The sequence below is a fragment of the Strix uralensis genome, chromosome 11, assembly GCF_047716275.1.
Source record: "Strix uralensis isolate ZFMK-TIS-50842 chromosome 11, bStrUra1, whole genome shotgun sequence".
Taxonomy (NCBI): domain Eukaryota; kingdom Metazoa; phylum Chordata; class Aves; order Strigiformes; family Strigidae; genus Strix; species Strix uralensis.
The window spans coordinates 22,229,915-22,806,630 of NC_133982.1; the positions used below are offsets into that span (position 1 = coordinate 22,229,915).

Sequence of the window (576,716 nt, forward strand, 5' to 3'; positions counted from 1 at the left end):
GATGCAATATTAAATATCTTTGCTTATTCTGATTTAGGGGTCAGAGTGGGAATTCGTATTGATACCTGTATTATCACTGATGTTGTATTACATAGGCTCTTGGCATGAAAGGAATGCTATAGGGAAGATAGCTTTCAGAACATTAACACAAACTGGCAAGGGAACAACCAGCCATTTTAGTTTAGGTAAGTAAAATAAAATCACTAAGTTTTTCAAAATTTATTAGAGCATAATCAGCACATAAACAATGAATTCTTATTACTGAGGACTGAACATCTAAAAAGAAAAAATAATCCATCAACTAATCAATCAGTCATGCACATTTCTCCATAATGCAGATGAATTCACTGCCTGTAAAAAGACAGGAGGACAGAGAAGTCTGAATAAAACTCGAGATTTGTTTATGTACTCGAAAATCCCACCTCTAATTCAAATGAAAACTTAGAAATAGCATAACAACAACAATAAATATATATAAAGTATATTCAAATCATTTTCAGTTCTTTCCTGTAGAACCAAAGCCATCTTCACCACGTTCTGTATCATCTAGCACCTGAAAGACATCAATTAGGATAAGTTGGTTTAGTGTCTTAACTTGCATTCTGTTTCTATACAACAGATATTGTCTATCATAGAGGAAGGTACATTTACTCATAACAAGAGCTGTAATGAGAAACCAAAAAAATTTCAAAAGACGTACCTGTTAACTCTGAAAACAAAAAAAAAATTCCACATAAATGCATGCAAAGCATCAGGATTTTTATTCAGGTAGCAATGCTACTATATAGTTTTAACACTGAAAGTATTTTTAAAGCAAAGTATTTATCTCTATCATAAATTTCAGCTTATATACAACTATTTGAAACTATTAATTATTGAAAATAGCAGAAATATTCTCTTTTGGCAACTTACTTGAACTTCTTCTAACTCAGGATAGAAAATACGTTCACAGATGAGCTGGGCAATCCTATCCCCTTTTTTAACTGCAATGAAGTTCAAATATTTATGAGTTCCTTCAAAAAAGTGAACAATCAATACAAAGTTTAGACAATCCCCTTTCAAGAATATCAGAATGTACTAGTGTGAACACTTATTTGAAACTTAAGCAGATGTTAACAGTCCCAGAAAAATATAGGCTAAGCTAAACTTGTGCTTAGTCCTTTTAAGGTGAAGTTTCAGCAGCAGTACCAGCTCAAGGCACCTCCCCTCATTCCTGTTGCCATACTGTGGCATCTTAAGTGTCATTGTGCATACATAGTGAGGAGATAGAGACATAGCTGTATGTATAATGTGGCTCCTTTTGTAAACTAGACACAGGAACTGATTTCTCTGGGGGGAAAAAAACCCAAACTGATACAAGGAAAACAAATTCTTATTAGTATCCAAGCTGGTTCACAGAACCTCCCTAAGAAGCTTGTGCTGTGAAGTTGCAGAAAAGGCCTCAGAAACAGTGGTAAGAGTGTAACTGGGCACTGAGGCTTAAAACTGACTGCAGAGAGACAGCATGATTAAGGGAAAGTCATATCTTTATTATTCATGTTTCCCAGGATCCCAGAGAAGTTTTTATCTCAAATACTTCTCAGCTATATCTTTTTTTTGCGGAGCAAGAAAGAAACTTAATACAAAGTTGGACTTCAGTACAGCTCATATATCTAAAGCTTAGCTAAGTAGCGGGGGTTTTGTTTGTTTTGGGGTGGTGGTGGTGTGTTTTTGGGGTTTTGAGGGTGTTTGGTTTTTTTGCATCCTGACTAATTTGCTAGGAGTGGTATCTTTTTGTGTTTCCTTGACAGGACATTAAGTTTTCATAGTTTTGTTAATTGTAAGAAAAATGTTCTCAGCTAATTCTACTTTTTCATAGACTTTTAAAGAAAAATTGGTTTCTCATTTCTAGTCTGATGGCTGAAAACAGGCTCTGCAAGGCTTAACACACCTTCAAAGCTCTCCTTGCCGAAGTTGAAGAGTACCACGCCAACATTTCCTCTGTAATCCTCATCAATAACACCAGCTATCATAAGAAAGAATTAAGAGGGATATCCAGTTAATAAATGTTGTCAGTATATTAGATAAGTAGATTAAATAAGGTTTAGATTAGTAGAGGATTGCAGGATCTCATATTGACATTCTTTATACTACTTATGCACAATTAAACAACATATATGAAAATAATGAAATACCTAAAAATGCTCATCAATCTTGCAAAAAGAACTGAAAAACACCATCACACATCAAGCAGTGTTTTACCACTATTACTAATTTTAGTTGTAATACCCTATCTCAAATCAAGACAGCTGGACTAAATTCAGGCTCCATTTGTTCTGCCAACTTCAGCTCTTTGAGTGTCAAGCAGAAATCTGTTCTTAACACTAACATTTTATTTGAGACCTATGGACTTTTGCACAGATCCAAATCCCGTATCTCAGGCAGCTTAACAGAACTAAAGCTTTAAGGAACTGATTGTCATTCAGCCACATTCAGCTTGCTTTTATATAACTGTATTAACTACAGAGTTCAGGAGATTAGCTACCAATACACATTAAAATAATATTTTTATCAAATTTAAACTATTTAAAACCAAATTTAATCATATTTTAATCATCATAATCATCTGCTGCTTTGGAGTTTTTCTCTCAGATAGAGGAAGCGTATTTGCAGTAAAAAAACTGGAGCTTGGGCTTCCTTGTGGACCAAAGTATGTATTTTGAAGTCTACTTGCAGAAATAATTCAAATACTAAAATTACATGTCATTCCAATACATTCCCAGACTCATACATACGAAGTACTACCTTTAGAGACTATAAACACCAGAGGAAATTGTAGTGTGACTATACCTTGGAAGTTTTAATGTTGAACCACAACATACACACTTAAAAACAGAAAACTGAGGGTTTTTTTCTTAGTTTCTTCAGCTGTGTGAAAATAGTGCAGTACATATGGTCCAGTAACTGTACAACCTCTACACTAGTTCTAGTGTGAAAAAGGTCATTTATACAGCTCTCTTTCCCTGGTAATGTTAAAGGCTAATCCAATCACATTCTGAACAGCTTCCTAATCAAGATGCTAGTAACACTGGGAGTATCCCCTGAGTTCTGAAAATACAGAATAAAGTGCAATTCTCAAGTTAACTCACTGGTATTTAGCTGCGTGCAATTGCTTAAAGGGACCCAACTACCTGAAAGGACATTGTAGAGAGGTTGGTGCTGGTCTCTTCTCACAGGTGATTAGTGACAGAACAAGAGGGAACAGCTTTAAACTGCAACAGGGGAGGTTCAGACTGGACATAAGGAAAAAAATTTTTCACAGAAAGGGTGGTCAGACAGTGGAATAGGCTGCCCAGGGAGGGGGTGGAGTCACCATCCCTGGATGTGTTTAAGGGTCATTTGGATGAGATGAATCAGCTGATTCAGAGAGCTTGATATACCAAAGCTACATGCACAGGTCTTGTACTGTTTATTTGGCTTAGGTTAGACCAGCTTTCAGAAAGTCAACTATGCATTAGTTAAATTGAGAATCAGAGTGTATCACTTACATTGGTAATCACAGAGCTTTCTTGCACAATTTCTACCACAGTTCAATTTTGCTATTCAATACTTAAAACTCAAATCCTATGCACGTGTCAAGCATATAAAACACTCTAATTTTCTAAGCTTAGCTATAAAGTAAACACCTTGTAATGGTTCTATAGATTGTATTGGATGTATTTTCTAGCAGGCAAGAACTGCACTTCCCGCACACTTCTGAGGATGAAAGCTTTCCAGAGGATGCAGAGAAGAGCAGGCTTCTTCTTTAAAAGCATACCCAATACAAACAGAACTTGCAATTAGAGTTGAAGTTACGTATTAAGAAAATAACATTTTAAAATACGTTTTACGGCCAAAACGACTAGTCTAATGCTGTGCTGAGTGACTGAAAGCACTGTCAAAGGCATGATAACTTCAAATTCCATTAAAGGCACAGCTGGGTAAAGATTTTGTGAAATGAATTCCCTACTGAACATTTTCTCTTCAAATGTATTATACCTCCACTGACGTAGTCTTACTGAGTGTAACCACCATGCGGACTTCGAGTTCAAACTACACTATTTATCTCAAAGAATATACGATCCTTGGAAGATACAAGAAAATATGACCCAGAAAGACCTGATCAGTTTTTCTGCTGTACAGGGTCACAAACTCCCTCTGTGTAACTGGGCGCACTGGCAAAACATCTTACCAACCTTGGCATCCTGTTATTCTGGAACAGCAGGTTGTAATAATTATAGACACTGCTGAGGACTAAGGCACTTTTCTAAATGATGTGTATTGGGTAGAAATCACTTAAGTCATTTTTGGAAAAATCATGCATTGGAATTGGCAGTCTGACATTCTGTCTTCCTCTGTCAGAAGTCTGGCATGTCACTTGTTGGGAAAGCATCCACACCTAGCAGATACAGATTCTGAACATATTCTTGCACGATCCCAATTTTTCTCCCTGACCCTTAGGACTTCTGGCAATGTATTTTTAATTAAATTGATAATGCCCTTATTGTGACAAAAGTACTTTTGCAGGACAAGTTAAAATCGTTACAATTGTTTTGGTTTTGTTTTGTCGGCTTTTTTTACTAAGTTCTCTACTAACTGTCAGTAATAGTTTTTACACATGATTTGTCAGCTGTCAGCTCTTTTAAAATCTGAACATAGATCATCCTGTTAAGCACTTCTGGTTGCCCTCTGGTATTTCCTAGTTTAATTTTCAGATTGCAAAGACTATTACAGAGCAAATGTATTTTTTCATATAAGCAAAAAAATTGTTTTAGAGGTGTTGCTTTAAAGAACCACACTACAGTAGACCATGTATGCTACAGAGTCATAGGGGTGTAGAGAATCTCTGATTCCCAGCTCAGTGCTCTTTTGTATGTTACCCAGCAACACTTAAAAAACCTCAGTGTAAGAGACATGCAAGAATCAATTCTTATTTAAGAAAAAGCCTGAATGACACAAAGCTGGCACAGATGCTCCCCTTTAACCTCTGGTATTAGAACTGTATCACAGGCACAGCCAGACTTTGATATGCCATAAAGCAGACAGAATAAACTAGTTCTGCAGCAGCTCTAAATTGTAATTGCTTTGCTTTTTGCTTGGCTTGGCATCAGAAAGAGAAGGATGCCTAGAGTCACCCTTCCTAACCTCTAGAGACAAGCCTATAAGCAAGTACAGGCTGAGTACCACTGTTCTAAGTACCAATGTTCTTTTTTAACATTGGGGGGTGGGGGGAACCAAACAATAAACCAACAACAACAAAAAAACCCTTAACAAACCAAAAACCCCAAAACCTAGTGAAGATGAAAAGGCCTCAACTCCTCAGCACTCTTTTTTGTCATCTTCCATTATAACTCAAATTATAATGTGCTTGCAAAAAATGTGCTCTCTTGGCCACTCAGCACTTTTGAAGATACCCATTAGATGCATCTTCTTTATGTCATTACATTAGAAATGTAGTTTTTGGTTCTTACTACAATCTATTGCCAGAAAAACCAATTGCTTAGGCTTTTAAGAGGCAGAAAACATTTTATTTAACTCAGAACTGTATTCTTGTACAATTAAAACAATGTAATACACATTTAGTGCTAGTTAAACTGCCATCATTACAGTTGTGCTCAGAATAACTCCACAGTAACCTTAGTGGTGAGAACTTCTGTGTGATGTAGATGCCATTTTATAATGCAATACTTAAAGAATCTGCCTGTGCTCTGACCAGCTCCGCTGCAAAACTGGCATCGAAGTTTCAACATCATTTACTTCATGTTGCAGTTACTAGGATATGGTAAAAGGTCAGTGAGGCTTTCATGAAGGCTTCTGATTACAGCTATGCCTATAATAACTGTTTTTGAAGAGAAACCTGTGAATTTCTAATCAAGATTATTGAAAAGCTCAAAATATTTTAAAAAAACACCCTTGTTCAATCTGTTGCTAGTACTGAACAAAAAAATAAGACAAGACTTGTAGAAAGTGGGATTTTAGTTTTGTTTCAAAAAACTTTCAATTTTTAAGTCAAAGTACAAAGTTATGAGTTTAAATTTAATTTGCTTTACATAATTTGTTATATTTTTATCAGTAAGAGTAAACTAAAGCTCTTTTCATCCTAACAATCAATTCTACCCACAGTAATGGTGTACTCCGGTGCTTTCTATCATTCCTTTTGAATATCATTACTATATATTCTCTCTGTAAAAGAGTATCTCTATGTTCTTGATTTCATTCATTCAGATCTTACACTAGACTGGAAAGAAACACACACAGACATTTAGTCAAAATGGAGAAAGCAGAATGTAAAGTCATCTTTAAAGCCTAAACCAAAAAAATAACTTCTATGCCAAGCATTGCCTACATAAGTAAGATATGGTTATTATTTAAAAAAAAAACAGTAGTGTTTTTATAATTCAGCAGGTTTTAAAACAACTTTGATGCACTGGTTCTCTGAGGTATTACCCAGTTATCTCCTTTTGCCAGACTACCACTGAGGCTAGCATTACTTATTTACACATATTACAATGTGAAATTAAGGCACTTCTGCAATCAAGATTTACAAAGTCTTAGTAAAAAGAACAAAAATCTTACCACCAACATCTATGAAGTGCTTTGCAGCTAAACCAGAACGCGGTGCTAGAAAGCAAGAAATTTTTTGTAAGTATAATTATTTCTTTTAAAACTCTTACACAATATTTATAGGTTACATAGTGTGTTTGCACAGAGTGGTGGCAGCAAGAACTGTTTCCACAGTCTTTCTAAAATAAACATGATTTTACAGGAACTACTGTAAGTGTTAATGTATATATTAAACAAAATAACAGCTGCTACAGGCTACAATAACATTGCAATCTTTAAGTGATATAAGCATATCTTTGTTTAGACCACCAATTGCAGAGTAGGCTTCTCCAAGGAAGGCAGGTGGAGCAGACTAATCTTAGTTTATTTTTGGCAGCTACCATGGGTTTGGAATAATCTCGAAAGACTATTAGGCCAATCCATTCAAGTTATATGGAAAACAATATTTGGCAAGCAATTTACTAAAAAATATTATATACAGGAAAATTAAATGATGTGCAGCGTTGTTTGTTGTGGTTTGGTGGTTTGTTGTTTTTTTTTTTACTTAGCCTACTTTGAGGTGCTAAAATGTTACTCCCTTCAAAATTTTTATTTGTCTGGGATAAGAGAAATGCACATGCATTCTCCTTTTAGATGAAAAGACACAGCAAACGCTGATCACACTCTTCCACTGGAGTGGCTATTGCTTTTTTTACTTTAAGAATTTATATGTAATTCAGAAAAAGAATGCACAAAACACAAAGTATCTCGTACAGGTTCTCTCAAGTATTCTGTCACAAAAAGTAGTCACATTCTACTACACTAGTACTCCAGGGTTAATTTTTAAACATCCAGGGGTCTACTTTCTGTATGTCCATTACCTATTGGTCTTTGTGATTCAAATTCTGAAACTGCAGAGAAAAAAAATGAACTATTGCATAGGCTATAAAATTTTATGTAATTATGAAAATTTTTGCTAAGCACCTTTGTCATTTGACATGCATCAAATGTATTTGACAAGAAATGTCTATTACAAGGCTTAATAAATCACACAGCCATGTGACACTTTTTGTGTAGACTAATTCTTAAAGCTTTAGGCAGAATCTAAATGTGAAGATGGCATCAGACCTGTTCTACAATGACTCTGCAGCCCTTTTATAGCCTGTTTACTTACCTACTCGGCCATAGCATCCAGAAGGAAGTGCAATTTGAATGTCTGTTTTCACTACAGCCTTTTCCATGGGTGGTATCACACAGTCATAGGCACTACATTAAAAAAAGAAACAATGGTTTATATAGAATATTTTGAAAATTTTCTTCTCTGTAACTTAAGGTACAAAATTACCCAGAATTATTCTTGCTGGGCATTTAAACCATGGAATTTATACAGAAATATTTACATATCTGCAAAATCTAATGCAGATCCTAAACCACAAGATAATGCCATTTTGATGGTGTTAGCTTAAGATTTTAGTGTCAGATTTGACCAGCACAGTCTTAACATTGCTAGTTTTAAATGTTTTTTTAACTGGTAAGATAGACAAAAAAATACAAGTTTAACCATTAGGGGAATGGGGTTGTGCAATTTTTGTGCAAAAGCAGAAACTTTTAAGGATAATACAATATACTCTTCTGATCAAGCTTTCTATAGCACATGAACTAGTTGTAATCAAAAATAATAATCTATGAACTTAAATTTTAGGCAACAATGTTTTTTTTCTGAGCAGGTCTTCTTCACGATTCACATGATTCTGTTGCAAACTAGAGAGATTTTTAAGAACTTTCTGAAGCTACCCAACTGGAGACTTAATGAAAGGCAGCCATGACAATACCACAGTGAAACCGTTCTACTTGTTTAAGGCAAGCATATCTTGGCCTTGATGAAGAACTGATTTAACACTGGGAAGCACTGAATGGTTTTTTTATGAAACAAGACTTTTTCCAGATGTACAGTGCACTACAGGAACAAGAAGAAAATCAAACCTGGTAAGACAAAAGAAATACAAAGGAAAAGTGTCAAGTGTGATGAAGCAAAGCTTCAGGAAGTCAGACAGGCAGAGGAAGAAGGCTGATTAATACTAAAAAAGGGAAGGTAGAGGAGGTCGCAGGGGAGTTCAGATGTAACTAGTGAGTGTATATGATCACAGAAGCACTATGCAAACAACCACAAGCCTAGCTGCAGATATTCCTGAACATATTGAAAACCTTTGAACAGTGGTTATTATTGCTAGGGAGCATTAGCAGACTGTCACAACTCTTCCTCTGGCAGGCAGCACCCAATAGCAAAGGGAAAGCAAATAAGCATAAGCGCGGGCAGGGAGAGCCCACATGCGCTACCATTTTTTTCTTTCAATGGGAAGGCTCCTAGTCAAAACGCTGGTGCCAACAGCAACCCGGGCTGATGTGTCAAGCCTGACTTTTGGCCAACGGCTGCATTGCTACTTGACGAAATCGGTGTTGCAGCGTGACTGGGCCACAGATTTCTGCAAATGGAGAGGGATGGAGGAGCAACGCAGCAAACGAACGGGCCAGCTCTGGCCTCTTCTTCTGCGGCGCCGGCGAGACTCCCCGGGGGCTCCGCTCAGCAGAAGGACCTGCCTCACGACGGCCCCTCGCACCGCCGGAGCCCTGAGCCAAGGGCCGGAGCGGGGCGCGGGCTCCTCCCGCGGCGGTGGTTCCCTCACCTGTACAGATCGTAGCCCGCAGCCCGAGCAGAGCCCCTGGAGGGGGTGGAGGCGTTCTCGGACAGCTTTGCGAAGCGGAGCCGTTGCGTGGGCTCCTCGGGCACTGAGCCCCTCTGCCTCTTGCTGGGGGACGGCTGCAGGACGGCCGCGGAGGAGGGCATCGCTGAGCGGGGACGGGAACGAGAGAGAGACCGGCTGTAAGGGGAACAGCGAAAAGCCCGCGCAAACCGGCACGGCCCACCGAAGGCGGAAACAGGGGGGGAAACCGCTCCATCCCCGGCCGCGCTCAGCGCTGAGCACCCTCGGCACCCCTCGCCGGTGGGAATGGCCTCGCCCGGCTCCTCCCCGGTGACGAACCCCCCCGGTCCCCGCCGAGGGGCCCGTCGCGGCGCTGGGCCCCGCCCCGTGGCGGCGCACTCGTAGCCCCTCCCGGTCACGGCCGGCGGCCCCGGGGGCGGCAGAGCAGGGCCGCAGTGCGGCTGGGCAGCGTCTGGCGCCCCCGACACCCCCCCCCGCCGCCGCCCCTTACTGCGCCCGCGGGGGTGCAGGAGCCGCCCGAGGCGCCGGGCCAGCATGGCGCCGTGTCCGTGTGGGGAGCGCGCCGCCGTCAGCCCGCCCGGCGCTCCCTGCCGCCCGCCGGTGGGACCGGACTCGTGGGGCGGGGGGCGGCGGCGCCCCCTTCTCGCCCGGCCCGGGCTCTACCTGCCATGCGGCGCGGCGCAGCCCCTCCGCCAGCGGCCCGGCGCCACCGGGACACGCCGGTGGCTGCGCCGTGGGGCGGCGGCCGGACCCCGCCGGCCTCTCCGCGTTGCCGGGGGACGCGATTGCGGCTGCACGGGCGGCGGCGGGCGGGGCCAGGGTCCCCCGCGGGCAGCGCCAGGGCTGGCGCGGAGGCGGCTGGCAGAGGGTCCGCGGCTGTTCCCGCTGCCTCGGAGGGGCCGCCGCCCCCCGCCCCGTTGGTGAAAGCGGAAATTGTCAGGCAGTGATGGGAGCGTTCGCCTTAGGAAAGGAAAGAACAGCTTCCCCTCCTTGTTGAGGCTGTGGATAGGAAAGTTTATCAGTACTCTGCCCGTCTTGTTCCTCTGGCTCAGAGCAGAATACTTTCATGATTTCACCATCTTTGATTTTGGTATTCACTGCCCTCTTTTGCCATCCCATCTATGAAAGACTTCAGTAAATTCCCCCATAGTTCTTTGTGCTGTTGGCTGACAGCGGTACCCGTTGGATTCACAGATGCAACACTTGGCCTTGACCACTGATGGATGCCTTGACCACTGATGGGTGTATTTTTCTCTGTGCAAAAATAGCTACAGACTCTTGGAGTTCTGTTTGCTGGTCTAAATTTCGTCAAGCAACCGTTCTTTGTGACTTTTTAAGGATCAAAGTGTATGTGATTGTCTCCTTGCTATGTTACATTTTATAAATGCAGCCAGATGGCAGTGAAACCATTGTTACACATTGCAGTCCAACTGTGGAAAGTATTTTGAAGAATACTGCAGTTTGGGGTTTCTTTTGTTGCTGTTTAGCACTTTCAGTCTTAATAGTATGCACTGTTTGACTGGGAATGTATATGTATCAAAGACCTATGTGAAAAAGCTACTTAGAATATTTTATGACTTCTGATGTAAGCCATCCACAGATTGGAAGTTTATAAGAATTTAAGCTGTATCAAATGGATATCTAATTATAGATGGTTATTTATACAAGCAGAACATTATAGAGGTTACAACTGCATCTTGCATTATAGTGTAGAAAAGGACTAATTTTATCAATGGTTTGGCTTGGTGAGGCAGGTTGGGTTCTAAACTATGTATAAAGTAGCCTGAAAGTCCATGAATAATAGACAGGAGGACTCATCCAAACACATAATCGAGGAGAAAGGCCTCAGCGAAGTGACGCTTCTTTCTCCAGATCTTTACAAGGAAAAAACCCTATGCTTTAAGTCTGGGCAAGTTTGCCTTGGTTCTGGGAATGTGCTGGTTGCTCTGTAGATAGTCAGTTGGTCAACATTCCTGCATTCTTGACTGTTGATTAGTGCTGCTCTCCATTGGGCATTTCCTCCTGACTTTGAAAAACAACAGTGAGATAAGCTGAAATTATCTGCCTTTTAACTAGATTGAGAGTAGGAGTGGAGGCTGCTTTGTTGTACACAGAAAGAAACATAGAGCTTCTTTCAGGGATAATAATCCATAAAATTCTCCCCACTGAAGCTTTGGTGTTAGTGTGAGCATTTTTATCAGAAGAAAACTGTGGATTTAAAAGAGAGATTCCCCACCCCAGTCTCACTTAGAACAGCTGTCTCTCACAGTGATTAAGGTTTGTAATTTAAAAGGCTGCTGTGAGGGTGTTTATTTATAATGAAGCTCTATTTTTGATTGTGTGCTCTGCTGTACAGTGTGGGGGCTGTGGAATTTTGACATTGCTTTTTACTCTGTTCCAGAACAACCTCAGTGCTTTATTTTGTTCAAAACTGAATTTGCTCTGATGAAGTTTCAGCAGTGGCGTGACTGTGGGTTATTGCTCTTGTTATTTGTGGAGAATGTGAGCTAAAAGTTGCCATATATGTTTGTTGTTGCACATCTATGTTTCCATTTTTCTTAGCAGAGTCAAGTTCCCTCAGCAGCACTGGCCACGTAGTCTCGATGGGCTACATAGCTGCCAAAGGGGCTGTGCCAGCCAGGTACCAGAATGAATAGATGTTTAAAGAGTTGTCTGATGTGTGTTGAACAGCACTGTTACAAACCCTTGATTTTCCTCACCTGTAACTCGAGGGCTGAGTCACTCGTTTGGCAAACAGCAGCAGCACTGTAAGGGTTCATTGCCCTTCTGACAAAAGTTACAATCAGGTAGCAGGGGAGAGAGAGCAGGATCTCAGAGTGATCCTGAGTCACTTCACTGAAGTCCAATGACAGTCAAATGACCTGAGGCAGCAGCTTGAGGGAGACCATTGAACTTCAAGTTGAAGAGGCTTAGGGTTACTCAAATTCTGTTCTTCCAGCTTTGTTGGTGACACGGACAGTGGGATTGAGTGCACCCTCAGCAAGTTTGCCAACGACACCAAGCTGTGTGGTGGGGTCGACACGCTGGAGGGAAGGGATGTGCCATCCAGAGGGACCTGGACAGGCTGGAGAGGTGGGCCCGTGCAAACTTCATGAAGTTCAACAAGGCCAAGTGCAAGGTCCTGCCCATGGGTCAGGGCAATCCCAAGCACAAATACAGGCTGGGTGATGAGTGGATTGAGAGCAGCCCTGAGGAGAAGGACTTGGGGGTTATTAGTGGATGGAAAACTGACTGTGTGCCAGCAGTGTGCACTCACAGCCCAGAAAGCCACGGGTATCCTGGGCTGCATCAAGAGAAGTGTGGCCAGCAGGTCGAGGGAGGGGATTCTCTCCCTCTACTCTGCTCTCATGAGACCCTACCTGTAGTGCTGTGTTCAGCTCCGGGGGCCCCCAATATAAGAAGGACATGGACCTGTTTGAGCAGGTCCAGAGGCCACGGAGATGATCAGGGGTCTGGAGCACCTCCCTTATGAGGACAGGCTGAGAGAGTTGGGGGTGTTCAGCCTGGAGAAGAGAAGGCTTCCTTCTAGTGGCCTTCCAGTACTTAAAGGGGGCTACAGGAAAGGTGGGGAGAGACTCTTTATCAGTGGGTGTAGGGATAGGACAATGAGTAATGGTTTTAAACTCAAAGAGGGTGGATTTCATTCAGATATTAGGAAAAAATTCTTTATTGTGAGGGTGGTGAGACACCGGCACAGAGAAGCTGTGGCTGCCCCCTCCCTGGCAGGGTTCAAGGCCAGGTTGGACGGGGCTTTGAGCAACCTGGTCTAGTGGAAGGTGTCCCTGTCCATGGCAGGAGGGTTGGAACTAGGTGATCTTTAAGGTCCCTTCCAACCCAAATAAACCATTCTATGATTCTATGAACTCCTTTGGGTGTGAAGTGGGATAGCAGCATGCTCTTAGGACAATGTGGCTTGAGCATTTGCAGCTGTTTATCTTCAGAATGTGATGCCTTTTTGGTTAGGTAGCTTTTCTACTTGCACTGTTTGGTTTGTGATTCAGAAATAAAATTAATAAACAAACAAAACCCCCTAAAACTAATCTCTGTTGGGGACTGAAAATACAGTGAAAGGCACAACTTTGGAAGAATGCTGTTCTGGAGCACTAGGTAGGAACACCAATTACCATTCCTAAGCACTATGCCCTAGGGCTATGTGATCAAGATGGACAACTTGCTAGTGGTTGTAAAAAGATTTAAGGAAAATGTATTCTCTGAACTGTGATAAAATGCATTCTGTGATACCTGTTGAAGCTCCACTAACATTAGGAGGGAAAGGTAATATTCACTGATGAGAGGAGCAGTAGTGGACCATTTTAACAGGCCCTTAGGCACAAGCTCAGCTGTGCAGGATGCCTAGACTTTTGAAGAATACTGAAAACATTCTTTGTTCTTGCTTCATAGAGATGGTCTTTTCACACATTAATGTCCCTGGTCACCTTATCTATGCTTGCCTTAGTTGTGGCTGATCAAATCAACCCTAGATTGTATAAACCTGCAGAGTTGGTAGTGTGATACAAGCTCAAAATGTGCTAGACAGCTTTAGAGCCATAGTTTTTCTAGAGATGTTAAACTTGTAATTAGAATTCAGTTACTAACATGGTGATTAAAATTCAGCAGTTGTTTTATGCATAATTTATGTAAAAGAGGAAGTGTCTGTTACAGAGCGAGAAAGGAGGTAGGTGGACTAACAAAATCTTGCAATCGAAGTTGCAATTAAAGATAGTCCATAATTAGTATGCTCTCCAAATTGGTCATGGACACATTTCAGAAATCATGGTGAGGAACAAGAAATAGAAGCTCCTAGGAAACTGCTGTGTTGAAATTACTTGTGAATTTGTGGAAATAACACTTCCAGGTAGTTAAGCACTGTTGAGTCTAGAGTTTGTGCTGCTTGTTATAAATCCCATAACTTTGTCGTGTGGATGCGTCTTCTAATTAATCACTGTAGCCTAAGCAAGGAATTTTAGAGAGATGTGTATGTTAGTACTTAGTTTTTGATGGCTGTTCATTTAGAAATGTACCTCTTGGGATTTATTGTTGCAGTGCCCACAGAGCTGTGTTTGTGAGAGAGACTGCAAACAGTATTGAAAGTGCAATTGCTGGTTCATATTGTGCTCCTTCTCTTTTTGGATCTGCTTAGGCCCCCCAGATCAGTTTGGGTCAATGTTCCCTGTAGATTGAAAATTACAGTACTTGGGAATATTTAGGAAACAGTCCTCACTCAAGTAGATAATTGAAGGGCCTAATGCAGGTGTGTAATTCCCCCAGGTCCTTCCATAGACTGTGATAAGAAACACTGACGGCTTAAGTGGAGCCTCCCTAAAAGCTCTTTTTTTCTGCATTGGCTGTCTGGGTACTACATGCAGATTATACCTGTTTGGTGTCTGAAGTGAGGTGGAACCGTGGCCATTGCAGTTCTACAAATGTGGAAAGACCTGATGGCATGTAACAAGCTCCTGTATCATTGCTAACATCGCTGCAAAGGATGAGAATAATCTCCCTGTTTTGCAGGTGCAGAATGTGGGGTTTGGTTTGCTCACAGCTGTGCAGGAAGCCTAGTATATCTAGGAAACTCATATATCTGTGTCATGCAGTTAAACTGCAAAATGATCCTTCAGCCTGGTTGTAAATGTGTAAGAAGCAGCGAAGGAAGAACATTATGAGAAAATAGCAGTATTTCATATCCTGCCGTTAATAGATGGAGAAAATAAAACATGGATTATGGGGCTACGTTACCAGTTTCTGCTGAATTGCTGCTGTTGAACTTGGAAAAATGTGAATATCAAATATTCGTCATTTTTTGTGATGGAGTGCTAGACCCTCTGTAAGTTAAATTCTAATAATTCAAGCAAAGATGGAAGCTGAGGCCTGCTTTAAAATAAACGTTTAGTGAAATTCAGGGTCCCCTGGCTTTCCTGGGGCTTAGATTTCAATTGATCTCTGTAAAGGAGTTGCAGAACTACAGTAATTAAATTAGCTGCGTTCCTTAATGGTCTTTAATTTAAATAATGCTTATACATAGGATATAGCTTTCCTCATTAAAAAGAGAAGCTGCTTTTATTGACAGCTGAAATTATAAAGTACTATAATGTTGCAGAATAGTAAATAGAAAAATTACACAACTTAATGGATTTCCTTTATTTTAAGTTAGTGTATAATCAATATTATTTGGAAAGTCTAAAAATAAGAGAAATATTTTATATAAATCAAAAAATAAGGCATTCAACTCAGCTAATGGAGTTTTTGTTGTTTTCTGATCACATAAATCACTGTACATATTATCCCAAAGTATAATGTCAGATTGTATTAACCCTAACATTCATAGCAAAAATTGCCAGAATATTTAGTATTTCACTAATTTCTTTGTGAAATTTACTTACCGCATTTAATTATTGCAATCATACATTCCATTCCATGTCAGAGCTTGAAAATTCATTATCAAGTCTTGTCATATAGAGTCCATATTTTTAAATATGTAACCTTTTGTTTGTCAGTTAATTAGAAGCATTTGAATTAATATAAATTAGCAGAACAATTTAGGTAAAAGCATCTGCTGTATGCATAGGTCTTACTTGGCAATATTATAATTAAACAGAATCACAGGTACTCTACTTGCATTATATCAGTTTATGGCTTTGATGGATACCGTACAGGTTTTCTTCTCTCTCCCACGTTGGTGCATTTCACTGTAATCCTTCTGGATGTCTATTATCAACTATGACAGTGCAATTTGAAACAAGTATTTATTTATAGATTTAATGCTTTTTGTATTGTGGTGGTTAATTTCTGCTTTCTAGACTAAGTATAAAAAGCATTTTCAATACCTTATAAAGTTAGTGGATTTTTTCCTTTGTGTGTTCAAAAGATTTGCTGTTTCATGTGATATATATATATGTACCCCACATGAGACATAGATATATAGACACACACACATATATATAGGTAGATTTTCCTTCTTTTGCCTGTACTGGAGTGTAATGCCAGCAGGGACCATTTACATTTTTTTTTTTTGTCTAATTCTTCACTGTGCTGCTTTGGATTTTTGAAAAATTTTCTGTCAATTAGTTATGTTTTAGATCTGTATTAGATAAATGTGTCTTTAATAAATCACTGCCATTAAAAATGTAGGTGTTGAAATCAAGCAAGGGATATTCTAGGCACAGCTGTTTTTCTAAGAATAGAAAGTCAGTACATTTTTGTGGTTGCCCCTGACCATTAAGACTGGAGGAAGGTTCTTGGAGAGAATTTCTAACCAAGCCATATACAGGTAATCAGATACTACTCCTTTTCTTGCCACTGGAAGGCTCCTGTTTAGACAGAGAGAAAAATAAAATTAACATTATGAAGATGGGGGTAGCCTGATAACACGCACCTCACTAAATATTAAGTAGAAAAAATCAACTGTTCATATACAACTCTGAATGTTCATAATTAGACTACCTGATTGTTTTAATCTTCTAAAGCACAAAGCTACCATTAGGCCTTAGTCTTGCAAACTCTTGCTCACCTCGTTAGTGCCATCAACATGGCTAATTGTACTGGACATGGACTGCTTGTGATTGTAACCTTGAACTGGTAAAGCATTTTCAGGGTCATAATACCCACATATAATATGATTTTTTAAAAAGGATAAAAATACAGTACATGCACAGTTTTGCAGTCCATCAGCATATTTTCTGATCTGTAATTACTGTGAGATGGGAGTTTTAAAGTGTGGGTCAATTTATGGTAAACATTACCTGATCAACCCTTTTTTGGACACTGAATTAATAGAGCTAAAGCGGTTTATCTGTGCATCACAAATACGAAATAATTTATTGAAGCTATGTATAAAAAATGTGGCTCTGACTAAAAATTAGTTCTGAAAATGGCTTTTTTTTTGTTTGTTTGTTTGTTTTTTTTGGTGGCCTCTTTTTCTTTATACAGTTGCATCATCCTTACTCAGTTTTACATAGTTCCAAGTAGATCTTGACTAAGTCCATTTACTTTGTGCAAACCAAAAGAATCCTTTCCCTAACTTTGAGTTGTTAATTCAGGGAAGGGAAAGGAAAATGCGTATTTTCTACAGGTGAGGAAGCAGGTGTAACACTCAACATGTAGATTTGGATGTGAAGATTACATTTTTGACACTTTTTCATGAGTAGAGCTTTGTTTTAAGCTACGAAGAACTACTAGGAAAGATTAATATTCAGTGTAGTCCCAGAGAACCCTCAGTCCAGATGCAAGTCCTTCAAAAGGTACTTAAAAGATTATTTTTGCCCTCAGTAAATTAACACAAGTGTTTCTGTTGCTCTAGTCCAGAATCCCTTTACGCATTAGATTGTTCTCCAAGTTAGAACCAAAATCTTGCAACTCACAGGACAATGAGGTTAGCTGCCCTTGAGTGTTCTTGTAAGAGTTCATTCAGACGGACTTGGCGGTAACTCTGATTAAAACAAAACAGGGGGAAAAGAAAAAAAATCAGTTAGGCCAGTGATCCTCAGTTCTGGTGCCTTATGGACTTCTGCACTACACATTGCCCACAAGATTTTCTGCTGTTGCTTTGGCAACATTGAAAGCCAGGTCTGCTCTGTGGTCCAGAGTGATAAAGTATGAGGCTAAGCCGATGCTTCTTGCTTAGTATAGTTATGGGGGGGGGGGCCAGAGTTGTTTACCACTGTGTAAGATTTCCTGGGGATGGGGATTATTTTTGTACTGACACAGTACCAGAGCTGGCTCAGACATAGTTTTAAAGTATTTCTTTGGCTATGGAGTATAGGAACTGTACAGAGCCTCTTTTGTGCTATTGTTTGATGGTGGTTAATACATTAATTCATCTGTTTTGTAAGTGTCCAGCTGCCATGCCGGTAGGGCCGAATGTCAGTGTGTAAATGAGCAGCTTGCCAGAAATTCACCTCTTACAGAAGACCAGGAGTCTGGAGTAAGACTTAGCTGCTTTATATATTGTGTGTTTGTATGGACTTTTACAAATTGCATAAATGACTGTTACTTTGAGATTCAACCAAGATTACTCTATGGTCAGGCTCAGACCCTCAAAATTTTTATAATTTAACACAAGTCATAGGGAACAAGAGACCAGGACAGGTTTGTGTACAGGGAAGTTGCATCATGGGAGATAGATGTATCTTAACTGGTCTTATATATTATTCTCTCTTTCCCTGGAGAAGATAAAAACTGTCTTTTTTTCTCCATTCAGACCTTAAATTTTCCTTCTTTACAGAAATTTTGCTGTTCTTTTACACATGTTATATAGGTAAGAATCCTTATAATTTAGCCAGTTGTTATCTCATGAGAGTCATTCTATAACATCACCCTTTATCTGTGCTGCCAGGTTTCTCTCTCTTGAATTTTAAATGTGTTCTAATGTCCTCCGTAAAATTCCCAGAACTGCCTTACTTCTGAAGATAAGGGGCATGTCTTTCCAGGTGTGTAAGCTAAACTTTTTGTTGCTGTACTTATTTTATAGAGAGATTTGGCATTTTCATATTGCTGACTGCTTTCAACCTATGGGTTTTTTTCCTGGTTCCTTAGTTGGTGACCTAGACAAGCTTAATCACGTATTTTTTTCCTGTTGTATCCTCACTGAATCTGCACACAAGTGTGTATGTCTGGGATTATATTCCTGTTGTCTTTTATACTGAGATGTTCTAAGGACTCTGACTCCCAAGTTTTGATGATTTATGCTGAGAGTACTTCAAAAGTTTTCTGCCCACAGCTGACTACCATAACTTTATGCTGGTTATCAAATCTGTGAAAAGGGTAATACAGTGAGCAGTCAGTCTGCTTCCCAGCCGCTGCAGTCAGTAGTATAGTGTGTTATCTTAAATCACCATTGATTTCAGCTTATGTTAATATGTCAGGCTGTGACCTTTAGCGCCTCTGGGCTCAGACTCGCAATCCTTGCTCTGCTGAGGAAGTTACCAGCACCATAAAGTGGAGATAACTAAACTCTCAGTGCACTCAGCTTAATCCAACAGGAACCATAAATAAAATTGCTAGATTAATTCTCTGTGAGTTACAGGAGAACTTGTCTCTTAAGGGTGGAAGAGTTTGCAGTATCCTTTCAGCACTGGCCTGATGAAGCCTGGCAGTTCATTGCTAAAAAAGGATTGTTCTGACAAAATTAAAATGCAGCCCAGGCTCTAATTCACCCAGTGGATCAGCCAACATCAGCCTTAGAGGGTCTCTGTACTGCGTGAGAACTCCCGCATCATAGGCAGGTTTAGTCTTCACTCTGCCATTGAGGTAAGAATCAGTGTTGAATCTTGCCTTTGGAAAATTTCCTAGAGCCCACTGTAGGGTCTGGATTCAGTTTTAAATTTCCCAAAGTGGTGAATGTCTGGAACTGCACTCTAAGAGGTTCAAGCTCTAAAACATCAGAGCCATTTAATAAACCTCTCAGCAGATCTTATTAGCTCAGGCTCAGTGCAGTACTGTGTGGCTTCTGGTTCAGAGGTGGTTTTCATCTGACTGGCTCTAATGTGGGCAGAGCTTCTCGTCAGCCTGGAAAATACTGTGTAAACATGCCAAAGTCTTACAGAGTGCTGAATAATGCAATCATAACGCAGCTCTGCAGTGTTTACAATATAAATCCAGTTTGTAAATATCAAATACAGGTTTGTACATATCATGTTTCTAATTCCATATCTGGTATTTCACATTTTCTTACTAATCACTTCAAACATCTGGAGTGTAAGAAAAGGCACAGATGTAAAGAGGTAGGCAAGGCTTTACCTTCTCCTTGAATGCTTCCAGCTCTGCATCTGTAATTTTCCATGGAGTCTCTCGCTTTAATTTCTCAGCAGTTGTTATATCTTTGCAGCTTTCATGGAGGCGATATGGTTCAATCATCTCTTCAAAGAATTTCCAGCTGAAACAGGAATTACAAAGGAGGCCTTGCTGCAGGGTATGAACTCACTAACTTATTTCAGACACTGTGTATGGCAGGCCCCACTGACTGTAATAGTAGCTGAAAAACATGCAAAATTTTTAACTATTCTTTGCTACATTGTGCCCCAAGTTATATCCGTGCTGCTTCAATATGTTGGGGTTATTTGAGGATAATTAAACACTGCATTTGGCCTATTATAGTTTCAGAGAATTTTCTGTATTTTCCTGGTTGTAGCAAAAATACTGAAATGATTTCTACAGTAACTCCAAACTGCAGTAGATTGGTTACTAATGTTAACAATGAATATGGCTCTCCTCATAAATACTGAGCTTTTATTATTGTTATTGCATTAGCTGGAGAAATCACCTGACTGATACAGTTTCACTCTTAGAGTTTTTATGAAATGGAGAAACAGGTGTTACACATCTCCTGTGGCAAGGGGCTTAAGGAAATGCTGTAGGTTTTTTGCTATAGGGGGGCTCAGATTTGTGTTAATTTCCCAACTTTTCCACAGATTTCCTCTCTAAATTTTAGTTTGTTTCTGGAAGCTTTTGACTGTCGTCATCTGGAGAAGCTTATTGTTCTTCTGTACTTCCCTGCTTGCCCCTTTGTTGAAAGTTTCTATCATCCCACAGAGACATCGGGGAGTTTCTTTTATAATAATGTGTGTTTGTATGAGCACTTTATGCTGACAGGACTCACTGTGAAGTGAAACAGGAAGCTGGGCACAGGTTGGACTTCGCTATATGGCAAAAGTCAAGAGATGGGTTAAAGGCTGTGACATGCAGCATTTAATGTTGCTGTTGTTAAGTTGCCAGAGAGTTTGTCAACATCCTTAGTGTCTGTTTCTGTATGTAAAATAGTGATAATCTAATTATTAGTGAAATAAATGGGATGCCTAGCGGGGAGAGAGATACAGTGGTCTGGCAAGTGTCTGGCACAATATTCACTTGTTCTGTTCAGATAGTGCTGATGCAGCAAATGTGTTTGGTTTTTATGTTAATGCCAGATACAAATTCTTTTTGATAGCTTTTATTTATGTAAACTCACTGCATAGTACCAGAAAAACAGAGGAGTGTTCTGCACTGTTCTTTATATAATTAAAAAACATTAACTGAGAGATCAAGAGGGCACTAATATGTGACTTTAGAAATCTAGTAATAAAATCTTTATATTCTTTAATTGCTCAAAATCTCTAATGCACTGTAGAAACACTGGTGAATGTAATATTGTTTTTTGCAAAGTTATGTGTGTGTGGGGAAATGGGACACAGAAGGATTAAGAGACAAACCTGAGATTGCCCTTGAACTCAGAGGAAAGGCTTTGGGTGGAGGAGCCCTTTGACTATGAAACAGGTGTGGATCTATCGAGAGGGGAGTAAGGGATGGGATGGAAGAGAGCATAGCAAGGTCTGAACATTTTCAGAGGATCTTTAAGGCCAAGAACAATATTGTCAATTGAGTTAGGATTCAGTTTTTCCCCGAGCAATCTGGTATATACTTTTGTCTAATAAAGCAGAAGAAATAGGTGATTTCTATAGAAATATGTTTTAGAAAGCAAGGGCTTGAAGATTATTTTTTTTTTTTAGCTAATACAGCTGGAGGTGGAGCTTCTTGAGCAACTGTTTTACCAACTTCCTAACCTCTGCCTAGGAGCATTAATTTTGTGGGTAAGTTAATTTTTAAAAACACTGAACCTTCATTACATTTGAATGGTAGGGGAGTATTATAATATTGTCCTCATGGGAAATGAGAAGTATGCTTATGTTTGGCCAGAAAAATACTAAGTTTACGAATTCATGGTAAAACCCAGAAGGCTGAATTGGCAGAGGTGGTGAGTTTATAAGAGAATTGTGACTGACTGAGTAATATGATGAAGGGAAGTCTATTGCAATCTAAATAGATATGAAAAGCCATCATAAAATGCCTGTTAAATTTAGTGGCTCAAAACTATGGTATCTAATTAGTCTTTATTAAAATTAAGTCTTATCATTACAACATAGAGAAAAAGACTGCCTATGCTTTTGATCCTTTGAACTGTGATTGTTAAAAGGTTCTTTTCCTGCCTTAGGTACTTAGAATATGATTGCACTAAAGTGACAGTGTTATTCTTTGTGGTGTGTTTTGGGTTTTTTTTAATCCTCAACATAAAAGAAACAGGCTCCTGATAAAGGCCAGCTGCTAAATAATGGATTTTGGTAACGTTTCTTACCTCTCTTTGTTGGGCTTTATATTGATATCGCAAATGATATTAATATCAGCGAATTTTATTCTGAATTTGCTTAGAAGTGAAGCCATCCTGAAAACAAAAGAGAGAACATTTTATCACTATATTTCTGAGTGCATTGCATCAAAGAGCACTCATAAATGAGTTAAGATATCAAATGCAGTTGTCTCATTATCTTTAACTATATGACAAATTACTTTAAATGCTTTAGTGTTTCAGTTTCCAATTACAGAACTGGATTGATGTGATTGCTGTAGTATAATTCATTTAACTGATGATTGATGAAAATCACAAAAAATGGAAATTAATAGCAGACAGAGGGAAGGGTGTTTACATTTTGGGGAAAAATGGTGCTTCGGGTATTTGCAAAGGCTTGAATTATAAAGGAAATATATTCAAAATACAGTAGGACAGAATTCTCCAATAGTTAGAGAAGACTTCTGTTCTATTATTACCAGAATTCTATGCATGGAATATGTACAACACTGGTAGTGTATGTGTTGGTGAAAATTTGATCCAGAAAGTTGATGTGCAATACTTAAAGAATCTTTTTCATTTATGCATTTATATTGCTCTACTCACATGTTGACTTTACATATTTTCATAAAGAAAATACTTTGCTTTTTTGCCCCAATTAGAAGGAGGAATAGTTTATAGCTTTGTGTGTGTTTGTGCTGAGGTTAAAGAGGTTTAGTTAGGTCAGTTTTGCCTTCAGTTGAAGCATGGTTGGGAACTAGTATCTTCCCTGCCCCCCCCCCCCCCCTCTTTTTTTTTTTTTTTTTTGGTATGTAAGCTTTGGAATTTGGAAAGGTCAGAAAGTTCCTAGGAACAAACCGTGATAGAAATACATATTTGCTTATGACCTGAGAATTTACCTGTTCTTTTTTTATATAAGAACAACATACTGCTTATATAAATTTTCATGTCCCTTGGGGCAATCCTTGTTTTGAACACCAGAAGAGCAAACTCTCAACTTCTGTGGAAAGGTTTTAATATTTGGGGAATTACATGTTAGCAATAGTCCAGATAAATTTAATTTCTGATTGGAAATAAAGTGGATGAAATAGTACTTGGATGTTGTTTTATTAGATCTACCTAGGGAATGGAATAGCCACCCGACCTCTGGATTTGCATCTTTGAAGGGTTCTGTGTGTGGTGGGTAGAATACGCTGTTGAGGAAAGCTAGTGTTTAGGTAGAGATACATACACGTATTGTTGGAGAGAAGCTAGGTCATTATCAACTGTACTGAGTATGCTGTTCACTCTGGCTTTTGTAGGACAAGCAGTGCATACAGGTGCCAGAACTGCCTCTGTGAAGATCTGTCATGTTCTGACAAATGCCATTTGATGTCAAAACCTCCTACTTCCTCTCAACTAAACTCGGTGACTTGAGTGCCTAGATCCAGGAGCTGATTGCAGTCCTGAACGGCCAAGCCTGGGCATCCTCTGGACAGGGAGCAGAGAACACTTCCCTGCAGGTTCTTGAGCAGCTGTAAGACTTTATCCAATGATAAGAGTAGTTTGTACAAACACTTTTGACTCTCTTCTACAGAAGTATGTTAACTTTAGGGTAATCCTTAAAGCTGACAGAACCACAGTCTTAAAGTTGATTAACTTCCTCTTTAACTTCTTTACATTTTACCACGGTTAATCACATTTATGTCTGTGGTATTTGCATATGAGAAGCTTCATGTGCAATTTCACTTACTGTTAACTGGACAATCTAATGTAAATCCCATAAAACTAATTATATTCTCATTACAGAGTGCAGACCTCTGCTCTTAGAGAAGGGAATATGAGCTATTAATGGCAAAAATTTCTGGATGTGAGTTTCCTTTGGTAATCGCCATTTACACTGAGTCTTGAGGGCTATGCCATAAGCTCAACACCTTTCTGTCAAATACATCATTTTTTTCTCATACTGCCCACAGTACAACAAACCAGTTCTGCTGAGAAATTCTCAGCTTCCTGCCGTATATGCATTATATCCAGCATCAATTCAAACTCTTTATAAAAACAGTGAGACAAATATATTTACACTAGTTTTTCTTCTTCAATCCTGTTGACTTTTCCTCCAGTGAATATCCTTAATTTGCAATTTTTCCACTTCTTCCTGATAGTTAGAATGTAAGGAATTAGGATCGTTAGACCTGGAAGAACATATAAAATTGCAGGAAGATCAAATTAGTGCATTGTGTGGTAAAAATTCCATCCTTCACTTCAGCAGTGTTGGATGTAAGTTAATCTTAAAACATTTAAGCCAGACAGAAAATGGACTATGTTATCTTAAAAGAAAACAGTTTTGTGCAAGTTCCCAAGTCTGTCTTTATATTTGGTAACACAGAAATCTGTGAACCCTGCGGTTCTCACTCAAATTCCTTACCTCCATCATCGAACAGCCACCAAATGTCAATTGTACCTTTGCCTTGCTTCTTTTTAAATTGAGTGCTGGCTTCTAGCAGCTTCTGATTGAATTCACCCACATGCATTGACTGTATTGTGTTAATGGTGCTTCCTGTAATGAGAAAGAAAAAATGTGAAAGGATTTCTGACAAGTGAGGCAACGAGTAGCTTTAGGGAGCCAAGTGGAGAGAAAGCTTCAGGAAAATGAACTGTTTCTGACATAATTTCTATAGTTGAAATCTGAAAAAAATTACAGCGCAGATGCTATGGACTTTTAATATACCAATACACACAGAAACCAAAGCTTATGTAATACTTCATCCCTAGATTATAACATCTTGAAAAGGGTTATCTGACTATTTGTTCTCTGGATCTTTCTAGTTAACCTAAAATTCACTGGGGCCTTAAAAAGCAATTGGGAAATGTCTGATAGATTTTTAGAAGTAAATGGCACCATTTTGCATCATTTACAAGCTTAGCTGTCTGTTGTAAAATAGAGAGCTCCCTGAAATGCACGGTAATGGTGGACAGAGAGAGCTAACTGGGAACAGCAAGAGCACAGGTGAAGCTAAGACTGGAAGGCAGAAAACATAAGCATATAGAGCAACTTCCCTATGCTTGAGAGGGTCATTGTTAATTGAAAATAAACTTTCATTCTTGCCGTTTGCTTGGCTGGCTTTAAAAGGTACAGTCTTGCCTATGTACTAACAGTATCTTCTCTCATTCCAATTTTTGAAGCCTGTGGCTTTATTACTGCTTCTCTTTCAATGATTTCAAAGAGACAGTGTCAGAGCAGTATTTTAAATGGAGCAGACAAGCTGCTTTAGAGCTTTTACTCTGATCTGCTATGTTCTGAAAACACTTTGCTTGGTTTTTCCTGTATTTCTAGAGTGTGGACAGGATAGTTCTAAAGCAGTTATTGGCTTTCCTCTACAGTTCTAGCATCTATGCTGGAAGATGCAACAACTCTGGGGAGGATGAATGTATACAAAATGGAGAGGCAGGGATGTTTATTAACATCATCTATCTCATATATAGAGCCAAAGTATGTAATACGTATTTCCCTTATGCATTTCTGAACTAAATCGAAAAGGGTAGTTGAAACAGGGGTGCACATTCTTGTGGTGTTTGTTATAAAAATATATTCTACTGAAGCCTGCAAAATGAACTGAAATCTGTCAAGTAAAGAATAATGACATTTTATGTTTTCAGTCTGTAGGTCTTCTTGATACCTGTGGGAGTTGCATGCACAGCCAGATGTAATAGTCTCTGCAGGTGAAAATACTGAAAATACTTGTCTGTGTACAAGCATGGCTTCAGGTGGGTCATTATCATTACAGCCTAGCAATTGTGAAATGAGACCTTTAATTCTCTCTGTATTTCTGTATCATTTTACTATATCTAAAATGTAATTTTGATTTCATCACCTATACACTTAAGTTATATGTTAATTAGTTATTTGACAGCATGCTGTATATGTGCTTTCAGTGCTTTTACTACCTTCATTTGTGCATTTTTAAGAAATTATGCTTAGAGTATAGAACAGTAGTGCTATTTTTACCTGTTTTTCAGCTGGGTACTGGGTTTGTGTGTGTATGTTGAGTAAAGTGAGATTGCTTGTTTGCTGAATATTGTGCATATGTTCCCATTTTCTTTAAAGAGGAGGAAAAAAGGCCTCTTTTAAAAACTGAAAACACCCTATTAAGAAAAACAACAAAACAAAACCCAACTTGTTCTGTATTCCTCAAACTTTAATAACCATGTGCTATTTTTGACAAATAGAATTCAACATAAGCTGAGCTGAGGAGCTCATCTGGCAAATGAGGGGGAAGAAAAATCAGTTGTGTTGTATGAGGTAGTGTGTCCTACCTGCAGAGGACACCCCCTCTATTCTGTATTACATGGTCAGATATGTGCAGGATAGGTCCTGTTCCAGGGGCTTCTCTGTAGCTCAGTTTTTGCCTTGGAGTCAAAGTCCAGTTTGCATATTGGTGAAAATGTGACGCATTGAAGGGTTGGGGAGAAGTTGGCATTTTGGAACTTACCCTTTTTTGTTTCATGTTTTGAGATATTGAGTGTGCTGGCTTTTCTGAAGAATCCACAAATGCCACTTCTTCCTTCTTCAAAATCATTTTCTTTAATGGTGGCTTCCAGTGCCAATCTCTCTTGCTCCAGCTTCTCTAATTCCTCTGTATAAAGGGACAAGTAAGGGAAGTGGTAACACATCACTTCCTATTTTAAATTAAATCACTTAACTGAAATAATGATGGTGATGTAATTGCTGTTGTGGTACTTTGTACACAACATAAGGCTGCTGGGAGGAAAAACTCCTTTAAAATGCTTTTCCTTGCAAACCAATAGGGAGGAAGGAGCTAAATTAATCTCTGGAAGCCCTAATTTAGGGTGTCCACACCTACAGCAGTGGTGTGTACTGAAGTGCTACTCTGATTTCCTCTTCCAGATTAAATTCAGTATTACTGTATTTTTTTAGTTACATGAGATACTATTTATTGAGTTATATTTGTGGATTTGGTTGGTTGATTTCTTTTCCCAGGAATTTGAAAACACATTAGGAAAGCTGTTTTCCTAAAGTGAGAAAGCTGAGGTATTGAGTTCTAGCCCTTGAGTCCCTATTCTAAGAACAACGTCACATGGCTTTGGACTTTGAGATTCTCAGAAATATGAAAGGATCCTGAATATGGGATCAGTTTCTATGCTGAAATATTTTTCATGTTTTAATTTTTTCAGCATTTGCTGCAAAGATGTAAGATCTAATCAATTCTGTAAATTCAGTAATACAAAAGAACAATTTCATCTTAGCAATATTAGACTTTTGCTGCAAAAAAGGTACCACTTGTTATTGTGGAATATATTGTGGTGGAGCACTAATTAATATGATCCAGGCATTGCCTGCAGTAAACTTTTTTCATAACGAGAACTTCTCTTTGACTAATACATGAAAGAAGAGTGAGGTAAATTCATTTAAGATATTGTGTTTATAAAACCCCCCCAAACCCTCACTAGCTAAACATTATTGGCTCTGTTGGCACTCTGTTGCCAGCAGAAAATAATATGATTTCTTTTACTTTAGAATCCATGACAGCCATGTGCTTCTGATCATTAGACATGATGATAGTCACTATCTTAATGGTTACTCAAAACTAAAATTTCAGTTTCTTTATTAAGCAGAATGCTGTAGCAAGTATAATGGAATACAATGAGCCATTTTTTCCACTGCAGAGACTTTGTATCTGCTTCAAAACGTTTCTGCATATTTGAGGGTTTTCCTTTTTTCTCCCCTGTGTTCTTTCTGATTCCTTGTGTCTTAATGCTAGTTTGTAAGAATGCAAAGTTGGTATTTGCTGTAATTTCATTGATGTTCTAATGACTGTATCTTCTGAGCAGTCAGTTTCTGACTTACATCAAGCAAGGAGACAGACAGATCTCTTTCAGGTATCAACAAAGGGGAGGAAAAAAGCATGATTAGTTTGGAATTTTTTCTTAAGTCACTGTAGTTTTACCCTGTAGCTCTCCATGCACATCAAGCTGCCACTCTGCTGGGTGAATATTTATCTACCCTTGTTTCTTAAAGGAGTCTCTGGCGCCTTTTAATTCTGAGAGGTGATTTGCTTTTGAGCGTTGCCTCATCCTAGAATCCGTCCTCTTTAATGGGGAGTTAATTTTGGTTTTAATTAGCTAAGGTGTTTATGTCCTTTCTGGGTGTTCTTCCCAGCAATTCTGAGCGCAGTCTGTGTGTCTCTGGGAAACGGGAGAAGCTGGAGGCAGATTTACAGCAGGCGGCAGCAAAGAGTTGCCATTCTTTTTATGCCTGCCTATGTTCCTTTATAGATTTTTATCTAATTCATTTATAACACAAAACATTTATCTCTTGGGGAGGACAAGGGACGCTAGGAGTAATGTTCAGGTTTTGGCTATATCTGCTCAAGTGGACTAATTTATGAGAAGTAGGAAAATTATCATACTGAAAACCTAGAGAATTGTTCTGATGGGGTTTTTATATGGAGTCATTCCCTCCCCAGGGTACCTGAGGAACCAGTAAGACCTCTGTGTCCTAAAGAGGAAAAGGAAAAATGAAGGCCACCATTGCATATGGCTCCTGGAAGCCCTTTGTTTAGGTGCAGCTGCCTGCATGCTCTGTCTCTCTCTGCCTTTTCCACCCAGATGGCACATCCTCCTGAATGGTTGTGGTATGGTGGAAGGTTTTCCTTTTCCCCCTGAGAAACACACTGCTAACCTAAGGAAGAATGAACAAAAAGGTGAAAAATAGAACTGATGTTTCCTGTGGGTTCCAGGTTTTTGCATGGGCAGGGACTTTCTGGGCCCCAGCATTCCACAGAGGTAGTACCAAAAGTGCAGCTTCCTGGTTCCCACCAGTCCCAGAGATCACAGGTGGGCAGAGGGACAGAGATGTGCCAAGAGCAGGAAGGAGACATGCTGCAGAGTGACTGGCTGCTGTGGCACAACACGATTTTACTTCTTTAGTCTGCGTCTGTGCTGGAAGTGCTGTGGGAGTTGAGTTGTCTGGTGTGTAGAGCCCCTTAATGTGTGAGGCTTGGCCTCCTTCTGTCACTGCCAGTGCTTCAGGAAGGATTTTGAGCAGGACAGAAACTGCAGAGGCAAGGAGGAACTGTAGAAGTTATGGGAATAGGAACTATTCTAGAAACCAGATGGTGACTCCAAGAGTATCGGTCAGATTCCTTCTTGTGCTGAGCATGTAACCAGCATAGATATTCAACTATTGAGTCACCACGTACCTTGAACCTGGAGGACCTGAGATATATCAAATCCTTGGCTAATTCTGACAATAATCATGCCGAGCTCAAAATCAAAAGCATCACTGAAAACAAAGAAAAAGAAGAATAAGTATCCTTTCACATCATCAGTAAAAGTGTTAGTGCTCACAGGGAGGTGTTACTACGATGTACTAGGCTGCTCTAGGTGAAATTGCAGAAGGAATTGCCCAAGATTAAGTAAAGTACTATCAACTTTCTTCCCTCATTTAAAAAAAAAAAAAAAAAGGGTATAATTGGGCATTGGAACAGATAGGCTATTCCTGAAATGGGTCTTTCTGAAAACACTTTTTATGAACTAAGTTGCCATTGGGTCATTTTTTTCTGCCTTCTCTGAGGAAATAACAAAGCTGGGGTGGGTTTTGTTGTTCTTTAACTCACTTCAGCTTTACAGGTGAATTTTGAGCAAGAATCTATGAGAAGCCTGTTTCTAAATGGCTGTTTCCTAGCTAAATCCCAACCCACAGAGCTGCTGAGCCTTAGGCACACATGAGATTTGAAGCAAGGCTCTTCCTCTGTCTCCTAGGCTTAAAAGAATTCCATGATGTTCTCTTATTCCCTAAGTATGTACATTAGGGTTGTTTTTCTTTGAGCTGCTGCCCACTAAAAATGGGAAAATATAGTTCTGCAAAAGCAATGCTGACAGCAGTGCAGCTTCTTTATGTAGCATTGTCAATCCACATCAGCTCTGACAGTGCCAGGTGTTTGCTAAGCAGGTCTTGCTAGGTGTGTGAAGCCAAGGAGCCTTTTTTAATGGGCAGAAACTTCTCTTACAGAGCTAGCATGTGTCAACCCAGATTTGTAGGTATTTTCTTACATTGTTTCTACATGTCAAATTCTGTATGGAAATGCTAGTCTAAGAGGAGTAAAAAAGGAGGTGCTGATCTGTGACTTACTGTATAACACCCACATAGTTTTCAACTTGCGTGGCAGCAGCATTTCTCCAGTCCTTCTTAAATCCAATCACCAAGGTATTTGGTTTCATTCTTCCCAAGCCTGAGGCCTAACAATATTAAAACACTGCTTGAGAAGGTACGCACACATGCTTTTATGGTAAATGAAAAGTAATGGCAAAAGATAACTGAAGTAATGTTCTGGAGACACTTACAACTAGATTGCATTTCATGAATGTCCTTCATGCTCATACCCATGCAGAAAGCAGAAAGATTAGCTCTAAATCATTCCAACTATAAATGATTTTAGATGACAGAAATGTAGTTTTGCTAAATTAGCATTCATTTGCATTTCTTCTGACATGCTCTCATTAAAATGGTTCAATAACTTGGAATCAAGAGAGAGTTCAAGCACTGTTTGTATGCTCATTCTAACATAATAGCAAAAAGCTTTTATCAGATTTGGAGTACTCAATAGGTTAACTGGGTCTGAAGTCTCTTAAAACACCTCAGATATGCAGAGAAGACATATCTTCTTAAGAATAGGGGGTTTTTGCCTTAAACTTAGAAACTGTTGCTGTTCTGTTTGCTGTATTCTTTCCAAAAGATTATCCAAAATTATGCTTTATAGATAAAATTACAGTTTATAAACAGGAAGAACAAATGGTTTGTCAAAATACTAGGTTGCCACCAAAACTGGGCCTGGTTGCTAAAACCTGAACAAGTAAGCGTTGTCAGATTCAGCTAACCTAATTTTTATAGAAATCTAGATACTCAATGTATTGGGAACCTTCAAGAGGAGACCCACAAATACACCAGCTTGCTAAGCTGTTATACTTGCCAATTTTTACAACTAGCAAAAAGAAAATAGATAAAAACTGTTGGAACCTCGGTGGGTTTTTTTGAGTAGCAGTGATACATCTGCACTGTTTACATTGAAATGAATAATTGGTTGGCAAAGCAATGCAGAAGTCCTTAGGTTACAATAATGATGATATGGTTATCCTTCTGTTTGCTGGAAGGGAATTATTTGTGGTCCAGTAGTTGACATTGGCAATAGTGTCTAAGTAGTAATGGAAAGGAAGAGATCAGCAGACTGTAACAGTTCTCAAACATCAGAAGGATCTCCTACTGAGACGATGCATAAACCCAAGATGAAGTGTCCTTGTGAGGCTTTGATAGAACAAAGGGATCTTTATTAGCAATATTTCATCTTGCTCAATTCTGCTGTCCATTCAGCAAGTGTACAAAGAGCCCTGGTAGGCTATCAGTGGGTGATTGTTACCCAGAATATTTTAGTCGATTCCCTACTGTCTCAGTTTGCACTAATGTCTTTTCAGTAGTGTATTTTGTGCAAAGGGTGGGAATTTTCTCTACATTTTGCCTCAGTACCTGTATGTTTAAATATTCATATATGTGAGAGAGGGAGGGAGACGGGAATTATGAAAGCAGTGCCTCTGTGCCTTCATTAAGGCCATTTTAAATGGACTGTTGGAAATGATCTGCTGTATTCTTAGAGTAATAACAAAATATTGCAGACTCTTTTACTTAGATGTCCTTCTCTCTGTTTGCAGAAAATGTATATTACACATTTTTAGTTTTCAATGAATGCAAAAATATTCTTAGATATTGAATATGCTGCATAACACCAAACAATAGAATTGATTTGAAGTGTATTGAGTGTTGGCTGCGTAGACATTCATATGTTGCCCTGTAGATGCCTCTCTTTTTTTATAATGTTGTCTTGTTCATTTAGGAGAGAATCACTCTGCCTTGTCTCATAATTCCATAGCCCAGAACTAGATCTCTTTATGAAATAACCTGTAATATAATATACACATACCCCCAGAATGCCCTTTCTGTTTATAACATTATCCATATATACATAGGACTTCTTAGCAAGTAAACAGTAATGCTTTACATAAAAGGATGCTTTGATCTAACACTCTTCTATGTGTTGTGTAAACAAAAAGCTTACTTGAAGTAGACTTTTGACTCCATCTCTGAAGCTGTCAGCTGCCACTGCCGCATAAAAGGCTTTTCTTTTGTTCTTTGTGAGCCAGGCCTGCTTTTTTGCCATGCCACTGTTCATCTCCTTAACACACAGCTTGCGTGGTCCCTGCATGATACAATAAAATATTATTAAGAAGGCTTTGTATTATATATCACACAGTGATTTTGAAGGAGTTACCTAGTCTGCTGTGGGAGCGAATGGAGAGTCAGAAAAATACATTTCCAAAAAGGTTCCACAGAGATTCAGCCCTTTGAAAAGAACTGTGCTGCTAACATAATTCACATTCTGTTCGAGAGGGCTGAGGCTGTTAATGCTACTTAAATATAGTGATTCTGACAGAAAGAAGGACTACTATGGATTGTAACATCTTAAAAAAATATCTAAGGTATGATGAAGCATCTCGGAGTGAATAAAGTCCCTCCCTGACTTGACTACGTAAACAAGTCTCAGCAGATCTAAATATACATGGTTAAGCTCTAATAGTAAGAAAAGGGTTGTTGTCATGCAATTAAAGATGCAAATGCCTTTGTCACCAGGTTCTTCCAGTGGTCATTTGGTAATTTAATGAAACAAAATCCATGTGCATATCCAAGTCACAGACATGATACACTGACTTGACAGCAGAGAATGGGCTGGCAGTGGGTCCCCAAAAGATTAGGCCCAGGGAAGACATCAAGTCTGCAAGCATGGCCTTTATAAAGATTGAGAGAAGTCTGGGAAGCATGTATCTGGAATTTAGTTGATGTAAAAAATCTGTGCCCTTAAGTTTCAGTTTAAGGTTTACTAGGCTTTGTTTATTCCCTTTCATGTTGTCTTTAGGAAGCAGAATCAGTAGTCCAGATCTGCAAAGATGAAACTCGTGAGAGGGACACTCAAGAGTCTCAAATACTGGTTTTAGTGTTATTGGGCTGGACAGGCAGTCTTCACTTTCCAAGGCAGAATAGAAGAGCAGAACTGTAAACTGTGGGAGTGTGTCCAGCAACATCAGAGACAGAAGCAGTAATTAGATGTGCCAGAAGGATAGAGCTGGCTTGGAAGCACTTGGAATCCAGTGAGTATTTCTGTTTGCCTGACTTGAGAAGTGGTACCAGTTTGGTTTGATATAAACAGATAGTTTTGAACTTCAGTTTGCTGCAGAGTTTAATTTTGTGCAGAAGTCATTCCTTTGCGCTTTTTAAAATTTCTAATGTTTTTGAGAATGCTGGCAAGTTGCAATTTTGGTTCCAACAGAACGGGTAACTAGAGAAATAGGTAAAAGTTTCCTATTATATAAAACTAGGAAGGCTTGGTAAACTCATGCTCAGGAGATTGTATTTCAAAAGTCATATTTAAATCTTTTGCATTTAAAGTTAGTTAGTATATGGTGGTTTCTTCTGCTAAGCTGGGAAACTGGTTAAAATAGAGCTGAGGGAGATTTAGATTCTTTTTTTTCTCCATAGCCAACACTGTAAGCTCAAAATTTATTTCCCATTTAAGAACGGTGTAAAATTCAAACTGAAATAAATTATCTCCAAAATTAAATGTATGGGAAGGATAGCTTAATTAAAAATCAATTTCCAAAAGGTGATTTTGAATGTAAACCCAAAATGTCATTATAAAACTTTTCAGTCTTACTGAAACTTTTTTTTGCCTTCCTGGAAGAAAATGGGATGTACTATACATTTATATAGCTGTACAAATAACTGCTATAGATTTACTTTCAGTGAATTGGCATTGACTGCTAGAAAAGGAGACAAGGCTTTCAAAATAAACTTTCCAGCTAGTTCCATCTAAAAAACATAAAACAACATTGAGAAAGAAGCTGTGAAATGACCTGGCAGATTTCATGTTTTTATCTGTGTATTTTTCGTGAGTATTATATGTATAAATAAAGTAGGCTGGGTTGACGCTCGCTCAGGTGTGTCCCTCATGTATGTTTCTGAAGTCCTTATGGATATGTGGGAAGTACAAGGGGAAGGATGGGAGAGTCCATGTGATCTTCCTTTAACGAGATCATGTTACATTCTTGAGTGATAGTAAATTTACTGGAGTTTGTTTAGATTTAATGGGTGTAACTTAAGAAGAGTTTGATCCTGGCTGTTGGAAGAGTAGTGTGAAGAACTGGGAGTAATTTGAACAATAAGGTTGAAGTTCCCTTGTGGGTAAGGAGAGGAGAAAAAAAGTCTTATCCTTCATTCCAGTCTCTCGAAGGAGAGTACCTGAAGATAGTTTCACAACTGGCTTGCACAGTATGTTTCTGCTGGCCAAGGGGACAGTCCCACCCTTCTATCAGATAATAGCCTGTCTGTGTCCTTCCCTACTCCTCCGTTGTATCAATGTTTGTGCAATTGTACAAGGAGTCCAGTGAATTTGCAGACTGAAGACTAACCTTGCAAAAATATTTTATGTGAAGGCAGGGAGTAAAAGCAGAATAGCCCTTTTTACTAGAAACTCAGACTGTTCAAGTCAACATACAGCCACAACCTCAGAGACAAATAACTTTAAAATCAGCTTTATGCTCAGTCACCATATTTATTTTACCTATCTCTGAACTATTTCTTGATGCACTTTGGGAAAAAGGAATGGAAGATGTTCTATCTAGCATGGCGTCTCAAAACTTTATGCATAGCTAGCAGCATGTCAGCTTTTAAGGCAAAATATCCTGGGTGTTACATTTATGGCTAAATAATCTTGCAGTATTTGTTATGATATATATTGTAGGCTGCTCTTTGACATGGTCCCTAGGAATTTTATAATCCACTTTTTACTGCCATTTTGCAAATCAAAAGGTTCATTGTGTCACACTTTTATTACCAACCAAATTAAATTTAGCTTAAGTGCTGAAGAAATAATAATATTAAAAAAACAGTGAAAATGCTTACTCTAGCAAAATAGATTTAGATTTTTGTATAGACAGGAATGAAATGTGAGTTCTCGATAGAAAATATATATTAGAGAAATGTGCCTAAGAATTCAGAAAACTTGCTGAAACTCGTCTTTAGGAAGATGCATAGTCTCAGGATCTTGTTGGGATTGATTCTATGCTTACTGAATGCAGTAGGAAAGCTAACAATAATTGTAGTAAAGAAGAATAAGGACCATTCAGTCTTTATAGATTCCTTTGGTTTGGGAAGAATCACACACAGATCTTCTGTACTCCCTTTCTGCAATGTGGTGGTATCAAATGGATTATTCCTACACTCCTGTAGAGGAATACATTATCTTGCCTGGACTGACTCTGTTAGCTGGATTCTGCAGCCCTATTTGGTGTCATGAGCTGGATTGTTTTCCTCTCAAAATTAAAAGGTTGTTGTAATATATAAAATACATTTTCTCCTCTACACTACAAACTCATCTATTTTTGTTCTGTCCTAATGAGAGACTAGATCTTTATCCTTTAAGATACATCATTTCCTGTGTATTTATAACTAGAAATATACTCTTTAGATCTCAGAAGAGCATGTTTATCCTCAGAATTAGCATTGTTACAGTTTTGGAGAGACCACTGCAAAGAGAGCTGAATTACTTGCCAAACCCCAACACTGCAAATCAGTGACAAAGCTGAAGATAGAGCCTGGATGATTTGACTCTTGCCCTATAATCTTCAAGTTTTCTTGTTTGGTTGGTTGGTTGATCGTTTTTTTTTAAAGCCTTGCTATGTCTGTTTAAAAAAATAGTAAAATCTTTCCTTGTAATGGTTTCTTTTTTCAAACCATTTTTTGATCCATCTACTATGAACTCTGAAATGCATCTCAATGAGGCATTTGTCAGCAGGCTCTGTATCAGCTGATAGCTTTCTTGTCAAGACTTATGACAAAATTCATTCTCGGTGCGAATCTCTTTCATGGTCTGCGCAGACACCCGTCAGCACCAATGGGAACATTGTGTGCCGACCGAGAGTGGAATGTGTAATGGAGATATTCAGCACCCACTGGTGCTGAATTTTCAGATTTATATGAGCTGACCTTACCGTGTATACTTCACAGCAGATGCACAGCCCGTTGTTCTTTGTGAAAGTATGTGTGATGTCTAGTAGAGCAGGCCTGATCATAGGAGCTCCTGTTAATGCTATGCACTGGGGTCTGTTAGGAGGAAAAAAGAGGTTGTGTTTAATTGGGTGATGTATTATCCAGAATAAGCCATTCTACTGTTCACTGGAAATCTTACCTGAAGTTTTTCACGTGGTCTTCCACTGTAGTTAATGCCAGAGCACTGTCTAAGGCATTAATATAGTAAAGGGCCTGTGTAGAAGAGCCCCAGTTTACTTCTGCATATAATAAAAATAAATAATACATATTAAACCATAGGCTTTTTGCTATGTTCTGTTGCAAAGGTCAGCAATCATGTTATCTATGAGCCAAAGTAGGGTATATTCTCTCATGCTTCATAGATACAGAGCTATCATTCTTTGTGCTTCATAATAGAATAGGTTTTGCTTGTGTGATGAAAAAACAAACATGCAAATAATTGATCTCATTCTTTATATAAAAACAGTAGGGAATGTTCTTCCTCTGCTTAAAAACTCTTTTCTTTGTTCCATTGACTTTGTATCCTTCTCCCATGTATAAAATGGACAGTCCTGAGTCATGTAGTTGGTGTGGAATTTCAGGAGATTCAAATTAAACCATTAGGAAGGAACATTGCAAGATCCAGTTAGCTCTGTTCTACTATATATGTCAAAAATTGTTTTCCAAAACCAATTTTGGCATATACATATTTTCTTGTTATTGTGCAGCTGTTTGGTGGATGGAGACAGATAAGAAACAGCTTCCACACTTTGAGATCTACAGAATGCAGGTCAAGTCCTGTTACACCAAGATACAAAGCTAATACTTAGTGCAGCTAAGTGGAGTTTTGTATAGAGGTCTTCTTTTCTAAGGAATATTAGTCTTTTCTGAACCCTTCAGTTGCTGTTAAGTAAGTGCTGAATAAAAGTCACTCTCTTAGAGAGCAGGAGATAGATAGCTTTTGTACAGTGTCTTCAGTGAATTTAACCAAGCTTTAAGCTGCAGCAAAGATACTGGCAATATAGTAGGAAAGGGTAGAAATCCTTAAATGCTTTTGACAACTGTCTTGTGACAAGTGCAGTCTCCTACAGCTGATGATATTCACAGGAAGAGAACCACAGACCATCTCAGGTGGGTATGAGAGCACAAACAGGGAGGACACACAACAGTGCAGCAATATCCGCGTAAACAGGCTCAGACCAGGTGTTGATATCCCAAGCTAGCTGCAATGAAAGCACATCTTGTGCTGGGAAACTTGCCTCTTTTATTTGGTGTGTTGTTGGTGGGGTTTTTTTGATTTTTTTGGTTTTTTGTTTGTTTGTTTTTGTTTTTCTCTCTACTGCAGAAGTAATTCTTTCAGTTAGCACTGAAATCTGGACCTGGGTTAGTTGTGTCCTGGATATGATTAACCAGCCTGTTTAGTCTCATACCAGTGCTGTATTGTATTAGTGCACAGATTTCTGAGGACAGCTCCTGTGATTTGCTGAGCTACTAAGCTGTTTTCTCCAGCAGTTAAGTGTGCCTATCTTTCTTGATTTACTGAGGAATTGTAGGGAGGTGCTGGTGGACGATCAGTTCATGAGTAATTCAGCTTGCATTTTTGTTGTATAATGGGCAGCAGGCTTACATTTTGAGTGAGAACCCCAGATGAGTCAGCTAAGAGCACAGCAAAATTCCAGTAAGGCTTTCTGTGTGAGTGGAAAAAAATGATGGGTGATCCTCAAGTGAAAGCCCAAATGTAGTAAAGATGTGGTAGGAATAAACTGGTGTGCTGGAATGGTTATACAAAGCCCTGAACCATACTTGTTAAACAGGCAAATGTTCACTAGACTATCCTCTTAATCTATATTATATAAAGTGAAATTTAATAGAGTGCTCCAGACTTCCTTCTAAAGAAAGATATTGGGGAAAAATTAATGTCTAATTCTGTAAGGAGAATTAATTAATGTAAAACCCAGTCTGGCTGCATAACATATACACAAAATAATAGTGTTTTCTGGCCTTACCTGGTTTCTTATATGTTACATAAATATATAGAAAGAACTCAATGGCATAAGTGATGAGAGCTGCCCACCAGTTGATGACAAACATGACACCACAGCACAACAGGGCTCCAAAAAGTGACACCCACATGTTATAATATCTGAATGCAGGTCTCCAACCTGTTTAAAGAGAATTGAGGAAATTGGAAGAGCATAAAATATATTGATCAAATGGTGATCCACTGATTTTGTGCATACAAACCTGTGTGCAATTTGTTTCAGGCTCTGTCAGAAGGGGTGGGAGTGATATGTGATGTGGGGCATCATGAGTACCAACAGATACTTTCAGGTGTTGGCTGATGTAGATTTCTATGCATGTAGGGTACTGGGTCTTACAAGTCTTTTACTACAAACCCTTTTCTACTGCTTTGTCCAGCCTGTCTTTGAGTAGCCATTCTGTTTATATGTATTTTTGCTGAATTAAAGCTCGCTGGGTCAGATCTGAAAATAGATTTTCCTGTAACTCCAGGTAATTGACTACCATGTCCTTTTGATGCATGTACATAGAACTTATTAATGGGAGCTGAGAAGAGAATTTATCCCAATACTGTAAGTGCACCTGTCTTAAACTTGGAAATAGCCTGGCCTCACTGCAGAAAAATAAAATCATTTGCAATTGACTTTAAAAAGATACTATTCCTGCTGCTCTTCAGCTGCAGTACCGAATCCATCCCCTGCTAGCAATTAAAATGATGAGGCAAACAGTGAGCCTTCATGGTTTGCAGGTCTCTGCCAGGTGTTCTACAGAGCAGACTCTTTGGAGGGGAAAATAACACGGAAGATACAAAAGGCTGAGCAACCCTATCTTGGATCATCTTTGTAATGAGGGAATGGGAAGGTCCTGCTGTGAAGAAATTTTCTGTCCTGCAGCCTTGCAATTATTATAATCTATCACTGTGAATTGTCAGAAATTAACTGGAGGAAACGAGAAAAGAAAAATGGCTGCAGTTTTGTCTGAAATGTTAAGTAGTGGCAGAGTAGAGTCAGATGCACGCACATGAAGTCTACAGAGGTAATTTTTAGTCAGCTCCAAGGGTGTGTAGAGCAGATCTGCATTTGTTCAGCTGTGCAGGTAATTAGCAGAAGTGCTCATCGTTTCTGCCCTCTGAACAAATGGCACCGTGCAGATCTATAGGAAGGAAGTTGATGTAGGCATTTATGTCACTAATGCAGTTTCTTCACACTGGAAATCAAAAAATGTATTCCTCGCTCCTTGAATTGAATAATTGATTCACAGCGGCAGGAAATTGTCTTTCCTGTATGCCAAAACCAGCGTTGCTCAGCTGATCAACTTTAGTCCTTAAGGTGTCACCCCTTCATTCATGGAGATGATGAGATTTATTCTGCTGTGGCGATGCACAAGCCTGAAAGCCAGTATGTTCCTTTGCTGCACAAATGTAGAGAGGGGCTCGCAAGTTACCCCTGGACAGGAGCTCACTGTGCTTCACCTTCCAATTCTGCCACTAGCCACTGCAGAGCTGTGCTGATGCTGTTTGGTGGACCTGTTCTTGTTCTACATGTTCCCTTCCAGACAGTATCACTTCTAGTGCAATTACTGTTCTTATGAACTTTCCTGTAAATTTCACTGTAGGTTTGGAGGAGAAGGATGTAGTGGGTCCCCGCTATACCTTGTTTACTTTATGTGGCTAGAGTTGGCGTAGGTTTTTATCCACCCATGTTGTGTGATAATGAGGGGGAAAAGAACACCCTGAGGAGGAGCTTTTCTGCTCCAGTGAGATCCACCAAAGTCTTTTTCATCCAGTACAACTGCAGGAAATGTAAGGACTAGAGCTGTTATTTTTATCTTTTGGAAATAAATAAAATGTCATCATATTCAATGAGAGCACTAAAACCTCAGATCACTAGCTTAGATATTTTACAGGTACTGCAGCTTTCTCAGACATACAGTCAAAAACTTGCAGAGATCAGACTATGCAGCCCACATTTAAATCACTGGTGAATGCAGACTCACCTGGAGATTTTGCGTATGAGGCATGAAAGCAGGAGAAATTAATCAAAGCGTATGAAGCCAGGAAGAAATTGGAGATGATGGGAGCAATGGTGTTCAGTTCAGCTGCAAGACACACACACAAAAGTCAGACATAGGCACCAGTTTCCTAGATTGTTGGATAGCTTTTTCCTGATGATGCATTAAATCTGGACACTGCCTGAATTTGTCATCCAGGGAGAGCTTGGGTATTTTCCTGTGGTACTAATTTAAGGCCACCTTGATTTACCTTCATTCACATTAAGTAGTGTCTGCTGCTGCTGCTATTAATAACATTATGTGCTATGCAAGGTTACACTTGATACTCTGATTCCACAGACTGGCTCTCAATGATGTAGATCTGGTGTAAATGTCAGAATTTTAAACACATGATTGAGAGGACAGATGCATTTCACAAAAGACTTATAGTTAAAACTTAATTGTTTTGCTTTTTAAATGGTAGTCTGAATTCTCTCTACTAAACTTCCCATTTACTTAGTATCACACAGTTTGAATTTCAAATCTTGGAAAAACTAATTTAAAAATCCCCACACCCCTAAATATGGTAGCTGGGATTTTCTGTCACCAGTGCTGGCAAACTAGGATTTGCTTTGGACCTGACTGTGGGGAAGACTTGGCAGAGTAGGCTTCTTAATTATCTCAGAATTACCTCAGAGCTATGTGCAATATAAACTGGAAAACCCTTTTCAAAGTTGGTGACTTTGCCTTATTTGATATAGTTCTAAGCTTTGCCCTTTTCCAGCAGAGTGGACAGGAATTGCACCTACTCCACATCTTTGAAAATGAGGCTGTGGTGGCGTTGAGATGTTACTAGAGTCCCTGCTGGTTTCTTTTTGCCTTCTTTAATAATGGAATTGCTACACTTTCGAGTGTGCTTGGGTTTATGCCAGACCTTACCTGACTGGAAATGTTTCTAACCATAGCTAATCATTGTGTTAAAATACCAGTTTATATAATTTCAGAACATGAGATTATAGCAGTTGTGTAATGATATACAAACCGATCAAAATGAATGCCATAGCAATCACGAAAGTGAGAACATATCCCCTGATGGGCTCATTGTTTTTTCCATATCCTTTGGCAAAGAAGTGGAGCCCTTTGTAGACGTTGTCCTTGCAAAGAGCCTGGTAGACAAAGCAGAATTTAATTCTGTTAAGCAGGACTGTCTTGCATCAGAAGAAGTTCACTGTCTGTGAATGACAGCTTGCTAGGCTTTTGCTAAACAAAAATTATATCTATCTTAGTACTTCAAGTACATCTACAGCTATGACACGTAAACATTCAAATGAGGTGATAAGCCAATATCCTACTATATTATTATATAGCGGTATATTAGCGGTAAAACAGAATCACAGGCACTTAATACTGAAGATTAACTTAATAGCCAACTAGAGTCTGAATTGGAGGAAACTGAAGCACAAATCAGTGGATTGGTGTAAATTGTGCAGGTTATCTTTCCGTCTCATGCCTTCTGTTCCCATTCTGTCCATATTGCTGCTGCCCAGAGAGCTTCTGGACAGCCTTTTTGAGCACACCTGCCAGCACCTGAATCTTGTGGTTCTGAGAGCTCATGCATATTCCTGGCACTCCTGTGCTTACAGGATGGCTTTCTGTAAGTAGATAGAAGTGGTCCTGAAAAGTAGCCTTGAAGCTATCTATAACAAGCACACATGTATCCCTGCTCCTGCAGCAAAACTGAACTCTGACCAAAGGAACATTATCCCCCTTGTATGAGGGTGAAAGACCTGCCTATTTCTGTTGAAAAACATTCTACATACTGTTTTCCCTACCTCTTTCTCCCACATCTGTCAGTGTTGCTTAAATATATATCACATTTGGCACATAGAGTTCAACTAAATTTTATGTCTTTGAAGGAAAACATAGTTTAATTTTACCTGGAAAACTTTGGGTGCACTGACAAGAGATGCTAGAGCTGATGACAGAGTAGCAGAAAATATGCCAGCTGTGATGAGAGGACCAAAGCCAGACACCATGCTCATCACCTTGAGGAAAAAAAGAATAGTCAGGCTTGCATTTGGATACACTTCTTCATCATGGACCCATTTAAGTACTCTGTTTCTACATGTCTTTGCTTTTCACAGTTCTAAATTCAACACACTACACACCAACGGTGAAGTAGGGAAATACTATTATTCCTGTTTCAGTAAAAAAGCAACAGAGGCATAGCCAAATTTTTATACAAGTACTCCATGAGATTTTCTCGCCTCCTTTGCTAACTGGTTGCTATAAGTAACAGCCTCTACTTGATGGGTAAATAGTCAGCTTGTAGCAAAAAGGAAAAATGGAAATGGCAGGAAAAAGCACCAAACTACAAAATGTGGTTGGAGGCACTTTCTTTGGTTTAGTTTGGGCTTTTTTTTCTTTTATTGTTTAATACGGCTAAAAAAAGAGATAAAATGCCTGATTGTGCTGGCATAACAGCAGTGCTGCAAACAGTAATGATGGCCAAGCCTCCCTCAGCCCTCCCAGAGAGGCTGCACTGGCCTCTGCGGCCGCTGAAGCAAAAGCATTGTTGAGAAGCACCAGACAAGGAAGCTAAAAGGTGAAGTGAACAAATGTGGTGGGCAGATGCTTTTTGGTGTGTAGGAAGTACTCCAGGAAAGAAACCAGTTAATCCTGCAGATTTGTCAGATGAAGACACATTTTTTTCTGACTTCAGTCTGGCAAAGATAAATGCAAGAAGTGAAACTGTCTTTGGCTGTAGGGAGGTCACTGGTTTTAAGGGTTGCCCTGGGTCTGGGCAGTTGAACTGACGTGGGAGTGAGGATGGCAAATGATCAGGAAAGGAAGAAGTAGTCTGTGACAGGGATGGCATATCCCTTTTAAGGTGGTTACCCAGCCCTGTCATTTAGCAGAGCCAGCTGGGAAAAAAGCAAGTGACTTTAAAAGCTACAAATGGCTAGTTGAAAAGCAAGTGCAGGTGGGTGGTGAGCTCCTCTCACAGGCTGTGAAGCACAGGGGCTGAACAGACATCTGGGAGCCGTGGCTGTCAGGCTGCAGAACTGCTTTACTTTGATGCTTTACCTCGGCTTTATTTTGAAGAATAAAAATGGCAGTGTCTGGCCTAGGAGAAAGACTGCATTACTTCTCACTTGATTTTTCACTCGGCTGTTTTGGATACTTTTTTTTAAAAAGTCAGAATTCTGTTTTTTGCACTGTGGCACAAACCTTTAACAGTGACCACAGCACCCCTGAGGTAGAATCACATCCATGTGTAAAGAGCAGTGAGATGAGTTACTCATCTAACAGGACTTCCTGATGTCTCTGTTAAGTCTAGATTTTGAGTTTGAAGCTACAACATATACTGCTGCATGGTACTTGTTGAAATAGGAGGTAAAGACTTTACCAGAGTGCTGAGAAGGCTAGTGATGGGCAGTATGAAGGTAATGTGGAATGAAGGGACTTTTCCCTTTGATTATTCCTATAGTCTTTTACTTTTTAAGATAAAAGCAGATGTCCTGTTGCAGTTAATTGTCAGCAACTAATGGTTTTGCATGTTTGTACTTATGTATTCATATATTGCTTATGATTATATGTATTATCTCATTAAAACCTGAAAATTATTCATCAGCCCATAATCACACGGCTGACTTGCACATCTGGAAAAATCATAGCCTAGGCTGCAGGCAGATGATCCGTTGCAGCTCATTCCAGGTACAACTGTATCATTGATGTTCCCAGTAGCATCTCGTACAACACAGGAGGCTGTGGAAACAACAACATATTATTATTTTCCTTCCTTGTGACATTGGAAGAATGTTCTTGCCACACTTTGACTCTTAGTCTGCACACATTTTGTACAACTGTTGCCTTAGTCTCATACCAAAGAGCAACATTTCATGTTGGGCAGAGATTACTTCCCTGTAGTATGGCTTAATTTCTCGTGTTGTCTGTAAGAAAATATTTACTTCTGTTACTTTTAAAATAGTCACCCAGTTGATTAATGAGGACTAGTATATTTCTGAGAGTAGAGAACCAGACAGAGATCAACAAAAAATTAACAAACTCAAGTGTATTGTCTGCCTGTGACCACTTTTACAAGTGCCAGTACTCAAAGGAAACAGATCGGTGAGCATCCTAGGTCTAGGCATACACCTTTTTTTTGTTTAACAAGGACACACAATTGCTTTAGAGACCCATATCCTCAGCTGTTCAAATTGTCATAGCCCTACTGATACCAATATGGTGAGAAAAAGTTTAAACAGGAGAAATTACCTATATTCTTTTTGGCTTTATTAATATTTATGCTGTCTTTTTTTGCTTGCAACCAGAAATAGGAAGAAACATATGGAGTTAACTTAGAGTGCTGATCTTAACATCTTTAGCAGCCAAAATGTAAGTTTATATGTTATCTTCATATATGTCAGAAACGTTGTTATTGAGAGTCCCAAAGTAACCATTATCTATTTAGCAAACCAATATGCAAACAGAAAGGACAAAAAAAACCCCAAAATTGCACTGAAAAGTAGACAGCTCTGAAGTTGAAATACAGCTATTGCTTGTGAGAACAGAACAATGCATTAACACAAATTTATAATAGAAAGTGAAGAATGACTACTTAAACTTTAATTGCAGGGGAAATTTAGATCCAAATAATGCAATAGCTGAGCTGCAGCTTGACTTGAGTATTCTGCTTTTTGCATAAAGTACAAGAACCACAAAAGTCAAGAAGACTTGAGATTCATCTCCCAGAAAAGGGAGTACCCCGCAGGGCATTCATGCAGTATTGAGGTATTTGCTTATAAGGAAGAGTGTAATTTACAACACTCTTTCTTACAGTACTATTAAAATAGAAAAAGAAAAATCTTTTTCTTGAACAGAGATTTATTGTATCCTTGTAATGATTAATTGCATATTCCTCCAACACAGTTCATGGCTTCGGTACAGGTCTCCTTTTTACTCTTGTGTCTGTTTTGTTACCTCACATTCCAGTATTGTAGAGCATGTCATCATGTAGTGCATCTTCTTTAAGATGGGCAATTGATTGCTATCTTTGACATATAACATACAAAATATGTGTGTTACCCTGTTACTCATGAGTGCTCAGTAAGACTAGTGAGAGCAAATAGAAGCCATGTAAAAATTTCGATGTGAATGAGGAACAAAAAATCAGCAGATTGTTCAGAGGTTCCTTTAATCTTTACTATACTCATGGATACTATATGCTAGTGGTCTTTATCACTGAATCAAATGCAAAAGTAACCATACAAGTTATATGAAAGTCCAGCTGCCAAACAGGGACTTTTGTTTCTGCTGATTGTTGCTTTTTCCCCCACTGTTTTTACATACAGTAAAATCAAAACAGCTATCTCTCCACAGAATAAATCCAGAGGATGAAAAAGCAGTGAGGTTAATCATTCATTTGCATACCAGGCTTTCAAACTTTTTTAACTGTATAAATGAAGACATGAAGCAGAGGTTCTGTACGTACCTGCACATATTGCAACGCCAATGTAAGCAACTGTTGTGATCAGAATGGCCAGCATTGTTCCTTTGGGTATTGCAACTTGTGGATCCTTAAAACAAAGCAGTGACCCGGAAAACACTGTGAGTTTGTGTGCTGCAGTCTGATTGCATTTACACGCTAGGGAGTCCTGCCACACTGTGATATGAAGATACCTTTAGAGGGTAGATTTTAATCTCTTAGACCTGCACCAACATTTCCTGTCCCAGCACGTAGATAGTGAAGCAGTACTCCTATCCTAGACACAGTAAAGGATATTCTGTAGGAGCAGAATGGTCCTGTCTTGTTTCTAGCAGCAGGAGAGTCCTGAGCTCTGCATTTCTGGGAGCTCCAAACTCACTTTACATTGTAATGGGCTTTATTTTAATGTTGAATTATATAATGGGTAAATAGTTACTGAACTAACCATCAAACTCCTGTGGATGACAAGACAAGACCATTTTTGGTTAATTGGCAAGATAGATGCAGATAGTCACCCTGTACAGAATACAGTACTTTTGTGATTAGCAACTAGTAATTGTTAGTTGCGTCTTGACAACAGTCTACTTCCTTTCACAGTTTTGACTTTTAATTTAGATAATTTAATAAGGCTGGGTTATAATGCTAACAGACTGGCTCACAACAATATCGGCTTCGATCATGCAACTGTAAGTAAGAGTCCAAAGATTTGCATTATATATTGTAATTTTAAAGGGGATGTTAATACTAGCCAACCTTACAATTTAGTGTGCGTTTGTTTATGTTAGGAAGCACTTGTTATGAATTGTCTTCTTAAGCTGGTTTAGTGAAGTTTTTTAAATCAAAAATGTGTGGAATGCATTTTAAGCCACAGACTTCTGTACTTCTATAACTATGCTCATTGCATGGGAAAAAAAATACCAAGTACAAATTTGGAGTGTCATGTGAAACATGGATGAATGACTTAACTGTGTTAATAATTAATGTAATTTTTAAATGAGGTAAGGATTTGTTGAGCTGAAAAATAATTGCAAAGTCACTTCAACTGCATAAGACCTTTATACAGTTCTGGTGTGCATGTCTCAGGTCATTGTTTTTGTGGAGTCTCATGCTGCAGTCTTAAACACTGTAACATTAAATCTTAGATTTAAAGCTTCTTACAGCTTTACAAGTTTTAAATTTGATCAATAATTAAACACATATTTAATATGCTCTTAGCACTTTAGGGCCTGCGCCAAAAACCCCTGAAGTCACTAGGAAGACTTGCTCTTTCTTTAAGTAGGCTTTGGACTAGCCCACTACTTGAGTGTGTAGTGGCTACAGAAGAAGCATGTACATAGGTGTTTGCAACAAATTCTAAAGAAAGTTTGATTAGTCATATTTACACTTTTAAAATACTTCTTAGTTTGTCTTCTAGATTTCTGGGGAGGCTCGTTAATTTAATTAGACTGTCTAATGCATCTAAACGTGCTCAGTGGGGAATCTGCAGCTGGAGGACTTGGTTATAGAAATCCACTTATTGCCAGACTGAAACAACTGCAGAGACCCAACTGGAGAACTGCTTCCCTTGGTCTGCTCTGACTCTTTCAAATAGCTTATGAAAGAAGCGCTGCTGCTTTGGGACCTTGCCATGTATAGAGAGCACCATATATGGCAAAAGAATAATTTTTGTTTGATAAAAGGATGGAGATTGTGTGAGATTGATTCAGTCTCACTGGACAGAAGTACAATGATATTTGTGTTTTTAATTAAAAATGGAAAATCATAGGCGGTATTAGTGGCTCAGTTTCTACACATTTCTCTCTCTGCTTGGCTTCAAAAGCAGTCCTCTGAAAACAAAGGAGATGAGGCATGCAACTCAGTGTGAGGAAGGGAAATAGAACTGGCTGTCAGGATTGGTAGGATCTGGTGAAATTGTGACTACTGTGCCAATACAGAAATACCAGACCTTTGGTTGAATCCTTATGGTATACAAGACAATATCTGTATGATAAAGCCAAATAACTTCATTTAACAGGCTGGAGTTACCAAGGTGTAAGCCACGTCTTTTTGGTGGCTTTTTGGGGGGGGTGGGGGGTGTTGACGTTTTATTTGGTGGTGGTTGTTGTGTTTTAGTATTAGATTGCAAGACTTGAGTTATGGATACCCCTGGTGCATTTCTGAATTTCTTGTAATATTATGAAGTATTGCATTGCTCCACATTTACTAGAGATGTTTTACCAAATGCTTTGCTAAGCTTTGAATTACTTCAGCTTTGCATTCAGCTTTAAACGCTCTTTGCATAAATGCACTGTACAAAGTCATGAAAACTAGAGGGCACCCAAAGTTAAAACTAATTCCTGTCTCTAATTTGCCCATATGTTTAGATACTGGAAATATTGTCTCATACAACTGCTGTACTACAAGAGGAGGAGGAGGACCTGACAGAATGGCCACAGCAAGAGAGTTGGGCACCCTTGGACTTCCTTTCCCTTTCTCTTCACACTCCTTTCCTTTGTCACAGCTGCAAACCTGCAGCTTTTCCTTTGAGGAGCAGTAGTGACATGGGATTGGGACATACTTGCTTTCATTAAATGCTCCGTTTGCTCTGCCCTTGCTATGACCCTGAATAGAAAAAGCAGGTCTCTGCTGATTCTTGTGAGTATAAACATGAGCTTTACAGGTATGCTTTCTGCGATGATGTTGTAGGAGATTTTGCAGAAGAGTTCCAAGAGATACACATATAATTTCTCTTATGTCATGTGCTGCTAATGGTCCATTAATGATATATTATTACAGGTTATTGAAACATGCTTTTAAATGATATAGCAACCCAAATCTAAATGCAGTAATTTGTGTAAATAGCCATAATGCATTATGAGAGAAAATGTGATGTTTTAAAATGATAAAGCATGTACTTAAAAGTGAGAGTTTTGCTTCCCAAAATAAGACATGATTTAAAACTGAATAGTGTTGATTCATAATTTGTTTTCTTGTTCTTTCTTCAGCCTACACCTAGTACTATGAAGTTAATGAAATACATACTTTCAGATCTCCTGAGATATTGGCTCCTGCAAGAATGCCAGTGGCGGCTGGGAAAAAAATGGCAAACACCGAGAAAAATCCTTCTCCACTTCTGAAATCTGGTCCAAAGTTTTCTGCAAATATTGATGCTGCAAATATAGGTGAAAATGAAACATACCACCAGGATTTGATTCCAAAGTTACTTAATGAAGGAGGTGAGTAAGCTAGTCTTTCACGTCTGGACAACTGGGTTTGAATCTGTCTCATATCATAAGCAAAGTGAATTTGATTTCCTTAGTCTAGTCCCCAGTAGGATGTGCTTGTCTGCATCTCAGAGCTACAGATCCATATTGAAGTGACAGGAGTGTCACTACAGCACTTGCACTTAGCTCTGTGTAAAAGTTTGTCTGTGCTTTGCTGATATATAAATGACTCAAGCTGCAGCTAACTGTGCTGTCAGCTTCAGCAGCTGAGAGACAGACTCAAAATTAAAGATGAAATAAATTCCCTTGGTTTGCAAGCTTACTTAAACTCGGGCAGAAGATCCTGATCTTGTGACCCTTTTCAGTGGAATCCTTAATTCAATATGAAGCCAAAAAGAATGCAAACTTATTATTTATGATAGATAGCAAGGTTACTTGCCTTGGTAATTAAAAAAGCCTCTTGCCTTCTTTTCGTTGTTGGTAGGAATGACTGTCCCAATAAAGAAGTTTGCAATGGCAACAAGGAGAACAATTAGAAGAATAACTTGAGCCTATTAATAGAAACAAAAAGATTTTCCTGATTATTTTAATTTACATTGACTGTAGAGATAGTAAGTTATCTATATGTGTTCCCTATGACAGATTAATAGTTTCTGTAGTTTTCAAAAATACCAGGAATCAAGATAGCTGAATCAGCTAATGACAAGAGCAGATAGTTTTTACTAAGCAGGTTACAAAATATATAGTTATAATTTAATTTTATGTTAGTTTCTTTACAAGAAAAGGCAAAACGAAAGAGCTAATGCATTAATATCAAGTATAAGACATTTTTATACTGTTATAAAATTTGTTTAGTTGCAGTGGGTTGTCACTTCAAGGGTTATAATATCTAATTGTTTTTCTGATCTCTTTTACTAGTTCTAGTCTCCATTACAGCAGAATGTAAAAATAAGGGTGCTACTCTGGACCTGATTTCGATAGCTGTATTCCACCCTCTAAATTATTTCCATTTGAATTTCCATTTTGAACTTTTTTTTTACAGGTGAAGGAATAGCAGAAATCATTAGAGATTAAGAAATGGATAGCAAATAGAGCTCTTCTGCTGAGTAGGGCTAGAGAGAGTACAGTGATAAAACCATATATTGTTTTTACTACTGTTTATTCTGTCAAGCTGCATCAAAAATAAGGGCAAAAGGGGCACTTACCCAAGGCTCTAAATGATGCCATGAATTATAAAAATCAATATAATCAAGCTGTCTGCAGAACACAAACTTCCTCTCCTCTTTTAAATGTATGTTCAAGGAAGAGCATGGAGTAATTGAGCTTTCATTGAATGTAATGATTAAACTGCTATTGCTTTTAGAAAGATTAAGCGTAAACTGAAACTGAAGCTTTTGAAGATTTCACCTGTTGTATAGCATTCCTCACCCACAAATACTGTACAGTAGTCTAATATACTGCTTGCTTTTATGTTCTTTTAAAGGTTTACCTTTGCTTCCCATTCCATGCCAGCAACAGAGATGCCAAGAAGACATACAACAGTTATGGTACCTATTATTCTGATGTCATTGGATTCATCTACCATCAGTGTATCACTCTCCTGAAAGCAGTAAGAAATTTTATTAGAGCCAGTCTTTCTCTGCCCGACTGGTGGGATCAGGTAACAAGGTGAAATAGAAAGCAGTGAGCTGTCAAAGTTTCAGAGATTTGTGACACCAAGTGTTTGTATTCCATGTTCCAGCTGGCTTTTTGCAGTTGGGGTTATTTGGCTGTCTAATTAGATGTCTGTTCCTTTTCTGATTTTGAAATTCTTGTTGAGAAATGTATGAAATATATTCATAAGGTAGAAATAATGGAGAGGCACTCTATGGCATGTTTAGACGGACAGCTTCTTCCCTGCTAAAAGTGTCCCTCAAGCCTCAGCTAAAAAGAATCTCCACTTAAACAAATATATTATATAAAACAAGCAAACAGACAAGAAATGCCCAAACCAAAACAACAAAAAAAAGCCCCACAAAACAAAAAAGCCAAACCAATTTTATCATATACATGAAATATCTACATTTACCTTAAGAAGTTCTACAACTGTTTCAGCAAATCCAACTACGTACATAGCAACTGCCACTGCATTTGCAAAAGCAAAGATAAGTCCTATAGATCCACCAAACTCTGGGCCTAGACTTCTTGAGATAAGATAGTATGCTCCACCTGCAGACAGAAATTATTGTTATTTCAGCACAACTAAATGCTCAGGTTTTGCTCATTTTTCTCACATAAATAATACCACAGAAATCTCTGCTTTTAGCCTAACAAATATAATCAATATGTGCCCTATATTAATAAAGGACACTGATAAAAAAATGAATGTGCTTTGTGCTGGTTCTGCCTTCAGACTCTTCTGTATGCCTTTTTATTTCAGGAATCTTTTTAGTGCATAATAGCATGCAAAACTGAACCTTCAAATAATTTTTCATGATACATAATATAGTAACACAGAGCAGAGAGAACCTCAATTCCAGACAGGTTCTAACATACTCGAATCTATCCCAATGTTAGCATGAAAGATCATATTCTGTGGTATGTTGTTAAAGCTCCTGCATAGTGATGTAGTGAATCTTTAATCTTTTTTGCATATCACGATAAATGGAGCATATTACTTTGTCAGTTAATTCTTTAATCTCATCTCGCTGGCACTTAATATTTATTGTCAGGAAGTGTTTAAGATGATATACATTTTAATTTACTGTTGATCCATTGAGAGAGATCACTCCAAACTTATTTATATTTATTAATGCTTTGCTTATAACACAGTTCTCTCAATTCCATTTTTTTTTTCTAATCCGAATTGTAGATTTTCGTATTTTTCATGAGATCATATTCACTTACCTCCTCTTACTACTCCATTAGTGCAAATGGCAGACATGGAGACACCTGTTAATGTTGTTACTACTACACTCAGACCAATAACTATGATTCCAAGACCTGAAAGATCCGAAAAAGAAAGTATATTCAAGTGTATTCAAATACCTGTTCTGCTTAAATGATGTAGTAAGACCTTGCCATTTTCCACAGAGGTTAGACCAGACCAGTTATAACTTTAAGGCTCTGAAATGCACTAAAACTTTGTTTCATAAAATACCTGACATGCACTTTTCCGGCAAAATTATTTACTCATCTTCCAAAGAGTGGCTGAAATGTAAAGAGTTTTATAAATTGAATAGATCCACTGATCTGCATCAGTCTTTAAAATGAGAAGAAGAGATGCCTCATGCTTTCTGTGTCCAAGGATGTCCAACCTGGAATGCTCTGAATAAGAAAGAACTGCTGAAAGGTAACAGAACTCCATGAATAGCCGGAAGCATCCCTCCTCAGCCATAGGCAGGAACATCTGAAATGTACTTCACAGACTGAACTGAAATCTGGGATTTATTAAAAATGACAACTCAAGCATGCCATAAATTGTGATTAGAGGTGGCTAGAATTGTTACCTTCCAGTTCCTTTAGATGTACCATTTGGTTTATCATCCCTCTGGTTTGTCTCATATGAAAATAATACACAAAGACCTTTTTGGGCTTGAACGCATTAGTAACCCTAAGATTTTTACCTCCACGGACAAACCCATTAGTTGCTATTGCAGAAGTTGACAACCCAGTAATTGAGGTTACCATCGTGGCGAGAAGAATTATGATTGCTCCAAGACCTGTCAGTAATAAGAAGATAAAATATTTTACTCATGTTCCATGATTCCTACAAATCATTCTCTCTTTAAATTGAATTTTCAGGCCAGAGTCAGAGCAATAAACTGAAAAGATGGTTTGTTGACCACTCGCAGTTTGCAGAACATTTCCAAGGAGTCCATGTCACAGTAGTAAATTATTCCCATCAGTCTTCGAGCAGTGATTCTTTCTGATAGGAATACCCTAGCCAGAAGTTCTCATGATTTTCAAAGGCTGGAGGAAATGAGCAAACAAGTGTCCCTTGGCATGGATGCTCATATCTGCCTTTAATATACATCCTGGCTGTTTAAGTGATCGACACATTAACCAGAGCTCCTGTGAGAATGCTGCTGTCTTTCATCAGTTAATTAAATATTGAATCAGAGGAGGACTGACTGTATAGTTTCATAGTGCACCAGGACAAAGAGTCTATCAGGTAGAGAGACAAGACCTGAGTGCAAACCTTCTATATCCCTACTTGCCAAGCTATCAAGTGCTGCACTTCCCCACTCTCTCCTCATCTCCCTCTCTCCCTGCAAAAAGTAGTTTTACTCTAACACAAGACAAACATTTGAAAATGGAAATACTGCTTTTTAGATGCCATTTACTTTAAAACGTGACCTGTAATGTATAATCTTGGAGAACTTAGAGTCTTTCTTTCTCTTTTTAGCTGAACAGAAATTAAGCAGAAATAATCAAACATCTGAAGATCAGTGATAGGTGATTAGTTATAGGTGAGCTGGGTTTCAGTTTGAGTAAGACTCTGAAATCTGGGTATGTTTCCAGTCTTTGGCTATATGGTAAGGTTTCTGTTAACACTGTGAAACTGTGCTAGAAACTAGAAACTATATGAGTAGGAGGTGCTTAGTATGATTTGGAATCATAGAAACATTTGTTGGAAGGGACTTCTGAAGGTCTGTAGCTCAGCCTCCCAGTCATAGCAGAACTATTGCCAACACAGGATTAAATCAGTGATGGCTTTGGTTAGCTGGGTCTTGAAAACCTCCATGGACAAAGATACCACTGCCTCTTTGGACTACATGTTCCAGGGCTAGACTACCTGCCCAGTGAAAAAGTTTTCATTTGTGTACAAACTGGACCTCCCAAGCTACAATTGCAGCCATTGCTTCTCTTCTATTTTCTGGCACTACCAAGAAGAGTTTGGCTTTGTAGTTCCAGAATACTATCTTGTTTCAAGTCAGGTGAAGAAATAATATGACATTTTTCTCTCAACATTATTGCTTCTATTCCCATTTCTAGCTATGAGAAGAGAGGAAAAAAATGGGGAAAAAAAAAAAAAAAAGGAACGATTACAATTTTGTGCCAAACATGGAATCAGTTCTTAGTTTTACCTGAACTTGCTAACGCTTATGCAATAGCTCTCTTGTTTCCCTAAGGTACCTACGTCTTCAGTGTGGAACTGAAGATTATACATTGCTTGTAGCAATATTTATTGACCAGGGCTTGTCCAAATTGAAACTTGGATCCTACAACTGACATCCAGCTAGAAGTACTACAAACATATTGACTTATCTGCTGTATTTCTACCTTCTGGCTTCCAGATCAGATTCCTGAGTTCAGTTCGTACTGGATGGTTATAGACATCCAATCCCTGAATTAATGTTCTTTGCTGATTAAATTATAGCCATGGTATCACAATCCTTTAAGATAAAGCAATATAATGTGTGAGACAGAAATGATATATAACATAGTGTAGGATTTGAAGTGATTTGAACCTCTAATAAATCATGTTTATCCTATTGATTTCTGAACTCTTGCTAGTCACGCACCTATTTTGTACGCAGGTCTGTATAAAAAAAATCCAAATGGTCATTCCTTTTAGTCAGCCACCGTTACATAGAAGGATATTGTCAAACCATGCAAATTTTGTGCCTGAGAAGTGGCTGAATGTGACTTTTAATCAGCTGTTAACTCTTAAATTGAATAAATTAGATACATTATTCTTAAAGTAGTTTTAAAATTATTTGGTAAGTGCATGTACATGCTAAGGAGTAATTTTCAAGGATTTTCTCTTGCATTTTGCGATTCATGTTGTTAACATGTATATGATAAATAGGGTCAGATATTTTGGTAATTTGATGAGTACTAACTGCTTGGGGAAGGCTTTAATGCTAATTTAAAAAAATATTTTAACATTTAAGAATTAAAGTGCATAAAATAAAGTGACTCAACCAAAACATCACTGTAATGTAACATAAGGTAACATAATTGCAATATTCAGAGGCAGATTTTCAGTTAACATAAACTTGGTGTTTTTCCCTGCCTTTGGCTAACCAGTCCATGTATAGGTACAAATACAGACTTTGGAGAGTCCCCATATGTTAGGTGGAAACACCAGATTAGTTTTGGACCTGTAACCTTGTCAGGACCATACTGTCCCTTTTTTCCCAGCTGATGATAAACAGAGAACCTTGTTGGAACATTATTTTTTTACCCTGTAAGAGCTTTTGCCCAAGACAGCCTATCAGGATATGGAAATAATTGGGTTTTCTCTCTTTGGCCCTCTAATGATGGGGATATAAATGGTGCCCAGATGGTGGTTTAACTGACTCATTTAATTTCCATGTTAGTAGCAGTACCCAGTGAAATCCCTGAGCCTTGGTGATGATGAGCTTCCATCGCTGTTCTCCTTAAGCAGCTTGGCTAGGGACTTAAAGCTCATTGCTTATAAGACATTCAGAAAATGCATTGAGAAATTATTCAAATGGAATTTGATGTCTCATTTTCAGAAGTAAAACTAACCTCCTTACGTAAGGCATGCAATTTTAAAAAGCAACAGCAGAGCAATAAACCATCAGAAAGGAGAGACTGCTTATCAATGAATTAAAATGGTAAAATTAAATGTGAAAGCAGAAAGGCTGTAACTGATGTTGGTGCAAATTAATGTTAAAATCTGATTAAAGTTTAGATTGAAAACCAGGCATATGGCTGCTAAGTAAGTTGTTCTAAAATGAATTACTCTTGCCCATGGCTATTCTCACACCTCAAAACAAAGTAATACTTCTTGATGATCTCAATAAGTTACTAAACTGCCCTTAAAAACTAATTTTGCATGAAACCCCAGAGCAAAGTCTTGGCAATATTAAGATGCAGAATTTTCATGGCAAGGCATATACTTATGAGTGCCCTGGGCTGTACGCTCTCATTTGGTATGCATCATAAAATCAGCAAGCACCCCTTTGTCAGGCACAGTGCTAGAGCCACGCATGGAGCACTGCAAAAGTAGTAAAGTTCTTCCGCTTAGTTCTGGATCTTTTATTGTTTGGTTTTTGTTTGTTTGGGGTGTTTTTTCCCCTCTATTTGTGTCTCTATAAGTTTGCGGCTAGATTTTTTTCTTAATAAGCATTGAATTTGCTTCTCTTTTTTTAAAAAGCTGAGTCTTGCTCAAGTGAAACTTCTGTGGAGTTGCTGTATTTTGTTGGAAATGAGACTTCGATCGTGCAAAATTTTGAAGATGTTTCGATTCAGTGTTTCATTTCACTTCCATTAATAAGGAAGTGAATGATATTTATATTAAATCTGAATTTGACCACTGAGTTTTATCCAAGACCAGGAGAATTGACACCCTGAGGCCAGAGTTCAGACTCCAGCTCGTGACGACTTAATATTTCCATTCTGTTGGAATCCAAACTGTAATACTTGCCATCCACCTTTTGGATTGCTGTTTTTTATGACATCTGGGTACCAGTCAAAGATTAGGGCCCAATTATTCTAGACTGTATGATCATGTAACACAGAGTGACGCTGCCATTGCAGTTCACATTTCTGTGCTTCCAAAAGCAGCAACTCTAAAAAGGAAGTGGTACCACACAACTACTGATACATTGCACCTTAATGAGCTGCACTTCTAGTTGCTGGACTCTTGCAGTCTTGTGAGCACTTTCCTCTCTCACCAGTTTCACTGAACACTCAACAACATGCTAGATGGAGGCCTCGGGGCCCAGTCTCCCAGAGACTGGGATCTGGGATTTGGATTGATTAAATTGCACAATGAAGAAGCAAAGATACAGCATACAATGAAGCGTACTTAGTTAGTGTATATGAAAGCTGTAGCTGAGTTTTTAAAACTTAGTGTTTCATAGTACACTAGTATCTAGTGCTGTGCTATAGTTAAAAATAACAAAATCCTGATGAGATGAGACCTCCTTCCAGTTCTGTTTTCATCTTTGCAGAGAAGTGTGAAGAAGTGTTGTTTTTAATATGTAGATGACAAGGTTTGGGATTCACAGATAAGCAATGTGTGAACTCTTAAAGGTTAACTCTGTATGCACATATTAGAATTTGGCCCGAGTCATGAAGTTTACATCTGTTACAGGATCTAAATACAAATTTCACTAAAGCTTAGAAATACTCAAATGTGATGATCATATGCATAGTTAACAGATCTATGCCTCTAAGCAGTAATTTGGCTGTGAGTCTGGAAAATTCCAATAGTTTGGAGGATTAACATTTTTTACCCTGGCAAGCATTTGAAAACATTATTTAGTTCAACATGCAAATGCACATCTCAGATTATATATTAATCATGATCATGTATAGTTTATCCTCTTTATCCCTTTCACTGTTGAAAATGATTTTAAACAAGATACATACCAATTCCTGCTTGACCTACAATCCAGGAAAGTCGAATAAAAAGCATCACACCCCAAATATTAAGCATACATCTTACCTAGGTTTTAAACAAAAAATACTGCATTAGTGCAATCGTGAAAGTAGTAACAACCAGAAGGGTGATAGTGTGCATTGCAGGCTTTTAAAAAGCACCCCAAACATCCCTCAAGTCCACCTCCCTCTCTTCTTAAAAGACCTTAGTGTTTTAGAACTAATCTTAAAGTTTACTTTCTTTTGGTTTTTTTAGAAATGCAGATAAGTTTCTCACCAGCACACCCTTCACCCATCCGAACTTGACAAATCCTGTTTTGTTTTCTTCTTCCTTGCTGACTGCTGTCTCGTCTCCAGCGGTGCTTTCTCCATTAGCCACTCTCTCGACTGAGCCGGTGCTCACGGCTATGTTCTGAAGGATCACACAGAAAACAAATACATTTTTGTGCTAAGCAGAGGACACCTGGCTGCATAAGAGAGACATGGAATAAAGGAATTCCAAAGAAGATAAGGTTTTACTGTCTCTGGAGTAGACTGCAATATTCTGCTCACACCAGGCATCAGCAGGTGGGCTTGCTAACAGTGAGAAAAGATGAAAGAATCGCTTAAGCAGAGTAAATACATTATTATCTGATACTAAATTGTTTTTATTGTAAACTGTATTCAACATATATGTTGTGTTGATATGTTAGTAGAGCATCTAACATAATGAGGGTCTCATGGTTGGCCTCCACATGCTGCTGCAAGAATTTATGAATAATGCTAAGTGCAGAAACAGGGATAATTGCTCACTAGTGAAGAGAGACCTAGCTGAGTGCTGCATGGCAAAGTTATGTGATGAACTCTGGTATTTTCTGTTGGATAAAGTACAAACATAATTGCAGCAGCAAATGGGCAGCATATTCTTGAAAACAGTCAGAGAAATGCCAGTGAAATGTAGTAAATAATGCAGTAAATGAATAATCCTTTCTGTGGTTTAGCCACTTCTGATATAACCATAGTAGATAGGATTAGGAATTGCCATATTTGTAGTGTAACCAGAATAAATAGCCCAGAATTTTAGATTGTTCACATCCAGTTACAGACATAACTCTGTATTTTATCTCTTAAACTCTTCTGCCCCAGAATCTTTGAGGCAATTTAGCATCATGATATGTTTCTTGTGGCTTGAATAGGAATTATTTACAGTACTGAAGCTTATACTCATTGTCATTGCTGCTTTGTTTCTTTTAATTTTTTTTACACAAAGTTCTGACTGGTTTTGTGAGAAGTTGGCATTAGGTTAACTACTGCCATGTATTGTCTGGGTCCTCTGCAAAGACCTTCAGGAAGGACCATGTACCTAGCCATAGTCTGGCACAGGGTCAGGAGCATGTGTCACTTCTGGAGAGGAATCAAGATGCTTTTAGGATTTGGAGGGGGATGAAGGTATTTCCAGATTAACTGAACAGGTCAAGGAGGGGAAACATCTGTGATTCTGTGAAACATATGAGGTTTTTTCATCTTGCTTAAGGTTCAAGGCTGTTTATGTGTTTTGTCCATGGACTTAATAAAAAACAACAAACAAAACCAAAACAGACATAAAGATCAACTGTATATGAAGCTTATGCTAATGTTTGGACTCCCCCCATGGATGGGGGCTCTAGAGACACTGTGATGCAAGGTTGTAGAATGCCTTTGACACAGTAAATCCAGGATTGTGCTCACAAATGAGAAATAAGTGACTGGATAATACATTTCGACATGGATTAAATTTGATGCCTATGGCCCTTTTGGCCCTAAGTGGAATGGGAGTACAAGATCTATTGAAAGCCTGTGACTTTGAGCTCCTGAGTTACTCTGATAATTTTGACAATTCTTACCCTAAAATAATAATAGCTGTGTTTGCTCAAAATACAGTAAATGATTCAAGTGAGTTAAGGAAGATTAGCAGAGTAATATGAGGGCTTTTTGCTACTGTGGTTAAAATTTCAAAGACAAAAAAAATAAAAGAGTTTAGTCTTTGTACTTGAAACAAGTTGTTTCCTATGTACTTTGAATTAATTTGTGCTCTCTATGCCATTATCATAAATTATGGCCTTAAACCTTCCATAAATGCATTTTAAATTGGTGTGCTTTAGTGAATGATTGGTTATTTACCAAGCAGCTGTACCTGTGCTACTCATGCATTAAGGATGTGAAATAAAAATGACAGAACATTTTTAAAAGCTACCAAAATAAAAAGTTAACTGTTTTTTTGTTTTTGTTTTTTTTTAAATCCTTTCCTTGTTTCAGAACAGTTTAGTCTTCGTCTCTCCTGGGGCTAAAGATGATGAGCTCATCAAGTCTCCGTAACAAGTGTGGAGAATAGCCAAGATGAAGAAAGGTTAGATGATTTCTTATGTAGGGTAAATATTAAGCCCAAGTAATTATCACCAGCCATCAGCTGTGAAATAGCACTTAGACTATTTTTTAGGTATTTAATTGGCGATTTGTGGCTTAATGTGTGCAAAACCTGACACATCTTGCTAAAAGATGACACACATTTGACTCCAGCAGTGTGGGAACTAGATATTTGAAGTTCCTTTCAGCCTGGCTTACATTCTGACGTTTGAAAAATTACATATTTAAAAAGTGTATTAAATATTAATGTTTATCTTCTGATGTTAAGCCCAGCATCAAAGCACAATGGTAATGCTTATGTGATGTTCAGCAATCTGAAGTCAAACATATGTCACTTATCAGAATCTGGCAATGGGCTTTGACGGGACAATTGTCTTCAAGAATTTGAGTTTCAAAAAAGCTGGGGGTGAGAGGGGTGGATTGCCTTGGGGTATGGTGTGATAAGCCCAGATTTTAGAGTAAAAGTAAAAAGGAATAAGGCATCTTCTCCAGAACTGCATCTTGGGCTATTAATCTAACACCCATCCGCTCAGTGTGGCATTTCATCCCCTCCTTAGTGGTGGCTGGAGAGCCTGCTGCATGCTGGGGCTGGTGGATAGGCACCCCATCCAGCTGCACATACTGCTTTTGCCTCCTGATAGGAGCTCAGCCTTTTCATACCATCTTAATTCCCTTCCCTACTAATCTGCTATTTGGTGACCTCGTGTTTGTTGATTCTTCAGAATAAGCTCTGTTGACCAAAGTGATTTGTCCAAGGTCACAAAGTGAGTCTATGGGACAGCCAGGAATAGACTCCAGCCATGCTAATAGTGGGTCATTTGTTCCAGTGCTGTGGTTAGTGACTCCCAGACCAGGGCCACAACTCACATAAGGGCACAGTGGGTTGCCAGTGTAACAAAAATCCCATTACCTCTGACATTCACCTTCCTATTTTGAGAGGCATAAGATTATCCTTCTGTAAACTGGATACTGGAGAAAGTCTGGGAATGACTAAGCTAGATGATTCTCTTTCCTCTTCCCTAACAGTTCCAACCTGTGAAGCAATTTTCTCTTCATTTTATTCTGGGAGGGAATCTGCCTTCTTTTTAATCTTCTCTAAGTGAAAACCTTAAAAAACCCTAAGAAAATATATCTAATTTTGTTTAAAATAAACATCTCATTGAGAGACGCAACAGCAAAAACCCTGAATTTTCTGGTAATGGTCTAAACTGAAAATCCCCTAATATGCTAACGTTAAGTACATGTTCATTCAGCATTATGTTCAAAGCCAAAACACTATTCTCCTCTCTGGCCACTACCAAAGTAAATTATTTCTATAAGAGGAAGTTTCTTTTAGGCATGGAAATGTGTTTAGTCACTTCAGTGGGAGCTTATACCTCTGCAAATGAGTAGGGATCCCAAATTCATTTTCTTCCCTTTTCACATCCACTTTGCATTCATTTTTGGAAATAAATGATGACCCAGGTAACCTGTTTCTCCTTTCTATGTAAGCCATTTTATGCAGGTCTGTGGAGACCTTAATTTAAATAAGTCAGGCCAAAACTAGGAAGCTGTCCTAATAAGATCCTAAAGAATCAAGTCCTAATTTCCTAATGGCTATTTTTTTGCTTGATTTCATTACTTTATTTTAATCCTCCTTAGGACAGATGAATCTTCAGAGAACTGGAGTTTGAACAAGATCTCGACCAGGATCCAAAAATCAGATGCTTGTTCAAACTATTCAGACCTTAGAAGTATGTAAAACTGAGTGGAATGGTGAAGAGAGCATGTTTTCTCTGGAGACTTATCATTTCACTTTTGCCCAACACAGAAAAAGGATTGGGGTTTTTGCTGCGTATTGGCATTTTTAGTCTGAGTTTGACTATAGAGGTGATCTCTCTCCTTCCAGCCCTGCCCTGACAAGTGCACAATTAAGAACTTCAAAAAAGGTTTGATTTTAATTCTGTAAGTAGGTGTATCATGTATCTCTCATCTGCTTTTTACAGAGAACTTGGTATTGTTGCTTAAGGGGGAAGAGTCTAATTTTACCCAAGTCAGAGTGTATCATATTATTCCACTGTTTTGCAATAGGTTTTTTAATAGTTAACTGTTTCAAAGTGCTTAATCTAGTTGTTCTTGACCCTGGACGTTGTCATTACGGCTTTCCATGCTATCTATTTTGCATGAAGGTGATTCTTCCACATGGGGAAATCAAGCCTTAAAAGATCTAGATAGGTGAATAGAAAGCAAAATTCACCTACCGATCTATATGAGGCAGTAACACGGAAATTAGTGAAAATTTGGTATTTCCGACTTAATACTACCAAGGTCTTGACATCTCCTAAGGACAGATTCCACAATCTGTGGAAGTTTTGAACATGCAAACCCCAAAGGATTATACCCAACTAATGTATATTCTTCTGGTGAGTAGCCATAGGGGGTGACAAAAGCAAGGATTATCACGATAAAGGGCATGTTTTGGTATTTCATTATTCATTTACTGTAGTGTGTATGTGGGAAAAAAAATGGAGCATATAGGAAGGGTCTGCTAAGGGGAAGTTTTTTACATAAATCTATTGGTCATATGCATCAATAGTAAACTCCTACATTGTGTTCACCAAAAGTAGCTCCACTCAGAAGGGGAGAGGAGAAACAGCCCTCAGCACCCTTGTTCTGGATTCTTTCTTGCTGTTTGAATGGTTTGTTAGAGCAATAAACATGTAGTGCTTTGGATTTCTGATTAGTTAAAATTGCATTTATTGCACATAACGTTTTGTACAATACTTGTAGATAGATATATGCTAATGAATACAGCAGAGGAATGTGTGAAACTTAGTTATGCATTGATGTTAAATTCAAGCTTAGAATAAGTGTGAATTGTGTAGCTTGGTTAAATTATTAATTGATATTCATCATCTGCCATCCTAACTCTTAAGTGAAACAGAAGAGATTCAGTAGTTCTATACTTTTAGACAAGATTAAGCTATGTTTTTCTGCCTAATCAAGTACATTACTATCACCTTTTAATAAAAATCTTTGCTTTGAGCAGGGTACATGGCAGAAAACATATTGCAGCTACCAAAGGAAATATGGTAGGTGATTACTTGTACTTTTTCTCTTGGGTAAGGTCCATGAATTTAAGGACTTTCTCATATTAATAAACAGAATTAACAGCCTGGAAATGGAATAGAGAAAATTTGTATCTTTCCTTTCCACTTACCTTTGCCAGTTGTTCATGAATTTCTAATAAGCTTGGTCTGCTGAGCTTATTCCCACTGACGCTGCCAGTGTTTCTATAATAATCAATTTTGGGAACTGGATCCACTGTGTTATGGCCAAAAGTCTGTAGATAATACATTTTAGTGTGAGTATCATAGGGATGTAAACTAGCTTCTGTTTTCTCCCCATTTTGAAGGAAATTGTCATATAATTCTCTTTTTCCTGGTCTGTAACTGATTCTCAGTCTGTTATGTGCTTCGTCAGTAAAAGATGTTTCTTCATAATGTGGTGGTTCCGAGCCCACATCCTCTTGGGATGTTTCATTGTTGTCATGGCTTTCATTAATTATGTTAACTTGAAACCGATTTGCATTTGGATCCAAGAATACATTTGGCGAATTATTTATTGACATCTTCAAGGATGCAATAGACTTAGGTCACTGATCCGTTTACTCTTCTGTGGCTGCAGCTAGTTAGTTGCAGCTACAGCAAAGGGCTCAGCACTGTTGCATATGAAGTCTTTGCTCTTCGAATAACAAAGTTCTGAGAAATTTCTCTTGAAATCTCTAAGTAGTCTTCCTAATGTTGTCTGCTGTGTTTCTGCTGTAAAAAATATAAATAAAACATTTCTATTAGCTTGCACAGTTAGATAAATTTTCCAACATAAGCTCTCCCCTGCCTCACCAAATATCCATGAGACTGTCATCCTATGGCTAGTTGAGTTAAAAATTAGTTGAGTCAAAGACTGGGTTTGTGGGGATGTTTCCATCTGTGACAGATGCACTCGACCCCTTAACTAAACTAGCAGTAGTTTGTTACAGGCTCCAAAGGACATAAAGGCCTAAGCTGTAAACGGGCCAAGAACTCCTCTAGTTTCAATCTGCTCTCTGAAAACCCGCAAAGGAGCAGAGTGGCACAGTGAGCATTGATGCACGTGAGCCTGGAATACCAATCATGTGAATAACACATGAATAGCAGGTGGCTTTTCCAAGACTCATTTATTGAGGAACAAAGGAAGTTGTGAGTACAAGGGGTCTTATGCAATACTTTTTCCATCACATGTAATTTGACTACAAGCCAACCACTTTATTCCATAAATATGACAGCCTAAGTGAGCCTTCTTTGAGCTCTCCCTGCTATGCTGCCTAGCTGCATGGCAGTGATCTCCCCTTGAGTTGGGACACCTCTCAAGGTTGCTTATCAAGGCAGAGAGACCTTTTGCCAGCAACAGATCTTTGGTAAGCGACTGATAGCACACATAACCTTGTAGTTTAATTGGTATCCTTAATGAGCAAAACATATGGTAACATTGATTTTGTCTTGGAAACTTTGATTTTGTCTTGGTAACTTTGATTTGTGCCTTGATAGTTTTGAATCACTGTTCAAATGATTGTGCCATACAGTAATAGAGTGAACCTTCCCCTTGAACTTTGTTAAGTCACACTTTTACAACATCATATTAAAACCACTTTTGCTAATGCTTTTGATGGTGATTCTTTAAGTGACCTAAATCACACATTTGTGACAGTCAGCAATTGGCAGTCAGCAGGATCCTAAATCAGGATTCACGGCAAACTGGCATAGTTGGCAGAACCCTAAATCAGGATTTGCGACACTATCTGTATAAAATGGGCTTTGGATCAGATTCCAAGTACCTAAAATTGATTTTCAAATATAGTGTTTCTTCTAATAATTCAGTGTTTAATTGAAGCCAGTGAAAGTGTAGGCAGTACAAGGGATATGACACAAGATTCCATGAAGTCCATTTAGTGTTCAAGTTCCACTTAAGTATTATGCTACCATGTATATTTCTCTCATAGTCTAAAATTAAATTTGCATTAAAAGCTTGAATCAAACACATTTTTTTAAATTAACTACAAAAGCTAGGCTTTAAGTTTTCAGTAGTTCCAGGATGGCGACAATTTGTGATCAGGCAATTAAGATATAGCAAATTGTTCTTTTTTTAAGTAAATAAAATTAATGTAATATGGAGGAATAAATAGGCCACTGAAACAGATCCAAAAATAGCATTGGGTTTCCTAAATTATAATGGAGGAAATAAATGACTATGGTAAAGTAGTAATTATTGAGAAATATTAAAAATAGTCCTAGGCGTTGGAAGGTTCATAGAATTTTACACTCAATTTTATATTTGTACACTCAAAATACCCTTTAAGATGATTTGAAAGAAATTGTAGCAAGTCATAGAATCGCACAGATTGGAAGGGACCTTGGGGGCTTATCTAGTCCAACCTCCCACTCAAAGCAGAGGGAACACTGAATGTAAATCAGGTTACTCGGGGCTTTTACCAGTCAGGTCTTGACATCTCCTAAGGGCAGATTCCACAATCTGCCTTGTCAGCCTGTTCTACTACTTAATTGTCCTCAATTTTTTTTTTTTTCCCTTTATATCCATTTGGGACCTTGCATGTGTCACTCTATTACCATCACCTCTCACTCTTCTGCTGTGCAAAGAGCATGGCTCTGCCTTGTCAGTAACCTCCATGGAAGTATGGGGGCGCTGCTTAGGTTCCACTAATGCTTTTTCTTCTTCTGGTTAAACAAGCCCTGTTTCCTTATAGGGCAAAGGCTTCTACCTCCGACCATCTTGTGGCCCTCTATCAGACACACACAAATTTATCAACATCTTTCTTACATGGGCATGTGGCGGGGGACAAGTAGACAAATTTAGAAACTGGGTTCTAGGTACAGTCTGATGAGTGCTGAATAGAGGGGAATGATCACTTTGCTTGATCTACTGGCTGTGGTCCTGTTAACTCAGCCCAGGACACTTTTCACCTTCATTGCTCCCAGGGCATGGTGCTGACTCCTCTGTAGCCTGCTGCTCACCAGGTCCCTTCCAGAAGAGTTGCTTCCTGCCAGTGAGGCCCCAGCCTGTATGGTGCAGGGGTTTAGTTTGTCCAAGGTACAGGATTGGCATTTGTCCTTGTTGAGTGTCATGACATTCCCGTTGGCCCATTCCTCTAGCCTGTCTAGGTCCCTCTGAGTGGCAGCCCATAGAGAGGCGAACATATGATAGTTGTACAATCTGCTTCCCACCTCCACTTTGCCCCACAGACCCCCTCAAAAAAACAAACAAAAAAAACCCCCAAGAGCAAAAGAGGCACTTAAATATAAGGCCTTTAGTGGGTTAAGTACCATTGCAGCAACTTACAGCATGGCCTAGATGGCCCTGAAATGAGCTGTTGAAACAATGGCAATCCATATGTCTTGAAACATACTTCTAAGGAGATAAGGGAGTGTGATTGTATAGACCTGTATAGTTCCATAGGAGTCCAGGTCTGTTCAAACTGACTAAAACAGAATATGCTTAGACTTTGAAACTCTGCAAGTGTATGTAAAACAGAAACTTTTAGAAACAAAATATATCTATATAAAGGAATATATGAACTGAAAATCTGGGTAAACAAGCCCATTAGAGGCATTTTTTAAAGTTTTGTGCTTTCACAAGAGGTTGGACTAGATGACCTCCAGAGATTTTTTCCAATTTAAATTTCTCAATGATTTTGTGAAATGCATTTGGCCCCTTGGCACAGAAAGATAAAATATCTCATCAATGTTTATATCTCAGCAATATAAATTTTCTCTAAAATCACATATCAAAATTATAATTTGAAGAGCTGATAATCAAATGTCCTCCATCTTCAGTGTGAGATATAGCTAAAGCACATTTTCTCAGTTCTTTCATCATCTATAGATAATATTCTGCTGTCACCTCTTCTGCTATGATACCACTTTATAACCCCCTCATATTTATGTTGGTTTTCCTGCTTAACGTTTTGTAAGCCTCACAGCAATATGTTACATTTATTTAGTTTATTTTACTTCTGCGGGGTTTGGATGATCAATATTATTATTATTATTATTACTACTACACATTTCTGATCATAGATAGCATTCTGCTTCCTTCAGCCTTTTCAAGTTGTAAGGAAGTGTTTCATCTTCAGGCATGAAGGACAAAAACAAATCTTTTGTCATTAAGGTCAGTGAAACTAGGTTTGTTTCCATTTCTATGACTGAATGAAATCCTGATTCTTTGATGCCAATGAGACTTTTGCTACCAAGTAAAATGATTCTGTAATTTCACTGTCTTATTTCCATAATATTACTATTTTGCTAGGAAAAGAAAAGTCTCTTACCTTTCTGCTGTTCTTGAAAATAATACTTTGATTTTCACAGTGTATTTCCAGAGGTGTCTCAACTGTTATTTGCCATTAATTTTGTGTTTAGTATTCTAACACTGCACATAAATAATCAAGTTTACCTTATTCAGGATAATTTAACTTACCATTCAATCCTGTGTTTTTAGGGAAGGACAATCTGCCTCTTTTATTCATGCATATGAGTGTGTCCCTCTCTTTGAGGCATTACAGACTCTGCCTTATTGGCCAGATTTTCCTCCTGCTTAATATACTGAATAGACCATCCAATCCCTCTCTTTCAAAACATTTCTAGGTGGTGATTTAGAGAGGCATTCTAGCTTGTTAACTATTAACCAGCAAATGTACCTATCCATTACAATGACTGGGTTTATGGTATTGCAAAATTTCTAATGGGCCTGAAAATACTTTTGTTATCTCCATTTCCCTCCCAGCTATGCCTGATTCTGTGCACAGATCATGATCTCTCTATTTTTCAGTTCTGCATATATAGTAACGGAGATAACAAGAGTTCAGGCTTCTGCTCAGCACATTTTATGCAGAAGATTCCAGTGGAGTCAGCGGGATCAAACATTGGTGGGTCCCCTTGTCCTACATGCGTTTTTGAACCATTTGCTCCTAACCCCGTTCAAAGTTTTACTCTGTATTTTTAAGGAAAACCTTTGAAAAATTATGTTCTGTGTATTCTTTCTGGGAAGGCTGACTCCCTTGTCTTTTGAGGGTGCAGAGAAGGGCAGGCAGGAAATGATGAAGCTTTGTAATCATGAGGGAATTTGATAATTGCTTCCAGCAATAGATTGAGTCAAGAACAAAAGTAGTAAGACAGTATTGGGGTTCTTTGGGTATGTTTGCTGTGTAGTTTAGAGATAACTGAACTATATTTAACCCAGATAACTTAAGTACCTTCAGCATTCTAACCTGACAGCACAGAGCTCAGCTGTGCTGATTAGGTGTATGTAAAGAGAATGACAGTGTCAGGTCTCTGCAGTGGGTGATCCTATCCAGCAGTAACAGATCACATGAATCAGTCTACTGATATCTACCTTTGATTTTGTGGTTAAATTAACTAGGGTAAATACAATATACTGAATCTCTGAGGGTCTGGCATTTTTTTAAAATGCAGAATCCAAAGCAGTTTAAAAACTCTTACATTCACAAAATTCTTTTATGTTTTATAATTCAAATGAATCACTGTAGATTAGTGTTGGCTGTTCCTCTCTTATATTCTTCAGACAGAATATTCACATCCTTCCCTGTACAATCAAGTATTTCATGTTCCAAATGGCACTTGTGGTCTGCTGTCCCACTGACTGCCTCTGCCTAGTATATAGGGCAAAAGGGGCAATATGTATTTTTCAGAATACATGCAAAAGAAACCAACTGCTGTAACTGATCTCCTTGTCTTTGCTCCTTGTTGCAAACAGAGCCGTTTAGCAAAAGTGACAGTGCTTAAAATTCTAATGCCAACCTTCTTAAAAACTGAATTGAATTTCTGTCAAGTACTGTCACACTTGCTAAACAGCTGTGTATACGAGGGTGACCTTGAATACCCAGATTTGAGTCTCTGCTTTCACTGTTAGTTCTTCTGCCTTGATAGGATCTCCTATGACCAATTCTTCAGCTTGACAGTCCAGATCATACACTGTGCACAGCTGTAGGAGCACAAACTGAAGAACCAGCTGTGGAGAGGGGCTGGAGAGTAGAGAGATCTCCCATCAGCTCTGGACCCCTGTCCCTTTCGGGGGCTGAGTACAAATGGGGATGCAGTATGACTGTCTCTGCTTCGGCCTTGCCAAGCTGGTATAACTACTGCTGGGAGCTGTTAACCAGACAGTTTAAGTTCCAGTTCAAACTGAATCATCTTCCACAACCAAGTGGAGTAAAAAAAATGGCATGACTTGACCAGTTCAGCCAGACTGTAAGATTGGTTACTTAACATTTACTTTTTCCCTTTCACCTAAAATTTTTAACAATATGTGAGATGCTGGTGGACTGGGACTGTGGCGGTGTGGTTTGGACTGGAGTTCTGAGCAGGTAGTATGTTTTGTATTGCTGAATGTTTGTAGAGTAAAAAATTTCCTTAATGATGTTTGTTTCCCTTCCACTAATTCTGTTTGACTTTCTGTTGCTGCAGAGTAGGAGAACAGAGACCTATCAAAAAAATACTCTCCTGAGAGCTACACACTGATTGCAGAGGACCACATCAAGTTTCACACAGGAGAAGCAACATACACTTTCCCTATAAACAGTCAGTAGTACAGGATCTGCTCTTCTTGGAAGGTCAGAGGTGAGTTAGCAATTGATCTTCAGCTTTCCCGTCAGTTCCTTATTATTGGTAGCATGGACCAACACTTGTTCCTCTCATCTCAGCAACATGGACACACACCTCTTGCAGGCACTTCTGCTGAGCCACAACCATTTTTTATTCCCCACATTTGTATTCTCAGTATACAATCACAGTCTCTAAGCTTCAGAAAATTGTGTCAAATGAGGAGGGGAGGGAGTTACCACTTAAGCATTCACCATTCATGAGCCTGTCTTTTGTCCTTCACCTTTCTCTCCAGCCTGTCATGAGATACAGTAGAAATGAGATTCTCCTCTGAAGAGGCAGATATCATCTGAGTCTTAAAATACTTTTTGGCCATGATAACTTTCTAGTGAATTTTTTATTGTAGTGTTTCTTTGCTGTTAACCATTTCTTATCTACTGTTCCATTGTTCCTCAAATAAAAAAAACCATGAAGTGCCTTTTGAGTTTGCAACAGATATTTATTTAACAAAATGGATGCCACCAACATATCTCCAAAAGGCAGATATGTATAACAAATTAACAACAGTTGGTTTCCAAAATGAAATCAACAACAATTTTAAGGCAGGATATTCTGTGAGTTTTCATGCAAGAGCATATTCAAATGTTCCTTTATCCAACCCCTCAACTTCATCTTCCCATGTAGAGGAAGGCATACTACTGTAGGGGTCGAGCAAGATTTTGAAGCATCTGATAATTAGAAGTCCCAAGAAAACACACAAAATCCCCACAAAGGCAAAGCCAGTTTTTTGCTCTAAAGTCAGAGGGAAGGCAGACATTTCATTGACACTCATGCTGGCTGAAGTGTTGCTGCAGTAATTACTGCTCATCATTGGGCATCACATCCTGGTGACTCTGTGGGATTTTCACCTCTATTGCTTCTTTGCCTGCATAGAAAAGTAGAATCAGTTTGGTTAGATCTAAATGGGTGTGTATATCCGAGCTGTAGCATATGAACATTTCGAAATGAAAACCAGCCTGGATTTTAGTAGTGTCCTGTTGTTTTTTCACATTTAAATTAATGTGGTAAAATCGCAACTTTTAGCCTCTACACACCATCCACTTACTGGCCTCTGTTATGAGACAGCAAACTCACAATTTTCTGGCTTTCTGCCTCTTCAAAACAGAGTAATTTGAGCACGTGGCTGTTGCAATCAGTGCTTTGTCAGACTGGGCACAAGCCTACAGATTCTGGTTTGGCAATACTCACCAAGGTCTCCACCTGGAGAAACCAGTACATTTTCTGAAATGGCTTTATGGCTCAGTCCTTAAACTAGTTAAGCTCACATTGACTTCAGATGGAATTTCAGCCAAATAATGTGGGTTTTGCTCATGTCATTTAGCTTGTAAACCTAAACAAATAGATTCAACTTGTAAAACGAAACATTCTGTGTGCAATTTTAGTGAAGTCTTGGGCTCCATTTTCAGAAAAATGCTGTGTGCATTTTGAGTTTGTAAGAAAGCGAGCATATTGGTAAAATTGCCCCTTCACCTTCCTCTATACATGTCCACTCTTGTGTATGAGGAAAGATCAGTGGGAGAAGAGGTAACAGAAGTAAATTCCCTTCCCCTAAATGTTGCTCTCATTTGTTTCTTCTCCTTGGTCTTCCCCATTAAATACATACATATCCTGACATTTTTACAGGCATAGTAAACACCAGGTCTGAACATGCTCCTCATGGAGCTCAGGGGACTGACCCTGATGTGTGTCCTATAGGGGCAGGATGCTTGAGCATCTCCACCCCACCATTGCTACCAGGAGAGCTCTGTGTGTTTCCAGCCAGGAGAGACTTTCATTTTTGTCTTTTTAAGGAGATTTTATAGATTTTAGTTGGTGGTGGGAATCATTCTGCTTTATTTTAGGTTTTCCATCAGATCTTTCTTTTGTCTCTATAGGCAGCAGGAGAATTGGAAGGACTGGGACATCAGAAGTGCCAAAGGACAAAGACATTTTTATTCTAAGGTTGGAGCTTGAGGTTTTTTGGCTCTTGTTAACACCTATTTAACTAACACGCCTCGGGGGAAAAGTCTTTTTGTTAAAAATTTATCCATCTTTCCCCAGGGAATTCCCAGTATCCATTTATTTCTTGGCAGAGTAATTAGGCCACCCAGAGCTCTGTGCTGCCATGGCTACACTGCTTCAGGTACCTGTGCTGCTAGCCAGTTTAAAGGGAGCTCCAGTATCTGTACTGCAGTCATGCCTGAAAGTAGCCATATCCTGAGTCAGGCTACAATTAGTAACAACAGGAAAACTAAAAATAAGATTTGGTATTCCTCAGAGGACAGAAATGGACAGAACTTTTATCTTGTTTGGTGTCTCCTTCCTCACTTCAGAATTTGTGGATTTTGGAATATTATGCTAAAGAATGAAAATTTTAAAAAAAGGATTAAAAGGACAAGGCACAAGTCTTTTTCTTTTTTCCAATAACCCTCAATATATTAGGCATTAAATAATATGGTTTCCTATTACAGTCTTTACCCCTTTGCCAGAGCATAACAACCAACCATGTTTATTCTATAGAGCTGTGGATGAGATCCTTCCTTGTTTTGAATGATATTCTGCTCTTTGGGTCATGCTGGTTTAATTCCTGTTAAATTGGAGAAAAGATCCAGACATAGCCTATGGGAATTAGAAGTAATGTCAACAACAATCAATATTTATTTTCTGAAAATACATCATCGATAAAGCCCACCTGCTGTACGGATTTTCATTGGGCATACTTCCAATTTTTCTATTAAGTTTGACCTTCTGTAGGAAAAAAAAAAAATCACAGAAAGTTCAATATCACAAATTTATGTCACAAATCAGTTGATTTGAACACGAGCCAGTCAAGGAAAAAAATTACCTTCCAGAAGTCCTAGGACACTGGGTTATAAAAATTAAATTAGAGGCTTATAAAATGATATGTAGACACTACCTGGGAAAGCCAGACCCAAAAACCTGATTGTTATCCTGAAAGACATGGAGAGAAATCTTGGGAACAGGCTGGCCATGGAGAACCCTGCATTTGAGCTGAGTCCAGAGAAATATGTATGTGTTTGAGGTGACATTTCTTCACTGTAGAAAGTCATATTCCAAGAATATGACTTCCAGCCTTACTAATTTTTCAGATTACACACTGGAATTAGTGGGATTTGTTTGTATGTTATGAGTTTGTCAGGAGATGTTATGGGACAGATCTCTGCAAAGCTTGACTGATGCTGGAACATGGAGTAGTAAGAATTTGACTGAAACAGCTGCATGAGAAAAGAGTGGCCATTTTGCTTAAGCTTTAAGTTCTTCTCTTCCTTGTCCCAAATTTCAGAAATTGTAATTGAAGCCTTAAAGTTCCCAGAACATTTTGCTCTAATTATGTATCCCCAACACTGTGGTACCAAGACTGACCTTGAGTGCCTTTTTACTGTTTTCACATTTTAGTGCTGCATACAGGTTAGATGTCCTCTCCCAGTTAGTCAGACACCCTTTCATTTGCTGCAGTGTATGTGTCAAGTTGTGAGTCAGAAGACCATGAATACTAACATGGCCTGGATCCAAAAATCCTTGAAGATAACCTTTAGGGCAGTATGATGGGGACAGGCATTATATCAGTTAGAATCTGCAGAGTCATTTTGTAGGGGCTGGCCTCAGACTGATCCCTCTTGACTTCTTTTTATAGGTCAAGACTCTACTCATCCTTTGATTTATTGCCTGTATAAAAACACTGGCATAAAGAAAGGCTCTTTAACATCCTGCTGTGAAATAAAAGGCCATTGGAGGCCCTTGTGAGGCCAGAAGAAACAATCGGAGTCCTAGAGAAAATAGGAATGAGGAAAATAACTTGGCACATAGACCCCTGAGGTAAGAACAGAGGTATGAGCTGGGGGTGCTGGCTGCACCTGTGGAGGGTGAAGGGGAACACCATGAGCTCTAAGTATTGTGAGGCAGCTGGAAGAAAGATGTTGAAATTCTTATTCTAGCAGCATCACCAGCTCAACTCTGCCAATCTTTGGTGTGGATTGAAGATCCCAGCCCCAGCTTTTTGGTGGTTTGGGCGTCAGTTTTTTTAGACCTAGCATTCACCCCTATGTTTTTGGAGATACTGAGAAGATTAAGACAGTAGCCAGTAAGTCTGTAATAGAGACTTCCTCAATAATCTTCCTTGTATTTTGGGTTTCAGTCCTTCCCTCATAGAAACCCCTATAGGTTTTTTTTTTTTTTTTTGTAATGGCTCAGTACTGGAAATGAGTACCCGTAACGTCTGCTCAAGCTGGGAGCATTCATCCTCTTGGCATGATTAAGCCTCAGGTGCCTGCAAACTCACTTCATAAACGATAGTGTGTAACAAAATGGACTAAATCAGTTGCCATCTGTTCTCCCCTTGGATGTCTGCAGCCCAGCTGCTGGTTCATGGATCTGGTCATTCTGAAAGTACTTCAGAATAGCTTCAGTTCCAGGCTTGTGTTTCAGTGACAGCAAACCTGAATTGAAAAGGTGCTGGTGTGGTTAGGGACATAAACAGGCATCCTCTGGGAGTTTCAGCAGCACTTCATTTACACTTAGCTATCTGGTCAAGGAAACTGAACTGTATTCCAGGAATGCTATTACAGGAATTGGGCATAGGAGGTGGTAGGGCAAAAGGATTAGCAATGGAAAAGACCTAACGAAACAGGAATCAGCAAGAATGTGGAATTGTCCAAAGGGTCTAAGCCATCTGAGTTAACAACACATGGCCAGAAATGCTGCAAAAACAGCTCTGTGACCACACAGCCAACCTGTCATGCTCCTGTGCACACTGCATGCCTGTATTCTCGGAATTGCTGGGGAGAAGGCTGTCTCTTTGGGGTAAGGTTTCTAAGACAGCATACAGGGAGATGTAAGGTAGGAAGGTCAGGGCATGGATGCCCAGCAGATGAAGGCATGGCTAACTGTTCTGCAAGGAGAGCAAAGCCCCACAAAAACAGGCAGTGCTTTTGCAGCACTCAGGGTGCAGGCAACACTTTCACATGAATGGCATTCCCCTGCAAAGAAGCAGCAGCCGGGCAGTGACACTTCCAGCCTTCAGACAAGCAATGAATTGCAGAAATGAGATTTCATCCTTCGTAAATACGCAAGCCTGGAGTCTCTGTTGGACGAGAGCTCCTGTGCTGTGAATTCATATACGTGGTCTAGGTTTGGATAATATAGAGGGACAGGAAAATAAAACGTTCACTAGCATCATCCTGAACTTGTGAACGTGGGAAAGTGTTGCCTGCCTCCCCGGGGCTGGAGGCTGCGAGAGAGCGAGCACCTGCAGAGCAATTGTTGCTGTAGGGTTGCACGCAGAGCCTTCACTTTCACCGGCCCCGCGTCCCTGGGGGGGCGCAGATTTGCGCGTTTACCCTCCCTCCGCCCCTCGGCCGCCCCCCGCCCGGGGGTGCCTGCCGCCCGCGGGCCGGGCCGGGCGGTGCCGCAAGGTCAGGCCCCCCGCCCCCCCCGCGCCGCCCGCGCTACGAACCCTTCTCCGCCGCGCCCGCGCTGCCCATGGTGGCGGAGCGCGGAGCTTTCCGCGGCTCCGGGCCCGGTTCGGCCGCTGTCGAAAACCCAGGCTGGAGCCCCGACGGCTCGCGCGGCTCCGGCCCCGGGGGACGGGGGGTGGTCCCGGGCGGCGGGGGTGGCTCGCCCGGGCTCCCCTCGCCACCCGGCGATGCGACCCCGCCGGGAGATGCTCAAACCGCCCTAATTAAAAAATTAAACGCGGCCGCTGCTGCTACCGCCTCCTCCTCCTCCCCGCCCGCCCCCTGCCATCGCCGTTCAGCCGCGCTCCTCTCCAACCCCCCCTTTGCACGGATTAAACTGAGGAGCGTGGAAACTTCCTGCAAAACACTACGTGCGGCGCATCGGTAAGGGCCCGGCCCCGGGCCGCTGCGGAGCCGCGCGGGAGCAGCCCTCCTCCTCCTCCACCTCCTCCACCTCCTCCTCTCCGCTCCCCCGCAGCCCAGGCTGGGTGACGGGGCCTCAAAGATCCCTGCAGTGATGGAGGACGGGGCAGCGGTACCCGCAGGAGGGGAGCTGCCCTGCCGCCCCCCGGAGCCGGGACCCCCGGTACCGGCCGGCGGCGAGGCGCCGTTGCTGAGCCGCGCAGCCCCGCCGCCGGCGCGGAGCAGGACCTGTAGAGCCGCGCTGGGTGCCGCGGCACAGCCCTGCTCGCCGCGGCACAGCCACCCGGCAAGCGCCGAGCAGGGCTTGCCACACTGATGCTGCGTTGCTTCGCGTGGCGAGCTAAAAGCCCCCGAGGCTGCACCTGCCGTGTGGCCTCGGCTCCTCCCGGTAGCTTTAATAGTAATGACGGTTGAGGCGTAGAACATGTGGCGACATGGCTGGGAGCCGCTGCTGGTGCGGAAGCCGAGACCTCGCTCCTCATCCTTTCCTTAGCTGTGTGTAGCTGGTGGTGTATTAGGGAGGCTTCCATTTGCCGTAACAGCAGGTGTTTAAGGTGGATAAGGAAAGAGGATTTCTTTTCCCAAAGCTGGATCTGTATATTGCACTAATAAATAGCAAATCTGATTTAAATTATAGTGAATCCATATTTGTGTGCCACCCTGCTGAATACACCCTTGCAGGGATGCACGTGTGTCTGTGGAACAGGACTGTATCGTAGAGCTACTAGCAGAATTTGTTCTGTAGAAAATAATTTTTAAATGCCACATGTTTCTTGCTACACACAATAACACTAGGATAGGTTAAACCTTTTTCTTTCTAATACGAGCTGGGGAAAGGGGTTTGCATTGCCTGCCATTTTAATGCCTGATTCTTCTACTGTGTCTCCAGTGGGCTTCTGAGCACTGGGTAGTCTCAAAAAAAAAAAAAAAGCTTTCTCCTGCTAGCAGAACTAATGGTTAAACCGATGGTTAACTATGCGCTTGCTAATGGTTTTTAGTTTGATCTTCTAATGTGGCAGCATCAGTCATGTGGTAAACAATGTTTGTTGCTGAAATTATGTCAAGCTAATTTTTGAAGTGCCTCTCATATCTAAAGATCTATGAAGACTTTATAAATAGATTGTTTTAAATAGTATAAGATTGTGCTTTCAGAATATGTATATAAGGAGCCTCTTCTGTTCCTAAGGAGCTCTAGTTTTCTTTTTTAGCCCTGTCCCTGATTTACTTGGGGCCCCATGAAGGTCTCTCGCTAGAGGGAAACAGCTATGGTTTGGGATTTTGGGATCAGCAAACACACAAGGGCTTAGAATTTCATGGTGCCCCCTCAATCTAGCACAACTGTTTCGGGAGAGTGACGTAAATCCATGTTTTTCCGATAACTGTTGAGCATTGCTATACTTGGAGAACCTTACTGTAAGTAGGTCTAGGTCTGGGGAGTAGCCAGGACCACTATATCTGCTCTCTCTGGGAATGAGGGGCAATATTGACGGTAGAAATACCTAAACTCTGAGTAGGTGTCTTGCCTCTTCTGTCAGATTTTGGGCATGGATACTGGGTCTTGCACTACCATTTTTCCTGGAAGAGATTTACTTGTGGGATCTTTCTCCCTATAGATCTGATATTATCCTTTCCTCTCGGTATTCTTGTCGGAGTGAATGTCGAGGGGCTTTTTAACCGTGAAATAATTGCCCCTCTTGTACTATGGCGTGGCAGAGGTTGCTGAAATCACTATTATTTCTAGGAATCTGATACTCATGTTCTCTTTTAAAGACTTTACTTTTGGTTTTATGTGTTGGAGATCCACTTTTCATGGAAATGAAACTGGAAAAGAAACTGGTAGCCACTAACAGGCAATCAGCCTCCTTCTTCAGCTACCAGTTGTCAGCAGACATTATTTCTGTTCAAGATGTTATATTTTAAAATGGAGAAGTGATGGAATGACTTAATATTTTCCTGTATTTCATTGCTTTTTCACTTGAAAGTCACTACTTTTGCTCTTGCACAGGAACAGTGATTTTCTGTAAGGCAAATGGGATAGCAGTGTATATGCGACTGTGCTGGATTCATGGACAAATGGAGTGTTCGCTACTCTTCGCTTTCTATTTCTTTAGCAGGCTTCATCTTCTTTGTATTCAACAGAACAATAACTATTATTTCCATCTGACTTCAATCATATTTGCCGTTGATTCAATCCTTATTTTAGGGAGTGTTGTGTTTCCTCAAAGAAGAGCCCTTGAACAGAAATAGAGATTTTATAATCATCTAGTAATTTGGTACATTGACATTGCAAATTCAACTGGTCTAATTTAAGGTTGGACAAGGCACTTAAAGCCAAGTGGGTGCCAATGAGTGAAAGTCAGTAAGGAAGTCTTAGAGCTATTAGCTGGTTAGTACTTTTTGATGTTTAAGGATCATTTGGGTGGTGTAAGTGTGAAGAAAATGTTAACAATTTTGAGAGATAACTTGCTTTTCAGTTTAGCTTTGAACAGCTCTTTGAGTATTCCTCCACAAGCAAACAAACTCTCCTTTCAGTTGCTAGAAATTTAAAATGGACTGATGATGGTAGAGTCAGTGAAGAATACTGTGCACAGAAGAAAAAGATCAGGTTGAAATTCTCCTCCTAAGCAAATTTAAGCAAGTCTAAGCAAGGTTATGAAAACATGCATCATCAGAAGGCAATAGTATATTGGGGAGATAAAAGCACTAATAGAGGGCACAGTGAAAGAAGGAGAATTATATATTAATTTATGTAGAGGATTATATATTAATTTATGTATTGATCAGAGTTGCAAGTAGGAATTATCTTATGTAATTTAATTCAGGGTATTTAATGTTTTAAAAAGGATAAACACCTCTGTTCTACCATCGCTTTTTCTGTAGTCTTAAAGGACCTGAATCTGTGTGCTTGTCCAAAGGCCATGCTCTTACTAGATACTGACTTCACCAGGGGCTCAAACATGTAGTCCACAGTCCTGGGGGTCCATAGGGTACTCCTCTGGTGACTGCCAGGAATGAGGCAGAAAAACAAGTTCTACAAAGCAGTCTTCCCATGTTAAATATCTGAATAAGCCCACTCTCCAAATAGGAAAAGCTTAGGGATTCAGAAGCTTAAGAAGGTTGAAAATCACAGCTTTTAAGTCCAGCACACATCAGTGTTAGTGTTGGGGAAGGTGGAAGAGTGCATGCATACAGTGAAAACCAACAGTGCCACCTGGTGTGAGTGGGACAGGAGAGTTGGTCCATGAAGAGGGCAAATGTCCCCAGGTATGTCCCCAGCTCCTCCACCTTGGGGTTGGGGTGAGACCCTAGCCAACAGGGAGAGGGCAAAGGGCTTCTAAGACCTTAGGTGGGATGGGTTCTCTTTAGACCTGCAGGAGGTAGGTGTTTACTGCCTCACTGTGAAAGGGGGAGATGGTGGGTATGTTAGGGTCACTCAGCCTGTCATTAGAATCATGGAATGGTTTGGGTTGGAAGGGGCCTTAGACACTTCCAGGGATAGGGCATCCACAACCTCGCTGAGCAACCTGTTCCAGTGCCTCACCACCCTCACCCTGAAGAACTCCTTCCTTACATCTAATCTAAATCTACACTCTTTCAGTTTAAAGCCATTACCCCCTGTTCTATCACTACATGCCCTTGTAAAATGTCCCTCTCCAGGTTTCTTGTAGGCCCCCTTCAGGTACTGACAGGCTGCTAGAAGGTCTCCCCAGAGCCTTCTCTTCTCCAGGCTGAACAACCCCAACTCTCTCAGCCTGTCCTCACAAGGGAGGTGCTCCAGCCCCCTGATCATCTTCGTGGCCTCCTCTGGACTTGCTCAAACAGGTCCATGTCCTTATGTTGTGGGCCCCAGAGCTGAATGCAGCACTCCAGGTGGGGTCTCATGAGAGTGGAGTAGAGGGGGAGAATCCCCTCCCTCGACCTGCTGGCCACACTTCTCTTGATGCAGCCCAGGATACCCGTGGCTTTCTGGGCTGTGAGTGCACATTGCTGGCTCACAGTTAGTTTTTATCACCCACTAATACCCCCAAGTCCTTCTCCTCAGGGCTGCTCTCAATCCACTCATCACCCAGCCTGTATTTGTGCTTGGGATTGCCCTGACCCATGGGCAGGACCTTGCACTTGGCCTTGTTGAACTTCATGAGGATTGCACAGGCCCACCTCTCCAGCCTGTCCAGGTCCCTCTGGATGGCCCATCCCTTCCCTCCAGCGTGTTGACCCCACCACACAGCTTGGTGTCGTTGGCAAACTTGCTGACGGTGCACTAGATCCCACTGTTCGTGTCACCAACAAAGATGTTAAACAGCACCGGTCCCAACACCGACCCCTGAGGACGCCACTCGTCACCGCTCTCCACTTGGACGTCGAGCCGTTGACCACAACTCTTTGAGCGCGACCATCCAGCCAATTCCTTCTCCACTGAGTGGTCCATCTGTCAAATCCATGTCTCTCCAGTTTAGAAACAAGGATGTTGTGTGGGACAGTGTCAAATGCTTTGCACAAGTCCAGGTAGATGATGTCAATTGCTCTTCCCTTATCCATCAACACTGTAACCCCATCACAGAAGGCCACCAGGCTTGTCAGCCACGATTTGCCCGTGTGAAGCCATGTTGGCTGTCACCAACCACCTCCTTATTTTCCATGTGCTCTAGCAGAGTTTCCAGGAGGATCTGCTCCTTGATCTTGTCAGGCACAGAGGTAAGACTGACTGCCCTGTAGTTCCCTGGGTCCAATTTCTTTTCCTTTTTAAAAATGTTTCCCCTTTTCCAGTCAGCAGGAACTTCACTGGACTGCCACAACTTCTCAAATATGATGGACAGCGGCTTAGCCACTTCATCCGCCAGTTCCCTCAGGACCCGTGGATGCATCTCATCAGGTCCCATGGACTTGTGCACCTTCAGGTTCCTTAGGTGGTCTCGAACCTGATCTTCTCCTCTCTTCTCTCATTTGGGACCACATACGTTGTGGAAGAAAGGACCAAAATGCAAGCGGTTGATCAGATTTTTTCTTTTGTAACTTCATCAGCTAGAGTAATGATTTGGGGGTAGAGAGGGTAATATGAATTGTTGCAATATAGGACTAGTAAAAGTGCTACCAAAAGTCTGGGGTTATGCAGCCTTTTAGGGGTAAAAAATATGTGATCAAGTTTTAGGCTCTTAAGCTGTGGTTGCATAACACAGGGAAAAAAAAGATAATTAGGTATATTTAAGTCTTCAGTGGGGGAAAAAGAGGTTAGATCCCTGCAGATCAAGTAGAGCAGGTCTGTGTGACTGATCCCACATCGTGGGTATAGGATGCAGCACAGTTTTTCTGGTTTTAAATATACAACATGCAGAACAAAAGCCTCAACACACAGTTCCATTCCTGTAGCAGGCATTTATTTGTACAAACTTTTACTGGGGGGGTGGGGTACAGGGGGGTGCGTATCTGAGCCAGTTAGTGCTGTTGAAGACTTATCTGGGGTGGGGGAGGGAGAACAAGAAAGAGGAGGCAAACTGGAAAGGTGTCAAAAGGACACGGGAGTGTGTGGAAGAAGCAATCAGCACCGCTGCTGCAGGTGTGAAGGTCTGTGCAGTAGGTGGGCTCGAGCTGCGAAATGGGTGTGCTCTGCAGCACCCGGCTGCAAGATGGGAGATGCTGCCAGCACACAGGCTCTTGCATTTGATAGTTTGCCCTTTTGAAGTGTAAAACGTTTTGTTTTCCAAAGTTAAAAAAACCCAACAATTGCAAAGGGATCGTTTGGGGAATAATACTTGCTTTACTTCAGGTCCATTATAGCTATGCAAAAGAGGGTGTCAGCTGCAGACTAGGGTTAATTTTTTTTAGAACAAAGTAAAGCAGTGTAGGTTGGGTGCAGCCTTAGGCAGTGCAGACTGGTTTGGAAATACTTGTGGCTGTGCAAAAAGGAATCTTTAAATGAGCTGCAAAAGTCAAATGATTTACAAAGCAAATCTGTTAAAGCAATCCTTCTCCAGGTGTACTTGGGACAGGGTCTAGAAAATGCTAAGCATGTTTTGGTGTCATAGCAAACAAAACAAGAAAAAGTATGTGCAACACATTCACCATGCAGGTATCATATAGGTCAGAACCATGTCTGACTGAAAACAGTCATTTACCAAAAAAAAAAAAAAAAGGACCAAAAATAAAAACATATGAGGCTCAGAAGTCACATTCTCAAGTTCCATTCAAAGGGACTTTCAGGAAGATAGAACTTTTTCACAAGTCCAGCCCGATGAAAGTGTTGATGAACTGCTTTTGATCATGACTTAACTGGAAACAAAATTAAAACCAATATTGAGATGAACTGAAGACCAATTAAAATGATCCTTCTAAAAGGGTAGTGATACATATTTGGTCATTAGCAAGTTGAGAGCAGTGACTTGTTTGTCAGTGAGGACTTGAGACTTGGATTTCCTGGAGAGTTTCTGTACTGAAAAGAATGCTGATACTTAGAACACACGTAATTATTTTAGCTCCATAAATGCTACTTGTACAAAAGACTTCCGAGAGTAGTTCCTTTACAGTTGCTTATATTTACATATATATGCGGGAACACTAATAATATTCCATTATCCTCAACTCCCCGTATAAATCAGTGCTGTTAACTCCTGCTTGCCAAAAATATACAGCCATAATGCCATACATCCTATGCATAACTGAGAAACACTATTTACATTAGGGGACGATGGGAGGAATTTGTTAGGACAGCACATCAAGAACACTTTTAACAGTTTTGTACTAAATGAGGGATCCCTTTGTAACAGGAACATGCCTCAGAGACCATGTCTGTCTCCTGTAAGGACATGAACAGAGGCAGAAGAGATGTTGGAAGCCCATGTACCGAAAGATAATTTAAAAATATTCTCAGGAGACATCTGTAGTAAAAAATGAGAATTTCTCAGCACAAATACAAGCATAGAAAGATACTGTCTTTCCATTTTTCACTTACTATGCCAAGGAGATTTTTAAATTTTTATTTCAATTGTTTTATGTGCAGAAATCTTCCTAGGGAAAAACTTAAGCTTTTCTCAACACAGTTTTGTAGACCACAGAAAACCCACTTTTTAATCCCAATTCGCCCCTGTCAGCTCCCTAACAGCTCTTTGTGGCATTGTTCTCCCATTTTTGTTACTGTTCTTTGAAAACAGAAATATTGAGTGATTATGTGTGAGACTTCTAGAAAAGGATGCAAGACTCCCATAAAAGTCCTGAAACAGGCAACTGAGGTAAAAAGAATGTTATAAATAGGAGTTGTGGTGCGAGGGGAACAGGGCAAAGCTAGCAGCATGCCTCCAGGCTTTAAGTGAAACTATGCCCCCATGCAACTCTAGTACGGTACAGCTCTACATTTATAGATGTGTATCACTGTATAGATTGTACAATTATCATTATTTATTACAAAAGACATTGAGTGACAACTAATTGTACTGGTACAAAACTATGTGTATGCTGGGCCAAAAAGGCATACAAACTTGAGAAGGCTGCAGCTGAAATAGCCAGTGGATTACGTAGGCAGACTCTGTGTAAGAAAGTCAATAATTCTTCCCGTTACTATCATCCACAGGCCCATGGACATAGGAATTCAGCATCAGCAGCTTGGTGCCATAATACTGGGTTAGGGAGTATAGGATTCCAACACTTGAGATGCTTCATGCAAAGCACGGTCAAACAGAGGTCTGGTAACAGGGTTTAGTAACCTGAACATGTGAATTACTTCCTTTCATCCTGCAGAAGTGAGAGCTGTAAAATGTAATGACAGTAATTTCAAGTAAACATTAACTATTTCAGTGATGATTATTATCGGAAATACCAAGTTATTTATCTAATTATGGTTAATGTGTGAACAGAATTGCACCTCTTATCAGACCTCTAGACATGCCTTTCTACCTTCATCTGGGATGTAGGGTGTTTCTCCAAGTAGCTTTCTCCAAAATCTCAGGTGTTACCAACACCTGGTGTGACAATCATGAGGACAGACAGACAAAAGAGGGTCCCAGCAGCTCATAAGGAGTTTACTTCCAAACCCCACATTTGTCCAGGTCAGCGATTCTTAACTGTCTCTTGCCAGAAACACACTCCAATAGAGATGTGGAGCCTCTGGACTGTTCAGCTTTTCTTAACCTTCATTTATGGTTTTCTTAAAAGAAGTGCATGGATTCCTGTGGGTCAGCAACCAGAAGCCACTGATCTAAATTCACTGCTGAGGGCTGAATGGTTTTCCTTATATAATAGATGTTAATACACCGTTTGGTGATCCCTTTAGAAATACTTTGATACTTGTGGCTAGTGAAATGATTAAACTTTGTCCAAAGGATAGAAATTATTTTTTTCTTTTAAAAATATTGCTTAAAACCTATTTTCCCCCCAAGTGATAGAGAGAAATTAGAATTGAAGAAGCGAAGGGAAGCTGAGAGGAATATGTCACAGATTCTACCTCGTAAGTAAATTAACATCTTCCAGGATGAGTGATAGAGAATGCAAAATGTTTAGTAGTGTGTGTGTGTGGGGCACGGACCTATGTAATTTTGAAATTTTATATTAACAACTATTCATATTTAATTGTGATCTATATTTAAGAATAAAACAAATGTCCATCTAGAAGCTTCCAGTGCTCTAACTACAATTGAATTTGCAGCCTAATCTGCCCAGTAGCTTTATATGTTTATAAATAATAAGACATCTGCAGTTGGAGGACAATGTAGGTGCAAGCTGATAGCTTTTTAGTCAATACTAGAAGAGTGTCCCAGCACCCCTAAGGAGGCTAGGTATAAGGGTTGTATTTGGTCTGTGAGCTGTCTCAACACAGGTTAAGGGATGATGTGGGTCCGCAGAATTCAGGAGTCTTCATTTCCTCCTGAATGTGGGGATCTTCCTAATGCTGGAGGTACCGAAATGGTGGGAAAAAGACATAGGCAGGAGGAGTACTTTACTGGTGACTACTCTGATTTTTGAAGGAACAAGGAGATTATAAATGTAGGAAAAATGCAAGGCAAATTTTGTTTTAAGAGATATGACTTCAATTCATTGTGTATTCCTAGCATAAAATTTGAATAATAGGTTACAGTCTATTTTCTGAAGTAGAGAGAAGGCAGTGACCGTGGTGACTTGCTTTGGAATGCGGATGGTCCCCAAACAACAGGCGTGATGCTCAGTTAAGGGTCAAACAGGCTGCGGTGGACAGTATTATTATAAAGGTGAAGAGCTGAAAATGTGCAATGGCTTATTTATTGTTAACACCCTACGGCTTTGCAGATAAGCTGTACGAAACTGGCTTTTGAGAGGTGCGGGGGTCACTGTCCACCGCAAGAGGTGGTTGGTTTCAAATCAGGGGGAATTTGCCCGTGGCAGGTTGGGGAGACAGCCTGTCTGCGGGGGATGACTAATGACCCGGGAGTAGGCCCGAGCTTGGGGCAGAGCTGCCCCGCGCTGAGCGGGGGGCAACAGCGCCTAAGGCCCGGTCGCCCACCCGGAGCCGGGGCCGCTGGGCCACGCACCCGAGCGGCGGATCCCGCGGGACGCGGCCGCGCTGTGCCGCTCCTGCGGGAGAAACGCCGGCTGCGGGGCGGCCATGGCGGCCGCGGGCCGGGCAGCCCACCAGCGTCGCCATGGCAACCCGTAAAGCCTCCCGGCGCGTCCCCTCCCCCGCCCCGCCGCCGCAAGCCCCGTTCTCGCGAGACTTGGCCGGCCCGGCGCGGCGAGGCCGAGGCGCTCCGGGCCCTTTTCAAACCCAGCGGTAGCGGGGCCCTGGCCCGGCCACGAAATGGCGGAGAACGATAAGCCGGAGGCTGCGGCCGCCGCGCCGCAGCGCGGAGCCGAGGAGGCCGCCGCGAGCCAGCCGCCGCCACAACAGCAGCAGCAACAACAACAGCCGCTGCCGCAACAACAGCCGCCGCAGGATGAGGCAGCGACAGCGGCAGCACCCGAGAGCGGCGGGGGCAGCGCTAATGGCGTCAAAATGTGTGTGTCGGGCCGGGGCGGGCAGAGGGCGTGGGGGGGCAGCGCGGCTGGGGGAGCGCGGGGGTGCGGCGGGCCCGCCTAGGCCGCGGCGGGGCGAAGGCGGCCGGCCCCCTCCTCCCCCACGCCCCGCCGGGCTCCTCCCCCGCCGGGGGACGGCGTCGCTCCCGCGCTGCATGGCCCGAGTGCGGAGCCGCCGGGGTGGGCCGGCGGGGGGCGGTGGGGTAGCGGGGGAGGCCCCTTCCGCCCGGCAGGCTCCTTGCAGCGTGCACGGAGGAGGCCGTGGCCTGGGTGTGGGGGAAGGTGAAGTTTCTCGGTGAACTGGCAGTCGCTGAGGGCCGGGCGTCTGCTCGGGGAGCCGCAGGTGGCGGCGGGGTGGAACCGCCCCGGCGGGCCGGGGGCTGAGCTCTAAGCGCTTCGCTGGTGTGAGCCTCCGGGCTGCTGTAACGGGCTCTGGTCAGGCCAGTTCTCTCAGGATCCGTTTCTAGAAGTGTTCTGGATCGCTTCTGGTTTTGTTTACATTTCCACTTCTTACCGCAGTGGTATGTTTTGCAAAGCCTTTGAACTAATCTTTGTTTATGTGAGAATGGTGAGACAGGCCTATAGTGATTGACTTTTTACAAACAAACAAAATCCCTCACATACATGCACAGACTTTTCTTGTAAATAGTAACATGATCATATATGGAATGTGTAAACTGTGCCTTATATAGCAGGTCTAAAAGGAACATAGCATAAGGGAGCCGGGAGTACCAGCTGTCCAGAACAATACCATGAATAACCTCTTATCGGTTTGGTTATTTTTGATGTCAGGCTTTGAGGGTCGTCATTCTTTACGTGAACTAGGTTTTGGTCTTGTGTCATTGGAATTTCAATGTCTATTGCAATCTCATTCACATCTTGGAGGGAAAATGCATTTATAGTAGACTTACTGTTGAGTACATCAAAGCTGTTGAGATCTGTGAAGTTTTGACATGTTCAGAGCAGCCTGGGTCTGATACTGTTGTGTTTAAAAAATGCACGTGGGATCAAGTTCAACATTAAAGCTGGAGGAATAAAGGCATACTTCATGCCTTTACTTGACTCCCTGTGAAATTCAAATAGTTTACAAGTTAAAAATTTCACATTACCATAAAACAGCAGGTATTTTTTTTCCTGAGCCTGGCCCTAAGCTTTCAAACTACATAAATTATCGTTGAATTTTCTCGGGAAGATTGTGACCCTTTTGCATCTTTGAGGCATATAACATTTTATTGCCTTTTGGGGTTGCAACTGTTAAAATAATGACTTAATTTCTCTGTAGCCATCCTTCTGTCAGCAATTTTCTTTTCCCTCCAAAACTAATCAGTTTGTTCTGTGTGGTAGAAATCACAACTTTAAGTTTGACTATAATGCACAGATCTTGGTAACAGAGTTTCATATCTTGTTCTTTCACATAGGGTTTCCAGTCTTCCCCAAAACACATGTAAGAAGGATTAAGCTGTCAGTGTGCAGGTGAAATGTACTACTTAAGAGTATGTCAGTAACCAGGTTTGCTTAGCACTCAGATTAAATTGGAGAGGAATCCTGTTTTCAACTTGCACACTTCCCTAAGTTTATTGCATTGAGCAGTGGAACTGTTCAGCACAACAAAACTAAACTAATCTGTGTGCTTTAGAATCACATGTTGTGGACTTCTTGCATTTCTGTCTCTGCTGATCTTATTATTTGTATGGACACTTGTGACCAGAGGAGTAGAAGTTTGTTTAAAAAAAAAAAAAAATCAGTTTTTAGGGCTTTCATGTTGATTTACTTTGTGCTCATTATTTTTTAGGCTTCTAGTTTTGTATATGGAAACCTTGTCTTTTGTTTCCAAAACTTTATGGAAGTTCAAAGGCATTATTTTTCAAAAGGTAAAAATTGCTCTTTCTAATCAATGAGGACGTGGGTTTTTTAAAGAAGTTAATGTAGACATCTCTCAACCCAGAAATCTGCTAGGGATTTCACAGGCAAGTGTTAATTAAATGTATAAATGATTCGTTCGTACAAAAGGCAAAGAGTAGAAGTTACTATTGTTTTTTCCCCAAAAAAATGTCAGTTCATAGAGACATGAGACTGTCTTTTCTGTGGTCTATAGGTGACTAATGTGACATTGCTTTAAATGCATTATTTGATTAAAATTATTTTTAATGTTCGAGGAGGAGGGTGAGAGCTACATCCACAAAAGGATCTTTGCCTGCAGTTCATTCACTGGCCCCTGTTGGTTTTAGCAGATGAGTTTTGCAAGAAGGGTTGGGGTTTTTTTTTAATCTTTTTTCAGCGGACTGGCTGTGATCTCAGACTAGGTGAAGTGTCTTCTTGTTTCCCAGATTTAAGAGTTTATGCCAAACTCCTATCCTCTGTGCTCTCTACTGATTTGTACAGCCAGGTTTTACAGTTCCTGTGGCTTCCATATTTGGAGACCTGGCTCTTCCTGTGCACTACATTGAGCACCCAGGGGCTGTTTCATAATCCTTTAAGCAGGAAAGAGTTTAAAAGGCTAAAGAGAATCCGTTGCTCTAATCCTGAAACTTAAGGAAGACCTTAGATTTTACCAGCAGTCTCATTGGGCAGGAGTTTTGCATTTGCAAATGGTACTGGATTGGAAGGAACTGATCTGACTGGATAACCTAATATACTGTTCTTTCCTTCCCCTGTCCCTTTGGCTCCCTCCAGTTTCTTGCATTGTTCCCTCCATTTCACTTCATTACACAGCCACACAAGAATTACATTGCCACAACAGACAGGATGATGTGGAAGAGGGGTGATGCAGAGGGAAGCTGGAGGATGCTTGAACTAGATAATGTGTTGTTGATTTTGAATGTTTTAAATTTTACAAATACTTAGCCCAGAGGAGTGTCCACACATTTCTCAGTTGCTAATCTTCTTTTAATACACTTGTAAACACAAGGACTGTGAAGTTCATATCATATGAGTACTTCAAAATTTGGAAAAAAGTCATGGGAGAAATACAGATGCATTTGAATTTATTCCTCCCTGAAAAGTGCCCATGCTTGAGTAGATAATACATTTAGCTTCATGAAAGGCTACTTGCACGTGCTCTTGAGTGCAAGACTGTCACTGTTTTATTAATGCAGAGAACTGAAAATACTCATTTCAGTTAATCACAATCAGTGATCTTGCCATATGTTGTGATTGTAAGACTGAAATGCCTGTTTTGACTAATTTTACACCAGAAGCCTTCCAAAGTGTCAAAATGAGATAAAAACTAAGCCTTCTGAAATGTGGGAAAAATTCTAAAGATAGTGATGTAATTAAAGAAAGAGGGCTCACAGTCAATCGCTTCTGGCAGTTCTGTAGGACATTTCCTTGTAATTGTTCTAACTTGAGTGGCCAATGCTGGCTTTTTAAAATAAACATTTGTATAAAAGTACTTTTTAGGTTTCTCATTAACTGTGGTGAGATTTGCACTAGACATTGATGTATATCTCCCAAGTAGCATCTGTTTAGTGGATTACATTTGTGTGGCTTTATCACTGGATTCTTTCAGGTCAGCAGTTCACCTTTTTTAAAGTAACAATTCAGGCACCTTGATCTTCTGTTAACATGCTAAATCATCTCATGATAGTAACACTATCAGGAGCGCTAAAGAGTTTTGGATATTTCATCTAATTCTGTTCAAAGTGTTTAGTGTTACCAAAGTTGAGATTTGGGCTGCTTTAAAAGAGAGGAAGCAAATTTTCCTTCATTTCCATCTAAAAATAAAAAGATTTTCAAAGGAGAGCAGCTGCTGTTGCTAAATTTTTGAAAGACCGAGGGCCAGGAGTCTATTTTTTTGTTGATTCTAGTGGATAATAGCTGGTGACTTAATAAGTCTTAGATGCAGAGCATGTCTTAATACAGCTATTTCCTATGCATTAAGCAAGTTTTCAAATTCTAGCAGTGTTAAGCAATGAAAGTGAAAGAGCATTTGATGTTCTTAATTGCATTCTAATTTTTGTCTAAAAGCAGTCTGTCAAAAAATGTGAATAAAAGTTATATGGTAAATAAAATGTAATTTGGTTTACAGCCTATTAGAGTTGATTTTTATATATTATTATTGTGCTGAATGAATATACCAAGCTGTTCATAAGTTAGACTGTTTCAAATCTCACTTTTGTGGTGAATATTGTGTAACTTGGCCAAGTCTGGTGTGAAAATTATTAAAGCACCAAGGCATGGATGCTGTAGCTTATTTTTCAGCTGAGTCATCGTATTTTGATATTTGTAGTAGTTTCATAGTACCATCTTGCTGAATTTTGACAGACATAATGGAAATGGAATGTAACTGAAGTAGCAAGATGTGCTTTCTTTACTTACAGTAGTGAATAAATCTATTATAACATTTTTTGTTCTAGATAAAACACTGTATTTTGGAATTAGACTGGTAACAGGAATTTATTTTTCCTAATTTGAAAAGCAGCATTTGGCATCCTGGGAGTTCTAATAGCAGAGGACATATACAGCTATATATATAGGAGGTAGAATAGTCTAATGATCCAACATAAGGCTAATATTTTTTTGTTTGGGGTTTTGGGTTTTCTTTAATGTAGGGATAATGATGAGACAGCAAAAGAAGAGAAAGTACCTGTGAAAGAGAAGTACGTTGCAAAACCGAAGGCAATCCCTTCTCTTGGAAACAAGAATAGATTCCACCCCTATTCAAAGGACAAGAATGCAGGCACTGGAGAGAAGAAGACTATTAATCGTAATAGAGTTTTTATTAGCAACATCCCGTATGACATGAAATGGCAAGCTATTAAAGATCTTATGAGAGAGAAAGGTAACTTACTCCTTATAATACACTTCACATAGAAAGGGGTAGAACTTAAATGGAATGTATATGTCCTTTGAGCCACACAGATTTGATTTGACGCCTTCTTTTTTTTTTTTTTTTTTTTGGCCTTTACTTGATACATCTATCTCCCTTCCCCCTCTTTCATCTGAGACAATTGCATTGCAGGGTAGGATGGGTAAATGAAGTGCTTACAATCTTCTGCCATTCTAGTGTGACAGTAGAGAGTATATGCATGACCTCATGACTTCTTAAAGAGATTGTGTTTTGTCTAGTTGTAGTCTTTGTAGATTTTTTTTAAGGGCTATTGTATTTAAGCAACACATTTAGTGTGTTAATATGAATAATAAAGGACGTCTTTCAAAAGTTGTTTTGTATTTCTTTGGTGGAATCCGGCTGTGGAATTAACTTTTGTCTGCATTGTCACTACTGCCATGACTGTTTGTCTGGAGATTTGTATTAAAAGCTTGTTATTATTGTTGCAGTTCTGATAGAGTAATCTTACTACCCCAAATGTCTTATTTTGTTTGGGGTAAAATAATGCTAATATATGAATTCTGTAAAAAAGTTAGTTCTGTGTTTTCCTTGAAAAAAATGATTCTTCAAAAGTAATGCAAAGCACACTTGGCTTTTAGGCTGTGAAAAATGCCAAAACCCCCCTTCTGTAACTGCTGGTTTATCTGTTGTAAGGTGACGTGACTATTTGATTGGTTTATTTATTGAAACTCCCGACTTTAGAAAGTGAGTGGCTTGCTGTGAAATATTTGATGTGTAAATTTGGTTATTATTGAAGGCAAACATGATTGAAGACATTCAGGTAGAAAGTCACCTTAAAACAGGTGTTGTGAGTAGGATGATAAATGTAACACTTCCCAGTGAACGTTGACGTTTCATTTGTTAGGTTAAGGGACTGTGTATATCTGAATTTGTTCACCAACTATATCATACTGGCCAAAACATGATCTGTAGTATGAATTAGGTTAAATATAGTTGTTTGTTTTTAGCTTTTGAGAATGTGGCTGCTGCATATTTCTGAAAATTAGCTAAATTATATAGCCATTGACAGGAGGTACGTTGGTCTGGTTTTGATTGTTGGTGAATAATAGGTGCTTCTCTGTAGAGTTGTGCACAGGGGCACAGTAAAGAAAGATACTGGTGTTTAAATGCATTGTCTCTTGGTATTTTCCCTTTGTATGTCTTATGTAGTTGGTGAGGTTACATACGTGGAGCTGTTTAAGGATGCTGAAGGAAAATCAAGGGTAAGTGCCGTGGGCAACAATCTGCTAGAGGTTTAAAAGTTCCTCAGCAGTTTTATTTTTGTATAATACCTGTACCAGTTATTGGAAAGTAAGTTTCATTTTTACACTGATTTTCATTAAGATAGCCTTGAGGATTTTGTATTAGAAGTAGTCTGACACTTCCATGCAACTCAAACTAGCTGGCTGTAAAGGACAAAATACTTCTGTAAATGTTAACAAATGGCATTTACTTAATTCTTCTTTTTAGCAAACATCTTTGTTTTGGTACAAATCTGTTTCATATAAAGGACGTTCAATAAACCACTGATTTTATTTAAATTTTTTTTAGTGTAGTATTCTCTTCTTGGGGCCAATGAGTATAAAATGTTAGCTAAGAATATACTGTTTGAAGTGCCTGATTTGACAGCTTTGCAGGGTTGGTACTCTAAACACTGGATTAATGTATTTGCTTTCTTAAAACTAAATGGATGGAGATGGTTGGTAGCCAACAGAGTGCCAGCAATGAGGCGCTAAGAGTGAAGATTGTTAAAGCTCCTTTGTCTTCTTAAAAATAGTCAAAAGTTTGGCCAATAGTAGCTCCGAACCTGGAGCAAGAACATGAGAAAGGCAGGTTTGAGTCTTAACTGAGGTTGTATCAATTGTTGTAAATGACTTTCTTTAAGCTTGTTAAAACTAAAACATGCCGTCAGCTTTGCTTTACTTAAAGCAATCCTCAACTCTTTGCTTTATTAGAAGGATTCTGGTGCAGTCAATAAGGTTATTTTCTTATAAAGTAATTTCTCAATTATACTGAAGAGGTATGCAAGCTCCTTGTTCATCGTACTGGTATACTTGATGTAGGTAGATTTGAATTTTGTAGTCAGTGGGCAGCTTTTAATGACACGATGAGTGTCTTGATTGGTTTTTGGTTATCTTTTTGGGTTTTTTTCTTTCCACCCTTTTCTCCCCACCTCCTCTCCCCAATTGTCCTTACATGGATCTGTGTGGCATTTTTCCAATTCTGGTTTGGCTCAAAGAGAATAAAAGATAATATATTCTCTTGCATTTGGAAGGTATGTATGTTGAGAAAATAGGAGAAATTCAGCTTGACTACTAGTAAAGAGCATGTATTACGGATTTTGAAGCCGAAAATAACTTGACTAGTTATTTAACAGTGAGCTGGGATCTTTAACTGGAATCTTAAATGCTCTATCATATGTGCTGACTGACTGCTTCTTTTTTTTCTCTTTACATATGATGACAAATCATCATGGATGTAGGGTTGTGGGTAAGTTTCTTTTTCTATGTGTATAGAAACACACTACTATCCAAACATTCTGTTAACTTCAATATTTTAAACTTTATTTTAATACTGTAAATGTTTTGTTCCCTCTAAGTGTGGTTGAATTCAAAGATGAAGAATTTGTTAAGAAAGCGTTAGAAACTATGAACAAATATGATCTTAGTGGAAGACCCCTGAATATTAAAGAGGTATGGTTTTTGCTGCTATTTTTAATTTGAAATAGTGAAGATACTGTAACTACTGAGATGACAATACAGTGTTTTGAACATCTTAGTGGTGTAATTTCCAGTTTAATTTTTTATGACATTTTCTTAATGGGCCAAAGTGCCTGTTGGCTTGCAGAAGGTCTTGGTACTATACCAAGTGAACTGACAAAAAGTGTGTCCTAAAGTCAAAATAATCTAATACTGTTTTTCTTCAAACAACTTTACCTTCATATTCTTACCTTAGTGTCGTCAGGTCTTTTCCAACTAAATGATTCTATGTTTACATTGCTTACCTGCTTCAAAATATGACACAGAATGAGCTGAGTATCAGACTACTACATATGTGCAAAAATGGGGCTGGAAGTAGAGAACTTGTGCTGACTGGAAAGTGAAATTAATGTCAACATTTCTACTGTAGTGTTGTAGTATATGATGGTGTCTGATGCAGTTCTTTTTGTCCTGTTACAACTTTAATAATGGTATTAATAAATAAAAAACCTAATTAAATTAATTCAGTTCTTGGAAGAAGGTGCTAGACTGACAGTCCTTTAGATTGAAATCTTTTCTACTTGTCCATAGGCTAGGTACAGCATGTGAAGTGGCAGTGCACGCTTCCTCAACAAGTGCTTTGCCAATATGCCTCAACCCTCATCTGAAAGGACCCACCTCTAGAGGTGAGGGAATTAGGTCTCCATGCTAATTCAGTTCTTGATCCCTCTGACATGGACAAGGATATTAGTTGATAATTTTGATGGGTTTATGTAGAATTTCAAATAGTACCTTTTTGTTTGTTGCCAGTCCTCTTGTTGATGATTAAATTGGCTTTATTTTTGCCCATGTTTCAGGATCCTGAAGGTGAACATGCTCGTAGGGCATTACAGCGTGTAGGAGGACAGTTTCCAGGAGGACATGGACCTGATGTGGCACCTGGAATAATGAATTTACCACCTTCTATTCTCAATAATCCAAACATTCCTCCTGAGGTTATCAGTAACTTGCAGGCAGGCAGGCTTGGGTCCACTATTTTTGTTGCTAATGTAAGTTTAAAACTGTATTTTATAACTGTAATGTTTGATCTTTGTAAAACATCTGATATTGCTGCATAATTCAGTTTTAATATAAAGAGGAAATTGAAAATGTTAGTTCACAATTAGTGTATTCAGCTAAAAATGCTGGATATATATTCAGATTTTGGACATGAAAGATAGCGTTAAACTCTTGAGGCTGACATGTAACTGTGCAATAATTAAAAGTACCTGTTGATTCAAAAAAATATTTTATACATATTTTTGCTATCTATTTACAGTTGCATTTCTTTTTTTTTTAATTAAATATGCACTTCAGTTTGTCTTGCTAGTTACTGTTGACTAATTTAAACTCATATTTGTTGGAGGTGCTTACTTCATAAGTTTATTTGCCCAAAAGACCACTATGTCTGCAAGGGGACTTGTGGGAGTACAGCTGCTCTTGGCAAGAACCCATCCATTTCTCAATGTTAGGATGTTAATTAAAGTAAAATATTTATATGTAGTATAAATTGTTGCTTTTAGTTGACATTTTTGCAGTGTGTGTATATTATAAAATCCTGGCTATTTACATATATCAAGCATTTTGTGAAGCTGAAGAGTTACAACTGCAGAAAATCTCTTCCAAATGTAATGGCAGAACAGAAATGTGCACTGAAATCACTAATGTATTTCTGTGTGTAAGCTTGACTTTAAAGTTGGCTGGAAGAAACTGAAGGAGGTATTCAGCATTGCTGGAACTGTAAAGCGTGCAGACATCAAAGAAGATAAAGATGGCAAGAGTCGAGGAATGGGAACAGTTACCTTTGAACAAGCAATTGAAGCCGTTCAAGCAATATGTATCCTTAGTTTTGAAAAATAATTGATCAGATATGGTTTAGTCTTTAATGGCTTCTGATAGCACAGTTTTACAGATGGTGCTGATTTGCCTTGTAGCTAGTATATGGGGACTAGAGTGTAACACTGTGCAGATTACATTTTTATTAGTGACTGAGTTTACTGCTAGAGTCTAAAAAGGTGTTTCTGTAACATTGAACAAGCTTAAAGAATGTGACATGGGTGAAACTTAACTTTTACACACCTATAACAACTTGTGTAGTCTCTTCTGGCCTTTGAATTGGCTTTCTACAGATAAGATAAGGAAAGATAAGACTCCTAAAAATGGTACAGAAATAAAATAAGTTATCACAGAGATTTTTCTGAAATAGTTAAATTGTCTTTTGTAGTTAAATTCCTTGACTTGCATTTCTTCAGCTATGTTCAATGGACAATTCCTGTTCGACAGACCCATGCATGTAAAAATGGTAAGTTACTTACATTTCTTTCTACCTTACATGTTACTGCCAAAACATTGAAAGGATCATAGCATAACATCCTTGTTTTTTATCAGGATGACAAATCAATTCCTCATGAAGATTTCCGTGTTGCAGACAGCAAAACTTCACAATTACCTCGTGAGCGTACATTTTATTTTCTACTCCTTGCACTTAATATATATTGGAACAGCTTAGTAGTACTTTTGGCTACTGTGGCCTGTTTATGATAGCAGAAGAAAATCTTCTGGTGAAACTTATTTTTGTTTTCAAGGTGGTCTTGGTGGCATTGGAATGGGACTTGGACCAGGTGGACAACCCATCAGTGCAACACAGTTGAGCATGGGTGGTGGAATGGGGAGCATGGGTCCAGGAGGTAAATCTGTGTTCTTAGTTTTTAAGTTTTGCAGAGCTTTAAGTTTAAAATTGTCATTTCTGGCTTTGGAAGAATGACATATCCTTGACAAGGCAAGCCTTGTGTAGTATGTTTTTGAGATGTTAACTGTCTCTGCATTTTTTTAAATCCATTAGGATCTTACCTGTCTTCTAAATGGTGTTTGTCTTTCTGGTTTAAAGGTATGGGAATAGATGGTCCAGGATTTGGCGGAATGAATAGAATGGGAGGCGGTACGTGCAGTGAAATTCTTTGCATTAAGTATTTTCTTAATATTGTATAGAAAACACTCTTCCTTATTTTACAGGACTTGCTGGATTTCGGGGAATGGAAGGAATGCCTAATATGGGAGGATTTGGAGTCAACCGAATGGGAGGTAGGTGAACACTGTTCCCGTACAGTTACTGAGTTTGCTAATATTTATTTATTAAAAGCTCTTCCTCTAGGGATGAGTAATGTAGATGACTTCAAAGGAAATACAGTCAGTGGCATGAATGATGGCATAGGCACTGCTGTGGGAGTTAAGTACCTAATAGGTGCCTCTGACTTGTGCATTAAATCCACTTCTATTTAAACAAGCAGTTATGAAAGAAGTGTTGTATGAACATCAGCTTAGATGTATATAACAGAATATTTTTATTTGTTTGCTTTGTGCTCTACAGAAATGTTCCGTGGTGGAATGGGAGGAAACATGGACAGAGATTTTGGTCGTAGTGACATGGCATTGAACCGTGGTTTTGGAGATTCTTTTGGGAGGATGGGTATGGTAACTGCTAAATTTCCTGTGGCAAATGGCAACATAGTATTGGAGGAGTTATACTAGAAGAAGAAGAGACCTTGTTTCATTTGGTCATCTTCCTTTGTCCCCTCTCTCTCAGTCATTACTATAAGAATGTATTCTTCGTGTTTGTTATAGCCGTTGCTTAGGACGGAAGTCTTTTGTTTTTTTGCCATCTGTAAAATATAAACAGAATAGCAATTTGAGGAAAGCATTTAGCTTTGTACTGTTAACTTTGAGGTATTAAGTCTTTTGGGTAATAAAGTAGATGCCTATGGTAATCCTGAACAAGCTGTGCGTGTACCCTACCACCTTTGTAACTTCCAGGAGCCTGCTTTTGCAAATGCGTGCTGGAAAACTTTTTACTGCAAATCAAGTAGCACTGGATAGGAATGGTGAATTTTGGTGCCCTCTGTTTCTTCCTGTCTTCTGAGTTCAAGCGGCTCAGAATGGGATTTATTGGCCTTTTCTGTAACTGAGCCAGTTTTATTTTGTTTATAGACGATGTCTTGTTGACAGAGTTCATTTTGTTGCTTTTGGGTTCCCTCAAATGAGATACTTTTCTGTCCTAAGAGGCCTGGAAGTGCTTAGCAGTAGAGGCTTCTTGCACTTTGTTACTGTACTGTTACCTTGGACGAACACATTGTAGGAGATGGGTTTTCTTCCCCCTCCTCCCTGTTTTTGTCCCTTTCTCCCTCTGTTAATTCCCCACTGTGAGAGAGAAGAGCTATTAAGAGCCTAAGGTTCATCTGGTCTAAAAGTTGAAAATTTTTTTATTGTTTGTTGTGGGTTTTTTTTATTTTGGGCAACTCATAATAAAGGGTAATTCGTGTGCTTCTCTTTGAGCACTGGTAGTTGTGTAGAAGTGATAGGAATGTAATAAGCTTGTCAGTTGAGTTAGTCTTAATGTCTTGGAATGAATGTCTTGAAAATCAAGTATATGCTTTCACTCTGTCTACTTGCAACATAGGATAAACATCTGTTTCCTGAGCGAAAATCCAAAGCCACTTCAGTTATAAATGTTCATGCAAGCAATAGACTTCTGAGTCTTCTGGTAACATGTTGGTTTTGAAATACATGAACATGGCAACTGTGAGAAACTGATGTGGAAATAATTCATTTGGTAGATCCCGAAAGCTTCAATTTATAACTTGTCAGCAGTCTTACCATTTAAATACTGTTATGAGAACCAAGATAAGAGTTTCTCATCATATCCTTAAATAATGGAAGGAAATTGTAGGGATTTACAAATATAATAGTTAATAGATACAGTGTTTAATCAGGGAAGACCCTAGTGTACTCCTGTTAAAATATTTAGGTTAATGGTATCTTAAAAGGAAATGCTGTGAGTGCATTTGGCTTTAGTATCCTGCCAGTTTCAAGGAGGACAACTTAAAACAGTCTTTGATTTGGCTATGGCATCAATTAGTGAAAATGAGGATGCTTGATTTGCAGCAGAATCATTGTAGTTGCCATTTAAATTGCCAAAATTTTGAAGTATTCAAAAGATCAAAGGTTGTGTCATAGAGCATCTCTAAGCATATAATTTTTTGTTGGTGAAAAGCCAGTGGGGGGAAAAGTATAAGTAAAGTACATCTCTAATATTAGAAGTAGATAAAATCTTGCTTAATAGGATTATCTGAGCTTTCAGGGATTTTTTTTTTTTTTTGGCTTTGGTTGTTATGGTTTGTGTGTTTTGTGTGGTTTTGGTTTTGATTTTTTTTAAGTGCAACTTAAACTTGGGAAGAGGTGTTTTTTTCCTTTTAAAAGAGAGTGGGTGTAACTGGGATGCACTCACAAACAACTAAGGTTTTCTAGCTCTGGAAAAGTGGGGATTTATTTTTACTAGTTCTTTTTAAGGGCAAAAACCAGTCATGTGAACAGCAATCTCAAAATTTGACTTGGTATTTCATTGCAAGACCCTCTTTGGCCTAATGAATAAGTATTATGATCTTCCTCATACAAACTGTTGGCTGAAGTTCTGGGAGTAATCCTGTTGGTGTTGAAACTTGGTAGTTTTTGTAAACAGGCTAGTTCATATTTTTTGAGGTCTTGGTATGGCTATGACAGCTTTTTCTCTGAGAGGAGACAAATATTTACCACAAGAGACTGGCAGGGAACAATTGTTGCTGTTTTGAACTGTGTGGAGAAAATGAATCTAATGGAAGATTCAGCGGTGGCCTTTTTTAGGTATTAGAACAATGGTGTCTAGCCTAAAGACAAGTTACTGATCTATTTTGCCATAAGTAAAAACTGAGCTGTTTCTTTTAGGTATGAAAATCAAGCAAGAAAAATGCAGCTGACAGTTCCACTCTGTTCTGCAGTGACAGGGATGTAGTTCTTCTGAGTTTCTACAATTCTAGAAGCTCCCTTGGGATTACTTTCCTGAATATTAGCACTTCAATGAAAAGAATTATTTTTACCCCACTCTATACTCAGTCTCTGATACCATTCTGGAGATTCCATGGTTGTGAGAAATAGCTTTTATTAAGTATCAATTCACTTTCTTTCTCCCTTTTTCTCACCAAATTCCATCACTCTTCACCTGCAGTAGAGACAGACTTTGGGAGAGCTGTTCCTAGCATTTCCATTGGTTTCTTAAAAATGGGAGAAACTAAGGCATTTCTGTACTATGAAGGTCAAATAAGATGAACCCTTCAGTTTTGAGGCTGTTCTTCCCAATGTGGGAAATGGCTCATTTAGTTTTAAGATGTTTGTGCTGCTGACAGACTGTCAGAGGGAAGAAAAGCTGGAAAGAAATTGGAGTAGCTTAAATCCCATAATAGAGAAGGAGGAACTAATGTTACTTACTGGATGTTTCCTATTTAGTTTGAATAACAAAGGCACAGGTTAAAGTGTTCTGTAGAAAAGGTAACACTGAGATCAGTGCCCTTCATCAGCGTGTGCTTTGTTGTTGTTGTCACTAACTGGTGGTTTCAGTGTATGTCACTTTATTATTTTTTTCTGTTTAGGTGGTGCAATGATTGGTGTTTTTGCAGGAGGAATGGGAGCACCTAGCATGGGCCCAGTAAGATCTGGAATGAGTAGGTTAACTTGTTTCAATAGAATATAAATGCATAGGCAATGTCATGATATGGTGTACGTGTCATTGTATTGGAGGGTTTCATTGTAGTGCAGTGTCTTGCCGTGTTGGAAGAAGTAGAATTCTGTTGCATGTGACTGCAAGTCTTAATAGTTTTTAAAGCTGCTTTGTTGAGGTAAAAGTTCAGAGGAAAACTTGTTAATACAGTCTTTCCCTTAATCTTAGTTTTGGAATGGTTTTAACTTCTGGTTTGGAGGGAGAAGTGACTCTAGTAAACTTGTATTTCAGAAAAAAAGACAAATAGGCACAGTTATTTTTGTGAACTTCATGAAGCTGAACTTCAGTAATCTCTCATCATTGATATAAAAAATCAGCCTTGAATTTCAGATTATGACTCAGTTTAATTTTGTGCAAAACTGCAATACTGAGTTTATATTACAGCAGATGTACTGAGTTCCTCAGGCTAGAGCAGATGAGAAACTAAAATCTTGCTAGTGACAATCTTGAGAGGCATAAGGCTTAACGAGAAGGTCCCTCATGAATGATCTTTATAGTCTTGCTTTACATTAATTTTTAATTATGAATCTGGAAAAATTATAATAGGATATTTGAATGCCATTGATCTTAGTTCTTTATTATATATACATTAATATATTTCATTGCATGTATCATAGGAAAGTCCATGCTCTTCACAGTACTTGCAATAAGACCTGTTCTCTGCAAAAAATGCTTTCTCTAGAAGATCGGGTTATTAAGTGTGGCTGTATTAAGTAAAGCTGAATGTGAATGCAGGAAGCAAAATAAACAATAGTGTATATGGTCAAATTATCTGTATCTTAACATTGCCATAGTTGTTTACTTGATCTCTTTTTGGTACAAGGTATCAGATTTTTATTAATTAAACTGGACAGCCTTTAAATCTTAATTCTTTACCTGTGTTCAATATTTTACTATATTAGATGGTGTGACCAATAGCTTGATGCAGTTTGGTTTTTACTTTCATTTTAGAACTGACACATTGTATCTTCTAATACTTTGACTTATCTAGTAGCATGGCTAATATTTTAAATCACTGCATGTATGAAGTTACGTTTTGTGTTACAGCAGTTTTATTAAACTTATTTTTCTACTGACACAAAAGAATTTTTTTTTTTTTTTTTTACAAAATACTTGTGCATTTATTACTAAAACCAGATTTTTATCCTCCTTTTCTTTCTCTGTGTAGGTGGTGGAATGGGTGGTATGAACAGTATGGCTGGAGGAATGGGAATGGGGATGGATCGGATGAGTTCTGGTTTTGATCGAATAGGACCAGCTATGGGTGGAGGCCTGGATAGGAACATCGATATTGATCGAGGATTTGTGCCTGGCCCAATGGGAAGTGGCATGAGAGAGAGATTAAGCTCTAAAGGCAACCAGATATTTGTGAGAAATGTAAGCATTTGAATACAGAGAAACCATAAGTTTATTTTGTGTGCATGTTTGATGACATGCTCTTTTTCTCTTTGTAATATTTTGTTATTAATAATGCATTTTTATTCTAGCTTCCTTTTGACTTGACCTGGCAGAAGCTAAAGGAGAAATTCAGTCAATGTGGTATGTATATGAATCTTATACCCCGCTCAGCTCCACTGACTTCATGTTTTGTGTGGTGTTTGTTAGATAAGGACAGGAAGACAAGGTTGTTGCTTTCTTCTGAAGAAGAGTCTGCCTAACATCATCTTTCTGACTTCCCCAACCTTTCCTGAGTTACATAAATAATTTTCAGGCATGATATATAACACATGAGACCAAGGTATAGTATGGGCTGTGTTGGCTCTGAGTGCTCATCTGCTATAACCTTTAACCCATTCCATTAATAAAATTACTCTCTGAGCTGCTTCTTTTTTGAAGCTGGCATTAGGTATCCTCTGGCTAACACAGAGTATATAATGTAGCATTTATTTTGAGACAAATGCACGCAGGGGCCTTGGCCTGTCCAGGTTATGCATTACTTCCAGAAATGGTGCTGCATCAAATCAGAGTTAGTAATTTTGCCAAAGTGGCAGATTTGGTTTTTATGCAAATAGATGATCCTGATTAGCATATTTGCAGGCTGTAATGCTTCCCCTCTACATTAAGAAATAAAGGCCCTTTTTATGTAAGATAGATTGCTGCAAATATCCAATAATTCTTTTTATCTAATTAAGAAAAGTTGTCTTGTCACAGAGCTGAATGAAAAATGAAGCTCAGGTGTAGAAATATGATTGTTTTGTTTTGAAAATGCACTTTCAGAATGGAAAGCTTTAACTGAATTAGAGGATGACTTTTCTTATTTTGGAGAGACAGAAAAGACAAATACTTTAAAATATACTACTGATATCTAAGATAGTCTTCATACGCCTATTTGTAGATTTGATACAAATTAGAAATCACAGTTCAAGTATGAACACCTGAAAATTTTTCAAATATTTTTTTGTAGCTGGAGGATACAGCAAAACAGGTTCTCTTAACTTCCTGGGCAACTTCAGATAGTTCAGAATTTTTAAATTTTTTTTCATTATCTCCTTGGCAACTAACAGATGTAGTAATTATGTTGAATTAAGAATTCTAAGCACAAATATAAGCAACAGACTATATTCATACCAGTATTGTAAGAAAATACAAAGGCCATGTCTCCATATGTTCAATTTCTTGCAGTGAAAGGCCAGTCTTCTATTATATGATATTTAAAAATAAAAACCTATATATTTTAGGGAAAAGTTTCTTGCTCCTAGTCACATTTGGGGGCTCAAGCGTGGTGTGCTACAACATACCATAAGCAAAAACTCATTAGCTCCAGGCATTGAACATTCTCTGAGGTACCAAGACATCCACGTAAAAATGCTGCCTCACGAGTTGAGTGTCCAACCTCAAGAAAACGCTGCAGGAATTGAGTAGTGCATGCTACTTTTCCACCACTCCTAACCTGGTAACTTTACTGTTTTAAAGGTTCTAACTTTGCTATGCAGCTTCTTTACAAAATTGCTTGATATGTTGCTGTGATGAACATGGTGGACTGGATTGAACTGTAATTCAGTTAATGCCCATCACTAGCCACGCTTCTGGCAGTGTCGGTAAATGAAACACAAAACTTTCCCTTAGCCTCGCAGGGCACTTTATTTCAAACTTGAGGTCAAGTACAGGCATACTTCATCTTACGCTCGTGTGAAGGAAAGATTTGAAGCAGTGGATCTTAATTTGGATTCTTCACTGCTGTTTTGACCTGTGTCACCTTTCCTGAATTAGTGAATATACCATCAGTCTGAAAGCGCTAATTTCGTATGTTCCCCTAGATCATATTTAAAAATGCTTTTTTATCACTTCTGATGAGTTCTTTAAGTTGTTAGTGCAGTGAAGATGTGAAATAACTGCTGTTTAACTTATTTATTCAGGTCATGTAATGTTTGCAGAAATAAAAATGGAGAATGGAAAATCAAAGGGCTGTGGAACAGTCAGATTTGACTCACCAGAATCTGCTGAAAAGGCCTGTAGGATAATGAACGGCATAAAAATCAGTGGCAGAGAAATTGATGTACGCTTGGATCGCAATGCATAATTTAAAACTGTGTGTTCAGGAACATTCCTATGTCTTGTTTAGCTTCTTTATCCTAGTAAGTCATTTTTAGTAACATTGTATGCTTACAAAAGCTGTAAAAAGGAACTTTTAAATCCCACCAGCCTTTAACAGTATAGTGTTTAATATACTGTGATACTTGTTAACTGAATCTTACTATGTTTGGTTTTTAAAGACAATTTGCCTGATTTTTGTTGTTTTTTTTTAGAGGCACTGAGCACCTGCAGGTCTCTGTAGACTGTGGAAGCTTTGGATGCTCAGCGCCTTTGGAAAATTAGGCCAAGTGTCTCTAGTCATTCAGTTTAAATGAATGGTTATACTGTTTTTAATAAAATAAGCCATTTTCTCTGTTAATCTCAAGATTGCATAGTGGGATTTGTTTAGTATTTTCTGATTTTAATTTTCTTCCCCCCAGCGTGTACCAACATTGTAATGTAAAAACTAGATGTCTTTTTTTCAGAATTTTGGTTTTATATGTGCGTTGTAGTCATACTGTAATTCTAAACTCTAAAAGAAAGGGCTCCAGTTAGGCTGTGATGTTTTCGTTCTACTTAGTATTACTTTAATGACATGATTTAGTTCTGTAAATAAGATTTAGAGCCCAGTGGGAGTTTTGATTTTTTTAATGTTTTATTTTGACTAAATGAAGAAACTGATCTTTCTCTCCTGCTTTTATTTTTCCATCAGTATAATCACTGATTAAAACTAGTTACCACAGACCCTTGTAGGATTGTTCCCTATGATGCCAAGTTCATATAAAATTGATAATGTAGTAAATACTAAGTACAATACAAGACAAATTGCTCCCAATTTTTTATCTATTTTCCAGCCATTCAGGTGAACTGCCAGAAAAATAAAAACAACAGAACAGACAAGAGAAATGGCTGTGTATGTCAAACCACTGCTGTTCACTTCTATGGGTCCTGATGTATTTATGAAGGCAGTTTTTATAAACCAGGGTATTCCCAAACAGAGCATATCAAATACGTTGGATCCTACAATGTTAGACATAGCCATATCTCCATTTCCTGTAAAAGAAGAAATACAAATAAGTCTGCTTAATTGTATTGTATGAAATCACCAAACTGTTTTGGAGGAACAGACTGTCAGCCCTCAATTTCTCACAGAGCACCTTTTTCAGACTTTTCATTGAAAGAACTGTAGTCATGATTCTACAGAACATGGTTTTGGGTACCACAAGCATAAAAAAAGTCTCCCTAAATCACCAGCATCTGCACAGTTGCACTTAAAATAAGCTAGACAGGTTATTATAAAATCCAGTCATGTTTAAAATACCAAGACCTACAGTTGTGTTTTGCAGTAAAACTGTAACACTTGATCAACAACAAATCAAACCAATCTAGAATACTTCTCTGAGAGGTTTTTAAATGTCTGAGCCACAGCTTCTTCAGGTAAGCTATTTATTTATTAGTAAACTTAAGTTCAAAATTTTTGCTCCAGATTCTAGAAGTTACTCCTTGAATTTCTGGAAATGTTGACTAGAGTTCTTTTTTTATAGTACCTTTTAAATGCATCCATTGGAATGAGCCTGAATACTAAAATCTTTACCTTTTCGAGCCACCAGCACACTTGCAACTGTATCTGGTACACTTGTTCCTGCTGCTAGTAATGTGAGACCCATTACTGACTCTGGAATTCCCAGTGTTTCACCTGCAGTTGGTAAATAATGGTAGAAAATGCAAGTATGTTTTTAGTTTAAGTTTCGTCCAAAGAAATTGCTTTGGACTTTGTTTGCTGGAGAAAGGATTAGTAATCATACAGTAATTTCAAAAGCAATCTATCAGCTAACTTGACTAAATATGAGGTGACTGAACCATGAAGTAGTTAAGAACAACAAAGAAATATCATCCTGTCCTTGTTCTTCAATCAAATGAAAAAGGAATTGTAGTATTGTAACCATCTTTCTTAACAAGTTTCTCAGACACCTGAGTGGAATGTCTCCAGTGGTCAAGACAATACCAATTGGTAATTTTTTCTTTCAGATACAGTAGAAGTTTAAACATCCAACAATTTACTCTTCCCCCCCCCCCCCCCCCCCCCCCCCCCGACTTCTGGAAAATATAATAGTCTTCTATGTTTTGGGGCATCTTATTGTTAGTGCTCAAAAGTCTCATGAAGCAATAACTCTTATAATCACCCAGTCTTTAAAGGGGGAGGAAAAAAGCACATGAATTTTCTTGGGGAGGAGGGTCATTAAGCTCATTACTACAATACTGTCTCAGCTACGTGGCTTTACGATTTCACTCCAGTTAGAAAGTTCTTTTGTTGGATTTGGAAGAATCAAAATGCAGAATTCTTATATGATTTGTAAGTGCAAGTAATCCTTTAGAAGTCTGAGTTTCTTTAGGTAAATAGTTTTAAATTAAGAAGAGTTACTAAAACAGCAGCTCATTTTTCACTTTTTTTTTCAGCCCTGTATGTCCTGTAAGCATATTAATTTCTCACTTAAAATACAGGCATTCAGATCTTCAAAACTGTTTTAGCAGTTGTACCATTCACAAGCATCAATATACTGAAGTATTTGATACCTCTATTCAAACTGTGAAGTAATCAGTTTTTCTTAAACTTTTTTGTTCACTGAAAAGTATCTTTTTGTTGAAATCTGAATTCTTAACTGCAGTATTTGGACACTAATAAGAACAGTTTTCTTAAAATAAGAGGCATTATTCTGTAAGCTAGGTCAGCAGTGCTTACCTAATACATACCAGCTTAGTCTAGATCAGCCCAGCAAATTTGTTTGAAACTATTTGTTGGTTCAGAGGAACTAACATGATCCTGTTGCAGAATTTGTACTGGTATTTATTCTTCCATCACTCCTAATGTAAGAGACTTGTAGGATGAGGGACCAACAAGATCAGCTTTTATAAACCATCCAGACTGGAAAAATAATGGTTCATGCCAAGCAAACTGAAATAGGAATGAACCAGCCTTCTGTACCCAGCAGTAATTTCTAGCCCTCTGGAAGTTATAAGATAGAATCTAAACTCAGGTGAATCTAATTTTTCTTATATATAGATTTATCTTTTATTTAATGTGTAGGGTTTTTTTTTCTGGCAACTGACCATAGAGAGAGAATGGTCTTATTTTTCTAGCCTTTAGTTAGTTTTGTGTATCAGTAGCAATATCTTGCTATAAATAGTCACATTTTCTTTGCTAGCAACAAAAAGGTGTTAGGTCTGTTCTTGACCATCAAAATTTAGTCCCCAGCTATGATACCTTTGTGACATTCTGATAGGCTGTTTATGCAATGATAGAATCTTTGACTCACCCTTCATGAAAGAACCTGGACTTGAATATAATGTGTAATTTCTAGCAGTTTAGCATGTAAATGGAACATACTTGACCTAAAATTAGTGGGCCAAAGACCCCAGTACTGCTTGTGATGACTCTTCAAAGTGGACTAACACTAATACACTGTTTGAATCTCCAGTGTACCTACTCTGATATGAATTAGTGCTTTGTCTAGTAGAACAGCAATAACTTTCATTTGAATCCATTCAAAGGCTCCTGGCATTCAGACAGTAAACCCTTGCTTCTTTAGATACAAGTGGAAAATTATTTGCCCAAGGAGTGAACGTGGTGGATGTTATATCCAGGGATCTACTACTAATTTCTCAAAGGTTTACTAAATGTATACGTCTGTTTCTGCACTGAACAAGGAGTTACTCAGTGAACTTAAGTTGAAAACAAGTTTAGGATGCTGAACTAGCAGAATATTTGAGTAGAATTAGTGAGCTATAATGTGGAAATGGCAAGCTTTGTAACATTTCTTTCCTGTTCAGAAATATTTTTTTTCCTGCTTGTTCTTAAAATTAAAACCGGGATTTTTCTCAAGCTGACTGGAGAAACAGTGAAATAAGGAGATGTCTAACATCTTAAGCTATTTTTAAGATACTGTTTTTACACACAAGTTCATACCCCTTCTCTAATTTAAATGCAATTATTTAACTGCTTCACTTTATGATGCAGTATACATACACACGCCCCAAGAATGTTTAATAAACACATGATGCTATGGTTGAAATAAAATAGTACAAAACCTTGGGAGGTTTTTTTGGTAGTTAATTTAATACCAAATCTCTTACTATAGCATTCAAGAAAAATATAGAAATAATGGATCTTTTACAGAACCCTGAACCTTTCATTCCAGTCTTGGGGGATTCCATGTTTGTCAGACTTCACCATGACAATTTTATTGCTGTGTATCTAGTTGTTTCACTTCATGAAGCAGTTTAAGGAAAATGTCTCTTGTTAAATATAGGCTGGGTTTTGTAGCCATGCTAACAAATTCTTATTCATGTGATGGTAAGCAGTCTGAAGCAGCTAAACTCTAAAGTGGTTTTCATTAGCTGGAAGAAGGTGGCAAACTAAGCAGTCAAACATAAGTTTTTGTTGGGTTGGTTTGTTGTGTTTTTTACAGCAAAGTATGTGTTGCTAAACTGACTGTTAATTGTGGAAAGGAAAAGACTTCACAGGGAGAAAGTGTTTTTTCAGTGATTCTTGATTGGTTGATTCTATATAGCAGCAACACTTTGGGTACCTACCTGCTATTGTTATCATCCATACAAGAACATAAGTTATTGCAGAAATCCATGCTGCTGAAATTAAAAATGTCACCATGAACCAGTTCCTCCAAAACTGTCTTCTGCAATCTGGTATAGTCAAATAGAGTAGTGTAATAATAGGGAGGGATAACACCCACAAAATTCTCTTCATATCTGCTTCAGGCATGGTAAAGACACTTGGATGATCTGTTGAAGAAAAAATAACTTTTTAAATTGTAGTGGTCCTTGAATCCATAGCATACAGTCATATTACTGGCCTCTACTTGTAAGAATACTGAAAAAAGCTAAAAAATACTTCCTCAAGTTCTAGCTGTAGTCTTACCCAGTACCTACATCACACTGGACAAAACTCTGAAATCAAATGTTCTTTATTACCATGTCACTAGGAGAGAACCAAGGTGGATGAAAAATGAACTTTCCTATAAAGGTTTGTTAAAAAAAAGACCAAACAAAAAACAAAAAAAACCCCAAACAAACCTTTATCAGGAGTAAGTAGCAACTGCTGGTTTTGCCTAAGTGAAGAGGAAACTGATGATCTGTGGCCACATCATAGCTATTCCTTTACTTGTGCGAGTGTGCATATTTTGGGCTATGAACCTGCCGTTGTCGTAAGAAAACAGTTACGTGCTGTTCTATGCTGTTAATACAGTACTGGTGTGTCTTTCAGCTGGTAACTGCATTTTACAAGAAGTGTTGCTGGGAGGTTTCAAACATGCACAGCAAAGACTGATGGAAGTCTGCTGTTCTAATATGACACGAATGAGCAACTACCCAGCATTCCTCTAGCAATTAACTTCATATAAATACCACCACTCTGATTTTGCTTAATGTTATATTCCAGGGAAGAATAATGATTTACTTAAATACTATGCTGGAGTTCTTTTGTGAACAAAATCTTAATAATATGTCAGAATCTACTCTTTATTAGAACTGATGCAGACAGGCATGTAGAGTGCTAGAGACAACTGTAATAATACTTATACCTTCAGAGATTTCATCAAGCCCATGCAAGCTTGTGGAAAGCTGAGAGTAGTCCAGCTCGTCTTGAAAAATTCCGCTATCTGTTCTTGATTGTTGACAAATTAGAGGTCCACTCTCTTCCCTCCATCCAACCAGTGGCTGCTGCTCAGCATTCTCTTCCGTAGCTTTTGTAAAACGCATACAGCAGGGACTGAACTTTTTCATGAGGTATTGGTTGATTTTAATGTCAAAACATAGTACCAGAATATAACACCCGTATATCAATAATAAGGATGCACTTTCATACCTAGAATGAAAAACAGATTTTACATAACATCTAATATAAAACCCCCAACTCTTTAACTTGTTAAAATGGCTGGCATAAGGAGAGAGAGAAAATTTGCATGAGTAGCAAAAGGAAAACGCACAAAAGCATCTATTCACAGTTGTATGGCTGGTGTCATGGAAGTTCATGAGTGTCCCCGTGTCTTTCAGCAGTTTGATTAATTCCTGTCCCCCGCAGAACCTTGTTTGTGTATTGTATAGCTGCACGTTTTCCAGGGGATCTTACTGATGGAACATCTTACGGAATTGAGTCTTCATGTGATGGTTAAAGACAGGGATAGTATGTGCTGTTCTGAAGTGGAAACTCAGGGGCCTAGTGCTGGACCTGACTGCCTTGTTCAGGCAACAGCAGTTTGTGTTGACAGAAGAGGGTTAAAACATCAGAAGCTCATGATCTGCTTCTGACAGACAGATGTTTTTCTTAACAGTGATGCTATCAGAGGAAAGGCTCAAAAGGAGTAAACTATGAAGACTAATTGCTATGCCAAAACAGTTATGATAGAAATTGTGAAGTCTGTACAGACAAACCTATGCAGATCAAGCTTTATAAATATGCAGGGTTTGAATGTTTAGGTAATAATCTTTACAAGCATTGTGACTTTCTACATTTTTTAAAGTCAACAGGATGTTAGTGAATAGCAGTTCAGGCTGCTTGAAGTTTGGGGTTTCACTTTTTGTTTGTTTGCTTTTCAAAACACTGTCTCACTAATCTCCAGTCAACAAGAATTCAACACTACTTGTGCTCTTACCAGTAGATTATGTTGTCAGATATCATCGCAAGGACCGCCGCTACACAAATTGTATATGCCAGACAGTCTCTAAACAGCGGCCAACAGGACAGCCTCGAAACCTGCAGATCACAGAATCATTTACTTTTCTTAAACTCGTCTGTAATACTTTCACTAAGTGCTGTAAATGCTGCATCAATATGTTGTTTCTATATTATGTAAAAATTTAAGATTCTTAGGAATGACTTAAGTATGATATTTAACAAGTTAGTGTTTTTAAAAACTTTCATAGCAAGTTATCTTAAAACTGATTACATGCTGGTTTTGCTACTAAATAATAAACTTGGCAGTTGTCATAGTAAAGTCTCGCTTGGCTTTTGTTGGCAAATCAGAAAGGATAACCATTTGGCTCTTAGGAGCAGAACTATCAAAGTTGATACATACCATGCTGGAAAACAGCCCACAGGCTGCAGAAATACCAAGAAGATTATAGATTGCTGATCCAAGGATGGTGCTGACACCGATATCTCCCTTTGTCACAAAGACTCCTATAAGGAAAATGACACTCCAGTACTTTTCAGTTTGGCATGCGAGAATTCTAGCTTCTGAGAAGTCAAAGCGTATGTCTCTTACCTAGAAAAGCAGTGACAAGCTCTGGAGCAGAGCTTCCAGCAGCCATAAAAGTTGCTCCAGCAACGTCCTGAGAGAGGCCAAGGCCTGAGAATAGAGCAAAAGAATTGCTGAAAAAAAAATAATTTCAGTAGTCTGTACCCTTTACTTGCATTAGTGTATAACATTAGAAGCTACTACAGTTTAATAGAATGAACTTTGCTTACTTTCATAGTTAATCCATTTATTTGAAATTGATAAAAAAATATATTGAAAACACAGCCTCATTTATTGGGCTAATTTATTTCTAACTTTATTACAGAAATTAAATACCAGAAAAGAAGTACAGAGAATACAAGAGATTTGGGCATTATCTTAAAATGTAAAATAGGCATATATATGCAGGCTTTAACTGTTTAATAATTCTGGGGAAATTCCTTGGACTCTAGCGTGATACCACTACGTGATCCATGTCAAGTCTTATCTTCCAGAGAAATCCATGCTACTGTGTCTTCACATACTGGAAATACTAGTTAAATTCAAACCAGTGCTGCAATCTTAAAATCAAATTTTCACTTCGTATGGACAGTATAAGAGCCTGTGACTTACTTAAATGAGATTTTTGTTCTGGTAAGTTGACTTTCTGAATTGTAACTCATTCTGCAATGATCTCACTCTGTGGATCAAGTTCACACTGAGAACAGGGATGTATGGCTGGCTATGGAAAAAGTCTGACAAATGCTTATTTATCAATAAAATGCTACCAACTCTACAGCAATGTTTAAGCTTACGTTTTCGGTAAGTGTTCTGGTCTGAGGAATGTTTTCCAGTGTTTGGGGATGAGTGTCTCTAGGGAATTTTTTTAATTCTTGGCAATGAAAAGCTGAACTCTCAGCCAAGACCGCCTCTTTAACTCAGTGGTTTGCTGAAGCCAGGGGAATTATTACAGGTTGATTTAGACTTCATAGAACAGTTGTAACCGTGGTATTCCTTCCCCTCCTGTGTCATACCTTTAATGTGTAAACAGTAGCTCATCCTGATACTTGTTCACTACTTTGAGAGAAATACAGAAACTTCAGCAAGGTACTTAATTCCCATAGGGAGAGTTTTGGTTTCTTGGTTTGGTTGTGTCTCTCCCCCCTGCCTTTTTTTTCCTTTTACCAGTAACCTAGACATACTACTGCTCACCCCAAAGTTATATCGTCAGTTTAGTTAATACTGAAGAAGTTTTAAGATTTTTCTCCAGGCACAAGGAAAGCAAATTTTAAATGATCGCCTGTGCAAAGTGTAATCAGCATATGTTTTTTCAATACATTGTATCAAATTGGATATTGTATTGGTAAGTCTAACTATGCATGAAGACTCTGAAATTTCTTTCTAGACTCCAGAGCAGTGTAACTTTGAAGCTTTTTAAAGCAAAATGTTCTACACCAAGTTGCTTAGTTGTACAGGAAAAAGATGAGGATGTTCACTTACATTCACTGATGATCTCTAGAGAAGGTAGGAAGTAATCATCGCACACAATGGACACAGCCAAAAACATGTAAACTATAATTATGAAATAGATAACGATTCCTCCATCCTTTCTCTCCTGCGGTGTAAAAAATCCTTCAGGAAACTCCGATGAAGAAGAAAGGACACAACCCGTCCCGTTTTCTGAAAATGGAGTACAAAGGTATTACACATCCTCGTACCTTTCCATTTTCCAGGCTGTAGGAGTTCTGTAGATTAGAATGTACACGGAGGACGGCTCCGGGGGATCTGTGTCTTTCAGCCAGATCTGTTTTTCATTTAGGGACAGGGACAGCGGCAGCAACACCCACAAAGCTGCAGCAACGCCATCCAGACGTTGCACACCTGGGCCGGGGGGGGGGGGGGTAAGGCAGCCCGCAGAGGCGCTGGCCGCAGGCGCGAGGGCTCAGCCGTCCCCGGGACGGGCTGGGGGGCGGCCGCCCGGCGGGACAGCTCCTACCTGCGTCTGCGGCGGGGCGCTGGGCCCGCGCTCCCCGCGGTGGCGGCCAGGCCGCCAGCGGCACCAGCAGCGCCAGCAGCAGCACCCGCCGCCGCGCACCCGCCCGCATCCCGGCGCGGCTCTGCGGGCGCGCGGGCGGGGCGGCCGGCGCTAGGGCCGCGGGGTCACGTGAGGGCCGCGCCCGCCGCCCCGCCCCGCCCCGCCCGCGCGCAGCCTGAGGGGGCCCGCGGCTGCGGGCCCGGGAGTCGCGCAGGGGCCCGCGCTCCGCCTGCCGCCATCTCCCGCTTTCTGCCGGGAGGGGAAACGCAAGGTTCGGGCCGTCGCGAGTGCGCTGTCGGTGCGAGCCGCTCACCAGATGCTGTGCGAGCGCCTGCAGAGGTGGAAGGTGAACTTAAGCTCGCTGCCCTGCGTCTTTTGTCTGCTGTGACAATTTCTGTTTATTCCCACCGATCTACCAAAATTCCCGTGCTGGGGTGTCCTTCGCTGGGGCGGGAGATGTTCATGCCGTTTAGGTGAACGATTCGGCAAGAGCAAAGCTTGAGACCTGCCACACAATCCCTCCCTTCAGACCCAGTTCACTGAGCTCCTTTGTCTGGTGACCTTTCCACAATGAAGTCATGTGTATAATTGAGGATTAAATAGTAAAATACAGTCTTTTAGCAAGATGGCTTTGCAAAGTCGTGTCCCCCCCCCCCAAGTCACTGGTTTCTCAGAGAGTTGCGTTTCCATCGAATCACTTACAGACACATCTCCATAAACGTTTCCAACCCCATTGTGCCGAATGACGTTTTGAAGTGCCCCTGTTGTTAATCGTTTTGTTAAGTGCAAGGCTGATGCCTACATCTGTGAGAAGTGCAAACTGGAAAATACGGGTTTGCTTCATTGCATCTAATCCCCCTAAACTCTCTTGTTCCCTGCATTTGTGGTGTTTGGCCAATATGTGATCAGCCTCTCTAGGATACAGGAGATAAGGTGAAAAAGGTGTTTTTCTTCTGGATTGAATCAAACAGAATCATATGGCCAACATTAGAATATGAACACTGGCTCTCAGAGAAAAGATTTCTAGAACGACAAATTCTGCAGCAATTGCTGTTGCCTGACCCCTCTGTGGCCCAGAACGCTTTTTACCAGAGCAAGAATGATTTTAATGGTCAAGATTTCTAGGGATGACAACTAACTTTCAGAAATGAGTTCTCCTTGCTCTCTGAAAAGCAGACTACAAGCAGAGGTATGGCAGCTGCTGCTTCTCCTGCTTTACAGGAGAAAATAAATAATTTTGGTCTTGAAGTACTTAAGGATTTTCTTCTGAATCCCACTTTCCACCAGAGTAAAACAGTACGAATTTTCCTGTCTAAATTACTGGTGGTTCTTTCCTTACGTAGGTCAACGGAAAGAGTTTTGATATCAAGGTAAGTGACTTCCTTGCTACTGCCTCTCTTCCTTACAGTTTATCATTTGCCTGCTCTTAAAAACTCAGCACAGTTTTCTAATATCAGCTGCTTCATTTCAATTTAGATAATTTTTGATGGTGTGCTCTTTTTTTTTATTGCTTTAAATTACTTACAAGCCTGCCGTTCTGATGGGAATGAGTTCTCTGGTACAGCAAAGTGCTTTCTGTGTAGTTAGGAAAGCTCAGTCATGCGGTTTCAGGATTTGAAGGTTTCACTATTCTCTGCTTTTGCTCTGTGTTCAAGCTCTAATTCCTTTCTATAGGCACCCCCTCTCCATGCATAGCTGAAGCAAAGCCAGAGCTTTGATTCTGCTGAAGACTGAGGCTCACTTGGTTTGCTAAGAAGTTGTGAGTGAGGTTGCTGCACTCACGGCCGCCTTGCCAAGCACACCCCTGGAGAGAGCAACAAACAGGGAAAAAAAACCTCATAGTCTCCCAGCATGAGGAACCACGCGCTATGTATCTGCATGCTTGACCCAGTGCAAAAACACTGACGGCCTGAGTGAGTTTTGGCCTCGGTGTGGCTGGCTGCCTGGTCTGGGCTATTTCAGTCCAAGAGAGCATTCTGCAAAGCTGGGGAGGGTCAACTAATAGTACAGATTTAACACACGCTGCTGTATTTTTTGGCTGCTGTTAAGATAAAGCCCTACTCTCTTTAGTAGTAAAAATAATAGATAAATACATTTTTCAGAGCTTCTGAAGGAGAGAGAAGGGTGGTTGTTTGCTAGTCAGGTTGCTGATGCTCATGCTCTACCACCCCATGGGATGTGCTGGAAGGCTCCTATAGCTACCCAAGCACAAGCATCTTAAAGGGTGAGGTAGCCTCAAACTACAGCAACTGTAGCTCCTTTTCCAGTGACCATATTTTGGAGTGAACTGCCTACTGTATATCTGAATGCCCCATTCAGTTGAGGATGGGGAGTTTTTTTGCTGCCCTTTAAGGCAAAAGGAGGTTGGGCTTCCAGAGGTCAGACTCCACCTGTGTGCTAATTAGTGGGCAGGTGGGAGAAAATGTGCATTGGGACCAGCTGGTGTGTTCCTGCACAGCAGGTACTCATTATCTTGTTAGTGGGGTAGGGCTTAAATACTTCTGCACAAGTCTAAGAAGGAGTTTTTCTATCAGCAGTGAAATTTGCTTGGTATTGTTTGAAGTTTTTTTTTCCTCTTCTTTTCTTCATAATGTCAGCAGACAGGACACGGATAGTGATGAAAAAAGCAAGTGAGTTGATCAGAATTTAAGGGGAGGGGGGGTCCTTGTTGGTAGGATCTAGTCCTCAGATAGAAAAGATATGGGGATAGCATGATGAGTCCATGACTAGCTTAAAGCAACAATTAAAGATATTTGGGGGGGGGCTGAACTTCAGTCTTGCTGGGGGAAGCAAAAGGAGGTAGAGATTCTAGTAAGGGATCTGTAGCTAGCTTAGGTATAAGTGATCATATGTACCTGTACAAGAATGCTGAGTTTCTTCAGCTTCCTTAATTATAAGTGCACTTGCAGTTTTTCTTCTAAGTCAAGCTGTGACCTACTGCTTCAATCATGGTTTAGTGTCTGTGTCATCCTTGTGGTTTTGGGGTTTTTGCTTGTTTGGGATTGTTTTGGTAGTGGTTTGTAGAAAATTAGCCTAGCTAGGGTTTGAATGAGTGTGCTTGGCCAGTCCTAGGGCTGATAGGAGTACAGCTTGGTGTTAGCTGTACCCTAGTGTTATGGCTCCTGTCCCAGTACGTGGACCCTGTGCACACCTGTGCTTTTCTCATATGATGGTCTGTGCATGTACATGCCATTTATGCTCCCAGTCACAAGGGCTAATATGCTGGGAAACAAAATAAGTGAAGATGTTTTCATCCTCAAAGGGAAAAAAAAAAACCCTAAACCCCAACATTCTTGTGATAATCTCCTGTTATCCCTATTTGACAGAAAAGAAGCTGAGAATGAAAAGAGAAGCTACTACCTGGCCCACTGCTGTGATGGGAGGCTGTGCTAGTGCTGTTCAGGTCAGTTTTTACACTTCCTTTATTTTGTTTGTGCTGCTCGTGTGGCTTCTTTGGAGGGTGGAGTAACTGTGTAAAATGGTGGTCTCTAAAAGAGCTGATAGAATAAATTCTCTTACCCTGAGGTGCTCGGAGATCACCCTAAGGTGATGAGATAGATACTTTACTGTTGCAAAGTTAAAATGAGTCTCTCCAGTGTAACTCTATTACTCTTCATTTAAAAGACAAATATACCGTCATTGTCAGACCAGATATTCCCCTTTGTCAGCATTTCATGGCTCACTTCCTGGATCTAGATAGATTGATGATAGCTGTTTAATATTCTTTCCTCCATAACCAGTCATTTGAGAGTTGCCAACTCTCATGATGGCTGCTGTTTTTCTTAAAGCATCAGCGTGATGTACATTAGCCATGTAAGAATCCTAGCTTGCTTTCTCTTTCTTTCAAATAAATAGTTGTAGAGAAAGCTTGAAAATGGGAACCTGAACATCTAATGCTGGAGTCAAATAAACACATGACAATATTATTTTCAAGCTAATCTCATGACTTGAGGAAAGGGTGATGGGTTAATTCATGGCTTTAGAACAATGTCTAAGGGAAGGATTTGATTTCTGACCCTTAGCTCCCTAAAGTACACAAGAGGCAAATGCTCTTGCTGTGAATACCTCTGAAGATCCCTGGAAGATACAACTCTACTGCAGACCCTGGTGACAACCAGGAAAGCTGATGAGCTGTGAAGGAATGGCATGTGGTAGCCAACACAAGCTTGTGTGAGTCAAATTTATTTTAGGACACTTGGTCTTCACGTTCTGACCTTGCATCTGTGGTGAATGGGTTTTTATTGACTCTAAGCTGTGAAGTTGGGAACAGTGCATGGTTTTAGGTGGTCTGTAATTACACTTCAGTGTTAATGCATCTGTGAGCTAAATGCAGGAAGCTTCTAGCTTTTCAGTTGTGCTGTCTGGCTGCCTCCACCTCTATTTCAGTCACTAAGAGTGAGTGAAGAGATTATTTTTGTCAGGTAGACCATGGAAGCGTTCAGGTTATGTAGTCAAGGGGAGGTAGGTGAGGGTGGGGAGTTGTTGAGGCTGCTGTCTTCAGTGGGAATTGCAGTTGTGGAATATTTTTCATATAAACTGTGGAGTAAAGCCACTTCTTGTGGTAGTGTGGGTCGTAGCCTGACAAAGGCACAGCTTGACTTAGGGCTACCCACAATGTTAAAAAAGCTAGAAGCTCCTTGGCAGGATTTTTTCCTTGCTTGTTCTCAAGTGAATGTCTGCTGAAAGGAGAGTGTACTATTGTTAGTTGGAGAAAATTGAATCTGTTCATTTTGGTGCCTGGGGATTTCTATTTTCCCAGTAATTCAAGTGTACAAAATTGCCCCTCCCATCTTTGGGCCCAAAGACCTCTCTCGCTTTATCTGCTATCTCTTTGGTGAAGCTCTACAAGCTCTGGTCTTAGCTTGCTCACTGGCTGGTTTGATTATCTGTTCAGGACATCAAAGGAATCTTTCAAAGTGAAAATGCAACCTATCCCGGTTTAAATGTTTTTAAGATTCAAGTCACTAAGAACTTCTCCAGTAGTATTTGAATGCTCCTCCATGTTAAGTGCTTTCCTTTGGTTAAAAGTCCTCATTAAGACAATTGGAATGTATCGTAAATGTCAGTGCTTGAGGTATCACAAAACTGAACATCTCATGGTGGTTGACTGTCTAGATTGATCACATTAGAAAATCTTGCCATAAAGGCTAGATACACCTATGTATATCTATATAGGTAGATGTGTGTATATATATATTAAAATACCTATATGTATATGCTGGTATATAATTACACCTATATATACTGGGAGAGCAGGGCTGTTGCTAGCCAGTAATAATGCTGTAGAGAAGCTTCTTTGTATAGTTCTTGTTTGGTATTTCAATATACCCAGTGCCTTTAGAATATCTTAAGGCTCTGAAGCTCAGAAGGCTGCACATAGCCTAAAAAGGATAGAAAATTGTGGATGCTCTGCCAATAGAGCCAGCATGTTTCAAGCATGCAAGTCAGGTGTTTGCATGCAGGATGGCCAAAGAATGGAGAAGAATGGTGAGGTTTGTGAGGGGAGTCCTATGGATAATAGTAACATTGCACCATGATCACTTGAGGTTGCTCTCTTCTATCCCTCCAGCAGTTTGTGTATAAATACACATCCACCTCTTCTATTTCTAATACACTGTTAGGTCAGCGGGGCAGGTAAATACACCACAAAACAGGAGAGTAGATAATGGGAATGAGCAAGTCACGAATTTCTTTGTTAAAAGCTTGGGGTTTTGTTGTGTTTCCCCCCCCCCCCGCCCCCCCCACCTATGCAAGGTCTTGTTTCTGTGGACAAAGGAGAACCAAAGAGCAGAAGACTGCCTCCCTTGCCTGCAATTTCTAAGCTTATCTTTTCCTGCCAGTTTTGTGCACCAAGGAGTTCTGGTCCCTCTCAGTGACTTTTGCTTCCACTTGTTTTCTTTGCTCTTCCTGTTGACACAGACACTTCAACAAACAGTTGTGCTTGTACTTACACTGGAGTATACGTTTGTTTTTCCCACTCTTTCAAGTCTATGTTTTCTATGGCTTTTTTTACTTTAGCTCTCACTGTGGCTGACTTAAGGCTTGGCTTCATCTGCTGCCTGCCATCCCTTCAGTGTACTTCTCTTGAACTGTTTTGGAGATCAAGATGCATGTTGAAGGCTGCGTGTCACGGCCTTTGTGGTTTCAGTGAGTCTGCTGAGTTTGTTAAAGTTTTGCTGCTGTTTTCCACTGTGTTGCTAATGAAACAGCCTAGCTGCTCTGGCAACTTTCAGCTGACCTTGAGTTTGCAAGTACTTAGGAATTTACATTCTACATAAATAAACTGGAAATTATTATTCTTATGATTATAATATTATTCTTATGGTTATTGCCTGCAAGTTCTGTAACCTCAGTGATATCTCAGGAGATAAAACAAACTCTCAGTACACAAGTGTCTGTATATAAACAACATCAAATCATGTTTTCTCCAATGCAATTGCTTCTTTTTATGTATTCCTATAACTGAACAGGCATTAGAAAAATAATTATTATTGACATACTAGAGAAGAGACACATTTAATTCTATCTTATAGGCTACCAAGTTGTTTCACCAGATAACATCAGCATGTACTAACATTATTTACAATGTAATGGGTGTTGTGGATTTGAGGATGTTTCTCTGTTTCAGAAATTGATTGCTGAAAGACAGCGTGTTGCAAAATACTACTTGTGTATGTTCGGTTATGTTATTGTGCATCAGTCTAGCAGAGACTCCTTGCGTTTCCAAGTACCTTCAGGTTTTGGTGCAGTATCTGTGATGCTAACCTTTTGTTACTTTGTGCGTGTTGTGATACACTCCTGGAAATTTTCTCTTCCTCCCCTCACCCTTGTGCAGTCTCAGAGGTGAGGCCAGCAGGGAAAAAAACCAGCTTGGTTGCATTTTGGTTGTGCTTTTGCTGAGGAGGGGAGAAGGAGGGAGTGGAGAACAGTTTTCAGGAGCTGGAGCAGGGGTCTTTGTGGCAGCCTGGCTAGACAGTGAAGCATAAGCCTGTTGTGTCTTCTGTAATGAAGAGGTGGTGCAACAAATTGAAAAGCAGAAACCTCTGGAAAAAACATAGCTGAATGGCTGCATGCCAAAAAGATGGTCTAGATAGGTAGCTCTGTGAACCTGGAGTTTATGAAAACTGGCTGAAATTCAGCTGGAACTCCCTGATAAATTGGTTCTCCCAGTTTATACTTCAGGTAGAGTTCATGTAAATGATACCCAGACTAATATACAAGTTATACGTGCATGCAGACACTTACCTTTCCTCTGGAAACACTGTAAGCTTTACATGGGGATGAAGGAACAAAATCAATTCTGTACTTCTGCTGAGGACATGACAGAACTATTACTGCTCAAACTGAGCAGTGCAGACAACTGAAGCATAAAATTCTTGCGAACTCTGAGAATGTGTCTCTTTAGAGAGCTTTGGCGCAGTCCCCCACCGCTTCCTCATGAGGTATCTCATCACCAGAAATGCAGTTTGTGTTTTGTCAAAGGACTTCACTTCTCCCAAGCTCACATAAACTGCTGGTGAGTTACTACTGATTATTCCTTCACAATGCTAACTTTTAAAAGCTCCACTGTGAAATGGAGAATATTTAAAACCTCACACATTTAACAGTTATTCTGTGATTGCTGTAGATGCTGGAACATAACATTTTTAATATTCTAAGGCAACTTTTAAGTTTTTATCAGACCTTAGAAAATGAACACATTGATGTCTTAATTACTAGCACAGAATATATAGATAATACTGTATCTTCTACAAGAAGCATGTTGTGCTGACAGAGGAACTGATGTGATAGAGCTGAAACTTTTTCCCCTCAGGATAGAACAATTATTATATCCTTGTGTCTCTAAAACTGGTTTCTCATATTCTCACATATCATGAACTCTTTATGATTTAGGCTATTCTCATCTATTTTAAAAGCTTCTAGCCTGTGCATCTGTTTTCTGGCCACTAGAAGCATCATTTTGTTGTGGTCAGTTGTCACTAATAAACATAATCAGCAGCCATGGAGGTGATGTGCATAGTATATGCAAGTTTACACAACTTCTTCCATGGAGCATTCTCCTTGTAAGCAGGGGATGGAAATGGCAGCCAGCTCTCCAGCTGCTGTCCTGTTCCTGCTTTCCAAGAAGGCTGTTTCAGTACTGACTGGTTTACTGATAAACATTTTTTTACCAACAGTTCCTGGCTTACCTTTTCCTGGATCATTTTTAGATGTTCCCATTCATTGCCAAAGATTTCTCAGCTAGAGCTTGACTGAACGAGTAGCTGATTCAGCATAACAGGCTGGAAGTCACCAGCAAGAATTAAAAAATGGTGGGAAAATAAGGAAGTGGGTCAGCTAGAAATGGAATAGGCACTCTTGATGACGAATGGTGGATCCAGTGGATCTGCTTTCAGATGCTTTGGCTCTAATCTGTTATGCCCACCTCTGACACTCTGCATTCTCCTTGAATGAGAATAGCTGGTTGAGAGGTCATTATAAATGTAAAGCTAGTATTTTCCTTTCTCAAGTCGGTTGCTGCTGAATTTCATCTGCCACACTGAGAAATTTGTAGTTAAATGGGCAGGGGTTTTTTTCACCATATTTTCCCATCTGTTTGCAGAGAAGTAGTGACAACAGCTTCAGCTTTGTGAACTATCTCCACACTTTTTCCACCTATATCACTTCCTTAAGCTGGGAGTACATCTTTATTTCTTGCTCTTTGAAGAGCTTCAGCTGGGCTAAGACTGTGTGGAGCCTCTCATTGTGCTTTTCTGGTGTTAATGCCCTCTGAAACCAAGGCAAAATCAGTTGGAATCAAGGAATGGCTTTAGGTGGGTTCTTGTATTTTCCTGTGAAAACTTTGAGAGATCAAATACAATCCTCTGGTTGAATGTGTACACCTGTGCTCCCTTGGAATTTAGGAACACTGACCCAAATTCTGCTAGTGATTGAAGTGTAGAAGAGTAGTTGGCTATATTCAGCTGTCCCAGAACTGGTGATTTTCTAGTTAGTGAAAGCTGCTACTTATTTTTTTTCTAAATTCCCTACTATGCTTATTTTGATTCTGTGGGGGAATGATGTATTTATGTATGTTTTATGTAAATAAAATGTCTGGTCTCCCCCCCCCCCCCCCCCCCTCCCCTTTTCTCTTGAAGTGACCAGTGAGCATGCCCACTCTGATTCTTCTACTCAGTTTAACAGTTCCTAGTTTTGAAGACCCCTCTGATTCAAGGTGAGGGACACTGTCCTTACAGCACAAACTGTGTATTCTTCAGTTCCTTTCTGGGATCTGTTTAAAGCTGTCTTCTCCTGAAGGACTTCCTTGAACTTTTTTTCTAGTTTAATCTCCTGCCTGTCTAATGAGTTGATGCTCTTGGTAAGATACTTTGCACAATCTTTAACCTTCAAGACAGGACAAACAATTGGCAATATAAGACTCAAGGCTTTTAAAAGCCCTGTTTGGAAATGCTTTTTTCATATGCTTTGCGATTTAAATATTTCTTTCAACTTTACAGAAACGATAAAGAAAATGATGCAAATTTAAACAGGCTTTAAAAATGTTCAATTTAATTGTCCTTGAGATATTGAATACTGGATCTGCTTAATGGGACATCTGCTGTCTAGGAATTTTAATGTGTTATAGATTCCAGTCCAGTTCCATAACTGTGGGTGTTTGACCTTTGGATACTCAAGAATGAGAATGTTCTACCTTCTTTCCATCTACTGCCCTGCAATCAGTCCTGCTATGTCAGCTAGCCTCACATGAGGGTCTTAGGTACTCTAAGTTTTCACTGCTAATCAACATAACAAATGTTTAGGCATCTAAGTTGAGCACTTAAGTTATTGTCATTATTTGATGTGAGGGTTGGGTTTTTTTAAAGATAAACAGTTTTTAACTCCCCTCTCAGTTCTTATGAGCAAAACCAGCACTATGGGTAGTGTTTGCAGCAAAAAATTGTTCTTGTGAGCTGCTATCATCTGTCAGAGCCATGAGCCTATTTCTGTGCAAATCAGCTTATTGCTGTGAAGTTGTGCCAGCTCTGACAAAACCACAGAGGGATTATTAAATATAATAAAAAGTTTCAGTGAATTCCTCCATCCCTCTTTACTGTGCTCCCAGCTTCCCAGGTTCTAAACGTTAAAAGCCAGCCACAGGTCAGATCCAGTAGCTCTAAACTACTTTGGCAGTTCTCTTGGAGAAGATGCAGAGCAGTAAGTCTTAAGGAAGAGAAAGTACTGTTGCAAATCTGCACAAACAAAATGTTCTTGCTTTTGACTTCCAGCACAGTTAAAACGCTTCCCCCCCGCCCCCCCCCCCCCCCTCTTTGTTAAAGTTCAGCATTTGGGAGTGTTACACACTTTTCTGACTGAACTAGAAAACAGAAATATGCTTGTGCCTGCACCCGAATCTGGGGCCAAGCAGACTGTGACTCTTGGCTGATTGAAATATAAATCCCAGTGTCTGGAAAATCCAGATCTAAATACAGCCCTAAAGACCTATCACTGTGGGATTCACAGCACCAGAGTGCTGGGCGGGGGGGGGGGGGGGAGAAAAAATATCATTGTTGCTTCCATAGTTGCTAAAAACTAATGGAAAATACTGTAGGAAGAATTCTAAAAAACCTCAGATAATGCTCTTACTAAGGTATTTCCTGAATCTATAGTGAAATGAAATAGTTTAAAGCTTAGTCTGTCAGCCTTCTTGTGCTGGCAGGAGAGCGAAGACAGCAAAGTAAATCCATATGCTTAGTATTTGTCATGAACAAGCAGGGGTACAAAAAAAATGTGGTGACCACTCACTGAGTTGCTCTCTTGCATGCATTTGACTTTTATTTTAAGAGCAGCATTGTTGCCTCTTACTGTCTTTGTTAATACCAAGAGGATACATTACTGTGTTTCTGTTTGCATAACCTGTTGTGGCAAGACAGCACCCTCTATTCATATGCTTACCTCTTGCTAGTGCTAGTGTTATATACTATAAATGCATCTCATGCATTTCAGTTATGTGGTTATGTAGTGCTTTGCTTGGGCAGTATATTTAGCAAATTGTGTAGTCAAATGATTATGTTAGACTGAATGGTTGACGTCTAGTACACAAATAATTATGACACTAAACTTACTATGTATGAGCTGGAGCCATAGCTGATTTCAGTGACAGATGGAAAACTCCACTGAACCTTTTATTGGCCATATGCCATTTCTGAGTGTTGGCCAACAACAAGATTTGTTGCTAATATATAATGATTTAAACAGTAAAAAGAGCAGCTGCACTTTGATTTTTGGTGCCTTTACTACAGGTTTTCCTGGAGCTTTTGAATATCTACTGCCGCTTTCTAATGCAAAACTGTCACTTCTAGTCTGTGAGAAGAGACTTTATCTTCCCAGCACTATCTGTGGTAGAATTTTATATTTTGATACTTACAACTAAAGCTCTCCTCTGCCTTTTATTGCATTATTAAGTTGACAGCATAAAAATCTCCCTGCAACATGGGGCTGGCAATGGCTTGTAAGAAGCTGGCTCTGTTGTGTAGTACCACAACAGAGCTTTTTTTAGGCTGTCAGTAAGTCTTTATGTTTTATGGCCTGCCTGAGGACTGGGAGACCAGTATTCCTCCAGCTGTTCAGAGAAGACAACTTTCAAAGCATAGTTCATTGAGAGGAACCGCATGTGTTGTTCATCATATTACCAGGACAGTGTTTGCAAATGTGAGCATGTGGATAGAAACTGCAATCATTATCTATGCAGAACATGTCATAGTGTTTCTACTATTGCTGGCAGAGCAGAAAACTTGCTGCCATGCAATGCTTTGACCTTCATTCCTCCTAAGGAGGGTTTCACTGTGTTGTCCTTTGTCAATCTGCTCACTCCGATATTCATCCAGAGAAAAACACAATTGGAATCTGGAAGGCAGAACTGTTCTGGCCCTGGGCCCAGCAGCAAATAGCATAGTAAGGGAGGTACATGACAAGGAAGCACATTCCAATAGAACTTCATATATATATATATTTTAGGAAAAAGAACACTTCATTTTTTAAGATTTGTATTATGCAAACTTGAATATAATTAAAACTGGATAAACGTTTGTTCTGGGCAGCATTATTCTGCACTGCATTGAAAAGTACTCTAGGGGTTTCTAGGATGTGTTTGATCCTGTGGGTCAGAAACAGTCATCATGTTGCTTCTGTGCCAAGGGAGGCATGAAGTGGTCATTGCATAAAGTGTTTTTCATTGCAGAAGGCAAGCAGGTAGGGAAGAGAGCAGTTAACACCTGTATGCTCCTTGCTCCTCCTAGGAGATGGGTAAGAAATGAGATTACTGTTGCTATCTCCCTTCTGCGACGGCTCGTATGGAGGGAGTTAAAAGGTCTCCACTGGGTGCCTACAACCATGGTTTGGTTCCTGCCTGGCTCGTGGGACATGCTGTGGGCCGGCCTGGGTGGCACAGTCTGGCCTGGGTGCACACGAGGGCAGTATTTGGCGTTAGCTGGCTGTGGCTGAGCTCTGCTCTGCGGGGCTGGGCTGCCTCTGGGTCTCAAGCCTGGTTGCTAATGTGCTGTTAGGATGCTGTCTGTAGTGCTAATGTGCTCTTGCATTGTATCGGACAGAGACTACCTTTCTCATCTGCCTAGGTGCCTTGCCATCTGTTGCTAGAACAGTTGTTCCCAGTAGGGTAAGTGATTTATCCATGCAAAGCCTAAAACATTAATTTGTTTCTTTACCCAATAGTAAAAAGTAACCAAAGGAAGGGCCTCTGCGCATTTACTGCATCTTTGACCTTTCTTTGTGGTCTTTGCATGCCAGCTGAATCCAGATCTCCCAGGTTGGATTGGTTGCTGACTGCTGCGTGCTCTGAAAGTGTCAGCGCATTGGCACTATTCATCCCTTCCTTTAACAGACCAATGTTTTGTTACGTTTGTTTATTTATCTTGTATCTCTTCCTTTAGCTTTGGAAAGGCAGCCATGTAACTGCTGGCTGCAGGCAGGTTGTTTCTTCACAGCTAATAGCCTGTCTGTTGTAGTTTGAATGTTTGTTGGGATGCTCCTTATCTAGGTCATAGTTTTTCTTTTCTGTCAGATTCCTCCTACACCCCTATTTGATCTTACATACAGCAAGCTATCTGTCTCAAACAGTCAAGCAGAGCTATGCAAAATATTTGTGAAGTGATACAGATATTTCCCACTTTGTCATGTCTTGTAGAGCATTGGACCCATGTGAAACCCACATCAGTCATAGGGATAGAAAAAGGTGTAATTTTTATTTGTATTGGAATTGAGAAGTAAAAGATAAATCTAATTCTGAGAGAGGTTTATAGCTGGCTGTGTTATCAATCTGAAATGGTACCTACTGGGGAATAATTTTCCCAGTGATGTGGATGCTCTTCGTGTATCATCTGTGAGCTGCATGCTCTTTCAGAGTGTCCTGTGCATGTTTTTATCTTGCACAGCTAGTGCATGACACCTTGTGCATCTGTGCAACACAGGCCAACCACCCTCTTCCATTTCTGACTGTTCTTACACATTTTTGATGCAACCTTACTCTGGTGTCTTGTGATAAATCAAGCTGAGTCTAATTCAGATGTAGAACAGTCGCCCTGTTCTCTGCTGGTTTTTGTTGGTTTTGGGGTTTTTTGGTGACCTTTTTTCCAGTGTTGAGAGAATCTCTTATCCAGGCGTTTGTAGTTAGGTGCAAACTGTTGATCATAGAGCATTTGTGCTTTCCTTATGTTGTACAATTCCCTAATGCCCATATATGTCACTGACTACATCATCTGCATCAATGTATGTTGGTCTAAAAACTAGTTAAATGAGGTAGTGTCCTTTGCTATAAGGAAATACATACCAGCTTACACTTTGAGAGTTTAAAGGCTGTTCTTCAGATAGTTTTGAATCATCTATGTGGATGTAAATTAAGGGAAAAAAGAGTTATTTTAAAAGCTGTTAGGAAGATTAGTGAAGGCTGTTTTTCCCCCCCACCCCCAAATTGTTGTCATGTACTTCCCATTAATGTTTATAGGCACTTGTGTGTGCAGTCAAACAGGAAAGAATCAGATAACAGAAAATTATTATGGAAGCAATAAAGTTCTACAGTTTCCTTTTTTCTCAATAAATTTGTTCTTGGTTCATATAAAAAATTGAAATAATTTTTCTGACAGGTGTGCTGTGGGCAGTGTTTAGCCGTGGTTAGCAATGTCTCCTCGTGATGTTATTGCATAGCAAGACCAGTGATTTACAAGTTCAAGATAAGGGTCATTGGCAGTGTATGAAGCAATTAAAAATGGGATGATTCTTGGGATGACATGTACAAAAATGAAAGCCCTTTGCTAGAAAGCAGCACTTGTTGGTGTCAGCTGGTGATTAGTATTTGTTGTCTTAAAGGCCCAAGGTTATTGCAGTCTTGTCTTTTTCAACGCAGCAAGCTCTTGGTGTGATGGGCACGACTCATGCTTGGCTGAGTGCTGTGGCTGCAATTTCTGTTCAGCTGGTACTCATGCAGAATGAGTGTGTTAAGATCTTCAGCCAGATCTTGTTGAGCAGTTATGCCAAGCGTGTCTTTAAAATCCAGTGGTGGGAGTAGAGACTTACGACAGGTAAAGCAACAGTGTATGGGGAATGTTTTTGTAACCATAATTAGTGTACTTTGACTTTCATAAGATGGGAAGAGTTTTCTGTATTGAAGATTTGTGATGACTTGGAGGGGGGCAAAAAATAATTCATGCTAATCTTTCTGACTCTTTTACATCCACTGTGATTTCCAGGGTTTGTTCTATTAGCAGCCTTCACTTGGCAGATGAATGGTGGGAAGTGGGTCTCTGAAGAGGCGCTGTGCAGTAGCTGTTTGGTGCTTGCTCCAGGCATGTGTATTATCTTGTTTATTCCTGAGCAGATCTGTTTTCTCCTTGCCTTTCAGCAGCTCACCCCACTGTTGCCTTGTGTGTTTTGTTCTACAACTGCTACAGAGATATGTGTGAGCCTGTACACGTGTGCAGGTGGATACTTCACAGCTATCTGGAGACAGTGATCATGCAAAGCACAGAGAGCAGTGTGATAAACAAATGCACCATTGCTGGATGGGACCCAGGAGCATAGTTAGTTGGCTCTGCTAATGCCCAGCTGGATGAGTTTAGCAATTCCCTCCCAGATCTGTGGCCTTTAAAACGAGGACAGTGTTGATGTTCTGTGTAGGGGTAAAAAATTGTAATGTCTAAAGATAAGTGTTACTTGAGAAGTAATTTTCTTGATTATGCTGTACATGGCAAACAGGAGCAAATGATCAAGTGTTTTTGAATAGCTTTGACAGGAGATGGCATCTGTTGAAGTCCAGGTGGATTTATTAGCAGCAAGCTCTAGGGAGACAGGGTTACTCTGCTGTCACATGCTGCCTCATTCTGCGTTCCCTACTGGAGTGCATACCAGTGCAGTGTGCAAATGATATTTAATTATTGTTAACAGTTTTAAGGAAAAAAATAAGTTAGTTCCATACCAATGTTGATGATAGATACACCGATATAGATATAGACACTTATACATGTATATTTTCATAGAGAATATACATAGTGAATAAAAAATAAGATTCACACATTCGAGTACCTTCCTTTGATTTTCTTCTCCTGCACTGAATGTAACACGCTATATAATTAAAATATTTTGTGAGAGAAAATTTTACAAACCAAATCCTGGCGACCTTTAGTTCCTAATCTCAAAGCTGCCAATAGAGATCCGGATGCTTGGGAGCCGTATCCAACTGCAGACAAATCTCAGGTGCAAGCAGAGTGATTATTAATCAGCAGCTGTGCTTATGAACATTTGTAGTTATTCCTTTTTTTTCTTAAGTAGTAAAAAAAAAATCACACTTTTCAACCACATTGGATTAATAGAGCAAAGCATTTTGTTTTTTAACTTGGACAATAATATGACTTAAGCTGACCAGTGTGGGAGTACTACTCTCCTGTGTTGCCTGAAATCTTATGCTATGTGCGCATATCATCAGACTGACATTGTAAGAATATCCACCTTTAACTGAAGTGATAGGTCCTGTGCAGCAGAAGGAACCATGCTCTGGTGTTGTACAAGGTTCTGAAGGGACATAATCTACTCTGTTAATAAAATCCTTAAGTTTCTATGTCATTGTGGATCTAGCGATTTATCTATGTATGTAAGTGATACTTACTACCATAACAGTCTGTTTGAAATAGAAACAATCACAGCCAGATACTCTTAAATATTTTGTTCTCAGGTCACTAGGTGAATAGACAGTAAGGTTGTACATGCAAAATGGATGATGTTTTTCTGAGGTTTCTGTTTGCGTCAGGTATGTCTCTACTATCACATACCCAAATATGCAGTGAGGACATTTGGGGAATTTAAGAGGTCTCAGAAAGCAAATGTTCCATCACAACTAATGTTCTCCTCCTGCTGGTCATAATACCTCAGGATATCAAAATGAATGGCAGAAATGAAAGCAAAACAGCATTTATTTGACCAACAGTGAGCATCAATGTGAAATAAATTAGAACCTGTGCCTGCTTATGACTTTTCTTTATATTTTTGATTTGTACAATTTTTTGATCCCTTTCCTCTGTTGACCTTCAAAGTACTGGTTATTTATTTATTAGCATAATACGATTACATACCTATCTGCAGGGTTTAAGATGAAAATTGAAACCTTGCAATAATTTGGCTAAAAACTACTAGAGCATTCAGCCAGCTGTCAAAATTTTAAGAGAAAACATTAAGCAAACCCAAGCTGTAGCTGTTTAGCTGATATCTAAACACAGTCAGCATAGCTACCTGGGTAGGTGGCACTGTGGCTGGCTTAATTTGCTGGCTACAGATATGAATTATTAGCAAAATGCAATTTGGTGACAGCTTACACACTGTGGGCCATGGACTCTTCTCAGTCCACATGTGCAGCTTGTATTACAGCCAAATTAGATGCATTTATAATTCATTCTCTCTTTCCCTCCATCCCTCTCTCTCACTCTCTATTCTGTACAATCTGTATTTGTAACTTAGATGGACCAGGGCTTTGTTAATTATGTGTCCAGGAGAACATCGCTTGCTATCACCTTATGGATTCCTTATAGATGTAAGTGGCTAAGAACTGATTAAAAACTCATGGCAGAAATAGCAGCAGCAGTACTGTTACCTAAAATGTGACTGTAGTTTGTTTAAATGGTGGGCTTTAATTTTGGAAAAAAAAAAAAGATTCTGCATTTGGTGTGGATGACTAAGTGTTGCTAATTCCCAGTTGCCCAGCACAGCCCATATGTGCCAGATCTTGCCCAATACACTTTCTGGGTCCTAAAGGTAATTAATTTTTAAGGCAGAAGCAGTCAGTAGTATTGGTAAGTAATTATTTGACTTTATTTGAGTTTTGTTTCCCTTGTAATATAATTGTAATAGTCGAATGGCTGTTGATATCTTTAAGTCTGTCAAAACCACTGTCGTCTTCTCAGAACCTTGCTTTGAAAGTGTGTGCAGCCTCGGGGAGTTTGGGTTCTGTTGCCTGCAGAATGTGTGTCTTACGTAAATATTTACAGTAGACATATGGACAAGTTTCCTTCTTTTGTAAAGTTGAACAAAAGGCCAAAGCTGTACCAATGCACTTAGTGACCTACATAGTAGTTGTGTATGTTTGGGGAAACAGTCTCACTCTGTTACAAGGTCTTACCCGAGTTTGAAAAACCCTGAACTGCTCTGTGGTCACAGAGACTTGAGTATCCAAGCAGGGGAAAGTAGCTCGAAAGCTTTTGTGTTGTGTGGTGGTTTTGGTTTCTTTCTTATTTATTTTTTTTTTAAATGGAAAACCCACGCATGCTTGGTGTTGAGCGTAGTAACTAGCAATGTAAATGCTGGTCTGTCTTCTCTTGCATGTTTCAAATTGTCTCTCTGAAATGCTACATACTGAGTGCTATAAACACATGGTAATTTACTTAAAAGCACTTCCTGTATTTTGTTTCAAAACACCAGCTGAATCTGCAGTGTTTCATAAACATCTCTGTCATTTTCTCAAATAATCTCTAATGCTGTATCAAATACTTTAATTGGAAATTAATTCTGAACTGGACACAAAGTCTTGTAGCAATGGAGCATAAAGATCCTTTTTCTGTGGAGTTGTGGAGAAAACAGGACTGAAGCCTGTTAAATGATTCATTTGCATCCTCTGAAGTCCAGATTTGAGAGAATGGGGGGTGGGGGGAAGGCCGGAAACAAGAGATTAGCTATCTGTGGCTAAAGCAGTCTAGGGAACTAGTCCTTCTCGGTGCTGGTGTGCATTTCTGAAACCAGCTCAGATGGCTTTAACCCCTCCAGACAGTGTGGAATTAGAGGTGGTTTCAAACAACAACTGTGGATTCAGGTGTTAACTGTGAGATTACAATCCTAGAGCTCAGGGGTGATATATATAATGTTTTCACTTCATCGTTAATGTGTAGTGATGTATCTCATGTCTGAATGAGTAACTGAGCCTTGTCTTTTTTTCTGCCTAAAAAAGTACTATTCAAACCTAAATTTGGTTTCATCTTGATTCTGGTTGAGATTGTACTACAGGTTGTTATGTTTAGAGATTTTTAAAATAGGCCTTAATCCTGCAATGTGATGCAGAGGAGTACGTGGTTGAGTTTATTCAGAGCTTTGTGAGGAACTCAGAAGCTGTTTGTTGCACAGCCAGGTCCATATTTTGTGTAATTCTTAGTCGTGTTAAGGTGCATTCTCTATTAGAATTTCTTACATATGCATCTGCCTTTCTTATTTCTAAATTCTCACATCAAAGAGAGATTTGCCTATATATAGGTGTGTATATATATATTTAAAGAAAATGGCTTTTATTTGATGGTGATGTGAATATAAAGATTTATTACATTCTTAAAAGGATGTTTAACAACAACAAATCACGTAATCCCAAACCTTTAGCTTATTTTAGAACTGTTGTACTTGGTTGTGCTTTTACTGGGTTTCTTCATCTTGTCTGTGGCTGGAAGTTCAAGAATCTCATAATTTCATTGCTTCTGGATCTTCCACTCAAGATCAATGAAAGTAGGCTCTTTGAGTGGTGGCTTGATGCCAAATGCTTGTTATTGTTCAAGGTGTGTAGTGTTGATAGCGGTCTCAACCTGTGTAGGGTTGCTAGTGGTCATGCCTGACTGTTGTCAGGGTTGAAGTTCAGCCTCATCTTGCTTAGCTTGGCCTCTCTATTGTGATTTTTGGCTTGATGTATCTTTTTTTGTTTTCTTCCCCTTGTTCCAGAGAGGATCTGTATTTTTCAGGCCTCTTGCCCAGTTTTTGTCAACTTGACTCAAGTTTTGAGATGGAAGGGGGCTATTTTAACTCCAGTCCTGACAGTTGAGAGTCATAGCAGTGACTGTTTTCTGGTGACTCTTCTTGATGACTTAAGACTTTTATTGCCCTGTCAAGAAGACAGTAGGGGCTTTCACTGCATTTCCAGTTTTATTAAGCAAGACTTTCTTGGAAGATGTTTCTGGCCTGGGAAAAAGTTTTTGTCTTTAGGAAACAAAACTTCCTTTTCCTAGGAAATTTGTATTTGTTCCACTGAATCACCTGCTACCCTCTTATGATAGGTAGTCAAAAGACCAGTATTGCTTTTCTTGTATATCACGTTCTTTCTTCCACCCACCTTCAAGCCTCCTTTCTGGCAGAGGATTTTGCTCAGCTTTTAACAAGATAATCTTAATGAAGTTGCCTGCAATTTCACCAGCGGTGAGAAAAGTATTATAAACATTGATTTAAAGTTTTACTCATTAGTTTGCTGCAAACAATTTCTTACTGAGATAACCTCTTTCTGGATTTATTTGACTAGTGTACAATCAATTGCTGAGGTGCTATGTAATTAGCAAGAACTAAACTATGTATATCAAGCTTATGCCAGACTGTCGAGTACTTTGTGAAAATGAATTAAGATAGACAAAGGGAAAACATTCCTGAAAGGTGTGGAAAGTAAAGATGGGAAGTGGTCCGTATGTCCCCAGCAGCAATCCTCTTCCATATCTAAGGTGGCAACCTTGGAAGACGTTTAAGCCCTTTTACTAATGGCAGACTTGCAGGTTACTGCCTTGGACTGAATCTCCTTCTCTCATCCAAGATGGTTTTTGGACCCTAAATTTCCCTGGTTTTGTTTAATACTTCTCTTTCTTGGGATGGCTGGATTCAGTCTCCCTCTGTGGCCTGAAGTGCCCGCTACTGAGTCCTACCTGTTGCTGTTCACTGAGACAAGCCTGACTGCTGTGGCTTCTGTGTGCCTGAACAAACAGCTGCAGCGATTTGATGTCATTGCCCTGCAGTGATCTGCTACTGTCCCCCTGCTAGAGGTTGCCTTCCTGCAGCAGAGCTGGTGTAAGGGAATGCAGCCTCTCCGTTCCACAGTCCAGCACCTTAGAACAATGCACCTTTAGATCAAACTAATCCACGTCCATGTGTTTCACGCAGGGGTGTGTGTGGTGTTCTATGAACTATAGTGTAAGGACAAAAGGTTGGAACAGCAAGGTCCACCTTAAAGCAACTTCAGCCTGTACCAAATCAGATGGTGCTCATAGGCTGTGTGGTTGTAGAGAAACAGGATTACTACCACAGTAAGGCACTTGGGAGGCACTGGTAGTACTGCTGTGCTGCTTTGGATACTTGCAAGGTCAGTTAGCACTTTGGGTACCCAAAGAAAGCACAACTTTGCATTGCAGTCAAATTATGGTCCTTTCTGCATGGTATTCAAAGGATGCTTCCAGAAACAAACACTAAAGTGCGTGACTAACAAAATTCTGCCTCCCCAGGAGGTGTTGAGCTAACAGTAATCTCAGTCCCCATCCAGTGTGCATTGTGTGGTCCCTTGGCTTCTCTTACCTGGCACAAACTGAGATTCACAAGAATTTCCCCATTTCTGGACCTTGTGAAAGCAGAATTCCTGCTGGTTTCAATACCTTACTCATTCATAAAAAGTGGACCTGGCAAGGAGATTTGAAGTATGGTGGGAAATCCATACATGTGTCTGTGATTAAAACAGACTCTGTATTTTGGAATTCTTCCAGTCAGCAGGCTAGGATCTGGTGAGTTTTGTAATTCCCCTCCTACAGCTCTGCACTCCCTCTCCAACAGCAGTCTGCTAACATGGTGCAATAGGCTGAATCCTAAAGTAGTACAACTCAAAACATAGCAGCTGAATGAAGGTAGGGTTGTGCAGTATTATTTTTTCAAGCCTGGCACCTTTGACAATGCTTTCAAGAGAGAGAGTTTCATAATTCAAGTCAGTTTTTCAAGGCAAAGGCTGCTTACCCATGGGCTGTGTGTGGTCTACCAGGGTAATTAATCTGGCCAGTTTCCCAGGATAATTTGGAGGAGGTCTGTAGGCAAAAGAAGTGGTTCTTTAGCTGGGGTAGCCTGCTCCTAGCTATCTCCTTTCTGCTGTCCTTCCCCCTTACCGTGTTACTGTGTGTGGGCAGTATATTTGTTTGTGTTGGGAGAGGGAAGGCTGAAGCATATGGCCCTGCATTTAAATAGTGTCATGTAATGGCTGTGCAAAATTGGACTGGGTTAGTCAGGAGACTTCTGATGTTCTTCTGACTACTTGCAAGCAATGCAGCTTAAACAGGATGTGCATGAAATCTTTACTGCTCCTCCAAATTTGCAGGAAAACAGTGAAAATATAACTGGGGTAAATGCATTTTTTTTTCTGCCAATGAGGAGCAGGAGATTTATTCAGATGAGTGCTCCTTACCTGCACAGGATGTGTTTTCTCTAACAGCAACACATCTGCTCCTTAGATATGCAGAAACATCTTCCAGGTGTGGGCAGAATCTAAGCCTCAGCCAGCAGTGCCTTCTCACAGTATCTCTGCTGGTATTTCCCTAGGTGTGGCAGTTTTCAAACCAAAGAAAAGTTTTAGTTTATACTCTTATTTTTCTGGACAACAAAACCTGTTACCTTCCTGCTTGGGAAAGGTGTTAAGCTACTCGGCTATCAGATGCCAGAAAGGTGAGCTGAAGTAGGAGCAGTATAGATGATGTATTCCTGTTGTAGTAGTGGGAGTCCAAGGAAAGACTCTTCCCTCTTTTTCTCTCCAGTTCTTCGTATTGTCAAGTATTTAGTGCAGTTTCTTCCTGTGTGCAGATGACAGTGCAGGTTTTTTAATACTGCTGAGACTTCACACTTCCCCATGTGTATGGGTGTCTGTCTTCTGCAAATTCTGGGAAATAATAAACCCTTGAGTTGGACAAAACAAACTCCAGCAAAGGCATTGTGTCTACTGTATCAATAGAGAGGGAATTGTGCAGCTAAGGAAGAGATCACACTTAATCGGAGATCTTATTCCTAACTGTCATGAAGTTTTGCAAACTCCCTCTTTCTAAATTGCCTGAAGTGGAGGCTACAGCCAGCTTGTGTGCCTTGAGGACTGGTTTACAAATCTGTAATGTTGGCTGGCTTAACCCATCTGATTCCCACCACCCCCCCTCCCCCCCGCCCTGATACCCAATGAAATGATGCCTAGTCCTTGTTTCAGCTCAAACCACTGGCTACCAAAAGTCTCAGGTGGGACAGTCTGCAGTTGGCATCTGCTCTGTTCAAGCTGCCAGGTTCCTCTGGTCAGGTTCTGAGTGGTGCAGAGCCCTTGCAATGTGGATCTATACCATGTCCTAAACAAAGTCTCCCTCCCTGTGTGCAGAGAAGCCTCCCGACTTCCTCTGGGTGCCCTCTCAGCACCTTGCCTACTGCTAGTTATGGGCTGTTCAGCTCATGCAAATCTAGTTAATTACTTCTTCAGAATTAAAATAGTTATAATTTTATCGAGTTCCCTTTGCAAGTACATTAATACTTTGCAAACACTCTCAATCAAAAGTAGAGTTTAATGATTCAATTTTGAAAGCTAATTCAGGTTAATATTCTTCAGCACATATTGCTCCTCTCTTCCTGTCCTGTATACTTGCTCAGGATTTTAATTCTTGCAATATGAGAAAAGCCTGAAATCATGAACCTTAGCCTGGGACAGCAAAAGCAAAAAAGGCTTAAGAGAGTAGTGAGAAAATGGTTTTGCTAACCTCATATTCACCTCCTGATACTGGATAAATTGCATGTCTGTGGACCCATCTGGCACTGCAGGGGAGTAATATCCTTTATGACAGAGACATTTTACTTAAGGTTTTCTTCCAGCTCTGGTCCAGAAGGGGCAAATTGATTTAGCCTGTGATGTTAGAAACCAAAATCAAGGAGTGTTGAGACAGAGGGCAAGCTGCACTGTGACACCTTCTGTGCATTCAGACTAGAAACAGGATCCTTTCCCTGTTGCAGTGATTCCCTCTTCACATCTGTTGCTCCCTTCTTACTCAGCCACACATGAAGTCACATGTGCTGTGCTGACAGCACTGCAACTGTTCTCCTGGAATCAAAAGACTCCTCATACGAGCTCCTCTGCTCTTGCTGTAAATGCCAGCCCACAGGGGACAAAGCTCTGGACTTACTTTACCTCATGAGGAAGCCTTTAGAAGAAAAAGGTTTTTGTTGGGAGTGTTTGGGAACAGTATCCTAAGGGGATATATTTTTTTTTTCCGTTGATGCCAATCTGACTTGCTTTTGTAGCTGGCAGGAGTTTCTATAAAGCTGGTATTTCTGAGTGAAAGGACAAGGACCCTTGTGAAGTTTGTTTCAGACCCTTTGCCTCATATGGGGAAGTGGGACACAGTAACTAGATTGTGCCTGTTGTATATCTGATGTGTAAAATGATAACAGCTTGTTCATAAAGTGCCAGAGGCTGTAGTCCATTCCCAAGCACAAGATTAGCGCTTAAAAATGCTAGGTTTTGAGATTGCACTTGGTGGTTGTTCCTGTGAGAGACACCCTGGTGTTAACAGCATTCGTGAATACTGCATAGCTCCCTGGCCAACAACTTCGCTTTTCCTCCGATTCGGTGGTTGGAAGCTCCCTGTGGAGCAGGAGGGCTGCACAGCCAACAGTCATGTCTGGACAGAACTTCTAGATGAAGGGTCTTGTTTTAATTTCTTTTTGTTCGTTTGGATTTATGTAGCTCACATGGTTTCTTCTCTCCAGTAACCCATAGCCACAGTGTTCACGACAGCAGTATGTCAGCCCTTCTTTCTGGGGAGTAGTAGGCCTGCCAAACGTAGTGCAAAACTCTTGACAGAAGCATGTTTTCCTGGGGTAAGTGCTTCATATGAACCAAAATGTCTTGCCAAATTAGGTTCATTAGGGACATTGTTTTGGAAGAAAATTAGAAAAAATTCTGGTGATGTCATTCCCATGTCACCTTTCGGGAATTGAAAGTTATTTTCTTCGGTTTCTCTCTCTCTTTTTTTTTCCTTCTAAATTGGAAGCAGCTTTTCATTATAAAGCTTTTTGTGCATGTACAGCATATAACTGAAGAGAAAAACAGACGTTTAGATTGAGTTGTAATAATTTTACGGGAAACGGTTTCATAAATTTCCATCCAGATTTGGCAGAAAGCTGAAGGTTTGAAAGCTCAGAACCTTTCATGAAACCAAACCTCTGTTCTTCACACAGCTTTCATGCTTGTCCCTGTAGTGGCTTCCACCTAGATTACTGCAGTATACTGCAGTGAGGAATACATGTGCAGATCAGCAAAGGCTTCAGCCTAGTGTGAAGTGTCTGGTCCTCTCCGTATGAACACCTGTATTTTTCACTTGTGTGATGCTGAACGTTGGCACTGACAATTAGCTGATAATATGATCCTGTTGCTTGCTGATGACTTTGTCAAAATTATTGACTGTCATGCTCAGAGTATGAATGAAGTATTTAGTGATTATTTTAAGCAATCATACAAAATGCAGTTTGAGAAATCCCTAGTCTCTACAGCATAGGCTCATTCAAATCATCTGTCAGTGCAGTGCTACAAGTGCACCACAGGAGAACTCATCTGAAAGAGGAACTGAAGTTGACTTTCTGTACTATAAAGTCTGTGAAATTTTGTCTCTTGAAGCTTGGATGTAACTTGTGAAAGTTGTTTCACACTGTATGCAAGTGGAACTTGTTCTGTGACGATCATGGGAGCTACGTTGTTGGCTATCTGTTAATACTCATATTTCCCTCTTTTTCTCTAAAGAAGAAATTTCATGGGTTTATTTTCTTTCATATGTTGTAGCTTCTCCCAAAACTTCGGGGGAACAAAATACACAGAAAAGCAGATATCATTCTTCATGCCTGCTGTCACAAATACTCCCCTGAAAAATCATAACGGGAAGCATGAAGATTGGTGCATTCATTAGGAGAAGCCGCTTGCTAGCAGCAAAATATGATGTGGAACCTCCTCCTTCCCAAGGCTGATAGTTCACATGCAATTTCACATTTATGCTCTCTGAGGGATTAAAAAAAGACTCTCGAAAGGCCAAGATACCCATTATGAAGCTATCAGGCTGGAAAGCTGCCATTTATTAGATTAATATGAGCCTGGTCAATTTTTCAAAACATACTTTATAAAAAGAACAATGCTTACTGTTTTATGTTTTCAAGGTGCTTTCAGCCATTCATGAAATCATCCTCAGAGATACAAAAGATGTGCTCAAGCAGAATTTGGAAAGCATTTAATTCAGGATTTATTCAGTCATTGTAGAAACCAGTAAGACTCTGTTTCTCAAGCATTTTAAACTTTCTTCTTTTCTCCTTGCCCCCACAGTTGTCCTTTATTTGAGACTTGAAAACCCAGTGGGAGGTGCCCAACTGATCCACCCTTGCAGAGGCACTAGGAGAAGGCAGGGCAGAGGTTGATGTGGTTGATAGGGCTGCCTGGGAGAGAAGGTGCCCTGCAGAAGAGGGATGTTTCACGCTTGTCCTGAGTGTTGCTCCTCATCTAGCTTGGCCTGATTCCTCATCTCTGGGGTGTCTGGAGTGGCCTCCTGGGCTTGCCTGAGCCAAAAGTACTCTGCTCTCACTCTAGACTTACTCTCTTAGTTTTCCAGCTTTTCTTTCACCTAGGACTAAGGAGCAGGGACAGGTTGTGGGGCAGGCAGCCACTCTGTCACATGAGGTCAGGAGGGACTCGGGAGTGCCACCAAGCCAGGAGGTACGTGGGTGGAAAAAGCAGTAAAGGGGCTTGAGGTTGTGTCTCCCCCTTCAGATATTCCCTGTGCATCCTGCTGCCTTTTGTCTTCTTGGTTACTTCATCTGCTGGCTTGGCTCTGCTGCCTCCTTCCAGATACAGCCCAGGTCTGCCGCTTCTGTTGTTTCAGCATAACGATCTGTGACGAGAACAAAAGTTGCATGTGAACTGAGCTTTGACCATAGCTGTGCGAGTGCAGGAGTGTCCAGCAGGGAGCAGAGCTGTAGAGCCGGGCTGACCTTCCATTGCACCTTCCATTGCACCACACAGGGGAATGAAAAATAACTGAACTACGTCAAATGACGTCTGGTAGAAAACACGCTTTGCTTTAACAATTGCCCTTATTTTGGCATTAATGGATTAGGAGAAAAACTGTCAAGATATTGGAATAGGAAGTTAAAGACCTGAAAAGTGGAAAATGATGCTTCAGGTGACAATAAGAAAGGGCATTCAGAGCCTTACCACAACTTTTAGACTGGTTGGTGAGTTGCTTCATTCTTTGTATTCTTTTCAGCTTAGAAAATGATACAGAGATTAAAGATTATCACACTCCTTTCTCACAGTTTTAGCCATCTCATATAAACACTTTACAGATGAATCAGGAGTGTTGCTTTGCTTGAGAAAGTTGGCAACATGAGAAGTTTTTATGAAATTTTCCTTACATGTTTAGAATAGCAATAAGCATGCAGTATTTCATCCTGTTTTAATGGTCTGGATGTGGCTGCCTGGAAATACAACCCCCTGGGAAAATCTCACACTGCTAAATGTGTTTTCATTCTATATCAGACCCTTCTCGCCAGCCCTCTCCCCCCAGTTCTAACATTTTTCATTGAATGGAAAGTAATTTTTGAGACGTTCAGTATTTTCATCTTACTAATGTAAAATCATAAATATAATCTTACAGTTTTGGTACAACTGAAAATCAAATCACTGAAACAAAATAACATAAAAAATTCTTGCTTCAGTACTTGTCAAGGGAGTTCAGTCACTGAACTGTTCTTGCAAAATGTTTAGACTTTTGATAAAACTACATTTCCCACAGAGAATGTAGTTCTGGCTCGCTTTGGCTTTCTAAGACTAGTACTAGCCAGCAGCAGTCATATTGACTTTGCCTAAGATACGGGGTACAGTTTAAAGCAAAAGCTTCAGTGTGTTTACATGTTTGTGCATTTCTGAGAATGTTGCTGATAAGGTCTGTGAAATTACATAAAGCATCAAAGAATAGAGAAACTGAAGCAAATTTGGGCTGCTGTGATATATATAAAACAATGACAACAAAAAATTACATATTGATAGCATTGGCAAGTGTGATTTTTTAAAAATTTTTTTATTGTTGTAGTAGCACTATCATTGTCATGATAGTTGAAACCGGTTAGTAGTTTGGCACTCTGAGTGATAAGGAGAAAAAAAATTGATCTGTAATAGCAAAAATGAGCAGTCTTGGATCTTAGCTGGTGGTAGTATTTTTTTATCCCTGGTGTAGGTTACAGATTCTGGTCCATTCATTCTGTAAGCTTATTTTTTGTTGCTAGCATATCTTTATGCCTTCTTTTTCTTTTAATTTGAAGACTTAGAGCAATATTTTTACTGTCTATAAATGAGCATTTCTTTCAAATATGCCCTGATGTAAAATGCTGAGAGGGTTAGCTTTGGCTTTTTTCTTTACCTACTGTATACTTTTCCTGACATGTTAGATTAACTTTCAGCCGCAGGCCAATCTGTCAAAGAAACAGGGAATGTCTCCTGCTATGACAGATTTGCCAGAGGCAGAGGTTTGAAACAAGCTGGGTATTGCTTCTTACACAAAAGTAATTTCTCCCTACTGAAGAAAGCTATCACTGAATCAGCTGAACAGAAGCCTCTGACTTGCATTACTAGGTTCTGATCAGAAAATCTGCAACAGGCATTTTTTTTAATAAACTTATATGTCACAAAGGAGCTCTGGCAGTATAACTGTGGGAGAACTTTCAGCAATATAAGGTCAAAATAATTTCCTCAAGGATATCAGGAATCCAATATATATTTAAAAAACTTTCCCTGGTTGACTTCAGTATTGTTATCATGTCGGATGAATATACTGCTGCAAAGACAGACCCATAGGTCAGACTTTAACATGGAGGCAGGACCTGCAGTATCATCCTAGCATCTGCTCCAAAAATAACCACCCTGGTCCTTAAACCTGACTCAGTTTACTGTATGAGCTGAGCAAAATTGTGCCCTCCACACCCCAGTTGTCCTCCCTTGGCTGTAGTGTAGGCTAAAAGATGCTGTGCATCCTGAGCTTCCCTTTGCAGCATAGCTTCTTCCAAGGGGATATCAACAGTCAGCTCTCAAAGCAAGTCCAACTGTGTGACAAAGCCTTGGATCTTTGCAGAAACGGCTAAACAAGAGTATCTATTACAGGTGTCCCCGAAGAAGCAATCTAGACAATAGCACAACAGCTACACTGCTGCTGGGCAGCTCGCGGGGTGAAATGAAGTCACGGTTCGTTCAGTTGGGGTTCCTTTTGTGGCGGACAGCTGTTTTCTCTCGTCAGGACTGGCTGGCAGAAGGCATGTGAATAGCACAGGGAGCATTATTAGAGAAAAGGGAGGATTAGACTGGGAGCCCTTGCTGCCTCTTCTGCCTTCTGCGATATGAGTGTCTGACACTGTGAGCAGTGCACTGTATAAACTGGGAAAGGGGCATCGGTCTTTTGTTTTACCAGACTTTAGTATGCCTTACATGCAAGACAGACTCTAGGATAGTATGAGAACACTTTATTGGGCTTTATGAAGGAATTAATAGGTATCCTCCTTGGGGTGTGTCATAAAAAAGAACTTAGACATGCATAATGGACCCCTTTTGGCATTGGAATAACTGAAGCTATGCCCATTGCCACAGACTAATTTAAGTCAGTACAGCTGTATTGGGTTATGCCAGGCAAGGATCTGGCCCAATTAAATTGGAATGACAAACCATGCTAATTTTAAGACTTTCTCCAGAAATGCATGTCTCTGCCATATTACCTACTGATCACAAAGTTCATAAGCTGCTGGTTATAATTTAAATTCCCCTTTATAAAGTAGAATCCCAATTTGGATTTTACTTTTTAAAAAATATATATTTGTAAATGTTGTGAACAGTAAATAGATGATGATATTCATTTTATATTCTCACTCCCAGAGGTTCCAGTTTCCCCGTACAGCTGTGTGAAAACACAACATAGTTCAGAAGGCTGTGGGGAGGTAGGAAGTATAGCTCAATACTATTTCTGTACTGTAGTCCTTGCTGCTAGGTAGAGTCCCTGGGTGCATTTTAAGAAGAAAACACTGTTCATCTGTTGACATGTGGTGGGCTTCTGAGCAATAAGAAAGCCTAGAAGCTTGCAAGTTTAAAAGTTCAAGGAATGCAAAACACCAGGTTTCACATCTACTTGAAGTTGCAGAGAATGAAGTGTCATGTGGGCTAGGGATCTCCTGCTGGCTCCCCACGTGGGCCCCTGCAATGTGACTGGATGTTGTAGAAGAGGTGCAGGAAAAGAGGATCTCTCTGGGCTTTTGTTTTTTGAGGTGACTGCAATATAAGCAACAGAAAGAAACAAGAGAATGTTTTCACCCTGAAAGCTGGGATCAGCTTTGGTACCTTGTGGTATTGCTGGTGATGTAAAAATACAATGAATTGCAGGACAAAAAAAACCAGGAGAGGGGAGACAATGTTTTCAACCTACAGGAAACAACTGCTGGATGATCATAGCAAGAGACTTTATTTGACAGAATCATGTAGGGCTGTTTCATTTTGAAAGTGTGCTGGGCTTTAGTGACAACTGTATAGGAATGTGCTTGTAAAAGAGGTGCATAGGAAACGTGTGGCAGCTTGTTTTAAGTATATGCCACCAGATGTTGAGGGAGGGGGACTTCACGCTGGAACGGCTTAGAAGGCAGATGACTTTGGACACTTTGGGGCCCCTAAAAAGGCTTAGAAGGCACATGATTTGCCCTTTGCTTTTTTCTTTTTTTTTTTTTAAAAAAACCCCTATTTTGCAAGTCCTGAGAAAGAAGACTAAATTTTAAAGCATATTCAGGACAACTGTATTTTAATCTTGAGCAATCACTGAAAAATCTGTAAGCACATGAACAGTGAATTTGCTGCAGAATCTCTCAGGAAGGATGCTGAAGTTCTGGGTTTGACAGAACCAGGGGAGTTTTTCATCTAAAGCAACATTAACATTTTATACTTCTTGGCATGTGTCCAATTCTGCTTTGGTGTAAGTTACTTCAGAGTAGGGGAAAAGTGATCAAACTTAATGGATCATGAGATTAGAGAAGACCTTTTCTAGCTACAAACAGCCCACTCTGATCCAGCAGAAAAGTTAGTTTAGACTAGGACCCAAAGGAGAAAATAAATAAAATCTGGGTTACAATTTTGCTTGGGAGTTCTAGTGTCCTATTAGTCATTTGCTTCCTAGCCATACTATCAGTTTGGAAAAGAGAGAGTTTTAGAGTAGTTCACTGGATTGGGTTGATGGAGGGATTAACCTCTACCCCCCATTTAATTCAGTTGAGGCAATGCTTAATACTGTTTTGTGGATCACAGTCCAGGTCCTACAAATTCCAGATTTATTTGCTTTGTGGACATGGGGTGGCAGGTTACAGGTGCAATTTTTTGCTGGAGGTGGTGAAACTCAGTGTTAAAATGCTTTAATTTGAATCTTTATGCTACATGCCTTAAAGGCAGTGGAGTATCTAAGGAGGAGGAAAAGGGAGACACTTATCATAGAAATTTGTTTTCTGAAAATAGATGTTAAAGCACATTTAGTATCTATGGATAGACTGGTAGAGGATTGCAGCATGAGTCAAGAAGGACCAGAAGATCTGAAGCTCACAATTCATCCTGGTGGCTCCCTTGAACTTAAGAAGTTGAATCAAACAGTAGGAAGTTGACTGAGAGAATTGCCTGTTCTGATAGGGACTGTGGAGGGCATAAAGGCTGAGTTGCATGGGTGTTGTGAAAGCTCTAAGGTGGCAGAATAACTTGTTTTGCACAGAGAAGGTCAAAAGAGAGGAATGGTCAAAAGAGGAAAAAAAATGCATGTTGAGAATACAAGAGAGGGTGGGGGGAAGAGGGAGACAGCAAAAAATGGAGTAAAGTTTGGCGTCAGTTATTTTTGCTCCCTTTCCTGAGGCTAGAACACAGAAAAGAAAGCTCCTCACCTGCCTAGTAGGGGCCAAGAAATTGTCAACCAGCTGGGGCCTTGGTCTGGGACCCTGAACATAAAGGTGTAAAGGAAAAGTGTGCACTGTAGGATTCTTCAGGTGAGATGCTCCATGCTGGAAGTAGAGAAAAGCAGAAAGTTTAATGTGACCCTTTCATAAAGTTGTGTGCAGAACAGTAATTTGCTGTGGAACAAATCATCTGCAAAAGGCAGGGCAGGGGGCTGAGCCCTGGGCTCTAACACAAGTTGAGCTTCTGAAGAGTCAGGTGTCAACTTGGAATTCAGAGGTCCTCAACACAAAGCACGTTTTTGTTGCTCGCTGGGCTGATCTGTACCAGCTTGGTTTCCAGGCTCCAGATGTAGAATAGATGTCTAAAAGGGCTACTGGAGCTGTTAGAGAAGGAAACTCACTCTTTCTTCCTTCATCCCATCTACAGGAGAGCTGGCAAAAGATCTCCCATTTGACCTGAGGTGGTATGGCAGTGCCTTAATGCAGCTAAAATTTTTAGCCCGCTGCCAGTATATATGTGCCTGCAGTCATTGCTGAGCAGTACAAGCCATCTTGCTGACAAACATACCAACCTGGAAATTGTACCATATGTCATAGCATCTTACTATTAAAAAAAACCCAGCAGAGAGCTGGGAGGAGAAATAAGAACAAAACTACCCAAATTAAATGTACAGATTAAATCCTTGATGCCAAATGCACACTGTGAAAATGTCTCCAGCCTTGCAAAACTGCAGACTTGATAGGTCTCGCAAGCCCCCTTGTTTGTATTGCCCCAGTTCTCTGCAGTTTTAATAACTGCATGCAGAAGAGTGTTCAGTTACCCTTACGGTTATGCTGCCATCAGAGCAGGAGGGATGCAGCCGGCCATTGATATGTCAATCTACCCTGTTCATCCTGCTGCAGATTATCTGCAAATGGCCTTTTAATCTTTTTATAGATTTAGTCACCATCAGAACTAATCAACAGATAAGTTGTACTGACATGGTTTAGACTAAACTTTTTGTGGTGACTTCCACTGTACAAATAATTAATTGCTTGTGGCAAATGCTGATTACTGTTGGTTGAACAGGACACCTGATGTCTGCTTGTGGACTGGAAAGCACCTTACTCATCTGCTGACATTCACTGTGGCTGCACCACTTATGTGCAGATTCCAGCACACAGTACTGGTGCCACTGTGATTTTTATTCTCCTGAATGTCTCCAGGACCACAGCCTTAGCTCGTCAAACAGGCTGAGTGGACAAGATTGCAAAACCCAATAAACAGACATTGATGGTGGGGGCTTTTGTGCATGTTCTGACCACCGCTCTCACTGGTGTGCTGTGGAGGGTTAGGAGACTAAATTACACTTTTGAAAAATAAATGAACAAAGTAAATGATGTGCTGTGATACCCTTGACTGGGCTTTTTAATAGCATTTGTTTGCTTACTTGCTAATTTGCAAGGTCTGGTAATTTGCGATCAGCCTCCCAGTCGTTAGCGTGAATTAGTGTGGTTCTATTATATCAGAGGGACATGCAAGTCAATAAGAAAAAGAGAAGCATCCCACATTAGTGCAGCTATAGGAAAATGGCTTGAATGTCTTTGCACTGTTTAGTGTGGTACTTACCTCCAAACTATTTCATATTAGTTTAGTGCTTAGTTCATTCCCTTGCGTGTAAATAACTGTCCAAAAAATGAAAACTCTCTCCTAGTCTTTAGTGAAGGTGATCTCTTGTTAGTGTTTGTTTGAATACCTCCATTGTGGGCCTTTTATCATTTTTATGATGGTGTAAGAAATGTGTCATCTATGTAGCATCTGCACAAGGTTTGCTGAAAATTAAGCTGGTTTAGAGTATTATATTTCAAATCTGTCATAGCGATTTCAGTGGTGATGTTCTTTCATTTTAACCAAATTATTCTGAGGTTTTTGTGTGTTCAGGTTTTTTTGGGTTTTTTTTTGAGAGAGAAGAGACGGTAATGCTACTCTTGACAAAGTACTTAAAACATCCAATTTGAAACTCAGTAGTGTTATTGTCTTATGAAACCTATCTGTCTTTTTAACAACACTAGTGGCCAACACTTCCTATGTCCCGTTGTCAAGCCATTCCTACCCGACACTTTGCATGAAAGGATGATCTTTCAGTCATAAACACAGTGATGAGAGCTCTCAGAAATTTCTTTTCCAGCACTTTTCCTTGGACGTTCTGAAAAGGTCATTTGTTATCATAACTTTAAAAAGAATGTGTTGTTTAAAAGCAAGACATTAAGTAATAATTCTTGATGATATTTAACTGGTTTATAAAATAAAAATCTCCAAAGTTTCTATCCATGAATGCATCCCGAATAAACTAGACACACCCATGTATGTAGGAAGTCAGTCCTCTGTTGCTGGAAGTCAAGAGAATAGTTGCTGTTTTTTCTCTCAAGAACAAGAGTAATTTATGGGGTGAATCTCTGGACTTTCTTTATTCTGTAAGAAAAGAGAAGGAATAGAATAATGCATCTGAGGAACAGAATCAGTAAAATCAGATGTCGTCCTTGTCTTGAAATTATTGCTACCGATGAAACTGTATTTGTTAGTGCAATTTTTTTTTTTCTGTTCAGAACCCTCTAATTGCAGGTTGTGCTTCTGAGGCTAGTGATAGACAAGGTTATCCAGTGTTTGGAGTTGATTTCCCTTTCCATCTGCCACTTGATCCTCTGTTCCTATAGATGCCAGATGAATATTTCTTCCTCGTTTTCTAGCTCCTTTTATTCTGTGATATGCTGATGCATAGTTTCATATTTAAATTTCCTTATATGATATAAAGCAGCTTAAATACAGAATACATCTTATTCAGAAGAAACTTTATTCTCCTTTATTGTTTAACTGACTAAGGAAGAAGACGGTAAGGTGAATTTCTCCAGGGACACTTTAAGATTAGCTGGAGATGCAGGCAGGTTCCTTCCCTTCTCTTCTAAGGTTGGTTATATGCTGGTTTATACAAGTTTTGCTGGGCTGATTTTTGTTTTTACAATTTAAGGTTCCCCTGTATTCATGATTCATGAACAGAAGTAGAATGGCTTATACTGATACGGGTCATTTTGTGCCAGTTTAAAACTGTGAACACCTGGCAATGGAAGGGGATGAATTGTAATCTAATGTTAAAACTGCACCACAACATGTTTTGGTTTTAGTGAGTGTTATCTGATCTATTTAGCTGAAGGATTTTTCTGTTTCTGAATGAGGTAGACAGTTTCATTGCTGCCATATGTCTCAGCCTTTTCTTATTTTAGCTTTATTATACAACCTCCATTATCACAGGATCTAAATGATGCACGCTTGCTAATGGACGGTTTTTACCATTTGTCTGTGAGGCCACTATAAAGATGAAAACAGGATCACTTGACTGGTAAAGGGCCAAGTTTGGATCACCTAATAGCTGTGCAGGTATGCCAGTTTATACTGAATTTAAATGCAGGAAAGCAGTTGGTGATTGAAACTGTCAGACCTAGACTGTCTGCAGGGAAGTAACAAACTGGGCAGCCAAGGTCTGGTGGTCCCAGGTGGAATGCTGCTTTGATTTCTTAAAGCTTTCTGTAGTGACACTTGAGTGAGAAACTTTTAGTGCATGGTTTGAGCAGTGCCTCGACCTCAGTCTCAGCCACCTGGTCTCTTTCATGGAGCAGAGACTTGAACCTGAGTACACGGCTGTGACTGTCAGAACATCCACCTTGTCTGGTAAGGACCCTTCATGTCTAGCTTCATTTTGTAATATCAAACAGGAGGATGGGGGTTTCCAGTTACATTGTCCTCACAAGGTGCAGGGTGTTTCTTAACTGCAGTGACATGTATATATTACGTTTTGGTTTTCCATATCATGACTGAAACTTTGTGCTGAGGTTTTTCTCAGGGTGTCCCCAAAACTGCAGGTTGATCTATTAGGATGACAAAGAATTGTCAATTTTATTAATTTATTTATTATAGAAAAAAAATCAATGTGGCCCATGCTAGTCAGAGGAGATGTTTCACAAGAGCCTGCCAGAAATGACCAGGCTTTCACTAAGCTTAAGGGGAAACTGGACTGGATTACAGTGGATGTCACAGAGCTTTTGATTCCTCCCTGCAAAGGCAGCCCAGGGCACTGGGGAACAGAAAGGCTCAGTGAATGCAGACTTCTGAATTAAACTGTTTTACATAGGCCTTCAGGAAGATGGGTGAAAATTCACCTCCACAATGGCAGTTGATATAGAGCAAGGCATGCTGATTTGCTGGACTGCTTGTTGTGTTTGCAGCACATCTTTGGGGAATCATCTTGTCGTGCTTTTTTTCTTGTGGTGGGGTGGGGAGAAGGGGTGAGAAGCATTGTCAGATTCAATCAGCCCTTAACCTAACTAAGCTGGACAAGTATATGTATGTGTGTATATGTATATATAGAATGTATGTGTGCATGAAATTATTGTTCCACTACTGTTTGTAGACGTTACAGTGCTTCCTGCTGCACTGCTTCAATATAACTACTGTGGTGTTCACCCAAGCACATATATTATCGGTTTTATTCTTGTGTGACTTCTCTGTAAAGCTTCTAGTCTGCATGTCTGTTTCTTTGTTCCATCAGCCTACACCCATCCTGGCACTTTCTTTGTCCTTTAAGAAAATATATTGGAAACTATTTCATTAAATTGTAACCCTGTCCAGTCTGTAAATGCCCTGTCTGTTCTGATGCCCTGGTATCTCACAGGTTGGTCTGAGCAGGCTTTGTAAACAGCACGTCTGCTGCTGTGCAGTGGGTCCAGAGCACAGTGCTGCTTCCACTGCACCACCGCCAGCCTTGGAATAATTTTCTCTATTCAGACCAAATATATTAACATTTGAAATGATACTGTTCTGTATGACTCACCTAAAAGGATGAGAGGAAAAACCATCATCCTGTGCAACATCTGTGCCAACTTTTGGTTTCTTAGTTTAATTTGCCAACCATTGTAGGTACGTTTGGCTAATGCCCGAGGCAAGGTTTGATGGTGTGGGGAGGATTAAGGGAATATATGCTTCACTGTTCTGTGTCTTGAGAAGATGGTGTCTATCCTGCGGCATTCTTCAAGAAACATTTGTGCTAGCAAAGCTGCTTTTTTTTTTTTAAATGACTTTGTTTTTAATTCAAAGGTGAAGTGCAGTAATGGCCTTGGCAGGGAAATAGTTTTTCTTCTTTTCCCAAATACATACCTATGCTTTTTTCCAAGCTCAACATTATCCCTGGTAGTTTTGTTGAGTGATATTTTAACTATTCCAAAGCTATTTTTACTATTCAAGGACTGTGATACTGACTCATTTGATATGTTATGCCAGTCATGTCACCTGTAGTCACTAAATTTAATGCACTTATATTTTCTGGTAGTGGACTCACTCCCAAGGGTGTTGCAAGTTCTAGTTAATATTTGCAGAGTATTTCTAGGTTCGGAATTTCAGGGGGGCTATGTAAATGACCCCTGAACAGGATGTCTATGACCCTTTAACTCCCTGGACCATATTAGAAAGATTTGAGACTTAATTTCTTCAGAGCTTGTGAATTCATGTATGTATTAAACCATGCAGACTGAGGAAGCTGTTGTGAAGGAACCAAGCTAAAACTTTGTTCCCCAGCCAAGGACAGTTTAATGTTCATATTAGCATGTTTTAGACAATGGATAACTTGATGTCTGAGGTCATATATTTTTTTAAAGTAGCCATACTGTGTCACATTTCTTTTTGATCTGCGCTTAAATTTTCATTTACTTTTATATGTTGCTGGCTGAGGGCCACTAGTTTTCTATCATGAGAAATGGTTGCTGAATTAGATTTGCTTTTTTTCCCCAGCTCTGAAGAGATGTGCATTATCAAAGCAGGTGTTTGGTTCAGAATAAGAGAGGAGATGGTTCTGTAGGGAATACACTTAGCAAAGCAATGCCATAAATAGGTCTTGTGTCAGTGTTTGCTGTAATGTCTTGATATGTGTCATCATGAATTATATATTATTTCAGATTTATCACTTCTTCCACTGATAAGGGACATTGCTTCTTTGAGTGAGTTTTCTTCATAGCTTAAAAGATTTACTGATACATTGAAATTCCCTGTATTGGAGATTCAGATGAACTTTGGAAACTTGAGATAAGAACTATAAATCTGCTATAAACTAGGAAGCCATTTCTCAAAGTGTGTATTATGGACAGAGTTTGTACTAGCTTATTCTTCTGCTTCTCCTTTGTGTGCATCAGAAGGTTTTCTTTTCAACAATATGAACAAAAAGTGAAAAACTTAATGTGGGTTGAACAATATATAGGTGATTTGTCAACAAAGTAGTAGTCTTCATTAGATCACCACCAACGCCTCAAAAGGGTAACTGGGGAAAGGGTATTCTCCTGTAAGTGTCTGGAGTACTGCTTTCAGGTTTTGTTCTTTTGAAATGCTGTCCCATTATGGGTGTTTTTAAATACATGTCTAGACTTAAGTCCTTATTTTGGAGCTCTAAAGTACTGTTACTAAAAATTCTGGGCTAGACAGCTTCATTTAATTTAAGTTCTTTATGCAAAGTTGGCTTCACTTAGGCACATTTGAAAATAAGATCACTTAGTTGATGGCATAAGGGCAGTGAGCAGGGAAGCCACTGTAGAGTTTTCATCAAAAAACCTCCAACTCTACCTTTTAGATGGAAGGAGACATAGCGTATCTTTGATCTAACCTGCAAGGTCTATCCAAGATCTAATTTACATGGTAGAGCAACTGGGACAGTATTAGACCATGAGATTTGCCACTGGATACCCAACAGGAAAATCGTACCGGAGAAGACACACGTATAAGCAAGACCCTGAACTCCAGACCTTGAGCAGATTCACAGAATCATCAAGGTTGGAAAAGACCTTGAAGGTCATCTAGTCCAACCATTAACCTCACACTGTCAGTTCCCAACTACACCAGATCCCTCAGCGCTATGTCAACCCTACTCTTAAACACCTCCAGGGATGGGGACTCCACCACCTCCCTGGGCAGCCCATTCCAACACCCAACAACCTGTTCTGGAAAGAAATACTTCCAAATATCCAGTCTAAACCTTCCCTGGTGCAACTTGAGGCCATTACCTCTTGTCCTATTGATTGTGACTTCACTAAAGAGACTCATCCCCAGCTCTCTGCACCCTCCTTTCAGGTAGTTGTAGAGGGCAATGAGGTCTCCCCTCAGCCTCCTCTTCTCCAGAGTAAACCCCCCCAGTTCCCTCAGCCGCTCCCCATCAGACCTGTGCTCCAGACCCTGCACCAGCTTTGTTGCCCTTCTCTGGACACGCTCGAGTCATTCAATGGCCTTTTTGTAGTGAGGGGCCCAAAACTGAACACAGGAATCGAGGTGCGGCCTCACCAGTGCCGAGTACAGGGGTAAGATCCCTTCCCCGTCCCTGCTGACCACGCTATTGCTGATACAAGCCAGGATGCCACTGGCCTTCTTGGCCACCTGGGCACACTGCTGGCTCGTGTTCAGCTGGCTGTCAGTCAACACCCCCAGGTCCCTCTCTGACTGGCAGCTCTCCAGCCACTCCTCCCCAAGCCTGTAGCGCTGTTGGGGGTTGTTGTGGCCGAAGTGCAGAACCCAGCATTTGGCCTTGTTGAAACTCCTCCAGCTGGCCTCAGCCCATCGCTCCAGCCTGTCCAGGTCTCTCTGCAGAGCCTCCCTACCCTCGAGCAGATCAACACTCCCACCCAACTTGGTGTCATCTGCAAACTTACTGAGGGTGCACTCGATCCCCTCGTCTAGATCATCAATAAAGATGTTAAACAGGAGTGGCCCCAAAACCAAGCCCTGGGGGACACCACTCGTGACCAGCCGCCAACCGGATTTAACTCCATTCACCACAACTCTTTGGGCCCAGCCACCCAGCCAGTTTTTTACCCAGCGAAGCGTGTGCCCATCCAAGCCACGAGCAGCCAGTTTCAGCAGGAGAATGCTGTGGGAAACGGTGTCAAAGGCCTTACTAAAGTCAAGGTAGACAACATCCACAGCCTTTCCCTCGTCCAGTAAGAGGGTCGCCCTGTCGTAGAAGGAGATCAGGTTTGTCAAGCAGGACCTGCCTTTCATAAACCCATGCTGACTGGGTCTGATCATCTGGTTGTCCCGCACGTGTTGTGTGATAGTACTCAGGATGAGCTGCTCCATCAGCTTCCTGGGCACTGACATCAAGCTGACAGGCCTGTAATTTCCCGGATCATCCTTCCGACCCATGCAAGGAGATTCTGAAAGCTGTGTAAAATTACTTTTCTTTTCTAGCATTAGTAGGATTTTAATTAGTGTAAAGCTACTGATAATGATATACCTGACCTTGATTTTTGAAGTCTTAAACTTTCTAAAAATCTTTAACGAAGATTGGGCAGTGGAAATGGATGAGTGAAGAATATCTCATTTCTAGCAGCTGTTTTTCTCTGATCCCAATTGAGTTGCGTTTCTTGCCTCCTTCTAGCTCCTCTTTTATTTTGTAAAATATTGACACACAAATTAATATTGGAATTTTGCAACAATTTCATAACAAGCAGCTTAGAAACAGAATCTGTCTTCTGTTCAGGTCTGCTTTCATCCCATTTTACGGTTCAACTGAGTTAAAGATAAGGCTCAGATGACTTCCCCTGGGGACTTATTAGATCTAGCTGGAGACTTCTCAGTATCACTTCCCTGCCCTACCCAAGGGCAGATTAGGGGCTGGTTTACCCCATTTTAGTGATACAGCTATGAAGTGAATAATAGTTTAGCTTTTACCACTGCAGAGGTGCTTTGTATTGCTGTGACTTTATCTGCTGTTAGTTCTGGCCACTGAAAAATGTGGCAAGGTAGTGTTTTAACTTTGTTCATATTACCAAAATGAAAGCTCTTTAAGACAATATAAACCTCAAGATACAACCCCAGTATTAAAGCAGTAAGTCTCCCTCTTTGTGCTGCTCCCTCTCCCCTAAGCACTCAATCATTTATTAGCTCACATGGACATTATGGACAAATCTATTGAAACTTGGAGTCACATTGCAAAATGCACATACAGAACAGAGATCCCCCATTAGAATTGTGGGATAATTCAGATAAGTCATCTTTGATCCAGTTGTACAGTAGGGAAGGATGAGTAGAAGTGCATTGTGTGTGAGTGGCAAGGAATGCTCAAATTTAGCAGCTGATAGTATGAAGAGAATGAATGTAGGAATACTTCCCCCATCCCCCAGGTGCATACAGAGCTTAAAATCCAAAGCTTTCAGATTCTGGCTATTTATCTATGAGACTTTTAAGGACAATCAGTACTGATTAAATATTGAAGCAATCTAAATCAAGATAGCATCGCTTCCTGTGCTTTCTAGTTATTAAAGATCTGACTTTTCAGCAGCAGCAGCAGATTCCTTGGCATCTGTGCACACTGTCCAAGGAAAGCACCAGTAGCTCTAAACTGCTGCTGTTTAGCTTGAGTGCAGCCTCCCTGAATCCATCTCGATAATTTTCAGAGCCGAGCTAGCTCCTGCCTGGCCAGTTTGGCCTGTATGTGTCTGTGCATCTCCCCACAGATGCGAGGTTAATGCTGTGTGTTGGTGTGTGTGGTGGGCTGTTGCAGTGCCTGTGAAGCTCAGGGCTGTCTCTGCATGTAGATCTCCCCCAACTCCAGAGGCCTTTACTTGCGTAAAGTTTAGTGTTGGATTGGGTTTTGCTTCTCAAAATAACTTCACTAGCTGCTGAGACTTCCTAACTGCACTTCTAAAGTTTGGATGAATGGAGGTTTTCTGTTTTTTAAGTGTCAGTCTCGTACTTCAGAAGATGCCCGACTATAAGGGGGAGACTGAATCTTGGACAGTCATGATCAAGCATCCAGTTTGCTGCTCAGGTGAGGATGACTGGTAAGCTTTCAGTGATGGGACGTCACTACATGGAAAAATGCCAGTGCCATCTTTTAGTACAATAACAACACTGAGATGGTCCCATGTCGTTAAATGGTACTAAATGATAGACAGGCTAAAGAAGTTTTGATGTTTTAATGTCTCTCGCTGAACTTACAAAGCAAGAATGGTTAAGCTCTTTGGAGCTTTAGATCACACACTGACTGGCTGCTGGGATCAAGAGGAATTGATTTTTGGCTGCAGTAGGTGCCATAGGAAGCAAATAAGGATGTTTTCTTTCTACAGTTGGTTATAAAGGATGAAAACACTCAGTGATGTACAGCAATGAATTGGACCAGCGATGAATTCTTATGTCTCTCTGAATTAAGTGCATAGAAATGGGAGCAAAAGAAAATGTCTTTCCTTGGGGGAGTGGGGAGGGGCTGCGTTTTTGCAGGACAGTTGTTTTGTTTTGCTGCAGATCTAAACCTAGGTAAACTTACAAAGATGTTTTTGAGATGGTCTTGTCCCAGGCATCCCAGCTCAGACTGAGAGTAAGGCAAAGCTGGTTCTATTCTTTCTGTCAGACCTTTTGACTGTGATTCTGGCAGGAGACTCATGCAGACACAGTGGTCTGTCTGCATAGAGCTGCTTGCATCTTTTCATTTTGTCTTCCATAATTGGAAATAAATCCTCTAGATTGAAAATAGAATGTATTGCTTGTTGCATATGGGGGAAAGTCTGACCAATGTAATAGTGTTGTATTTTTATATTTGCTGAGATGAATTGATTCACTTTCTTGCATTTCATTTGCAGTGCTACTTTCCAGCTCTGCTCAGCTGGACAAGATGAGGAGAATGGCATCCAAATAGGAATTTTCTTACCCAAATCTGTAAGCTGTTTTCAGCATTGCTGATGTGCAAGCTTGCTGTTTTGTTCCAACACAGTATAGGTGAGTTTAAATTAAGAAAGCTATCACTGAATTTTTAAAGGCAGAATTTGTTATCCTAAATTTTAGTGTGTTATATTTCTGTGCATCAAGCCTGATTCTTCTTTGACTTCATGCCAATATAACTGGCAGCTTCACTCAATCCAGGGTTCACCCATCAGTAATTAGTTTGAGAATCAGCAAAGTGTCTGTTTTTCCCCTACTACAATGCATATATTCACCTTGCTAGTGTATTAATAGCACTGATGCATTTGCCTGGATCTTGATAAATGCAGTGAGATAAAGGTTGTGTATGAGTATAAAACACCCACAACTGTTGTAGGCTTAATCTCTTTGCCCAGCAAGGTGTAATTTGCATGTGTAGCCCACTGGCATGAATGTGTTTTAGGTAGTCTTTTGTGTCTGATAAAGAATGTGTGAATTATTATAGCCACTAGAAACAAGGCTTAGTGCTTTGTTCAAGTTGGTGCATGACATGCTTTTAGCTATGGAGATCCCTAGTGTGCTGCATGAGGGTGGCAGTTGTCTATTGGTGTCAGATATTTTTATAAGCAAAGCAGTGTACAGAGGAGTATACTGACGTGTGGGGCAAGAAATGTGTTTTATTGAATGTTACTTCAGCTTTTGCAGTAGTGAAATAAAACCAGTAAACACAAAGTGAGCATGTTGCAAACTGATACACAACTGATGTCCTGGCATTTGCGCAGACTGTCCTGGGGTTGCACCCATGGGGAGCATCTGCAGGATTCGCGGTAGAGCTGGCTGCTGCTTGCCCAGCTCAGCATGCAGGCAAACAAGATGTTCCACATGTCCATCTCCCTGCAGGAGTGCTGTTAATGCTGTTAGTCTCTGGAGTGCTTGTGAAGTCCAGGTTGCCTTTGCAGGTAGGTCTCATTCAACCTTAGGAGTCTCTCTGCCCCCATAAAAATTAGGAGTAGGGCTAGGTTTGCTTGCTTCTTAAAAAGAAGACTTGGAGCGCAAGATGTGGCTGTTGTAGAAGACCAAGCTCAAGTGGCTGTCCTAGCTCAATCGCTCTTTACACAGGAATAATTTGGCTGTGTTAGTTTGAAACAGGCAATGTGGGAGGAAGGTTCACTCTGCATTTGTAGATTACTACTTTTATTTTCTTTCACTGTGGTGATGGTTGCTGGTGTTATGTGAAGTATCAGTTAACCAGTCAGAACCCACAGGAGTCAGGGAAGTCCAAAGCACAGCTGCTTTCAGAGACCCCCTAATGGCTTAAAGGAGTAAGGTTTGGCAGACATTTTAAGGTTACTGTGTCCCTGGTCAACAAGTTGTGCTGGTTGGCATGCTGATGGGAGTACTATTGAATAAACATAATTCAGTATTTGCACTCTGATTAAAAAAAAAGTAAAATACACTTTTCAGGGAAAAAGGCTCTGATAAAAGGAACTGGTTTTTTTCCTAAGACTTCCTGTTTGGTTTTGTATTTACTACTAGTATTGCATGGCCATGGGAATATAAACCTGTAAACTGTCTGGAACCAAGGGTGAGATTTTCCATGTTTCACTGAGAGCTCTGTAAAATGGAGTCCTTCCAAATGTGTTCCCTGAGTATGGTAGCTACATGCCAAACCCCTGATTCTTTGTGAACCATGGTTATGGACTACTTTCCTCTTCCACCATGACAAGCTTTTTTGCATTGTTTCAAGCCTCTTCTAAAATATTTTCTCAGTTTACACATTCTTGAGCTCTTGTTATAAAGAACTATACTCATAAACCACCATGGAACTAAGAATAAGCATTGTAAAGCTAAAAATGCAAATTTCTGTAACTTGCAAGCTAAAAGCACAGCCATGCGAGGTATTTTGAGCTCTCTGAATGTTGACATGATTGTCTTAGATCAGGATTTGTGGACTGACTTACAGGAATAACTTACTTTAATCTCTGCGTCATGGGAGCTGAAGTGTCAGTGGGGATTCAAAGAGATCTTGTATTTCCTGCAGTGGTTCCTTGCGCTCTAAGGGCTACAAAGCAAGACCTAGTTTTTTTTCCTGTGCAGAAGGTGCTGGTTTATGTGCCTGTATTGCTCTCTGAACAATAGGAATAATGAAAGAAGGTTAAGAAATAGGATGAAGTGTCGCAGTGGTAAGTACCGTGTAACCATGGGTTTCTGGCCTTTCCGACTGCGGAGTTATTTTCTGCCCGTAGCGGGGACCCAGCGGTTGTGATTTAGTGCCTTCCTGGCACTCGCACCTGTAGGTGGCAGCATCTTCCTGTTCTATGGGATGTGGTGGCCGGTTTCCAGTGTGATTGGGAAACTGAAAATTAAAAGCAAGATCTTCCCACCCCCTTTTTAAGGTAAACGTTCTCCTTTTCTACGATGTAAATGTGAGGCAGGTCTTGTTTGACACCTCTGTCAGACTGGCTGCTTCTTTCTCCGTTTGCTCTAAACATGGCTTCTCTCTTTGGTTCTGGGTCAGTTTTTCTTTGTATTTTAATCCACTCGGGCTTCCAAAGTCTAAGGTCTGTTTGAAGGTAGAAGCAGGGAGAAGTGTTCTCTGAAATGCCGTGCTGGCAACTTGGTAAGGAAGAGCAGTTAACGGGAGTTGGGAAAACTATGCATCATTTCTACCCCTGTTCAAATACACGTAATGTTGTTGGAACCTGAAAAGGTCCAAAATAGCTGGAAACAAATCAAGTAATGTTTTGACTCTTAACAATGTCATCCTGATTTCCGTAGGATCTTCGTTCTCTGAATTAAGGCTGTTAGAGAGACATTGTTATCAACTTGAATAATAAATGCGTTGCATTAATATGTGAATATTAATAAGAGCAATTAAGTAAAAAGAGTCTTAAATTTGTTCTGGCAAGATAAAAAGCCAACAGAGCAATAGCAAAACAGTGGGAGAAATCAGAACAGTGAGAGAACTAGTTCTAGAAGATACTGAGAGAGGAGTGAGGATTTTTTTTTTTAAATCTCACTACATTAACTACTATTAAACTTAAGCTGCTTTTTCATTAAAACATCAAATGAAATCTCTAGCTTGTCTTGAGGGAGAGTTACTCGTATTGTTGGGGCATGCTCTCATAAGGATCATCTTCCAGCAAAGACACGGGTCAACTGCTGCTGCACCTCATCACCGAGTGTTTAAATTGGAGTCTGCAAGAGGGACTGAGTGTAGGCAATGGCCAGAGAGAGAGGGGTTGAAAGATGCTCACATGACCACTCACAATAAGCGCAATCAGCCAAGGAAGAGATGGAAGCAGGTGTCCGCTGTCTCTTGTATTGGTTTTCTCTGCCCAGGGATTCCCTTTACATGGAGGATTCACAGCTACACAATTAGAGCAGCCTTCCAGTGCATGAAGCAGCTAGAGGGGTGTTCAGTCTACTGTGTTTCTCTACTGGTGGTAGGTAAAGTCACTGTTCCAGAAGGACACTACCAATATTGCTTCAGATAATACGGTAGCTTTATCTGCCTGGCTGCTGTCCAGTAACTGCTGCTTATCTCAGCAATGACATCAGACTGCATCTTTAGATTTGCCTGTTGCATTGGAAAATGTGTTCTCTATACCAGTATCAGGGATTGTATCGTACTTACTAAATCTTTTCTCGAAAGGAATGTGAACAGTACCCTTTTCTTGTGCAAAGGGTCTGTAATACTCCTTTACAGCTTTTCTTCTGTTAGATGAAACTAAGAAATGTCACAATTTTGGATATCTAATTCATCTTCCTTCATAATAGTGTGGAAGATCACAAGTCAAAATACCTTGTTCATGCTATCAGGGAACGGCAGTACATTTGTGACAGTGACACAGGTTTAGCCCACAAAATTCAAGTGCCATGCCTATTAGGAAGCTGAATGGTACACAACAAAACACTGGTTGTGGATAGAAGGCGTTTTTGTCTAATGCAACTCAATCTAGGCTGTAACAGATTTGAAATTTGGCTTCAGATGCAGACTGTAGAATCCTTGGGAGGGTGATTAAAATACGAGCTCCCTCACTATCCATGTATTCAAAGCCTCTTATTCTAATGTCTGCAAACACACTCTGAGAATGTTCTGCTGTAGTCTTCATGTTCAATTACCATCATCTGCCCAGTTCCACACCTCTCGTGTACGTAACTTTGATGTGAATTACCAGAGTTATCTTGCATGTGTACACACCCTTGTTAAAATGTGTGGGTCAGTGCTGCTGTCTCCTCTGCTAACAGCGCTGACTCTCATCTATATCAGCTGCCTTCTCTAGAAATTGAAATAATACCCCTGGCCAGTTTTAGCGTTGTGCCTAGAAAGTACATTACACACGGGGATGTGTCCTGCCACAAAGAATTGACATCAAAGTTAACACAATACCATATGCAGTGTTTGAGGGTTTGTTTTGCTCTGCGTTTGCAAGGCACTTTTTTTTCTCGTACGTAGATGGATTGTTGGTATCTCTTCCAGAACAGAAAAGAAACTGAGAGGTACTCATTTTCCTGTTTGGTGGTGAGGTGAGTGTAAAGGTGCTTGACAAGATGAAACTCTCTCCTGTCATGTTAGTACAGTTGTCAAAAGCTAACTCCTCTAGGCACCTTAATGACTCCCTAACTAAAATGGAGCTGGAGAGCCTGATCTCCTACTTGGTCTTAGAGTAATATTGCAATGATGCATCTGTTCGTTGTGTAACTGTGCGAAGATGCCCAATAGCAGGACTCCACAGGGTTAGCTATGGGTTTGTCATGATTTGATTCAGGCTAGAAAGCAGGAACGACCATTACTATGGATTAATTCCTAATTATCTTTAACAGGGAAAATCTTTCATTCCTTGTCTACTAGAATTGGAGAATCTGCAATGCTTATCTTCAACCTTTCTATCTTGGTTTTTCAAAGCTCCCAGTACCCTCCTGGAACAGCAGTATGTGTGCATGCAGGGTAAGTCTTGCAGGGTGAATATAGTTATTAGCTGTGGCTACTTGAACATCACTGTTCATGTCTAGTTCTTTTGTATCACACACACTGAGTAGAGAGCAAAAGATGCAACTGTTTGGTGATGAAAAGAATAAAGGTTTGGGGAGAATGATACTTAGGTGTCCTGTATAGTCTTCCCCTCCCAGCTGTTTTCAGTCGCCTTACGTAATTTGTTGTACTCTCAGCATCAGTGTGTTATCACAGGGATGTAAAATAGGAATGACTAGACCAGATGCCTTGATGGAGTATAGTCCTTTGCTGTCATAGGCCACTGTATCATGTAATCCTGCCAATGAAGCTATCAAGTTCTGTCTTGCCCATCTAGCCACTTTTGACTTTTCTTATTCTCTTTTGATGTCTAGAATTCACCTAAGCTTTCTTTGCTAATTATGCATAGCAACATCTCTGCATGTACAAAGGGAATGCACAAAACACAGGTTTTAGTGTGGGAGTGCCTAATTTTGATAAGACCTGTCTTCTGCTACTTCAAGTTAAAGGGGAAAAAAACATTATTCTTGCTATAATTATTGAGATGTGGAGATGGGCCGGACCCTTTGATGAAGCTGAGGTTACCCCACTTTCACTGCGTTTTGGTCTCAGCGTTGCTACTACAAAAATGGTGAATATATTTGAAATAGAAGCATCTTGTGGAAGGCCTCCTATTATTTGCTTCTTAATTATACTTAGTGCTTTTTTGAACACGGTGTGATACAATATTCAGTAATCTAGTTATTGTTATAGACCAACTGTCATGTGAATTAATTTTGAATTATAATTTCTTGATAAAATACAGATGAATGTGCAGTTTGTTTTCACTTAGGTGTATAATACATGACACTAATTTGTCTGTCTGGCTACAGAACTCTACAATGAAAGCCCCTCTTGGTGCTTCTCCAGTGTGCTGCAGAGGGCAGGACTGGGGTGTGGAGACCCGTTTCTTGTGAATTGTTTTCTTCCAGAAGGTAAAATCTCAAAATGGTCTTGACTGAAGAGTGTTCTACCAGAAAATCCCAACTTCACAACAATAATCATGGAACCACGATGGTTCCATTAGCGTTTGACAGGAAGTCATGCTTTGTTGATGGGGAAAGACTTGCATCTTTCACAATTTAGAATGTAGTTAACATGAAACCAGTACTGAAATTTTTTGGGGTAAGTCCCAGGCTGTGACTCCTGGGAGTCACAGTTGTGGCAGATTCTTCTTCAACAATTTCTCCTTAGATGACTGTGGTGAACGTGAAGCAGGGCCAAACTGGCACTCAATTAATTCTGCAGAGACTATTTTACTGTAGAAACTTTTTTGGGGGGTTGTGTATAGTTAGGTTTATATGACACACAAATGTTCAGTTGGAAGTGAGTCCGAGATGGTGCTGAATGCTTTTTTGGTTTGTTCTTTCTGGCTTCTGTGATCTTAGGTCCTTAAGATTTCTGATAGAGATACAAAACCATTTTTTCATACAATGCTTTCCCCAAGGTTTTTTAGTACCTGTGGTGTTTGTCATGAAGGCTGGGATTTTTCGAAGAACACAAAACCCCGAAAAACAACCCGTCAAAACAAAAACTACCCTCAAATTTTCCAACACCACTAACCTTTCATGGAAACCAGGAACTAGGAAGGATTTCTATAGATTAAATAATGGGCTGTGTTACAGTCTGTGATACATACATAGTGAATACATACATTGCTATTTTTCTTTGGAGAATTGATCGGATGTCAAGAATTTTCAAGAAGTTGGTGCCTTACCTAAATGATGGGATCGCACATTCCAGGCTGCGTGAGAAAATAATGAACAGTGGCATGTGTCTTTATTTTTGCATTCAGCTGACTCTTCTACCATGATCAAAATTGCAACAAATTGAAATATTGCTGCTAAGTCACAGCAGAGTCAAAACAGAGTGTTTGATTATTCAGAGGCCTGCTTTTTTTAACAATGTGCTATGATGGTAAAAGAATTTGTGGGATCTAAATATTTAAACAGCATTTCACCAAACAAAAGCTGGGAAAGTGTGTCTCTCACAGAAAGTTACAGTCACAGTTTCTGTTCTTTTTAGATTGAAAGAGCAGGTCACTTAATGGTATAACATAATATCAGACACCCTGTTTCCTCAATAATAAAATGGGGATAATACTGCAAAGGACTGTTGTGGTGATTCATTTTTCGAAAGTTCTACAGAAATGGTAGGTGTTATTAGCATCCCATGTGATTACAGTGACAGGATGATATGGTAGTTTATCTGAATTGGTATTAAGTGGTACTGAAAGTCACTCAAAAAACCTGTTCATTCTGGATTTCCAGACATCAAAGATTTAGAACAGTTTGGATAAACATCTGGACTGAACTCTGTATCTTTTAAAGGTTACCTTAAATGACAGATGAAGGAACCTTATATTGTGATAACCTTCTATCTGAAGGATCTCAAAGTACTACAGGAATCAATATGCAAACTATATATAGATTATACCAGCTCTGTCAAGTTAGGGCACTGTTTGGCAGAACACAGTGAAACAAAACAACATGCGATAGAAATCAAAATGGAAAAACACAATGTTAAACTCAAAATACTGGAAGAATGTAGTCAGAGAGAAAGTAATTGTCAGCTGGGACCTGGCAGGAAACTGGGAGGTGTAGCTTCTTTTCCCATACAATGTACCCTGTGAATTGGGGTCTGAACTTAAAGGCTTAGAAATGCCTTTATGGCTTGTGTGAAAAATTGCAACTCCGGGGACAAGCAATTTGCTGGAATGCAGGTTAAATAATGTTTCATATAGAAGAATCACAACTGCCTGTTTGTCAGCATAACATCACAAAACCCATGCATTTTAAACTGTTACATCGTTGACAAAACAGTGCTGCTTACCAGATTGTGTGGAGCACTTAACAGCAGCAATGTCTTTGGAAGGTGCTCCCTTCTTTAACCTTACTCAGCTTGACTGGGCTGAGATTGCAGTACATGTCTGGTATCGCTTACATTTAAAAAAATTAAAATAGATGCTTTACAAATATACTTCACCAAAAAAAAAAAAGCATGAAGAAATGTTGACTAGTTTTTAAGTTGCTTCTTTTACTTTTGACCTTGTGCAACTGCCTGGTTTTGACTCTTTATGCTCTCTGCAGCGGAGAATTGATGCAGCTCATCTGAACCAGCAAAAGCTGCTTCTCATCCTGCCTTGTTGCTGTGATAAGAGCAGTCTTAACCAGACTATTGCTTCTAATTTTCTTATCTTCTAAGCAAAACAATGAAGCTTGAGAAATTATGCTTTCTGCTTTTCAACTACAGAAACCTAATAGTGCTCAACAATATGTCAGAAGATTTGCTGTAGATCTACTATTTGAAAAAATGTCCAAGGTTTAATATTTATAAACAGTGAAGCTGCTCGCAGAGATGGAAATGATAGAAGTTCTCTGTTCATTTGCATGATTTTTATCTAATTATCATAGCCAGGCTGTCACCAGACTGTTTGTATCTTAGCTCTTTGTCTTGTACACGGGGCACATGACTGACTAGTGATTTACACTCTGCTATGCTAAAATTCCTGCAAGTGGCAATTTAGAAATAGCAATTTAGAAGCTGATCAGTGAAAACTGGTTGTGCTGAATCAGTTAAAATGTTACACTGGTTCCCATTTAATGGATTTGCTGAAATTAATTATTTAAATGTCCAATGATTCTCTTTCCATCTTTAGAATAATCTGTTTTCAGGTGGTCCTAAATGAACATAAACACGTGTTTTCTTCCCTCCCCCTTTTAAATATTTCACCAAGTTTTTCTGTCACTGCGATAATTAAAGAAATTGATAATATGTCTTTAGAGGAAGGCCAAAGGGCCCTAAAGGGCAGTATCCGTTCCTCTCAATCACTGCTTAGCATTTGCCCATAAATAAAGAAATGCTTAAAGTCAGGAAAAGAATTAATCTACATATACTAGCCATTGTGTGAGTGTCTATCATCTGGTGTAGGATCTTGTGCTTAGCCCTTCTTAAGGCCATGGCCCACTTCCAAAAGTTTGAAGTCCTGTGGATTTATCTGGAACTTGGTTCTTAAACTTTATCAATCTAAGATTTTGTTAGTGAGTAGAAAGGCATCATCAGAGAAGTGGTTAAGGAATATAGGTGATTAAAGAATGCTCAATAGCCCAAGTTTGTAAATAAGTGAATGCAAATGCAGAAACATCCCCAGAACTCTAAAGGCAATTCTTAAGACCTGGAGTGCTCAAGGAAGTAAACCAGGGATGATATTCCTGTAGCTAATAACCTGAATTTGCAAGCCTGACCCCCACTTATATGTATGCCTCCTCCAGAGCAGAGATAAGTGATGGAAGTAATAGAATTCAACTCTAGAGAGACTATGTAGGACTTGTCTGATGGCTTGAGAAGAAACTTCAGGTGTACCTGAAGGATTTCTTCTTGTTTCATTGGTGTCAGGATCAAGCATGAGCCTCAAAGGAGGCTGAACACTGCTTTTTCAGGAGGTAACAAGTAGAAATAGGTTGATTTCATAAGACTTATAAAGAACTCTACCCATGCCTGCTACTGATGGTAATGGCTCCTTCTCTGATGTTTTGAAGACAACCGGGAGCCTTTGATATGAGAACCATAATTGATTATGAATCATCTTACATTAGACGAACAAAAAACAATTTGCAGACTCACAAGTCAGAGTGTGTCCTGTTGCTGCAACATAACCTCAAAACAATACTCTGTTAGTTTTCTCTAGGGGTATTATAAAAAGGATAAGCTTCAGAGAACTCTGTGCTTGAAGGGTGTAACACTGATCTAGAGGAGTGTTTGTATTCAGCTAGTACAAAAAGTAGATAAGCATGGCCTCATGATCCTGTCTTTGTAGTAGTAAAGCAAACAAATACATTGCTAAAAATAGCCAAAACATGGGTTTTTTTGTAAAAATTCCTTTTTAGTAATATTTCTTAATACAGGCTGTAGCCATTATGTCCCCTTTTTTCACTCTAACATATTGCTTTAACTCAAAGCATGCAGTATTAAATTTTATTCAAAAAAATCAAGGTTGTAGGGTGTTTTTTTCCCCCTTCCTCGCTTGTAGGAAACAAATGCTTTAAGAGGTAGAGACTACTTGACCAATTTGTTATGTTTTTTTGAAAAGCTTCAGTGGAGTTATGAAATTTTTTCTTTAAAAAGATATGCTCAGTTTGTTTACTGGCTGGAAAATGTTGCAGACTAGACCTACTCTGATCAGTTTTATGAGTTACAGCATCAATGGGTGTGCTGGGTTTTTTGAAATCTGAGTAAAAATTTGCTGCCCTGCTGTGTCATGTCCATGCTCATTGCGTTCAGGTCTTCCCCATGAGCCCAGTTGAAGCTCATATCTGTTCACAGGCCTCTCTCCAGATTATCTCTTTGGGTGTGTATGTTGTGTAATTTGGGCGAAGGAACTCCTTAAAATCAGATGAGGTGAGGTGAATTTATTTGTAAGCTGCTGTACACATGAAAAATCCCAGTTGTTGGGCTTTAGAATGTTTAACAGAAAACAACTAAACTGTCAGTTATGTTTAGTTAATCTTTAGAGTTACATACCAAATAGACTTTGAAGGAATACAGGTAATAAAATAATTTTTTGTGAATACAAATATCTACCTCAATCAAGCCAGCCCGACTGCCTTTCAGTATGACCATCTTTAACCGCAAAGATCTTGCGAAGAGCTAGAGAGCCACTCCTGAGCTGGAATGTGCCTGCCCATCACTTCAGTGCTTAGTTCGCAAGGTCCAGATGGTGGCAAGCTGCAAATGGGTATTTCTGCAGCTGAAGTATCTATCCCCTTGGCAGGCTCGAGAGACACTGGTTCTGGCAGATTTAGACTTGTCTCTGGCTATTTAGCACAGTTGTACAGTTAATGGCCTGTTGGACAATTTTGTCAAACTTGCTATTTTCTGGTGACTCGTTTATAATTCTGGGAAAGGAGCGCACGGTTAGCCATTTGTGAATAATTGGAAATCCTCTTGAGATCTCAAGAAAAACACTTTCATTGTTAAATAGGGTTGATTCGCCTGTTTATTTAGGTATCCTAGATAGAATCTCAATACCCACCTTTGAATGCTCCATATATTTCTCCAAATTGGATTTTGCCTTTGTGTGTGTGTGTCTGATGTGTTTTAAGAGGCCAAGGTCTTAATTACTGTTATTATGCCTAGTTTACCATACGATTATAGTTGATGTTAATTAAAATGGAGACTTTGCCAATGCAAAAGGCAGATCTACGGGGTTTGTGTGCTCGCATGTACATTTTCGTGTGCACCCACAGGTATATAAATATGAAATATTTGTCATCATCTGCATTTATGTTTTACTTCTGATCAATTCACTGATCTGCTCGCTGATCTCCTGGACATCAAAATTCTTGATCAGCCTCAAACCAACGTAAAATCTTATTCTCCATTTAGTGTCCTAAAGACAAATCCTCTATGAGAAACCTATTTCCAGTATCTATCAGGCTTGTAGATGAGAGCAGCGTCACTGAAAAGAGACGTGATCTAGCTAGCCAATAGGACAGACCTCACTTTTTTCACACTGCAGTACCCTGATACAATCACGGTCATTCTGTATGAGCTGTTTGAAGTTGTTTTGGACAGTTCTGCCATGAACTAGAAAGTTAAAACCTTCATCTTCCTCTAAGACTTGCATTAGGATTGCCCAGCTTTACAAATAGAAATGCATACAAATAGCACTGATAACAGTTTTAAGACACATGGCCCATGCTGAATGCACAATGATATAACATTAAGGATATGTATTGTCTCTGGATGCAGATGATATGAATGACTTGCGTCTTCCGAAGCCTGCATAATGGGGGTCTGAAATACAGATAACATCATGTAAAGAGATAGATACCCACACAGAAAACCATGTGCTTGAGAGAGATTGTCCAATGGTTGGGAAAACACAATTTATATTTTTAAACTCAATTGTTTTAAAATTGTAGATGATTCTGGGATTGGTATTCTGTGTAGCACAGTGGCATTTTGCTGTATTTTCCCATCTCAATGTAGTTTAATCTGTATTAAAGCACTGTGCTGTCACAACTTTCATAAATTATTACACAGCCAGCCAATAGAAATTACATAAATACAGCAAATATAATCATCTGTTCTTAGCAGAAAGTCTTAAAGGACTTTTAAAATAGTTACAACAGAAAGTGGTAATCCTTCTATTAAAACTTTCTTACCATGTTATAAGTTTGCTGTTATGCAACATTTTTCACTTTGTCAGCTGAAAACTGTTTTTCCAAAAGTAATCTAGACCTTGCTTTGCTGAGATGGAAATAAAGGGAAGTTTGTCTTGACTAAGTGCTCTGTTTTCCTGTGACTCTGAGCAAGTAGTAGTTAGAATGAAACATTGGAAACAACAGTAATTTACTAATCAGGAGAAAAATGGTTGTTACTGAAACATACCCCATGTTTACTGCAAAATTGATTTAAAGTGCATTTTAAAATAACAGCTCAAGAAAAATAGGCTCACAGTGGGCTCCAAATTCTAAATGCAACATTTGCATATATATGATCAAGTGCTGCAGAATGGACTTTGCTCATTGAGGTCTCTTAAGGGCAGAGAAGAGAGCAAGGAAGGTGTTGTTGAATTAAACTGCCTGTGGAAGTCTGAGGAGGCTTCTCATTGCTCTTGTGGAAGGTGCTGAAGCAAAGAAAATGCTGGAAATAAACCAAAATTCTACGATACCTTCACCCAAGCCCTAGACTGTGCTTTTACTGGATTTTTAATGACCACAATACTAAAACATGATTAGCTTAAATTACCACTTGTACCCTCACAAAAGAAAGACAGGAAAGTAAAAATTATCTACTGCTAGTGCTTTTCTTGGAACAAAACAGATTAAACATGGCTGTTAATCAGAAGTAAACTGAGGAACACAGTCCACTATCCAGCACGATAAATAGCTGAAGAAATGAGATCAAGCAAAAACCTAAGCAAAGAGAAATAGTTCAGCATATGCTCCTCTGCAAAGCTTGTGAAGAAGGGAGCAGCTTTAAACACCATTGGCAGAGTGGAGCCTAAAGCAGTGTGCCACACGGGGTATGGCACTGGGCTGCAACAGAGACTTTGGGGGAAAGACAAGGACAGAGCTTGATTAATCCACAGCATGAATTACCCACCCTAGATCAGCAGCAGTTGATGAAATTTCGAGCACAGGAGTTACAGAAAGAGGAGATAATGTTGAGTTAATTTTGTCATCTGTGAAACAAGTTATATACAGGGGTGAGCTTCACTCTGACAGACCTGATGGTAGAGAAAAAGAACTGAAAGTTGTTGTCAGGAGACAGTTTCCAAAGAAAATTAATTTCAAGAGCTTGTGTGGCAAACAGCAAAAGTTATTGTGAGTAGTCTTCTCCCTTTTTGCATCTGTGTACATCCTGCTTTTATACCTGTATGCACTTCATGTGGTAATAAATATTCAAAGATTGCTTTACAGTGGTTGCAGCCAAGTTGATGCTGGTTATTCCAGATGGAAAGATCATTGCATCTCAAGGTACTGTAACAAAAGACTTGGCAGTTCATAAGTAGTGTTCCTGCTGGGAGCAGGTGTCTTCAGTTTGACAAGATTGCACTTTATCCGTGAGTGCTTGAAACGCACTATAGCTGGTAGCAGGTCAAACAGGTCTGAATTTTTCAAGAGAGTGTTGTAAGACTTTGGTAATGAGCTTGAGGTGGTGAACAATGACATGCAAAACTAATTACCTGTTTACTAACGTCATAATAATTCAGCCATTTGTCTTGACTGGAGCCACGCTGAGCCTTGGCTCCTTCTGCCAAGCCTACTTTCCAGCCATTGAGTGATTGTATGTGAACTGTTTTGCTAGAAAGTGCCAAAAAAAGAAGGGGGGGAAAAAAAAAAGGGAAAAGGGAATTCATTTAACTGCTACAACCTAGATTTTAATTTACTGACCACATAAGAGATTTAGGGATTAGATTTGCTTATATGCGAGGCATGTCTCTGTGGGAGCAGTGTGTTTTCAGTGAAGAGCATAAACCGGACACCCAGCAGAAGAGTTAATTATCTGAGTGCTAATGTTCTCAGACAAATACGTAATGCATCATAAGTATTAGCAATGAAGTGCTGGCTGGCAGCGTAAAATCAAATTACCTCTAGAAGTTTTATTGTTGAAATGTGATTACTACACTTTGCAAAGATCCAGGTTACAAACAGACACCCAAGAGCAGGGGGCCTGTGGAGCTGTGATGAATTTCTCACCAGGAATTGCACACGAACTGCTTTAAGTTGCTGAACCTGTGTGTTTGTGACTGTGGGCTAAAGTAGTTAGGGTTAGATCGGCATCTTCATATAGTTATCTGACCTGGTGAACTCAATAGTTATTCCACTATAAAACAAGAAGAAGTCATTTTAAACAAGTTAAAAGAGTGTGACAGGCTGGAATCTTTGTCTTTATTCAGTAAACTGACCACACTAGTTTGCTGTTCATAAATCAGAACTTTTGTGTGATTTGGTTGATCTGGATAGGCTGCTTTTCTTTGATTGTGTCAAGGGTTTAACCTTCTATAATTCAGTGTAAAATTAACCCCCAAAGTAAACTGTATGTATTTCAAACTGCTAGGATTAGGATTTAGTCAGCAAATGGCTGCACAGCACTTTGCTATCTGCCTGGTCCTCCACCCCACTGAAACTGGAGGATCTCTTTCTTGTGCCTTCAGTGGACATTAGGTCAGATGTTAATTTTACTCTGAGTGGGAATGCTGAAAGTAAAATGCTGGATTACACTTAGGGCTAGCAACTGGGCAAAAATCACCAACTAAAGGCAAGGAAAAAGCTTCATAGATAGAAAAAGTTGACCTTGTTTGCTTAATGGTGTACTGAGGTGTGTGTGTCCAACGGATGTGTTCTAAAAGATTAATACCTGTCTCAGAAATGAAAATCTCTTTCTTCTTTGAATAGTAATAATTAAAAAAGAGTACTTGAGGCTCAACAGCAGCAGAACTAGGAGGCTCTGGAGTGTTTTCCATTAATTCTATTTCTAGCCTTTCTTGGTTTTAAAGACTTTATCTTTTACAAAGCAGTCTCCTGAATTATTTAGCGTGTATTTTATGTAAATAGCTTAAGAATACTGATCAAGGAAGCATTTCTCTCACCTTACCCAAGTATAGCAGATAAGGTGTGTGATTTGGAACTAGATGTTATAACAGGTGTCAGTGCCTAAAGTTGGATTTAAATAAAAAGAAAAAACTCTAATCCAGCTCAGCTGCCACCTGGCTCTAGAGCTGCCTCAGTTCCCTGCATATGTTTTTAGAATTGACATTCCTGAGCTTCTTGAAATGCACTGTAAACATCTAGAAAGCTCCAAATCAGAGCAGTCCACTGCCTAGGATTTATCCAAATGTGATCAGGAGCAGACAGTGGAATCCCTCCATCTGTGTCCCCTGAGCAGCCTACTTTGGCTGATGTTTGTAGCACGTGTAGTGTGCAGAGTGCTGGGCTCTCTGCTGAGCATGCTGTCTGTGCACTAAGGAACTCGGTCGAGTTCTTGATCAGCATAAGAGAGCTGTTTGTGGGAGTATTTTTCTAATTGGTCTCGGGTATCATCTGCAATGTTAGTTGAACCAAGGTGGTGATAGTGGGGAGGGCAGTAACAGCAGCTGCGAGCAGTAACCTCACCCCTGGTGCAGCTAGATCCAGAGAAGAATATCTGTGTATGGTCTAATTTGTTAGGCAAAGTAACAGAGCATGAGGGGACAGATAGTGCCTTGGTATTAGGACTAGGGAAACTTGAGTTGTGGTTACTACTTGGGGATTTTATGTAATGACCCATTTTAATGTTGGTGGCCTTTTTTTCTTTTTTTTTAGATAGGTCTTGTTGAGATGGAAAATGGCATTCTAGTGTTGCAAGAGCATTCTAAACTGTGGATCACAAGCAGACAGAGATTTAACTTCACTGTCAGTCCTGAGGAAAACTTTCCTGGATTTCAGGTGCCTTCCTGTCCTCTCCATTTCCTTTTTCCTAGTACTATGGAGTTTCTGGTTGAGTATGCTGAAGTGCTCCCTGTTTAGTGTGGTGGTTCTTCTGAGACCCTTGTTTGTCCCCATACACAGTCTCAGGAGACATGCCTTCTTCCTAGCACAGCAGCTAATTAGGTTAATGGGGTTGCTATAGAAATGTTCATGGAACCACTGACTTGAGCCCAAGCAGAACAACCAGTTTCTTCTATACTCACAAACACCTGGGTCTTATGCCCAAGAAAATAAGGGAAGGAGGAACAGTAAAGGCTTTTCTTCCTCTAATTTTCTTTAAATTCCAAGCAAGCTATCTGCAGCCCTCTGTAGAACTCAAAACAAATTCATTATTTTAGATTAAGTTTTGGTTATGACTGCGCTGCTCAGGCTGGAAATGACATTTTCACATCCAGGCAGGGTCTGAGAAATGAGATGATTAAGAGCAACTTTCAGGAAGTGATCACTGTTGCTGTTGGAGATATCACAGGTATTGTCTCCCCAGTTTGGAGAAATTTACTTGTATGTCTTGAGTCTGCAGAATTTTCCTGGAAATGAACCAACAACAGAATTTCTCGTGAGATTTCTCTTATATCCTGGCAAGCTTTTTTCCTGAAGTGTGTTTGCAGGCCCCACAGGAAGAAGCTGATGAGAACAGTAAGAAAATATCAGGAAAAAGACATGTAAACTCTGAGATTAATTCTGGGGAAGACGTGGGTTGAGGTTAGTTTTTTAACCCAATTCAGTTATCCATACGCTTATAATTCTACCTAGAAAAGGGCCAAATAGGAGTCAGTTATCTGAAACTGCAGAGAGTATTCTGTTTAGGTTCAATGGACTTCAGTTCTGTTTTAGTCTGCAGAATCACAGCTTAGCTGATAAGCTTTTTGCAAAATCTAAATGGTTTGCCTGTACCAGCTGTACTCCTCGTCTTGGGCTTTGCCAAAGACATTTGAAATTTTCCGTGTGCTGCAAATCTGGTAAAAAATAGTTTCTGATGTTTCTGATTTGAGTGGGAGACAGGAACTGAATGGTACACTAAAACACAATACGTAATTTTCATCAGTGAAAAGTAGTGAGTCCTTCAGTTCTAGTGGATAGTTAATAAGACACCAAAGGAAGTAAGGTATATGGGTTGCTAGAATGGATGACTAAATAAATATTCATAGCAGGCTGATGTGAAACACATGCATGATTCTTATTTATTTTATGCCTACAGACATGGAAAGCACAAATTTCCTTTTGTTCTGAATGAAAATGTTTCAAAGGAAACAAAACTATAGGAAGTAAGCTATAACATTTAGGAAAGACAAGATAGGCAGGGAAATGAGATGGAGAAAGGTGGTCTTAAAGTAAGTTCAGTAGCTATTTGAAGAAATTAGAGTTGGGGAGGAGAGAGAAAAAAAATGAAACCTCAATTATGCCATTTAGCTTTAATACCTGTGGTAGATACCCCAAGCACAACAATACAGAGGTGAGATTCAGAGGAGTCAGAGGTAATTAGCATTCAGCCCATTGGTAAGGAGGTGAGCACTCACTATGGGATCAGCCCAACAGAGGCCAGTGTTATACTGGTGATTAGGTGGGGGGAAGCACCAGGGCTGAAACCACCTGCAATTCTTAAATAGAAAAAGGCATAACAGTGCCTGCCGTGTGAGAGCATGGAGCAATTACTGTAATGGTGCTCAGTTCCATCAACTGGAATTCATGTGGGGCTCAGCCGTACGAGGAAAACAGTGCTAGACTTCAGAGTGAATGCAGGGGTGCTGGGCATCCTGTGATCATGTACAGTGCAGGAGCTCAGGAAACCCAGCATGGAGACTAAATGATGGATGTGGCTTAGGAGCACTTGGGAGCTGCAGAATGTCATGCTGAGAGGCAGGGATGTAATGATAATCTCACCCTATGAAACCAGCTACTGCAGAACCCTTAGCAAAGGGGTAAGGGAATAAGGGCTTACCTGAAATGATTGAATCTTGGTAAGGCTGATTCTTATAAGCAGAATGTAGAGTTAGGAAGGTAAAATATTCATAAAGGGGACCTTATGCAGTGGTGTCGTCACAATTCAGATGCGTTTGCAGTACTTTTGCAATGCAGTACAGAGGTGAGATGAGTCACGGATTGAACCACAGGAACGGCTGTTGTTACAGTGAAACAAAAAACCTACCTGAAGAAAGGCTCAGGTCTAAGGTGTGTGCTGTAGGTAAGCTATTTATCTTCTCAGTGATGGGACAGGCAGTAATACTGTGTCTGCTTCACAGTTGTTGAACACCAGGATCCAAGTTTGCATGGAGAATTATCTCCTGAAACCTCCTCTTAGGTCATCTGCACCAAGGTTCAGGTATGACACAGAAGAAAAATACTAGATCCCGATACTGATCTGGAGCTGATTCAAGTCAAAATTGCACGTCTTTCCATTGTTATACTTCTGGGCTTGGATCAGACCCAAGTGTGAGGAAGTTGAGGGCATGAAACAAAGCCAACATGATGATGTGGATTGCGTTTTGTAGATTGCTACAAGCTGAAGAAAATTCAGTTCAAAAATAGACCTAGACCTACATACAAGTCTAAATTCCTACTCAAGGGACTTATTTAAGAAGATGTGTTTTCTTTGACAGGGAAAGGCACTGGGTTAGCTTCATTTTAAGTGGGTCTAGATGAACCAGTACTCAAGGCTTGTCTTTGGTAGCTGAAGATGCTTATAACTTGACTTTGAATGATACTTGAGAAAATTGTCCTTTTTTGTTCAAGTGCAGGAAAACCAACCCCTCAACTTTGGGATGTTTGAAACATGGAATAGGATCAAGTTGAGTGTAGCTCCATCAACAGCTCGTGACTGTAGCAAAGAGGTTTTTACTGATTTGTGTAGTCCATGGTTGGACACTCTATAAATGTGCCTAGTGTTTAGAGGGCGGTTGGTTTGTGGGATACAGTTATGGGGTTGATCTTGATTTTGTGGAAGAATCTGACCACCATCTCTTGTGTATCGAAGGAAGCACTACATGGCAATAGACAAATCACTTTTAGCTGCTCCAGTTTCTTTTTTCCTGGTCTTATTCCTAATGTATATTAAAATTATATCAGATCCAAGGAATGGAAATGGTAGTCAGAGTGTGATTTGAATGTTAATAGAATTTTAGTTTTCACTGCACTTTTCTTGCATAAGTGTTCTTTGCAAGGATTGCAAATGAGGGAAGTGTGACCCTGCCGTTTGTTGTGCGTGTGTGTTTTAAGACTTCTAACACACAGCAAAACAAAAGAAGGTAGCTTTACTTTAGGTGTGAATATGAATTGTATTTACTAAGTATTCTGAAGAGACAAGTTGAAACAGGAGGAAAAGGTGTAAGGACACCAGAGACATTTTGATCAAGAAAGATAGGCTTAAGCAGAGATCTATCCTCGTACTCAGGGAACAGTGAGAAAGCAGTCTTGATTTTTCTTACCATCACAATATGTCAAGGGCAGTGAGCACACTTTGCCTCTTGATTTTTACAGGCAATGCTGACATGAGCAGAATATTATTAGAGAGAACTGGAATATTATTAGAATATATATACACATATATATTTTTTCCAAATCTTACGTTTGATTTGTCTTTGGAAATCCAGTCCAGAATGCTACATATTTATTAGCAGCACAAGCTTATTGAGAGCCACAATGTAATGGACAGATCCTGCTTCTCAGAGGCTTTGTACACTAGAGGCAGAGACAATCCTTCACGAAGGAGGAAAGATGATGCAAAGCTGTCAGCTGTACATAAAAATTACCCCCAAATTGCAGAGAGCAGATGGCTGTTAATGGCAAGTGTTTTTAACATAGCTTTATTGTCCCATATTGGGACATTAACTTGTCTCTCTGGTTTTTTAAAAAAGTCACTTTGTAAAAATGACACCTTGGCATGACTTGTATTTTTCCTGTTTGGTTTCCATGTCATGTTTTGCTCAGATATGCTTGCCCAATTTTCTGCAGTTGATGTGCTCAGCAAGCCATTAGTGTATATTCTTTCTGTTTCATACAATCTCAGCGATTAGTAACAAAAAACAAAACAGTTTTTTGAAGGACTGCAATGAGTAATTGTTTTTCTTTATTGGACTGATTCTGACTGCAAAGAAGAATAAGTGCTGCCTGTTTCCACATGCTAAGCTGATATTTACAGGACTAAGTACACAACACTGAACTTGCTTGGACTAGCAAATGTGATAACAGAAGAAATAGAGAGAAAAATGCATATGGAACACCCTTAGCTTTTCTGTTTTGTTAACTGCATGTTGAAAGCTAGCTTTTGGGTGATTAAACTTTTCATTTGGTTATTAAGTGATAGACATCTTGCTGAACCCAAGCATGCTGCTACAAGCACAGGAAGAGTGTTTATTTAAAGCAGACACAAAAGATTGCACAAAGAGACCCTTAAACAAAACACAAATGTCAGCAAAACTAAACAAAGTAATCATGCACAATTTAAGACAGATAGAGGCAGGCAGTAAATTGATGACAGTTCCTGAATAATCCTTTAGAAAAGAGTCACCCTGGTGAGTTGGGAAATCTGTTTGTTTGTTGCAGTTTATCTTTTACTGACAGGAAATCTAGGAAACCTCCATATCACAGCCAGTGTGTTCACCAGAATGGGCCTGAAACTGGTTAGTTGACATGTGGGCAGCAGTGTCACCCCAGCAGTGCAGTGCTTAGGTGTGTGTTCCCTGGAGATTTCAGACTGAAGAGGTGCAGCCCGGCTGGGATGCTGCAGTTGGTGTGGCGAGGAGCCTGGCTAGCTTTGCCTTCTTCACTGGTGATTTGCGCTGCTGGTGTCTGAGCTGGCTCGTGCATTTCAGTGCTCTGTCATAGGCTGCCCGTTAGGAAGGGCTGCCAGCCCCACCAACAAGTGGGGTGATGGCTAAGACACTCAGCTTGTGCTGGAGCTCCGTGCTACCATGGTTCTGCTACAGAGGTTTTTGTTCTGAGCTGTCATGAGCAGAGGAGCCCTGTAGGGACCTTGTGGGGTCACTGTGACACTGGGAACCAGATGATCTCAGCCAGGGCTCTGCCCTTCCCTTACTGTATGGGAAAATCATCTAACCTTTCTGTGACTTGATTCTCCTCCTAAGTGAAGGGGTGATGGTATTCATTATGAGACCTCTGGATTAGAAACACTATGCAAATATGCAGTTCTATTTTTTGTGTGGGGTTTTGGACCTGGGAAAAGCCACATAGCTGGCGATTACTCTCTAATCAATTCTTCTTTGTTATGAATAAAATGGTAGTCAGCTTCTTGAAAATCAGCCAGCTTCCCTCTTCCTGCCAGTCTCAGCTTCTATTCTTCTCTCCAGAGCCCTTGGCACAGCCATTAACCACACCAGAGTTTCACCAGTTGCAACATGCAGCTCCTCTTGAGTCGGCGTGAGAGGAAGGCTCCAAGGGGGTGGCAGGGACGAAGACAGTAGTCACTGCAAAGGACAGAAAACTAATAACAAAACAATACACAAATCTTCTCCCCCATTTTTTTAAAAAAAAAAAAAAAAAAATTAAGAAAATGGAGGAGAATGGATGGAAGGAGGAGAGGTGAAGGAGTGCGAGATTTAGAGAGATACTTTGGTAGTTGTTCCAAGAATTGGTGCAAAGCAATTCATGGGGAGTAGGAAAGGGACATTTCTTGGTCAAACAGTCTCTGAGGGGCATTACCAGTGAGGAATTGGAAAATTAATTGGAACGTTAAGACCACTGAGAAATCCACTAGACTGAGGTTATATCAGCTTCATTTCCAGAAAAACAGCTCATCTTGAGCTCATTCTGCCTGGATGGAAAAAACAAGTCTTTCAGATAATTAACAAGATTTTGTGTGTGTGCGTGTGTGTGTGTTAACCTAAGGCCTATCTTCTTTTGTGTTTTCTTTGCCGAATTTCAGTTCCAGCAAGTAGCTGATGTGGAAGGGTAGCAGCTATGTGGCATCATATTGAAACTGAATTTCATAAAGCAAGATGAAGGCAATAATCAGTGCGTTTCCATGTTCTGCACTAGAAATAATTGTACAGCTGTCAAATTCTCACTCAGGAAAACAGATCTAGGACACTGCAGCAGTGAATGTGTATTGGCCAGTATAACAGCTGTCAAATTCTCAGGAAACAAACACATACAGTGCAGGAATAGATCTCACTAGGCTAAGATAACTCAATTTCTATGTGCACCTTTGTGTTTTCTGCTGCTTTGAAAACATCTGCTCCCATTTCATTGATCGGTAGAAGCGGCTGATTTGTGTTTTCCATGTACAGGCATGAAGTTGCTCCATGCGACCTGCTTAACAGGAAGGTATCTGTAATGGCACCCATGACCCAAATAATGTAACTTTCAGTGGACTGTTCCTGTACTCTTAATATTGGCATTTTTAATTAAATGTCTTCTTATTTACAAGTCTGACTGAGTTGCAATTGTGAAGTAGGTACTGTTGAAACAAGTGCTGAAAACTGATCAAAACAAAAGGTTGGAAATAGTTGCACGCACAAATGCTTTGGTTCCAGAGCTTTAAATCAAATTAAATGGGGGATCAAATTTTCCAGTCACTAAATTCAGTGGAAAGCTCTGTGCGACCTATGCTGCTGTATAGATTTTAGAATCATTAAGAAGCCTAATTCTTCTAACGCAGTATAATCTTTTCCTTTCATTATGCAGTACCACAGCTGGCCGCATTTTTTTTACTGGCTTTACCTACAATGATTGGAGTTTTATTTATTTTTCCAATAGTGTTGTAGCTGCATGTTTTGTCTTACTCTCTGGAATACTTGGTCAGTTTAAGTATTAAGGCTATAAGGACAGGAGCTAGTTGGTGCTTCAATATATAACCTGTATAATACCACTGTGTGTAATATATGGGTACTGCTTATCTTTCCAATATATTTAAATCAGGGTTTGAATTGTAAAGTAGAAACAAAATTCATTATCAGGTTGGAAGAGAAAAAAATATAAAGATGGTCGCTTTCTGCAGATGCCAATTGCCAGTCATTTAGGATGAACTCTGAAGCAGCTTTTGCTGCCTGTGGTAAAGCACACCGTGCATGTAATTTAAAGGTTCTAGTTAGTATGTTGTCAGTTCTTTACAGTAAATATAGAGCCTATTCTGAAGTGTAAAATAAGGAACAACACTTGTAGGTGTATGCCAAGCTAGAAGTTTCTGTCGGATGGCGGCAAGAATGTGGCTATTCAGGTCTTGCTGGAGACTTCAGCTGAATTCAAACCACAGAGTATCTGAAACTGCTGGGATCCTCTTCTGCTGGAGTCAATTAGATTCCTTGTTCTTTTTGTGTCCCAATGGATTGAAAAAGGTTTTTATTGAAATAAACCTCAGGAAACTGTATCCAGCTGCTGACGTGAAATTGAAAAGGAATAGGAAGTTATGGTTGTATATCGGTATCTTTACTAGGTCATTTACTGAGTCCACACCTGAAATTCTGGGAGTCAAATGAATTTTCTGCAGCTTGTTTCAGTGAGTTGTAGCTCAGACTCTGCAGTATGTTTCAAACTCGATCTGCTTTTATTAGCTTAGTCTTCCTGCCCATGAAGTAATTGTCTGAAGGAGGTGACTGAGGCTATAAAATACTAGCTAATCTCACTTTTTGAACTATGAATATTTTAGCATAACAAATGATGCTATTCCAGTTCAGTTCAGCAGGAAGCTGGAAAGAGAAGTCAAATTTCAGGTAATGTGCATGAATAAGTTACATACAAAAAAAAGATCAGTAATTATGTACATGCACTTGCGTTCATGGCAAACATTTGTTGTGTGCAATTTAGGTAAATCAGGAGAAATTGTTCTAAAATTCTAAAAACAGAATAACAATAAAATTCTAAAAATGTAATTCTGTTTGGAAGTTCTAAAAATGTGGGCCATATTAATTACTGCTGTAGTAGGTACTGCATACTGGATCGCTTGAGACAAAAGTCATACTAGTTAGTGCAGTTCCTATTTTCTCAAAGGAAAATTGCCAAACTCTTTTGTTGAGTTGTAACACCTGACTATGCTTGATCCAGCTTAATTATCTCTTTAGACAAATTAAAAGCTTTACAGCTAGTTTATGTAGCTTGGGCTTGCGAGGTAAGCTTTGCAATAATACCCTGTGATGTTACTTGAAGCATTAGATGTTTTTTGTATGGAAAAATCAGGGCTTAGAAAATATTGCTTAGACCTTTTCTAAGGCTTTCATTGGAAGAAGAGGATAATGTCCTTCCCCACTCAAACATTTTAGGGGGGAGTTTTCCTACCTAATGTTGCTTGAATGCCTCATTGTGACATTGAATGTGTCATTTATAGAAAAAAATGCAAAATATTGTCAATGACAGTGCAATGGTGACAACAGGAAACTATCTATTTCATGTTTAATGAGCAACAGCTTCCTTTAGGATGAAATAGTGTATTGGTGGAATTCCTTTTATAAAAACACCTTCTCTTGACTCCTGTTCTATGTGTACCTTAAAAGATCCCAGAACCTTACACCTGAGAGAATTTTCTGTGTGAATCTTAGAAGAGAGTATTTTGTATGCAAAATACTCTTAAATTTATAGGCACTGTTATTTTCTTGCAACTGCTTGGTACTGAAGGACAAAGTCAGTCTGAAAACATATTGCTGAGGTCACTCCTCTGAAACAGAAAATGCCAGGGTTGCTACTGATATGAACTTGTTGCTTTACATGATTGCACAAGCTGCTTGTCAGGAGCAAAGCAGAAAAAGAACTTGTAGTCAGGACAAAGGAAAGGAAGATGTTAAGAGCACAGCGGGGCTGCAGATAACGCCCGAATGTGATTGTGAGGTGGAGAATGAAATGCAGGTCCAGTCTAGCACCCCGTTTACAGGGCAGTTATGTCTTCTGAAAGTTTCAACAGAAGTCTGATTTTTTTTTTTTTTCCCCACAAGTTAAAATTATTTAGAGAATTAATTTAATACAAGAACTTTGGATATTAGTGTAGCAGCTCTACTGATTTTTAACCTGCCTAAGGGATCTACAGACTGGAGCTAGCTGGGAACTTTCTGACAAAACAGTTTTCCATCAGAAAAGGCAGATTCATTGATACCAAAGTATTTTGCAAAAGCATCAGTTTTAGTGACTTTCTGCAAAGACATGGGATGGGTTCTGACAGGCTTCATGCCTGATTTCATGGCTCCTGGTGAGCTGTGAGGTCTGTGGCTCTAGGGTACCCTTGACATGCTGGATGCCTCTGGAGACCCCCGAAGACCTGGCATATGCCACGGGTTACTTTGAGAGCTTCTGGGCAATGCGCCACACAACTGGAAGCATAGGAGCCATGATTCCCAAACTCTGTGGTTTCTTGCTCTCTTGTGGCTCCTGGGGCTTTGAGCTCCTCCTCATCAGTTCATTTGGGCTGATGGTACAGGGGGAACCCAGCAGCCCTTGGAGTTACTGCTGAGCGAGGAGTCTTGGAGCTGGGCAGCCAGCGCTTTCGGGCTCAACTGTGTTCTGAAATTATGAAAATGAAGCACTGATTATTTCTAACAGATTGCTTAAAAAGTTCCCTTCTGTGGGAAACGTTGGTATCTATATTGTGCAGGGGAGTGCACTGCCTGTCTCCCCTGCCACCAGCTTGGGGAGTTACCTGCGGACTGGATCACAACCACCTGGTGACTCCCAGACCTTAGGCTGTGCTGGGGCTGTACTGCAGGTACTCGGGGCTGCTCAGGGAGCTGCCGGCAATGCCTTGGACTAGATTCAGTGTATTGCATGTCGCAGGGAAGCAACTGGCTGCGCTGACATTGAAATGGCAGTTGTATTCATAATATTTTGGTTCCACAGGGAAGTCTTTACGTGGGAGTAAGTGCATATATTACCTGTGTGTGTACAAACAAGCAAAACTTAGACATACATTTATCTAGATAAATGTCACTTTCAGTACAACATAGGATCCACAGATCCTTCAGGCAGATGTCAACATCAGAGGAGTTGTGATGGTTTCTTTGTTGTGTATTGCATGTGTTCCTGATACACTGTTGTTGTCATAAGGAGTGGTTATGATGTGGATTCTGAAGTGGTCTCTCTAAAACCTCAGTATTTTAAGGAATCTAAATAGTTGTGTTTTCTTAAATGCTGTGGAGCGCTGTAAAACTACAGGCTTGAGTGCACTGAAGAACAAGGGTTAATTTCAGTAGTTGAAGGCCCTTGAGACTGCTGGAGGGCAAAACCAGTCATTTGATCTATGTGGTGAGTCTGTGTAAGGTGTTCCAGTGTCTCCCTTTATATGGGTGTACGCTTTAGAATGGCATTTGGTTTTACAATGCAAAATTGTAGACACATGTAAGTGGCCACAGGGGGAGATTTTAAAAAATAAAAATGCCAGCAAAGTTATTCCATGCTTGCTGACTTCTGGATCATGGATCATCAGTGAAAGTTAAATTCCTGGCTGCCATTTGGTGCCTTTGGCAGTCTCCCCATAGATTTCCAGCAGTTCACATTTTGATGTTTGCTGAGAGTGCTCAAGGGTTTGCCTATTTCTCCTAATGTGAAATCACTGGAGTCAGAGATGCAGAGGTAAAATAGGAAGAGAATCAAATGAATGTTGATTGCTTTTGAGAATTAATTCCACACTGCTTTTCTGAAGGTTCAGTGCATATTAGCTGCAGTGCAGTGGCATGACGGACTGGTAAATATCACTTACTGAGCCCATCATTCATTGCGGAAGAGGACCTGGACCATGCAAATTGGATGATGCCGCGTTTGAAAACCAGACAGCCCATAATTTTAATCGGTTAAAAAGGATTATGAATGACATCGATGAAATATAGTGCAAGATGCCTGTTCTCTGCAACAGCAGCTAGAAGCACAGCCCACCAGCAAGCACTGAACGCCTACTCTGAGGCTTTCACCAACTTTGATCTCCTTTCAGGACTGGGCCTAAAACAATGTCCCATTGGAAACCAAAGAAACAACTACTTTGCCATGCAGAGAGTTAAACCTTCCCACACATGTGTTTATTAATGTGAACAAGCTAATACAGCTGTATTAACATCAGAATGTTCAGAAGCCTTTAAGCTGCCAACAAACTTGTTTGAAGACAGTCCAGTGCTCCCTAGACACACTTGACTCACTGTTCCTTTTTGTAGCAAAGTCACTGTTATGATGTTAGAAGAAGATATTCACTAGTTTCTACTTTAATTGATATTTTAAAATAGTTAAAATATGATTTCTTGTAAACCAGTAGGGAGAAAATTCGGTTCAAAGCCACCATTTTCTCCTTACCAAAGTGTGTTGTCTGCTGCTCAGGACTATGCAAGGATCACTCACTTTTTCTAATAAGCAGGCTTGATAAGATGCGTTAAAGACTGACTGCAAACTGTGTAGTGTTAGATTTACTTCCTTTTGGAAAGAGCTGAATCTAAGCGGTGCATGTGTGACTAGATTAATCAAAATCTGTTTCGTAGAATTCGAGGAAACACCTGAAGTGTAAGTATTGAGTGCATCTTGCAGTAATGCCCCTTTCTTGGTTTCTTGTTATCTCTGTCTTTAAAAATACCAGATACTTGTGTTTGAAGTCAGATTAAAAAGACAGAAAAAAAGAAGCAAAAAGTGCCTGAACAAGAAGCAGAGTCCCAGTTCCCTAAATTTCCCTTAATTAATCTTATATTCCCTAAACTGCACTCTGGGCTTGTAGGCGTGCCATCTGAAAGTGGAGCGTTTCTAACGCCAGCAATACCAACTCAGTGTCATAGAAATTGATGTGAGCTCTGTATCACTGTGAAACTCTCCTGTCCCTTGCAGGGATTTGGGGATAGACAGTTATTAAGTGTGACTAGGAACTGAAATTTAAGGAGTGATCAGTTCAATGGCTACTTTTTGCTAGAGGCATGGTTTGTAGTTGGTTAACCTAGGCAAAGAAAAAGCAAAAACCACCCTGACAGAATGTGATATATCAAAGTACAGAATTTCTAAGGTTACTAAATCCTATCCAAAAGCTCCTTGATAATTAAAAGATATACTTCCATTGCCGATCTGCTGTATTAATAATGTCTAATCCTATCCATAAATATACCTTTCCAAATTAATTTAATTAGGTATGAAAATACTGGCTGCTCCATCACCACATTTAAGATAATTTCTTGCAAACCTGAACTCACATAAATATGTCATTCAAATCCATGTGACTACAGAGCATGAGTAAGCCTTATGTGCATGAGGAAAATTTTTCTGGGTAAGACCTGTAACTGTGTTTGACTGGGAAGTATTGCCAAGATTTCTAAGTGTGGAGTACTAGTAGGACACCAAATATATACAGATAACTTGTTTCCAAAAATACCTGTTGTGGGTGTTTTATTTGAGGTGGGAACACTAGTAAATATGACCTGAGGGAACTTATATCTATTTTTATGTGGGTTACTCTAGCAGAAATCAAGCACGTGTTATATAGCACATAGAAACCTCTTCAGTCACCTGCTTCTCTGATGCAGAATTGTCCATTCATGTGCAGATCTGAGGTTTTTCATGCTTTTTCACAATTGCATCATTTTCAACTTTTTGGTAACTTTTGGGTCATGTAACTTTTAACCATACTCAGACTGAGAAAACCCCATTCAACCTCTTCTGCTCCAAGTGCTCTTGGGGTCCTGGCTGCCTTTTAGTTTGGTTTATCCAGCTGACAGTCCTGAGGCTGGGACCTGGCACACATTAAACAGTCCAGGGGACCTTCTTGGAAGCTGCTTCAGACCTAAACCAACAAGGCAGCATAAGGGAACGAGAAGATCTGTTTGTGTGAGTGGTTCTTGTGGAACAGGCAGCGGAGCAGCTACGTTGCACAATATTTGGGAAAGCTGATTAGCCATGCCCAGGCAGGAGCATCATGTTAACATGACTGTTGTTTTTAGGATCCAAGATAGCTGTGAATGAGTTGTGCAGAGATTGAGTCATGTTTCTCTGCTTGGCTCCACCTTGTGCTGTGCAGACACACCTGGTATTGCAAGGAATTGCTGCCTACCCCACGTCACGCAGCACAGCTCTACCTGTTCAGGTGCTGTACCTGCTTGACCTCTCGTCTCCATCAGTGCCTCCCACTGCAGTTTATCATAACCAACTTGTGGTGAGAGCTCCACTGAACTTCTTGCCTTCTGTCAGAACCCTGAATGGTGTTTAAGTGTTGAGCTAATATTCTTTGCGCCGGAGACAAGTTCTTAAAAGAGCTTGTGAAGGGGATTATCCAGGTGGTGTCTGTTCGTCTAGTCTAGCTTACCATGCTGTTTGGGATGGCTCAGTTTTTAATATTATTGCATAACTTCCAAGATTAATGAAAAAACCCCAGCAAAATGTATCTTCAAACACGAGTTGCATTATTCCTGGATTTGGCAAATCCCCTCTGTCCACACAGAATTCCCATGATCAGTGATAAGACTAACTCAACATACAGATTTAAGAGCAGAGAACAAAATAGGCATTGTGGCAAATATCTCCGTGAGAGACATAAAAGTTCAAGTATTATGAGCACTGGCTTATCTGCAGTACGGCGTGCAAGCATCCAATTGCTAGGTTATTTCTGAGTGATACATGTCACGTATTGCATCATTTTAATTACCAACACTCAGGCGTCTGCACTTGCTTTCCAAGAGGCAAACAGCAGAGCCGGCTCCAGGCCTTGGAAGAACAGCCCACTGCCTACTTCATCAGCCTGCAGCTGCCTGCCAAGTCTGCCTGGGGATGAGGAGATGAGGATTGGCTGTTTTGGCTTGTGTAGTCCTTCCTGCCTGCGCAGGGAAGGGATGGAAGGAGTGGCAAGGTGGGGAGCAGTTTTACTGCAGCAAAAGCAGCTCCTCTTTTGTAGCAGTTGCCATCACGTTCCACCTCAGCAATGGCAGGGAGAATGAGCCCTTCCCTCGAAGGTTGTTCTGCAGCCCCCAGCCCTTCCTCTTCCACTTCTTCTGGCCTGTAAGATCAGGGGCCTCGTTGCCTCCTCTCATCTGCAGTGATCCAAGAAGGGGGGTGGGGGGCCAATGAAGTGTTGTGTGTCTGAGAACTCTTATCTAGGCAGCCTGCCTTCTGAACAAAAATACGGTTTTTGCAATTGTGTTATTCCTTTAGGAGGTGTTTTCTGCTGGCTTGTCTCTAGCAGTTAAATTTGCCTTGTAGTTGCAAATGAATGTCCGTTGTCCAAGTCACTCTGAGAGTAAAATTGCTCTAGACTAGGGCAGTCTTCTGTCATAAAACCAGGGCTGAGATTATATTTGAAACCACCTAGAGATACTGGTGAAAAAACACACTATTAGCAATTAGAATAAAATGAACATTTAGTTCATTTTTAGGTCCCTTAATATCAGGGCAAGGGATTTCCTTGCACCTTTATCTTCTCACCATTTTTAGTTGGATTCTTTGCTTTTCTTTCAGCTTGATATTCTACTTTTATCAAGAAGTATACAGATGCAGGGAGGTCACAGTTGCTGTAATGCCACTGACAGAACTGGGTTTTCCAGGAATAACTGATTAGAATTAATTTTATTTCTGAGTGGGAACACTCAGGAATATATTAACTATTTCCCCTGGAATTACTCAACGTTGTGTGGTGAGTTGACATGTCTGGCTTCCAGCTGCCCACCCCGCTGCTCTCTCACTCCCCTTCTCAATAATAAGATAGAAGAGCTTGTGGGTTGAGATAAAGACAGGGAGATCACTTACGAATTACCCTCACAGGCAAAACACGCTTGACTTTGGGAAAATTAATTTAATCTCTTGCCAATTAAAATAGAGTGGGTTGGTGAGAAACCAACCTCCCCAGGCTGCAGTCCCTCAGGATACACCTGCTCCAGCGTGGGCTCTCCAGGGGCTGCGGGGGAAGCCCTGCTCTGGTGCCTGGAGCTCCTCCTCCCCGCCTCCCTCTCTGACCTGGGTGCTAGCAGGGCTGTTCCTCACACTTTTCTCCTCACACCTCACCACCTGTGTGGGGGTTTGCCTGCTCTTAACTACGTTTCCACAGAGGCGCCACCAGCTTCTCTGAGGGGCCCAGCTGTGGCCTGTGGTGGGGCTGTGGGGGAACCGGCTGGAACCGGCTGTGTCCGGCACGGGGCAGCCCCGCCCGCCCCTCCAGAGGCAGCCCTGCAGCCTACCCGCTACCGAAACCTGGACACGGACACCCAATACACAAGAATGCTGGAGAATTGTGTCCAAAACTGCTGAATGCCAAACTCTAGAGGTATATAGTCATGAATTAAGTTTGGTTGGGGGACTCCTGCATCCAGCTGGTGGAAATCTGGTCTGCATAACCACCTCCCAGAACACCTACTTGTAGCCAGCTAAATGCAGTACTGGAGAGCTAAGGGAAGGATGGACTGACCCAAGGGTGGAAGGGCAGCTGCAGGGACCCCACGTGTGGGACCCCCCACCTCTGGGGGAGTGTCCTTTTGGCAGAGAGGTTTTCCCCCTGCAGGCTCTTAGCAACTCTTTCTTGTCTTGGTGGGTGTGAACACACTGATGTGAGAGTGTGTGATCCAGCTTTTTAGTCTTACTAAAGGCTCTTAAAAAGACTCTGCAGAAAATAAAGTGGTACAATGTCAGTGACCTTCATGCTGAAGACAGGGTTTCCCAATTTTGAGGTAATTACCCTGTTCTGGAAGTTCCTGAGGGGTTTATCGCATGCTCTAGCAGCATTCAGAGAGTTTCTACACATGCACTGCTGTTAATTCCTTTGAAATTTGAAGCAATACCTGGGGTGATCTGAACTTACACTTTCCTTTGGTCTATAGGTTCTTTCAAATAAATACCCACATCTCGTTAGGCCTTAGGTCCTAGTCCTGGGTCCTCTTCTGCAGTTTTCAACTGCGCTGCTGACTGCAGGGCAGCTGTGATAGGAGATCTTTTACCTTTCTCTGCAGCTTGTGAATCCCCTTCATGTTACAGACCCACCACTGACAAGCTGGGCGCTCTGCAGGAAGCACACTAAAGAGGGCTTTGGGGCTTTCTGCCTTTTTATTAAAACCTGCAGGTTGGGATGCCGCAAAATCTCGAGTCAGAAGTGGAGAGGGCAGGAGTGAGCAACAGAGCAGCAGGCAGCTGTCAAATGTGTGGGGTTAGTCCAGCAATCAGATGTCACCACTGAAGCAGGTGAAACAGCCTTCTTGGCAGCAAGTCCAGCTTGACTTTGTTGAACTTGGGAGTGGGGACTCAAACTGCTAGCAAGGTCAGCAGCAAATGTATCACTAGGCATAGAGCTTGCTCTGGGTGGACCGATGGTCACTCCCTCACTGGAGATGAGCCATGCTGACGTGTGCTTATTGCCCAATATTGCTTGGAGAAAACAGCTACAAAGCAGCATAGTTACGAATGATGCCTCACTTTCCTGAGTGTGATGACAGCGAAGAACCTTTTGGTACGCTGGTTTCTGCTCTGGTTATGTTTCTGAAACACTGGCCAAGCAATCAGAGGGGTACTGAGTGCATGATGTAGCCATGGTGCATTTTCCCTCCTGTTACTGTGCTTGATTCTTTGATTTTTTTGCTTTGTTAGATTTATTGAAAACCTTGTTTTGTCAAGTGCAGCAAAGAAATGCACGCTTTCGTGCACACAGTGGAGTTCAGTAGGAAAGTGCATGCACCATAGATGAGGGAGCCTGTTTTGTAGCACCACAACGTACAAAACACACAGCATATAGAGAGTACTTGAACACTAAGGTGGCTGTGAAAGATTGCTTACTCATCTGGGTACTTACTCTTTCGCTTGCCTCCCTATCTTATCAGAATTATCTCTTGCTTGCTCAGTCTTACTTTTATAGTGTCATTTTCTTACCACCTCCCACCTCTCTCTTTCCCACCTCTGAATATATAACATATTTTGTTTTCTATAAACTAAGGCATTTCCCTCACCTGAATTTGCATGCCCTTGCTTGACATTTTTGGACTTGGATAAGGAACCCATATCCTGCAGAGATAAAATGCTGGGATGTTACAAACTGTTACTGCTGTTCCCTGCCTTACATGAGTTGTAAATTGAGTTTTAAAGGTGGTCCTTTCACTGGTGCGGATGCATGGTCTGTTCTTAGTTCTGTCACAGACATCCATGAGAACAAGTCATTCACGGTCACACTCTTAAAAGAGCTCTCTGCTTTTTCTCTAGCCACTTAAATGTGATAGCTGGCTGTATTCAGCAACCAAAATAGGAGCTTTGAATCCTTTTGAAAATTTTCCTTTTAATACTTCCCTTTTTCATGGAGGGATTACGAGGCAGTTGGAAGTGACAGCTACAATAATTATGAACTAATATAAATGATGGCATCTTCAAAGTCCTGAAATAAATTTATACAGTTCAGCAAGGTTCCCTCTTGTAGCCATTCATTGTGAGAATATTAAAACTTAAATGACTTAAGAGGCTGTTATGAAGGCAAAGCAAAAAGAAACATTTTTCAAAACAGGAAGTAGAGCAGAACAATTACTATTTAATGATACTGGAATTGGAAAACATATGATGAAGCAGGGGTGTCAAGTTTACTGTGCAGATTGCTACTAGGGCAGGATGCTTTTTGGCAGAGTTTACCCAATTTCTGTTTTTTTGCTTATACATCTATCGTGGTGATATGAAAGGATTCCAGTAAAAGCTAATCCAATTCTTGGAATCCCCATCTCTCCCCCCGCTTCACCAGTCTAAGGCTTGTTCAGGGCACTGCTTCAGTTTTTCCATTTCAAGGCCAGCAAGATGGTTCTCTCAACACATCAGAATGCTGCAACCCTTTATATGCTAGTTACTGCTATGGGATGGTCCTCATTAGGTGAAATAACCCAGAGGTTGTCGCTGCCTTGCAGCATGTCCTCTGACAATGCTGTCTTTACTTAAGCAGCATTGGTTAAGAATGTTTTTTACTGCTTTGAACATCATTATATCAAATATCAGTCAAACCAATATCACAATTTCTTAGCACAATTAGTGACTGGAAAGGCAGCACAGGACCACAACTTCCACAAGACTAAAATATCTTTATGTATTTGCTGATAACCTCATCCAAATTGACATCAAGAGTAGCTCCATCTGAATCACTCATGATCTCTTATTTTTCATGTATTTTCTCTCCCTGTAACCTAAATGCCCAGATTTAAATTCTGCCTGCAGTGAGGTATGTTATACCAAGCACTTTATTTAAAGATTGCTTATTTTCCATGGTAGTTTTGTAAAACAAATCTGTTTTGAAGTCCTTCTGTGTGTACTAGCTTATAGAATCTGCATCTCTCTATACTTACTGTCCATTCGCCTGGGGCATTTATGTGAAAAGAAATTTTCTGTTCCTTAAACACATCTATACCATCTTCCAGTCTGTTATCTAAAGTTATAATCCTTTGCATATGACATTGCATTTTGGTGTGCAGATGACATCTCCAGCAGAGGCCTGGCTTCAATTGGGGAATCAATGCCATGAGCAGATGAGGTCTTGGAAGACAGCTATTCAGCTTGAATGGGAATTTTTATAATAAAGATTGACAGATGAGAAAATACAGAGATTCAGGGTATGTGGTGTGTGAGCCAAAAAAATTCTATTTGCAGGCAAAGTGTACCATGATTATTCACTCCTTGAAACCTTCTGTAGGTTAAAAAATGCTCTTAATTCAAAGTGAAATGGATTTTGAATATTTTAAGTATGCTAAACTGTTCAGGCAGGCACTTAACAGTGATGTTCCTGTTCACTTCTGCACTAACACTGCCCTACCCAATTAACAATGCAGGTAATATGACCACTGGGATTTTTCCCTTTTGGATGACCAGTGCTTTTGGCCCTTTTGCGTCTGTGTTGAAGCTTTTCTTTACTGGATCTTTTTCCATTTACACTTTAGTCTGAGTTCTTGTAGCTCTGTGGTTTTCCTGAACAGTATTTTGTAGTCCAGATTTCTGCAAAGTGTTTCTAGAGGCTCAGTGTGCTCTTTAAAAATCATAGCCTGCTTAGATCTGGTGGAAGCCTTGGGGGAAAAAAAAGTGTTTGTCAGGTTTATTTTTAAGAGAACAAAGACTTGCAGGGAATATTATTGTGGGATTGAAATGTAAATGTCCATTTTCTCTCTATAATCCCTTGCAAGAAATTGAACTGTCCTTTACATTAGCTTTTGCCTGGGTATTTAGTACTTGGGAATTTACCAGCTCTCAGAAGAGAATTGCTTTTAGCTTAAATCAGAATAGCTCACTGATACTGGATCTTCCATATTCTGGCAGCAAAATACACCCACCTCCACAAAGAAGCAGATTTTTCTTCATTGTCACCAAGCTCAGTGACTGTCTCTTGTTTACTGAAGAGAGAAGCCAGACTTGCTAAAAAAGTTGTGATATTTAACAACATTAGTTATAGTCACTACATCACCCTGCTGCTTTGCTTTCTGCCTTTGCTCACTGACAAATGACAGAGTAGTACAAGCAATATGTAACTTGGCTCCGTTTGTTTTGATAAGGGCAGGATCTAAGTGAAATTTTTTTTTATCACAATGCAAACAAAGAAAAGGAAGGTCAGTGCAATCAGGTAAATCTGGTACAAACTCACCCTCTCATTTCTGAACCAAAGTTCAAACTTATTTGAACTGTTTCATATTTTGAACTAAGTGATGCAACCTTGTTTTAAAGATCAAGCGGTGGAGATTTGCCACTTCTGTAGTAACACCTGCCATCCTGGCTTATGCTGCTCTGCTACTCCCATTTCAGGAGCTTGTGCTATTTGTGAAAATGAACTGAGTTACCACTGTCAGGGCATAATCCAGATTTTTATTTACTTGTTTTCTGTAGATGTAATAGTATGTCCTGATCATAGTCTCTGTTTTGAATATCAGGAACACAGTCAACAAAAACAAAGCTCCCAGACATGGTAAGATCCAGGAGGCATCTCCACAGTCCTGCTAGTCAAGCCTTAATCCAGAACGCTAACAAACCATATTATGTTTGTTCAAAACCTTGGGCAGATTTTCACAAGATCTGTTAGTTGAGCAAAAAATTAGACATTTTTATCTTTGCTAGACTGACTGTGTAAAGAGCCCTTCAGAGGGAGCTTGCAGGAGGAGGGGATGTGTTAAAAGGGCAGGTGTTGGTATGCCTGATACTGTCTTTTGCAAAAGCAATAGATCCATTACCTGTCTGAGGAGCTATGCTGAGAGTTAGGGTTAGGGTGGCAGAGCTCATTTTATCCTTTAAGGCACAGGTCACAGAATTCAGGAACACTGATATTAGTAGAGACCAATGTCTCATCTTGACTTTTGTTGTATGGTCAATCACACTTCTGAATTGAAAATTTTGGGATTCTTTTAGCATTTCTGTTGGGGACTTAGGTATCGAAAGGGTCAAGAATCCGGTTTATTGCTTGCAGCATTAAAAGAGGCTGCGGTCAACAGGGGTCTAAACCTATGTTCTGTTTTCTGTACTGGTAGGTTGTTTTGATGTAGTTAAAGGGTTAGCTTTAGGATAAAGGTTTCGTACTGTGGTGCTGAAGGCATCTCAAAATAATGAACAATGCCTTATGTTTTACTCCAAGGATTGAATTTTCTGACCTGAATTAACGTTGCTTTGGTTCTGGGTCAGTTTTTACACAAATTGGTCAAATTTTGGAAAGTCAAGGTTCAAGATTCATATTTTTTGCTGGATTCTGGAGAGTACACAGAAATGGGAGGTGGCTGGTGCAGATGAGTGCTGATGTCAGCATTCCCTGAGTTTGGGGAACAGTTCTCTGGGTACATCTGAGGATATAGCTAAGGGCTTCAGAGGTGGCTTTTTTGTGGTTATTTTTTTCTTTTTTTCTTTTTTTTTTTTTTCCATGCTAGCTGACTAGGTAAAAATATCAGCTCCTCTGCATCCAATCTAAGGACTGTACCATGCTCATTCCTATCTCATCAGATGATCTTTACCCCGAGGAAAGAATGAGGAACCAAATGACAGCTGCGGCTTTTCAAAGTCATAAAAGAGGGAAATATGTGTGTATGTACTTATTTATTTATTTTCTCTCCCTATTCTGTATTTTATGCTGAGGCTATGAAGACTATTGAACTTTTTTTTTGAGCCCTTAAGGTATATCCAGTGTCACTCAGACATCAAAGCTCCAGAGCTGAAATGGAAAGAGAACAACCAAATTGCATTTAAAGGTTAATAAAATAATGCTTGTGTTTTCTGTTGTCACAGAATACTAAAAAGAAAAACATTACCTTCATGTTTACAAAGGCGAACAGAAAATAGAGAAATGTGAAGTCAGCTGTGATTAGCTTAGCCTTTGTTCTAAAAATGATACATCCTTGTGTTATATCAGGGACAGGATGGGTTCTTGAAGCTCTACTTTTTTGTTTTGACAGATATTAAATGATCTCAGTGGCCACTGATAACTCCATTGTAGTTTATGAGAGTTTATTATTTCTAATTTAAAACTAAAGGTTTAACCTAATACGAGAATTTCCTGTCTATTCTCTGGGAATCTGGCTGGCTTTTGCATGTGTACACTGCACATATTGGCCATGCTTATGGTAGGCACAAAGAATAAAATCAGGGAGGTTATAGACATACAGCAGAATTCCATGAATATAACCAGCCCCTTTGACTCATATTGGCTGAGTTTAACTTTGGTCTCGCTCTGTCCTCAAAGCACAGATGCAGTTCTGTGGGTGTAACTGAAGAGGGAACAGAGCTTGTAACTTGGAAGCTATACAGTGTGTGAAAACAAGCTAAAACTCCAGAAGACTTATTGGTTCTTTTAAAGTTTTATCCTTCTCTGATACATACTGAGCCTGGTACGGCAGCTAAACATTTCCTTCCTATGGCTTGTCACTCTGCAGGCCAAAACCCCACATTGCTCAGTGGAATCAAGATCCTCTGGGACTTTCAGAACTGTCACTCACATTATTCATGAAACAGAGGTCACTGAAGTCTAGGAGAGCAGAAAGTATTAGTAAAGTGATCAGAGCTTGTGAAGTCCACTGAATTATTGGTGGTACCAATCTGACTGACTCGCCAAGCCTTGGGTCTTCCTTTAAAAAAAAAAAAAAGAAAAAAAAGACATGTCTTCGGTAGCTTGAAGGCCCAGCTGAATCCAGTAAGGGGGATACTGGCAAAATTTGCAATGTGTTTAATAATGATTCTTTTTCCCAGGAGTATTATAAAGTGATCTGTTATGTGCATCTGCTTGTTCTATTTCTGTTTCTTAGCCTAAGATTCCTAACACAGGAGGCAATAACCCTGCATCGTGTTAGATCATATCATGTCACATTGAATGTTGACCTTGGCTGACATAACGTGACATGCTACAGTTGAAGTAATGTAATGCGAGCCAACGTATCATGTGCTTAATGTTAATCTTAAGTTATTATCTGTGAACATAGCAAAAGGTTTGGATAGTGTGTTGTATGGAACTGCCCTCTGTTCCTCAGGCAGTCTGAGCTGCATGTGTTCAAGCTAACAACCAAAAACAACAGAGACAAAGAAGAGGGGCAAAAGCTAGACGAGTATTTCTATGAGTTAGTAATAAAGATACTAATCAGTTTAGTATGGGTCTGCAACTAATCTACTAAAACGACAGTGCGTCCCCCTTCATGCCACAACAACCACAGTAGAAGTGTGACCATACAATGGGAGCACTGGCTGCCAATTAATTGCACTCTTTGGAGTTTTTGGTGTAGAAAGCTGTTTGTATACATTTCTGAGTAGATTTGTTGTTGAAGGTATTGCTGAATATATTTATTGATATTAGTTTAGTTAAAACATTTAATGTAAATATTGGGCCTTATGAAGTTAATCAATTTTATAACATTTCCTTTGTTCATGTTCTTGCTTGATCTTTTGACTCACTGCAAAATTGTGCCTAATACTATGTGGATTGATCTTTTTTGTTTTCCTATGGAGACGCAGAGAAAACTCTTTGTGTCTTCTTGGAAGATATTTTGTAAATTACATGTCAGATTAAAGTCTGCCTGCAAAGTAATTGTTTGAATTTAAATATTTTTAAAAATTATATTCAGTGCTAGAATTGTCTATTGTTTCTTCAGTGGTTTAGCAGTGCTCAAGAGCCTGTTTCTGTTTCTCCCATCATGTGCTCCTGTAACAGGATCATGTTCTTTAATGTGATTACTGACTGGCTGACTTCTTTGTGCCACCTTCATTCTTATTTAGCTAGCTCTAACTGACAGAGGATATTATTCTTGACTTTTTGTTAGGCCAATGTTTTCAGTCCTTGGTGCTTAAAAATTAGCCTTATAAAGCTCTAATTGTGCATCTGCTTTGGTAAAAGCACTAGGCAACCCAAGCTGGAAGCATTTTAAAAATGAGATAACAGTGTACATAGTGGCATAATCTGATGAATGTCGACATGTAGATTTGCTGCAGATCATAATCAAAAAAAGGACTCCAAAAAACCCCAAAACCCCTACCTGAGTACACAGGATTTTTGAATGCTGTGAATCTTGAGTGCCATAAATCAGGCTTTGGAGTACTTTAGACCACCTAGTAAGAAAAATGGAAGCTATATCTTCTTCCTTTGGAGGAAATGCCTTTCCTTACTCTGAACTGCCCTTTTGATCATAGACCAGTGCTGCGTTCTTAGCTATACTGAGCCTGGTTGTTCTTACATTGAAGATAACTACAAATTCCCATTGTCTCCAGGAGCACAGGTCTAGCCCATAGCTAGGACAGTGGCAGTGTGGGTGAAACTTTCTTCTATATAATCTGCAAATCCACAAGATGTTCCTATTTAAAATTATTTAATGAAAGCTACTTTGTCTCTTATGTCCTTTTAGTTTTCTCTGTTCCTGTTAATCTTTAAAACTATGGGCTGGTGGTAGAAATATTTTCAAAAGTTTAAGGCAGAAAGAGTAGCACTGCCATTACCTAATAACATGAAGTAAAGGATGATAATTTGTCCTGGTCACTGTCAATATTCTAAAAAAGTAATTAAAAAGAAAGAAAATTACATGTATTTTCTCTGACTCTGGACTAGACTTAGCTGTGTTGCAGACTTTCCCCCAACCAGGTTTAACTAGCAAGCAGCGGAGGTAGGTAGTGATCTGGTCTGGGTGCTTTGCTGTAGATTACTGTGCAGTCTTGATCAAAAAACCAAAAGAGATGAAGCAGCATAGCAACAGATTTGCAGAGAAAGTAAAGGCTTGTTTCATACAGATTTCCTGCCTTCTGTTTAAAACAATGTCAGGAGCATAGGAAAATTCATTTATTTTGTCAGAATTAAGGAGACTTTGAGATTGTCAGCTGCCAGGCTCAAGTGGGTCAGCAAAGCACAGAACTCAGAGCGCTTAATGCAAAACCTAAATGATATTTAATGGAACTCAAAACTGGGAAACTATGGAGAAACCAGGTAATTTTGAACACTAATTTCCGGAGAGGAACATTATCCCAGACCTGAATGCAGACAGGAATAAAAAGACATTTTCTTCAAATGTCAAGCTGAAGCAGCACACCAACAGCTTTGCAAGGACAGAACTATTGCAGATGAATTTTTGACTCTTTAGTACATAAATCAGCAGTTACACTAATTAAATATATACAGAGAAAAGGGCTCTAGCCCTTTCTAGGCAGCGTTGATCAGCAAAAGGGATATCAGTTGAATAAAAAACTGGAGGAAAGGCCATAAACTGGCATGCAGCAGATTGTTGATGACACCTGGAGTTGCCAAAGAAGGATAGAGCGAGTGTGAGGAAGAAATTGCATTTCTGTGTACAGTAACCTCTGACCAGCCAGATAAATCATGGCTAGTCAGAAGTTATTCCAGGGCTGGAAACTCTAGGGCAGAATGCAAGGCAGAACCATTTCAGCTGCTGTGAGAGGTTTTCTATTTGCGGAAAAAAAGTACAAAAAGACAAAAAGAAGCTTCCTGAAAGAAATAGGATGCTGGAGTTAAGGGAGCTTTAAAAACGCAAGGGGTGCAGAGAAGTATAACTTGTGGCTTTTCCCTCATTACTTTATCCCCTCCTCTTTGAAGTTAGTAATACCATGAACATACTGTAAGACTGAGAGCAATAAGTATTGAGAGAGTTCAAGAAACAGTCCCTTTACAAGGGGAGTGTTAAAGGTCTAAGGAAATTAATGTCTTTACAATTGCAAATTCTTTGTGGAACAGAATGACTTGCGTGATTGATTTAGAAATTATTATATACAGTGTCAGTAGAGCAAATAATTCACTAGAACCTTTGTCCCAGAGCAAAGTCTAATATCACATGTCCCCCCCACCTTTGCCATGTCCCACTGAAGTCAGCATGACTTTGCAGACATCTGTCATGGGACTGGGTCTAGAACAGGAATAAAACCAAATACCTCTGGAAGAATGTTTCAGAAATAACATGGGACTATGTTTGGAAGAGACTGTGGAGAATGAGGAGTTTCATTGTCCTTCCAAAACAGGTCGGACATGTTCCCTCTCCTTTCCCCAAAACAACAAAGCTATCAAAAGACTCATTAAAAACCCTCTTCCCAAATAATTTACTCTGGTGATATTCTCATACTTCCTTCCCTTTTTGTGCTTTTTAAAATTTCTAATATTCATAGGTGGTAATTCAACCACCCAGAGATGCATGCCTCTGCAATCTCGTATGCAGGGATCCAGGCTTGATCCCGCCAGGGCATTGCTGCCGTGTTTCCCCACACCGCAAAGGTATCAAACGATGCCAGTTCCTTCCTCACTAACATTAAAAACATACCTTCTAGCCAAAAGATGCTGAAAGCTAACCTCACCCCTCCTGCCCCGGGCTAGCTTTTTTACTCTGGTAGGAGGTGGTAGAGTGTGCTGAGGAGCAGCTGTGACAAGCTGTGCTTCAGAAGTGGATAGTGGCCTGTCTTACAGATAAGAGATCTTTTTTGTCAGTTTTGTGTTTGTGTGTGCATTGTGCAAATGATAAATGTTGTTCATTTGCAGAGCATCTTCTCTGCTGAAGGATCCCAAAGCTGAATCACAAAACATTTCACATGTAGGACTGCTGGAATTCAGTTAAGCTGTTCTTGAGAAGCTCTGAAGTCATTCTCCTTAAGCCCACATAAAAACAGGTTCTTGGTTTTTCAAGTCTGACTTGAAGATGAAGGTGGAATTAAAAATCCACAGGCATTGCATTCCCTTTGCAAAGAAGGGAAAAAGCAGATGGAGTTGCTTTTTGTGTGTGCTTAAAAGCAATGAAAACTTGTCGATATTTTTCATTTGAATTTTCATGAAGAGCTAAGAAACTCTGCTGATGCTGGAGGGTGCAGGAAAATGTTGTGACTTTTACTGGCAGAGAAATATTTGAACAGTTATTGACAAAGAGCACAGTGCATGGAATGTGCTTGGGCTAAGCAGAGTGAAGATGTTTGACGTATTGGCAATACAGCGCAGGGTCAGGGGGTGACAGATTAATGTTGTGTTTCACAGTCCAAGCTAATACTCAGTGCATGCTTCCGTATGCTCTTTGTTATTGCACACATTTGGAAGGACAAACCGGCTCTGGGTTAGTTAAACCTATGCACTGATTCTAGCATGAGGATGGCTTATTTTGGTTTAATCAATTAGGCACAAGTGTAAAATAAATCTAAATAAGCTATTCTTAGACTAAATTGAGAGTGTCATGCAGGAGTTTGTATTATTTTAATTAAAATCAATTAAATTTCTTAGCTAAATCCAGGGCAGCAGTGAGTGCAGGAAGGAGGGAGTCATTCCCAGCTCAGTGATTCGCAGTGGCCTGGGACAGTGACCCCTCTGGCCTGAACATGAGCACACATCACAGTCAGGCCCAGTGGCTCTGGGTATGCTTGGAAAATCTCAAGGCAGGAGGCAGAGATTACAAGAAGGAAAAAAACAACCCACAAACCCCTTAAATCCCCACCTCTTGGCTTGATGCTCTCCCTGGCTGGCTGCTTCTGGCCTGCTCGCTGGAACAAGTAACAAAACCAACTCTGCTTCCAGCAGCAGAGACCAGGAAGCCAGCGGATACTTTTCAACCCTACAGATACTTTTAAAGAATGGGAGGTAAAGGAATGAAATGGAAAACAGATGATAGACAGAGGCTGGCGAGAACAGAAGGAATGCAGTGCAGGCAGCCCATTTGTCTCGGAGTAGCTGACGTGCATGTCCGTGGAAGTGGCCAAGCCTGTCGGCAACAGTGTCTTAAAATAATGGAATAGTAATGCCTCCCTTCTGGAAGGTGCTGAGCACTTTGGCTGCGTAGCATCACTGCACTGTGTAGGACCCAGCTCCCAGTAATAGGCACTTCACATAGCTGTACAGCCAAGGCCAACTGTGGTCCATGGCAGAAGTTTTTATGAGAGGAACCTGCAGAAGGCGGAATCACACGCCAGTCCCTGCAGTGCCTGGTGAGATGGGCACACGCGTGAGAAACAGCTCTGGGGGTTTGTGAAAGCAGAATGCACTCAGAAAGCTCCAGTTGCTGAGTTCCGCTTTCCAAACCCCTCTAGTACCTGGTTGAAGGATAATTCTAAATGGATTTCATCTGTGTTGAAAAATGTGCACGGACTTCTGCGTGTTTATATGTTTTGTATCCAGAGTTGTTGTTTTCAAGGAAAAGAACCCTTCTCCAGAGTGGTTCCTTGTGTTGTACATATTTCATAGACGAGGAGCTGACAATGGCGGGTTAATGATGAGAAATTTTATTTTGCTGGACCCAGATCATATTCCTTAACAAAGACTTACAAATACCCATGAAACAGCAGCAAATGGAGAGCCCACAGTAGGAATGGCCATGGGATTCACATATCGGCACATTCACTGACATGTTGGAAGTGATGTGACACCTCTGACAGAAATAACATACAGATCTCCTTTTTGAGGTCCAGACAAGTACAGACACGAGGAAAACGCAGGGAAGAGTTTATCCAAGCTCCATTCAAAATGCAAAGCAAAATGAGCAGTATTTGATTACAGCCATCTGAGAGTGTGACATGAATGGCTGGCTGAGTTAGAAAGGCTTTGCTTTGGAAAGATACCACCTGGTTCTTGAGTAAGAATAGCTGGAGTGTGCTGCCAGTAACTACATAGATGTTAAGTGTGTGAAGAGGCTTGTACCACCTTAACAACACTGCGTGTCTACATGGTGATCCCACTCTTAAAGAGCTCGCATGAGGAGAATGAGCTGTGATGACGGTTTAAGGCCATTTTTCTATCAATATAGCACTGTTTCTATGTTGGGGAACATTGTTACATCCAGATGGTATACCTAACTGCAATAGCTGTGTTAGTAGAGAAGCTGTCTGCAGACCAAGCAAACACCCAGCATGAAAAGTGGGTCTGCACTGCATCAGCGGTGAGCACCAGTCCCCAGGGTGAGCTGCTGCTCAGGGGGCTCCTGCACTCAAATGATGTGATTGCAACTCCAGCTTCTGCTGAAAGCACATGGAGTTTGCCATTACCACCAGTGAAGGTCACTCCTGAATTGCTCAGATGGCTTCACCCACACATCTCTATCTTTCCCCACTTCCCAGAGCCCCTTGGAGAAGTTTGAATGGTGATTAGCAGTTGACTTCCCTTCTTGTGCTTGCTCTACTCTGTGGTATCTGAGCATGTCACGTGCATGATCACATATTATACCTTGTTTGAACAGAAGCAATTAAAAAATCATTAAACAATATAGCTTTTATTAGAAGAAAAACAATGGATTTAGGCAAGAAAATTTTCTGTTTACTTTCAAGCTTTTGAGAAGTTATTGACAGACTGCAATTTAAAAAAAGAAATTAGCTTCTTCCCAGGACCTTTTATAAAGAGGCCTTGTCCAGCTCAGAATTTAGTAAATGTGGCCTATTTTCTGAGTCTTACAGTTGAGGTCAGCCTGTCTGTGATTGCGAGTATCTCTAGACTTTGGCACTGTGCTGATTTAAGCCCTAGGGCACGCATTTAAATTGTCACATATAGTGTGTCTCATACTGACATCTTCTTCTGTAGAAGTGAAGGATAATACAGCACTTGTGCTGCAGAATAAGACAGTGCTCTCTCCTCAAGCATGAAAATTGTCTGCAAATTTCAGACGTGTTTTCCTTGATTGTGGTGGCTAATCAAGGCAAAAACCAAAGTTCATTTTACTAGGGGATGAACAATGCTTGGCAGTGTAGTGAATGTTAATGCAGTTAATTATTCCTAATGCTGCGTCTGTCCTCTGAAGAGTTCAATATCTCTAGACAAGGCTTTAACGATCCACAGCCACCCTGTGGTTTCACCCTCTTCAGGCCAGTTTGTAATAAGCTATCCCTCAGACTGAACTCTCCCCCTGCTTTGTGGCATGTCACGTCTGTTATGGTGAAGTTGGGTGGGTGGTTTTAAATAGGCTTTGTTTTGTTACAGAACTGATGGTTATACTGTGCTTTCTATTGTCTCTGGTTTCTTCACACTCCCTCTGTATATAAGCTTTTGACAGTGTTGAGTGGGGAACCTAAAAATAGAAAAAAAATTGCAACCATTTACCTACATGGGGGAATCGGTAACAGTGTTCCAGGTCCCCATGGATCAGTGAAGTTCCTAGGACATGCGATAGGAAAGCAAGCCTTAACTAACGTGTACACTGACAGGAGTAAATTTTCTTTATTAACACCTGTTTGCTGATAAACTTCCGTTGTAACTTAGTAATAGTGATATCTTTCTCTAAGTTGTAGCTTTTATTAGATCATCATAGTGTAGAACTTCCTATTGTTTGTTAGGGTGTCTGGGAAATCTTCATTTTAAAGTTGTATAGCTCTACATATAACCAACTTCTGTGATACTTAATTGATGAAAATACTATTTTTCAAAAGATGTCAGAGAAATCAGCCACATAGCTATTTTTCTGTTCCTGAAGACTATGTTTTGGCTTTATTTAAAGTATGACAGTGTTGGGACAGGTCCTGTAAATTGAGAAGATCTCTGTGTTTTACCCTGAATACGCTCTTTGCTACAAAGAGATTATTGACAGACCATATTTCTTTATCTGGGAGTTTACAGGGCTATATCCTGTACTAGTCCTTTGTGTCATAATTTTAAAGCTGTGTTTTTGCTGGTTTTGTTTTGAAAAAGCCAGTGATTGGAATGTCTTAATTTTGGAAGCTGTCCCCTCGATGAATGTGTGGTGTGTTGATAGCTGAGTGCAGTGCTACCTTGATCAGGAGCTCCAAGCAAGGCACTGCAATGTGGGTATGTAGAGCAGCAATGCTGAAAATAAGCTGCTTTGCAGCAGAGCAGATGGGTCGAGCTTGGGTGACTGATTCTACCTCTGCACAGTAAGCTGCCTTCTCCATTCAAATCCATATATGCTTTCTGTGACTATCCTGAACTGAACTAGGTACTCATTCCTGAGCTTCGGCTGATATAACTGGGAACCCCGGTGTAGTGATGACTTGAGAAGTGAACCATTTGGGCTGGGTCCAGCCTCCGTTAGAACACTCTGACTTTACTAGAATTGCATCCTGCTATATTTTAAAAAATTTTTGGAAATGTTCTATTAAAAGGTACTCATTTTTTAAAAAGAAAAATATCTAAAAGGATCTCAGACATCCTAGAGGAGATGCTAGTGCATGTTCTTATACAAAACTTTAAAGTAAAAAGAATGTTTTCTTCAGCAAGAAGCCATAGTTAAAAATTGGCTTCAAGGAATAGAGAATGATTAATGAAGCTCCTCTTATTTAGTGCACTAAGCCTTCTTGAGATTTACATGTCTGCTATGGAAAATGTCCACATTTTGGAGTGAATTATTTATGAAAGAAATTAGGCAACATACAGGGCTTGTGGTTTCTGCTCAGAGCAGAAGATAAAAAGCTCCTAGATTTTAAAATTATTATTATTTTATTTCCAAGTCTATTTTTCTTACTGAATTCTTGACACATGTACTGTTAATTAGGCAGTAATGATTTTCTTTCATTTGCACTGCAAATTACACCAATAATTATGCTTTTATTCACAGAATATATTTTGTTAACTGACCTTGGGTTTAGTGTGGAATACAAAATTAGAAAGAATTGTTAAGTTTCAGTTGATGCTTTGAGATTCCTAGGGAGTTACGCTTTTGTTAAGTTTTGAATTTTAATTTTGGAGACACCAACAAAGATATACAACAGAAAGGTTTTAACTAAGTATATTACTTTGACAGAAGTCACTGGGTTCTACAATTAATTCTCAACAGTAGATCAATGCACTTCATAAGCTGCAAGTCATTCTGACAAGATGAAACAAAGACAATCGTTAGTGGAATCCTGATAATTTGGAACAACGGCTGTGAAACTAGGTCAGTTTATGTCGTCTTTGAAATATTTTTCCCTCTGTAGCATTTCATACTTGACTAATCTTGATAATGCACTTGACATCTTTGGTGACTGATCATATGCTAATTTAAACTCACATTGTATGCGTAAATTCAGAACAACATGGGGAGATGTTTCAGGATGATGATGAAAAAATTTTAACAAGTGAATTTGACTAAAATATTTTTCTGTTAAAATATATATATATTTTTTTTTTCCTAACATGAAGAATGTAAAGGGAATCTGATTTTTGTTATTTTAAGATAGGTATTTTAATGAAATACTGTATTTGACAGGGCAGGTTACTTGGAAGAACAAAGTCTTCTTTCAGAGCCACTCATCCAAACCGCTACAGGCAATTGCTGGGAATGCTTCTCTCAGGAGTGTCTGTGGTAATTTATTGGCCCAGTCCTGCTCCTACTGATGTCAGTGGTAAAACTATCATTGACTTCAGTAAGGAAAGCATGAGTCCCGTTATCTTCATATGTTGCTATTTAGATTTTATCCTATTTCTTGGAACATGTATGCAACTTCAGGTGTTTCCTACTCAGTTCTGTAGAACCCTTCCATTAGGAGAACATGTAAAACTACCATGCTCTTCTTCATATACTGCTCATCATCCTTCATCCTAATAATTTCTTCACCATAGATGGCTCACGAGACTTTCAGAAGTGAAGAAAATGTTTATAAAGGTTTATTGTGCAGGAAGGTTGCTGAGAGTTGCTAGTATGCTGTAAACAGTTTTGGAAAGTAAGAACTACGTTTTTTGTTTCCAATAAAAAAAAAAGTTTGATTCAAGGTTAGATAGCTGTTTTCCTGACTCACTGATACATTCTGTCAGTCTGCCTTTCTCCTCTCCCTCTTTTTTCTTTTTGTTTTTTTAAGGTGTGAATTCGGTGAATATTTGTTAGGCTGGTTGCTTGTGAATAATAATGAGAGTGAGTGCCTGGGGTATAGTGTATATTTAATAAGAGACAAATTATATATAAATATAATATTCGGAGAGTTTTGGACTTCAGTTCCTGTCTTATGTTTGCCTCTGTTTTGCACTAATTATGCAATTATTAATTACCACTTTGGGGGAATAGAAAAAAGTTTCATTTAAAATTAATACTGTCTGAAGAAGAAGAGGAGAGAAGGAGGAGAAGGAGAAGAGGAGACTTATTGACACTTTTTTGTTAGTAAGTCTGAAATATTAAACCTGTAGGACTTGAGCTAGCTTCTTAAGTGAGCTTTCCAGAGGTGCTGAGCACTGACATCTCTCTTTGCCCCACACATGAATCTGCAGAACGCTTGGCTGCTTATGTTAAAAAAAAAACCCCTGCAAGCCCTGCATAGGGAGTAAAGTCAAACTGAGATCCGCAGACTAGGTATTTTATCTCTCGCTGCTTTTTTCCATCCTTTTTCTCGATGAGTGTTTTTCCATGTGGCATAAAATGGCACCTAAGAGACATAATAAGGATAAATCTAGGGCAATGTAACACTATTTATTGTCCATTGTAACACAACCGGAAGAGTTGGCAGTTGCTCAGAGACAGGTTTCCAGATCACGCTGTTTCTGGTAGGCTTACAGTTCAGGGAGACCAGAAACAATCCAGCTCAGTAGGTTATGGCCTTTCCAGAATAATTTCACTCTGTAGAGACTGAACAGTGCAATATCAGTGGTCATGAATGCCCTTAAGGACAAGGTACTGTTAGTATATTATCAGATTTGGAAATCGTAGTAAATAACATACTAAGTTGTAATTTTCTGGTGTTAATATTATAGCTGCAATCTGATCATGCCTCCTTTTGTAGATTTGCTTGCTTTCATGGATGAATTTTTGGTGAGTCTCCTGGGACTCTGGCTAGGTACAAACCCTCTCGCTTGTCACCTGCATGGAAGTCTGATTCTCTAACCAGTTACAAGTTCAAAATAGCAACCATTTCTGACTGTGTGTCTGCTTGGGATACTGGCATGCAACTAATAATAGATTATAATTAAACTTCCAAGAAACCAAGAGAAAAGAACTTGCTTCCATTGCTGGAAGCTGGAGTTTTATTTTTGATTTGGTTTTGAGTTGGTTGGTTTGTTTTTGTGGGCTCTTTTTTTTTTTTTTTTTTTTTTTTTTTTTTTTTTAAGAAAGAAAGAAAAAAAAGCCACTTTCCTAAGCAGGTATTTTAAGCCTTCCAAATTTGACTGAAATGTTGATACCTCCTCTCACTACTTCTCTTCAAGATTTTTCCACTGTAGTGTGTTGTCCCACATATTCATTGAACATTTGTATTACAGTCAAAGATGTGTGTGTGCACTGAGTGGAGTGCAGAAGTGTTGTGAGCCATTATTTTGCACAAAGAGAAGAACCCAGGTGCTGTGCCGTACCTTCAAATATAGCCCAAGCAACACAAGCCCATGTGAAAATAGAAGTCTTTGAAATGTGAATGGGTTTCTTTGGCTATCATTGTCCTGTCTGCAACTAAACTTCAGCTAGGCACAGATGTGTGGGGCGGGGGGGGGGGCTGCACTGTGATGACTTATCATGAGGGTTTCTTTTGGCAGGCTAGGAAAAATTACGATGTGAATAAAGGGAACTTGTTTAGTTTGGATGAAGACTCTATTAATGAGACCCATTATCCCTATTTTTGGAGAGTGTTAGATTTTTTTAAAATATATACAATGCTGTATTATTTTTGATTACAGCAGCATTCACTGGTCACTTTTATCTTTGTGTGTGAATTTCTAATTATACATGCTAGATGAGTGATCTTTACTGTAAATAGTAATGTGGTTCTCTTTCACTTGATCTGCCTGTACTGGATTCTGTTTCATTGTTCGCTTTCTTCATCACAGTATCTTGCTTATTTTATCTTTCAACAGACATTTCTTTAAATCCTCTTGCATGGTCCTCCCCTCCCCCTTGTAACTTTTTGAAAAGGGCTTTATCTGAGCAGGCAGTTTCATTTGTCTTTTGATCTATTTTTTGATGGATGTGCATTCACTTCTGGTAGTAAGCCCAGTACTGAAATCTTTATTCAAGGCCAAAGTGTGGGGGCTTGACTGCAACTTCAGAGTAAGGCTCTTACCTATGATTTCCTAGAGCTGCTGGGGAACTTGGGGACCAGAGATGTTGGTTACTTAATTGTGAGACTTTCAAAGGTTTTTCAGGATGGATATTAGCAATTTCCAAACTTTCAGGTGATTCCTCTTGAGATCTGAACAATGGAAGCATTGCTAACTGCCAACCACGTCTGGAAACCTGGAGTTTTCACCCCTTGTGTGCACTGCAAGAGGGAATGCTTGCCTTGCTCCAGTGTGTGCCTCGTGGCATCAGATCTCTCTCTCTACCCATGCAGAGGCACAGTTAGTCTGCACGTGAGAGCTAAGGGCGCTTGATGCCTTCTGATGGTCCCACTGTGCCTCATCATTGAGATCTTCCTTCCATGTCCTTATTGAGGTCTTCTCAAGAGCAGATAACATGAATAAAGAAGGCACAGGCTGGCCCAGAAAAGTGAATCAAAAGGTTTGTAAACCCAGGTAGTACTGACACCAGCTTTGGGAGAGGGAATTGAAATTCTGTAAGCAAACAGAAGAATCACTTACCTACCCAGAGATGATAAATAGGGGAAACCAGCAGTCATTCAAACCTAAGCCCCTCCCTGTACCTATAAACCAAAATAAAACTGATTTGCAAAGATGAGCAGTGACTGGAAATTCGGGTATTTGTTTTGTACAGACTATTTTTCTGTAGATCCTCAGATGCAGAACCAAAGTCAGATCCAGTTCTCCTGTACAAATGTGAGTGACTTAAACCCAGCATTTGTATGTTAAACAACTTGTTTAATATAGTATTAGCATTCAGAGAGTCGCAATGAGGCTTTGAGGTTAACATCCCATTAAGATGAACGGGAGATGTTCATACCTCAGGCTGTAGATTCAACAAGACAGCAGAGCATTGATTTACATAGTGAAGGCTATATCTTGGTGAACCAGAAGGGCTGCAGACATCATTTTTCTAAAGGGAAGCTTCGATTCCAGTGAACACATTACAGTCTGCAAAAGGCCCTAGATCAGCAGAGCCACTGGAGCTGGATAGCCACTGGCTGCAACTTTAAACTAAAAGACATCAAATGGACTTTTCAATATAAAAGTTGAGATCTCAGCCAGGTGCTCCCCACTCCTGTCTTGAGACTCCCTTTGCTTCCTCTCACCCTTCTTCTCCTAGAACTGATTTTCTGATAGGAAATGTAGGCCAAGGACTTGGTGACCTTTACTGACCTTAATGTTATGCCTATTTTTGTTGCCTTTTTAACCAGTATGTCTTCCTCTTTGTGCTTAATCTTTAGATTCCCCCTTTCTTCCATCTGTTTTTTATTCTTTCTTATGTCGATGTATCACATCAATTCCTTTCCTTCCTTAGCTCCACATTTTTCCCCATAGGACCTCTTCCACTTGTCTGTTTTCTTGCTTGCTGTCCTTGCTGTCTGGCACACTAACTTTTTTCTTAGTCGCTGTCCTCCTAAAGGAGCTCCTCTTTGGACAGCCATATGTATGGATGTGGATTTGCTTCAGAGCTCTCCCACATAAGCTCTCTCTTGCAGCAGAGTAAGGCCCTCCTGCAAATCCCAGGATGCTTCTGCCTTGGGCACACAGAGGGGCAAGGCAGCCTGGATTTTGCAGTAAGGTCAAATGTACCCATTGCGCCCGTGTGTTTTGCAGCTGAAAGCCTTCATATTCTTTCTAGCACACGCTGGCTTGATTTGGGCACCAGTCTGGAGTGCAAATGAATGTGGCTGCATTTTAGTTCCAGTTGGTTACATCACAAAAACAAAGCATGGCTGCTTGGCCGGGCTGGGGATTCAACAGCGACTGGGAAGGGAATAGCAGGGACACTGATGCTGAGGTGTGTTTGGCAGGGTCCGCAGCAGCGGCTACTTATACTGTGCTGCAGGTATTGCTTATGTCTTTTGTCACTGAAGTCACTCAACTCTTCTGAGTAATTATTACAATTATCAGCTTGTAGCAAGAGACCCTAACCTGATTTATTTTTTTTTTTCTCTGAAAGACTTCTAACTGTTTGTGAATTTTCCTTTGCAGTAATGCGTTCATGTTTTACTAGTCCAGCTTATGTAATTAATTAATCAGTCATGGATGAGACATAGAACTTGAAGCTTTTGTTTGACAGATATTGCTGCATACCTTGATTTCTTAATTTTTTCTTTTTGTAGTACCTCAGTAGAGCTGGAGTGAGGGTCACTCACTTTATTAATGACTCCCTGTTGCATTGCTTTCAACAGCTCTACCATCATTGTACGTCACACAGCCATGCATTTGAAAATCAATATAGTTACTGTCTAATAAGCTTCATTTTCTGTACCACTAGCTTGTGTTCTATAGTGTTAGTTTCCCAAGCATGGTACTAAGCAATTTTAGGAAATGCTGATACAACTGTAGCAATTTTCCTCAATTTGTTCCTGACAAAGAACTCGCTTCAAAATTGAGTTGGCTTCCTTTTTGTTCGAAACACTGGTAAACACAATTAGCCTCATTAACCCTGGTTTCTGTTTCATAACAGAAAATTAGCCTACAATCACTGATTTGCTGGAAAGCACTGTTGTAATTAGTCCTTAACAGTCTGATATGAAAATCCATCGTGTTTTTAATTTCTCTAACATGTCAGTGTATACAGAAAACATGCCTGATTTCTCACTTATCTTGGGGATTGAGATAAAGTCAAGGACCAAGTCCTTGGCTGGCTTAGAGTGCTGTTGAACAGATTGGACAAACATCTGTCAAGTGGGTCATAGGTGCATTGGTCCTGCTGTGTGGGAGGGCAGTAGGTGATTTCTGGAGGTCCTCTCTGCCTCTGAAATTCTACAGGGTTCTGACCCTTCAAAGAGCCTGAGACCCAAACAAGGACCATTTAAATCCTGGCCCCATTGACTGAATGCCTTTCCTTACTAGTCCTCCCAAAACGCTGTATTATTCCAGATTTCTGCCAGAGAAGAGCCTCTGCCTTGTTCCAGTTTCAAGATGGTGGTGCCATTGAAGCCAGTGCCTTTTTACCATAATAGAAATGTACTGACTCAAAGGTGAATTTGGCTAATTATTCTTAAACCTCTGTAGATAATCTGAAATGGTTGATCAGGAGAGCTTTATTGTCACCTTTAGGACCTGCATCACTCCAGTGAATATGTCAAGGACTGTGATTATGTTCTCCTGAAGCACCTATGTTTTTCAAGACTGTTTCTCCAATCAGAGGGGAAAGCTGTAGTTCTTGTGGGTTGCTAAACCATTAGCTGGTACATCACGCTCTCAGAAGTTCACAGAACTAGTGCTGCTGCAAGGCAACATGTACTAGATCAAACTACTGTGAACTGGTCTCCAAATTGTATCAGGCTCTCACCCAGCCACTGCAGAGCAGAAATAGAGGAGGTCTATGTACACCTGTGTGTGTAGAAGTGTACCCAAGAACTCCTATGGGAATTCGGGTACATCACTTAGGTCAAGTTACATTCCCCTGTGAAACGGCTGAGATTTAAGTAAATGCAGACATCTTTCTTTGCATCACGAATGAGAAGATGACCTTAATTATTTTGAATTCAGCGTAAAAACTCTAAGAGTAACTCCTAATCTAGCTCTGTCCTTTCCATACCTCTTGTCATCCAGGAAAGAGGGATGGCGGTTACCTACCTCTGGATGTGACTTCAGTGAAGTATGTTGTATAAGTGCTTAGTAGTATTTTAGTGAAAGATAGGGGAAATTACTTGTATAATTACAGCATCTTAATTCTTGCATGCAGGACAGAGGGCAGGTTTAGAAATGCTTCTAGGGCTGCTTGCACAACAGGGAGCTGAAGACTGAATCGTGTCATTTGTACAGGAAAGGGACTATCCCTCAAGTCTCTAGTGCCTAGTGAAATCTTTGCCTAAGGGACATTTTTCTCCTGTATTAAATGTTCCTCTTATTTCTCAATTGTTCTCTCTAAATGCATACAGCACCCTGGGGGTATCTCCATTTGAATGATCTCAATTGCTTCTGTGTCCATTTGGGTGCCAGGCTAGAGGGCTGTGAAGTGAAGCTGAGCTATTCTATCTTGATATCTGAAGTGCAAATGAGGAATTCTGTAATTCAAGTTTAGGTCACTACATATGTTTGTTATTAAGTTCTTACATAACCAAACAGTAACTAAATAAATGGTAATTTAATTTATTAGGTGCCCAGAGCATTTATAGTCAAAATGCTAGGGAAATTAATATGAACTTGCTTATTCCACAAAGAAACATAAAAGCATTGACAAAAAGCAAGGCCTTCAAACACCATCTTCATTCATGCATGAGGCACCCTCTGTGCAAAATGATAGTGTTAGGAATGTTATCCAATCAAGCAGTCTAATTGGCCGAACTGTTTAAGTGCCTCATCATATAGAAATGGGTTTTAACATTTTCTTTGCCACAGTTTAGCTCCTTCAAAGTGTGCCTGAGGTTTACTGTACTTCCAGCCTATTGAAGAGTTTTCTTAGGCCTCTGCTTGAAGATCTCCATGACGTGTTGAACTGTGACCTAACACTTCATCTAGCTGAGAGCCCCAAGGCACATACCTGCCTCCAAAACCTGATCATGGGGAGCTCTGGAAGTAGTCCATGGATGGGACATCGCAATGGCTCCTACTTCTCCTATTCCAGTGTGGCACAAAGGCAGGTTGGGTCCAGCTGGGTTTCAGGGTACCTGCAGTCTCACTTTTTCCTTCAAGAATGGATTTGGAGCCTTATTTGCCCCTGTACCAGCACAGCTAAATTGCCAGTCATGTGAAATAGCCTCATTACATGGGCAGCAGGTGAAATGCTCAAATACCAAAGGTCAGCTGAATGTGCCACAAATTACAGGTGGCGAGGTGAGCAGGAGGTGCTTCAGTCCCTGCTAGCAAAGATGCATCAGTGATTGTGTGCTCTGAGCAGTGTTCGGGCAGATGTCCACTCCTGGAGATGGGAGCACATCCTCACCGGGTGCGCAGCGGGGGAATTCCCATTGCGCAGTGGTAGCAGTCTGCAAGGGTGAAGGCTGCAAAGCAGAAATGGTAATTAGAGCCTCATGAGTAGTGATTTCCATGTTGTGTTCCCAGCTTCCTCACTGATTTTTTTGTGATGAATGAGGATATATCATCCAGACTAATTGAACCAACTTTTCTGTAAAATTATTATACTGGTAGTTTCTGACTGCCACACTGTCCTACATGTATGACTGTTTGAGGGATGCCTTGAGATGCTGACATGAACATTGCTATATAAAGGCAAAGTGTCTGGTTCAGAATAGAGTCAAACTCTGCTGGGGAACAGTTTACTGTGCATGCACACACAGACTCTGTCTCTTAGCTTGTACTTGTCAGCATGTGTTTGTCCGTCCTTTCTCTTGTTTACTTTGGTTATTTCACACCACATTCACCCTAACCTGAAAAAGAAGAGATTAGGTTAAATTATTTCAAACATCTGCAAATGTAGTAGAACGCACAAGGGGCATTTTTGGCATTAATGTTCTGTGTATTTTGCTCGGGTAATTAAGCATGGAAAGGTCACCTTGTCTTCTAACAAGAAGCATGGAGAGATGGCAGAGAGAAAATTCAAGTTTGAGAAAAAACATTTTAAGGAGAAAGCATCAGCATCTGACAACATGTATTATTTCTTCAGTGTTCCCCAAGCTGCTACAATACATTGATTCCGACCCTATGCCCATACATTTTGTTTTCAAGAGCTAATATAAAGTATGAGATTGAATACAAGGTAAGGGCTAGGCAGCTCAAATAGTGCACACCCTTGACAGCCATTTGGCAATGTTTGTCCTTTGGGACAAACATCCAGATGCAGTTTGTTCAAAGCACATCAGCCACGGCACTTTTGTAACTCTCTCAAGGAGAGGACATAGGAGGAAGTCCTTTTCTTGTCATGTGCTTATGTGCCTTGTGAATATCCTGTCCTTAAATTAAAAAAAAAAAAAAAAAAAATATTTTCTTTAAAAAGCAATGAGAACAGTGGGTAGAGTTTGATTATGAATTTTGAACTTTTTGCCTGAAGCCCTCTCCCATCTTAGAGATGCTACTCCCTTTCTCACTTTGCTCCTCATGGTTTTCTGTTTGCAGCTTAACTCTGCTCATTATTCATCTGGTGAATGCTTCCAGTGCAAGTCACTGACTGTACTCATAGGTGAGTTTGGTCCACCTTGTAACATCCAGAAATCCCTTCCTGAATTACGAACACTGAGCAGAGATTCAGCTGTTGGTTGTTCCCACAGCAGCTCCGGGGTATGAAGCAGGGCCAGCTGTGAGCTGTTGTGTGCACACACAAAACCTGTCTCTCCCTGCAGCACCAGAGAGATGAAAATAGCGTGAGGATGGTTTCTTGAGGATGATCTCTGCTCTCACAGTACCTGAGATGGGGAGGTCAAATAGATTTCTGCCTCATGTAGGACAAATGAGTGCAATGGGTGAATGTAATAGGAACCCATTTTTCTTCTGCTCCCGGTTCTCACAGAATATATTTAAAATTCACTCTTAGGAGACCTCCCTGCCTCATCTATGACTGGGGGGGATGACTGTACTATGCAGAGCTGTAATTTATTTATTCTTTCTATTTGTGACCTGGAGTACTTTGAGTATTTTTCCTCTCTCATGGAAAAAGTAATTCTCTCTCCTACCTCAGTCCTATATCCTTTCTTATGAACACTTGGTAAAGATTTCATTTCAGTTTTCTGCAGTCTTTTTCTTCTGTTACTAAATAACCCTGGCACTCTCTTAGATGCCCTGCTGACATTTTGCTTCTCATATACTTGAAAAATTCTTATTTGTCTTTATTTCTTGAAAATCTTTTTCCACTCTTCCTTTCAGCCTTTTCTAGCCAAGTTTTATTCTTTTAGCTTTATTCCTGCACTTTCTTGTCCACCTTTTGTCTCAAATACCAGTTTCATACCTTTTAGTTACATAGTCATTCATTTCTCTTTTTGTGTCCTTTCTCCCAGTGATTTACCTCACTGGATTGCTGCCTTCATTCTTCTAAATCTGCTGACTCACAAAATACTCCAGTCCATTTTCGGCTTTTCCAAGGCCAAGTAACAAACCTAACAGAAAGGAAATAGTGAAAGCTTGGAGTGTGTGGTGGATGTAAAGGGAACACCTTCAGAAGAATTGGCAGTGTTTCAGCAGGCAGTAGACCCTTGGTGGTGCTTGTCCTCAGTGAAACTGCTGTCATGTTTAAAGCTAAACTACAGCACTTGCTCTTAAGGACATATGGTGGCCCTTATTCCTAGGGGTTGGCTGCTCTATGAATGAAATAGGAGCAATGTAATTATCCGAGTCACTCCCCCAGATTCCTCCATGGCAAACCAACAATTTGCCTTTAGAGTTTTACTCCTCAAAAGCTGCTCTCCTTTCCCTTTCCCTCCTGAGATGTTCTGCTTTGAGTCTGAGAGTGCACTTATTGACCGTGGTAAGACAGAGCTTCCATTTGGCTTCGTTTCACCACTGTTTTAGCCTAAGCCTTATCCCTGTGATTTCTGGGTCAGCTTCTGCTTGGTATGCAGTGTCTTGCCTGAAGTTCTGAGCATCCCATTTCACTGTGCTGCTGGGTACTTCAGCATCTCTCCTGATCAGGCCTCTATACGTGCTTTCAGAGCCATCATTTAATTGTACGGCTTTGTCCAAAAGCAAAGCCAGAAATTCCTGAGTTAAAAATGCCACTATGGCTTTTTTTTGTGACTATATTCTCTTGAAAGCTGTCACAGTGGGCCATAAACACACTTTCCAGCATTGCAGCTAATTAAGCATGGTTTGAGGACTTCATAAGTGCTTCTGCTTACCAGGTAGCAAAGACTAAATGAGAATGATAGTACTTTCACGAGCCCTCTGAAAGCAATTACATGGTCTCAGGTGAGATTACCACCCCTCCTGGTTTTCAGTTTAACTTTTGGTGGCAGAAGCTGTACTCTTGGAAGAGGACAGGATGAAATAACAGCCTGAAATTACAGGGAAGCAGAAGGAACATCCAGTAAGACACACTCCTCACTGAAAAATCCTTAACATCTAACCCTCTGACACTGCAAGTTCAGAGCAAGAGAGGAGACAGCAAGGCAGTGGTTCAGCTGAAAAAACTTAGTTTTACAGGAAGGAAAAAAAACCCCATTGTCTGCAACCACATAATCTTTTTGCATGGTGTGTTATGTTTATAAAGAACAGGGGGTCACATATGGCTGGCTGTCAGCAAGCTTGAATTAGCATTAAAAAAGCCGAGTACTTAAAAAATAATATAACTACATGTAACAAAAGTAAATGGTTTCAGCTGTGATAAGAGAACAGTCTTTCCTTCCTTCAGACTTGGCTCTATGTTTCCTTCCTTAATTTCTTCTGTCTTGTTAAATTACTTATAAAATACATCCTGGTATTGAAAGGGTAGGACCTAAAGCAGCCACCCTCTTTACTAGCCCTGTGGTCAATGTTTAACAAATTAACTTAGATCTGCAAATGAAAAATTTCTACAGCTCTTTTTAAGTATTGCCACATCTGAGGAGGTGTTCAGGTTAGGAACACAGAGAGGTGTTGTGCAAACAACTCATTTTGGGACAACTTCAGAAGCCCACCTTATTCCCTTACTAGCCTAAACAGCTCCTGTACTCCAGTTGTATGATATTAGGAATGGGAACAAGAGCTGGCTATAGATAACTAGGGCTGGCTTTAACTGTGTGGGATACTTGTATGTAGGAAAGAAAGAGCTAGTTCTCAAGGAAAGAAAATGAGGCCAGTAAGAACTGCAGGCTTCCCTCTTCATCTTCTGCTGTTTCCTGGGGGTTAGGGGTGTCAATGTACAATGCTGTATTTTAACACTGACTGCTGATTATTCAAGTGACTATCAAAAAAATTACACTGCTGCAAAGAATATACTGAAGATATAGTGCCCAGAAAATGCCATGCACTTCAATGGGGAGCTTTTGCCAGAGAACAAAAGGCCTGGGGCTGCAACAAAAGACAGAAGGAAGTGTGGAGCCTGTGCTTCCCTGGGGGAAAAAAAAAATCCATTAATTTATATTGATTATATCCCTAAAGCGTTTTAAAATATTTTTCCCTCTTGTTCAAATCTTGCTGCTTCTAAGTCATAGAGGAAGAGGGAAAATGACAAAGAACAAGGCAATGTTAGCTTTACAAGGAACAGAGGAGAGTAAATACAGCTTGCCCATCCCTCCTGTTCTCTGTCCTGCCTCCCACTTATCTTGTTGCTACTCATGGCAGCCCAATACCAGAGGTTTGTGCAAGCTGAGGATGACAAAGGGTGGAAGGTGTGGGATGGCTGAGGGGTTGCTTTCTCATGGCTGGGGCTGGGCTCCTGAGCAGTCTGCCAGTGATGGCCAAAGCTCATTCAGAGTAGAAAAGGGATTTCTCCTCTCTGCTGTATTTTCTTGATCATTGATCGTTAGCTTTATTGATTAGAATAAACTGTAATTATAGGGAAAGTCATGAAAACAATGTTCTATTGAGAAAGTAGCTAGAGAAAGCAATAAAAGAAGGAGCTTCCAAAACCTCAGTCTGACAGCTGGAGTGAGGAGATAGCTCCCACATCAACGGGAGCCGCAGGAAAAAGCTGTTTGACACCACTGCTCCCAACCTTCTCACGGTTATTCGCCCCCCACCCTGTGTCCATCTCCTTCTCCCTGCTGGTCTTTCCCACAGTCTCTGAGCCTGGAAAAGGTTGGATTTCTGCTGATCCATTGGATCGGGGTGAGTTTTGGAGCCCTGAGAGGGAGGTCTCTGACAGCTTATACTCTTCCTGCTAGTTTACCTCATCACCTTTTCTTCTTAACAGGGCAGAAAAGTGAGGAAGGGGGACAGAGGAATGGAGTCTCCTGCAGACTGGCTGGGGCAGTATGATTGCAGCTGCCCCTTGCCATATCAGAATGGGCAAGGAGGTGACAGACCTGATCTGCTCTGTTAGCACTGCTTGGCAGAGGGGAATTATGTTATCTTGAACAAGGCAGTAACCCTTTGTTTAATTTTAACATTTCAAAAGTGCATTCTATCTATGTTACACATTTGCAGGGAGCTAGTGTCTGCTCACGCAGAGCCCTGCCTCCTCCAAATGTGATGATCGGGACACATTATTCAAGTGTGATGTGATGGTAGATGCAGCGGTTGCTATCTATTTTCTTACCGAAAACAAGAAAATGGTTTTTGTGGGGTAAAAAGCTTCATTTGAAGCACAACTCACTACAATGTGAAATGGGCAGTATTTTAATTCCATTTTCTGTTAACTTTGTGGTGACTTTAGTTACACGCTTCACTGGAGAAGTAAAAGGTTTCCATCTAGTTTGTGTACTGGCTGACAAGTGTGCCTCCAGTCCTGGCTCTTCCCCATAGAGGAAGTCTGCCATGGCTTTGTTATCTGCCTCATCCCTCCTCCTCCTCCCCGCTTTTGTCTCTGGTTTCCGGCAGAGCTCTGGAAGGGCCTGCCAGCCCAGCGGTTAGCCTGCCCCGCAGCTCCCCCAGCTGCACTGCTCCCCTACCTCCACATTTGGTTCGCCCTTGTGAGACCAGGGCCTTGGCATGGGTTTTACCCCGGGGTGTGTACTTTTCTGCATGGTACTATTTACTGCATATTCTTTCTTTCCCTGTTCATTATTTATTCAAGCATGCAGTTCACATCCTCCCACAGTGGGGATTAGCGAAGGGTCCTGCTTGGTAACTGGGAGGATTTTTTACCCATTTACTTTTTATCTGTGGTGGTTCTTTCATTGCTGAAGTCACTATTTCTGGCACTGCTGTGATTTCCATGCTGTGATCTCGTTCAAATGAGCTCCTTGACATTCTTGTGCCTCTTCTCCAAATGATAGGCATTGTCCATAACTTGATGTGTTGTTTTTCACTCAGCTCCAGCTATGAGTTCCTTACACCTTTCTGCTTCCAGTCTCTTTTTTTTTGTTGTAGTTTATATTCTCTCTCCTGCCTGCAACAGAAGAGGACTGTCCTCTCCCCATCAGTTCTGGTCTGGACTGACTGACTTCCTCTGCTTGGCAGGTTCAAACGGCTTTCTCAGAAGCAACTGAGACTGGTGCCTTGCGATTAGATTGGTCCAAAATTCTCTCTTGTTGCCAGAAGCCTCTTTTGCAGACTGTTTCTCAACATGTCTCTGAGATGTTTTAATCTTTTGTGGTTGCAGCTCTGCTCCTGTCTCTGTATTACCTCTGCCCACTCAGCCTTCTTTTCACAGATTAAATGAGAATTGAGAAGAATGTCATCTTCTTCAGGACTAGCTCTGGCCCAAAAAAAGTTCCCTGCTCTGACAGTTGCTCTCCTTTTGGCAGCCACATTACTGTCTGCAGAACTTTTTTAACCTTCTCCAGTTGTATCATGCATTCCCAGAGAAATTCCAGCTCTGACGGCACTTCTAATTGGTTTGGTTTTTCACTTTAAGTCTTATCTTGTTTTACTCCAAGTACTTTGTGTTGTCCTGAAGTCACCCTGAGCCAAAGAGGGTGGCAGGGATTTGCCTCATTCAGTGTCCAAGCTCCAGCCACCTGGCATGGTGTAATGTGAGAATTGGCATAAATGGAAAATCAGTTGCAAATGGCTCAAGCCGGCGCACGTAGGAATGTGTTCACTGCAGACAGTGTGTTGTGTGGATTGCACAGATAAGCATATTCTCTGCTATACCATCATTCAGTACACAACCTGCCCTAAATGCATGTATCTGCTCCTTTACAGATGAACTAGTTCTTAGTGCAGGTCAGTTTTCTGTAAAGATCTATAATGTGTTCATCTTTTTGATCTGTCCTTTTCTAGCTAAATCTGTCTCAAATATACCATGCACCACAGGTATGTAGGAAAGTCAGATGGCTCTATAAGGGTTCCTTACCAATTAAAAAATATCCCCTGTGGATGAATACAGTCAAGTGCTGTAGTTTGACCCACCAATAGATTATTTTTCTGCAGCACATCGACTTACTAAAGCTGCTGATTGCAAGAGAGGAATGCCTTTCTGTAGAAATTAAACTACCGCTGACGAGTCCTTTGGTGGGGGACATTCACCTCTCTCCACAAACAGCCCAAGCGATTGAGGAGGGCTGGAATTCCCCTGCAGAAACTAAGAGCAGCTTCTCTATAGGTGTTGTTCTAATTTAGAGACTGAAATAATGGCCTCTGGCCCCTGCCCTACATGGAAGGATAATGTGGGAGTTTTGGGCCAATGGATTTGCATAAGCATGGAGCCAGCATGGAGAAATATGATAACAGAGCATTTGTTAAGTACCTCTTTTCTTGTCTGTAGCTCGACAGGCTGTACCTGTTTACCACCACGGTTTGCCTTTTGTCACTTGGTAACATCTGCAAGGCACCGTGCTGAACTATGTTAGAAATCCCCAAGCTGGCTCTGAGAAGGCTTGTACCTATACGCTGCTAAACCGCATGCAGCTGTGGTGTCAGTTCAGTGCTCTCTGCAGCACCCTGCCTTGCAGGGGAGATGGAAGCCTGCTGTGTCCCATGCTCTCTGTGCATCCCCTGGGTGCTCTTAAAACGTAAGCAAATGTTACTGCATGGCAATGAGACAGCAGACGTTGGTGAACAAGTTAAATTTCACTGAACCAGCAGTCATACGCATGATCTTCTACCTGGCCCAGAGTGGTTCACAGTTGGAGCTATTCTCCTTTGACAGCCCTGAAAAGAGGACTAATACCTACAGCTGATTGTCAGTGTTTTCTGACAGCAAAGCGAATCACTTTTTAAAGACAACTACTTGTTTACTTTTCATTGAAACTTGAATTGAAGATATTTCATAATAGAATTTGAGCAAATTTACCAGATGTTTCATCCCACTGTGCTTTTCTGGCAGGTCTGCAAGACAGAATGCTGACTAAGGCCAATAAATCAGGCTGTGTATGAAAGGCTTGGGGAAGGAATACAATATATATGCCTGAAACCATAGGAATATCTTACCCCATCGATCCTTGGGAATTCCTGATGTTCCCTGTGCTTTTCTTAGAGACTGATCTCAAATACAGGAGGGGAAGGGGGTCCTGTTCTGTTCTTGTAGCCTATGGTGAGACATAGCTTTGTCTAACAGCACTCCTCATGCTGACACTGGAGATCATAGACATAAAAATGCTTAATATAATTCTATAGTCAGGCAATTATCTATCCAGCTGGGAGAGAATGGGAAATAAGTGTTTAAGGTGCATTCAGAGGCTGGCTGTGACCCAGCAAAGTACTATATTGCTCTACAAAATAATATTCCTTTCCTCATCCATCTCCTCCTCTTCCACCCTTTCGCTTTGTTCAGTCTCTTCTAATCTCTTTGCTTCCTTGCTGCCCTGTCCAGGAGAGTTCTACTGGTTCCCTTGGGATCAGGAAATAAAGCCACCTGTAGGAGCCTCTTCTCTTAGGACCTTGCACTGCATGTGTTAACCACACAAGACTGGTTTAAAACACATTTCCACTCCCCTTTTACAGTACCTGATTCAGTTTACTGACCATTGTGTTTGCAAGTTTGTACCATTCAGTCTTCTGTAGCCCTGAACACCTGCTTTCTTTACTCTTGTTTTTATTTTATCTTACTGTACTGCCAGCTCCCTAGATATTCCCCTCCTTGTCTCCTCCCTACATACCAGGAAAAAGCAGCTGAAGTTTCCACACCATCTTCCAAGCAGAGGAAGTGATACAGGAAATACTATTCCTGTTTGTCTGATTGCAGTAGGAAAACATATATCAAACTCTTTACTGAAGCACACACCAGACCAACAGCACTTGTGCTAGTGATACGTGGTTTGCTAGGGTAGGAGAGGATTTGGGTGACAGCACAGCATCATGTCACTTTACCCTTGCTTGGAGTGACTTAATTAACATGCCCCTGAAATCCCTCTGTGGCTAAAGGCCGTGCTAGCTGCAGAGCTTGCGGTGTTGCTCCTTCTGTATGGCCGTTTTTGAGGATTCTTGCTAACACCAGAGTGACAGTGATACCAGGCAACCCCTCTTTCAGTCCAGGAGATGTGAAATCAGGATACTCAAACATAGCAAGGTATTTTTTAAATAAAAGCATGGACACACATGGAGCCACAGACAACAGATTGCCTTTGAATAAAGTTTGTCTATCTGAATAGCAGTGTCAGGTGAAAAGAAGCTGCATTTTTGAATCACAATCATATTATTTAAGCAAGTTGTATTATTCTGTGTGTTGTCTTTATCTGAAGATTGCAAGCATTTGTGATTATCTGTAATTTTACCTCTATACAGCTGTTTTCATCCTGATAGGTCACAGAAATTTGCCATGTGGCAGTAATGGCAACTGTCTCATACAGCATGTTACAAAGGAATGGAGAGAAGGGGAGTGTCTAGCCCAGGACTACTATAGCAAATTGCTACATTTAGGAAAATGCTGTAAAGCCATTCCACTCCATTTTTAGTGCTGTGTCCAAACAGTCTATGCTCAGAGAAATGCGTGCTGGTCAAGTTACCTGTCTGTGCAAGATAGAGCTGAGCTGGCTGTACTAGGATAAAACCTGTGCTTGTGGCAGTAGTTATTCCTCAGCTCACACTTGGGACCATGAAATAATCCCAAAACCAGGGCTCTGAAAATACAGCGGCATATCAAGGGTTAAAGGGCTGGAAAAGGCAACACTGACTACCCTCCAACTCCTCAGGTCTTAAAACCATCAATACCCGAAGCTATTGTGATGTTCAGCCTGTGTCTGCTGAGTCTGCACGGTTGGCACCACTCCAGCTGCAGCTGCTCTTTAAAGTTGAAAAAACTGCTTAGAAAGTTGTTTTTTTTAAAAAAAAATATTATTTTCTCAGCTTTGATAATAGTTCGGTGTTGTCCCCCCCGCCTTTAACAGCAGTTTCAGTTTAGCTTGTGTCCCACCACTCGTACTCTTGCTGTAGCCTTAAAGGAGCACAGACCAAACCTCAGCAATTTTCAGCAAGGCCACAGAGTCGTTGGAAAGGTTCCCACTGACTTCTTCAGTGAGCTCTAAAAGGCAGGCTCCAGCGCTTCCAGTGCTGCTGTAAATAATGTCTAGAAGGGGCCAGATAAGAAATAGGGGGTACACGCGGCCTTGCTTCGAGCTCGTTTTTCATTTCCTTTGTCTCTTTTAAGAGGAACAAGAGAGCCAATTTCATATAACTTGGCACACTGTCTGGCTGTTGGGCCCTTAGGGGTCTGTTTGCTGCTGCCTCTCCCACCGACAGGACTGCAGGCTCCAGGTTTTACTTGGAGGAGCCAGAGAGGCCTCTCGGGTGCCTGGAGGGGAGAGCGCAAAGTGTTAAATGCAGGAAGAACTTTAGAAACAAGGGCAATTTTCTGGCTTTGATCTGTCACTTGGCAGATCCTGGAGACAGGCTTGTCTGAGGCAATCTCTGTAGCACAGTTTGGAAGTGGCTGAGCAAGGCACTGCTCAACCTGGGGAATCAAAGTGCACCCGAGAGCAAAGGGGCACGATGTCCTCTGAAGCAAGAGCTGCAAAATACAAATCCAGTGCCACTCTAGGCTGGGAAGCCAACAGGGAGAATGTGTTTCCCTCCTTTTCTGTGGATTTTTCAACAGGTTAAGTTGGATTGGGTTGTTAAGGATTATAAATACTGCGAGAGACAAATGCAGCATCTAGAGATAGAAGGAAGGTAGTATTGTTAGGGTGGGGTTAGTAGCCAGATAAAGTGGCAAATATTAAGTTATGGAAACCTTACTGTATCATTCCCTTAATTTGGCAGAAGGTGACAGGAGATGAATTAAATATAGAAACTAGACATGACAGAACTCAAAGGATGTCTGTGCTCTTGTTCAACATTAGGATACAGAATGCACAATTTCATGCAAATCAGACTTCATTTATTTTCTGTTTTGCTTCTTCAGTTAAATATGAGATGAATGAGAACACGAGCTTTTTTCAGCATCCCATACCTAGTAAATTCATTCTGGGAATGGAGGAAATAGAGTGAATATGATTCTGGACAATGACATCGCCAATGATCCAAAAATATTTGCACTGGGTGACCTGAATAGTCTCTTGAATATAAATGAACCACAGGGGAAAATTTCTATTAAGAGCAAACACAGTAGCTAAAAGGGTGATATTGCTGAATTGGAAATATGCAGAAGGATTAGAGCTTGTTGAATTGTACACAGGATTAAGTGAATTGACACATGTGGAGAAAATAATTTCAATAATAAACAGGTTTTTGTTCTTTGGGAATCTTTCTGGGAAATTCAGTCGTAATTTTAAGAGGTATGACCGAATTGTCATACTGTACATAATAAGTTACTGCTGTAATCTAGAAAGATGTAGTATATTCATGTGGTAAAGTGGTGATCTATAACCAAATTGTTATGCTAGACAGTGAAAAAACATAAACATTTGAAACAAAGTTAAGCAGTATTTTAAAGAGAGTATGTTACAATATGCTTTCTTCTGTAGGACACCTTCAGAATGATGGTTTGCTTAGCGGGTTATCACACAGCACTTTCTCCTTCTGGTCGGTCCTTGTTTACCATTGGGGGACTAAAACACACTTAGGGGCAAAGAACTTTCCCAAGGCCATGCAGAAGGGACCTTAATTTCTTGGTCATCTTTTCTTTACTAACCCTCTGTTCTGTTCCTGTATATGATGATCCTGTTGAAACAGGGCCAAGCAAAAGCAATGGCTGGTGATCCTGTTGGGAGCTCGGTGGTTACGGTTATTGCTGCTCCTCTCCTACAATCTAATTCCTGCCTAAGTCATGAACACTCTTCTCAAAGTCAGTCAACCTGGGCCATCACAAAGGCTTACAGGTGTGGGGGTTGAAAGCCTGTAAGCTGGACCAGGCAGATTGCAAGGACTTGTCTGTCTTCTCACAGTCTCAGGCTTGGTGTTTTATCAGTGCCTCCTATTTCTTATCAGGTTAAGTCTAACTGGTTATGATTACTATGCATTGAAGTTTAGAGCACAAATACCATTACATCTCTGTTTTTACAGCCTTACAACTTCCCAAGGCACTCTTTGCCACCGAATTTTTCCATGCATGGTCTCTACCAAGTGTCAGTCATTTCTTCATTAGCCCCTTTGAGTTCTTCAGTGAAACCAAATGATTGAATCTTTGTAACTTACAGGGGCAAGCAGTACATCATCTCTCCCTTTGTGTCATATCACAGTGTTTGCTTTCAGTAACTAATAATAGTAACAACTTGTTCATTAATGTCATGTCATTTAAGACCTAAATTGTACAAAATGATGCTCAGCACATATGCCTAATACATATCTTCCTATGTGGCACTTGAAACTTTGCAACCAACCCATAATCTCTGTAGTTTTGCAGCACCTGTGACCAAGATAGTTCCTTGCTGAACATTTCGAACAGCAGGAGTTCCAATATCGGCTAATTCAGGTAAAGCATTACTTCCTGATAGCATTAAAGTATGAAAGGTTCCCCTGAAACAATTGTGACCTGCTTGTTTTCCATAGCTTTGAGGATTAGCAAAGGCTTTATTTGAATTGACAGAGATTAAAAATGTTTCTTGACAAAACAACTGTTATTCACATGATTAGCAAAACCACTAATTGGGGAATGGTGAAAGCAGCCAAACAAAAGCTCTTTGACTCCAATGGTGCAGTTAGTGCCACAGTATTGATGGACAACATACAACTTTTAGTCATTACATACAGGACTGTAGATAAATGAAGAAAGACTCTGATCCAGCGCTGTCCAGTGTTGTCTTTGAGGCAATTGCAGTGCTGCAAAGAGAGGGTGACTTCCTTGTTGGGGCTGCACCTGGGGCTCTTCTTTTGGTGTCCTTGGTAGTACAGAGCTTCCTCCTCTTTGGTGGAAGTAAGTGTACCTGGAAATGTTTATGATGGTGAGTAGGGACTTGATTTGGGCTTGGTTTTGCGGTCAGTTTGCTTTAGTAAAGCCTGAGGAATTGATCCTGAAAATTGCTAAAGGACAGAGTTGTACTAGCGATGTTATAGGATATGGTAGTAGCGCTCTTCTCTATCACTTTTCTTGCCCTTCTTCCACGTACCTCCAAGCAGGGCCTGAAATCATTACCTGTCATAAACAGTTAATTGTATCATGTATTACCTCCCCACAACAGTCACTTGGACTACAGAGGGCTGTGTAGGGTTTTTACAGTATGGAATTGGTGGTTTTTGTTGCTCTTGTCATGTGTGCTGGGATTTGGTTTTAATGCTAGAAATATGCTTGGCACAGGCAGTGGGGGTGTAAGGCACTATGGCTCTGGGGAGTTCTTTGCTCAGTTTTGCCCTGCATAGTATCCCACAGAGATGAGTTTTACTGGTATAGCAGAAGGAAAGTGTGACGCCGCTAAAGGAACACAGTTGGTGATTGCAGTTCTCAAATTGCAAAAGGGTGTTCTTGAGCAATTCTATTGCTATGTTGGAGAGCATCAGGAATGGTCAACAAATGGCCTTGACCTATGGTCCCAATGCCTGCTGTATGTTAGCCCTGAATAATGGTAACTGCATCTCAAATCACTTGAATTTGAGTTATAAATTAATTATAAACCATAGTACTGAGACCAGAGTAGGAACTACTTTTCTTTACCTGAAAGGTGAATCAAATGCTGGTTGGTTGCAGCATAGCTGGAGCCCAGGTGAGTGCCTGAAAGTTCAAGTAACTGTATAGAAGATGGCTGTGCCATTTTGGGTGCTGAAGCCCTGCTGAAGATGCCTGCAGCCTTTGCCCAGGATTTATGCTCCAACAAGGGATGATGCTTCAAATGTGCACTTCTCTGCGGACATTTACTATGGTAGTTCGGTGTGCGGGGCTCTGGATCCCCTTCTGACATGCTCAACCCTTTTCTGAATTTTGAATGTTGTGGTTAGATGGACTTCTTGGGATGACACAGATGCAACTTACTAATAATTTATGGCATTTCAAAAATTCTGATTTTGCTGTCTGGGGAAATGGACTAACTGTAGTTTGTTCCATTTAAAAGCAGAAAGTTGGTTTTATTGTGAAACCCCAAACTGCATTTGAATATTCCTGTGCTCTGCTATCTCCCATCTCTTGCTCCCTGACAGTAAGCAAGATCTTTCAGTGGTTTGCTCAGTAAGAAAGTGGTTCTACATTATTTTCTACAGAGGTTTCTGCTGAAGTGGACTGGCTGTATAGAAGCAGCAACTTCTTTACATTCAGTAACCATACCATTTTCTCTATCAGCATGGAGCATTTGACTTGTGTGACCTAGAAAATAACTTCTCACTCCCACTATGTGCTCATATACTGAGCTGAGATCTAAACCTGACCTGCAGTTCTGGGATGCAAACTCATGATCAAAATCACTGGATGCAGGAGGTCAGTGTTGCAGTGTCCTTAGTCTCTGGGGTGAGAGTCCACTATTTAAGGAGTAGTGTTGTGAATTCAAAACAGGTTAATGCTTTCTAAGGTCTGGTGAAGTTACAAAAACACAGTACAAAAGAGCATGTCTGTCTTAAATAAAAGCTGATTATAGAGCTCAATCCTGTTTCTATTAAAGTCAATAAGGGGATCATGCTTCTAAATTTCACCCAATGTGGGTCGGGGTCTTTTATAGGGGGCAAAAAAATTCAGTATGAAAAATTGAGATGCTTGGTTTGCAGCACAAGCAGTAATTCTACTCTTGCAGAAGCAGTAATTCTACTCTTGCAGTAATGCAATGCAAGTGTACTCTTTGGGGAGTTTGTTTCATAAACAATACAAAAGTAGTGGTTCTGTCTACAGCCTTGTTTTCCCACACAGCGCCTTGAACTGTATTGAGTACTGGGCCTTATGAAGCAGAAGGCTAACCTTCAGCAGGATTTGACACTCCCCATAGTCCAGGGACTGTGTTTTCATTGCAGTTAATAGGAGATGGGGTAACTAATATTTTAAGCCAGATCTGGGGCTGCGAATGTGCAGTAGAGTTTTGGGTGATTTCATTTTCTTAATTTGATACTCTCAGTATGTGCACAACCCAGAGGTGCGTGGTTGTAAAGCTCGGAAATAGACTCACCTCCTACTGTAATTATCAGAAAGACTTCTGATCTGTCTGCATGCGTAAACTGGATATTTGTATGTACACATGCATCCACCAAGCACCAGTCTCTTGAGAATTCTGGCTCCCTTTATTGGTAACTTTTTGTTCTATGATCCTTGCTCTGAATTTCTTGTTTGTTATTCCCTGTTTCCCATACTGGAAACTGTGCTGTGAACTCACCTAATAAAGGAGAAATGTAGCTCTTCACGGGGAGATTGTGATGAGCAGGCTGGGATTTCAGAGGATGCTGTAGAAACCTACCTCTGAAACCCATTTCTGACAGTGTCTCAGTCTCATGTAGCAGCACCCTTGGCTGCGGTGAACTCCCCTCATCCAGACTGCCCTGGCTTGTGAGTTAATTTTTCTTGTTCTCCTGTAACTACCCATGGATTTTCTAAGTGCTGAGGAGCATATATTGAAAGTACTCTAGAGAATTGATAGCTATGTGGCTGCTCCATTAATTTTCGTGGTGGCCCTCTGTTAGACCTCTGTATGTTGCTGTGGAAAAAAAGTGCCCTCTGAGTTTTAATTCAGGGATCATAAAGACCTAATGTCACTTTTCCATAAAGGAGAGAGTAGCAAATGATTCCTTAGTGCATTCTGCCTCTGTTTTACAGCATGCAAAGACAGGGAGGTTTATAACTTTATTTGTTATGTAAAATCACTTGGTGAGTTCTGCAAAACATTGTTTACGGATATTTCACAACCTTTTTCCATGTTCACAGAGACAGAAATTAATATCATGGTGTGACCAAGTTAAAAAAAGTGCTTGTTCTGAAGAAATTAATAAAGTATTTTTAGGAATGAATTCTGAATGTGTTAATTTGCTGATCATTATTAACCTGAGATTGACAGAGAAGTGTCAAGTGCAGTAACCCTGAGCCAACAAGGAGAGCTGGAGAGCAGCTGAAGACAGACTGCTCAGCCAGCGCTGTTTTTTTCTGGTCTGTTCCCCTTGCTGTGGAAGGTCTTTCTTCTGGAATCAACTTTACTTGTCTGTTTAGTAGTGCTAGTAAATCCAGAGGGACTGTGTACCCATGGCTCGAGGTCCCTCTGCGCACGCATGCACAGCAATATTCCTGCCCTAGGTGCCGTTTATAGTGTTAGGTGTTGTCTTCAGAAGATTGTTTCCCTCCCACAGCTTTACCAAGGTTGGATCTCCTTCAAAGAGAGCAGCCTTCATAGTCCTAGCAGGCTCTCATCCATATAGCTTCTCTCTTTTTTTCTCCCTTCCTCTGCTTTAGCCTTCTCTTGTTCACCTGTCTGCTGTGCAGCTTGCTTGGATGCATTGCTGACTTGGGAGCTCAAGACCAAAGCTTCTTTCAAGCTTCCTGTCCTAGCATGAAGCTGGATACATTCAGAGAATCCTGAATGTGACTCTCTGGCTGTGAGTGTGTTGCATGGGATGGGCTGAGGGCTGTACCTAAGCCACTTTCAACTCTCTCACAGTGCTTCCCATCCCCACTGGCCAAGGAAGCCATACATCCTTTTCCTTGTAAGTAAAAGAAGAGTTCAAAGACGTGCTCCTCTGGTTTCCTTCCTGCCATTAAAGAGATCCATCTCTGTACATCAAACATAATTTTCTTTTGCAGCTAGTCAACTCTCTTGATTGTGCTCTTTGCTGATCTGGTAGTTATTTTTGTTGCCTCTGTGGAGGTCTGCTCTTAGCACACCCAGAGCCAATGCTCCTGACAGGCAGCACAATCCTGGAGTGCCTTGGCAGGCTGCCTGCGTCTGTCCTGCAGGCCCTGGAGGGACTCTCACACGTTTTGCTGCTTACTTTCCTCTTTCCTAGAGATCTAACACAATTTTGCAAGTAGTCACTTGGAGCCATATTTCCCTTTGCCCTGGAATATTTTTTTATTTATTTTTAGTAAATGTTTGTCAGTGTTTCTAACGTTGTGCCTCCAGCAACGTGGCCTGGACTGAAGCCACGCAGCAGTCTGACAACCTGTTAGGCGAGTCTCCTATCAATTAGGCTGCAGCTGTCATAGGATCTATTCTCAGCCTCCTTGGTACGTGTTTGCAAATAACAGGGGCTGCTGTTTTGCAGCTCTTGATTTTTTTTCTCCATAGTCAGTCAAGAACATTTTGTCCCTACAATTCCTCCTGTCTCCTTTGGTTTTGCTTTCTAATCATTTTCACTTTATTCTTCTAAGAATATATGCTTATCAAGGATATTCTTATAAGTGTCTGCTCTCTCTTTTATTTAATGCACAAACCAAGGAAAACCTCCCCCAAAGAAACAAAAAAAAGGAATATCTCACTCAAGGCTATACCTTGATCCTTTAAATGTTTTCAGACTTTCTCCAAAGCATCCAGACTGCTTCTTACCTGTGGGGAGCTGCCATTTTGAAAGCCCGTCTTGCATGGAAGCTCTCCATGGGGGCTGTCTTGTTTCTGCTGACGTTTGAGCTTTGAGGTGATTGTGTGTTTTATTATCATGTTTGCCACAGCTGGAAAGAGAGTCCCCGACAATGTACAATCTGTTAGAATTCCCTCTTATACCTTCTACCATTTGCAGTTTTCTCTTCTCCTATAAAAATAATGAAAATTGCTCTATAACTTTTTTCCAGATGTTGCACACTGCATGGTGGTACTTGATGCTAATATTTCATTCAGTAATCTATGGAGCACAGCCCAGTTTGTATTAGACAGAGCAACCATGCTTAGGCATATCATTTTCTTGTTTTGCTTCCATATGAAATGGGAAATCAGAATTGGGGTGTTCAAGCAAGGCAGAAGCACCCAGGGAGTTTCATCTTTGGGCTGACTAAAAGATACATTTTGATATTATGCTGTCATTTCTTTCACAAGCCAGGCCCCGGCTTTGCACAAAAAGGAAGTGGAAACTCTTTCAGTTTCCTCTCAATCTGTAGGTCCTAACAATGGGTCTCCGGCCAGCTTGCTGCTTTGAAGGCAGAACCAACCCATCATAGTCAGATTGAAACAGTTAAGTTTCAATCAGCTTGTGCTGAATTGTCAAAAGTGCCTGCGCTTGCCTGGTGGGAGACTAAGGCTTTTTTCTATCCCCACTAAACAGCACATAATACTGCAAGATGCTTCCCGTGCAACATCCCTCAGTGTTTGCTCTGCAAGAATATCCATAAGGAGCTCACCTACTGCTGTAGCTGTGCTGGCATTCGGAGGCATCTTGCAGTTTTTTTGTATAAAATGTCCCCAAACTAGCTGTGTGGCCCTGAGACGCTCTTGGGCGCTGTAAGTGTTAATACAGCACTGCCTGTTTATGCTGTATTTTCTGGAGTACAATAAACCCATGACAGGAGGGCTCCACCAGGATCCCAGCACTGGGAGGTTTGGTGTTACACCACCAAGGTATGGCGCAGCTGGCTCGCTGAAGGGAGTCTGCAGAGCTCTGAGCAGCCACTCAGCACGAGATCAAGAGGGGCTTTTGTGGGCAAAATTGGGGAAGCTGGAACATGTAGAAGGCCTAGGCAGGGCATTGATGGATTGCCTAGTAGTGCATTAGCACCTCACCTTTTGTGAGCCTCTTCCTAGGAAAGGTGGCTCTAAATCCCTTAGGAAGCTGCTGTTTAGACAAGGATGTAGGCTCCCACAGCACTTCAGCTGTTCCATGAAATACTCGGAGATAGATCCTGTTGAGCGGTGCTGCAGATCTTTGGGCAGTCTCAGGCTGAGACACTTAAGGTTTTCTCAAGTACTTATTTATGAAAAACACATTTCACGTGTATATAGCATCCCACATTGTTCCGGCTCAACCACTGAGCTTTTCAACTCTTTGAAAGTATAAACATAGTTAGAACAAGCTGCCATCCTGTAGACAAAGCTTAGTTGGCAAGAAGATGTAGTTTATGCAGTATTTATGTTCTCCTGGTAAACAAAGACAAGTAAAATGCTTTCTTGTTAACATCAATTCAGAGGAAAAGCGAATGATGGCATTTGCTGTAATCATGTTCAATGTTCTGTAGGTGTCTGCGTGTTTCACCTTTATTCTAAGCTCTTGCTTATAATTTGCTTCTTATGTTTAATAGTGTGTGACTCTTTCTGAGAATGCAGTGTACGACTTTGTTTCAAGACTGTATTTAAGCAGAAGAGTTATTTCTGGATTTTATAGTGATAATACAAGTGCAGCAGGAGGACTGGTTAAATAAGCAGGAGGGGCCTGAGCTGACTAGTTTGGTGTTCATTTCTTTGTCAGCTGCCATTGGAATAGTGTTCAGATTAATGTGATTACTCTTTGCAGTGGCTGCAAGTTCATAGACCAACTGTGCACTTGTATCAAAGCCATCAGAATGATTTTAGTCCAGGGTTCCTACCAGAATTATTTATATAAAATGCATTTGAAATCCTATATTGGCCATTTACACGTGAGGATTTCTATTTCAGGATTTCTAAGCCAGGATCTTCAACTGCACCCTTTCCAAAAGATACAAGATCCTTTTAACATTTAATGATGGCTGAGAAGGTGCTTAAAAATAACTTAGGAGCCCAAAGGACATTAGTGTGCAGTGTGCTCCCTACCAGTTACAGGACTGGACTATCAGTTAAATTTTGGATTCTGTTTGCATTTCTTGTCCTTTCTTGCTTCATGACCTGGGATGAATTGCCTAGTTCCCCTTGACAAATGAGCTTAATACTTATCTATTGTCCATATTTACATTATTACATTTAGGAGGTGATAGAATCTGAATTCATCTTCTCTGAGGAAAGAACTGTAAAACTGTGGTGGTCAGGTAGTATAAAATATATCCTTCTACATCACTGCACATAGTATTATCCACTGTATAATTTGCCAGGTATCAAGTCCATTTCACACGCAAAAGGTCCCTAGTTAATTATGGTGTAAGTTCTTTTGGGAGGGATTATACTTACATATATATTTGTACAATATTCAACATAATAGCAAGCTAATCTTGACTGCATCATTTATGCTTTGCTACAATTTATACAATGTAGGTAATCAATTAGTCTGATTCTTCTGCATGCTGCTAAATGGAACACGAACAGCTCATAATGGGCAGCAGTAAATAGACATTTGTATGTACACAGGTACACTGTGCAATGAAAGAGGCATGCAGGAGACAAGGTGCTGAAAAAAACAGCCCTGCATAAAACCAGGCATTCATTTAAAGGAAGAAAAATGTCGCTGAAAGCTGCAAGATTATTAGCATTACTATGCATGAGGTGTAGTCAAAGAAGATGTTACAAGAGGAAGAGAGACATTATTCAAGTGTCTAAGAAGACAGACCATCATCAGCAGTGGAGAGAGAAAAGGCTTCCAAAAGAATAGCATAGCATTTCAAACATTAAATTATAAGGGGACTGAAGCTTTAAAAGGTCTGTTGGAGTTTCTGCATTATTTATTATTTGAGATTGCCTTTCCCCCCAAATGCTTAAGTTTTGTACCATTCATACAGAACAGAAAAGTCCTTCCCATGCTTCTCAGCTTCCCAGGGCTTTCTGGACACTGAGCCAGCTCTAAGTTTTGAGATATGATTTAGTCTAAGCAGATATTGATTACCTGCAATGCTGCAGTGGGTTGGAGCTGCTTGTTAGTAAGGTTGGGGAAGTGAGAAGGATTTGGCTGCTGTTATGCCGGAGCTTGGGAAAGTTGGGCTCAGAATTCATTATTATTTTGTATTTTTATTGCACCCATACCTATGCACTCCAGGCACTGACGGGGTTTCGCAGTGCTAGGTGCTGTCCTTTCTCCAACACAATTTAAGGTCTTGTGGACATCTTTTTCAAACCTAGTACATTGCTGCACTGACAGTGCAGTCACTCAGAGTGCAGAAGCTTACACTAGGAAAAAGCCTGCAAAAAATATACTTTGTACCAGTTGTCTGAGCAAAAGAAGCTGTATTGGCAAAAAGAAACTTTTTTCCCTTTTGCTCATATTACAGCTGTGTCTACATTAGGGCTTTCACTGGCATAGCTGAAAAAAAAAATCACACTCCTAGCTGACAGGGAGATGCTGTCAATTTTTTAAAATAGATGAGTCTGAAGTATTTCCACATGATGGATCAGTGTGTGTTTCTTTGTGGGGGGAAGGGGGAGGGCTGAACCTGTTTTAAAATAGAAGTTTCTAAAATTGGTTTGCACAGATACCCTTAAAATGGCAAGTACTGCCCTTGCCAGTAGCTTCCCACTTCCTGGCCCTCCTGTCCTCCTTGCCCAGGTGCAGACCCCAGCCCTGTATTGCCCTTCGCTTCCGCCTTGTCTGCCCCACCTCTGTGCTGCTGCTTCCTCTCCAAACACCTTCACTGAAGCTCCAGTCCATCGCTTCCACCAGCAAGGGCTGGCTCTGCACCCTGAAGTGTGGGTTTCTTACCTTCCTCTCCTGCCACTGCTCCCAAGGCCTCCATCGGGCATGAAGGCTCAGGCTTTGTGTACAAACAGAAGTCCTCCATAAGCTCTGTGCCACTGCAAACTGTTTCATTTCCTGCAGCCAAACTGCATGTTAAGTCAAAGAGAGAGCAGAGGAATTTCCATTTCAAACAGGGAGGCAGAGCCTTTCCAGAACATCTGGAGAATATTTGGAGGAAGAGACAGAGCTGTGATAAGATCATAGGACTAGAGGCATAAAGGTCGGTTCTGTTGCTGCTTGTCCTGACCAGACAATTACTGGTGTTTACCTTGTTCCATCAGCTCAGGCTGGTTATGGAGTCCAAATGGCATATAAAAGTATCATACGTACTAGCTCCTGTGGAAGGAATTGATCCCAGAGCTACTGTGATCTTTCTGAGTCACCTTTGGGCAAAAGTTACTGCTTTGGTGCCTCAGATTCTTCATGTATAAAATGAGACTTCACAGTCATGAGATATGAACCTTAATTTGATCAGACTGGAAAGGGGGTGAGGTCCTGTGGTGGTTGAATCTGCTGAAGTGCAAGGAATAGGGATTAGCTGACCCTCAGATGACTCACTCTTTTAGAAGTATAATTCTGTGAAAATAAGTTGCTAAATAACCTGCACACGGTGTGAGAGAGTTGAGGGGTCAGAGGCAAGCAGGCTCCTGAGCAGACAGCAGCCTGGGCAAACAAGTCCTTGAATCACCCACATATGTCAGCATGCATAGCCAGCACCCAAGTCCTGACTGATGGTTATTGCAGGTAATCCATAGGTTATACACCTGGAAATGAGGCATATGTAATAATTTTTAAAAAGAGCAGTGAGAGGACTTGTTTTAATTTTTCTGAATATGAAAGTTTAAGCATTTAAATAGCATTTAACCAAGTAACCCACAGCCCATTGGTATCAATTATTTGTTTAGAGTTTAAACTGACGTTTCATAAGTATGTTAATTGATACTGCTCTAACTTACTATAGGTATCTTCCTAAGTGCCAATTATCTGCCTCAACATTCCCCACAATTTAAGTTTGTTAGTAAGAAGCTAATTACACTAGTTTATTGCTGATGGAATTACATGAAGAGTAGATTTCGCTCTTACATACTTATTAGACCTCAATAAGTGATCCTTAGCAGTCTGTTGCTATTCAATTAACAAGTAATAACTTCCTTAATGAATCTAATTGAAATGCTTATTTCAGTCAGGCACCTAATATAAAGCGCTTTACTTTGAGCACTTTTCTGAGTGCTAGTCTTGTTTACTTAACAAGAACAAAATGGGGCCACTGAGGAAAACTCTGAGACTGTGATGAGAACTGAACCACTGTTGGTAAATCCCTGCCAAACATGACCAGAAGTAATTTGCCAGGTGATTTCTGTTCTACAGAAATATCACGGGAATAAACCAGACATTTCTCTCTCTGAGGGTTTAAATCCATGGAGGGGATTCTGCAGCATGAAATTCTTCTAGCACATTAGCTCTGCCTCCTGCAACGGATGTAAAAACACTTGCTGCTCCGCTGGGAGCTGCGTAGCTCAGCTCCAGTGCGCTGCTGTGGACGCTGTCAGGGAGTTCTTGTTACAGTTCGACTCTTTTAAAAACTCACTCCTTTTCTTTGTGAGTCTGTACATTTGGCTTAAGAGATTGATAGAACTATGATGATGGCTATATTTAATGATCTAAAACTATCAGTATAATTACAGCCCAAAAGAGGATATAACTGGAGGGTTTTGTACTGTTCCATGTACTTCAGAGACTGACACTAAATCACCTTGAATTTAGTCTTTGCTCACAAGTGTAACCTGTGCTGAACTGTGTTGAGGGACCATTCCCGGGGCTAACAAAACCCAGTTGCTATGTGGAGACAGATTCCTAACAAAAGTGGCCAAGAAGCATGTGTGGTGTATCTGGGGCTGTGCACACTGTACCTGGTGAGCTGTTAGGTTGGGAGTCTCCTTAATGAGGAAGGGGAGGGTCCTTAACTGGGATTTTGTAGTCTAGGAAATGATAACCTGCTTTGTCCATTTATGGGGTGGGAAGACCCAACAATGGTTGGCTTTGGAAGCTATTTTTGGTTTCAGTATTAAAAGTCTGGTTTCTCCTGTAGTGAGGATTTAACAAACAAGACTTGTGCTTGTGGATAAATGCCAGGAAATCTTCTCAAGCAACGCTAACAAATTATTCCATTTGGCAACATTAGTATATGGGCAGTAACCTTTTCTCAAGATTTTTTAACAGATAGATTTAGTGTCAAAAAAACCCATAATAGGCTGTAATATCTCCTCCAGTCTATCAGGTTTGTTACCAACTTTTTAATGTATGCCTTCTACTCATTGAATTGAAAGACCTTATTGATCTCTTTGCAGCTGAACTGATTATTGGGGTAAGAGACTTCCTGAAAGAAGCCAAGAGAAATTATTCATTTAACATATTCTGATTTTAGTAAACTTCCATTTAACCTCCAGGGTTAATTAAAAAAAAAAAATACTGCTGGTTGGCTGGCATAAATTTATTAAATCAGACAGAAACTGAGTTCAGGCTAGTACATTTAATGTCAACTTTTGTAATATTCTTGGGGAAAAAATCCACATAGATTTATTAGTATTCCAGAATTGCTTTATTTTAAAACAACAGCCATAACAGCAAAGCAACCCAACTAGGAAGATAATCCCCAAAATGAAAACACTTTCTGCAACTTTGCATAGTTCAGAAATACTTAAATAAGGTATCAGGGTTATTGGTTGAAACCCTGTCTTCATCATGAGGTATTTATTAGCTAGTTGGTGTCTGTGGCTTCTTCGGGTTGGAATTAGGGGATTTGGTATGCTTTCCAGAGATGCCATGGTTCTTCCCTGTGCCTACAGGGTGGATGATACACATCATAGCTGGCGTCTTTGTTAATGTCTGAACAGAGAGCAAGGATTAAATAGGCCTAACAGCTGAGGGGATTTTCAAAGGCACGAGTGGTATTTAGACATGTATCTCCTGCTGGTTTCTATTGGTTTGTCAGACTTGCTTTGCGATTCCTGGTTTGGTGTGGGTCTGTCTCCCCACTGCTCTCCCTGACCCTGTTACGGACAAACTACTTAGGGGTGTTTGATGGTAATCTGAGGAAATTTTCAGAAGTACAAACGTCAACACCCAAGTTACATTGATGGGATGGAGGAGCCCGTGCCCCCGTGCTCGATAGGGAAGAGCTAATAGAGAACCGTCCTGGAGAAGGTTCTGTCTTGTCACTCATGCTGTGACGAGCTTGGAGGTGAGATCGGGTGGCATAACAAAGGAACACTCTGACTTTTCGAAGCTGGCTCCTCTGACCCTGACTTGACCTTGCATCTGAAGCAGAGGGGAGTGGGGCTAAGATATCCTATGAAGCAGCAGCCTTCACTGGAAGGACTTTATGAAAAAAGCAAATAAGCACTAAAATACCAAAGGGAGGCTTCGAGACAGGTTAGTTACTGTCCTGTGCAGAGCAAGTGAAACCATATTTTAGAGAACACAAGGAGGAGTTTAAAAAAATCCAGTACTGGATTTAGATAGAAACTGCTGACATTGTTAGCTGTGTGGCATTTGTGCAAGATTTTGTTAGAAGCCAACATCATAAAGCTGTCCATTCTGTCAACCAGTTTCAGGGCAAACATTTTCTCCCCCCTCCGCCATCAAATTAAGATGACAGGTTTCTAAGTGCTTTTAGTCTGAAATGTGACAAAAAGTATATTTTTGGCAACTGATCTTTGTGTCCTATGTGACATTTTGTCCCTCCTGGCCTGGAAAATCTTACGTAGTTAGAGCCTTTTGAGGAATATCCCCTCCCTCAGAGTATGGGGAGAAATTCCACCTGAAATTTTGTTCCTGTGGAAGAGAAAATCCAGCCTTTTCCCAAGTACTGCAGTTTAACAGAAGCAGCAGGAACTAGCAAGGAATGCTTGTAATATGGAACATATCATGTATAGTAAAATGTCATTTTCAAGTGCCTTCTGAACTACCTGTCCCAGTAATGAAGCAGCTCTGAAATATGTGACTTTCTCTGTGGGTTGCACTCCATATAACCTCACCTTCGATCATGATGTCACTTCAGATGAAAGACTCACATGGACAGTGGTACGTTGTGCATTAGGATCAGCTGATATCCTCTGGGATCTGAAAAGTGAAGAACTATTTGAGATGTGCACTCTATGCTTGTCAAAGAGAAATAAGTGCTGTGATAAAAAGAGTAGTTGGATATCCAAACTCACCACAGTCTGCGTAGAAGGAAGACTTCACCTTTATGCAAAAAGACCTGCTTAATCTGAAAGTTGTTCTAGAAGGGATTTTAAGGAGGAGTAATAATTTTTACTGTCTTTCAGTTCAGGGTCCTAATTCAACTTAGTGATTTCCTGAATGCTTCAGAAGCTCTAGGTGGCTCTGCTTGAGCAAGGGGGTTGGACCAGATGATCTCCAGAGGTCCCTTCCAACCTCAACCATTTTGTCAGTCTGTGATTTTGATATTTTGATACCTCTTACTTGAGTGTTACCAATAGGAGTGAAACAAACACCACGAAACACCTTCTTCTGCTTCTGTTAGCACAAGCAGCTCCCCACAGGATGGTGTCAATGAGCCCAGTGGGTGCCTTATCCCATGTTACTCTGCCTTGGCATGGGATAAAGCCTTGGAGGGAAGGGGGACCCAAGAAAGCTGGTTGATATTCAAGGATCACCTCCTCCAAGCTCAGGAGCATGTATCCCAACAAAGAGGAAGTCAGGCTCAAATGCTAGGAGGTCTGCATGGATGGACAAGGAGCTCCCGGACAAACTCAAACACAAAAAGGAAGCCTACAGAGGGCAGAAACAAGGGAGGAATACAGAGAAACTGTCTGAGCAGCCAGGGATCAGGTTAGGAAGGCTAAAGCCCTGCTGGAATTAAATCTGGCCAGGTATGTCAAGGGCAACAAAAAAGCTTCTGTAGGCACGTTGGTGATAGAAGGAAGACTAGGGAAAATGCGGGCCCTCTCTGGAAGGAAATGGAAGACCCGGTTACCTGGGATATAGAGAATGCAGGGGTATTCCACAACTTTTTTGCCTCAGTCTTCACCAGCAAGGGCTCCAGCCACACCACCCAAGATGCAGAAGGCAAATGTGGGTAATGGGAGAATGAAGAACCACCCACTATAGGAGAAGATCAGGTTTGAGACCATCTAAGGAACCTGAAGGTGCACAAGTCCATGGGACTCGATGAGATGCATCCATGGGTCCTGAGGGAACTGGCAAATTAAGTGTCTAAGCCACTGTCCATCATATTTGAGAAGTCATGGCAGTCTGGTGAAGTTCCTGCTGACTGGAAGAGGGGAAACATAACCCCCATTTTTAAAAAGGGAAAGAAAGAGCACCCAGGGGACTACAGACCAGTCAGTCTCACCTCTGTGCCCGACAAGATCAAGGAGCAGATCCTCCTGGAAACTCCAGTGGAGAGCGGTGATGAGTGGTGTCCTCAGGGGTTGGTGTTAGGACTGGTGCTGTTTAACATCTTTGTTGGTGACACAGATAGTGGGATCGAGTGCACCCTCAGCAAGTTTGCCAACGACACCAAGCTGTGTGGTGGGGTCGACACGCTGGAGGGAAGGGATGGGCCATCCAGAGGGACCTGGACAGGCTGGAGAGGTGGGCCTGTGCAATCCTCATGAAGTTCAACAAGGCCAAGTGCAAGGTCCTGCCCATGGGTCAGGGCAATCCCAAGCACAAATACAGGCTGGGTGATGAGTGGATTGAGAGCAGCCCTGAGGAGAAGGACTTGGGGGTATTAGTGGGTGATAAAAACTAACTGTGAGCCAGCAATGTGCATTCACAGCCCAGAAAGCCACGGGTATCCTGGGCTGCATCAAGAGAAGTGTGGCCAGCAGGTCGAGGGAGGGGATTCTCCCCCTCTACTCTGCTCTCGTGAGACCCCACCTGTAGTGCTGTGTCCAGCTCTGGGGACCCCAACATCAGAAGGATATGGACCTGCTTGAGTGCGTCCAGAGGAGGCCACGGAGATGCTCAGGGGGCTGGAGCACCTCCCCTGTGAGGACAGGCTGAGAGAGTTGGGGGTGTTCAGCCTGGAGAAGAGAAGGCTCCGGGGAGACCTTCTTAGTGGCCTCCCAGTACTTAAAGGAGCTACAGGAAAGATGGGGAGGGACTCTTGATCAGGGGGTGTAGGGATAGGATGAGGGGTAACAGTTTAAACTGAGAAGGTGGATTTAGATTTGCTATAAGGAAGAAATTCTTCCCTATGAGGGTGGTGAGACACTGGCACAGGTTGCTCAGAGAAGCTGTGGCTGCCCCCTCCCTGGCAGGGTTCAAGGCCAGGTTGGACGGGGCTTTGAGCAACCTGGGCTAGTGGAAAGTGTCCCTGTCCGTGGCAGGGGGGCTGGAACTAGATGATCTTTAAGGTCCCTTCCAACCCAAACCATTCTGTGATTTCATGATTTATGTAGCTTTTCTCTTGTGCCTTGGAACTTGGCGTTTGACACCTTACGTCCCAGTTGATTCTAGTGAATTTAAAACCAGGCAAACTTACAGCTACACAGAATGTGGTTTAGGGATGTCAAAGAGGACTCCACACACAAAATGTCAGCTGGTCTAAGCAAGCCTGTTCAGCTCCTATTGCGGTACCTGCCGGAAAACCCTCCAAAAACCAGAAAAAGGAGACTGTTCCCACAGAGGCATTTTTCTTACTCTGAAGCCTTGATCTCCTTATCAAACAAATGTGGGCAGAGATGATGTTAGGGCTGTGTCCTGCTACAGCAAATGCTTTTCTGCAGATGTGCATCCTATTTTGCTTTGGCCTTGCTCACAGCTCCTTAGCATTTGCTTTCTGGGAATGTCTGAGTGATTGAGGGTGAAGGCCTGGCCCCATGCAGTTCTGCCATCTCATTCGATGGAGCCAGTATTTCACCTGTGCTAACAGTGACAGAGACTGAATGTCGGAGCTGCATGCACAAGCTTTCACAGAAATCAATTCTCACATACAGCATTAATATTGGAAGTGCTTCTCGCTCACCTAATCGTTGGCCAGGCACAATAACCTGTGACTAATAGCCATTCACGGTTATACAGCACAGCCTGATTATAAAAATTTGCCATTAATCCGTAACAAAAAAAATCTCAAGCTGTTAATTGACCAACATGTATTCCTGAGGAAATCGTAGTAATCAGATGGATATTCACGGCACAGAAAGGACAGATACAGCTAACTCGTGCTTTGCTTTTATGATTCATCTGCTCTGATCTACTTTTGATTATTTTTTCCTCATGTGAGGCCAGTATTGTAAATCAAAGATTTGAGAAATAAGCCTGTGCTTAAAGTGACCCAAATTAAAAGCCAATTGCCACCTTTCTTCTCTTACTAGGCAGCCGTCCATTTCTGTGCAGGATCAGCCATATGTTAAAGGCTGTCACACAGCTACAGAAGCAAACCGGTTAGCTCATGGTCTGCCTTTGCCAATGTTTAAGGTCAGCTACTGGAAAAAGTTACAAAACAGCTGTTACAGCCAGGTGTGATCCTGCAGAAGGGTCTTCACTGAGAACTGTTATTCTTTGCTCATTGTTGTGCGAGTCAGTAAGCCTCTGCTTTGGAAAAACAGCCTGTGATTTGCGAAACAAGGACAGAAAGATGTGTGAAGGTCAGTTTTGGGCTTGGGCTTTTTTTTTTTTTTCTTTCCTGGCCATTCAAGTTTTTCTGTTGTAAACTTCCTTTTTTGTTGATAAATGGGGACCATTCCTGAAAATGGTCAGGACAGCTTGTCCACATGGTAGATTTTCTTCTTCCCTACCCTTAAAAGTATTAAAGGAGCTCGAGCAACACTCTTCCTGGCTGGCATGAAGGGCAGTGGCACCAGTCTGGCAGAGAGTACACAGCATCACCACTGCAGCCCAAGGAATTCTCAGACTTTACCTAAACATGGTGACCCTCTGGCATCTCCGCTCTGGTCAGCAGCCTTCACTGTAGGACACAGGCGTGGATCTAGTTACGTTTTTAATGAGCAGAGCTCGGAAAAGTTGTTGGTTGACTGTAGGAAAAAAGCAAGCAAGCAGACCGTAAATCAGGTCATTGGATGAATTCAGAATGCACTAATAAAATCAGAGCTTCCAATAAATTTCATTTCAGGCAGAGTAGAAACAGTTTCTCAGTTGAGAGTTCAGGACAGATTATAATTTCAGATGTGTGTCAGGCCAATGCAATATGTCTACAAAAATGCTTGCAGGCAGGCAGGAATGGCTGGTCCAGAGTCAGGTCCTCACACCAGTAGGTTTGAATAAAAATGCAAAAATTTTCAGTTCTCTGAGCAAAGCTGAATCTAATTAAATATTTAATGGTTTTTTTCTCCTAAATCCTTTCGTTTCTTGCTCTTTCATACTGTGATATGATGACATTTGAACAACAAATGCAGTCTTGGTAGGTTGGTCTCCTGGTACTGCTTTTTATATGAAAAGCTTGCACATCCCAGCTGAAGTCCAGATGCTGCATTTATGAAGTATTTTGTCGTGATCAATTTTTAAAAAATATTTTTCCATCCCATGAAATTAATAGGCACCTGGGGAAATACCAACCAACTCCTTCCCATTCTGGCAAATACTAACCTTTCCCAGATGGAAAGGGATTTCTCTTTCCCTTTATTTACCTGCAAGATGTCCTTGCTGGTGCTCAGAATCACAGAGGGAGAAGGAAAAACAAGAAAACCTTCATAAGTGGAAAACGTTACAAACCGACCAACTGCACATACTCCAACTAAGAACACTGCCTTGTGAGGATCCGTTGTACTGAATAAACCCTGCATAATCTTCCCAGGGTCACAGAGTGAGTCATTAGCAAGACGGCACCAAGACAGAAGCATCCTCATTTTTGTAACTACTCTGATTACTTTAAGACCCCAATTTAAAAGGCCATAGGTTTGTGCTGGCAGCGCAGTCATAGAGATAACTACTTATGGCTTTACAAATTGGTTTTCTTGCAGTCGTCTCACTACTATGGGCCTGCAGCCCTTTCTTTGTTTTGTCTTTTTTACTTGTCTGTGTTCTGTTCAAAATTATTTATGTTTTTTCTATAAAAACAAAGCAAGCCAGAGATGAGCGGGAGGCTCTCCTCTGCTGTGATGTGCCCACAGCAGGACTGCGTGCGCCTCTCTGCAGCCCTGAGTGCTCAGGCCAACTCAGTAGGGGGATTCTCCCCCTCTACTCTCGTGAGACCCCCCCCTGCAGTGCTGTGTCCACCTCTGAGGCCCCCAACACAAGAAGGACATGGACCTGCTTGAGTGGGTCCAGAGGAGGCCACAGAGATGCTCAGGGGGCTGGAGCACCTCCCCTGTGAGGACAGGCTGAGAGAGTTGGGGGTGTTCAGCCTGGAGAAGAGAAGGCTCCGGGGAGACCTTATAGCGGCCTTCCAGTACTTAAAGGGGGCTACAAGAAAGATGGGGAGGGACTCTTTATCAGGGGGTGTAGGGATAGGATGAGGGGTAATGGTTTTAAACTAAATGAGGGTAGATCTATATTAGTCATAAGAAAGAAATTCTTTACTGTGAGGGTGTGAGACACTGGCACAGGTTGCCCAGAGAAGCTGTGGCTGCCCCCTCCCTGGCAGGGTTCAAGGCCAGGTTGGACGGGGCTTTGGGCAACCTCGGCTAGTGGAAGGTGTCCCTGCCCATGGCAGGGGAGGTGGGACTGGATGATCTTTAAGGTCCCTTCCAACCCAAACCATTCTGTTATTGTCTGGCTAGACCCATCCAGCCACTACATCACTCTGGTTAAGTGAAGGCTGGTTCAATATAGGCTAAGTAACTAACAAGTAACTGTGGAAAATGGTCATTTGACACCTTTTAGATAAATACAGATAATTTCTGAACATTTGTGTTGTAGATGCACATTTATGTCACTAACATAACTGTTTGTAATTTCTCATTACAAGCCTTCAAGCAGGTGCGCTTTGAGGGTACTGCTCCTTCGCAGAGGCAGTGCCTTTAGCCATACTGGCTGACACCTGCATGTCAAAGGCACAGTTAATTTTAAAGTGGAAAAGCAGCACAGGCTTGCAGCATGTGACAGTTATGTATGTTTGACTCAGTTCATATATAAAGATATCAGATGAAAAAAACCCCAGCATCAGTAAAAAGAAATCTGAATTTGCTTCTGCACTAGAAGAAATACATACTGAGGCATTATAGGTTTGGGATTTTTTTTTAGCACTGTTTCTTTTCCCTTTTTTTTTTTTTTTTAAGATACAACTACATGCCATTGTACTGTTATAACATGCACAGTAATTTCAAATGATTAATACTGTGGTAGAATAATCTCATAACAAATAATTTTTATCCATTATCTAAAATCAACTTTTAATTAAAAGAATACGTTATATTTGTTTTCTGATACTAAATTACACTGATTATTTTAAAATTACATGTGATGTTGGCACATACTAAATACATGGCATGTGTATTTCTGCTGGGCTTTTTTACTGTCTGCCTGAAATATGAATTTTAATTATTAAGCATTAGTAAGTATTTAGGAATGTCCCACTATGTAGGGTCTGCAATTAATTTTGCCAGGAATTATCTCTTGTCTTTTCATAGCCTACATTTTAGATGGAACACACTATCATCTTTCAAAACTGTACTGTATTTGCACAAAATTGGTATTTTTTTGTCTAACATTAACAAGAAAGGTTTGCAGGAACCAGAGCCCAGCTGAAGCCTGGATCAAGCTCCAATAAAGGCTTCATATGGGCATATATTATGTATTTTCAAACTCAGTGCATCTTGTTGGTCTGTCATACGGGCAACCCTGACTCTGTACTGCGCTCTAGCACTGCATGCCAGTTACTTTGATGTTTTGTATTTACCTCAGGAGGCTGTCAGTCACCTACAGACAAGCACTCTCCCTCAGGAACACGCATGTCAACGTGTGGCTGCAGTGAGAAGGGAAGGACGCCTGTGTGCGTCGCCATCCCCCTCGGCAAGTCCCCCGTACGGCTGACGAGAGGGAGGCTCTGGGCCTTCCCCACGGAGCTGTTCAGGTAAGCAGAGCTCATCCTCTATTGTAACCCCAACAACAATGCACCTGAACCTAGCGTCACTAATAATGAAATCAGACACTCGGTACATTGGAATATTTTATTTTTGACTTTACATGCGGTGTTAAAAACCCAAAGAACGTATTATTTACACATCCACAATACAAGTTTACAAGATATCTATACATGTTAAAGTACTCTATAGTATAGAGCAGCTTCATTTAAGGGTTACTTTTTTTATGCCGTACCATTAAAAAAGATACAATCTGCGTTTACCTTTGCACAAATGGATAAAGCATCTTTTATTATTAAATTAACAGAATAAGGACTAGGTTGAATGTTAGAAATTTCAACATAAATACTGAGAGAACTCACATTACCATCTACAAGGCAGCACAATGTTACAGGAGGTTATCAGGGTTCACATACATTTATCTTTCGGTTCCACACAAGTCTGTATTAATACTTGTAAAGTGAATTCGGATCAGTTTGTGTCTTTTGACAACTGAGTACATTTTTAATAGTTATTAATCTGTAGTGTTTTAGTTGCAAGACAGAAGTGTTTAGGAAGAGAGATCATTGATTTTTGGATCCAGAGGTCTCAGGAAATAAATGTCCCTTACAGCCTTACAAGAAAAAATGACTACTTCTATCCTTTACTCTTTGTCTGTAACGGAGATCGAGTTTTCAGTGACTAACCTTTTCTCCCCTTTGAACACATAATATAAATCTCCACCATCTCTGAAACCCATTGCAGTTATCTGTCCTGCTAATTCATGAATATTCCTCTGCCATAGTTATTTCTATAGTTATGTTCAATAAACAATGTGGTAGTGTGTAGTTTGCAAGCTAAAATAGCCATCTGTGTTGAACATCAGCTGCAAGTGGATACTGTAAAACCTACTAAATAGCTTACACAACTTTAGCAGGTGTTCCATTACCCTAGAAACCTCATTTGATTTCACATTATAACTGTTTGATCCTTCAGAGAGCTGGAGTGGAATGTTTATCATGGTAAGGTGATTTAATGCTGCTGTCTTCTTGGATTGTAGGCTGCCTTTAGTTACCATTAATTATTCTTGCTTTTTATCTTTTTTTTTGGGTGCTGTTGAGAGGTTTTACAACTGGCACTCGGGAGATATGTGCTATAGTGAGAACACTTGACAGATTTATTTTTTTTTAGTACTTTTATCATTTGCATGAATAAGGCACAAAATGCACAGATTCAGGTAAACTCACACATAGTATTTACAGAATATTGTCATTACCTGCATGACTTTGGAAAAAAAACCTTACATTACACAACAAAAACAAATTGATTGCACTACTGTTGAGTTTTCACAGACTGCTTCTGCCAGGCCAATTAATGTTTCTTCTGTTTTATTGACAAGAGTCTATCAGCGTGTAGGGCATTATTAAATGCAACAAAAACGTAACCTTCTCTAGTTACACAGGCCTTCGCCAGGTGAGTTGATTATTAGCTGCCCTCAATGAGAAATACAGGGGCTGAAGTTCACAGTGGCCAGGTATTGGATGGAGGCACTGTGGAAACACAGTAAAACCCCCCCGTTCCAGCCCAAAGCACTAGATTTGAAATGCACAGCTCTGAATCAATAGCAGCATAACAGAGTTATGAAGAATTAAACGTATCTGCACTCTTTCACTGGGTGACTATTTCATCAAGGCATTACCATTCAGAAGGCTGGCAGAGATGCGCAGTTCATCCTTAGCTGTCTCCAACCTGAACCCAACGGGCTGCAGAAGGCAGAGTCATCTGTTTGTTCAGTTATGCTCAATGTAAACAATTCCATAGCATAAAAGATGCAATGGGACTCTAAGTACATCCTAGTGTGTACAGTACACACGCACATCCACACACACACACACAGCTTCATCTGTGGCACAAACAAAATGCCACACACATGGAGAGAAAAAAATAATAATGCTACAGTTGGGCCAGAGACTGAATTCCAGCAAATTGATTATTAACCCAGATATTCATTGAGACATTACCATTTTCTGACATTTGTGCAAGAGGCAAGGTGAATGCATACATATTAAAATGTTCACATTTAATGGGAAGGACCACACTTAATGGCAGTCTAAAATGGAACCCATTTTTCAAGTATTTGCTTACTGATTTTTTTTTTTCCCAATAACTCTTTTTAGCTATTTAGAACAGTAAAGTAGCCCCCACCCCATTGTGCTACATGTCTCCTTAGCTCCAAACAAAAGAAATGTAATGACCAGCACTTTCCTTTGTTTTTTGTGTTTGCTCTTAGCAAGTACACGAAGTCTTGCTATAGCTACATGTGGCAAGACACAGATGTTGCTGAAGTAAAGACAGTTTCTTTGGCCACTTTGTTCTCTTCAATAACAAGCACGTCTCTGTCTTATGTGTCTACCACAACATCATCTCACACAACCTGTACAGGTCAATGCCACACTCCTTTTTACCACAGACGTGTCCTAGTAACTGTATTTGTTCAGTGGTCTGACTGAAGTTGTCTGAGGAACAAATGAGGGTTTTGGTGGCACGTCGGGTTTTAAGGAGGGTGTCCTCTTTATTCCTGTACGAGGAAGGGTGCCGTTGCTCGTGTAACTGCTTTGCCTGGACAAGGAAGGCTGGAGGTGAACGGTGACAGGCGTCCCTTGCATGTAGTCCATCTTTGTGCCTGCCGCGGGAGGCATGTACCCCCCCCGATTAATACTAGGCTGTCTGGATAACAAAACACCATTTGGTGAGTTTAAGTTTTTAGGAAGGGCAGATATTGAATGCCTTTGTGAAGAATTTTTGGGATAACCTCTCTGCCTTTCCAAAGAGGTCATTGGTACTGCAGGGGTGGTGGGAACGTCCACTCGTTTTGTGGGGCTGTTTCTTGGAAGAGTTGATGGGGGAGAGTATAAAGATGCCTCCCTGTTGGGAACCTTAGGTGGGATCTCGGACATATTTCCCATTGGATCCAGCATTAAAGTCTGGTGGGCCACTTGAATATCTCCCATAATTGCTTTGGGATTACCAGTAGTTTCATTTAAGTGTTTCAGAAAATCATTCAGGGTGTTCCTGGAATCAACAGATCTCCTGTGGTCTCTTTTGCTGGATGGTTTTGTAAGTGGATGATCGATATGTTGCATCTTTTTGTCTGCCTTGTGCGCATTAGAATTTGAGAAAGATGTATTGTAATCATGGGTCGCGTTGGGAAGAACGATAGCACTAGGAATATGCCCGTGACTTAGAGGAGAGTGGGGTGGAGGACTGGAAGGAAAAAACTGAGGGCTTTTTAGGGGGGTTTCCTTTCGTGAAGCATTGAGGTTACTATGCGCTTTGTCCGACTGACTTTTCATAGCCTGCAGAGTCTTTTGTTGAAGAACTGGTGTAGATTCAGGAGTTGGAAGTGCAGCTAATTCTGGAGGCTGGCCCCTGTGGTCCATCATCATGGACTTCGTATCACCATTTGGTGGCAACTCCTTTCTGCTAGTCAACAGGTTTGTGTAAAGTTTGGGTGAATCAATGTTTTGCTGATATTCCTTGACGGGACTATCAAACAGCCCATTCAGTTTAGCAAAGCTCCCACTGGAGTCAGTACAGGACTGAGCTGATTCTGCATCTTTGTGTATTTTCCTGGATTTCCGTACAAATATATCCCGGTAACAGTAAACGGCCACTCCCGCAATAAAGGCTCCCAGGACAAAAGCAGCAAAGACACAAGTGATTAGGACATTCATATGTACCATTTGGTTGGACTCTCCTGATTGTACTTCCCACCTTACACCTGCAAAAGACATGCAGTATATCATAAATCTACATGTACTTCATACAAGTACGTTTCAGAAGAAGGTAGCCTCCCTCAGGGACGTGTCTGTTAAGTATTTGTCAGTGCTCTGGGTGTAGTGTTAGGGAGTTGGATCCTGCAACCCACAGCACGGGTGAATGCAAATAATTTTATAAATGACTGTGTGAGCACTGATCAGTTTAAATGAAGACTGACTATTTTCTCTGATAGTGAGGAATGCCTGTCGAAGCTTCTCTCCTCATATTATGTTTATTTTAGCCTGTCCCCAAATTTCCTTTAAGGCTCACAAATAGGGGCCTATACGTTATTAACATTAATGCCTTCTGCCTGAAAACTGAGGTTTAGAAGGTGCTACTGGGCCAGACAGCAATTAATAACTCATGGATGGATTTCTTTCTCAATCTTCTGTCCAACTCATAAATCAGTATCAAAAGAGAGACAGGATTATGGAAATGTTGTGTAAAACTGTATAATGTACATACTGCATTGTTATAACCACATTAATGTAATAATGGTGCAAAACTTGTAAACTAATACATCCATAGGTTGCTAGCCTTGGAGTGGCACATCTTGCATTATATAAGTGTACAATTTTTGAAGTTCAACATTTTGTCATTCTATTAGAGCACTATTTTTTCTTTTGTCAATAATGAACATAAATAGTTGCATAACATTAAAAAAACCAACTTGCAAGGTTTAGTTATTAGAGAATGTTAAAATTTAGAAAATTTTTTGCTTAGACCGAGAAGTTGGATATTGGATTAGTTTCTTTATTTGTGTATTAACAAGCTCCCTTTGTTTTTTTGAGATTTTTAAAGCAACCACAGACATATCGCAGCTAAGACAATGTTAGTTTGGAATCAAAATAATTCTGTTAACTATCCCAAGGGATGTTAAAATGAAAGAGCAAAAGGGAAGGAACAGATTCAACTTTTGTTAGAGGCAAGGCCTTTGAACATTGTTAATGTTCAGGGTTATAGGTTTTAATGGCACTGTGCAGAAGAAGAAAGAAAACATGAGTAACGTTCACAAATAGCTATGACACAAACCGTGATTCAGAACCAAGAGCAAATGATAACAAGAACTTAAAGCAAAATGGAAAATAACTGCAACAAATTAAAATGACAAATGCACTGCCATAATGGCTGATAGGAAACCTGATATGTTTTGGTGAATGGTAATAAAACACAAATGGTTTTTTGGCTGGTGAGATTTTCAGTAAATACAGAATTGTGCAAACATGTCTGTCACCTGGCTATTCTGTGTACTGATGAAGACTTGTGTTAAGTTTTGGTTAGGCGAGTGGAAGCTTCTCGTTTCTTTGGTTGACTGCGCTAGTCCTACTGAATTGGAAGTCTTTGTTGCTGTAAGAGCCTAAATCAAAGGTTCACTTTGCTGAAAGAATGGCTACAGAAAGATGAATTACATGCAGAATAGGTTTCTTTTTGTGTTCGGTTTAAAACCTGTGTGTGTCTCTATGTACTGCGATCATCTGTAAACTGATGCTCATAGCCAGAGAATGGAAAGTCAGTATGGCCTTACTCAGCTTTGAACCATGTTCTTCAGAAACATGCTGCAGGCAGACAGAGTTTGGGATAGTGTTTGGGACAGGCCCCGTTTAACGCATGGATCTGTCATGGTGCTGTGCTTTGTTTTCTGTTCCCCACTGTCACCCCCTCCCCCCCCCCCCCCCCTCCCCGCAACCCCCACCTACAAACCAAACAAAAACCCCAACATTAAGCTCTTGTAAGCAACCATTCATGAGGTCTAATAGTCTTATCCAAACTAGACTGGTTTGAAACAACCACCAGGAGGTGCAAATAAGTCTTGAATGTCAATTTTTTCTGATGCGTCCAGAACGCCCACTGATTTTAGCGGGAGCTTTGGAGCACCCCAGGAATAAAAGGCTGAGCTTATTATCTGTGTTTCCCATTATAAGCTCTAAGCAGCGCTTTGTACATTGGATAAGTAGGTATGAAAAACATGATTGCACTGTCTGCATATTCACAGGAAATGAGTGTAAAATATAGCCCAATCATGGCTGTTACATTTAAGCCTTAGACAATGCTGAGACTATCAGGTTTCCATTCAGCTGCAATGTATTCCCTGGTAAGGCCTTACCCTTTGGGACACCTGATAATGGATCAGAATAATCAGAAGTGTTTGGATCATCTTGAACTACAAATTTCCGAGAGCCAGTCACTTTAGGTTTCCAGGAACCAATCACTTTAGGTGATATAACTGGGATACTTGCCATTGTGGTAATGGAAGCTGAGGAGAACTCCATGTCTGTGGTGGCAAACAGATTTTTATTAATGTCTATTACAGTCAGGCTTTCCTCACTGTTTCATGGCACATCTAAGCTATAGCTGGAGACAGTATTTAATGGGAGTTACATGTCAAAGCAAAATGTGACCCTCTACACTCTGCAGAAGTACAGAGGGCTGATTAAAATCAATTGGTTCAAAACTTTAAGTATGAAAAAAATACATTAAAACATCAACGGCTGCTAGCCAAAAAGCCAGAGAAGTCAAACATGAAAGCAGTGCAAAAGTTAAAATAAGCAACTGGTGGAGGTGAAAAGCACAACTTATTCTACTTAATTGCTGTATTCTTCGCTGGAGACAACACACTTGGCTGCCTTTTAAACATCTTCAAAAAAAAAAAGAAGTTACTTGGAAAGATACACAGTCATGACAGGTTATGCCTGAGAAACCAGATCAGCTCCATTACTGCTATTACAGTACAGCAGGAACTGCTGAATGAGCCATTTCTACAGGTGGGGATGAAAGGAATGTTTTTAACCCCTATTTTGCAATGGTTCCCAAGGAACAATGTTGCACAGATTCTGGCTCCTCCGTAGTACATTTGCTGAACAGAACCACCTTAGCCTACATGAAAATGCACATCAGGAGGAAACACATCAAATTGGGTTTACAATCCAAAGCCTACTTTGCACACTCAAGTATTTTGTGTTCACTGTCCCAGTAGGTTTAGGCATGAATGTCTATGGCTCAAGATCTGACTGAGAAATGTACTTTAAAAGCACACTCATTCAGGAGTTGAAAATAAGGTTCTGTTATATCTGTGTCCTAAAATATCACTTTGAAAATTCAGATGATAAACACTCACACAACCAAGGTACTGTTTCCATGTAACAGTTCTGTTTTGTTTTGCTTTTGTATGTGAGTCTCTAACTTACATTATGGGTAAATATACCTGGAAAATATTTGTCTCAAACATTACTTCTTGTCAAGTTACAGGAAGTGCAAATATTGGAAACCAAAACACAAAATAATGTTCTTGTTGCACTCTTACAAATTTAACATACAAATAGATTATTTTCATATTTGTCAGTCAGAAATGTGCCCTTGGTTTGAAAGCAGAGACTCAAGGTTCCAGGAGCAAAGACTGGAAAATAAGGGCTCAGTCTTGCTCCTGTTGAAGTCAACACAGGTTCTGCTTTTGAGTTCAACAGAGGAGCACCTGGGTCCTGCCTCCCTGAACACCAGGGGCTGACGGTGAAAACACGATTAGAAAAATCACTGAAGGAGAAAAGGATGTGAAAGTCCATCTGACAACAATGCATAAGTTTTTTCTAAGCCACCTTTGTCTACACAAGTCCTCATTCAGCTACACAGTTTGTGATGTTAAATTTTTCCATTAGCATAAACTACTTAAAACATTTCAAAAATATAGAAATACACATTTTAGAAAATGTGTATTTGTGCAAAAAGCTTGCTGGGAAAGAAGGCAAAGAGGAAAGGAGAGGTAAGGAGGAAGATGATGAAATTCTGCCATTCATCTACTAGAGATGACCAATAGGGGCATTCACGAATGCATGGCTGGGGATAAAGAGTAAAGCTTAGTGGACTTTCGTGCAGTGAAGATGTCATCTATGTTAATCAGGCTCTTTAATAAAAGATGTCTCAATAAATAATGAGCTGTTAACATGCGGCTACACAGGGTGAAGTGCTGAGTGAGAAGAGTCTGACTATCTTTACCATCAGTGGGAACATGAGTAAAAGCACAAAAATGGAGGATTGCCAACTGTGCAAAAGGAAGGAAAAAAGGGCTGAAAATGCTGAACTGAAGGAAAGTAAAGGTCATTAATTCAAAAAAATTAAAAAAAACTAACCAGATGTTGGGTCGCCAAATATTTTGTAATCTGGTGTAGCTGTAGTAGGCAAAATTTCTAAAAGAATTAAAGGAACAAGTAATCAGTAAAAAGTAACAAAAAGAAAGCAAAAAATCTCAAACCTGAGTAATGGAAAATAAAAACTAAAATATTACTGGTTACAAAAAATAAATTCTTCAATACTTTGCTGTAGACCCCAAATAGTTGTAAACTGGTGAAGGAAAGACAAAACTCTGCCACCCAGGACCAAAAAGCTCAAGCTTTGTGAACATTCACAGTAACACCAGGTGATGTGTTCATCATGTTACTGAAAAGCTCATCATAAATTTAACATCCATCGTGAGGTGTGGCCACAGACTACTGTTAAGACATTATGAACGAGCAGCAATGACTGTGCCTTACCATGGCAGTCCCCAAGCTGCGCTGTGTTGCCGTATTCGACATCTTGTACATATCCTCCCGTGCTGTGGTTGTATGAAACAAACAAAGAGAACCTGCAATTAACAGTATTAGTAGGGAAACAAATGGTGATTTTTTTTTTTTTTTTTTTCCTGGAAGCAGCAAATAGAAACATACACAAGAGCTAGTGTATGGCCCCAAAAATGGTTTTACAAAATGCAAAAGTAAGTTACAAGCAGGCTTTAAAACTCTATGTATGTGCTTATGTCAGTAAATAGAGAACAAAAAAAAAAAATCCCTTTTTTTCAGTAACTTCATCATGTCTTCTACATTGGGCGTACTCTTAGTTTTAGATACAACCATGCAATTATACTAGTTAGTTTGCACGGCCCTGCTACAAAGGCCCCTTTTTAAGATCCAGCTGCTAATGCGCTGTATATTACAGACTTGATTTGTGCAAAATGCCTTTGGTATGCATATATATCACCCAAGCTCCAGCGTGGAGGCAAAATCTCACTCTTTTCCCCACTGTGAATCCTGTGCTTTCATATTTGCAATTGACTGTGCCTTGGCCGTGAGCGTGCCTGGGAGGGGATACTGTCTGCTGTCCTCTCTGAGCTGCTCAGGTTTGCAGGCAGCAGTTTCTTGCCTTTCTGCATCCAACTGCTCTCCCTACAGGTCTGCCTGTCCCCCCCCCCTACATGTAAAACTCCCACTGAAAGCAAGTCTTCACCTAGAGATTGCAGAATTAGGTCAGACTTTAGCATTCTGTTCTCTTACACATACAGTACATTGCAAAACTGTCTTTAAAAAAGAAATGGAGATTTATTAATTGAGTGCAAGGGAACAGGCACAGGGTATGAGCTCATGTGGTCTACAAAGCACATGTAGAGATGCTGGGCTCATTTGAAAAGGAGTACTTACAGCATGCCGGGTGTCACTCTTCCACATGCCTCGTGGTCTAACCAGCCACAGTATGGGTCCCGTGAAGCAATACATGCCCTTGCAAGAGAAAAAGCCCAAAAAATCATGCATTTTTTTACTTCCTTCCCAAGAGATGTTGGTGCCCTTCCTTTAAGGGGGAGTTCGGGAATGGGGCCGTACTTTTTACATGAACCATGACGCTCACACCGACTCAGAGGAATTCTAATGACGCAGCTGGAGAATGCCACGAACAGAGCATGGTGGTCTCTATCCAGCTGAAGGGAAATGACTCTTCTGTCCTCCTCGCTCTCAGCATTACACCTGTTCAGCAAAAATCATGGGAAGCCATTATTTTAGTAACTGTAGTACTTTGTGCAGTGCTTACACTGCAAACATTTTATTTATTTACTGTCTGTGTAGATACTGACAAGAGACTTTTTATGTATATAAATGCAACTTACTAGTCTTTGCAGAGTGATTTCTAAAGAAACCTATGGGTTATCAAATGCCAGCTTCTGGCTCTTATTTACAGCTAGGTGACAAGTTCACTGAACTATGTAGGAAAAAAATCCAAATCCATTTTCTTTGTTCTCTCAGTCGGCATAAATATCTCGACAGAGCAGAACAGGAGTCCTGTATTGGATGCCTGTACAGTCTAATTGGAACACTTCCATTCCTAAATTCTTTGTGCCAGAATAAACAGGTTTAAAATGATTAGATGTAGTTTACACATTATTGGTCACTCTTGAGAAACGCTCAAGATAAGCTCACATAATTTCTTTTTAGCAGCAGCAGATAGTTCTGACGTTTCACATTCAGGAAGAAGTGTATCTATTTGCGGAAGAATTAGACTGTATCACTGACGTCACTGGAGTGGAATTAGGTTGGTCATTCAACCCATGCAAAATGGCAAATAACCAAATATGTTCAGGTTATTCAATATGTGGAACACTGTGAAATGACAAACAAGTGGTGATGTTGGTGATAACGAGTTGTTTTTTGTTTACCGTAATTTTTTTTTAGCTAGGTACCAAGGACTAGATGAAGAACTCGGGTGTTCTGGTAATACTTACTTTGCATGATTATATGCTTCAATCTCTTCCAGTAATACGCTGTCATTCAAAGAAAAAGGCCTGGTCTTTGCCAAGATTTTAAGTACTACTCCTGCTTCGGAGCCAACAAATATGACTGTGTAGTTCTGGTAGGGCCCAGCAGCGTGGTCTACAGCAATTGCTGTCAATCTGTATCTATCAAGACCAAAAGGCGTATCATTAGCGGCGCATTTTCTTGTTTTCCTTTCCACATGCATTATTTCTGAACGGTGTCACTCCATACCTGACACGAGTTTTGGTAAACCAGGGCTCCTCAATGACTGAGGGAACAGCTGAATCCATCAAAGGATGAGATTTGATGAAGGAGAGTGTTTCGTCTGGGAAATCAATGGAGGTTTTGTAAGCCTCTGCTAGGCCATGTTTTGCACAGCAGCCAGGTCTGAAAGGAGAACAACATTGTTTTCCTCTTGGTATTTTAGTTAATGAGACAAGGCAGCCTCCTAATGAGCATCCTTATAGCTGAAGGGTAAAGCTCTGCTTTGGTTTTTACCCGACAAGACGCTCAAGAGTGCAGCTGATTTAAGGTAGCTCTTTACAAGGACAATGTTATGGCATCATGGGTAAGAACCTTTTACCTTGGCTTTGGTACTTTGTCTTCAGGTACAGCTGTCCAAACAGAGTCAGGAGTCTTTTGTTCTTTAAATCTCCCTTTGAAAACTTTCTCAATGTCATCCATGCTGAAAGCACACACTGCTGAACCAGGGATGCTGTAAAATTAGAAAAATAGTTGCAAGAGCTCAGACTACAATGGCACCAATCTCAGTGTAGGACAGAACCAGAAAACTACCTTTGATGTAAGGTTGCTCATCTCTCACCTGTTAAGCTGTGTGGTGAATACACCGACAACCGTGGGGACTCCATTGATTTCCATTATGTCTGTGATAGACTGCAGAACATCAAAGTAGAAGAATGAATCCCCGGGAACTGAGCAGTTGAGCCGAGCTTTCAAAAAGGATGTCCAATGTTTCTCCAGGACTCTTTGGGACCCCCCCATGTCATTTTTGCATATGCGTGCCACACGGGAATACACAGCCTGGGAAGGGCAAAAGGAAAAGGGAGAAAGGCTTGAGACACACAAGGAAAACGGTGCTTGTTTCTGAGCTGTTAATAAAACACCAAAGATAATTTTGTTAATAGGAAGCTGCCATTTATCTGCACAGAAAGGATGAAAGCAAACAGTGTTTAGTTCGTAGTGCACAGACATGTTAATATATCACAAAGCAAACGTAACTCTGCAGCTTGTCCCCACCCTTTTTTCCCTTCAAAATCATATTGTTAGTGAGATTTAAAGACTTTAATTAACCGCGTGTAAAGGATTTAATAATTTATTATAGAATATCCTTCCATGGTGAGGCATAAGTATTATACTCTGTACTGGCATGACTGAATTATTCAATATCCAGGGACATTAGAGAAACTTCTTTGAAACTCTTCTTTTGTGTTGTTTTCTTTTGTTTCTTTAATAAGCATGAAAAAACCCTCAGATTTTCCATTACTTGCCACAAGTGTTAAGGCAACAGCAACACTATAGCAATAGCAATACTAAAAGATAGCTGTAGTGAGCTCGCCTAACAGCAAGGCACAGAGAACTGACACAACTTTTTGGTTGAGGAATGCACGGTTCTACTTCTTTTCCCCCCCCACCCTGTAAATTATAATGATGGGAAAACTGTGCAAACTTTGTACCAGTCCCTATTTCATATCGTAAACTGTGCTTGTTACCGATGCTGTTTTAGGATGATCTCATTCTGCTGCGACTCATGGCTACCTGACAGCCTGCTGTGACGATACCTACCTTGCCTAAATTATTGTGCTCTACAGCAATTTCTCGGAAGAAGAAATAAACGTAGTTCCCGTATTCTATGGCGTGGAGGAAGTGTGGTTCTGTAAGAAAGAGCAAGGAGAAGGTTACTTCAAAGAGCTACTCAATCGGCGTACGACACGGACTATGCTGTGAGACTTGGTGGCTTCTCCACAGCTCCGTACCAGCCAACGTGAACTCCAGCCTTCCAGATACTTCAGGATGTCCAAATATGGGTGCGCTGGAGCTCAAACGAACTTGATGTCTTTAATGTTGGCTAATGGACTGTAAAAAGGCCTCACAGAAATTGCATTTCAGCTAAGGTATTTTGTTACTGCAGATTCATTCGCTGATGTATTTAACAAAAAGATTTTGCTTTATTGGTATTAAACTGCTTTTTTATTGTAATCAAACTATATTGAAAGCTGCATGTATGCTGACGTAGCATATGTGTAAAGCACACCGGCTGTGAATTATGTGACCCTCTGTGCCACTGAAATTACGTTTGCCATGTATATGGGAAAATACTCCCCCAAATTACCTTTTATCCATTTGGAATCATACTTTATTGTTCTTAGGGCAGATCCATCCCCCATGCTGCGATAAATAACAGCATCACTTGCCAGGAAATCTGCTACTGTTGCTGAATACAGTTTTCCATCTAAAACGGAAGTTGAAAATGTGATATTAAGAGGCCTTTAATAATCTACAGAATTCTGACTAGCCTGTATTTCTCCCCATTTCTTTACTGCCACTCTTCCCCAAATTGCTGTAACCTATTTATTAACAGGTCAGCTTCTAATCCTTTGGAGGCCCTTTAAAAAATTTAAGGCCAGGGGCATCATGACACCTTTAGCTTTCCTGTGCTTGCTTTAAAAGCTCTCTGGCTCCTTTGGTGTCATTAATCATTTAGGCTCATTACAAGCAAAAGTTCTTACCAGCAAAGAGGGCGACATTGGTTTGTCTGGCATCAAACGGGCATCTTGCCAAACCACTAATTTCCTCCCCATCATACTCTAAGGTATTCAGCTAGAGAAGAAAAATAAATGGGTGATAGTGTCATTTCTATTTTGTACAGTGGCACAAAAGTGTAGCATTGTCTTTCCACAAAACTTAATTCAGCACATTGGCTTCTGTCTGCTTTTATTTCACCTTGAAGCACTCCACGAAAACACTGGATGTATTTGCTATAGCATAATTAGTGCAAGCAAAACAATTAACAGACTAATGACACATTCAGTATTCTTACCCGATAGTATCTGCACATTGGGTTAAATGCATTTGTTCCACAGACAAACACCATCTCATCATTTCTTGGAACAAAGACTTTAATGAAGTTATGGCATTCATCCTGAAAAGAGGGTAAGATGTATTAATCACAGACTTCACATATATAATAAATATTAGTGTTGGTTTTCTATAATGCATGTGTGAAACTTACTTTGTGTTTGCCCTTCATAGCACAGTTCTCTCTGTCCTGCTGCCTTGACCTCCATGTTAATTTCTGTTAAATCAAACCAGAAAAGAACACTTGACTTCCTTTCCACAAAAAAAAAAAAAAAAAAAATCTTAAAAAAATTAAAACCGAAGAAAATACCTCTCCCTTGCCAGCACCTGTATCTACTACTCACCTTGCTTGGAGTAACTTCCGATTTTGGAACTTCATTTAAGTTTACAGTATAAACTTGGTCCCTGTTTGCAAAGACACAAGTAAATTCATTAATTCATTGGCCTTATTTTTTGATAAGCTAAATCTATTTTTAGTGTTTTGTTAGACCAGAAACTTCTATGAAATGCTCATGAATTTTCTGTGTTTAATACAAACCAGAGAAGATTGGTCATGGGCAACGTGGGGTGGTTTTGATTTTTATTGGTGTGGTCCTTAGATAGCACCTACAGTGTCCAGCTATCCATCTCTGGTTTTCCATTCTGTTGAAGACTAATCCGGGCAGTAAATATTCAAGTGTGTTATCCTCACTTCCTATATCCCTGATGTGTCAGTTCAAGTTTAAAATGATCAGGAGAGGTTTTTATCAGAGCAGTAATATAAAAGAGGGAAAAGAGTATTTGATCATTGGTTTTAGCATAACTACAGTAACTGCAGCCTTCAAATCCAATTTTCATGCACTGGCCATAGACACGGTATATTTCTCTGGGAAGTCCTCCCCCAGTTCTAATTTTTATCATATTCTGCAGATTTTTCTAAATGAATTTTACACATAAATGCAAAACCAGAAGAGAAAAGAATTTTAATCTAATGAACTGAGTGAAGGAAAATTACCTGCCAGCAATATAAAGTGTGTCTCGAATTTTCAACATCAGTTGGAAGTCCAGTCTGTGCTGAGATTCATTGCCTGAAGGGCGTCCTCTAAATACTGGATATTGCCTTGAATCTGCAAGTAAAAATGGGCTACACCATCACTCAGGATTATAGAGCTAAAGAATCAATATATGGCATTGATTAGCTGTATATACTAGGTGTAGAAGGGTTTAAACTAAATTCCTTGAGTAATGTCTTGAATATAAATGAGAAAAAGATGGCTAATGTCAGCAAATGTTCTTTTTCCTGAAGTTATTGCTGTATTTCTGATTGCTTTTTTAAGAAAATGATTAAGTGTTCTATTAAAGATACAAAGCCAGTAAACACATTTCAATCTGAAAGGAAACAGACTTTTTTCTTTAACTTCCCGAGGAAAAAAAACCCAACAAACCTAAGACACATTAACACTTTCCCCTAGTGGTTAGCACCATTTGCAGATTACTTACAGTGGTAGTCAACAACATTAATGGGGTCCTCATCTTCAGGGAAGCTGACAGCTCGGCACTGGGACAGACTCATTAGCATCACGGAGGCACAAAGCAGAGGAAGCCTCATGGCTGGTGAAAGATGAGTACTACCTTGGTGGCAACACTGGTTAACTACCTGGAAAACAGGAACATGCCATTGAGATTTCTGCAGAGAACGTGACTTCCTACTGCAGAAGAAGGGTTTTTTTCGTTTGTATTTCAGCACTGGCAGCAGTGGACTAAATTGGTACTTATGAAAGGCTCCTGTATGTTCACTGATAGAAAACTGCTGCGTGACATATCCCTACTCAAAGCTGCTCTGAAACATATTGATGTTTGCTAATTTTTAGCTGGATTTACAGGCATTTCCGAAGCTGACGACGACTGTCAGCCCATTTAATTCACAGGAATCACAAACAGAACATGCAGGCTGCTGACCTGGCAAGAAAAATTGTCAAACTTGGGATTAGAATTTTAATTAAACTGCAATCTCTTTCCATCCCCTCTATCACTGAATGTCATCCAATAAAACCCTTTCCCCATAAAATACCTAAATCTTATCCACAGAAAGTCATGACACACACAATCTGTCTGAACATCCGTGCCATGTTTTAAAATTATTGCTTGTTTCCAGGCTCTGCCATCATAATACCAAGCCTAACATGCTCATTGTAAAGACCCTATGTCCAGGCCCAGAGACTCGATGCTTTGCCTCGTGCAGTGATCTACACATGTGCAAAGTAAATGCAAAAATGCTGCCTCTGCAGTCGTGATAGTGCTTGTCACACGCTTTGCAAGGGTGGCAAGAGACTCAAATGGGGGCACAATGCTGAACTGGGTTCCTGAAGTGCCCCTTTCCCCCTAATTCTATTTGTTACTGTAGAAAACTAGCAACTTCAGAGACTTTCATGGTGTTTTGTTTTTTTTTTTTTTTTTGTGTGTGTGTGTGTGCTCTATGGATTATACAGTGCATATTATGATAGCACCACAACATTATACAATAAAGCTTTTAAGAAGGGAAAGGAAACATCTCCAATTAAACCGCAGAGATATTTTAGCGAGCAGAATGTAACTACTCAAGTTGCAATTTGGGTAGGATGCAAGAAAACGCATCTCAAAGTGAAATGCAATCCTTAATGACACAAGTGGTCTGGGCAGGGGTCATATTTCTCATTAGAAACCTGGCAAATGTAGTACTATTCCCTCCTCCAACCTTTTGGAGGCATTCATTCAGCCCCGATTCACAGGTCAGAGCTTTGAGTCACCAGCTCAATGCCTTGCAGTTGCTAAAATTGGTTATTAAACTCTTTGTCTAAAGAGAAAAATGAAGCCTTTCCATTTTAATGTTTCAAGAATTGCTGTGAGATGTACATGTTGCCAGCACAAAGTGCCAGGCCTGATCCAGCAAAGCACATAAGTATTAATCATTTAATAATTTGAAAAGGAATTAAAAAAACCCTTCGTAACAACACTTAACCCTTCAGTAATGTTTACTGGGGATGCAAATACTGTTTTGTTAATTGATGATACAGCTAGCTAGGGGCAGGACTTCCTTCCACAAGGCTGCTGAGCTGTCAGTTCAGACTGGACTGTGAGGAGACCAACTTAAAGGCTGGTAATATTCGGTGATGGGAGTGTTGTCTGAATGCCTGTCCATTACAGACTGACCTCAAAAGAAGCATTTTCCACTGTTAATGATATTTCTGTATCTCAGTCCACCAGTCCAGAACGAATGGGCTGTGCTCTTAGTCAAGATTGATGAGTGCAGTGGTTAATAAACACTAATGATTCCTGGCACTTTCCCTCTGCTCTTCCTTGTCCTGACATGGCCTCTTCAGCTGAAGCATCTTGCGTTAAATTACTAATGAGCAAACTTAAAACAAACTGGAATTAATAAAGTTAGTCAAATTACTTCTTTCTTGTGAAGGCACCATTAAAGTCCTGCAGCACAGTGGCTCCCAGACACAATAACAAATCATTAATGGTTACATAATCTTTTTTTTTTGGTCTTTTTTTCAAGAAAAGCAGGCTCCAAATATCCAACCCACTGCTGTCCCAGTGAAAGTACAGAAAGGGGAGGCACATAAACTATATGTTGAGTCAGTGCACAGTAACATCTGTAAGGTGCTTAGTAAAAGTCCTCCCTGAAGCCTCGTTTTCTTGGAGAACAAATGAATACAAATTGCCAAAGAGCAAGAAGCTCTCCCAGCCATGTACACTTTAGTTAGCATAGATGAGTCTGTTCATGGCCCACACATCATGACTCAAAGAGACCCTGGCCTGGCTGCAAATCGCACACAGCCTGGCAACTGTGCAAGTTCTGCCAGCATCAAGCATGGGCATGTATTAGTTTCTTTCCTCCTCTCTTTCTTTCCAGTATCCCGTCTAGGAAGAATTCACTGGGGCAAAAAATAGGAAACTTAAATGTAACCTGCCTTACAAAGGCAGGTACTGGCTTCTGGACTCGAGGAAATGGCTGCAGAGAACAAAAGGGCAATTTGCTGTGTACTGGCCACAACAATCGTGACCTAAAAACAAACTGCCACAAAACCAAAAGGAATCAACTGAAATGCCAGGTAAACAAAGAGAGTATCAGCTCTCTCAGATTCAAATTTCAGGGGGTATATCACACTCCCTAAAACAAGGCAAAGTTTTGTAAATGTGAAGCCACGGGATGGGGATGTGTCTCCCTAGAGACTGCATCTACAGTGGGAACAAACCCACATTTATGTCTTCCTCAAAAAAACCCAAACCTCTGAATATAACCCAGAGATGAAATCTGAGAACATAAAAGGTGGGAATAGTTATGTTCAGCAACCTCTTAACTAAACATCACCTGTCAAGTCTCTATCAAAGAAAATGTCTGCATCTGCATGAAGCACAGACCTTTGTCATGACAAGAGAGAAAAGCAGACAGAGCTGGACTGGATCAGCAAACCACAGGTGATCATTTACCAGCCAGGTAAGAAGCACAGATTTCTTTATTATTTTGCTTGTTAAAATATTACACGAAAATGAACAGTAGCTCTGATTTCTAGCTACATATGAAAAGAAAAAGCACCTGCTTTAAGAGGCATTTAAATGCACCTTTTAGCTGGTTGGACACAGGCTTGAGATCAGAACAACTGAAAAGAGAATGAACTCAGAAGAACAGCTGTTCCCTGGATAATCAGAAAAATGGGCTCCATCTAGCCCTTGGAACAGGGGTTTATGACAGCCAGGTGTATGCTTCTGGTAGACACAGATAGGCTGGTGTGAAAGACATAATTCTTGCCACATTCAAACCTTTTAATGGAGGCCACTACTGGGGACTACAAATAACAATGCTGAAATATCTGTTTGGACCAGAATAGCTGATTATGAAATGCTGGCAATGTCTACCTTCAAGAAAATGCAGAAAACAATCATACTCTGGGTCTGATTATTTTTCCCCAGCCAGGATTCAGACCAGTCTTTGATTAATTTCTCTTACAAATTGCATTCCTAGCGTTTCTGCTAGGAAACAATTCACGGGCAAGTGCAATGTTTGGAAATTACCATATTGCTATCCCTGTTTTGCAGCTGGGGAATTGAGGCACAGATCAAGGCTGAATTTGTGACTAAGGCCAACCACCAAAAAAGCCTTTCCAAAGGATCTGAGCTGCTCTGGGTCATATGTGGTCATTCCTTGCAGCACAGGCAAACTGGCCAGTGTCAGCTAGGTGGAAAAGCCAGTACAGATCGGAGATCTTCTGGCCATTTGGTCTATGCCATAACTAGTTGTGTCTGCAAATACAAAGAAATAGAGGTATAAATGTTTACTGGTGGCACAAATCCACATCGGTAAAGAGGACAGCAGCCTGACCGAAACAGGCCTCAGGGCGAGTGCTGTTGGTCAAGTGGAAGGCAGGCAATTGTCCCAAGTAATAAACTGGCTTGCTGTGGCTGGCACCTTTCAATCTTGGATACGAATCCCATCCTTCAATTCCTGATTGGGGGAATCCAGAGAAGCAGGATATCATTTCTGTTAAAATATGAGCCTTCCTTCAAACAATCACACGTGAAGGGGAACAGGCTGGTGTTTCTTGCCCATTAATCTACTCCAGCCTTTGACAACGCGCTGGTGACACTCCATCAATCATCTTTCCATGCGCTGCCACGTAAAAGAGGAGGGGGGAAGGGAAAGGGCATTCAGCCAGCTGGAGAGAAGCAACACATAAAATAGCTTCAAACCAGACTGATGCAGTATCTTCTATTCACTCAAAAAAAAATTTAATTCTTAAAAATCTGCTTAACACAATAAATGCTTCTCAAAATGCTCAGCACAGACAGAAGTGTGGTATGGCAGATCCAGACTGACGTTCGGGGTAGGTCAGAACAAAAGATCTATCCTAAAATTTAGTTCACTTGTGGAGAGTTTGGCAAGTCAAAGGAGAAAAGGGTTGCAATAATAAAAGCTGAAAAGCAGGCACATAGCATGAAAAGGCTTAAATAACTACATCGTCTTCCTTCTCCACCAGACACAGGGAAAAATCAGGCTGTTAAGTGAGATCAAGGACCTCCTCTGTGCTTGGAGATATGCGTTAACCATGATGTTAAGGGGGGACAGGCAGAACTGATTAGTAATATGCTGAGCCTAGACAACTTATGTGACTTGGTTTCCCCACAATCCCAAGTGGCTGGACTTTAACAGATCAAGAAATCCCTGTTGTCCTCTGTTCCTTCCTGCATGCCAATGGCTTCCTGAGGGCACTAATTAGTGCAAATGCACTAACTAGTGCATTTCCGAGATGGTGCCTTCTGAAATTTTGAGCATGAAACCACTCTAATAATAAAAGTTAAACCAAACCAAAACAATCCTTTACTGCTGCTTGCTCACAGATGCTCAACGAGTTTTTTGGGGCCTACAGCTGAGACTTCCATTCCTCTTTCTGAGGGAGAGCAAAGCAGATCCTGTACAACACTCAGCACCTTCCACTGGTCTCAGCCCTTAAGAAAACCCCCAGCATGGGTCACAGTGCACAGTGGCTTCAGGGCACAGAGCAGCTGGCCAAATTAGTGCTCTGAAGTTCTTTAACCAGACCACTCAAATAACAAAGATCTGTTGGCCAAGCTACAGCAAGTCAAAGATTTCACCTGCAACCAATTAAAAGTTGTATTAGTCTCTGAATGGGAACTTACTTGTGTTTAGCACGCCCCGCCCCAGGTTTTTTTGGATGCACAGGACTGGTGCAAACAGGTTAAAAATATTGTTTTCTACAGCTTCAGGGATTATTTTTGGATGTACAAATCACTTATGGTTCACTAACTGTCAGTTGAAAAGGGTATGGTTCATATTCTGGGCTTCATGATGTCAAAAAGCATGCTGGCAGGGACTCTGCTTTAGGGGGTAAGGACTTGCACATGAGTTTACTTGCTGATGGTAACTGCTACCAGGTGGGAGAAGTTCAACTTCTTGAGCCAGCTGCAGAGAGAACAGCTTGCCAGTAAGGTGCTGGTGTAGGAGCTGGAGCTTCACTTCACTTGTACAGAAAGGTAGGTTGTTGCTGAATTTTGGTTTGTCAAGCAGGTCAATCTTTTCAGAAAATAAAACATTTAGAAGAAAATATATGAAGGTGATACAGGCCACCTTCAGTGGTCCCCCAGACCTGTTGTAGAAATGTATACACTGGCAACCATAGATGCACCAGAATATTCACTCAGAATAGAACCTTATCCCTGCTGTGCATGGAATAACTCTAGAGGAGAGCCACACGCTGGGGGAACCAGGCCAAAGTGTGTTTTGGTAATCAAAACGTGAAAATGCAGCATTTTTGTTTCATTCAAGCCAAAATATAAGACAAGCATGGCCCAGGGTCTGGTGGCTTGAATGGGAAGGGAGCAAACAATTCTTTGTCCCACCTCTAGTTTTTTGGTCTTGGTCCTTTTTTCCCTATGTCTCACTGCGTGAAATGGGTATAATGACTCATTTGCTTACAAGCCAGAAAGTGTTCCACACAGAATGCAACATTTGCCTTAAAAATCTCTATCAGTATCTATTATATGAGAAGCAGGGGATTAGATTCCCATTTTAGGTCATATCTATACATAGGTTTTCCAATGATGCAATTGCTTTATAGTGTGGTAAGTCCTCCCAAAAGAAGGGTACAGCAGCCAGCATCAATATAACTGTGATTTTTTTTTTTTTTTTCAAATGATATTCCAGTATAAATGTGTTTCTTCTAATGAAGGCTGACTTCAGTAAAGTTCATGAAGGCAATGCCTGAGACAGGGGTCTACTGTACATTCAAATCTCAGAGATTGTCTATGCTGTGATAAACCCATATTGTGGAGTTTGGTGACAGATTGTTTCAGCTAATTATCAAATAACATAGGAAAATATTTGTGGTTATAATAAAGGAAACAATTTTTGTAGTCCCTTTTAGAAACTTACAGCATTATTTTGTATGAATAAATAGATAAGAAAAACTGTTCCTGTCCTATAAAGGTATGTTCAAATTTAAACTTGCAGGACATAGTCATCCTTACTTTCTAGAACAACTCTAGTCTGCAGCTCTGAAGAAAAAATTTAGGATATTTGGAGCCATGATATTAATTGAGCATGAAAGTGCAAATAACAGGTCTGTTATTTTTAAGATAATACTTGACTTCTTTTAAGGATTCTGCATTAACACCTCTTGATTTATGCCTAAGTAAAAAAAAGATAGTTTAATATTGAAGTGATGAAACCCTACCACTGAGTATCACAGCTTTCATCTTAATTGGCTTATGGTATTGCTAGTTACACTTCAGTTGTTTGCAGGCTTTTAACGTTACAGAAATCGCACCCCTCTTGCTCTAGAACGAGCTGACAGAACGCCTGCAAAACGGATAGGGTGACTTTTAATGATGCAAGTGTTCAGTGGTTGATTAGATGCACTTTGAGGGATAAATTCTCCTGTGATCAAAAATTTACTCGAACACAAGGTAGTTTCAGCAGGAAAGGAAATAAAATGCTGAGCAAACTGTAAGTGATTGCTTCAATTATGTTTAAGTTAATTTTTGAGAGTGCATGTTAACTACCTTCCCTTACCAGGGTGATACAAAAGTCCTCCAGCTGAAACCAACCTTTGATTTCAGCTCACATCTATGGTCCAATCTGTTCTGTTTTAGAGAGGAGGACATGGTCCCCTTGAAAGTTTGCCAGGGTTGAGCTATCGGTGATAAAGTGAAAGGTACTTTAAGCAGGGCTCTGGATTCACCATTTCAGCAGGCCTGCATTTTATTAATTCAACCTGCCTGTGCCCAACTGAGACCGCCCCTCAGAATACTAAATTTATTTGTGAAAGTGGCAAAGGACTAGTGCAGAGAATGTCAATACAGTGATGTTCAGGGTTTGTCCTGTACTCTCAGCACTGATCCTCCATTAATTCCTGGCCATGGGCAGTGCTGGTAGCATGAGCTCCTACGCCTGCCCCGACCCCAACCCAAGGAAAGCAATGCCACCCTGCTGGGAGAGCAGCAGGGTGAACTCCTGAGTGCCTCCAGCTCACAGCTGTGTCAGAGGCGTCTGGTGCTTTTCAATAGTGTTTTTAGTCTGAAATACTTTTATCCTGAAAACTAGAGAGAACTCTTAAACCATGATGGTAAAGATCTAATTACTTACAGTAGTACACATAGGTTTGAAAACAACCTCACTGCCCCTTTCCGCCCTGAACAAAAACCTAAAATCTAGACCAAAGCGCTACCTCCTCCTCCCTCTAGGAGGGTTGCCTGCAAATGGGGGCGAGCGCCAGAAGTGAACTAAGAAAGTATTCTTCCTGCAAGCCTACAGTACATGATTTACATAGCAAAACTGCCACTCATTTCAGCATGATTAGGCATCATCTGATAAGGCAGCTCTGGGACAGGTATAAACCAGTATTTGCAGGTGAGGGCACAACAAAGGTCTCAGGCACAACTTGCACAAGTCCAGCTGACGCCACAGCCATAGCGAGCTGCCAGCAGCACCCCTGGGTCTCCTGTCTGCAATCCCTGCTGTCTCCCAGCAGTGGAGAAAGCAGCCTTCACCTTGAGCAGTGCTCCAGCCCTGATCCCCAAGATAAGCGCTGCCCATTTTAGACCTGGCTGGAACCCAGGAGGTCAGGGTTTGCCTACAGGATGAAGTCAATGGGATGTTTTGAAATGGAAAGGAGTTTTAGGGGAAGGAAGACGCCCCGACAAGCAGGACAGCTGAAGAAAAAAGGGATTTGCACTGTGGGGAGGACACATCTGCTGTTCAACAGGCTGTGCCCCAGACAATGTTGCTGTCAACGTCACTCCAGAAAGCATCACTTCTTCCCACCCACTGCTCTCCCCTGCTATAAATGTCCCTCCAGCATCTCAGCACTGTGCCTTGCTGGAGCATGGGGCTTGCTGGCTTGAGTTGCTGCTGCAGGATGCCACTGCTCACACTTCAAAAAGAAAGTAAATGGCTTCTGGAAAACGCGAGGGGAGAGAGAGGGGATGACTATCAACTGGCAAGAAACACATCAGAGCATCTTAAGCACTGTGCTGGTGTTATCAATATGCCATTCTTGGAGTTGGAATGGTCAGCCAGCCTTGCCCACAGGAATACTGCCTATAGAAACCGGGGAACAAAATGTTTTTAACTAGTCTTGGATTTTTCTGCATGGACAAATCTGGTAGCTGGCCACCCAGTTACCTATTTGTATATGCAAAGCATGTGCTCTGCCACTTTCCTGGGCACAATCAATTACATGTACAAAATGCAGGCATGCAAACCTGGAGGAAGCCTAAGCTCAAAGTTAACAATTACTATTATATTGTTAAGCATTAAAGATTAACTACACCAGTGAAAGGATGTGTTATGAAATGTCTTTCCCAGGCTGGAAAGTAAAGAGAGGGAGAGTTTTGTCTTTTTCATCTCAGAGGCTACTCAGAATTTGGAGTAATTGTTTAAACTGCTGCTTTTATTTACCATAATACCAAAATGTAGTCACTTGCCATGTGACTGCTCATATTTCCATTTGAGATGTCGTGCAGAAACACATGAAAATCTGGTGAAGGCAAACCAATTTTAGAACATGTTCCGAGCAATTGTTTTGCAGTACTGCCCTACAGTATGAAGTCTCTTACATTTCTTAAATTGCCTAATCAAATGCAGACTCTGTTCCAGTCACGCTAAATTTTCACATAATGGCAGAAAAACACTTCTTTCTAGCCTAGCACTGAACAGTTGGATCACATTATTACATTTGCTGCTTTTTAAGTCTCCGAGTGTGTATTTGTAAACGTATGTATATACATATTCACATGGGAGAGGGAGGAACACTGGTGCCCATGCTGTGAGACCCTGGGGACAGCTGGAGGAGCAGAGGTATGTTGAGAGGTGCCTGTGCTGAGGGTCTTCTGGAAGCACCTGGCTTATCAAGAATGCAGAGGGGTAGTGGTGAAAAACTTATTTTTATTTATTTAAAAAAATCAGATATATTAGTACAGGATTTGATCCAGCTGATTTCTTGCCCTACAGTCTGCTGAAGTTATTAAACTGATATAAATGTATTTCGGTAAATTATACCCATATCCTTGCCAGCTTGGGGTTGGAGGCAGGATCAGTGCAATGTGCAGCCATGGCTATCCCGGTCTGGGTCCCAAGCTTGAGCATCAAGCTTGTCCCTGTGCTGCATCACATCCGTTTGGGGAATTCTCTGCATCACAGAACTACCCACTTTCCACAAACAAATGCAATCTGTGGAGCCCACACTTGGCAGCTGCTTGGAACAGGACACAGCCATGCTGGGCACCAGCTCTCCCTCCCCTCTGTCTTTTACCTGGGCTACATCACCTCATGATAACATTCACCCTGTAAGGCAGGGAAGTATTTGCATCACACTACTTTGGCATTTTGACTAGTGAGTCACAGAGAAGCTACAGATCAGATCTTTAAAAGTAAAAAAAAAAATTAAATTTCAAATCAGTAACATATGGACTGCAAGTGCTTGAATCAAGGTCACAAGGAAATCTGTGGCAAATCAGGGAATGAGACTTAGGGCTTTAAAGCTTTACATTACAGCCTGTTCCATTCTCTCCTCCGTATCGGCCTCCCCAGATCCCACTAAAATTGCAATGTTTCCCTAAATCTTTGTGTTATCACTAGTAATATTGGACCAGTGCAAGAATGTGACTAGATAATCATAGCTGACCCCCACACTATATATGCCTGCAGGTCTATTTTTCCTCTACAGCTGCACCAAATACATTGAGGTTTGCGTTGGCATAGTTTGCCATGTTAAGACTGCTGTTCAGTCACGAGCAGTGCTTGTTATGTCTTTGGCAAGGATGAAAACCTGATGCTTTAGGGGGAGGAAAAGCCTTAATCCACTCTCACAGTAAAATCTGTATAGTAGTACACAAGACAAAAAAAAAATTCTATCCATACCCTTGCAGGGAATCAGATTAATCCCTAAAGCATGGGATTTGATTCTTTTTGTCAGGGGTTATCATTAAGGAAAAAACCTACATAATGCTAAAAATATCCACACAGCATTTACTTTATGGAGAAAATATGATTTACTGAGCAAAAACAAATTACTAGCTTTTCAGTGTTAATCTTTGATAAACACGTGCTGGGTTAAAGAAACTGTCAGAGAGCAGAAGTTTGCAAATTGAAAGAAACCATTCAACTCTGCAAGATGATTTTTTTCCCCCCTTATTACTCCTTTCATGAGACACCTGGGGACATTGTTCACACACTGTTGATGACTTTCACACCACTGCTTTTCCTCCCTTATCCTCACCCTTCTCTTCGTCACTTGTCTGCAGCTGGCAATACACAAAAGAGCTATATTTGCAAGGGGTGCCAATGCTGACTCTTGGACAACTGCTGGAAAGCCAGAGTGCCCTCTCCTGCCTTGCAGCTTGGTTGGTTCAAGTCACTTCCACAGGGCACTGAGCCTCCCTGACCCACCAGGCAGTACTCTGGTGTTTAACACTCGGGTGCCACAACACTGAGGGGACATGCGGGACTGCTTACAGCCCTTTCTTGTCTTTAACTACCATTACACTAACAGGCAGTCGCAGCTCCCTGACTAACACTGGGCTACGTTCAAACACCCATCTAAAATGTTAATACTGCAGCCTTAACTATACCCTGAGGCTTTTGTAAGTTAAATACACACTTTTCTTCTCTGTAGTCTCCCAAAACGGGATGGTTACGCAGCCTGATAGGATACATAAGTGTTCACACAACATGGGAAGGGGGTACCCAAGTGGAGAGATATATAAGGGCTTGAAATACAAGTGTGAGAATTTTCTTTTGACCCCAAAGTACATCTGTCATGATAGACATACACAGAAATAGCAGCAACACTTTCTGTTGGTGCTGTAGCTGCTGCAGTCCCTGTCCACCACCAGCACCCATAAACACGTCTGGAAAGTGTGGCAGCAGCACTTGACAAAAACACCTTTTGTTTCATGTGACAATAAAGCTCTGAGAAAGGTCCTACCCAATGGAGGTGTGAGCTGGTACCTTACTGCTGCTGAGGAAAGCAGAGAGCCAGCTGTCATGACCATTTGGCATAAAAGAGATGAACTATGTGGCTCACATTGAGAAAAGCCTATTATTACAGTAATAGCTGAGCTGAGTGACCAGCTGATCACCTCTCATCTCTTCTGAGGTTTCACTCCCACCTCTGGTGGGCAGCCAGTCTGTGATGCTGGTCCCTGCTGCTCACTTGTTACCCTTGCAGATGAGCACCTCTGTGTTTGCTTCTGTGCTGTCCCTCATGCACCTGAAAAGCCCCCCAACATGCATCTGCCAATTAACTCCTCATTCTCATCCCAAGCCCTCTTCAAAGCTCTCCTTTGCCTCTGATGTCTACAAGCATGTGTGCCCCCTTTCCCCAACACACACAGCTCGGCTATGTTTAGGCAGCTCGTGTGCTAACACGGCTGCTGATTATGCAGGCCAACGCAGCTCTCCTGCTTCTAGAGGCCACTGCCTGACTGTACCCATCTGCCATCTCTTCTCTTAAACCATCCACTGTGGGGAACAGGATCCTATTTCTATTCTGTGTTTATCCAGTGCCTATCAAGTTAGAAACCTGGGCTGCAATTTGGCTCTTAGATGCAACAGTTAAAAAAAAAAAACAAACCACCACAACAGCAACAACAACCGTTTTTGCAAGAAGAGTATCTGTGTGCAAATACGACCTCTGTAATGTTACCAAGGTCAGGCAGACCAAGGCCAATCTGCTGTGTGAGAATATAAATCAAAGCTGTCCAGGGACTGATTTCATTTACAAGGTTTGTAACCATTTTGGACAGAACAAATGTCACTTGCTTGCTTGAGCTCCTTGCTCCTCCTCTTCCACCACCACTTCTTTGCTCCTCCACTTCCACCCAGCCCCTCCCTGCCTGGTAACACCTCTTGACCTCCTTTGCTCTTGAAAGCAAGAGTTCTCTTCTAGCAAGAAAGCTATGGCTCACACATGACAGCCAGCCATGCTAGGCCGTTTTATTTAAGTTATGCAAAAAACCTCAACAAGTAAAATCAACAGAGAGCCACAAGTACATTCACCTGCTGGTTACCTGCCATTCACAGCACACATCAAAATTAAAACAATAAATCCTGTAACGACTTCTTTCCCATTGCATTCGTGGATCTGCAAAACAAACCAAGGAAAGCATCTGTAGCAAGTATTACAGTCTGGGCACAGATCCTGTGAAATCACATGGCTTCCGTTGTGGAACTAAAAAGGCTTCTACAAGAATGTGTGAAATACACAGCCGAAATTCTCCATTTCTTTCTGTGCTCTTTGGCAGTTTGCGTGGCTAAGTTAAAGCAGCAAGTTCTGTTTCTTTAGCTGGCGGCTTTCAAAGCACACCCCGACCTGCAAATTGAAAGAGCGCAGGATTCAGCTAGCAAGCTCCCTCTCGAGTAAGTACGGAGTTAATGTAATCCCACTCCAAACAACAGGTTGCTGTCTCCAAACTGGAGCCTTGAAAAGAAATGAGTCCAGCGGTTGCCTCACTCCTCGAAGCCATTTTGTAGCCCTTCTGCAGGTGTGCCCACTGAGCTGCAGCAGGGCTGGGCAGGGGTGCCAAGACTAAAGAAACTTCACGTTCTGGATGTTAACTTTAGTTACCATAGCCAGACAATGCTGCCAGTGGTGTGGAAGAAAAAATTGCTGTAGCCAGCTGTGCTGTTCACAGTCGGATGGTTTCTGTGTAGCTCCAAATGGTTATGGAGCCAGTAGCCTGTTGTGGCCAAGGACAGGATGATGGATGGTCTACACACACTGTCCAAGCAAGGAGAATGGCAGAAGTTCACTTCAGGGTTGTTAAAATGCTAATCTGGGTTAGTTAACAAAAGCCGAATGGAATAGAAAAGTTAGGGAAATAAACACTACTCCTATGTTATATATGTGCACTACAGATTCGATCTCTGTGGTTAACACAAACATTTGACTTTGGAAGTGGGACAATTCAACAGTCTTCCGGTTTGAATAAACTGAATCAACTTCTGATATTAGCTGTACTGTAATTACTGTCAAGCCACAAGGAGGGAAAGTGGGCTACAGCAGACAACACAGCTCCAGAAAACAGCATCGGAAGGGCAACAATACAATTTTCACTGCACACCTCTTCCATGTGACATGGGAACAAATCAGAACCTACTTTCTTTTGAACTCAAGGCTGGCAGCTATTCACAGAACAAGTAACAACTTAATAAAATGGCTTAGATGGATTTTAACGGTAACTGCAGTAGCTCATCTGATGCGTAAGAAGAGATCATCTGTTCTAACAGCAGTTTTGACGAAAGCAACATTTGAACTGTTTTAATTACATACAGAGCTGCTAAGACTGAAAATAACTTGTACTATCCAATGCAAGTAATACGCCTTCCATCTTTTCTTAATTACTCGTGGAGCAAATTATTACTTTATCTAATGGAAAGACATCTGATTTTTTCAAACTGGAATTATAGGTATGTTTAACACACAATTTTGTAATCAACCAGCACCTCCTCTGTTCAGTAAGCAAAGCAAACACATAGTATATTCCTTGAAAAATATCAGACTGCAACATAAGTAAGCTCAACAGAAGCTAATAGGAGCGCTGTTGATGTAACTGTTGATGTAACCGTTTCCTTTGTCTTACAGAGAAAGACTAGAACTGAAACAGTCTCTGTCATATCACTTCTACAACACTTGATGAAAACTGACCATATTCTCATATGATCTCCACTTGACTTCAGATTTCAAATTTCTTTTTTTCAGAACGAAGCATATCCAAAGCATTTCAACATTTCTATACAGGTTCTGTCCAGCTAACTGGGCTTCACCTGACTTCAAGGGATGCTGAATCCTGTGTTAAGTGCAATAATGTTTTGAAAAGAATTAAAAACCCAATAAAAATCAAGAGCTGCAATCTGCATATGACCAACTATAGTAAGACTGGAAGATATGTTGTTACAAATGCCTAATAGAAGCTTTGAAGTGAGCCTCTATGACGTACTTTTCTTTACCTTCACATATCTCATGTGACAGGACCGATCAGATCGAAGACCAATTCAGTCAGAATTAACTACATATATAATTAAGCATTCTATCTAAATGTGTGCTCTTCGTAAGTCTACATCAAAGTTATGGCAGCTCCAAGGGCTAAAGTATCTGCTTTAATAGTCGGCTCAGATCAGCCATACAAAAGAGATAGAAACATTCAGATGGTCCAGCTCAAAGGGCGCGAGAGGCTAGGGGGGAAAAAACCCGCAGCCATACAGCTGGTTTGTGGAGCTTTGACAGGGCCATCACTGTATTCCTGGCACACACTCCTGCATCACACAAAGCACGTTTAGAAAATGTTATCTTTGTTGCATCTCAACCATAAATGAGAACAGGTAGTGACAGACTGCAGGATATGAGGGAGGAAGGTAGCTGTTCACTGTAACTAAAGGTGCAGATGAAAGTGAGAAGCCAGTTAAACAGACCAATTTAGAGCCTCTGGGTTATACGTTTCTGGCCATCCTTTTGAAAACAAATCTGAGCTGCATAATTCAGAATACTAATAAATTCTTACTACAAACTTTTTCTCCCTATTTTTAAAATAGCTGCGTTTTATATTAGTTAATATAAGAAGTGTTAAAGTTCATGATTATTTAGAAATCAGAGCACTCAACTGGCAATTTGTATTTATCTAAGCCAGAGTAAATGTTTATACAGTATCTGCCAACATAACAAAATATGCCTGTCACTTACTACATTAAACATGATTACGTCCAACTTAATTTACTGAAAAGTAACTTAAGTAGACTTTAGAGGTGCATAGAATTTTAGAGTGTGAATAAAGCAGGAAAAACGTCTATTCTCTTTTGCCACAAAAGTGATTGCAAAGCTTTACAATGAGCTTCCTGTTGGACTTGGGAAAAGGAGAGAACCTCAGAAAATTCTCTGTGAAAGTATTTGTATGTGAGAGCAATGGACCAGCAGTAAAAGCCTCTAAGACAGTAGGAAGCTGTTCCTTCAAATAATATTTTAGTGAATTAATAAACATTATTAAGGAAAGACTAACAACTTAGAACACAAAGGTATCCCAATAATGACCCGTGTTTCTCCCCAAAGGAAATAAGCAGGAAAAAAAAAAAAAAAGCCACACGTTTACAGAGCATCGAACAGTATTTTGGAGGAAGTTTGCTGTAATTCCTGCACATTATGCGTGAAGCGTGTGTGTGTGTGTACATGGATAAGCTACAATACCATCAGTACAGCAAGTGCCACATATGTGAGCATTATGAACCATCATTGCTGGTGCTATGCTCAAAAGTAAATGTATTCTAAGCCATACACACATACAAATACAAATGACTTTACACACTGAGGGCTGAATTTTCCTCAAATTACTCACAGGCTAACGCCTGTGATACAGACATAATCTTGACCAGAAGTAAGAAACAACTCAAAGATCGGCAGCAAACCACTGATTTAAGACTAGCTACATTCACGCTAACAAGTGGGATATCCACCGGAAACTACAATATTTTCAATACATCAACCTAAAAGCATACTTAGTCGCATTTTTCAACTCACAAGATAAAACAGAATGACAGTCGTACCCAGCACAACAACCCCGCAACCCTTTAAAACACGGGCATAATATCCACCTAGAAATATCTGTGACCTTTCATTTCCATCCAGCGCTTATAAATAATAAAGAAGGCTTTAAACCCTTTCTAATTACTCCGTGAAAGCAGCTGTATCGGTTTCTGCAGTGATGAAACGCCCCTGCCCCCACCCCCCCAAAAAAAAAGTTTCTCCGCTCCACACCTGAGCGGATCATTGTTTGCACCTGGAGGCGAGGAGGACGGAGCGGAGCTACCCCTGCCCCTGCCCGGCGATAATTCCGAACTGACTCTAGCATTTGTTTCCATCCATAATTGATGGGGAGCTCGAAACGCGGCTCCCTCTGCCTCCCAGCGCCCGGCCGCTGCCGGGGAGCCCGTAAATCACGCCTCGCCGCCGCCCGCGCCGCCGCCCCGCCGGCAGCGCCGAGCCCCCGGGGCCGGCCCGGCTCAGCCCCCGGCCCCGCGCTAGCCCAGACTCACCCCCAGCGCCCCGCGGCGATTTCGCTGGGGAGAAACCGAACGGCTCCGCTTCGGCTCCCCCCTCTCCGGCCAGCGCCGGCTCCCACAGCGGCCGCCCGCTCCGCTCCCGCCGCGGCCCCGCGTACCTGCCGCTGCCCACGGCCGCCGCCCGCCGGCGGGGCTGCCTCCTCCGCCCGCCGTCCCCCGCCGGGCGCCCCATCCCGGCGCTCCGCTCGGGGCCGAGCCAGCGCGGGGGAGGCGCACCGCGCAGAGCCCACCCCTTCCCGCCTGCCTTTTTTTTTTTTTTTCCTCCCTTTTCTTTTCCCTCCCCTCCCCTGCCTTTAATGTATTTATTCCCGCCCGCCCCTCGTCGCGCTGTCCCGCCGCGCCCGGCCTCGCTCCGCCCCCCATCTCCGCGCAAACACCGCGCCCCGCCACTGCCGCGGCCAACTTTTCGGTTTCCCCTCCCGCTGCCCGCCTTCCCCCCGGCCCCGCCGCGGCTCTCACCGCACCCGCCGGCGGAGCTCCGCGCCGAGCCGCGCCATGGCGGGGCGGGGGCGGCCCCGCCCCGGCCGCTGCCCCCCCCCCCCCCCCCGCCCCCGCCGCGGGCAGCGCCGGGCGCGGCCGCGCTCCCGCCGCCACCGAGCGGCCCGGCCCCGGCCCCGGCGGCGCGCGGAGCCCCGGCAAACTTCTCCGGCAGTTGTACCCCTCCCAAAGCACCTCGGGGAAGCTGCCCCCCTGCCGCCGGCCCCGCGCCCGTCCCGCCTCCGCCGCCGCGGAGATAAACAGCCGGGCGAAGCCAGCAAGGAGGCGTTTTGTTCATCGCCGACGCTACCTTCGCTCCTTAATACAGAAATTTTCATTGCTACTTCGAAAGAAAAAGTCATTGCGAGCCATGCCGTTTTGCAGGCTAATGAGACTCGATTTTGCAGACGAGTACTTCGCGTGTGGTGGTGGTGGGGGCGGTGGAGGGGGTTGTCCTTGAAATGACATCTTTTTAAGTGTCTGGCCAAAATCCCTTCAAATATTCCAGAAACAAAGGGTTTAATCCCAGAAATTAAGTCCAGGAAATAGCTGTCACTAATTCATTTTTCTTCACATGAAAGATAAATTAATTAAGGCTTAAAGTGCCACGAAATATTTTGGATGCCCCTGCAAGAAAAAAAAAAAAAAAAGGATTACTCGCCAAGCTCTATCATCTGTGCTTGTTTTATGGGAAATCAGAGGAATTCTGAGCGAAAATAATTTAGAGATTTTTGCTGTGGAAACATCTCTGTCTTTCACATGCAAGTCCCAGATTGCTGCTCCCCAGCTGTGCACTGCCTCCACAGCAAGTCCTTGGGCAGGTCGCTCCCACCACGCTCCTGCCCCTCTGGAAGATGAGCGCTTGATACTCCCCAGCAATGTTTTGGGCTGATCCTGCAGGATCACTCGCACCACTCGCAGCGGGAGCGTTGCCTCTTGAGAACAGATTCATCTAAGCAAGGGCGCCGGGATTTGGCCCATAGTAAATTCTCTTTAGAGATGGTGCCAACAAAATCTCTCAGCCATGGGAATAGGACGTTTTTGGCAACTCAGTCCCTGGCTGTCTCTCTCTGATGTTTCCTAGTGGTGACAGGCTTAAGGCGAGATCATTATGGGCTTCCTCACAGCAAACACAGCGCAGCTATGTTGCACCCCAGGAGCTGCTGCCTGGTTAAAGGTGTAAGGACATTATTTTCTCTTTCTCAGGAACAGCCCTAATCTGAAAACCATCAAAATTTGCACAGTGCATGAAAATGCTGCGATAGAGACTACTCGCTTGGTTAGGAATCAAATTGCAACCTGAGGACAAAAAAGCTTGGAGTGCCTCAAAGAGAAGGATTCGGTTCACAGAATAGCTCTGTGGCCTTTTCACTGGAAGTCAAATGCTCGGAGCAGACCCACTGTTGTGCGGATTTATAGAGGGTATGGGTACCTGGGTGCAAGCTGCCCACACCAGGGCATTACAAGTGTGGGATTTGCTTCTTGGATTTTTAAATGCCTGATGGTGGTGCCAGCCATAAAAACTGCAGTCCTAGAAGAGCCACCCATCTTTTCATTTGATACGTCCTTTTTGTGACTGGCATGTAGAAATTACTCAGCAATGCTGCTTGGTTATCCCTGCAGCGGGGGCACAGGAAACATGGCACAGCCTGTGGCATCTGCTTGGGCTGTGGCTGCACTCCCCTCTGCTCTGAGAGGGGCTGCTTCGGGAAGGGACCTTTCTTCCCCACTATACATCTCAGCCACAAGCTGACTCAAGGCTTCTATATATCAGGATGAGAGATTAATGTGGTTTAAATCTCCTTCTGCTTCAATTAGGCAGATGACACAATGTTGAGAATTGGATCGCATTTCTGTAGGGCAAAGGGTTTCAGTTTGAAGTACAGCATTTTAGAGGATTTTGGTATAGCCAAGACTAATATCTTGTGTCTACACTTAAATATGGTAGTTTATTATAGTTTCAAAATTTGCTGCATGGCTAGAAACCACTTTATGTAAGGATTTAAAGTATGTGCACTTACAATATGTGTGCAGTCAGGGAATTCCACAGCCACAGGTTTTTGAACACAAATATATGCAGGCTCCTATTGATATGATAAACTATCAGTAACATGTGCTGCAAAGCTTCTTAAATCCTCATTGACACAACAGACCACTATTGTGTCAATAGTGTGCAGATTAATGGGGTATTGTCAGGCTATTTTAGGCCTTAACTTTCATTTATCCTAAAGCTTGTTCTTCATTGTAACTCTTAACCTTTGGATTCTGCCAGCACATTTCTTGTCACAAATATACTAATGGAATTAAAAGAAACCTGGCTTTTAAATGTTAATTATCCCTAGAATGATTGATTTGTAAAAGAAACACATCAGCAGAATCTGAAAGTACAGAGGCACAATAAAATGGACTGAGTGTCAGCCCAAGAGCCAGGAATGCCCGAGGACCAGCTCTGGCTCCGGTGAGACTGTCCCTGTGTATGAGATGGTAATGAGAGCACTTACTCACCCTATCTCTTAGGCATAGTTTATGGATTATTCCTATTGTTAAAGGACTTTCACCCTCTAAGTGTTTTACAGACTTAAGCAACACTTGTTCACCAATTTGAAAATGTAAGCAAAATATTCAAAATTTACATACAGATAAAAGAACCACCATCTGTTAGAACAACAAATTGAGGTTCTGCTTCATTAAAATACGGATAATACTAAACTAATATGTGTTTAAACCAGACATTTCATTCTGCTTGAACGCCTCCATTGGGTTTATAACCAAGGCTGAACTGATTTCAGCAAGCACAGGCATTCATTAAAATCACCACTTCAGCCACACGGTGATTTGGTAAGAAAGTGCAAGTGCACACAGTGCAGGGCAGTTTGCACATTTCAGAAACTACCTTCAGAGCACGGTCACCCAGGAAAGTTTGCTCAAACGGTGCATCCCTAGGAAATACCAAGTGCTGAGGAAAATGGTATTGATGGTTTCCCTCTGAGAAACCTTTCCTTGCCTGAGCCGGAGCTGAATCAGTGACTCAGCACACTAACACATGGACATGATGGCTTCTGAATGAAATGTGAAATTTGTATTTTGAAGACATGTTCATTTAATCTGTGTCATTTCCAATAAAACCAGCAAATGTCAGTTACAGAAGGATGGTCAAATCACAGCAGTGCCAGGATGACTACTAAGAGTCATTATATATTAGCTAAATATTTTCCTCTTCCCTTCTCTTTTTTTCCTCCAAAAAGCACCATTTCACTAGTGCATTCAGACATCTGCCTACTGCATGGCACTGTATAGAGAAATTGGTAGGTAATTTAATATGGATCAGGTATATAATTTCCGATGAAGTAGACATGCACAGTTTTTATATTCAGTGTCCTTAAATCTAAGTTGCAAAGTGTGAATGTTATGACTTACCTTGACTGTAATTAAGTTTGATAATAAAAGAGAATAGAATTTATTTATTATGAGTGCATAAAATTAGTTGGACAATTTAAGGTGCTATTCAATGAGTAATGCTCCCATAGCAGGGGTAAATATTAGTCTGCCCGATAATATTCGTTTCTATTAACAACCTAGAAAAGTTATTTCCATACAGCTCTGGTTTTATGTGCCTTCATGCCTTCTCAATATCTGGGGAGCTATTGCACAGGGCAGGGCAGGCATGTATAGTATGTGAATAAATGTAGAACAATTTCCAAGAAAAACATCCCTATCGATTGGTGAAGAATTGTCTCCTTTGGATTTTTAAGAGCATAAATGTAGAAAAGAGGAAGCTCAAGCTATAATGCTTCACAGCTCGTCACCAGAACAGGGTTAAAGCCACATAAGCTGAAACTGATAGCTCATTACGGTATTCCACTGTTCGGCTGCACAATGCAGAATTACCTGTATTCTGATGCTCACCTCTGTTAGATGGATGCCTATGGTTCCTGACTTTAGCGCCCTGTCTCCACGAACCCTTACTGTACTTACTGCGCTGTTTGTAGCCACTTATTCACCCTCATACCCCATGGTTTAGGTCCCAAGTAGCTGGGTCTTTAATTTGCCTGGAGTGCATTTAGATCCTATCCCTGTTCAATCACCCTAAACCTTGTTGCCTGGGGAAATATCTGAAAATCCCAATGTTTGGCTGGCAAAGCAATAAAACTGAGCCAACCATTTTCCTTCTCTGAGTCCTGAGCTTGTAGCAGTATCAACACAAGTCAGAAGTGAGACATTTCAGAACATTGTTGTTCAGGATTTACACAAATAGGCTAAAAATAGCAAATTGCTAATATAACGGGCCTGTGCTGTGTTGATACAGGCAAATAATTGGTTATAAGTCAAGTACTATATGAAGAGTGGTAAGTTTAAGAAAAGACATCATAATTTTATCCCTGTAAATAGTATCTAATTCAGGTAGCACATGAGTATAGTTCTCTATAATGCTTAAAGAAAATAATTTCCTCATATTTTCCAAATGACGTGAAACCCTCCTTTTCACCCTTGTCAGAAAATTACAGGAGGTGCTTTTAAGAGATTAGCATTTCGTAAAATACAGGAAGACACAAAACAGTTTCAACGCTTTCTTTTAGCATCTTCTTGGGTTCTGTGTTGAGGGTTGTTTTTAAGGTATTTCTGACTGTCAAAACTTCAATTTAACATCATTGTTGTCTCTTTTTTATATCTTTCTAATCTGCCTCCTCATTTAGAGGGATGTGTAGAAATCTCAGGTTGTATGCCTGTCACTTGAAGGCGTAGTGATAATTTTCTGCTAACACTGATGGGCTGTGCTTCCGAACTTGGCAACTTTATCCTGGCTCTGCATAGGATCAGCATGTGCATATGCTTCCACTCTTGTCATTTATCTTTCCGGCTGGTGTAAGAAATGGGTCCACACTACTATTCCATGCCCACCCACGATCATCTGACACCAGTTTACCTTGAGAAGCATACAGAACACCATCTCTATATTGAACATTTAAATGATAAATCTAATAGCTGCTCTCAGTTCATACTTAGGCAAAAGTCCGACTGAAATTCAATATGCTGGCTCTCCAATTCCCCCATCTACCTCTGGGGAGGGAGAGGAGATGTGCCAGTAATTAATAAAAATAATTGGAAAACAAATAATTTTTTAAATGCTTTGGCAGTATACTACGTGGGTCAGCCAGCAGGGATCACGTGGGATCCTGCAGAGATGAACCTGAGGCCGTAGAAGGCCAGAAGTTCCTCCTCTGCTGAGGCTGTGAGGCTGGCAGAGAGAACCCCGTGTCAGCAAAGATGGAAAAGACATAGACACAATGTTTGTAATGTGTTGTCCTGTGTATTTTACTACTTGAAATGTGCTTAGAGTGAAATCTGCATGACTGTATGTCAAAGCTAATAAAAGGGATTCGAGCAATAAACATAACTGGGCACAGTCTTGTAAAACTGGTCTTTCCTGCCTGCAAGCTCCCCATCAGACTTAACTTTGAAAAACCAACTCTTTCAGGCCAGCAATTCTGGCCATGGCACTTTCCTGCAAAGGTCATTGCAATAGTAAAATGTGATTAATTCATGGTCCTTGCAAAAGAAAAATCTTGTAAAAAAAATCCCAGAGAGGGACAGCTGTACAGGGCAGAGAGCTGGGAACAGAAAAGCCAAGCTGAAGGCATTGCCATGGTGCCCTTTGGCACCAGGTGTCAAGTCATAGGTGTTGCTAACTCCCCTCAGCACTTTAAATGCCTACAGGAATCACTGAAAGCAAGAAAACCTCATTTTCTGTACAATGATTAGCTTTTCAGTTAGGTATATTACATCACCTATCATTTGATGGGGAATTCATTTCAAACATCTAAGGTAATATCAACAAAACACTATAATTAGATTTAATGGCATACTTCAAAGATTAATAGGTGATCTTCCTCACAGCCTACAATTTTAATTTCCAAAATTTCATTTGTCATACTGCTACTCAGTACAGATTCACCATCCGCAGTGTTTACCTACACTTTTCCTCACTAGTAGTAAAATGTGCTGCCTTTTCCAGGCATAGACAGATGAAAAGACGTATTAGTAACAAATCTATGTTCATGGCATATAATCACAAGATGACAAGACACTTAATGCTATCTATTTATATTATATATAGCAACTTCTGTTACAGAAAATCACTTTTCAGTCCCATTTTAGGGGATTACCTAATCCTGTAATTGATTCTGTGTAATGAGTCCCCCTTGTCCTATGGAGACCCAGTGACCTTCAGAACAGGAACAGGCCTGAAAACTTTCTATTATTTCACTGTTATTTATGTGTAAATTACAAGATAATGTAGGATGGGAACAGATGATAATTTTATCTTTTTATTTACTTCACTAGGTCCAGACTTTTAAGTGTTTTATGTCCTGGCCCAGAAGAAAAAATTACTCCCTATCAGTAAGAATGACCAAAGACAAGACCTATGTTTTCTTTAGGGTAAATCAAATAGTCTCTTAGAAATTTAGCCAATCATACAGGTTCCCAAACAGCTCATAGCTACAGTAAAGCTACTATCTACTGTAACTGACACATCTCAAAACTTGCAGTTAAGGGGTGAGGCAATTGCTCACTGGTTATAAATACCAGCAGATTAGTTTATCTATAGATTAGTATCACATTACACATTCCAGAGTCCATAAAATCCAACATGAATCAGCTTGGCTTCGTATACCAACAATCACATCTTACACAAAGGTGAGTCCACAGGTACCAGCTAACAACATTTTATAGTCGTCGAGGTTTAAGTATTACAGAAAACAAGCAATTAGGCATGCATGCACGTATAGACTCACACAGACGCATCCACAGACACACATAAATCTTGCTCCTTCACTATCCCACCAAATATAACTCCATGGATTAAGGCCTTAAGTAAGACTCTAAGAATATAATTTAGTACAGTCTGAATCTCCCTTGGGCAAGCCTGAGGTAGCTCCTTGGGCTGTCACAGCTAAGCAGCTGTCCAGCCTAACACTGACTCAGGAGCCAAAAACCTGCCTCGTTTGGGTGACAGTAAAACAGTTGTAAAGGATCAGACAGACATTATTCACGGTTGATGTAGGAAGGGTGCTTAGAAAATAGCAGTAATCACTAAGAATAGAAGGATAAACAAAGTGCTTGTAAATTTGTATCTGCTTGAACTCTGAAATTAAGCCTTGCCGCATTTCTCCAGTGCATTCCTATCCAGCGAGAGGGTAGGTCTCATCCTAGGTTTGAAGAAAGATGATCAAACTATTTACTTTTACCTCTGTGACACATACAGAAAGTTCATAGCCCACACACAATCAGTAATGACAGGAGTTGCTGCCTTTGGCATGTTGAGTTTCTGCTTATTGTATGCCCCTTGACATCTCAGTATCTGACTTATCCTAGGATATTTTGTTCTTGAGGCATAGGTGGATACCTTTAATTATTTTTTCAACACTTACGGCCTTATCTAATATTACAGTTTGTTTGAAAAATGACTTCTAGCTTTGCTGTACTTCAGTGTTCCTTCTTGTGTGCTAGCTGTGGGCTGCAAAATCCTTTCTACTGAGTAGCCATAACAGAGCCATCCACTAAAGGTTTCCTTTTCCCTGTTCTGTGCTTTGCATGTTAGTGCAGAAGAAAAATTTCTACTTACAGCAGGCGAGTGAGTACAATTATTGTTCTCTATATACCACATTATCAAAACTAAGAGGCAAAAGTGAGTGCAGGTGGCTTTGATCCTTTGGAGTTAACTGCTACTCCTTCTCCCCATCAACATTTGAAATGGTGCACCATGTCTGAGAGCCACTCTCATATTACTGATCCTGGGACACATCTTACTTCTTTGGTGGGTGCAAGATGACACATTTTCACCTTTGAGGTGACAGTAGGTGACAATGAGATAGGTGGCCCATTTCATCCCCACATTGTTTCACTGATCACAGTCTGCCAGCTGCTTGTATGACTGTGCATGTCAGCCCACTAATCTTGAGTGATGCAAAGCTCCACGGAGTCTGGGGAAATACCATTGTCTGTGACAAGTCATGCAGGAAACAGCCATGCAAAGGATCTGTCAGGGAGGAGGCTTGATCTAGAAGAGGGGTGTGGGGGGGGTCAAAAGTGTAGAAAGCACTTTGGATCCAAGGCAATATAAATTAGCAGTGGCACCTATTCTATCCCACAAAATCTCCTATTTGCAGCACATACCGGAAGAATTAACATAGCAAAAATAGACAACAAAGAAGAAACCAGTGATCAAGTTATTACTAAATCCTCCGGACGGTGCCTGACTTGGAAAAACAGTCTCAGGTAGGAATGCCAACATTATTATCTGACGTGGCTCAAAAAAAAGTAAGCCATGACATCTCCATTCTTGGCAAGCACAGAGACTGCTGCAGGCGCTCTATTCCCTCTGCTGCTTGGAGTGATGCAGTCGTAGCTGCTGTGGCTGTTAGCTACAGATCTCCTCTTTTCTGTGTCTTTGTGGATAAGAGAAGGGCATGAAAAGTGGTTCTCTATCTGGGAAGCAATGGAAGAAACAGTATTTGTGGCTCCAGCCAAAGTTTTCAGCTCCTTTTACAGATCTGACTTTTTTTAATTAGTTGCATAAAAAGGTGCCAGGATTCTAGCAGCCATGTTATAGCAAGTAAATCATTTTATAATAAAGTCTCTACTGTCCACTAGCCAAAGATAACTACAGGTTATTCTCAGCTTTCCTATCAAAAGCTGTTTCAGAGTAGGATATTTTATCTGAGTACTTCAGATGCTGCATGAATAACTTCCTGTGTTCAGAAGAATCTCAGTGGTTGTTGATTTTGTGCATGTGTACTTTGCATGCTGGCAGAGAATGCTTAGTTGGTCCTTTCCCTTCCTGTCATCATTAGCCATATATGTGCATCAGGCCAAGAGCTCAACACTAAACCAGAGAGGGATGGAAAGGTCTCCAGCTCCTCGTGTAGCCAGGCCATACAGAAACACTCTCTATATGTGGTACGGGGGACCCAGCTGCATGAAGCACAGGCTTAGTTGGCACCTGGCCACCTGGCAAGTCCCCCTGCACTGCCCCAGGCTTAGAGTCCACCGCCAGGCAGGACAGTGCTTTGTCCTGGCAGAGCGATGAAGAAGGGAGTGGCGTCGGGGGAGGACAGTAGAGGCAGAGGGGGAGAAAGCAGACTGTCCAGTGCTCAGCCAGGTGACTTTGAGAGCAGGTCAGAGCCATGGTCAAGCTCAGACTCCCATCACATCACATTGTCAGGACTCAAGCTCAGGTGAGCTTTGGACATGTCAGAAGAGGCCATATTACTTCTTACTACAGACCCAAGCGAGTAGCTCTCTGCAAGGTGGAACATATGTCACTCCTGCCTATCAGTAATGTCATGGCACTGATGTCAGGCTGACAATTTAGATTCAAAATCCTTCCTAGAAGGATCAGGATAGCACGTGTGCATGTGTTCCTGGGGTTGCTGGCCATCTGGGCTGCTCTTAAAGCTGTGTGGTTTTACACCCTGCCCACGTTTCAGGCATCCTGTATCCAGAATGTCACCAGGGAGAACTGCATGCGTTAACTTGCTCTCTGATCTACACCCCTTCATGGACTTTCAACAGAGCCAAAGCCTACATTTTCCCTAGGATCTTCAAAACCCTTTCAAAAAGACCTGATGACAGAAAGCCTGTTGACTTTTCTTGGGACTGCATGAAGATCCCCCTTTTCTCTCAGTTGCCAAATGAAAAAAATGTGAACTATATTTTTCAAATGTCATCCTGGGGAACCAACCCTCAAACTCTTCCTCACGTATAAAATGTCCTGGCAGGATTACCATATAATATCCATTGCAGCAGTGGAAAATATCAAAGGATCATGGTTTAAAATTAAACAAAAAAGCACCCTTTCTTGTCTGAAAAGCAATACACTGTTCCTCCACCTCCTTTTCCTTTCTCACCTGCAAATTGCCATGCAGTTTGGTAAAGTGGGATTAAGTAGCCACAATAAACATACCCATGCAAGGCCAGCAAGTGCAAATGGAAGCAATCGCTTTACTTTTTAGCCCAAACCTTCTGTTACTGTAGCAAATGAGATTTTTTTGCAGCTAACAGAAGCCGATTTAGGCCCTTTGCACTTGCTGCCAGCAAGTGTTCCCACTCCAAAAATAGCCTATTGAAGAAAGAAGTGTCAGTTGCTGTCTTCAACAGGCTGCTTTCTAAACCCATTGTTAGAAGGCACCTACTTCAAATGAAACCTGGCATGTCACCATGTCGGTGGGCAAAGTGCCATTCTAACAGATGGGCAGTGGGTAGGCAGTGCCAGTGATTCAGTCTGTATATCAACCTTGAGTAACAAGGTTGTATTCCCATCTGAGAGCCTCAAAGCCTGTAGCTGTGCTCTACCATAACCTGTGTCCTCACGTGTGTTGCTGCCCAGCCACATCTACAGAGTATTTAAAATGTTTCTATTTGATTTTGAGCCCATACTGCTCTGCTTGACTGGGCAGCAGGTTTAAGCTTTGGATGGGTGAGCCTGGCCTGCCATGCTCTGAAGTGAAGGTGTGGGCAGGACCACGTGAGTAGTGCTTGTGTTTCAGTGCCTTTCTCCTCACTGTGGCATTTCAGGATGCTGTAGTCATGGCAAAAACTTCCAGAAACACCTCAACAGCTGTGGAAATAGTGAGAAACCACAATGTAGGTATCTCTGACTCAGGCTGTAGAAGTCCAGCACAGGGTTAATCTCCATGCTCAGGTCCCTTACATTTAGTGTAAACATATGCCCAAGTATCAGGTGGTAAGAGCAGTCCTGCTCTCATTTTGTACTAGTCTGACAAATCCCCACACTCTCAAGTGCGTCACAAGAGCATCAGGCCTTGATGAACTGGGATTCGTATGCCCCAGCCTCATGAGACTAACATGACAATGAAACCTCCACCTTTCAAGGCATCTTATGCAAAAAAAGCCTTAGCTTTCTAGGGAAATGCCAGCCTGTGTACGGAGACTTTATCTAGGTTCTTCTGTAGTACCTATTTGTATTAAATGCATTACAGAGAGTCTCAAATTAATGCATGTAAACTCTATCAGCATCTTTTCAAAATCCCCTCTTATATGTCCCATGAAGCTATTAGTTTAGCTATCACTAGGTATTAAAATTTAAAAGGGTCACTAAATGCATACTGCTAGAAGGAAACAACATTAGTTACACATTACCAGAACAAAACTAAATTAAGAAACAGCTCATTTCCTTTGTACCATCAATATTTTACTCAGCCATAGCCTAGATGCTTGTACTCACAAAAAGGAATTAATCATTCATGTGCTAATGTACATCCATTATTTTTAAATCATCACTTAAGTAATCATTTTTGTGTGTGCTCAGATGTGTGATGCCTGCTTATGAAAGTGCAGGAAAAATCAATACAAATTAAATAAAATTTAAAAGGTGGATATCTGTGAAACAGATGCAAAAGAGTCCTCCATGCAGTAAAATTGTAATCAAATTTCTGTAAAACTCTGTTAGTGAGTCATAATTTGAAAATGATACTGGTCTAATGCTAAACTTATTTATATGCCATGCTACCCTCTTTATTTTGGTGCAAGCATAGACAATGCAGTTCATCACAGATTCTGACTTAAAACCTGCATAAAACTGAAGCAACAAAAGCTTTATTGCCATTTAATTTGGTACTGCCATTTTCCAACAGTTTATTTACCGAGAATTGCAGTGCTCATATCATAACATCATCTGTGTCTGCACATCTGGGAGGTTCCCAAAACCCTTCACAAAGGTGCAGGAAGCCTGTGGAAATGCTTCCATCTGCGGTGTGCACAGGGCTCCCTGCTTGCACTGCATGTTGCACACCAAGTGTGGGAAACGAGGCAACGTGGCTCGGCAAAACCAAAATTCTCCTCTCCTGCAAAGTGTCACACAGCCTTTAACCCCTACCCAGTAGGGATCACAATAATCAAAGTCTTACTTCCCCTCCTCCCTGAAATGGACTAAGTGTATCTCCTGGGCTGGATTTGCTGCTGCCTTGGGCTTGTCATTTACACCCATGGAAAGTGCTTCCAAATCAAGAGCCCTGCTTTACCCAGATATAAATTACAGCTACTTTACTCGGACATAAATGTCTAAGGTGCAGAGTAGTGAAGAACAGCAGTTAGTGCTGGCTGCATATAAGAAGACTTAAGATGGTCCTACTAGATTGGAGCAAACAGTCCCATGGAAATTAAATCATCTTTTGCCAGAAGTGTGATTGCTTCTTTTGGACTACTCGTATCAGTGAAAGAATACGTCAAAGCTGTTAGATCCCTGCAAGTACAGTGAATTTCACAGAAGAGCAGCATAGTACTTGAAGCAGGTTTTTTCTTCTACTGCTTGAGTAATTTTATGGTGATGTATTTTGATGACAATTTAAGGGACCTCTGTGTTTATGAGGCAATAACAAAATCTCCTGCAAAATAAATTCCAAGGCCAAGTTATCTATTAATATATGGGATGGCTTCTTGTGAATTAATAGAGATGAGCCAGAACAATGCTTAGGAGAAAGCATGAGAGAGTGTGTACCTTGACTTCAAGATGGGAAGACTTGAGTTCCTTTTTCAGCTAAGACCTGACCTTCTTGGTCTGTGAAATGGAGAAAATTATCCAGCAGGCAATACTTCCATTTTGTAGAAACTTCTGAGGCTTAGTAGTGGGTTCCCACTCAGCTCTGCACCAAAAGCAATGCTCTTGGATATTTCATTTTGCATAAAGGACTTCCTCTCCTTCCCTTCTTCCTAGATTCAAATCTTTCCCAGATGAAATTTTTGCAAAAACCAATGCATCTCTGTGAACTGTTTCTCCCTCACCAAGATATCATACTTCCAGCTGGCTCATCTGCAAATGCCACTATGTGGCAAAAAAAAGCAGAAAAGTATGATCAGCTTACTGATAATGGATAATAGAAGCACCAAGATCTGACCATGATTCAGAGATGTATTTAGACTGCAAGGAACTGAGATGTTAACTTTTCTTTTGGAGAAGTACCTGGTGAAGCTGGGTTTGGCCACAGCATAGGGACTCCATGAGGAGCACGCAGGATTTCAGTACATGCTGTGTAGGCACCAAACCAAGCACACAATTTACATGCCCTGGCAGTGCAAAGCAACCAGTTACTATAGTCCAGCACACAGATAGGAGTCCATAACCTTGAAAAATTGGATTGGATCCATTTATTTAATTTCAGACTAATTAAGTGACAATGCATGGTCACGAGCAGTATACGAGGCAAAAAACAGTTGCCAGATGAAGCGTCCACCAGGTCTGAAGGACACTGTCAGTCAACTGTGCAGGACATGCACTCTTGCAATTACACAAACAGTTAAATAAATATGGATTTTAAAGTTCTTCCCACTTTTATCAAATACAGCTGTTGTCAAGGCCTACAGCATGAGGGAGGAAGGTGAATGAGGGGGCAGTGAGTTTCTCAACCTCAGTGAGTGCCATCTGAGTAGGTGGAGGAAGGGTCTTCTTCTAAAGGAGATATGTTTGGGTTACTGGAGGTGACATGGGTTCTTTGCATGAGCTGTCTGCATTGAGTTACCTTACTGCTTGAGATTAAAGTTGCTGTTCACAAGAATGGAAAGTTTGACCCCATAGAATTCTCATAGAAAAACTGGCTGCTTATGGCCTGGATGCGCGTACGGTCTGCTGGACCGAGCACTGGCTGGTGGACGGTCCCAAAGAGTGGTGGTCAATGGAGTTAAATCCAGCTGGTGGCTGGTCACAAGTGGTGATCCTCAGGGCTTGGTGTTGGGACCATTTCTGTTTAACATCTTTATTGATGATCTTGATAAGGACATAGAGTGTATCATCAATAAGTTCAAAGATGACACCAAGTTAAGTGGGAGTGTCGATCTGCATGAGGATAGGGAGGCTCTACAGAGAGATTTGGATAGACTGGATCGGTGGGCCAACGTTAACGGGATGGGCTTCAACGAGGCCAAGTGCCAGGTCCTGCACTTGGACCACAACAACCCCATGCATCGCTATAGGCTTGGGGAGGTGTGGCTGGAGAGCTGTCTGGAAGAAAAAGATCTGGGGGTTCTAATTGACAAGCAGCTGAACAAGAGCCAGCAGTGTGCCCAGGTGGCCAAGAAAGCCAACGGCATCCTGGCTTGTATCAGCAATAATGTGACCAGCAGAAGTAGGGAGGTGATAGTCCCCCTGTGCTCTGCACTGGTGAGGCCACACCTGGAGTATTGTGTCCAGTTTCGGGCACCTCAATATGAGAGAGATCTCGAGGTGCTGGAGCGAGTGCAGAGGAGGGCAACGAAGCTGGGGAAGGGCCAGGAGAATAAATCCTGTGAGGAGCGATTGAAGGAGCTGGGACTGTTTAGTGTGAGGAGGAGAAGGCTGAGGGAAGACCTCATCACTCTCTACAACTACCTGAAAGGACATTGTAGAGAGGTTGGTGCTGGTCTCTTCTCACAGGTGATTAGTGACAGAACAAGAAGGAATGGCTTTAAACTGCAACAGGGGAATTCAGACTGGACATTAGGAAAAAAATTTTCACAGAAAGAGTGATCAGAGAGTGGAATAGGCTGCCAAGGGAGGGGGTGGAGTCACCATCCCTGGATGTGTTTAAGGGTCATTTGGATGAGATGTTGGGGGATATGGTGTAGGGGAGAACTTTGTAGAGTAGGGCTGGTGGTTGGACTCGATGATCCCAAGGGTCTTTTCCAACCTGAATGATTCTGTGATAATAATTTCTTTTTCTGGGTGCCTAAAGGACTCAGTGGCCCTTTTCCCAATTCAGAAGTTGTAGATTGGCTGGGGATCACTCAAGAGGAGAGAGTCAGCTTTGCCTATGGGCCTATGGGCCTCCACAGAGGAGAATCCTTGCAGAGAGACCAGGACAGGAGCTCACACAGATGTAGAGAATTGCCCCAAACCTATGTGTGTGCATCCACTGTCTCAGAACACACACGCGTACCTTTTTTGCCTTTGCTCAAATTCAGCAAAGTGTAAGTGTCCTGAGATGCACTTCATATGATATGAAGCATAAAAACGTCTCTGTCTTGCTTGTGCCAGTTTATTGCTAATGCGGGCAGGTGATTCATCAATGGATGAAATGAGATTTTCAAGTTGTTTTAAAATGATGAGGTAGTTTTCAGAGCTCACACAGTTTGTGACTAGATACATGATTTATGAATATATTTGTCAAATAATGTATTTGACAAGTTTCAAAAACATTTCTGGCTAATTGCTTTTATTATTTATCAATCCTGAAAGGGGAATAGCAAGATGAGATTGTATTTTACAATTTGTTTTTTTCTCCTCTCTCTCTCGTCATAGCCCAGTGAAACGGATGGCAATGTAAACACTGGAACCATGTCTCCCCATGATTTTCCTTTGGTTTATGGCTGATTTTCTTTATTCAAGCTTGACTCAGCCTTGCAAGTGAAACTAGACAGGAGATTGGCCAGTTCCAAACTTCAATTTACAGTTTCATAATTGACTGCTGCAATTATGATTGCTTTCAGCACCGTGTGACTTTTTACAGCCCTTTGACTGACTTCTTGTTTTGATTTCACTCTAAACCATGCCTGTGTTTCCATCTATTCCTTACTGGGTCCCATTCAGAAATATCATTTTCAGGATTACATTTTCCTATTAAAAGCTTGATTGAAAGATGGATTCAGGGCTCAGGCACATGCTCACTTAACAAAGCAGATGCAGCAATTTCCTCAAGCTGTTTGTTACCACCTGCTTGTCAGACGCTGTGCCCCACCAAGGAGTGGATGGAGCAGGCCCTGCGGGCGGCCGGTAGCTGCTTCATTGCAAAGTCCTGTGGCTTACTTAAATTCCCTGGACATGTTCCCTTCCATCTGCAGATGGCTAACCCTTGAACATGCATTTAAGGCCCACTGATGTATACTGGAATTATTAATGATCTGAGCAGTTTTCCTGATTTGAGACCAGAGTTTCCAGTCCTGTGACGAGATATGCCAAAGGACTTCCAAACCTGTCCCAGGGCCACTGGGGTTCTGCTTGGGCAGAGGAGTCTGCCAGCACCAGTGCTGGTGCAGGACCAGGTGCTCAGGGCTGAGCACACGCATCCCCTCCTGTGTGCTGATGCTCATTACCAGGCCCAGCTGCTTTTTACCGCCCCTCTGCCAACCATTACTGCCCTGTAACTCTGCCGGCAGAACAGACCACGTGCCTCTTCCCAGTGCTCTCTGGGCAAAATGAGGCAGCCGGCTTAACCACCTGCTCAAACTATGTAAACCTAATGTAGTTTTAAATCCATGACAGCCTAGAGGACAAACAGGGAGAAGTCCTGGAGACCATTCTGCTGAATAAATGTGTGGAAATTTCTGATGCTGGACTGGTAAATGGAGAAGGTAAAGCAGTGATGTCTTAAATCACAGTAATGGTTTGTTAACTGATATTGTGGCTTCACAACCACTTCTCTGGGACTGCTTGGGGGGGGGGGGGGGGGAGGGGGGAGAGAGAGAGAGAGGATGAATGAATGAATGAATGTGAGAGAGGTTCCACTCAGATGTAAATCTCTGCAAGATCAGCACATACACAGCCTTCACAAACTTGCTCATGCAGCCTGCATATAAGTCTACAAGAGTTGTTGATTCAGGTTTTCTTAATAACACAAATATGTGTTTTGGAACTTAATGCAGTCTGCTAAACTATCTTTTATTAAAAAATAAACCAGAAAAACATAGAAGACAGCACCAGTTGGTGGTGTGAAGGCAGATTGTTCTATTGAGAGCAAAAGTCTGTGCATATACATTGAACATACTTAGTTTCTGAGAATGTGCCTTACTCAGACCCAGCCCTGCAAATGCCCTCCACCAGGCTTATTGGCATGGGACAAAGTTACTGCCTGATCTAGTCCTTACAGATAAGAGCTACCCATCTGCAAGAGGTGTTTTCTTACCACTCTTTCTTAGCATTGAAAATCCATTGCTAAGACACAAAATTCAAGTCAACTTTATTTCATTTGTGGCATGGTATGTTTTTTTTTTTCCTTATAAATTTTAGTTATCTTTTTCTTCAGTAGAGGGTGATAAGATGTGGTATTGTCCCCCAAACAGCTCAGAAATGCCAGCTACAGCAAGCAGGGTGACCAGAGGCACTTCAGAAACTAATGAGAGTGGAGAGATCTGCATATTCGTAGCAGGAGGGAGATGGAGCTGCATATACAAACCGAGCAACTGCCACCAATGGGTGAGCTGATTACTGTTTATTTGCAGGGGAACAGAAATGAATTCTAACTGGCTAAGACGCTTTTGTTATCGTGAAATACATATTTGGCTACAGCAAATGGCTTCAAATCAGAAAAATTACGTTTTTGTGCTGGCTGTTTATAAACAGGATGTAGTTAGTGTAAGGCACCCACAGCTGCAGTAGCGGCAGATTTTCAAGGCCAGACTCAAATGTATCATACTTTATCATTAGTTTTCATATTTGCTATATCCAAGGTCGTACAGTGTTTTACAGGGCACACAAGAAAATAACTCGATGGATTGGTTGGCACTCAATATTGTATGACAGTTCGTTGTTTTCAAGAGAGTTTGTATCTTCACCTGAAACTTTAATCACAGCATCACAGGCCCAGTCCTGTTTTTGATAAAGTCAATGTCACTGTCATCAGCTTTGGTAAGCGCACAACTGGGTCTGCACTCAATAAAAATAGAAAACTGGGAAACCTCTTCAGTATTAAGAGTCAGCTTAGCTGCGATGAGGGTCAGAACATCAGGGCCTGTTTCTGATCCCTGGACCCCAATGGGATGGCAGGTGGAGATGGTCAAGGAGAGGGGTAGCGGTAAGGTGGTGGGGCAGCATCAGAAATACAGCTTTCTAGAAAGACGAATGCAGCTTTAATCCACAACTCGCCCGTCAGATATCTTCCTAACACTCATGATAAAGTTGGTGGGAGTGGTTTGAGGAAACCACAGAGAAAAGCTATATTTTGTGTAATTGTGCTACACTAATTCTTGTTTCTTACAAGAAAAACAGTTTGAAGACAAGAGCAGCTTTCTAAGGAAAAAAAATGGAAGATATGTGACTATATGTATATACAGTATAAGAACATGGTAGTTAACAGATATATTTTAGTGATGAGACCACATCTGGAGTGCTGTATCCAGTGCTGGGGTCTCCAGTACAAGGAAGACATAGATATACTGGACTGAGTCCAGTGAAGGAGCGAGAAGATGATTAATGTCTCAGAGCATCTGCCAGACAAGGAGAGAACTGGGTTTGTTCAGTCTGGAGAACAGAAGGTTCAGGGGGATCTTACCAGTGTGTATAAATTACCTGATGAGGGCAATGTAAAGAAAACAGAGCCAGACTCTTCTCAGCAGTGCCCAAGGAAAAGAGGGCACAAACAGAAATACAAGAAATTCCATTTAAACATAAGGAAAAACCTTTTTTTACCGTGAGTATGGTCAAACACTGGAACAGGTTGCCCAGAGAGGCTGTCGAGTCTCCATCCTTGGAGATGCTCAAAACCCAGTTGGACACAGTCCTTTGGCAGCCTGTTCTGGCTGATCCAGCTCTGAGCGGTGGGGCTGGACTAGACGATGTCCAGAGGTGTCTTCCAACCTCAGCTAGTCTGTGTGATTCAATCATTATTTTATATAGGGAGCAACTGGGAAACATCAGCTTATTATTTATAAAACTTTGTCAGAGGCATTTATGGGTAAGAAATATTATTTTGCAAGTTGACACTGTGTGGACTAGTACTGACTGATAGCTGTCTGCATCTCTGTGATTCAGGAGCTACAGTACTGAAATCTGTAAGCAGTTGATAGAACTCGTGCTCCAAACTGGTATACATAGAGTTTGCTTTTGACTCCAATAATAACCAATGCAACTTATCTTCTGCCAGCAAAACACATTCCTTCGAAGCCAACAGAAAATTGCAGTGAGCGGGCCATCGTTTTCATCATTCTTCAACTTCCCCTCTGTGGACAACATTGGAAAGGCCAGCTTTCCTTGATTGTTTTTCCCCATATCTGTCAGTGATAGTACTAATAAGTTTTGAAACAAAAGAACAATTTGTTACTTCAGAATTAGCACCGTGACTGCTCTTTGTATGGAAATAAGGTTATTCTGCTCTAATGAAATTGCTGAGCTGAATGCACAGTTTGAAGTTCATGACCCATTGAAATGATGATTTATGGATCTTTCTTGCAAATTACCTGTGTTAACATCATACATAATATATTTCTATCACTAGACCTTTGAAAGGAGTTTTCTTTTGCCAGATTCTTCTCTTGTTTGTTGTGGATACTTTTGTTCCCTCAATACCGTCCCATAGGAGGGTTTAAATTTTACAGTGCACTAGAAACCTCTTAAGCTTATGCTTTCAGATAAATGCTTGGTGGTGTCCAGGCTCAGTGCACTTGAGTGGATGTTACAGTGGAAAGTCTTTTTTCTGTACTATCACCAATTTACATATGGTCTCAGCTCTGAGAGGATGGGTCATATTGTCAAGACCCGCACCGAGATGTGACAGAGAAAGAGGTAAGAAGAAAAATGGCAAGACTTATCAGTATGGCCAAGGAAGCTGCAGTGTGATGGTATCTGCTCCCACAACATCTCCCCTTGTTTTCTTGTCTGTGCTCCATGTTAAACTGTTGCATGAGAAGACAAGGAAAATCTATGTGACATCAAAGAATTAGTGAAAATCTATGGTGGATCAAGAAGCATTTTGCTTAGGTAGGATTATAATATAAAAGTTAAAATTAAGTATGTGGAACAAAAAATGCTGGGGAATGGGAACAATGTGGTGTGGATTTCCCTCTGTTGCATTTCCACTGAATTTCATTCATTGAAAATGCTCAATATATGGCAAATATTTGGGAGACCAGTGCCAGAGCAGTATTTTGCATATTCTGTGGATGGAAGTGTACTGGGAATCTGGTCAGCAGTGTAATTGTTTATATTCATTATAAACAATCTGTGTTATTTGGCAACAAACCCTGCCTTTCTGAGTTGACTCTCGTTGCTGCTGAGATAGTTCCATCAGCTGGTTGTAATTTTACTTTGGGGGCATACAACAGTACACTGTATTTCCTCCAAATTATCTGTGGGAGAAACATGAAGAATACACTAAAGGCCCCTTACTCTTGTGGGACTTCTTTTGGCCCTCTTTCGATAGTCTTTAAGGGCCATAAGAGTATGCAGAGTAAGTTTAGTTTGTGTGTGCTTTGTAGCACTGTTACATACCTCTGCATCTCCTTTCTCGATTTTACTTCCCAACTACTTTCATCTTAAACAGTGTGGCAGATAAAATCATGAAGAGAATTGCTATTGAAGGTAAAACGGGGCATGGGATGGGGGGAAAAGATCTTGCTGTGAAAAAGTTAAACCCCTATTTGGCTTTAAAGGTGAAGCAAAGAGTATAGAAGTCATTTCCTGAGCCTTCTACACAAGGCTGAGTTTATCCCAGTCACGTAAGTATAGTTTTTGCAAGATGGGACCTTGCATTTGTCCTAGCTACCCTGCACCTGAAGCACTTACTTGTGCTCCTGTCTAGAACAAAGGGAGTGTGAAAGATTTTATATCTATCAGATATTTGGGAGATTCCAAATGATCCTCTACTGTATGAGGAGGAACTACATCTTCTGCTTTTTTTTTTTTTTTTTTTTAATTTTTATTAAAAGAACAGAGAAAAGGCCTGACAATGTATTAGCCAGTAAGCCTCATGGTTAGGATTTTCCACACCTCAGTCTCAAGTCTGCCCAGAATGGGTTAAAGCAAGGACTCAAAACCTGAACTTTTACATACCACATGTGTGTTCTAACTATCAGGAACTGGTCACTCAAAAGGAAGATTTCTCTGTCACCCCTGAGCTGTTCCAATTTGTAGGAATAATTAAATATTCATTAAACTTAATGAGAGATGGATTCTACAGTGCAGCAGTTTGAGCATTCACCTTCAGTGTCACTGATGAAGGTTTGAGTCTCTGCTCCAATGACTCCTCAGAGTGAGCAAGCACAGCTGAATTGCTGGACTGGGATTGCTTTTGCTTGACTGACAATTTCCAGGAAAAAAAAAAAAAGAAACCCTAAACCAAACTGTTTGTTGAAAGAACCCTGACCAGCTCTGCATGAGCCCTACCACATCCCTGCTAAGTCTCTGACCACCGACCTGATCAAACTCAAGCAAAAATATTATAAGAACATGTCCCAGCCAGCAGTGTTTTAGAAGAGCAGTTCATCAGCACGAACAGTTTTACTTCCTCTCCCATGCTGACAGCCTCCACTGTGGGGGAATGTGTTTGTGCTCACACCTGTGCCTGGAGATCACAACTGCACAAGAACATGAAAGAATTTTTCCACATATATTAGGTGCTGTAAAAATTTTCAAATAATTTTAAGTTTTCCTAGCTTTCTCCCCTCGTCTAAACCTATGCTTGTCATGTGTGTAGGCTTCAAAGTGAGAAAGACTCTTATTCTGAAAGTAGCTGTTTCTACTACGGGAAAGCACATTTGCTTTGGCTGTGATCTTCCTCCAGGAAGGTGAGGCTCTGCTCTCAGCTTACACCCAGGCTATCCCAGCTCGACTGAGTTTGACCCAAGGACAGAATTGAGCTCCTTGTAATCTCTGGTGCTAGAGGCTGAGCTTTAGTTCTCCTTTAGCAAGTTTGGCTCTTTCCCCATTCCTCCTGCTCTTGGAAAGTGCAGCAGGAGCTTCTCTAAATTTTGATCAGGCGATTTCCATTTGTTCAGTACTTGAAGAGCAGGATTTATTTACTGAGGATTTAAATTTCTCTGAAGTAGAGAGAAACCAAATAGCACTGCTCTTTAAGCATGGCTCCACATTTAGAAAGCATTGGGTTACACTTTCCATTTGAAGCTTTTCTTCTTAAAAAATAATTCAGACATCCCTCCTGACACTTTCCCGGCACTGCCCCCTCCTTGTAACCCAATCCACCTCTGTCTAAGAGCATAGCTCGCTACTTGCCAGGTGTGCAGGCATGTTTGTTACATAAAAGAGTTAAGGTATAATTGTTGGCAACATGAGCTCTGAAAAGGCATTCAAAGAGAGCTTTATGTATTTTTAAGTATAAGGTGTGTGCTGTTTTGCTAATGGGATTCAGTATCTGTATTTTACTGTAAATGCATCTTTTCCTCTATCAGCTGTGAATGAGAAATTAATTTTATTGACTTTCTGGATGGCTTTTGATTAGAGATGGATCTCTTCCCACAGGCATCCTCTGACATCCTTCCTTTACCTGAGTGCTATCAGAACTAGTAGGAGGCAACCACCATTTCTATTTGAATGAATTCTCTTGTTATTATAGTGTCAGGCACTCAGCATTGTCTGACCCTGCAATCTAGAGGCCCAGAGTTTCTGCACTCCTGGGAAATACTTCTGAAAAATAGTGATAACTAAGATAATAATAATTCTCAGCACTCCTGTAAAGCTTTTAATCCATTGATCTCAAACCAGATACCAGCACTTACTACTAGAGGAAAGCTAAATATGTGGCATGAGGGATCCTATCATTTGAAGGAGGAAGCCTGCAGAACACAGCACTGGGCTGTTACAAAGGACAACGGTCAATTGTATTGGGTAACTTACTGATCTCACTGCACTTAACGGCAAAATGACTTCAGTGGAGCCATAAACACAAAAAAAGTGTTGTGAAAAATATTGTCATGGTCTCTGTATTCAAAATATGCCTTTTGTAGCAAAGCACTGCAAACTGTGATGCATATGTTTGCTATCTGTTGCATATCTTGCATGTCAGACTTACTGTTTTTGACTATTTGGCTTCTTTGTCTATCTAAGTTCTTTCAAATTTGAATATTCATCAATACAACCTATTAAAATAAGTGAAATAATGCAGAAATACTCTGCAAATATTGTCATTATTTCAAATGGATTTACTTGTACACCAGATTTTTTTGCTTACATTTCATCGAAATTCAAGAAACCTCATTTTTTTTTGGCACCAATATTCATGGTAAATGGCCTTCAAAGTGTCATTGAACAGATTTTGGTGAAGAAAAAATTTACATTTGCATGTGTACACGCTCATATTTGCTCTGGAAAAGTAGTCAAACATATCCAACTAGGAGGGAGACAGATAATCACATACCTATATGACAAACTATGGTTAATCAATGCCACATGACTAACAAGTACCTTATAGCCTCAAAGACAAATTACAATCAATCCAAAGTGCTAAGAATTGGAAAAACAAATAATTCTATTTCTAAAATAGGTTTGAATAGCAAACACTTCTGAAGCAGCTGTGATCTGCTTATGGATTTTCTACAAGCAGAAGGAAAACCTGAATTTCCCTGATAAATGACTTATTGTTAATTATTCACTAAGTCCCATTCTCCCACCTACTTTAATGAACTCTGATATAGTGAATCTTAATACTCAATATAATGAAAGTAAATTTTCACCCTCAGTGCAGTGAGAATGGCACAATCGCTTTATTTCTTTATTCACAAAGTGTCAGTCATTCATTTCAACTCTGGATCATTCAATAGAACTAAGATGTGCAGTGAATGTGATTCCAGTCATGTCATCCTGTTAGTGCAAAGTGATTCTCAATAGCACTTGACGGCACACTGCTGGATTGGCTCAGTGCATTAAAACAAACCAAATTATTCTGTTTTTATGTACATATCAGTACTTGTTGACATACTAGTAAATTGTTTTAATAGCCTGTACTTATGAAGGTGTATATCTTTGTAGTTAAATTCCAATACATTGTAAAGTATACTTTACATAGGAAATATTACTCTCTCAGGAAAACCGTAATCACAAAGTTTAGACTCAAAAAATACAGTAATGCTAACTGCTTTATCTGATCTTTGAATAGCCATCCTAAACTAGATGTGTGTGACGGAATCAGAAGCAAGTAGCCCAAGACGCAGCTTTGGAGCTAGGGGAATATAATGCACTGTCAGTTACAGCCCAATTAAATGGTATTCTGCTTAACTATTTGTGGCTATAACTGCAGCCTTGATGAAAACCAAACCAAGATGCTTTTTTACTTAATCCTCAAAAATAATTTCCTTTAAACAGTCTTTAGACTAGATTCGTATCTTATGTCAAACAAAGGAGATGATGAATACTTCCCTCAGTTAATACCACTTTCATGCAAAGGGTGTGCATTGGCCTAGCAAAGCAATAAATAAATCCACAATGATGAATACTGGCACTCTTTACTCCTTATTCCTGCCTATGCTTTCAGGTCCATGCTGCCACGCCAACTCAGATGTACAGGAAATATTCTTAGTATGTGTCCTGTTTATGAAGATGGACCAGTTTCCTCCAACTTGTGGTGTTCTTTAAAGCCCAGGAGGAAATAATACACTTCACTAACATTTAGGGACTTTAGTGCACAGATGACTTGCTGATGTTTTTAATTGGTTCAGCTGTACAGGTTTGATGTGGTTTGCTACACTTGCTGCTTTTGTTATGAAACATCAAAACACCCAGGAAATCTTATTTTAATGCATGTTCAACCTCTCATCTACCCATGCAGCTATTTCTGGACTGTGGTTTTCAAAATGTGATCGGGGAGAGGTGTCTTCCAATTACCACATGAATTAAGATTCATCCCCTGAGTCCAGATACGGAGGGGCAACACACATTGCTGATGCCAGACAGAAACTTTGCCTGGCACTAGCATATCTTGCTGATATACCTATTCTTTGCCTGATTGTGTTCACATCCACCTCTCTGTAGGACTTGGTGTCATCTCTCAAAATAGCTGAACCTTTGGCACTTAAACATGTGATCTGACTCCTTTCAGAGCAGAAATAATTCCTAAAAGCCCTAGAAAATTGGTGTCTTCAATTTGAATACATTCAGCATTAGAAATATATGAGCTACATCTACTTTGGGAGGGAGAGAAGGGGATAGGGTGATGGGGCATTCCAGGAGTGGGAGTGGGTCATTTAGGGGTCCTTTTAATATTGCATAGTTTCTAGCAGGAGAACTACAATCATGCTGCAAACCTGCCTCCAGGGAAGCCAGATCTGAAAATCTTACAGGAAGGATCTGTAGGGTGAAGTTATTCTCAAAATTACTAATTTTAGCTGCTAGTCCATTAGTATGTTTTATTCTACAGCATTGGTTGGGAATCGCTGTGTGCTCAGGGAAGAGCTATAGAGCTACAATTGAATGGTCTGTATTTTACAAACACTGATGAAATATGATATTAAGTAGGCAATGCAGATTTCTTAATGGCATGGCTGTCCACTTTACCCTACTCACCTGAATCACAGAATGGTTTGGGTTGGAAGAGACCTTAAAGATCACCTAGTTCCAACCCCCCTGCCATGGACAGGGACACCTTCCACTAGCCCAGGTTGCTCAAAGCCCCGTCCAACCTGGCCTTGAACACTGCCAGGGAGGGGGCAGCCACAGCTTCTCTGGGCAACCTGTGCCAGTGACTCAGCACCCTCACAGTGAAGAATTTCTTCCTGATATCTAACCTAAATCTATCCTCTTAAAAAAACTCAGTTTAAAGTCATTACCCCTTGTCCTATCACTACACGCCCTTGTAAAAAGTCCCTCTCCAGCTTTCTCGTAGGCCCCCTTTAGGTACTGGAAGGCCACTGTAAGGATGTCTGTCTCCTTAGCAAAACTTTCGACAAACGGGAGAATCCTTAGTAAATGCATGCTTTTGGTTGATTCCATCTGAACACTGAAGTTTTTTTGTTATATGAGAATATATAGAGATAAGAAATCTTAGAACAGTATGAGGTGGTAAAAAAGAAAAAAATACTCTGGAACTGTCAGGACACTGGAATATGGAGATTTGAGGTGGTTTGCAAGACACCCACAAATGAAACCTGATATACTGGTTACAGTCCCTCATGTGATGAGCTTTCTCCTTTAGACCTCATGGGTGCTTTATAACATATCCTCAAACTGCTAATGATACCTCCTCAAAGTGCAATGCTTTGCTTTCTGCACAGAAACTATTCCTTGTTTTCTAAAGTACTAAAACCGTCTGCAAAGATGCACCATAACCATTAACAGCACGAAGGGAAAATGTGATTTATTTATATTTCAATCACTGATTAAACAGTAGTCTGTAATAGAACAATCTTAACTGGTTTAGGGAAAGGGTAGAGGATGCAGAGTTCTGTATATAGAATGTAGAAATAAAAAGTCTTTTTGCTTGCATTTTTCGTGACGGTAACCTGATACACAAGTAATAATGATAGTGGCAGAAGTGCAATGGATAGATTCTCTTCTGCAAAAAAGAAGCCAGACCATACGCAGTTTCTGTCATACTAAGAAAGCACAGATTATTAGGCATATGTATGTATGAGAGAAAGGGGATACGTGGGCCAATGGAAACACTGTATTTGCATTAGTGTATTCCACTTGCTATAGAGTATAATACAAGTGGCAGGAATATTATTACTTTTTTTTTCTTTTACAGTAAGTGTTATGTTTTATAATACTTATTCTTTGAAGAATACCTAAAAGATTTGGCTTTGTCCTTATTTCTATTTCTCCGGGATCAGAACCTGTTCCCATTAAAATCAGTAAATTTTGATTTTGACTTCAGTGGTATCAGGGTGCAGTTCCAGCACAATCTGCCTGTAGAATACTGTATTTATGCAGTTTTCCCAATTCAGTAAATACTATTGCTCTCCTCTGCATAAAGAATGTGGTCAGCTAAAGGGTGCTCATCTCCATTAGAAATAAGCATACTTTACTGGCTAAACTTTTTAAAGGGGTAATATATCAAACATACCAAAAGTATATTTAGCAATACCAGAGATTGTGCAAATTTTAGTCTTAGTTTCTAAACCTTTTTTAAAAGCACACATATACTGGAACAGTAGCAATCCCAACATCAACTGCTGCGTACCCAGCCGCTCCCACTTCAAGTGATGGAAGGGAAGAGACTGAGGGAAAAGGGACTAGCTGGGTTTGGCACAGGGGGATTCACATATCCTCAGCATCTCTCTGGTCTGTTTGCTTAGACGTGGACATGTTTCCATTTCTAGTTCAGAAGGTAAGGGCTTACTCTGATTAGCCAGCTGAGCTTCTTCAACAGTCACCTCCCACCTCTAACCCTTCAACATTTTGCATAGCGAGGATTTGCTTTGGCTGAAAGGAAGGAGGGAGGCATTGCCACAGCAGTTCAACTGGCAGCCTGGAGCAAACAGTAACTTCTTGCAGGCAGGCTGTAACAAACCGCTGGAGGCAGTAGAGAATGTGTGCCCAGAATTGTGATTTTTTAAAAATCGGGATGGAAAAAAAGCAAACTAAATGCAAAAAAAACCACCAACCCACCTTCTCCATATTTTCATATAAAAAATCCACTCCAAAGTTCATTAAAGTAAATAGCTCCAATAATCATTGAATCACGCAGTCTTTATTTCCAGGACTGAATTACGATCCAGCATTAAAAATTTCTGGAGTGGAACCAACCCCAAACCTCTGGCCTTCTGCTAATAACACAGCAACAGCCTGCCTGAAAATGTTATTCCATCATACTGCTATGTACAAATCATACAACAAAGAAGCTGTTCTTGTGAAAACAAAGCCTAGGAGCAACCTGCTTGTTGCATCCATTTATTTTGTTTTAGTGTTGGGGTTTTTCTGTTTTAATGTTCACAAAAGCTATTACAAATTATTTGGGTCTTGAACTTCTCTTGGCTGTGTACATGCAGCTCCCAGTGATGTTAGGAGAAATTAGTCACTCTTCACATGAATGATAAAGACAAATGATGTGATTCATCTCACCTAACTTCAGCCATAGGCATTGTTGAAGGAATTTTATAGACATATAGGTCTGAAGACACATACAGACATATGGCTGAAGAGATGAGTGCCCGCAGCCCATACCACTGGTCATTATTTTCCCCCTCCTGGAGGTTACTGCTACCTCAGGTTGGCCAGCTTGGCTACATGTGGGAACACCCCAAATTTATGCCAATCAAAGTGAACCAGTTTAGCTTGAAAAGTTTCATATTAGATGGTACCAGCCTCTTCCTGCTGCAGATGGAAGAAGGCTACAGAAAAGAAGATACTATAGGAGATTGAACTATTACAGATATATTGAAATATGGCATTGCTCTTGTTAAATTACATACAAAATGTCACTGTATGATTTTAATTTCCTTAACATCACTGTGAACTAAAGAAAGCTGTCTTATCTCTGTGGTCAGCATAAATGCCGGTTTTCCTTTTTTTCTTCATTTTCATAATTAGTGTATTTTCACAATCCGTTAATTCTAACTTGTGAACTGTATATTGTAACTCCACAAAAACAGCAATAGCTGCTCTCTATTGCATTCACTAAAGCAGAGCTGCTTAGAATGGTAGCTGGAGAATTTAATGATGAGAAAAAGGATGTGAAAAAAATGTGGCTTCTCACTTATTTCAGTTCAAGCCCTTTCCAGGCAGAAAATGGAGAACTGGGCACTTCTTGTGGATAGCTTTAATTGCATGACAAGAAGAATGTAATCAGCCCCTGCTGTATGCATTGTTCCTATGAAAATTTGCAACATCCACTGTTGCAAAAATGTAGGGATTATTTAAAAGCAATTATCATTTATCACAAATATTTAGATAACAGTTTCATAAAGCAAAATGAAGTGCATCTATATACTGAGCTGCTGGTTCTACTGTTTTCAACAGACTTAATAACTTTTCAGTGTAAGACTATAGGGACACACACCACTAACAGACTCCAAGCACAAAAATGACAAAATGCCTCCGAATTCAGCTGTGACCAGAAGAATGGGATGTTTCTGAGAGATCTTCATCCATGGCCAGATGTTTTCACCCCCATTATGGAGAAGCTTAGCAGCTTTCAGATGGCCTCTGCCAATCCCTAGGGTGTTTTCAGACTACTGGAGGATGACTTTAATTTCCATGTTAAAAGATAGGCAGACTTCCTTTATAGGTTGCTTTTCTGCAGTCCCTCAGAGTTTGCCCCATAAGTAAGACCTTCCCTGCAGATGGCATGTAGAAGAAATGGGAATTTCTTCTCTACAACAGCCTGTGTTTGTTCACCATACAGTTTTCCAAATGTCCAATATTTCTCTTGGCAAATGTTAATGTACTAAATATACACACATACATACATATGTAAGTGTATGTATTCATATATAGGTATATATATGTATGTATAAATTCACGGGGAAATTTTTTTCACTCACTGAAGGCATCTGTTGCTGATCAGGCCTCCAGGGGAGCCTGACCTCAGAACCTTTTCTCCTCAATGAGCAGGAGAGTGTCTCAGGGCTATAAACATGCATGGTATAACTGCATAAAATTAGCTCAGGGCTCTGCACATTGCAGTGATGAACTGCACGAGCACCTGAATGTGTTTTACTTTGGCAGCAAGACAGCAGAAAGAACAACTGAAGAGGTTAGGGGGCAGGACACAAGGCAAACCAGCATCCCCCCCTGCAGAGAGGGGGTCTCCCCCGAACAGGCAAACCTAAGGCAAAGGCTGAGTCAATCACAGTTGAACACAACGCATTCATCTAACTGGATTAATCTGCTAATAGGACATTTACATGAATTTAACACTTTTAAGACATTTGTGAAATTTGGTTATTGACAAAGGGAAAAAATAGAACCTCCTCTGTATGTCTTGTACCTACTTAAATTAGCAACTAATGAAAACAAATTGTATTTAAAGGATTTTAATATTAATTAAGTTAATGATGACATATTCCAAGTAGTACACTTAGAATCAGTCTGTAATAGCAAGCTAACAGATGTTGGCATTTTTATTATTAATTATACATTTCATTATCATATGATGATTGTCAAACATCATTTGACAGCAGAAAACGTATAAATGATTCACACGTTTTATGTTGTAAAGATGATACTGTGGTTGATTTTTTAATATGCTGGCTTAATATGCTAAATACAAAATACCCTTTGTTTTAGCAGCTGAAATACAGACAGCTTCTGTATAACACCAAAGACTGACTAATCTAATATGGGTTGAAGCTCTTAAAAAGAAACAAACTGAAAACAGCTGTCACATTTGAAGGTGAGGCAGATATTTTAAGATTACCTCCAGTAGCAACAGAAGGTAAAAAATATCAATGTATATATTTAACAAGCATCATTTGCCTCTGTCATTCATATGAAACAAATGTGTTGGGAAATACTGATGCTAACAAGTTGCTATCCAATCAAGATAAAATTGGGGAACAATTTATGCAATATTTGCAGCATGAGTGCGTTTTACTTGGAATTTGCTTAAAATTCATAAAGTTTCATCTTCAAAATGAAGCACTGCAGTTATCTTAGTGATTTCAAATCACATTACATGTATCCTTCAGAATGCAGTTTCAGCAAAGCCAGCTGTAGGTACAGTAAATATCTCCAAAAGAACATTTGGGGAAGAAGTGTAAATCTCCACTGCATGTCAGAGCACACAGATCAGAGCTCTCCAAATCAAATACTGGTACACTTATCTTTATAATCACACAGGATTTTTTTTTGCTTACTGTTTTCTTGATCAGCATAATCTTTGTTCATTGAATAAATGTTAAATACTGTAAATGACAGTTCTCTGAGGGCTATGCTAGTCTCAAGACATCATTTAATCTAATACAATCAAACAGCAGTCATGTCTGAGAGAAAGGTGAGTACATTTCACAGTCAGCTTGATATTTTTTTTAACAGAAAGGCTCATTTAGTAATTGTTAAACAAGTCATAAACATCCTTGCCAAACTCCATCACTTCAAAAGGGATGATTGGTAAATGAAAATGGATCCAGATTACCCTCTTTGCTTCTGCAGGGCATGAAGTGCTCAGACATAGTAATAATTCTGTCTTCCTGTGTCCCTCACACACACTTACCATTTCAGAATTAAGTTTTTCCAATGATCTCTTTTTCCCCTTTGTTCAAGTTTCACAGTTAGACCATCCTTCCCATTCTGTATTAGCACAGTTCACAAGAAGGCTATTTCAACTTCGTTTTCTAACACTTACCTGCTTAAAGTGCACATAATGTATGTCTGAAATATAGCCATTAGCCAGAGCTCTGATTGTAGCAGGAGATTACTCTTAGGTGACTCACAGAAAATAGTTTAACCCTAAAAACCTGAGTTTTAGACACAGGAGTGCTTTTGAAACTTTATCAGATTGAAATTTATCAGACTGTCAGAATAAACTTAATTTCTTTTAATTAACCAAGGGACATTGTCTCATTAAAAATAATAGATTTTTAAGGCACAGCAACAACACTGGGGTAGCTCCTCAGCAAGTGACCACTAAAACCACCAGAGCCATAGAGGCTGAATCAGCTGGTCATCTGTGTTAACATCCTCTTCAATTATTACTGTGCAAGGAGGTTAAATACTGAATTTCTGTTTCTCATTGCTATGAATATGTTTTCTTCATTCCTCTCACTTAGACAATGGAAAAGGAATGGTCTTTTCCACATGGTATTTTTCATGCAATAGCATGATACTTGGCCTTCCAAGTGCCCCAGAGGCATTTTGATTTGTGTCACCCCTTTCCTGATGTTTGAAGTAAAAAACCCTACTCTTTTAGCAGAAGATTTGCTTAAGGCTGAGAATAAGGAGAAAAGGGTGATATTTACACTGACATTTTCTAAGTTGTACCATTGCCTGAATGTTCTGCTTTTGTAGGATTACTCCTAGAGGATCTATTTAGGGTTGGTTCTGGTTTGGTCTTTCTTTTTATGTTTTATTTACCCTGTGCCTATTTATTGTTTCAAAATACACTGAGTGTGGGATCTCAAAGGGTCATTTTCCACTGCTGCCCTCTGCTGTATTATCAGCAATCTGTTCTCCAGCATGTGCAGAAACCAGGCATGATTCAAGGGCATAAAGAGAAATTTGTCAACAGTTTGTGGTCACAGTTTTCTTGAGTCCTGTGGCCCTATAATAATCTTCTAGGAAACATCCCTGTCCATTACTTGTTATCAGACTCTTGCTTCTTTGGCTTCTGTGTGGGTATCATGATTCTTTCCTGGACATCAGTGTTTGACATACGATACTACCCCTTCCACTTGGCCTACAGGCCGTATTGGCAGCACACATCATAGAATCATAGAACGGTTTGGGTTGGAAGGGACCTTAAAGATCCAACCCCACTGCCACAGGCAAGGACACCTTCCACTAGACCGTGTTGCTCAAAGACCCGTCCAACCTGGCCTTGAACCCTGCCAGGGAGGGGGCAGCCACAACTTCTCTGGGCAACCTGTGCCAGTGTCTCATCACCCTCACTGTGAAGAATTTCTTCCTTATATCCAATCTAAACCCACACTCTTTCAATTTAAAACCATTAACCCTCCTCCTATCCCTACACTCCCTGATAAAGAGTCCCTCCCCATCTTTCCTGTAGGCCCCCTTTAAGTACTGGAAGGCCACTACAAGGATCCAGTGATGATGTTTTGACCTAATTGCCCATAAGTAGTATTGAAATTCAGCATGGAGTATATCAAGCTCTACTTTCATTTCATTTGACTTTCCATCATGAGGAGTACTGAGAATCTCTTATCATAAGCGGTAACAAGGTTTCTTCTTGAATTACTGAGCCTCAGCCATACCAGGACCTGGCAGCTTTCCAGCACAACCTATAAACTGACTGAAGCTGAGTAAACAAATTATAGTGAATTTATAGTGCACAAATTTAGCTTCTCATTCTGTTTGTGATCTGTCGGTGAACAGTTTACAGCTTGTTTTGCTTCATTCATAATTCAAAATCTTTTGGCAAAGCATTTCGGCAAATAATCCTACACTCGTATGTGGTGAATTTTTTGCAGGTCTTTGGGGTATTTAAGTCTCAAGAGGTGCTAACAAATTTTAATGGAGGCACAGGCTTCTGTCCCTTTCTTTTGACTAGGTGACAATTAGTCTTAGTATTAAGCTTGTTCATATTCAGCATTCTACAGAAGTTTCTGCCTGCCTTTTTTGTGGGGTAATGGAAAATTTTTCCTTAAAACATTATGAAGGCACAAATGTATGTTACAAAAGCAGCTACCAAAGGAAAAAAAAGCCCAACAAAACCAATGACCATTGCACTGCAAAATTGAGTCACAAGCAACAAAACAGGTTTGTAGCCTAAAGGTCTTTCCTAGAGCAAGGTTTCAACCTGTTGTGAATCCTATTGGACTAAATCTTAACAGAAGAAAGTACTTAGCTGTTCAGTGTAACCCTCAGTATAGTAGAAAATAACTCATATTTTTCCTTCCCAAGCTAAAATCACATTCCTTCCTACATAAACCTAAATCCCACTGACAAAAGCTAGGACTGAAAATCCTATTGACAAAATCTAGGACTGACTGGGCAAGCATATTTCAGTGCAAAAGTTATGTTCTCTCGTGGCAGATGTAGCCCCACTGGAAAAGCCAGGGTGATGCCAGACACTAGTCCTCAGCAAGCATGGCAAACCCAGAACCAGAATCCACCATCACCTCTCCTTCCCACTGCAGCTGTTGGATAAGGAGCTCTAATGCAAGTACAGCTCTTTCCAGGCTCCTGCCTCACCCTCTCCTTTCTTTTGCAGGAGCTACAATATGAACACTTAGAAAGTCTTATAATAGGATAACAACTAAAACCACACAGCTAGCTGTCTGCTCTTGGTTGCACAATGCAGTCATTGTCTTAGCACTAGATTTTATTATTATTAATTTATTAATATAAATACCATAAATGCACCCTTTCCAAATAGGTACAGGCCCCTTAAATATTCCTGTTTTGCCACTGTATCCTTTATGTAAAGAGATGGTCATTGGTCAAAATGATTACGCCAAGTTTCTCAATTTTACCAGTGAATCAGAGGATAATCCACTCTTTGCTCTGCTCTACCAGAATTTTACTTAAACAACAAGCTGGATGAAATACAGCTGGGTGCAGAAGGCTGTCTCAAAGCCTATGCAGCTCTTCAGCTGCATTTAGATGTCATTTCAGGTTTATTTGAAAGACAAACATGGTACTTAAATGATACTGGACAAATTCTACTTATCTTGAGCAAACTCATTGTGGATATGTGGCTATCTGTGGAAGGAAAGACAGAAGACACTGGAACACTGTCAAAGAAAAATCCTTTTTTTAAAAAAAGCTGATGGAAGCTAATGTAAGTATTAAAAGCAATTATCCAAATGTTTCTATATTTGCTCAGCTGTAAAATTAGCAGAAAGATTGGTATAAAACTCAAGTAAAGCTTTAGAAATGTTTTAATGACATATAAACCAAGAAATTTTCAAATGATCACAATCCAGATGGTGCAATATGCTTTGGAACATGGTGGTAGTAGTTCATCATAAGACACTACCATCCATCCTGGCTCTGCACCATCTGCATTCATGAAACTCTACCAGACCTCTTATCCTGACTCACTAACCTGCTGCCAGGCATCCATGCTTACGGCAAATTGTATAAAATTATCAAATGCATTTAGAAAGCCTTTTTTGCTTCCTCGAAAAATCCGGTAAATACCATAATGCGTATAATGAACTAACAGCAAAAAGTCACACCGTACATGTCTCAGGTGGTCAGGAATTCTAGATGATCTTGAGATACAGGTACCTGATTAAACCTTGCATTAAGCTTGTAGCAACACCAGGTCCAGTTCTTGCTCCAGGTACATCTAATTAAATGGTTTCCTGCGCTTCCCGCTCTCTCTCACACACGCATGTGCAATTGGCAGAATCAGCTGATTGCTGTTTGGAGACCTGGCAACTGTACGTTTGCCTATGCTGATACACATTTGAGAGCTCGAGGATGGAGACTAAATGAACTGATTAGGTTTTTAGATGTGCCTTGGAAATGGACTCTGACCTGAATTCACTTCTCTCTGCTTGAGATTATTTTACTTATCCTCCTAGCCTACCATGAACAGCCAGCAAATACAGTGTTTCAAACACCCTCATTCACTCTAAAGGTAGATTTAAACAAAAACCTCAATTTTAGCCAGAAAAGGAATGCTTCAACGATAATGACAAAAATACTATTTAAACAAGAATTGTAAGAACTTTACAATATCCACAAGACTTTCTTAAAGTTGGAAACTAAATTCACAGACTGAGTATTTCTTTAAAATTAAGAGTCCTTTTGCTGTGTTAACATTTTTCCTTCTGTGCTGTTGCAACCACTCTCCCACTCCTTTATCTGACTGATATGGTAATAACAGGTCCTAGGGCCATATGTTCAAATACATTAGAATTCATGATGACTTTGTTCTAGTTTCTTAGTTCTTATTAAGGCTGACAATCTTCAGGGAAAACGAGCTTTTCTAGCACAACTTCCTTAACACTGTAAAAGATTAACATGTACAAATACAATGTTTGACTGCACAAGCGTTTGTGTATTGATTGTAGGCCTGATCCTGTTCGCACCTACTTCTGGGCATATTGGAAACAGTTGCCTTGCCTTCAAAGGGAATCTCCTGGCAATGAAATTTACTGGTATGAGCAAGAATTTCCAGGATAAGGCCTTAAATATGTGTAGATATGAGTGAAAACAAAACTTTGGCTGGAGATAACAGGATCAGAGTCACAGAGCAAGCTAGCACATGCATTCTGAAAGCAAGATCCTAACCTGGGCCTGATCCTGCCTGGCTGCGGACAAGCTGTGCTAACGATTGCCCTCAGTCATACCCCTGGGGGCAGCCTGGGTGAGACCTTACAATTTAAAGATGTGCCTTTGTAGAGTGATACTGAAGTTAATGCAAATCTTAGCAGTACCTGCATGTTAACTAGAGGAGGTTGAAAATGTTTTCAGGGTACATAAAATCTACAGATATGCGGTTTCAGAGGAAATTAAGCTATTCAGAAATAAGATCATGTTGTAAAATAGTTTGGCCAAAAGAGTAAAATCAGAGAAGTATAAATGTTATTCATTGACATTTTCTAGGTGAAATATTTTGACTTTTTGTTCCAAAATGACATTGCATTTTGAAACTGACAGACCCATTTGGGTTTTGGGATGAAAAAAAGGTAAATAACCCTCTTACAAAATAAAGTTCTTTGTCTCAGGTCAGGCAAAATGTATTGCGTCAGCTGAGACTGACATTTAAATATATTTTTTCCAGGCTAGACACGGGCAGAAAAATACAGCTCTAATCTTGACACATCCTGGTAAATGTATAAAACTGAACAATTGTTTCTAAATATGTACACTACTGGGAAAAACAGCATTGTTGCTTCAGCTTTCAAGCAAGGATGTAGTTGTTGAATTGGGCTACTTGAAAAGCACCCACCATTCGGTTTTATTAAAAGGTCTTTCCAATTAACAAAACAGATGTGTTTAGGATTACAAAAAACAACCCCAGACTTCCTTAGAGCTTGTCTAGCCATAAATCTGCCGTTTGACATGCAAAGATTTTCACCTCTCCTCACATAAGATGTTCCAAGGTTCTCCTGGCCAGCCTTCAGGACACAGGGTCCCATTTTATGAAGTTAAACTACTTTAGTCTGTGACCTTTAAGATTAACTGTTTGGGGATTTTCTTCTCACACATATTTTTAATCCGTTATTCAATTCGTGCAATTGTTTTAGAGCAACTGTGCTTGTGAAATGCACTTTGTAGATCTTAAAAAAAAAAAAAAGTGCTAAGGAAGGCTTCTTATTTATACAGCGAGGCTGCGTATTACATTTGCATAATATGATATCAGAAGAAATAAATGGCACCAGAAATAAGTGTATGGAGGGAAGTGCTAATGAGCTGTGCAGAACAGGGAAAGACAGTATTTTTTCACAGAGGCTATGGATCTACATTTTGGGAGAAAGAAAAGTCATAGAATTTTTCTCTAATGAAAACCTGAACAAAGAGATACTGGATCACGTTCCCCCCCCCCCCGAATTTGTTAAGATGTTTACAGATCTAATTCTGAATATTAACAAAACATGCATACTAAGCTGTAGAGCCAAAAAACATGCACAGTGGAGCACAGTATTGCAGAGGCAGTTTAATGTGCTAGCTGTGCTCCACTAACATTATGTAGAACAGTGAATGTACCTGAAAAAGTCTAAGATGCAGGTGCATATGTAAACAGTCATGTGTGAGAAAAACATCTCACTGAACAGGGTTAGCCCATGTAAAATAAAGGGAACTTAAAGCAGAGGAAATAAAGCTAGTCAGAATTGACCTGTTCTAGAGACCTCTAAGAGATGGTGGTTAAAGAATGACATTAGCATAGGTTCAGCATTGTGTTGTCACATCCTTCACATGTGATTTTTCGACCCAATCTATCACTGTGCTGTGTACAGTCATTTGAGAAAGGGACCAAGTTCATGCATCTGTTTTTTCTATTTGGAAGAGGATATTCTGTTGGGCTAAGCATGCCTCAATTTCTGCTTAAGTCAATGGGAATGTTACCCATTGACTTCTGTGGGAGCAGAACTAGCTCCTGTGCTTTGGCAGCTGCCATGCTTCTCTGGTAAGGTTAATGAGTGCTCCCCAAAGGCTTCAAGACCCAGAGACTGATGCTGCAGCAATACAGCAGAGTTGAACAGTGGAAGGAAAGACTGCATAGTTGACAGCGAACCCACCTCTAAGGTGTCCTTCTGATTAGAAGTCTTCTGTATGCAAATGTAGAAAACCACAAAGACTTGAATGGATGTTAAAATGCCTATTTGTTAACCTAGCTGCTAGTTTCACTGCTCAGAGAAAAGCTAGAAAATATTTCTTAAAAAACAGCTACCATCACAACACTGACTCACTGCAAGGTTTTTCTTGGACAAACACGTTCACTGAAGAAACAAAACAAAACCGAAGCCCAAACCAACAAGCTGTCCTCTCAATTTATGGCCCTTTTAAAATACCTTGTATTATTGATGGGACATGGCTTCACAATTCTTTTTTTTATATTTTACTTTTTTTGACATTACACAGAGAGGAATGCGTAGTGCACAGCCAGTCACTGCATCTGGTGGATAATTTTATGTCCTGCTCAGATGCTGGAGTATATATGGTCCCATGGTGAGTACATCCAATAGACTTTTTTCTTCAATGGGGCTATAAATACAAGTAAAAGCAAAGTACTGCACATAAGGTACCTATATATTGCTTTAGTGAGGAGTGAAAGATGCTGTGGACTTTGGTTGTGTGGATTCATTCTCTCTTACAGCATACTGAATAAACTGATATCTTTGTCTGTTCATGGAAAGGTGAATTTCTCCATGGGCAGTGTGTTCCAAAGAAAATCTCTGAGGCATCAATTACACTGCTTACCCATGGTGCTTTCTGCCCTGCTATCACTATGGTCTGGGATGCAGTTAAGACAAATTTGAGGAAGATCTGCCACTTTCCTCTGGTTTCTCCTGGTGACATTTTAGAAAGGCTTTTCCTGATACATGTTAAGCCTGATGGTGAACTATTTTGGAACCTTCCAGCTTCACAGTTTACAGTTGTCACTCTCATTGCTAACACTGGCATAATGGCCATTTTGCATATTTTGGAGTGTTGCTAAGGTCAAGTAAGATCTAGACAAAACTGTGCGAGAAAAACAGTAAATTGCTGTTTAGTTCAAAACCTTCTGTCAAGTCTTACTCTTGGAATCCAGGAAAAATTCTGAAAACAGAAAACCCCCTCAAAACCTGTATTCTTTCCTAAAAAGCCAGAGGCACAGAAATGCAACACTGAAGCTTTTAGCCTACCATAGTAATACTGTGGAGTCCTCTGAAAGAAGAAAGTATCAAATCTCATTGCTCACTTCTTCATGACTTGTTTTTACAAAAAGTCAGGCAGCTAGTTACATCATATTTTAACAGTCCAGCTTGGGTTTGGAAAAGTGCCTGAAACAAAGAATGTGAAAGTCTTCTCCACTATCAAAAATCTAGTCTAAACCCACAGAAGAGTACTTTATACCTCAAGTAGTCCCAGTGAACTCAGTACGGACACCTGTGAAGGAAGTGTTACCTAGTCACACAAAATTTCACAATCTTGTCCTAAATCTAGAGTGCCAGCAATCAAAAAGGTGGCAAGGCAATGGTTTGTAATACAGCAGAATCTATAGTAGTGGCTCAGTCCAGCTGCATGTAGAGAAGTTTTCGGCTGCCTTTGGGTTATAGCACAAAAAGGAAACAATTCTACTGCAGTATAGTGGAGAAAGTTGTACTCTTGTTACTAAACTTCTGTGAAAAAATAATTTGTTTTTGAAGGGGCATCTGAATGTTTCCTCTCCTGGTCAGAACTAAGAATCTTCTGGGTTTTATTTTCTGTCCAAACTTAAGACCTACACGTTAGAACTCTGACATTGAGGTCTGTCTTCCTCTTTAAATGATTCAGACTCTGGCATACTTTTGATGAATACCTAAAAGCATCTCTAAGAAATCAGTGTGTGGAGAGAGAGGGGAGAGAGGTAGTATCTGTCCATGGATTGGACCAGTTTCTGCTTTCAGTCACAGCTGGAAGGATTCCATGTTGGTGTAGCATCAAACAGGCATGTACATCTTCTCTGAGGGCTGCAGCACGACACAGAGATCCTGGGTCTGCTGCTTAGCTAGCTGAGCTGGCACACTCCTGCATTTCAATGCTGTCGAGCAAGGCAAGGCTAACCCATAAACTGGAAACTGTATAGCTATGCTGGCACAGCACTGCAGCTGAACTGTAAAAGACCTTTGCTGTAAAAGACCCAAGGCTACAGGCCTGTCGGGCCTGGGGCTCCCTGCACCACCCCACACTGGATGCTGCAGAAGATGCCCTCTGGCAGGCAATGTCTCTTACTCCGCAGTGTATTATCCTTGTGGGGACCAAGCGCATCCCTGATCTGTACATCAAGAAGTAGCCCTGCCCCTTTCTACATCCAGCTCATTTATGTAAGGGCTTGTTTTGCATTTTGATTGTTTGCCTTGACAGGTGCATGTACAAGTTTCAATCCTCAGAATGAAGTGAAATCAGATTTTGCTTTTGGCTTCCTAATCCACAATATTTGTTATCTACTTTTTCAAGCACCAGTGTTTTGGCAATCAGAAAGTCTCAAAAACACACCAAAACCTCTTATACAGCAATCTGGGTTTAGTCAGAAAGCTTTGTCAACTCTGGCTCAGCAGAGTTAGTTATCCTGGTTAACTGCATCGATGGTGACAACTGTAATTACTAGAGATGAGATTGCCCGTACTGTAATTACACTTCAATCTTCAATGTGAGCTGGACTGTAGAATACCTACTGCAGATTCTCCCAATTACAAATAGGTTATGGAGAGCATAGTACTTCTGTGCTAATCATGTTTGTTATTTTATAGAATAAAAAAATATGGCACCAGCTAAAAGAATTGTTAATCTGAAGCAGCTTTGCTGATTCAAAGGCATTAATCCTCAAAGCTTTACCGTTACGTGGTTTTTCAAGATAACCACACTATAGAAACACAGAAGGGGTTTTTAAACCTAAATAGGTACTAGGTATTCAACACATTACAACTGCCAGTACTTGCTCCAATATTCATGTGCAGAACATTAATAAAATATCAGTGTTTATAAGAAAAAGATCTCCTTTCAAAATCATGCATTAAATATAGGAATAATTCTTTAAATTTTTTTAAAGTCCAATGTAATAAACATACGCTATGCCTGTAAAACCTTGTTCAAAGAACATGGTCAAAGAATAAGGAAACTATATGCATTTGGCCTGTCTTTTAGGTTTGCAAGACATCAACAATGAATGTAACTTGAAGGAAAAAAGTGTGTTTGAAGGTAAAAGGATGCTGAAACATTTATTTTCAAAACTAGTGAAACTATTAAAGACAATATTCTATTCTGCTTCACTGAATACTCAGCCTTCTGTGGTCATGGGACTCTTGTTTTGGCTTTTGTTGAGGGCTCCAAAGAGGGAGGATTATGTATTTCTTTAATTAGGTTTAAAAATGTTATTGCTGATTTGAAACCACATCTACGTACATGTATTAACTTCAGTTTCCCAGGAAGGCCACTTCACCTTGGTTTTATGCAGCTCTTACTCTAATTTTGCTTATTTTTCAGCACTGATTTAGAAATATCTATGATTCATGTTTTGGGAAGAGGGGAATGAACCAATATATCTTTTTCTCTTCTTTCCTTTTTTTTTTTTTTTTTTAAATCCCGAGGCTCAACTATGTCTGATATATTAAAGACCACATAGGTTTAATGAAATCCATTTATGATTTTATGAGTAAAATCTGTCCCTGAGCACCACTTAAGCTCACACATATGCTATCACCACAGAACTGAAGTGGCGTGCTAGTGGGGAAGAGGTCTTGCTCCTGCTCTTTGCAGAGGGGTGAATTTGAGTTTCTAGTATTGAAATCCGCGGTTTTGCATTCATGCAGCCATCACATTCTCCTTTGCAAGTGCCAAGTGATGGCACTGCAGAGAAAGCAAGCACCATCTGTCTCCACTGCATGTGCTCTCCATGCAATGCTTTCCAGTGGGAAGAAAGAGTGGTCCTTACAGGAGGCTGCTACTCTTGCCACTACCTCTGCAACTTGTCTCCTGGCCTGCACAGTACAAAGCAGTGGCTGGGGGAGAGCGGGCAAAGCTTTGACTCGCCACAGCACAGTCCACTGCGGTGGGAGACCGGTGCCAGGAAAAGGGCAGGTTCATGGCAACTCCCCATTACAGCAAGTGTTGAGAACTAAACTACTTTATCATCACACATCCTCAGACTAGTGGCAAATCCACAAACTGTTCCCAGATTTTGGGGAAAAAAATCTGGTTTTTTATTTCACAAGTAAGAATTTTCCAAATAATGTAACAAACTGGGAGGGGAAAAGGGAGAGGTAAGTTTTATAGTTCAGCTCAAACCTAGTTTGAATCTACTTAAAACACTACTCGGGTGTTAGTATAATAACAATCCTCAACACAATTTCACTGTTTCAAATAGATATTAAAAGTAAATATTTGGATATCATATATTCTGGATAAAAATGATTTCTAATTATAGCCATTTTCTTTCACTCTTTCACTTTTTTCTGTGTATAACTTGCAATTACCTTTTTTAACAGTTTGACTCTAACTATAAAACACTGTGGAAGACTTTTGAATTAAAATTACATTATCTTATCAGGTACTGTTATTGAACCTTATATGATAGAAGCTATTGGGGATATTCAATTTATTTAAGCTATTTAAGCTATGATTTCCCTAATGTTACAAATAGGTTAGTTCACTGTTGTCTATTTTAAAAACTTTGGTATTGTATCTCAAAATGAGTCTATGAAACCCTGATTAAAAGAAAATGCCTAGGCATACATTCAGCCTTAAGCATGTGATTCCCTTGAAATAAATGGTTCTACTTACATATTCAAAGGTAAGCATGTGCTCACTGCTTTGTTGAGTTGGGGCCTCAGACTTTTCCAGAGATTTTAATATCACATTTGCAAACCAGATGGTAGTGTCTTAGTTTAGTAACAATGGAGCAAAGTGTCCTTCGTTTATACTTTAATCTCAGAAAATGAGATCAAGACATTTTCAGCAACTAGTTGATTGATACTATGTGAAAGCTGAACAACCTTGTTAATTAGGCAGTCCTGCTGGAGTGTCTGAAGTGCACTGCAAACCGTAATTAAAATATAACATTACAGTGATCTGTGGAGGCAACCTGCTTTAACCCTCCCTGAAGAACAGGCTTTCCTGAAGGTGCACTGCGGCATTAGAGGGGCAGACAAAAGAGCGCTGCCATGTGATCCAGCTACAGAGGTTAGCAGCTTTCAGTTTCATAAAAGGATTAATCAGACTGGAAAACCAAAGACAAAAACTGGCTTTCTCCAGCTAAAGATCTGAGTATTCAGTGACTACATTCCATTTTATTTGTTTGGATGCCCACTTCACAAACACAAACAAAAAAAGTAACTTTGTGGACTCCAGAAGGCTCACACTAATGCCTTGAGAAGAGATCCTTTTTGTCACAGCAGAAAGGCGTAGATGGCTGATGAAAGTTTCTCATATGCACTGGCCCAAGGCAATGAATATTCAAGAGGTGCTCACCTTACCAACTGGACAAAATCTTCAAGGAAATTGGAAGGGAGAAAGGAGAGGGAAGAGAGTCAAGTTCATATAATAACTGATGTTGTGGAGGTTGAATTTGTTGAGACCATCCTGAAATTGCTTCATTATGGCTGCAGTGAGAACTGCAAGAGGAAACTTCAGCAAACCAACTTCTTTAGATAAGTTTTCCACAGCTACTTAGTAACTTGCTTGGTTTGCAGATCACATTCGTATTTTCAACTCGCTCAGCAAGCTTAGAACAAAGCTCACAGATGGATGCGCTATTTTGATGCAATTAACTGTATATTTAGATATACTCTTATTACACTTTTGGACTCTGTATAGAAATGTTTAGTTTAAAATAACACTGAGACAATTGATGTTTCCGTAGTTTTAATTACTGTCAAAATTTGTATCCACTTTCTGAGCTCTGGAGGCTGATTTTGGCTTGGATATTTGTTTTGTCTTTATTCAGAGACGCTTTGGGCAATTGGAAATATCCTTTCCGGAGATGGTAAAATGTGATGTAAAAAACCCATTTCAGTCAAAGCTCTGAACACTGGATAAACCAGAAAGTGTTAAAATAGCTGGGACTGCATATAATAAAAAACCTGTATGTTGCTAAGTTTAATTCAGAAAATCTTTCTCTACAACAGTATCAGTGACCCTGTAGGTAATATTGTTTTTCTAATTCATTATGTATCAGCATTCAAAACACAGTTTATTTCAAAAACTGAAAAAGCAAAACAATGGAATGTTAAAACCCTATTATTTATTTAAAAACAGTAAAAAATGTGTCTTAAGTTATACAAAATTACCATATTTTTATTGGTTCTAAGCTCTGGGAGGAAATGTGTATGCAATTATAGTATGTCTTCTGCATCCGTCTGCTGAGTTTATAGTAAGAATAAATCGTGGTTAATCATGTACGGTCTTGTATTTGCTCGTAACCACAACAGTGATATGTATGCATGGAGCATCCTGCTGTTTGTTATTGGATTTTTCCTAATTTATATAGTATTTCATGTTTTGCTACTGACGACATAAAGCTTTCAGTCTTGCATATATTAAATACAACAATCACATTATTGAAGTGACCAAAGTTCCCAAACCTTGCTGATTATCATAATGTACGTATAGATCAATGTATTTGCACAGCTTTGGGGGGAGCGGGTTTACGTAAATGGTAATGAATATTAGGGTTGTCTCCTGATAAAATAGCAACATGTGTCCAAAATAGAAAAGAATATTCTTATTTACAGTTTGACATTTCTGAGTTTTTCTCTCAATTTTCAAGTGTAGATTTTTGAATTAACCTTGCATTCAATGAGGAAAATTCCCTTAGGCACTATCTGTTCTGAAGCTGACTCACCTTTGTGGTTAATTTTTTTTCCCTATGTCCTTGCCTTTCCAATACCTTTGATAGTTGTAGTCTGAACAGTTGAAAAGTCTGTCTTTTTAAAAATCAAAACTACAATGCAGAATTTAAATTCTCTGCTCATGAAATTATTAGATTAAATTTGCCTTTCCAGTAGTAAAACAGAGCAGATGCTGGTATTCTTTGAATCCAGACCACAGGAAGAGCCAGGCCATCCACCAGGTTGAGAGCCCCTCTAGCTCTTGGGTAGGTAGTGGCAAGGACATGCCAATCTTTCCATGGTCCGTGAGATGAGGAGTCCTAGTTTTAATTATTCATTACTTGGATATATCCTGGGAGATTAGTACTCCTGACTATAACCTGTCACAAAGCTGTCTAGATAAGACACTAAGACTGTTCTACTAAATCAGAAAAAGACTTGTGATATGCCATATGGTTATGGTCAATAATAATAGAATCTAAGATCTGACTTAATGCACATTTTGATTTTCTTGCTTGGAGTGTATATACAGAATGACACTACTTGGGGCTCTGGGCCTAAACCCATGAGACTAGGGGGAGGCATCAGATCTCTCGCACTCCATTTCAGATGCACTTTCCTGTGTCTATGCATACACTCAAAATACAAACCACCTCATTGCACAGAAATACCAGATGCAGAGAAAACAGTTTTCTACTGACTGAATTTGCACTTCTACAATTTTTTTGGATATATTTAGATTAAGAATTAATATTCCAATTGGCTGATTTGCAGGGAGTTCTGCATGGTATTTAGATGCTAATTACTGCACAATTAGAGGGCTAAGGTCAGACACATCTTCCAGTAATGGAGCACAGAAATATACACTGATAAAATATCAGAATTATCCACAAATACAGATATGAGATTTTTAAAAAGACTACCACACATGGGTTTCTGCAGTTCAGAGGCCAAACTTTGCTCTTGTTAATTATACTTAAGTCAAAGGGAACAAGATTTGACCATAATGACTACAGAGCGGAGCAATGCAGGTTACATGCTTCCTCACACTGAGAGCCAGCATGCACACGTTTGGGTTTTTGGCACCTACGCTCTCTCTCTCACTCTTCTCTGGCCAAACACCCCATATGCCCATTCAAAAATTTTCACTAACTACCGCACAATAGACCTGCATGTTTCTTAGTCAAACATTCAAAGAGAGGTTACTGTGTAAATACAGTTAATAGTGTATCTACCATGTCTTACATCCTGCTCTGAAATCTGGATGGAGGAGAAAGCTTTCTAGGTTAAGGAATGCTGGCATCAGAAGGCAAAACAATCATAAAGCGTTTGAGAACTGGGTGCACAGGCAGAGCACACTCTATTACCACCACATCTTATGAACAGAACATTTGCAAATGCAGCCTACTGGAAATGCCTTTTCTAGTTTGAAACATCTAAAATCTGTCCTGCATCGGGAACAGGGGTTTTGTTTTCTTCCCAGTAACAGGCTACCCCAAATGTGCTACTTTTTTGCATTCAATGCTGCTGAAATTATATCTAAATTGGAAAACTGATTATATAGGAAGAAATACTTGCTTTTGTCTTTAGCCAGGAAAACAGTGCCTGAATGGAAAATAACTAGTAAGACCTGAGAAAGGAAAGTGGTCCCATGCCCACTCACTGAATCACTTATGAGTCCAGGCGGCAGCACCTGGCTTGGGTCTGGTGCCAGCCCTTGCCAGGGAGTCCTGTTGCTGCCACTGCCCCAGCTTTGTGAGTATGTGTGGGAGAGGAATCAAGGTCTGGGGAACCTTCCTTCAGCCCGAGTGATGAAGGGCCCTTGTTCTGAATAACAGGATTAGCTTCACTGCTCAAATGAATGGTGTCCTGCTTTATTCAGCTGTGACCAGAGCAACATTCATCAGCAACTGCAAAACACCTTCTTTGTCCTTCTAGGGAAGGAAACAATCCGACTAAGTGGAACTTTTCCCTAGTAACTATGGCCATGTATAACTTGGGAAATTGAGGGAAGATTACACTAATTTTTGTTTCCCAATATCCCCTTTTGCAGGGGAGTGAGGGAATTTCCATCTCCATAACTCTTATCTGAAAAAACACCAGCTGGAGAGTATTTTTTTCTTCTTCCTTTAAAAAAAATAAAATTGTAAAGCTTTTGTTCTGACCAGGTAGAATTGCTGTTTATTGACAAGGCAGGAAAAGGGGTAGCATCAATAACAGAAAAAGACAGACTAAAGTTTTCCAAAATCCATGGTTCCCTGAAAGTTTTGAAAATCTATGATCAGCTCGTACCTGTGAGCAACGATACTTCTTTTGATTCACACCAACTCACTATTAAGCAGCCTGTTTTCATAAGTAATATTCTCTTCTGAACAGATAGTATGCAAAATTAATTCAGGAGCATCTTAAAATACTCATGGAGGCAACTGAAAGAAACTCAACAACTGCTGACGTACTGATCTAGATCTGATGGCAAAAAGGAACGCTAGCCACTCGCTCAGCTCTGCCTTTCTCAGATATAATGACATCTAACTAAGTCAAGAAGCCTCAAGCTACTGCTTTTTAGTTTGATCTCAGTGTCAAGACAATGATGGGCCAAAACAAGGAACCAAGAAGTGGTGTTATCTGCACCTCCTGAATGTCACACTCTCTAAGGACACGCAACACAAATGGAATACCAGCAAACACACATCCTCACACAGCACCTGCCCATTTGCTGTCTTTCCTGCCAGCCTCCTCTCTCGCAGGTCTCCCTTGTCAGAGTTTGTCGGGTCCCATCTCCCAGCACACAGCCAACGTGCTCACCCAGCAGCTGCTGTGGCTGGGCAGCCACCAGCAGCTGCACTGTGTGTGCCAAGGCTTAAAGGCAGCTTGTAAAATCTGAGCTAACCTGTGTTCTCTGGCTCCTCCCCTGCTTTTGGTATCTAGATCTCTTCTCCCTGGCCTTGCTCCTGCAAGTGGAGGGTGAATTTTCAACTTCTGCCTATGAGTTCTGCTACAGGAGGTTCCTGTGTTGTGTGGCTCCTGTACTGCCTTTTTTGACCCTCCTCTGCCCCACGTTCCTATGAAATTACCGAGGGTGGTTTTTTCCCTCTGCTGTTGAATGTCCCTCTGTTCAGACGTACACTGCAGGCTGGCTGCACTCAGGCTAGCTCTGGACTTGAGGCTTTGTACCAATGTCAGTGCAATGCTGAGGTACTGTTGCCAGCCCTAGAATAAAGCTAATTTCTCTGGGCTTAGTGCTCTGCTTAGACCTTTCAGAGTGGAGCTGGGTTGCAACTGGCCAGCATGGGGGGTGCTAGTGGCATGCCCCCAGCCTCACAGTTCCTTGTGGAGGAGCTCAAGTTGTTTCATGAAATAGCACAGAACTGCCTGGGCTTGTCTCACCACTCCCACTTGTTTCAGCTTTAAAAAAGAAGACTGATGTCTTGGTTCTGGGGAATGGTAGAACTAAAAATCTAGCTAAGTTTCAATGCCTGCCAAGAATAAATGTTTCACTAACAGAAATATTTTTCCCTCTTGATCTTCCATAGCATGGCTGCTCTGTGGCATTCAGGAGTATGATGAGCTCAGGGCATAAGAGTCCTCTTAAAATCAACACTTATCCACCAAAATTGGGGCTGCTAGGAGTTATATTGGACACAAGAGCCATTTTCAATGTATAGCCCATGACAAACCTGATTTACAGATTAAAATAACAATATTATGGCATTTATAGAATGTATAAATTTAAAGCTGAACTGTACTAGCCATAAAATCTTGGATGCTTTTGTTACAGCTGTGACTAGCAGCAAAACAATACAGCAGCTAAGCATCACAATTAATAATCTCCAAGTATAACACATTCAAAAAATCAGGGTCCCTTTCAGAGTGCGCTACGAGGTGACATGAACATTGCATTGTGTCATGTCACATCAGACTTCCTTCAGGCAATAGCTCAGAGCTGACATAAACAGATGCAAAAGACAAAGCTCAGAACATTTAGTAATATGGATTCAAAGAAAGACCACGTGCTCTTATTATTCGGGTTTAACTATTGTTCTGTATTGTATATTTATCACAAGGCTTTCACTTTCCTTTAGCTTGATGCACAGAAAAGATGGTCACTAAGAAATCTAGTCCTTAAGTGTGTGTATACTGTAATATTTCTATACTATTTTGAATCAGAACTTATCCTGTGCTCATACACTTTGGTAGTTAGCCATCCAGAAACCAGTTACAAATCCTTAATTTCTAGGACAACCTGCTCTGCCCTTGGCCTGCAAGCAGATATGCTAGACAGCTTCCCTGTGCTATGGGAGCTAGTGCTGGTACCGAGGAACCCTGCACCAGGGAGGGCTGCCGGGCTGCACTGCTCTCTGCCTCCCTGCACAAAGGGCCAGGGAACGCTCTTTACCTCCTGATGGAGAAAACACGGGTGCCACATCCTTTTGTGCTACGAAAAATGTGACAGTCAACACTACAAATACATAGTTTATGAGAGACATTTTAAAATATATGGGGTTTTTTATAAAAGGCTTTCTCCAGGCAGGCAAACCAGGACATTTTGCAGTACCAGTTCTCTCTAGCATGACTGAAGCTTCTCTATTAATTTCCAATAATGGGTATTACTGGGTCATCAATTCCCATTCTGATTTGAACAAATTCACACTGGAAAACCCAACACTTGAAGAATGCAAGCGGTCAGCTGAGGGAGCAGACCCATGGTGTGGGATCTCGGCCAGGGATAGGCTTTAGTTCCCATTGCCTGCTCCCCTGTTAGAGACCAGTAATAATTCTGGATGCACTCCGGTCCCTGCCAGGTTTCTGGAATTAATGATAAAGTTAGGTGCTGCTGAACATAAAACCCCCCAGAAGAAATTCTCAGAAAAACATGCAAATTGAATTCAGTTAATTGTGGCTGCTACGATCATTGTATTTAATTTGCAGCATCTTTTGATTGTGTATGGCAAGGGATAGCATTGGCACTGCACTACTAAGAAATAGCTAGTCAGAGAATACAACAGTCTGCCATTTCACATTGAGTAATTAAGTATCCTGTTCACCTTGTTCACCCGATTAGTAACCACTGGCACGTATGCAAAAATCACCCATCATTCCTAACCCCTCCTCAGCAGGATGCATAGATCACTGTCCCCATTTTGCAATTAGGGAACCTGAAGCCCAGGTTTAAACATTGCTGAAGTAGCAGAGATGAGAATAATTGCTGTCATGGTCTTACACAATTTCCACCCAAGTCAGAAAGTGAGAGCTGTGTAGTGAAGTTCCTGCCCCACAAAAATCAATAGCTAAACTCCCTCCTTACCCCTGTTCCTATTCACTGAACCATAATAATGACAAGGGAGCTATTTGCATGTTTAAAGAAGCAGAACTGAATGCACATAGACTCCTTATAATTAGTTTCACAGCAGCTGACTGTAAAAACACGTAATTTAGGTTTGAATAATATATACTTTTTAAAAATCCTGAAATGCACCTCTGTCTGTTTTCTGGCTCTGAAACCATAAAAACCAGCACGGTATGGCTGAAAAGTGTTCAACGCAAAAAGGTAGAATGCTGGGCTTTGGATGAACATATTGTGAGTCTGAAAGCTGTATAATCAATTAGCATCCTACTGGAAAGCTGACAGCCTGTCGCGACCCATTAGGAGGTATTCCGTGCTCTCAATAGCTGTGGCTATAGGGACCATTTACACAGATACCAGGTAAGCCCCTACAAAGCAGAATATGATAAGGTCAGCTCTTTGTTTTATTTCTAAGTGCTCTTCCAAGATGTTTTTCTCTTCGGTGGAATGAACATGGCAGTGCTGTTAAAATGGCAACACTGTATTTCAGGTAAGTGGGTTGAAAAGTCATTCTCACTGGGAAATGAACTCATGACCTTTTCAACAAAAGGTAAAGCTCAAGTCGTAAAAGTTTGCATGTAAGATGCACTAAATATATCGTTGAGTAATAGCTCAAGAGGGCAATAACAACATAGCCTGCCTAACAGCTCATGCTAATGCAAACATAATGTGCCTTGTAAAAAGAGATTAATCAAGTTTTCCTACTGGAAAACTGACAGCCTGTTGTGACCCATTAGGAGATATTCTGTACTCTCAATATCTGTGGCTACAGGGACCATTTATGAACAGACAAATTTGGGTGGCTGGTAAAACTACATCAGGACAAAAATGAAGTCTGAGATGGTGTCACATCTTTGGTCCTTTCCAGCACCCTGCTTATAGACATTTCCCTTTCATTCATACTCTTTAATGTATGTACATAGTGTGCACACATACATGTACCTTGAGTTAATTGCAACAGTGCATTAACTGTGCAGTTAAAGCAGAAACCTTTATTAGTTCTTAGAGCCACTGCTTTTTGTTTTATGATCAGAGGTTCATAAACTCAGTTTTCAGCAAGAAAGCACAATTAAAACTGGTAAGTATCTTCGCACCATATCTGATTTCCTTCACAAAACCAGAGAAAACAACACAGTTCAGATTATAATTTAATGTCAGAGATGAGTAAGTAAGATTTAACGACAATATCAGCACTCTTTGATGAGGGCAACCTCAAGTCGCTGGCTCATCTCTTCTATAAATTGGAATCCACTCTGATTAGGCTCCATTTGGCATTCTGCTGTGCATTAGTCGGTTAATGCAGTGCTTATACTAGCTATACTTAATGAGGCAGCAGGCATGCCTTCGTTTTTAAGCAAAAGCTTATCTACATGACTATAGCTGATTTTGTAAGTGAGACAACAGATCCTCAGACCCTGTTTGCTTTCATCTGAATGTTTGAAAATATTGTATCCTGCAGTGGAAGGTACAATAGTGCTTCCTAAAAGCCAGGCTGACACATGGAATGTGCTGTGGTTTAAAAATAAAAAATCCACCCAAGCCTTCCACAGAGTAATAGTTTCAGATATCTTGGTTCTTTCTCTGCTGTGTTTATGAAGGCAGTGTTTTTCCTTCTTGTGCATATCACATTGTGATGACTTTATTAGGGATTTACTGGATGAAGTAGCTAGGTGAACACTAAAAACTTTAAGCAATAGTTTCACCTAGCTATTTTCTAAAGTAAAGGACATTTCAGTGAATTAGAGGCTCTTGAGCTAACTGATTTAATGGCCCTATATAACTCCAGTCCATCAAAAAATACTGGAAGACTAACTCATCACTGCCCTGCCACTGCAGCTATTTATCCTAGTGCAAGGCCAGTGTCAAAGGCTACCAGATGAGAATGAGAGACCTGCGCATTTAGTTCAGTAAGATTACAAGGTGTACTGTTATGATGAGTTGGGATCTGTAAGCTGATGGAGGCTGGCCCATCCAGCCTTAATTACAGTTACCATTTTTTATCCCAAAGACTCCACAAATCATGAACATTTTGATTAAAACCAGCATCACTCCCTCAATTAAAAATGTTGGCAATGTAGATGCAGTATCATAGTATATTTATCTTTATTTTTCCTGACAAAAACTGTGTAAACTGCTCTGAATGTAACAAACCACGTATGAGATCACTTAGGGTACAGGCATTTCCAACAGTATGTTGTGGCAGCTTAGGGGGGATATTTAGGAGTGGAACAAATCCCTGGCTGGTTTTGGAGACCCTTTTGGGTTTATGTCATACCTGGTTAGCTTGATACTATCTTGGGCATATGCATTATGAATTACAGGCACATCTTTCACTTCTGATCAGAAATACTGTATTTTAGCAATGACAATTTCAAAATATTTTGAAGTTATACTTCATTGTTGGACATGACGTTTGAAAGCAGGCAACATCTCCTACTGTCAGTTAAAACTGACTGCTAGAAAATCACTTATTATATGCATTCTTTATTTCTCAGTCTCAAGTATGATAGTTGGCATAGTTTATTCCAGTGATAAGATGTTAAGCTACTCTGTGATTATGTTACTAACATGAGTATAGCAGAAAAATAGTAATTAAAAGTCAGTAAATGTTTCTGTGAACCAAAAACTTTGATAGGTTGTACTATTCCACCAAGCTATTCTTGCCATAAAATATTTTTAGAAGTCAAGATTCAAACAAATTAGCTGGTAGGTAGTTAACAGCAGAAAAATCTCACAGAAAACCAAATATTTATATCCTTACAGGCTGCACAAGTGCAATCTGAAGCATGATAAAACTATAAAGAATTTCCTTTACAGCAGCGGAAAAGATATTAGTACGAATAAAGTCAGGCATGACTGATGGGTTTGAAGTACCCCCCTACATCTTTCTTTTGTATTTACTACCCCAAATCATTATTACAACAGAGGTAAGGCTCACTAGTGTGCCACAAGTTCTCAGAGTATCATGTACTTTTAATTTAAATCTTGGACATCCGGCAATAAAGAATCAGAATTCCTAATTCTTAAGATTTCTTGACTGTTCCCTGTCACTTAAATCTGCATCGCAACATTTAGCATAAGACTATGGAATTAATAAACATTTACCATTTAGCATGAGTGCTATGGAATAAAGCCTAACATCTCTTTACTAAATCTCAGCTGTAGGTAGTGAGAACTATATACGCTCAAATGCTGAGCCTGCTCCCTTCACCTCACCCTGGCCTCGCAGGCTGTTATCCTCTCATCAGTCTCACCCTGTCTTCCACCCTTCCCTTTGCTAAGCCCGTTCTCCAACATAGCCTCACTCTGTTGCCAGTCTCCTGGTGAAAAAAATCCTGTGCATTTTTACTGACACCATGGACTCAACCTTAAAGGGTTACTCCTTTAAGACAGGAATACCGCAGTCTTCATATTCTGGTCACACACCTCCCAACCAGCTACACAAAACTGTGTGCATGCAGATAATGCAGGCATTCAAGACAATGTATGCAGTGTGATTGTTCATACTGTTTCCTTCTCTGTAATTTTTTGACACTTCATTTATTGACCAATTTGTGGGGAGTCTTGTCACTTTAGGGAATATCAGAGAGTGTACAGCTAAGGGGGTCAGTTTGAACCTTAACTGAATTGAACCACAGTAAAGAAAAATTTAGGTTAGAAGGGACCACTGCAGATCATCATTTAGTCCAAACTCTTGTTCAAAGCAAGCCTAACTTCAAAGTTGGATCATGTTTCTCAAGGATTTGTCCATCTGTGTGTTAAAAACCTCCAAGCACAGAGATCTGACAGCCTCTCTGGGCAGCCTGCTCCCTGCTGCACTACTCTCACATGGAAAAATTATTTCCTTATGTCCAACTACAATTTCTCTTGTTGCAACTTGTATTTATAGCTTCTTGCCTTTTCACTGTGCACTTCTGAGAAGGATCTGGCTCCATCTTTTCTGTAACCCCCTCTTTAGGTAGTGAAAGACTGACTACATCCCCCTGAGCCTTCTCTTCTCCAGGTTGAACAAACCTAGCTCCCTCATACGTTGTATGTTCCAGCCCCTATCTTAGCGGCTCTCCACTGGACTCTCTGCTGTCCTCAGGCGCCCCACAACTAGCTGCAATATTCCAGCTGCAGTCTCAGAAATGCCAAGTAGAAGGGAAAGATCAGTTCCCTTGTCCTGCTTACTCCCCAGCCAGCTGTCCTGCTCTCAGCAAGGAAAGAGCATTGCAACCTTAAGCCTACATTAGCAATATTTTTGGGCAGTTTACACTGATAAAGTGTTGTTTATATGGAAACCAAGAATTTTCTGTAATCATATATATTTCATCCATTATTCCCTTACCTTACCATTCTTCCTGTAAACTCTGATTATTGTGACATTTTGGCAGGACTATTTTGTGGGCAGTTCTTTCCCAATTCAGCTAAAGCAACGTGATGAGAAGCAGAAGAGATTGCAATATGCTAACATTTTAAATGTGCTTTTGAAGAGGCCTTTGGGCACAGATGTTCCATAAAAAACTGTATTTATTATTATAATAATCTGCTGAAGAGTGCAGCTGTTTATTCAGGGGTCTGAATATTGAAGACTCCCTAAATCTAATGATTTCGAGTCTGCCCCACTCACTGCACTTCCAACACTAATAAGAAATACAAATTTGAAAAATCTGTATATACCAATGCATTTTAGAGCACCACGGAATAAACATTGACTTACAGTATAAATGCTGCTAGAAGAAATCTTTCAGACGGAATCCCTTCAAAATACAAGTGAGGTCAAAAAAGCTTCTAAGGAAAAGAGTCAAACCCACAATGCAGAGGTACTACTTGAGTTTAATGCCTAACCCACAGAAGTACATTAATAGTAGATGCCTGCAAGTACTGTGGCTTGTAACAGAACTGATATACATGGCCAAAAGACTCTGGTTCATCAGCTTCCCTTGAGAATTGTGGAGATGCAATTTTAACTCCACATGACTTTTTGGATGGTTATTGGTTATAATTTCTTGATACTAATTTGGAGAGGGGAACAATAATTTGAACATCAGAAATGTGCAAAAATCCATGATAAAAATATAAAGTCCCAATTTCTTTTTTCTTAGATGATGTGGCAACTCCTTGCTCAAACAACTTCAGAACTGAATTACTAAGCTGGTCTAGAATGCCATGACTGAACAATTCTCTGTCAGTCAATGCAGATACAAGAGATTGCAGAATAGTTAGAAAAAATGAGTTAAAGCTGTAAACTATTCTCATCTGGACCCACAACTATTTTGCCTGACTATAATTATCTCTTCTGATTTTGTCCCCTAGAAAGCTGAGTGGAATCCGGAGCCTTCTTGTCTTTGCTCTATGGGTGCCACAGCGAGAGTTTCCTCGGAAAGGCTTTCCTTACGTGCTCGGCTCATCCCCAGCAATGAGCACTGGGAGCCTTCGGAGCACCTGGCTCTTTAAACAGATGTTTGGCACATGAGGCTGGGGGTTGCCTGCTGCAGATAAGACTGTGAACAACCCAAATCACAATAATTATTTACTTTTATCAGCCTCAACAGGGTTCAAACTGGCATCTATTTAATCATATCATATTTACCACTATTGTCAGGAGCAAGCTCTGAGGAGTCTCCAGAGGAAACTGCCTGTAGCTCTACAAACCTCCTTCTGAGCCTGTTCTTTTATACTATGTCATGTTCTCAGTCCTTCCTGAAAAATCCAGATTTTCTATATCCACCCAGTAATGAAAATGTGTTATTCTTAGAGATATTAAATTCATATGCTATTGTAATTCCAAAAACATTGTATTCCACTGTGGAAAAGCACTATTTGTTCATCTGTTCATGAACTCTGCAGTTGGTAAGTTCACTGGGGGACTAAAATACCGCTGAAATGCTTTGCCTGTTCCTCCTCAGTTTTGCAGAGAAATCTAACTGAAAACTGTTAATTTTTCACTTTACTATTTTAATAGTAAGTGCTCTAATTTCCTAAACAATACATGAAGACATATTTGAGTTATTTGTTTGCTGGTGATCATTACAGAGGAAGCTGCTTTTGTAAATGGGAAAGGGTTCACGTTGTCTTGTACCAAGACCCAACAATTCCCACCCATGCCTTGTGCTGTCAGGGTTACAGTCCTGAATCTACTGTAATAAGATTTTCTGTAGAAACACCTGTGCTTCTTCCTTCATCTTTGGTCTTTGCAACGAGGCCCATGTGAGGTTATAGCTGCAAAACAGCTGGCAGCAGGTTTCACAGAGGCTGTGCTCTCTCCGTGTCCTCAGAGCCACTGAGGCTGTGGGGCTGTCCCAGCGAGGCTGTGAGCCTTCTGCTGCCTCAGGATGCTGATCCGTGTCATGTAGGCAGAGGAAAACCCTTTAGAGGAATGGTGAGACTGCTGGCCCGGCATGGCTCAGTCACTACCAGCACTACCGGAAACAGACCGTATGACTAACATCCAAGTGTTACTCATGTACAGCTGTCTTAGCCGCCATGTGTGCACATTCCCCAGGATATTCATACAGTTCAGGCATGAAGAGGCCAGAAAAAGAAATGAAGTTAGTCCAGGCAGAGGTGTTTCTGGCTACAGTATGTATTCTATGATAATAAAAGATGCAGAAACCAGCAGTCCTCTCAGCAGAGCACCAGCTGGCTCCACAAGCTCTGCTCTGAAAACCTGGGCTTCCATATCTTGTGTATCAAGCACAAAATCATTAACTGGTCTACAAACTGCCTACGACCATATCTGTGCTTCTGAGTTACCACACCGTTTACTGATGCAGAATAAAAGAGTACATTTAAGTTCAGTCTGTTAGAGCAGTACAGTAGTGGCTTAAATCTCAAGAAACTTCCACTCTACAATATTTTATACCCTTTTAGTGGGAGCAACATGCTGGGCATGGTTATATAGTGTAAAATCATACTCAGCATAAGATCTGATGCCACAGTAGATTAAGAATGGAAGGGAGAGCTGAAGAAGTAGTAGAAGTGGGTGCAATGACTTGCATCTCTCCTTCTTCCAGTACATAAATTTATCGTATTTTCCCATAATCATTAATTGACTCATTGTTCACTAATCATGGAGCCCATTTGCTTTTGGAACAGCAGCAGAGAAAGAAGGCTGCTGGTAAAGGACTACCAAGTGTGAGTGAGCAATGGTTTCCAAGCACTCAGCAAAGCAAAATAATTTTTTACCAGAACACAGTTGAAGGCAACTCTTCCCCCAAACACCTGTCTTCCTGCCAAATTTAAGCTTCCTAGCCCAACCGCTGTGGCTTTTGGGTTGTTCAATAACAGTCACATGCAATTTTTATAATGGGAAAAGTGACCTTCTTGCTTCACCTCACTCTCAAAAACAATGAACCATTTTTTGCTCAAGCTTTATTAAAATTAATTTTTAAATGTAATAAAAAAAGAGTCACCAAGGACTGGCAATTTTTGCTTGAAGAGTGAAAGATTCAAAAGATATAAGCAGCTGCTCAAATAACCCCTGAGTGGAAATGGCCTTGGTCTCAGGAGGTTGGTATTTAAGCTGGCATGTGATTTTAAGCACTTGAGTAATCCCTAAGAAACAAAAAATCAAAAATCATGTGCTGCAAGTTACAAGTAAGTACAAAATCTTGCTAACCTGGGACTGTGGACTGTAAACACAAGCCAAAACCAAATAACTTCTATACTAATGCTTAAAGTTACACACTCATTCAAGAGCTTGGAGTAGACACAACCTAATACTATTCTCAAATTACTACAGTATTTCAGAGAGTGCTATGGTAATATATTCTGCTGTATACAGTGTGATGTTAATTTTTATGCCTTACAGTAGAATGTGCAGTGAAGTCGAATTACAATTGCTGTGGGAATCATAACACTGGAAAACATGTCTAAATCTCAGCTTTAAGGTCGTGCTAACATATCTTTTACATTTAATTTCCTTTAGGAAAAAAAAAAGAAAAAAAAGAAAAAGGAACAACTGGCTATTGTTGACTTTGCCAGCAAAAAGAACCAAGATGTTCCAGTGTGGGTTATTTGGGGATCTCTGTCACATTCCTACTTGCTCTCTTACCAGTTTGTTCTTAGAAAATACTACTGTTATAGAGATGAGACACCCCAATGAAGTGTGCTCTGTGATACCTTCATAAGGCCTTATGCAATATTAGATCACTGGAAAAGGGGAACAATAATGGGAAAAATCTTTTCATCTTCACACACAGCCCCAGGGTTGTTCTGGATTCACAGTCCAGAAAAAAATGACATGAGGCAAAGTTATATCAGCTAGTGATCAGGGACAACTCAAGGCCCCTCCATGGAAGAATCACAGCAGAGAGGCACTTAAGGTGAAAAAAGGAGAGACAGAAGCAAAGCTGACATTCCCACTGAAAAGAGCCCTTATCATTCCTCATGAGATACAGGAGCAAGGTGCAATACAGACTCCTTACAGCCAAAATGTCATTTTGTTGACTACTGACCTCCTGTCTTCTCTGCACTTTGGAAGTGATTTTAACTGACTTTTGGATGCTCTCTTTCAGCTGTCTTTTTTTTTCTTAGATTTAGCAAATGGCCTTGTGAAACCTGTCCTTTTCTTGGATTCCTAGGTATTTTGGTGGAGTATTACCAGGATCAGAACCCCTCTGAGAGTTTTCTAACTGTATGTTTCTATTTTACAAATTATATGTAAAAATTATAGTTGGGCTTCCCCCCCCCGGGATGAAAATCCATACAAAGAAGAGAACACTACAGCTGAAACGGCAAAATCCCTAGGTTAGAAAAAGGAAGGTGAAATTGTGCTCTTAGTACCTAAAACCAGCACTCCCAATCCATATCAGTGCCAAGAAAGATAGTGCTAAGCTGAGTCAGAAACAGGGAGAATGAGTGAGACAGCTCATCAAATTTTCATCATTTGGACTCCATCTCTCTGAACCCTTTCATGACATTGTATTTAGAGCAGTACAAAATGGAAAGAGATGAGCAGGTTCACAACTATATGTCTGAAACACCAGGGGGATTATATACAATTCCTGCCTTTTTTACCTGATGTCTCCTCATGGGAACCTGACCAGTGCAGTCAAGCAGTTGTGCCTGTACGTACATGGACACGTATGCACAGATGCTGTGTATATCTACTTTCCAAAAAACATCTGTGAAGATCTTACAGCTTCTAAAAATATATACGTGTTTTTGGAGCTTCGTATTTTTTATAGTGTTTGCCATCTTTCATTTAAAAGTTTCTTTCCTCTCCAAAAAAAGTATGTTGTTTTGAGAAAAAGGCATGTGTATCAGGGGTGGTCTGCCTCATAAAGAGCCACAAGGCTCGGGGCCAGTCAGCTCTTTTCAATTACCAGGTCCAGGTGGGAAGCGGTCAGGTGGTTCCTATAAAGGCTGAGGGACTGCAAGTGCAGTGGGAGGTTTTTGTGAAGCCTGTTTTGGCTGAGGGAGAAAAGGGCTGAAATTAGATTTTACTAAGTTTGAAAAATAGTCTGACTCCTGAAGGTGTGGTATTAGATGTTGTTGGGCTAGGGGGCTGCCCACAGGCCCTACGCTATGGGGCCTATGTGTACTATCAACAAGCCCTTTAGACTTCTTTGCGTTATTTCAAAGTCCTGGCCACAGCAAACAAGCAGCCAAACACCTTTCCCCCCAAAAACCACCAAAACGAAGCAAGAACACAAAGAAAGTAATGCAACCCCAAAGAACCCACCACGCACACATTAAAAATTCTGCCTAATGTACACACAGCAGAAAAATAAGTAAGCAATCATCCAAAATTACTTTTGTGTTATAGATTGCTCCTGAATGAGGCCTAATGGTGGAAGCATCATTGCAAACTGTTTTCCATTTCCAGCATGCATTTATGATAACCATTCTGCCCAATTTCCTGTTTTTTTTTTTTTTTCTGGCAGAAAGGGACAGATTCCCCCTCCTTTACACTAAGGGTTCTTCATGCTGCCTGGGCTGTACCGCACATGTGCTCAGTCCCTTCCTGGGAGGCTGAGGGTAGGAGGTGGAATGATTTTTGCTACGCAATAACTATTTTTCCTTTATCTTTTCTGATGGGGGAAAAATGTACAAAACTACTGGCCACATCTGCAGTGTACCAATTAGAGAGAGAGGACAGGTATTCAGTCTCCATGGATGGTTCAAGGTTAGAGAAAATTACCCACTTTTAGCACATAACAGAATCCTAACTATCTGCCTTAAACTGGGATTGACTGTTCGCTATCTGAGCTGATAGTAGGTACAATATTTCATCCACAGACAGGTGTATTTGCCTTCTAGTTTTACCACTATGTAATATTATTTTGCTGACCTTCAGTCACATTGGCACAGGAATTGATGTAACATGAAGGGATGTGACAGAAGACAATCAACAACACAACAAGATATGAAAAGCCTAAAGAAGAACTTATGTCCTCAAGACCAGGACACCTATCTAGTCACATACAGAGGTTTGAGCTGTGAAGAGCTACCAGAAGATACAATGTAAATCAATATATGTCCACTTTATTCACAAAATGATGGATAATGTAGCAGACCAGCTTGATTTACCTTAATTTGCAAATCGATTTCCTACACTTTTTTGGAAAAAAAAAAAAAATCAATTTCAGATCAAAATAGACTGAAGCACAGTGGGAACTGCCAGCTCCATCTGCACGGTGGAGACCCTAGAACTATGCCCTCGGGACAGTTGACAGAGCAGGCACAGAGCTGTCCCCGGCACAGCCAGCTGGCACCCAGTGCCGAGCCACGCCGTGCCGCACTGTGCAGCCCGCTGGTAGGTCATGCTCGCCTGCACACACTGCTTCGTACCAGGTCTGAGCTCCTTAGATCCAGCATTAGCTGTGCACCGGGTTAGTCCCCTGGGGAAAATAAGTTAGAGAAGCCCAAAGGCAGCACTAGCAAGGTGTCAGTGTTTAAATGACTGTTGCCAGCATATTCACCTTTGGGAAGCGCCGGATGCTGCCTGGCACTGGGATGAGAGTACTATGGAGGGGTTTGGATATACGCATGAGCTGGAATTGCAACATGTGAGTTTTCTTCTCTTTATCACTCAAAGAAATGACTACAATGCAGGCAGATCTGAACAAGAGACAACCTGCAGGCTACCCTCATCCCTCCTGCCAACCCCCACAAACCCATCCCACTGCCATTAGGTTCTCACAGCACTTTGTTGTGACCTCATGTGCCAAATGTCACGTCTGGCCAGTGACACTACGGGACAGCAGGGCTGGTGTGGCACAGCAGCTCTCGGGAAAGGGCAGTGGGCCAAGAGTGCCCTGAGACTCTGCCTCCCACACCCCAGCTGAGCCCACTGGCATGGGGGCATGGACAGCTAAAAGGAACTGGTGGCTCCCAGGCAGCTCTCTGTAATTGCCCAGCCCATTTCTATGGCTTCTGCATAGCTGGTGTCTGCAGCTGAGACTGTTCTTGTTACCCTAGCCCTGTCTTTTTATTTTTACGTGGGTGCAGGGGAGAACAGACTGTTGATAGTCCTCTCCTGTGTGATGCAGGCCAGCTGATCTATGTCAATTTTTTTTTGGTCAAAGCTATTTTAAGACACAAAATTACAAGACTTGATACATGGAGCTCTGTGGGATTTTACGCTTGGAAAACAATCTTCAAAATGTCCTCGAATATGAACAGTACTTTTCTGTGGTGAATCTGTATGGGAGCTACACACAGTCTCATCTATCACATATTGTAGCAACAAAAGTAATTACTCTACAGTCTTTTAACCAAAAAATCCCTTAAAGGGCTTGTGAGTGAGGGTGCAGAAGGAAACAGATGTCAACGGACATGGAAAGTATTTCCTATGTGAGGATTTTAAAGGGAAAGCAGCTGTAAGAATGAAGATGTTCAGGAAGATGATCAGATCTGTTAAAACACTCAGATACTCTTCCGTGTCTATGCTCAGAGCAGCACTTTACAAAATACATGCAAACCAAACTCGAGTTCATTTGTCTCATTTCACTCTTGGCTGTTCTTTTGGAAGACTAGGAGAATACAGCTGTAGACTAAAACAGTTTAAAGCCTGAGCTCTTGAAACATATGAGGGTAATACTTCTCCATTTTAAAATACAGATGGATTATTTCCACAGATGATTTGCAGATGTAACATTTAGCTATTTAAAGACTAGAGTTTTTTTCAACACTTTTGGAAGAGCAGTAGAAAATCTTGTTTGTGGCAGGACTTAAACTGAAATTGTAGAGCTGTTCCATTAGTACCCATAGCACCCATCACATTTTTGCTCTTTGTTTCAGTCAAGGGTTTCCCTTTTTTTGTCTTTGCCTTTTCTCTATCTCACACTTGGCTCTTTTCTGCCCGTGTCCATAGCAGCACCCACTGGTAGATTGCAATGATGCTGAGATGGACTTCAGCCAGGGGAGGAACAGAATAGAGCAAGTAACAGGCAATGGAGTTCAAGGTCGTTGTGGACTTTTTCCCTCTAGCACCAGACCCTTCTAAGAAGCAGTACCTGACTATTCTTTCAATCCTGATATCTTGGTAAAGTGGGACTCATTCTAGTTTTTGTTTTATCTAATGTGTCAGGGGGAGGCCAATAAAAAACAGCTAAGCAATAGAAGTTTATTGTGACATGTGCTAACAGGTATAGCATTTAATGTAGGACATTTGAGTTGCCTTCAAATGCTTCCAGGAGCATTTAAAAAAAATGAAAACATTTGCTATTGTATACAGCAGAGAAGGTGCCTTGAAAGTATTTATATTTCTTATTATTTCTGTGTCTTAGGGAAGACACAATGTGCCTGGCAACTGCTGCTTATTAAAAGATTTAATCCTACCTTAAGACTCACAAAGAAGAGATCGCTGTGTAGAGAAAAAATACAAAGAAAATATGATGCATTTATAACTATTTATGGACTTCATACATTGCTACTTATAAAAATGGTTAAATGTTGCTAAGTCGAATCTTTAAAGAAAATCTGGGATCAGTAGAATAATTGCCCATGTGACTGAGTTGTAGACTTTATATATCCATGTTGTAATCATTTTCTCTAAAAACACAAAAATATTTGGGAGAGAAGTGGATGGAGTAGGTAAGAGGTGGATGCATGTTGAGGTCATTATTGGAAGATGGCAGGCATAGATGAAAGGACACAGAATAAAAGGCAAGAGTAAATTAATACAGAGGGATTTTGTGAGACATGCCAGAAGCAGTATGTATATAGAACTGTATTACTTAGGTGTAAATACTAACACATTTGGGGATGTGTGGGGTTTGAAAAATACAAGGACTAGAGGGATTGAGTGTGCTCTCATCCCAAGGAGTGGAATAGTGCCAAAGAAAGGATCATTTAAGGTGAAACAGCAAGCAAAGCTTACTGACTATGCCATTTATTTGCTTCATATATTTGCTTTTAGTTACAGCCATCCATTCACAGTTGGCATGTGTCCAAAGAAAAATTTGTGAATCTCACAGATTAATTATTAAATCCTTCCTTATTCAATCAATGCATCATAATTACCAATAATATTCCACCAAAAATCACAACAACAACAAAAGAACCACCACCTTCACCTACTCCTTTTTCTTTAAAAAACAAAAAGCCCAGAAAAAGAAATCTTGGACATGACACATCCCATAAAAGTCAACTAACCTGAAGTCTCTCAGATAACATGAAACAACTATCCTGAGACAAAAGTAGTTTAGCAAAATCACTTCAAATGTGTTTTTTAATTACTGCAAAATCTCTGCCCTTCAACCACCTGTGACAATTAGTTCTGAGTATCAAAAATTATCTCAACTGCCATGAAACATCATGGAGAGAAAAAAAATTCTTATCTTGGGTAGTTCAACCTTGGATTGATGGATGGAGAATTTAGAGAGGGACCCAGAGAGGAGGTTGAAGTGAGGACCACATGAAGTGGGTGCTGTACTTACATATAGAAGATAATTTTTTTCTCTGAAATATCCAGTTTAATATACAAAACAGTGAGCACAGGGGAAAAAAAAACAGTTATCCATACAAAGAGTTATATATTTCTTCAAATATTTATAGATGGAAAACTGAAATCTACAGACATTAAAGCCTAAACCTGATAATCACCCTGTTCAGACTTGGGACTTTGTCAAGGTTATGAAAGTTAACCACAAGCTAGTTATCAATCATGGACTCAGTTCGCTTCTTGCTTAGTCCCAAACCACTATTTTAGCTATTGCCTGTGTAATGCTGTAAAAGTGACAGTAAGTTTGCTTTTAATTGCTAGGAACTCTGATGCTTCTGCAGAGAGACAGAAATGGGTAGCCCTTTAAAAAAAAAAGTTATGAATAAATTTGCAACTAAGCTATGCTATCACAGAAACTTTTAAAATGATGTGACCAAAGGCTGCAAATAATCATAGAGAGAAAAAATTGCAAAGTTGCTATGGTAACTATTAACAATTCAGACAGGCTGTTGATATGAGATCTTATTAAATATGTCAAACCAAACATTTTATTTATAATTTAAAACTCCAACACTGACACTTTACAGTTAACAGAAATTAAAAGAAATTCAAGATGTGACTTAATAAAGACTTGAGAGTTAAGGCTGAGACGACACTTTCATTCTACCTTGTCACTTCGCACATTCTAAAACACTTTCAAAAAACCTTTTACGATAATTTTCTTCATGCAGGAGAAAGGCAGAAGCAAAAACATTTGGCTTCTTTTGAATTATCTTCTTTGGGAGGGGGAGAGATGGGAACATCTTAATTTTTAGCCCCTGACATAATCTCTTTGGTGTTTAAAGATCCCATTGTGATTGTGCACTCTACACTGCTGTCCTTACTTGGAATAAGTTATAGTTGCTCCATTGTTCTTGCATCAGTGAATCTAGCTAACTTTACAGATGAAACGGCAGAAACTTTCCCAGTAAAACAAATGTCTTTAAGACCCAAGTTCTGCAAAGGACTGAAATCTTCACCGCGATTACTCATGTGCTTGAAATTAGGCATAAGATTAATTTACAATGTGGTCTAATTTATTCTGTGGTGCAACTGCAGTCCTAAAAAGAGTATTAGCACATTCATACTGTGTTACAGAGGCCAAGGTTCTTCCCTGCTTGTGGCCATGTTGGAGTGGGAAGAACTGTAGGTTCCTGGGCTTGACAGAAGAGCCTGCTGAAGGATCCCAGATCCCACACAGCTTTGTTGACAGATGGCCTCTAAGACTATGTACATGCTCTACGCTTAGCCACCAGCCTTGTTACCCTGACCCATCTTTGGGCATCTTTATCCCCAGAATGACACTTGTACCTTGGCTATGAGAGTGTACACAGGTCTAAGGGCCTGTGGATACCTACGAGTACCAGCTGACATTGGGTCCCATCCTGTGGCCAACTCAGCACATGGTGTGAACAGTCAGATGTGCAGTGGTGGATTGTTCACAAAGCCCTGGGTGCAGCCATGGTCATCTAATACTAATTTTATGGATAACCGAAAGTTATGACAGGTGCTAGCCCTTTCCCTTAAAGAGTGGAGTAAGAGTAAGAACAATTGTTGCATGGTAGGTTGAGTCACTGTGTGATCATGCAGCAAGGGGCCTGCTGTAATGCACATTCCCAGGGAGGCAGAACTTGCCATCACTTGAGAATTTACCACTTGCTCTGCAAATTTCTGCACTTGTCAAGTAATAACGCTGAAATGGCACTGCTCCATTTATAAAATTACTTTTTCCTGTAGAGAAATTTTGTAACATAGCTGTACTGTGCAGACCCACAGTTAACTAGTTCGATAATATTTATCTAAATATCATGACACATTAGTGCTTTTACCTTACATTCCAAATAAATTATCTGTAATTTCATTGTTTTTATCTATGTGGATCATATTGTTTTGAGCAAGATGTATTAGCATAGACTCTGGATTTCTGATTAGTGAAATGTGCATTTTTCGTATGTCAAACTGTACTTTGCCTTGAGCCTCAGGGTGGGCCTCATGTGACAGTGTTTCCACAGACAAGGCTAGCTTCAGAGATTTCCAGCTCCCCCTCTCCTGAACCACCACACAGTTGTGCCCTTGGTGTTGCAGTTTCCACCCCTTCAGAAATTCTACAGATACATCTGCTTGTTGTGTCACCCAGTAACCCAAGTTTTAAATAAAAATGCACTGGAAAAACTCTCGTGTGAAAGCCTATCCTAACCATCAGGACATTTCAGGTTTCCTCATGGGACAAAGTACACAAAAAATTGGGCTTCCAGACCAGTCTATGTTTTCCTTGATGATCATTTTAAATATAGCCATTAATTCCTTATCCATTCAAAATTCAGTGATTGCATATTGTATGCAAAGTTTCTGGTTACTGTTTACTGTATACATATGGCAGGCTAACACATGCCTCTATTCATACAATTATTTGCAGGTGCTGTTAAATCTCTAGCAATCAAATAGCCTACGTTTAATATTTCTAATTAGCTTATTTAGTAATCGTGATGGAAACATAGGAATACATTTACTGGTGTCCTCTCGGATATCCTTAAAAATGAGGAATGTCACTAGGGGGTTGTCCTAATGTGGGTGTTTTTTCAGCCCAGTCAGTATGCATCATTTTAATGTGACTGCGATCATAGCCCCATTGTGCCTGCCAATCCCAGTTAACAGAATCACCCATCCTAGGGCTGAATTTATTGCTGCATGTACAGCTTACTGGGACATGAAGCAGTAGTGCTGTAGTCTACAGGCCTCTGAAAAGAAGCCATGCCTCTGGGAACTGTGCTTAACTTTTTTCAGCTGTGAAATCTCTCTGTGGCAAGACATGTTCCCGTCACATATTCTTCCTTACAGCAGGCTGAATATTTCCCTTTTTGATGACTCCAATATCATCAGTGAAATATCAAGATAAACAGAAATATATTCAGGAGATAGCCTTGCTGTTAATCTTAAAGTTACCATTCAGCCTTGAAAACCAGTGCAGGTTTGCTTATCACTAAAAACATTTGGTTTCCACCTGCACAATGAGTTATTGCATCTGAAAATGAAATGGCATCAGGCTTTTTTTGTTAAAAATTGATGTGTACGCCATGTTATATTTTTCAGCACACAGCTAGCATTGTCATCTATGTTGTATCATATACATACAACATAATTCATGTGAGGTGCCTATATGGCACAGCACCAGCTTTATTCTGCCAATGTCAAGCAATCTTACTTTTGGTGAGTAGGGGAGCAGTAAGTCACTTTTATTGTACAAGACCTTTTTTGGCAAAAAGATAGCACCAAGAATTTCAGCAGCAACAACCAAAAGGCTGTGCATAGTGCAAAGATATGCAATATCTTTTTGTATCTCCAGGGACTTTCCCGAGATTCTGTGGCAGACAGCGTGCAAAGAGATTGCTCGTAGCTCTTTTGTTCCTTCATCTCTTCTCACCAATTTTCATTTAGAATCAAACACACTTGCTGGAGGCAAAAGGTATATTTTCTGGCTTCATGTCCCAGAATTTCTGTAAATTGTTCTTGCACATGTCTGCAGCTGACATATGAAATATGCAAACTCTTCTCCTGATTTATGTTTTATGCTCTGCATGGAGCCAGTATAATTGTGAAAAAAAGCAGTTTTCCTTGAAGTTGAGAAAGTTATGAACACTGTTTGAAAATGATTCTACAGCATCTTACTGCTGCCCCCACTGGAACAGTTCATTTCCAGTGTGTATCTTGTAAGAAAAAACCAAAAAGTAACACAACTTTTTTTCAACATCCCTAGTTTTAAATCTTAGCATTAGAGAAGATTTCCAGTTCCCATCACTGCATTTGGTAATAGAGAAAACTTAGGAAATAAGCTTAGGAAATTCATTAAAGGCCACTTTTCCAAATGGACTTGCAACCAAACTTTTAACTACAAAACCCTGGTCCAAATTATCAAAAGAGCTCACTTCCCATTTGGCACAACATTAAGGACAGACTTTTCAAAGCATTTAGCCACTTGAAGTTCTCAGTGTGACACCACTGGCCAGATTTCCAAACTTTCCACTCACTTAAGGACCTAGAAGTGAGCTGAACTCCTTTGAAAACAGTTATTGGTTTTGGACGCTTCAAAACTATATTGTATTAAATATAGTCCAGACACTACATTACTCTAAGTATTTATAATTACTTGATAAAACACAAATGTTTCGTTCAATTTCTCCATGAATAGTTTTTCTGCATTCCTCAGAAAACTTCAGAATCTATAAACAGAAAGTTTCCTTTCTGTACTCTTCAGAGTTCTTATTCAAAAGCTCAGATAAAACGGCTCTTGCCAGTTTACTGACAACTAGAGTAACTTCCCCCCTTTCTCTTCCAGATTTATAAAGAAAACTAAGATTAGCTCTCTTCAGAAACAGTGAATTCCTTTATTTCCTTATAAAGACTTTGATACAACACTTTGGCTACAAACCACTTTTATCGCTAAAATTACACTCATTATAAGTTAAAGATACTGAATGAAATAGAGCAATCGCAGATCAAAGTAGCCCGCTCTTAACTACATAAAAACAAATTAAAGCAACTAATGAGAAACAGGCTAAACACATCAAGGACCTAAATGATTAACTTACATTTAGCAATTATTTTGACAACTTACTAAAGCAAGACTGCATATTACTGACCCCACATTTTCTAAATTAGAACTTATTATATTTACATGAAGAAAGAAATGTTGGTTTAGTTATTTAGCAAGATCTTACTTACGAGCAAAGAAAAAGCAGCTTATCAGAAATGACCACTACAAAACATGACTCTCTAAACTACATCTCTCAAAGCTTTCTGCATATTAGTACAGTGATCCTATTGATTCTATAGTAACAAACTGCAGTAGAAGTAATTGCATTTTACTGTGATCACAAAAGCAAATATTTAGGGTTTGACTACATGCAGTATTAATCCATTTATAATTAGCTAGACTACACTATGCTTTCTATTTCTCCATGATTTATCTGTACTATCAGGCAGCTTTTTGAAGGTAAGCTTATTATTACTTCTTTTATCTGTAGAAGTTTCATTAATTTGGTTTTTGCCCCTCCTGATATGGTTTCAGTTATTAAAAAGGCAATGGAAGAAGAATGGGAAGTTTCAAAGTACAGCAATACAAGACCAGAGTGAATTTCAAACAAGAAATGAGGATTGAGCCACCTGCAATAAGAGAGTTATGTTCACTCTTCATCTCTGGTAGCAGAGATTAGGTTTAGCATGTTAATGCTGTATGGAATAAAAAGGTTTAAAGCTCCCGGACAATTCTATATATCCAAAGACAGACCTGCAAGTCATTTAACGAAACCAAGCATAATATCTAAACACATTAGTGCATTCCACACTAACTCTACTTTGTATTTTTAACAATAGAGTTTGATAGATATGACGGTGCTGGACAAACAATTTATATTTATCACTTGCTGCAGTATGAAGATTATTTGTATTCAGACTCAATTCTGTCTAGTATTTAACACGCTCATGGACCAAATAAAGATATCTTGTCTGTTATCTCACAATGTGCAGAAAGAGTGATGGTAATATGTATTTGGTGTTGAATGTGTAAGTCCACAGGGTGTCTAGGATGGCTTTGTGTCCTGTGAAGTCTGTATCAATATATAATACAAGTATATTTAATCTTGATAGAAGAAATAAATTTTTTACACTGAGAGCAATCATTCATTGAAACAACCTCCCCAGGACCGGGTAGAGTTCCCGTCACTAGAGGTTTTCAAGATGTGATTGGACAGGGTGCATGACTGTTCATGTTAATGTTCTGCAGGTATCCACAGTAAGGTGCAGAGATGCAGAGATTGCTGCATCATAGAGCAGTGGCCCCACTCATGCTCTTCTGCCTCATCACCCTTCTCAAACTAACACCTGCATGATCACAACAGTGCTCACTATCTTCTTACACATTTAGATAGATTTAGTGTTTCAAAGATTTACTTTTCAACTGTAAAAGCTAAAGGTTTAGACTTACAGAAAAAGTTTAGGTTCTGGAATACAGTTATACAGCAAATTGGAAAAAAAAAAATTCAACATCCTAGCAGTTATGTGGCAATTACCATGGCAAATTACCATAATCATTTTAGAAATGGTTGCAAATACATCACTGTGCTTTTCTTTTAGATGTGCAGAAGTACTCTGTGCCTAGTAATTCTGGGGTACTAATAAGACCTTTCAAAGAGTAACTAGAGTCCCAGAAAATACTTGAAGAAAAGTAAGACCTTTTACAAGCGTTACCCCTCAAATAGAGAGTGAAGTGCATCCTGTACTTAACAGTGAAGTCCAGCACCGAAGAAACTGAGAGGGTATCTCAAAAGGCCAGGAGATTTGAATGTTCATTTGGGTATACCTCCAGCCCGCGGGCATGTCCTAGTGGATATCCATTGTATAGATCAGCTACCAGCATAAAATATATTATCTGAGGTAGACGAAGAGGGCTGTCTGTGGTGGCACAGATGGACATAGTAGACGTAACTGCATGACCTGTTTCATAGAGCGGGAGGCTGTGCAAACCTTCTTCCACGCTCCCAGTGGATGGACTGCTGGCTCAAACGGCACTCCTCTGTTACTCAGTGCTGGGGGCGGGGGGGGTAGTGGTTCAAGGCACTTTGTAGTTTAACACAACTGATGTTTTAGAAAAATGCTAGCAGGTGTCAGTAGCTTTTTGGGTGTGGCCAGGGTTGGGAATAATCTAGCCACTTTTGACAAGCAGCTATGAGCTTGTCCCTGCTGGGTGCCAGGCCCCTGTTGGAAGGGCTCCTTCCCTGCAGCCTGTAACACCGTGCTCAAGGGCATCAGCCAGCTCCCATGGGCCGGGACCCTGCTCTCGCTGTTGTATGAGCTGCTGCACAGCTGAGGATGGTACAGCAGTGCTGATGTGGAAGTCATCCATCTCCTTCCTGCAGCCAGCATTTGGGGGATTCTATGTACCTTAAGAGAGTGGATTTCTAGATACATCATTTCATATTTTCTCTAGTTTGTATTTTTGGGCCCCTGGGCCAGACTGTCTTGAAGAGACCTCAGGCCAAATTCTGTTTTCAGCTACAATGCAGCTGTTCTGAAGGAATTGCTTTGACTTGCAGTGCATTGCTCTGGATTACCACTGTAGTAACAAAGCGTAGAATTTGGATCATTGCATTCTTTCCCTGCCACCCAAAGAAAAAGCAGGTTAACAGGTTTGTATTATACTGCATCAGGTGAGGAGTTTTGGAGAAACACAGAAAATGAGTCCTGACAGTTAAAAATAGAATCCCCAAACCCAGGTAGCTCAATTCAAGTGACAAAGTCTGCTTTTGTGACTGCTTGGTTTCATTTGTCAACACCATTTAATTGTACACCTATTTTTAAATTGCATAAAAGTAACAATTTTTAAGAACCCAAAGATGTTTTTAAGCTGTCCGGGGGAACTTTAATCACATTCAACTGAAGTGCTCACTCAGTTCTGAGATCTAGTTTGAACTTTTATTTTTATTCTTCTGGAAGATTCATGTGAAAAGTCACCATAGCTTGGGGTTTTGAAGTTGAAAGATTATAATTTGGACTTCTGGCATGTATTTTTCTCAGTTTTTTAATCTCTATATGAAGTCTTTCAGCTTTAGAGAAAGACCAGTTGATGTTCCCTGAAGCATATATACTGTTTCAACACCATAAATGAAGTCAGCCATTGTCATTTTCAATCTAAAAGTTTTATTCTCTTTATTCTCAAATTAATTTGGCTTACTAGTTGAAATGCCTGTGTCAGGTTCAAAAAACAAGAATTAATGTAATCTGATTTCTACAGCTATCTATAGGCTGTTGGTCATACATCCTGATATCTGAATGTGATACAAATACACTCAGCAGAACCAGACACCTCAAATGGCTTAAGAGATAAAACCCTTTAAATAAGCTTGAGACAGATCTGAATTTATTTAAATGTCTGGTTCTAAATGTACTTATGCCTAGTAGTAATGTTTACCATCTGCCTGATTCTGTCTGATGAGGTAATTGTAAATCTATAAATAGCTTAACATATGCTGCACATATTCTGGCCTTAAATATAACAGCCTTTGTGTAAAACAACTGGAAATAATAAAAAGTGATATTAGTTTGGGCATTATTCAGGGTAAGTTGAGAAAGAAGTATAAAGGATTTTCACTTTCTATTATTTGTATCTTCTCCTCCAAAGGCCTGGTTAAAACCAAAGCATTGTTTATAGGCCCAATTCTAACAAGTTGTCAGTACTTTCTGTGATTCATACCTACTGAAATGGGCATTTGAAATGTAGTAAAGCAGTTACAGTCAGAGTAATGTATACTGTAAACCGATATAAGAACTACATTCATTTAAGATGAACAAATAGTTTTTACTCTGTGAATGACTAACACCGCAGTCCAGCGGATGCTTCCTTTTCTTTTACAGGGTAGAAGAGGAGAAAAAGATGTACAGGCATAGCGATCATGAAAGCTTAGCTTGAAAGAGTTGCTTTAGAGCCAGATTAGAGGATTCTTGACACTACTGTACCTACAGCCATTGTACGAGCAGTCAAAGTGCTGTTTCATAATTACAACTAAGAATACCATTAATGCCAATTATCTGCAAAAAGAATTGTAATTGCTCATGTGCACTCACCTAGAATAAAACCATAGGGAAAGGAACAAAGCACTCTAAAATCATACAGCTTTTGAAACCACACTTACTGGCTCACAGCTTTTTGCCTAAATGGTGAGGACACCATGTAACCAAAGACAGGCCTGTGGCTGGGTAACTGGGTGATACTACTTTTTGGATCATGGTTCTTAGAAAAGTAATTCACCAAGACTATGCTGCAGATTTCCATGAATTAGCTCTGGAAATCTGACATCAGCCTGTTCATTCAGGCAATCACTTCAGCTGCTTTGCAATGGCACCCTAGTGCATGTGGGGGAAAAATGATACGTTACCAAATTAGAAATAAAACAGTGAGTCACTCTCCAAACTTCCTCCCAGTGGCGTGGTCAGTCTCTATCTTGTCTGTAGTGTTGATACAAAGCTTAAAAAAGGGCCCAAAGATGTGTATAGGTTCAGCTGCCTGCTCCAAATAAATAAAATTTTTAATGTGGAAAGCTAAGAGCAGGGACTATTCTAAGGTTTCTTACTGAACACTGCCTTCGTTGAACAGGATCTTGGCTATAATGCTGCGAGCTGTGTTGTTGTACTCTGTGTCACATGTGCAAAGAGGCGGTTATTGTGTTTCTTGCACCATTAATTAGTCCCTGACGTTTATGTGGGCTTTTAATTTAATTCATTGAAAAGTTTTGCTCCATTTGTATTTAATGAGGGTTCCTCCTGAGCATCTGTTTCTTGACCTTCAGAGCCCTCACCTGGTCCAGGATTCTTCCCAGGTTATTCATTATCAGCACGAAACTTCTGGAAAGTAGGTGAGAAAAGAAGAACCAATTTCCAGCTGTGTGCAGCTACGCCCAGCCAGACATCTTCATACCATATGGGTGGCTAGACTTCAATCAGGCAGGACTGAGAAGCTGAATGGAGGAAGGAATTGTCTGAGAAAACTCATCTCCCCTAGAACTATCATTATTTTGAGAGTGCCTGCATGTTTGAGGTAAATCTCTCTTCTGTTTTCAAATGCCCCGTGAGGCTGGGCACCCAGCTAACCTTGGATCAAAAGGTGCCCAGTTCTGCCTGTGACAGACAATACATGCTGGCCTTCCCAAGGAGCCCACTGTAAATGTGCACACACACACTGCCAAAATATAGCAGCTCTGACTACTTGGAGCATAGCACAGGCAGTCTGTGTGGAGGAGCAGTAACCATTAAAGTGAACTGGATGAAGATATGAGAAGACACTAAGGAGGTTGAGCACTGTGGATGAGGAGAAAATAAATGAAGAGTAAGCAGCAAAAGTGATTTTAGTGAGAGGGCAAAGAAGAACATGGAGTAAACCAAAGGAGAACTTCAAAGCACTACTTATTATTTTTAAAAATATTTAAATAAAAGCATTGTCAAAATATCAATTAGTGCATTTAATTATTTGTTCTGCAATCATAAGAGAAGGATACATGTATTAAAGAGTGACAGACACTCACAGAAGCGTTTCAGAAATGCACTAAGGTTATTCCTGACACATTCTATATCTCCAGTTATGTGGAGGTGTGAGCTATGCATTGTCTGACTTGGGAAGTGGGTGGAGGGTGGTGGGAGGTGAAATAAGGAGGCAGGGTCAGATGCTTCTTCAACAGTAAAGGAATAATTTAGTTTACAGATTACAGAATTCATGTGAGTTGAGCTCAGATTCTCTTCCTATTTTCACTAAAATAGATTTGATCCAACTTTTTTTTTTTTTAACTCCTACAGATAAAAATTCTAGATAGTCATCTAAATATCTGACTCTCCCTATCATTTCCTTTAATTTTTTTATTACTTTGTTATAGGGCCAAAGCCACCTTCTTTTATATGAATAATTTCAGTCATTTTACCTAACTTTCAAATGTGAACAGATTATGGCCTTCATTTCTTTTGTATCCACTGGTGATGTAGCAGTTTCTAAAATAAAGACAGAATGGAGCTCATATCAAAGCAGACTGTGCTTCCTGTCCCTCTAAAGTAGTAACATATGCTAGAAAGAAAGGAAGTGATGAGGTCCAAGACAATAAACAGCCAGAACATGTGGAAAACAAAATGCCAAACTGTCCTAATTCAGTTGTGCATCTCTACTGGCTTCTCTGTGATTTACCCATAACCTCAGGAAAACAAAAATACTAATTTCTTACATAGCTGGAGTGTCAGAAGAATCCCTTTTCTGACTAGGATGCTTCACAGCGACATAATTAAAACCCTCTATGACCTTCATGCTACGTTCAGATTTGGGTAGTCCCCACCCAAGACACAGTTTCTAAGAAGTCATAATAAAATCGAAATGGTATCTTTCCTCTCCCAGTTACTCACTTAAATCTCTCAGTAAAACCAAAACTTGCTGGGTCCCAGACACAGTGTTAATGGATGCAACATCCATATAAATCTCAGGGATTTTTTACAGCATTGCCAAGTCCCTGATGTGATGATAAACTTCTGGAACATTCATTCCGTTTAAATCACTGTTGGGCCCATAAAATCTATGGGATTACCTCAAATTTGGGTCAGTGTAAACAGAACATGAATTCTGGCCAGAAATGCCAGCATGTCTTGGCTGTATATGCCAAATGAGTAGACCTGATGCACTAGGGTGAGTGAGCAGGTAGAGGATAGAGTGCAGGATGCACGGCAATTCCTGAGGCCAGTGCCATGAAAACAAAATATAATATTACTTCATTTTATCGTAATTTACCAGTGCCATTGCCTAAATGCCTACACAGCAAAACATTTGCTTGCACCACTAGTTTATCTGTCCCTGGGTAATTATTAAGATAGCTGCTGTTACTGTGCTGATCTAAGGTACTGGGCAAACATTTTGAAACATTTTGAATTGTTTCATTTATGGCAGAACAGAAGCCACAATTACTTCTATCTTTGTTCTCCAGTATCTTTGTAATGATATGTGCTGGAACAGCCTGGGGATGGGAATATTAGTTAAATGCTTTTACAGAACAATGACTTAGTGTCAAACCCCAAAAGTGAGGGTTCCACCTTTCATTTTTTGTAATGGTATCATGAAATGAAAGCTATTTAAAAACAAGCACATAAATCACGAAAAATATTTGCCACCCTCTTCATATTTCACACACATTCCCACTGCATATTTCCTTATGCAGTGACTCCATTCCTCCTTCAATTACCTTTTGAAGGCTTCTTCTCTAACACTGCCCTGATACAGATAAATTTCACTCCATATTTAAGGGCAATGTGAGCTTGTATACAAACAAGAGGGTTTGTAATGCAGAATCCTCAGGGCTATCTCCTGAACTTCCTTACATGAGTAAGGGGTTGCAAGAATACAACAAGAATCCATCCTTGAGGGAGGCACAAGAGGAAGCAGAAAGTGTTATGTGCAGTGATGCAAGGAAGCAGAAAAGTGTTACATTTTTGTATCAGTAGCTAAATCACACTATACCATGGATCAACTATTTCCAGTTACAGCACTCTATTTCAGGAATAGAGATAAGGATTTCAAATAACTATTACCAAAAAGCAGATTGTTCATAATAACTGGTACACAAAAGATGAAATAAAATCAAGAGTTTTGTCATAGAGTTTAGTGGGACTAATCTGACGCATGCACTATCTAGCCTTTACAATACTTTGGGTGGAATTTGATAGAAAACTGTAGATTTTCCCCTAATGATTTCTCTCTTCCCCTTTACCTGAATCTACCCTGAGAATTGCTTAAGATCAAGTGAAGAATTTGCCTATATGAAATATTAAGAAGATCATTACATTTAATTAACTTTTAAAGTATTTTAGTCAGACCTCTAACTGAACAATGCTTTCCTTTTGAAGGAATATGGCAAATACCTCCCGTGTTGAGTTTTATTGTACGATTAAATTAAGGATCCTATAATTCAAACATATTTCATAGAAACAACGCCATGGTCTTTTGGTTGTCAAGCTGCACAGAGATGAACAAAAGATCAAGCACATACTATACACCTATGGGCACTGGAAGTAGTGTCTTATGGGTCATGGAGAAACTCAGATGCAAAACAGCAAGAGAGACACTGTACTTGTAGGGGGTAGGAACAGACCTACATTGCAAATACCAGCAGCTACAGTGGCTGGACAATCTAAAATGTCCCATGCATCAGCTGTTGCTGGACTCAATACCCAGCCAGGGCAAAAGTTCCTCTGCACACAGACTGCTGTAAGAATGGTGTAGGACATTTGCTGGTCATATAAACCAGTCACTGCTGGAAGAACAGATTCAAGTTATGCCGTTTCATGTTTGGTACATTCTTTATAACGAGCAGGTGGAATCAGGGTTTTAATCCTGCTAGCAGGTGACCTTTTCAAAATTCTGTATTTTTACTGCCTATCAATTTCGTCTCTTTCTTCCAAGCTCTTGAGATTGTAATCAAAGATGAATAGGAATTGCCAGAGAATTACTGAATACTGAAAAAGCCACACCGCTAAAAATGACTTTCACCCGGTATATGCCCTAGTGCAGCCATGATATCTGATTTTAAATAGATTAGGTGCAAATATGCACATTAACAAACTAAACAATGTAGTAATATCCACAGAGTACAGGTTTCATCGATTAAATCATAAATATAGTATCTTATTATGCTTTTGGGGAAACAGAAATACGAAAAGCAACGCACGCATTTTTGAATTATAAGAGGAGGGAATATTGGCAAATCTTTCAACAGCTGTTTATCATGAAAAAGAAGTTACAGTTACCATTCCCCAGCCATGCAGTCTGAAAAACTAAAAATTGTACATTAATAAATTATAACAATGATGCATGAAGCTAATATAAAACTTTTGAAGGCAGTTTCTTAGTCCAGAGGGAGTTGTCAAATTTGCTATTTGTGACTTTAATGTTACTTGGAATTTCTTCTAGGGCATTTAAAACTCCTTTTGTGACTCTTCATCAGCAGTTTCACAGACAGCAAGGGCCTTGACAATATACATTTTCACTTTCTGCATGGCTGACGGACTTCATATGCTATATCCAATTTAAGGGTAGAGCAGTAGATTACATTGCTAGATTATAGAGAGTCATTGCCATTGAGACTGAATCATTGCTGTTTATAGTAATTCTTACTATTTGGTTTTTGACAGCCCTTTGTGACTGGAATAAAAGATGATGCTGAGATTATTGTCAAGCTACTGTAATAGCTAGTAGTGCATGAAGTCTGCAGCAGATGGACTTGAACTTATGAGCTCTCAGATTCTCAATAGCCTTTCAAATGAACAGTGTCCTCCTTGGCCACATGTAATGCAGCTGGCTTTGACAAATCCTTATTGCAGAAGATGAAATATTATTTCAGCCAGCTTTCTTTGTTCTATTTGAAATGTTTTATAGGGCTTAATTTGAGAGGTAGCTTAGAATTGAGAGAAAACAAATTGATTTTCAGTTGCATGAGGTACACTACATTACAGGTACATCCAAGCTGAACAACAACAAAGTGACTTGACATAGTCAGACCGCTTCCAAAAGGGCCCCCCAGCCATTTCAATTACAATATGCAATTGCTATATGTCTTTCTTGGACTAAACTGATAATTTTCCTCATGATCTCCACTAATTCAAATAGACCTTTAATCTGACAAATGTGAAGCAATAGTAAAAATTTTTTTGGCATATGGTACTCTTATAATACAGACAGCTGTGTTGACACGGATGTTGTTTTAGCTGCTGTCAAGAACACGGATGGACAGCAAGTAGCTTGCATGGGTGCAGGAATGTCTTATACTGGATTTGTCTCACTAAAGACCCCTTACAGAAGCACATTTCTCTCAGGTCCCTAGTTTACTGACTGCTTAGTGCCCTGCAAGAGAAACTCACTAGGGTGAGCTGAGCTTCAGCAGTTCTCTGGACCTGATAAATGTGTACCAACAGCCCAGTGCCTCCTGGGCAGGCAGTCTAAAAGCCAAATGATAAATGTTCCGAGGGCTGGTTTAAGACTTAGTCAGGATATTTCTTTTGTCCATATCTAGGATCTTTGTATTAGGATCCATTACTTCTGAAAACCTTTTGCTCTTTTTTGCATATCATGATTCTTTGTATTCCAGCATTACAGTTTGATCTTTTATTGCATTGCTGCTGTTCAAGATTCTATAGTTAAAGTTGTGTCAGCACTTTTACTACAAAACCCATTTACGAGGGGTTTATAACACAGCTATAAATATGTACTACAGAATGAAAGGTGGTGTACAAAGTCTCAGCATGGGGCATTGTCTTTTTTTTTATCACTTTTCTATAAACAAATTAGACTTGCTATTTTAAGCCTTTATGGGTGTAAAACAATTCCAGTTTATAGGTTATTGCCTATATAACGTGGCAATCAACTGTTATTAAAAAAAAGTAAAATGAAACAACTTATAAATACTATGATTAAAACTGATTATGGAAAAAGTGGAACTTTGTGACAGTAAAAGCAGGCCAAATATGTGTTTCCTTATGCGGGTGAGCTGTGCACTGAGAACATGCTGAGTTATACAAACCCATTTTCCCCAAGTGGATGGGAGAGTCCAGCCTGGGGTGCAAAGTGGAAACCTGGTGAATAAATTCCCCTGGAATCTCTTGTGCTGTGTTTGTGTTGCAAGGACACCAGTTCCCCAGTGGAGTGAACGTAAGGTAATGCATTCTTCTCTCCTCAAATGCCATCCTATAAAAAGGTGACCACAAGTGCTGTCAAAGGGCAGGTTGCTCATGCACCTTATGGATGTATGTCTCAATGAAAATGTACTGATGAGGTTCGGTGAAGACTCAAGAGTGCCTGTTTTGGACTGTGGTTTATCCTCATTACTGGGCCTTCTACTTATAAGTTAGTCATGAGTATATTACCTCTCTTTTATTTCTGCTTAGACACGTACAGTGTGTCTTATATTTTGAGGTACTCTGCAATACCCCTCCATGGTTCAGAAGATGTTATCTGGTTGAGCAGCTATCCTTGATAAACTGCTTCAAGACACTGGGGTTTGATGAATGAACTCACAGCTCCTCACCAGTGACTCATCCCTCAAGAGCCCAGCAGCCCACTCAGGACCCACAGACCAGTAATAACATGATACAGTGCAATTAATGAGTCCAGGGGGGCTGCCAGAGAAAGCTGGTCATACTGCTTGTAGCACCTGAACTGGCTTGGATTATCTTCATGGAACCCCGTGTTGTGCCCTGGAGACATGTCCTTAGATACACACGGTTCACAAAATGTGCCGATAGATTAGGAGTGCCCCACTAATTCACCGCATTTGTGAGTTCATTCACAGCCCTGGATTTGGCCGTGGTGTGATGAGGCTGGGAGACTAATTTCACAGTACGCCTACTAAAAAGAGTGTTCAAATATAAAAAGAGCCTTGGCTATGTACATGTATGGATGTTATCTGCTAAAAATCTATAGTAAAACTCAAAAGCAACTCATGCAGTCTCTATGTTGGGACCAGATGTGTACTGAAGGCTACACCTGTGAACGCACTGGATGAGACTCACTGGCCGACTCAGATACCAGGAGGGAAGCTGCATCAGCACAGACTTTAGCCCAGGCTGCTCACGCCTCACAGCTTTGGGTGCTTCTCAGTTGAAGTATGTGCTGCCAGAGTCTTGGCTATTAGCACTGTATTACAAGTGAGGTAACAGATGTGCTACTGCCTGCAGTGCAGAGAGCCCTGAAGTTCAGGTTCCACGGGCTTTTACTGAATCATGGATCTGAAGTAATTTTAAAATGTTAATATCTTGCACTCAGTGAAAATGGGGCTGTCTTGGATTCTGATCATGCAAGCGCTACACAGATAACTTTACACATGGGACTTCAGAGAGCTGCCTAAATTACAGTGTGTTATTACAAACTCCAGTGAAGACTGGCACAGAAATCAGGAACGATTTTTAAAAACAGGCCACAAATTCCAAAGGAATAACTACAGGCAATGAAGGGAAAAAAATAAAAATCAGGTTTTACAATGGAGCTAGCCACATATTAACAGAAGATCTATTGTTGTCCTTCTCATAACTACTGCACATTAAAAAAATTAATATACTACAAATATGCTTTCAGAGGAGATGAAGCTTGAATTGTCTGCACATAAAATACCTGTGATGTATTCAGATAACCTTTTAACAGGCAAACTATTAAGTATATTTTCCAATATACCCGGGAAGGAATCACTAAATACAGATCTTTTCCTAAATATTTAAACCATCAATACAGTGCCTAGGCTAACAGTGGGTTTCTACCGATATAAATGGTTCTGTAATAATTTAAAACAACCCTAGGTACCAAACGTAGAACTGCACAATCACCTCCCAGTGACCCCTGTTTTTTCCTCCGTTTAGTAAGGAAGGTTGCTGGCAGCAAGGTTGTTACACGAACTGACAAAAGCAAGTGGAGACAGCGAGCTGTGCTTATTTAAGTCTCTATTCTTCCATGCCACTCAGCTTCAATCCTGTGCCTGGCAAAACATCATCAGTATTCTCTGCCTCTTTTAACTAAAGGAAGCAAATCAAGAACCAGACAGGCTAATGGGAACTGAACCTCATTTCTTGGCCTCTTGCTCAACCTGTGAAGCCAAACGGAAAGCAGCCCACTTCTCCAGGCCTCGCACTCCCCTTGCCAGCTGGGAAGTCGAGCACCTCCTCGCCTCCCGGCTCCACGGCAGGCAGCGTGCAGACTGCTTTCCCGGCTGCGAGCGCCACGGGCCAACTGGGAATCCAACTGCTTCTCCAGGTCTCCTGTCCGCTTGCCAAACAGAGTCTGCAGGGCTCCTTTTCCATTCGCCCCAGCCAGTTAGGAGGTAATCTGTAGTGCTATTATCACAGTTAGCTAAACAGTCCAAAAAGCTTCATATGAAAATGAAGTTTTGGTAAAACTCCACAAGAAGGGGGACCAAAAGAAGAATTTAACAAGGAAAAGGCATCCCCCACACTCTTTCTCAGTTCCCAGTATGTTGAGTCACATTTAGGGGCTTTTATTTCCACCCCTTCTCCTAACTGTACTTAATCTGAGGCATATTCAACTAGAAATACCAGAGACACCTTAGAAGGAGGAAACTGAAAAAGCAACAGCTACTGACTAGAGGTGGTTGAAAGGTTTTCAACAAAACCTGAAACCGCACAAAACCCGCCTCGTTTCATATTTCACTGCAACTTGAAACTCAAACCAGATTTGTTGAAAGGTTCCCTGAGGATTGTGGTTCCAGTCCCAACTGGCTGATCCATTTATAGTACACAACTTTATTAGACAAACTGAGGGCCAGTATAGCTGGTCTCTGTTTCACAACTCCAAGACATAAAGGAAAAGGGCTGCCTGTTCTGCACGCTGCTCTTTGTGGCCTCGCCAGACTCTGAACCCAGGAAACAGCCTCATCTCTCTCTCTCTCACACAAACAGACATGCAATAGCAAGAGAGGGCATATCCCCTCTTTCCCATTTCCATATGGGATAACCAGTCAGTTAAAGGATCCTTAGAGATCAAGAGCCATGGGATGGACAGGTGCAAAGAAAGAAGCATCCTCCCTCCCCACCAGGAGAGGCCAGGTTGCTCCTCCCCCGTACACAGGCCACAGCAGCCTAGTCTTTGGCCCATTTGTCTGCTTGTGTAGTTTGTCCAAGACCAGATTACTGTTTTCACCTGAATTAGTTGCTGCATTAAGTGATTTGATAGATGCTTTGTGTAAACAAAGTTCTGCCTCTGAGCTGCTTACAGACAGCTCACTGTTGCCATTCATGTGCCGTCTGCACAACTGCACGCCTCAAATAGTCAATGCAAATCAGACCATTTCTGGTTAGTGAGTCAGTGGTCATAATTTTTATTGTTTTATGTCACCACTGCTCACATACATGTAGGTGCTAGTGAACTGAAAAAACCTCATACAACCTCAAGTATATCCACAAGCCTCAACTGCCCCAAATGGTCACAAACAGTAAGTACACAATCATCCTGTCTGTACACAGATCATTTCACCAGCTTTATTAATGTGGATATTCAAAACTACATTTTCTTTTCCCCTTCTTTCTTCTCTCCCTCTATGCTTTTCCAGCTCTAGTTTGAGTTTTGTTTTGAAGCACTGGATTCATTCATACATCAAAGGGAAATCTAAGGCGTTAGAGCCCACATAGACAGAAAACAAAGGCACTGTTTACAAGGCGGAAACTTGCTGAGAGAGAAGCAGCTGAGTTTTGCAAGGCTCACCCACTGACTGCCACCTTGGAGGTACATCAAACATCATTACTTGCTCAACAGAGTCAAGCATTTCTCTTTCAAAGCCTCCTAACATAATGTATTATTTGTATTACTGTAATACTGAAAAGTCCCAGTCCTGACCAGTGCCCTACAAGGAGTACTTCCCCCACAGAATCTGCAAACTTAACTGCGTTTTGCTGGATGAGAAGCAGTCCAGCTCCATAGGCACAGAGATCCCTGTGGGCTAATCTAGACAAAATTAGGCCGGAAGGAGCTACTCCCTACCACGGTATTTCAAAACTGGGTATCAGTGTTCAGGATTAACGTTCCATCGCTCAGGGTTTGTACCAAGGCAGGAAAAATATGAGATCTTTCTTGTCCTAAAGAGTTCTTGTGATATTTATGATATACTTAGACTAACATATAGGGGGATTTGATCATATTTTTTGGGTCCTATCTTCTCATTCTCATTTCAATAAATGTCTTTCTGAGCGGCGTCAAGAAAGACTCCAGCATGGGAATGCACCAGGAAACTGGCTGTTTCACACCCAGCATTGCACTTTCCAGGCCAAATGTGGAAAGCTGTGGTAGATCCAAAACCCATCTTCTTTCCATCTGGCAGAGCAGGAGCTCAGTATCCTTCCTATCTTGTAGTTTCACCAGATATGCTTTCTTCCTGTAGCTGAGAATTATTTGTTATTAATTATTGTTAGAGTATCCATTTACTTTTTTTTGGTTTTGCAATGTTTTTGCTTGTATGCCAGGCGCATACAATGTATCCGGTATTCTGAAAATACTGCTGAGTCTACCAGCCTTTTGCACTTTCCTTTGCTACACTAAGCCTGTTCTTTATAGTTGAGATGAAAAAGAGGGGATAAGTATTTAAAATGACACTCATCTCACAGCCTCCATACGGTATGAATACTTTTCCTTCATTCTGGCTAAACTTTTTGGCGATTAAATGAAAAACACACAGAAATAATAACCTGGTTCTTCCATGATACTTATCCTTTATCAGTCTCAAAATAGCTGACATTTTTAGCTGCGCTACTTATTTCCAAATTGCAACAGCGAATCAAGCCGAGAAGGGCATATTTTGCCATGCTCAGCTTCTAACAAAATACACGTAATTTAAAACTTATCCTTCCAGAAGCTTACAGAAATCTAACCAGAAGCTAATTGAGGGATACAAAATGTAAGCCATCACTGCTAGCTACAAGGAGCCATTGACTATAAAGTGCCTTTGACTGCAGAAGTACAGCAAACTTTCAGTCCTCCAGTCCTTTGCAAAGCTCGAAGGAGCTCCTCGTCAGTCGGAAACTTTGGCAGGTTAGTATCAATACAAACAAAAGGTGCAGTTCTGATCACAACTCAGAGGAAGCCCACTCATGGAGTTGTAAGGATTTTGTTTGTATTATCATCACCATAAATGAGAACGACACGGAGGGCACATTACTACAAGTTCTGGATAGCCTTTAGAAACTTCTTGTTAGTGTTTATTACACTGGATATATAATCATGGGTTTCCTATTAGACTCAATTTTCTCCACTCTTGCAAATACAAGACAGAGTGTTTAAATCCAAATTATTAGTTTCCTTTTAAAATGTGGATGTATTAATTTGGCCTACAGGATAATAGCTCTATCCTAAGAAATGCATATTAAAGTACAGTCTGCAGAATATAATTCCTAAGAAATATGCTGGACTACAGTATGAACCATACCTGTGCCTGGTGACTGTTCCCACTGAGAAGGGTATTGCTTACCTATGCCTTGTTTGAGGGGGCTGACTATTATTTGCAGTGATGTGGATGTTGCCATTGGCTTTACTGTGCTAGGTCAGGGAGCAAGAAGATATGAGGCATATTCGGAGTTTACACTTTTTTCTGAAGCAAGATGCAACAAATAGCTATGAGAAACAAAAACAGGAATGACGGAAAGGAATAAATGTTACATGTAGAAAAACTTGTAAGCTAATGAAATAGCTATTTCACAGTTTAATGATTCCAAAATAATCTGAAAGTTTTTAACAAAAATCTCCACCTTTCCTTCTGGCTGTCACAGAACCCCTGCTGTCCCTGGGCATGACTTGTGGTATCACAGCAGACATTGCATTGAGGAGAGATTCAGAGAAGAGGAGCATTCCACATATTCATTAAACTAAGCCACTTTATTAGAAAAGCTATGGAGTGAAAAATAGAGATGCACATGAGAATGAAGTACTCCAAGGTAGCACCACTGGCTTAGGAGAAGAGCAAGGGAGCTACACAGTATTTTGAACTATTTTGCTTTGTGGATTTAGATCTGTGGCTGGGAGGAAGAATCCAGTAGAGCTTGACTGACTCTCCCTAAGGGACTGCCACTGAATACAAAGGATAGCAGCAGCCTGCTAGAGCAGTGGCACTCCCATGTCAGCACCTTGTCGGCTGGATGTGCAGCTCCACTTCAGCACTGGGGATGCTCAGAGGGAGCAAAAAGAGGAAATTGCATTTTGTTTCATCAGGGCAAAGTAATTGATATCATGGAATTGTTAAGGGAAATTAAAAAAAAAAAAGAAGTAAAAACAGATTTATATTTCTGCAGATACCTGAAGAAAAGCTTCCCAGCTTCCAAAGGCTTTAGGCTTATTTCATGATATTCAGAGTTATAATCCCGAGAGCCTAACATGCAAGAACCATGTCTTCATTCCTTAGCAATAAAACCATTCCTGGCCAGAGTGCCATGGGAAGAGGAAGAACAGAAGTGTGGGTCTATTTAACCCACTACGGCAGAGTAAGTACTGTGTATGGGCACACGATCCCTCCTCTATCCAAAACATACACTCAAACACTCAGTTTGAATATTGGTTCATGTGCTGATACTTTGCAGATTTGACACAGAGATGGTGTTCAGCTAATTCGTTATGAAATTTCTACAATAGCACTTCTCTTTCCTAAGCACCAGTGACAACAGTAGAGATAACAGACAACAGACAACAGTAAAGAAATAGACAACAGTAGAGATACTACAAACCAAGATAATGAATTTTAATACTAAGGTCTCATTTTCTCTTTTCAAATATACACCCAAATCGTCTTGCTCCATATGCACATATAAAACTACATATGTAACCTCTGGTAAGTATTATAAGTATTTTTGATTAATCAGAGACTTACATTCATTCAGAAGAGTGTTTGAAATTCTGGTTACACCAGGAGTTCTACTTCCTGCAATCATTTAGTACATTTCTTCTGTGATCTTTTAGAAGCTTTTACCTTAAACCCCATGCTTGCTGTAACACTTGAAATAAACCCTGTGTGAATCTGTTTCTTCTTAAGAACCAACTACTGCTTTCTATTATGTAAAGAAAATGAAAATATACCAAATTGTTTGAATGTCCTTAGTGAATACCGTATCTACCGTGTAAATATGAAGTTATACATTGTCTCTCCTCCCAAATTCTGTTACTTGGCTAAAATATCTGGACATAAGTGTCTCAGTTATCTGAGATATATGTACATCTGTGTTTAACAAAGTTGCATTTATAACACTTACAACGGCTAATAAACATTTTAATTATTGATTTCAGCTGAAAAATTCTTGAGGCTGAGTATAAACAAAAGAAATAAGTATCTGCCTCTTGGTTAATTCAAGTGTAGAGGTGAAGCTATAGATCCCAGAGATGGAAAAAGCAATTTGCTATTCTCACTCATATTTAGAACCCTATTAGTGGGTTTGTGGAAAAAAATGTCATATACTTCAAAAAAAGCATGGTATGAAATAATGTTTATAGATTTTATTGCTTTTTCCAGCTCTCTATTTTTATTCTCTATTCTTTGTAATAGTCTTAAAAAACTTAGAATTATAATTTTCTCCCTACAGACGCTGTCTTTTTCTATTAAGCAATCATCGATCCCTTGCATTTTCCCTCTTTTCTTCCCCCTCCACCCCTTTTGTTTCGAATGGACGTAAAATTATCTTGGATATTTTTGTGTTTAACATCAACAACTTCATTTTGCATGGGCCTAATACAGAGTCCATAATAATAATCATAATGCTTTATATCACAAAAGACTTAAATTCTTTCATAGCACAGTACTTCTGAATTTCCTATTGACTTTGGGCTAGACTGGAAATGCAAAGCCTGCCATGCCTCATGGGCATCTGCACACCTACAGCCCCACAGGGAGCTCCAACTTGCTCAGCTGGAAGTCTCAGGGAAGAAGTACAGGTGATGATCTGTTCATCAGGACTACATCAACTAGAGATGACCTTTTGTTGTGTACAGGCCAACGTGGGCTGCTGAGAACACTAGCAGAGAGCAGACGAGCATGTATATCAATGACTCTGAAAGCCTAAACCAAATGTACTGCCAGTAGTAGATAGGGGCACATGAAACTTTCATTTGTTCTGATACTGGAGGATCTATAGTGTAATTGATTGATACAACATAGTTTTTATTTAATCATCATGTTTAGGTTTTGCATTTGGCAAGGAGCTTGCTCTGAAACTCAGTAAGAACAGCAAGACACTGGCTCCAGTCAGGAGTATATGACTCTTCTCAAATCTGCCAACGTGCACATTGGGACAGCTGAGTGGGCATATCTATCACGAATAAGGAACCAATAGAAAACTCAATGTGGGATGCCCCCAAATACTCACATTCTAACAGTGTAGGCTGTACTGAAACCTCCTGAATCTGGAAAAGCTTCCCCTCTTTTCTTATAGGAGAATCAGATCAGGGCAACTGAGTTTTAACACGAAATACATCATACTCCTACTTATTTTTATGATAAGATGTCAGGTATGATCATCTCCATGAACAGAGAGAGCACAGGCTGTTAAAAGTCTAGTTAGACAAAAAATTCCACTATTAGCTCGTCCCCCCAAAAAGTTCTCTTCCTCTTTTAATTGTAGTATTTCCACTGGAAAAAATCTCTATGTAATCAAAATCTTTTGCATTATATTTGTCCTAGTCAGAGATGACAAGTTTAGTTCACAATTGTTCTGGTCACAACTGTGCTGGTGTAACAGATCAGAATGACTGGAGAATCAGGCCTCAGAACGTCTCTGTTACACTGCTTTTGCTGCACAATTATTTTGAACTTATTTTGCAATGAGACATAAAGACAACAATCCCCCTGGATACACACGGATAGAACTCCACTGACTTCAGCAGAGTTAATGCTCGTTTAGCTGTTATTAACTGCCCTGAGGGTGATATGAAGCCCACACCTAACATCTGAAACACATTCCAAGATCAACAATAGGACTCACCAGATAATTTTCCTCTCTACTGAAGGTTGCTCTAAACTTTAAATGCCTCTCTTCATTCCATGCTATACATTTACTATATATTAAAAATGACTATTCAGTTGCTTTTATAAACTCAAATCCATATACTCCAACTCTGTACCCAGAGGGCTATTTACTAGATTATAAAAGAGCAGATATCTATTTTGCAGGACACCTGCCCTTTTTTATAATTCTGTCTGAGAGAGGGAGAAACAGCTGGGAGTTAGAAGACCCCAATATCAGGGATGTACTGGTAAACAGTAAAAGGAAAAGTTGGATCTTTTCAAAAATTCCTTTCAAATATAATTGAAGTGTGACAGGCAAGCTGACAGGGACACCATTTATGGTGGACACTCATATGGCTAGGGACAGAATGCTGTTCCACTGCCTAGCTAGCACAAAACAGTACATCTCACATTCTTAGATGTCAGGCCAGAAAACTTCAATCAGGATTTTCAATAACTGCTGAGCTGTCACACAATATGGAGTGCATGTAGCTATAATATGCCCACAAGTTTCCGCAATGGAGAGCACCAGGTTCTTGCACGCACCCAGCTCTGCTTGGCTGCCTCTGCATTTCCCTCCAACAGGGAATAAAATGTTGGAAGTGCAGCATCTTCATCATAAGCAATCATGCAAAGTCACGATTTTTAAAAATAAAATAAAAATACCTTGAGAACTTCTGGACATATGCGACAGATAATTATGTACCTATGGCCTTTACCCAAAAGAAACATCTTCATGTGTCTTCTCTAGTGAAATACATATCATTCCACAATCTTACTTCATACATGCTCATAGTAATTAGGTCAAGGAACTAGGCAATCTTTTGTTGTTGCTGAAGCAAGTCACAAACTAATCTTAATTCTGTTGGAAGTTTTCTCCCTTTTAAATAGTTGAAGACATTTATTATTGAACTTCCTGCTTTTGACAGAATTTTATTAAAAGAAATTGATTTTACTTGCTCAGACTATTACATTCTGCTGAAGGATAAAACATAATACCTCATTTTCTTTCCTGATTTTTGGTAAGAATATTTTTAAAAATTCAATAGGCTGTTGACTGAAATATCTAGTATCATAAGTCATTTCTTTAAAAGATTATTTTTTAAATCAGATATCAATATACTAGAAATTCTGTAAAAAAAAATTAAAAATTAAACTTACTTTTAAAACATTCTTTCAGGAAGATTACATTTTAACAACTAAACACAACAATATGTTATATTACATTTTGAGCAGAATGTTTACCTTTCACTGAGTTTCTTTGCCAGCTGTGTCAGCGTTGACTGTAATAGCTTATGTATAAAAAAAATATTAAAAAGAGCTGTTTATTTTTTTTTAATTGCCACGATCATGCCAAAAAACACAATGTGTGGGCTGCAGGCAGAATGCTGGGAGCAATATTATTCATGTTAAAAACAGTTGCCTGATTTGCTTTCTTTGAAAATTAGGATACTATAAATAGGAGCTCAGTGGGATTTGTCGATTGCAAGTTTTTTTTTTAAAAGCTGCTAGGATGAAACTTTTGAAAGACTTACAAAACATAAAACAATCAGAACTATTGCTTATGGCTTGTCATTTCCCTTTGGCCCAGATCAGACCTTTATTTTTGAAGAGAGTTACGTATTTGACATAAATCTACCTCCTATTTCTATGCATATGTTCAAACGCTAGATTTTTTTAAACTTTATAGAAAGATTTATTTGCTTTTTATATGTCTTACACTCTTTCAATAAGCCAACTATCTTAACTCGCTGTTTCGGTCATCATCATAAAAAACGTTGTATCACCCAACTCACAACAATTCTGTGTTCTTTGCTTTGTGAAAATCCTTCCCCGCAAATCACTTTTGAACAACTCAGAAATTAAGGTATACTAATCCATTACAAAAGGGTTGTGTCAAGCCAGTGTCCCATAAGAGTACCACAGCTGTCCTTTATCTTATTTACCGGTACATTAGGATTTTGGTGCCTTTTCTTTTTTGCTTGCTTTATAGCTGATAGAAGGCATGCTTCCAAAGAAACCAAAACCCCCAAGCAACCAATAAACGCCCAAACACAAAAAAACCCTTATTTGAATAACAAAGCAAGAAGAAACTATTGCAGAGATTTTATCAAGTACTCTTTTCTGTGAGAAATTATACATGACATTCACCATTAGAAAGCTGGCATTTTGACCTGCACTTGGAATGGCAAGCAATGGGAGCTATTGGGATATGCTGACTTTTTAACAGCAAACACAGGGAAAGAAATAAAAGATATGCTGCTAATTTCACTGCGAGCAAAGGGCCAACAAAGCAATTACACAGCTTGTAAGACCTACCTAAATTCCTAGCTTTGCCCACTGGATTCTGTAAAGTACAAAGAAGTAATTTTTTCCAAATACTTCAGTGTTTGACTGTTTTTCTTTATGAGAAACAGTTTTTACACATGCATATTCATACTGCTCTGCCTACATAAAGAACACATCTTGAAAGTGGCATGAGATTTTGGTGTCCATCTTAAAAGCACGAAGCGAATGGCCTAATGGCCATTTTCCTGAAGGCACCACCTTTCATCAGGCTATTGGACCACGTTCAGAGGCGTTTCAGCTGAAACACTTGGCATTACTAAGAAGTTGACAACCCAGTCTTGATGCCTGTCTGCATGTCTTTTTGCAGCTCCTCTGACTGTGTGCAACCTTTGAGTTTACTTTACTCCATGGTCTCAAACTTGGTTCAGCCTGAGATCTTGCAGCACTCAGGCTCCAGGAGAGAACAGTAGAAAATGGACAAAGAGGGGAAGGTGAGAAACAGAGATGTGGTAACAGAAGAGAGTAACACTGCCTTCAACACTGTTCCAACAAACTTTTAACTAGTGCCATATTTTCATTTGTAAATTAAATACTAAATGATGTGTATCACATTGCCATCCTTATCTAAAGACATTTGCTGTCCAGATCTGAAGATTTTCTTAGTAGAATTGTACTTGAGTAAGAAACAAGAGCTCAATCCCATATTTTGCTCTAATCAGAGTTTTAAGAAAAACATTAGCATAAAGAGGTGATAATTATCTCCTGTCCACCATAAAAATTTAATCAAAATATGAAGGCTTGGGTTTATCCTACAGAAACCATGAAAAAGCAATTAAGAGTGTGACACAAAGCCATCGTACTTGATCAGGAGAGTTGACCGTGTCCCAAGGATAAAACAATAACTAGTGTCCTGAGTCCAGCGCAGTGACCTTCTGGAACTGGAACTTTCAATTATGCCAAATTAGCTGCATCACATAGGCTGGCTTTGTGAGTGAGGCTGGATCAATGCAGTGCATTTCACCGACGATGACAATGATTTAATCAATCTCAGTCACTCAGTGGACAGCAATGATGTTGTGAAGTAAGCACCAAAAGAATGCTAGGATTTTTCATTGTCAGGGTTACCTAGCTGCTCCCCATTTGTTCTTTTTCTTTAAATGCTAATTTGAAACTATGAAAAAATAATGTTAAGTAGCAATTTCCTAGAAGGGGTTTTTGTCACATCTATTCAGACTTATATTCTACGTGCCAAATTGCAACCTGATGTTCAATAATGCTGTTTTTGACACTTCTGTGTAATAAAAGTGAAGATCCTTCTTCGCTCAAGGATGTCTATGACACTTTTGACACTTCTCTCCCAGAACTGCAGGCAGCCCAGATGTTCTTTGCATTAAGCAGAGCATTGCCGCAACTGCTATGGAATGTCGGAAGATATTGGGCTCTAGGCAAAAGTAGCAAAGGGCATCTTTCCTCTTTTTAACTGAGGAGTAATTTTTGGAGAGTAAAACCTTTTGATGTGCACAAAGTTAAAAGCCTCAGAGGGATTTTACAGGCAAGGGACACATTGCATTTTCTCTGGCTCTTGTTTCAAGGTAACTCAGAGCCATTACAGAGCAGCTGTTTCCACTTCTGTTCAGAAAAATACTCCTTACCTATCTACGCCATCGTGACATTGCTGTATCTGCTGGACATCTGAATGTTATGATACAGGCAAAAATGAAAGTAACAGGTCTTGGTGATGGACTCAAGCCTTCATTTCTGTGGACTCACAAGGGTGCAAGACCTAGCCACTACTGGATTGTTTGGGCTTCTCAAGGCTTGAATCCAGTGATTCACAGCAGTGGCAGCTCAAGGAGCCTTGGCCACATGCTGTGCTCCTGTACCCCAGTATTCTATCCAGCTGGGATAAACTAAGTGTTTGAAGACCACATCGCGTACCTGGAGGAAAATGTTCCTGGGTAAAAAATAACCAGATATTTTCTGCATTGTCTTGCTTATTTCTGCCCTTGTACTGTCCCCAAAACAGATGCTTCTGGGACTGAGTAGTAAACTGGACTGTTTTTCTCCTTTATTTTAAGAATACATAGGCTCTGCTGTTTAACACAGGCCACAAACAGTCGTTCTGTGCATAACAAAGTAATGCAGGATGCAGGAGTCCATGGGTAGCTCCCTCAAAAGAAATACTCTTCAAACTACAGCCCCGGGGCTCGCACAAGCCACAGTTCCTGTCGGTGGGTGGGCGGATGAGTCGGGGTCTTTCCCTTTATCCTGCTGCTCTTCAGCTCCACCTCCTGGAGCCACACACTGCATGGAAAGAACCACCTTGCCACAACCACGCACTGCCCTTACAGCAGAAACAGGTCAGCAGAGAGGCTAATTAATCAGTTTCCTCAGGAAAAGCGTGTGCTAGAATGTTTTATTTTGAAATAAAACTTTTAATTTGGAAATTTCAGTTCGGGAATCTATTTTTAAGTACTTGCAACAGACATGTCTCTGCCAGAAGGATTTTTTTTCCTTCCCCCCCCCCCCCCCCGAAATTGTGATTAATACAACTTTTACAAGGTTTAAAACAGCTCAGAGAGCTGTTATTGATACCCATCTATACACAGTCCCAAAGTTTAAGGTAGTCACACCACCTTCCTCAAAATAACAAGAAATGGAATCCTATGTTTTAGAAGAGTCACTGTTACGTCTCTTCTGTCATCTCCAGGGAGCTGTGCAAGTGGCATAGGAATTTCTTAACCAACATTTTACTGGGATTACTCTTTGCCTGACTTCTGTCTGCAACTGTACACCGAACTCACTGGAGCAGGGTCTGTCTGTCTTAGATGCTGGCTTATAGCTGAAGCAGGAAGAGCAGCAGCCAAAGTGAGTAGTGGGGAAAACTAATATTTCTGGGTGCTGCCAGGCCAGACTAGAGCAGTTCCTGTAAAACTCTCATCCTCTGGGAAGAAAAATTACTTGTAGCATCCATACTGGGATTTTTGTGTTGCACTGCCAAACCATCTCTTAATGCATGCCAGCTTTATCAAGGAGCCATTAGCATACCAAAAGAAAGGCAATGAACAGCAGCATGCTTTGCTGTACCCTGCCACCAGTTCCCAGACAATACCAGGGACTCCAGCTGACACTTCAACCCTCCATGGTCCTTCTGATTAGACAGGTGTTAAGGAAGACAGAACCACTGCCTACTGCCTTATTTAAAACCCAAACTGGGGATGGCCTGCAGGTGACCTTGGTAAACTGCAGGGCCCGTGCCTGTTCACTTTTTGGTCCATGTTGTAAATTTTTGTTCCTATGTGGGATAGAGTGCTACAAACCCATCAGGGATGGTGCTACTTTAGCAACAGTTGTCATGTTGTATGCTCCTTTTCTAGACATATTCCCTACCATGGGTGTCACTTTCACAGTCAAATGCCACTGGACACAGAGTTATGGTTGTGATTACTATGGAAAATAAGAAACACAAGGACAAATCATTTTAACAGAAGGGTCAGCAATGGAAAACGGCAGTCATCCTTTTATGTCATAGTGCCTCCCAGTTGGACCTGGCCTCTGCAAAATGGGGAAAGGAGTCCAGAATTGCATAGATCCATTATCCTCTATGGTTCAGGACGACAAGCTCATTAGGAACTATAGCTTCATTAGGTAGCAAGAGCTGCCCTGTTGTCAGGCTATGATCTATTTCTTACCTTGGATTGTGCCACAGATTTTTCTCTCCCACATCCCAATCACAATTGACTACCACACCTCACTGCGTTTGGTGATGGAGGGTAGATCTTGCTTTAAAAATTATAAGCTAAAGTTTCAGTAATACTACAGTAAAATCTGCTACACATTACTCAGTATTATCCATGTACAGGTATGTCCTTACTTCTCCTCTCTGGTATGGAAAGGGATCACTTGCCAGATGACTACAATTATTAGCAGCTCCCATTACAGGGCTAATCTATGCTCAGTGATTACACCCGAGCGCACAGTAATAACAAAAACACCCGACCACACCTTTGCAATATATATTTACCTTTGCATTTAAGAGATGCCCAAATTTACAATGTAAATCAAGTAGTAAAATGAAGCCACAAACACAAAATTAAAAATATTATTTAAAAATGTGACTGTTTTGGACATGCTGGGGAGTACAGGGAAAAAAGGCAGGGCACTACTTTATTCTATGGGAATCCTTTTTGCTTTTAAGGTTTGTTTTTTGAAGGCAAAATGGATTAACATTTAATCTAGCATTATAATGATATATAGCATTTATAAAAAATTGAAAGAGTCAGAAAACAACGATATCTTAGAAAGTTCTATCTTATTTCTCAGGCTTCCAAAAGAAGTGCTCAGATATAATTGCTTAAAGTAGACTTCAAAAGATTTGATACACCAGCAGCTGCAGCAAATACATGACTTTTTCTATTTTAATTATCCGTTTCTTCTAATAGCTTCTACAAGATTTAAACATGAATAGAGATCAGAGGGGGAGCCAGATTTTATGTTTTACCTACACTATTCTGAAAACAGGGTAATGATTATAGAAATGGCTGAATCTTGCATGGTGGTTTGTTTGTGCAAGTGAAGTACTCCCCCAGTGTTTCTCTTCTCCAAGTTCAATGATTAACTCCACTTAAAACCCAATCCTTGTGTGTCTGTTGACAGAAATCTCTGCTACATAAAAGATTTAATAGCAAGACTTGGCATAAAATATTTTGGCAAAATGAACCGAATATCACATCAAACACAGTTGAAAGGCAAAATTCCCAGCCAACAGAACAGTTTTATCAAACTCCAAATTCTGATGTTCTTTTATTGTGGCAAAATCAAAATTACTTCTATCTTATAGAATTTCTTTGGTCAAGGTGAAAGCATCTTAGATATTGTTATTTGTCTTCTTTGCAGGGATGTAGTACATATTCTATTATGGCAAGACTCTCTGCTTCCTTGCTCAAAACTGTAAAATATATTGCTGTCCCGTTTCACAAAATTTAAAGCTGTTCTGGTGAATACACAATTTTCATTTGGAGTTTAAAAAAAATTTTTCACGCCTCATTTACTTAGAAGTTCTTTGCCTTATCACTGCTCCAGCTATTTAAAGCACTGCCTTTCTGTTTATGAAAGCGAACTTTCTTCCTTCTCCTTCACATTTTTAAAGATAAAAAAATTAAAAAGTAACCTTTCCACTGACATTCTTCTCATAACACATACCAAATTGATTTGAAAACATTAGATTTGCCAAATTTCTCCTGCATGTTGAACTGGAGTCTAAATATGGCTCCTTTATTTATGTAAGTGGAGGCTTATTTATTCGAGAGACAATTTTTTGGAGGATTATCCTAATGAGTGTGGTGAGAGCAGCTAAAAAATTTGAATTAGTTTTTAATTTTTAATTTTTGGAACATCAATTTTCAGACAATTTTTGGACATATAATTAAACATGAAGTTAATTATCTGTTTACAAGGACTCTTTTAATGCATGGCTTTCACTGCAGAGAGGCTGTGCAGTCAGGCTGTAATCTGAGGCCAGTAGTGACACTGATGCCAGGCAGAAGGGGCACTGCACACCACAGCCCACAGTGCGGGACAGGGACAGTCCTAAACGCACCTCCAGCAGAGGCGAGACCCCACGGGCGAGAGCAACAGGCCTTTGCATCGAGGCTCTTCCTGTCGTGCCCACCGAGATGACCAGAGTGAACCTGCACAAATGGGGAATTCCCTCACAGATGGGGAGGTTTTGGCCCTTGTTTATTGTGCAGGTGGAAGTACGGTTACAAATGCATCCCATAAACTGGGATGTAAGCTCAGCAAAATCACTGTTTTCACTCATTTTTAATTCTCAAAACCTGCAGCTTTTGTGCTGGGTTGTTACATGATTTCAGCAGATATTTGTAAAGTTCAAAGGAAAATCCTTTGAGAATTTTTTTGTATTGAAAATGAGATCAAAATAGTGGTTTTCCTGTTTTATAAATACATTTAAGATCATTCAAAAGCTGGCTGAAGTTTAGAGCCTCACATTTCTCTTGATTATTTACATCATGCTAAAACTTCAAGGCACTGTTGTGCCTGACCTCTCCTGCCCTGAGCACAGTGTGGTGTCCCAAAGAGCTATGATCACACGCTCTCATCCTGCAGACATTTACAACATGCTTGACTGCAAGCAGGTGAACAGTTCCCACTGAAGTAACACAAAATTAAGTCAGAGGTAATGGAAATTTTTAAGACCCCATGAATCCTACCATGAGCCCTGCACAGACTCAGAGGCCTGTCTTTTTGGAGTTAATTGAACGAAGGCTAGACTTTTTTACCTGAACTATCATCACAGAGGTAACAAATTCCACAGGTAAACACATCTACACCACCTGAGCACCAAAAACATTGCACACTGCCCCTGAAATGATACCTGTTGACACCCACCTTGTCAACAAGCTGAAACTATATCTGTTCATTGCTCCCCTCACTTCACACACATTTCAAACTTGTGCTCATGTCATCATCCCAGTGACTACAGGCAAAAATATCAGGCGGTTCCTAACCAATTTCCTTTGTGCACACAGGAACCAATCATCTCTTTCAGCCGAAGGGTGTCAGGTACACATCCTCTGTTTTGTTCATTCCAACATAATCCACATAATTTTGTGGTGTAAAATTATTCCTAATTAGTACATACTCTAAAGAAAATAAAAGGAAACTCCAAATAAAGTTATGAATATGCAGTTAAACTTAGAAAACAGACTAGAGGGCAAACGCTTAATCCTGTACAGATACACTGGTGTAAATGTGAAGCTGATGGCTGACATGGTGGAATATCTCCAAATTTGTACTGGCAGAAAAAAGACAATCTAGCTAACGGTTCCTAAAATTACTAAATGAAATAATAGCTCTTGGATAACATATTTGTAACACAGATAAAAATATTAGCACTTTGCAGATCTCCAGACAAATCAGGCAGGATTACACTGCAGTGAGAAGTGATATCCTGATGAAAATACAGATGTGAGTTTAGTTTAAGTGAGAAATAAGTCTTTCTCAAGTATCACATTCTTTTCTCCATAAGAAGTATCCATGTATTTTCAGTACCTGCACTGGCCCATACAATGTGACACTGTTTTTTTGTACAGATGTGAATGACTGGGATGATAGCATTGGTTCTGAAACTGTTTCCTACCAGAGGTGTCCTATTTCACTAAAAAGGATTCAGTTTCTATTTGAGTTTTGTTTTAGGATAGCTTTTGTTTAATTTTATTTTTCATGTTAAGTTGCAAACTTGCACTAATAAGAGCTGGTATTTTCACAAGAGCTGGAATATTCTGCCCCTTAGTTATCATAAAATCCTATATTCTGAACATGTCTTCAGACAGTTACGTGAATTATTAGTTAGCTGTTAGGTGGATTTATGGTTTTCATCTTAGCCTGAACTTCTCTCATGAGCATTCAGATAAATTATTTTGAAGGCGTTCAGGAGCTAAGCATTCAATTGTATTATGTTAATATTACAAGATATCTATATTCATGCATCACAAATGACTGTGCTATAGTTTACTTAATATTTTGCATTATTATATAAATATGAGTCTTTACGCCAATCCATTAGTTCCTTTTTCCCCCTGGTGTTTAAGATTGTGCTGAAGTCCCGCTGATGCCATAATTGAGGTTAAGCATGTGCAGAAGTGCTGTTTGAGATGGGCCCCTATTCCCCAACGTGCCATTTGTCTCTGGTAGATGATGGAAGATTGCTTTACTCTTTGCTCATTAATATAAATACATTTTATCCTCTCTTTGCACTAGCTATATGCCACAAAATCATTTTTACCATTATATAATTTATAGGCATGCACATTTCAGGAACATTTCACATACCTATATGTGGAATTAAACCCGAAAACGTAGTAATTCACACTTCAAATACTATTTTGGGGAAATACAGATTTCTAACTTTAAAATGTATTTCAGTGCACCCAACAGGGGTAAATTAAGATTAAGCACTGAACTTCAACTCTGTGTTTCCTGCCTTTGAACTTCATTGTGCCACCTTAATATTTGGTTAACATAGTATGTACATAGAATATTTGTTACAAGGTTTGTGAATAACTGATTCTCATCTCCTCTGTGAGGAAAATTGACTCCATTACATGGGAGAAGAGACATCAAGCTAACATTACATGAAGTCATAATCCTCTATTGAGGCATCACACAATGACATTGTTAACATTAGTATGCAATATTTATCATAAATAAAGGAGGCTATTGAGGCTTTCAACCCATAAGCAGCTCTGTGTGGATGACTTCACTGTAGGAACACAGTGAAGTTATAATGAGGATAAAAGATTTATTTATACCTAAATATGTTCTCATTAGGAATTCTGCACTAGAACGTAGCAAATCAGTTGGAGGACCAGTATGGTTTTGTGGTTTGTTTTGGTTTTGTTTTTCTTTAAATTACTATTTCTTGTTTGCACCTTAACTAAAAACATTTAGTAAAAAAAAAAAAGAAATCTGTTAATGAGTTTATTGTACTATGTATAGTTAATTCTCACGAATGAAGAATTATTCAATTTTTATGGGATACAGTAACATCCCATCACTCCATAACACAGAGATCCAGTAGACCATTAGCTCAGACGTTCATAAAAAGGGGAATTGTCTTTGAAGAGGTCCCTCCGGCACATATAACATATAGTCATGAAGCACCATAGTGTCATGTAAGATTTCTTCCTGACCTGCCTTTATATTATACTCTTTCCCAAACACCATTTTTTATATTTCTCTTAACACATTGAAGGAGTAACCCACATTGCATGGGAGGCACCCAAACAACCACCTGCGGTCCCTTCCAAGATCTCTCATTGACTCTGTGCTGTCATCTCACAGTCTATTTGAAGGAAATTCAGCTCAGCTTAACACCAAATCCTCTGTACTACCTCACTTTGTCTTACTACCATAAATACCTCCTTCCTTTCTGGGGCCCAGGTTTACTTTCAGACTGTTGTTTCACATTCACCTTTGTCAGGTGAAACCTAACAAAAATAAGGCAATGGTTCAAAGTATGTGTCCATACTTCACATTTGACTACCATTGTTTTTGTTCAAAACACAATCTTCCTTTTTGGCTAGCCTTATTTGCCATCTTTAATTTATTTTCGGTGTTCTTAAACAGTTCTGTTGGTAAAACCTTTAACGTATTTGGGGATATTTCACTACTAATGGAATTATGGTACAAGAAGGCTAAGTATATGTATATATTATATGGAGAACATTCTCTGTGTAACAAGAACCCACCCCATAACCACTAGTTAATAGAATCACTAGGAAAAAAAATACTGAAGTAATGCATTATTTTTTATCTTAGAAGAATGAAGTTCATCAGGTATTCATTTCTCATCTTGGGAATTACATAGACATGGTTCATCTCTTTCTAAAACTGCATTTAAGTTGATTACATGTAAGCTGACTGATAAGAAAATCTTATTGAAAAACAAATCATTTAATTTAGAATCACTCAGCTCAGCAGAGAAAGTCCTTACCAACAATTACTGAGAGATCTGAAGAATTCTACTCCACCTCTAAATGTAGATGAAAAAACATTTACTTTTCCTGTTAATTTCAGCTGTTCATTTTCAGCAATAAAAGCTCAAATTTTTTTTTTTTTAAATTGAAAATTAAGGCCAACTCCTTGCAAAATCTCTTTCCTGTGGTCTTAGCAGTTCTGTGGTCTTAGTCTTCCCCTTTTATTCAGACTTTCTTTTTGTATATATAATTTTATATTTATTTTTGTATAAATTATAATTTTTTGTATATAAATTTCTTCTGCTGAAAGCAGATTAAAAAAAAGCTTTAATTTGAAAAGCCATTTACAATTTTGAAAAACGACAATATTTTCAGCTAGATCTGCTTAAAGGAACTAGCTGTAAAAAATTAACACAGCTGACATAAGTTACTTTCATTTCTTATGCTCTGTCATCATACTTATAAACTCACATACTCCATTTAAAGAGATAACAAGATGAGAGTAAGTTCGTTCCTGTTACTATATAGTGGAACAGAAAATACAGAGATTGTATGAGTTTAATGTAATAGAAACAACATGCTGTTTAGATCCTACTCCTCTGGTATATTTTGCCTCAGTCTGTGATGAAGTGTCCGAGGGGAACAGAAAGATGAACTTCATAATTTAGGTGAAATTCTTCCCATTTTTAAAGATTTGTTTGCATATATGTAACCTAATAGAAGTACAGATTTTCAGACTATTCATCTGAGATTCGGATTATTATCTTCAGCACATTAAGTGACAAATTTTTAAAAAGTATTTCCAAGTTTATAATTTCAGTTCCTTTGTGCTAATGATGCACAATACCATGGGGCTTGGAAGGTATTCCCTGCTACCTCTCCTGCCAATTCAGCTCTTAACTCTTTAAATCCCTAAGGGTCCAGCCAAAGTCCCATTAAAACCAGGGGAAACGTTCCCACTTCTGTGGAAGCTGGATCAATACAGATCTTAAATTCAGTTATTGGACAAATATTATTTTCTTCTGATTCATGCATTTGTTAGACATAAAAAGAAAGCAGTTTCATTCCTTTAATGGGTTTTTCACAGTAATCTAGGTGGCTGGTGCATCTGCAATGTGACAAAACTGATATCTCTTTTTGCAGAGGGTATATAAGTTTCCCCATCTATCTCAAAAAAAGTCTCACAAAGCTATTCAGAACTCAGTACACGTTCTTTCCTCTTCACAACTCATTTTGCTTTTTTTTTTTTTTTTTTTTTTTTTTTTTTTGTGACAACCTAGGCAATAATTCACAGCTCACTGGGTCTCCTAAATAACCCCCTTTATATTTACATGGTAGGCATTCCCCCATTACCCAGCAGGATTCAGCTGTATTGGCAGGCAGTCATTAGGCATTCTTAAGACTTTGGGGGTTTAACATACCCTTCTCTAGTTAGTGTCTTTGAAAACACCCTGTATGGTTACCATCTCAGCAAATATATAGCAAATCTCGACAATTTAACAATAACATAAACTGTGTCATTTAGTAATTTTGAAGTGGTTCCTTCTTTGGGTCCCATCCAGACTCCCACATGAAGCCTTTAAAGCTCAGAAGTATTTCACAAAATGGAGGATTCTTATGTTTCTTTCTTTTGCTAGAAATTAAAGGAGCTACTTGAGTCTCTTTGCTAAAACTTTCATAAGTGTGTACTTGCTTTGCATTATGTGTTGTAGTTACTTTAACCCAGCATCAGTAAGAATTCTGGGGGAAATGAAAATAATGCAAAATTACACCCTCTATTGATGAATGGAGAAAAGTCCTTTTAGGAAACAGGTGAACTAGAATAAAGGTAGTAAAATGTGCTATGAAAAAGATGCCCAAGTCTAACTCCCACAGAAGTGGGACTTTCACTAGGAGGTCATCTTTTACTAGAAAGATACTATCTGAGCACAAAAGAAGAGCCAAATTTCCAAGGCTTACGGTCTTGCTCGGACTGAGGAAGCTCCCCCAACTGACTTCCTCCACTGCCTACAGAAAGTCATTAAAGACTCTACAGCTCTACAGCCTGCCTTGACACTGACATCTCTCATACAAACAGGACCTACGGGGTCACTTACACATGGACTTAAGCACACACACGGACTACAGGAACACCACCACCTCTTTGAATTCTTTAGTAACTGCCAAATTATATTATGGAGGCTTGTAGGAATATAAAAGAAGAAAACAGAGAAGTTGATTCATATTAGCATTGCTGATGCTTGGTACTGGTAATTCTACTTGTTCTGGAAACCTCCAAACAAACCTGGAGTGACAGATTGCCAATCATGCCTAGAGCAGTTTGCATCCTATGAGCCTTGAATTGACACAAATGTTCAAAACTAGATTTGTTTACTGCATGGATAAATATTTCAAATTAATATATCCAAAATGCTTACATCAGCAAACATCTCAAGAGAAGTGATTTTGTTCTGAAGAAAGAAAAAAGAATACAACCATCTTTTTGTTTACAGTTGGACTATTCTCGTTTTAATATTATCTGAAAGTTCAACTGGGGTATTTGTTTCTTTGATGAGAACCAGAGCCTTCATGATACAATGCCTCATATGTGTCACATACAATGTCATTAGATATGTCCAGATTTAAGGAGCGAATTCTGGGTAATTCTTAAAATAAGAGCCCTTCACACTGACCAGAAGTCATGACAGAATATGAAAAGTATGTGGTGATAGTTAATCTGCAAAGTCATTGCTCACATTTCAAAATGCTTTTACTAATTTTGCTAATCTTTAAGACCAATAAGCACTTCAATATATATTTCTCATATTTACAAAGTTCAAGTAACATGCTGACAGCACCAAACAATTCACCACCACAGGTGTAATGAGAGGAAGGGGCCCAAACCCCCACAAATTGTTTGGGGTTTTCTTTAATCAAAGTGAGTAGTTCTTAGTCATATTTTTTCTTATGGGATCCTGTAGCTTCTGAAGACTTCTCTTTCACTTTAAAAATTTCTGTAGAACACAATATCCCTCTATCATTTGAAATGCTTTGATAATCTTTCTTTTAAACTGATTACTTGCTTAAAGTTCAAGCTAATAAAAGTAACATCCTATTAAAAGAAAGCCTAGGTGCAGAGCAGAATTTTTGGATGCTAATTGGTCATGTTACTAGCCATCCATGAAACAGATGCTGAAAACACTCCAAAGTCTTCAGAAATGCCTCTCTAAGTCATAAATCTTTTACAGGTACAATTATGTGAGAGGAGAAATAGGAAAAGCACATTCAACATCTGGAATCAGATGAGTTTACTGAAGTAAAATTGCAAAATTAAATTTAGATGAACTTAATTAAAAAAGGGGATCCAATTTAATATGGACATTCATCAACTTCTCATTGAAAACCTTTCTTGCCTCAAGAAAATATAATAAAGTATGAACACAAAAACCATATAAAGGCTGAAATGAAGTGTGAAAGGATGGTCAAATAAAAAAATACAGTAAGAAGGAACTCTCTCTTTTTTCTTCATTTTAACACACATGCAGATGCACAGACTTCTTCTTTAATTGTACAGAATATTGAACTATTTTTTGTCTCCATAACAGTGGAACAAGTGTACCGGTCATCTGTATGCCCTGAAGGTCATTAATCCTTCCGAGGCATATGCTACATATTTACTGATGACATGAATATGGAACTTTCTGCCTGTCTTTCCCTGTATGTATTTATAGTTGGTCAATTTTTTCTCCTAGATCCTAAAGAACTTTATCTAAACCCAGTTATATTTCTTTGTGCTCAAATGTTCATTACCCGAGTTGCTCCTGCTGAAGTGAATGGGAGTTTTGTCACAGGACTGGGCCTTGGGTGACTTATGGTGAATTTTCACGTGCCTTACTTAAGACACAACAAATTGCCTTCCTTTACTAGGCCACTTGTGTCTTCTGTTTCCAGGGGAAAAAGATCTAGTAGTTCAGTACCAGTCATTTCTAGATTCCATGAATTCTGTCTCTCAGAACAGCAGTGACTTTCAGCTCTCCAACTTACAGTGCATACAGAATTTAGTAGTGTCAAATAACAATTTGAAAAGTTTAGAATAGTGTTATTAGAATCATATTATTTCCTTACAAAACTGCCTTGATAATTTGTTGTTCTGCACCTTATTTATGTGATCAAGTGATGATGTGAATGCTGTGTTCTTTTATTTCTAAAAAGAGCATTACTAGTACTGTATGCTCTGAGCGAGATACTGTCCTTTATTAGGAACACATTCCAACATTATAAAAGTTACCCGGCAATAATGAAATGTAATCTGTCTTGAGGATTCATGATAACACATTATTATGCTCATTTTTGTATGAAAAGAGCATGATTGGACAGGAATGCTATTGTTGTTGAATACATCTTTAAACTGAAGCAGAGATTTTATTGAACTACTTGGTTAATGACAATAAATTGCTAGAGGAATACTGCATACAGGTTTTGTTTCCATGTCGGAAGAGTTCTAGGTTTTGCAGTGTAATCCAATTCAAAAAAATACATACTTCAGTAGCCTTGAATTGGCAGGACTTGGAAGTGTGGTACTTGACATCTGTATCACAGTGATCTAAAACTAGCATGAGCATGACTGGACAGGATGAGGTCAAAGGGCTGTCCATATCCTGCCTCTAACAGTGGCCATTAGTCGATACTAAGTGGAAGAGTACAGCACGCAGTGGTATGCCTCCCTTGGTCTTCTAATTCCTCAGGTCCCAAAATATTTAATGTGGTATATGCAATAATGGTGAGAATAATTTTGAGCAAAATATCACCACAAGCAATATTATAATCTAAAAATTAGATCTTTCTTCCCCAAAAAGCTGAACACTTGCACACCAACATGATTTCCTGTTAAAGAACTACTCCATACTATCCAACTACTGTTTTCTAGAAAATGTATTCCAAATTGATGCAAAAGTATGGTGGGACTCAGCTGTTCCCTCTTCTTTTTATCTTTTAACAAAGCTGAGAATTTATCTTTGCAGCAGAAATTCTGAGCTTCAAGATGCAGATAGATTACACCCCTTCACAAGGTCTCCACAGCAGTATTTGAGAATCTGACTCAAGGTTTGAGCAATCAGACTCGTTACCACAAAGATAGCATTAGTGGGGAAAATAATTTGTAATTTTACAACTTACTGCTCAGTTTCCAGCAAGAGGAAACTACTGAATTTCCTTTTTGTGCATTTTACTTTGCCTTTGAAGCCTGCCTACCATCCTTTTGTAAATGATTACATTCTTCAAAATGTACAGTGTGAAACCTTCCGAGAGAAGTTACATTAGTAGAGAGGACAATAAAAACAGCCCTTCTAATTTTAGTCTGATAAGAATTGCTGAGAACTTGAGTCCTGAGCTCAATCTCTTGCAGATCAATGTATGTTCTTATATCTCTCTATGCTTGCATTGGTCAAGGGGAAATACTTCATTTTTCACACAGATTCAGTTTCAGTGTAACGTAACAGAAAACGGTAATATTCTAGTGTGGTTTACTATGGCATCTTTAAGACCTTACCACTGAGACTGAATGTGAAGATCCTTAAATTGCTGGCATCAGTGTTCCTGTAGAGGCTGGCACAAATTCAGATGAGTGATCCTGCCAAAAGTCAGAGGAAAATATTCATCAGACAGATGATTATTTTTAATCACACTTTCCCAGTACCCATGGAAGCCTTACTTTATAAATGCCTACTGCAGGTTTAATGATAAGACCACTAAAATAGATCTGAATGCAACACGCCAGCACATTGACTTTTCAAGTGACTGTGAACCTGAATATTGATTCCCACAGGGTACTTTCTACAGAGAAACTGTCCTTGTATGAAAGCAATGCAACAGATTTTACCAGGAAAAATAACAGTGTATTGCATTATTTGTTTTAATAAACTGCATTAGAAAGATGCCTCATAGAAAAAACAAACAAACAAAAATGCACACAATTGGCCAACCCCAAATTAATGAAGCATACACTCATACACAGTTCATTTTCATTTCAGATGAAAGAGGTTTTGAAGTTCAAATAAATTTGACTCCTAATAGTTTTAGTACAGGATTATCTCTCTTAACATCTGAAAAATAACATTCAGAGTTGGCATTTAACAGCTTATTTGTATTGCAGCACTTCAGGGACAAGCAAACTTGTAATTTCTACCATATGTGGAACATTTCTTTCATTAAAGTACTGAAATTTCTATACAAAAAATCATGACTGAGAAAAACTCCAGCAGAAGGATTATTTAACAAAATACACGTATAACATATAATTATTTTTGCTATTTACTTTTAATTAATGCATAATATACTGTAAATACAAATATGTACATGTATACATTTGTTTCATTAAGGTTTACATGGTTATTTTAAAAATTATTCCAATTCTGTTTAGGAGAACATGAAAACTATCTTGAAGGGAAAGCAAAGAAATGGAATTGATGACAAGAAATACATAGTCAAGTGGAGCAGTGTTCTTGGATCAGACCAGTTTTAAGAACTTGTAGCACTCAAATCCAAATTGCCTCTATACAATAACAGAGCAAATTCAAAACAGGAAAAAACTGTAAGGGGCCAACATCAAGCACTAAAGTAATAGAGAGGGTCTCCACATCTCTCTTTTCCTCTTTTACTCAAGCTCCCAATGAAAATATTACCATTTTCACTATATAACAACAAATACCTTAGAGTGAGGTTTTCAAAGACATGTAAGAGAACTGGGTGTCTAATTCCCTCAGGCAGTTTTGAAAAGTGCACGATTAATATACTATATAGCTCCTTATACATCAAACAATTTCCCAGTGCACTTCACATTAATCTTTAATCTAGACACTTTAATCTTCAAATCTTCATACAATAATCTTCAATGAAAGGTTCTTTCTGGGAGTTTACAGTATATTTAACACAATTTAAAAACTACTACTGCATTGCCCTAGCTTTTAATATCCAGAAAATGTTTTATAAATTAGATCAACTACAACCTGGCCAAGGTTTCTGTATTTTTAATATCTTTGGAGGGAGATTACAACAAAAGGGTGCTGGAGGGAATGACTTAGCTGGTTAAGCATCAGTTTGCAATACTTTAAATCACTCCAGAACCATAGCTGCAGATCCCAGAGTTTATTCAGTGTTTCACTTTTTCCAAGGTAAGGACTAGCATCTCTACGTACATTATTGGGGGAAACAGCATAGCTTACAGTGTATACTACCCTGTTTTGGCAGCTCTCCGTGTGCACATCTGGCCGTGGACATAGTTTCCATATCTGTGTTTTTGCCAAAAATATGAACTGTTAGAATAGTGTGCCAGGCCCATTCTGCAGGGATATAGCCATGACTTCAACTCCTCCTGGCCTTTACTGTTCCCTTCAGTGCTGTTTACTCTGCCACAGCACCTCTGAGTTCTACTCATGGACCAGGGCTTCACAGTATTAGCCCTATCTAAATGCACGGTGGATAAAACTTCTAAGAATTTATACAGTGGATTGAGGACAAAATGCAACAGGTCAGTATGAAGAAAGAGAAAAAAATGAAGATAATAGCCATTATGAAAAGCAATATTGTTTGTAGGCAGCCTGGCAGAAGCACGTTTTGAGGAGAGATTTGAAGAACCAGTGTTGCAGAAGTGTCTAAGGAATTTTGATGGGAAAAAGCATGAAGGTGCTGGCTTGAAAATGAGAGCTGAGGAGCAAATGGACATGTGACTCAATCTGAGGTTGAAGCTGCTGTTTTCATACTAAGAGAGGACACATAGCAGAGAAAGAACAAATAAACCACGTAAAAGAGAAAAGGGAGAGTCCCATATCACCTGAGTGTTATGGTCAGAAAGCAATATGAGAAAAAAAACCCTAAGAAAACAAGTTTTCTAACAGCATTATTTGAGTTGGTAAGATTATGTTTGTTGAGATTTGAGAAAACAAATTCATGGTGCAAGAAATCCAAAAGCCAATATAGATGGCTAGGAAAGACCATGTGTCAGGCTTTACATGCCAGCTGGATTTGAGGTGACAAAGAGAAATCTCAGTTGAAGACAGCGCTCAGGTAGTGAATTTGGGTGACAGATGAGGTGATAAGCTGTTAACAGACATCATGAGAATGAGTAACTGAGAGGGCTTCTGCAGAAAGAGTAAGGACCAGTGTTTTAGTGATGTTAGTTTGAGATACCACTTCAATATTTACACAGAAACACTTAGATTTTAGTTTGGGTAGGAAGAGGCAAGCTTGAAGTACAGAGGTCCACATAGTTCCTAACCAGCCTCATTAACGTGGTAGCTGAATTTGTGCTTTCATGTGAGATGCCTCATGGATAAACTAGGAAGTAAAAACCTGACTTTCCTGTAAACTCCTGCAACTGGAGACTTGATAAGGCAGATTCACCAAAGAGCACACGGAAGAAAGGACAGTGTCATGAAAGCCAAAAGAGGAAAGGATTACAGTAAGATTATCAAAGTTAAATATATATTTAAACACCTGATAGGTTCACATGGTCAAAGGTGGAGTACCGATTCTCTGACTGGACTGGAGAAAGTTATGACAGACTGGTTTGAGCAGTTTCTGTTTGACTACAGAGAGTGGGAATTAGATGGCAGTGACTAGTGTGCTCCATGCATTCAGGGATGAGAGCTTATTAGAAAGACAGGTGGGGTAAACACAGGGACATTTTGAAGAAGTGAAAGACTAAGGCAAGCTTGAATTGTGCAAGAAAAGAGGAGGAAGAGAGTGACAGATCGGAGGAAAAAAGGGATAAGATGACGCCACTGTATAAAGTGGATGAGCAGAGAAGGATAGCAGTTGGAAGACTTTATAACTTGTGACAGGCTAGAGGACTGTTTCAGGAACAGCAATGAGTGAAAGGAGGAGTTATGAAGATGATATATTAATCAGTTTTTACTGGGAAGAAACTGTCAAGATCCTTCACAGAGAAAGAAATTGTGGTGGGAGAAACTGCTTTGAGAATGAGTCAAAGGTGGTGAAGAGGAGATTAGGACTGTGGGTGAAGATTTCAATTATAGTAGCGAGGCATCTGACAGAATTGAGAGGGGAAAAAAGAATGACTGTGCCATGGAGGAAGCCAGCTTGGTCACAGGATTTCTGCTAGAAATGCCTTGTTGCACAAAGGAACAAGCAGAGAAAGTATCTATAAGAATGGTGGTCTTGATGGCTTTGAGAGATTCAGAGAGAAGGCAGATGCTGAACTCAATCAATTCAGGAACATCTCTTGCTTTTGAGCAAGGAGACCAAGGGAGGAGAGACAATAAAGAAGTCACTGGGCATTTTCCAACCTTGCTAGACCAAGTCGTAAGTGGGTCTTTATTTAAAGCTCTTATGGTGTCTGTCACAGATGACTAGAACTTGACATGTGGATGAGTTTAATTTACCATGGAGCTGTAGCACTTCAAAAATGATTGCAGATCCATAAAAGGTCTCTGAATACCTGGTTTACATTCAGACACGACACCTGAACTGGCTAAAAGATACAGGCATATTTGTCCCACTATGCTTTTTATCTCAGAAAAATCCTACGATTTGTACTTTGAGGAAAAACATATGAAATATTTCATATTCATGGCACATGTTGCAGTGGGAGGACATGAACATTTGATAATTTGGGTTCAGATTTCCATTTTCTTCATGGTCAAGTCCATTCTAGGGATAGAAAGATTCATGCTAGCAATCCCATCACATTTCTGGTAATGCAGAAGGGTTTCAGCACATATAATTTTGAGCAGAGGAAGCAGCAAGCCCCTCAAAGCATTGGCAGACAAATGGCTGATACAATGTCTGAGAAAGCTAATGTTATGATTTATATAAGGCAAATTTATAGTCCTGGGAAGCAAGGAGAGCTTGGGGATAATATAAGTACTTATGGTCCAGAAAGCTTAGTGAAACTAAACTATTGTAAGACAGTGAGAATGGATTTTTTTGGATGAAGATATTTTCTTATTAATGATTCAGATGAAATTTTATACTGTTTTGGCAAAGTCAGGAGTTGAGACTCAAGGAGTGAGAATGCAAAAAAAAGTCAAAATTATAAGTTAAAAAGCTTTAAGAAAGATATTCTAAAGTGACATCCAAATGTGCATTCAGAGGGGAACAATTAGCTGAGAGGACAGAATTGATGATTCCCTAAAGATGAAATTTATATTGTGATTTACAAGGGACTGTGATGGCACCCATGACTTCAGCTTGCTAAGTAGTATGTCACAGATGGTATCAAGCAAAATAACGAGAAAGGTCTTAGCAAGAGAAACATTAATCTTGACCAAACATTGACAAGCACTTTCAAAAACTTAGAGATGAGAAAGAGTAACAAATGGTCAAACTGATAATGCCCTAAAATTCGCTATGAAGCCAATACTTAATTTTATATCTTATTGCAGCCGACCTCTCTGAATGGATTACTATACTCATTAATGTACACATCCATTAGATTAGTATGTGTAAAGTATTTGTGAGACACAACAGAAGAAATCCAGTAGCACCAAATATAACATTTTAGAATGGGATTTCTCACCATTTTTGCTCTCCTTCATGAATCCACTCTTCACCTATTTCCACGTAAATGCACTGAATTTAACAGAATTTTCCAAAATAATAATAATTTTTTATTTCTTTAGATGTATACACATACATTAAAAAGCTGCATCTACCTATCCACCTTGAATAAAAATTGATGTCCATGCTTTACTAAGAAGGAATGCAGCTCAGTGTAGCAACATCTGCCAGTACATATAGCAGTGGAGTAAAACACTGGAAAATTACCACTGGTGTTATTGCCTAGAAATAATGTAAATCCAATATCGAATTGGTTATGTAACTCAGATATCACAAGGTTTCATACAGCATAGAAAAGTTGCATTTTAAAGTTTTATTGGGGGAGGAGAGGAGGTGTGAGGAGATGCGAGTTCTATTTAAACTGCTCTTAATGCTGTGCAATACGTGGAAGCAAGGTTAATTGAAAATCTGAAGTAATGTAAGTTCAGCCTTTAACAGGAATACATATGGTGTATAAAGCTCCATTGAGCCCAGGTGGATAAGTGAACATTTTCAATGCACATTAGTTGAAGAAATGAAGAAGTAGAAGCCGATAATAGGTATTACTAAACTGGAATATTCTGAAGGCCTGGAAGAGAGATAGAAAACCACTACCATGGAAATGTTTTATAGATTACTTTTTCTTCCCACCCAGAGAGTAGTAAGTCCCCCATTTCCCTTTAGACAAAGCTTTTTATTGGCTGTGTTTACCATCTCTCTAGGGAAAAAGGGGTGGTTTTCAGAGACAGACTTTAAACAAGAACATCTGGACTCCCCTGTGAAGTCACAGTATCAGTGAGGTTCAGGATTTCACATAGCAGCTCTTCTCTGCCTCAGCACCCCTACACCCTGCTACAGCAGGAAAGGAGCCTAGGACCGCAGAAGAGAGGAATGCAAAGGTCTGACTCTGTCCTTCAAGGATGCTTTTTTTTCCTTGGGCATGCTTTTATTAGGCTGAAGTTATTCATGATCCCCAAGAAACTGTAGGAATCACAGTCTAAATATTCATTATAACACACCTGTAAACATCCTATGCACTTGTGTCCCACATTATTCTTAAAAACCATTTAAATATAAGCATATCTGTCATTCTATATATATCTATAAAGAGATATATAAATAAATAGATGTTTATTCATTGCCACATAAAATGATTTCAGCATTTGGTTTGTCTACTACAGATTCACGTGGTAAAATGCCCAAGTTCTCTGCTGCGCTGTCTCTGTCAGCATGAAGCACCTAATACCCCAGGCCAGGTATAGCTGAACCTATTTGAAGCTGTATGCTTTTCCATGCAGGTATTAGCAGTCTCTTCCACAACATAACTGTCCTCAGTTCTCCAAGAATTAGCCTTTTTCAAAATAATGCAGCTTGTTTAGCTGCCATCTCTTGCCTAGCCTCTATTCCAAAATGATGCAAACTTCAGACCTTCTGACTACTAAATACATCAATTTAATGCAACTCATAGGCCAATCAGTCAGGATCCTGGAAGCAGACTAAAATATCAAGACAGAGAAACCTCTTTACAAAGGAAAACTCCTGAAAAGGTGTTTTGTTACATCAAAATCAGTGATCCTAACTTTGAAGGGGTGGCCTTTTATATGCTCAAAAAAAGAGTTCAGAGAGCTAATCGTGCAGAGTATGCTGATTTCAAAAAGCATGAAAAACCCAATAATATTGACACATGACACTTATGAATGGATGTTACTTGCTTATTTTGGAAGAATGATACGCTATAATTTATCACTTAAAATAATAGCTAATTGAACAGCTTTTCTTTTATCACCTCTGTATCAAAATATTCTTAGCATTTTATAGCAATATTATGTTTTCCTATGTTTGAGACTAACAGGCAATAACAACTCCCCACCCTGTATTTCAAGACCCTGTTAAGCATAATAATATATTAAAGTCTGAATGCTCAGGAGGATGTATATGAAAACCAATGCTTGTATTTCACTAGCTGCACCACAACCAACTTAATCGCATGTCTAGAACATAGTCATTTAAATGCAACTGTGTATGTGTGACAGTTTTGGAAACTCTGGCTTAAATGAACAGCATATTTGTTGTAGTTCCATTTTTCTTACCACTGATTTACAAAGGACCATCATAAAACTTTGATTTCATTGTTTAATAGCAGTATGTTACTCTGAATGAGGATCTGAAATATTTATGCAGGGAAGGATTCAGCACCTTCCAAAACCCATTTTGTGAGCTGGAATACTTCTGAATTAAAGCCATTTCTTCCTCTTTACAAGACAGTCAGATCAAATAACCAGATGATAATAATCACATTCAAATTATAACTCGGAAGTTACTAGGCTAAGAGCTAGAGAATAAACACCCATAACCAAAGCAAAGTATCTAAACTTATTTTTATCTAGTGATTGGCTACAAAAGGATGTACTAGCAACTACAAAACTTGGTATTACAGACCTAACTGTCTGTAGCTTATGTCTGAGGCAGTCTTTTCCTTTTGTAGTACATGAGTCTGAACCAATGAAGTCAACAGAGCAGGGTATTTGCTCCAACAAGAATATGCCTCTACGTCCCTCCCACTGAAATGGTCTGTCCCACAGTCCCAGCATGGCAGTGCTTTGTTAGAGGCCCAATTTTTCCTTCAAACTATCTTTCCAAACCTGGCTTTAGACAGAACGGCTTTTCTTTCTGGCACAGAGACATATCTGTGTCAATAAGTATTTTGGGTATCACTTTCATTCTTAATAAAATTAAAACTCTACAGCTTGAAAGCAAAAGGGTATGTCAACAAACACTTACTTTTCATCTTCCATCTGCATACTTAGTTATTTCAAAGGCATATTTAGGTACTTCCTCCATTTCAGAAGATTCCCTTTGAAAATGCATTTGAATGAATGTTACCCTTTTCTATGGAGATTTGGCCAAACATTTTTGTTAACAGCAATGTTGTTTAGCATGGTAATGCAATCAGTATCCCAGGAGACTCATCTTTCACAAGATGCCTGCCTGCAGTTCTACCTGCAAAGTTATATTACGGCAGTCTTCATAGATAACAAAGTACAGAAACTGTAATGCATAAAGCAGCACAATCATCTGTCAGAGGCTGTCTAAAAAAAAAAAAAAAGGCAACCAAAAAATTCCACACCCTGCCCGCCCCCCCCCCCCCCCCCCATATAAATATTCATTGCAACAACCATGCTATGACAGTGCTTCATTTCAGAAACCAGTGGGCATAAGCTGTACTGTTCATTCACTTAAAACAAATAGTTAGGAGACTCCATGAGCAATTTCTATTTCCTGGACAAAGCGAAGAGCATTACTGTTTTTCAGAGGAAAGGTGAAACAGTGGTGATCAAGCTGTGAACTGAATAAATATAAAGTCTATGAAGTGATTTACTACTGTTACTGCAGCCAGCTAGCAACAAAGTCAATCTCTTTTGCTGAGGCAGTGATTAGTGAGTGCAGCTGACCTGTGATACCTACTGCTTTTAATCTAATAGTTTGCACATTACAAGGCTGAACTTGCAGAACAATATATTTATTCTTTCTGATACCTTTCCAGTTTTTTTCAGACATATCTATTTTTACAAAGTGCTTAAGTGAAAGTCTGTATATAATTAAAAATAACTGAAAATAATTACCAGCCAAATCATAATATGGGTCACACTTGCATGTGTTTTAGTATATAGGGCACTGATAAAGTATCACAAGTCTGTGTAAGAGAGTATTGCTAAAATGGACTTGTAAACAGGTTTTTTCAGATTTTTTTTCATAACCTTGAAATAATTTGGATATTAGACACCTATTCATTTTAATAGCCAGGCATTCATTTCCATTCTGCAGCTTTCACATGAAGCTCTTTTTACAGTTCAGCTCTTCTACTTAAAGATTAAAGATAACTGACAGGTTTTAGAGGGACTGGGAATCTACAGGCTTCGCATTTACTATGACATCATTTCAAGTTCTGGGGCTGATTATCATCATTATGTGTTACACCTAGTAGTGTCCCATATGTGACAGATGCCTTCTGAACACCATTAAAGGCATCAGCTCTTAAATTAACCTTCTAAAGAACAGACAGATGCTGGAAAGGCAGGAGGAAAACAGACAAATGCCACGATCAGGTAGCAGCAGATATTTCCCCCAATAAGAAAGCTTTAACAGTAGCTATATTGTACCTTTACATATATGGCTTTAAGGTTCTTTTTCTCCATGTGCAAATATAAAGACATACAGACATTGCCAAATACGATCATGACAGGTTTTGAGTAAGAATCAAGTGTCTTGAGTAATCCTTTTATGAAAATAAACCATCGGGAGTCCGGGATCTCTCTCAACAGTTTCCTCCCCACAGGCTACCTTGGCTCTCCACTGTTTTTGCACATGGATGAAGGCACTGCAGTTGGGTTAAGGCCACAAAAATCACTAGCAATAGAATTGGTTGATCCTCCTCTTTCTGCCCCAACCAGAGAAGCAGAGGCATACACAGAAAATCTCAGGCTGCAACACCAGCCAAATTACCTGTGCGTGCACACTCATGTCCTAGCTCATCACACTTATGCCAAGTCCAAGGCTACCACGTAATTGTGGCAGATGGGTCAGAACTCTCAAATGACATTAGGCAATCACAGGGTAATAATCATCAGGATAAACTACCAGGACCTGACCAGAACTGAGAACCTTGAAACTCATCTTTATTAGACTTTTGCTATATGTGTTTGCAATCAGGTTGGGAAACTCAAGCTAGAATCCCGAACTTTCTTAATGAAATAAAACACAGTTTAGTGGCAACGGTACAGAAGAGGGTAGAACTGAATTTAGAAATGGAGGGGGAAAATGTATATAGATTTTCTAAAACTTTGCTGACACTTAAGTTCTGCTCTAAGCAAAAGCCTTCATCTTGTCTTACCTCCATACATATTCAGGTTTCCTCCTGAAAACCTTTGAACCACCTGCTAGGTAAATTCAGTATGGAAACTACATCTCTGCTTTATTCTATTCTTCTTAATTCAAACTTCTTCAGGAGAAGCTCATAGTAAAAATAAGGGACAAAAACTTAAATACACCAGATCAATCCTAATAAACTGTATGAAGATGTTACACTGAAATCATTAATAATGTGTTCAGCACTTTAAATCTTTATTTACAACAGGGCAGTCAAACATAATTTTTAGTTCACCAGTTTCCAACATGTTTTTACATTGTTGTGGCTTCAAGAATGCTGAAAGCTATTTACTTATGTAAATCTTGAGATTTGCTACACAAAGAAACAGATGTATGTGACATTTGCAAGGCAGTGAAAATTAAGTGTCACATGCTGGCTTGGGAAACAAAACTTGAAAAAAAAAAAAAAGAGGTTTGCCATGTTTCACCTAGCCCATTATCGAAGGGCTAGAGGACAAACTGCAAAAGAAAATCTTGGCAGCTACTGCAAATTACAAAGGCAGAGCAGCAGCATGGTTTTAGATACCTCACAACTATATTTATCATCACAGGACTTTCTGCACAGGGGCAGTCTAATATCCATACACAGGGAGGGTTTCATGGAATGGAAGCATTCTGCACAGTTCCATTGTTTCCCAATTTCTGATGCCAAGACTTGCTTTTCCTTGTCTTCCTCTGTAAGAGGATGCCCATTTGTTATATTCAGTAAGGGGACAAATGAAGCCTTTTGATTGGTTATATATGTTTTAAACAAGTAAATAAAAAGTATACTTTCTGAAACTTCTAATAAAATACGTAATTTCACACATAAATTTTCAGACATTACTTCCTAATAATTTTGGAATTCATTATTTAAAACTCCTATTTGTAATGGAAATTACTGGATAAGTTATCGATAGAATTAATAAAAATACATCTCTGCCTAAAACCTGGTATTTTAAAATGATTTTTGATCCAGCACTACAAACTTGGTCACTGTTCTGCGACTCTAGTTGTTTGTGTATCAGGACTAATCGATCGGTAACATTCCTTAAAATGTTTTGTGATAACTCCTACTACTGTCACAGATAAAGTGTACTAAAACCTATCTGAAAGAAAGGGTAAAGAACAACTTGACTGCCACAATGTAGAAAACGTGTTTAAAAAATGAAAATAACTTTGCTAACCAACTGCAATTTGGAAGTAGACAAACGGTGAAAGAGCAGCAGACTGTATATGTTACGGGTGTTCTAATTATGTATTTCATCTGGGACTCCATCAACTGTTTCCCTTGTGAAGAATTTTCTTTTTCTGTCCTATGAAATTACAATGAATGACTAAGGAGCTGTGGGAAGCCAAGTGGTTTGTAAAAAAGCTTGAATCATCCATACTGTATCAGCTAGAATTTCATTACAAGGCTGATTCTGTGAATATTTGAGATTTTTTTTTCAGGACAGTTATGGCAAAATCTGTAAGGACTTTGGTGTCTACACACAAAACAAGTCTGAAAAGTTTCATTTAGCTGTTAGTTCACTTGGAAAATGCTAAACTTCACAAGTGTTAAAATTCTTTTGTTGCCTATGGCTCTATATCTGCAAATATGCAGCTGATTCTTAGTTTGGAAGGGCCAAGTGATCCAGGTCTGTGACTCATTACTCCTTGTATTTGGGAAAGCAGGATAAATTTTCTATGCTGGGCTCATGCCCAGAGCTGAATTTTTTTGAAAATACTTTGCTTCAGTATGTCACAATATAAATACATTTTCAAACAATTATTGAATTAAGAGCTTTGGTGTGAGGAACATTGAACTTAAGTTGTGTTTAAGAATATACATTTTGTTGTTCCTAAGAAAATGCAAGTTTGGCTACATGAAAAACCTTTGAAAGATCTTATTTGTATAAGATCATTTGAGATATATTAGTTTCTGTAAACTAAATAATCTGAAGATATACACACTGAGTATGACTTGAAAGGCCCTCCTGGGGACACTCTGTAAGGGGCCTGGGTAAAACTGGGTGTCAGATCTACAGCTAGGGTAGTACAGACAGCTAGTGCCAAGAGGAGCAGCAGCGTTTAAGATTGCATGAGGTGAGGAAAGGGAGTAAGATAAGGCAGCCTTTCTTTCAGCATCTATTACTTTTTGAGTTCTTAATTTTACAATTTCTTTTGCTGTCTAAATATGTTTTTAAAAGAACAGAACTGAACAAACATCATGAAACATCCAGTACGAGAATGAACATTCTTGGTTTAGATGCCCTAATCCCTGGTGAAAATTATTTATGTTGACTAAACATAAATGATAATCAGTTCTATAAGTCTATACTGTGGGAGTCTGAGGTGACTGCTTAAAAAAAAAAAAAAGTGTATTTAAAGAATTAGATATTCTTCCTCTTAAAGAGGAGGAATCGATTGCTGAGAAACCCTAACTCACCAAGAAGCGCAGAGGAGAACCAGATAAATATTCTGAGGACTACAGAGGTTTTAGGCCTCCAATATTCCAAGTTTATACAAAATATCCAATATCCCTGTTTATACAGAAGAAGACTGAGAAGTGACCATAACCAAGAAAATACTTGTTACAAAGAGGTTCTTTAATACCATGAAGAAGGGGTAACAGGAACTAATTGCTAGAAGCTGAAACGAGGCAAATTAAAGTTAAGAATACCGCTCCCTTTTTCTTAAGTTAACCATTAGTTTCTAAGGAGGAGTGGTGCGTTCACTAGCAAATTGGATTAGGTATGGTTTAGCAATTTGTTTCAGTTAAAGAAACCTTTTAAAACTCATGTTGCTGTAACCAAGTGGAATACGGTGATTTATGATATACAAGGAGATCCGATCTGGTTATCTAGCTGTAATGAAACCTTCGACCTTTAATGAAACTGGCACAAGCTGTAGGCTGTGGATGCTATAGGTCTCAGGATTTGGTCTTCACTACTTGACAAGTGCATGTGAGCCCCTTAATGCTGGAAGTGGTATTGCCTAGTACATTTTCCTCATACATTTAAAAAAACCCCCAAACATCTGTGAAGGAAATGTTTCCCAAAGGACATATTCAGAACTTGTTTTAGGGGGTATCAGCTCTTACTCAGGCTTTGACCATTAATATATATGATTCCATTATCCTTTCTCGTTAAGTAGCCCTAGAAGCTTTTTTGCTATTGCAAATAATACATGGCAGATGGGACGACCCTATCAGGTCCTTTTGGGAGGAGAGAAGCTCTTTCAGATATTTCCTGATTAGTTTAAGTATCCTTTGAGGAACATTAGTAATCTAATTCCACCATTTTAAATAGGGGAACAGGAAAAGGCCACCATTACTGAAATAAAAGGTATTCTAGCATCTACTAACTTCTAACACCATGTCTCTTACTATTCCACTTCTTTTTTGAAAATTATCATTATTTTAAAAGAGTAACATATATCAAATGAAGGTGATAAAATAAAAATCAGTGTCAAAGTCCTACACTGAAAATTTTAATCAACTTTATCAAGAAAACATAAATTAAGAAATTTGAGATGCTTGCATGAATGGTAACATTAAGTATTTCTACAAGTTTTCTCTCTGATCCTTACATTTTTTCCATGCAAATCAACAGGAATCACATGCAGACTAGGTATTCCCCCCTTACGTGGATTGAATCGCATATGTAATACCTGCAACACTGAAGTTCTAATACTGATGTGAAATTGGGGCCTAATTGAGGAAGATCTCATCTAACTAGCTGTCATATCCCTAGGGTGCTATTAGAAGCCTATAAGTAACAAACAACATTGTAATACTCTTCAAAATATTTATTAATGAAATATGAGATTATGTTATTGAGCCATCAGGAAGTTGTATCTCGTGTACATAGCAACGCTATTAACTACTTTTTAATGTAACAGCCATGCCCATAGCTTGCTGTTTTCATCCCTCAGTTTCTAACTACTTTACTTCCCTATAATAACTGTATGGTTTGAAAAAACCAAAGAAGTTTGGCATTATCTGTGAAGTTGTTATTCCTCCAGGGTTAAGTTCAGCTCTGTGAAGAGGCCTCAGATTCCACTTGGGTGTTGCACAAGGGTGAATTTCATCCTCGTGACTAAAATTGCCTCTCAACTTCTGCAACTGGGTATTGCACTGAAGAGTGACCAATGAACTCAGTTGGACCAAGAAGGGGAGGAATCCATTAGTGTGTCTTGCAAGCCTCCCTCAGCACCAATTCACAGAGAAGATATGTTGTTAGTGAACACAAATGTGGCTCTTCAGATGCAACAGCTTTTGCTTTTATCTCTGTGAGTCCCTGATTCCATTTCAAGTATGCCAGACAAAAGCTAGCTCTGTTGTTAAACGCTTGTCTGACAGTGCTATTCCCAGACACTCTGTGGTTTGATCTCTTCCAGAGCAGACCTAGATCCAAACACAGCAGTTTCCCCCATGGGCTGCAACCAACATGATAGAACCATTCCTCTATGCAAACTGCAGCTCCACTAGCCAGGTGGCTGTTCCCTTTGTGATCCCTCACCCCAAAACAGTTCAGCAGCATAAGGATTTTCCAGTTGTATTCATTTTCCTCTTGTGTTGCTTTGGATGAAGTCATAAAACCCAAACACTCTTTGTACTGTCAGTAGAAACCATGGACATATTTTGATGCAAAGTCAGAACATTTTAGAGCCCTACATCAAAATACTTGTGGTGGGCTGACCTTGCCCAGCTGCCACCCAGCCGCTCTCTCACCTCAACCCACCTCAACAGGACAGGGGAGAAAAGAAGATGAAAAAGCTCACGGTTTGAGGTAAAGACAGGAACGTTACTTACCAATTACCATCCCAGGCAGAACAGACTCAACTTGAGGAAAATTAATTTAATTTGTTGCTAATTAAAATAGAGTTGGGTTGTAAGAAACAAAGACTAAAACACCTTCCACCCACTTGCTTCTTCTCTGACCTGGGTGCTGGCAGGGCTGTTCCTCACACTTTTCTCCTCACACCTCACCACCTGTGTGGGGGTTTGCCTGCTCTTAACTACGTTTCCACAGAGGCGCCACCAGCTTCTCTGAGTGGCCCAGCTGTGGCCTGTGGTGGGGCTGTGGGGGAACCGGCTGGAACCGGCTGTGTCCGGCACGGGGCAGCCCCGCCTGCCCCACCCACCCCCCAGCTGCCAGCACTTTGCCACCTGCACCCAATCCAGTGGTGTAATTAAAATTTCTTCAGTGACCCAAACCACAGGAAACACGTGCCTCAGGTAACTCAGATATTTATTGATATAAAAGAATCATTCCCCCCCCAGTGTCTCTTTTTCCCTGCTTAAAGAAAAGCTTTAAAATGACAAGCTACTCTTATCATGCTGTTATTTAAATATACATGCATGAGTCTCGTACTGGAACACAGAGACATTTGGCTAATCATACCCCAAGGTTTCACTTGGTTGGTTTTTTTTCCCTGAGAGGACCAAGGGTGAAATACATGACCAATGCCTCTGTCAACCTACTTCTATTTTCAGCTGCAGAACTTTCATGTGCCAAAGACCCCAAGCTACATGCCTGCAGTCAATACCTCTTGCAGAAATTACAAGTTATTATAAATAACTGTGCCCTAGCTCTTGAATAACTATCCACACACATATTCTAGTACTGGTAATTAGAAAGGTATAAAGCTGTCCACACAGTGACAGGAGCACCTCTTCACCAAACCCAGCATCAGTTTTAGAGGCTTCACAGTCTCCTAAGACCTTGCAGGTCAGGGAGCTTCACTGTTATTAGAGGTACTGAGATGAACAAGCCCCCAGTGAGCGACTCTGCTGCCTCTTGTCCTGTGTACTGCGATTCCATCAGTAAATACAGAAGCTGTACCAGTTTAAAGGAGAAAAAATTAAAGCTACATCTTTTTTTTTTTTTTTTTTTTTTGTCAGTGATAGCTGTCAAAAAGAGTTCACTTATAAGTGCAACAGGGAACTCACTGCTCTTGGTGCATGTGGGCATCGTCAAGACAGCTGTGACAGAGAGCAGACGGAGAGGGCGTACAAGGCTGGGGAAGCACCATCAGTTCCCGGGCAGTATAGGAATATGCTAGTCCAGGACTTGCCACCCTGGCATCGAAAGCAAGACTAAGCCTGAAGAGCAGCATGAAATCAGGTTTTTGAGCTGGGAACACGTCTGCCAGTGTTGTGATTCCTCATTTCTGCAGGCTAATGTGGAATATGATTGCAATGATGAATTAACTCTGTAAGAGTCTATGCTATCTCGAGAATTTGTGCCAGCAGCAGTTGCTGCTTCAGAGCAGGAGCTGCAGCAACAGTTCCCAGCACTGCAGCGTGCACCAGCCCCAGGAACGATTTGGGATGGAGACACAGCAGTAGGATCAGAGTGTGAGGAGGGGAATTGTGCCCCGGAAGAGGAATACTTCAGAAGGGTCTGTCTCTGAAAATCCATCTGTTCTTCACCTCCTCTGATGAAAATTTTTGGGCCATACTGATGCACGGTATGCCAGAGCAGATTCAGGCTTTTCATAAGATAATAAGCCTGTGCTTGTACCTTTGACTCCTGAGAAATGAGTGGGGGAGTCCTAGTATTTTGTCTGATGTCTCCTGCCTAGCAGATAAATGTGCTATTCAGCCACGAGGGATACATGTTCCTCCCAAGAACCAGAGATACATAGAGCATCTGCTTTGAATGGGTACAGCCATTTTGAAAGAACAAGGCTTGTGGCCTTGGTAATACTATCACATAGCTAATGAGATTTACAAAGAAAAAAAAAAAAGGAACTGAATATATTAAATATATGAAATTAATGGTGATTAAGAGAGAGAAGATGCATGGCAGAGCAATGGAGTTTTCAGGGTCCTGACACAGGCCATAAAAGACCTGGACAAGGAGACAGGTGAGAGCTGCCAACACACAGGAGGCATGCTTGGTCTTTTACATTTCCTGTGTGATACAGAAAGTCCCTAAGGCTGAATGTGTCCCTCAGGGATACTGCTGGCAAGTACGCAAGAGAAAAACCACGCAACATACGCGCTAGTAGAAGTACAGGAATCTAACAACTGCTTCAAGTAGAAACATGGTGCTAAACTGATGTTGCATAAGTCTTTATTTTCTATGTTTGCTAATGCAGTAGTTTTATAATAAATATTCAAATCCTATGCAGTGTCAGACAATGAATGCACTGACCTTTATGATGCATAGTTTTGTGGTTTTTCTAATCATATTTACTAGGTAATTTGCAAATCTTTCAGTCATCAATACAAAATAACAGAACTCTTCTGTGCGAGCATTAGGATTTAAAATTTGTAATAAAGAAATCCATTAACCCTTACCTATCTTCAGCTTGGAAACAATTCTGACATTAGGATAAATCTCAGAAAAATTCATCACCTACTCTGCATTAGCAGAAAAAACAGTTTTCTGGAAATAAATGTTAACTACAAAAAGTTATGAGTCTTTCCTCTTCCTACAAACTTCAAAACCAATCTGTCTGTTATCGCAAAATCTAAAGTATAATCAGAAAATAATTATATTCTAGCTGAGTTGTAAATTAAATCAGAATTGCTAAACATGAATAGCTATCTCAGACTGGATCATTACAGTACTAAAAAAAATTAAGATGCACAGGCCCCCTCCTGAGCTGAGTATTGTAATGCAGGACCCTACATGTTCTGCCACTAACAAAAGGAAACGGACATTTTGTAGGAAGCAAGAACATCACCTTTTCGATAAAAGCCTCCACATTTAGTACGTTTTTTCAAACCATCAGTACAACCAGTGGATTAACATCAACGTCTGAATGATTCACAAACTTCTCATATTTTCTGTACTCCACTCCCCCCCCGAAAACCCCACAAACCAAACCAAAACCCAAACTACAAAGCACCACCAAACCCACTACTGTTTCTGGAGCCAATATTTCAATAATTTTGTAGTGGTATCAAAATTACAATTTGCTTTTCCATCTCCCTGGGACAGCACCGGTATACCTGCTTCTCAATCGTTTATTCCTTTATGTGCTTCCCATTTCCTTCTGTCTATTAAACAGCCTTTACAATTTTTCATGCTAAGAGTGCAATACTTCAGAGGGCAATGCATTCCTCAGCACACCATTCTCTCACTATCAATCCATCTTTCCTTCTCAGATACAAGCTACTGAGGAGAAGAAAAGGAAAAAACCAAAACCAAAATCCCTCCTACCCATCCCAGACTTGCTCCTAGTATCTGTGTAAATAGAATTTCACAGTCTGTTTGACTGTGTTTTCCTTCTGTTTTGTGGGTTAAGCATCAAATCACTGAGCTCAACTGGGTGGAGAGTACCTTCTTTACCACTTTGCCAGAAGAACTGGAATCCAGTCAAAGATTCCTGTTTATTTCCAAACTTTTTTGTACAAAAGCCTCAAAACATTTAATTTTGGCATTAAAAAACCCCTGCAAAAATATATTTATATACGTATTGATTTGGAACATTTCATATGCTAGAATGGAAAAATCAGCTTTATTTACACAATTCAAAGTGCTCTTTCTGTGATCTGTGGTAGAAACTACCAGAATACTGGAGAGAGAAACAGCATATCTAAATAGAAAAGCCATGCATGTTTATACACTGTAGTAAACAAGAATTACTTGGAACACAGCTGTATTTCTGTGGTTTCCTCATTTTCTTATTGCTGGGTGCAAACCACAACAGTGTTAGATGATACTAGCTGCTGACAGCAGTAAAAAGCCCCGATTACTAGTGCTCTAGATATGTCAGTACTTACCGTCTAAAAAGATGGGCAGATCTGCTTGTCTGAATAAAACAAGGCATAGGAAAAAGAGACTATTGCAAATCTGGCTCTATACACAGTCTGAGGAATGAAGTAGGACGTGGCATAATCAGAACAACTGTAGAGGAATGTCACATACTGAGCATAACTAGCCAGTGCAGGAGTAACAACTTGACCTAGTCTTTCCATACAGTTCAGAAAAAAAAAGAACGAACAAAAAGGCGCACTGTTCAGTAGTGCAAACTGGTCTCTACATTAAAGCTAACCTGGACTCCAGTGAATAAAAGGGGAGACAGAAGCATGATCAGAGATTAGCAATGTGCAAGAGGGAAGGCAGAGCAATGTAAAAAATTCATGGCTAGGACAAGCACAGGAAATGATGTGTTGCTGGCAGATGTTTGTTTTAAAGTTTTCCACGACTCTGACTATGCATAAGAAGACAAGCTCTCTCAGTATGCTGAGAGCTGCAGTTGGAGGAGAGCAGGAGCAACCCTGAGGGACAGCCCCTAAGAGAAAGGCTTCTGAAGATCACACCTCAAAATGCCAGCTGCTTATTGTCCTTGCAGTGCCAGCTTGGCACAGCACTGCCCCTGGGCTGCCATCCCCCAAGCCCCTGTGTCAGCCTCCCCCGCTGCCGCCCTTCAACAGAGCATGCATAACCAGGCTTTTGTCTTGATGGCTGAGATCTTGGCTTTGGCCCACTGTCTTACAGGGACTAATACAGAGTTTCAACTTCCCTCACCCCTCCAAGATCAATAAATTTGAACATTTGAAGGCAGAGGCATTCATGAGGCCTCTTATATACCACAGGTCATTCATTACATTTCATTAGTTCCTCCAGTATTGGGCTTAAAATCTTGTGTGTAACCTTCCAAAAAGGCACCTAGTCCCGACCTCAGTCTATTGAGAGCTGGAAAACCTCCACATTCCCTTGAGTTTGTTCAAGGTTAATCAGCACCACTGTTCACCTTCTGTTTGATTTCTCATTTGAATTTATTATGTTTCAGTTTCCAACTGATGATTCTTGTTATGATTTTACCTCCTGGATGAAATAACTACACAGAATAAAGTCTTTCTCATGGAGAGGAAACACTATAATCAACTTATCTTTCTTTTCAGAACCTTCCTTGATTTATCAGCATCACTTACAAATTTGGGCCTCTGAACTGGATAGAGCATTCAAATAGCAGATCCACAGATGTTGTATAAATTGTTTAGACCTAAATGGTGGTTAATATATTCCTTGCTTACTAAGTGACATCAAACTATTTGCTTTCTTCATGTAATCAAAGTACATTATCTTGCATCCTTCCCAGTACAGAAAATAAATAGTAAATACACACTTCAGTCTTTGTCATTTTGGTGGGGATCTTGCCACCTCTGTCTACTAACAGGTCAAAAGTACAGCTGGGATGAGAGCTGTTCCTAGTTTACCTATTTTTGTAGCTATATCAACTGTATCTTTTCTCCTGATAACTCTACCTTTCCATTTCAATTTTCTGTTTCATGACTTCCTCATATGGATTACTATATTTTTTTTCTATTTTTACAAGGTTTGTTACTAATTTTTTATCCAATTCGGTCGTCAGTTCAGACCTGAGTCAGAGTAGCCTTTAAGCCAAAGCTTCCCTCATTCTTGAAAGAACCTTTGGGGCTGTCTGTCCACTAAATGCATTCTTCTTCAGCAAGTCCCGGTTTAAACTTCTGTTTTTGTCATGTGTCATCCCACCACCCCCCTCACCCCTAAAATCACACCATAACATATTCTTAGCAAACAGACTTTGAAGAGAGGTTTCTCTATGACCAAAACTGCCTCCTTTAGTGACGTGATATCAGAAGCTGCCAAGTTTTGCAATTAATATTTCTAATATAAAACAGGAGTTTGACATTTTGGATACACAGCAATATGACTCAATTAAAGGATCATATAAATAGAGGGAATTAATTACTTGAATAAGTATATTAGCTTCTGGAATTCTCCTTCCAGTTTTTGTGCTGAATAGCACAATCAAATGGCAAAGTTAAAAATCTACCTTTCCTGTGTATAAAAAGTACAGCGCAAAGATTTATATCTGACACTTGGCATCTGAAACCACAAGTGCATTGTCCATGGAGCTTTAGAAAAATCTGATTGTATTTCATATGTACAAGTACACTCATCCATGCACACATACTCCTTTAAGGCTGAAAGGCTTTCAGACTTGTGATTCAAATTTAATAAAGTATAATCTTTAATCCTTTGCATACATTGTAACAGTAGGCTCTGAGTATTCACCTCTAAATTTTAGGACCATTGCATTTGTTCAAACTTTAAATGTCAGTGGCCAATAGTATATTGAATTCAGCTTTTGTATTTCAAATTGAACACATGCTATGTTCTAATTCAGTGCTTTAAAATAAATCATTCACTTCTAACTTTTCTTCCTTCTATCATCAGAGTAATTTAACACATGTCGTTTCCTGCATTGCTATCCAATTCACACATCAGCAGGTGGTATACAATTTTTCCTTATTTTTTCCCCTCTTTTTACTGTATAGAATTTTGTGTGTTTAGATGGGACCCATCTTATTTAGAAGCAGCAGCAGAGTGGCACTGTAGAACAATGCCAGCTTCTACAGCATATATTTCAGAGTTTTTAATGACTCTTGTCCGTGTACCATTTAGTAACTGTTTTACTTACAGAGATTAAAACTTTGAGCTAGTGAAAGATTTAGCATATGTCCCATATTAATAGAGTCAAAGGGCAATTACCAGTATCAATCAACTAAAGCAATACAGACTAATTCATGTGCAGCTGCTTAATGTGGATGGCAAAAAAATAATAATAAATTTCATCACTTGCATGATCCTGTATGCTAGACACAAGTATGTGCTTTTGGACATTCTTCTAATGCCTATCAGATAGACCTTTCATAGCTGTTTCTGGCTACTTTGCCTGCTGCAAATACTTGCTTTTGTCAATACTGTTACAATTTTTCTCTGATTTTTTTTTTCCATTTCCTTTGAAATAATCTCCTCTACCTTTTTAACCAACAGGAGAAACAGTGGAAAGAGTGCATGTAGACACAGAGAGGATGATACAAAGTTTTTGAGTAAAACCAAGAATTTCACCAAATAAGCCCAGAACATTTTTAAAAAAAGAAAAAGATGACCTCAAACCCACAAAACACCAAGACTGATATATGGACCACCCCTTCCAATCCTCACCAAAATACTGAAAAACAGAAAGGGCCCTAAAAGAAGTCAAGTAAACCAGAGTGTTATTGTCAACCATCACTGGAATTGGAAGGAAATCTGCACTGAGTCTATCTCGTATTGCTGTATTCTTTAAATGCATATGTTTATTGTCCTTTAGTAAACTACACATAAAATAGAATAAAAGCTTTACACAGCTCAGATGAAGAGTTTGGTTTTTCAGACGAACATTTTTGTTTCCTACAGTAGCAATTATAGGAGACACTAGGAGTTGGCTAGAAAGCTCAGTACAATCTATAAACACTTATTCATAGAACCACTGGGTGGACACTGTATTGGAGCCAACTCTTATGTTCAACATTTCCGTTGTGAAACAAGTTTGACATTTCTGTCTGTCTCCCCTTTTTTTTAAAGGACAAATCAATTTGTAACAGAGACAGAGCAGTTTGCAACCAACTGTGCTCAAGATCAAAATGAATTAATGATATTGAAATAAAGGTAACAGCACAGTAAAGAGCAACAAACTGGAAATAAAGAGTAATATAAAATGGAGATCTGAATTAGAAAGGCACACAAAAAGGACATGGATTAGCCAACAAAGCTTCTTGACTTTTCCTAATTTCCTCCTACTAATTCTTTGTATTGTAGCAAATTGATCAGCTATTAAACACATGGTCACCTCTTTAAAAAAAAAAAAAAGATTGCTATCTTTCGTGTTTGACTTGAAGCTAATGTTATCCAGTCTTTTAGAAAATGATACTGGATAGCCCTTTCAAACCACGTCAGTTCTTTATCTCTGCTGCACTTTGTTGTTATCCTGCTCAGATGCATCTCGGATTTCATGTGGGCAGACATTATCTAGGGATCTGGCGTCGCTTCTGAAACAACAGGATTACTGCATCTCTGATCTCCTCACCACAAAAAAAAAGTTTGCTTGCAACCTAAACATGTTCAGCTGAGGGCTTTATCAGCTCGCATTTCTACACTCCCAACTTACAGTTATGTTTATGAATTAAACAAGAATATCTGTAACAAATATTAGCAACATTAATAACAATAAATATTTGTAACAAGAAGAGATATCAGCTGAGTTTCAACATGAATACTCATGCACCTCTTCTAAATACAATGCTGCCCTGTAGCTGGGCTAACCAACCACAGCAGAAGGTCTGCAAAGCTCTGAGCTGTCACCATATCATCAACTTTCACATGTCCCACAGGCAGTCAGCAGGCCTGATAGTCCTCAGTTCCAGGAGTAAAAGCAAGCTCAGAGCAACTAATGCAGCCCACAAATTGTTCCAGTTGTGCTGGGACTGTCCCCGTATGGATCAGACCAGAGACAGAAATGAAAACACACTTCTGCGAATGGTGATGTGTGTTTGCACTGCATGTTGGGCAGAGTGTGACTTCTTAAGGTAGCCTTGCTCGCCTCCCATGACAGCCTAGGTGCCATTCATAAAACTGGAAGTGCAGACAGGCACTTCCATTACTTTCTTTAGGCTAGTGCTCAGGGCAGTCATGCTGGATGGAGAAAGCCCATCTTAAAGTCCCTTCTTTCCTGATCTGGGACAGGACCTAGAAGCAAGCTGAGACCTCATGTTAGGGTAATACAGATGAATGAAACTTTTTTTCCTCCAGCTGTTCTCTGAAAGGAACTTCTCTCCGTACAAAGCATTTAAACAGTCACAGAATCATGCTGAAGTCCAGATGTTACGAAAAATAACTGTCTTCACTCCTAAGCTACCAGGCCATCCTTTCTCTTCTGAAGAGAATAAAAGATGGTACCACTGTCTCCTCTCCCTCTGTAAATGATGCCTATAGGCTGTTCCTACTCTTTCAGAGATGCCCCAAGTTAACCAAAATGTTTAGACTGCAATCAGTATTCAGAAATATTGTTATTGAGTAACTCCCTGAAGAGCCAAAGCCTCAAGAAAAAGACAGACACAAATACCACAGAACTCTTCTAAAATTAGCAGATCTAAATTGCTTAGAAATGGGGGGTGGGTGCATCACAAATATTCTTTCTTGGCAGCAACTTAATTCCCTCAAAATTTCCCACTCAGGTCCATGTTAGGTTAAGAGCCTATAACTGTAAAGGGGCTGCAGGGAAGATCAAATCATCTTATTTACCACTTTTTAGGCATTTCCCAAGTATCTGTTAACGATACTTCAACTGAACTAGAAACAGCAGTTTACATAATTATGGATGGCCACAGATATAATAGCATAGTGTCTCTACAGAAGACAAAAGAGGAGAGAAGGCTAAAGTAACTATATGCATAAACTGATTCTGACATGACCAGTGGAAGACACATATACCATTGATGTGATGGTTATTGCAGCCAGGCTAGAAACATTGCACTCATATGACTACAAAAAGTTTTGGTGAAGAGATTAGAAAGAACAATACAAGGGACTGAAATATCCACTTCATATATAAACAGATCTTTCCCCAACACTTAGCAAATTTGCAGTATCAGTACTGCAACATGTATTCAACTTTGCAGCAAGTTCTTTTTAGCATTCTGTATACCCCAGAATTGTGCAGTTTCTTTGATGTAAAACATGTCATTTTTAGGTTTAAAAACCATAAAAGCAGAGTTATACAAAAACTATGGCATAGAGTAGATGCTCTGGACATTTTACAGCATCCTAAGTCTGGCTGAACTTACTCAATTGCCAAGGGAAAAAAAGCCCTTTTAAATACAAGATTAGCACTCAGCCCTTGAACAGTAACGTCTGTTCTCTTTAGAATTTAATTGCAAATAACAGCAGAAGATAAAAATAAATAAATTGAACACACTTATATGATGCTAAAGCCTTTCTTGACAAATACTTAAAATAGAAATGGAGCTGTTAATGGTAATTTAGATGGTTGTCTTGAAGAAGCTACTTTGGAGTCCATGTTTTTATTACCTGCTCAGTCACACACATTTTCCCTATTAATATTACTTCTATAAGTGAGTAAGATAGTTCTTTGGGATATTCACTTAACTAGATTAATACAGAAACTGTAAAACTAAAAAATGAATACAGGAACACAAGTTGGGCATAAGAGTCTCCTTGGTTATTTTACTAAGCAGTTCCAATTTATAGTTCTTTAAATTATGTGACAGATCCTCTCCTGGACAATGTTTATTTGACTCCTGTGCACTTCAGTATGTTGGTGAGAATTTGTCCCAGGACCATTTCACTACAGTACTGATCAGTTGTTTAATATATCCTCATCATTGGAATTTTTCCTCTCTGTAGGAATATGAAACAGTGGCTCTGTTCTAGAAGGCTATATATGTCTGTTTTAATGGGAGCTTCAGGACTGGTCATTTGGGGATTACCTGGCTTTTGAGTAATTTTTTAAGGTAAGTCCATGTGTCCTTTTTGCTTTACTCCATGCTACATGTTTCTACATGTTTCTCTTCTTGGAGCTGTCATGAACTCCAAAAGATGAAACTTCTACTTCTCCTTAGACACAACATTACAGTGGTACCACCTATGCCCTGGTCACTACCTCAAGATAAGGGAGAGTTGGACCTGTGTCACCTAGAGTACATCTTTGCCCGGGCTTCGTTTCTGCTGCTGCACAAGGATCTGGCTGAAACAGTCCATAATATATACATTCAATTTGTTTAAAAATGAAGTGAAGTTTTGAGCATTTCAGCTAAGGCAATCTGTTTTTCTGCAGATTTGTGTCTTTAACTTTTATCTGCTTGGTAAGATACAACGGCTGACTGATGTCTCCCATAAGTTAGAGCACAGATCTTACAAAACAGAGATCTCTGTCTTTCGAGTAGGAATTCCTTCCACCACTTTTCAGTCTGTGTCACAGAGTCTCTCTTTTACCCATCTGAAGAACTGAGAACTAACTTACCCTGAAGCTCTCCATGTCTTTGCTTAATTTCACTGAAATTGGCCCACTGGTTCAGAAGTTACTAGGGTAGAAGGACAGACAGACAGATGCAGACAGAATGCTTTCACAAGGCTCATTTTTCCAGAAGGCCATTGCAAAAAACCTGTGGGTACACAACACAAGTGAATGCTATGTTGTCTGTGTCTAGGGCAAAGAGGAGCCTGCCTACAGCACTGGACTATATTACAGGAACCCAAAATCCTATTACTGGATATTTCGCATGCTTCCAGTATACCTCTGAACAGGTCATTTGGTATCTTTATATCCCACCTATCTTTACAACTCATTTACCTTTTATGTGATTATGAGTGAGGATCATAGTTTACTACAATTTTACACAGTTATCTAGGTCATTTGGACACCAATCATAGTTAGACTTCTGTGAGCTGTTGCAATATAGATAGTTAAAAATAATCCAAATCTTGTCTATATTAAGTAGCTAACAGTTACTGTGGAATGAATAATTTTTTCATTCACTGTAAATTACCAATTTGCACAAAGATCCTATGTAATAATCTCTGCCTACAATAAATACCCTTCATATAGAGTAGCTTAGCAGGTACAAGAGCATTCAACTGAGAAATGGCTTTGCTCTCACCTGTTCCACAGAGCCTTCCCTCGCAGAAAAGTCATTAGTATTAGAACATGTAAGATTATGATGATATTTACTATAGAAAATAATTAATATAGAGAGAATAAGTGAAAAAACAGCAAAATATTTTTTCATCACTGTATTGATGTAGCAACCCTTCTGGTGTGATACATATTTACACACACATCCAGACCAAAGTGAACAGTAACTAATTTAAGACTTCTACTGCCTCTAACAAGCAAAAGTTTAATAATGAAAACTGCCCAGGTTAAAAAAGACACTTTTCTGTTTCTTATTTAGTATGTTTTAAGACATAAGTAAAATCCAAAGTGTGTTCTAATATGCTTTTATGCTTGCATTAAAATGCAGTCTGATCGCTGTAATAATCAGCAAGATCCAGTCTGAACCTTGCTTCAAGATAATTGCCATCTTTTAGTATTGAAGAAAAATCTACCTTTTCAACTTCAATTGAAAAGAATTTAAAATCACAACAGCAGTTTTAGATTTTGATAAGTAGTGTGGGTGAAACATCATGGAAAATTAAAATATATGGGAAGGAAATTTGCTGAGAAGATATTACATCTATTACAAATTATTATTGTCTTTCCTTAGCAAGTCTTTAATATATTGTAAAGGTGTCAAACAATTTGAAAGAAATTACATAAAAGTCCTTATAATTCTAAAAGATCCTATCTATTCTAGGAATAATGGTGGCTTGCCTAAAATGAGTAAGAGATTTTGCTGAAGTCTCATCTTGTGCTACTGAAGCATCACTATTCAACGAGGAACACTGGTTCTGATGAAGTTCTCTGCAACCTTCTTATTAGGTTGAACTATGCCCAAGCAGTTGCTGTAAGGCAGCAAGTGTAACAGTACAGGAAAGCTGAACATCAAGCTCCTGGAGATTTCTGTTCTAAGTAGTGGGTCTCATTTTGTCAAATGGCAGTGGTTGTGAGCCAAAAGCTTGTCATCAGTCATATAAGAGGCAAGTGCTGGACTGCTTCAACTTATTTAATTGAAATGTTTAATAGATATTAGTGCTGTCAACAGAAAACTGGGAAACACATTCCTCCTTCCCTGAAGACAGTGGACATTAAACAACAGAGGAACATGATAGACCCCAGCTTCAGCTTCCCACTTACTAAAAATGAAGGCACTGAAGAACACCACATAAAGGCCTGCTGATAGCTTCAAATCTCCCTTGATTCAAATTTAAAACAAAAGTAATAATTGATCATAGTCTCTGGACTATTAGCAAACTCAGAGCAAATGGTCATCTAATACTGAACTTTTGCAGTTCCTTAGCATAGAAAATACTGACTTCTACTAGAAAAAGAGCTGCCGTGTGTTATCAGACTGAGTTACAGCATTTCATTCTCTTTGCTACATGGACAGCAGAAGCGCCAAAAAACCAGCCGGGGGAAACAGCATGACCAGTGGCATATCTGCAAGTGAAGCTTCAGAAAGTGAAGTTTAAATACATGTACTGGCTAAAGGTGGTGAATGTCATCCCAACAGGCAAGAAAATATGTACTGGGGAGCTAATCCCTGAATTGCTCTCATTCCTCAAGCCAACATGTCTTCAGCCTGGGCTGTGGAGCTCAGCTTCACAGATCCATGAGTAAAAAGGGTACTTGGGGGTTTTGCACTGTGGCTTTTTTTTTTCTTTTTTGGTAGGTTTTCTTTGTTTGTTTTTTTTTCCTAAACTGAATTGGCCTGTTATTTTTTTTTTTAAATAAATTATTTAAATCATGGCATATTCAGTGGTTTTGTTATGTGATATTGTTAGGCTATTTTATCTTAAGTACATCTCATTTCTAAGTTCATCTTTCTTGACCAGATTTTTGTGCAACTCTGGCACAAAATACCTTCCTAATTATGTAATATATTATCTAGCTATCTCTTTGTATATCTGATAAATACTTTTTATTCACCATATAAAAATACCACTCATTTAATTCAAATGGGTATTAAAAGTTTTAAAATATTTCACATGTTTATAGTGCTTTTTATCTTGGAATTAAGCTATGATTTTTGTAATGATTAACATGGCTCTTTGCTTCGTTGCCATATAACTAATATTTAAGTAATATCCAAGACATTAGTTACTATTTTATGCTATCAACAACTGTCATGACAAGTTACTCTTGGATTGATGAGGTGTTAATGAAAACGCAGTAGACTAAAGATCTTTGCAATATCTTTATGATTAGCAAAAGATAGAAATAAGAGAGTAAAAACATTTGTTCAGCTTCAGTATATGCTCCCTTTGGGTCTTTAACTGATATGCAGAAAATTACTAAAGAAGATGTGAACAAATGACTCCTGAAAGTCAGACTTTTTTTAAAAAAAAATGTGTAATTTTTCTTTTAAAAACCCTCAGTTCTAGTCATAGATTTAAAAAAAATACATTATTTGGGGATTAATTCATAAACACATTTGATCATTTTAATGTTCTGCTGTGAAGTACAACATCATCCAGTAACAGTGTGGGATGCTCATTTTCTGTGAATTTGAACCAAGGGCCTGACTTTGAGAACCTGCCGAGTTCTCTATTGATTGCAGACTTAGAAACAGCAGTGTTTTTCATTGCTACTCATGGCTGTCAAAACTGCCGAAGTATTAATGATATGATGTGGCTGTTTAATTCTCTCCATTTTTCTTTCGTTGTCTCCTTGCCTTCCATCTCTAAGATGCTAGTGCTTGACGGATACAAGAAACATAAAGAAAGGGTAATTTCTTGCCAGGAATGTTTTTCTCTTTATCTTCTGTAGTTTTATTTTTGTACTTCAGAGTGAAATATTCCTACTGTGCAGCCAGATGTTCTATAATCCTATTTTTATACAGCCCAAAGGACTAAAATCGCAGGTAAAGTCTCTTCCATGATGACTTGAATGATGGGTAAATTCAGGCTTTAAAATCAGATAAGAGTTTAAGGCAAAAGTGAAGTGTGCTTTTGCTAAAAAAACCCCCACTCCATCTAATATCACACATATATAAATTATACTAATATTCTCTTACTAAAATTGATGGCATATGTTTGTTACTACACTGGTATGGAAAACAAATGACATCTGTTAAATGTTCTGCTACAATACAAAAAGGCAAAATATTTAAAACTTGGAAGCCTGCATATAGGTAATCTCCAATACCTAAGCACCAAAGTAGGAGCAACCTATCTCTATGAAGCGTGAGCAAAGTGTGGCTCCACCATAATTAGTGGGAATTTGCTGAACTAAAAGTATGTGATTTCGGGTTTGCTGTCCTCTGTATCTCCTCGTTTGGTAAACAGATTATCACTATTCTATCACTGCAGAAGTTTGCCACTCTACTGATTCACAAAGACAGTCTTTAGAAAAGAGCAAGCACTTGACATTAGTCCACCTTTTCTTCCACTAAGGTCAATGAGGATTTTACTGCTGCTTTTGGAAACAGAGAAGAACCCATGAGGAACATTTGGGGGGAAAAAAAAAAAAAATCTAACTTGTGGAGCTGGATTAGCTATGTAATGATAATACAATAACAAGAACTGATTCAAAATTACACATCAGAAGTCTGCATTGTAAATAAGAGTAAAGATGAACATACTACTTTTGTCCATGCACACACGGTTATAACCAAACTCTCTTTCCTAGGAACAGGGCTGTCACCTGTGCCAGTGGCAGCACTACCCAATACAGTCTCTATACTCCAGGTCATGTAATAATGCAAAGCATGTTAGATGCACTTGGAAAGTCATTTTATTTGCTGGCCCTGATATCTGCACATAAAAGCCACCACTCTCCAAAACTGCGTCAATAAAACTAGGAGGCCAGCCACAACACATGCTGCCCTTTCTAATGTCAGGAAAGTTGTTCTTTCACTCTGTAAACAGCTGATTCCACTATTTACTCCTGAATGATGGGGTTAAATTTCCCCACAAGGAAAATCAATACAAAGACCCATAAGGCAGAAGTACTACTGCAGTTAAAACACTAAATAGCTGCTATATGGCAGTAGGGTTTCTAATGACTAGAGATGTGTTTTTAACAGAAATCTCTTCCTACCTTGGTACAGACTGACAGGAAAACAAGGTATCACATGCCATCAAGGAGAGTAGATTATTACATGTTTTTAAACAAGAAAGAAAAAAAGAATAACATAACAGAAATAGGTCACAAAGATTCAGGCATATTGGAAGATGATGAATTGTGCTGGCCAGATTCAGCTCCAATTTATATCACCTTCCATTTTCATCCCTTCCTGAAATGGAATGTGGACATAAACTATCCAGACATTGCCAACAAGAAATCACTCAGTCCCAGTGGGTGACAAAATCAGACTTTACACATCTGAATTAGCTACAGTTCAAGAAGTTTGTGCTCAAAGGGATATACATCCCAATTTTGATCTAATACTATTACCTCACATATCATACTACATAAGGCTATCCTTAGAATTTGACTCTTCATCCTCTTCCAGAATATTTTTGCATAGATTTTTGGATAATTGAACTCTGTGTTGTTAAATTCCAGTTTCTGACTGCCAGGTCTGCAGTATGTAGTTCTTTTCTAAAATCGCAAGATCCTGGAGACAAGTGATTAAATAAAACCCTCTACTTTCTTAAAAACAAAAATAAAATCCTAAACCCCTGAAGAAAAAAGCCAAACATGAAGTTATTAGCTCTTGTAGTTATGAGACAAGGCTTGAAAACAATCAGAGTATACCCTAAAAGCTCAGAAGCTGGATTGCAATTTATATCTAACCAGCAAAATATATAACCAGCAAAATTCCGATAATTTGGGGAATAATGTATATTTTTGAATATTTAGAACTGCAGGAAAACAAGCTTTGTCAACTTCATCTTCTGGAATGATTGCAGAATTCTAACCTGTAGTCATGGCTCGGTTATCCCCCCCACTCTGGTGACTCTCTTGTCCAAAAATTAAAAATGCTGACAATGACAAACATTTCTACCCTATTTTCCCTTTTATATCCATTTTGTTTATTGTGCCTTTAGTCTTCACCACATGGTAAAATGTTTCAAATGAAGAGTATCTTATGCTAGATACTGTCACAGTGCTCAGCACAGTAAGACTCAGATCTGTATGGAGAACATAGGATTTGAAAAATTTGGAATTTTTTCTTAAAAAAAAAAAAAAACCTCAAAAGAATTAAACAGATGTGGACATTTAAACACTCCATGTCACTGTATTGCACAGGCTGACTTCACTTATAAACAGGCTTAAACTGCTGCCCCATGTCATGTCAAACAGCTGGCACCTCTCATCAGAAACATTTTAATGAATCTTATTTCACATACTCAAGACTGCACTTCTCATGTTTTATAAACAAATTAACTTTTCCTTACAAAATAAAGATTGGTTCAGCTGCTGCAGACTTCAGAATAAACGGATTTCTAATCAGCTAAAAGAGTGTGATCTCTCTATGCACCTTCTCGATTTCTCCTCTCAACATCTTATGGGATATCCATTATCACCATTCCTGCTGATCTAAAGCACGCACTTCTGTAATTTCTGCTTTCTTTTAGCTTAAGGATGCAAGAACAACAACAAAGTGGCATATACAAATGGTGTGTAAACGTGTTCAGTAAGTGTGAGCAAATATGTAAATTACATATATCTATTACAATTTCTCTTCTGCTTGCATAGATCTATTTTTACGTTTGTGGCCTGTTGAAAATCTGCATCATGCTGCTCACTCACCTTGTGGGTAACGTTTCCATCAATGATTATCTAAAATACAGTCATCTCAAATGGGTAACCAAGCAACCAAATATGCCCCCATTATGAAAGCCAGGGAACTGACTAAATCAGGACAATCCATGCAAATCACTGTCTTCAAGGTAAGGCTCAGATAGTTAAAGGAAACTCTACACAACTTCCAGCCTTTCCATTATTGTTAGTGCAATGAGTATGAAACTACAGTATCTGAGTATCATTTAACTTGACATATAACTGGATGGATTGCTAAAAAAGATCCAGCAAAACTGTTTATTAAGCTGAATTTTCATCAAAACAAAATTTGTTCTGATAAAAGCCTACTTTCTGCCTTTTTATTCCTTAAACTGTAGAGAAACTCAATTCACAGACACTGCCATGGGAATTTACATCTGTTGTTTTTTCAGCGTGGCCTTCCTGGCAGCCTTCATGTTCCTAGAAGGAAGACATCCATGGAACAAATCTACGGTGCACTTGGAGTCATGGAAGTGGAATCAGACAAAGTACAGTCTAATCGTGGAAGCCAGAGCTATAGACACTGAAGTTTGAGGTAAGAACCTAATACCTACACATCGTATATTTTGGGTTCTTTTACTTGAGTCATACTGGTCACATGGACCAAGGGCCAGCTAGAAGCTAGAAGGCATAAAGTCTACTCCTGCAGTGCATCCTCTGATTAGTTTCATGCAAAAGACATTCAGTTTGGACATGACAGCTGCTCTGTCAACAAGTCAAAGTACATGGAGAACAATTGGCAGGTTCACTTCAAAAGTGTGCTTCTGAACTGAAATGCTAATGTGGTGGCATCCCGAGATATCCAAACTACTACACCAATACAGGACCATAACCAAAACTTATGAATCAAAAATAATTTACCAGAAAAAACTGTCAGCATTTAGTCAAATACAGTCCTGTGATAATGAGCAATTTTTTAAGCTTATGACTTTTCTTTCTCATTCTTAAATAATATTGCAATATCTAGACATTTCAACAGTAGGCATACTTCAGGTCACTGTTTTTGTAGTCTACGTGACAAAAATCTTTGGACTGTTTTATACAATGGTCTTAATTTACAGCCAAGTGAAGATTAGCCTAAACTTTGACTATTAATTGATTACTTCCATTTCCACCACAGTTTGTTTCCTTGCAAAAATGGGGTTAAATTTTGTAAGCACAATCATACACTGAATTTGTTGCTTACGAACTGGGCTGCCCATGATCAATAGATCACAGATTAAGTCATACTTCTTTAGCTGATTAGAATAAGTATAAAAATAGATTTTCCCAGGTTTGCTCTCACTGCATATTTTTCAGGCTAGATTCTAATTTCAATATGACAATTTCACAGAGTGAGATACTGTTCAATGTGGGAAAATGATCACTGACAAATAAAATGATTTTCTTTTTGTTCCAGAAGAACTAGGGAAGGGAAGAGTGCAGTAAATCTTAAAATGGGTAAAAATTGCAAGGCAGACTTAATTCTGTATAAATATTAATACTAGAAACCTTGAAATTTTGTCCTCTTCAAATGTCTACCTTATCACAAACTTATTTTTTATCACCTCTTATGCATATTTAAGATAATTTCTGTATAAAAGAAGAGAATACAGAACACTAGTTAGCAAATCAAGGTAGATTCTAGTACTCCTCATGGGAAAATCTAAACCTTTGGCATCTTTAATCAGATCAAACTTTGCTTTCATTCCTGCTATTTTTTAGCTTAAATAGGTTTTAAGGGATGTGCAGAATCTCGATGATAAACTCAGAATAAATTCAGAACCTGTTTTCTGAGCATTTTCATTCCAAGGGGATGGACAATTGGACACACACATTTTAGGCAGATTAAACTGTTAAATAAACCTACTTGGTTTCTCTTTTCTATACTGATGCTGCCAGCCTTAGAGGTTGGTTCAATGTGGATTTTAAGCCCTTTAGAAAAAATCACACAAGTTCTTCTTTTAAACAGAATGGCAGGCAGCCATTTCTAACTATAACTACTATCTGCCTTTATATCAGATGACAACCATACAAAATGTTATTTACCCAGGAGACGTCAAGTCCTAATAGTCAACACATAAGCAGGAAATAACATATTTGGGGTAAAACTTTGTGCCCTTTTGGTAAAAATTAAGAAAACAAGGCAAGAGAGATCTTTAAAAAGTATAATTTTTAGATGTGCAATTTTTAACGTATTTTATGTGCAAAGTATAATTGCATATTAGATACTTTCTTTACAGTAAAAAGATTGTATAAGTAGAAATAAAAATTGTATCGCGGAGGTCGTAGAATGCTATGAGTCATTATTTATATACTGCTGGACAAAACCTATAATTTTTCTCAAACACAACTTTTCTAGTCAGTCAGTTACAAAATTATAGAAATACCTCAGACTATTTACTTCCAGAACAAGTTCCTGTTGCAGAAATGAGCTCCCATGCTTAGATACATTTCTCAAAAATTCCCTTTCTGTCATTTTTTTATATACCCATCTAGATTCTAACTTTATTAACATTATTAATGACATGCACTATGTCTGTTCAAGACAAAACAAAAACCACAGAGTTTTTTACCTTTAAGATTTTAGTGTCATGTGAAAGAAATGAGCAGTAGAGCAGAACAATATTTTTTTCTGTCTGATGAACCAAACGACTGAATATTGGCATATGCTGTGCCACTTTTTAGTTCTGCTGTACAATCTCATTTCCTGCTTCATGCCAATCACTGTACTGTCACTGTACTGAATACTACTGGAAGCTTTCATTAACCAACTCAACAGTAAATTGTTTGTGCATAACAAAGGTTATCACGCAATAGCCAGCAAAATTTGAAAAAAAACCTAATTAAAAGTAATCATTATTTTTTAATTTTTTTTTTTCTTTTTTAGGGTCAGAAGTCACTGTATGCTGAGAGATGCAAACTTCTCCTGTTGTCTCCTCCCAGATTTTCAAAAGGAGTTTTCCTTCAAGAAAAGGAAAAAAACAGTGTGTGTGTGGGAAGCTTATTTAAAAATAGGAGCACAAAGGACTGTGGAAGAACTCCAAGAGAGTGAAAACTGTCTTAGAAACTGTAAACAAAGAATGGTTATCAGTGGGAAATACTTCAAGAATCCCATGGAAACAGACCAAATAATATTTTATGAATTGGCTCCTTTAAGCCACATTTTGTAGACTTTCAAATAGCTGTTGGAACACATGTTCTTGAGATGTGCTATTCATAATAGTCAGCTTAACCTTTCTCACTATGCTAATGGCCTAAATTAAGAGAAGTAAATCTGAATGCAGTGGTTTAGAGATGAACTCTCAGTGTCACACATCAATTGCACAGCTTTGGCTTCACAGGTCTTACAGTCATCGACCCCAGGACCCAATTTATTTGCTCTGCCCAGTTCCCAAACTTTGCAGGAGTTCATAGGAACTGAGCAGACACTTCCTCCGTCACACCCTGAAGACACTGAAGGACTTTTTTTTTTTTTTTTAAAGAAGAAACACAAAACTGCTTTTCATGGTTACGTAAAAGTACAGAACACGACCGCTAAACCCCATTCCATACTGAACAGCCCAGGTGCAGGTTTGGGCAAGTGCTGCTTCCTTCCTAACCCCCCCACGCTGCAGACTGGGGCTTTATTTTCTGCAGGCAGCAGCGTGGCTGGGTGCTCCTACTGCTGCTTTCAGTATCAGGAGAGACTGCAGTCTTAACTCTCTTGTTAAATGCACACCTTTCATCCAAACATGGTGCTACTGAAAAAACAAGGATAACTTTGCTCTTTGATTAGTTTTTGTATTATAACATAATATTGTTACCCACCGATGTTTTCTATTATCACATTATTTATTTTTCAAAAAATACTTAAAAGTACGTTTCATAGGAATGAGGGAGCTGGACTCCACTGGTGGATATACTCAAGACATAAATATTTTAAAAATTCTGTGGTGGCCTCCAGTAAAGGCTTCCTCTACAACAGCCAGCAGGTAAGGACACAGTAATAGAGCATTAAGGCTGTGAGTACGTAGAAATACTGCACAGCTGAAAATAAGTATTAAAGATTATGTGATTTCTACAAATTAATGAAATTTATTTGCCTTTGGGGTTTGATAAAGGCAAGATGTGCAGCACCATGTAGCCCAATCTAACAAGCACTGAAGTGAATGTGAAGACTTCAGCTGACTTGAATGTTTTTTTGCTGACTGCACCTTTGGTGATGGAATGATCAAGCTGCCTCCTTTGAATAGCTAAAATTTTTAAAAGTAAGATCCTAGGCAAGACGGAGCCAAGACATAAAGAATAGCTCCTGTCCTGGTTGCTTAGGCACTTTGAATTTGCAGAGGAGGATTCTGGTCTCAAAAACTAAAGAAAAAACCTGCCACATTTTTCACTCCACTGATTTTGCACAGTCTGAATATCTCTATAGATATGAAACTTCGCTGCATGTATTTTTGACTGCAATGTGTATTATGTCAACTTGCCCTTTTCAATTACTGTTTTTCATACTTCTTCTATTCCCTGTTCTTCACAGGAGAAAACAGGAAAAAAAAAAAAAAAAGACTGCTGTGTGCGCAATAAAGTCACATGCTTAAAAGAGCTGCTACCTACACCATGTACTCAACTGTGGTGCTATCACAGAAGCCTCTTCAGGAAAATCTCTCTCCATCAAACTAAACACAGCAGTCCAAAACAAGTTTTTTAAAAGGTCATGCTTTAGGCCCACTTTCTTATTTCAATGGAATAACATTTCTTTAAGAAATAACAGGGAGATAATGGAACCCTTTCCAGTTAGTTTTCTAAACCAACTGCCAGAAAACAGAACAGAAGTGTTTATGAGTTGCTTCCTACTCTGCAGCTTCACAGTAACAGAAAGTTTGTTCTGATAACTAGTAACTTCACAGAATCATAACTTAAATGAACTTCAAGAATTACTGCAGAGATACATTTTACAAAAAAACTCTAGTATTGATGAAATTGAAGTCCAAATATAATCATATCTACTGTAAAACACACAAGTTTCTTATTGCTCCTGACCTAGAATGAATTTAAAGCCCCCTCTATCTACTGATGACAAGGCCTCAATGACTATATTTCTTTGTTAAAGAAAAACAGTATAATCCCAGTTAATGATCTCAAAAAATGCTGCAGGTTTGGTGGGTTTTGTTTTTTGTTTGTTTGTTTATGCTTTGGTTGTGGTTTATTTGTTTGTTTGTTCAGGGGTTTTTTTGTTGTTGTTTGGTTGGTTTTTTTAATTTTAATAAGCATATACTGTGGGAATTTACCCTCCCCATTTTCTTATGCAGGCTGATAGCCTAAAATAGCCCCATGCAGCAGGGGCAGTCAGCAGGCTGGTGCTGTCAGACCTCTGGCAGGCAGGACTGTCACACACAGCCACCCAGCCTTCTTCAGCCCCAGCAGCCTCAGGGTGTGTCCTTCACCTGCTACACTTCTCGAAGGTACGAAACTTTGAGTCAGTCCTTCCCACCTCAGAGGTACCAATTCTGACTGTCTGGGGAGAGACCTCCTCACACACCCAAAGCGTGTATGAAGTACTGCTCAGTAACCTTTCAAAGAAAGGAAACAACAAAGCTAAAGCAAACTAAAAGGGTACAAAATGAGCAAGAGAGCATTTGATGGTGATCCAAATGCTTTATCAGAAGAATTATGCTGGACAACACTGTGTCCACAGTCTTGTATGTCATATACACAGTCGTATATGCCACAAGTAAAACATACCATCAGGACTATAACTCCCCAAAATACTATAAAACGCAGGAAATGGCAGCAGCCAAAACCCGTGCAGGTTAACAAAGACCAGGGCCTCTTAACAAAACACAGAAGCAATGCATTAAATGTCCTGTGTGTATCTCTGAGGGCCCCAATATACCAGTGTTGTCATGAGTACTATACGCTTTCATTGCTCCTAAGAGTCCTTGGTTTACTAACTTTTCAGTCTGATGTTTCACAAAGCTGGCTAGTGTTGCCCACTCCCTGTCCACAGCCCCAAGGTAAACCATGGCTTCCCTTCCTGCACAGCTCTGCCTGGCAGACAGTGTTATGAATTTAAGGGGCATTCATGCATACTGTCACACACCAAATAAATACAATATCTTTTTAAATCTCTAAATATAACACAAAGTAATAATATGCTACAATTTAGGTCATTATATGACAGCTACAGCAACATTTGATCATTTTAATACAAATTAAATCTTATAAAAACTCTTGTCAGAAATTTGCTGTAGAAAAATCAAATTTGTCCTCTCCAATATGATGCTCCTTTGCTTTGACTGGGCCTAAGCTGGGCTTGCTGTCAGAAATAGGATGCAACTGAACCCTCCAAAAGTTCATTAGGCTTTTCAACTCTTATTTCTTAGCGAAAAAATACACAACACAACATATTGGTTATGTAAAGAGGTCTCTTAAGCATGTCAGTATAGCTGGTGTGTTAATAGTACATTTTAACAAAACATATAATCAGCTTAATAGAATATCTATTATCAAATAAGGTCCAGTAAATAAAATGCATTCTTAAAGTTATTTGCAAATAAATGGCACGGTCACATGAATTGACTAAATAACTGTGTTAAGTGAAAAATGGAAGTGTGATAAACTACACAAACACTGATAGAGAAAATGGAGTCTTTTCTCCAGCAAAGCTCCTCAGCTACCAGAACTGCTTTTCAAGCAGAGCTCCTCAGTTAAAGCTCTTAAAGGAAGTCATTTTAGAGGAAAACTGCTCTCTGTTATTACAAACAACAATAGATAGGCACAGACTGGAGTGAATTTATAGCTGCGTATCACTCTTGGGACTCTGCTTCTGTTCATAAACAACTCAGATACACTCTCATGGTTTGTGCTGTTAGCAGAGCCCCTAGAGGGACTTAAAACTTTGTATTCATGCAGCAACTACCCATTATGTTATATATTTTAGATGATGAAATTAACACCCAGGAGATACATTCTCAAAACATTACATGGGGTTTTAGCTCTGTGACTCCCCTTGATTTGAATGGCATGTGTGGTTAAACCCTTTGCAAACCTTTGAGAATTTAGCTTAAGATACTTATCTTGGGGGCAGTAACACTAATATTAAGGTCTAATACTCCTCCCTGAAGCACCATTGCTTAATCCATGTTCTTGATGGCGCCATCTTAGTCCCCCTGAAGAAAGCTCTTTCCCTCCCCATTCATCAAATTATTCAATTAAAAGCAATAGGACTACATGCATAAAATGGCGCTATTCAGTAGACGAATGGTGACAGTGTTAATACACACATCCATAGAGTCACTAGAATTGTCTTCCGGAAGATTATCAACTGCTGTACTTACACAGTACATACCAATTCTACAGAAGATATGTTTTGAATTAAATTATGCATCTCAATTTGCAAAGGGCTATTGTTTGCCAACTCATCGAAACTAAGGAACTGAAACCTGTATTCAACCATGACGTGACTGTTCCATTTTTCTGGGAGCAGTCCTATGCCAAGAAGATAATGCCTATAAGGCATTCAGAGATATCAAAACCAGTATTAGGATAACAGTAAACAGCAAGGTGATGGACTTTTTAAATCTCATGACACTGGTACAACAAAAACAATGGCAAGACAAACGTCACAAGAACAGAAAAAGTATAAATATAAAAGATAAATATAAAACCAGTTGCAATTCTACTGTTCCCAGTGAAAAAAGTCAGTGTTATCTAGATAAGAGACACACCTATCCTTAAAATACGAAGCCATAAAACTGGAAATATTCATAGGAATTCTGGAAAGGAAAGACAGCACCCTCTTTTATCAGTGCTAACAGGTAGTAAGGGAACACTCCTTCCTTACTCGAAAGTTGATTATCTGTTTCATTCTTTTTAAACATTCATTTTCTTAATGAACTGAAGTCTTTACTGCATTCTGAGTTATGAACAGGTTTAGGATGTAAAGCATTGTGACACCTGTCAATTCGCAGAGCTGCTCTGACTTCTGCCTGCCAGAAGTATTATATATATAATATATATGAATATAAAATATATATATTCCCTTTTGACTCTGCCTCTGGGAGTGTGTGTGTGTATATGTGTGTGTGTGAGAGAAAGATTGCTATTGACAGAAAAGATGTCATCTCCAAACAGCATGAACCCCATTCTCAGTTGCTTTTAAATATCTTTAGAGAGCATCTGGCCCTCTATGCATTCTCTTACCCTTTCTTCTTGCCAAGTGTTTTCTTGTACCACAGCCGTGCCCTTGTGGCAATATTGGTCTGAATTCCCTCGCTCTCATCCCTATTCTTCTGGTTTGAAGAGAGGTGCAAAAAAAAAAAAAAAAAAGCAACATTAGAAAAAGTTGCTACAAAAACTAGAAGCAACTTTACTGGGGAGCTATACCTCAGTTCAGCAATATGATGACTCAGTTTTGCCTGCTGTCTTCCATAGAAGTGTTTTGGCCCACTGGACAATGTGCTTCCCTGCTTTCTCTCATCACACAACTATGGCAGGACATGAAATGAAAAGGTGGGGCAACATGCAAGTCTATCCTGCAGAGAACAAGGGCATTCTGACAATATCAATTTAAAAACAGGTTGAATGCACTTTGGCATGCCCAATTGGTCTTCTTCAATATAAGAAAACAAAACAAACCAAAACAATTTGTTTTAGATAGCTCAATCTCCACACAGAAGATTCAGAGAATTCTACAGGCCAACAGCAAAACTGTTTTAACAATTAAGGAAACCCAGTCAGTCTTCACAAGCCAGTAACTAAACAGTGTCTCTTTCCTCTTCACAGACAGCAAAATGCACAGCGTTCTTTATTAAGCCAGATAAATTACTTTCTTTGGTCAAAATCAAAATAGCATTTATTATTAAATTCTCTGAAGTAATAAGCTCACAGTAGCTGCTGACTTCCAATTCTAAGTATGATCATACAGAAATTTAGTTGCAGTTATTTTTCTGCCCAGCAGCTAAGAAATTAGTGGCAATTGCATTTGAAAATCTGTTCCCTTTAATGTTTTTTTCACAAAGTAGTGCCTCTCAGATGCTGTACTGCTTATAGAGGCTTTTCATAATGGTAAATGGTCAGCTGCACTTGCTTGTATTCCTAATGTTCAAAGTAATTTAATGCCAACCACCATTCCTGAAAGCCTTCAAAATTTCCTACAAATCCAAATTCAATTATGCTAGTAGAGACTAATCAGTGACTACATGAGTGTTCTCTTGGTATCTGGGACACTGTTTAAAGCCACAAATGCAGCACTTTTGAGTATTTTTCTCCAGCAGGGATGCTAAAAAAATAGAAGAATCGCAGCAGATAAACTTCCTCATTGCAAATCTGCCCTTCCTCTACATTTACTTTGCCAGCTACAGACTCTGAATAAAAGTGAGACAAAGCATAGGTTGAAATATATATAGGAACAGAAGAAGGAACAGAAATGCAAGGGCAACTTTGGATACCAAGGGGACAACAAGACTCTACAAAGGCACGTGGATCATGATTCAGATTCCAGCAATGGGAAGTGTAAATAAAGAAAATGAAGCCTAATGATACAGCAGAAGAGCATTACTAAGATATCTGTGTAGTAGGTATGTGAAGGAGAAAGGGATGGAAAAAAAGGTCAGCTTCTGCAGAGTAATGGTTTTGGGAAAAAACACACACATATAAGCCACAAGCACACATTCATTTATACCTTCAGCTGCAGTGGTCACTGCCTCCAGCTTCATGTCCATCCTTCCCTGGTGGTTAGCAGCTCTCTAGATCTACTGTTGGATATGCCTATCCATCAAGTGTCTGTACCGCTTTTATATGAAGGATAATAAACTTAGAACAGCCTAACAAGGAATATTGCATTATCCAAACCAGTAAGGTAACTAGAGGCAGGAGACAAAGAAAACAGCAATCAGACACAGTCTGGCATTTGTCTCTGTCTACAATCATCAGTGACACAGGATTATAGAAGAGAATTACTGGAAGACATTAGGGTTTTACTCAAACATCTGAGAATTATATTAAAGTTGTATTTGCAGCAATACACTTACAGAAAATTAATGTTCCCTCTGTCGCTGCAGGGAGAGCATAGGAGAAGCTGCAGGCGGTTCAGACAGAATCATCTATCACTCAATATCAGGACCTGGTTTGGAGGCTATTTCTGGGCTCCCTCAGTTCCCAATAAAAAGCCAAGGATCTTTATCCATTTAAGGCCAAACCTGTCACAAATCTGGCATCAGCTCTTCTTTACTCAAGGAGTGAAAAACAGTTCTGATTTTTCCACAAAAAACCAAACACCCATTATTCTTCTTCCCCAAGGAAACAAAAAGAAACAATTGATCTACGAAAAGAGTAAGTCTCCCTGTGCAAGGGTAAGTATAACCTGTTTAAAAAAAAATCCTGTTCGCGCTAATAATTTTATAGGATTTTATGGAATACTTTTTTAACAGCCTGGACTTCTGGCAATTGCAACTTATTTGATACTGCAAATTTAAACTGGGAGAAGGCTTTAGCTTTGTAAGAAGGGCACAAAATGAAAGCCTCAGATGTTTATTCAGCAGAAGATGCTCCTTGTTTCCTCTGATTTTGTAGACAGGCAATACTCCATTATCAACCTCATTTTGAAGTCTAATACGCTGCTGATTTTTCAAACTCATATTAATTATACCTTGAGTGAATAGCAGGTGGGGTTGTGGCCTGTGGATCTGCATTGTCTGGAGCTCTGCTACAACGATTCACAAATCAGTGTTCTAAAACCCTGTGCTTCTCAACGCAGCGGGTATAAAGCCCCTCCACAGTTCAGCTATAGGTATGCTGAACTTACAGTTCCACAGAAGTGACACTCCTGGCTACTGAAGGCTCTACTTAGTGGAAGCTTTTCATGTCCAAATAAAACCTTCAGAAATCTGATATTTTCTAAACATTCCAACCCACTCACATGAAAAAAATTACAGCCTCATCACCTCCAGCTGCCCAGCTCATCAAATCAAAATCCTCTAATTGCTGAGAATAGAGAAATGGTGGAAGAGACTTTCTCTTGGTTGCTATGTTCAGTGGCCTTCGCCTGCTGTAAATTCTGATATCTCCATTTATCTTGCCTTCCCCTGAGAGCTTTCAACACCAACCTGAATATGCCACACTGAGAGCCCTGTCCCTGCTTCTAGCACAGCCATGATCCCCCTCCCACCCTGGGAATTCTTGGTTTGTGCTCCCTTCAAGTGCTTTCTTGATTACAGACCAGTGCCAACATTGAACAACACTTCAAACTATTTGAGAAGCTATGGCATGAAGCCAAAATATGAGTGATAAAATGCTTTATGTGGGTGTATGTCTGAGGAGTGCAATTCGAGGGCAACACAAAAACATATGGATGTGTTTTTAAAGGTAAGAGGTAAAGGTAGTTGGCACAAAGCAGTAAGCAATTCATAAGATCAGGATCTTACCTGTCTCTTTAAAAGAAGATAAGCATGGCTACAATACTGAATAATTTAGATGCAATTTCCTAGAAAGGCTCCATACAGTTATCCTTATTTAATATCACATTGAGCACAATCTCAGTCTTAAGGAATTAAGAAAGTATTATTATACACAGATCTATGAGTTCTTCCACAGTGTGAGCAAGTTTTTAGTTTCTATGAAGACAAATGGCTAGTTTTGTTTGGGGTTTTTTGTGGATTTTTTTTTTTGGCCTTATTTTAATTATTATTATTACTGTAAAATTGGTGGCAGATAGAGGAGTTATTCTCTGTGTTATTCTCTATACTTGGAAGCAGTTCCTGGGAGCTGGATGTTGGTAACTGAGATTTCTGGAAAACAGGAGTGCCTGTGTAGTGTTTGCAGCTGCTTCTCTTCCCACAGTTTGTGTATTTGCATGTAATAAAATAAGTTACAAAAATTTTACATCATTGATTTCTGGTAGGGTGTCAAGCTGTGATGTTATCAGGATGCTGATAGACTTCCAGAAAGATAACAGTATTGTTAAAAGAAAAAGCAACAATATGAATCCACAACAGCTTTCTGGGGGAAATGGAAAATTTTAACTTTTGAGACAAAAGGACTTGCACAAGGTTAAGAGTAAATTGGACAGAAAAATTAAACCAACTCTCTCCATTCCTATCTTATTTCTCTTATGCTTTCAAGCATTGCCATCCTTTGTGTTCTTCCCTCATGTTTCATTTAAAAACTTACTCAACAGAAGAATTTTCATAAAATGTTCTTATTGAATTTTTTTTTTCTAAGTGATTCCTGTAGGCTCTGGTTCCACGTGTTGCTTAATCAGCACTCTTGGAAACAACACCTCCTGCCAACTGATTGACAGGAAGTATTGGTGATTGTTTCCAGGAAAGCTAATTCAGCAAAAAAGGGGCCTCACTGAATAGGAATGAATACGATAAACAAAAACACTATAAAAGATCATTTAAGCAGTCACAGTCCCTCCATATGCAATGCTCAGTGATAAAAGCTCTACTTCGATACAGGTGGTTTGTCACAGGAAGAAAACAGAGAAAGTGTAAGCAAATAACGTATCTCCATTTTCTTCCTTGAGGCCCAGTTATTAATGAGTTCACACAGTCTCAAAGCAGAAGTTGTTCACTGGTGCCACTTCCTCCTATCTTTTGGTGCCACATGCAGCTAAAGATTTTGTGAAAGGGAAGGAAATCACTAGTTAGGGAATACAAGCTCACTGTTTTACGGTAGAAACCTAGGCCAAACGTGCTGGATGAAAGGGGGCTGGGGTGGAAACAAAAGACAAGCAAGCCACTTCTCAGCCCTGAAGTTGTCTGAATACATCAAGTTCCTATGGGGACTGTAGAGCACCCAGGAACAGTCACATCTGTGCCTTCCCGCCTCTCCCCATAGAGTCTGGTCTCTATGCGTGGAGGTTGGCACGTTCAGGGAAGGGCTGAGGACTCTTTTATGCCAATAGAACTTGTAGCCCAAACAAATCCTGTGGTTTTGAACTGCTCTGGCATGGTGACAGAGACAGACCTGAGGTACGAAGTGTAATGCTCTGTGGTCTGACGTTATTTCCAAGGCAGATGAACCATGCATCACTAAACAAGCTCACACTCACTAACTGTCTTTTTCAAAAATGAGGGGTTAGGCTGTGGGGAAAAAAAACAGAACAATAATGAAGTGTTTAAACTTCGTCTTTTGACAGTTTGTTCAACAAGAATAATCAAATGCATAAGTATTTCTAAAAGTTCCAAGTAAAAAAAGTATCAATACAGCATTTGGTTGTCTCTTGAGTTTTGCTGCTGCCTAAATTAAAAAAGTACACATTTTATAAATATAAAAAATTAAAAGAAATCTAACAAAAAATAAAATTGGTGGCAAAACACAGAAACAAGGGGAAAGATTTTCTGGAAAACTTTAGAAATGAAAGGTGTAATTAAAAAACCATAATCGTACTAGGATCTAGGCTGTGTGTTCTCATGTTAACACTATTTTTTGTTGAATTTTCTTTGCTAAAATTGATGTCCAACTATAGTGCTAGTAACACCAAAACCCCCAGCAAAAGACCTCAAAACCCGCTGGGAAACGTGAGGTCCTTTGTGAGTTCCTTTGATTGTGCTGAGAATCCCTACAATGAAGAATGCAAGCTTGAATTTGTCTGGTTTATAAATGTAAACATGTAATATCTGCAGTCAAGGCAATGTATTTTTCATCACAGCGAATACTGTCACAGATGTACATCTTTCATACACTGGAGAGAGTTACACACAACCTTTGCTATGCTAAACAACACTAATATTTTGTCCACAATGCTACTTCCTAAAGTAGCTCCAGTAAATGCAAGAAAATTTCTACAACAGAGAAACTGTCCTAAGAGGAAATTGCTTTCTACTTACCACCAGTCAGTGTCTGACTTCTCAGTCTTTCAGCTTTAGGGTATATTTCTTACAAATGTTTTTATCATCTTTTTTGTAAAGATGGGTGGTTCTCATTTTAAAAGGAAATGTCTAATCCTTTCTTGAATCCTGCTAAGCTTTTTGCTACAATGACATCCTACAGCAGTGAATACCAATCCACCAATCCTTACCTTCTTTGCAATATCATTTTTAGAATGGCTGATCAGAACCTAATACAACATTTCAAACTGTGGTAAACAATTGATTCCAAATAGAGAATTACAATATTTACAGATACATTTTATCAAATTCCATTCTCTATGTTTATCCAACTTTATGAACTTTCCTGACTGCCATGTTCTACTTCAGAGGGATCTCTATTTAACCTTTCCACAAAGATACATAGGCCTTTGTCCTGAGTGATTACAGTTAATTATATGCCTGTAATCTCTATGAGCAGCTGAAATTATTTTAATGTGCATTACTTTGCATTAGTCAATATCACATTTCACCTTCCATTATGCTGACCACTAGGCTAAGCTTTAAGCCATGCAATCTTCTTCAGTCTTAATTTTCCTAAATAAATGCATAATCTGAAAATTCATTACTTTTGCCTATTTTTTCCACAATAGAAGAGACTTTGACCCACCATAGGCAAATAATATGCATGAGCATCAAAGCAAGCTAAAGAGCAAGGAATTGGAAAGCAATTTGATTGCTAAATTTCTGAGGTCATATTTGACTTGAAAAATATTGCACGCTAATCAGATGACCTAATTCTTTTCCAAATCAATTTAGTGTTCGTAAGTCTTCCTATAGACAGGAGTCCTCCTCTTACATTTTGCCTCTCAAAACAGGAAATGTATGTCCATGTGAAATCTATATCCGTGAAATCTGTATGCTCACTTACACCTTAATTACTTTGCAGACTTTTCTTTATTAAGAGACATTAATATGATTAGAGAATTAGTATCACAGAATCACAGAATCATCTAGGTTGGAAAGGCCCTTGAAGATGATCTAGTCCAACCTTTAACCTAGCATTGGCAGTTTCCAACTACACCATATCTCTCAGCGCTATGTCGACCCAACTCTTAAACACCTCCAGGGATGGGGACTCCACCACCTCCCTTGGCAGCCCATTCCAACGCCCAACAACCTGTTCTGTAAAGAAATACTTCCTAATATCCAGTCTAAAATAGTAGTATCATCCTTGCCTGGTGTGGAAATATCTAGCTGTCAGAAATTCAGTCAAGACCACAGCTTCACTACATAAAGGTTTCTGAAGAGTCCCCATCCAGTAACTTAAGGTCATAGTCAGGAAAAACGGGATTTGAACCAATACTGAAATGTCAGTGAAAGTTTTCAGTTGCTGGGTCAGCGGCTGAAGTATTTTTCTAGTTCTATAAATTCACTTAAAATGCCTGTTCAGAAATCTGCCCTGTAAGAAAGGTTTAATATTTAATGATAAGTATCATGTGAAAAACTAGACACAATGCCCTTTTCACTATTAAAGGCAATGAGAAAAAACTGAGGCATTATATGCTTGAAAGAAAGTTATATTTTAAGCAAGCATCAGCCACTCTTATTTTTCTTATGAGCCATTCCCCAGTGCTAGCAGTAACACATAGTAAGGCCTTTGAGGAGGGCATTTCACTTAATAGAACAGCTTGGCATATCCTGTTTCATCTAAAGAGAATACTTAACCGTTTTATAGAACTAGATTGCATATCATCATAACCTCAACATTTTGAAAGTAGAATAGGTTATGTTAGATGATTCAATTACTTTCCTCTTCATTACAACCACTTCTGGTATAACAGTCTTACCACAAGAAGCCACCAGATTTTCTGTACTGAACCACTTTCCCATCACTATTTTAGAGTCAGAGGCAAAAGCTATGAGAAGTAAAGCTCCTGAATGATTCTATAATCAGTTTTGAATGTGTATTAACCTACTGTATGTTAATGTTTCATACTCTTAGTAGTGTATATAGAGATGTAATAAGTATAATGGCATTGGGATGCATTCTCAATTTTCATATAAGACTTCTCAAAAGTAAGGAGTAATCAGTTTTCATTTAGTATTGCACCATAGTAAGCACCGTACCTCAGAAATGTAAGAATTATCATTTGGGAGCTTAGAAAATTACTCAGAAAACATTTTGCATTGAAAGCATTCTATCTACAACTGGAGTGTTTTGAAAGGGGCTTCTAATTTAAATCATCAGGCATACTGTCATGTTCCTGTGGGCTTTTCAGGATTGATTCAAGCTCACTGAATCATGACTCTCATTACTATGTTATCTTGGAATATCAGTTTACTATGCATGTTGTCTATGTGTCAACGGCCAACTTTACAAGATACACATGAAGAACAAAGTTGAGACTAATCTTGGGTATGACTATGAAACTCTAAATGAGCATAAGTCAAATTGCTGCCATATCCTGCCCCACCACTCATTTTCAGCTGTTCTAATAACTGTATTCAATAAACAGATAGAAAGAAGAACCAAATGCTGCCATAGTGTCTTCATCAAAAAAACCACACAGCAGTTTCCTCTCCCATCACCCAGAGGTCTGAAGCTTCACCAGGGAGATATAAATAAGCAGAGGTAGAAATCCTTCAGTGCTTTTTGTAGATTATCTCATTCTCATATATTTTTTTCAATTCTCCTCTTGTAAAGAAGAATCATGTGTTGGTTCACACCAGTGTATCAATCTGACTGTTGTTCTTGATACTGTTTTTAGCTTTCACTCAGTATTTTCTCATTTTTAACTTTTCAAAGAGAGGAGACTTCTGCACACACTGGTGGCAAGCGTGATCTCAAATGGTCACAAAAAACACCTTATAGCAAGTCAGAGTAATAAAGGATTGTTTTACCACCTCAGCTGTTCATAGAGAAAAACCTAGCCAAGAACACAAGTCTGAATGCATCTTCAGGCAGAGACTCATTCAGAAACTCATTAGAACTTCTCTACTCATCATAAGAATTCCGATTAAACTGGAAAACATAAAATGCTTCAGGCCAAACAAGCAAGTGTGTCATTGTGTATAGATCTCTTTTATGTAATTCTTGTAAATCATCTTCCAGAAGATGGCTTTAAATGCTGAAGCGTAATTAGGATAATTACTGCTTTGCAAGTAGCAGGAAGTTGTATCCAGTAGGGACAAACGAGCCAGTTTGAAGAGATGGGGGAGGACTATGAAAGAAAACACATCATCCCAAACTCTGGTGCTGAAAAGATTCTGAATTAATTTCAGGCTATTTAAAGAGTTTGCTTCATCTTGGAAATATTTCATTTTAGTGACAATATTCCCTACAGGGCTAACAGATTCTTTTAAAAATATGCTTGGCTCCCTGAGAGTCCTGTTAGATATCTTAAAAATTGAAGCATTCAGTAGAGTGAGGAAATAGGGTATAAGAACTGCAATTCACTGTGACCCTCTCACAAGAGCAGGGTTGAGGGAAATCACTGGAAACAGGACATTACCACAAAATAGTTAATTTGCTTCTTATTTTAAAAATACTGATTTACAGAAAGTACCAGACAACATCAAGCCATAATATACTTAGATACCCATACGTGATACACAGTGTGACTGTTGCATACCTGTGTGAGAAGTGCAAAATTCAGAAAGTTTAAAAAACAAAACCAACCAAACAAAAAAAACCCCAAACCCTGCAACGCCCATCCCTCTCTATTCCCTGAGCATTGTGCTGAAAAAGCAAATACGGATATGAAAACCATCCTTTTTGAGGTTTGATCCAAAAAGATGCATCAGCTGAGAGCATGTTCCCTACAGCTTTATAAATTATTTTGTTGAATTTGAAGATTAGTACAAAGTAGTAAACAGGGGGTAGGAATATGGGGAACATAAGTATGCTTGAACTCAGCTAACCTGGGAGTTTTGACAAAACTCAGAGATATTCTACAGCCCAATTTATGTACCAGGATATCAGAATCTTTCAAGATTCTTTAATATCTGCATCAGTGCTAATTTTATGCTAATCTCTTACTGTGCACATCCATGATCATTAAGACTTCTGGAGATTGGATATTACATACAATAGCTGATCATTTGTTAAGTAGAGAGTTAATGGAAAAATCTGATACATTTATACATTAACTTTGTATTGGTTTCCTGTACAGCTGTACACAGTAAGAAGTTATCTGGCTAGCATTAATGTACTCTATTTTTGCATGATTGCTTTTGTTAACTAATACGTCATAATATAAAAGCAGACCTTTTTAGAGAATACAAGGTTATTCAGATGAGGAGTCATGTTTCTTTCCAGTTCTATATTACAAGAACAAAACTGCTACATAATATGAAAGACTAAAATAATGTCCTGTCTTTGATTTACCTGAACCTCATTAAATCTCAGTTTAACTAGTTTCATTTCCCCAGATTAATCGCACCTCCTAGGATAATTTTTAAAATTGTTGCCCATAACAAAGCTCTCCTGCTGATAAAACTGAAAAACCTGTTGTTTCTTGGCTGTGCTGATCAACTTTACTCTTACTGCCAAAGATGAATATCCCAAAGCACTCAAAACTGCACTGAATAACATTCTGGATGTGCATCATTTGTTCTTTAATTTGAGTAAATGCACCCTTCAAAGATTACATACTCATGTGTCAGTGGTAGTTATTTTTATAAAAGTAGTCTTTAAGTTTCCACAGTACCAGTATACATCTGCCTCTCTTGGAAAATTAAAACACAGCTCTGCTTCTACAGAAAGAAAAATAATTTTGTCTAAATTCAGTTCTGCTTAGAAATCTGTGCTCTGGAAGTAAATAAAATAATTACGTTGAAAAATATTGTTTTGTGACTTCTGTAATTCTGTTCATATGCTGGGGACCCGAGGGACTGCTTTCATTTAGTTTTATCCCTCATGGTTCAAGGCACAGGGCTCTCCTTTCACTGTTGACTGCTCAAGCAATTCTGCCCCTGAACCAATTCCAACAGTATTTATGAATGTTATTTAGCTGGAAATCTTAACGTAGGATACATTGCAGTGAATCTCTCAGTATAAAAATGAGGGCATGAACTAGTACAAGTTTCCAACTGCAGTCAAGTTTTACTTCTGTGGTTACACATACCAGAGTTGGTCTGGAAAGTTAGGATCTTGACACCACACACAGTTCCCCTCCGACAGATCCCAGCCTGGGCACCCGTTACGCTCACACCACAAAGCATGTGGATAGGCAGGACATCACCCAGTCTTCCCTGCGAATTACAGGCAGCTCTGAAAGGGTTACGTCACCTTGTAAGGGAGCTCCTGTTGTGCAGGACTCCTCACTGGTCATGTCTGACCCACTGCAAGCTTACTTCTGGTGGCTAGAGTAGCTTTGATTAAGTAACTGCCACAAGATAACAAGGGAGAATGTCCCCCGTCCCCTCCCAGCCTTGCACAAATGTGCAGCATGACAGTCAGCAGTGCCCTAACATCTTAAAAATCACTTTAAAAATTGTGTAGACTGAGATATCTTGGAGAACGGGGAAGAATAAAGGATTCTATCAGTGTGTTTGAGGTGATTACTCATGATTTGTGAAGCTTGATTACATGACTAAAGTGTCTCCCGTTTCTTACTGTTTATTAGACTTCTCATTACTACTTATGGGCAAAAGAAGAAAATGCATTTCAGTATTTTCAGCTTCCTCTCCCTTCCTCATAGTTCAGCTTATTTATAATTTACTGGGTTCATGCGTGTTAATAGAAAAAGGAAGGTGCTAAAAAATCTGTAGGGATAATTGTCTGCCACGGGTTTCTAAGTTACAGTTTGTGTAGGTATTTATTGCACTATTTATTCATCTGTTAAACAAAAGTGATTATTTACTCTCATAAGTCTTGCATTTTGATAAAATACTACCACAGCAATATATTATTCTGTTCTAAAATATTGCATGCAGCTCTGGATTTCATATGTTGCTGTAAACTATATAGGGACACATAAATTGTTTTTTAATTAACATTTTTCTCTCAGATTATTTTCTATTCACCTACTCAACTTTCAATGAATTACACATATGTATTATGTGGCTATGCAGCAACTAGGATTTCTATGCTATAAAAAGGACAGTTTTCTGGGGATCCCTCTTGGTCTTGTACAGTCAAAAGCCTATGCATATTTAATTCTCTGTTCATAAAACATTTCCAGAAAGTGGAAGATCCCATTCAGATCTGACAAAAGTTTTTGTTTGTAATATCTGGTTTGTAATGTAAACCATTGCAAATCAAATTTGATTACAGTAAAAGAGACAAGACAGATGCTGGCCATCATTTTCAATACATTAGTAACCTGCAATGAAGTCACAGGATTTAAAAGAATTAGAATATAATGAAAAGACTGAAGGAAAATTTGTGTTCTGTCATGTTTTTGCACCCATTAGTGTCAGGGCTGTTAATGTTATAACTGATATTTTTATATTTAGCTGTATACTGAAATAGGGATTTGACCCTGCATACTTTAAGCATCCAAAATCCACTGACATGTGTTTGGGATACACAGGCAAGATTAAGTTTGACCCGGTTGGAGAGTTGTGAGGGGAGAAGAACACAACATTGTTTGATGTATTTACAGACATATTTTTCAAGCTCATCACATTTTCATTACCTACATAAAATGTAGGTAGTTCTTAAACAGATGCCACCACCATCCCTGGCCCCCAATATAAATTGATACTTTCCATGGAAAAGTATGGCTGGGGTTCAATAGAACATACTTCAGCTGAAGCTAACATTTCAATGGGGAACATTTAATATTTATCTTAACTTACATTAATATGCATAGGCAACTTTTGCCTACTCTTTTCAGCGTCAAGTAAGAAAACTGTTAATGCAATGACAAAGCTGCATATTTGCAGCATCAAAAGCTCAGGAGGGTGAACACCAGAAGTAATGTTAGCTTTTCCATACTGCTACTGTATTATATTCCGTACCATCCATTTTTGCCATTACTTCTAGTTTAGTTTATTACCATTTATATAATAAAAATAAAACAAATTCTAAGTGTGGTACAAAACAGAGCAGAACCTCTGTAGAAATACAGGTTTACACATCCAGACAGTAATTTCAATGGTGAATACCACATGAAGAAAAATACTTAAGAACAGCCACAGACTGTTCCATACCTTCTGTCCCTCAAAAATGTTCAGATGTAACCAGCTGACAAGGTGATCTCTCCCCGTCCCTAACTGCCCCTCAAGCTCCTTCCCCCATCCACTAATTGCTAGGTCTCAAAATGAAACTAAACTAGGAAAGACAATTCTTCCAGTCTCATCAACACCAGATTTTTCACACCCACGGGGCCCTCGGTTACCCTGATCTGCTGCTTCACCCCCAAATGATGCAGTTAAAACCCCATTGTCTTCAACGTCACTGAAGGCATGAACTGAGAAGATAGGGCTTTACGGGTGATCCTGGAAAGGCAAAGCAGCTACCAACAACTACTCTGAGAGACACAGAAGAGAGATGGGTATTAGCTTATTTTACATGTCCAGAATTATCTGGCATAATGACAGCCATACATAACACTGTGCCCACCCCGCCAAGGCAGAGGGGTCAAAAATACATCTAGAGGAGGGCAGACTTGTTGAACAAAAATCTGCTACTTGCACACATTTGTTCTTCAGTGTAAAAAACCTCCATTTTATGCTACATTGGCATAACAGTGTACTGACTGATACAGCTAACACAATTTTCAGACTTCTGCATTTAAAGCACCATGTGAGCCACCCATCAATATTCCCATGAGTTAATTTCATCCTTTTAAACTCTAAAGGCCAGAAGTGACCAGCATGCTTGTGAGAACAGTGCTTTTCTCCATTTTTAAATAAATGTGTCAGTCTTTCTGAACATTCACAGCCCTAGACTGATAACATTTTTTGTTGGTTGCGTACTTATTGCTCAGTTGGTTACAGTCAGCTGATAAATGGGTGAGGAGAAAAAGCCCAGTGTGAGCCTTCTTCACTATTACTCTTTTTTGGAACTAAGGTTCACCTCCTTTCCTGCATAATGGGCCTATGTAGAGAGAAAAACGAATCCCGATTCCTTTGAAAAAACATTTTTCTTTAATCTCCTTTAGATCAGGCAATTTCCAGATGATTGTTTCTTCACTGCCTGAATTTCTAGATGGGTTTCCGCTGGACATTCTATAAGCTCTTTCACTTTTAATAGGTCATACATAATTTTTAGTATGAAGGCTGCATATATAGAGAGACATTATGCTACTAAGGTATACTACAGCTCTATCTTCAAATGTTTTGGTATAATCAAGTACTTCATCACTCTCCCAGCTCCTCAGTGGCACACTCTCAACACTCCTTGGAGTTTTTTTTTGCCTCCCTTTCATGACATCTGTTCCTTCCTCACAGGTACCCTTTCTGAATTATATGCTGTCTGAAGTGTTCACTCAGTCCTAAAATCCCATTCTGGCTTTAGTTAGTCTTCAGAATTATGGCCTTCAGGAGCTGGATGCCATTATTCAGTGAGCCTGTCTTTATATTTGCCCCTTGCGTTTTAAGCATCTAGAACAAAATAGTGAAGTGTATAGAAAACCAAGTTACAAAGTTTTGAACTTGTTCTGTGATAAATCTTTTCCAGGGTGAGGGGTGCTCACTCATTTCTGGAAAAGATTAACCCTTAAAAATGCAAGAATACAAACCAACGAGCACATGTTATGCAAAGGCCACATACTACATATATTTTAATGAACAGAGACCTAAAAGTTTGAGATAAAGGCAACAAGATCTGCACCACAATTCTGTAAAGCTTTTGTAATATCCAAGAATCTTTTCTTGCCAATATACACACAAACAGGAAACCTTACTCAAATAAACAGTCACTTATAGGCACAAATATTTAAAGGTTCAGGCCATAATGAATAGAATGCAATTTTATTTAAATGTTTTAGCAATGCAGAAGCCTTTTTGTTATCTTCAATTTTATCTAGTTTCTTTTTGCAGGCAGCTTTTCTATTTGCCCAAGTCTCATATTTTAGAATTTTTAATACATAAGCAACAAATAAACTACTATTTTTAAGCACAGACTAAATCAACTTTGACAAAAATCTCCTTATAACTGACCACCAGTAAGTACATCTCAAGTATTCAGTGTATTTTTCTTTTGTAAACAAATCGGAGTCTATGTATCTGTTTGAAGACAAATAGATTCCCCTTGAAAAGTGCAACATAAGAACATACCTATGAGTAAAACAATCTACAGCAATAACAGAAACTTTTCAGAAGAGGGCTTGAAAAATAATAATAAAAGTAACAGCAAAGTAAAATGGGCAGCCCCAATGGGCAAAGAGGAAAGCACAGAGTTCTTTTAAAGGCTGCCGAAAGACAATTGAACTGCTAAGGCAGATAAGAAGAAAAGAGGCAAGAATATTTAGATTTAATTCAAATTAAATCCACAGTAAATTAGAAATCTGATTTGCTGCATTCTGCCAACAATTCTAACTACTGATCCTATTTGACTTTACCAATGCAAGATGAGCACTTGCATTGAAACAGCAAAGAGTAATGCTGAGCCTGCCTTTAGTCTATTTGGAAAGTGACTTGGGAACGACCTGAAGAAAACCAGTAACTCCGTACATCACATTTATGATCAAAAAGCATTAGCTTAGTTCCAGCTTAACAATGACCTCTCCACTTAAAGCACTTTGCAAAAGTTTCACTTTTTAGCACCAAAGAAGTTACTAGGTTACTTTGTATTTAAAGAAAGCATTCACTTAAGTTGACAGCAGTACATATCTTCAATCAAACAAGCAAAACAGGGTAAATCTGGTACAAACATCTAAGTCTTGCATACAATGGGAAAAACAAAACAAAACGAGAAAAAACAGATGAAATATTTGGTTTCAGTCAGAAGGTAAAGACAACTAACGAAGCACAAGAACATGTAACTTCTCTGAGGTTTGAACTAGGACTCTAATAAAAGGAGAGACTGAAATTGAAATTTTCAGGAGAATCTCATAGGTATCCAAAATTAAGATATGCTGAAATAGTCAAAGTTTGCTAGAAAAAGAAATCATAGCCCTAGAATAAAGTTTATTAAGGATGAAAAAAATATTTCAACATTCAAAATTCAGTAAGGAATATGAAACTCTACAGAAAAAGATACTTTTACATGGGTAGCAATACTGAGAAGTACCCACCAAGCACCTTGTTTCACATAATTCTTCTTTGGTGCATACTTTGCCTACCAATTTAATTCCTCTGAAAACACTGGTCCATATTTGTAAGGTAGTATTTGCTTTATTTTTCCACTTTTAACATCAAGGATAGCAGGTCAACATATGTACCTTTTTATTTATTGAATACTATACCTACTGGAAATAGTAGCATATTATTTTGAATATTATATGTAGAAAATTGCTTTGTCAGTCACAGCAATTGAACAAAAGCTCTTTAAATCTTAACTTCTTCATTAAAATAATGGGTGGAAATGAATAATTACTCCTAAAAAACAGTCCAGGAAAAAACCCTCCAGTAGTTGTACAGTACTTTTGGATATTAGAGTGACTAATTTGGTCATTACTCTAGAAAACCAACGTCTGGAATTGACAGCCAGAAAATATTTTATCTAACGTACTATATTAGGACAAATGGACAACAGTCTCAAGGGGAAAAATAAAGCATAGTCCAAACAAATTCATAATACAAGAAGTTATTGCAAGTGACAAAGCAGCAGAAGGTGTGGTCTTTAGACATGAAGAGAGAGGACTATGAACAGCAATATGCATATACTGTTCAGGCAGGTGCTGCTGGAAGAAGCTGCCTGCACCCCTTTCAGAGTGGTGCTGCCCCACAGATGGGTGCAGAAGCCAGCAACTATAGTTATCAGCATGGAAAAGTTTAACTGAACTGCTGTATCACATCCAGGAGCAGAGAGAGCAAAACTAATGTCAGCAAATAAAGCTGAACAGAATTAAGGAACTGCTGAGACAAATGAAAGGAAATCAATTTTTTTCCAACAAAACAAAAAAAATAGTGGCATGTTCCCTGTGCATAAACCGTGGTTTATAGTCTTGCTAACTGCTTTGAGTAGAGAAAAAGAATCTGCAATGACTTAAAGGGGGACAAAGAATGAAAAAGGGAAATTCGATGAGACTCCCTTGAGGTTGAATAAGAACATTCTGAGATATCACAGTAAAAAAACCCAAAAAAAGATAAATATTTTTGTCCTGTCAGTGCAGCCATTCATGTTTAAAATCCCTACAGAGTGACATTTCAAAAATGTAACTATTATTTAGAATTCTATTATTTTAGTTTGCAAGGCTCAACAGCAGTAATTCAGTCAGTACAGTTCCCTTCTCATTAACAGTCCTCAGTATGGCACACTCTCCATGTCACACAATGAAAGAGAAACTGTGCCACCTCTCAGTGCCTTAATTACCACTGCAGCCACATCTAACCCAGACAGCAGACCTCATTCGCTAAACCTACATTGAATTAGGTCACAAACTGGACTCCAGGACACTTCCCACTACAATTCATGATAGCCAAACATGATCAAAAGTTTCCAAAGACGTTAAATGTAATCACTGTTGTTGAGTCTAATCTGCTTAAAATAAAAGCTGGAGAACTGCCAAAGGCTGTTTAAAAGGAAGGAGAAAAAAAAAAAAAAAGAAAAAAAACAACCAAGCACAGCTTATTTCATTTTTACCTTACCCCACAGCTGCCAAGTAAATTTAATAAGTCTTTGTTTTATGAAGAATCCTAAAAACAGTCCAAAAGCAATTTTATATAGCCAAAAGGTACTAAATAAATATACCTTCACTATAACACACAACTACTTTTTTGGTCCCATAAAAGTGGCTTCAGTTGTACATTTCATTTTTTTTGGTGTGTGTGTGTTAACATGCAACATGTCCTCAAATCGGAAGGGCTCTGACAAAATTACTGTCTTCCTTAATATCCAAAATGTTTCCCAGTTGCCCCTCTTTCATATATATCTGTGCAACAACTTCCAGATTATGCACAATGCCAACGTCTGGTCCAAAAATTCTCTTTCCTCTTTTTCTTCAGATCTATTTCTGTGAACTTCCGATTTTCTCCAGGCTGTACTCCTAACCACAACACTCTCTTTTCCTACAAAAGCAATGCCTGGCTTGCCAACCTGCAGGCCCAGTTCATCCACAACATCTGCTTTCTCTACTATTATGTGTTGCTGTGGGCATTCCTGGCAGGAAAGAACTGACCAACTTGACATCTTTTTCTATAAATGTTTCTGCCCTTCAGCTCTGACATCTTCTTAGCTAAAATACTCTAATTCTCTGCCCTAGCAGAATGCTAAGCTTGTAACCCTAGATTTTTTATGCTATTTTTGCCTTTTTTCTTTTGAAAGCTTTTCTCTCTCTTGTGTGACCTTTTCTCCCCCCCTTTATCTGTGCATCTAATGATTTCTTTATAGAATATATGCAAAATAGAAGCTGATTTTCCTTATGTCATCCTTTGTTGCTTTCCACCTCTTCCTTATCAGTAAGACATCAAGTCTTTCATCACTCTTTATACTTTATCTCCCATTTTCTCCAGTAACAATTCCTCTTCAACCTCACTGCCATCCCCATACCATTTTCCCCAATAGGTCACATCTGTCCTGCTCTTTTGTCTTCTAATACACCCAGCTCTTCCTGGAAGTATAGAACAATTCCTAGCAAAAAGCTTAGTAACAGTCAATATTCCAGCCTCCTGTTTCACCCTTAGACTTGGCTTAAAAGCACCGATCATACACTGTTCAATACCTTTCCTTCCCTTGGCCCTACTTTCTCCCGATTACCTCTCTTATTCTCTTCAGTACATTGCTCACAAGAACCTTATGGTTCAAGCTTTGGATCTCTTTCTTCCATCTCTTGTCTCTGAATAGTTACCTCTGCACTTGGGGGTGAGGTTACCATACCTGCCCCAAGGAGTCACCCTGCTCCAGATCTTTTCAGTCAACAAGAGGGAAAATCTACCTCTAAGACTCAAATGAGAAAAATCTAACCATTGTGACCAAACAAATACTCTTCTTAAACCAAGTCACATACAAGTTTAATACAGTATCTAGTACATGCCATTTCTCATCCACTAATCTAAAAATTTGGGCTTGGACTCCCATTTTGCATAATTTCTCTTTCTAGTGGATTTATGCCCTCTCTGAACTTACTTTTTAATAACTCAGCAGCAAAAATAATATTGTTTGCTTTTTGCTTTAGTCATGCTACTCTATTCTTTGCATTCACTACCTAGCTTTCCTTTCTTGGTTGCATCCAATTTCACATGAATGTACACTTTGGAGAAATGGGTACTGTTTGCAGAAGTCTGATGCATTTCATAGAATCACAGAATGGTTTGGGTTGGCAGGGACCTTAAAGATCATCTAGTTCCAAGCCCACTGCCATGGGCAGGGACACCTTCCACTAGCCCAGGTTGCTCAAAGCCCCGTCCAACCTGGCCTTGAACCCTGCCAGGGAGGGGGCAGCCACAGCTTCTCTGGGCAACCTGTGCGAGTGTTTCACCACCCTCACAGTAAAGAATTTCTTCCTTAGAATTCCTTAAAGAATTATCTTTCCTGTAGCCCCCTTTAAGTACTAGAAGGCTGCTATAACGTCTCCCTGGAGCCTTCTCTTCTCCAGGCTGAACAATCCCAACTCTCTCAGCCTGTCCTCACAGGGGGCTGCAGCCCCCTGATCATCTTCGTGACCTCCTCTGCACCCATTGAAGCAGGTCCATGTCCTTCTGATGTTTGGGGCCCCAGAGCTGGACACAGCACTACAGGTAGGGTCTCAGGAGAGCAGAGTAGAGGGGGAGAATCCCCTCCCTTGACCTGCTGGTCACACTGCTCTTGATGCAGCCCAGGACGTGGTTGGCTTTCTGGGCTGCGAGCGCACATTGCTGGCTCACAGTCAGTTTTCCATCCACCAATACCCCCAAGTCCTTCTCCTCAGGGCTGCTCTCAATCCACTCATCACCCAGCCTGTATTTGTGCTTGGGATTGCCCTGATCCATGGGCAGGACCTTGCACTTGGTCTTGTTGAATTTCTGTGAGAATACTTCTGTAAGAGTATAAATGTGGAAATAATCTAAAGCTATTTGAGGCAATATCAGCTAGTTTATTAATTTCAGAATGTGCACATGTAATTCTGATTAATGTTAATAGGAATTTAACATGCATAAAACCCCACAGTCTGTTCAACTGTCATATGCCGTCGGAAAAGTCTCCTCCTCCTCCTTGCAAAATTTAATTAAGAAAGGCCTTATGGTATCCAAAAGGTATGTCCCAGACCCAGTTCAGAGTACTCGGAGCCCTGTAAATTATCAGTCTCTTCCACTTCACTGCAAATTATTGCCATCCTTTAACACTTCTAATAAAAAAAAGCAATAATGCAAGTAATAAAAAGGTCATGTTTAGAAGTATCTGGAGCTAACACATTCTACCCTTTTTTAAATTTAATACAAAGACAGTAAAAAATAAAAGAAAATAATGTCTTGGGGTTCCATCTCTAAAAATTAAAATCAGGTAGTATGACAGCATCACTGTCATGTTATAGTAAAGTACAGTCATGGTGTAGTTACTCAACAGTTTAAATGCAAGTTTATTTTATTTATTAGTAAATAACAGGTAATAAAAATAGTAGGAAGAATTATACAGACAATTGTACTTCCTACCTGCATACAGATAAAATCATTCTAATAGTATCTGTTTATCTCTGGTAGTTATAAAATACGTCTCACTGCTATGTCTTAGCTTCAGACAGCAATTAAGTCTTCTTCAGTGTGCAACTAAACCAGCCCTAATTAAAGTCAATGGGAGCTTTTCCACATAGTTAACGGCTGTTGGTTGAGGCCCAAAAGTAATTGTGTAAAGAGCATAGTATGTCACTTAATGATAAATTGACTCTGCCTTTGAAAGAAATATTGGAAATGCATTGCAAGCTTCTCATTTCATAACCATTTGCTGAAGCCAGATGCCCAAATGACTACTCAAGTCTTTTGATAAATAGTGAAATGATTATGCACAAAGGACCTAATCCTGCTCTCACTGAAGGTGATGCCGTAACTCCAAAAGAGCAAACCATAGGGCCATAGGGCTTAATGTCTATCTACCAGACACCACATTTAGCATACAGAAAGCACTGAGAACTACAGACTTTATCATATATTGCTACACATTAAACACACAATTTTTCCACAATAGCAGATCTCAAAATCTCTATAAAGATCCTGCTTACCACAACAGCCAATCATTCACATAGCAGTTTGTAGGATCCAACTCGTCTTAAAATGTGAGTTACAGCCGCCCTCAACTTTTTCCCTTAGGTCAAATCCAATGAAGAGGCCAGTATCTCATCTGAATATAGGTCAAACAAACTAGGTTTGAAAACAAAATTTGTTTCAATTTTCTTAGAGAAATACTATTACCAGGGAGGCTCTCTTAAAATAAAAAATAATTCAGCTACCAAATTTTTCCTTTTATAAACAGAATTGCTGGACCAAAGCTTTCCTGGAAGTGAAGGGCAGGCAAGGGACCATTTGTCCAGCATGGCACCACCACTGGATGAAAGACATGGTGTAGAAGAGACCACAGGCTAGCAGGAATATTAGCATCTCCAGTGATTCACAGTGGGCATATCAGCAACTAACAGCTACTTCAGGAGATGAAATGGGGGGAATATTGACACAGCAATACCCATGAGATACTGCTAAAAGGCACAGGGCAAGAAAGCAGAAAACTGGCTAGCTACTGTCTGCCCAAGCAAGTTGTCAAAACTGTACCAAACACATCACTGTATTGCAAACTCAGCAACATGGAGTCAATTGAAATGCTTTTGTCTGTAGATTGTGAATTTTAATTGACTGACAGGTGCTCAGATAGACTTAAGATATTAATATCCTGTTTCCTTGTGATGAAAGACTGAGAGGAAGAGACAAACGATGTTTCTTACTCTTCCAAGTTTTGTGGAATCATCCTCAAAATACTACTGTAAAAAAAGAAAATTTCATTCACATGAACACTTCCCTGATATAAACCTGATCACTTCCACGTCTTCCCAATAGTGGCTGATTTTTCCATCTTTGCCCCTGGGATGATCTGTTTCAATTTCTCAGTCACATCTGTCATACTGTAAGAGTTCCTGGCTGCTACTGACATGTTTCTCAATTGCTTGGTAACTAAGTTCAAGAGAACGTTAAATAGTTTATATAGTCATTCCACCTAGATCTTTCTAGATTTTAGGACTTTCACATTCTCATTACTTTTTTTGACTTAAGAGAGGTACTACTACTAGTACTCGTCTTAAAAGAGTTTGAAGTCAGAAAGACTACTAGTTATTTAAATCTCACCTTCATTTAATTCAATTATGAGTCTAATAAGCAAAATAGCTGCTTTCCAATTAAACTATGTCTTAGTTTGAGTAACCCAATGGCTCTTCTGCTGTGATTTACAAGGCAATGACAAAGTGATCCTTAGGTAGTGTACAAAGCCTAGGATTTTCTTTTTAATTATAACATCCTTTCGGTATTTTCAATTACAAGTTTGAAGAAAGCGTCATCCCTAAGAATTATAAAGTATTGACAGCAGCCTACTCACTTTAAAAGTCTGCAAACTTCCTCAAGCATATGCTTCCAAATCAACATCATCACAACCTACAAAATTCACTGTATCTGTCAATATCTTGTTTCAATAGTTAATCAGATCCATTACTTTAAAAAAACTCACGAAAAGTCCTCCCTGTGAACAGTTTTTGTCCTTTTTCATTGAATTAAGGTACCCTTTCTGTGTATTGTTTTCCTACCTACAAAAAATTTAAACATCTTAAGTTATTTCCTAATAAACTTTTGATAAAATGAGCTGGCTTGGCCCATCAAATCTCTCACTGCAGGTATTTCCTCCACTCCTCAAAATATGTCTATGGTTCTTCACTGCACCATTTAACATTTTACAGCATTCCTTTCTGAAAAACAAAAAATGGATATACATACAATAACTGCTTGCTTCTATAAGGTACAGAACCCCCATTAAAAATTACCTCAACTGATGACAGTTGAGGGAATGGTTTGTTTGTTTGTTTTTTTTTTCATGTTGTGTGTTTTGGTTTTGTAATTTTTTTAAAAAAAAACAAAACCAAACAACAGAAGCTAGTAGTTATTCCATACTCAACCCATAAAATGTAGCCACCCAGCCAAGCACTTTAAAGGCACAATTGAGGGAACAGCTGAACTTTGCACTGGGAGACAGGAAATTTAAATCTAGTTTCTCACAGAAAAAGAGGAAGTACACAAAGCTATACCAAATGTAAGACTTTGTTGAGATGACCGAGGAAATTCAGTGCTCTTTGATAATGGCCCTGAAACTGGAGCTGGTTAATGCTGAAAGAGTTTTGGTCACAAGTCTGTGGAGAGAAGCACCTCCTGGCTGGCCACAAGAGCCCCCTGCATGCCCAGTCAGATAGCCCGCTGGCTATCAGTGGCCTAGCAAGTCTTATGTTTTTAAGTAACAGCCAAATAATTGAGAATAGTTAACATCTCTAAAGGTTACACTGGGCACTCTCCAAATGTCTGTCCCCTAGGGCAGACCACAAACATTTGTAGCTTGTGGCAAGTTAACTGGCTATTAATTCAGTTTAAAATAGCACTAAAACCAGAGAGAAATTCCATTAAGTGTAGACACCCTGCATCTGCTACTGAATCTACACAGCCTGAGTCTCTCTGCAGCTAGGTCACGAGGCTGGTACATATGTCCCCCTTCCTCCTAAGCATACTTGTTTACAGTATTGTATAAAATAATTTAATGACATCTTTTAAAGGTACAGCAGAAAACAGTGTGAAATATATGCCATCTCCTTCTAACCTAAGCATACCCAGGCTAGAGTTTTCGACCCAGAGCAGTGCTCCAGTCACTTCCCCATACAAATCTTGTGCCCAAATCTACCGAGGACTGTAGAACATATCAGCGCTTGAAGGATGTGTAGTTACACAGCGACCTTGGCTACACGTGGGTCCGTCAATCTAGCACTTAAGTCCTAGGACTGTTTCCCGCACTTAAAATCTAGTTCATTCCACTTGCTAAAATGGGCATGTACTATGCGCAGAGAGTGAAAGGCACCACATAAAATAATGCAACATTATGCGGACAGCTTGAAAAAAAATTATCATCTTTGTCTGTTCATTCTGAATGAATGTTATTCATGTGACATTTTGGACAAGATTGTAGGGGTAACTTTAGTTTAATGACTAATTAGCAAACTTCTGCAGGAATAACATGGCAATGGATTTGACAAAGTGTCACATCATAGGCATGCTGGGTTTCTCCTGACACTTCCCTTGCACTCACTGTCTCTTTTTGGGCTGGCAGCGCAGGAAGGTTGCTTATGCTACAAAAACTCATTATGTTTAGAAACGACAAACAAAATATGAGAGTAATAAATATTACAGCACAAAACATAAAACATGGAAGGCATAGTCTGTGGAATAATCAATCCTCTTGGACTCAGAGGTCATTTCAGCTCCATCTTCATATCTGGTTCTCACAGCAGCATAAGCCTGAACTGGTCAATGTGCTTCCTTTCTCTAAGTAACCCTACTGACAGGCTTTCTCTCACAGTTTAATGGATCAACTTCAAAATAAAGGCAACACAGTTATCATTGTTTCACCTGAAACTTTCACTCTAAAAGCAGCAAGGGAGCAAATTATATTAATCGCTTTGGCATCTGTAGAATAAGGAGGACATCTACATCCTGCATACAGATAATATCTCTTTACAGTTTAAACTGGAATCAAGCCACTTTATTTCTTTAACCACATATAGCAAACAACTTTTGTTACGTCCCTGACTATTTATTTTCTGTTTATTGGAAGTAAGCCTTTGGAAGAATCTTATGGAGTATTTCATCAGTTAGTACATCTGTTTGATCAGACAAGAAATTAGCACTTTTACCGTTACCAATTTTATGCTTTGCCAGGGCAAATTGCTATGACAATACTTAAGGACCAGCAACACAGCTACTTGGAAAAACAGCAGTTTCTCCCATTTTTGGATCAAGATAGCTGGACAGTTCAGACATGGTGTAACAGTGAATTGCAGTGATTTTTAATTTTTTTTTTTTTTTTTTAAATAAGTTAGATACTATCCAACTTCACTGCTGGATACCTGAATACCAGTTGTTTGAGAAAATTGGTGACAGGATAACACCACCTACCTCCCTCTCCCAAATAAATAATTCACACACACAAACCTCTCAACTACCTGGGAAGCACCCTCTGTAGCTCAAATGGTTAGCATGCACTTTGTTAGGTATGATGTTTATCATTTATTTAGTACACATTGACAGAGCCTGCGGAAAGTTTAAAAATAATGTCAATAGACAAAGGATCATACTCAGAGTCATCTCCTAACTTTGTTGTTCTCCTGGAGGTGAAAGCCTATATGAATTCACTCAGGGCCATTCAATTATATACGCAGGGAAGCGTCTATCAAGCGCAGAATGAAAAGGAGTTACTCCCTATGCAAGGTCTGGAGGATCATGTCTAATAACTAGAGGTTTAATTTCAAGATTTTAGAAATTCTCATTTAAAAGAACCCGAAGCAAAGTCTAAACAGGGAATGATAAGAGAAGTAATTGGTGTACCAGTTCAGGTAGTGTCCTATTTCTGATAGGAAGCATAATACATCTTGTATTAAAGATTAGGACAAGAAGTGCAAGCCACCCCTGTAACAAAGCAGAACAAGAGTTAGTAGAGATAGTGTTAACTTTGAATTTCCTGATTGCTGTCAGCCACTTTCACAGCAAATCTTTTCAAAGTAGTCTCTAATTTTCTTGATATTAAAAGGAAGCTTTAAAGGAAGGATTTGAGAAGTTATTAGTTTAAGAGACTGAAATGACCATCCTGTTTCAATTTCTCATTCTTCTTGCCTTTCTTCACTTTACAGGTTTCAGTGTAGAACTCTTCCTACATCTCTTTAAAAAAAGTTTATCGCCTCCATTATCACCTTATGTTCTCTTCCTCAGCTGTAAACTTTTTATTCTTTTCCTTATGTCTCCTTTGCTCCGCTATACCTCATTTCTTCCCTTAAAATAATCCTTGTTATTCTCTATTTTCTTTTCCCATGTTTCCCCATCATACCAAATTTATTCATGTCTACCAAGTATTCAGTCAACTTCTTCTATCAGATATTTTGGTATTAGTGGGGCAGGGGAGCTCAAGGGAAGAATTCCCATTCATTTGTAAAATTGCTATAAGCAGCAATAAGGGAGAGCTGTGCTGGACTTTTTCCCCTTGTTACACTGTACACTGTGAGAGAGTAGCTGGCATAGAGAACAGCAACACAGACCCCAATAATGCGGAGTCATTTAGGACCTTGTTTCAGGTAAAGCAGGTCAGAAATGGACAATGAAGGATAAGAGAACCAGTTACAGGTCCCTTTATCTACCCCTACTCTTTCATTGCAAATCCAGCCTCAGTAGTTCATCAGGTCTTTTGTTTTTAAGCAAGATGCATCCTTTCTGGTCTACTGCCTAATGACAGAACTTCTCTACAACGACTTTTTAAAAAAAGTGACAAATCAATGTATCACAGCAGCACCTCTTGAGTATATATTTATATATTTGAGTGACTCCTCCAGTGTTATACTGGCACATGTTTTTAAAACATGCAAGAGCAGTTTGATCAACAGTAGAACAAGAGCTGTAATGCCTCTGTAGTTTTTATTTCTGTTTCCTCATTGTGCATCAGAAATCAGGAAGATGGTATGTTTGTATTAATTTTTAATTATTTACACCGATTTGTTAAACAGCATGATGCACCTGAAACACGATCAGTAAGGAGAGTTCTGTAACCAAAATATGCACCACAGAATACATGCTTTTTTTCTGATCTAAAAATACGGTGTTCCCAGTCTGCACGACTTTTTATAGGCAACCACGTATGTCCTGTGATATTCTGAATACAGCACATCTTCCTTTCCTATAATAAAGAGTTGCATATTTTCATTTTGATTGCCTGGAATGAGAACAGAAATGTGTAAGGAATTAATGGGTTTATTCAGTCACAGTCATAAGTTCGGACCTTTTCAAAGGCTTGTTCTGCTTGTGCAGTCATGCTGTTAAATTATCTTTCATTATTAATATAGCTCCTATTAGTAGCTCTGCTTAGCAAAATATTTCTTTTAATTTGCACCTAATGGGAAAAATTGACAAATGTTTTGACAATATTAACCAGTTCGTTTTGTCCCTTGAATGTAACAATTTGCTTCCACAATAGTAGACCAAAGATCATGCATGTGATGACTGACAGTGGGAGCATGAGGACAACTGACAGATAGGGCAGAGGCATAAGATAAAGTTACCTCTTGATTAAAAAAGAATTTCCATTCTAATAATTAAAGATACTATGTTTTAATCTGTGCGGTTGTATTTTAACTCAACTTTAATTTCAATCAGTGAACAAACGTGCAAGTTACACAATTCCATCAGACTACACCCAGACTACAGTGTACTGACAGAGCAAAGCTAAATTAAAAAAAAGGAAAAAAATCTCTCGAAAACACAGAAGAAAATGTATTGGAGAACTCCAGCAATTGTGAAAACACTAAGACTGGATCACCATTAGCTCCAAATTTGGCTTTTCTTCCCCTAGAAACTATTGTTCTCCCTTTCTAGCACCCTAGAGATTCAGTGTGAAAAATGACCCAATTGAAGTCAGTTTGACCACTCTCCTTAAAGGTAAGATCTTAATTCTGATTTTCATATTCTATGCTATTTTATAGCATAGAATTTATTTAGCAAATACAATCAAAGTGATTTATGGCACGTGAAGTGTTTTTTCAATGAAAACCTAGTCTTCTGAAATTTGTATTTGCTGAAGATTTTCTTAGAATAGGACATTTGGTCATAGATTTTTGACAATATCTGGATGTCTCCAAGTTACTGTGAGAACAAGGAGGAGACATAAACATTAAGGGAGAGAGGCACGGGCAAGTCTTAAGTAGATGGGCAAATTCCTTAAAATGGCAGCATTATGCTTCTGCATGCAAGCTTGTTTCTACCCCACTCTGGGTTTTCTGTGGCTTCATATGGTTGTCTTAGATACAGGCAATCTTTTCTGAGACAAAGAGATGATTTCTCACAGTCACAGAGAGATATAATTAGGTTTACCAGGGATAGATTCTGCTACCTTATTCCACATACGCCAGAAGTCAGTAAGTAGATGAGACCTCAAAATGATTTATCGCCTGAAAGCAAGCTGATGGTGGAGCATTGCTGTACGTGATGCTGAAGCGCAAGAAGCAACGTGTACATGAAGTTCTTCCAGTATGAGCAGTTTTTCACTTGTGAAAAATCAACTACATGTGCTGTCCTGCTTTCTGCTCATCTGGCTTTGTCAGTTCCTTTTTGTTAGCTCCTTTTAGAGTTAATACCAAGCCTCAAAACTACAGATCACAATGGACACATCAGTGGGATTGTATCTACTTATGTCAATAATGACTTTGCTCTGCTGTCTTCAGGCATTACCTAAGTGTTTACTGTATAATTTCCTCCCAAAGGAGGACATGAAGTGTGCAATATTCTAGATGTTATGCAGTGCTTTGCACAGATAAGCACTGACTATGTAATACACCTGTAACCTCTTCATATTCAACTCCCTCTAGAAATGTGCTTCCTTACGTATTGAACGGAATGGAATGTTGGATGAGATGTTGGGGGATATGGTGTAGGGGAGAACTTTGTAGAGTAGGGCTGATGGTTGGACTCAATGATCCCAAGGGTCTTTTCCAACCTGAATGATTCTGTGAATCTCTAAACAGAGGAGTTGGATCTGTGTTATACTGCACACCTGCTTTCAGCAACAGAGGAAATGTTGAAAGGGACCTGTTGATTGCATGCGAAGTGTATGACTATAATTTCCATATTTTAGTCTAGGATCTGAATTCTTTTTATTAGTTCTTTAGCAGATCAATGAGTACTATGGAAGTCTGGTTAAAAAAATTCAAGACATGCACATGCAAAAATTATTGCATTTCTAAGTAGCCCATGGTACTGCCTGTTGATCACTGACTTTTCACCTTGTTTACTACAGTGTGTGTGTTACACAGGCCCTGCAGACCACAAACTGTTTCTGCAGTGAGTCAAGGAGTTATGAGAAAGGTCAGTTCTGTGCGCTAAGTTAGAAGAATGAATATTTATTCCCCTACGTCAAATATGGCTCCTTTTTCCCCTTAACATACACTCTTGCCATATGGAAAAAGTATGAGTTTATTCTGTGCTTAAAATAAGACCTTCATCCTTTTCCTTATGAGACTAGTACTATGTATACATACAGGTACAAAATAAAACACCATTCGGACTTACTCACAATAGGGAATATTCATACTCAAAGGCTGAAGGTACTTTTGTATATCCCCTACTTCAATAAATGTTGCAATGACAAACTCAAAAGAAAGCCTCTAGGATATTATTCAGATTTTACTTGTTTGTATATACACTTACACATACTTAATATAAAGAAACTGTTGAATAACAGTACACCTGTCAAAATACGAAGATCCAACAGTTAACTTTACATTATCCCTGCTGTGAATGTATAGTATCTTGCATCTTAAAATCAATTTTAGGAAGGGCAGCACTACAGAACACTACAGGATGGATTGTGTAGGATGCCTGTACCCATATATTTGTAAAAATCCTCAGGGATTTCTTTCTTCTATGTCCTCTTTTTTAAATGCTTCAAAACCTCTCATCACTCAAACACTTATAACAGGTGAGTTCCTCATAAGTTCCTTCAGCATCTGTGATATCATCAGGTGTGAGGTAAATCAATTAGAGCAGGCTGAAGAAAAACAAATAGCAAGCTATGTCTAATTACATTGAACAAATTTCAGTCCTTTAATTTTTTCTCCCTGAAAGAAATCTCTGGTTTGACAAGTGGAGAACAATTCTAATAGCCCTCAACCAGTTTAAAGGATTAATTTGACATGTGTCACCATATATGCTACAGTGGCCTTTTTTTGTAATTATTTTGAACTCACTTCACATGCAACAGCTACAAAAAAAAAAAAAGCACTCTGGTTTACCAAAATGTGGGTTTTAAGGTTCACATAAAACCGATTTGGCTGCTTACCTCTGAAAGAGGTTCGGCAGCCACAGATTTGTCTGGCTTTAACCAGGTCTCAGGTAGAGTCTATAATAAAATTCTGCCACTTACCTGGTTTCTCTCATCCTGAAAGACAAAGTATTTTAAGTTTTACAAGCATTACTTCTGCTACTTATGGAGCTCAGAGGATTTGAAAGGTCTGAACTACACTAAAGGCTCAGGACCAACTGATGTTACATTCTTGTTCTGGAAGAGTGAAGGAAAACCAACAAAACTCAAAAAACCCACCAGTGAATTGAGTCAGTGGGTGAAAACATGCAGATTTTAATGATCACGTTTTGATGATCTAACCAGTTTTCTGATTTACTATCCAGGCCCTCAGTAAACGTGCTCCTAGGTCTTTCCCTTCGTAAGTATCCCAGAGTGTGGCTACCAAGACAAAAAGAGATGAAGGCAGAGTGACATAACGAATTGTCCTGCCTCAATAGAAGACACAGTAACACAAACTAGTATAGCAATTAATAAGCTCAAACACAAAGCAGGGCACTCCAGAAGGAACAACACGGACTGCTCTTTGGGTGCAGCTGGACAATACAACAATCTTTAACTATTAGCTGTTATCAATAAGGTTATTCAGCCCTGCCCTGGCATGACCTCTGCAATTAAGCCAGTTCAGTGAGATGAACTGGCCATTTCCATACTTCTAAGTCCTTGAGTTAGCTCATAATGGGTTTATGAGCAGGAAGAAGCAGAGAAACCAGACTAGGAAAATTCCTCTTGGCAGCTCCTAGGCAGTACACCAGTTTACTTGGCAGCTGCCATGCTGCACTGGGTCGGACTTGCCAGTGACACCCTCAGGGGTGTAGGAGTCAGGAATCAAGAATTAGCTCCTTCCTTCTGCACTGGAGGTAAGGGCTTTTGGGTCCTGGCTGAAGTCAGAAGGAAGAGGAAGCATGGAAGATCTGAAAGGCAGCAGAGCTTGCTACAGTTTTTAAAACCATTTTTAAAAAGATGTTCAGTGCCATTTGCTAGAACTATCTCCTGCATATTCTTGCTCACACATTAGCTTCAATCTGAACTGCAAACATGCAGGGAAAAAGTATTAGTACATAGAGAAATACAATAAACATTGAAAATACAATAATGCAATTACACAAGTCAACACTAGAAAACATTGAGGAGGTGCAGGGATGGGCAATGAGAATTATTACAGGCATGGAAGAACATTTTAGACTAGGAATATCTGGTTTCCAGAAGAGATGAATAAACAAGATCCAACATAATAAAGCTATGCAGAACAATAAATTAAGCAGAGAAGCTAAATCAGACATTTCTCACAATGAAGAGATACAACAAAATTGTAAGGCAAAAATGGAAAATTGAGGGAAGACTGTATTTTTGCACAGTGCATGACTAACCTGGGGAGTTTGCTACAGGAGAAACTTGCAGCCAAGACCTTAGTAGAACTCAGAGAGAATTAAATATTTAAATAGATAAATAAATAGCAAGACAGTATCAGCTGCATAGCTGAGCTTAAATAAATTTAAGGATGATATATAAATTCTTATGTATAAGTCAGATGTTTACTGACAAGGGTAAGGAAAAGATTTCATTCTATTTTAATTATTTTGGATTAGCCATTCATTATGAGATATTGCAAATTTTTAGACATTTCTGTTTGCCATTAGATTTAATGTGAAAATTTCTATCTTATATTCTTCACACAAGAGTCACAGTATTACAGGCTACTTTGCTCTTATTTTTTTAAATCATGTTTATGAAGTGCTGGAGCACTGAAGTACAAAAGTAGGATGAGAAATAACTGTGAATTCATAGGAAGGCACACAGCTAGTAACCGACATTATCAAACCAGCTCTAAAAGGGGACCCCCTTCCTCAGACTCCTTTGCCTACCACAGAATACTCTACAGATAATCCTAAAACAAAAATAATATTTTTAGCACTAAAGCCAAAATGTCAGAAACAACACTATATGGAAGAAACCAAAGGCTTTGCTGTATTTTTTATTCATGTGCAAATAACCAATTAAAAGAAACAAACCAGCCGAGGAAACAGATCATACCCCACAATAAGAATGACAAGAACAAGATCATAGAATCATAGAATGGTTTGGGTTGAGAGGGACCTTATAGATCATCTATCTAGTTCCAAGCCCCCTGCCATGGGCAGGGACACCTTCCACTAGCCCAGGTTGCCCAAAGCCCCATCCAACCTGGCCTTGAACCCTGCCAGGGAGGGGGCAGCCACAGCTTCTCTGGGCAACCTGTGCCAGTGTCTCACCACCCTCACAGGAAAGAATTTCTTCCTGATATCTAAGCTGAATCTACCCTCTTTCAGTTTAAAATCGTTACCCCTCATGCTCCAGCCCCCTGATCATCTTCGTGACCTCCTCTGGACCCACTCAAGCAGGTCCGTGTCCTTCTGATGTTGGGGGCCCCAGAGCTGGACACAGCACTGCAGGGGGGGTCTCATGAGAGCAGAGTAGAGGGGGAAAATCCCCTGCTGGCCACACTTCTCTTGATGCAGCCCAGGATATCGTTGGCTTTCTGGGCTGTGAGTGCACATTGCTGGCTCACAGTCAGTTTTCCATCCACTAATACCCCCAAGTCCTTCTCCTCAGGGCTGCTCTCAATCCACTCATCACCCAGCCTGTATTTGTGCTTGGGATTGCCCTGACCCATGGGCAGGACCTTGCACTTGGCCTTGTTGAACTTCAGGAGGATTGCACAGACCCACCTCTCCAGCCTGTCCAGGTCCCTCTGGATGGCCCATCCCCTCCCTCCAGCATGTTGACCCCACCACACAGCTTGGTGTCATTGGCAGACTTGCTGAGGGTGCACTCGATCCACTGTCTGCATCGCCAACAAAGATGTTAAACAGCACCAGTCCCAACACCGACCCCTGAGGACGCCACTCGTCACCGCTCTCCACTCGGACATCGAGCCGTTGACCGCAACTCTTTGAGCGCGACCATCCAGCCAATTCCTTATCCACCAAGTGGTCCATGTGTCAAATCCATGTCTCTCCCGTTTAGAGACAAGGATGTTGTGTGGGACAGTGTCAAATGCTCTGCACAAGTCCAGGCAGATGATATCAGTTGCTCTTCCCTTATCCACCAATACTGTAACCCCATCGTAGAAGGCCATCAAATTCATCAGGCATGATTTGCCCTTATTGAAGCCATGTTGGCTGTCACCACTTGCCTCCTTATTTTCCATGTGCCCTAGCACAGTTTCCAAGAGGATCTGCTCCATGACCTTGTCGGGCACAGAGGTGAGACTGACTGCCCTGTAGTTCCCTGGGTCTTCTTTTGTTTCTCTTTTTAAAAATGGAGGTTATGTTTCCCCTTTTCCAGTCAGCAGGAACTTCACCAGACTGCCATGACTTCTCAAATATGATGGATAGTGGCTTAGCCACTTCATCCACCAGTTCCCTCAGGACCCGTGGATGCATCTCATCAGGTCCCATGGACTTCTGGTTCCTTAGATGGTCTCAAACCTGATCTTCTCCTACAGTGAGTGGTTCTTCATTCTCCCAGTCCCCACATTTGCCTTCTGCGTCTTGGGAGGATCCTAACAGAAAAGACCCTTCCCAAGTCAATATCTGGCAAGATATTACCCCATAAGAAAACAAGTGTATAACAAGTGAATACAGTCTTGCCTGCTGCTTAATCATGAAATCTCATAATAAAGCATTCTTTTTCCATATCAATTTTGCAGTCATCACTTCCAGCCTATGAAAGTACTCTGTGTCATTGTTCTCCAGTTTATTGCTATACAATGAGTGATCAAAACATGGTGGGATGTGTATGGATTTTTTTTTGTTGCTTTTTTGTTGCTGTTTTGGTTTGTTGTTTTTTTGGGGGTTTTTTTGTGTTTGTTTTGGTTTTTTTTTCTCCCCAAAAAATAAAATCAAGATAAACAAAACCAATTTTCGCACAGAAATTGTCATGACTAATGCTTACAATGGTTATTCCCATCTGTCCACATTCCAGAGCAAGATTAGCTTTTATCCAGAAAAGATGAAAAACAATGAACCTGTGTAGATTTCCTTTATGACAAAGTATAATTATAAAATCATTACAGTCAAGGGAAAAGAATTAATTCAGTAATATTTCTTTAGAGGTAACATCTTGTGTGCCCTGAAAAAGATAAGCTTTCTTACAAAAATTTTAATAAGCCCTTGGGTTTTCTCTGAAATATTTAAGAATAGCTGGTAAGAAAACAATTGGAAAAGAACAGATGTTAAAACCTATGAATATATACACTTCCATATTTTAAAATAAAAAAAAAATCTTGTACTAACTGTGATTGCATATTAGACAAAAAAAGAAACAAGAAGTCTGCTCCTATTTTGTTTGCTTCCCCTGTATTTTGTAATAATGTACTGTTTAACTAGATGTTCCATACTGGAAAGCATCAAACGCTATTAAAAAAATCGTTCCTGTAATTTGTTTTCCATCTTTCTAAAAAAACAAACAAAAAAAGGCTTGTACTGCATTATGGTTTTCACCACTCTAGCTGTTTTTAAAGCACAAATTATTTCTGGCTTTGTTTAGAATACATTATGAATAGCATGTATAGGAAAAGTTACTTGGACTACTGACTGCAGTTGCATATATACTTTGAAGTTTTGATAGTTCTGGTAGCTACGATCATGTCACGCGCCAGACTTGATATGAATGAAGCAAACATCTTCAGAATGCAGTACGTAAGTATAATTTTCCTTATTCCAGTGATTTTCCATACCACTGATGCCAAACTTCTGTTAGAATTCCCTGTAAATTGAATAGCAACTCCTTGAGGATTTTATTTATTTAAATTACCATTTCATAATAGCAGTGAGATGTTCCAAGTAATGAATTCATGAAAGGTAACTACCTGAGTGGGACAGTAAAAGTACCACACCCTCAGCTCATTCCCAACAATAGCTCTGACATCAGGAGTATATTTCAAAGGGATTAATGCCTGTTGGGCCTTATTGTTTAACTATACATCGACTATAGAGAATGCAAATACATAATACTGGAATATTCAAAATTTCTTGTTGATCATAGAGCTCTATGGGTAACTACCACTTCCAGAACACCATTATTTAGAATTTATTTAATCTATTCGAATATCTCCATTACCTGGCTACTGGATGCCTCAAAATAAGAAATGCTGCCATTACCTCTAAGCTAACAGCATGTCCAAGGCACAGCCTTTGAGGTGGCAGAGGGGTTCCTCATTTCTCATCTGCTGCAAGACAGAAAGAACCTCAGTTCTCCCAATCCCTGTGTTTTTGTCTGCGATAAAAGCTGAAGGATCACAGCAACATACAGGTACCAGTCTGGGTGCGTGAAGGCACTCTAACAGCAAAGCAAGACCGCTGCTGGGGATACAGCTTCACTGCCACGTGCGCCCCTGCTCTGCCCGCTCACAATGTTGCACAGGGCAAGCTACTGTCTTAGCTCCACAATGGCACCAATTAGATGGAAACAGTCGTTTTCTAGTCAAACTGCTAGAAATCTCCCTGAACCTAGTGATGTGAATTTGACCCTAGTTAGCTTACAAACCACAACTTCAGTAGTTCAACATACACCAAGTTTAATATGAGTATCTAGAGCTTTGTAACTGATCATTTGAAAAACAAAGCCCCCACCTCACTTGTTATACAATTGCACATTTGCATAGAGGTTGTACTACAAGCAACTTTTAAAGCAACTTAAACCGATACAAAAGGAAATTTACCTTAAATCTCATTTTTATCACTAACTTCCACTACCAAATTACCCCAGGTAATTTCTTAAACACATACAAACATACCTATGCAATTGTTTAAATCATCTTTACCTGGTTTACTTCACTTGAGAACAAAGCATGATACCTAAAACATAGACGTGTAGTGCTATTTTAGATGCCTGAGGGCATCCCACCATGGCTTTCAACTGCTGCTAAAGAAGGCATTAAGTCATCTGTCACACCTGCTAGCCCTGACAGATGTCTCAGGTACCTAAAGCATCTAAAATGGCATTAGATGTCTATGTTTAGGCTTCCAAATCTTTTCTTTGGTGCCTAGAGAAAGTGCAAATGAGGAAGAGAATTGGTGTCCTGGAGTCTGTCATTTATCTCAAACACAAGCGCTACAGAAGCAGTGAAAGTGTGAAATCTTTACCTTGTCTTACTAACATATGCTTCCACTCTGCTCCCAGCAGATCAATCTGTGGCAAAATATAGAGTATGTTGTGCATTAATAATGCACATAATAAGCAAAACCTATTGCAATGAGGAAAGCTAGTACAGATTTTTTTTGAGGGTAAATAGCATCTCACTTCCAAAAAATCAAATTGGACTTACATGAGACAGAAGGATGAAATGCCCTCCTTCAACCACAATTCAAGTGGAATCAGTCTCTTGCTCATTCCACTTGCAATTTATTTGTGGCACGGCAAGGGGAAAAAGTAAAGATTTTTTTCCCCTTGCATTTCTTAAATATTGGTGCTCTCTGCAATATAACACTATGTGGACACCTCTATCTGGACAAGCCATAAAGAAGAATCAAAAACAAGGTCATGGCAGAAAGTCTGAAATGCACTGTCCTAAATGTACTTTCATCTCAGCCAGATGAAATCAATCAATTAGCTCATAATACTGTAGTAAATAATCTTGTTGCCATATATAGAGACTGCAGGGGTACAGAGGCTTTTAATAACATACTATGCATTCTTCCTGGGTTCCTACTTCGAAGCTTACTTTGTGGGGAGTTTTAATATTCAGACTTGAATAGTCTTCTAAGCATTGTCCCAAACAAAGCCACATAATGTAGAAACAAATTGTCTGAACATAAATTAGAAGGATAGAGCATTCAAGAAATGCAAATTGCACAAGCTTTCCTCTGAACACATGGGATAAAAAAGGAATTTTTAGCCATATGCAGGAAAGACCACCTTCAATGGAGATTGTGTAACAGCCTTTTAGGCTGCCTTCTCCTCCCAGTTCCTTCCTCCATTCCCTGCCCCAGGACACTGATTTGGTCAACTGTAGCAGAGTTTACTACCACAGAATTTCATGCCTCTTATTTTTTTCTTGATCTGTAGGTCAAGGGCTTTTCATATTATTTTCTAAGCTAAATTTAAACCATTGTTAAAAAAAAAAAAACAAAGATAAAAAAGGCTTTTTGAAAATCTCCAGTTAACCATAGCTCCTATGACTTTATTTCAAAGTTTTAAAACTGTGCCACTTTCACATGTTTACTTCCATAGCCATCTATTATAGCATTTTGCCATAAGTGTTCTTAATAGCAATACCTTTTGACAAAATTAAAGCTATCATGGTTTTATACCAGTCACAGAAAACACCCAAAGGAATTCTGCAGAAAGGAAAATATTTTTAAGTGACAACAGAAAATATTGCTTACTTTCTTGGTCACATGCACTTTCTCCAAGACAGTACAATAAATTTTACTCCAAATTGTTTATGAACAACTGACATTAATCTACAAAGTTTGACAAGCAGTTAATTAAACCCTGTAACAAACATTTAAAAATAACTCAATCCCTGAATCCCCACAAGTAATTGTACAGCTCCATTTTCCTTTTGTGGTTTTACAGTTATTTCCAGGTATAAAAATATTTGGTATACTATCAATATCCCTTTAAGAATTTGGCATATACGTTTACTACTATAGCCAGTAAAGCAAGTAATTTATTTCAAAGAAACAAAGTAATTTAGACATTTAACAACTTGAGGAAAACAGAATGTGTCTGTTATGCAAGGGCAAATTCCAAGTTACTGGGAAACATGCAGAGGTTAGAAGTTACTTTGGACCTAACTCTGTCTTAACTAGGAAGATGTTACGTGTCTGATAAACCCTCAGCACCTCACTGGCTCTGTAGCAGCTGACTGACCCAAGGGACAATATGAAGAAGCCACTGAGAGCCACCAGCTCAGCTCTACTGCTACTACCACTTTCCATGCCATGGAAGGAAATGATCACAGTCTCTCTTTACTTGAAAAGGTACTATATTTGAAAGGCAGGAAGAGAAAAATCAATACTGTGTATGGGAAAGGGGAAAAAAAAAAAAAAAGAATTTTTCATTAACAAAACTTGAATGACTGCAAGGTCATCAACTAGCTAGGAAGGGAAATCCACTCACCACACCTTGCTGTGATACACCACTCTCCTTTACAAAGCAGATAAGAAAATTAAACTTCATGTCCATGTCATGTCATGAAATCAGTAGGTTGAAATAACACCCAGAAAAACAAAACAACCTGTTACCTAGAACACAAAACTTCAAAACACCTCTAAGCAATTTCCCTAATTATTGTCTACATAATCATATGTTCCGCTGTTAAAGATGGAAGAAAAATGCACTTTTCCCTTTAGACCACCTGCTTGAACTTAAATAAGCTGATTATTGTTATTGTGTTTATACTGCAGCAGCACCTAAAATGAAGGATGCATATAATCCTTTAAAGCTGATAATCTGTCTAATAGTCATTTCATGGCTTATTTGAAACAAGCTGATGTTAGCGCAACAAATGAAATCTCTTGAATGCTCTCTGCATAAACAACACCAACGAAGACTGAAGAAGCCTTCAAGCTAATTTAGGATTTTTTTTTTTTTTTAGTTTGGACTTGTTCCTCTCTCCATGAGTTCGTGTCCAAGATGCACACGTTCTGACACACTACAGCTTTTTTTTTTTTTTTAAGGTATTTATGAATCCAAGAATCCAATAACTAGAGAAAAACGTAGAAAACCCTCAGTCTGAAGTTCACTAATGCAGCTCTGCATGTGAACACACACAATTTCTGATTGTGTTTTCAATGACAGTATTACAAATACTTTATTTGGAGGTAATACTGATTTATGTAGCCAGGACCTGTGATCAAGATGGTCCAATGACTTTCTTCTGCTTATTTTTAGGTATACACAACTCCCTTATCCAAACAGACAAACTCAAAAATGCAAGGTATCAAATAAAGCTGTGGTTCCTTTTATTACCTGTATAATATTGCTATTAAAGCCTTGTTTTTCTCACCTTTTTCCTCCCCCACAAAGCTTTAGAAATCTTCAGCAAAATGACTTTTCACTACCCATTTCCTCTTTCCACTAATCTTTCACTTTTAAAACACAATTATCTTCAGGAAAAAAAAAAAAAAAGCCCAACTTTTTCTAAACTGAAAAGTAAGAGGTTTTTTTGGGGGGTGTTTTTTGAGTTTGGCTTTTTTCTTTGTTTGTGTGTTTGCTTGGGTGTTTTGGGGGGTTTTCTGCCTTTTTTTGTTGTTGTTGTTTTTTTTGGGTTTTTTTTGTTTTTTTTTTTTTTTAAATAATCAACATTTGCCACTGAAAAGCAGTTCAGACTTTCAGCCTAACAGTCCTGCTGCAATCATGACTGATTAAATTCATAATTTTCAATGTGATAGAAATCTTTAACTACCTCTGCTTTCCAACAGCACCTGCACAAATGCAGGAGTGTTTCATCAGCCTGGGGCAGACCCCATAGCCTACAAGTTGGGAAGAGGACTGAGCATGGTAAATCGAATACACGAGCAGCAAGCCCCAGAACATCTGAAGCTTCCAACACGGGTGGTGCGATACTGTCTCGAGAAAACTGCTAACGTAAGCTGATCTCCATCCACTTAAGGCTCCTAAATCAAAACCACTACTTAAAATGTCAGAATGAAACTTGAAAGCACCAAGGGGAGATTAAGAAGTGACCAAGACACCTAACATCCAGCTGACATAATTTTGCAAGGTTTGCATAGAGGTTTTCCCTGGGTTTGCACATCTTTCACCAATGGAGGCTTAAAAGATACACTCATACTTGTCCTGATCACACGCATACACTAAAGAGCGCCACATGGCTAGACTTTAACAGCAACCTCACAGTGTAAATATGAATGGAGGTTAGAGCTCTCAATAAAAGCAAAAGTATACCAGTTCGCTTTCATCATCCATGTTTCCCCTAGATCTATGAGAATGACCTCCAACACATGTAAATTAAACATCATCCCCATTCAACACATACTGAGCTAGATATCAGTATTCATTAATATGAATAATTCATAGTAAAAGACACAGGGATTTTTGAAAATCTTATTTCCACATAATGATTTAAATTCTATACTAGACACTAAGTTTACATAAAAACATGCTGTTTAGTAAGTAACTGGTATCACCGGCATTGCAAATTTCTGTAGCTTTCTGGAATTATCCAAGGTAAGAAACAGCTGATCAGCCTTACCATTACATTTTATACTTTTTCTAAGGTAATAAATCCAGGAAATAGTGCACCTATCTTCACATTTAGATTCCAATTCTCACAACACTGATCCGGTATAATAGAACATTTTGTTGTTAATAACATGGATAAATTTAGTTTTGGTTGTTGGGGTTTTTTGGGGTGTTGGGGTGGAGGGGCAGGCATTGTTTGTTTTTCCACATCAAGAGGACAATATTAAATTGGAAAACTGTAACAAATTACAAACCAGACAGCCGAAGAAAGAAAATTAAGTGAACAGATTTTACACTCCTTTATTAAATTTTTCTTTTATTTCAGGGGATATAAAGTTCCCAACAGCTGTTTTATGCGACACAGGAAACTGCTTTTAAACAATTTTTTTTTTTTTATTGCCTAGCCAACTCTTCCAGCTTTCAGATTGACTCTTCATACCACCAAAACCCTAAGATTGATGATAACAAAGTGAGAGTAGATGAGTTAGTAATAGCAACCCAAGGTGCACATTTTCAACCAGGATAGATACAGTTAAGAGGAAGGCTTCGTTGTAAAGAAAAATAATGTGCATAATTCAGCAGCTATGCCATTCCACACACATATAATTAACAAGTCTTCAGCTCATTAGCAGGCTGTATAAAATACATATAATATGCTGTGCAAAACTGATTGAGAATGAAAAGCTTCTCATGCATTAAAATAAATGATTTAAATTGTTTTGAAAGTAGCATCAGTAGCATTTAAGGATACGATTCCCAAACCTACTCATGGCTTCATCTCCTTCCGACTGACACTTTCACCCTCATGGTTTTCAACAGATATCTTGCCATGCTAATTCTAGCATAATACATTTGATCAGTGATTGCTGAGATTCTGCTACAACCCTGGGAGATGAGTAGGACCAAGGGAGTACAAACGACTGCATCAGATAGCTCTGTGTAAGCACTAATTCCCCAAAGGAAGGATGTACACATATCACATTGCATGCATATTTCAGTATCAATGTCGTAAGGGTATTTCTGAGGGACAACACATTTAGCACATTAGCATCATCTCTTTACTTGTCTATATATTAATTAGTAGACTGCACAATTTCAGTGTTCCTTCTTCAGACATATGGTAAAGGGCAGTGCATTATTGCACCTGATGGCACCAGCACTTAATATGAAACTATGAAAGTGTGTCTCAAGGGACAAAATAGTTACTCCTGAGCTGTAGTGACACCTCCTGGCAACAGACCGAGAAGGTCTTTCCCCACACAGAATTTTTTTCTCCAGACAATTCTTGGGGGTTTCAGCCAAAAGGCAACAATCATGGTGCTCCCTCCTGCCTGACTTCAAAGACACCCTGCCCAGAATACCAAGCAGAATCTTCTGATTTATAAGCACTACTGACATTTTAGAAATCAAGAGGCTAAAATACAGGAATATCAGCCTCTAAGATCTCTAAATTTATTATACCACACATTGGCCTTTCTTGAGTGGTTGGAAAAATAGCTGCAAAAGCTAATCAACTAGCAGCTTAATTCATACCATGAATCTTGCAAAGTGTTTTCTCACTTCTCTCTGAAACCTTGTCTGTTTACTAAGAGTTTATATCTTTGCCCTCCACAGATTCCTGACAAATACTGTAAGAATGATTTTGGTAAGAAGAATATAAGTTAGCATAGAAGAAATAATGGCTTAATATTAGAAACAATACTCATAACCCAGAGTAATACATAGGACAAACATTTCTCCCTTCTTCAGCCTAAGTAACAAAGTCAGTGTAAGTTGTAAATTCTGTAGAAAGCTGAAGATGAACAACTGTTCACATGCATTCTAAAACACATTAAATATCACAGTAGAAGTGAAATAAATTGGTTTTGGTCTTCATAGCAATTTTGAACAGTGGACTTGGAGGCAGAAGGACACCCATCAACTTTAGCAAGCACCCCACATTTAAAAGTCCTGCAGAACTGACAACTCAAACATTTATATTCAAGTGAAAGTCAGACAGCAAGTGCATTTAAGTTTAGCTTGCTGAATAAAAACAAATACATGTTCAGTGTTTTACACAGCAATCTGCGGGTTTTTTTCCCCCCGATGGTACAACCACTATCCAGCATTCTGAAGGACTTGATTGCTCTCATTATAACATTTGTTACATCTTTTGTGCTGCCTTTACACAGTAACATTTTCTTTATACTTACATAAGAATAGAAAGCTGAATTTTTGCCTGTTTTCTTTTGTGTCTTTCACTCCCCCCCCCCCCAAAACTTTCAGAGAGGTAATTATGACATTTTTAAGTACTTTGCATATGCTGCAAGGCAATCAAGAAAATTCATTTGACAAACTGGATTATAGACTGTCTGCCAGAAAGCAAAGTAGTAACAACATTTTTCAACAATTTCTCAATAAGTACGTCTCTTAGACACTCACAGCACACTGAAACAATGCACAGGTAAGAACAGTTCTACCTTTAAAAAAATCCAAGCGCCCCATGAAAATTACATATTTCCTCTCATCACATACAAAATTAAGTTGTAAAACTTTTTTTTTTTTTTTAAAACAATTGAAAGCCTAACAAGGTAAATCCCCATTTGGCAATTAATTGCCAACTTCAGAAACTCCTACTCACAGATAATGAGCTGAACCATGTATGTGAACATTTCTACAGGGTAAAATGGTTACAGAACAGCGATACTTCTCAGATTACAGTGCTTTAAGATTTAAATGCATTTTATCTTCACTCCATCTTATTTTCAAGGAGATAAATACCTACATACATACCAATCTTTCTCACTCTCTGCATCTATCCATCAACATATGTATCTCTTCCAACTGTAAGTAATGCAATCATCTTAAGTTGGATTGCTGCTGAAATCTCTGATGCCAACATTATCACGTACTTTCTCCCTCTCAGCCATACACTTGTAGACATGCTAGTTGTATACCCAGAGATGTAATAGCTTTCAGTGTATAGCTACATCCTTCAAAACACTCGCAGGCATAACAGAAGTATTTTGTGGGAATTCCTGAACTACTCCGTATGCAGGAGACCTAGTAGTAGCGCACTTTGCTTGTGTTAATTCACATTGTTTTTCTTACTTAACTGGCTTTCATATCAATGTAGCACTGCACAGTGCAAGAACAGGCACATCCTAGCAGGCCTGCAGATCTTCAGAGAAAAATATTCCAGACTACCTGTTATGTGCCAAAGGTAGGATGGGAGCTGTGTGCCTACCTAGGGCTGCCCAACATTTCCTGTTAGAGGATACTGTTATGAGTACAGATAGGTATAGCTTTGCACAAATGTCATTATGCTGACATTTTACACAGGGGAAAAGAAAAACCCTTTTTCTTATGCTTTTTCAATAAATGTTTCATCAAAATTTCACAGTTTGCTACAAGAAAATGGGAATACTTTAACACGGACAAGCCCTGTTTTCCTGAGAAAATATGAAGGCTTTCCTCCATTGGTGGAAAGACTTAATGTTTGATCGAAACAATAACATTTCCAACATGTCCTAATGACAAAGACAAATTCTTCACATGGAAGAGAAGCTTGTCTACTTTATAAGTGTGTGAAATTCTTTGTAGGGGTTTAGAGTTTAACAGCTATGTTCTCTGGAAATTCAGCATGTGTTCAACATATTTTATCTTACATGTTCAGGGATGTGGCAAAACTCTCCCCAGATTTTTTTGTTTTTATTTTAAATTTGGTGGAGCCAGCACAGCTTTAGCTACCTAGGGATTGAGCAGGTAAAGCTTCTCTCCTCACAACCTCAAGCAATTGGGAGAAAGCGCAGGTTTTTGTTAGTTTTCAAATGGGAACAAGAGTTCACTTACTACCAGAATAGAATAGGAGTAAGGAGACTATAGAGCAGAGAAGTGAGATTGCGTGGGAAGTGAAAACGAGAGCAATGAAGAAATACTGAGATCAGTAAACCTGTATAGAAGTGGGGGGAGGGACAGGACTGTTAAGAGAAACCTGTGATGGGGCAAGATGTCTGGAGAAGAAGCCTGGGAATGGAAAACAAAACTGGGGTGATGAAGGTGAGCAGCAGAAAAGCGTGGAACAAGAAACCAGCTCAGATTTATGTGGGGCAGTAGAGCAAAGAACATGTGGCTGTGGGAACACAGATGTCCAGTCATCAGAATGTGACATTAGATGAAGGAATTACAATGCTCTTCCAGATCTGAGCGGGATCTAAGATTGCTGGGGAAAATTACAAAATAATGGTAGATCTGGCAAGGTATGTACCATGTTCTCCATTGACCTAGTCCAAGCAGAACCAGCTATTTTCCTTAACACTTCTTTAGCTCAGGTGGCACAAACCTACCTGGTGATCCAAAGGTTCAAACATTGCTCACAGACTAAGGAAGCAGACACAGTCCCTTTACCTCTTTTAACAGCATAGGAAGGTATTAACACAAAGCAACATAAAAGCAATATTTAAAAAAAAAAAATAATTGTAGTGTTATGCATTCACATGCTGGGAGTAACAAGCCTGCTGGTAGTTTCACCCTGCTTACTCTCATCTAAATGTAATGAAGACTTACACAACAACTCACTGAAAAAAAAAGACGTTTATATACAATTCCCTACCTTTATTTGTAGTAAAAGCTGAGAAGTTTGCAGTGAATGAGACTGAAGAGTGAAGAAAGATTTCACTGATAAATGCAACTGGAAGTTGCTCCAGAGAACTGATTCTAATCCTGTCTCTACAACAGAAATGCAAAGAATGGCTCTTGATCCAAGCTTAACAGATATGACCAATAATTACATGTTCCTCAGTTCTTCAGTGTCCAGCACGACAGCCCAGGATCCAGCCTGAAGAAGCTTTAATACTTGTACCTGCAACAGGGTATCAATATGAGCCTGGGTGATACTGCTACTGTGAAAAATTCATTAAAAAAACTGTGAAGTACAATAAGAAAATAGATTTGGCTATTAAAACTTCTGATCTCATAGCAGGGTCACAATAATCAGTAAATGGTGGGGGGGGTGACATGCAGAACAGGATGGATATTGGATCTCTCAATCTGGACACTTCACAAAAAAATTTTGGAAAAAAAAGTCATCATGTAATTGAGACATCTAATTGGAGACTGTCTAAAAAATGTTAAGTTCTAGCTGTGAAAAATTTTGAATACTTGACTTTGTGACTCCTGTTCATAGCCTGGGATTTTTCACTTTTTGTTTTGTAAGAAACAAAAAGGGACTTACCACTTCATTAGAGTTTGCACTATAAACACACATTCTCATGCTAATAATGTTTGTGTAATTTCTCATTTATAGCTGAAATGCCCCATCTTCATCTTTTGCTTTGTGAAATGGTTAGTTTCCCTTCCTTCAAAAGGTGATTTTTCTTTTTAATTTCACAGCCTTAGACAGGTTCATTCACCTGTTCTTTGAATTATGGGAAAGTGAAAAAAAGTAATACTTGCTTGAAATGACAAAGCATAAGTGGGTCTCCCTCACCTCAACCCCAATTCAAAAATGCTGAACTTTATGAGCTGACATTTTCAGGTTGGCTACGTCTGACTCTATACTGGGCATTTTCATTATACGTGAAGAACATGCTCTCTTCCTTACCCCACGCCAACAAATAAACGAGGTTAAAGCATTTTTAAAGTAGATTTTGTAAATTTGGCTAGTATTGAAATGACAATAATATTTCCCATGATGAGCTAGCAAGAAGCTACCACCCATGAAGAAAATTCAGGGCTAGACTACTCTTTTCTAGAGCAGCTGCAATAAAGCAGAATTCTGTACTTTAGGCTCTCAGAGAGCCTTCTAATACATTTTGTAGACAAAAACTAAGCTCTGTAGGAGGGAGTAGATCTCAAGAGATAATTCGGAGCCTCAGAAGACAAGCAAGGAAAAGGGGCACGGGCTGTTAACTTGAGAAGACTGCTTCTTTTTGTTCTAGGAGCAAACAGAATCCATCAGCAATTTGTCAGTTAACTTTTTAACAAAGAAAATCAGGATCACATACATCTCTTAGACGATCTGCACAATGGTTCTGCTCTCTCACACACACAGAATGCAAGTCCTTAAGCATCAATTCTGCTGGCTTTCAAGAACATGGATGGATCACCCATTTCCATTGTAATACTACTTGTCAGGATGAACTCTCTTCACAGGGACAACTTCATGTGCAGTGTTAGTGGCATGAAAATTCAAGTTCAGAAACATAATACTAGAGTTACAGATACATGCTACAGCTGGAGAAAGAAAATGCATGCTGTCACATTGTCATGACTAGCTTTGAAGTGGGAGAAAAAGTTGTAGGTGTAAAGAGATCTTAGAGCTGGTGAGCAAACTAAACAGTTGGAGTAGAAGGAATTGGTTTCTTTGGATAGACTAAGGGAGACAGAAGTGATATATCAGTGGGAAAGGTAAAGATTAAGGAATACGAAATATTTCTGAGATCTGAGAAATGATCAAAACCAGAAGTGACAGAATGAAGAAAGGCAAAAGCTGACTTTGCAAAGGGAATTACAACCTAACAGAACAGGCAGGGTGGATTCAGTGGAAGCTAACCTCACTGAAAAAGGTCAGAGAGACTGAAAGGCAAGCTCCCATTAGTGAAACAAAGTTAAGAATATGTAATTGAAGCTGCTTAAAAATACTACTGCAAACCTGATAGGAACTCCTCCTACTCTGGAAGAAAGGACTCAAAATCCTCTCTTCCACATGGAGATCATTCCTACTTGAGCTAAAGGAACAGTCCCTCGGCTAACAGCATCGTAAGCACTTACGGCATTCGCAGGCCTGCCACGGGAGCAGAACACACCGAGAAACACAATGATTCTTCCTCACCAAAGAAAGCTTGTGTCAAACATCTGAATTGCATGATAAAGTCAAGTGATCTTCACTTTACAAAGAGAAGAAATAGGTAGTTTATACAATCAGAAAAAAAGAACTCCCTAGTTCTTTCATAGAATATCATTTGTTTCTAGCCCTGAAACACCACCAGGTATCAGCCCTCAAAAATACTGCATCTTTCGTCATTCTTCTCTTATTTGGATTTATAATTACATTTTGAAGATTTGTCTGGTTTTCTAGACACCATTTACATTAGTTCACAATTAAATCATCCACAATATCACCATAATTTGAGATGCAGACTCTTCTCCATTAAAACTTCACTCCCCGTACAACAGACATCCTTATTGACTGCTTCCTTGCCTGGAAAAAGAGATGATCATTACGCACTTCCTTGGCAGATCAACAATACCTGATTACTTCAGATCAAACCTAGAACTTGTTTTATGACCTAGAGTTCCTGCAGATGTACACTCTGTTGCAATTCCCACTTCAGTTCCACTGCAATTCATTCAAGGAGAATCACCTGGAATATCAGGGATAATCAATGCAGCTGTAGTATGGCATGGAAAGTACCAGAAACCAACAAACTGGTACATATTCTCCAGCCCCTGGTATTCTGTCATGTTATTAACACCGTCATTTATAAAAAGGTCTCCTGCATTTTGAATCCACTCAGGTTTGAGTTAATTTAAAAATATAGTGCCACAGCAGGAATTGATTCTCAAATTAAAGGATTAAGAGACAGTATTTAAAAACAAATTCAAAACAGTTGTAAATAGCAGCAGAGTTCAGTAATAAACTCTCAGTATCTATCCTTGGTGAACAGCAGAGGATGTCAGTCTCCTACTCCATCCACACCCCCAAAGGATGCCCCTAGTTTTATCTGTACTGACCCAAGTCAATCAGCCTTTTGGACCATAGGCATGTCAACCTACAGTGCTGGTGGTCGACGTGGACAGCAGTGATGAGCTCCACGTCATCTGCCTGCTGACCGTGACCACCACCTCTGCCACGCACACGTGGGAACCAAACAGGAGGTAAAATGAAACTGAACTCCAAAGACCCACGTTTCGAAGAAATCCATTTTTGGAAAGTGACAGTCCACAATGTGCAGTGCCAAGAATAGTCATGAACTGAGGCATTCAAAAGTTGTAAGTTGGCTTGGGCCTATAAATACAGCCCATTTCCACTGGCTTGTTCCCGAGTCCACAGAGAATGAAATAGCATTAGAAGAACAGTAACTGTGTTACAACTATCATATTTAAGAAAGAGTGAATTGTTAAAGTAAACATTTAGATAAAAACACAGACCAAGAAATATTTATTTTTTGCATCTTGACATGTAAAGATAAGCAATATTTATACAATATGTCCTTTAAAATTAGCACATTGCTCTTCTTGACCTTTGAAAATTTCTGCTACCTTCTTTCTCAGACATTTGGTGAGCCTGACCTTCCACAGCAGATTATACGACCTTAACTCTTCCAGGATCCAACAACGACTGCCCCTAAGCCCCTCCCATAGATTTCCCACACTTCCCAACAGGAAGTTCCATAACCTGAACATGCTGAGGTATTTAAACATAAATTTACAAGACAGAAGTAGACCAACAAAAGATTTTGAGCTAGCAAAGAATTAATTTGAGAACAATAGCTTTTTTTATTTATTTCTGTTTTTACAGTGAAACCATAACCAGAAAACATGCGAGTAGCAGTATACAAATAACTCTCTATTTTGGGGTCCTGAGAAGTTTCAGCAATTGCTTGTAGCATAATGAATGTTTGTAATTCATTAGATTCTGTTTAAAAATGCAAAGCACGCCACGACATCAATGATGTTCTCTTTATCTTAACAAAAAGACTATTACACTTAATGTTCTTGTGACAGAGCTAGCATGTTTCAAAATATGTATTTCTTTTCTACAGTGTAATATTTACAATGGTATGTTCATATTTGAATTTAAATTAACTGTATTAATGTCATATTTCAGGCAAGACCATGCTCTGCTAATTATCCCAAAAAGCTTCAAAATCTTTACAGTACATTCACTGCATTTATATCTTCTCCACAAACTTACTGATCTTGTTTATATAATTTTGCAAATGACAAGATGTGTAGGATAACTATCTAAATGAACTAAAAATTGTGTCATGGACAGATCCTTCATAGATTTGCAATTTGTAGCTGTCAATCTTCCTACAGCTGCTAGATAACAAAACAACAGTTCTTTTCTTCATGCAGACGAGCAAATTCAATAAACATTGGTAAGGGTTCTTTTCCAAAAGAAAGAAATCTCTGGTTCTCCACTGTCTATTAAACCTTTCCCTATACACATCTTAACTCTTTTTTTTTTTTTCTTAGGGAAGGAAAAAAAGTATCACAGCAATCCTGTGTATTTTAGCAACATACTTAACCAAATTTGAGTTATGAGTTATGTGAGAAATGGGCTTGCTGATTACTAAATATTTTGGTGAATAGGAAAGATATACGGGGGGGGCGGGGGGGGGGGGGGGAAGAGATGTACAGACTTACAACTCATATCATATTGTAATTGGAGAACACACAATGAGAGTAGCTAAAACGATCATTAAAGACAGCCAATGCATTTTTATTTCACCTTCTCAATCAAGACCTGCCTGAAAAGGGCCAAGTTATATTAACATTTGAAAGAGAACATAAACGAACAATAAAGGGATCAATATTGTGCGAATCCTATAAATTTATAGTTGTGAAATGAGTAAGAGCACTGCCTATTTTTTTTTTTATTCTTTTTCTTAAGATGAGGGCATGAACTGTAGTTACAAATGCTGTTAAGAATTGGATTAGGGACCGACATCCACTATGATAGGAAAGAAAAGGAATTCAATCAATAGCAAATCATTATGGAAAGGGCAATAAAAATGGAAAATGAAAACAAATTGCTACTACAGCAGAGAGGGATTAAATGGCTATATTGATGACAGATAATGCAAACATTTTATTCCTGCAAAAACCTTATATTCCGTTTTACAAATCACTTCAAGATTTCTTCTTTCTTCAAAGACATTATATATCCCTTTCCATAATCACAACACTAGTTCCGTATCATGGATTTTCCCTTTGAAATCAAACTGCATTAGACAGAGGTGTTCAGAGAATGTGTTGCTCCCGGGGGGTGTGTGTGTGTGTGTGTGTGTGTGTGTAGAAAACTCTAAGCCTCAGCAGACTAATGCACTTAGCAAATCCATCAAGGACCATCAAACAAAAAGCATTCGAAGCAGTCAGGTATTTTGGGTCCACCGAGATTAACACCCCGCATCACTTGATGCACACAAGCAGTTTAGGGTCACGAGCTGTACCAGTTCTTACATGAGATATTTTGAATCGTTGCTACCTTGCACAGCTAAAGAAATACTCCTTTGTGGGTGCAGTGAACAAAGTGATCAGGACACGGACTTGCAAGAGGAAAGGGTGCTGGCAGGTGCCTGTGCTCAGTGAGCCGCTGTCAGAGAGTATACATTTGCCTCATATATCTGGCCGATTTACCCTGCTCTAGATGCACATGCCTTATGATGGCAAAGGGGATTCATGAATGCTGCGGAGAGAGAGACCTTTAACAGCACGCCCGCTTATGCTCTAAGACAACCGAGAAGGGGATAACATAATTTAGAATAAATAAATAAATATTTCCTCAGTCCACCGAGTAGAAAGGGCTGAGCCTCCAGCTGAGAGAATAATTGGAAAGTACAAACAGCTGAGAAGAATTAACAGCAACAGCAGCCCCGGCGGTACCGAGCTCCGAAATGCCCGAAGTGCCCGGCGGGGAGACACGTACCGCGGGCGGCGGGCGCGGGCCGGCCCCGCAGCATCCCCGCAGCAGCCCCGCCGCTGCCCTGCCGCCCGCGGCTAGCGGAGACACCCGCGGAGACACCCACGGAGACGCTGGCAGCCGCCCCACCTCATCCCCGGCCCAGCTCGGCCCCACCTCACCCCCAGCGCCACCGCCCCCTCCCCAGCCTCAGGGCGCCGCAAACAATGGGCGTGAGGCGAGACCCGCCCCGCGCAGCTCCGCGCAGCGCCCGGCATCCCGGCCCCGCGCCGGGCAACGGCGCCGCGGGGAGGGGGCGGCTGCAGCCAGTCCCGCGGCGCCGGGAGCAGGAGGGACGGACGGACGGACGGAGGGACTTACTGGGGCTGCGGCAAGCAGAACGCGGCTCCGGGCGCGGCTGTCGGCGCGGCAAACTCCGCGGCGCGGGTGCCCAGCTGGCGGCCCGCCCCGTGCGGCCGCACTTCACACCCCGCCCCGCCGCCCCGCCCCGCACCTGCGCCCGCCCCCGCCCCGCGCGCGCCCCATTGTCCGCCGGGCGGCCCCGCCCGCCCCCGCGCACCTGCCCGCCCCCCGCGGGTGTGTCTGTGTATCCCGTGTCCCCCCCTCTCCGCTCGGAGCGTTTCGGCCTGTTCATGGTCGCGTCCCCATCCCCGCGCTCCTCCGTGCCCCCCCGCCCCTCCGCTCTCCCCGCGTCCCCCCGAGCCGCTCTCGCCGCCTTTGTCCCTTGCGGCCCCCCCGGCTGTAACGCAGCCCCGCTGCTCCCGTGGCTGTTCGCCCGAGGCGGGGGGGAGGGGGGGGCAGCGGCCGTAACGGGGCGCCCAGGTGGGCCGCTCGGCCTTATCCCCGGCCGCCCGAGCCAGCCCCCGCCCCGGCTCCCGCCGACGCCGCGGATGCTCCGCAGCAATCGCTAACGGAGGCGCTTGGCGTAGCCGCGGGGAAGGGCAGCGCGCGGCGATTTTCCTCCGAGGAGTAACTCGGTTTACTTTTCCTGCTTTGCATCCCGGCGAACTTTCCCGTTCGGTGCGAGCGCGGGTCGCTCCCCCGGCTCCCGGGGAACGGCAGGTCCTGTACCGGCCAGGAGCGGCCGCTCGGGACGTGCCGCTGCTCCCCTCGAACACCTGCGACAGAGCCGGAGCAGACCCCGCCGGCTCCATCCCGCTGGGGGCCAGGCCCCTCAACAGAACTCCTAGGTTTTGACTTTGGGGTGAAACAGAAAGCTTTTGGTTTAGGTTTGGTTTTGTGTCTTTGCAGATTTTGCAACGATGACTTTTCAGAATACTCCCTCTCTCAGCCAACATCAGAGATAGTTGGCTTTAAATTTGATACTTAGATTTAAGCTCATTTTTTTGCAGGTTCTGTCTGACTGCTATTGTTTATTAAAATCTCATACTTAGGAAGTTGCAACATAATGTCTAGTCTGAATGTCTTTGTTTCACTATCATTTTCACTGAAGAAAAAAACAAACAAAAAAGCCACTAAAGTGATGATTTGAGTAGTTCCAACTTGAGTTCGGAATCTAGATATTCCCTTTAGAAATAAATGGAAACTAAAGCATATAGAAATTATTTTGCAGTTTATCTTCGAGCATAATCTATTAAAGAAATCATCACACCCTTCTTCAGGTACAGGTTCCTCTACAAATAAGGAAGGGGATTGCTAGAGAGGAAAGTGATACATGTGCAGGGGCAAGGGTGCTAATATATACTTTTTTTTTTTTTCCTTTGCTCGAAGTTCTCTAGTGACAATCATGTTTCTCAGATTCTGCAACAGCAGCTTGGCTTCAAGCCATAAGCAGGGGGGCTGACTTTGATATCTCCTCCAAAATCTTCTCTCCTTGCTTTTCCAACAACGGCCCGTGCAGGTCCAGCGCTGCAGCCGTTGCCATTTGCCGTTCTGCTGAGCTCTGCCTGCCAGTCCAGAGCCCACCTGAGGGACAACAGCCTTTCCCACAGCCCTTCTCACTCCCTCCTGTAAAAACACATGTGCTGGTTCAGTCTGTCACTGCATTATTACTTGTGGTGGGGGATTTGCCTCAGTATTGTTGCAGCTTTAAATTTTTCTTGGTGGTGTTTTGTAAGTTTCCAAAGCCCTTTTCCTCCAAACGAGCCGAAGCACTAAGGCTCCCTGTTCTGTCCTTGGTTCAGGGAATGGGCTCACTGTTGGCCACTATTCTGCGAATCGCCTTTGACTCCTTTGTGACTGCTATCATGAACCAGGCCCAGGTGGAAGGACCGTGCTCGATGCGGTGGCAATGCTTCGCGTGGGTGCTGAGGCTGGATGGAGCCCTGCTCGCCTGCACACAGCGGGCACCTCTCCCTCCTGGCCACTGGCTTTGCTGACTGTGCTCAGCTGCCTTGTGTGGTCCTCCTTCTCCACCGGGCTGTGCTGGGTTTACATCTCCAGGTTCTGGTAGCAGGCTGAGGGGCCATCTCTGTGAGGAGAGGGTGAGGCTGGCCTGTGCTGGACACAGCCCTGTTCCCCAATGGTCCCACCGCAGGGCACAGCTGAAGGTATTTTTTTGCTTTGCTTCTTACCATCCAACTCTATTTTTAATTGGCAAGAAATTAAATTAATTTTCCCTGAAGGAAGTCTGGTTTGCCCATGACAGTAATTGGTAAGTGATCTCCCTGTCTTTACCTCAACCCACGAGATTTTCCATCTTATCTCCTCCCCCATCCTGTTGAGGAGGGGAGTGAGAGAGCGGCTGGGTGGGCGGCAGAGAGACCGACAAGGTCAACCCACCACAGGGGCTGCAGTCATTGGAGAGGAAACAGAATCCTGTTCAGAGCACATCAGTTTCAGCGCGTTACAAACTTCTGTGTGCTGTGATGGTCCAGTACTGCCAGAGAGGGGCCCTTTTCTGTCCGTTCTGCCGTTAACACCTGCCTCTTGGCTGCCTTTCCCACTGACTCTGCAGAAGGTGTTGAGGGTACCGAGAATATATCTTTTGCTGAAATTCCCATTTGGCAAGAAATCATTCACATTTTGCTGCAGTGTAACACTGTCTGAACAGGGTATTTCGGTAGACTGTAGCATCTTCAGTTTTCTGATTACAATTCTTGTCTGAATGTACTGGAGCCAGGTCAGCTTGTGTATTTGTATCCTATAGTCCCCTTTGCAGAATTACGCTGTGACTGTATGGGGCAGAAATCTCTTTTTACTGTCAATCACTATACTCTTTGCACTTCCCTTACTGTCCCATAACTGATCTCAATTGAACATTCATTGCTGGAAAATAGAATGCTCCCCCCTCTCTTGCTGCTTCTTGAGAGTATCTCTGTTTGAAGTTGTGAGAATGTGTCTGACTTATAATATCAGTGATTAAATTGCCTGGATTTCATACTTACTTCCCTTTAAACAAAATTGTAGATAAATGCTGGGTGAATTATTTTTTTCCATGCCCTAAATTCAACAAAGATTCAGTTTCACTTAGGTTCCCTCAAATAGTTACAGATTTGGATTATCTTTGCTGAATATTTTTTGGGAGGTATTTTCAGGGTAAGATTCACAAATGGACCAGAGTAATTTTCATCAATCTTTCCTCTTCTAGTATCATAAAGGCTAGGTAAATTTTGAAGCATGTAGGAGATCCAGGTCTAGTTCTGTTCTCTGCCTGACTGAATTTGAATTCTCATTGTTGATCTACTAAGTTGTACATAATTTGGGGGTGTAAGAAGAGGGAAGAGAAGATTATTTTCCTGCCAATACTACTTCAATATGTACAAATAACATTAACTGGAGCAGGAATTAGATCAGAGTCTTCTCTCAGGTGAGAACCACGAGACTAGAGTCCTGCTCATACTTCTCAATCAGCAGTTATTTCCACATGGAATTCAACAGGGCTCCAGCAAGAGAAGCTGGAGGTACCTTTCTTAGGGTTTGGATGGACAACAAAATCGACTGTCCAAAGCAGGGAAACTTACTATCAGCTTTTCTCCACTCAGCCTTGTGTTCTTTCTTTTCTTCGTTAGAAGTCACTGTAACTTGATGTCATAGCACTGCATAACTTTTTCCTTTCCCTTTCCATTTCCTAAAATGAAACTATTATCTGCTCTGATCTTAACAGCTGGGAAGTGCCTCATTCACTTTATAGTAAGTTCAGTGTAAACTAGAATGCTTCCTGGAAGCATCCATAGTTACTCAGTTTTGGAAGTACTTACCACAGGATGAAGAAAACTTTGTCAGGTGACAGAAGAGCTTCTATAATTTAACACAAAATAGTCACTCCTGAATGTTAGCAAAGCAGGCAAGAGCCCCTCAGAGGCTGTTCCTGAGCAATGTTATTCTTCACTATTAAGTGTTTCTGAGCCAATGCCAATCTCTAGTCTACCAAAAAACCTTTGTTACCACTGTTGGGAGGCAGATCCACGCTGTGTTTGTTTCAGAAGATGTAACACCACCTTTTCTTTGAAGATATGCCTATTCCTTCTTCAACTGTTTTACTAGGGCTGCTGGAAGAGTGGATGATCCCCATCCTCCTGGGATGCTGTTGTCCTCCCTCTTTCAGTTTGGAGTATTTTTGATGGCACTTTGCTCTTTTTCATGCTACACTGTTGCTCAGCAAGGTATTTCTGCTTGTCAGCTGTTACAGACTCCAAGAGATAATGTTGCTTGTTTCACAGATTTCTTATTAACAGCTTGTTTTGCTTACAGGACTCAGAGTACATAGACTGCATATCACCAGCTTTCAGCTACATTTCTCTAGTGTAATATTTGTAATATTATCAATATTTCTGGGGCTTATATTGCAGCTGGTCCCGTGATTCAGCAGCAATTGAATTGGTTTGTGATCTAATAGCTCAATTGCAAATATAGCAGACTTTCTTTCCTGCAGAGCATTTAAATTAAGAATTTGTGAAGCAGTTTTGGTCACATGGCAGATATCCTCTTGCTCCCTGGCATTCTCAATACTCTTAAGCACTGTAGGTTCTGCTGGTTTTCCCTTTTTTTTTTTTTTTTTTTTTTTTTTATTTTGGATAGTTATTGCAGCCGAATATGAAGTCCTTGGTTTTGCCCCGTGACTCTTCATCTCCTGAAGCATTTTTTTTTTCTTTCTCTCTACTGCAGATACACTGGTTTAGGCTTTGTGTCCCTGTCCCTGTCCTGCTACCTGAACTTCTTTGCATGGCACTGTTTATCTTTTCTGCACTGTGTGTTGTTTTTGATATCTTTTTCCTGCAAAATTTAGCTGACCTTGCTTTTGCATTGCTTTAGAACCTATATATTTGTCTTAATAGTAACCCAAGCTAATCAAAACCTCCTCTACTATAACCAGGAAACAGGTGTCCCACAGATGATCTAATCTCTAAGTAGAAAATTTTAGTATCTCCATACTTTTAAGTGGGAATGGCAGAATTCTTAGACCTGTAATTTAAATATCCATTCCCTCCTTACTTTGTGGGGATCAGGAAATAAATAGTCACAGTCTCTTGAACAATATTTACACTTAAAGTATTCCAACTTAGAATAAGAAACATATAAGTAAATATCTACTCTGATATAATGGAAAAGTAATTTGATTCTTTTTTTACAGAGTAATGCTTGGAAATTTCAGCTTTCATTTAAAAAAGCTGAACTGTGTAGTTCTTAAAACTGCAATATTAACCCAAATATATAAAGTAACCAGAAGACAGAATATCCGTAAAAAAAAGGAATATAACGAAGTTTTGCAAAGAAAATGGAAAGGTCTGATTCTTTCCTAATGTACATTTTATTTACCTTTAAGTAGCATAATGTACCCTTAAGCAAAGTTGTCACAAAATATTATTCTGATTATATTAAACTCAGAATCCTAGAGAATCAGGCTCAATGGATGCACATGAAATTGCTTCAGATTGCAGAACACAACTGGACATTAATAGCAGAATTGTTTCCAAGCAGATAATGACACACAATGGCTTGTTATTCTTGTGATAATACTTCAGATTAAAAAAGGGTACGAAAGTGGAAGCCAAAACTTATTTCATATTCAGGGCATAAAATACCAGTAAAAGGGCAACTAACTATTCTGTCTTGTTTTAAAAGACAGTGTCACTTAATAATAATCCAAACAGTAAATGCTGATATATGACCAGTTTTACAATAAAACGTGCCTAGACATGAAGTTAGTTTAAAAGATTCTTGCAAAAATTCTACAGGATAGTGCTGACTGCAGAGATACCAGGAAATTCTCAAAATTCTCTATTCTCAAGCCTTTTAAAGAAGAACACTCCATTGTAGTAGACAAATCAGCTACCCTAGTGAACCAGACACTAAGAAAAAGCATCTCTCAAAGAGAAATTTAAAAAATAATTTGATAGATGTAAAAACTGAGATATTTAAAAGGTAAATGAGCCTACAAACATGTTTTGTTCTACAGTTGTTATTGCAAACCCAAATTAGCACAGACATGAACTGATTCACATAATCTAAATAAACCCATCAAACATTAATATTATCTGATGAAAACAATGAAAAAAGTGGCCGCTAAGATCTCAGAACAAAGATATCCACCATGTTAGATGCAATACCTATACTTTGACAAGTTAGGCGAGAGAAGCCCTGAATTGGAACTCAGATGCTAGCATTATAACCGGAGGCCAATATTTCTGCTCTAAGCATACACAGAGATCAGAGAATATAGGGGCAGATGTATTTTAGACTTACATTATTAAAAGTTAGCCTTTTCTGTGTCTGCATGTGGCTTTACATGTACAAAGCAAAAGGATAAATACACAGAGAAAAGAGTAGTTACCCACAATCCCAGTACAGATTCCAGGCCTTGTACAAAGTTTTGGCAGAAGCAGAAAACTGGGGTAGATTTCTGAAGATAAAAGTTACCTATTTCAATCTTCTTGCCTAGAGGAAGAGAGGAGCTAGCACAGAACTTTAAGAAAGTCTGATAAACAACCAGAAACAACCTATCATTAAAACAGTATCTCTTCTAGATATGAAAGTCATATCTACAAATATAGGAGTACATCAGTATCATAGACAGTAGTGCATCACAGAGATACTCTAGCTAGTTTTTATCAAACTTCTTGGCAGGATAAATTAGATTGTTTAGGACTCTGTTTTGCCATAGCTCTAGCATGTGCAGTGTGAGCTGGCTTGTTTACAGCCTCTTTGGATATCTCCAAGACACACTTTGGCCTGAAAGATCTGTATGTTTGCTGTCTTCTAAAGATGTGGTCTCCTCTTATGTATTTTGGCCAGCTTTCTGCATCCCAGGATGAGTAACTTTGCATCTGCCTGTCTTAAAGCACTTCTTTAAGGCAGTTCTACAGGCTATTTACATTATTTTTGTGTGGACATCATGTCTTCATTGTTACTGTTCTTCCAGTCTTTGACTCATCCATGAGTTTTAGTGGTAGGTATTTTATACATATATCTACACCTTTATGGAAAAGATTCAGGCCTCCCCCGTAACCCTACCAAAACTCACTGACAGTATCCTCATTTGATGATGAATTTTAACTCACACACTCTGTAAGTTTTTTTTGTTCCTGATCCCATTTTCCACCAACGAAACATTTTCCCTGTGCACATTAAAAATCTCAAGCAAAAATTAGAAATGCCTGATCTGGGGCAAACTGGCTTTTTAATAGAAAACTGTCAGGAAATGTAATGATCTCTTGTGGCTGTTTCCATGCTACTTCCAGTATTTTTCTCCCAAACTGATTCACCCATACAACCCTTATTTCCCTTATTCAGTTATGTGCTAAGGATATGCTCATCTCTTCTTTAGTTGGATTTGATGAGCTGTACATGTTGCCAAAGGTGTGCCTTCAGACTTTCCTAGCTAACACATTCATCTGTAATATTCCCAGATTCTTCTCTTCTGAGTTGTCTATATATTTAAATGTCCACTCATGCTATCCTCTCTGATTTTTTTCTACCAACTTTATGTCTCTTAGATTACAATCAGATTTTAGTGTTCCAGTCACAGAAACTTCAGTTGTGCCCCCCTTTACTGCGAATTTGTTTGAGTCTACATAGACAAACAGCACAATCTGTTATACTTACCTGACATTTTAAAACAATCACAGTCAAAATAACAACGACTATTTGTTTTAGTTATTATTATTATGAATGGTTCACGAAAGTGCAGATCCTGTAGAGTAAGACAGAAAATAGGGAGAGATTATGATGTATAGCGTATTATATACAAGGTGGTAAAAATACCCTGTACAGTATGAGTTTGAGCTCTATTTTCTGTACAGCTTTTGCATTCATGAAACACTTCCTGCTGGCAGAAATAGCAATATTTTTTTCACAATCTTTCAAAATCTGTCACAGTTCAACTGCTGTAAACGCAACAGATACTTTCAAAAAGTGCATCACAAGGTTGTCCACTTTTAAAAAGGGGGTGATTCAATTGCTGGATGCATTTTTACCATGAGCAAAGAATGCTATGCAGTAAGAAAGAGTAAAGACAGGAAATGAAGTCTATAGAAGAAAAAAGTCAGACAGACTCAAAAGGATCCAAAAGGAATGATATTCTTCATGCAAGAGAATGCAATGTGCATTATGTTACTTTCCCATCTATTCCATCAGAGAAATGCATGTGTACCATAGCAACCAGCACGTTTCATAAAGCTTATATGTTAAATCATTAAACTAAAGATCACTTACTTTCTCTGAATTGGTGAGCAGCGTTTTTCCTGTTCTTGTAAGCAATAGTTAATAAAATATTAATAAACAACTCATAAATGGTTAAACGTGCTGAATGCTTGAACTTTTACATAGTTTCTTTCAAGTTTTCTAATACACATGCAAAGATTTCTTTAAATACTACTCTTAGAACACATGATTTTATGTGGCTTTTGTAAACAATACACAAACCCAAATGCAATTATGTCAAGAATTTGATTGCATAGCATAGTTTATATTCCCACTTCCTCACCTTTAACCCTTCTAAGTGGACAATGGGGTTTTCTTTCTTGTTATATAAATTATTGTCTGTGGAAACACTTCTTTGAACTTTTAGACAATTACATTCGATTATCTGTAATGTTACATTTTCAAATTATGAAGGAATACTGTGGCTTGCTATATTTTCATGCCATTATTCTTTATTGAGATCTAAAGTGACCAGTAACAGAGTTCAAATCATTTGCAGATTTTCAAAATACAGGATTAAATTTCATTTAAACACTGCTTTTCCTGCTCTGCAAATGCAAATGCATTGTGTTTGTTGAAGTAATCGGAGTTAAATTAAAAATCTCAGTGCACCCGCTAGGGAATTCAACTCTTTCCAAACCTTACTTCAAGCAAAAGCTTGTGAAAAAAAAAATAAATATATATATTCAATATGACAGGAGGGACTGGAATCCATGGTTTGCTGCAGTCTGGAACTTCCTTTGTTGCCACCTATCTTCAACTAAAGATGTTCTCATACAAGGACCACCTGCAGGAGGGCCCCATTTAATACGATTCACCAGTGCAAATAAAAAGATGGAAGCAATATGTGATATTACCAGACTTAAGCTGTACAATCAGGAGTAAATGAGTAAACAGAAGGTCCTAGATCCGCTTTAATGACAGATTTTTCAGGAGAGTATGTATCCAGTCATCCTTGTGAGTGCTATATACGTACAGACCACTGAAACTGCCAGCCCAGCATGGATCTGATCGATGCTAGATTGGGCACTGTCACTGTGAGATAAACAGACAGACTCCAAGTGGTTAGATAGTGTAGAAGCCACATGAAAAACAGTTTTATTGCTAGGAGTATCTGTGGAAAGTGATTTTGGAGAAATGTAACATTTCATGTTGAAAAAAGGCTAAGGCACAGGAAATTTAATAATATTTTCTGAAGTGATGGATCACACAGATGGCATATGAAATTATTGTATGTACAGGAGTACATTATGTTTATGTATATATTTACAACATCAGCAAACAAGTTGTGATCAAAGAGTAAGCTCAGATTTCCTCACCATAATATTTGATAAAGAATAACTGATGTCAAACTAATAAGAAGATCTTGCAATCTGTTCAAGCAGTTTGCAAACAGAGAGAAGGACTAAATTTGATTGATATATTTTTTACTGAGAATTCCTTCCCAAGCTACTCATAGGATTAATAGCGGCTTACAAAGTATTTAGTACTGGTACGAAGAAATACCATAGACATTAAACTTCTCAGCTCCAGCTAAACTTTGCACGTGATAAGTGAGTAACACTATAAACCATAGAATTGCTGCTTTGGAATATATTGTGCTAAGTAAAAAACTTTCTGTGGGGTTAATATTTATGCATGCATAGGGTGGTATTTATTTGAGCTCAGAAAGTAATTTCACATTAAAATGACATGTAACGTGAATTGATATTCAGTTGTTATAATGAGTTTCCATTGATAAGGGTAACAGCAGCAAACCACAACCTGAGTTCGGACAACTAATTTGTGTGGTCGTTCTCGCCTGCAAAAAGGCTGAGACCTGCAAATCAAGGATTGATATTGAGAGTCTTCTGTTCTTCCCCAGGAGAGCTGTAGCTGTATTTGAGATCTTGCGGTCTTGTCCTCAGTTAGCTTGCCTGAGAAATTATCCTTGGATTACCTTGGATCATTGATTCCACTAATGTATGGGCAGTAGATATTATCCACTGCCAGATTTAAGATCTAACTTACCAGTTACAATTAAGTATGGGTCTTGCAAATGGTAATACAACATTTGTTAATGAGCAGATAATATTTCTGTTGAGCAGCAAATGTAGATCACTCTCCTCAAAGACAGACTGCTTATAACATTGCCTTTTCTGCTAAGTTTTTCTTTCAAAGCAGATGCATTCAAGTTTAAGACCGGTTTTAAAATGCTGGATAAAACATAGTACCCTTAAAAAATGTATTTGTCCTTAACATTTTTAGAATCTAGTATTGGCTGTATTAATTTGCAAAAAGATTTTAAAACAGCCTACTGTAGGCTCTGCTTTTGTGTACTGTGGCAGAATGAATTATGAATGATTGCATCATTTATATTCTAAGTTTAGTTTTCAAGTGTGGTTGATTTTTCTTAAATGAGAATCCTGTAGCTATTTAGTAATTAGGACTGATAGTTCTATGAAGTTCATAATTGGTCCCCAAACAGGTGTTTCCTTTCTTTTTGAAAAAATTAGGTATATTTTCACTCTGCTGTATGTGAGCTCATGGAAATTTCCTGAACATAAAAGTATACAATATTCATAACAATTTTGTATTATAAAATCAGAATTATACTTCACTTTAAATGCCTACTCTGCTAATGCATTCAATTAGAACTTCACTCAGGCATCATTTGCAACAGTGCTGTGCACCCTCGACCATGAACAAAGTTAACAATAACCGCAATTGCTCAGTACACATGGTCTGATAATATTTTATGGGAGTCTCTATAATGAGTATAGTTATTCTAAATAATAATTATGGATGTTAGATATATAATGTTTTTCAGTGTAGATTGTGTCTACTGCATATAGATAGATGGTTTTGGATGTATTGAAAATAAACCTGTTCTTGCCTATAAAAATCAGGTATCATTTACATTGACTGTCAGGAATCACACAATACTTGAAGGGGTCACCCCCTTGAAGTTTCTGTGAATTGTCTTAGCTGTACTATCATAAGTTTGTGTCTCCACTTTGAAAATGGCAGCAGCTGGCAGTCATTTATCATATTTGATTGTTCTCCAATGATTTGCACTCAGACAAGTTACCTTATCATCAGTGCAGGCAATTTTTATGTAAAGCACCAGTATTGACTACAAGAGATCTGATGGCAGTTTTAAAACCTTTCTGCATTAATAGCCTTCTCACTGCATTTAAGCATCCTGTCTCTTAGATGCTGTGATGAATGTGACACTGCTATTATATGTCCTAAGTACCCACTTTTAATGGTGACAACATCTATTCTTCAAAATGGTAATTGCCTAATGCTATCTATCTTTGCAATTTATGACCACCTTGGGGAAAATACTCCTTTAAAATTACACAACTATTTAGTTAGAAATATGTAATTAACCAGTTACCTTGTTGGAATTACTTTAGGGTAGAATCGTAGAATGTTCAGGTTGGAAAAGACCTTTAAGATCACCAAGTCCAACCATTAACCTAGCACTGCCAAGTCCACCACTAAACCATGTCCCTAAGTGCCATGTCTACATCTCTTCTAAATACCTCAGGGATGATGACCCCACCACTTCCCTGGACAGCCTGTTCCAATGCTTGACAATCCTTTTGGTGAAGAGATTTTTCCTAACATCCAATCTAAAGCTCCCCTGGCACAATGTGAGGCCATTTCCTCTTGTCCTATTTCTTGTTACTTGGGAAGAGAGACTGACACCCACCTTGCTACAACCTTCCAGGTAGTTGTAGAGAGCGATAAGGTCTCCCCTGAGCCTCCTTTTCTCCAGGCTAAACAACCCCAGTTCCTCAGCCGTTCCTCATAAGACTTGTGCTCTAGACCCTGCACCAGCTTTGTTGCCCTTTGGACACGCTCCAGCACCTCAATGTGTCTCTTGTAGTGAAGGGCCCAAAACTGAACCCAATATCTGAGATGCAGCCTCACCAGTGCCAAGTACAGGGGGGCAATCACTTCCCTAGTCCTGCTGGCCACACTATTTCTGATACAAGCCAGGATGCCATTGGTCTTCTTGGCCACCTGGACACACTGCCGGCTCATGTTCAGACGGCTGTTGACCAACACCGCCAGGTCCTTTTCTGCTGGGCAGCTTTCCAGCCACTCTCCCCAAGCCTGTAGTGTCACATGGGGTTGTTGTGACCCAAGTGCTGGACCCAGCACTGAGCCTTGTTGAATCTCATACAGGTGGCCTCAGCCCATCGATCCAGCCTGTCCAGATCCCTCTGTAGAGCCTTCCTACCCTCAAGCAGATCAACACTCCCACCCAACCTGGTGTCACCAAACGCACTGATTCCCTTGTCCAGATCGATAAAGATATTAATTGGAACTGGCCAGAACTGGATAGCGACATATTATGGGATATTAAAGGTCTTTACTTGCATTCAGATAGTTAGCACCCATTTCATCATTTTCTTGGCAATTCAGAAAATGGCTGCCAAAGTCATGATCTGTGCAGATTTTCTTGTCAGGAAATGGAGTGACTCAGTGAGCAAGACGGTGATTTGTTCCAGAGTGAAGTCAGACTGATCTACCAAGCATCTCTGGCATTGAACTACTCTCACACGTGTGCCTGCTTCCCTGTCTATCTTTCAGATGGACTGTTTAGACCATAATGGCTCTGGACACATACTGTCTTGGTAGTTGTCACAGTACAGCCCTGTTTCTTGGTTTGAGTTGTTAGAGTATTAATAACATCAGTTCACTGCAATGAATGTTGAGATGTGAAATCTCATAGAGGGAGAGAGAGTAGGGGGGGCTTGAAAACTCAGACAATCAGAGTTAAAACAGCTAAAAACCCTTTTATGCCCAAGAAGGGGGAGAATTTGATGAAAACAAAAGTCACTTGACAAGAACCAAACTCATCTTAACTGCTCTTTCTAAAGCTGTTTTTTGAAGAGGTATAAAACTCAGACCTAGTTGGTACAATACTGTACCACCTCAGAATTTAAACAAACGAGAATTTGGCATAATTGTCAGATTATGTTTCATTATTGACAGTCTTTTTAATTGGAGAATAATAGTTTCAGAAAAAATTGTAGGAGGCACTTACTTTCTGTGAAAAAAAATCAGCTTTCTGTTCTAAAACTGACAGTTCCATTTCCACTTGTTTTATCTGAAGAAAATGAGTGCTTTAGATAAAAAATAGATTACCAATGAAAAATCAAATTTTGCTACAGATAATTTTGATTTGTTGAAGCCAATTTAACAGGCATGTATGCTCTCCTCTACAATCCATCACAGTCCCCATAAAGGCTTCTATAAATGGTTAAACTCCATCTCTCTGTGCTCAGCCTTGACTGATTTCTCCTGTATTTTTTTTTCTTTGTCTATGACTGATTATGAACTAAATTGTCTGCTCGCCAGTTCATAGGCTACTGTTTGGTCCTTCAAGGTGCTAAGCACTTCCAGTTCCATTTGAAGTCCCAAGAACCTACAACAGAGACCACTGCCCAGAGGATGCTCACTTCCCTGCATTATCAGCCCCAGGCAAATGATGACAGAGCCAGTCCTCTCTGCTCCCAACATCACACAGTTTCCTTGGACATGAAAAATTGCACCTATTCAAGGCTTTCCTCAAGGCTGCACTATCTGGCTGGCACCCCTCAGACCCATATTCCAAGTATGCCACTGACTAAAGAGAATAATTAATACCACATTTTACACAATTACAATTAATTTTGCCCTTAAAAATTCCATGGAGAAATGCCCTTAGTGAGGTGTAAAAATTTATTAAATATCCAACATAAAACCCCCCCAACAAAACACAACAAACAACCGTGTTCTGCTGTGACTTGTTACTCTTTCTGCTATTCAATGTGTGGCAACAAGTCTTTTGTCACTGAAATTAAAAATGAGGGAAGTCAATGACAGTTATTTATCATGTAACCATGCAGGACATTAAGAATTATATGTTCACCTGAATTTAGAAATGTACACAGATTTATTGAAAACTTCCTCTAGGCAGATTCATGACCATGTATTTTATTATCATAAATGACAAGGTGCTGGGAAATAGAACGTGCCTAATGAAGTACTGACTGATGGATCTAAAGGATTTGAGAAAGGACAGAAAGACTGAATATTTGAATTTAATTATAATTAAGCCCCAACTTCTTTTGGGGCTAAATTGTTCACCAGTGCCATTCTGTTCAATGTCCCAGTGGTGCCAAAATAGGAATGCTCTTGACTTAATACTTCCCTGATCAAAGAATAAAAGCAGTAAGAATGGTGTTTGTGGCACAAATGTATTATAGCTCTCAATATGATAAATAATTTATTGAGACAGTACAGAAAGAGTTTGTAACGTTTTGATGGAGCAGAAGGAAGCAAATTTATTTACTCATGTTTCATGTATTGTTGGAAGATAAAGAGTTAAAGAATAAAGAGTGAAAACTCCAGATTTCAAAAGTTATCAACAAGGCCAAAACCCTGACAGAATTAAATCTGGCCAGCTACATCAAGGGCAACAAGAAAAGCTTCTATAGGTACATGGGTGATAAAAGGAAGACTAGGGAAAATGTGAGCCCTCCCCAGAAGGGAGACTTGGTCACCCGGGACCTGGAGAACACTGAGGTACTCAATGACTTTTTTGCTTCAGTCTTCATCAGCGAGTGCTCCAGTCACACCGCCCAAAATGAAGAAGGAAAAAGTGGGGACTGGGAGAATGAAGAACCACTCACTGTAGGAGAACAGCTTTGAGACTATCTAAGGAACCTGAAGGTGCACAAGTCCATGGGACCTGAGGAGATGCATCCAGGGGTCCTGAGGAAACTGGCAGATGAAGTGGCTAAGGCACTATCCATCATATTTGAAAAGTTGTGGCAGTCCAGCAAAATTCTTGCTGACTGGAAAAGGGAAAACATAAACCCCATTTTAAAAAGGGAAATAAGGGAAAGAAAGAAGCCCTGGGAAACTACAGGCCAGTCAGTCTTACCTCTGTGCCCAGCAAGGTCATGAAGCGGATCCTCCTGGAAAATATGTTAGGGCACATGGAAAATAAGGAGGCAAGTGGTGACAGCCAACATGGATTCACTAAGGGCAAATCATGCCTGACAAATTTGGTGGCCTTTTATGGTGGAATTACAGTGTTGGTGGTTAAGGGAAGAGCAATTGACATCATCTACCTGGACTTGTGCAAAGCATTTGACACTGTTCCACACAACATCCTTGTCTCTAAACGGGAGAGACATGGATTTGACAGATGGACCACTTGGTGGAGAAGGAATTGGCTGGATGGTCGCGCTCAAAGAGTTGTGGTCAACGGCTCGATGTCCAAGTGGAGAGCAGTGACGAGTGGCGTCCTCAGGGGTCGGTGTTGGGACTGGTGCTGTTTAACATCTTTGTTGGCAACATGGACAGTGGATCGAGTGATGTCCAAGTGGAGAGCAGTGACGAGTGGCGTCCTCAGGGGTCGGTGTTGGGACTGGTGCTGTTTAACATCTTTGTTGGCAACATGGACAGTGGATCGAGTGCACCCTCAGCAAGTTTACCAACAACACCAAGCTGTGTGGTGGGGTTGACACACTGGAGGGAGGGGATGGGCCATCCAGAAGGACCTGGACAGGCTGGAGAGGTGGGCCTGTGCAGTCCTCATGAAGTTCAACAAGGCCAAGTGCAAGGTCCTGCCCATGGGTCAGGGCAATCCCAAGCACAAATACAGGCTGGGTGATGAGTGGATTGAGAGCAGCCCTGAGGAGAAGGACTTGGGGGTATTAGTGGATGGAAAACTGACTGTGAGCCAGCAATGTGCGCTCGCAGCCCAGAAAGCCAACAGTATCCTGGGCTGCATCAAGAGAAGTGTGGCCAGCAGGTCGAGGGAGGGGATTCTCCCCATCTACTCTGCTCTGGTGAGATCCCACCTGCAGTGCTGTGTCCAGCCCTGGGGCCCCCAGCATAAGACAGACATGTACCTGCTCAAGCAGGTCCAGAGGAGGCCACAAAGATTATCAGGGGTCTGGAGCACCTCCCTTGTGAGGACAGGCTGAGAGAGTTGGCGTTGTTCAGCCTGGAGAAGAGAAGGCTCCGGGGAGACGTTATAGCAGCCTTCCAGTACTTAAAGGGGGCTACAGGAAAGATGGAGAGGGACTCTTTATCAGGCGGTATAGTGGGAACATGACGGGTAGTGGTTTTAAACTGAAAGAGGGTAGATTTAGATTTGCTATAAGGAAGAAATTAGTGCTGAGGCACTGGCACAGATTACCCAGAGAAGCTGTGGCTGCCCCCTCCCTGGCAGGGTTCAAGGCCAGGTTGGACGGGGCTTTGAGCAACCTGGGCTAGTGGAAGGTGTCCCTGCCCATGGCAGGGGGTTGGAACTAGATGATCTGTAAGGTCCCTTCCAATCCAAACCATTCTCTGATGAAGCCTTCTGTCCATCTAAAACAGATTCCATTGATTTTGCAGAGCTGCAGGCTGAGTACACCCTCCTGGTCTCTTCAGGACAGCCTGTGTCAAACTGCAAGTTCCCCAGAAGAAACACATGTATAAGGACTGGAAGCAATGCTGCCAACCCATCTGCAAGAGGAACTCAGTGGTACCAAACATTCAAGTTGTAAGATTTGAAAAGCAAATGTTCTGGAAGGCTTGATCTGAGAGGACATACACAGTGATACAATGGAGTTGTCACTTTGAAATTGAGCGTCAATACTATGCAGGATTTCTTGGATTTAGTATCGCAGTGTGACACTACACCCTTCCCCCCTTTCCAAATCATGAAAACACTACTATTAAACACATGCAAAGTCTTAATGGATTACTGCAAATTTTGACTAAGATTTCAGCATGTGGTCCTATGAGGATTTATTATGTAAATGAGTGGATATGAGCAAAATTAATTAGATGTTTCATGTATTTTATAAGAAAGAAGAAAACTGCTTTTCCATTTTCAGAAGAAAACAGGTGGTAACCAGTTTACAACACAAGTCTGTCCATATGTAATAGCAAGAAAAGAACCTATATCATCCCAGACAGTCGTTCTCTATTTCCTTATACTATTTGTAAAGGAAAAGCAATGTGACAGGCAAGGCTGCAAGCAGAGGAATTGCCCACAAGATGTTTTACAAATTGCAGTAGAAAAAGCTTTTGAAAAGGAAGCAAAATACAGGAGAGCAGAAACAATTCGATATGCAGCACACTAAATTCAGAAGTGCCAGCAGGCGATGTACAGTTCCTTAGAGTTTTGAAAAACATGTTTGTCAGGTTTATTTATTTATTTACTTCACAGAGTAAATTCTTCCAAAGCAGAATTGCTTAGCACAGCTTTTAAAAGCAGCTGAGCCTTGTACTGATACCTTTATGTACATCGCATGAAGAAACTGAAAATACATTGGATTACAGAGATGAAGGGCACTCAAATTCAAAGGAAGTGCTCTCTTTTGTGATTACAGCCTATATATTCTGTCTACAACCTGAGACCAGGTGTCCAAACCTGTAGTAGGTATATATCATCCATCCTGCTGAAGGCAACCGTCTTCCCTACACACCACTCTCTTGCCACATCTTCCCCAACGGCCTGCGCTGCAAGTCATATCAGAGCAGAGCTCTCCAAGTGGAGGGCATTGTCTCTCCTCCAACACGCAGGATCTAAGCACAGTCCTCTTATTTCACCAACTTTCAAAACAGTGAAAGGTGAAGGTCATATTTTGTATCTTTTATATAGATTGCTGGTCTCAAATCCATGAGGAAGAATGCATTTCACAATACATGTAGCCAGTAAGCTGGGATACACCAAACCCATGGCCCTTAGCTGCTAGTCTCCTATATACTATTAAAGCACTCTGAGGTTTATGACAAGTTCTCTTCTCTGTAGAAAATAATTATACAAATGATGCAGCTGTTATTAGATAGCTTTGAGTAGCTGCAAGTGCCAAAAAATTCAGAGTTTTAGTAGAAGATTCTGTTCACTTGAATTAATCAAGAAATTGGCTATTTTGCCCTAAGGATGTGGTCACTTTTAATTGATTGTATTCTTCAGCTTAATAACTCCTTTCCAGTGTGAGTGAATGGACCAGAAACTAGTCTTCTCTACTTGTGCCATTTGCTGCTGTTTCCAAGTGCCCTACAGAGTGGTGACTGCCTTGTTAATGCCTCCTGCTTGCTAATGGGTTTTCCAAGGGCTTTTCTTGCACAGCACCTTTCTGTGACACTGGTCAGTTTGCATTTGACAGCTCTGGGTGAGTGGCTGTGTCCTGGCATCTGAAGTACACATTCTGCATTTACCAAGCGTGCTCTTCATACTGATGGAGATAAGCTGCTGGCTGGTGGTTTTGATTTCTCATCTCTCCATGTTGGTTAAAAGTGTATTTATCTGGAATCAAAATCTTTTATAGACATTTATTTTTTAGGGTGTCTGATTTTACACTCTGATGTGGTAGCTCCAGCTCTCACAGCCATATGTTAGCACCGAGACTGCACTGGAGTTTAAAACTCTCACTCTTGTTGTAGTGCTATATGGCTTTCATTTTTTCATATTTTGCTACATTTCTATTTTCTGCTACAAATATCTTTCCTATTTTTAATATGATTTCTCTTGAATTCTCTGTTAGCTAGTATGAGTTCTATGGTATGTTGCCTTCCAATGTGACTATTTTGCCTGGCATCTGAGCTTGAAGGTTTTTGTTTTGGCATCAGTGATTTTAATTTGCTGGACTGGTTTTGTGTGTCTTCCTTCACAAATTGACCTAACAGCTGATAATGGAATAGCGTCTATGACTTTCCTTCCAACAGAGAAAAGAATAGACATCAGTCAGTCTCTTACAAGTTTGGGCCCACAGTTTCTAGAGTTGAAGTACTCCTGCTTTGGGCAAAAGAAAAAGCACCAGGCTTTTCTTTAATGAACATCTCATGTATAACAGAACTAAACAGAACATTTAGGGCTTGGAGAGAAGCACTCGGGATGGAGTCTGAACACACACGACACAGACCTCGTAAAATTGACACATCTCTATTATGGATATGCAGTTAGCTGGACATGCTTCCTTTCTGAATTTTCAGACTGCATTCATTCCCAGCTGTCAGACCTTTTGACTCTTTCGGGAAGAAATGTCAAAACTGCTGAGGAACTGTCAAACCTTGCATACAACTATGCACTCTATTCACCTGAATTCAAGCACTTGGGGCATTCTCTCATTTGGGAGATGTGTATGCTGGCCAGAAAATCCATTTAAACAACAAAACACTATATACATTAGCAGTGGAAATAAAGCATATAATCACAGGTTCCTGAGACTGTCAAGCATTATATGTGCTTGCCTAGTGTCCTTACACCTCTCCAGCTTGATGGCAACATAGGCAAGGTTAACTTCTTCATGCACATTCAAACAAGCCTTGTGTTTTAGCTTGGTTCCTTGACAACCATTTTTCTGCAATGAGTTAATCTCTTTCCTTCAGCCACAGTCAAGACTTTTGTTAGTTTCTGTCATGGGCTTTTTCCATTACAGGACAAAGCAAGTTTTGCAGGTTCACAGCAACAGCAAAAATAGCAAAATTAATAGTTTTGGTATTACCCTTTAACTCAAGTCTTTGCAAAGAGATGGCTATCACAAGCTATTCTTTTCTCTCCTGTGGGTATTGCAGACATTTCACTACTAAGCTAACTGTACTCTGTATACAGTCCATAATAAGGTCAACATCGCTAGCTTCATAAATACTCACAGGGTGACTCCAAATCTATTGAATTCCTTTTACAATCCACAACATGTCCTTCCTCAGTTCTATGTTTGGACAAGTCCATGAATGGATATAGGCACAAGGCAAAGCTTTTTACTTTCCTTTGTCTGCTAAGAAAGTCCTAGCACTGCCTTGATCTCAACACCAAAGGATGCAGATTGGGCCTGGATCATGCATCTAGCAGAGAAAGACTCCTTGCCTGCTGTCCTGCTCATGCATAGCTAACTGACTTGGGGCACTGTATGTCTTACATGTTCCTATGGCTTCAGTTTCAATTATTATTTCAATATAGGACTCAACAGAATTGTACTTTTAAAAAGTGCCAGTGAAAAAACAGCCAAATATAATAAAACAGAAGGAGAGAAAAGAATGAGCTTGAACACTTGACTCATAACTAATAGGATTCTTCACCCATTGTATTGAGAGTAATTATATTTGAAATGCCTGGGGAATTGAAGAGATTTTTTTCACCTGACATGACACAAGATGTGGTAGGTGCTACAATGCCTTTCCTATAAGCTACACATATCTGAGATCTCCCACAGATATTCTACAAATCATTCCTCAGTCTACTTAACCTTCATTAGTGCTGTCATGACCCTTCCAGAAAGAAGAAGAGATACAAGAATATTCTTTAATCTTCATTTTATGAATGAATTTAGTTGTGGAATCTTTTATCAGATAAGAATACCTTCTTGTGAAGAGCACTGCTATGCAATTCTGGTTCCAAAAAAGAATATGTGCTGTATTTTTTATTTTATTAGTGATTCTCTGTGAATCAGTGCACTAGTGCCCTGGAAAATTAGTTAAAAAACCTGTGAAAGGTAGCAACTTTAGCATCTGTTTGTGAACAACACTATAGAATACTTTTTTTTAAATAACTTGTAATAGGAATTTAGGATTTTATACTGTGATTAGCATAGCAGCTACTGATCTAACTTACTCAAAACACAAATCCAGAATTCTTCTATGATTGCCATGAATTACCTCAGATGTATACAGATGTAAATCAGAACATAATCAGTTTATTGTGGCTGGCATAACAGGATATTACCAATGCCATGTCTCTCAAGCTTGCTTCATTTGAACAATACAAGTGTCCCAAGTTTGTTCTTACTTCTTTCTTCCTTCTTTGTTTCATTAATTTTAAGAGTTTGTTCAGCTCTTCTCTACAAATCTTTGTAGATCCTTGGTATCTGTCAGCTCCTGACTGTAGTGTATCCCTTGGGCATTTAAATAGAACAAATGAGATACCAATTTCTAGTAGGTAGAAGTCACTATAACATTCTGTCTAGCTCCATATGTACACATATAGAAAGCTCTTCTATATTCCAGATGTTCAAGCATAAGGGAAAAAAGATTTGGTGAATTGGAACCTTTTCATATAATTATTCTGTGAAAAGCTCTCTAGTTGTCTACTTCACTGAGAATATTCTAGCTTTCTGAATGTAGAATAGGTTGTCGTTCACAGATGTGTCTACACCTGCAAACCTAGTGCCTAACATTACATTTCTGATACTAAGAAAGAACAAGTTGGGAAATAATCTGAGTGCTGTATACTGCATCTGATCCTGCTGATGGGCAGACAACACTTGTAGGGAATTCCCATTCGGAGAACATGCTTGTGCTCTATTTTTGAAGTAACATGATGTTTTGAAAATTAAAATAGTTATCTGATCCATAACCTTTGTCTGATGTTCTAGAAAATATCAGGAAAATGTTATTCATTGTAGTATAACTTCACTGTTTAGCTTCAGCAATGCTATTAATTCAGGTCTATACCCAATGTTCTGGTACATATTACTATTAGTATATACTATTATTATTATTAATATTATTATTAATATTATTATTGTTGTATTATTTATTACTGTTGTTGTATTATTTATTATATATATTATATATATAATATAGCAACAAGGTTAAACACAGCAGGTCTCCTGCAAGCATAGCTGTCCAGTTTACCAAGATGGCAAAAACTGTAATCTTTAGTACATTAGAAAGATTATGTTAGAATTTTTCTTTAGCGCTTCCTAGAGAAATCTGCTGTACAGTTTTTCTCCTGGACATTACTGTTCTGGAACCTCATATATTTCATGCTACTGTTTTCTGCTGTGAGACTTTAGAGGTCCGTGAAAGCCATGTTAACAAAATTGATACAGACAGCTTTCATATTTTGATTCTTATTATATAAAGTTTTTGAGATAGCTTGAGTTCTTCCATTCCTGTAATTTCCTCTTCATCACTGTGTCCTTTTCCTACTCTGCCTAGAGTGAGATTTAGCTGAAAATTGTGTTTTGAAATATAGGGAGTGATCTTGCTATTTCTTTTGAATACCATCATTACTGGAATTCATTTTTAAAAAAAAGAACCAACACAAAACTTGCTAAGACTCATGCCATAATGCTGCCTTCCCTGCAATTAACAGAAAGCCATGTCATTGATTCATTTATTATATCCTTGCCTAGCAGACAATGCACAAAATTGGCTGCTCTTTTTGTCTCTCCAAAGCAGTCTTTTCTGGGCAGGTTCCTTTCTCTTTTTCTGAAATGAAGATTTTCCTTGTGAATGGTGCCTGACTGACAGCCTTGAAAGCTCCATTTTTCTTTATATAGAAAGCAAATTCACAGTCAAAGTTTGTAGTGTGAGATTGCCCATAGCGACCTGCAGTCCATGCCCACACTGGTTCAGTAGAGCTCTCCACTTTGGATCAGGCACTAGTTATGTTTACAAATGACTTTTTCCCTGATGAATCTGACAGCTGAAATGCAACTAGTATAGATTCCATTAATTTTTGTGATATGACATCAATATCCCAGGAACTACGTTGAAACTACTAGTTTATTTCACATAGAGTTGGGGATGGATTTTTCTTTGTTATCCTTAAAAACCTTTCAATCTAAGCCCTATCTTTGGCATATTATTTCTATGTGAGTGATCCTTCTGGAACAGAAGTAACACCATTTAACATCTCTTTGTTCTAGGCAACTGAAAAACACATTCCTGCTCTATTTTGATGATCCTCTCATTGTATTGTATCACAAATCCGTGCATCTATGCACCCACAGCAGTTCTGGGCTCATATGGATTCATTTTCTTGTCTCTCCTCAAAGGCTGTTAGACAGCCAGAAGTTCTTTTTAGACCCCAGGCAGAAATGGATTCATATAACCAGTGTCACATACCCTTTAAAACTGGTGTTTTTCAGGTGTTTCTGTGTGCCTTAGAGGCCCTAGATTTAATTTATCCCTTTGGCAAACTGCACAACCAGTCCCTTCCAAAGAGTAAAGGCACCTACGAGATTCAGTAAAAATAAGTGAAAATCAGACATCCAAATCTGACCTCAGCAGTGAGCCAAAGCAGAAAAGCTTTGGCAAAAAAGAGCTGAAGATGAGAGGAACTGCGCTAAAACTCTTCCTCACCATGGCGCAGCAAGAGGTATTAGAAACTTTTATTGTATACTGTTAGCAACGAACTAAATAACACTACACATGAGTGTTTCCTACGTGATCCTGCAGCCTCTGTGCCGAGGGACCGGCCAGCACCCGCGGGGCCCCAGCCAGCTCCTGCGGCACCCGCGGCCTGGCCAGCAGCAGCGTGCTGCAGCCAGTGAAAAGTGTACCCTAAAGCGGATTTGCATAGTTCACCAAATCCTTATGTAAAAATCTATAGAACAGAAAGAGATCTATTATTAAATGTAATGGACTACATTATCTTATAAACTGCACAGGGAAGAATTTAAATCTCATTTTTCTGTATCCAGCTCTTCATTACCATTTTGGGAAGAGTTGAAAGCTACAGCTCTCCTTCTGCCTGTTGTCTTTTAATCCTCTCATTCCCAAGTCACTCACTAGAGCATAAAAGTGCCATAAACCTAATGCTGTGAAGTTTTATGTCCTTGCAGTAACAAATCCTAAAAGCAGAAGGCACACTTGTTGCTTATATGTCCTTCTTCTTGAGCTGCTTCCCAAGCCTGTTTCCCTGTTCCTAAATGCATGCAAGCTCTCTCCATCTTCTTACTGCAAAGCTCAGCACAAGGTGGGGGCAGATGGGTGCAAAATTCAACGATATTGCAAAGCAAACATGTTTATTGGAGCCATAGATACAGGAAAAGCGATGTTAAAACTGACTATCAGTTTCATGTATTCATTCAGTGTTGGGTTAAGATGGAGTTTTATGAACTAAGTAGCCCAAATTAGGCTACAGAGACATTTCAAACAGCGTGGAGACGTTAAGGTGTTACATGCATCCAGGGTTGTTTGAACCGCTTGGGTTGAGAACAATTACTGCAGAATGCTATTAATTTTGTAGTGTACTTTATGCTGAACTGTATGTGTCATAAAAAAGAATTTGAGATGAAGAGCATACTTTCTTTTGGCACGCACAATGCAAGGCAAAGGAGCTCCCTTGGGATGCCAGTATAACAGGGGTGTACTTACTCTAAAAACAGCTGATTATAACTGTTCCATATAAAGGCCTGCAAACGTATCTCTTCAAATTTACTTACTTGCTCTTTCTTCTCCTGCTATAACTACATCCCCACTGAATCCTCATCCCTACAAAGCTACAACACCAAATCCAGCTGGTCATGAGACTCCAAGTGCTATTCACGCAATAATCATCATGGTCACAGTGCTTCTTTTAGCTACCAGATAGCAGTTCAAAACCCACCTCATAACTACTACTGGATTTCATGAGGGAAAACACTTGTTAGTTTGATTCTGTCTTATTCTAGAATTTCTATTCTTCCCCATAAGCATATCACAATATGCTGTGGGGAAAAAACTCCAACAGTATCACCCCTGAAAAACAGAATATGGAGCAGACCAGAAAAAGTTGTATCATGAGACATTTCCCAGAACATTAAGCTCAGTGCAGAACTTTGCACTGATTGGCAAGCAAGGTACTGAAGGCAATATAAGAAGATAGCATGGTACTGCAGTTTCTGTATAGTTAAACATTGCATGAAGAAGTAACAAGCTAACTTCATGTGACTTCTCCATCAAGACAAGCCCAAAGGACAACAGCAAGGAGTACATAGATGTGGTGGGGGAAAGGAAGCTGAAGTCTCTTATCACATCAAGTTATACAAAATCCCATTATTTAGCAGGAATCAAGACACAATCTAGGCTGTGAGACATGGTGGTCAGAAAAGAGAAAGTACTACTAGATCCTTCAGAAAGTACTTAGAAAACAACTACCTTAAAGTTATCCTAAAGGACTATTATCCTAGATGTGGAGTACCAACTTTTAAAGGAAACACTAACTTTTAAAGGAAAAATAGACACCTCGTGAAAAGTGATGACACAATCTACCACAGTCCTTTCCTCAGCACTGTTTTCACTCTGACCATGCAATATTCAGTCTCCCTAAAGTGATCCTGCATTGTCAGATGAGGACTTTCTGTCCCAAGTTACTGTGAAGTGTTGTTGCCTGGTATCACTTTAATTTCAAAATCAGTTACATTTTAGTACTAAGGAAACAAAAGGCATCACCTTAGCTGACTTTGGAGGAAAAAAAGAGTCTACACATAATGTGATTATTATTATCATCAAATGCATGGCATTTTCCCTAATTTTCCTAAACATACGTTTCTTCCAAATAAAAGAAAAGTTGAGGCTTAATTCATAATGTATAAAGAATATGGTAATGGTCACTCCTGAGCATATTTTAAAAAGCAATTCATTCACCAGGCAGTATTTATGGTTATATTTCAGGGATGATTACTAATTTACTAACCTTTTCTGTTACTAGAAAATCTTCAGGTTGCTCATGATTTCCATTAATTTGTCAATTAACTTTACTCAAAAATCTCTTCTGTAACTTAAAAAAAGTGCCCTGTATCTTTATGACAAACTTCCCTGAGACTATTTCAGATTCCATCTTCAAAACATGAGCTGGGTGGAGCACCATTGTTACTCTGAATAAATTAATTTAAGTCAGGATGATGGGTTAAAGAAGCTACTGGGCAATTTATACTAGAAAGAAATGAAAATAAGCAAAATTAAGTGAACAACAGATACCATTAAAGTTTTTCCTTTCTGAGCTATAGCAACCTCATCCAAGGCCTTATTCCTAAGAGGAAAACAGGATACTGTAAAGTTTATTGGCTTGCTGTAGAGTTTAAAGTTATTTCATCTTATGACAGTCGTAAAACATAACTCCAGGGGGAGTAAAAAGGTAAATAAAGAGTTTGGATTTAAATCCTCCTCTGTTTTCTTTGCCTTTATGCTTTGACTCTAGAGCAACTGGCTCAGCAACTCCATCTCCCTTGCTTATCTCCTAAAACACTTCTAGTTCAAATATCCAAACATATGAGCTAGACACTTAATTCTCACAGTCATTGTGGGAGTTGAACTCAGAAGTGTTTGGTGGAATCAAGCACAAGCATATGTTAAAGCAGCAACATAGAAAATAATTCATGTTATTTATCTAGCTCTCTGTTCCAAATGGCACATAGCGAAAATCTAAGCAGATATCTTCAGAATATTAGAAAAGTTATGAGTTCTTGAGCTCCCAATATAGGTTGCTGTTCATCATTTTTTCCTTGTACTCTACACATACCCATGCCCCAAGAAAGAAAAGAATGACGCAGTCAGAATTAGAACAGAAATTATCAAACATCTGTTGATCATAAAAACTAAACAAAAAATCTCTCCAATTAATTTCATAATGTTGTAACACAGCTGCTCACCCCCTTTTAAATTTTCTTCATAAATATCCATCCTTTTTTTTTTTTTTTTTTTTTTTTTTTTTAAAAAAAAAATAAGCAGATAGACAGCCCAGGTAGAAACAGCACAGCATACAAATCTATACTTTGTCCGCTGTGCTCTTTGCCACATGTTTGATCACTGCTATTTTATACTGCCTGCTATAAACACTGTATTAATGAATTAGAAAAAAATCACTTTTATTTTTCTCCTGTATTTTTTAAACTCCTAATAAAAATATAACAGAATGGAGAACAAGGTACTACAATTGCATTTTCATGTCTTTTCTGTAACAGACATCCCATTCTTCTCTTGCATCCCACTACTAACAGTTCATCTGAGCATAAAGGAATGGCATACATTTCTCTGTGTGTCAAAGGAGCTCCATTTACATTTCCATGGTGACATACACAGCTCTGTTCTTTGTTACTCAGGAGTAAAATGTGCAGGATCTCTGCCACATACTAGAAATGCCAGGACATGCAATTTTAATTGCAAAAAGTCCTTCTCCCCTTTAATTCTATTATTTCTGTCTTGCTCACTTGCCAACTGTCTTGACATTACTGGCTGTTTCACAACACCCAACTTCTAACTGAGAGGGCAGGAAGCACAGCCTTCTCCTAGGCATTTGGTACAGGTCCAAATTCTGCCATCCTCACTTTTTACTAAATTCTTGTTCTCACACAATTCCCATTAACTGATGTGAGAGTTTTGACTGCATAAACATGAAGTCAGGTTGTTCAGATCCAGCCCAGTGTCTGTAAATTGCAGAGCTCCAGTTCCCATCAATAGGCCTATTTAAGTGAGCAGGAACCACTGCACCTGAGTGCAGCCTGCAGAATCAGGCATCAACGGTTCAACCAGTGCCTTCCTCTGGAAAGAAAATTTTCCATCCATTGACCTGACATGTTTGACTATGCTGGCCTATGGAGTGGAAATGGGAGAGACACTGCAAATACAGAATCTATTTCTGCCTCTCAGTAATAAATCATCATATTTCTCCATTGCGGCAGTAAGATGTATGGACAATAAAGTGTTGGCTTGACTTTTCACAGCTCACTCAAGTTACAGACTACAGAAAAAATACTGGACCAGATTCTTACCTGGCAGAGTCAGCAAAGATCCAGAAAAAAAGCCAGTCCATTCTTTTTAAAGTCCCAGCATGATCATTCTTTTCAATATCACTTTTCTTCTTCCTTGCAAGGCAAATGCAACAGGCCCTTTCTCTAAAAAGGCCACATCGCTTTCTTGCAGTTTCAGAGGGAGTGAAACCTGACTCCTGTTGCCAGCCTCAAAAATCAAATCGATCACATGCACATTTTAAAGCATGTTTTGTACAAATGCCCCAGGGCAAAAGCACAAATAATGTAAAATACCATAAAATAAATATTTAAAAAGCTAAATAAGACAAATGGATTTTTCATTTTGACCTAAAAATAGGAAGCATTTTGAAGTTGTAAAACAGAAAAGAATCACATTTCACAGCTGTGGAGACCAGCGAATAAGTGGGTAGGGTCCATTAGGTACTGTCCATACATGTGGATGAGCTAAAAGCCTTTTAGAAGCTGAAAAATGTCTCTTGATTAAGTGTTCAAAAGACAGAACCAAGAGATGCAAACCCTTGTAAGCTAGGATCAAACTTTAAAGTCAAACCTATTATTACAGCAGGTCAATTAGGTCCTTTTCAAACCAGGCTAATACAATAGAAAAAGATTTTCATCTGTGAAGCTATTTTCAGGACCTGATAAGGCTATGTTCAAAAGTAACATCAAAGGCTGTATGTTGGAATATTCACAAATAAAAGAAATCCAGGCACAATCAAATCAAGATTAAAGTTTCAGCAACTACTTTGAAAAAATGTCTTCTGCTTTACAGAAACTGAAATACAGCAATGTTTTTTTTTTCTTTTTTTTAAAAAAAAGAGAATTGCCATAACCACTGCATAACTCTTCCCCTCTTTCCACTGTCCCTGAAGAATCAGGTCTTGTCCCACAGTCTCTCCTGGGGTGGGGTTCTGCCTTCCCTTTCCAGATGTTCAGAATTTTTTTTTCCAAATTATGTTAATCCAGTGGTCTCCTGGCTATGTTGCTGGAAGTGTCTATATTAGCTAGTAAAAATAATTTAATAAAAATAGCACGAGTATCCCAGCTAATGCAGATATAACCTGGATTACAGTTACATGTATTACTGGATTTTAAGTAAAATATGCTGTAATTCTTCTCTCTGGAGCTCTGTGACCAGTGTGGAGCAGAGATCAGACACCTTCTTAAAGGACAGTTTATTTTAGCAATAGTACCCAAACGCTTAGGGAGAAATACTACAAAAACCCGATTAGTTTATATTAACGACTGCCTTTTCCTGAACTTGGTTAAACCAGCTGAATCTAGCAAAGCAACGAAATCATCAAAACAAACAGTCTTGAGATTATCCTTCACTGTTTTGCAAGTAATTGTAAAGACGCAGTTACTTTGAACTGTTCTTTTCCTTGTTGCTTGCTTTTTTTGAACAGGAAAGCAAAACTTTTAGCAGATTCACAAATGTGGTTTTTTTTTTTAATGATAGTGGTTTTTAGTGCCGGTAACCTTATAGGGTTTTTGTTTTGTTTTGTTTTACAGCTGCTATTTGCTATAGTATTATTTAAAATTTGTTTCCAGTGCATTCTGCTACTACTGGAGTAGGAACTTGTCCTTTTGCTTTCAGAGATCAAGAGTAGCCCAGCCTAGGAACTCTGCCTCTTAACCCCTTCAATTTATTTAATGTATATCATAGCAGCTTTTAATGCAAGGACATTCCCTAAAAAGGGACACTCCCCTGTGATAACGTACTGGGTCAGCAGTAGGTGACAGGCAATGAATCAACACAAGTTCACTCAGAGCCTGTCTCATGCTGTTGCTGGACGCTGTGATTGCGGGAGCCAGTACATTGGCTCTTGCCATGGAAGCTCCCACAGCATCCACCTCCTGACACCACACAGGAACGAAACCTATCCAAATCTACCCCCATTTTTGCCTTATGCTCAAGCTGTAAATCAGCTGTGCATTAGTTCTTGCATCTATCTTGTATTCCCACTCCCGCCTGTTCAGCCCCTGACTCCTGGTTCCTGCTTCTGTCTCTGGCTTAGTCCTGTGATTCCTGTGTCTAACCTTATAACCATCCTTAGAGCTGCTAAATCTCTATAGAAAGTGAACTGGTCCCAAAGCAGGCAGTCATAAAAAATCACAAACTGTGCTGAAAAGCTTCACTCTTTTTGTGATATTTCCACCACAATTTTTACTGTCATTCAAAATATATTAACAAAGCTCTTTACTATAGAAATTTAACTGTACAATTTCTGCAAAATATCTAGGACTATTATGAAATTTCCTTTCTTGCTGCATCTGAAAATATCAAAAATGTTGATCTTCCCATGAATTAAAAAATTCTAGAAGAATGTTTCAGAGAAATGTCAAATAATTTTGTAGAAACAGTTAATCTCAATAATGCCTTTCATTTCATTGTTGTTTTGATCTTACTTTTAATTGATTATATTCTATTACACAAACTAAAAATGAAATGGCTTACACTGTTTTTAAAGCTAAATTTTGCTACTACCATTAAAAATATTGATAAAGCAAATAGATTACTCTGAAATGCTCCAGTAAACTTAAATCTGCACTTTTCAGTGAGAAACTGCTCCATCACATTTTTCTTTTTTTACCAGTTTTAATCTTGATCAGGTGTAGCACTGTGTTAGAATTCTGAGATATCTGATGGATGTTCTCAATTATATCCAATACCTGTGGCTACAACAGGCCATGCTGACAGTCAGGAATAATCAGCATTTAAAGATGCCTGGATGTAGGAAAGAAATGGATTACACCTTCTCAGGCAGTTAATACAATGGATGAGCCTTCTTATATTCCCTTATTGTGGGAATCCTCAAGTGTCTGCTTAAATAAGAGACATGCAAAGCCACCTTTATATTGGATATTGCAGATATAAGCTCTCTATATGGACATGAATAGACTAAATATTGCACTACCTTAGGTTTTATGACTTGGCAAGAAGGTAAGTAGAGTGGAAAGCTATAAAAATAAAAACTTTCAGCTCCACTAAGCTGAAAACTGTTATCTAAGATATCAGAAATATAGCTGCTGGTTCACATAACTAAGAAACTCATCCCCCCAAAGGGTTCTTCCCCCTTTCCCCACAGCAACTTGACTAAAGCTGATATGATGCCAAGAGAGATGACTGTTAAGCACGAGTGTTATCAGTTTGCTGAACTGACTCAGCTCTACATCTTTTAATCAAACCTAGATTTTTCAGTCTCTAATTTCTTCCAGAAAAGATTCTGAACAAAAGTTTACAGCCTCAGGCCTGCTCAAGGTAGGACAGAACTAATGATTTTAAGGAAAGCACTTCTGAAGGGATTTATCAAGGGTAGCAATTATTCTCATCATGTGAGGCATGCCTGTCCTCAGCAGTTTGCAATGGTAGAGGGGTTTCTGAATATTCAGTCACTATTGTGGCTGAAGGTTAAACCTGGTCAAGGATATTTGCTAGGTTATATTTTCACTAGAATGATTTCTGAAGTTGGGAATGGAACGTGTGTCCTGGAAAAAATAGCAAGAAAGACCCAAATAGTAAATAGCTGAGTGGCTGAGACACTCACATGAGACCCAGGCTACGCCTCTGTTTTGGCTTATGTAGAACAGGGATAATATTCCAGGTAAGTACCCTAATCAGCCACATGTGACAGCTGCCAATCTTTTACTTTATAAATATTTATTAGTTCAAGAAAGAAAGATGGACACAATAGCTTGGTGGTTAGAGCAGAAGTGAGTCTGGGAATCAAATCACACTCCAGCCAAAACCTGGTCTCAGACATTATTTTCTTCTCCAATCAAAACTAAATGCAAATTGTGATGTTGAAATAGAACCACCTCAGCCAAAGATTAACCAGAACTGGAGGAAAACTAAAACATGTATATGTTTGACAGTGCCAGGAAATATATAGAATGGACATAGCACTTGGTCTTGGTTGAGTCCCTTATGCAGTGCAACAGAGCAACAGCCGGGAAATCATCTAGGGACAAAGCCAGGATAGTTAAATTCACCATCTGCAAATGGACATATAGTGAGAATGACAGAAGCCAGCAGATGTAGGGTCTGATAGGCCTCTGTACAGGCTAGCAGTCTGTTTCTGTTACTATAAATTAGGTCTAAGTGATTTGTCCTACTTTGGGCTGCAGACAACTTGGGATGTGAGGCATCGTAACACTGGCTTATACTCTCCTTTGTTATTCTGTCTACTATGCCAAGTAGGAATTTAATAGATATAAAGAAGTAGCCTAACAAGTTTTGAAAAAATACCATGTGAAAACTTGCTTTAAAAAAGAAGAAAGAAAAAAGATTAGCACTTCCATTTCTAAGGTAATGCAAGTTCCATATAATCTATAAAATTTAAATAAAGAGAGAAAAAAAATATTTTCAAGGCCATTTTTTGATATCAGAAAATTAGAAAATGTGATGCCACCTCTAGAAAACCTGTAACAGCAATTATCAGAACAGTTTATTGTGCAAAACAATTTTAAGTGAGACTATAACATTATTTAAGCCATATTGGGAAGAGAGCAGCTAACATCAGATAGCTGACAGCAACAGAAGTAACAAAAAGTAGTCAGAAGAACATATTACTGATACAATAAACATTACTTTTCAAGAGGAATTCTATAGCTTTTAGATTCTGTTTTCTTATGTACATTTAAGATAGGATAATTCCAGTTGGATAACGAATATATCCTTCCAATTGAAAAGTCAATATTTAACATCCATTGTGTTCTGGTTTGTAGGACATGCCCTATTCAGATAATGATTTAGATCAAATTAGCTCCAGAAATATACAGAAGAAACATTGAATACATGCCATGAATCAAACCCACATATTTTACAACACTAGACTTATAACAACACTCCTATCTGCAGATTCAAGATCAGTATATTGTCTCCCTGTGCTCACTGTGTCTATCTTAAAAACAGTGACATAAGATTCCTTTGCATTAACGCACAAAGGCCTTTTTTTTGTTGACCTATCAAGCATTTTTAAGACTATAATTTAATAGTTCCAGGCTACTCTAATGCTTTGTCAACGTGATGGAGTTTGCATTTGTTAACTGATGATAATTTAGCAAGTTTAATCTTACATTTCTCCTTCATATTTTTATTTTGTAAATTTAAATCCCTAAGTGAAATTAACTATGATTGGAGTTATGATTATTAGAACGCTAATAATACCATAGAGTCCAATTCTGCTGTTGCCCATGTATAGCTTTTACATTGGATTTAGACCAACAGAACAAAACATTTTATTGCTGAGGCAATTAAAGCATGTTAATTGAGAACTGTAACACAATATTGGGGAGGAAAACATTATTATTTCTCTTTTACACATGAGGAAACAGACATGGACAGACAAGGACATTAATTGAGTTGGTCTCAGTTCCATTCCAGCTGTTTTAAAATCAGGAAATTTAGACTGAAGTTCTTTCAGGCAATAGATTCAGTTTGGACATCTATTACTGATTTTATGCAACTCTCCTGCACGTCCCTTTTTGTTGTTGGATATGTTGTATTAAACCAGACATATTTGATCAGCACATACCCGTGACAAATGTTTTTGTGATTTTTTTATAAATAAAATTATATCTTTAAAATAAATAGAAGATCTTCTTCCCTCTGTATTGAAGTTGTTCTTTTTAATGGAAACATGAAGAGCTTTGACCTCACAGAACAGGGAAGGAAAGAGACAAGGCAATGGTAAGGTACACAATTGAAGTTTTATCCAATGCTTTTGAGGATAACAGCACAATATTAAGTGTCTAAAATAAGAGCTAGAAATATATCCTTGAATGGATGGAAGAAGGGTTACAGACACAATGAAAGTTTGTAAAATAGCTGTATTAGATGTTTCTTTCCTTTTTTTGAATAAGGGAATTAGGATAAGTACGCGACATATGACATCATACATTATCCTTGCTAATGTTTCAATGCTATTACTCCAACTGGTATAAATCATTCACTGTCTTTATACACATTTCAACCATGAATGCAATAACCTGGCAGACCACTAAAAATAATTAAAATGTAAGGGAATGGCTAATTTGAGGTATTCCTATATGCTGTCCCATATAACTTGAAAAATCTTTCACTGTACTCAAAGACAGAAATGGAATATGAGATTTTATAAGCTAAGTAGCAAAAGATACAATTAAATTTTGGATGCAGACATGCTCCCATAACCTAAAACTACAGTATCACTGACTGATAGGAAAGGTAATGACAATCCTTAAAGATCCTGAAAGTCAGTTCCATGCTTTAATGAACACAACCATGGAAATACATAAAATGGTGCTAGAAAGACCTTCTGAGATCAACTAATCCAACTGCTTCTGGAAGGCAAGATGAATTTAGACCTAAAGTACTGCTGACAAATTCTTGTCTAGCCTGTTCTTGGAAGCTCCAGTAATGGAGATTTCACTCCTAGGACCATCTACTCCAGCACTGAATGCATTTCATACCTGCATCACTAGCAATTATGCCAGGTATTGGTGTGGACATTTTGAATTCCTGGTAAAGTCATTATCTTGTTTCTTCTCCACACAAAAATAGGGGTGCCTGGTGCACCACTATGTCCCATCTATTTGACTATTAATTATTACCTAAATACTCCAGCTCTTCTCTACTCAGCTACCAGTAGCAGACCTGATTTTAGATGGCTCAACTGCTTCCCCCCATCATGTGATGTACATTCTCAAAGCTGATATTATAGAAGAGTACTACTAATGATGTGTCTGAGTTTCTACTGTTTTCCAGATGATTTTTTAAAAGTTTGTCGGGGGCACTGTTTCTTTAAGAGATGCACAAGAAGTCTCTGTAGAATATTGGTTCTTACTCTCTGCCTCTGTAATGCTGAGTTGAATTGATGAGAGCAGGCTTTGTGCTTGAAAAGCTTTGTTAATAAAAGGAGTGTTTAATTTCTTCTATTCTTTGACAATCTCCATTCCTCTGAGAAGTTGAATCAAAGAAGAAAACAACCTGGAAAGAGCACTAGACCCAAGTAATCGTGAACAGACTACATGAGTTGTACAAGAACTCAGGCATTTAATTGGGAAATCATACGTATATATATATAAAAGTGGGAGGATTTTCTTCTAGAAAAGATGACATAAAAACTATAAATAAGGTATTTGCACACTGAAATGTAAGACCAAACTAAAAAGCCCATATCAGCTGCGAATAGCTTTAGTAGTAAGTATAGTATATATTTAATAGGGAAAAAAAATAAAGTGCAGAAAGCTGCTGTTTTCAGCCTGAATGATCTTTTGGAAGCCAGAAATTCAATAGCAGCTTGACTGTACTTTATCCACTATGTTTAAAGGAATATGAAGCTGTTTATCTACAAGTATCCCTCTGATAATTATGCAAAACATCAACTGCTTTTCAAGATCTGTGAAGACTGGGAAGTATATCTGGGTATTTTCTGCATGCCAGTTACACCACAATGCTACCTTTGTGTTTTGACCACAAAAGGCATTCTGCAGTTGCAATAATAATTCCTTGGACGTTAGCCAAATAATAACAGAAGACAGAAAAACAAAATTTGATAAACCAGTTCAAATTGCAAGTGAAGAGATAAAAACCACAGATACCTGGATCATGAAAAAGAAGTTCAGTAAAAGGGAAATCAGAAATGTTAGGTAGAGCAATTAATTGTTTGGCTGCACACTTCCAGTTGAGAAGTTTGAACTCTATGACTTGGTGCAAAATGAGACAATCTGTATAATTTTACCCAGGTTGTACCAGATTTACATCACTGAATTCTTGAATTCATGGCAACCATCCTCAAATGAAGTAACATAGCACATGAAGCCCTCCCATGTGTATGAGTTTTTCCCAAATAATTTCTGCTTGATGGTATATTTGTATTGCAAGAGTGAGAGCTGATTTCATCAACCAAGGACAGCCCCTACCTGTCATTGGCTGAAGTATATAGTACATTCTTGTTGCAGGTGTGAGAAGTGGTTCCATCAACCTGGGAGACAATTGTTACCTGCCATCAGCTGATGTATATGGCTGGCTCTGTACTTCCTTCAATAAATTTGTTGGTGCCCATAACCTTGACAAACAGGGGTTGCATTCTGGTTACTCTTCACTGCAGCTATACTTCCTAAACTCTGGAGAAAGCCAGATAACCTTTAAAGTAGTACTTATCTGTATCAGACCTCCAGTCCTAAGCTGAACTCACTTATGACATAGGGATAAATTAAACTCACTAGCTTCAGAGAATTACTTCTGAGTTTTTCCAATGAGCAATCAGATCTGGGAACTAAGACTTACTGATAAAATCAAATATATGAAGTTGCTGCAAAAGCTATTTCACTACCACCTTCTCAACTGCCAGTGAAATAAAAGAAATGGTATAGATTGGATTAAAACTCACTACATTTAGTTAGACTAGCCAAGCTTTCTTAACTCTAAAAGTAATTGCAGGTATATTCTAGCAAGCTAGGAGCTGAGCTTGAGTGAAAAGAAATATTCAGCAGAAGGTTGATTAGCCTTAGGAGTGGATACAGTGTACTTAAAACAAGGAAAAGCTCTCAAAGAGAGTGAAGTAATCTAATCCTTTTTGTTTGCATAAATACAGAGAAATGAATCTTAATTTTATGAAAAAACAATGCAAGAAATATCAATATGGCCACTATGTATTTGACAGTACAGTGAACCAAATGAATGAAGGGAAAGGAACTGAAAGGAGTAATCCCATGCTGTTGAGAGAAGGAGGAGACATAGAGGAGACAACTAGAAGGGAGAGAGAAGGACCTGGGAGGGGCCTTTGGGTGGTCTGAGAACTGTCTTCATGCAGGCTCATTGATTTAAAAGCACCACTGAGCCCTGGGCAGCTAGTAAATACTACTGGAAAAGCAAGGAAAGGGAGAGAAATCTTCAGTTAGTCCACAACGATGAAACAAATGTGAAGGAAAAAAGACTAGTATATTACTGTGATGAAGATTAAGTAACATAGCCAATTCTAATGTATAGCCCATTTTGCAAGAAGGAAAATTAACATAATGTGATAAACTGAGGAGATTCAACAAATCATTAAACCTTTGAAAGAGTGGATGTTACACAGCATCAGCATGAATTTCAAAATCACCCATAATGAAAAGTCTTAATGAGTGAAGAATCAAATCAGGAGTCAGCTTAGGCCATTAGGTAACAAATCAGAATGAATAGTTCGTTGGTGATAGAAAACTCAAATGGCATGAACTGAAAAGCATGCTGAAGGAATAACAGTTTAAAATCAAAAGGGTGAAAAAAGCAGTAGCCAAAGCAGTTCAGACAAACAGAGCAGGACCATTAAATTTGGGTAGACAGATCTCCACAGAGAGCATACATCACTAGGAGTGTCTTTTTTAGCTGGAACATACAGTGCTAATTTCTTTGTACTTGGAATGAGGATAGAGAATTCAATTAAATTGGCTGAAAATTGGATGTGTCTTTAGTAGTGCTTCCAGGATATTACTGTTATTTCATGTACCTCAGTTGACAACACTGAAGGTGTCAGACGTTATGGGAGTGCTCAGAAGAAATAACTTTTTGCTTGGAGTAATAGTAAAAAACAAGCCTGAAGATTAAGTTATCCCCTTTATCATCGGGATTTGGAAAAAAAAAAAAAGAAAATCACTTTGTCCTGGACCTTCCAACAGCAGAGGGCTCTCTGGGGCAGGCTGTCTGGCTGGCACTGGTGCCCTGGAGCACCAACAACCTTCACCAGTGGTGACTGTAGACCCCAAAGTAAGTAGGTTAGTCACAAATAGTCCTGAGATGGATGAAACATTGTACTGATCTGATATTTTTCACATGGAGACTCCACTGAAAGACCCCTCCAGAGTGATAAAGGATCAAACCCGCCATCCTGTTCCAAGAAAGAATATAAGTCTAACGTGCTCTATCTAGAGCCTGAGACGCATTCCCCGTGAACAGCCACAATACATATTTCCACATCAAGGGAGCTACATTTGTCTCAGGCACTGCACTAGATAATGCAGATCTATAAAACTGTTTCAAAAGTGCATGTATTTGGAAAAAGAAACAGTAAATATTTTGGTTTAGGAATTTTCCAAAACTTTATATGTCTTTAATTTTGATACATTTAGAGCTGAAGAAGGAGTCCTTACAAAGCTAAAGTGAGATTTTGTCATTGATCATCACCAAAACTAAAGCCAGCTGCAGCAACTTCAGCTGCATAATTTTACAGGATAATTTTACTCATATAAGTAGTTACAGTTGGTTGATTCAGGTTCATACTATGGAGAAATACATTCATAGTTGACCTAACCAGGGCTCTCAGCGACTATAGTTTTTGATTATTAATAACGCTCCCAGTTTTGGGGCAGTAAATGGACATTTTTGTCCATGTTTAGGTAGGCACATTGGGAACTGCTCACGAAAGTGATAAAAATCAATCTGTAATGCAACCTGACAGATTATCCACCATGACGTTTTGTTTTACATTTCTTTAAGTATATTTTAAGTAGTACTTCTGTATCATAAATATTGCTGTTGTAACTGTATCTCTTGGACCTGAAGTATATCTATGAATATCCTTTTAAGAGACACTCATATGTTGTAATCAGTGCTTTATATGGCAATAGTTTGTAGTTGGGCTACTAAATATTTTTATCTGTTTGTAGAAAAGCATAAAGTATCATCTAAGTTGGTCCTAAAAATGTCTACTCCCTTTCCTAAGTATTGCTTCCATTTTTAATTTGATCTACTACGAAAAAATAGCTTATTATAAATCAATCTAACCTTATACAATTGAGTTCACAAAAAAAAAAAAGTACTATATGAGATAAGAGAAAGACTCTAGATCCTTTCAGAAGTAGCATTTCAAAAGCCAAGTACAGCTGGAAACGGACATTTTTTGTAGTAAGTGTTGGTCTTTGGCAACAAAGCCTTGCTCCAGTGATAAAAGGCTCCCTAACAGTACTTTAATTGAAACTTTTTATCTGAATGTTGCCTGAACCTCTGCTAAATGCTACTTTCTTGCTTCAAATTTTCTTAATCTTCATTTTCACGTTGAATATTGGTACACTGTCTGCCTCATTATGCTAAAGAAAGATGAAGTGAGCTATTAACATGCTGAACAGCCTACGAGATGTTATGATATAGAATGTCATTCATTTTTATGAGTTGGCTGTCAGTGTGTGCTGCAATAAAGTTATAATTTCTCACTGACAATATGTGATGTCTGGAGTCGCTGCACAATCCTTATTAAAATTTCAATAATTGTAAATCAAAGGAAAGCAAATACGACTTTTACGAAATGGCCGCTTCTGAAAGTCAAGGAGTATGAAGTGGTGGAATACAAAACCAGAACATTACTCTTGTACTGTTCCAAGTCATCATCATCATCCTACAGTAGTTCTCTTGTGCAAGGCAGGGTGTGCTTAATAACAGATACTGTAAAGTTCTCAGGAGCAGCATGCTTATCTTGCTGGCATTATAGTGATGGTGAAATACTGCTTGTTTGTTGCTCTTTACTGACTCTACCTTTATGTGGCTCTGAGTGTCATCAGAACATTTCTGGAAATGTTTATTGGAACAATTTATTATCACTCTTCATCAGTAAAGTCAGGTGTCTTTGGAAGCAGTTAATGGCTTGACAGTGAGAAAAGTTAGAAGAGATTTCAGACAGCTTATATGCATACACTGGTGGACAAGGGTTTCAAAGTCTGTTTTCTCACGGTTTTCCACAGCTGTGGAAAATAGCAGGGATGGATATATGGTAGGGTTTTTAAAATGTTTAAAATGTCTCAGGCAGTACGCAGGGAAATGAATCCCAAATTCCAAGTAAGTATCTTCTATATACATATACCTGCGTAATGGCTACATCTTTATTTCTACTGCTATATTATTGTTTCAAACCAGAAATGTAAGAAATCTTTATCACTGTCCAAAACATGGTGATCTGTCATTTTGAGCTTGACATAATGCAGATCATCAGAAGTTAAAGTTGTTGTAAAACTTGCCCTCAAAATAAGCTTTTTGGAATTATTAGACACAGACTGAAGTGCCCCAGTCACTGAACTGACTGCAGGAGGTCTTGATGTTGTTGGGGCATTTGGAACTACTGCAGCACTTATTCTCCCTGTTATTTTCAGTTCCATTCAAAGTCATTACCTGCAAATCACTACATGACAAGCTGAATAAATGCATTCATCGAATGTTCTTAAACAAAGTACATGGGATAAATAATTATATAGATATGTTTTTGAATTTTCTTCTGCAGAAGTATCAAGAAAAGTCAGAATCCTGGGGCTCCATATAGTTAGGATACAAAGGCTGTGTACCCTCTGCTCTGTCACAGTATCAGGAATGTTTGCACTACGCAGAGGTATGCCAATAGATAAAAATATATTTAGATACTCCAGTGCATAACATTACTCCATTTCTATTCTTCCTTATTCAAAAGTTAAGTCAAACATATTTATTTCATGACTGCATCTGGCATGTTCTCTGAATGTTAACTTTATTTCTAGTTCTACTCCTCTTCCAAATTGACTAACTCTACTAAAATTTACAGCATAACGGCAACACTCTGATGTCAGATATGATACGTGTCCTTCAGTGTTAAATTTCCAGTATATCAACATCTCAGATATACTTCCTCAAGACAGAACAGTCAGCATGTGTTCATGCACAAACAAATGCAAAGCTCTGGTCAAATGCAAAACTCAGTCTCTGTTCTTGCACAGAAATACTTGCACACAATTCAAGCAATTGTATTTGAAAATGTGTCCCTTCATGTCAGTAGCATATAAACAGAACAAATAATGCATGCTGGTTCTCCCAAACTTGATTTATTACCACAAGTGTCTTACTGTTGCTGGAAAAGTTTTATAGCTAGTAGCATAAGTCAAAGAACAGCTGTCCACGTCTATCAGAAAGCTCCCTGCTGGAAAAAAAGTAATGATTGACCAATCTAGCCACAGGAAATTACCTCTACAATTGTTTTCTTAACGTTATGTCTCCTCATACACCCAGACTATCATATAGTGAGATTCTGGCCTACATACCGAGACAACGTGAGAAAGAGAGATAAAGAAGATTATAGTGAGACAAGACTTTCACAGAAACCTAAACGTATGAGGTACGCAACTCATGATGACTTAGTACCAGTGAAAAATATTCAATTTTAAAGATGTCAGCTGAAGACAACTCATCTAATGAAGGATAAGACAACTCCAGCAAGCAAGAATACTTCAGCTGATATAGTACTGTTTGGAGATTTCTTTGGAAGGACAGTTTCAGTGGCAGTCAAAAGATCAAACATCTCTTGCCACCTAGAACAGCTGGGAAGATAAACATATGGTCTGATTTTCTTTGATATATTTGATAGATTATCATTTGAAACAAAATACCTGCATGTCCGCTCTAATTACCAGCAAACTAGTTGGTGAACAGGCAATCTCTAATGCAGAACAATGTACTGGTGATTGTACTGACTGACATTTTGATATCTAGCTATACAAAGCTATCTTGCATAAGTCATCCAGAACAACTGATACAGACTAGCAAATGCTCTCATGATTTCTGTTTATGCTGCTTCTTAGAAAAGGGTTTCAGACAAAATTGTAGGAACCTTATTGTTTTTATAGTCCTGTTTCTCAAAGCACTTTTCAAATAGATTTACTCATTTACTGTGAAAAGACTTGGAAGGACAGAAAAATTAGTAATAATAAATTCTTTAAACTATTAAAAAGATCTAAAATCTTGTTCCTATATACTAGCATGTAATTATTTTATGGTCTGATATTTTTTGAATGGACAAGGTTAGAAAGACGTGCTTCCATGTGGTACATACTTCAAAACATATAACTGGAAATCCTGTAATCTCAGCTGTGTTATGGAATATAGTGTGTCAAACCCAGGTATTAGCCAGGATATTCAATTCAAGATCTGTCACAGTTCTGGGAAGGGGAAAGATGTGTCTGTCTTAGATGTGTGGCATACATAATTTGGTGGGGAAAATGATGTATTTTCATATTGTGGCAGGTACTGTTTCATGCTTATATCATCTGTGTGGAAGTCTGAAATGTTAGCCACAGAAGCACCTAAGTCAGAGGACAAAGTGAAGGGGAAAGATTTTATTTCAGGTCTCTGTATATTATGTCATGGCTATTTGAATTAAGGCAATTATACCCAGGAAACATATATGTATATATAAGCATTAATTTACTCATTTCACCAAAAGACTTCCTCTGCTGCTATCAAAATAAATCACAAAGTTACAGCAGAGACATTTTACATTCACTTTAGTGAAAGCTATCAGTTAGTACAAGTGCACTAAGATGCACACACCTAAACAGAGAGGAAGTTTTGGCTTTGTAATTCTGCAGTTCTCTTATTCCTCCCCCTGTGCCTCTCTGTTTGCTACCTGCACAAGCCATCTGCCAGCCAAAGGTTAGACAGATCTGCAGTGAACACCTCAGCAAACAGTTCAGTGCTAACAAGTGACACCCAAGAACTGTGTAATTTCTTCTTTGTTTCTCAACCTACTTCCTCATAATTTATTTGATCATCAATCTGTACATGTCTGCATAGCAAGGGTTAATTTTTAAAGGAATCGTGTGATGACCAGACTAAAACCAGATCTAATATATTTGACTTAAGGGATATGTATCTTTTGTGACTCCTCAGTTCACTAACGAATGAGCATTTTACAAGATACATCACCATTGCTAGTTTTGTCTCTTAACACCAAATCCTTGTGTGGTCCTTAGCATTTAAGCTATCAAGAAGAAATTGCATAAACAATGGCCAAATCTTTTAAGAATGAAGTACTTAGTATTCTTCCATTTAGCAGCAAGTTATGAAGTTTCATTTGAAAAGGGAAATTCTACCAATTAGCTCATCCAGCTCAAACACACACATACCGTTGGGAAATACAAAAAAGGTTTATTAAATCAAAAGATATGACTGCACTTCAACTAGCGCGTGGGCATTAGAGATCAAATATTCCCTATAGATTAATCCCCATGGCATCACAGGCTGATTTGGCTTGCCAGTATTACATTAGTAAACCATCTAATCCAATTTAGAGCAGGCCAGGAATGTTCCATCCATTACAGTATTTCTAGTGTCATTAGAAGCAGACTGACCGAATAAGCATCCTAAATCAGCCTGCAGCACGCAAGTAAATCACTGTGACTTGCTCTGCAAAATCTTTTTTTCAAATAAAAATTAAGGGAAAATTAAAAAAACCCCAAACATCTAAAAGATGGAAGGTCTCTGTATGATTTTGATTTCTGAACTCCTGTGGTCAGCAGAATTTCTTGGTACTTCGGTACATAAGATTCTTCTCTCAGAAGCGCAGAATGTAGTGGATTTAGACATGAGCAGCTCCTTATTTAGCAGCAAGCTTGTTTTCAAGGAAAGCGGTGGAAAAAACCCCCACAATAAACAATAATAAACAAAGTAGGCTGAATGAGGGCAGAGCATGATACTACTCTCACAAATACAATCTGCTGTATAAAATTGGAGTAACCATAGTAATAAAATCTATCAATCAAATATATTACAAAGGTTGAAACAGAAAGGATGAAAAGAGAGTCCAAACTTTGTATTCGCACAAAATGAAAAAGACTCAAGTGCATTACAAAAATAGTATTTTCATTCCAAACAGGTATACCTGAAAGAAAAACAGTTCTTCAATAAAGAAGTAAATATATGAATAAAATGTTGGCGACAGTTCTTTCAGTTGATGCAGCTATCAGAAAGATTTCAGAAAAGGGCTAGGCCGCAGCTTTGAAAAGCTTAGAAATCAAACTGAATAAAATCATCAAAATGGCATGTAACCTTTGCTGCCCTCTGAGACCTATCACGTTGCACCAGCAGGGCCATGCAGGTCTCAGCTGCACTATTTAAGCAATCAGCCATAAAAAAGAAACACTGCACCAATGCACAAGTTAGTGAATACCTGCTCCTGTTCAGTAGGATGAGGGCTCTCATGTGTGTGATTGATCCCCATTTGTTTAATGGCAAAGTTGCTCTGCTGTCAGTCAAACAGCTCTTAATCTTATCTGGACCCTTTGCATAGTAACTGAGTTAGGAAGGAAACTGTATTGATTCTTTGTATACTAACTGCAGAAAAAGTTAACAGCTTCCCAGGAGTTCAGAAATGGACCTGGTGGGAATTATTTTCACTGTAAATAGTTATACATCTGGACGAAAGATGGTTTTGGAATAGAGAAAAACATGTACAGATCCAAGACAGGGTGACATTCTTGAAACATGCACAGATACCAAATTCCTTTTTTGGCTCTTCATTTCCACCTCCCTGAAAATACTGGAAGTTTGATCAACTAGACTTGGATTAGTGAGGGAGGGGATGGGATTTTACAGCCAAAACAAATGTTTTACATTTGCCAATTTTCATTTTTTTTCCATGAAAACAGATCTCCTTTACTTTTGAAGGGAAACAAACACCTTCTATGAAAGGAAAAATAAAATAAAATAAAAAAGGCCAACAATCACCTCAACAAATGCTTAAATTTCTGCAAGAAAACTTGAAGACAAAATTTTCAACTCCATTTATTCAGAATCCTACTCAAATTTCTCTTCAAAAATTAAATCCTTTCACAGCACTACATTGAAAACCTCAGTCTTAAATTAAATCCAAGAGAAATAAAATGGAAGAAATCCTATCAACCCAGTAATCCATCCTTAAACACAATGACAAACTTGCATGAAGCCTCTGGTCTTGTTTTTCCATGTCCTTTTGATCCCAACAGGCCTGTCCCTGGTAAACCCTTCTCAGCAGGACATGGAAAACCACATTCAGCCAGCTAGAGCTTGGGAAATCTGTTCTATCCTTTGCTTACACTGGCTATACTAGTGCCAAACATTATTATTGTTATTAATAGCAGAAACCCAGATTGCAGCGGTAAATCATATTCCTCCCAGAGCTGATTACTTGTCAAATGTTTATCATCAGTGTAAATGACAAATGTACCTGATTAACAAAATCCAAAGGCTTGTTCTGAGGTAAAAAGGCCTTAGCCTCGCAATTTCTCTAATGAACTTCCCTTCTGGTCCACAGTAGAACACGTCAGATTTACCAAATCCAATTTCTGAATAAAAGTGCAAATGTTTTGTAGAACTAATGACTGAGCACTAGATTGAATTATGGCCACATGTTGCTTTTCTATGAAACAGCTGGATGAAGAATCGCACTTTGTTCCTCCCTTCCCTTTTGCAAGGCATAGAAATATTTTGCTTCCTTATTTTCCCCTGTGGTTTGGCTTAGCTGGCTTGGCAGAACATTAGGTGAGGACACTGGGGAGAAACCTTCCTTGTTCTCCTTTGCCCCTCAAGAGGCAAGTACAGACCCACTGTTCCCCTGTCCACAGTGGTGGTCTAACCTGTGCACCTTCTTGTGTTTCCTTGCCACAAATCTGTTTCCCCTGACACACTTTGAAAGTAAAGTCTTCTCACTAATGCTAGGCTCTAGTCTGAGATGCCAGCATGAAGGAGGGTAGGGAATGGGGGAGAGACGTACTTCTGATAGACAATTGTCCCTGCCACTAACTAACCTTCCCTATATCAATGACTTTCTGGGCGTTGAACAATCAACCTAATGTCTCAGGTTGATGTCCCAGAGGGCTAAGTGGGTGAACCCAGATCCAAATGTTCAGGCCTTAATCATTAGACTGATGGGGAGGCAGACTGTGGTTTGAAGTCTTGTCACTATAAGGACACAATGGAAACTCCATTTTTGAGTGCTCACCCATAAGATGGATTCTCACTGTTGAGTCCTTCCAGCTGTCAGTGAAGTTCACAGGAGCAGCTAGTCTTCAATATCTTCAAAACTCAGATGGAAATTGGCACAAGGTGGGCATCTGACAAAGAAAAGGCACAAATTCACTGATCACCTTGGTGACGATGGAAAGATATTTCCTGGCACAGAAACAAAGAGCACTTAGCCAACTTCATATAGTGGCCACAGTTCTAGCAAAAAAAGACAATACAGAGGGAAAACTAAATTTTCTTCTGACATGACTTCAACTAAGTGAAAGAGATAATAGCAGGAAAGGATTTGGCGTCATGTCTATAGTAACAAGAAAATTCTCACTCACTGACAGATTTTATATACAGCAAGCTGAAAGGAAAACTAAATGTTACCATGACTGAGCTTGCATTTCCTGATAACTCAAAAGGCATTTGTTTCCCAAAGGAAAGGATTAAACAAAGAGGCAAAGGTTCTGTTTCTACACACATCATAAGTCCTAAATGTTACTTGTGATAAAGAATATTTTTGCTTACTATAGATGCAGCATTTCTAATGAGTCAAGGTGCATCAGTGGGATATTTCAACTGCTTGTCTACAATTTTGCTAGCTCCTGTATATTCAAACTAGTAGTTGCCCTGAAAACACTATGCTGGGTATGTGCAAGGGGAGCACACACAGACACTTTTTGATCAGCAAGGCAATTTCCTGGGGCAATGTGCTGATCAACACACTGAGCTGAAACATCTGCAGGATAAAGGATTGTGTCTGAAAACCCTGTGTTTGATGCCCATAATTGTGACAAAGTCATTGCATATTCTGCTCAATGCTTTTTCTGTTTCAGCACTTTCTCACTGTACAAAGAAGCTCCAGCAGCCTCTTAAATGTGGTTGGTAACTCAAAGTACACTTGGGAAATCAGCCAGAGAGAAAGGCTTTTCTTCTGTATGTTTTGCTGCCTTTCTATGAAGTGACGGAAAAGATACACATTTGCCATCTTTGCAGGGTTTCCCTTTACAAAAAAAAAAAAAAAAAAAAAAGGAAAGAGCTTGAAATAACATTTTTTTTAGTATTAGTACTGTTTACATTAGAGAGGCTTAAAGCTGCTTAAAATCTGTCATGTTACTATCTAGGTAGGCAGTTTTTAAACTGCATACTATTAACTTTTTAAACTACAACAATGTAAAAGTCTATTGTATCTCAAGATTGAGTTTGCAAAGCTGTCAAAGATGCTTTTCCTCTGTGCTAAACATGATTTGAAAAACGTTGCAAGCCAAAGGATTTGCCATTATTTACAAAGCAGTGTGTGTTAGAGACCATACAGACAAGAAGAAGAGTAAGGCCCAGATACAAATGCACTCAACCGTGGCAACAGAATTCACTAATCATGGTTAAGAAGGGAATTCACTGGAAACAGAAGACTAGGTGAGGTGCTAGACACCTAAGTGAAGGAATAGGGAATGCTAAACAGATAATTGTTTCTGAAGTCTTGCCTTTCTCTGTGAATATCTATTCCATACAGCATGGTACCAGAAGGGGCTACACAAGTTCACTCCTTCTGAGTTTTCAATGCATTGCTTCACCTGCATTAAACCACTCTGCTGAGAAGCTTCACTGTTATACTACTTCTGGTACTTGAGCTATTCTCAGCATGGCTAATGTTCTGCCCAAATATACCCACTTCATTTACCCCTCATTTCTCTGGGCCTAATCTTATGAAACCTTTCTATACACTGGCTCAGATCCCATCTGAGGGGTGAAGGGCACCTCAACTTTGGACAGAGCCTGCAGAGTGGATGCTGGTAGTGTTTCCTTTGACAGTGTGACTTTGATCTTCCTCAGCCTGAAGAGGACAGAGGGAATAATCTCACACTTCCTAGAGCAATGCTTTTAGATGCTCAAATGTTATATAAAGATTGAGAGTAGCCACACTAACACCAGAGCAAGCTTTGCACACCAGTGGCTATCACTAGCTGAACTCAGTATCGTCAGTGTGTGCTCACGTGTTCTGCAGAGGTCTGCATTTTGGACAGTCAAGTGGCTCCCTAGGCACTGAAGAGGCTGAGCAGGGATTTTGCGTGATTCAGTCACTTGTGTTTTCATGTCCCAATACAGAATTTTTTTTGATGGACTTAAAACACTCTCAAAATGAAAGAGCTAAATTTTCAGGCGCTGTAACCTGCCAGATATTTTCCCTGGCAGCAAAATCCCTCTCAGCTCTGCAGACAATGTTCAGCATACAGGATGGTTCTCCATTGCTTTTACAAACTGGGTCACAATGACATGTATGCTTGGAAGGAGCGGTGGGTAAAAGGCCTTGCTTTTTTATCCTGCTCACACCTCCAAGCTGCCAGAGTAAAGTCTACTTCTCCTCTGAATACAAGGGCAGGTGGTTGCCAGTACTCTTAGTAAGGAAGAGTAAAAGCCATTTATGCACATAGGTGAAAGTACCTGCAAAGGGACCACAGATTGCTTAGCCTTTAGCAGCTTGAAGGTTTCATTTTAAAAATAGTTATTTAGCCAAATAATCTCTAAACCCTTCATTACAGTGATCATGTAAACTTTTGTTTATCTGTATTTGTTTTAAAATAGTAAAACATATTTAGTGATAGAGCTGGTACCTCAACAGCAAAAAAAAAAAACCAAAAAAACAAAAAAGGAAAAAAAAAACCCAACAACAAAAAACCAACAGGATAAAATTTTATACCCTAATCCAGAGCCACTGGAATTGATTAGAAAGTGTACCACTGACTTTAGCACACTTTCCCATCAGAAAATGTTGCCCAGGACATACTTTACAGCTAAATTAGAAAGCTCTGAATCACAGTGGTGTAATACAGAGTTCAGGCTAAACAGATGCTGTTACAAACCTATCGATCTCTTTACCTTTCTGATCAAGAGGTGCCAATAGGAGGCAAAATGGCAAGGGTGCTCTGTCAGTGAAAGGGAGATCCAGAGCTCCCTTATGGGAGGCCACATGTACTAATCCTGTTTGTCTTGGTTGCAAAAGAATTCTTCAAAGCTAAAGCACTCTAAGGATTTATCAAGCACTTTTCAGTCTTCAACTGGATTTAGCAAGTGAAGCAGTTTCAAAGCCTGTAGATTAGTACTACACAATCAGTCTCATATAAACTGGCATGACAAGGCTCAGCTTGATGTTTCAGGCAATGACAGTTTACACGTTTCTGAAGACAAAGGTGCCATTCCACTTGCAGAACAAAGATTAAAAGATTGTTTTACACTTTTGTGAATTGCTTAGGAAGACCAGGGTTTGCCCTGTTGCCTGTTGTCAGATGACACTACTGCACTTGTGTTCACCACAATGATGTTAACAGGATTGGCAATGCTTAACAGGTTCTTTACAACCTGGATAATGTCCTGTTGAATAGTTAGATTTTAAAAAGCTTATAAAGAAAACCTGCACAGATACAGTTTTGGGGCATATTTATCATAAAAATAGGTGCTAAACTCTGTCACCAGTAAGTGCAACTGAGCTTGCTGGAGGCTTCGGTGGGGCTAGGATTTCATGACATGATCTTTGAGTACCAAAGATTTACTCTTAACAGGAGGAGTTGAAAGAAGCTTCTGAAGACAAGTTAACCAATGTTATCATTTGTGCTTAGTATCAAATCTTGTGTTCTCATGCCTTGGACAGAGAAACTTAAATCACAGGAGGAAGAAAAAGGTTAATTTCTAGAGTTGTTTAAAAGAAAGATGGAAGAACTATGAAATTGTGGAAAAATTAATTATTTTTTTCTATCTTTCAAATTTTGAAAAGGAGAGCTTCATAATTAACTAAAGAGGGTGGGGGAGAATCATTAACAAAAAAGTTGGTATCTTTCTTCAGTTTAATTATTTTTTTCTACATTTTCATATGGAAAGAAGTTCAACCAGCTCTGCTCATTACCTGGGCTCCTAATCAGGCATAAAAATATTAAAATCCTACAGCTAACTGGGCTCTGAGCCCCAGAACATAGCATTCTTTCTCATTAAAATGATGCTTCGGTTGGGATGTCTGGAAGGCCTGAGCCAAGTGGACCCTTAGCTATGCTAGTAACATATTGCCTTCAGGTGAAGGTACTCTAGAAGAATACTGGGCCAGAGGTATTGAGCCCTTCAACCATGCAGTAAGATTAACTTTAAGGTCTATTTCAGTAAGTATTTCTTTAAGCAAGTAAGGAATCCTCCGGCTTCAGCTGGACAGTGAAGTGTGATATTGCTGAGTATTACCAATATTATTTAGCATACACATGGCACTAGAGCCAAATAGTCCATGGGTCAGTGGGCCTTAGTTAGGGCTTGTTGTTCCACACATATAAGAGTGATAAAGTGGTTCATCTCTCACTGTGTGTAGTGTCTATATAGTTACACCTCTAAACATTAACAGAATGTTAATGTGAATTGTACATATTTTGCCTCTGCTTTGCTACAGCTCTTGGGATTCAAAATACAGCTTTCAGCTAAAAGAAACATCATTGTGAAAATACTGTCCGTCATTTGAAAGACTGAAATGATCCTATTCCAGTATTATAACACAGTGTAATTTAACTACAATACTTGACTGATTAGCAATCAGTTTAGTTTTTACAGTATATTTATATGAGTCTATAAGCACACTTGACCTGTGGTTTAAGCTGATAGCCTACGCTAACAATAGTGTGGAAGCAGAGTTACTAAAGGTGAAGGTTGCTGGTGCAGCTAGGAATTCTCCACCTGTTTCAACAGTAAAGACTTTAGCAAAATTTCCAGTTCTGCAGAAAGAACTGGACTTTGTGGGTTACTTCATTTTTGGGAATGCAAGTAGCTGAAACACATGATGAAATATTAAATTGTTTCCACCCTTGGGTACCTTATAAATAAAATAGTTTGGGATTATGGAGTCAGGCTTGCAGATATATCAGTAGGAGTGAAACTTTTTCCTTTGGTTACACTTCTGCAATCAGCTTGATGACAGTAGCATTGCAGGAGTATAACCAAGGAATGAATTTACATAGTCACATAAATCTTGGTGTCTTTGAACAAAAGCAGACATTTGATAGTTTAAATTACCATTACCTGTTCACAATGCTACAGTAAGTCTTTGAAGAAATAAGCTGACTGGGCTGTCTCGGTTAGTTGAAGATTCACAGTTGCAATAACATTAGAAATAAATATGATTAAAAATATATGCTATCAATTTATTTTTCAAATGATTGGGTGCATTTTGTATATCATTCTGAGTGAAAGGCATGGTACAAAATCACCTTTGCCAGCAATTTCAAATAAAGGCTCTGGTTTTAGGTAACATTATAAACTTACAGTGAACTAGGACAACATAATAATATGGCATGTCAAATTTATTTGTAGCTGTAGGCAAAGAAAAACGAAGAAGGAAGAACAGCTTCAACATAGTATTACAGCACAATAAAAATTTGCTCATTAAGTTTCATAAATTCTGTTACAAAGTTTAATGCATATGTTTACATCACTAATACAGACTGAAGCCTGTGTTATGAGGCTTTCAGCTGGAAATTGCTTCACTTTACAAATTTTCATCTGAAGTCCTTTAAACAATTATATCAAAATAAAAGCACTAAATATAAGCACTCACAGCATTCTCTCAGCTTCCTGAGTAAATCCTTATTATTGGGAGTGTGGTTTGTAAAACATCAAAATCAGATTGTCACAGAGAGATTAAGGCTGGGATTTTCAGCAGAAGCTAAGGGAGTTAGGCACTCAGCTCCTTGTGAATTTCAATGAGTCAGGAGCATACATTTCCCTTAGGCTCCTTTGAAAATCTCAGCATAAATATTAATAACTAACTTTTAACAAGCATTTGGTCATTGGTTTCAAACATCTCAAATATGCCAATGGCTATGTCTTTTTCCCCACAAAGATCGTCTCCCATGTGCCAGGTTTTGGGGATGCTCTTATATGCATAGTATCACAAAAAGGATCTTATAAGTTTCTCCTGCTATTCAGGCCCCGCAGAGTTTACATATTGCTAAAATCTTTTGTGCCATCACTTGCATCTGCCTGAGACTCTGTATTTTAAGAGCAACATCCAATTCACATCATGTAGTCTGACTGATATTACTCAGAGAGAAAAAACAGGAAACTCCGAATTTATAAGAAGGTATAGATATTCTAATCACTCCATGAAGACCTATATCATGTAAAAAGTCAAATGCTGACTCTTGACAAAAGTATTTAAATGAGCTCCAGTTTCACTTTAAATATACACAAGAACCACATGTTTTATACCTTTCATTTTTAACTCCAATGCTATTGCTAAGCTTTAACACCTTGGAACGTGTGTGATTTCACACAACGCATGATGCTGAGGGTTATGGATTTTTATTAAAAGCCACCTCAGGTGCTCCACCTAGGCAGTAAGACAAGGTCCTTTGCACACTTGTGCACTGGTATATCCAGCTTGTCATGCAGTTACGGAAGGTCAAATATAATACAGGCTATACTTGCACAGATATTATTCAAACACAAATAATATTTGTGTATTGCTCCACTCTGCCTCTTGTATCAGAGAAGGAACTTGCTCTCAAAGTGAATTTGGCCTCAATATAGAACTCACGTCAAGTGAAATGCAACACCTTAGCAAATTTGATGCTGAAGTAGCCTACTCTACCATCATCTCCTTTGTTATCTGTCCCTCCTCTTTTTTCCTCGGAGGCATACTGTTTTCTGCAAGGCATTGATACCATTGAGAGTGCTCAGTTTTATAACTGTGGGATGATGAAACCATACACAAATATCACTCTGCATGTTCTCAGCTCCTCTGGCTGAGCCCTCCAGACTCAAGTTTCACCCTCTGCATGGTGAAGGATCAATATATGATCTTTAATAAGAAGGTGTTAATCCTGGTTTCCCATTATCATTATTATTTACTGCTTCTGATGAATAATATTCTTGTTGTTGGATACTATTCTTGCTCTCTTTCTCCCCCCAAGTCACTCCATCTATTTATAAATTTCAAGATATACCTCTGTTTATCCTAATATTTCTTCCTTTTGGTTTCACAAGGGGTTGATCTTGTGTCTTGCAGTCACAGCTTGAGCTCTTCACATGTGTCTTGTTGAACATGAAAGCAACTGATGGCATCTACCTGGACTTGTGCAAAGCATTTGACACTGTCCCACACAACATCCTTGTCTTTAAACTGGAGAGACATGGATTTGATGGATGGACCACTTGGTGGATAAGGAATTGGTCACATTCAAAGAGTTGTGGTCAACGGCTCGATGTCCGAGTGGAGAGCGGTGACGAGTGGCGTCCTCAGGAGTCGGTGTTGGGACCGGTGCTGTTTAACATCTTTGCTGGGGACACGGACAGTGGGATCGAGTGCACCCTCAGCAAGTTTACCAACAACACCAAGCTGTGTGGTGGGGTTGACATGCTGGAGGGAAGGGATGGGCCATCCAGAGGGACCTGGACAGGCTGGAGGTGGACCCGTGCAATCCTCATGAAGGCCAAGGGCAAGGTCCTGCCCATGGGTCAGGGCAATCCCAAGCACAAATACAGGCTGGGTGATGAGTGGATTGAGAGCTGCCCTGAGGAGAAGGACTTGGGGGTATTAGTGGATGGAAAACTGACTGTGAGCCAGCAATGTGCGCTCACAGCCCAGAAAGCCAACGGTATCCTGGGCTGCATCAAGAGGATTGTGGCCAGCAGGTTGAGGGAGGGGATTCTCCCCCTCTACTCTGCTCTGGTGAGATCCCACCTGCAGTGCTGTGTCCAGCCCTGGGGCCCCCAGCATAAGACGGACATGGACCTGCTCAAGCAGGTCCAGAGGAGGCCACGAGGATGATCAGGGGCCTGGAGCACCTCCCTTGTGAGGACAGGCTGAGAGAGTTGGCGTTGTTCAGCCTGGAGAAGAGAAGGCTCCAGGGAGACCTTAAGTACTGGGAGGCTGCTATAAAGGGGGCTACAGGAAAGATGGGGAGAGACTATTTATCAGGGAGTGTAGGGATAGGATGAGGGGTAACATTTTTAAACTGAAAGACAGTAGATTTAGATTAGATACAAGGAAAAAATTCTTTATTGTGAGGGTGGTGAGACACTGGCACAGGCTGCCCAGAGAAGCTGTGGCTGCCCCCTCCCTGGCAGGGTTCAAGGCCAGGTTGGACGGGACTTTGAGCAACCTGGGCTAGTGGAAGGTGTCCCTGCCCATGGCAGGGGGTTGGAACTAGATGATCTTTAAGGTCCCTGCCAAACCAAACCATTCTATGATTCTATGATTCTGTGAAACAGTTTATCTAACCCACAGTCTGGAAATTTCTGCAATGCTGATGCCCAGAAATTAAACAACATGAATGTAGTTTGTTTCATTAATTATGCAAACAGAAGTCTAGTAACTATTATTACTCAAACAGCCTCAGTTGAATTTCTATTATAATAACATTAACATGGGACCACATATATGTCTTTATATGGTTTATATTTTCATTGGACAATAGTGGCAGGAGATTTGCGACTGCTGCACATACACAATAACCAATATTGCAGTGAAAAGCCAGTTCAGACTCATGATAATTCTGCATACCCCCATTAAGTCCAAAGAATTGTGTCTGTTCATACTAGGGATAAATTTTTCTTTCTGGAAACTATTTGCTTTGATATTTGATTCTTCCATAGGTTCTGGTTTTATCCTGTTTAAACTTCTAACTGTGACAATATAAAAATGTAATAAAAAATAAAATATAACATTACAGAGGATTGTATAGTGAAAAGTGAGAAAAGCTGATCAAACATATTTTAGGTTAATAACAGAATCAATACATGATTTCACATTCTGTCAGCTCTGAAGGTGAACAAGCTACTCTCTGTCCCCAACATGTCTGAAACATATTTCAAGGGAAATGGTGTAAATATTGAAGAACCACCTTGCCTGGACATAAGACAGCAATCTGCCAGCACATACATGATTACCACAGAGAGACAGACAATGAACTTCTCTGCTTTTCCATTGGGATAGGACAGGATAGAAAATACAAGCCTTACAATGCAACAAGAAGTATTTAGAGCACACAAGAAAAAACTTCTTAGCTATTAGGACAGTTAAGTGTTCAAAGAACTACTTAGAAGGGTTTCAGAGCTTTTAAGAACAGATAAGGCAAACATCTGCCAGAAATACTTAAATTTTTACTCTCGTCCGTGGACAGGGATTTGGCTAGGATGCCTCTCCACGTCCCTGCTGGCCATGATTCTATGATTAATAAACAGATCAGATGCTAACAGGGCATGTTACAGGAGGAAACTGCAATAATGTGACATAAGTAAGTTAAAAATTCTGCTTTTATACTGAGGTACATGAAAGTCCCTCAAAGGTAACAGAATTGCCAGGACTGCATTGCCTGTAGGAGTAGAGCAGACCTTCAGGGAAGTCTTGTCACCAGTGCTGTCTCCAAGCCACCGTGACACCAGTGTGTGGGCTAAGCCTGCCACTCCGTGGCCTGGCAGATAGGCTGCAGCTGCACTGGAGCCCAGCTACCTTCTTCTGCTCTGCCACGCAGAAATTCTTTAGAGAGCTATGGTAGGACACATGAAATTTCTGCTAGAATCTTTATAACCTCCTCAATTCTGTTCTGGCAAAACTGCATTGACTGTACTATGTTCAGGGACCTAGCAGAGGGTTCTACACCTTCTTAACTAACAGAATAAGTCAACTACTAGTAGGAGTCTGTGGCATTAAATACCAAAAAAAAGATCAGATCTCAGGAGAAGGAGGAGTGAATAGGTTAGAGAATGTTTAGGTAAATAGGGTGATTTCAAACAGTCTAGGCCTGATGATTTTCATCATAAAATATGGAGAGACCAAACTGAGGAAATCTCAAACTGATTATCTATGGGAACTTGGAGACAGAAGGGTTTACTAGAATGATAAATCCAGGCCTAATATTATAATATGGCGGGAAAGAGTAGCTGGAAAATTTTATCAGATAGATAGCTTAACTTCAACTCTTGAGTCCAGACAAACAGGGCATATAATTGTGGGTAATTCTAGGAAGAAAGATTTTTTTCCTAGTATGAAAGATAGTATAGCTTGGGAATAGCTTGTCTGAGGAGACTGGAAAGGCCTTCCTATTGGAAGTCCGGAGCATGAAGTTAGATAAACATCTGTCAGGACTGGCAGAAGTATCCTGCACATCCTGCTTTGGAGGAGGAAGATGGACCAGGAGTTGTATCAATGTCCCTTTTAGCTTTATTTTTCTATGGTTGAAGGAACTCTATTAATGGGCACAAGATTTCCTAAACCCCTAAACTTTATTTTTCCTACAGTACCACATCTGTGAATAAAGTCTCCTTTTTCTCCTTTACAGTTCTAACATATTTACAATCTTTAGGAAAATACATCTATTTCTTGCTTCCCAATGAACAGCGGGCTCTACGCTCTAAATCTGACAAAATTTTTGTGTTTGTATTAACATAAAACATTTCAAGCTGTTCACAGATTGAATTTAATCCTCCTTTCAATAATCCAAGTTTAAATCCTCATTTCAATTATCTCCATATTTTGTAGAATCCCTCAAATGATTCAGCACTAAAGTATTATATGTGTTATAATTTAAAACTCAAAAGTTATGAATGGAAGCAGATTATATCTTATTAAAATGTTAATTCCAGTCCTTTGAGATAATTGTGACTACAAGCAATTGGTTAATGTGTCAGAAATAAACACTGTCAAATATAATTGAACAAAAACAAGCATATGGACATCATTCACTTCAGAAAAATGACAGGAAGGCAGAATTAAAGAAGTGATTTTCAAAAGCATGGATACAGGTAAAGACCTAGTTCCAACAAACAATATTATTGCATACTTCTTCATGTATCTATATTTAAATTTTCAAACTTAATTTTCCTTCTGTATTGTGCTGAAATTCCAGGTCTTGACAAGCAACATGCATAATGCTGAACGATGGAGAAATGCCATTTCCACTTTATCTTACTGTGACAGTACAACTGGCAAAGTAAAGGAAGTACCCAGAGCTGGAAAAAACCCCAACCAACTACTTGTCCAGCCCTGCTCTAAGCAGGTGGTGACCAAGCAACAGAACATTTGGTAAAGGATTTGAGGCTGTCCAGGATTATCTCCTTACAAGTAGACTTGGAAATTATTTGTAAAAGGGTCCAAATTTATTCTTAACAATGTTCTAGCCAAACAAGAAAGGAAGCAACACTAAGATATGCAAGAGATAAGGTGTATTGTTCTGAAGTTGTATTGTTCAACATCTACATACAGATTTACTGGAGCTATTCCCATTCAACATGGCATCAAAACAGGATTCCCTCATTCTCATGAGCAGATGCACTGCAATCAATTACATTACTCATGTGAGTAAGCAGAGGAGAAGCTGACCTTTAGAGAGATAACAATAGATACTTTCCAATTAATGTTAAAGTAGGAGTATATAAATCAATCCTAAAAAGCACTTTAGATAATATTATATTAACTCTTCACTATATAAATCAAATCAAATGACATTCTATATAGAGGGGTCTGAGGTACTGTACCATTAGTGATCAAAAATCTGGTCATCCCCTCCTGGGATTCATTCAGCTGGATGTCTTTTATCAACCAACAAGTCAATGAGTCAATGGCTAAAGCAAAAAGCAAGGGTGAAAATACATTATTGTGATGCGTATCAGCACACAAGCAGGAACAACGAAAAGTCAACCAGAATATAAAACACTCACTCCTCCAGTATTAAAGTTCACTGTTTAGAAATCCACACAGTACTATTCCTCCTCAACTTTAGTTTTATTTTAGCATATATTTTTCCTCAAAATCTTCACTTTAAAAAAACCCACATACACTGTTGTGCCTTTTTCCACTGGAAAGATAACCTTCAGAATGTAAATCAATGCACTCTTGCCCTGGTAATCCAGTCTTGCAGAAAGTTGTCTCCAGTGAAACAATATCAGCAGAAAAAGGCATAGAAGCCTTCACTTTTCAGTACCGTATTCACCCCAGTGAAGTGCTCATTTTAAATCCAAGCTGCAATAATTTTAAATGCTACTGCTCAGTCAATCTAAGAAATGTTTCAAAGTCTGTTTTGGGTCTCATGTAAATTGGGAACATGTCAGTGAAGTTGCACCATTATGCTAGTCCTAAGTATCAAGCTTTTAAGAAAGGCATTAAAACATCTGAGTATTTTTGCCCTTTGAATAAACTGGTAACAATGAACTAGTTCTTCGTCTTATTGCAGAGTATTAGGGCTAGTGGGACTGTCCATGTGGAGATTTGGAAGCATTGTACATTGGTCAAATGTGTATGATGGAAGAGATCACAGCAGAGCAAACTGTATGTTCATTCCCTGTCCTCTCCTCTGGTTAAAAGTGAACTCTAGAAAACATAACGTTCTTTAATGTGCACTTACATGAGGTCCATAGAAGTACTGTATACAGGAACATTGGTTCTCTGGCACTAAATTTTTCGGTAGTCAGCTTAAGAAATGATGACTGAGTTATCATCTTGATTAAAAATGCATCTCAAAAAAGGGAAGCAGTTACATTTTAGGAAGAATATATAGCAAACTCTTATGCCAACAGTGAGGATTAGATGTCCTAATGAGCATCTTGAGAGGATGTGTCTCTGAAAAGGACAAGGGGCTCGCGTACTTTCAAGGTCAGATCAATTAAATTCTGGCCATACTGTGAAACACTTGATCCCCATCCCAAGCAGAGGAATTGCTATCCTTCTTACCCTGTTCTATCACCTCAAAAGATGCAAAACCTTGTTCTTTTCCACCTACAGTAAGTACACTGTACCACCGTCAAGGGTTTAAGAATTGATTCCTTGGTGCTTATTGTGATCAAACTTGTTTTATAGCTACTCTAATTTATGCTACAGGGTTTGAAATGGCACACTGATAATCAGTCAAGCCCACATGCTCTACAATCCCATAAGCATAAAGTGATGACGACTCCATCTGATTTCCTTGAAAGAAAACTGAAACAGTCTTCATTTTTAAAACTTCATATAAAACAAGTGAACTTTTCAAAATGACATTATTCTAAGAGAGCAGTGAATCCTAATACAGTGAGACAAGGACTCCTGAGGTCAGAAGCATCAGCTTTACAAAAATGTCCTGAGGGATGCCTGAATGTATTATCCTGAGACCTTTAACCTCTCACTTAGGCCCTACTGCCCGTCACTCCACTATCAATCCATTTCTAACATTTTACTTGGCTATGAACTTCTTGGAATGACAAGAGGATGATTCATAATATATAGTAAGGCTTCCAGGAAGCTTTTTCACTCAAAGCTACAGGGTAAGTGAATCAGCCTTTTGCTTTCTCCCAGGAACTACTTATCTTCAATCTTTCAATTAAAGGTCAAAAAATGAAAGAAGGCAGCCCAGTCATCTATTATGTTTTTCCCCCTTTCCTATTATAAGAGGATCTGTTCTTTACATAGTTGTGTCTCAACCAGTTTGAGATTGTTTTCATTGGTAGAAATGTGAAAAATAATGTTGCAAATTTAAAGAACAAAAGGAAAACTGCAAAGAATGACAGCAATTTCTCTTGTGTCTCTTTTGGTTGTTAGGTATCCTAGATCCTCCTGACAGAAGCAAATCCAAAGCTTTTAGTATAAGTTAGCAAATAGTATTTTCAGAGTGTCAAATTGAAGATAGATTTAAAGAGAAGTATGTCTCCCATTCCTGATTTGTTAGGAAGGAACATGCGAAAACAGAATTACATGATTGCAGCGTAGCTCTGTTGCCTGAATTTCAGGGTAGAGGGGAGCTGGTTTGGATTTTATCTGACATGCACATGGTGAAAAGTAGCCAAGGATGTGGATTAGCATACCATGCCTATTTTCATCATTGCCCTAAGGCCCTGTTGTACCAGCTCAGTCAGACCACAGATGGGTCACCGGGCAGACCTAAGTCTCATTAAAGAATACCCCTGGCATCAAAAGTCTCTATGCAGGTCAAAGAACCCGCTCTGCTTGCTCTGTGCCAACTCCAGGCACAAGCCTAATACAAACATGGAGTGATTTTGAAGAAAGAGAAGAGTCACTGGAGAGGAAAGTATGTGAACAAAAAACAAAAGTAAAAGGAAAAGCTGAAAAAATGTTATCAGGTCAAACCAAAACAATTTGAGATTTCCTTTTACGTCATTTCTCCTATGAAAAAAGTAAGACTCCAGGTAAATCAAAAAACATTTGGTTTGAGGCAAGAAAAAATGGTTTATTTCTTCTAACCCAGTCAGTTTACCTATTCTTTTGTTAAGAGAGGTTTGTGTTCTCATAAAAAGTATTTCACCAAAAAAGAAAGTTGAAAAGACTTTTTTGAAAAAAAATGCTTTGGCCTTTAAAACAACTTATCTTGTCCCCAGTTTTATTTTATTCCTCAGAGCTGATCTTTTCTGAAATAAAAGAAAATCCACACTGCTGTAACAGTATACCTCCTCAGTCAGCCATTTACAAGTGGGCAAAAGCTGATAAAACCCTCTAGGCTGGAGTCCATGCTGCACCCAGCTCCCAGCAGGTGAAGCTGGGCTTCGAATTTCCACAGTGGACCTAGTTCACCCTTGGTGATGTTCCCCAGTAGCCCCAGCCAGCTCCTGCAAGTTTGAAGGCAAGTCTGTCCCTGTGCCAGTGCTAGTGTATATGTTAGGTCAGGGATAAATTCAACCCATGTTGCTGCTGCCTGGGATACGGAAGATCATAAAACTGCTTTTCTTCAGTACCACCTTTACCTGTGCTACCCTGAAAGAACCACCTCTGCTCACATCTCTGCTCTGATGAGCACTGTGCCTTTGCCTGGATGTGAGTCCCCTGCCCGATGCTGTAAAGTGCCAGCAGTCAGGAGCCAGACACCCTCCCCCAGGGAGGGGTGGCCAGTGGAAAGTTGATTCACATTTGGTAAGCTACAGCTACAGACTCGGGAGAGCTATGGTCTCCTGCAACATTATCAGCTTGTTTGATAGATGGGTGCATTAAGAATAACAGAAGCTGACTGCTGAAACTGCCAGCAGAGCTCTGTGCAGCACTGAGCCCTGAGCACAGGAGGGTCTGCACCATCCACCGCCGCTTGGCTGCTGCCCACATTCACTACCTGTGCCCATGTGCCCAGCTGAGCTGAGTGTGTACAGTTGCATCCAGTACAAAGGCAATATCTGGGGAAGAAAAAATGATTAATGGATAATGCTGAATTAAATTGCAAGCACAAGATTAGATTTCCTTCGTGAATGACACTGTGTGTTAGCGTTAGCGGCTATGTCACAAACCAGCTCCTTTTTGCTTGTTCATTACAAAGCTGATAATGGGACTAACGGAGCATGTGCAACAAACATTTGCTTTCTGTAGCTCCTGACATGGGTTCAGCTCTGCATGCACATTTAACAATGGGAGTGCTCAGGCACAGGCTGCCTATTTGTCACCTGGCTACCCTTGCACACTGCTATACCTCTTGATATAGATGAAAGAGAGCTGCTGTTTGTTCCCTTTCAAAGAGGGAAATGTTCTTTTAAATCAGCAAATGATCCTTGGCACAGTTAAAGGAAAAATTCTTTACAAAGAAAATCAGTCCTCTCCACGATCTGAAAAGAGCCACATTCCTCTGTTCCAGCTCCTCTCATTCCCTAGAATTACACCTACAGTGTGACAAGGACCTGAGGGAAGAGCGGGGCCCCAGTGAACTTCCAGCACCCACAGCAGAACTACTCATCGCCTCTCTAACACTTACGGATTCATTTGTTAGATAGAGTCTAAACTATGTCACAGGTACGCTCAGCCATGTGCTCAAATCTATGCGCTTACGGTTTGCCTGTGTTTCATTGAGATTTTTTCACGCTGATATGGCTTTTTAGGGGTTAAAATGATTCATTTCCCATCATTTGTTGATCATTTCCCATCATATCTCTTGATCTGGTACAAGCCTGTTTGGTTCTGCTGAAGTCAATGGAACTCCAGATTTACATCACGTATGCCTCTGGTTCGTTTCTTGACAAGAGCAGAATTCTCTGAATTGTACAATTAGTAAAACTTCAGACTACTGAACTTTTCAGAGCTCATAATGACACTTGAGTGATAACCACATTTCATGGAACAGGAATCAGAAGCAGTGTTTTGGTCTAGTGTTCTTACTGCTTCTGCTGTAAGGCTAGAACATGGGAATAAATTACAAAGCTCCTATTTATTGCAGCAGTACCAGATTGGCCCCATACTATTATGTGGCGTTTTCCAAGTGTGACTTGACCTCATGCTAAATGGAGCCACTATCTCCAGTGCTCCACATGGGTCTGTGCAGGGTGGCAATGCAGCAGTTCCTCCTGTGTCCCATGATCTGAAACACATTTCCCAGCACCTCATTCTGCACAATCAAAGCCTGAATGTTTTTTGCCTACAAATCCCTGCTCCCAAAACTAGGGAAACTGTCCAAGACATGTGTTTGCAAGAGCTTCTAAGGACCAAAAAGAGAGTGGAAAGAGGAGAAGCAAAAATGTTCAAAACCTGAAGGCACAAGATTGGTAAAGGGAAACCTGTTCATCCTCTCTTGTTCCCAGCTGATAACCTGGCCTCATCTTGACAATGTTCTGAAGGTCACATCTTCACAAAACAAAATGAGTTTTAAAAGCCATGAGTCATATTTTTCTAAGAGACACACTGAAGATAAAGGGGTCAAACTTTTCCCTGGTGTGGCTCTGTGGATGTCAAGGAAATGAACATAAGATTATTCTAAGGATGAATTGTTTTGAAATTTCAAAGGAAATGCTGCCTTGAATGGGAAAAAAGCTCAAAGATGCACAAATATCTCAGAGAATTCATAGCAGATTGGTCAGAATCAGCCTCAGTTAAAACTATTCAAAAGATGTAACTGAATTCAGACACACACACACACACAGAAAAAGCAGGGACCAGAACTATGGTAGGATAAAGTATAAGGAGTGAAGAGTCTTGCTGTCTCTCCAGAGCCCCCTTTTTAGTAACCTGCTTTTTAAATATACCGAATATACTGGCAAACATCCACGCACTTTACATATATCATCCACAGAAAAGTCTACCAGTCTATCATTCTCAACAGGCATTGAAAAGCAGTAAATGCCCTCTCCCTTGTTGTGTCCTGAAACTCTTCCAGGTCCAGACTATGAGTTACACTGAAGTTTATATGGTAGTTGAGGAATGGAACATTTCCAAAACAAACCAAACACTCTGAGAAAAAATGTAGAGCCTGCAGATGCATTATCAGCTGTAAGAATGCTAAGAGGATTCAGAGAGGAGAATGGGGTGACATTCTATCACTGGATTATTATTGTCATTTTAGTATGGGCATAAAAATGACCATGGGTCAGATACACCACTGTCTGGAGCTGTGTGTAATTACACCAGCAACTATCTTCCTAGTGTAGTCCAAATCCAGACCCACCAATTGTTGCAGTCTTCCATATGGCGTTAATTTATCACATCTTGCTAAAACATTTTATTCTTTTTGATAATGAACACCAACAATAAAGACAGAAGCTTCAAAGTGTACTGTCAGTCCTTTTATGCTAATAGCTCACACAGACGCTGTAGGCTTCCTGTCAACTTTCAGAGCTCTTAAATATAGAGAAAAGTCAAGGGCACTCGAAGAGTCAGCCTCTATTCACAGGGAAGGAACTAGCAGTACCTTATAAGAAAGGTTTGTCTTTGTGGAAAGAACTTCACGTTTACTTGGAAGCAAAAAGTTGACTGTGTACCACTTAGATATTCTTCACATGACAATCACTGAGCCTTACTCCGAGTGCATATTTATGCAGCGGGTGGCATTGTTAGTGAATGAAGAACCGCACAAGTGTTGAGTTACTCACTTTCCTAAATATGAAGTTGAAAACTCTTTGATCAGACATTTCCTGCCTCGCCATTCCGTTCTGAGAACAAAGTAAGAACTACTTGTAGCAGCATGAGCAAGCAAGGCTTTCATTGAGTTTTAATGAATTAGCATGTTTTGCTGAACAGCTTTGTATCCTGTTCTTGGCTACAGAGTAAGATATGAATGGCAGTGACAGCTTAGTATACACTTTCCCAGATCCTGAACATCAGTGTATTTTGAGGGGGCAGAAAAAATGATTTGTGGAAAGCACAAAGAGAAAAATAACTTGTTCCAGGGCTGGATTTTTTCTTCTTTCTTTAAACATAAAAAAGGGTAGATGCGGATCTGTAGTTATACTTTGTACCAGCAAGCCTAAAGCAACTGCCCTAAGATGATTATTTGACATTTCCTGTGATGTAAGAAACTGTTTGGGAAGTATAACCTGAGCCAGCTGTGCATCATCTGCTTCCTGCCAGCCAGAGATGCGGAACCTGCTGGTAAAGTGGGGGCACGTGGTGTTCCAGCCAGCCCCAATGTGCCAGGAGAGTCCCTGTAGGGCTCATTAGCTGGCAACGTTTCCAGCCGCTCTCTCAATGGCTTCTGCCCCTGGTGATGTTGGAAGCCTGGAAGCACATACAAGCTAAACTCCCTCCCCGTCTCTGTGAGCTTCCCTGAGATTTTGACGCACCACACCGTATTTGTAAAACACTAGTGACCCCATTCTCCTTTTTCCTGTTTCAGTGAGGGAGTTATACTGTGGGTGTGAGAGGCATGCTGCGCCCTGGCAGCTGTGAAGGGCCATTCCCAGGTTTTGTGTTTCAATGTACGCTTGTCATCATACACTACCATTTCAATACAGCTTACCTGCTTTTAACTTTAATTAACTTCTGCTACTAACACTTCATATATTGCTCTGAGTTTGAGGGTATGATAGGCAAACATTACAATTGTTAAGCAGGTGAAAAATTTCAACAATAAACAGGGGATTTATTGTAATCAGTCAATATGCTCAGCCTTGCAACTGCTCAGTACTTTATGCTCCATAATTATATGGTTGCCACAGTGTAGCCATTCAACAGTGTTATAATTAGTGAGTAATTAACTGAAGCATTTGATGACATGCTGCAGAGCACAAAGCATGTGTGCTGTTGATAGCAAAAGGATATGTAAACTGTCTTTGTAACAATTTCTGAAACCATCAAAAACCCCATTGTTTCTCACTTGTGGCAATTTTCACAACTTTTCAGGTGCTGTACAAGATTAGAAGCATTTATAGATGATCTAGATGCTACCACAGTATTTAGGCACAGGGCTTTTATTGAAATTAACCATATTTAGTTGCCTTTATGGATCTCAGCCTTACACATACACACATACTGGGCTGCCTCAATACATCCATACAGTCAGAGCTATATATCTCCCTCTATTGGTATATTTAAAAAAATATAGAAGTGTTGCTTATTCCTGTAGGGTTAAAGTTATGCTAATACAACTGAACCTACAGTTAGTAGTATATTAAAATAGCTATTCTGTAAGAAAACACAGCCCTAATCCAAGACAATTTGAATGACTTAAAATTGTCCAGATTGGCTTTGAGTATATAATTTTTATTTTTTCAAAATTTTTGTAAATTAGTGCTATTTGTCAACATACCTAATGAAGATACAGGGGCAGGAATTTGGTGCAGCACTGGGCAGGAAAGATGTATGTAAAGGCATGAGATCTGCCTGGTACCCAGCAAGAAAATGAAGGGTGCATGGGGACAGCAGGCAAGGTCTGCAATTTTTATGACAGATAAGGAAAAAAATCTGCACAACAAAAGTTGAATGCCACCCTGAAAGATGCTTTGTGTTCCTTGCACCAAATCTTGGCCTTGGCCTCTGAACAGGACCAGTGACGTGTTTCACTTTGATATTTTCTATCCATTGTTTTTCTAAATATGTTTTGGGTTTTGGTTTTCTGGTTTTTTTACAGTGTTTTAGGTTATCTAAGTATCCCAGGCTATTTAAAGGCCCTTTCTTATCCTTTTGTTAGCACAGCAGCACTGCTAGCTGTGCATGTCCATACATAATCTCCAGTAACCTTTGCCAGCACAGAGCTGGAACACCTCCCAATTGTGTTGTCTTTTAAGTGAATTATTTTACATTTTCTGGTTGTTGTGTCTGAAACATTTGATCATAAATATATTGGAAATATGGATGTTCCTTATAGAGTGACTGTGTCAGCCTGAATTTGATAGAACAAGCCAATGTAAGCTATTTGCTCTCCTGAACTGAAAAGAAAAAATCCTTAGTAAGCTATGAAACATTGCACAGCATCTACACATCTAAACACAACAGTCTGTCATTTCTCAGTGAGTGTCAGATGCTGAACAGTTTAGGCAGTGCTAAAATCTACCTGTACTTTTGTAATGAAGCCCTCGTTACTGCAGCCTTAAGTTTCTGATTAGCCCAAAGTAGGTTTCTAAAATTTGCCATCATGTGAAGGGAATGTGGTCTGGTGTAATAGTGCCTAATAAGCTATTCCACGGGCTGATTTAGAAAGCCGTGGTAGAAGTTTTTAAAGTAAACTTGATTCAGTGGCCTCCTGACATCAGCCTCCTCCTTTCACCTTTTTAGAACACGGATTTTGAAATTAATGATGCCAAATTAAATGTTGGCATTTTGAAATACTTCTTGGTTCATACAGAACCAACCACTACATTTGCTGTAACTGTGAGTATGTTTTGAGCAGAACAACATCATTATATACCCTGATTCAGATTTCGGGAATAAGCTTGAAACGCAGCATGCTGAGGGTGTTTAGTTACCCCTCCCACCACAGCAGTTAGGACTTTGTGTTCTTCTCTGCCACGGGATACGGTCAAAGTTTGCTGACTGGACACGCTGCTCGTTTAAACCAGAAATGTGTCTGCCTGTGCTGTGGGCATAAGACTTTGACTTGAAAAAGTTACTTTGAGTACTGTTGTAACAGAGGTGGGAATATGTGAGAGGAAAGGAAAACCCCCAAACCCCCTTTCTTACATTTAGCAAGCTACCCTGGTACGTGTGAGGGATATCAGTGGGACAGTGTGATAAGTAGGTGTCACTGTTTATTTGCAAAGCAGATTCATCAGTAAGCCAGGCTGCTCTCATGCTACCTAGTAATATGCCTTAGCTTCACCTTCGTGATAACCTAGCAGAGAGATTTAAGCTTCATGCTCACTCCTTTTCAACCTCTGCTTCTTTGCCGTGATTGCCAAGAGGAGAACCTGTCTGGTAGCACTTAGCAGGATTTCCTGTCAACTTTTACTATCCATTAGATACCAGAAAGAGATTGAAACCTGCCGGAGGGCTGTCGCATGGCAATGACTTGTCAGTTCCAAAGAACCTGAATCATATTTTCACCAGTGATCCAGGACCAAAATTCCCCCCAGCCATGCAGTTCCCTGTTTACAGGGGAAGGATGAAAGATGTTTTGCAGTTGTTTTCAGTGGTGACCTAACAACTTCCAGCAACCTCAGCACGGGCAAAGCCAAGAGCATTGGCTTTTGAGGACCCTACTTGAAATGCACACACAAATTGAAGTGCAGTCCCCTCACAGAATACAAGGTTTATCACAGCTTCACCACAAAGCTACTGTCATGTGTTTGCAGACTCTTTAGCTGGCTATGAAGATGACCCTAATTGTTTATAGGTATTCCCAGATTAAGGGGAAAAAAACCACTGCTTAGACTATCCTATTAGCAAGGTAATCAAAAAAGAGCACAGACTCTAACTATGCTGGTATTCAGCAAGGAGGAGCAGTTTGCCATACCTAATGTTTCATTTTTGGGGGCAGGGTATATAAATACCATAGTATATCAATAGCAGGTAAATCAATTGATACAGAAATTAGATGTCATGTACAGCAACTTGGCTGTTATTGCTTTTCCAATACAGCTCATCTTATGCTCTCTTCATTACCATTAAATAATACTTGGGAAGTAGAGCTATTTTACAGTTTCTCTATTTAAAAGGTGGACTTTTATTGTACAGATTTTTTTGCTCTGACAAGAGAGTCCAGAACATCTATCTGTGTTTATTACTTTGGGTAGTAAAGCATTTAGGGAAACAAGTGAAGACGACACTGCTTTAATCAAAACCAATAGCGCTCTAATCCTGAGACAATGCCGGTAGGATGCTGATAGAGTTCCTCTGAGGCTTTTGGCAGCTCTGTCCACGTTCAGACCAAGTGGCAACGGCTACAGATAACAATAAGGCATTTCAGAAAGGCTTCTGGCATGGAACTGGCAATGCTTATGTGCCTCGTTTTTTACTGAGGTAACTCTCCCCTGAGTTGAAATGGAGCACATTTGTGTATATTGGGCAACAAGGGGTGCCTTTTCATTGCATTCAGATAGACAGGAGACTGTCCTTTTCTGCTAAGTAAGGATAATAGTTGTAGTGAGCTCAGCCACTGAGCCCTGTTTTTCTGTCCCATAGGTGGACAGTTGTGCTATAGGTGTAGGTTTTCTGTCCAAAGCACACCATTTTATCATAGCTAGTGCTGACTTCTCTGGTACAGAGTAGGCCTAGACAGTCCAAGTGTAGCAGACATGCACTATATAGGCTGCTTTTCCCTCAGAAGCTCAGCTGAACAATTATATCACTCTCACATCCCTAAGTCAGCCAGACCCTCATCACTGCGACGGTACTCAACGTAAGTTATTACTGAAAACACATGATTTCTGCACTGTGTCCCAAAGCCAGGCAGTACTAAAGCACTCACAGTCTTGAAAAGAGGCTCCACAGTTCAAAGCAGTGTTACTTAAAGAAAAAGTGCACTTTCCCTGGGTACATGCGGGCCTTGTGCTGTGCTGTAGCGAGGGAGGAAAGGGGAAAAGGCTTGCCCCACACAGGGCACTGAAGTCACATGCCATGTCCTGTTCTCAGCTGATGTACTGATGTGACTCCAGGGGAAGAAGGCTGATTTATGCCATTGCTCTGGGGGGAACCCAGCCATCTCAGGGGAGCAGGTATGGCATCCAGCTCATCAGTTCCTATGCCAAGTTTTTTTGGCAACTAAAGATTTTTTTTTTGTCAGTAAAGGACCTTTTCACTGCAAAACAGTGAAGAGCCTTAAAAAAAGCAGAAGAATAAACTGAACACTGGACGTGCTGTCTCCACACATTTCTGTTCTCACCCACACTCAATAAAGTGAGGTCAAAATAGTCCAGGAACATCAGGAGTGCTTACAGTTGGCTCTGTGGACTGCTTACACTTTTTCTTGCCAAAAGAAAAGTTAAAAGAAATTGATGTTAAGTAACTCTTGTTAACACAAATTAGTAATTTCTTACACAGAGGTCTTCTAGCTGTGTAAAACTGGCTGCTACCACAGTCCTCTGCAAATTTTCCTTCCCAGCCTGGAAGGATTTAAATAAGAATAACCAGCAGGCATCAGCTGAAACTCATTACACCCTCAAGATGTTTTCTATGGTTTCACAGGAATATGGTGCCTTATCCTTATTTAAAGTACTACCACAATTAAAATTGTGACAAAACTCACAGCATAGCTGTGGAGGGACCTGACACTAGTCCAGCTATCAGGTCTCCTAGAACAGTGAAACTGTAAATCTTTGTAATCCCATTATGGAAATGACAAGGGGGAAAAATCATCCCTCCACTGAAGTCAATGACAATTTGTAGTGACAGCTTTTCAGCAGAACCATCTTGTCCAGGCCTGGCAAGCAGAGAAGAGTTATAGGACAAGGATACGTCCTCCAAGAAAGGAGACTACACAGGCAACCGGAATGTACTGCACTCATTTTGCCACTTAGAGAGAAATCTAAGCTGTAACCAAAGGCTTTTCAAGGACTAAAAATACATCGAGACTCACAACAAAAAGTTTCTATGTATGAGGCAACCTGTGAAACTTACTGAAATGCAAATTCTGCTATTTGCATAAGATCTAATAATTTCACCTTTTCATATGGATTTATCCTATGGTTGCTAATTCACCTACAAGGCCATATAAAGAACAGGGCAATGTGCCGTACAGTGCAGACCAGAAAGACATGGATAAAATTACATTTAATTGTGTTAGATCTCATTTGAAACCTCTTGAATACTTAACACATGCTTGAACCCATCTGTAAAAATATTAATTTCTCCCTACTTTTCAGTGAAAAATTTATGAGCACACTGACTGATTAGATAGGGGAACCTGTGGATTCTCTTATCAGACTTTCAGACCTGAAATCTCCTTTTTTTTTTTTTAAACTATCTCCTTTAAAAGAAATATAGCATCAGGTACAGAGAAGAAACCAAATATCTGCTGAAAATACCAAGAGCCATTTATCCTGATTCTTTTGACTAACTTGCATGTAGCAAAGTAAATCAGATGGATCTTCCACCCAAGACAACTAAAGAGGGCATTTTTCAAACTGTATGAACAGCTTAAATGAGTTTCAAAGTGGTGAGGGAGAGCTGTGTGTAAAGTGCTATTAGAAACATGATGGGGTTTGTGTGCCTACTTCAAAAGACGAAAGCTCCTGTGCTTCATTTCTTTGCCACTTGTTTTATCTTAAGCAACCTCTGAACCCTTCCTGATAGGTGGAAGATAGTCATATTATCTGCTAGAGCACTGACAGTGCTGGCACCTCCGACTCTGTGCATTCCCTCTGCATAATTGAAAATTTTCTCCAGGATAGTTGTAAAAATAATTTATTTCAGTTTAAGCTCATTATTTCCTTTCTCTTCAAAAGTGATGGAGCCTAGTGAGACTCATTTCTCCCTCCCCACATGCTCATTTGTTTTTGTGTGGAAGAAAATCGACAAGTTTACATAAGCAAAGTGCACCCTCGGCTTTCAGTGCCAGCTACATAAGTGTACCATGCTTAATACCTTAGCTATGTGCCATACATGCCCTATATGATGACATATTCAAGAGTAGACAACTTTGTAACTCATCAAAAAGTGGCATAGATTGTAATTGGGATTAGTATATTAGTCCATGACCTGGCCTGGTCTCTGATCCATGACCTGGCCTGGTCTCTGATCCAATGAACATCTTGACGTTATCTTTCCTCAGATTGCTGTCTCATCATAGCGGTTATCCTAAGAATGCTGTCTTGAGATCAGCAAGCGATGTGTTTCTGTTATCTCAGTGCCAATTGCAGAAATACTGCTTTTGAAATGAGAATGGTGAGAAGTAAATATAAGACTGCTCTTCTAACTCCAAGGGCAATGGTTCACAGTGGTGCTCACATTACTTTGAGATGGCATTTGGCTACAGGAGACTTCTTGCAGGCAGATCTGGCATGGACACTACTTAACAGATCTAAGAGAAAATGTATTTTTTTACTGCTGTTGGTCAGTATCAATTCTGTATATATGCTTGTACATACAGTATGCATAAAAGACACATGCAACTATCAAACTTACCCAGAGCAGAAAAGGAAACAATCTAGCTTGTAACAAATGAAATTTCACCACAGTTCATTTCTCATAGATATTCCATTTCCTTAACTTCAACATTTGAAAGACATTAGGATCAACAGCATCTATCACCTGTGGCAAGACACTTCCATACAAATGACACCCTAGTAATGACACAGCTGGATGTGGAATCTATTAGCACTTGCAATACAGAAATGAAACCATCAAGGAGGATTATCACTAAGCTGGGAATAGCTCTATGCTTCCCATCATACCACCAAGGTAATTTGTAATACAGGAAAACCGCATTACTGGGTTCTACTAACAAATGGCTCTACACGCACGCCTATGCTGACAGGGTGTGCCGCATCAAGGAGCATACAGAAACACAGTATTCTACTTCTCTACTGCCTGTCACATACATTACATGTCATCTAACATATGCTTCACGTGTATCTACTGGAAAGCCTAGTCTGAGGCTTATGATTTGTTTGCTCACAAGCTACAGTTAGTCACTGTAGAAGGTATATTCTGCTAAAAAGACTGGTTGGGGAGAAAAAGGCTGAACTATTTACATTTGGCTCCCTGTTGCAGGCTGGGAGCTGCCTGGAGGAAGGGATGACAGTAAACCTTACTGAAGAGCAATTAAGAATACATGCCTTTGGAGATCCTTCTGGAGTAGAGGCCAGGCTAGGCTGTGAAAGAGAAAGAACCAATATGCAAGAAACTCTCCAATATGAGTACAGACTAAGACCGCTCTGGGAAATGCAGAGGGGACTGCTGGACACAGCCCCAGAAGTGCCTGGAAGAACCATTGATAGACCAAAACTTCCCAAGGGATCAAAAGCTCTGCAAAGGTCTTTCCAAAGGGATGGCAGAATTTTTGCAATCCAGAAACAAAATGAAAGTCAATAGACTAAAAAACAAAGATGGAAGAAAGGGCTCACTCTTTTGCCCTCAGCAAGGACAGAGCAGGCTAAGGGTAAGTTTGCCTGCAAGCCTTTTGCTGAATCTGTTTCACCAAGCACATCTGAGTTTTCTCTGTCCAAAGAATTCCCCTGTTACCATGTATCACTTTGGTTCTCTAATAAAATGCAGTTTTAAAGACTGAGAATCCTTTTGGACATTCTCACTTCCAAGAAACAGTTGGGCAGGACCACCTCCGTGCTCTGGCCATGCTGGGTTCTGTCAGAACCGTCATGGTTTATTCTGAACTCTCAGCAAGCTGAGATGGACTGAAGGAGACTGACCAAGATCACGTGGCTGCATCTGTGCTTTGGCTCACTCCAAAGCACTCTCATTTTGAACACCACAGCTCTCATGGTCTGGTACTAATGGAAATTTGCTTGAATAACACTATGTTGCTTCAACCCTTTTGAGGCCTAATCCAGTGCCCACTGAGATGAGATAATGCCCACAGATTTCAATGGGCTGTGAATGATATCCTTTATTTCCGACTTAAGAGTTCTTTTTATGTTCTTCCTTTTCTTCATCACAAGGTTTAAATCTGTATTTTTTCCCCAAATCACAGATTCTGCAGCCAGTGCACATCCCTCAATTGGATCATACTTGTTCTGAAAAGCAGTACCCATAGCCAGCCGCTCAGGATGCCCAGTCAGTCAGTCTTCATCACTCCTTCTGCACTATCTGCTTTATTAATAAAAACTGACATTTCACATTTCAGCTGTAACATACCTAACCAGCTATTTATTATACATACAGAATGGAAAATGTAGGATTCTCTGACTCCTGCTCTACAGTGTGGGCTTTCCTGACAATAAGACATTTTGTTATTCTTTCCAAACATGAACGTGCTGAACCTTTTTTCACATCCTCTCAAGCATGCTAATAGCAAGTGGGCTTTATTAGTACGCAGAATTGAACTCTCAGGAAACATCAGCAGATGACATGATCAGTAATGTGTGATCAATGCTTCACCTTTTGCCCTTAATTTGATTAAGTACTATATAACTGAACAAAAAGAGTAGTTTGTAAAAAAAAACATAGCAATGATACATGTAACAATACAGTAGCAATTCTCTGTTCCAGGGCATGTTTGGTAGTTCTGATGTTCTGCATTCCCAAATCCATGTTGCTTTGATTATCAGGTTTCTGGGAACACATGCCCAGATCCAGCAAAAAACACAACTGCATGCCCAGACTTCTGTTGTAGTAATAAAATGTGCACAGAATAAAAAGTCTGGGAAAAAAAAAGTATCAAAACTGCAAAACCTGACCTCACAGGCAGTGAAATTTGACTCATGCTCAAAGTCAGCACAAATCTATGCCCATCCCGAGTCCTGCTCAGCCTCCCAGGGGCTTAAATTAGTGGGTGCTCCCTGGACCCTGACCGGGGCTATATGAGAATGAACAGGATGGTGGTCTGTGACATTTCCTTAAACCTTACAGTTCCTCCACCAGTGCTGAGAGTAGCAGAAGTGCTGGAAGTACTTCACAAGTGGCTAGAGCTTGGGCCAAGGCTAACATGGCCACTTCCTTGAAGGCTGGCTGCTAACATGGGGCAGTGTCGAGACGCAGAGAGCAAAGCTCCTAACAGGCCCAAATGCTATGGCCACAGACACGGGCCAGGGGAAAGGAAGAACTATGGCAAGTCATGCTCTTGCCTTTACCCAAATACAGCTTTTTAGAGGGGGGATCCGTGTGGCCTCACAATGGGAAGTTTGTCTCTATGTATATTTTTTCTGACTGCCAGAGTTACTGCACAGTAAAACCTTAAGCTTGGCTTAGTTTCAATTCAAACTGAAGACCTTGGCATGGTTTCCAGGTCTACCCAAACCAATAAATGAACTTAGGTTTATTTGGCTGAGAGCTTTGTTTTTTGGTTGGTTTTGTTTCTGTTCTAGGTTGGGTTGGTGTTGTTTTTTTTTTTTTGAGGGGGGGGGGGGGGGGGAAGGTGGTGGGTTTTTTTTACATAGTTACTATACTACTCCACGTGTCAGAGTCCCTAACTGCAATTGGCCTAATCACTTCAAGTCACTCTACAGGCCTGAACTGCCAAAGCAAACCCTTTCTGAACAACCCTCTTGTCTTGCAGCAGCCAGCAGTATGCATGTGCAAAATCCCTGAGTCCTAAAGCCCACAATATTGTAAAAATCTAAAAGTGTTAGCAAAGCTGCACTGACAAAGAAAAAACAGTTTTCAAAAAGGGATGCATGACCCAAGCGGATTCAATGTCATTTAAAAAAAGAAAAGAAGAGAAATCTACACTTCTATTCTTCAAATGTAATAAAAAGAACCAGGATTGTTACAAGACTAGCACTTAACCTCCAGGGTTCAGTACAAGGGGCTGTGCAGCACTCCAGAGGCACACAGGTGTCCCAGGATAGTCACCCAGACCTCACTGCGTGTCTGTGCTCACCTGCAGGAGAGCATGAGTTCAGAGACTGCCACATTTACTTGCTTTCCTGCCTGTCAAATTGATGCAAGCCTCTTTCTGCTGCCTTTCAAGTGCCATCATCTGAGTGCGTTGAATCAATTCCTACCAGTAAACTGCATTATGTGTTTGGACCCAGCCACACTCGGGTTTTGTTTTCTCCATTCTTCTAAATCCATACACTGTATTTAAGCAATAAGCTATACCAGGCAGTGGTGAATGAGTGATTACTGTACTCCTCAGGTGTTGTTATGCAGTATGGAGCTGGAGGACAGAGTACTCTACCACCTGAGAAGTGCAGTAATCCTGTAGAAATGCAGAGTAGGATATCTTCTTCTAAAACAGAATTTATAATCATAAGTACAAGAAGCAGGAAACACTTGATATCGGTATAATGTCACTGTCAGCCAGTCAAAAATGCTACTCTTAAAAACTTTTAACAGTATAAAATTAACTCCAAATGGTTATGAAACCTGGGTTATTGTACAAAGTTTGTCAGTGGAAATCAAAGCACTTTATTAATATAAACTAAAGCTGACAGAAAGATCATCTAACCATCCTGAAGCTGGAGAAAACAGTCCAGAGGAGAGTGGGGGGGGAAAAAAAAAGACAGAAAAGACTCTCTGTGCTTCTAGAATAAGTCACTGACTGCCAGGAAGAGATATTTAGGCTCCTTTCCTTCTCCTCTACTCATCACAGTCCTATAACAACAATGGATATGCAAAAACACCATCAGTTTTCAGCCAGGATCCAGTCTGGCTTGACATCAGAGGTGACAGAGTGCATGCTGCTTTCAGAGAAACCCTGGCCTCTCAGCATGCAACTCAGGACTATTGGCAGGCAGCTGCTTGCAACAGCTTTGATGGTCTTCTGCACCGTATTAAACAAAACAGTTCTTCCCATTTTGTCTTTAAATTCTAAAGATGTCCCCTTGTGCAACTTATTTTATTAATGGAATAGCAGTCAAATTAATAAACATTTATTTTGCATTGTTGGCTAAGACTTGCTGAACCAGGATGCCATTGTCTTAAGGACACTGTGTACACTTGCATATCTTTCATTATCCCAAGTACCTTCTAATCAATAGAATTCAGAGAAAGAATAACTAACAACTCAACTGGTTGTCTAAATCCTTGTAATTGTAGCTATTACTACCAGCAATCCAATTCCAGTGTGAGAACCTTCTCTAGTTGTGTTGAAAGTTCAGCCCCAGCCTACAGGTGTCTTATGAGTCCAGGAGATGCTTTTGAGAACAGGGCCTTTGGTCTACCTGATTTAGAGATGTGTCCAAATGATGCTGTTGCTTATTTTGGCAGCTCAGGGCAGAGTGAGTCTATTTAATTTAACAGAGTCCCTTGACATTCCTGCTACACAACAGAGAGGGGAATTTACCCCGGTAAACAATTTTCAAAGTTGAGAGGCACGCTTTATCATTTTAACATTATGCCTTTTAACAGTCTCCTTGTCCTTAGTGGAAGACAAAGATCCTGAATCTCTTCTCACACTAAGCTACCACTCGGTTTCCCAGCTCAGTTGTAACTCCTGCCAATATGTATAGGTTGAACAGATGCTAATTTTCCTAAGTCCAAATTAGTACAGACAGTAATACAAGCACCTTGTCCTCATTCCCCTTTTCCCCCAAGATTACTAATAGAGTCAATTGCTTGGCTACTGATTGTACCACGTGTTCTAATTACTTGTTTAAATGATGGCAAACAGATTAAACAAGTATTAAACAGCATTTAAATCAGTGCTCTTTGAAGAGAGAAAGACAAGCATTGGAGGCATTTATTAATCACTAAATTAGTCCTAAAATTAGCATGACTTTTGAGAATTTTCATTTTGTAAAAATGTCATCCTGGGTTAAAATGAAACCTCAGAACAGCTTTTAGAGCACTGAGCTCTAAACAGGTCAGTTTACATCCCCTACAGCCCAGGGGATTTCTAAGGGGAAAGCTAATGTGAGAAGCATTGACTATAACAAACCAAGAAAAACATAGATCTTCCTGCCCCATGGGCTTACACATATGTACACGTGTAAGTATCCAACATAAACTGTTATACTTCTTTTTTCAAATGCCATGGTGAAATATACTGGTGCCACACAGCATAACTACATCAAACATATCGATGTCATAGTATTAAAGCCTTGTCCCCAATAGTAGAGAAACCCCAGTCGGTCAATGTGCACGTGCGTTTGCCCAACCCGACCCATGTGGGCAGGTGAGCTCCCCCACAGGGGCACCGCCCAGAGCTGCTGACCCTGCTGCAGGAACCACACACTGGAGTAGCCCAAAGCCTGGGCCCATTCTGCAAAACAGTTTCCCTTCACAGAGGAGATGCAAGTAGCTTTTTTATCATGCCCTACTAATAGAGATGATAACCTGTGAATCACTCCTGAGAACGTACTAGTAGGAACCAGCAAACTAAAATACCTTCCATTTGTACAGTTCCTATTTTTACTGTCACTGCTGTGCCCTAAGACACAGGGAGAAAATCTTCTCCCCATGACCGTAAGACAAAGGTTGGTGCTAACAGGGTTTATGACACCCACATTCCCGTGTGGAGTGCTGAGCTTGGCCCAAAGGATTTTTAGCTGTAATTTAATGCTAAATCCAAATCAAAGCATGAATGATTTGTAACATCTTGAGATCCATCACCTTTATTTTAAATACTATATACTTCAGGAGAATACAACATATACAATAACATACACTAGTAATCTTGTTATCAATTCCCAACACGGTAAAGCACACGTACAATAAAGTGTGTTAGAAACATCACAGCACGCTTGCTAGTTACTAAACAGTGTCAGTCATTTGTCAATTAGTGGGTTTTATCTTCTTGTGGGAAGGAAATTTCTAGAATACCGTCAAGCACACACACTCCCTCCCATTGTTCTCAGCTGATAGAGGTAGATTTAGATGATTACTTTTTTCCTGTTGCCTCTTAACATTGCAAATCAAACTGCAATCAGAATAATGAGGTGTCAGTGGCTGAAACCATAGCTGGTACTACATATTGTCAAAGACTGTTCACACTAATCAACTAATAATGACATCGCTTCCTCCACCATGCTAAATAAAATTCCCCTGGTTGTGCAACACAATTACTACTAATAACCATAGTAACCTTAGTGTGTTTAAGGACACCGTTTCAGAGATTATCTGGAGACTTATTTTAGAATGAACTGGGAAGACAGATCTACCAGATGGAGATTATTCTTTAGTAATTAAGCAGACATTGTTCCTGTGGGTGTATGGTATTTTGCAGTATCATGAAGCATTTTTCTTCTAATGATGCACCTGAATGAAAATGGTAGTTTTTATGCTGATGAAGAATATCCTAAATATTTAAACATTTTAATAAATGCAATACATTCTTTAGTCTCAGAATGAAAACCATAGGAAATGGTACTCAACAAACAATTTGATTAAAAGATTCACTATTAAAGGAGGGATGATGAATACATATTTATTTTATGACAAAAATACATTGACTTCTCCAGAGAGAGATACCTCCTGACTATTAATAAAGTTTTTTAAAAACTATGCTGCCACAAATGCTGAAAATGCTTCGTGCTCTCTAAGTCAGGAACTAAGTCACTTTGAAGGCTTTAGAAATTACTTACTAATTGAGCTGAATTTCACCCAGACGCAGCAACATTTTTATACTGAGATGACAAGTGAGAAGACATAATTGTTACAACACAAATGTTGCATGACTTATTTTTGAAAACATTAATCAGAATAAAGAAAAAAAAAAAAGAGCAAGATCTGAAAGAGCAAGTTGAATTCTCAAAGTTAAATAAAGCTACCCAACACTAAAAACATAGGAAAGAAGGAAAATTCAACTCCATTACAGCCAAAAAAACATCCCAGTGATTTGACTGACAATTTTATTCCTGAGTTTAGAAATGCAGGATACCTAGGGACACAATTTTATCACCTTGTCAAATGTATTTGAACCACTGTTACCACCAGATTTCTTTAAAAAGACTAACAAAGAACAGAACATATCTCAGTAGCACACTGATTCATTACTCTAAAACTGCATCACACAGAAGGCAGATTTGAGAGGAGATGGATGAAATACTTCAATAAAAATAAGAGCCATACCAAACAAAGGAGAAAACACTGGCCCAGATCCTTCAATCCGGTGATACTTGATGGGTCCTTTACAATATTGCAGAGCATCATCATTGTACAAGTTGCCGTCAAAATTCAACCCTGAATGCAAATTTCTTTTTCCTCAAAATAAAATGAACAAAATCCATATATTTTACTCAACTACATTTCTTTCCTGATATAGATGAGGGGGAAACTGAGGTATTTCAGACTGCATTGCATAGTAACCAGGGCAGCAGTGGAGAAAACCCCTTAAACACCTGATTAAGCCTATTCCTTTTTAGCAAAATAAATAAAATTGTGCTTAACTTGAAGTACTTTGCTGAATATGGTGTTTTGCTGAATCAGAGCTTTTACAAATACAAACTTTTTAACAGCACTAACTGCAAGCATCCAGAATTTTGCAGGCTTATCTGAACTGAAACTGAACTGAAAGACTTCCAAGTTTTGCCCATTACTATTTCCTAATGCTTTGTGAGTTGTGCCAGTGACTCCTGGGATCCAGATTTGGAATGCATTTTGAATATTTTCAATTTCCCCTTAAAGAAAACAGATGTATGCACATATTCACTTGAGTTCTTTATAATTTGAAACAGTATCATTTTAAACCAATCTTATTAGATACAGATGAACAAGTTTGTTTTTATCCTGGCAAACTGCTGTTTCTATTATTCTTGTCCTTTGCTTCTAGAAATCTTCTTGCATAGCATTTGTTTTCTTGAAGTGAGTAATTACTCTTACTCTGCCATCTTGAGACAGACCCAGAATACAGGCCCATTGCTGCATCTAAATGAACCTTTTAAATACAAGGCATGCACTGTAAACAATAGACTCCTGAAGGCTGGCACTCATTTACATGTTTTCTTTTCAATGTGACTACAGGTATCTAATTCCATTATCCTCAGTGTTTCATGGAGTTGCGTCCCTTTCTTTTCCTTACTTGTGTTGCCTCCATTGTCAAACTCAGGATGAATAGTCTTTATGAAATATAGGATGGCTTGAGGTGCTTTGTGCAGCATCAAAACAGGCCATTTTAATCATAATTTATTTCCACATCTGGAAGATGCTGATGTATTCTCCTTGCATTATCAGGAATCAAGTAAAACGTTGGACCAGAATCAATGATCACCACCAATGCACAGATGAATGCCTATAGCAAACTAAGCCTTCAAATTATCAGCTTGCAGAGCAGTTCTTCTTGATCATTTTCTTTGGTGTCTGTCTGCAGCTAACATCTGTTTCCAGTTACGGCACTAACAAAGGCTTCTCCTTTGACTATTATTAACACACAAGCTCACAGTGCCACTGGGGTGTACTTCTGTGGAATGGCTGGCAAGGGAAGTCTGACAGGGTTGCTCACAGAAAAGGCAGTTTAGGTTGCACCTGCCTATTTATCCAGTTTGATACCTCTCACAGCTTCAGGCTGGGGAACTGAAAGCATGAGAAGCACAAGCACTTTTGTAGAAAACTCTGAGAATAGGATCATCCCACAAAAAGAAAACATTTATCCTGAGAAATATAACCCCCCTAAAATGTTCATAGAACTCCTTTATTGTGAAATTAAGAGTTTTGCTATTCAGACTGCTAATTCTCAAGGATGTCAACAGTTTCTAAATGCTCAGGGACTTCTAAGAACCTGTGTCCCAGTACAGTCCCAACATCACTAGTCACACATGTTGTCTGTCTCTTGTTATCTAACCATTTTGATCTGTTTTCAGTTCTTTTATTAGCCACCTTCCCTAAAATGCCCTTCATCAGTAGCTGGCATCTTAAACAGTGGGAAACAACCAACTATTTTGATTTCCAATAACTGACTAATGTAACTAAAGATTTATCACAACAGAGACAGGATAACAACGGTGTTCTTTTTTGTTAGGCTGGGGATTTTTTTGGTTGGTTGGTTTGTTTTGGTTTGGGTTTTTTTTTTTTTTTTTTTCGTTAAATCTCTCTCTATTATTCAGAACTAACTCCCTCTATCGCTGGTATTTTGGGAACATGGCTTCTCTCATGATCCAAACCTGACTGAATATGGTGTCTCAAAGAAAAGGAGAAGATAAAGCTCTGCACAGCACCCAGGAAGCCAATGCTGCTTTCAGATGCACTGCAAGTAATCCACCACTGACCTGTTGGGAGGGAATGTGCCTGGAGAGGAAATGGAAAGGAAGAGAAACTCTGCTCTCATGTGATGTGTTCGCAAATGCACATCTGCCCACCCCATTCCCATCATTGCTACATGTGCCCTGTGGTACTCTAACTCCCTCCCTCCAGTTACAGAAGCATTTGGTATATCCTTCTTTACAACATGTCTACACAACGGCAAATGTCTCAGAGATACCCACTGACATGAAGAGAGCTGAGAAGATAGGAGAAAGTCCATATCATTTTTTTCCTAATCTTTTGCCCTTATTTTGATTCAGTAAGTTGTCAGTGACAGCAATAATGTAGCTTTATCAACCATATCGGCTGAATGACTTCCTTGTTTTCAGATTTCCAAAATCACTGCAATGCTTGAAGAAATGTGTTCTAATGAAGTATCACAATGACAGGACAGAAATGACAGTTACACAGAGTTAGGAAGTGGACAACCATGACAAACAGCACCCCCAAAAGTTTAGAATAAAATGAGTGAATCAGGAGTTTTATTTTCATTTCTGAGAGAACATTTTAGTTGGACAGCAGATGACAATGGTGAAGAAAGCACATGCACATGGCTGAGTTTTGAGATCATTTTGGTGAAAGCACTGCACAAACATGTATTTGTATAACAAAACCTGGCAGAAACTAAAAGACATTTAGAACAAGGACAGAGACTATTTCTGGACAGTAGTAGGGAAGTTAACAATGCACAAACAAGGCATCTGAGCGGAAGGAGATGCTATTTCCACACAAGGGAATAAAGAGGATGAGAAGAATGGGAAGTGGAAATAGGGTGGCATTAAACAGAATCTATGTAATTAAAAATGCTAATAGGCTCTTGGAGGCTGTTTCCAAAACAAGCTATTTCCTTTAGACAATCAAAACATCATCAAGTTAACTATGTGCAAAGCCTGATCTCTCCTTATTGCAGACAACGGATTAGAATGCTCCTGCCTCGGGGGCGGGTGGTAGAGAAGAAAAAGGAGCTTCTTGTTTCTCTCCAATTCTGGTATCAGAGTCAATGGTGATTAATTTATACTTTGACATCCTATCAAATAAATATCCTCCAGGCTCTTCCTTATTCAATTTGGCCCTGTGACAATTTTAGAGAAGACCCAACTTCAAATTGCATAAATGAATCTATGTCACTGTTATGTACTTGGACCTGATTCTGACTTTTTTTATACCAATGTAAAATTTATGCCATGTGTCATGGTCTTAAGGTCAACATATCCTTTTGCACTTTTGCTGCTGAATGCAGACCCTGGTGGATCAGCCTTTTTTAAAAAAACATCCCATTTTACATGGATTTTTGTTTCTTTTCTCATGGTCTTGGAGAGATATACAAGTGAATTTTAATTCATAATAGTCTTGTAGATCCATGAGTCTCTATCAAGAATATGACACTGGGTGCATACGCCAGCTGCAGCTCCAATAAAAAAACCCATGGTAGGATGGATCTTTCTATTAGATTAGACATCATTGAAAAGCAACATCAACAGCACTGTAACTTCAAGGACCTGTTCTAAATCAGATGATGTACTAAGAAGGCGGCAGTATCATCTCTAAATCATATTGCTTCACTTGAATGGATTGCAATGATGTCTAGAAGTAGAGACTGGAACTAGATGATTTTGAACTTTAGCATTAAATCAAAATACTTGATTTATTTCAGTGATACCTCTTAGGACTATTCCATTCAGTGAAATGCTATGCATGCTAGGAATAAAAAAATTCAAAATAATATTTGGCTGCTACACAAATACTGAAAAAAACTGCACTGCATTTTTGAAAGATTCAGGTAAGCTAATACAAGCACATTAGAGGTCTGTGCTTCAATGGGAACAGTAACTTTTCTATTTTGTCATCTAGGATAAAAAGTATAGTTATTTTCACAATTTCACTCTCCCCCTCTCATTTGTATAACTAAAATCCGTGACTCATTCTGTCCAAGATTTTGCCCAGTCTACCAGCTAAGACTATCTGGGTTCCTCAGGCAGCTGAAGAACTGAGAGGAACCAGACTGAGAAGTTTGGTTTTATTTTCTTTTCTCTTCCAGCTGTTTCCTTCTGAAAGGAAACAGTTTCCAGACCTGACTCTATGTAATTCTCAAAAAGCATCAAAATACAACTTTCTGTTTTTTTATTTTCCAACAAAATTTGTAATTGGGGAGTTCTGTTTACTCATGGATATTTTTGCTCCATTCTTTTTGCTGCCTAGAAAAACAGAAAGACACTATGTAGCGTGTAATACCTTATTGTGATAATCAGAGTAGGATAATCAGATGAGCTTCTTTACATATCTGTTGGCATAACATCAGTATGGATGGTCTGGTTTAAATACAGTTGTCTCTAAAATGTGATTAAAGGAGGTGCCTGGTCTGAGGAAAATAGTATAGTACATTTAACTGTGAAAGAAAAACATGTATTTTCCTCAGTGAACTTTAGAAAGTAATCATTAATTTCATCAAAGTGGAAAATAGTCTGACAAAAATAATGTCATTACAAGAACTCATGGGTCTTTGGGATAGAACTACTAGAATATAAGCTGCCCTTTTAAACTCATGCAAACTTGCAGTCGTTCATTATGAAACAAACAATATTATCCTATTTCAGCCACTTGACCATCACCAGGAATATCTAAGCATCCTCTTTCAGATTGTTGCTTACATATATCATTCAAACTGGCTGAGCTTATGAAGCACCAGAAAAGTTTTTATTAGGCAAACCTAGCCTTGCCAGACTTGCTCTCCTCCAGGTTTGTATACATTTTGATTAAAATTTCTGAGGGAAAAATAAAGGGTGGTGACTATTTTTGTAGAAAAAGGGAGAAACATTTTGTATAACATTGACATGAAATAAATTTCTTTCAAAAATAGTTTCATGGGAAACCTGAATTTTGCCTTGATTCAAAATTCAGCATGTTTGGACATTTCAAGAACCCTACTGTAATCTAGGAAATGTGTGCTTTTGTTATTCAAGTCACTTTTTCCTTAGACAATTAGCAGTCATTATGGAGACTATTATAAATTTTAGGACCCCCATTTGTGCATACAAAGGTAGTATACTAAGCACTGTTCAAACACAGGCCATAAGGTAATCTCTTGCCACATATACTTTGCAGAATAATGAACCTGCAGCATTTGTTCTGACCTCTGATGGTAATACTTTATCTGACAAATTTGCTTTCAGGAACAAGTCTGTATGTGGACTTGGGCAGTGGCGGTGTTATTCTGCGAGAGGTAAACAGAAAGCAGCCCTAACTGTAGCACACAAACCAAAAATAAAATAGGCAACGAGCTTACAATAATAGAGCCATAATAAAATAATAAGCTCACCAAATACAGGATAAAACTGCTAGTAAGAGAGCTTTTAATCTTTATTTGATCTTGTTGGCTCTGATTCAAATTAGGAGTAATTTCATGGATGTCAATGGAGTTACTCAGGTATAAATCTGGTTTGAGAGCAGAATCTGGCTTACCATTCAAGCACATTTAATTGAGAGGGAAAATTGTCAATAGCTGTTCACAATGTTCTTTTAATTGAATTAATACTGTAATTCACCTTGCTGAAAATGAAGAGTCTCTTCACATTTTGATACTGAACTAAACCCCTGCTTACTACCAGGGCTTATCTATGTTACGACAGAGAAACAAACTGCAATTGACTCTTACAGCTGTAAGAGTTCTCTCACAAATGTATGAATGTAGATCTAGTGCCTGATGTACCCTCTTGTTTGAGCAATCCAAACAGACTAAAATCTCCACACACTGTGTAAAGACCAGTCACATAAACAGGAGCTGAAGGACTGAAGTGATTTATAACTGCCAGAATCAAAGTCTTTGCCATATTAGAGCTATACTCCTATGACAGAATGTGCTTATAATAATCCTAAAGTTCAGCCAAAGTCCCTTCCATTAGAAACCTATTAAAAGATGTTTAAGAATCATCCTTCATAACGTTTTTTACTTCCTTTCACCTATGTTCTATACTCCATTTTCAATTATGCCAATGCAAATCAAAATTCACCTAGCAGAGTCTATGGAATAAACCAAGATTTAAAAGAGGAACTGGGAACATTTTTATCTGTCTGAATTTAAAGTCTCTCCTCTTCTGCTCCAAAGTTCAGGAAATGGGCCACGTATGACTTTTATGTCTTCCTTGTCCTCCACGGAACTTTGAACATAGTTAAATCATCTTGACTGTTTTTATGGGAAGAGTCCCACAATACTTATTTTCAGAGATACTGACTCCATGGTATTAATATCATGAAAACATGCCAGGGAATTGTATTCTATAGGGTCTCAGTAGTGCTCAGGAGTGTAGATGGCTGGTGGATTTTTAAAGACCATACATCACTCTGTGCGGGCCATAATCTTGTCATGAATAAGCTTTGTGAGGACGTCTCATTAAAGAACAGTCCCAGGTCTCAAAGGTGGCGTTCTGATTCTCATGTCTAGGGATGGCTTGCCTTGGCATCTCTTCCTCCTCTGCTGCATGTTTATTAATATTGACATACTGTTGTTAAGACAAAGCAACTTCATTTATTCTGCATGAGAAGATCAGGAAGTACAGCAGGGATTTCAGAAATGGCATTCACTGATTTCATTGGGCTAAAGCTCCCCTCTGAAGTCACACTGACCCCTTAGAGAAAGAAGAGAGGCATGTTAAGAGTAAACGCAGCTTACTTCAGGTAAATAAAATTGTAGACACAATGAAGAAACTGAAATGGAACCTCCTAAGGGATTTAGCTGGGTATTCCATGCATATACTGTGCTCTGATTTTAGAAAGTTATAGAATTAACCTCGTATGGAAATCCTAACCCTACTGCAATCAAAAGTGAAACTTGGCTGATCAAAGAGTCATCATAAATAGATAGCACACATGGAATATGCTCTGGCTTCCCTTTGATTCAATGACAAAATAAATGAATAGGATTAAAATCAAGGTCATAAAACCCAAAGAATAAGAAAAATAATAGTATATATGTTCAGTCTTGCAAAAAAAGAGAAGAAAACCCTTTCTTTCTTGATGTCTTTCTTTAAAAATATGAATTTTCCTTAATGTTTTCATCATGGTTGTGAATAACAAAGCCTACATTGCTTGGTGACAGCAGGAACCTTTTGAAGAAAAATTGTAACTGCTACTGGTTATGGAGCATTGTGTTTATATATAAACATTGTGCTGCTTCTCCTTGGACAGCTCAGTCCTACAAATTCTTATTCTTACTTCAAGCAGATTGCCCCCAAACCCAATTGCATAAAGAATTGCAGGAATTGATAAGAGTCTTTAGAAATTAATTAAAGTTTTGACAGAGAAGCTGCTGGTTTAGGGGCTTAATCCTGCAAGGGTCAGAGCACTCTGGCATCAAACCAGCAAAGCATTCAAGCATGTCACTGCTTAAACTTGATGGGACTACTCACATGCTTAAAGATAAGCATGCGTTTAAGCGCCTTGCTGTATTAAGGCCAGTCTGCTCTGCCAGAATCAAGACTTTAGCCCCTTTGGTCATTGCAGTGCTATGTGCTATTCACATTTTGTGTTCAAGTCCTGCAATCCAATGTTTAATTTCCTCAGCTTTTGGGCTTTCTGTGAAGTACTTTTAACTGATATTCCAATATCCACCCAAGGCTCCATAAATTCAGTCAAATGCAATCTAAATAAAATGGTGAAAACCCTGGAAGCTGTGTATCCCATCATGGCTGCCCAGCTTTAACTCCTCTTCCTACATTTTCAGCTATGTAGTATCTTCTCTGGACTGTTATCCTTTCATCTCTGGAGCCCAGTTAAAGACATGATATTCATAGCCAAAGATTCTCTTACCCAAGTTAGCATGATACTGTAGCTACAGCACTTCCAATGTCTTTCAGACAAATACACTTAGCCATTTGCTAAAGTATGTTCCTTGCCTGACCAGGAGAAAAACCAGGAAGAGTTAAAGTAGAGGGATTCACAGTACTCTATGCCCTTTTACAATCCTTGGTGATTAAAACCACTTCTAACTGAGGTAAGCTATAAATGAGCTAGCTTATTATTTAAAATATCATGTTCAGGTTTCTAGTATATTTAGTTTTTATAGCTTTACTGTCACTTTGTCTATTGAGAGTCCTTTATGTCAGTTAAGAGTGGTTTTCCCAGGTGAAAATATGTATAAATAATACTATAAATGTATGTCAAGTGACTCATTATGGTGTCATTGATGTGTACTATACTGTTATGTTGTGTTATAGTATGCCATGATGTCCTTTGCCTAAGTGACAAAATGCTGGTGGTCTCGTTGGGTGGGAAAAGAAGAAATATCATTTTAGCTAAAATGATACTTAGAGCAAGTGTGGATATTTTCATAATCTAAAACCACATTAAACAAGCAAAGATACTGAAGGGTAACTTCCATGTAATTCAAATTTGTTCTTGCATACTAATGTTCATTGAACTTTTGCACTGAACAAACTTATTTAGCTTTTTCCCAGAAGACAAAACCTAAAAATGTCTGTGATATTACACAAACAGTAAGTCAAGCCACAGAACATGTTAGATAAAAATCCTGTGTCCCCATTCTAACGCATCTCTCCATGTTCCTGTTATTTTCTATGGAGAGATGCATGAATTATGGGAACCAAAATGTCTTTATACAAGATGTGAACTTGATTATTATTAAGTGCTGTTTTGCTAGAGTTATGGAGTACTCACTTCTGTTTTGATCTCTGCCTTAGTTAAAATTCAGAGATAGCTAAATGAAAAAAACAACATTTGCAGTCGTCAACTAATACATAAAAGATATTTTTGGTGCAAAATACTTTGTATATATTGCTTGAAAATATCTTCTAAAAGTTGCTAAGGATCAGATTTTCCACCATGATGTTCAGATCCTTTGTAAAGTGACTCAAAATGGAAATCTCAGTTCTCAGATGCAGTTTTTCTAACATGTTTTGGGCTACTCCTCCCTTAGCTCACCCAGGGTGGCATTACTGAAGCAAATGGAATCATGTTCCCCTTAAGCTGCTGCTCAATTCCCATGAACAGCTGCAAAGGTACCTCTTTCTATCTGTCACAAAGCCTCCTATATGCAGAACTATAAAGTAAAAATATACTGTAAGCAATCTCACAGATACTGCATGGTATACGTTAACTACCACATGGTTTGAAATAATATTTTTTGCAAGAGTTTGTTGTTATGGAACAACATCAGACAATGTTGTCTTTATTGACACAATAGAATCAAACCTGACAAGAAAAGTGAAGACTCTCCAGTTCTGAATGACTTTTATGCTGGAATGTGTCATGTGAGACAGAAGAGAGAAACGTGCTATGAATGTTGCAGGAGAGTTAAAACAAAATCTATTTCTAAAACAAAATTACCAGTTTATTTGCAGTCATGGGTTACCATTAAATAGCTGCATTTTTACATTTGCATTTATTTGGTTACAGTAGTAATTAAACAATTTTGAGAAAACTACAAATGTTATAGTAAAGTTAATTTTGTAGTTGCTGAAGGAACTGCAAAGATCTTGTAAGGACTATAAAGACGTATAACTCTGAGTTTGCCAAGGAGATTTTAATAGAACTGGGAACAATTAAGACGTTTGGATTTTAACTTCTCTTTTTCCTCCCATTCTCTGATGTATGTAATCTCTAGATAATGTTATATGTACCTTCAAAAATGACAGATGTTTACGGGTGATCAAGGTACTGCATTTTCTATGTAGATGACTAAGATAAGTCCTTCAATCCCATATTATCATTTATTAGTAATGTGAAATTATCTAGCCACTTCCAGCAGGGAACTAAACTCTTGTGCTGGATGATGCATACATATTATATGCACTAGCATTTTGAGGACCACTCAGAAATCAGTGCCAGACTGTCTTAGGTACTTTACAAATATGTATTAAAGAGAGTACCCTCCCCAAAACAGCACACCCATCACACAGATGGGTAGAAAGAGTAAGCACACAGTTCTAGAAACAATTTGCTTTATAAAGATAAAGTGATCCTAACTTGACAACAGGTAGATAGCATTTACAAATGTACTTTATAGCTTCCAAACACCAGTCAAACACATGGTGGTCACAGTTCATAAATCCTCTTTAACTCATGTTGCTTTTCCTCAGTAACACAGACACTTAAAGGAGGAGGATTTGTTTTGTTTTGTGTTTTTTGTTGGGTTTTTTTTGACAGACTTTTAAAATGCTTTTAGCCGCAAACAAAATCTGAGAAAATTTAAACAGATGTCAAAATAAATTTCCACTTAAATTCCCTTCCCAAGCACAATTTGCATATAGCTTAATTTGAATAGCAGCTGGGTTGTTGAGGAAAACTTTTATTTTTAAAGAAAAAAAAAATATAGATAACATATTAGTGGAAAAGCAGTCATATTCAAAGAGGCTGTTTGCATTCTGTTCCAGTGGAGCAGAGAAGAGGGCACAGAGCTGTGTTATCTTAGCTATTCAATCCAAGCAAATACTTGGAAAAAGACAAGTACAACTGGACCGCATTAAGCTTCATCAATGCCAAAAAAAAGAGTTTGTTTCAGAAGACTTATGAATGGCATGTATCCAAGCAACTATAGAATATGTAATAGGAAAACCAGGTAGTGGTTGTTAAGAGATACAGTTGTAGGAGGAAACAAGAAATGACTAGGAAGACAAAAGCTTATTCATTTACATGATATTGTAACTATATTCAATTTCAGTGTAGTAGGAAGTAAAGGATTAGTCCCTAAATCACCAGAATTTTTTTAATAACCATGCTGAACCAAGTAAGTTGGACTTTGCTGTAAGGTTGTAGATGAGGGTGCTTTCTCAGTCTATATTTTCTGCTTCTAGGAGAGGAGCTGGGAGAAACGCAAAGAACGCTTTACCTCTCTTACCATAGGACTATGTGATGCCCAGAGATGGCAAAGACACAAACAGTTCCTCCCTCTGACACAGCAGCCTTTTGAAATGCCCATCCCTGAAAAATCGTACAATAGTGTAGCAGAGAGTATTTCAGCTACATTGCATACGAGCCATGGAAGAAAGAGATGCAGATTGCTCTGTATTACTGAGGAGTAATACTACTCAGGATACTGAGAAGTGCTTTGTGGCTACAGCAAGCAGGGACTTGGGTATAGGAGTCCTGCAATATTACTTATGATTATAGGAAATTGGACTTGATAACAAGATTGAACCTTCTAACCTTATGCCTGGAAAGTCTGTGCTTCTCTTTTTCTGTTGTGCTGCCAAACATGAAACTAGTAAGAAGGGTGGAGTGATTTGGCCCTGAAGGATGAATACTGTCTGTTCTCTTCTACAATGAAAAGGAAAAACAGTTGAAGGATCTATTACAGTCTGATCAATGGGTTTATTCAGGCTGTGCATGGACTATTAGGTGTTTCATAAATTCCCAAGCACCCTGGGGATACAAATCTAAGAAGAACCAAATCTAATTTTCATGTAAATGTTCATAAGCATAGTCAAATAATATCTGCATGCCATCATGATATTTATTTGTATCAGTATTTCCCTGCATGGAAAAGAAGCCAGTACTTGTTGGCTAAATTCACAGGCAGTGAAAACAAAGCTTCAAGGCATCCTTCCTCCTCAGGAAACAACAGGAAATGTTGCTCATAACAGACCGATCTCTTCATGTACCACATCTTCATATGTGAAACACAGTATGTTATTAGAAATATGGGTGCTGACCTTCGTACATGTTTAGGACTCAAAGCACATTTGTTTCATTACCTCAGTGCAGTGGACTAGAATTCCAACAAAACACAAGGATTATTATGCTCATCATCAAGCTCACAGATAGACAGCTTCACACTTGTACCCAGGAATGGTGGTACCCTGTTGCAGGCCAGTTAGCATGCAGATTGCATGTAATTAACTTTAGCTTCAGTTTCCCTAATTGAGATGTAGCACAATGTGTTATTGTATGGTGAATTAAAATGATCCTGGACACATTTTATCAGATGGAAATGGAACAAAAACTCACACTAGTGATTTAGAGAAAGTAAACACTTAACTGATTCTATACTTATGTAATATTTCTTCATTTTTGTTTACTTAAAAGATAAAAGTAAATGTTATTTTTATAAAATAAAGAAGAAATTAGCTCACTGAGGGCTTAATTATCCTTTCTTCTCCAATGGGAATCAATGCAATTGGCAGCTTGCAGGCCTGTTCTCTTGACAAATCAAGTTGTTGGCTGAGGCGTGAAGTGTTAGATTATGATCGACTCAGCGTGACATTGTGATTCATGGCTACTATATTACAGAGGGAAAAAGGGGATTTATGCTCCATATCCACTTTGAATTCATAGTGAAACAAGTGAATCATTCTGTTCAACCTCAGGAGTTCATGTTCTACACCTGGGGGCTGAACAATATTACCGGCTTGAACATTTTCAGGAACAAATGCGATAAAATACCACTGTGAAATATTCTCTCTTTCCGCTCATGCTATAAGTTTAAAGAATCACCTGGAGTAAAGATTTAATGAGTGCATTTCATTAAAAGAAGAAGGAATAAGAGGGATGGTAAGGATGGACATGAAAGGTGTACACTGGTCAACTGGAAAAAGACACTTCAAGATAGATAAAATTAGCTAAAGGAACAATTATGCACAGTCTCTCTGGAAGGCCTAAATTGTAGGTCTATATGATATACAGCATTTTTACTTTTTCCCCCTGAAATAGCCAATAATAATGCAATTCAGTTGCAGGGGCATGCTTAAGCAGAGGTATAACACTAAGTATGTTTGTATTTGTCTTATTTCCTATTTTCCCAGATCAACATCTGGAAACAACCTCAGGCACAACTGGGGTCGGTGTAGCTGCTATAATGAAGGAAGGCATCAGCACAATTCTCCAGAGACACATGACAAAACATGCATTTAACTGGACAGTATTAATAGGGTCTACGACTCCATCTATTCCTCTTGGAAGAATCACCCATCCTTGCAATTCACTTGGGATCATTTAACTGTGTGCAAAACCTGAAGTCACAGCACCAAAAGCTGGAGGAAGATCTAGCCAATCCCCATAGTGCTCCATTTCAATTAAGTTCAAGATCCCTTATTTTTTAAAATGTAGAATTCACACTACTTTACCTACAGAGTTAGGAAGCGCAAGGCAAATTGAATTTCATCCTTGCAAACACAGCTTGACTGCAAAAGCAGAACCAAAGTCCATCTCCAAAATGTCAGCACTGAATTCCTATTTCAGCCTTATCTTTATAATGAGCAGAATCAAAGCATGGAAGGTGGCACAATGAAATTAAAGAAAACCCAGACACCTGCTCCTTTTGGGGGAAAAATTATTCCCTCTTTTCTAATTAAGTAAGAGTGCCTTTTTAGGTTTTACTCAAAAGAATGAATTCTCTCCACCTCTTGGTTATTCTTTTTGCAGAGAGAGGCCAATCATCTGAAGGACTTGGAGAAAGGCCAGCAAAGATAAGGCTGAAAAATCTCTCTCCCATTCAGAGATAATGTTTTTCATTTGTATATTTATGATTTTCAAGAGACAGAGTTTGTTTTTTTTAATCTGATACTGCGACTTAGAAATAGCAAGGAAAGTAGCTTACTGTTATTAACTATTATTTGTTCAGTGCACTGAGTGATGAACATACTCTATGGGCAAGTCTGTGTTAGATGATGTATTTAATGAATTGTTCATGCAAATAGAGACCTCTCTGTGCTTCTTTCTGACTTTCTTGAGGAAAATGGGTATCTTACTGTCCTCATACCATGCTTCAACCTGGATTTGTGTTTTATTGGTTGCTGTTCTCAAGAGGGAGTTTTCTATCTGTAAGCAGCCATGTGACTTCTAAGTTCACTACTGACATACAAGATCAAGGGTTCTACTTAAATTAGGTGTTGCTACTGCAACACATAGTGGTCTCTGACTCCTAACCTGACACAAGGATGTTAGTTAGTTATATACCCATCCATAAATATGGAATGGTCTGCTCTTGTGAGAAGCAGATTTGATGATAAACTGTCTTTCTACAATGCACAATATAAGCTCTCATATACTCTAGCTGAAGAGGAAAACTACAGGCTGACTTGTTCATAAACCACCATAAATTTGCCAAAGTAATTTAAGTATTGCTTTGATGATGCCTGAACTTCAGAAACTATTTTGTAGTCATTGGCACCTTTATAGCACAATTGCTGCAAAATATAATTACTTGGAAAATTTGTCCAATGACAACATGTCAAAACTGTCAGAAAACACATCAAGACTAGAACTTCAGCTGACATGTGTCAGTTTAGATAGTCCATTGATTTTAAAGGAGCTGCACAGATTGGTATCAACTTTGAATCTTCATTTTCTGTATCTACGCTGTGGTGCTGAACATGTAAGAGGCTACTATGCTGGCCTCTGGCTAGCAGGTAAAGTGCAATATGGAATGCTCTTCAGCAAGAAAAGTAAGATCTGAAAATTGCATAGATGCACTCATTGCCAAATGGGAGTACAAAATAATATGTTTGTAACTGGTAAAGCTCTCTGCAGTAGTTAACCTAATACAGCAGCTGAGATCCTATTCCTCTGTCCAGTTACAGATGTAGAAAATTTATTATCAGCTCAGGTATCTCCTAAATTTCTAATAATGATCGCAAAGAGAAAATTACAGACTAACTTACTGGACAAGATTTATATCATCTGAAGATTAATGTCTGATCTTAAAGATCAGAAGAAGGGTGCTTGATGCATACTCATTGCATTATCTACATCTGAGTTAAAAACCACAGCTAAAAAATGCAAGCCCAAAGTGTCCAACTCTATTTACACTGCACTTCTGGATGTGCTTGAATCCCACTGCAGTCACTTCAGAATTAGAATCTCTGCGAACTTTCAGCTGGCTGCACTAGCAGATAGGCTGTTTATATGAGTCCTCTGGCATAATGAAGTGTATTTTCAGCTCTGCAAAATATCAGGTCAACTTGATTAACTGGTACAGTCACTGTTGCACTATTTTTAGAACATTTCCCCAAAGTTACAATCTGCAAAATTCTTAATATAACTTTTTTCTATTAAGTATATTATTGAGGAAAATCATGCATCCTACTATAGCAGCCAACAACCTCAAGTTGGAGAAGTCTTGTCTTGTGGAGTTCTGTACACTATGTACCAAGAGACCATCCCTATCCCACAGAACTTAAAACACATAAAACAGAAAAGCCAGCAAAGAAAGATATTTAGTCCTATTTGCAGATGTGAAATGAAAGCAAACAGAAATCAGACGCTTCTGAAGGTCAGAAGGTTTTTTGCAGGAGAGGCAAGAATTGAATCAACAACTTCTGGGGGCACATGTGCAGTGTGTAAATCAACACAGATCACAGATACCTACATTACTTTTTACTGAGCTGACTTTGACAGAGGAAGAGCCTTAGCAGTGTGACACTGCACCTAAGCTAATAAACCCAGACTAGAGGAAAAGATATTCAGGCTCTAAAACAGTTATACAAATTAGGGGACATGAATAGCTCTTTCCACATAAAACTTCAGTGTGCTACTCAGCTGTATGAAACCCTATTTCATACAGCCTCGTAAGAGTTATGACCTAAACCTTATTCTAGTTTCTGAAAATAATAAATAAACAAATAGAACAGTAATATTAAGTTGCTGTTAATATTGGCATGGATGTTCTAGGCTAGGTCCAAACAATGCAATTTTAACAGTCAAAAAGTAACACTGGCTACTGAAGTGTGAACATATGCATGTGAAACACATACATGAAAATACCCATCTCAGGTATCAGAGCATCTCAAGGAGTAGCAAACATTGTTTCTAAGTCTTTTTAAGAATTAAAAGGAATTCCTCTGTTTCTAAGATGCATTTTTTTGTTGATAGTGACAGTTCACATTTCTTTTTCTTTATGTATATGAGTATATAGATTTATATATTTTCTTGTGTGAATGTATATACATTCATACATTGGATTAGTTTATTCATATGTGTTTCACACCAGGCATAGTAGGTTTGGAGTTGTCCATCTTTAGAACCTAAAAGTACACTACTATTACAAAGCTTATTTCCTTAAAAAGTTTGATTCTTTAAAAATAGAAAAACAAAGCACATCCAGCTACAGAGGTATTTACCAAAGGAGCTGGCATAGTTTTTCTACAAAGGCAGCTAACCCTTCTCCTCAGCTCATGATACTTCTGTGTTTGTGCCATTATAACAGCAACTAAATTTTGTTGTCATGGAAAGTCACTGAAAAATGGTTGAAAATTCCATGTAAAAGTGTTCATGGAAACCACACGCTCAACTAAAGCAAGCCCGAGGTTGTGATGGAGTAATTTCCAAATTTCTGCAGTCTGGGAAGAATATTTATTGCTGGCTTATGAGATATGAATACTACAGACTGAAGAGGCACTACTGAATACTCACAAAACTACTCCAAATTAAAAAAAAGATAAACAAACAAAAACCAACCTCTCCCTTATCCCCCTCGTCCTCACCTCTGGAACTCCCTGGCAAGTTAGCAGAGACCTAAAAACCCCAATAAATTATTTCTTGAAACACTAGAGTAATGAATACAATCAACCCAAAGATATATTGGGTTTACACGGCAAGGTTTTGGTAGCGGGGGGGCTACAGGGGTGGCTTCTGTGAGAAGCTTCCAGAAGCTTCCCCTATGTCTGATAGAGCCAATGCCAGCTGGCTGCAAGATGGACCCACTACTGGCCAGGGCCGAGCCCATCAGCAACCATGGTGGTGCCTCTGGGTGCCTTCTGAAGTGTAACAGCAAATTCAGCAGGAGAGAGGAGTGGGAATATGTGAGAGAAACAACTCTGCAGACCCCAAGGTCAGTGAAGGAGGGGGAGGAGGTGCCCTAGGTGCCGGAGCAGAGATTCCCCTGCAGCCCGTGGTGCAGCCCATGGTGAGGCAGCTGTGCCCTGCACCCATGAGGGTCCACGGTGGAGCAGAGACCCACCTGCAGCCCGGGAGGGACCCCACACCAGAGCAGGTGGGTGCCTGAAGGAGGCTGTGACCCCATGGGAAGCCTGTGCTGGAGCAGGATCCTGGCAGGCCCTGTGGCCCCATGAAGAGAGGAGCCCACGCTGGAGCAGGTTTGCTGCCAGGATTTGTGACCCTGCAGGGGACCCACGCTGGAGCAGTCTGTGCCGGAGGGACTGCACCCTGTGGAAGGGACCCACACTGGAGCAGTTCATGAACTACAGCCCTTGGGAAGGACTCATGTTGGAGAAGTTCATGGAGGACTGTCTCCTATGGAAGGGAGCCCACGCTGGAGCAGGGGAAGAGTGTGAAGAGTCCTCCCATGAGGAGGAAGCAGCAACAGGAACAATATGTGATGAACTGACCGCAACCCCCATTCCCTGTCCCCCTGCATCACTGGAGGGGAGGAGGTAAAGAAATTGGAAAGAAGGGAGGGGTGGGGGGAAGGTGTTTTAATATTTAGTTTTTATGCCTCATTATCCTACTCTGATTTGATTGGTAATAAATTAAATTAATTTTCACCAGGTAGAGTCTGCTTTGCCTGTGACAGTATTTGGTGAGTGATCTCTCCCTGTCCTTATGTTGACCCATGAGCCTTTCATTATATTTTCTATCCCCTGTCCAGTTGAGGAGGCAGAGTGATAGAGCAGCTTTGGTGGGCACGTGGTGTCCATTGCTACCTGCATATATATATATATATATATATAGTCTTCAAAGTAGAAGAAGAACGTGTATTTCTAAATAACCTGCTCTGGTTCACACAGGGACTGTTCTGCTCTAAGAAAGCTGCACACTGGATACGACAACAAACAAGAAAAGAAAAGGTGTCAGCATTTTCATGCTTTTGGTTACATCTAAATGGACAGATGCAGGAGCATTTCTGATTTCAGGTGAGCACACCAATCGCATCCTGGCCTCAGCTCTGTGACGCTCCAGTGTGCATGATGCTTCTTATGTTATACTTTAAGGAAAGAAGCAGGGCTCGGACAGCTGGCCAAGTCAGAGCTGGGTTCCTGAGCTAGATTACTAAAGGAGCATGGCTCTGCTTTGGGCACTAACCAGTTCATCTAACTAACCAGTTCATCTAACTAACCAGTTCAGCTTACTTATGCATTCCTTGAGATAATGGGAGTTTTACCAACTTCTTTCAGTTCTAAGACTGAGTTCAAGACTTGTTTCACATAGGAGTGTGGGGCATAGTAAAACTTTAGTAGGACAAAACTCTCTGCTAGAACTGACAAGCTATGGAGATCTGCAGCTCAACTACAAAATAGTATACCATAACATGCAAATAAATCATTAGATATTGCTGTTAGTTTCTCTATTTTGTCTTTTGGAACACTAAATACATTAAGGAATTTTTGATAAATTTTCCAATTATATTTGTTCAGAAGCATTGGCAAAACAATCTGTGCTATTAATGAGATGTTTAGTGCAAATTAATCATTAAACTGGACAGTCTATGCCCTGAAAAGAAATTTGTTTTGCAGAGTGTTTTTATTAGCACAGTCAGTCTTTGGAAATTATAGTGTTTCTTGAAAGATCTTCATAATTACTTGGATTTAACTTGTTATAAATGTTATAAATAATTTGTTAAAGGTAGTAATCCACAAAGCACTCAACTGGACCATGGTCTGTCAACCTGCCCTTGCACATCTCAAGAAGAATATGTGGAGGAATCTCTAACTTCATACATGTGGATAGCAAACAAGGCAAGTTTCAGCTGAACTCTGGTGTGTCCTATGATACTGAGGAAGGAACCGGGAGTGGCACTGGAGATAGCCATCACATTGTAAATTAAAGGAACTCTAAGGTCACTGGAAGTCTGCTGGAAATGAGTTCATAAAGAGCTCCCCAGTTACCTAGGGAGTTACCTAGTTTTCTTTCCTAGATTCAGCATAACATGGGTGGGGTAGAGAATTTGCTGGGTTTTTTTAACCTCAATTAAATAAGCTGCAATAAAGAAATCTAATGCAGCAGTTAATGCACCTGAGGAGTGGCAACTGTGAACAGATTCTGCATAGAGAGTTTACTCATACATAGGTTCTATCAAACAGTAGCATGCATCTGAAGGTCAATGTTTTATTAAGCAGCACAAACACATACTATTGTTGCTTCCAGTATTGCACATATGGCGACATCTCCTAGCAGGAAGAGCAGTTTTTGCTTAACAGAAAAATAGTTAATCTAAATGCACAAACTGCAAGGGAATTATGAAATCAGAAGCAGCCATCAGATCCTCTTAGCATCACTGCATTGTCTGGAGCTAATTGCTACATCCCACAATTATGTTTTTTCCCTAGACATTTGCCTAACCCTATTTCTTGCAATGACTACTTGTATCATTGCCTTATTTTTAATACAGCATAACTATTCTCTGTGCACAGACACACTCTACTTGCATTCCTTTAGGATTTGACCCTTTGTTGGCTTTAGTTCATGCCTCTTGTTCTTGTATTTGACACAAGTTCAAATCATCTTGTAGCATCTATCCTCTCAAATCTCTTTGGAATTTTATATACCTCAAAAAGGTCACCACTTTCTCTCTGTACACGTATTTTAGCCTTACAGTTTGAGAAGTTGGTTGTGGGTCTTTTTTTTTGGTAGAAAACCTTATCTTTAAAAGAGTCCCTAATGTTCAGTAACATTATGGCTGCCATCCACTTTATGAATTTTCCTGATAGTCTTCAGCAAACTGACTTATAATTACTGTCTTTCAGATGTGTCCTCATAAGTTGCTTATATTGTGATACCAGTCTCCTACTTGGCAAATACAGATATGATGACATGAGTGCCTTTTTTTTTTTTAAAAAAAAAAAAAAAGGTTGACCTTTGATTCCTTTTTAACAGCTATTGTCTTCAATGTGACAGTGACTGTTTATACTGGCCTTGTATTTAAGGCAAAGTCCTAATAGAGATGGTGGAGTTCAGCTGAGATAAAATCCTTCAGGAAGCTAAAATCACCTTATCTCATCATTCAGCTTGAGCGCTACAGGACAGGTTTGCCCTCAGCAGCACAAATAACACACCTTTGGTTATACTTGTAATGGGCCTCTCACTGCCCTATCTCATAAGCTGTCTTTTTCTCCCTCCTCTATTTAACTAACCAAGTGTATTTATTAAATATATGCTGCCATACAGCAGCTCTTTACAGGAAAGTCCTCTAAGTTTTATTTTGTCTTTTGTCTAGTTTGGAGGAAAAGAGGCTGAAGGGTGAACTCACTGCTCGCTGCCACTTCCTGAGGAGGGCAAAAGCAGAGGGAGGTGCTGAGCTCTTCTCCCTGGTATCCAGTGACAGGACATGTGGGAATGGTTCAAAGTTGCATCAGTGGAGGATCAGACTAGATTTTAGAAAATATTTCTTTACTGAGAGTGTCGTCAGGCACTGGAACAGGCTTTCTAGAGAGGTGGTTAGTTCCACAAGCCTGTCAATGTTTAAGAGGCATTTGGACAATGCCCTTGATACTATGCTTTAACTTTTGGTTATCCCTGAAGTGGTCAGGCAGTTGGACTAAATAATCACTGTTGGTCCCTTCCAGCTGAACTATTCTAAGTATGATCCCATACTAGCACATTTTTAGAAGCCAAACCATAAAAGGCCTCTAGTTCTTCCTCTCTTGTACAGATATATTTCTCTGCAGACACTATATCTAGTATTTAGATATCTACATCCACACATTTATACACTGATTTTATATTAAGCGTCTAAGATTTTTTTAATGTGACTGTTCATTATACAAAGAAATAACTCTACATTGTCAGAATTGTATCATACTGTAAACTGCACTGTAAACTCCAATGTTATACTGCAAAAATATATGCTCATTAAAATTCAATAGGAATTTATGTCTGAAGTCAAGGAAGAATGAAAATATGCTAGCAATCTTTTTAATGAAACAATGACGTATGTGGAAGAGAGTAAACAATGTAGATCTCTTATTCAGTTAGTATATCATGTGTATTTTATTACGGAAGCATTTTGACCCAAACTGCCTCTCTTCAAGATACTAGAAGTTTTTACAGGGCTATGCTGACTTGTTAATTCTGATTTGCATAGTTACAAGGCACAGAAAGATTTTCATTGTGTGACACGATGGCTAACTTCATCTCCTTCACCACATGGCAGTAATTACCACTTTGAAAACATTTTCTTTGAGTCTAGGCCCACAAAATTTTGTTGGTTTTTTTGGCCAAGAGTAATAGCTCTGGGAATGACTTAAGAGTCTCATCTCCAAGAGTTGTGTGTAACATAAAAAGGAGAAAACAATCACCCTAGAAAATCTTAATGTGAAAAGCCCAAGACATCCTCCTATAAAACCTGTGAAAGTCATATTAGTCCTTTAGTACTAGCTGGCTTTAGTACCCCTCCTTCCTACCTCTCAGCACAGCAAATCTGCTAGGCCTGGACCAGCCTCTGTTGCCCTCTAGTGACTCCCAGACAGGGCAATGGCTTTCAGAGCCATTAATACAGATGATGTGAAAAACAATAAATCAAGATGTCAAAGTGATGTTGATTTACCTTTCCTAGCTCTCCTCTGTCCCCCTTTCCAAATGTACTAAGCAAAACAGAAATCAGAAAGGAATAATTAATAGGTATTTTGATTTTATTGCCTTCAGTCTCCATCCTTGGTGTTATTTAGGCTGTAACAGTTTCCCGAGTGACCGTCCTTATCCATATTACACTATCAGTATTTCAGAATCCTGTCAACTGGCAGGTGCTAAAGGATTGTAATTCTCTAGATCAGTATAAATATTGTGAAAAACACCACAAGAATGGCTGATGACCACTCTTTGAAGGACTCATGGCTGTGTACAATAGAATATAGAGCATCTCATAATAAGAATGGAGCCAGTTTTAAAATGTCTGTAAAATCCTCAGGATTGAAAAGTAGCAATGGGGCTCTCATCTTCACTGGGGTCCCCAGACACTGTTTTCATAATGATGATTAATCAATAATGATACTAATCCTAGCCAGAGGGAAAAGGAAAAGGAGGAGAAGAGAATCAATTCTTCACTCATTGAAGAGTCTGGTTGTGACCATACTACACTGATAAGAGTCTTCTCTGATTAGCATGAGGTCACATCGTCTCTTTTGTCATCTGCCTTAATGAAAATATTATAATGGGATTTTACTGTCTTCCCGTTCTAGCAGAGAAAGCCTGTGATGAATGGTATATGGGGTTCTCAGTGCGTGCTATATGCCAGTTCCTGAAGGAACAAGATTTTGCATTCTGCATTTGCTCGGGAAATGCTTCTCTGATCTTTCTATGTTGCAAAACCGCTGTTTGAGAGAGCAGATTGCTGTGTTATCCACACTGCACAAATCGTTTGTAGCCATATTGGTCCTCACCATGAGCATATGTGAGCATTTTTCAAATGTCACAAAAACTTGCCATCTTAAGGATTAATATTAAACACCTTGTACCATATGGAGGCACATGAGAGATAGTCCTTATAGATTTTACCTAGCTACTGCATGATTTTCTAGGGAGGTCTGGGTTGTAAGCATCTTTAGTGACTGAAGATAATAGATATTCATGTGGTTAAAACCAATATCTCTCTCAACGAACCTAGTTTAATTAGGTTTGCTGCAATTTTCTATGATAATTTAGTTCTGCCTTTGCCTTTTGGCTGGCAGATTGTCCCTGGAAACCTCTTACAGAAATTCCCATTGACTGCAATGATTCTCAGTTAGGGCAAAACTGATCACTGCTGCCTTCCCTGCTGTTGAACTCAATCAACAAGCCATACATAACTCTCTACAAATAAAAAATACCAGTAGGGTCAGAAAATCTGAAAACTGGCTGTTTGACACCAGAAACATAATGATAATGTAACTAGTTCTGCCAGGACTTGCATCAGAGCATAACAGATGAATCCCTCCCCATCCACTGAGTCACCTTGCCAACTTTTTTTCAATTAGTTTCCTCCTTATAAATCAACAGTGAAAGATCACTTTTCAGCTAGAAGGTATTCAGTCAAACAGCAATATACCATCAGCAGCCATGAGACAAAAAAACCGAGGAAAACAAAAATGGCAACACTGACCTTTTTTTTTTCTTCTTCTTCCTGTTCACCAGATATGAAACTTCTACTCTATCCTTAAGTCCTGAGAAGATTAAGTTTCTTATATTTCCATTTTAATAGATGCTCCTCCTCCCTGCCCTCTCTGCTTCACAATGATCACTTCCCTACAGGGGACAGTTGAAATGTGTGTGTCTCCTCAATTTTTGCTTACCTGTGTTTATGAAATTACATGATGTCTCCCTTCTGTTCTTCCCATCAGTCTCAAATTCATGTCTTATATAGAACCCTCTTATGCCTCAATCAACAGGGCTGAGTTTTGATTCAGCCAGCTTGATTTTCAGTCACAAGGATTACTATTGTTGCACTACTCTTTCTTACATGTAATTCTTTCACACTTAATTGGAACTCCATGGTAATTTAAGCTGGGTAAAATTCCTTGTAAAACTATCAAGTTACCTCTGTGCAATGTACAGCCCAGACTGTTTGTTGTGCTGTTATTGAGGCCCGGGTTCAATCTTGCTCAAGACTTTTGCCAATACACTTAGTGCAGAGTGTACAATAAAACAAAGAAGCATTAAGAATAGCATTCCCAGTTTCCCTGTGTATTTGTACCCGAGATGCTCCTGCTCTCTCACATCCCTCTTCTCCTGCAGCTTCCCACTGTGTTTTCTGTAGCCACAGGGCAGCGGGCTCTGTGGCTTGTCTTCGCTGTGCAAGTGTCAGGCGGTTGCTGCCTGAGTGCTGCCAAGCAGAACCTACAATGTCTGAAATCTGGCCAGCTGCTTTTGGAGGAAACATCCATTTGGATCTCCCTCTTCTATTTTGCTGCTGACTTTCAGGGCCTATATATGAACTTAATGACCTTCAAGACTTTGACTCTTCCTTCAGAGTTGGAATTGACCAGCAAATTCAAAAGTTATCAGGGACAGAAGGACAGCAGAGAAAGGGAAAATAAAGCAAAGGTGCCGCTCACTCCCCACTTCCCCCCAGCACCTGGAAAAAGAAAATAAAGCAAAAGGCCCAGGAAATCGAGATAAGGACAGGGAGGGATGACCTTCCACAGGCAAAAGACAGACTTGTTAGGGGAAGAAAAAAACAACATAAAATTTAATACAGACACTAACAACAACAACACAGAGTAGGGCCATGAGACGCATTACCACATCCTCAGAACACCTTCCACCATCCCTCCCTTCTTCCCGGGCCCGACTTTGCTCCCGATATCTCTGCCTCCTTCCCCCCAGTAATGCAGAAGGCAGGGAATGGGGGCACGGTCAGTCCCACCACTTCTTCCACCTCAGGGAGGGTGCAGGGGGGGGAACAACTAGCATTCCTCCCCTGTCCCAGCGGAGCCCCTCTCTCACAGGACACAGTCCTCCACAAACTCTCTCTGACATGCACCTCCCCCCTTCTCTTCTCCTTTCTTCCACTGATCTCACAGATGTTCTCCTCGCAACTTCTCCTCACAACTCCCACAACTTCTCCCAGGTTCCCCTTAAATACATTATTGCAGAGGTGCAGCTAATTGGCCTGGCCTTGGTACAAAAGCGGGTCCAACTTGGGGCCAGGAGAGGAGCTTCAAGGAGCTTCTCACAGGAGGCTACAGCCCTGCTACCAAAAAACCCCACCACTAACTCAAACCAGGACAGCTACACGGTGCCTTGATTCAGATTTGTTCTGAAAAATGTGTATACAGTCTTGCTATTTGGCTGCTGTAGCTCACATTCACTTGACTTCTGTGCATGTGTTTCATCAACACATATTTACCTCAACTCACCAAATACCACCACTCTGCTATAGTTTTCAGGAGGAGACTATATAGCTCAGATCATTAAAGTAGAGTTCTTTGGCAGAAAGCAAATGTCACCTTTATTTTCAAGTGAATGCATATTCTTGGTATCGAGACAATGACTGAAGAAAAGGAATTATATAATCACAAATTTGTTCTGCCTTATCTTATGTTTGAAGTAAATATTGAGATGTGTCACAGATCAATAAATCCACTGAACAGGGAGAGCCAAACACAACGTAGAGACCAGCAAATGTCCAATAATGGTATGGAAAACACAGCTACTGAAGAGCGATTGTAAACTACGTTTGAGCATCTTAAGCTAAATCATGCCAAAGAGTAAAATGGTGTGCTAATTATTTTTTCACTCGGCCTACCTGAGCTCTATATAACATTCTAATAACAATTGCCAGGACCATGGACTAAATTGCACACATTTTCTTCATTTAAATGTTACCCGATGAATAGAAGTATTATAGGGATTATGCCTCTTAATGACAAAGCTAATCTCCTATGTAATAGTTGATAGTGATGACTGCTTGTGTTATTCAAGGTAAAAATGAATTTTTCTGTGTGCTCAACTTCAAGGGATTTCATTTGACTAAAAGAAAGAGAAAGGAACATAAAGGAGGAGACAAGAGCATGAACTCTGGATTGAAAAGGAGGATAAACTCTGATTATTTCAATGTTTTGTACAATCCAAAGTTGTTAGAAAAACATAAAGCATTTCTTATATTAAACGATTGATTTGAGAGGAAAGTGAAAATGCTCACATGTTTCACAATGTGCAGATGGACAAGTGCAAAGCTTTCAGTAATGATAGCTCATGGAAATAAAACAAAAATATCACAAAGCCAGACACCAAGTCAAGACTGCTGAATTGCCATTGTTAGAAGCCTATAATACTACAGGATTTAGTTTTCATTTGAAGAAATACTGTTTTCTGTCTACAGCCAGATGTGTTCAGAGGGATAGCATATTACGCAAAGTGCTATGATTCATACCTCCTCCCGCCCAGTCTCACTTTTCTGAGGGTAATGTACCTGACAAATGATGTATCTTTAGCCAAGAACAACAGTGCCACATATTTGTACCATTCAGAGTCCTGGAATGAAGCGTCTGAGGAACTCCCTGCCTAGGGAAAGTGCATACAGGGCAGTAAAATAATACAGATCTGGACATGCACCTGTTTTCTCTGAGGACATCATCAGTTAAAGATACAGAAAACCTTAACACAGAGAAAATAAATACAATATATAAATAAATAAAATAATTAAGTACAGCTGTTTGGTTTTTGGCCCGTTTGTGTCCTGACTTAACATAAATGCTCCTTAGAGCCCTTTGAACTGCAAGCTCTGAGACCTTGTAAGGAAGGGGGGGAGAGAAAAAGAGGAAGCACAAACACACTTGCTAAGTGGGGTTTTAGAAAATATTGCAGCTCTCAGTCTTAAAATGTCTAAAATGAAAATCTGTTGCAAGGACATAATAAAAATAAAGCTGATAATGTGCTCCCCTAGGAAGAAGGAGCACATGCTGCTCCCCGGTACCCAGAAGCCATTATTTCCACTGAGAATAAAAACAACTTACACAGTAAGATGCATCCCCAGCTTCCAGATTTGATTTAGAGATATCAGGAAGCTTTCAAAATAGGCATGGCTTAGCATGAAATTAGTGCATGGAAAATGCCTCTATTGAAACAGTTCCCTGTTTTATCATTTACCTTCTCACCCAGGAGGACTTATATCTGATTCCCCGGCCCTGAAGTGCCCCATTCAGTCACGTTATTATCAAAGCACAGCAATCAATCATGTCTCACTACAGGTGACACTCAATAAGCATCAGGAAGCAAGTCATTGTTACATGGATATAAATACATATTCTAGTTAACCGTCTTTCCTTAGATAGTCTTCTAACAACCTCAAAAAAATGAGCCCAGTAGAATTCTTCATCAGATGCCAGAATTGTAAAATTTATATGAACTTATTTCCATGCAATAAAATCCACAAAAACTGCAATTAAATTCAAGTGTGATGCACAAACACAAATATGTATATTCCAACGTTAATAAGACAGTATGGGACTGACCTGTTAGCTGAATGTTCCTACTAAAACTTGAAATCTATTATCAGGTACAGTGATCAAGCTTTAGGGTCAGTATGATATCATGACTAATCAGCTGATCATTGTTCAGCAATATCATGCCCCATTTTGTTTCTCCCATACCCACATTAACTAACAACTAATGATCTCATTTTTAGGGAGGAAAAGAAGTAGTTTAGATTCAAAGCCCTGCTTTCCTGAAGATGGGAAAGTCACAGTCACAAAGCCCGATGTTCCAGTTAACATGTGGGGATCACTACAGAAAGACAAATAACCCCACATGAAACTGCAGCCCTCACCTGCTTAAGTAGGAAAGAATGTTGGACACAAACAAAAATCTGAAAAGCTCCTAGGATCCATCTGTCTTTCCTCTCACTTGCACCAAGGACTTTATTTGACTGTCAGAGGTTTTCTTACAAGGCAGTCAGGATCTGGTGTGGGAAAAAGAGTATTGCTCCCATTTTACCACCTTCCCACACATGTTCTTCCTCAATAGTTAAGGACAATGAGGAAATGAACTTTGCTGTGCTTACAAATATTATTTTTATTTTCAAAAAATACAGCATAACTAAGTGTATAAAAATGCCAATAAAGTAAAACCAACCAGAAATCCTTTCCAAGATTTTTTAAAAGAAGCAGCAAAATTAAAAATTGCAAACATGCTCACCATAACGTGCTTACACTTCAGTACAAGACAGTATTACTAGCACAGCAGTTTTTGGTGGTTTATGAGAATTCTTTACAATCTGAAGTTCTTTAAAGTTAAATTGCACTTCAAAGTTTCATTTACACACTGTAAAAATGATATAGTTAAGTTTTCAACAGGGAATGAATTATTCATTAAAGAAGATAATGGTGTTAAACTCGTCCAAGGAGCTATAACATTAGCATAAAGAATGCCTTATGTCACATTAATTTTAAAAACAGAAAACATACAACACAAAAGATATTGAACCATGGATTTGTTTTTTGGTTACATTAAACAAAAAGCAATTATTCTTACAGCAACCTTTTCATAGCATTTTAATCATACCGGTAGGTATTTTACAAGCTGTTTGATCTTAATTATTAATTGCATCAGGGTAGGCTGGGTAGAACATGCTTCTATTCTAATTTTATTATCTTTGCTTTTGATTTTATGCAAAGATGTGAAACAGAGAAGTGCTTAAAAAGGAAAAAACTAAATGTTGGTTTTTTTTTTTTCCCTTCACATCTCAGTGAAATGGAGAAGTCAGGTATAAGAATATAAAAAAAAAAATTATCATTTTTTTTTAAAAAAAGACCACTTATGAAAAGTTTAGTGGGGGGATTCCAAAGGTTTTGGAGAGGTTAAAAAAAACCCCAAACCACAAAACAAACAACTCAAAAAACCCCCACCCAAACAAACAAACAAAAAAACCCCAAACCCAAAACAAAACCTGTGAAAAAAAAAAGTTTTCTCCAAAAATTGTTACTTTTAATAAAACAAAGAAACAAAACAACCCAACCAAAACCCTCCACACCTATATATATCTCAGTAAGGAGTAACTTTGAGGAATTCGATCAGTATCTGCAAAACAGCTCTTCTTAAATTCAATTGTCAGTTAATTCTATTTACTAATAGAAGAGCAAAATTCCTTAGCTCCTTCTTGACATAGCTTCTGTAAAATGGACTCACTTCTAATTCTTAGTCTTTTAAAACTAGTGTTCTTAAATTAC

At 39.7% G+C, this 576,716-nt stretch overlaps 6 protein-coding genes and 2 long non-coding RNA genes across 23 annotated transcripts; 3 read left to right on the top strand and 5 right to left on the bottom strand.

The window, feature by feature from the left end:
* Window positions 1-204: 204 nt before the first annotated feature.
* On the bottom strand, window positions 205-10,094 carry DUT (deoxyuridine triphosphatase). 2 transcript variants are annotated; one of them, XM_074880177.1, is made up of 7 exons: window positions 9,948-10,094; window positions 9,246-9,408; window positions 7,736-7,827; window positions 6,595-6,639; window positions 1,931-2,005; window positions 913-983; window positions 205-553 (listed from the first exon to the last, which is right to left on the bottom strand). In XM_074880177.1, exons 1-7 carry the CDS (start codon window positions 9,952-9,954, stop codon window positions 497-499), a joined length of 510 nt encoding a protein of 169 aa, XP_074736278.1. In that variant the 5' UTR covers window positions 9,955-10,094; the 3' UTR covers window positions 205-496. The 2 variants fall into 2 exon arrangements, with proteins under 2 accessions (XP_074736278.1, XP_074736277.1); XM_074880176.1 differs by lacking the exon at window positions 9,948-10,094 and adding an exon at window positions 9,775-9,867.
* Window positions 10,095-15,428: 5,334 nt separating this feature from the next.
* Window positions 15,429-67,521, bottom strand: SLC12A1 (solute carrier family 12 member 1). 4 transcript variants are annotated; one of them, XM_074880785.1, is made up of 28 exons: window positions 67,457-67,521; window positions 63,150-63,750; window positions 57,846-57,980; window positions 57,560-57,635; window positions 52,834-52,929; window positions 52,115-52,210; window positions 51,297-51,436; window positions 50,718-50,828; window positions 49,668-49,779; window positions 49,047-49,174; window positions 46,032-46,116; window positions 44,154-44,305; window positions 42,475-42,582; window positions 41,580-41,703; window positions 40,544-40,645; window positions 38,536-38,691; window positions 36,690-36,789; window positions 36,493-36,604; window positions 32,508-32,648; window positions 30,533-30,639; window positions 29,601-29,683; window positions 26,871-27,014; window positions 24,806-24,937; window positions 24,461-24,572; window positions 22,408-22,494; window positions 20,040-20,175; window positions 17,663-17,730; window positions 15,429-16,612 (listed from the first exon to the last, which is right to left on the bottom strand). In XM_074880785.1, the coding sequence occupies exons 2-28, from the start codon at window positions 63,558-63,560 to the stop codon at window positions 16,477-16,479; spliced, it is 3,390 nt and encodes a 1,129-aa protein (XP_074736886.1). In that variant the 5' UTR covers window positions 63,561-63,750; window positions 67,457-67,521; the 3' UTR covers window positions 15,429-16,476. The 4 variants fall into 4 exon arrangements, with proteins under 4 accessions (XP_074736886.1, XP_074736885.1, XP_074736888.1 ...); XM_074880784.1 differs by lacking the exon at window positions 67,457-67,521 and adding an exon at window positions 67,308-67,446; XM_074880787.1 differs by lacking the exons at window positions 52,834-52,929; window positions 67,457-67,521 and adding an exon at window positions 67,308-67,446.
* Window positions 64,136-72,118, top strand: LOC141948408 (uncharacterized). Its single transcript, XR_012630460.1, has 3 exons — window positions 64,136-64,385; window positions 69,463-69,615; window positions 71,532-72,118. It is a non-coding gene; the product is annotated as an uncharacterized LOC141948408 (long non-coding RNA).
* On the bottom strand, window positions 70,076-75,353 carry CTXN2 (cortexin 2). 4 transcript variants are annotated; one of them, XM_074880792.1, is made up of 4 exons: window positions 75,110-75,353; window positions 72,329-72,384; window positions 72,141-72,223; window positions 70,076-70,522 (listed from the first exon to the last, which is right to left on the bottom strand). In XM_074880792.1, exon 4 carries the CDS (start codon window positions 70,466-70,468, stop codon window positions 70,220-70,222), a length of 249 nt encoding a protein of 82 aa, XP_074736893.1. In that variant the 5' UTR covers window positions 70,469-70,522; window positions 72,141-72,223; window positions 72,329-72,384; window positions 75,110-75,353; the 3' UTR covers window positions 70,076-70,219. The 4 variants fall into 4 exon arrangements, with proteins under 4 accessions (XP_074736893.1, XP_074736890.1, XP_074736892.1 ...); XM_074880789.1 differs by lacking the exon at window positions 72,141-72,223; XM_074880791.1 differs by lacking the exons at window positions 72,141-72,223; window positions 72,329-72,384.
* Window positions 75,354-85,218: 9,865 nt separating this feature from the next.
* MYEF2 (myelin expression factor 2) lies at window positions 85,219-110,174 on the top strand. Of its 2 annotated transcripts, XM_074880793.1 has the most exons (17): window positions 85,219-85,487; window positions 90,056-90,285; window positions 91,504-91,556; window positions 92,816-92,823; window positions 92,933-93,026; window positions 93,890-94,081; window positions 94,755-94,908; window positions 95,324-95,373; window positions 95,460-95,523; window positions 95,657-95,758; window positions 95,959-96,009; window positions 96,084-96,152; window positions 96,439-96,537; window positions 99,527-99,598; window positions 100,823-101,031; window positions 101,142-101,193; window positions 103,011-110,174. In XM_074880793.1, the coding sequence occupies exons 1-17, from the start codon at window positions 85,291-85,293 to the stop codon at window positions 103,172-103,174; spliced, it is 1,860 nt and encodes a 619-aa protein (XP_074736894.1). In that variant the 5' UTR covers window positions 85,219-85,290; the 3' UTR covers window positions 103,175-110,174. The 2 variants fall into 2 exon arrangements, with proteins under 2 accessions (XP_074736894.1, XP_074736895.1); XM_074880794.1 differs by lacking the exon at window positions 99,527-99,598.
* On the bottom strand, window positions 103,804-111,997 carry SLC24A5 (solute carrier family 24 member 5). The gene is made up of 8 exons (XM_074880795.1): window positions 111,897-111,997; window positions 110,445-110,528; window positions 110,256-110,359; window positions 109,833-109,933; window positions 108,762-109,045; window positions 107,758-107,964; window positions 104,762-104,863; window positions 103,804-104,220 (listed from the first exon to the last, which is right to left on the bottom strand). The coding sequence occupies exons 1-8, from the start codon at window positions 111,961-111,963 to the stop codon at window positions 103,898-103,900; spliced, it is 1,272 nt and encodes a 423-aa protein (XP_074736896.1). The 5' UTR covers window positions 111,964-111,997; the 3' UTR covers window positions 103,804-103,897.
* Window positions 111,998-114,955: 2,958 nt separating this feature from the next.
* On the top strand, window positions 114,956-116,545 carry LOC141948088 (uncharacterized). The gene is made up of 3 exons (XR_012630361.1): window positions 114,956-115,061; window positions 115,758-115,834; window positions 116,454-116,545. It is a non-coding gene; the product is annotated as an uncharacterized LOC141948088 (long non-coding RNA).
* Window positions 116,546-241,913: 125,368 nt separating this feature from the next.
* Window positions 241,914-469,940, bottom strand: SEMA6D (semaphorin 6D). 8 transcript variants are annotated; one of them, XM_074880241.1, is made up of 20 exons: window positions 469,863-469,940; window positions 378,684-378,764; window positions 256,762-256,918; window positions 256,277-256,388; window positions 255,627-255,687; window positions 255,437-255,499; window positions 255,245-255,346; window positions 254,934-255,024; window positions 254,537-254,656; window positions 253,990-254,078; window positions 253,010-253,227; window positions 252,770-252,901; window positions 252,418-252,573; window positions 252,156-252,329; window positions 251,263-251,403; window positions 251,083-251,160; window positions 250,162-250,253; window positions 249,760-249,816; window positions 247,743-247,910; window positions 241,914-245,600 (listed from the first exon to the last, which is right to left on the bottom strand). In XM_074880241.1, the coding sequence occupies exons 3-20, from the start codon at window positions 256,868-256,870 to the stop codon at window positions 244,297-244,299; spliced, it is 3,267 nt and encodes a 1,088-aa protein (XP_074736342.1). In that variant the 5' UTR covers window positions 256,871-256,918; window positions 378,684-378,764; window positions 469,863-469,940; the 3' UTR covers window positions 241,914-244,296. The 8 variants fall into 8 exon arrangements, with proteins under 8 accessions (XP_074736342.1, XP_074736340.1, XP_074736339.1 ...); XM_074880239.1 differs by lacking the exons at window positions 378,684-378,764; window positions 469,863-469,940 and adding an exon at window positions 273,830-273,873; XM_074880238.1 differs by lacking the exons at window positions 378,684-378,764; window positions 469,863-469,940 and adding an exon at window positions 273,469-273,595.
* Window positions 469,941-576,716: the final 106,776 nt, after the last annotated feature.

Bases quoted from the DNA above. Each gene is read 5' to 3' on its own strand.
- SEMA6D (XM_074880235.1), bottom strand. The intron at 255,500-255,626 runs GTGAGTAGTAGA...TTGATTTAACAG, and splicing joins CGGAAGTTACTCCAAGCAAG to AAATTAACATGGAGGTCAAG. The intron at 254,657-254,933 runs GTAAGAACTTTT...CTTCCGTTTTAG, and splicing joins CAATGTCGCCCTCTTTGCTG to ATGGAAAACTGTATTCAGCA.
- DUT (XM_074880176.1), bottom strand. From the start codon at position 9,820: ATGCTGGCCCGGCGCCTCGGGCGGCTCCTGCACCCCCGCGGGCGCA. The intron at 9,409-9,774 runs GTAAGGGGCGGC...GTCCCCGCTCAG, and splicing joins CCTGCACCCCCGCGGGCGCA to CGATGCCCTCCTCCGCGGCC. The intron at 2,006-6,594 runs GTAAGATTTTTG...TTCTTATGATAG, and splicing joins GCACTTCATAGATGTTGGTG to CTGGTGTTATTGATGAGGAT.
- SLC12A1 (XM_074880785.1), bottom strand. From the start codon at position 63,560: ATGTCAATAAATAATTCGCCAAATGTATTCTTGGATCCAAATGCAAAT. The intron at 49,780-50,717 runs GTAAACCTTTAA...TTCTATTAATAG, and splicing joins GCATGGAATGGGAAGCAAAG to GCTCAAGTTATTCTTCTAAT. The intron at 32,649-36,492 runs GTAAGGTCAGCT...TGTATCATGCAG, and splicing joins TCTGCTGTGAAGTATACACG to GGACCACGCAAGCTGTGTGT.
- SLC24A5 (XM_074880795.1), bottom strand. From the start codon at position 111,963: ATGTTTTTGGCTGTGTCCATTGTGTGCGATGATTACTTCCTACCTTCT. The intron at 109,046-109,832 runs GTAAGAGCACAA...TTTTCATTCTAG, and splicing joins TCTGACAACATAATCTACTG to GTATGAAAGTGCATCCTTAT. The intron at 104,864-107,757 runs GTAGGTACCCAA...TACCAACTGCAG, and splicing joins ATGGATGATAACAATAGCAG to GTGAAACACTGGGAATTCCA.
- MYEF2 (XM_074880793.1), top strand. From the start codon at position 85,291: ATGGCGGAGAACGATAAGCCGGAGGCTGCGGCCGCCGCGCCGCAGCGC. The intron at 95,374-95,459 runs GTAAGTTACTTA...GTTTTTTATCAG, and splicing joins GACCCATGCATGTAAAAATG to GATGACAAATCAATTCCTCA. The intron at 96,153-96,438 runs GTAGGTGAACAC...TGTGCTCTACAG, and splicing joins TGGAGTCAACCGAATGGGAG to AAATGTTCCGTGGTGGAATG.
- CTXN2 (XM_074880791.1), bottom strand. From the start codon at position 70,468: ATGATGAGCAGTAATTACTGCAGCAACACTTCAGCCAGCATGAGTGTC.